General features: G+C 40.3%; 7 protein-coding genes and 1 long non-coding RNA gene across 20 annotated transcripts; 2 read left to right on the forward strand and 6 right to left on the reverse strand.

Annotated features, from left to right (window-relative positions):
• Positions 1-4723: 4723 nt before the first annotated feature.
• Positions 4724-46141, reverse strand: GABRA4 (gamma-aminobutyric acid type A receptor subunit alpha4). 3 transcript variants are annotated; one of them, XM_063335075.1, is made up of 10 exons: positions 45766-46141; positions 45526-45644; positions 36141-36208; positions 33485-33705; positions 33299-33381; positions 31372-31515; positions 29807-29959; positions 26226-26485; positions 8956-9057; positions 7616-8546 (listed from the first exon to the last, which is right to left on the reverse strand). In XM_063335075.1, the coding sequence occupies exons 1-10, from the start codon at positions 45846-45848 to the stop codon at positions 8535-8537; spliced, it is 1245 nt and encodes a 414-aa protein (XP_063191145.1). In that variant the 5' UTR covers positions 45849-46141; the 3' UTR covers positions 7616-8534. The 3 variants fall into 3 exon arrangements, with proteins under 3 accessions (XP_063191143.1, XP_063191145.1, XP_063191144.1); XM_063335073.1 differs by lacking the exons at positions 7616-8546; positions 8956-9057 and adding an exon at positions 4724-7605 and having other exon boundaries at positions 45766-46131; XM_063335074.1 differs by lacking the exon at positions 7616-8546 and having other exon boundaries at positions 8599-9057.
• An 18590-nt stretch (positions 46142-64731) lies between these two features.
• Positions 64732-211282, forward strand: GABRB1 (gamma-aminobutyric acid type A receptor subunit beta1). Of its 2 annotated transcripts, none has more exons than XR_010071124.1 (9): positions 64732-64907; positions 64985-65076; positions 65176-65243; positions 135842-136062; positions 167052-167134; positions 191251-191388; positions 191496-191648; positions 192950-194711; positions 195211-199295. XR_010071124.1 is itself a non-coding variant. In XM_063335223.1 (9 exons), exons 1-9 carry the CDS (start codon positions 64822-64824, stop codon positions 200590-200592), a joined length of 1440 nt encoding a protein of 479 aa, XP_063191293.1. In that variant the 5' UTR covers positions 64732-64821; the 3' UTR covers positions 200593-211282. The 2 variants fall into 2 exon arrangements, 1 of the variants encoding a protein (XP_063191293.1); XM_063335223.1 differs by lacking the exon at positions 195211-199295 and adding an exon at positions 200245-211282 and having other exon boundaries at positions 192950-193200.
• Positions 211283-211470: 188 nt separating this feature from the next.
• Positions 211471-217717, reverse strand: COMMD8 (COMM domain containing 8). Of its 2 annotated transcripts, XM_063335226.1 has the most exons (5): positions 217599-217717; positions 216526-216681; positions 215342-215494; positions 213482-213637; positions 211471-211891 (listed from the first exon to the last, which is right to left on the reverse strand). In XM_063335226.1, the coding sequence occupies exons 1-5, from the start codon at positions 217710-217712 to the stop codon at positions 211871-211873; spliced, it is 600 nt and encodes a 199-aa protein (XP_063191296.1). In that variant the 5' UTR covers positions 217713-217717; the 3' UTR covers positions 211471-211870. The 2 variants fall into 2 exon arrangements, with proteins under 2 accessions (XP_063191296.1, XP_063191295.1); XM_063335225.1 differs by lacking the exon at positions 211471-211891 and having other exon boundaries at positions 213434-213637.
• Positions 217718-220081: 2364 nt separating this feature from the next.
• Positions 220082-230123, reverse strand: LOC134516601 (uncharacterized). Its single transcript, XR_010071376.1, has 3 exons — positions 229759-230123; positions 227510-227895; positions 220082-222356 (listed from the first exon to the last, which is right to left on the reverse strand). It is a non-coding gene; the product is annotated as an uncharacterized LOC134516601 (long non-coding RNA).
• Positions 230124-230206: 83 nt separating this feature from the next.
• Positions 230207-284554, forward strand: ATP10D (ATPase phospholipid transporting 10D (putative)). 6 transcript variants are annotated; one of them, XM_063336954.1, is made up of 25 exons: positions 230226-230311; positions 230803-230883; positions 233527-233612; positions 240584-240892; positions 241613-241807; positions 247851-248055; positions 252261-252346; positions 253434-253540; positions 254275-254406; positions 255238-255365; positions 255512-255764; positions 258382-258617; positions 259634-259822; positions 260443-261058; positions 262170-262282; positions 262943-263069; positions 265963-266147; positions 267827-268136; positions 269239-269315; positions 269814-269939; positions 270402-270602; positions 272452-272532; positions 272776-272880; positions 274159-274346; positions 276918-284554. In XM_063336954.1, exons 4-25 carry the CDS (start codon positions 240624-240626, stop codon positions 277435-277437), a joined length of 4449 nt encoding a protein of 1482 aa, XP_063193024.1. In that variant the 5' UTR covers positions 230226-230311; positions 230803-230883; positions 233527-233612; positions 240584-240623; the 3' UTR covers positions 277438-284554. The 6 variants fall into 6 exon arrangements, with proteins under 6 accessions (XP_063193025.1, XP_063193024.1, XP_063193026.1 ...); XM_063336955.1 differs by lacking the exon at positions 230803-230883 and having other exon boundaries at positions 230207-230311; XM_063336956.1 differs by lacking the exon at positions 233527-233612.
• A 16-nt stretch (positions 284555-284570) lies between these two features.
• On the reverse strand, positions 284571-428066 carry CORIN (corin, serine peptidase). 4 transcript variants are annotated; one of them, XM_063336962.1, is made up of 23 exons: positions 427872-427970; positions 417544-417614; positions 409892-410036; positions 399259-399711; positions 373980-374190; positions 350316-350497; positions 336054-336167; positions 332485-332592; positions 330841-330951; positions 329779-329895; positions 326204-326302; positions 317380-317611; positions 310715-310860; positions 308423-308530; positions 303817-303930; positions 301222-301332; positions 299499-299628; positions 291287-291409; positions 289898-289947; positions 288162-288336; positions 287364-287635; positions 285213-285346; positions 284571-284753 (listed from the first exon to the last, which is right to left on the reverse strand). In XM_063336962.1, the coding sequence occupies exons 3-23, from the start codon at positions 410010-410012 to the stop codon at positions 284571-284573; spliced, it is 3294 nt and encodes a 1097-aa protein (XP_063193032.1). In that variant the 5' UTR covers positions 410013-410036; positions 417544-417614; positions 427872-427970. The 4 variants fall into 4 exon arrangements, with proteins under 4 accessions (XP_063193032.1, XP_063193030.1, XP_063193033.1 ...); XM_063336960.1 differs by lacking the exon at positions 417544-417614 and having other exon boundaries at positions 427872-428060; XM_063336963.1 differs by lacking the exons at positions 417544-417614; positions 427872-427970 and adding an exon at positions 427491-427861.
• Positions 428067-434037: 5971 nt separating this feature from the next.
• NFXL1 (nuclear transcription factor, X-box binding like 1) lies at positions 434038-483047 on the reverse strand. Its single transcript, XM_063335813.1, has 22 exons — positions 482757-483047; positions 481231-481401; positions 480756-480865; positions 479359-479492; positions 477524-477702; positions 477200-477361; positions 476997-477097; positions 475672-475786; positions 475186-475310; positions 474010-474132; positions 472650-472740; positions 469371-469491; positions 468577-468733; positions 467745-467836; positions 464479-464500; positions 455940-456080; positions 453450-453616; positions 452609-452678; positions 445095-445199; positions 443767-443853; positions 439769-439822; positions 434038-434804 (listed from the first exon to the last, which is right to left on the reverse strand). Exons 1-22 carry the CDS (start codon positions 482917-482919, stop codon positions 434631-434633), a joined length of 2664 nt encoding a protein of 887 aa, XP_063191883.1. The 5' UTR covers positions 482920-483047; the 3' UTR covers positions 434038-434630.
• Positions 483048-485606: 2559 nt separating this feature from the next.
• On the reverse strand, positions 485607-490440 carry CNGA1 (cyclic nucleotide gated channel subunit alpha 1). The gene is given in 7 exon segments (XM_063336498.1): positions 485607-487024; positions 487864-487970; positions 488119-488226; positions 489149-489250; positions 489356-489381; positions 489728-489798; positions 490100-490440. Coding segments are annotated over 7 exon segments (1944 nt in total). The 5' UTR covers positions 490212-490440.
• Positions 490441-500169: the final 9729 nt, after the last annotated feature.

Below are 500169 nucleotides of genomic sequence, written 5' to 3' on the forward strand. Positions count from 1 at the left end.
TGTCTGGTGCAGACTGATTCAGAGGCTGGCAGGACACAAACCAGCTTCAATACAGAAGCTTTTTACCACAAACATATCCTGAGTCCTGCCCTGCCTAATATACTTCATGAGCCCTTCAAACACGGGTTAAATGTTCCAGGTCAGGATTTTGCACAAGTGGATTCATTTCCACCATGAAAGTGCTGCTGGTATTGATCTGCAAGGGCATGCATCTATAAAACAACATGATATTTTCATGTCATCCTATAAGAACCCCGGTTACCTCAAATTCCTCAAATTGCCACCACTGGTCTGGTGCCAGGGAACATTGCCACAAATTAATAAAAAATGAAATGCATGTACATACAGAATCATCTATTTATGAAAAATACGTTATTATTCATTTGATGACCTGGTACATTCTAGCAGAACTGGAGATTTTCAAGCTTGCAAACGTAAAGCAGAGTGTGAAGTTATTGTTAGTAATAAGGTTAACTATCTTATACTTTGAAAGCACTCTGAAGCAATACTTGTACATGTTCTGGACTTCTGAGTCCTCCATCCTTCTGCATCTTTACTTACCATGGAGAAAAGCCACGAGCACAAGATGATGAGGCAAGACAAAGCAGCACTTGACTAAATTTTATAATGCGTCGAGCTCAGATGTCCAGCTGAGTGCTTCATACTGTCACCTGCTTCTTCTACCAACCTCCAGTTAAGTTTTTTCCAAGGATGAAAACATACTGACAAATAACAATTATTTATTTAAATGCTTCTTTATGCCATCAGATCATCCAGAGAGTTCTATGTCAGTTAACAGCAACGTGGATACAACATTCACAAAACCACACAGCTAATGTTGAAGATCAACAACAGCAAGACCACCAGCAGATCTCTGTCCTAGTTGAGGGTTAATTCAGTAGTAGAGTATTTTTCCTCAGGATACTTTTTCTTGAAAATAGAGATATGAAGATTATAATTAAAAAAATACCTACCTCACACTGTGCTTTCCATCCAGAAAAGTAGTCTTCCAAAACAAGACTGCTTAAGAGTGCTTCTGGAGCCTGCCTCCCTTACAATTCAAGGAATTCATATTATTTGAATGTTGTTTATATATATATTTATATATATGGAGATATATATATATATATATATCTATATCTATCTCCAGGCTGTGATCACATTAGTACTTTTAAATGCTAGAACTACGCTATTATTTAAAAAGAGCATTCAATAATTGATGGGAGTTTGGATGGTTTTCTAAAAAGGGAATCTCCAAGGCTTTTTATTTTTGCTGCTGTTATTTTTATTTCAAAGAAGCCATCACACTCTCAGTTTCTCTTGCACAAGAAAATGAAAATAGAATTATGACCAAAAAAAATGTCATGAAATGCGGTGGATGGTAACTGGTTTGCTTTGAAGTCCTTTCTATCGGCATAATATAAAAAGCATAAGAAAATCTAAGAGATAGCTGTAGATGCACTAAGTTACAGACTAGAAGGCAATGCTAGTCAATTCTGAAATAAATACCTACCACATTTTCTAATTCATGTGAAAAAAAAGTATGTTTCAAATATTCTACCAATTTTACAATAATCGCATTTTTCATTCCCTCCAGTTAAGAACACAGCACATAACATTAGCAAAGAGAGACCTTTTCAGCATGCTCTGTACTTCACGCTACTCTCACTTGCTTGGGATGTGGCAAAAAACTTACTTGCAGAGTCTGATTTACTCAGAACATGCCGAAAGTGCTCACTACACTCAGATTCTCCAAAAAAGCTACATCTTGACTCTGAGGAGAGACCTACAAATGAAGACTGTACAAATTAATGCATATCAGACTCTTCCAAAATGGTGCATTTTTCCTTCCAGTAAATGTCCTGTTTAAAGCGTACTGAAGTCAATGACAAACACATATTGATTTCAGTGGACAGCAGTACAGGTCCTCACAACAATATAAATATAAGTAACTTACCTTGGAGTCACACAGTACATGAAATATAAGGTCTTGGAGAAATAAAAAAAAAATATTTGGGGAGAAAAGATGCTGTTGTCATTTAACCAGTTTCTTTTTTCCTGGATTTTTTCCTAGTTTTTGGGTGGGTTAGGGGAGCACATTCATACTGACCTCCATAAGGCTATTTAATATCCTTTGGATTTTCACCGAGCAAGAAGTTTTACTTATAGGGTTTTGCACCTCCGACTTGATGCTGTATTGCTTTATGCTTGTCAGACTATGAAGAGAAGCACCTGCCATCCTCCCCACTTCCCACTGACCTGCTGCAAACCTACCGCTACACAGATCTGTAATACTTCTACAACTTTGACCATCGTTGGTTTTATCTGTATCATCAGTAAACATTATACTTCACCTAGGCTTCTCAACACTACAGTTGCCATTTTCCTAACCCATTAGTCAATGTTAGGATTCAAAAAAAACAAGGGCAAATTTTTGTCAGCGGTCTGTATTGCAATTCACACCAGTGTTAGCCACACAACACCTACCTACTTTAGTGCAGTCAAGCTCTACTGGCAAGTCCCAGGAACACAAGGAAAAACTCACCAAAATTTCTTTGCTCCTAAATCTTTTGGGTCAAGCACAAGTTCTGGAGCGCAGTGTGCAAAGTCAATGATCTACTCTGCTTTCTAAACAGATTTCTTGGAAGCTTTTGGAATTTGGGGGAAAAAGTGTGCTACAGCAGAAACCGTGCTCCAGCTTCTCAAACTGAGAAAGATTCTCCTAGGAAATCTCCTGCAGCATTTATGGAAAAATGTCCCAGGTGGCCAGTATGTGTCTCTTACACAAGCTGCGTGGTCATTTCTTCCATTCTGGCCTTCTCTCCGCTTCCAATAGCGTAAGGGAGATGGGAATGTTAGGCTCTGGATAAACTGGATAAACCTACACGGTATGCTCTGATGTTCGCACATGGCACACAGACACTGCACTCCAGCATAAGGTACGATGTGGCCAAATGACATACAGGAAGTACAAAAGAAAGTGGAAAGAGACAGAATTCTGCACATATTGAAAATCTAAGTTCATTCACTTTTCTGTAGAAATACCGGTTAAATCCTGTTAAATACAGTTACTTGGTTTCCCCAATTTTTTGCAAGGTCCATCCTGAACGATGAAGATGATGAGATGCCAAAGGCTACACCTGAAGACTCTGTAATCAGTAACTTTTAGCTCCTGTTAACAGAAAAGCTCTAGTCACATGCCTTATTAAATTATTTACCTCTTTCATTCAATTATCGTATGGTCTACTTGCCTGATTGCATGGTAATGTAGAGTGGATGACTAAACAGTTTACAAAATCTACTTTTTTTTTTTTTCCTTTAAAAGACATGTGGGAGAAGAAATGCACCACTGACATCCATTGGATGGAGACAAGTCCATTTCATAGGAGCAGAAACAGACTCCAGTTCTGCTGGTGAGCTCTAAGAGCTCAGGTCACCATGGGTCTAGGTTTGCCTCCTTCCTTGGCTTCATTATTTTCGCAATTGCAGTGAAACCTGTTAATAGCGGGCTGATAGAAATTTGACCTAGCTCACAGCTGACGATAAAGTACACTTCAGTTCCTGCGAAGACAACCTTCCTGAACTGAGCTTTTAAACTGGTTTTCTCCAGGGAGTGCGTTGCCATTTGGGGCTGCATCCCTGCAATCTGTGGGAGTTTTGCTGTTGGTAACAATGTCTCCGAGGAAACAGCAGTCCGTGGAGAGCTGTCTCTGTTTCCTGATAAAGGTTTTTTGGCTTTCTATCCAGTTGCCTTTCCTGTTCATAGCGATGACTATCTGAAGGGTTTGGTTAGTTTTAAATCACTACGGTACTGTCAAAAAAAGATTGTTCGACAAAGCCAATAGAAAAAAAAATAAAAGCAGACCCTGTAGAGTTCATCTCATTCAAATCCACCCCTTATAAGCCACTTGGTCACTGAAATGACACCTGCAACATTCTCCCTTAGGATTTTAGTTAGCAGTGTTTAACATTTGGGCCACTATATTTAGCATATTCCTGCTTTTGTTTGTGCTTCTGAATTACACAGTATTCAGAACCTGCCAGTATTACTGAGCACACTGCAGGCTCTTTACTGTTTCTGATGTCTCTACAAGGAGATTAAATACAATGACGAACCAATGTTAACAATAAATTCCTATCTACATTGTCTGCAAGTACTTTGAAAAGCTAGTTATGGTAATTTCTTCATTGCTGTAACACAAAAATGTAGCACAGTACAATAAATTACTCCTAGACTCATAATGAGATTATTTTTTTTTTTTATATCTCATTTTGAACGTAGGCATGCAAGCGTTGGAAGGTACTTCAGAAATACACTGACAGATTAAAAATAGATTTTTTTTTCTGTGGGATCATTAAAATTTTCTTCCAAAATGAAGTATAGAAATAAATATTTGGAACCTATTAATTTTTGCAATCCTTTTTCACTCCTTGTAAGTCTTTAAAATGAATCAGGAACTACAAATGAATCAAAGTAGCCCATTTAGATCAATCTTGGTCAAACAGCCTGAACCAGTGTTGATCCTACTGAACAGTGCACTGAAAAAGCTGATTATACAATCAGTATATGGGGATGGGTGGAAGGAAGAGACAGCTGTTTCCAGTGAATCGTTTAAAGCTCTGCCTGAGAGAAAGAATCCTTGGTTTTCATCAAAGAGGAAAGCAAAGAATCATTTCAGTAACTTCTGGCACAAACACTAGGTTCTCAACACAGAGAAGGCCATTGTTCTTCATACTAGAAATATTTTATCATTTGTGCAATTATGATCAGTAATTGCCAGAGGATTAGCTTTGTTTCTTCTTGCTTAACAAAATAAATAAACAATCTCTTGTAGGCTATCTTCTGTTCTGACAATCTGCAATAATGTGACCAAATTAGGGAAGAAACAGCTACAGCAACTAGAGATATGTTCAAAGATGCAAACTACTGCAGTTAGACATATTTATGGGGGCTCCATTTCCAGTTCTGTGCTATGGCACGTGTAATGGTTTTCTGAGGAGGGTTATATTCTCAGGCTTCTTCCAGATGGAAAAGGCGAAAAGGAAAGGACCGTACCCAGCTTCGTGAGAGCATTGCTTAAGTATAAAAAAGACTAAGGTAATTGTTTATAACACACCATCATAACAAAGTCATGTAAGACGTTCCCACATCCAATGCACCCTATCATTGACAGTCCAATGCTATATGTGAAATAGCAGCCTGGGATCCAGACTACACAATGCAGTACATATCTCTTGCAATCTCCCAGGTCCCATAAGTTAAAGGTCAGATTCTCCGCCACAAACTGGCTAGAAGGTTTGGAGAGACAGAAAGAAGCACAGAGATACAGTCATAGTTTCACCATTCTGGGGTCTTTTTACTCTGATTCTCATCCCAACATAGTCTAAGGCAGTCTCATACATGTCCTCAATTATTCCATCTGCTCGTGGTCTCCATCAGTCACTTTATTATTACTTGGGCACTCAACACTCAACTGATTTGCCCCCCAACATAAAACTTTGACCGTGGGCTACCGATCTGCTGTTGCAACCAACTGAAGCTAAGGATTACTCCACTGAAAGGAGATTCAACTACTTCCAGACTCTTTAAAGGCACAACCAGGTCACAGCTGAGAATGTGTGATCTGGTTTTTGATTTTTACTTGTCATTTTGATTTTACTTGTCACCTACTAACCATTTGCTTAGCCAGATGGATCCATGCAAACATTTTTAGATGTATTGTCAGTGTATCTTCCACCTATTCTGGTGAAAAAAACATTTCTGATCAAGATTTCTATCAGTCTGAATCCATTCAGTTCTTTAACAAAGTTGCCTGCTTGCATATTGCAAATTGAACCCCTAAGAAAAGCACATATCTATGCCATAGTGCAAGAGAAACAAACAGACCATAAATAAACTGTGTGTTCCCCCCAGGCTCCACCTAGAAACTTTCTTTTCTTATTTATGTCACAGCTTTCCTTCACAAAAGGGTGTTTCTCGTTCACTCAAAGATGTGCCATAGCCACACTTATCAAAGCACAGGAAAAATTGGTTTGCTTAACTTTGAAGCCACTTTTAAAACTGTGTTGAAAATTTAACCTGACTCAAACATCATCTAAAAGGAGGGGGTGGAGGGGAATACGTGTTCAAAGGAAATCAGAGGGGTGTGACTGAAAAAGAGCGGGGGGGGGGGGGGGCAGGGAAGGGAAAATAACCCAAAACCCACCAACCCAAAGCATCCGAAGGAAAGAACAAAGAATTCGATTAAGAAGTTGAACATTGTGGGCCTGGTCCTCCTGTACCACAACGGATGTAAATTCGGAATAAATCCACTCAAGCTGGTCAGCAAGGTCAAAGAAGAACCATACACTTAAGATCACCTTACCAAACAAAAAACTCCAATTTTGAGAATTACGTCAGATTTCAGATTTTACAAGGTTCACTCATTCTTATTTTGGAGTGAGAATTTCCCAGGTTGCAACGCAAAATAATGCTTAGTAAAAATATATGGAGCTCTACAACTCCTTTGCATAACTTTTCTGGAGTTGCACTCTCCCAGGCTGGACTCTCTTTTCTTTTTCCACGGTTCATTTTTCCCCCCCCCCATTCTGCCAATTTTAATCTAGCAGGGGAAGTCCCTTTCTAGCAAGCACTGTCAAAATATTCAGGACATGGGCCTTGCACTCGGAGAATGCAATGCTGTGTCCAGACAGCAGTGCTGGGTGCCTCAGGGATTTGTAATAACCAGCGTGCGTATTCTAGCAGTCAAGATGTGTTCCTCTGCACAGCTGTGCACCTCTGCCTTTGATTTGTTTGGGGTCCGTGTTCCTCCCAAAGGCAAGTTCTGTCTAGCCAGAGTAGTCTCTCTGAAGAGTGATGGTTCACTGCTAGCTGAAGGGAGGAAGACAAATCTGTTACCCATTACTCTGCCAGGAGTTAACTAATTATCCCCAATAACTCCAGCCTTTACAACGGGAAAGTAGCACACAGCTTTTATAAATAAGAATTATTGACCTTTTTAAATAGTTTCAAAAGAAGAAACTCTGCATCAAATGTGAGTATAATTTAGGAACTACTACATAGCAGCAAAACTACATTAGACTTTCCGATTTTTCCATGGTATCCTTGGATAGATACACCACCCAGTAGACCATGTTAAATGCTCCGAAGGTAACAGGAAATAAAATGCGTGCATATTTGTCTATCTTACTCGTGCCAGAGTGGGAGGCGGGGGGCGCAGGTGGTGTGACAGCAGATGGCTTTGCAGATGCTCCTAATGTATTAGGTGTGGTGGTCTGAATCTGCTCCAGTCTAGATCCAAGCAAGCGCTGAATGGAAGGGGATCCAGCTGTGGCATGCTGGGATACAAATCCAGTTAAAATTGGGGTAGAAGGAGGAGCTGGAGGGGTGGCTCTTGCAGAAGATAATGTCTCTGATGCATTGATGCGTGTGAAAGGGTTGGGACTTGATGCAGAAAGGGAGTGGGGTGAAACGTCAGAAGACCCCTGAGCTACAGAGGGAGGCTGGATGGAACTGTGCCTTGTGTCAATTCGGCTCCCACCATCAGTTTCGGACTGTACTGTGGCATTCGTTCTTTTCCTCACATTTGAATTGGCATCTGTACTCTGCAAAGTAAAAAAAAAAAAAAAAAAAAACAACAACTAGTAGTTGTTCTTAAAATAAACACTTAAACAGAAGCAATGGAAACCAAGCACTATCAGAACAATACTCACAAATATAACCAGTAGCTTGATCCTGAAGCACAAAGATACCACACGCTCATGAGAATAGATTTAATAGCATATAAAGCGATAACCAAGAGTTCCTTTTACCTGTGGCTGGAACATCAGGGTGAACACATCTGATGCGTGACACTCCATGTAATGTGGTACCTATGTAAACTTGACACCACAAGGCTAAGGATTCTTGGGTTAGTCAGGGATTTTTTCCAGCTTTATGCTCAAAACAAAATTCTCTGACGTTTACCTATTTCTCCGATGATATAAAAACATTCTAGATGCAACTTACCAGCCATGACGGTTTACTTTTGCTTTATATCTCCAGGAAAGTAACTACCATATATTAGGAACTCTAGTCTGTCTTCTAAAGTAGGTGCTATTAAAATGCAGGTATTTACCAAACCAAGTTATCACACTGGTGCTCTTTCAGAAATAAAGGCAGTGCTTTTTCACATTGACCACAGGCAATAAATTCTCCAGCTGCAACTGAACCAGTGAATAAATCAGTCTTTCATCAACTACTCCTTTCCATTAATTAACACGAAAGTGGTGAATTCTCCATCACTTGATGTCTTCAGGCAAGTCTGGATGTCTTTCTGAAAGATATACTTAAGCCAAATAGTACTTATTAGGCTGGCTGAGAAACTGAAATACAGATAAGGAAGTACAGATGAGAAATCCAGCAGAGTTTAATATTTTACTGACTTCTGGGAGAGGGGCTCAGGCTCTGCCTTTCTTCTCTGCATTTAAGAGGATGCCTAACATCTCCTCAGCCTCCTTCTGGAAGGGTACCTGGAGAACAGACTGCTGAACCTTCAGCCCTGCACCTAAAGTATAATATAAATCATATTATATTTTAGATATAATATGTGAATATATTTCGTGCAAAGGCTCGCTGCTTTCTAAAAGACAAAGATTTAGTGGCAGACAAGGGTACATATACTCCACAGCAGCAATACAGGTCTAAATACAGGCAGGACCAATCAAAAATCACATGTTTTGTACCTCTATGATGATACTGTTTCCAAGCATTGCCCTGCACCACACCTGCTGTGCCTTTGGCTCCCCTTCCCTTCATCCCTACCAGAGAACCCTCCCAAAACTGACAGCACAAGGAAAAGGGAGAGAAAGTGGGCAGCGATCTCTCTTCCCTCCTTCGTCCAACAGCAATTCTCTCCAGCTAAGTGCCAGAGCCGTAACGGAGAACAACTCAGGTGTTATTCAAGGTACTAGTACCTTAAGAAGTGAGAAGAGTGACAACCACGTCTGTCTGCTGCACCAGTTGTGCTTAGCTGTTTTGCTCAAGGAAACAGAGAAATGGGAGCTGAAAAATAAAATCTAAAAAAACAATAAATAAAAAATATTTTAAAAAATCAAATCTCCAGTACTCCCATCATGGCCAGAATGCTGGTCCCAAATCCTGTTAATTGTAGTACAAATCAGTCACTGGCAATACTGCTGGCTTGAATTTATCTGAAGTTGTCAAGATATACGCCAGTTCATGCCTGATGTATTTGCCAGCTCATGGTTGATATATCAAAGAGTCTCTCTTAGGTTTTATAGTGTTCCTTCCTGCATAGAAGCATGTCAATCCCTTTTATTTATTCTTCTGCATCTACAATCCAAAGATGCAGAGGACTGGAATAAATACCAGAGGAAACTGGTATTTCCTGAAAGAAACACTAATTTTACTGTTTGAAAGAGAAGCCTGAGTCACTCTTGGGGAAGTGCAGAAGTACACACAGGTGTGCAATTTGGATACTTTCACACTAAGGTTGTTAATAACCCAGGAATAGTAAAGCAGCTTTCAAGACTGCTCAATTGAAATTATAAAATACAATCGGGACAGGAGTGCATTTACTAGAGACTTGGTAATAATACCTGACGGAGTACCCCATGTCACTTGAAGGCTTGCGAAGCTAAGCAGATGCAAGTCATCGAAGTTCACTGTCCAAAACAATAGCTCTGTGCTATGGAGAAGCTGGCACTATGAGTCATTGAGAGGAGGCGAGTTTTATCTTCTACATGCAGATCCTCGGACAACCTGGCTTTGCTCAAGTAAGATTCTCCCATCATAAAGCTCTCAAGTGCTGTGTGGGGAGCAAAAGCCCACAGGCTGGGGCAGGGGTTGCAAAGTAGATCTGCAGGGAAACCAAGACGTGTCTCGCTTCCCTCCTGCTCTCTGCCTACACTCGACCAGTAGCTTAGAGGTGGTGCTGCTGGAGAACAGAACTACCACAGCCCCAATCACTCCAAGCGCAACCATATCAGAATTGTCCCAAGAGCAGAACAGAGAATTAAGTGCAATTCACAAAGGCTCTGTTTAACTCTCCTGCTCACTTCTACTGTCACCTGTTTTCAATGGCCACCTTACTGCCCTTCCCTTCTCTGCATCATCAACCACAGACACTGGTAAAACAGGCAGGTAACAACCACGCTCCTTCTCACATTCCAGTCATCTCCATTTCTTTTGGGGCAATTTGTTTCCATCGACACATTTGCATAATACCTCGTCTTCTCCCCACTTTGTCTGTCATCTAAGTGACCAAATAAGATCGGTTGCTATTTAACCACTACTCACGTCCCTTACAGTGATTATTCTAGAATAAAGTCCTCAAGCTGCGCCAGGGGAGGTTTAGATTAGATATTAGGAAAATTTTTTTAGGTATTAGGAAAAAATTTTGCACTGAAAGGGTTGTCAAGCATTGGAACAGGCTGCCCAGGGAAGTGGTGGAGTTGTCATCCCTGGAGGTACTTAAAAGACGGGTAGATGTAGCGCTTAGTGATATGGTTTATCGATGGTTTTTGTCAGTGTTAGTTTGATGGTTGGACTCGATGATCTGAGAGGACCCTTCCAACCCAGACAATCCTATGATTCTATGAAAATTACCTATTATACTATTTCAAATGGTCAAAACGTGTAACTGTTTAGAAGTCTACGGAGCATTCTCTTCCCTGCCACTGATACACAAAACTTCCAATACTTCAGGAACCTTAAGTTTAGAGAGAAACACAGTTTCCTCATAAGTATTACAATGTACACATAAAGGCCAAATAGATAACATCGTACAACATCACAACATAGCACTGCATAACAATCCTCCAAAATACAGGTACATTTTTTGTTAATTCTCTGGAAACCACCTTCCAAGTGCTCAGAGAAGGGAAGTTAGAAATGGCTCCACAGATAACACATCACAGAAAACTGGTTGTGCTTGCATGATGTCATTGTAATAGTATTTGTGTTCTTGAGTTGAACTGTGTCCTTGAAACGCACTGAAACAAACACATTCCAGGGACAGAGATGTTACATTACACACAGAAAGGCAGGGGCTTTGGCCACCACTGGAGCAGCCTGTTAACCTCTAATATTCTAACAGCGCTGGGAGCAACTTAAATACTGGAGACAGAAAATCCTTGGGGCAGTGCTTAGCTCCAATACCTTACGCACCCCAGAAGCCCGAAGGGGAAGACGTGCCGACTCCTGTCCCCAGTAGGTTTTGCAGAATGAGCGTGCCCCAGGAAAACAAGAGGCGGGCAGCCTGCCTCATTGCTCCCTTTTTTTAACAGCACAGCTGTATCACACTGAGTGGTGAGCACCCAGCTCCGTGCCCTATCAAAGCTGCGCAGAATGAACGCTCATTGCCAGGGTGGCCTCACCAACACATTGCCCACTGCCTCCCCTCAAATAGCCTTTTCTTGCCCTTGCCTTACTCAAGACTATATCATGGCAACAGCTCATTTGCCTCTTTCAAAGCACTCAGGTGTGTCTCCTTTCTGGTTTCTCCAGTTGTAAAGTTTCTCACAAAAATTCTTATTATTGGTTACATATCATCATATAGGGACCACCTGGTTATATGATTCCTATATATCACTCTATTCAATGTTACAAAGATAATTCATTTCTTCTTACATTAGTCTATTCCTCCTCAGTACTGATGATATCTCACAACCTTACATCACCTGAAGATTAGTGCCAAGGTCACTAATAACAATATTTTAAAAGGCTGATTCCACTGCCAAGCCTGAACAGACCAAATTCTGTTGACATCAGCAGAAGTCAGGCTAACCACTACATTGCAAAACACAGTAAATTGCGACATTTGGATTGTACTAAGCAAAACATTCCAGAGACATTTCAGCTATGGTGCATACCCCTAGTAAAAGGATATTGTGATAATGACAATCTGACCAAAAAAATTATATACATATGTAAAGCACTTGCTGCCTCCCAAAATTATTTTACTTCATCTTTTTAAAAATAACAGCAAGAAACACAAACCTACTGCCTCTTGGTGGCTTTTAGTTTGGAGGCATGAAAACAAGAAATAAAATATGAAAATCAGATGAAAACTAAATTAAATACAACCCAAGAAATTAAAGCATTATCCAAGTAAAGCCTCCTTTCTGAGGGCAAGTCAGGAAACCACTCAATTATCCTGAGCCAACAGAGGGATGCTGTGCTACTCCAGATGGGGCTCCACAGGAAATACTGAGTCCACACTTTTTACATTCTCGCTCTAGATTGAGAAAGGACCTGATTTTGTGGAGATATTTCAGTGATATTTTTTGGGAGACATTTAAAATGGTGTAGCTCAGGAACACAAAATGTGAGCCTGGAAGCTACCATAAAATGCAGTATACTACAGCGTGCAATGCCAGCCTTAATGCATTTAATAAAGATTGCCTTTTGGTAAACACAACAGCTTGCTGCTTATGTAAATGTCACCTCACCCTTCCTTTGAAATAGCCCATCATTCTGACTTGGTCCAACCAACTCCACACTTCACAACCACCACCAAAGCAGAAGCTGTAAGTACTTGGCTTTGCTATATCCTCCCTTCAAGAGGAAGCCTTCTCGCTGTTTATCCTGTCAGGAGCATTCAGCCTCTGAACCTTAACTGGCAGAAACCCTACGGATGAAAGTTTCAAAATCCTGAGTGATCCCAGAGCACAATTCCCATCCATGCAAGTTTCTCAAGAGAAATATTTTTGTTATAATCACAGGACATCTTCATTAGACAAAGCTCTATGGTTAGCCGGGATACATTAATGCCAAGAATCTAGAGCACTTATTTCCTACTTGATTTTTACAGCCAAGATTGGCAACAGTAAAAGCTAAGTTTCAGCCTCCATAGATTTTCAAACATCTATCACCAAGACTTTGATTTAGGGACACGAAAAGGTACAACATGCCAGAGGTAGATAGGTGATTGCACTAACAAACATAGGGAAACGCAGATTCCATTCTTTTTCACTCCTTCTTTCTGTCCAAATGAATATTTCATTAGTCCATACAAAAGTTTAAAAAAAAAAAAAAGGAAAAATAAAAGGCTCAGTACAAGAGATTTAGAGAGCTCCATCCTACACATTTGCATACTTTCTGGAGAAGCAGAGGGCCAGAGGATAGACAGGAGGTTCAAATTCTGTCAGACAGGGAAATAATTGAATCTGTTCACATCTTCCATCTCCTGGAGAACTGTTACAGTCATTAAGTATAGGACACCCCTCTCCCTCCCTATTTGTTGAAAGCAGCTGGAGCAGGGTGGTTGTAAATAGCATCTCCTGAAGGCCAGGCTTACACATCCCAAGCCCTCTCACATAGTGTTCCATCTGGGTGGAATTCAGCATTCTGGATTTGAGGTTTCAGCATCGTTCCCTTAGAGACCTGGGTCTCGTCAGACGGTGGATCTGTATGTAGGACTCAAATCCCACCAGGTCTGTGGACAACGTCTTACAACATCCAAGTTCTTTAGGCAACTAGTTTGCGTACTAAAACTAAAGAAACAAGCAAAAACCTCACTTCAGTTTACAACCAAGAGGTGCAGTCAGGTGATTTACAGATCAGACCAGAGCATGTCAGATCTTTGCAAGGATGTAGCCTTCTGAGGTATCAGTGCAAAAGCATGTCACAGAAGTGACTGGTAATTCCTAGCACTTCAGCTAAGAACTGCTGTAGTTCTGGCGTTTGGTTGTTCTGCCCACCCTGGATAATAATAATAGGCACATATTCTAATTGGTGGACTTAGTAGTGTTAGGTTGGACCAGATCTTAAGGGTCTTTTCCAATCTAAATGATTCTATGATTCTAGTTTATGTGAGGTGATAATAGACTTCCACTAAATTTGATACTAAACTCATTAAAAAGGCAACAAGTCTGCAATAAAATAACCTAACCCCTCTATTCCGTAGAGGATAGCTGCGTTCCCTGTAGCTTTGAGAGTCAAGGTGGAAACTATTTTATCATGAACAATAAAACAGCAGGCAGTATGCAAAAAGCTTTTGAAATATTTACCATATGAAAAAGCACAGAGATCTTGCTATAATTATAAGCATCACGTGTTATTTTACATGGGGTTTTTGTTTAGAAGAACTGGAGTGGGGAAAGACACATTCAGTACGAACTCTTCCTATGTAAAAACTCCTGATTTAAGATGCCCTTTTGCTAGTCCCAGAGGAGAGAGTCCATTTTACTTGGCATGAAGATAGGATAACTAAACCAACCTCCTTGCAGGCATGTGTAAAGTGTGGTAATTAATGCTGTATCCTTCCCTTGACAACTGGATTCACATGCAATTGACCATGAATAATACAATGAACGATGCTGTCAGGACACTTCAGGATAAATCTATACAATTTATTGTTAAATACTGTAGCAGATTTGTGGAGCAAGTTTGGTGGTCAGCTTCTATGACAGAATGTATAAAACAAAACAAAAACAACCAACAACAAATCTAACACAAAAAACTCAGTTTGCACATCATTTGCTTTTCCTTTTAAGCTTAACTTTGATGGATACTGCTGTTTACTACCGCACTAAAATGATGCGCAAATATGAGTCAATCTAAGCTGTTCAATATTTAACCAGGTTTGCACACTATAAACAGCTGCTCACATAATGTGGAAATTCTGAAACTTTCTCTGAGCCTACAAAAGCCTTGACTTAAGCCAAAAAAATAAAGTACTGGATTGTTTTGTATGTATTACCAGTTTTTGACAAGCAAGCCAATTTTGCACTTCAATGAAGTCAAGATTGCAAATTTAGCATGAACTGAAGTAGCGTGAAGCAGCTGAGCTGAGATTCATGGGAAGGGGATCATCATCACAGCAATATACAATACCAAACTGACAAACTTAGTCATCTTGTTACAGAACAAAGAGAGCTGGTAACAACCCCAGTGCGTATTCCCTATGATAGGGCCAACCTGGAATCTGTAAAACAAATAAGAACATTATTTTAAAGTCACACAATAAGTCCTGGGGAGAATGCAGCAATGATAAAAGTGAGTACCAGGGCATCGGGCACCTTTATCCTGAGGACTGTATTTAAGAACGTAAGCACCGAGAACACTGCAAGCTGTGAGAAATGCTGGTGTTGGTGCAGCATCGTAAGGAGTTAGCTTCTTCGTGCAGGTCAAGAGCATCTTCCTGTAGCCTGTTAGTGCTCTCCACAGTAGCTTCAACTCAGTCTCTGCAGTTTTAAATTGCTTCATAGTTTGTATGAGGGATACATTCTGTTGGGATGCAAATCCAAAGTAAGCAGTTCCTACTGCCTGAGCTAACAGAGAACCAGGAGTTCTATGCATTAAAACTAGGGCCGTGCATTTGCAATATAACTCAGAGCTGTTCTTCTAATCTGCCTCAACACTCCTTGAAAATACTTCAGCAGTCCTGGGGTTGGATACACTGACACTTCGGAAGACCTGTGTCAGCCTCATCCTGTGACAGACCTTCACAGCAGCATTGTGCAAGGTCCCAGGGCTGCTTTTGTACCATTTGTTTACTGGAATAGACTGTTTGTCAACGCAGGCCAATGCATTTCCTGGATCCTTTGCAGATCTTTCACACAGGATTACACTAAAGTGGTATCTCTCTCTGGGATGGAGGCAGTACAATATTTAAAGCAGTAGCTTCTGCTTTCTCAGGGATAAATTCACAGCAGAATTTACAAGTCACAACACCACCATCTGGTACCAGTCCTAGCGGAAAGAGCTAATGCTTTGACATCCAGCAAGCAGCTGCCAAAGCTGGAGAGAAATGCCCTGGGTAGCATCAGAGACTAAATAACGTGCCTTTGCAGAAGCAGCCATCCAACTCTGCCCAGCGCGCTCAGCTCTGAGCTCTTTCATGAAGCTAGATAGCGGAGTCACACTGAAAAGACCCACAGAAAAAGACTCTGTCCTCGTCTACACTAACCCAAAGACCAGGATGGGAGCCCAGGTTTTGGTGATAGGAGACCTCTTCTCAAGTCTGCCCTGACTGCCGCAGGGATATCAACACAGGCTTCCCACATCTCAAGCGCTTCCCCACAAGGCCACTGGATATTCTAGGACAAGTGGTCCTCATTCCTTGTTATAGATGTTGCATTCTGCTCAGTTCAATCTCACCCTGCTGTTGAAGTGCATGCAAAGACGAGCTGGCTCCAGAATCAATTCCTCTCCTCCTCCCTGGCCCCATATAAATTATTTAACATAACAAGAGCAGCTTCAGTAGGAACTTCACATCCTGCGGACTACCTAGCAGACTGGTTACTAACACAATTCTGCAATAGAGAAGGGGCAGGACTCCAGACTGCTCAGGCTCCCACGTGGGGTTTGTGGGAGGCTCCATCTAATATGCACGCAGCCCATTCAGACGAAACGGAATAGATATTTTTCCACATAAGACGCACGGGAAACACTTTGGAAGCAGCAAGTCAGTTCAGTACATATCTACCCAGGGAAATTTAGTAATTAAGCCTTTTAGGTGTCTAATCACCATTTTGGATACTTAATCTCCCTAAGTTTAAAAAAAAAAAAAAAAAAAAAAAAAAAGCCACACAAAACCACAAAAAACAACCAACCAAAAAAAAAACCCAACCCGAAAAGGGTGCCACAATCAAAGCAGTTTTAAAATTTCACAGAAGAATTTTAATTGTTTATTAGAATAATCAAGCATATAACAAAGACATCTTACTATAATGAAATGAAAAGTGAACAGTAAATAAACACCTTTATGCCTCGCTGTTAATTTTGCAAGACTAAGATTAGAGCCTTCCATGACAGCGCTATTAAACTTTGACAAGATGCAGGTAAATTAATATACGGGAAGGTCAGTGATGCGGTATATGAAAGCACAGGTTTCCCAAACTGGGAGATCTCAATTAATTCAAACAAAAACTTATGCAAAAATTGGAAGCCTCAAAGCAACCAAAGTCTGGCATTACTTACTGTTTAGCTGCAACATGAAAATTGTTTGTGTGGTAATTTAGTAATATTTTCCCATTCAGTTCTACCATAGTGTTTTTTATCCTTACCATTCCTTCCTAAGAAAACAGTCTGTTCTTCTGGGAGGACATTATATAGCCTGCCAAATTCACACCATTTGACATTTACCAGGGAAGTAGCATGTTGTCATCACTGTAAATAATGCTGCTTGTCCCAAATCCCACTGAGTCACCATATTGCCGTGCTGCTAGCAAATGCACAACTTGGAGGAGAAATCTACCATGTTTTACTATTATGTTGTAGAGCCAGTCAATCAAAATTTTACTGGAATGGTACTAGAGATTTTGTTTTGCCTTACAGAGCCCTGGAATATGATCAAGTAAAAGCTCCACCTACCACAAAATACAATTAATACTAGTCCATAGCTTTAGCAGTGCAAAGAGCAATCCAGATTATTTGGAGAGGAAAAATAATGAGGAGAGATAAGGTGTAAGAGCCAGTCCACCATCCATGCTACTCATTTTGCGATCTGAATCATATGATGGGAGGGCAGGAGAGGTAAGAGCACTCCATCTTATGTTCCACCACTAGACAGGCCTCGAAGTGCACAATGTGGAAGAAAAGTTAAGGTTATTAAAGAGACAAAAATTAGAAGAACCTTTTTTCAAAAAACAGATGCCAAATTCACGCCAAATAAACCCATCCACCTGTATGGTGCTTAAGAACCATATACATGCATAAAGGTATGTATGTATTTGTAAGTACAAACATATATGGTTCTTAAGCACTGGAGTGCACAATTCTTAAAGATTTTATTTATATCATGACAAAAATGAAAGAACTGAAAACATAACTACATGGGGGGGGGGAATAAATCTATTAGGATAGATCATGTGTTAACCAATGGTGGAGGTACTCTCTATAACATCTACGGAAGGAAGAAGAACAGCTGATTAGGGACCAAAGCCCTTCATTATTTTCTGTATCTTTCAATTTTCGGTGACCTTAAAGCTTTAGTTAAATTTGCTTCAGTAGTTTGCTGAAAATGCCTTGAACACGCATTTCCTTGTAGATTTTCCCAAGCCTCTCAACATTTATTTCTTCTGACTCCAATTTTTCCAGTGTAAAAATGAAGTCAGCTAGAAATCTCACACACAGCTGTGAAACTCAGTTGCAATTTGGTGTCATTGGGCTCACCAGTATTGAAAACTCTTTGTGGAAGGGAAATAAAACTGAAATTTAAATATAAATACAGAAAAAGGTTTAGGCAGAAAATATGTCAAAGGCATCGTTTCATACTAATCATGATAGAGAAATCCATACACTCCCTGACAATTTGCATTATAAAGGATGCCAAACAATCTGTCTTACCCCTGACACCATGCAGGTTTGTTCTGACTTGATGTTTCTGAAATGCTACCACTTATTTTTTGAGTACTTAACATTTGCCTTTACAAAAAGAAAAAAAAAATTGCAGTTAGATCAATATAAGATCTATCTCAATGCCTGCAACTGATATTGGCATGATAATAACCTTTATTATTAAACAGGAACACATATTGTTTACTCTAATGATGAAACCATAAGGAATATGGTTTTTCGGAGCATGGTGGGTTCTTTTCCAGTAGATAAGCACAATGACAGAGAAAGGCATTTAAGCGTATTTTTAGAATTAAAAACAATGGAGTTTAGTATTTTCTAGAATAACCACTTGGAAGATTGACGTTACTGAGCTATGCTTTGATTTCCAAAATAAAAGCCTTATCCTAATACCATTTAGATTAAGTCTTCCAGTAAATACAATAAACACGGTCAGGTATTTGGACATCAGATGAATAACAGCCTCCTATTCCCTTCCCTGCTCTTGTGGCAGGTCATTATAACAGTTACAGAAATCGAGAAGTTACAGAAAGTGAGAAATTGAGAAGTGAGCAATTACCACATTTCCTAGTAAGGGTTGGAGGAGACAGCACACCAGCAGGATTGTTTGTTTAGTTATTAATTTCAACACCTGATTTAATTCCTGCTTTTTTTGTGCATTTTAAAAAACAAAAAAAACCAAACTAAAACCACCACAAACTAACAAAAAAACCCAAACAAAAAAACATTTCCGCTATCAATAAGTAAAAAACTCATTCCCCAACTTCGAATTCCAACACTTTTGTTCATTTTATCAATACCCAGCCATTTTTTACCTCCATTATAACTGAATTCTGAAATTCAGTGGAGTTTACATCACAGTTAACTTGGGTCAGAATCTAGCCCCAAACGTAATACTACGTTGCCTACTTCCACTAATTACTCTTCTCACTTTGCAGTAGACAAATGTTTCTACTTCCAGTGTAAATTTATTCCACAACTCAACCATGTTAAAGGTAGAGCAGTATCAGGTTCTTGGAAAGAGACCAAATTTTTTAATATACCACTTTGTGCTATTTAGGAAGACATATTATGTGAAATATTAAGAAAAGCATTTTAAATTATACACCCCACATTTATGCGCCAATCGTATTGTTTGAGCGTATATTTAGCTTTATACATTGCAAGTAGTGCCAGTTGCTGGATAGGACTATCTAAGTCTAGCGAACCAAGTGAAAAACAAAAACCAAAGAAAAACAACACCGAAAAGCCAAACAAAACCAAAGAAGCAATACAAATAAAAAAAAAGGAGGGGGGGAACCTACAAAACATTGTACCTGAGCTTCACAGCTAATAAAATATTGTAAGAACCATTTTGGATCTATTCTATCTTCTGGTATGCAAACATTCAAAGTTCCCACTAAATCACTGCCGCCTAACACCAGGTAGTCATTCTCTCCTATATTTCAAATAGTGTTCAGTACGAAATATGTCAGTTGTTTATGACCTGCATCCACTCTCATCCTACTTAAACACGATGCCAGCATATTATGACTGTAAATCACCGACAGAAGAAATGTTGACTAATGAAATTAGAGCGACAGAAAATTGTTGACCTGTCAAAGAAACTATTCATGTGGCACAGCAGCCTCCCTTTGTATGGTCCTGTCCTTATATTTGCATGAACTTCATGCATTTCTTGAGCCCAAAGTCCTTCATTAGGATTGGAGTTTTAAATGCCACTGCCCTAAAAAACCCGAACCATAACCCCCTAGGCAGTGTAGAAGTAGTGAAGCTGCAAAAAATTATTATTACATTTAAAAACTGAAATGCTGTTCCAACTACAGGACTATTCAAGTCACACTGAGGAAGTGGGCTATGCATCCACATAAGGAGTTCCATAGACAGACCATCACCTTGTGGTCCAAGTAGCGCCATTAAGATCTGTCTGCTCTTCAGATAACTCCCTCCACATATATGAAAAATAGGGTTTACTCCACTTCCCTATTTACAGGGAGAGGGGAAGCTATTTTCCTACTAATCCAGAGGGAAAAGCAAAGAAATTAAGTGGTAAGTGCATTTCCCAGTACCTTCCAGTACTACTCCAGAGATGGTACATTTTATGCACCTCTCGTCATTACAGAATATGTCTACATATTCAAAAAGAAGTTTTGGCTCAAAGGTTAAAATTTCCGCTTTCACTTACAGTCTAGGCCTTAGACACAAGACAGAAACACACAAACACAAAAACCAAACCAAAACAGAGAATTATCCACCCTATGGCCTCTGGATTGTATCCAGCCCATCAGAACAATTCATAGAGCCCAATCTTTCCTCTGGAAGTCATGAGACGGGACACAGGGCAGAGAGATGAGTTTCTCCAGATGTTTTTTAACCAAATACTCCCAAAGGATCCCTGCCCTCCCCCCACACCCATCATGTAACTTGAGCTGTGTCCATCATACGACTAAGAGACAAGTACTCCACATCACAGAAAATACATCTTAATCTCATGAAAGCACATACAAAGGTTGTCCACATGACCATGTTTCTTGTAAATTTGTCAGGTACACATCAGTCACGCATCACCCTAGCATGGATCCTCCTGGTGAGAAGTGTGCATCTCCATGGCATTGAAGAGTTTGACCCTTGAGTTCCTCCATTGGATGCTACGGGGCTTAAGACAATGTGTCATTTAAGTGGCTTCAGAAAAGAGGAAGAAAGTTCGAGAGCTACCATCTACTTGTGACCGAGTTTGAAGAAATTATTCCATTCAAAAGGTTTGTTCGAGCCTGACCTGTTTTTTCAAGTTTAACACTCTTTTAACAAACAGCTGAGGTTGAAGCTCATGCTAGCAGTGTTTAGAAACCTATTTTTGAAGACTATTTTTCAGTAGCATTCTTCATCTCCAAAATTGGGTAGGTCTTTAAAAATAAACTTCATAGGAATACAGTGAAAAGGAAATAGTGCAGAAGCACAAAAATAGACTCAGGAGTCCAATAACAAACTATAAATCATTCATTTCCATCACACACTGACTTGGCAACAACACTTCTGCTTTTACTGAAGAAAGTTCAGAACATTTTGGGACAGGTTCATTCATTCTAACATGAAAGCATTTTAACTTGCTCCCAAGACGAGGGTCTCACAGGAGACCATGGTGTCAGCCATCTGTCTTGCCTTAGACAGATTCCAGTACTATCTTGCTGTGGCTTACAAAAGGGACGAGTGAGGTTGTCCAAGTCCCTTGAGAACTCAAGGCAGATCTCAAACAAACTTGGGTCCTACTCATGGGATGCCTACTGCAGAACTGCGCTCCTCCCTATGCAAACACATTAAATTTCTATCAGAAAGTTACAGGCAACAAGAAGAAAGAGTTGAAATGGGACACGGAGGGGGAGGAAGGTAAAAAGAAGTTGAATAACACCATGCCTAAAACCAAGTCAAGTGATAAAGGAGCACACACTGCATCTGCAGGCACTGCAAAGGCTGTCTGCTCGCCCCTGCGAGCCCAGCCTTTTTCCCAGCCCAGGAAATTAGCTTCAAACAAGGTATTTTTTTGTTGGAATTAACACAGTTCAGATTACTTGGCTAGCCTTGGAAATTCATTTAATGCTTACTGTAATCAATATATTGATCACTCACACCCACCATGTGGCTCCAAAGAACTAAATATAATTGCACAAGAGAATTGCTTAGAAAACCATATAGTCCACGTTTGCTACAGTAAAGAGGTACCAGATGTGGTGAGGGAATGCATAATATGAATTAATACATCCCAAATCATTTGATCATAATGATAGGAGTTGCCTTTGATCCAAGACAACTGGAAAAGTGTTTTTGACTGAAAATTAAAAAAAAAAATCCACCACCAAGAATTCTAATTCTAAAACTGATTCAATATAGAAAACCCACTTTAACTCCACGGTCAGAAATTGGTCAAACACGTACATGTCAAAAAAGGACTCTGAATTACATACCTTTATTTTACCAAATTTTACTATTAATTTGCTTAATCTCTAGTAGTATCAGATAGTAAAATCCCCATGTTCTATAGGAAATCCAGTTTCATAGCCCAACCTGCTCCCTCCTAGAACCCTCTAGGACACTCCCAACACATTACTGGAGAAAAAACAAATAAAAAAAAAAAAATCAAATGCACGTAACCATCCAGTGAATAACGCACAATCAACAGCCCATAAAATTAAACCCTCATTTAAAAGTATAATATCAAGTTGTTTGTTTCCCTTAACAGCCTCAATTTCTCTGTATTTCTCCTGTTTTCAGGGGACCTATGCAGATGGGACCTCAACTATGAAAAGCCAACTCAGCCAGCTCCCTGCCATTTCAAGGCAGGCAAAAGGACTGGGCTTACAGCCATAAGAGAGGGATCTCCCCTCCAATTAACAGAAGATCCAAAGCAGGTTGCAAATGGTGAGATACACACCAGAAAGAACCATAGGGTTTAGGTATTTAGGCATCTTCTTTCCCAATTTACGCACGCTTCCTCCCTGAGTAAGTGGAAAATTTTTAATTTTGGGAGACTGGCAAATTTACCAGATGATTAGGCAAAAACTTGAAACTTTTTTCAGACAGATTAAAATTAAAACTTTTCCTTGAGCTCTGGCAATTGTATTGCTAACAACAGAATTTCTAGTACAATAGTGGCAATGTAGTAATGACTTTTTTTAAACACTAACTGGGTTAAGAAATCAAAGCCTATCGCTTAGGTATGGAGATAAAATGTTTAGTCTTTATGTTAAGAAACGATACATACAGATTACATGCTACAGTCAGGCTATTCTGTGCACCACAAACTCATAGGAAAGCTGAAATTCTGTTCTCTCTGGTAAATCGGCACTGTATATGTGCAGAAAAAAAAAAATCAGATTCATAATACGCCATAAGAAAATTCTAGATTAGTTGTTTATAAGCAAAACTAAAAGTTTTAAGCAGAGGACTATATTACATGTCAGGTTGGAAAGCAGAGTCTAACAGACATATAGAATCACAGAATTTTTAGGGTTGGAAGGGACCTTAAAGATCATCTAGTTCCAACCCCCTGCCACAGGCAGGGACACCTACCAGTACATGCTCCCAGCAACATCTCAGGTTGCTCAGAGCCCCATCCAGCCTGGCCTTAAAAACTTCCAGGGATGGGGCTTCCACCACCTCTCTGGGCAACCTGTGCCAGTGTCTCACCACCCTCATGGTGAAGAACGTCTTCCTAACTTCCAGTCTGAATCGACCCATCTCTAGTTTTAATCCATTCCCTCTAGTCCTACCATTACCCGACATCCTAAAAAGTCCCTCACCATCTTTCTTGTAGGCCCCCTTAAGATACTGGTAGGCCACTATAAGGTCTCCTCGGAGCCTTCTTTTCTCCAGACTGAACAACCCCAACTCTCTCAGTCTGTCCTCATGGGAGAGGTGCTCCAGCCCTCTGATCATGCTCGTGGCCCTTCTCTGGACACATTCCAGCACGTCCATATCTTTCTTGTAGTAGGGGCTCCAGAATTGGACGCAGTACTCCAGGTGGGGTCTCACGAGAGTGGAGTAGAGGGGGAGAATCACCTCCCTCAACCTGCTGGCCACGCTTCTCCTGATGCGGCCCAGGATACGATTGGCTTTTTGGGCTGCTAGTGCAGACTGATGGCTCACGTTGAGCCTCTCATCTACCAGCACCCCCAAGTCCTTGTCTTCAGGGCTGCTCTCAAGCCAGTCGCAGCCCAGCCTATATCAGTGCTTGGGATTGCCCCGAACCAGATGGAGGACCTTGCATTTGGTCTTGTTGAACTTCATGATATTAGCTTCTAATGAATTAGAACAGCTGTATTAGCTTCTGTTCTGTGCAGGAGGAGACCAGAACAGAAGTCATCCTCTAGTCATGGAAAGGACTACACCACAGCTACGCCTTTATAACAGCACCTGAGAGCTCACCCTGTACGCCTGTCCTGGAAGAGCAAAGACTCAAATCTTAGCATAGGCATAACTGGAGAACAAACCATAAAAAAATATAATAGTTCAAGGTACAATCAACATTATCATTCACTGATGTACTCATAACATTTAATGTGTAACCCTTCAAAAAAGTAGATTGCTCCCTTGAGTGCTTTCAAGATCGCCAAACCCGTAAGCACACTACCACATTTATCACAGAGGTATTAATTAAGCAGTGGAATAGAACTGTGTGTTCTGTTGACTCTGTTGTTAAAAGAAAAAAAACACCAAAAGAACAAAACCCACAAACACCAAAAAACAAAAAGAGAGAAAGAGAAGTTTCTCCAAAACAGGTTTGTAAATAGCTAAGCATGATACAAGACTGACTTACAGCAATTCTGACCACGATTCAAAACAGTTTTATTAAGCCTCCATCATTGCTACCTGAGAAAATTACTATTTTTACTTTTGTTTTAATCAAATCTTATAAATAAACCCAAGATGAAACTGTTAGATAATTTATTTTCCTTTGGACCCAAGTAAAACCTGACTATCACCAGAAGCAGTATTTATTAACACTCCTCAGGAGTGCCTGAGATACTCTACTAAACTGCATGCTGTACTATCAAGAATAAAGTAATGTACTCTATGTACAAAGTGAACTACATGCTACTATCAACAAACTTTTTCTTGTTGCCATCTCTTACTAGCAGTCACCGGAGTGATGAGTAACAAAACCTTCCAGGGAACATCTATCCTTTTAAGCAGAAATGCGAGTTAATAGAACAACACAGCCAGGAGATTGAAAACAGTAATGATCTTTGGTAAGAGAGCAAAGAAGAGAAAGAAAAATGGAAGTGGGTGGACAGCAGCTGAGCAGCGATAGCAAATGGAAGGGGTGGGAAGGCAAAAAAGAGCAGATGAATAGGGAGGGAGACAAATGGGATGTGAAAAGAGACAGAAGACAAAATTACCAAGAGTTAGTCTAAAACAGCAGTTCTTAAATCATGGCTCAGCCAAAGGAAATTACAAAGTCAGCCTGACAGGAAGATTAAATTACAATGCTTCTGTCAGCATCTTACTTCTTGAGTGGTGTTGCCAAGAGTAAGCCATGGCTGGGAATTACTGTCTGACCGCGTGGCCGGCGCAAGTCCCGTAATGACCTTGTTATCCAGGTGTCTCATAAATAGGAGTGATGCAGCAGAGAGTAGGCATATGGGAATGGGAAAAGGGAAGAAAGGAGAATCACTGGTCAGCTCAACTGGAAATGAGATCGAGCCTTTATTAACTGGTCCACGCACTAAGATAGCTACCACGCAAGTCACACTTAATCCGAAGCACTATGAAAGATGGAAAGCATTTTGTTAAAGATCCCCAAAACCTGCTCAGGAGTTGAGGTGAGCTCCTGTGCAAAGATAAGTAAGTTACATAAAAATGAAATCTTTGGTGGACACAAAGGTTTCATCCAGCATTCTTAAAAGACACCTGAAATTGTACCTGATGAAGAAAAAAGTCTAGATAGGTGATACACGCAATGAAAGGACAACTGTGGTGTCTAGGGAAATGCTCTGAGGTACAACCGCATATTTTAATTCATTAAAGACACTAGCCACATAAAATAACATGCCGTCCTTATAATCTGTAATACCTTGGTCTGTATAATCAGTCCAATCAGAATCAACGTGCAAAGGGAAAGAGAGTTTCCTGAAGATACCCATCCTAAGTGACCTTCACCAAAACACAACTAAATATAGAAGAGACTGCAGGTATGGATGGACACAACCTCCTCCTCTCCCCCAAGTTAATCCAATACTGCAAGTAAAAATTAAATATTGTTTTACAAGATTTTATCATTGAATACAGTGTAGCATTGGTCTGCCATTATGCTGACTTAACGCTGTATCGTTAACTCTGAGGGAACCTGGGAGGAAGTTAAAGGCCTGTTTTTTACTGAGAAACACTACAAAAAGATGGAAAATATTTGTATAAGCTGAAAACATACCGTAAGCGTCTCTTCTGTACTTCTTTCTCTTTGTACTGGAGCAACTGGAAATTCAAGGAGGGATTTCACTGTCTTCCTTTTGGCTTTTTCCATTTGAATATTAGTAAAATAGTTGACAGCAGCAAACTCAATGAGAGCGGAGAACACAAAGGCAAAGCAGACCGCTATGAACCAGTCCATGGCAGTAGCATAGGATACTTTTGGCAGTGAATGTCTTGCACTGATGCTCAGTGTCGTCATCGTCAACACCGTGGTTATTCCTTCAAAGAAATAAAATAAAGCTCTGATGAATCTGAGTAAAACAAAGTCAGAATAGGCAAGCAGCTTGCAAGAATTTTAAACCATTTAGGAGTCCTTCTATTCTGCTTGCGAATAGCGCATTAGATTTAAGTCACAGCAACCATCATCTGTCTGTGTGCGGCTAAGCACACAAAACAGTTAACCAGTTTTTAAAGGAGGTATGGAAGCCATGACTTCAGCAGACCATCTACAGTTCACGTGAAGAAAACATGGAAATTTTAATTTCGTATTTGTATCATGTCAAGTTCAGTAGAATTTCTCACAAGCTATTTTCTAAACATTTGAACATAACTTCAGTTGTTAAATAGGGGACTCCTCATCAGACTGCAACAAAAACATGATTTTTTCTTGTAATAGGTTCAGAATCCCACCTATTACTCTGCGTCTGTTCCTCTTATCCCACTCGTAATCCAGGCGCCATTAAATCATGGCAAATTATTTTGGTGCTAAGGAAAACTAGAATATTACGTGCACAACTCTGTTAATTAGTAAACCATAACCTTATCTTTTAAGACCTTCTGCTACTATTTGATCAACTCAATGTAATTAGAATTTCATCTTCTGAAAGAACAACTTTTTAATTAAAAAAAGTGTACAAGCATGAACACTAAGCTCAAAATATGACCACTTCACGGTAATACTTCAAATGTAAATACATGCTGTATAAAACCAAGGTATGGGGTTTTTTTTCTTTTTTCATCAAAAATATTATACAAGTCTAAAATAGGAGTATATAGGGAACACTGCTTAAGTCCTACCACGATAACCTCAAGAAAGACTGACTACAAATGGAGATGTCTTTACTCTCACGTAAAGAACACCATACCAAATTTAATTCAAGATAAGATGCATATGCTGAGAAGAATTCTAAATAATTAAGATCACATTTTCCAATAGGATCCTGACATCCCCTATTCCCTAAATGGTGCTATCCTATCTGGGTGATCTAATATGAAAAAGCTTCACCTAGACACTGCCATACAGAGAACAGGACACAATAGTCTCTCCTATGAAAGAGCAAAAGAGAGAAAGAAAAAAAAAGAAAAAACAGTTCATAAAAGCATAACGAGTATCTCAGAGCAAACTCAGCAAGATAAAAACACAGATGAAAGCTCACAAAACCTTCTCCAGTGGGAAGGTGTTGAAAAACACACCACTGAAAATGTTTAAATCTGAGAAAAAAAATATGGAAAGTTATTTTTTTTCCTGGAAGAAACCCATCCCTGCTTTGTCCTATGCTTCCTGATTCTACCTTTGTCCACTTCAAGCAAATAATTTGTCTGAATTGTCTTTTTAAAGACATTTTTTAATAGATGCAAGAATAGGCTGAAGTGACTTGAATGACCAACCATTCCCCAAATGCAAGGGGAAGAGGGGAGGCTTTGATAGTATTATTGTTTACTGCCATAGTCTTTATCATTTTTTCCCCCTATTAAATCACTTATCTGGGAGACTTGCAGTTGCCACTGTAACTGCTCTTGGATACGTGCCATAGGGATTTACAGAGTAAGGAACTAAGTTCTGGTAAAAAATATTATATATACACATCAATTGTAAGTACCCAGAGCTAAATACTTGCAAGCTTCTGATTAGAAATGTACATAACCATATAAAAATATATTAAGAGTGTCTTAATAGAAAAATTAATTTTAAAAAACAGATTGTACTGCTGTCTTTCCTCTAAGGAAACCACAGTCTCCCACAATCATCAGATTCAGGTGTCTGAAGCTCTGACTGCAGAAATCACAACCTGATGTACCTTCATTCCTTGGGTATTCTTCCTCTGTTACCTTTGCCAAGTTTTCCCTAAACACGCAGCGTCTGATGGAAAGATCTTTTGGTTAGCCTCTTCTGACAGTTCCTCTAGAAAGCTGGTACCATGCAGGTATTCTGGCTTCATTACTGTCTCTTGCCTGAAACATTTCTACCTTTTTTAAGAAAACCTTTAGAAAACAGGCTCCCTTTGGAATTTGTCAGAAAACTAGAGAGATACTTTTAGCCATACTTTAAGCCACTTACTTTCAAAGGCATTTTAGAGACTTATCTCTAACTTAGTGGATGTCTAAACTTTATTATTATTATTTGTTTTCAGCTTCATATATGGATATAATGACACATATTGCGTGCATTGCTGTATAATTTGTACATTTTCAATTATCACATTTTTTCTGTAAATACTAATTCTACCTTTCCAGTTCATGGCAAACTCCCTTCAAAAAAGTACCATTATTCAACATCACTGCAAAGGCACGTGCAGTGATATACTCGTTTGCCTTATATAATGCTTGAGTTGAGAGCTACTAGGGTTCTTACTAGGTGCACAGGTTGTACCAATAATTAACTGTGTCTAATTTGTGGTACTAAACAGTATACAGACTCTAGTTATATGTTTGAATGGGCCGTCACATAGAAACATTAATTTCTATCGCTCTTGCCAGCATCTCTCTATCTATAGAAAGGCTTTTTGTAGAACATTCTCTTCCTGATTAGTCCTGCTTTAGACTACAGTGTATTATCAAGTCAAGACGTTGCTCTATAAAGACTGCTTTTAAAAATGTTTTTATCCCACTTCTTTGTTAGGAATCATATTTCCATTTAATTTCTTATACTTTGGCTTCCATATAAGCTTTTCTTGTTTTTTATTTTCAGAGTTCACTGTAACGTCGCATTCAAGCTGTATGTTGATGAGGGCAATTTTAATATCTTGCCATCGTTTTGCTTTTTTAATGAATTTTCATAATGGCAACAGCAGAAAGGAGAGAAGAGCACTAAACATGAAATTACGGTAACAGGATCTAAGCCTTACTCATACCAAGCTTCCACTGATAACACAGAGATCTTGTAAGAAGACATCTCTACATCTCATGCACTCCCAATCAAATTATTTTAAAAGGATTTTAGAAGGCGTGAGTTCAAGTAATTACACTGCTGTCCACTGGAGGATAAAACTGCTCCGGATGTAGGCAAAGGACTTGCCTGGATTACTCAGGGACAGGTCTTCTCAATTTGCTCCCCCATGCAGGTAGAATACCCATGGATGTACATCTGCGTGCAACACAGGCAACTATGTCACCCTGCTGGTTAAATATTCCAAGTTTCTCTTCAGATTCGAAGGACTGATATAGTACATTCTTCATACGTTGATAGCAAAAATTCCTCTGAATTTACATTATTTCCTTGTTTCTGCACTAGCACAGAGGCAGGATACCCCTTGCACTAAAAAGGCATATTCTAGTGAAAGTCATTAAAAGAGGAAGTACGAAAAAAGAAGAAATAATTACCAAACACCGTTCTAGCTGGAACAGATTCCTTATTTATCCAAAATGAAACTTGAGAAAGGATCACAGTCATAATGCATGGGATATAGGTCTGAATCATAAAATAACCCATTTTCCGTCTGAGGTGGAAGTAAACTGTCATAACAATATATTCACCTAAAAAAAAAAAAAAAGAAAGAAAGAAAATATTTTTCTGTCTGGGCATAAAATTTGTGTGATGCAGAATAACTGTTTCAGATTATCAACTAAGATTGTTTAAAATGATGCTATTCATACCACTTAACATGTATAGAAAGACACGTTCCTTAGAGACAAGAATGAAACAAAGTTTTAAACAAAAAATTCTAGTAGTAGTAGGTCCTTACAGTGCCATTCAGAAGCTGCTATCAAAAATACCATAGATGTACAGCTAATATGGATCACTTTTTACAGTATAAGTACGATTTATAAAATTCTTTTGGTATCTGTTGAAGAAGAGATTCCCAAGACACAAGCTATCAACCTACCATAGTATCCAGAACATTGTGGTACCTACCTGCCAAATAAAACAATAAGAACAATGATGCACATTGAATTACATGGAAGCATCTCAGCTTTTTACTAGGGTTATACATCAGCATCACTATGATAATGAAACAAATGCAAAAATCATTGGCAAGAATTGAAAATACTGTAAATTTATCTAAAATATTATCATTCATATTAAAAAAATATAATAATCTCAGTTTTACCATAAACTGAATAAACTAAATAAAGTACTACAGAATGAGAATTTTGGGGATAGTATGGAAATTCTGTTGTTAACTCATAATAATCAATATGCTGAGAAGTAAATTTCTAGTGTATTGCAAAATGCTGTTTTATCTTTGAGAAAAACATTCACAGAGCAATACATCAAATATATCTATCTGCTTTATCTGTTTCATTTTGACCATCTCGCAACACCCAAACTTGCTGATGCTTAGAAAATGATTCCAAATTTTAAAAATATTTTGGGAATATGCTTGTTTATCACCACGTTGCTCATCAGTGATACTTCACTCATTTCGGATGCCTGTAGTTGCCATTTGCCTTATTTCTTACAGCACAAATCAGCAGAAGTATCTATTGTGACTAATACATTTGTGCCTATCCTTATCTGACTAGAGGGTTTTTATGGCTTTAATAACCCATTCTGCATGCTGTACTTCTATCCTGAGCTGTTTGCACCGCCAAACAAAGGAAGTCTTTTGCACATAATGTGGATACAGTGCTGAGAAATTACTTCCTCACCCAGGCATCCTCTTGACTCTTCAAACTGCATTTTAAGCAGTGATTAAATGCTCATTTTGTCCCTTGGAGTAATGATCTCATTCTAGCTTTCTGAAAGACCGTCGCAATCTACTGTAATGAATCTGCAAATGTAAATCTGAAGGAGAGAAACCTAATTCAGATGTATGCTCTCAGCCCTTAATATATACCCTATGACATTCAGTAGAATACCTTACAGGAAAGAAAGAAAAAAAGCCTCGGGCAATGTTATAGGGTTAGTTTTACCTCACGTTGATTTTTACTGACGAGATTCCTACCTGTAATTGATTTAATGGTTTCAGTGGATACCGTATGCCCAAGCAGGTCATACTGAACTAAACTGGAAGACTCCTCAGGAACTTCCACTGACTTCTCAGGTCCTTTTGTCCAGGTATAAATCATTTCACTCTTTGGATAAGCATCTACAACACAGCATCGGTTTGCATAAATAGGAAACTTCTGCTCATACCCTACTAAGAGCACACTCCAAACCTACTGAAATCAAACGGCAAGACTCACACTAACAGCTTCTTAGAAACCCTTCACGTTAAGTTACCCCCAAAAGCCACCCCCAGAGGAGAAGAATTAGCAGCTCAGGTCATACGTCAAGTATCACACACAAATTCACGTTCGCACGTGAAGTCTAAACAGGAGTTCTTTCTGGATCAGCCCTTATGGGGCATGTAAAGTCTATCTTTATTTTGGCAATTTCTATCTAAAATTTTAATCATTAAAATATACTAGTATATAAAAAAGAGCATATATAAGGAAGATACATTTTGGAGACTGGGCTCACATTTCTTTACAGAAAATAATGAGTATACTAAAAACGATACTATACTAAAAAATATAGTATTTTAAACTTATGTTTAAAATATTTGCCAGAAACCAGAGGTCAGTAAAAGATTCACAACACCCCAAAAATAAGCACAACCAAAGAAGTACTTTACAATTAATACAAAAGACATAACTTAGGGCTAGCATTCAATCCCTACACAGCCCAAACTCCTGTTAAAATTAAATTAAATCGGTCTTGCATTTGAAATGGCTACATCTTATTTCAAGTTTCACTGAGGTCGATATCAGATTAGTGTGAAGTGCAATTTCTGCTGGCTGGCGATTCTGCCTGTAGACATATGCTTGCCGAGAAACCCCCACTATTGAAGCTCCCCTATCACACAGCTGATACCAAACCCAATTCTGTCAGCACCTGGTCTCCAGTCTCACTGTAACAGGGATGAAAACCCTTATCAGAACAGTGTTTTTAATATCCCCAGCCATATAAGCTAAGTTTATGCTAAGGAAAGACTATGAGTAACTTCAGGCCATTCCTAACTTCAGAACTCTGGGGTCAAGGAAAACATATTAATGTTCAGCCACTGACTACATCTGAGTGTAAAGCAGAGAAGTCAGCGACCGAGGGGGCTTAGAAAAGTGACCAAATAGTTAACAGAGTGCACCAACCATCCCCGGGTGGTCTCAGAGGTCTCTGCTGTGGATTCAAACAAGGGAAATCATAACTACCTCCCTTGGTCATTAATTATGCAGTATGTCCCAAAATGTTCCTTCTAGACAAAGTTTGGAGACTATCCAAAAATCTGCATCTGATTTCAAAGCAGAAAAGGAAAGTCGCCAGCACTATGATTCCTCTCACCAGTCTAAAAACTATTTATCTAGACTAAACTTGCCATGCAGACTGCTGTTATAGGCCAAGAGATAGGAGATGATAGACAAATACAACAAAGGATCAAATCTTTACTCGTAATCTACACATCTAACAGGATGTCAATGTGCCTCCACTGACTGTAGAGAAAGTCAGAGAACCTGCTTCCCTTGGTGCCTTTTGCCTGGCTGTTGGAAGCCGAAATGGATCCCACCCTCTTTGTCTTCTCCAGAGAATCTCTCACTTCACTGATTATCCAATTCTCCCTAAGAACCAAGAAAAAAAAAATATGTATTTCAAGCAACTGTGTAGCCAGAATAGTGGGGTTTAACATAACAGCTGAATCACTCCTTGCTTTTGAATTCTCAGCCTGGGTTTGATTTTTCAGGCCCTAAGTAAAATTCCCAAGGAAATTAACAGGAGTTTTGTCTGCATAAGGATTGTGTATCAATGCTAATATTCAGAAAGTTCAGTAATTGTTCAAAATCTACTTCTACTATTAAAATTCTGTAGTTACAAGAAATTTCATAATTGCAACTTACAACTCCCAAATTTGAGAGGACAAGCATGACCATCCATGGGAAAATCCACTAATCTCATGGGACACTCTGCACTTATTGTAAGCCTATAATGGAACAAATTAAATAGTCTCTGGTTGCCATTTTGTCTAGGCAGTATAACTTTTTGCATACAGTAATTGTAAGAAGCTAAACAAACAAGTTAGATACCTCATCGTGTACAGGATGGTGCCATTTCTCATTATTCTGAAGAGTTTATTTGGGGCTGTCATATTATGTGCGACAGACTTTTTCCCATTCCTGAAGAAAGTGTCAGGAGTCCACACCTTTGAAACCATCAAGTTGTTAAGTCTTAAAATTTCAATAGGGCCATCATATTTTAATCTTTTGTCTACCCATGTCTGACGGAAGAAGACATCCATTGTATACTCCTGTATTAAATTGCAGAAAGAACAAAGATCGCATTTGCATGTATAAGTGTCTCCTGTAAAAAACAGAAATCCCTCAGGAGCAAAGAAATCAGCAGTAAAGAAAATGCTAAGTCCACTACGCAAATATATTTCCACCAATTAAAGTGTGTTGTGTACTCCTTAATAGCTTAATTTCTCACATTAGTCATATCAATAAATTGCTACACATATTTAATCGTTAAGGAATAATTAATCTAATTAGGTTGCAGGAAGCAGGCAACTGAATTTGTAGTCAAGCATATAACTGGAAACAAAATGATCTCTGACAATAAGTGTCAACAGATTTTTAAAGAAAAGATATCCATGGATTTTCTGCTGCTGGCTAAATTAAAAATACCAGGACAAATGACTACTTCCACTTTAAAGTCAGGAAAGAAAATTTAATTTTGACTGATGAAAAGTAAGCTTTTTTTTTTTTTAAGTGAGGAAAGCTAAATATTTCCTTTGCCAAGCCCACAAAAGATGGATAAATATGCATATGTACACATTTGTTTTGAACTATGTAACTATCCCATTAACTTCCTCAGAAAAGCTATTCAGATGCCCCAGAGAAAACATGCAAACAACAACGGCAAAACTGCAGGCACATCGTGAGAAATCATATGTGAATGAATGGATGAAGGAATGTATTTCTCATCTCTGGAAGCTAAAGCATTTCACGGAAAAAGTATCATGTGGCATTGAAAAAGGTAACACAGATAGCTTTACGTCCTTTCTAATTTTACAGTTGTCATTTTGTTGTTAAGCCAAACAATGTTTTCTGACTTTATTTCAAACTCTTCTGCATAATGTTACCATTGAAACTACATGTACGGCCATATCTATTCACATGGGTAAGGAGGCACGTCTTCTAGTGTCTTAGAATTCTGCCTGTCGTCTTTTCCATGTCTGTATCCTCCACTGTGGTTTAATCTATGAAAAGTCTCTTTTCCAGTGTCATTTCTTGATGGTGACTTCATAGCTCATAACTAGCAGTTTCTGTTATTAGCTTCTACGTGACAGATTTTGTAATATGAGATTTCAACCCTTTTCATTACGCTGGGTACCAAAGTAACCCAGCTCTAAAACGACATCCTGGTCATCCTCTGTATCGAGACTATATCGCACTTCACTGTTTCAGCAAGTTTTATGAGTGCGGCCATATTCAGATTACATTGGGTCACTAATGGATACATTAACTAAAAACCATTCCAAACCCAATTCCTGGATCCCTGAATACCCTCCTAACTAATCCCTAATGATGAAAGGGGAAACATCTCCTGTAAAACCTCCTTTTGCCAGTTCCTTACCTACCTCCAGTCCCTGTTCTCACTCCTGCCTTCTCCAATACAAATAATAATTTCCCATGTGGCACCATGTCAAATGCTTCAATGAAACCAGAGAGATGCCATGCAGCCCTTATTTTAGATTTGAGGCACATATAACTAGACTTCCTTGGGACCAGATTCTCGTACCCCCTGTCACATTGAACAGCATCACACTGTACATGACAACCACTGCAGGGGTAAGATGCGTTTCAGCATGAGACTGCTGTCAGGAATTTAGCCCTTGGAAAAATACCTTGCTATCACGTACTTTTCCACATGATAGAACCACATTAGGTGCACCACAACGTGCATGACAGCACTGTATGGGAAGAAAGTTACTGCCCTGAAACTGCCTTTCCCTTAAAGTAGTTCAGTTCAGTACATATGGCTGTGTTACTTCCATGTGATTTCTTGGACATTTTATAAAAAGAGAAACTATTGTGTAATTTAAGGGCATACCACTAGATTATAGATGATGATGAGAATTATGCTGGATTTGACCTCAAATGAATGCAGATGCCGTTCAGGTACAAATAACAGTATGTGCAAATGTAACATTTCTCTTCTGTGACTTTCATGCACGTCATTTTGACATTCAATTTCTGCAGACACTTAGGAAAACTTTTATCAGTCAAACATTTGCTGAAAGTGATGCTAAAAGGGGCACAAAGATCAGTAAAGGATATTCATCTGAAATGAAAACGTCAACAAGTATTTGTGAAATGATGCCATTATTATTCACCTGAGAATAACACAGGTTTCAGAAAGAAAAGGCAATTTCAAAGATATTACACATTTTCCCCACAGTAGACTGACTTAGATGCTCCCCAGAAGGCCTGATTCTGCCTCTATACTGTGACAGTCTGTTTTAAATTCTATGAAGCTAATTCCTTAAGCCAGCCAAAAAGCAGTGAAAGTGTGACCAGAATCAGGCCTGATGTATCTAATTATAACCTGTAAATTAAGCTGTTACTAATCTTGTCTACTTTGCATGATTGACAGAACAGTACAGATGAAGCATCCACTCCTTACTGCAGTTCATGGTTTCTAAGAACCAGGAAATGGCATTTTAATCCCAGAAATACATACCATTTCTACATCAGAAACAGGTCCAAAACTGGTGACATATATATCTGTTTTGACTTCAGTAACAGGACCTAATGTATGAAAAGGAAGTGAGCAAGAAAATTTGAATTTTGCAGGTCAACAATTCCCATAAATGATCCTGGCGTGTGAACAGTTATCGCTTTGAGGGTTCTGTGGACGAGCAAGAGCAAAATGCAAATACAGGTCATTTCAGATAAGTCTCTAATAACAAGCACTGCTCAATTACCTTTACCATGTAAATAAATCAAAAGCAGCATTTCCATGCAAACCCCCATTCAGAAAACCAATGTTGACTAAACGGATAAGAAAACAGATGCCAAAAAATTAAAAGGCACACTGAAAACACCATGCTAATTAACAGCAAGCACCGAATTCGGGAAATCCACATTCCCCGAGGCATTTATTACTAACATTCAGTCCTGCTGGTAATAACTGGAGTACAGATATTAGCATGCCATGCACTGGGCAATTTAGTGCTGCAAGTATCAAGAAGTGCATCCATATCCTGAGATGCACTTAAGTGCTTTAATACCATCAAAATAAAAGTTGGATATCTAAGCATTTTTGAGGGTCTGAACTGAGCTCCAGACCGGACGACAAAGCCCGTCTTGAAGGAACTAGCGATACTTAGGACACTGTTTAAAACAGTGCCCCGAGCAGAGGTATTGCACTCTTACAGCTGGGTACCACACAGCAATCAGCAGAGAAAGCAGTTTCATTTTAACATATAATTTCCTTTTCTACAGGACAAAACACCGTGAAGTTTCAGATGGGCATCCACTCTACAGTACGCTCTACAGTTCCCCTTAAATGAAAGAACACATGCACTAACTAATTTCACTGGGATTTAGGTTTGTTCCCAATGTAAAAGGCTAGGAAGCTGCTAATCATTACCAGCTATTATGATGATTCTGTGATCAAAGCACTAGCTAATGGCTTAATTCAGGTAATTAACTCACATCATAAATTAAAAAAAAAAAAAAAAAATCTACTGATGGTCTTACCAAAAAGTATCTGTTTGAAAAAAAAAAAAAAAAAAAAGTATGATCTATAAATTCACAACCATAGTTTCTAAACCCCTACAACTTAAATTTCTAAAGAGTATAAGTGGCTCGAGTCTGTTAATTCAGGTTTTATCATAGTACTTGCAATCTAAAAATGGAAGCAGGAAAGACTTAAGACTGTTAGCAGCAGAAGAACATGTCCCTCTTGCAAAGAAAAAAAAACAATTTAAAAAAAAAAATCACTGTTCACAGACGTCACTTTGAATCAAATGTTAAAAGGAGAAAAAGAAATAAGCAACTGGAAAACATGGAACCTATACTTCTTGCACCTAGAACAAGTGTCAAACTGTGAACAACAAATAAAATAAAACCATGTAAAATTATTTCACTAAACAGTTTGCAAGTTATGTAGAGAAGAACAGCTAAGAATTTTTCAGCTAAATGTCAAAAAAATGACTTTGCTGGAAATTAACAGTTTCACAGGAGGACAGTTTCTCGCAATAAAATCTAAAGAAAATTCACCCTACAATATTTGGTAGCTCAGCGGTCCCTGGGAAGTTGGGTAGTTTGGCATATCTGTCTTGAAAAGTTTGTAAGAAGAAACTCCCGAGTTCCAGGTACCACACTTTCACACCACGCTGTTTGTTTTGCAACGCGTTGCGCTCTGAACATATCAAATGGAAGCTGCTCCCCTTTCTACAAATAACAAAGTGTTCATTAAGTCACAGAAAGCCCTGAGTGGTTAGACCACATTTTACTGACAACATAGTCCAGTGATATTTCCTAATATAATTATTTCTGGAGAGCAGAAGAGCTCCCAGAGATTGGAAAAGTCTTACTAGAGCTGTCAAGATACTGTAAGTGAAGACATTCGTCTGCAGCATTAGAAAATAGGGGAGAACAGCACAATCATACTCGTACGCAGAAATAGAAGAGATCCAATCATATCTGACCTCCCACAATCACAAGACTATAATTTATCTGGAGTTGGTTTAAATATATAAATATTTATTTCACCTGAACTTGAAACGTTTCTGAAATCAAAGTTCTATAGAAATTAAAAAGTCATTTTCCCACGTAGCTCTAACAAGAAAATGTAAGAATTAGTCTCTGTTACTCAGTAATAAGAGTAAACCGAATATTGCACTGTTCCTAAATCCCTTTCAGGAACCACCTTAGTTGTTAGTTCTAGGAAACTAAGCAGGAATATTCCTCAAAAAAAAAAAAAAAAAACAAAAACCCAACCTTTAACTGCTTTCCTCTGGCAATATCTTCTTTTCTTTAGCTCTCAGAATGCTGTAATTTTATAATCATACCAAATTAGGCAAAGGGACAGATTTTCCCCACAGGCATGAGCTGCTTCTCCTCAGGCATTGATTTCTTTTGTTTTATTAAATGATTACAGCTTCACGGGCAATAAGCTTCAGAGATTTTTTGCAAGTTTAGTTTATTTTTTGGAGTTTCTCAGAAAGAAGGGGAGAGCTTAGACCAAGAAGCTAATCTCCAAATCAGCAAGCCTACGACTGAATGCTATTAGAAATCCTATAGCAGCAGCACAGGACTAAAATTATGCTTGAGTTCACTCTTCAGTAACTGCGATTCTGCTCTCAAACCTGTATTTATTAGTAGGACCCATGAGCAAGAAGGAAACAGGGACTCTTCAGACAATAATGAAGCCACAAAATAAGGTTGAAATTAAAGTTTACTTTTGGTTGCTTGCCCGACACAATGGCAGTACAGTGAGAAAACAAATGTTAAAATCACATTTTAGGCCACTAGAAAGTGGCAGATGAATGAGGATCTAGAAATATTTTAGGCACCATAACAGTTGTCCAGCTAGTACTGATGTGCAAATCCTTGCTTTGCATCCAAAACCTCAGTCAAACATTAAATGTTTGGTAGGAGTGAAGACAGCAGCAAGGGACAGCGAGGCTGATTATCTCCCTAATGCTTTTTCTCCAATTGCAGCCCTGTTGTGCTCCACGTCTTCCACCTACGTTGTCAGTTCTCAACTGTTAAGGCCAAATCTTGGATTTTCTAAGCACATCCCAGTAATTAATGCAAACCCAGAAGTATCTATGGCGACACCAAAACCTATCCCTTATTCTTTTTGTTCTAGAATAAAACATTAACTGCAGTTGGTAACAATAGCGGGGGTACAAATAGTGAGTCACGCTGCTGCCTTTTTTTTTTTTAAACTATTATTAATCATGGGAATTCCTGACAACGAGGAGGTGATCTGTAGTCACCTAACCTACTTTTACTGGTGATTTAAGCAACACTCCAAAATGAACATGTTGCACCACTTAATCGACTCGGGCTCTGCAAGCAGAAGATCCTATTAGAATCCTTAACACTCTATTACTGGCAATAAAATGCAGCGAGTTGTAAGAAGGCCAATTAACTTTAAATATGACCATTTGGGCTTATCCCTCAATGGATGTTCAGAAAGCATCTATCCACCATAAATCTTCAGGAATACTGAAGAACTATTTATAACATACTGGTGTGTATTTTTATGTCAATGAAATAGGAGGAGAGAGTCCTACACACTGCAGTGGGAACAGTTAAGTCTGAATCACTGCTTGCAAGATAATATACTTTAAAGAAGCTCAGGCAGGATTAAAAGCAACCCCTGCAAAAAGCCAGAATAGTTCAGTGTTAGATGGAGATGCTACATGTGGGCTGAAGAAGCGATGCCAGGCCCTAACCCCGCGAAGAGGAACATAAGACAGCTCTCCCATGCATTTTATGCCAACATATGGGTTGAACTGCAGCACAGCTCCCAGCGAAAGACTTTGGGCTCCATTATCCCCGCGTCTCCATAGGCAACTGTCACTGCAGAGATCTCCACTGTATGTAAACCGTCAAATCCTGCACAGGCTTGCTGTATGGTGCAAATTTTGCCATCGAGAGTCATGCAGCCAATCGGGAACATTAGCAAACAAGTCTGTACAAAGCTTTCAACATACAAACTGCAATTTAAATGCTAACTGCGGTTATTGCTGCTATTATGAGATCAGTCCCAGGATACATAAACTACATGAAATTATATTACATCAGTTCCTACAGCTACATCTAAAAAAAAAAAAACCAGGAGTTGCTACAGATTTATTTTTTTTAAATATAACTACATGTGAAAGATTTGGTGATTTCTCTTTCCAAATTCTTGCTGCCTGAATAGGGTTGATATCTTTTAAGTGAAGAAGAAAAAAAAAAAGAAAAAAAAAGCTATCACATGAAGCATGTTCTCTTGTTTCATTCTATCAGAAAGAACAGCTGAGGACACCAGCTATATGTAAGATTTCTGTTAGGGAGCCAGAACAGCTAGGTAGGGCATTTTTAAAAAATTAATGTAGAATTCAAACACGTGGGCTACATTCTCTACCAAAAGACAAATACAATAAACCCAGCAGCACACGATAACCTTTGTCTCTAAGTATGTTCATCCATCAGCATGTCTGAACCCTGAAAAGGGAAAAATGTACCTACAGAAATGAGGAGATTACTGTTTCTTTGCCTGTTCATCAGCAGATAATCTCTGCTGAGACAGCCAACAAGCTTGACACTGGTGCCAGTTTTCACGATGTGGACACCTGTCTACTAAGAACTGGACTAAGAATATCAGCTAATTTTATACAGGTCACTGAACAACAGACAGATGGTAATGACTTCAAGCATTACTAACCCAGGCCAAATTCAAATCAGTCAACTACAGGTATCTAACACCATATCCTGTTAAGCCTTTGAGTCATCTACTCTCACCAGCCGAGGAAGACTGGACAACTGCCTGAAAAAAAAAATTATCAGCTTCACTTTACAATGCTCACTTCAAGTCCATTTGCAATCTAAAAATAAAAATAAATTACAGTATCTGTTACATTGAGCAATGGAACCTTGAAGGCATGCATGAGTTCCTAATAAGAGCAGATAATCACAGAGATATTTTTCTTTTCTCTAAAAACAGAAAACGGTCTTTGCTCTGCAAATTTATTCTGTGTTTATTTTCTGACTAAAGTCACTCCTCTTGCATTGACAGGAAATGAAACTCTTCAGAAATGCTGTTCATCAGCTGAACATCTCACAGCCAAGAAAGGGCAGAGAAGCCCTCTCCTGGGGCTCCTTCTAGGGGACACAATGGCCAACATATTTAATTCCACCATGTACTCAGCTGCACTTTCACAGGTACGAGATCATGAGAAAGAATATGAAGAGAGGAAGAAGAGAAAAAGGAAAATGAACGAACACGGTCCTGTTCCTTCGACCCAAGAGCCAGTGTACATGGCAACTTCCAAATGGAAAGCCACAGAGCCATCACCATTTCGCTGGCTGATAGTGAGATGTGCAGCTCATGCCAGACTCTACCTCACACAAATAAACAGAACCCAAGAGGGCAGAGAGCTCCAGCTCTCACTGACGGGCAACCACACCACTGCGAGCCAGCAACATGCTGTGGGTGATACCATCAGCTTGTTCAGAGCTAACGTCAGCGGGCTTCGCAGTCAAGCTGAGAGACTTGGGCAGGAGGCAAGTCAGACAGCACCTTCTTTCATTGGTCTGCCCATACAACTGGCCATTAAAAGCAAGACGCCAGAGATGAGATGTTCTCCAAAAGGCACAATTCACTAAAATTAGCAGATAAATGGCAGCACACAAGTGATGCTGCCCTCACTAGCTTCAGTCCCTCTATTCCTTCTTAATTCCCTAAGTGCAGGGTTCAGTCTGATGCGTTACTGTATCATGGAAGTTTCAAAGACTATGGAACATTTTTTAAAGTTACAATCCAATACAGGTTTGAATCTGACCTCGCAGGCCCCTACTTTTGTCAACACTTACTCGGGTAAAGTCTGAAACCATGCAAGTTTTTAAAATAGCAAATCAGACCCAAGTATTTGTACTTCAAGCAAGTAACACTCCTTTTAAAAAGTCTCTGGACTTCTACCGTCACTTTGAAACTAATCACCAGTAAAAAGATAACAAGGGTATTTTCAGAGGAAAATCCAGCTTTTGCAACTTTCTGTAGTTTCCCTTTGTGTCATATACAAAATTTTTAAAAGCAGGTGAAAACTGGAGTCAGGGTTTAACTAGAAATGCTTTTGCTTCAAAGTTTTACAGCTAAATCAAAACAGCACTGTGGTAACACTCTTGAAGTTTTCCAGCAGGTAATGCTTTTAATTAATAACCCTACAAGTGGCTTCTGTAAACACCCTGTTCTCATAGTGTGGTTTTGACCAGAAAACTCACATGCATTACAAATTGCATTCTGAAATTCAGGATAATGATATAACGGAGCATACAGTGTAGGGAATGGAACTGACTTCATTTCCACCACGCTCTTTTCAAACATCATACAGCATTACTTTATTCATTAGTCCCTATATACCTTCCCTCTACTGAAATTCAAAACTCTGATGCATTTAAAGTCATCCTGACAGCACTTGGGGTTTTTTTTCTTTCCTACACACAAAGCCCATTCTGCTTTGTTTCATTAAATTCCTAGGTGAAGTCTCTTTGCTTCTCTCTCGCCTCTTTATAATCCCCCCCCCCAACTTAATGGGAACTACCACTTAAATGGTCTTTAAAAACCTTTTTCATAAACCCTTCTGGTTTTGTTTATTACACTACCAAACCTCACAGTGCTTAGTAAGTGACTTTTTAGCAACTTTTTAGTTTTCTTAAATCCATTTAATAAAGCGAGTTTGGAATGCAGGGTGTCAATCCAATGACATGGGGAACTTCATTCTTCTATTAAACCTTAACATATGCCACGCTCCTGCATAAGAAGTACCAAGACAAGCTTCCATGTATTCTGCTGGGGTTCAAACCCCTCCTGAGAGACCATTTCCACGTTTGCAAGCATGCTCAGGCAATTTAACTTCTCCTCCGTAACTACCCAAAATTGTGCTAATTAATGATAGCGTGGAGAATTTGGATCCGGTTTTAGGAAATATCCAAAATCCAATGTTTTCTACTTCGCTCTGTGTGCAAAAAATCTTCATGAATTGTTAATCGTGGCAACTCTGGAAGATGCCAGCAAAATTCAGAATTTGGCTACCTCCCCAAGTCTGATTTTAAAAATCATTTGCGCCCGAATTAGAATTGTTTTCATTGATTTGAAGTTTAAAATCAGCATCAGTCAGACCTCTGCGCGGCCTTTTGTTCTTAAAATAAAACCTTCATTTCATTTTGAGCCATGTGAAAACTAGATGGTGAATCAGCTTCAAGAATAAAACAAAAATAAGTATTCTGCTGTTCATCAGAAAGTGACGTAGCTTTAATGCTACCAAAACACACTATACTTTCCATCTCTAAATATTCCCAAACCAGCGAGTGACCCACTTTGAAGCTGAAGTCCCATTTGTCAGAGAGATTTATCAGAAAAAAAACCCGCAAAATATAGGGAAAATCTGATCTGGATAGTGTATATTTTAATAACTAATCCATAGTTATTACTCTTGAGTTATGTCAAAAAGTCAAATCTGCCCAGTTGCAGACATTTCATCCGTTGGTTGGTTTTGGTTTGGTTTTTTTTTTTGAAAGCTGTTCTTGTCAAATCAGGTGAAGAGAACTTTTACTGTAAGGAGCTAGAGAGGCAGGAATCATTTTAAAAAATAAAGCTTTTTTTCCCCCCCCATGTGTTACTTAGAAGTTCAAAACTCAAAGATGAGTGGTTTAGATGTTATAGGGAAGGAAGAAGCAAGAAGCAATATAATATCCACTTTGTGAAATATTCACCCAGAAGTGTTTCCCTAGGCTGAAATCTGAGAGGTTTTTTCCTCCCTCTATCATTTCCTTCAATACTGCTGTTACGGAAGTTCAAGGAGATACAATGAACTTTTTCTCCTTGATAGCATTTTGCTGAAAGTCTGCAACACTTACTAGGGAAAAAGATCTACTCTTGCAAAATATCCTGCAAAAACAACTGTATTAAAATAAAAATCGACATAAACTGTATGTCATATTACATATTTAGTAGTTGTTTAATTTTGGAAATCTGATAATGCTCATAAAGCATCTTCGCTAGATGACTAATTAGTTGGCATTCAACCTAAAATGATGCCAAACATAGAACATCTCTTGTACGCGTGCAGAAGTGTCTGTAACCTCTCCACAGAGACTAAATTGCAAAAGGCTACCAGTTCCCAATGATTCCTCTGGGTGCTAATAAATTTAGCTTCCTTCCCATCTAATGCTAACTTATAGAAGGCCTCATTTATTCCCTACACTCAAAATAATAAAGGGGTGATACACGATGACAGGTGTTGTCCTTTAACAATCACGACCGTGCATGTGAGCACTGTATATGGCATGTGGGGAACGTGTTGGCATACATGTCAGTGTAGATGGATCACGTGTATGAAGAAGGTACTTTTAGAGGAGGAAGAAAGTATTTCGCAACATAAACCTACACGAGGATCTCATTCAATCCTGTATAGGAAGCAGCCTATAAAACACTCGTTATAGTTTTGTGCATCATGAGAAGGGCTGTATAATTTCTTCTTAAATCTTATATTTTGCTTTCAAATCTGTATATTTAATATCTTGATTCCAGATTACAAAATAAACTTTTATTTCATCTGGATCCTAACGATTTTTGGTTCCAAGTCCTTACACGGTAACATCAACACCAATAAAGAACAGCAAGGCTGGCTGCTTCTTCAGCAGCACAAAACTGCATCTTAGCAGCCTGGGGCACGAAAGGGGCACAAAACCCTCACACGCAGATCACAGGTGAAGGCAAATTTGAGACTCCTCCACTTCTAATTCCTATATAGCAATTAAGTCTACTACTTCTAAATCAAAGCTGGAATTCGAGCAACTGTGGCAAAGCACCGATGCGCTCATGCACCTGAGCTCTGCTTTTCCGTAACTAGTGAAACAGAACCCACTAAAGACCTGACCTCCCAGGCTGGTAAAAGTGCACTTGTTTCTATTAGGACGCGATCCGTGGCGTCTGGGGGTCAAAAACCGCCAAGAACCAGAAGAATCTGGATGTCAGACAGGTCCCTCCATCCTCACCGAGCCAACGCACACCGGCTTCAGGGCTTTTCCTTATTTTCCCCGGCGCACCAGCAGCAGCCGAGCCCCGGGTGTGTGCAGAGCGGCGGAGCGGGGGCTGAGCCCCGGGACCGCCCCAGCGGGGCGCCCACGGCGGGGGTCGCTCAGCCGCCCCCCCACCGGAGCTTTCGGGGCCAGCGGCTGCCTCGCTGCTGGCCCTTCCCTCCCCGGAAGGTTCGGACCCTGCAGCGGGGAGGAGGACACACACGTTTTCGGTCGGTAACGGGTCGGTACGAGCGGCCACCGCTGCGCCCCCCGCCCGTACCCGGCGCCCCCCTTCCCCTTTCCCCCCGCTGCCACCGTACCCCCGAATCCCGGTCGCAGCCGGTTGTCATAGCCATCCAGGAGGCTGTTCAGGATGCTGGTGAAATTCTCCGGCCACAATTTCTCCTCTTTTTTGCTCTGCCCCGGCGGCCCGGTGAGACTACGAGGCAAAGAAGGAAGGGGTGAGCGGAGCCGCCGGGAACCCGCGGGGACAGCGGCACCGGGACCGGCCGCCCCGGACCCCCTCTTCCCCCGCCGCCGCGGATGCCGGGGGTACTCACCACGTCGCCAGGCACAGGCAGTGCAGGAGGGCGATGGAGAGACCCGAGGACATGGCGATGGCTGGCTCCTTGGCAGAAACCATCTTTGCATGCCATACTTCACGCCTGGGCACGTTAAACGCCTTGTCCGGGGCGGGGAGGGGGACGCGGGGACCAGCGGGGGCGGGAGGGGAGGGGGGGGGCGGGTGGCGGCGGCAGCCCCCGGCGGCCCTACATGCGCGGGGCGCCGGTTGCCAAGCGCCCGGTACGGGCGGAGGAGAGGCGAGTTTCCCCGCACCGTTAACTCTCTCGGGGCAACAGGCGCCGGTCCCCGCCGCTCCCCCTCCGCCCCGCCCCGCCCGCGGCCCCGCGCTCCGCCCCGGTGCCGGTGCGGGAAGGGTGGCTGGGAGCGGGGGGTGGTCGCGGAGGAGAAGTCTCCCTTCGTCCCCATCACCTCGGCTCCCCAAGAGGAAGGGTAGGGGGAAAAGAACCACGGGGGGTGGGGGGGGGTGGGGGGCGGGCGGTGGAAGCGATTAATTCGCCAGAGTTTGGGAGCTGGAGGGTGTCCGTCCCCCCCCTCCCCGCTCCGGTGGAAGAGGAGCTGGGGGGAGAGGAGAGGAAAGAGAGCTCCGACTTCAAGGTTAAAACCGAGCGCATCCCGAAACGGATGGGAGAGCAAGGGGGTTATGCCGGGTTTCTAAAAGCAAAAAAAAAAAATAAAATGCTAGAATAAAAGAATGGTTTCACATTATATCTTTTCTTCCCCCCCCCCCCCTTTTCACTCCTATAATTAGAAAACAAGATTTGGTGACCCAAATAATTTCCATTACACAAGGTCCAAGGGATTCTGCAGCAATTACAGTAAATCCACTCAGAAGTGTTGCTCGTCTGTCACAGGCTGTTGGGATGGTTTGGTGGAGAGGGGAAGAGAGGGGGAAATGAAGAGAAAAGGGGGGGGCGTCCCCCATACAATAGGTATTGGCAATAAACAACTTGTTCTTCTGATCAAGTGTGCTGCAGGGACAATTGTTTGCGCTTGGAAATCAGTGCGCGTGTCAATTTTAATGAGGATGGTGAAGTTCATCATGCAGGAGCACACAGAGCAGGTATTGTAATTGACTCCGAGACTACAGCACTGTCAATGCTGACATAAAAAGGCTTTATTCATTACTTGCTACAATATCTCCCAGCACTGAAATGCCTGATTATCTTCAAAACTACTCTACACTTGAAATCTTCCCTGATTGTACTTCAGAGCGTGTTCCAGCTAGGGTGCCCTTTGCTGATTCCTTTGAAAAACAATTAAAGCTGTGCTTGAAATCCATTTAGCTGGCTGATGCTGTTTATCTTTCAAAAAACTCTGTCTCGGCAGTCAGTTCTGCTTCCAATTTTAAAAGCCCTATTTAGGCCTCTGCAGATTACTAGTCTGCTTCCTGAGGTTTTGACAGGATCCTCAACTCCTGACTGCCTTACTGGAAGGATGAATGCTCCACCGAAACCTCCCAGAGCCAGCAGCCTGCCTATGGATAACAGACATGCTCCATGCAGTGTGTACGAGCCCGGACAATGCAGAATGTGGGATGTCACGCCAAGGTCACGCCAGCTCCCGTGATGAGACGCTGGGAGCAGCTTGTTTAACTCCACACACAGGTAAAAACCAGCATGCCAGCAAGAGCCCACTGGCTCCATTAGCAATCTGATCAGGAATGAGAGAAGGATGGACTAGCAGCTCTTTAGGAGTCTAATTTCCCCGCATCAGATAAATTTGCCTGGGTTAATCAGCCACTTTTCATCTTCCGTAAAGTGATGTAATTTGTTTTTCTGGACCAGTCTTCTGCTGTAGCATGGACTATGCCAAAGGGACACTTAGGACTGTCCTCCGGTAAAGATAATCTCTAGTTTTCCTGTCCCTTGCAAGAAAAAGTAATCCCCGGTTGCAGAACATTGAAGATATTTCTAAATGAGATTAGCTAATCTAGGATACTTCACTGGCAGAAGCCAAATTCACAAAACTAAAGCAAAGGCAAGAGATAGTGACTGAGAAGTGGGAAGAATCCTGCTGGCTACTCACAGACACAGAGCAAAGCGCAGCACCACAGCACTGCCACTTCTAGCAGCTGCCATGGAAGAAAGCCAACAGTGTCCTGGCAGAGCCAGAGGCACGCTTCGGTTTGGATTGTTTTATTACCTTCAGCGTATGTGCAGACACCTGCATGAACTGAAACCGCAAAGTCAAGTGGTATTCACCAGTAATGTTCTCCCCACATGAATGTCCTGAGAAATGTTACCACTCGGTCCTCTCTCAGATCCATGCGTGGAGTCACAGGGAACATGGATCCCGTAATTCTGCTGCAGGTAGAAATCAAAGAAACTCACTCAATTATCCCCCTTCCAGCAATTTTAGGAACTGAGCTGGTCTTTGCATGATTCCCAGGTTCTTTAGAACAAAGAATAATGTTACTGATATCTTTTGTCCTTTACGAAAGGTACTTCAGTAAAGGTAATGTCAGGTTGAAAGATTCGTGGACGTGCCATGCCAGGGCACCCAGCAAGAAGTACTCATGGCTTCTAAGAAGATGCTTGTGTTGTTTTTTCTAAGAAAAAGCAGACATGGTGCCCTCCTGTCCCACCCTCCCTGCCGCAGGTTGTATTGGTGTAGGATCCAGGTGCCACTTGGGTGCATTTACTCCCTCCAAGTGCTAAAACTAAATGAGAAATCACTTTCTCTAAATCTAGAAAATGAGTTCAAGCACTTTTCAAATTTATCACTGGTTAATATCTCCCTTAGATCCAGCACTGACTATCAAGAATTAAGAAATATTAATACTGAAAACAGAGACTGCTGTCCTTGATATCTGAACAACTGTATCATTTGTAAATTGCTGAAAATTTTACAAAACTAGGCTTAAAGGGAACATAAAACAGTTCAAAGTAACAGCTAACAGTCCTGTAAGCCAGATAAATCACTTCTGAGTCCTTGCTCTATACCTTTTGATAAATGCATTGCCCTGGCTAATTTCAACATTTTTGAAATTACATCTTAAGATATATTCTAGATTCTTTTGTAATGTATTTGTAGCATAGGCACATACAGAACCTCCCAGGGTGCTTCTTTTTCACCAGCAGATGTACCCTGGTTTTACAAATACTGCTTCAAATGGTCTTTGATCACTTCAAAGAATTTCTGGATTATATCATCTCTCTAAAAGAAGTAGTGATGATTCCAAGAAGGATTTAGTGGTCACAGGATGGATTGATGGTCCCTAAAAATGCTGAATTTGGCATTTTCTCAGCTTCTCCAGCTTTTACCAGCAATTCTTCCAAGATTTCTCGGAAGAAATCTCACCCATCGTGGACTATTGTAAGAAAAGAACTATTTTTGCCCAGCTCCATATGCTCAGAAAGCACTTGAGTATTTTAAATAGACTTTTTTTTTTTTTTTTACTGCCCCTATGCTGATGCATCCTCCTAATGATTTTTGATGAAGCAGACATTCTGGCCATGCCTCAAAAAGCAGTTTTATTCAAAGCTATGGATCTTCAAGTATAGCTTGATCATTTTTTATTTATCACAAAACACAGAGAAGCAGAAAAGTTTTTTCATCACTCTTCCCATTTCTACTTAACCATCAGATTAAGAGGAAAGGAAAAGAAAGTAGGTACTTTTCTTGTGGAAGGCATTATCTAGCCTTTCCAGGTTTTTTTGTAAACTATGGATTTCACCAACATTACAGATCATATAGGCAAATTATAGGTTACATCCTTTTCCCCAGCAGATTTCATTATTCAGCTGATTTTGACCTGATTTAGTCCTGGTATTAAATCCATGAAGACAGCCAAGCTTATACGGAAAAGACTGTGAAAATCCTTAATGCTTAACCATATATTGCACAGTTAAAAGCCTCTAACACTTAGAAAAGAAGAGATAAAACTGGGATCATTGCCAAGCACATAAATGTTTCTTTATCTGAATAGCTAAGTCATTGATTTCTTGGACTTTTTGCAGTTTCTGCCCCTATCAATAGAGTTTCTTACAGTCTTGATCAGACGGCTTGTCTTCATATATGTTCTTTTTAAAGGTCAGGGGTTTGAATATCCATTCTTTAGAGAATATATACCCCAACGCCATTTTTGGTAGATGACCAAGAAAAGATACGGATAATTTTTTCTGTACAGCTAACTAGAGGGTCTTTCACTTCCCTCCTTACACCTTCTCAAGGGTGCAAGGGGTCTTTCACTCCCCTTCTCTCCTGCATCCACACATGTTAAAGAGATCATGGGGACCTACAAAATACAAACTTGTCCTTGGCTTTATTAAGACTTTGATCTGGAGCTCAGGAGAAGCCTGAACTACCTATTCAGGGAAGCGTTTTCCATTGGTGGGGACACCAGGCTACTGTGGGCCTTGACTGCACCTCTAGCAATGTGGTTATGTTTAGGCAGTTTCGATTTTGGGTCTATTGACTGCAATTTAAGTGCTGCTCTGGAAGCAGTAATATAGATGGCTCAAGCTCTTTCCTGCTCTTCTTCCGGTCCAGCTTTCCCTCCCTACTGTAGTTCTGGTAGTTTTCTTTACAGCTTCTTATTTCAGTATCTGATCACAAAGTTGTTACCTCCAGTTTTAAAAGGATCCCATTGCATTCATTGGTAGCAAATGTGTTACCAGATGCAACTCCTTGTCTCAAGAACTTACAGTCTAGATGGGTAAGACTAAGTAAGGATTAGACACAATAAAGTACTATTATTCCTGTTTTCCTGAGAAATTAGATGCAGAAAGCCTAAGTTGTAACCCAAAACCATAACACCATGTAAGGAATTTGCAGCAGAACAGGAGCTTAATTCAAGTCTGCTGTGTCCCAGGTCAGTTTTCTAATCACCACCTCAGCTGTCTCGTCAAAGCATAGCATAAGCTCTGTGTAAAACTGAACCTTCAGCTGGCCCAGCTTTGCTTCACTTCCATGGCCAGAACTCCTACGGAACTGCAGGAACTGATGCCGACATGCATTTAGCCGTGTATTTTTTCCTCTGACATATGGTATTTACCAGACTGTTCTACAGTACCATGGTTATTTTAACACACATGTCCTTGATTGCTTGGAATAAGGTAAGAAAATCCTTTGAGTAACAAATATATATATACAGACACACACACACACATATATTGCTGTTACTGATTGCAATAGGATTTATGTGGATTCTTCTAGTGATTGACACATGGATGTTTAAGGAGGTAAACTGTCAGCTTCATATTTAAGGGGACCTCTACTCTACACACCGCAATGGAAATGTGTTTGTGGAAGCACTGGCTGCAGGAACTGCCAATTTGGGGCAAAAAAAATGTTCTCAGCAAGAAGTGTTATAGAATTCCTATGCCTCCATCTCTCATTTCTTGTTTAACCCCACTGCTTTCCCAGCACACATACTCATATAATCAGGCACGTCACTGCAGCACCTGGAGGTGCAGGGACAACCAGGGTAGGTCACTGTCACCTCGTCAGTGGCAGTCTCGTGATTAAAGCACATCTCGTGATTTCTGTATCTAAAATGGGCGTCCCCAGCAAATACGGTAAGAAGCTCTCTTCATGTGGGGAGAATAAAGATTTTTCTAAAAAGAAGTACAAGGTTGGCTGTTTCATTGAGGTGCAGGACATGGCAGTCAGGGTCTTGGGGAGGAATCTGGGAAGCCACTGCCCCATGCCCTGCCTTCCCCTGTCAGGGCTTCAGAGTTTAATGCAAAATGTGTCAAAATTTTTGGTTGCCCCGAGCAACAGTAGTAAGCCTTCTGCAGCTTTCAGAGGCGGCAGGCAGGACGGAGAGGGGCAGGGGGCTGCCGAGGCTCAGAAGGAGAGGGGAGGAAGGCTGGGCATTCCTGCTTGCAGTCTTCTTCAGGTTCCTGCTCCCAGGCAGAGCCTCCACACTATACTGCCTAGTTTTAAGATAGCTGCATCCCGCTGCTGGCCCCTGCTTCCAGAGGGAGGGAGAGAGCAGAAGCACCAACAAACTGCCTCCCTGGAAGGCTTCATGTTCCCAGTCATTACACATCTATTAATCCCAGAAGTATACCAGTTATGGGCAGATGCCTGGGGAATGAATTAAAGGATGCCACGGGAGCCATAGGTCTGGCTCCTGACTCACACTGAAACCATGGCATCAGCCCTAGTGATTTCCTCCCTGCCTTCACGGTGCTTGGCTTGCCTGGGTCTCTCAGAGGCAGGAGGAGTTTATTTTTCTTTAAAAGAGGGAGCACGAGAGTTTGCGAAGTCTGGGTTGTACAACAGGGAAGAAAAACCCGAACATTTGACCTAGGTGTTTTACAAGGTACTGCATAAACAACCCAAAATCCTGCAGGCAGATGAGTAAAACTGAGACTGCTGAATCTCATGACCCCTGTAGGGCTGACTTCTGATTCTCAAGCCTGGTGCTAGCAGTACTGATGAGGCTCTGTTTATGCTGCTCTTCCCTCCCGTTGCCATGCTGGGCGGTGGGTGAGCCGTGCTCAGCACCACCTCTGCACTGACAACGATGTTCAGTAAAGAAGAGATACTTTGCTTCGGTTTGGTTCACTTCCCACCGCTGCTCTCCTTCCTGATGTCAAGCACACGCACATTAACAGAAAGACTTTCCTTTCTACCTTGGAAGAGATACATCCTTTATGGTCGTGATATTTTAAGAAATATTATGATTTCAAAAGGAGCAAGGCATACAGTCACCTACAGGTGTTCTGCACCTACCTTCTTACAAGGAATAGCTTGTATAGTTGTATACCAACTATAGTCAAAACCTTCCTTATAATGATAATATCTCTGTACTAAATAATATCAGCATTCATGTGTTACTTAGAAAATATTCCCCTTAAAATGTTTTAGTATAAAAGCAAACAGAACAATTTCTTAATGCAAATAGAGATGCCAAACAGACTTTTGCAGTGTCCCAGGGGTCTCTAAACCACTGAGCAAACTGGCAGTTAGAGATGTACTTGTAAACTCTGCTCGCAAAGGCAAAACTTGCCATTGAGGTAATACACTTAATCTGCAGAAGACACGCAACCAGTCTGCTCTTCATTACCATCTGGTGGTTGTTACATGGACTGGCATTATACATCTCAAAAAGTTACTGAGGGGAATTTTCACATCATCACCAGAAAGGAAAGGGTGCTGCAGCAGCAGTGGGCAGCACAAGGAGGCTGGTTTTGTCTTACAGGCATCATAACAGGGGCATCAGGCCCAGAAAACGCTGACAAAATGAGCATGTAGGGAAGAGAAAATGAAGAAGCATCTGGTGGTACTCTAGCATTTCATCAAGTAATTTAAGTTGTACCTGAATATTATTTGCAACAGGCTTGTCAAGCGTAGTGCCCTGTTCCCTCCCACTGACAGCAATAGCAGCTGAGACCATTTTGCAAGATAAGGTATCTTGTTAACTATTTTTAATAACTAGCTCCCAGATCTCCTTCACTACTTATCCGGAGAGGATCTTGTAAGTGGTATCCTAGCAGGGGTCCTGTGTCCTCTGTGGTAAGCAAGAGGAAGATAATCCCATTCTACAGCTATATGGGGAGCTAACAATCTTCTCATGCAGTCCGTGCTCTCCACTGTACAGTCTCTTTCCCTTTCCTCCCAGTGGTTTCGTCAAAGGGCAACTGTAATTCAGCTCCAAAGGGACTTTTGGAAGACATTGGTCCAATCTCCTGCTCAAAGTACAGTTAGCCTCAAAGTTAGATCAGGTGGCTCAGGGCCTCTGAGGAGGTCCTCACCCTTTTCAATCTTCTTGGAGTATTTCTTATGAAGGAGAGTAGTCTGCTCTTACACTGAGTAAATTAAGTACAATACCCTTTTGCTTTTACCTAAGTGTGTGATCAACAGATAACTGGTATCACCTAAGAAGAAAGTACCTTAAGAAGACAAGGCCAGCCTAAGTATTTTGCAACAATACAAATATAACCTCTTAGCCACAGTCACACAGGGTGCTGCTAGTCTGGATACACCATGGGGTTGATCCAGTGCAGCTACAGCATCTCTTGTCTTATGCACTAGATTTCAAGAACAGCATGAAATAAAATACATTAATTACTGTAATTACAAAATTCAAAAAGCCTAATAGACTTAGAAATAGTTTTATGGCTCAGTTGCTTTTTGCATTTAAAGAAGATGGACTCTTCAGCTCTGCCACTGATTTCTGTGCCCTTGGATTAGTCATTTAGGCCAAGTCTTCCCAACAGGAGCAGCTAATATTAAGTGCATAAACGTGTATGAAGGCTTTTATAAGTAAGAGTGACCCAGATCTTGCGGACGCCAAATACCCAAATCTGCATTTAAAATTTTGATTCCCAGACCTTTGTGTCTGAATTTCCTGTTCTGTAAATTGTGGAGGAGACTTACATATGTTACAGGAATATTTGAAGTATTAATTAGTTCAAATTATCACAGTGGCTTAAAAATGTAAAGTATATAAGTACAAAGTATTATTATCAAATAGGTCAGTATTTAACCGATACTCATGTCCCCGTTAGTTTAGACATTTTGTCAACTTTGTGTCTCATTTTGGATGTTTAATACATAATCGGCTTTCTAAATATTTCTGTGCTGGACACAGGCATCAGAGTACATGAGATTAACACTATCTGAGAAATAAACACTCCTTAAGCCAATACACTGTCTACATGAACAGGCCTTCGCAGTCACCTCCCTGACCTCTGAGCCCACTTAGAGATGAGAAATTAAAGACTTCCACTGCTGAGGGGGAAAATGAGTGGGTGGAAAACCCAGGGGACAAAAAGGAAGTGGAGTATTTTACAGAGACAAATACAGAATTCCAGGAGGCAGGCTTCACAAGATGAATGGTTTTAAAAGGATGGATAAGGTCTGCACTCATGAGCACTCTTTCTTATCTCATGGAAAACCATCTGTGTCTTCCCTGTCTTATTACTCCAGAGCAATACATGCTCTTCTCCCTGCTGCACGGTTCAGCTCACAGCCCAAAAAGATGAAGTACCAATCTATCCTGACTTACGGATGATTTAGACACCAGGGTCATTTAGGTCCTGTACCAAAACTCGCTGAAGTAAACTAAAAACCTGTCAGTCACCCTGGGGATTCTGGATCAGAACCAGAAAGCGTTTTTCAATCTGAGTTCCTATGGTGTTGGGTTTTTCTCTATATTTATAATACTTTGTTTTCTTATGGCCTCATTGTTATTGTTTTTATCCTATTATACAAATATTCTAATTCCTCAGTTCCCCATCTGACAGATGGGCAGGTGATATTTTGCTTTCATCAAAGGGAGGTGGACAGGAATTTGGCCGCCACTCCTGTGGCCGGCCCGTCAAACTGGTCTAATACAGAGACAATACTGAAACACGTAATACAGACGTTCTGAAGTGAAAATCTTGACAATGTCCAGAAGCTGAAATGAAAAAATTAAGCCTTAATGTGCTAGGTGAAGGGAGAGAAACTCTCTGAACCAAGGAATGAGTCACTTAAGAAGACACTTGGCAAGACAAAGGAAGACACAAAAGAGAAGTTAAGAAAGAGAAGTTAATTCATGGGAAGGATCCAAAAATCATCCCTCACAGTAGGAAGAGATGAGAGGGAAGTGCTTCCAAATTAGAAAATTAGATATATTCTTGATATTTCTTCTTTTGGCCTCTTCTGTCCATGAAACTAAGCCTTCTTTCAACCTCTTTCACTTCTGTCCAGAGATGGTATTGGAAAATATCTGGAGCTAACAGTGCTAACATCACCCAAATGCTTGCTGCTGCTCAGGGGAACAAGGGGATGTTCCCCCACCCCTTATCTCACCCTTTACTGCTTCCTGAGCACTCAAGTTCTGCCGATTGCCCTAAAAGAGCAGTCAGGATGATTTTGCCCTCCGAGGTGGGTTTGAAGGCAGCCACAAACACTTCAGTCGTTTCCAAAATGCATGCACCAATAACCCCTGCTGCTCAACCATCCCTCCCATGGGCCTCTTCTCAGAGCAGTTATCCCTGGAACCACCTCCATGCCCCTGTGCCCAACACTGCAGTGGGGAGAGATACCAACAGGGGCTGCACAACTAGTAACATCCCAGTTTTGTGGTCTGGCCGAGGAACCTCTATCTCACATCTTTGCCAGTTCTCTTTCTTATTGTTCAATTTCTTTTTTTCTTCCAATTCTTATCTTTGCACTTATTGTAGCCTTTATTTTAGGATTCTTTTTCAACTAGCTAAAAACAGCACAAATGACAGGGCGTAATCTATTTCTCAGTTTATGGACTGCTTCCAGTGACTGCTGCCAGCCCACACGACATATATAAATCATGGATTTTAGACCTGCACCCCTGCATCAATTAAAAAGATAAGTAAAATTACTTGTTGTCTTACACCTCCCTGTTGACAAAGTGACTCCCAGTTGAAGAGATTCACATGTGCTCTTTATTTCAGCAAGCAAGAAGCATCACTCATCAAATGTGCTCCTGAGACAAGAAAGGAGTGTGCAAGCAGATGTTGTGTAGGACTATTGCATTTGTTAAAATCAAGCCCACTTTGTTTTCTCCCAGCGTAGGTATGACTATACATGGCGATACATATCTAATGCTGTCATTTTCATGGCTGTAAATCTACTCAAGAGAATTTCAGAGGAATTTGCCATCAGCAAAGAAATCATAGGATCATAGAACCGTAGAATGGTTTGGGTTGGAAGGGACCCTTAAAGATCATCTAGTTCCAACCCCCTGCCATGGGGAGGGACACCTCCCACTAGACCAGGTTGCTCAAAGCCCCATCCAGACTGGCCTTGAAAACTTCCATGGATAGGGCATCCAGAGCTTCTCTGGGCAACCTGTTCCAGTGCCTCACCACCCTCACAGTAAAGAATTTCTTCCTAAATCGGTCCGTAAGTTTTCGGTCTGGCAGCTTTTACTGTTATATTTTACTGTTTTTCTAATACTCACTTTTAAATGTGAGAGGTGAAATATTTTGTAAACGTATTCTTGAAATATAATGCAAATTGTCATTCTTGTCGCCTTTGTCCTTGGAGGCAGCAGACAACCTTGGTAATGAGTGGAAAATACTAAATGCCAACCTTTTGTGAGGCAGGTGCAACAGCAAGAGGATAGAGAATAGTTTCTATTTGCAGTGACAGTTCTTCACTCTGTTCTGGCTTTTACTCTTTAGAGTCTTACCATATACAAGCACGATCTCTTAAAAAAAAAAAGTATTATACAATCTCAATCAAAATGTCTTGTTTATTTTCTTACTGAAGTTGGCTGTTTGAGGAGCATGCCATTTGGAGGCTGGGTCTCCAATGCATGAAGGACATTTTCGGGTAGATCTAATCTTAAAACTGGAAGCACCGGCCAATGGAAAAGGCCAGTGTTTAGCACAAATTTTCATCCCAAATCATAGTGAATTAAAAAACCCAAAACTTTTAATGTAAAAGTAGCTTTGACGAAAATCTAGTTAGGACCTTCAATCTCCCCAGCAATGTAGCACAGCAAGTGAGCAGTGGCTACCGGAGACAACAAAGGAACTGGAACTACAGTTTCCATGGAAGAATTGCAAACCATACGTAGAGGCAGACAGCGATGTCACCACCCTTTAGAGTAACAAGATCACAGCACACTTGAAATTAGAAGTGGAAGTTACCTCGCCTACCTCCTGCTCAACTTCAGAGCCAAGCTCAGCTCCTGCTCTGAGCTGCACTAGCCTCAAAGATAGATCAGCTTGCTCAGGGCTTTGAAAGAAGCATCTTTTAATTTTAAATTTCTTGAGAGTAAATAATGCAGAAATCTATCTTTTCATAAAAGAAAAGTTCATTTTGATTAAGTATTTTCTTTCTTCTTCCTGATGAAGGAGCACTTTGATCAACATGCTTATGTGAAAATATCTCCAGAAAAGTTGCTTGTGTGACTGAATTCAGCCATTCTGTCTCTTTACTGCTAGAAGCAAACAAGCTAGGCTCTTATTTACGTGACTCAGATTCATAAGCGTACGTAGCGAGTGCATCACATCACTGAAATGGGACAAAGAGGCACATTGCATTCTAGTGGCTCAGTGTGGTAAAATACTTCAGAGTATGACAATACTACTCGTATTTCTCTACTCATGACTTTTAAAAGGACTTATTTAGCCTGACAGTTTAAATAGGGTTTTGCAGTGAGCTGCTTCAGAAAACAATGAAAAGGCAAAGCTGGAGAAAATTAACTCCATTTATCAGAAAAATAATTTCTGGGCCGTTCCAGTAACAGCGTTTCATTTCTTATTCCAAAAAAAGAATCCCCTTATAAATAAAGACAGGACCAGGCCTAAAAAACATAGAAGCAAAGGTCTCAGTCCTACAAATATACACACAACTAGCCATGGTATGCATCAGCCTGTTAAAATCAAAGGAGCTGCTTACAATGGAAAGGTATATGTGTGCTCAGTATCTACAGGATAATACATCAGGCATTAACTCTTTCTGTCCAGCTTCACTCATCTCACCAGCACTAACAAACCTCAGTTGTTAGGACCAGTATAAAGGGAAGTACCTGAAATACCTTTTAACAGGAATTGTAACAATATCACACTTCATGTGTCTCTGTTCTTTAAACACCTCCTTAAAACCAGCCTCTGCAGTGCTGTCTACAACTGCCTGCCTTTTTTCAGCAACACTTAAGACTACTGGCTACCTGTTGTCAATATGTCCACTGAGGCCATTAAACTATGCAAATGCAGACAAATTGCTGCCTTCACCTTCTTCATGTCTGTCTCAACACTTGTTGAATGTCTTCCTACCTTATCCTGGATGGTTTGTTCTCTGAAGCTGGGATTGTCTTTTTTGATAATCTCTGTAGCATCTGGCACAAAGACCTTAACCTTCAGCCTCTACTACTTCTCTTGAGCTAGCATCAGAAGCAGAAGGAGCTTGTGAGTCTCCCACACCTGGGATGAAGGACTTGGAAGGTCAGCAGAGCTGCTCCCCACAGGTAGCAAGGGGCAGGACAAAGAAAATGTACTGCCAGGGGGGTTCCTGTCATTAGGCATGCGGTGCTGGACTCACATGCCTTGAGAGAAAGCAAATTCTGTAATGTTAAGGCTGTTGGTTGAGTGGTGTAGACACAAGGCTGAGTGATCTAAAAAGGCATTTCAAATGACTGTTACAGATGTTTATCTGACATGATTAAAGACTCACTAAATTTTTCTGGCTGTAGATATTATAGCACTGTCCTGGTTTGAGGTAAAACAGAACCAATTTTCTGTTCAGTAATTTTACTTTGCAGCTATGCCTCTTCTAACTACCTGAACTCTTTGAAATTAACAGCATAGTGTCATATTGTCCAGATGCTTCACAACCAGAGAGATAAGACCCGATTGTTTCTAATTTATGACATGGAATGGTATGCAGAGAGGCTCCTGCTTATACTTATTGCTATAACAACCAAGGTCATCTAACTTTGTTATTTGCCACATTGGAAGGTCAGAAGCAGAAAAACATAGAGGGGTCGCACCTACCTTTGATCCCAACCCATGCACTCCTGGCTCCAGATCCAGAATCCAGTTCCATTGCCGAGTCCAGACTAGGACTTTCCCAGTGCCTGCCCGTGACATGATCGTCATCCTGGGAGCCTGACATGGTTTTGTATATCTTGTATATATTTCATTATTTTCTTTTTATCTTATTATTAATATTTCATTAGTTTGTTACTTTTTCTAAACTCATAAACTCTCTTTCTCTCCGTCCCTCCTCTCCTTGGAGAGATAAGTGAGGGAGAGCATCTGTTGTTGGTTTCAGTGGCCAGTCCAGCCCAAACCACAACAAGAACAGAAAGAATCCTATAGGTCTTACTATAGATTCTCTTCTCACTTTGATTATTAAAGGTGAATAACTTCAATTCACAGTTTTGACTTTAGTATTAATGCTTTAAAAGCGCTGTCCTAAGTGTTTTACAGCTCTTAAAAGCAAGTAGAACCTGCACTGATCTGAAGATCTGAATTGACCTTTACAGCATATAAAGAGAGGCGATAAAAATGGGGCACAAAGAGGGCATGAGTTTAGCGCTGTACCTATTTTATTTCTGGAGGGAAGGGCGAGGGTATGGAGGCTTACTGAGAGAGCCAAAGGAACGGGCGAGGTGGTCTCCTCAGCGCGGGGCAGCATCCCACCATCTACAGATGCCACGATAACACGCAAGTTCAGCGTGACACTCCACAGCTCTTCTCGATAGCTTGCACAGTTTCCCAGTGCACTGAAATCCCCAAAGCACACTAAAATTATCTCCAGCTTGCCATTTTCTGCCATCCGAGAAGATAGCTCACAAGCTGCATTTGACTCAAGGGATTACTGTAGGTATAAAATGACAATAGCATTATCACTAAGCAGATGAAATATGTGACATATTTAATTACCTGCCTCTTTCTCTAAGTATAAATATTAAAAGAGTTTGTTTATTTGGGGTTTTTTTCGTGGGTTTTTTTTTTCGCAAATGTAGTTCAGAGTTCCTAGGTTTCACTTCATAGTTTTCAAACCCAACCATTTAGCCTAATTTTTACAAATTTGAAAATCTGATCTAAAATTTTGAATATACCTCATCAGTATAGTTACTGCAAAATATCACCTGCTCAGTGCCAACTAAGAAAAAATGTATATGCATCCTAATTCTCATTTTTCTTTTACCTGGGGTGTATGCAGTCTGACAAGCCACACAGCCAAGCAACCAGCAGGGTACAGATGTCCGGCAATGAATAATCCGAAGATCCTGAGCTGTTTCCCATTCCATTTTCTGGGCACGGTGTTACACTGTAATACAATTTTGCTAATTAATGATGCTGCTTTCACACTTAACACCAGTCCTGCTTCTGGCCAGTGTACCTGTTCCCACAATAGTTCTCCCCACTGACTGGAAAACTGCAAGTCCAGTTGGACACTTAGATTATTGAGTCTGCGTCTGCAAGTCCCTACTTCCAAATACTCAAATCAGTCAGTATTACAAATACCAGCATTTTCAGTCATCACCTCCACATACAAAGAGCGCAGTGTGTGGCATACAGCTCCCCTTCTCTGTTTTGAGCAGAATCACAAAGACAAGTCTTCCCCCATTCCACATTTAAGAAGGCACAAAGTACCACTAGAGAGAGATGCACAGTCACCACTTCTGCAATTTCTTTCCCCTATTTTCATTAAAAGTTGTAGTCTTCCTTCCTACAGATGTTACCCAGTGGGAAACAAGAAGAATTTCCCTTTTTTCAGTGATATTGCATTCTTTTTAAGTACCCAACGTTGTCTGAGCAAGCCTTCTGTGTACCCTTTCTAAATCCAAATGAAAACGAGCATTGCAAAAAAGATCTTTAATAAACTGGAAACATTACTTTGTGTAAAAAAAAAAGATTCCCTCCTGAAAGTTTATGCATGATGATGAAAAATGAGCATGCAATTGGACCAGGATGGCTTTATGAATCATGCTTTGCAATTATATTATTTGTCTTTCCTCTAGTAAGCATTCGACATGCCTCAGAATATAAAAAAAAAAAAAAAAAGTCATGGCTACTATGTTAGAACTAGTCAATTTCAATTGGTTTAGTTTACTATTGTTTATATATGTTTAATCAAGATGAAACTATTCCCCACCCAAAAAGTCTGCCTTCATTAACACAGCCTAGAAAATACTTATTTACAAGATGGATGTCTATCTCATAGACAGCATAGAAATGAGTGGGAAAGGAATTTGGCGCTATCACTAGCAATGGCTTAAAGAAAAGAGATCACTGAACAACAAATACGAGCAAATAACCATAAGAAAAGACCATAAGAGCAGAAACTGAAGCCACCACAGAAGTCTGTTTTTCTTTAATAATATTGCAAACTAGTGGCAAAAGTCTCCAAATTAATCTCCTAGGTTTTTTTAGGCAGTAAGCAGCCTGATTTCCAAAACTGCAAAGCAGCATACCTACTTATGTGCCTAAATTCTGGGGCGCTCAGCAAATTCCAAGATGCCTAAAAGCCACGTTGGGGGCCCATCAGGTTTCACCCAGCCTGAGTGAGACAGCAAACCCCACTGGAGGGGATGGAAAGACACACTAGTGTATTTTGAATCAAGTTTATTGACTGCAGAAGAAGCTGCAGTTTGTAAGCCACACTCGTAAATCACACCACGAGATGTCTCATCACCTGTAAAAGCTTTTAGAAAATGTCTGTGAACAATAGTGATGCTATTTGGGCTTTGAAAGTTAGCCTCTTTGCCATGGTCACTCATTTTGGATGTCACCTGTTCTTTGTAAAAAGGCGTTGTTAAAACAGCTGCCCAAAACAACAATTATGTCACAAGGAGTATTTTTATCAAAATTATGACAAGATTCTTCCACACTGGTGGCCTGGAAAAGCATGCTATATTTTCCTAGAAAAAGATTTTCTGCAAAGAAAGCAGAACTTCAATAGTCCTTAAACTTCAGATAAAACTATTGAGCATTTCAGTTGGTAACGTGGCAGACTGGAAGTCCTGCTGTTAGTAATTTATCTTTTTCAGTCCTGGAAGCAATGGAAAACAGGTCCCACTCATGTTCCCGTCATCCACCCCGTGGGGCAAAAAGGATTCTTCTTACCAGCCCTGCTGTGGAAGTGTCATGCCATGCAGCTCCTCCCTTTTGCAGTTATTGAAAGTACCATATAGACCTCTTTGTTCCCAACCCTAACTGCTGTGGGATCTTTTCAGCATTATCTCCACACAGTGGGATATTTGCAGTTGCTTCAAAATCCCAGTTTGGAGCTCAGATGTCTGCAGTGATCAAGCTGAACAAAATGCAGTTGAATTTCCACAGCATGCCACCTTCGTGAAACAGTCAATGGCACAAGTAGTCTCATTTTTGGGATGCTCAGAGGAGGAAGCTGGACACTGGTCTGCAGAAGCCAGGACAGCTCAGCTGGGAAACCTCTCAGAGGAACGGACTTGCCAAGGAGAACATCATCACCCTCCTTGGCAGTACACTTGTTGGGCTGAGGCATCCCTAACAGCAGGAGACCTGCAGGGTAGGCTTAGCTCCGACCAGATGATAAGCTCCAGAAATGCACCTAAAGCATTTCAATCAGCAATGGGCACTCAGTCCAGGGACTGGACTACAGTTAGGCCAGACTAAAACTGCCCTGAAATGTACAGAAAATGAAGAATACATATAGAATAAACCCCTGCACTTGTGCCTTAAAACAGATTTTGGCAAGCCAGAGAGAGCAGTGGTCTCGCTTTGATACAGGCATATCTGACTTTCACATGGCTTATGAAAAGGCTAAAATTATCTACAGGATATAGTCCTGCACACCATGGGACTCTAAAGGGGATTTATCCTCTAAAGGGGTAAAATGGAACTCTATAGTCCCATGAAAAATCGTAATCCAGTACTTCAGAGGAACCAGGTAACTTTATTATGGCTATATTTGACACAACTCTGAACAAAAAGATACCTTTTGGTGGACTTCTATGAGCTGCTATACCCAAGCAGCACCAATTATAATTGAACGCTACTAAAATATATTAATTGTGACTAGTAAATTTTAAAAACCTTTTTCCAAACAGCAATGCTAAAGTTGAGTTGAGCTTGGAAATCACATTTTTCAGAAAGAAAGGACTAAAATAAGAGGAAAAGAAAGGTATGTTCAGTGTGTAAGTCCTCAAAGCCAATTGAAAGTATTCATTATACTGTAATAAACTACTAGTAAAATAATAATTTTCACAAACTTGTATTGTCAAGGTTACAAGAAGTACCTGTGAGGGTGAGAGGCTCTTGTAATCTCAGGAAGCACACTGGGCTCCTTCTCCTCGAGTGACAGATTTGCATAGAAATATACATAGTTAAAACGTTAAAAATTACCATTACAATTTGTGTCAGAAACAATGTATTTCAATATTCCTGTATTTCTCAAATATCGTGGCATATTTCAACCACAAAAGCATCACCAAAAGTCTGGATTTTCTCAGAAATAAGCCTGCAGGACACTGTAAGAGCCTCAAATGCATATTCCAAGGTCAATATGCACAGGATTGTACAGTGCACAGATGAGGGGGCTGAATTTGAAAGAGATAAATGTTGTCTCTGCTGAGCCATGGTGCAGGGAAACAGAGTGGCACTGACAAAGTCATAAATTGTTCACAGGGCCCCGATTAGTCAGTGTGTAATATTGCCCCTAAGAGGTCAGGCCACGTTAGAGCATCAATTCATAGAATCTTTTTTTTTAAAAAAATCCCCTTCTAAACACAAGACCAATTACTTTGGTTGAAAAGTAGCAACTAAAAATATAGAATCGTAGAATCACAGAATCGTCCAGGTTGGAAGGAACCTTTCAGATCATCGAGTCCAACCACCAACCTACCACTGCCAAGTCCACCACTAAACCATGTCCCTCTGCACCATGTCTACCTCTTAAATACCCCCAGGGATGGCGACTCCACTGCTTCCTTGGGCTGCCTGTTCCAATGTTTGATAACCCAGCTGATAAAAAGCTGCGGTCTCCCACGCACACCACAGCGGACAGGCCTGTGGGGCACCTCCCGCGACAAACCCGCCTGAGGAGCAGCACGATGGATGCAGGCACAGTGCAGCCTCAAGCCTCCCCAGCTGGACAAAATACTATTTGCACCAAAACGTGTCATTTCTTCCGCATTTGCCAACTCCCTTTTACATCATCGCTAACCTCCGAGCCTGTCAGTGTGAATTTTCACAGAGAGGTGCCCTCAACCATTATTTATTGTCTCTTGAGGAGAAGTTCGCGCCCCGCCGGGCGCACCCGGCCATGGCGGCCCCTCGCGGCAGCCCAGGGGCTCTCGGTCCGGCCCTGGGTCCCGCTCTGGGTCCCTCTGTGCCCACCCGGCCGCTTGGCCCCGCCGCCGGCACCTGTTGCCGCGCCACCTCCCTCAGCGCCTCGGCGGCGGGCGGGGTCCGCTCCCATCCGACCCCATCCGGTCGGGTCCGGTCCGCCTCAGAGGGGCCGCGGCGGCCAGCGGTGCTTCCCCGGGGGGCCGCGGCGCCCCGCTCCGCGCATGCGTGGCGCTGCGAGGGGAATCGTTGTACCGCTCCGCACCAAGTTGCAGTCCGCGGCTCTTCCCCGGCCAGGCGGGCGGCGGCGCGGCTGGGGCCGGCATGGGGCGGGCGGCGGTGGCCGGGCGGGACGGCCCGCGGGCCCTGTCGCTGCCGCTGGTGCTGGCCGTGGCGTGCGCGGCGCGCAGGTGAGCGCCGCCGGGCCGCGGAGGGGCCGCCTCCCGTAACCCGCCTCCCTTAACCCGCCTGTGCTCCTTTCCCGCAGCGCCGACGGGCCCAGCAACATGTCCTACGTGAAGGAGACGGTGGACAGGCTGCTGCAGGGCTACGACATCCGCCTCCGGCCCGACTTCGGAGGTGAGGCGCCCGCTGTTCCCCGACCCGCGTCCCAGTCCCCCCCCCGACCCCCGGCCCGGTCGCCTCCCGCCGTCTAACGCCGCCTCCCACTCCCGGCAGGTGCGCCCGTGGATGTGGGCATGCGGATAGAGATCGCCAGCATCGACGTGGTGTCGGAAGTCAACATGGTGAGTGACCCGAGGGGATGGCCGGGACGGAGGGCGCTGCCGCCGGCTCCACGGTTGTTTCCCCCCCCCCCCCCCCGCCCGGCGGGGACCGGCCGTGTGTCACCTGCCCGGCCGCAGAGGGAGCTGCCTGCCGAGCGGCAGCGAAGGCTGTGAAATAGCCGAGCGCATCGCGGTTGCTAGGAAAAGTTATTTGCCTTGTTGAGATAAGGTTCGCATGGCTGAGCTGGCGCTCCAGAAGCGCTCCCTGCCTCTTATCGAAATACCTGCTGGCGGTTTGAGGTTCTGGGTTCTGCTCGCACTGGTTTGCCCTTTGCATAGTCAACAGCTGTCTGCAGGAACGTGGGAGTTTCTTGAGCTGTTTCTTCAGCTGGACAGATGGGCATTTTTTGATGTTAAATGATCTAAAGAGTTAAGGCATTTCGCTTTGCAAGCGAGTGTTGAGTAAAAGGTGCAAAAAGAAAACGGAGCTTCTAGAAAACGCTCTCTTTCTTGTAGAAGGAAAAAAAAACAACCCACAACCCAGCATTGCAGATCATAAGGACGTTGTCTATCCAGCTATCAAAACCAGAAAAGTCTCCTAGCTACAGGTGTGAAACACACTGCGTTTGATTTCAGTTCTGCTGCTGGAAGGAATGTTAATAGACATGCAGGCTTAAAGAGCAAAAATGTGTCTGTATAGTGCTTGCCTCGTTTGACAGCCTTCTCCCAGAAGAAAACGAAAAATCAGTTACAAGTTTGAACGTTTTACAAAATCATGTTGGATTAGTACGCACCGTGGGCATTTTGCTCTCACTCTCTTTTCTTATGTTTGGTTTCATATGAAAATCTAAGATGCTTTCTTTCCATAAGGGAACACCTATTTAGTTAAAAGAAGCTAGAAACTTTGCATTTCCATCCTGATCAGCAGTTTATTTCAGTCAAAAAAGGTGATATTTGCCTGTCCAAAGTAACTTACCCAGGAGTGGGGATTTTTCCTTGGTGTATTAGTTAATAGCTGTCATTTAAAACAATCTTTTCAAAGATTGTTTTTATTTTCATATTTAGTTTTTTCTGTTGTTTGTTATATATACACAGTTCTCCTTTGTGTGTAACTGTTATGTTTGTTTATGAATATACTTGGCAGAATGGGGAGGAAAGGAGATTTGCAACATTGTGTGTAGCATACCAGGCTCTGGGGAGTGCTAATACCACACAAAGACAATGTTTTGCAAGTTTCAGCTCCTGGAGTTTCTGTCCTTGTATTGAACTTTCAAGGAGGAACATGGTAGGACTATGCAGATGAGGCAGAGAAAACAACATAAACCTTATCAAAATAGTCAAAGAACAGATCCATTCCAGCTCCAGACTCTTCCTGCCACTTTTTAACAGGATTTCTGCTTTCACCAAAATTTCTTTCACCAAAATACCTGCTCTGAAAGGTCCAGTATTTATCTTGTAAAGTCTCAGCACCTGAAATACTGTTAATTTGGAGGGGAGTGGATGTGATGGTTTCCAGTGGCAATGTCACAGGGCATTAATTGCATTACACCAGCATGCATCATTTCTGCTTAGCTTTGGTGGATCCAACGTGCAACTTCCTCCTCCATTTCAACCCTTGCACAGTGCCTGGGAAACTATAATTTGAGCTTTCTGGTTTTTAATTAAGGAAAGTTGCATGCTAGATTCTTTAACTAATGTCCTGGGGGGCAGCTCAACTAAGACTGGTCAAAGAAGTATGGAGGTGTTTTAATTTCCTAAAATGCCACATCCCTTGCAGCGGAAGGAAGTGGCCATTCCCAGGTATAGCCAGTAGCCCATTCTTTGAGGCAAAATATGGAAAAAACAGTCTCCATTCTGAGTCAATCTGAAAGGGGCTTTCCCATATCACAAGTGCTTACTTGTATATACCCATGTCTAGAGTGTTCTTGTTGAAGTCAAGGTCTTTATTGTGTTGCTAGAGACTGTTAGATAGTCTTTTGGACAGTGATCAATAATTTCATCCATCACTGCAGAAATGAGGGGATCAATATCTCAGCTGAAGAAAAATTTTTCTACCTAGTCAAAATAATGCTTTAGTACTTTTTCTGAGAAACACAGCCTTGAAATGCTTAACGTTGCAACAACCTGTGAATCGCTCACCTTCTCTTTTAAACTGTTGTCTTCTAGATTATTTTTTCCTTTGTTTAGTAAGAGCTACCATTCTGTGGCTTCAGAGACAGAAATGTTTACCAGAAGATGTTCAGAGCTTCTGTTGTCTATAGGGCAGTTTAGTTGCTGAAGGTGAGAGCAATGCCCTCATCGCGTGAGCTCCTCCTGACACGAGAATCTGGTTCGACTCCCCCGGCGCTCCATTCAATCAGTCTCACCCTGGCAGTAATAGAGGGAGTTGTCTCATCCCTTGGCTCTCCTCAGGCGCATGAAACCTTATTTCTGGAATGACAGAGGCAGCTATTCCAAATCCTGGTACCTACAGGCAGGGTTAAATTTTCTATTCTGGTCTCAGTGCTTAAATAAGAGTAAGGATTTAAAAAAAAAAAAACAAAAACACTCTATACCTAGGCTATGAAGGAGGTGCATTAGCTGAGAATTTGTCATGACTGTAGACTGCCTGCCAAGTCAATAGGCTGATCTGTATGTCCAAGTAAATCCAGTCATCAGATAAACAGCTGAAATGTATGCCACAGAACTGTTGTGAATTCTGTGAATACCATCGGTAATAACTGTCTGCTCAAGCAGCTTGTCTAGTTGTAGTGGGTTCTTCAAATATACTAAACTATTGTAAAAAACTTTACTCAATTAATGAATTGAGACTTACACAGCCTTGAAGTCAACCTTTCTGTTATTTCCCCTGAATAGTTGGTCCTCATCTGTTCAGCTCTTTAAACTGCATTGTTTTATAGCTACTTGGTAGTTCAATAATATTGTAGTGAGCTCCTATAGCAACTTTTACAGAAGGATTAATTGAAGCATTCATTCTCATGGCTCTCCCATTTGTCATCAGATATGTTGTCACACATTGATTTTTGCAGGTAATAAGCTGAAGAGCTTGTCATACATCGAACAAGCATGAGAAGTAGAATGTAAAAGTCCTAATGATCGTTGCCCGGTTCTAACCATGCTTTCTCCCTAATGTACAATGAGATAAGTTTTAATGCATTCCATGAGATTTTCACATCCTTGCTACAGTAACTGCAAGCATTCCCTTCCCAAGGTACAAGGTGACCCTCTTTGCGTTGTCTCAGTTAATGACTGTTCAGCTAACTTTCATCCATGACAGAGTTCCTGTAGAAGTATATCAGACGTTTACACGAATATAAAGAGTTCATTAAGAACCATGCTACAACTAAATCTGTTAAGCTGCTGTGATGTGAATTGTCTGGTCTCCTCTGATGCCTGTAACGTGGTTAAGAGAAGGTGCTGCTTGTACATCAAGAATAAACATGGATAGCATGCTCATGGTAACTACCTTCAAGCAAGCAAACAAATAGCGTATTGCTATATCTACTAGGGAACAGTCAAGAAGTAGCTGGACTCTACAAAAAATTCACATGCAGTACATGACATAATTTTCTCTAAAATGTATTTCCTACTGAGCAGGTGGTCAGACCTTTGTAACGGGGAAGAGATAGTTGCACACGTTCTGAAGTTTTGAAAACCAGTGCACATGATAAAGAACCTTTTATAGAGCAGTTAAGAGACACCAAAAAAGAAAAAAAAAACACCCCGCTATTATTTTATATTGGCAACACTGTTCCTGACCTACCATACTGATTTTACACTGCTGATGAACATCTGGTTTATATGATAGAGATTGAAGGTTTTGTGTCCCAGCAAAAAGAGAGTAAAGAAAACACGGAAAGAACGTTTCATCATTTTTTGACAGGAGAAGTATAATTCTTTAGCTTCTCTACATCCAAAGTCACTTTTACTCACGGCTCTTTCATTTATCTGATCTCCCAGAGTTCTCTGTCTGAAGGCTCAACTATATTAGTTAGTTTAGAGCATCTTTGTTCAGTTTGGGTAGTGAACAGTTCTGCAAGTGTGGGAAAATGAAGAACAAACTTGTGTTCTTCCCCCCACATGATCTCTAGAAAGAATCTTCTTGTCCTTCAGAGTGTGTCTTTCTGGAATACTTCATGCTTTTTCTGTTTGAACATTCACAGAGTCATTTCCCACAGAACAGTGTTGATGGATTTGACTTCTTTTGGGATCTGCACAGGTTTGCTATGTTTGCTGTTTATCACCAGTCTAACTGCTCAATTTCCTTCAAAAAATGACAGAAATCAACAGAATATGTTCCAGACAGTCTGAACATCAGAACCAAGCCAAATGAATAAGCAGTCTATGTCTGAGCAAATGTCACTCTCCTGGTTGAAACAGAGGATTAGATTTTTGTTCAGTTGTATAAAGAGCAGTAAAGAAGGACATCTGTGTCCAGAGCTCCATAAACAGAAGCCAGTGAGTTGAGGGAACTGATTATCTCTACTTGGGATGCACTAGTCCCCATCTAGGTACTGCATCCAGTTTTGAGTTTGTCCCCCAGCCAACACAAGAAGGGTGTTAAACAGAAGGAAGTTCAATAGAGAGCCACCAAGCTGATTGTGGCTGGAGCACTTGCTCTGGGAGGAGAGGCTATGGGAGCAGGGCTTGTTCAGCCTGGAAAGAGATGGCTTCAGAGGCAGCTTCCCAGGACCTGTGGAAAGGTTAGGGAGAAAATGGAGTCAGGCTTTTCAGCGGAACATGGTGGGAGGACAAGAGATGACAAACATCAGGTGAAACAAAAGAGATTCAGATGAGAGGTAAGCAAAAGGGTTTTTTACCTCTTGAGGACAGTCCAGGAGAGAAGCAGGATGCCGAGGGAGGTTAGGTTGTACAGTCCCCATCCTTGCTGGTCTGCAGGACCTGACTGGATCAAGCACTGAGCAACCTGGTATGACTTCATAGCTGAATTATTCCATTTTATAAAATAATAATTGGTTAACACATTCAGGAGGCAGAACTTCCCTTAATATTAATAAACATTCACCAATAGTCAGTTGTGCCTAATTTCAAGAGTTCTGGGACAATCCCACAAGATGAACTTGACAAAATATATATATACATATGAGTTTTAAAATTTGTCTGTAAATCCAAGGCAAGGATACAGATGCCTCTAGGGCCTAGAAGAACAGAAGAGATTCCCCTTACTTTAGGGCTGACACCAGCCCAGGTGGCTGTGGCATCCTACACTGGTAGGCATTTGGTCAAGAGAAGCTAAATCTGTGGGTTTAAACACTCAGGCCGGGTAAGGCTTCGAACCAAGGCACTGAAAGCTTGCCCATTAATCCTGGCAGGCCAGTGCTCGTGCACTGGACCTCAGTTTTAGAACTGGTAGAGAGACTTTGATGTATGGTTATGATGCAGGTTATCTTAAGGCACTTTTTGCTGACTGAGGAAGGCTTAAGCTACGTTTATAGACACAGCCAGAGTTTCACGCATCATCTTGCCCATTTTCCCTGTCTGGATTACGCATCTGAGAATTTAGCATGGTGGCTGTTGTGAATCTCAATCTAGGAAACAAACTCTGCGCTATGGAACCAAATCAGCATTATGAACCCCATCTCTGTAGCTCTTTGCATCCCAGCAGCCAATTCTCATTTCTTAATCTTAAGTCTGGTTCCTCAGCCAGTGAGGCAACAGAAGTGATCAGGGTAGTCACAATGATAATAAATGCAGATCCTTGGTCTAAATGTATTTGCCTGAAGATGTTCATACAGATTAAACTGATTTTTAAAAAAAGACATAAAACTCAATAATTATTAATTAAAATTTGCTTAGCTGTAGTGCAGAAGAGGAAAGGAGTACTTTTCTGTTATATGGCAACTCTCTTGAGCAGGAAGGACATGAAAAAGCACTCGAAATGAATATTAATAAGAATGTTCAGCAACTGATTTTATTTTTTTCCAGCAAATATGGAAAAACTAATCAAGTAATAATACATAAAGGTCAGATCTTTTCATCACTGTCTATTCCAAACAGGAGTAATTATATTAAAGAGTAAAACACGGAATGAATGTAGAAATAGGCAGCTTGAGGTTAAACGGCTGGGTCACCATTATTGAATGTTTTGTTGGGTTATTCTTCATTTGACTAGATGAATAAGCGGTTCTTCAACAAAAGTAACAAGTAGGCAAAAAAAATAAAGCAATAACTTAAACCTTGTTTCATGTGATGCAGAAAGTGCGTATATCTTAATTTTTCAAAAGTTAAACTAACCTGAGACCAGCTTCAGAGTTGATACAAGCTGTATTCCAAATTTTCTTATTAGCCTGACAGGCATAATACTTACACAATTTCAAGGTTTAAATAAAGTAGCTATGAACACCTTTCATAGAAAAGATGTAATTCTTTTATCTAATGTTAAACTCAGTTTCTCACAAGGACAACTCTCCTGACTCCCTCAATTGTTTCTGTTTCTAGTCACTGCAGCTGGCTTACCTTTACTTTCCAGCTTTTCTCAAGAGCTGATAAGCTCAGTTCTGACCTGTGTATTTCATCTTTTAGCCCAGATTTTACACCTGACACCACAGGGCATCCTGACACATCTGTAGTCCAGCCAGATAATATAACCTGTGCAGAGTTCACATTTCTGAAAACAAGAAATAAAGAGGTCACACTTCCCATTTGTTTAAAACCTATTCTAGGAATGCAACAGAAGAGCGCAAAGGACAGAAAATTATACTAGAATCAGTTGAATTTTTAACATCATTTTCTTGGTAAGCTGCTTCTTACCTTCTTGTTTCTTCTGAGCATAGAGTTAAAAAAAAAACAACTCGAAACAACTGCAAGTCTGAAATATGATGGTATTACTGTGATGAACAGTAAAAAATCTCTTTCATTGGAGTGAGCAAGTGACCACCTGCAAAGGAAAGAACCACGCGTTTTCTTATCATGCCCTAAAACTCTTCTCCAGCCAGGTCTGGTTCCTGAAGTCTACAGTTAATCCTATCACAGTGGTGGGCAGTGGTATATATGAAATAGGAGGGGTTGTGGAATGGGAGGGCTGTTTAGTGGAAGCTTTAGCACCCAGTTTGGCGTGTCTAGGATTTCACTAAATAAGGTGTATACCTCCAGTGAGGTGTGCCTTTCCATTATGTGGATAAGAAAATCCAAGGTTTTCCCCAGCATTGCCTGTTTGGCACACCCGCATTGAACAACATGGCTGTGCTGTGACCACTGGAAACTTCCAGCTTGTGGTCTGTTAGCATGCAACAGTTCAGTGGCACAAACCTTTTGTGGGTTCCAAATGATTCTGGGTCCCAAATGATTCTTTAATAATGGAACAGTCAACAATTCACACAAAAGACCCATTCCCTGATCTTAAGCACTCTCTAAAAAGATAAAATAAATCCATAAAATTAAATTTTATATTTTTCCAGGAACCTGAAAGACCTTTCTTTTCTTGTGTGTGTACAACAGGGCAGGGACTTAATTAAAAACTTGTGTTTTCATTTTTCCCCAGTTGCATTGCCTTTTTACTTCTGATTCTGGAAAGAATATCAGAATCTTTCACACTAGGCATTTTTCTTCATAAGGAGATTTAGGGGATACCTTTCAAGAGTCTGCAAAACTTAGTGTTTTTGGTTTTTTTTTTAAATCAGCTTTACTTTGTAGTCTTTGCCTGAAAAGTATTCCTTAACTCCTCTAGGCTGTTCTGACTGTCCTCTTCTAACTGCCGTTCAGTACAGACTTGGAGCTGAAGCTGTGCAATCAAGAGAGGGAACCGTCACACACCAGTTCGCCCTGAGGTGAGAAAAGGTCCTAGCCTCAGGGGAGGAACAGTAACAAGCTCCAAAGCTAGCACCAGAAAGACTTGTTCCTGTTCACAGGATGCCGAGTACCATGGGACAACAGCTGAAACTGTTAAACCAAACCCAGAGATTACCATCATTCAGAAGTATCCCCAGCTGATGTCTTTTGTTGATTGCTGTATTCCAAACAGCAGCTGCTGGGAAGAGTTCTCTGGGGTGTCTCATCTCCCATCCATCTAAGTGAAGCATGAAAAAAAAACCCTATCTGTAAGGGCTTCTTGAGGGTGATGAAAGAATCCAAGATGTCTACCAGAAAGATTTTATACTTTAATGCTCTTTGAGACTCCCCCCCCCCTTTTTTTTTTCTCCTAGAAAAAGAATTCTGGATCTCAAGACATGCACTTCATGCTTGTAGAATTCCTCTTCCCTCACATACAATACCGCCTGTAGCTCTGGCAGTGCTCCAAAAAGCATATTAAAATGACATTATTTCCACCCCAACGGCTAAACTACTGCAAATATGTTCACAAGGAAATCTGTAGTAGCAGTCACTGAACAATCTAGCAGAATAACACCAGATAATGCAGTTTGTTCCATTCTTTCTTTAAGCTATAGCTCTGTATTAAGATTTACGTGGGCTGGAGAGGGTAGATTAGATTTCTTGCCTGTCAACCTTTACAATATCCTTTCAAGATTGAAAGGTTGCTTTTGGCCAAAGCAGTGTCACACTGAGGTTTGCTTCATCCTCTGCTGGGGCAAATGCTTGATGGTTTGTGTTATGTCATGAAGAATGGAAAGGTAATTTAAAAGGCACAAAGGCAGCTTCTAGAAAGCTGCATTATCACACAGACATCCACCCTATAGCAAGTTTGAGTTGTAAGGTTTTAAATGCTCGTGATAGCGTACATAGTTTCAAGGCAAAGATTAATGATTTCAGACTGCCAAACTTAATTAAAGGTTGGGATAAATGTTCTCCATTAAAATTCATCAATCCATTTGGCTGAGATGGAAGGAATTTCAGTCATGTCTTTTTTAATTGCCTGTAGAAAGAACTGAAGAGATAGCAAAGTTAAAACTGTTGAAACAGATACATGGTGTCTAAATATTGTTCAGGATCTTAATCATATTAAAAGAGGAGTACAATTAATTCCCCAGCATATTTTTAACCTGAAAAGACTCTTAAGCATAGCTGAAGTAAAATGAGTAGCAGTCTGCTGCAGGTAGATATGTTCCTGCTTGGGTCTCTCAGGAACTTCTAGGCAGTACTAATTCCCACAACGCAATGAGGACTCTGGTCCTGTCCAGGAAAACTAAGATGCTGATAGTCCATTGGTTTCAATGAGTATGCTCACGGATAAAATTTCTTATACTAGTAAAATTTAGTGCATATTAGCTTTACCAGCTCAGCAGTTTGCGGGAGCAGCCCAGCTTTGTGATTTACATCACTTTTAAACCTTTGTTTCTTTGTAATTTTCTGTGTCATTACTCTTCAACTTGAAAGAATAACCAAGCCTTGAATGATACCCTCCCACCTTGTGTTCTTCCACGATGATTTATTCTTTCTTTAACCAGTTGTTTTGTGAGCCATTCACTCTGAATACCAATGCACCGGTCAAGGAGAGGAATGGATGAGGTTCAGAGGCTTCACCCATACACTGCATTTCACAGGCAGTGCAGCTCGGTCACTGGCATCCTATGAAGGAAACAGAACATGGGATTAACAGCCACCTGTAAATTCTGGGTTTATTTTATCCACTGTGCCAGGACCAACTAGGGAGAAATGAAGTAAGCTGCAAAACATCAGTAACATGATGGGAATCAAATCTGCAATGACAGACTTCACAGCTTGTTAAAAGTTTCCTGGATTCCTGAACTAATAGGGAACAAATACAGTGCCGTTGTGGTGTCAATTGGAAATTAATCCTGAATATAGATCTTTTCAGTTGCCACTGTCAAGAGAAATAAGTTTGTATTCCAGAAGCACACTAGTGGTATGAATTTCTGAGATCTTAGGGAATATTTATATTCCAGATAATACTATTTTTCCTTCTCACTATTCCTAGTAGTAACTCAGAGTGAGCTCAGAGCAGATGATGAGAAGGGCTAGCATACTTCAGGAAAATATAAAGACAAACATAACAAAGCAGTAACCGTTCAACTCACAACAATCATCCTGTCTCTTCTCACCAATATGACATGGTCTATCAGAGGAAATTGCTCTTTGAGGAAATTTTTGCACTGGATCAATTCAGTGAGTCAATTTCAAATACCAAGCTAAAAAATTCCACCTCATTCTTGAGTGTCTCATCCCAGTGGATCTTTCATCACACCAATACTGAAAACATACTGCAACAGAAATCTTACACTGTTCTTTTCCCAGAACCCTATAATCCTAGATGCAGTTTACACTGTTCTGCCCTTTAGGTGGCACCAGGGAAATATCACTGCCAGAGACAAAACAGGGAAACGTGGCCCATGTCCAACCCCTGTCCTTCTCTGGGTTTGATCTCCTTAATCTTTTACAGGAACAGGGATGCTTTGTAAGTAATACTGCTCTAGCTTCCAGAACAGGAGTAGGCAAGAGGAGACAGAAACAGCGTGAGTCACGTCTGTTCTCATGAATAACACGATACTGCACTGTCACTGCTGGCCTCTGGACATCTTGCAGTGTGACATGGGTACAGTATTGTTACACCACCCACTATGAAACACTGTGGATTGTAATTTTTTTATTTTATTTTAGTGCCTTCAAAGTACCTGTAAGCACTCCAGTTAGTCAAAAAATAGACATTAAATACATACCGTAAATTACTTTTAAAGAGGTTTTAGTATTAATTCTTCAGGTCGTCATTAAGAGCAAGTGCAGCACTGGCAAAGAGCAGCAGAGCAGCCAGCAGTGTCCTCGGTATCAAGTGTTTGCTTTTCACATCTGCAGAAGACAGAAGCAATTAAAATAATAGGTCAACTCCTGAACTGCCTCCTCCTCTCAGAGGGTAACACAGAACAAAGGACCACCCAGGAACACTACTCATTAAGTTGTCCAATTTAAAAGTTATTTTTCTTTCTCAAAAGGAAAGAGAAAATTGACTTTTTTTTTTAAATTGGTTTACAAGTCACTCTTTCTCTTGAGGTAATACTTCTGCTTATACCTTCCCTCCTCCCACAGCAGGATAGCTATTAAGCTACTATTTTATTGGAAACAAATACTTCTTTTAAAGAAAAGATTAAATATTAAACTTCAATCATCTGCAGATGATTCAGACATGTATTATTTAGGCGAGCGTATTACATGGGTTTATTGCAGGACCTGATGTTTTTAGGGACTTCTGTACAGCTTGTATTTGGAAATCCAGGCGCTCCAGATCGTAGAGAACAAGTGCAAGAGGACCTGCTGACGACAACCTGTTGTTTCAGGGAACAACGTCAGCACCTGACGCTGCAGGAGAGGACTTCTGGCTCAGCAGGGACCCCGCTGATCTCACTGCTGCTCTGCAGGGCCCATCAGGTCACGCTGCTGTCATGACAGATGGCTAATTCTTTTCACCATATTTAAAATGGGAATAACGTGGTTTAGATTAGTTTTCATAGGACTACACAGAACCTCTTACATTTTTTATAAATTTCAAATTTTTTATATGTCAACATTTTTTATAAGTTTCAGGTTTGCTGTATTTGTTCCTTAGTTGCTGTGGGTTTTTTTCTCATTCAAATGATTACAGTGATGGAGAGTTCAGCACAATATTGTGGAAAGGGATTAAAAAATACGGAGCTCTGTACTGAAAACATGAATCCAATAAACACTCATTAGGATGCATAATTTTGCACTTAATAGTGCAAGCAAATGGAAAGTCAGTATTTCCCATGCCTTCCAGTTACATAAATGATTACCATAACACATTGCAATATACAAGAACTCTGGAGCAGGAACCTGGGAAGACTTTAGGCACTAATAAGCCAAACCAGATTTGGAACAAATACACTTTGGTTGAAATTCTTTAATTAACTAATATTTACCTATATCCATCTGCTCTTGAGTCATCTTTTACAGAAATTATGTAGAAGAAAAATAGATATATTTGAAATCTAGATAGGGAAAAAGTTATTCCCATCTATTAGCTGTTCTTCCGCTGAATATAAGCTCCAGAGGGCTCTTCTGGATCACATGGAGCACAGAAGTGTTCAGCCCACATCGTCCTTTGGTTTGGTTAGGTTCCACTGAAATCACTGAGAATGCATCAGTAATGAATCAGACTGACCTTATTCAAGTTGATTATACTTTCCTGTAGTAATTGCATTTTCTCGTAAAAACGCTGCCTGTAACATTTGTAAACACAAGACAAACTGAATTGTCCTGAATGCACACCGACATCAAGGAAAAACTTTTCAAAATGCTTAATTTCTGTGGTAAAGCTTCTGAGAAGATCTCAATAGCAAAATGCATACAAATGAAAATGAGCAAGCTTTTTTTCTTAAAATAAGAAGCCCTTTATCCTCCCAGGAATATATTCTCTGTTGTTCCAGAGTCTTGGCTTGCACACAACTTGGTTTTCCTTGCAGTTTTTTTACAATTTTCCTGCTGCTATATTCATCCATCCTAACCTAATGTTTAAATGTTGTTATAAGAAGCTATCAGTCTTTCTGACAGTAATCTGAGATCTCAGTCTCCTTAGTCTACACTGAGCGAGCTCCAGTGGAAACAAAATGAATGTGAACAGCTACCTAGGTATCTTCTTTTTTATTATTCCCACCCACAACTACATTGTGGGAATGACATGCAAGCTTTAGAAGTCACAAGTGAGAATCTCTTCTGTTCTCTGTAGCTATGAGCGATCAACTAACTTTGAGTTTATTTGTATATATTTGTCTTTAAATTAAGAAATCAGAATAGGCCCACAATAGGAGCTTTGAATTAATGGTGAAATTGGGGAAGTATGTGGGTGTTAATCATTCTTCCTCCCAGCGATCGTAACAGTCATTGTAGTGGCAGAATAAAGCTGTGAAGGGAGGTCGCAATTCCAAAGGAAAAGGCAGCGATGCAGCTGGCTTGGGACACGCTTGGAAAGGATTTTGGAGGCCAGTGCAGACACCTTAGATTTCACTCTATGTTCAGTGCCTATCAGTGCCTACAGCGGGTATATATTGTTGCATTATAGAAGAAAAGACAACAGTGTCAAGGGTGAGGTCCTAGGTAGAATCATAGGGTCAATTTCTGTTCCTGACCTGGATTATTTTTTTGTTGCACGAGTCTGGACACACAGCAATTCCTCTGGCTCTCAGTTCCTCTTCTGTTATGATTCCTACCCACAGGGGTATTATGAGAATTAAATGTATTGTATTAGAGTTCATTTGGACAGTGGGCAAGTTTCTGCATACTCGGATGGAAAGAAAAGGCATACAGCCTGCAGCTAAGAAAAGAATATATCCCCTGTGACCAGTAATTTCAACACAGCATCGTGGCTTATGACCCAGCTGGTCTGTTCCTACATCTCTACAACAGTATTCCTGCAGTACTGACAGGAATTTATTCCTTACTTACCTAGTGAGAAATCCCAAGACAGCACATGTTGCATGGTAATTACATTTTCCTCAGTGGGATTACTGAATGACATATTGTGATGTATCAAGAGGCAACTGTGAATTTAACTTGAGTCAGCACAGTAGACTTTGCCCAATACAGTAGGTTTCCAGATGAACATAGTGTGAATGGAAGAATAAAGGCAAGTTACCGCATACCTCACAGCATCATGCATCCTCTGTCAGCATTAGCTTTCAAAACACATGGTTGTGGGCTAGCTTGGGAAAACTTTATGTATTCATTATTTATTTATCTGACATTTTCACTTTAATATTTAAGAACATACTGTTTCCAGAATGGATTCACAGGAGAATACAATGATACTAATTTGTCAGAAGAATCAGGCATGTCAGAATAGAAAACTTACTTTATCTTTCTGTTTACTTTGATGCTACTAAATGCCTGTTTCTTGCGAGTAGCATAACAGGTAAGCAACACGCATGACTATTCTGTAAATAGGCTATTTAATTTCATCAAATTTCAGATCATTATTTGCCCAGGTTTTTGAAAACATGACAACATGCAATAGTAGAAAGCTCTGCTGAGGTTTAAAAGAGATGGGCAAATTTTCATATGTATCCTTCCACGGTCTCATTGTCTTTTGCAAGAAATTGTAAGGGTGATATTTGGGGAGGAAGAAGCAATAGAGACTGACACAAATTCTGGGTTTTGTCTCACATACTTACCAGGGCAGTTAGCATGAGCAGAAACTCCCTCCTGCAGAAAAGATTTTTTTCTTTACGTATTTGTGGAAGAGTTTTAGTGCACCCTAACAAATCATAGCCTTCATGCAAAGCGTGCAGATTCTAAGTGGAAGAAGTCTTCCCAGACCTGCCGTTCTCATTCCTAGAGTGGACACCTAACTTCACTGGCTTCTCTGTCGGTGTCATGCCCAGTGTTCTCCTTAAAAAAAAAAAAATGTCCATAACAACTCTGCATTGCAGTTTCAGCCCTTTGGCTTCTTGGGTAAGTTACGCCTTATGCGGGGAGCAACACTTTTAAAGTCAGCCATCCCAGGGGGGCGCAAGAAAGTAGATACTGAGCTTTTGTTCCTGGGTGAGCAGGTCAAGTACTTCGATTCCAAAACATTGCTACTGATGTGCTGTAATGAGACCTGAGCATGGTAGTGCCACGTATCTTTGGTTGGTACCAGAGTCTATTCACCAGGGAGGTAATCCATGTTCCTTAAAGTGCCAAGGAGGAAAGTTTTCCTCCCTCCTGTAAATAACTTGTTTGAAGGATTGTCATCTCTCTATCTCTCCGTTAATGCTATCATACAAAGTCTATGCAGATATTTCTCCAAGGTTAGGAAGATAAAGTTAGGCAGTATGAAGACCTTGCTTTATAATCTGTTACTCCTTAAATTTAAAACAAGGAGCACTTCTTCCCCTAGCAGTCCTTTGCCTCATGATTCAAGCATTACCAGACCAGTTGCACAAAGTAATTTAGAGCCACCTAAAAACTGCGTGGATATTAGATGTGGTTTGGTGGATAAAATTGCTCCTCGGCAATGTCCTCTTGTCTCCAGGACATTATTTCTCCTATATTCACTATATGACTTTATACGACATTTCCAAATACCTACTTCTTTCACATAAGGGTAAGTCATTTTGTGTCCTTTGTTTTACATCCCATAATCCTTTTTTTCCTCAGGTTATTCTCTTATATGATACCCTTAAACTCAATGGCCATTTTACTTATTTTCAAGTTAATGAAACAGCACGTCATATGTCATTCCAAGTACCAACCTGTATAAGGATCCGCCTTATGCAGTCTGGAAATGCATGCATGGCTGCCTTGCTGCTTCCTGGGTGTATTTTCACACGTCACTGAGAAAACTTAGCAACTGATGAGTAATGTCATGCTTTGTAATGCAAGTAGTCCAATTCGGAGTCATACTTTTCACTACACGTTGATGTTGGATCAGAACCCCTGCTCACCAACACTTATAAATTGGCAGTAACCAGTCTGAAATCAAGCCAGCCAGCTCCAGATGAAAGAAAGAGGGCAAGCAGACATAGTGTATTTTCAAAAGCCAACTTCTGCATATATAATCATTCCAGAACAAAGCATCTTTCGGATATTGGATGTAAAATAATTGTAATTCAGAGTGTTATTCCCAAATCTCCTCATTTCTCTGTAATTTTTGCTCCTTAACAGCATAGCCATACTGGTTTTTTATACTGTGAATTATTTTCTATTAATTCTGTTATCTTGGCTGTTTTTACATCTAAGCAATCTTATCCACACCTAAGTAATCTTACCTAAATGTACCTGCATCCTGGTTATTTTAATACATGCACTCACTCACCTTTCTGGTTGTTTATGGGCCCACAGATGGGTCCATATCAAATAAGCCTTCTCACAGAGGTCACCTGTGGAAACATTTGTACATTCCATCAATAACTGAGCCTTGTGATCCCTCCTCAAGGATACTCAACACCTTGCAAAGATGTGCTGTAAATAGCTGTTGAACAACACTGAGCTAAGGGAAGAACAGTAAATGATTTAAACTGAATTCCTCTCTGAAAAGAGCTAGGAGTAAACAAACAGGTTCAAGATGCTTTATCACACAAGATGCTTTGCTGGCATAAATTATTTCTCGTCAAGTTCCCAGATACTCCACCTGAGGCAAGTTTTTAACCAACGTCTTTGAGATAAGGCTGGAGATAAAATGCTTTGACCATTCAACCTGGGCATTATTGCAGACCTGGAACAAACAAATTCCTGGAGAGGCAGTGTATTTTCCACAGTATGACTTCTAGTAGATAGGCAACTTCTATATTGCTTTCCACATCAGTGCCACAAATGAATTTTCATGCGAGGCTGAGTGAAAATATGTTACAAGAAGATAAATAAACACACATTTTCTGATGTCGGCAATCCGGCTCATTTTCTTAGAGTTGGGTTTTCCATTGAATGTGCAGCAGTAGGCAGTCACCAAATAACCTTTTTTTCAGATTCAGTATCTTCTGACACACGAGATATGCATGATGGGGAGGCAAGCTGAGGGCACACTGGGTGTCTGATTCGTTATCATGGAGGTGAGCAAACCGAACACCTGCTTGGCAGATGAGAAGGGAGACTTCTGGCAGACAGCAGGAGGATACCCAGCTGGAGTTTAGTTATGCACTTGCTGAAATTGGCCTGCACTTTGAGAGTCACTTTGGATGGCATTCGATAGTTTTTATCTAGTTCCAGGTAGAAAATTATGACGTTTTAAAATGACACTGGAAGCAAGAAAAGCAAATGATGAGTGAGCCTTCACTCCAGACAGCGAGGCATAGCTTAGACCCCGATCAACAACAGCGCTTAAAAAACAAAAAAAACCCCAAACAAACCAAAAAACATCTTCTCTCCAGCACATTTCTGATTTTTGTGAGGGTGGAAGGTATGTTCCTCTGAAGTGGAGTATAAGCATCAAGCAAGAATATGTTTCTCACCTTAGCAAGGGGGGATGTAATACCTTGATAGCAGATGTAGGCAATTTCTCAGTTTCCTTGTAGTCTTGATACACCCAGACAGTCTTATTGACAATTGCATTCACAGAGTCAAATGATAAAAGCATATCAGTGAAATGTATTTCAGAAATGATCAACAAAAACCGTATGTAAATAATAAAATAATATACCTAGAGCATGCCAGAACAGGATACAAATACTAGACAGTGTATTGTATACAATCTATCATAGTACAATCAAATTTTAAAAAACAAATTACATTTTTCATTAAAGTGAAAGATGGTTTCTGAGGAAAGATATCTCTCAGAAGATCCAACATTTAAAATGAAATACAAACCAATTGCTTTTTCATCCATTTCTGTTAACAGATTAAATCTCTGTTACCTGGACATCTGTAAGCACAATATAATCTGAAGAGGAATACGAAATGTAGGATTCAACTCCTGTTAAAAAAAAAATAATTCTAATTTAAATTGATTTTCCGCCTCACTTCAAGTTGTTTTTACTTTATGAAATGTTTTACTGTCTGTGTTTAGCTGAATGGGAAAGGATGGCCAAGAAGACTTCGCTTCAAAATAGAGCTCTCTGCACTCTGCTGTCCCATGGCTCCCATCTCCCACCCCCATCCCTTCCTTGCTGTATCAGCAAATGATAAAAAGCCAGAACCTGTGTTTCAAAAACTGGTGCTGAGGTCTTCAGCCCAGGTAGCTGCATAGTTCGGAGTCTGAGCAGGAGGATTTTGGCAGAAGTATGATGGGGAAAACACCATCCTGAAGAGTGCTTCATAAATTCCTTTATTTATTTAGTGATTAGCGTTAACATAAAGGTCAGCAAAAGGCTTAGGTTACACTGGGGACTTGGCATTAGCATTGGAGAATGGAATGGGATAATCTAAAGCTTCACTATACTCTCTACTGCTAAATAGGTACTGCAAAAGCAAAATTTGCCGAAATCTTCCCAAAGATGAAAACCAAAACTGTAGTGCTCCACCATGACTGTGAACAGAAGGTATTAGCTTTGGAACTGAAACAAATTCACAACTCTACTCTAGAGCTGCCTTGCTCTAGAAAATGTTTTGTAAACAGACAGTGCCAACTTCTTGTTTCGTAAACCAGACAGTACCAACAACAGAGCATGATATTAAGCGGAGTGTTCTAAAATTTATTCTTTGCTTTGCTACTATTTCTACATACAGATACAAGATTTTAAAAATGTAAGAGTAACTGTAATCAAAATACTGTGATTCAGTTTCTATCTAATCAAAATACTATGACTCAGTTTCTGTCTCCCTTTGCAGTGTTCCGTGGCAAAAAACAATGGATTCCCACTGTGGACTAAATCGTAAACGAAACATAATGCAGTGCAGATACCCAAGTTTTATCCTGTAGGTTTTGTAAACCGCTCTTCCTATACCTGTGTCAGCCATTGTTTCTTTAGCGTGGCAAACGATGTTTTGAAATGGGTATAATTGGTTCTCTTTTAGGATCCTCTGGAGCTTTCTTCACTTGGCATTTCCTGCTGAAAAATTGTCAGTGTACGAAAATCCGTTGCAAAAAATACTCCAAAACCCAAGAATCTATCCCTTGCCTTCCACAACAGCTGTTTGTAACTGTAAGAATACAACAGTCACAGAACACTGTGTGTGTTGCACAGAGCTCCCCCAAGCAACACAACTTCTGAAAAAAAGGTGTTGGGAAAAAAAAAACACTCCTAAGAGAGAGAAGAGTGGCTGGTCACAGTTATTTAAACATTTGCTTTGACAAAATGATGTGTCAGGCAGAGAAACGTTAGGTGAGAACAAGAAACTGCACGGGACGGCGATCAAGGACATTATCTGTGAGGTCGTTGGGGATCTTGTAAAAGTCAGTTTTGTTCTTCCCTGAACCAGGATTAGAAAGGAAAGCTGGGTTTTGGCTAAGATTCTACATAGTCTAATTCAATTCCTAAATCCGCTGCAGAGTTGCAATTACGTTTTACCTATGTTACTTCCTTTTGCTGAAGATCTGAGCTTTCCAACATGACCCGCTAGGACAACATCCAACAGATATATTACTAAAATTCTGGATTATTAATTCACTATGATATTTTAGGATATCTCTGATTTCATTTTAAAAGCAGAGTTATCTAAATTAATTTCACAGCATAAGAATTAGTCACAAAGAATTATTTATTTCCCTGTGTGATATATTTCTGCCTCTGTGTATTTTTATATTTTGTTAGGTGACTATGATTTGCTTCCAACATTTTCAGATCATGGAGGAGTTTCTTTGAATGCTCATAATTCAAGTTAGTAATCACTTGAGAATTCATTTTTGCTCAAACAGTTGGTAAAAAAAATTGGTTAAGAGGATTATTTTATGAAAGAAAATGCCTACAAAGATGCAGTTTTCCATACAAACTTCCTTCTGTCCTGTTGATTATAAGCCTAAGAGAATTAAATTAACAGTATTTACTGGACTTACACACATCACAAAAAAAATTTGTCATTTTTAGGGAGCCTTCGAGTCTGAATGTTTGTCTTTTTCTATAAGTTTCTGGAATCTATAAACCTATTACAGAACAGCAAGAATAAAATAGGTTCTTTTGGTTTTACTGAGTGAGTCTGGCCCATTTGTCAAACCAGTGATATCATTTGCTTTTATGGTAGACTGCAGAGAGATAATTGGTTTTTACTTTCTTTTTCCATTCACTATCCATTCCGGAATGAAAACAACTGGAAGCAATAACAGTCAAAATCCTTCCTGAATTAAGCCAAGGGAAGGCTGTCCGATGTAGACAGAGAAGGGCAAGATCTGTTGGTACAACACTTAGTCACAGTGTTGTCTTGCCTTTACTTTTAGTAGGTCGTTTTCCCTAGCAAGTTCTCCCGGTGTAGACTGCTATTTGGTTGCTTCAGAATATCGGATAATACGGAAAACAGTATAATGATGAAAACTGGAGGGAAGGGCATGAAAGAGATTCAGAATTGCTTATTATTTGCATAATTTTGGTCATTTCAGAAACACCGGGCTTCCCTATCTCTACATTGCTGTACATCTTTTTTTTTTCCTTTTCCTTTTACCTTGGTCAAACAGTGGAGAAAGTTTCATGCACTCCTTTTGCTCAGCTTACAATAAACTCTGCTTCTCCATTACAGTGGTATTGAAGGTTAGTTGTAAAGAAGAAACAGAATGCACGTTTAACGCTTCAGTACTACTCTAAATGCATAAATACTGCTCTAAGTTCAGTTCTTCATGGGCATTCCTTTAGTGATGGCCGTCAAGGTGAAGTATTAGACAAACAAAAATACATAGCTCAGCAAGGAAAATTAAATAAATTTAAAAAAAAATGGTGCTCAGCCTATGATAAGCATGTTTTTAAGATTATATGGAGAGATTCAACTTTCCATAAAAAAAGCCTGGTTTTCACCACTTAGCGTAAGGAGCCAACTGACAGGTTCTCCACACACATCATGGTCTCGGGCGTGTTTGCCTGTGACTGGTGGTTCTCCTTTCTTGTGCGGGATATCGTCTGTCAGTAATCATTCCAGAGAGCAGCCATTAGGTTCAACACTTGCTCTGTGTTCGAATCTGAGGAAATTGCTAGCTGCCCATAAATCTGCCACTGGGGAAAGAGCACAGAACGTATTTTTCAGTATCTGTACAGATCTGATAACCTGTAACCCACATACATCAATTCTTCTGGCAAGCGACACACAGGTGCTGTTCTACATTAGAGCCATCAGCATATTTCAGTGCCTCTGATAACCAAAGATGTGGTTATTAAAAGGTGGCAATGGTCCTCTTCAGCAGTTGAACTCGTTTGTTAAAAGGCGGCAGGGAGCGTTTGCTCACTGTTTTACCAGCATCTCTTTGGAGGCAAGTAGAAGGAGCCACTGTCTTCTATCTTTTCAGTATAGCTATTTAAAAATTATTCAAAATTTAGCACAGATAGTTGAAGAATCAAAGCACACTATTTTCTCAACCGCTTCAGAGTTTCTGAATCCCTTCAGATTTAGCTCTGTTGCTCACGTAGTGTTTGGACTGTAGCCCAGACAGCAAAGACCAGTTCACAAACAGAAGGAACCATAATCCCATTCCCAATCCCATTCCAGCGATAACGACCTCAGCAGGATATATCTCTTCCACACAAATCAACAATAACGCCACTTATACTAGGGGGTTATACCAACAACAGAGAAATTGGTATCAGGCTTAAGAACTATAGTGACAAAATATTGGCTTTCAAGCAATATACGGACTGTAGTGTCTCAAGGGTTTACCTAGTGCTGATGCTATTCTGATGCTGTTTTATCAATACAGCTATTAAACACTGTGAAAAAATGAATATACTACACATTTGATAAGCTTGGGACGCAGTTTTTCTTTTACTGAAGAAGCTATAGAACAGGATCAGTACTTTAATATTTGTGTAATGAAAATTTATAATCTGTCTGCCTAAAAAACCCCTGTGATTTCAGGTAAATTTCTTAAAGCTTGAAAGTGTCCTCTGTTAAAAAGAGAAGGACTCTTTTTTTAAACCACATTAACCAATCAACTGCATCTTTGAAAATGAGTAGAAACTTTAAACAGAAATTTTATGACTCTGACTGAAAGGAAAAATCACACTGCCTTGAATAAAGAGAAAAGAGGCAAAAAAGGAAGTGATTACAGGCTGAGAATTTATATTCCAAGTTTTAGTTGGAGGGTTGTATTGTAAACTCCTCAGATTCATTATGTTCACATTGCCAAGAATTACTCTAATGTAGTAGATGAGAATTGCTCTAATCTATTACCGTTGGCTGCCAACAGTAATTCTATTAATTCAAAGAGCTAATGACATTTACTAGTATTGCCATGCTGTTTTATTGCGTCTTTGAAAATAGATGGGAACAGTCAGTGGTGTGTCATTCTAAACAGACTAAATTTAGAGCCTCGTTCTCTGCCCTTTCCACGCTATTTCGCGAGACCAAGTCTGAATAGCAGTGCTTTGTCTCTCATTTGCAATGGCATGATTGAGTAGGTGGATGGCACCTGCGCTCCTCAATGACATGTTCTACACCATACGTGGAGAACACGAGGTGTCCAAGACAATGGCTCATCCTGTGATGGAGTGAAAGCTGATCATCAAGCTAATACCCTTCCTGGCTTGTATTTTCACATCATGCCAGATAACATGAAGATACCAGTTTAAGTCTGGAAGCAGGGAAGCCAGGTCTTGCAGCACTGTGGCCAAAATAATTAGTCCAGACTCAGTAGGAACGATTAATTTGGCCTTGGCGTCCACAAATGTAGCTGCACTGTTTCTATTTCAGAACAGACATGGGTCAGAAGCAGTTTAGGTTGCCTGTACCAAGACCCCAGCAGACGACACATGTGCACCGAATCAAAGCATGAGGTCAGCTCACTAAGAAGAGATCGGCCTAACCTAGCCAGATAGAAGTCCTCTTCCTAACTCTGAATGCTCGTGGTGTCAGCATCCAAGGCAGGCGTTTTCACAGAGGAGGAAAGTACAGTACTGTTTCTCTTTTGCTTGGCTGCCTACAGGCTCGAGCAGTCACACCAAGTACAATTTCCCTGTTCTAGAGTAACCAATTTCACACCTCCTTGAGGAGCAGTCTGAACAAAGTCATTCTGGTGCAGGGCTGAGTTGCTCCTGTAGAAGCTATAGCATGTTTTTGAGTAAGAAAACATGAGAGGAAACATATCTGAGGTACAGCCCTATCAGAGTAAATGCCTCATACTAAATACACACTAATTTCAGACAAAAATGTTTGCTTGTGCAGCTCTAGTGGGGATTCTCTTTCCCCAGGACTAAGCAGAAATCCAGCAAAGTTACAAAATAGGAATGTATGAAAACTCAGAATTAAAAAGTTCTTTCTTTGCCTCAGCAAGGAACAAGGACTGGGCTGAGACTTCTTCCCCCCATCTCGAAATCTCTGTAGGTCTATGCAAGAACCCAAATTACTAACTTCCAGTGCACAGCATTTACATGGCAACATTTTCAGTAGATGTAAGAATAAAAAAGGAGCTAAGTAATAAAGACTATTTTTTTTAAGAAGTAATATGTTATTCTTCAGGAATCTCCTTACAGTGAAGTTCTAAAACCTCCCTAGAAAGAGAAAAGAAGCCTGCTTAGAAGATTGCTTGTACGTCTGAAATCCCTCTGTACCAAATGCACGCAGACAGACTTTGTTTTTCAGGCAACAGGTTTCCTAATCATAGAATGGTTTAGGTTGGAAGGGGCCTCAAGACCATCAAGTTCCAACCCCCCTGCCATGGGCAGGGACACCTCCCGCTAGACCAGGTTGCTCAAAGTGCTAAAATCTAACAGCAATACAGCAGTAGCCACAAGGACTGGAAACAGGAATGCATCTGGCGATAACTAATTTTTTACCTTTCTCCATTCTTGTAGCAGATTCGTCATCAAAATACACAGCACCTGTAACTGAAATACACACTTGGGAATTCCACGGGAGCTGGCAGTACTGGGAATTAGAGGCTGGAGCATGTGCAGCATCCTGCTCTTTTGTGGCTGCATGTGTTAAGAAGGGGTGGAAAGCAGGAAATCGATAGGTCCCACCAGGTCGGGACTCCTTAGGGACTGCATCACCAAACGATTCCAGAGCACAGCAGTTATTCCCTACTGGCTTGCAGTTCCCAGACAGTACAGAAGGCTACAGTGAATGATGGTGAAGGCATGAGCCAAATAAGCGGTGACCTAAAACAACCGAGTGCTGGACACAGCAAATTTGTAGGGATAAGCACAGGAAGGAAATCCTGTAGGTCTCAGGGCAGCAAGCTCAGCCCTGCACCGGGTTCAAGCTGTCTGGCAGGAGCAGCTCATTCAAGTGCCCTCTCCCCATGCATCTCTGAATGGCAACACACCAGACTCCATGCTCTGCTTGCCAGTGCGGAGGGAAAAGGCTGCAGAGGTAAAGCTGCCTTGGTGGGCAGCTGGCCACCTTCTCACCTTCCTCCAGACAACAGGGCAAGGGCTGGGCATCAGCCCGAGCACCAGCAGGGGAAGCAGCAGCAGCTTCAGATATAACTGAATACAGGAACAGACACGAGAGTCAGGAGAGGGAGCTCATTCAGCCTTTGCTCCCAGCCCACGTAGGTAGATGGTGCCTGGCAGAGCCACTCTCTTGTGGCTGTGAAACTGAATTTTGTCAAAATGAGGACGTTATTTTATCTTCATCCTCAAGGCAGTAATATTTAATTGCGTTTGCGCTGATACGCAGGCTGCAGCCAGCTCACTATGTGGGCAGATGCAAAACAGCTCATGATGCATCTCCCATGTACTCTTCACAGCAGAAGGCTACAGATCTTGACACAGCATGCTTTGCCACAAGGAGAATCTGTTTGCTATCATTGAACGTGTCCTCCATAATTAACAAGATGTGACTTCACTGTGATGAATCTATAAGGACCAAGGAGCAGTTACGTATCAAATATACTTAAATTTCCTATGCTTAAATTTCCCTATAACCTACCCTCTAACTTCAGAGGTCTTCTCACTCACTGGTTTTGACTGGTTAGCCCTGAAGGAACAAGAAGCCTGTACAAATATTCTCAAACCCATCCTTGAAAAATCACTTCAGTCTCCCAAAGAGAAGGTTGCAAGAGAACCAAGAGCCTGAACTGATCCCACCATCTGCGATCCCAGGAAAGCAGCGTCTCCCTACAGGCTTAGGCTTGGTTTCAAGAAGAGAATGTGCTGCAACTATTAATGATCTAAAACTAATTTAACTTTTTACATAGGCTCTTCTTCATTTTTCTGCTACCTGCCAAAACCCTTTCAGATTATCGAAGAGAAATTATGAAGGCCCAGGATGTATAAACAAAACTACTCACCTTCTTCGAGCCTTATTTGTGTTCTACCAAGATGGAAATTTCCAGGCCAAAGCACAGCCCCCTAGGTGTTAGGGATCTGGTCCAAATCAGTCATGTGAGCTCGTTTCTACTGTCATCAAAGACGTGCCTGCCCAGCAGGTTATCGATCAGTTCATCCCCATTCTAAGATGTCTAAGATGTCTGTCAAAGTTGTGATGAGGTTCTTCTGCTGCAAGTGAAATGATAGTTCACATAAAATAAAAAGTGGTTTAGTAAAGGGGGGGGGGAAGGGGTGATTTACATGTGATTTACATGAGATAATGAGCAAGGGAAAGAAAATTAAATCAAGAATTAACAATGACATGTTTCAACAAGCCAGGGTAATTGAATCAGTCTCAAATGTTACGTGACGTTTTTCCCCACTCCCAATTTAAAGCAACGTGAGTGGCTGTAGCGAAGGCTGCTTGGAGATCCTCTCCCATTCCGTATTTGTCATCTGGAAATGGCATGACAGAAACACAGTGATGTGCACTTAAACACACACCCACACGCAGAGGGGTCCCAGTCGTGTAAGAGTATAAAACAATTAAAGCCTCTTGGAAAGAAATAGTGTTCTGTATCGCAGCTAATTTCATGCCTCCTTGTGCACATCAGTAAAGCATCACTAAAGCCATCTTTCTTGTGGAGTTTAAAATATGTTCATCTGAATACAATTAAAATAGACAACATGAACTTTAGAAGTATTCCTGTAAGAACATAGGTGGTATAAAGAGGGGAGATCTGTGAATGACCTTCAAGGGCTTTTCTCATCCGTGCTGATGCTTGCAAGGTGAAGTACTTGCACCATCCACGTAAAAGCCAATGAAGTAACTCTTATTAGTGCTGCTACAACGAGCACAAAAGAATTATTTCCAGATTGTTTTCAACAGACATCAATCCGTTACAACATCTTGGAGCCTACTTAGGATTTCAGTGAACAGCGTTTTCTGAAAGGTACCTATAGAAAAAGGAAGGAGGACAGAACAATTCATGAACACTGTATCCAAAACTCCCCGGCCATCATCCCATTTTAAATTTTGCCATTCATTATTAGCATCTTTAGCACCCACGTCTCCTATTTACACCCATCCCTCACACCCCCTTCTTGCAGCCCCAGCCTCGATGTTCCCAGCAGGCCCCATCCCTGTGCTGGGATGGGGCGTTTCATGTCGTGGCCTCAAGCCCCTGCGTCCCCATCACTGCATCCAGGGGATGAACAGGAGCACAGTGCGGCTGCTCCCTGCCCACGCACTTGATTTCCCAAGCGTGGAAACAGTCGAGGGAAGATGGAACAACTCCCACTCATTTCAGGTGTTGTCATGCTTAATTTCTAGACTTTATTTGTGTAATTAAGTCATAGAAGCACTAGGTCTTAGGGGCAGCCGGTGCTGTCAGACTTGCACTGCTGAGTTTAAAAAAAAAAATAAAATACTGTTTTTCTGTGGGTGTTTCAAATTACAATTACTTTCCGATGAAGAAAACATCAGTCAAGGCTTAAGAGGCTGAAATTTGAAGGAAGGGTGGCAGTTGAGAGACCCATCACAACATACCAATTATAGAAAGGCAAAACCTACAACTTTCTGTGAGAGAAAAAAAAAAAAGTGCCTATGTCAAGCAAACACAAAAATATAAAAAAGGACTATATTAATGAAGTTATATTTGACAGGAAAAAATGTTGCACCTTGCTGCTCTCTATACTTAAGTAATTGTTAATGGTGCAAGTGGCAGCACTTCATTTCTGTTGATAAAGTTTCAAAACAGGGAGGTATGTGCATTTCTGCTTGAAAATGCCAGATTCTCCAAGTCTGGTTCCTGGCTGGACTGAATAGACTGTGTGTGTATGTGTTATCACAAGGGGTTTCTTTAAAATAGTTTGATCAATGCATAAAGCAGTTGCCAGAGAGAGAATAATGATAAATGTTCCGCGTAGGAAACATACCATTTGCTCTGAGCTTGTTTTTCTTTTATGTTACTGAGTACTTCATCATGGATTTTACAAGGACTAATATTATTCCAAGAATCTTCTTTAGGTCCGTACCTCTGACAGATCTCACTGCTTTTCCTGCTGAGACCCTCTGGTTGCTCAATGACTACTGTTTCTGAATCACCTTTTAAAATTTTTGCTTTCTTCCAGTGTAGTTCACTGGACCGAAAGAAGCATTTCTAATTAATTAATCCTCTACTGTGGATGAGAGCAGCTTCCCCAAGATGATCATATGCTGTGATCTAACCCTTCGCTAGCGCTCAGTTCACTTTGCCCAGCAGCTAACTGGTGAGCAAAACTGTTTCATCTTGGCTTCAGCCTCTGTCTTCACATAGAGCACCAACAGCTAATATATGATGCATTAAACCAGGATGGTAAACCAGGAGTAATCGACTCAGAAAAAATGGATTCAATGTTTAAAGGCTTCACCTGATAAGCAACGGCTGCAGCCCCCTCCCCTGGCTCCTAAAACACTTCCCCTCTACCTTCCTTTTCTGACATGCCCTATGGTTTTTTCCCCCTGTGGTATCCCATCCTCCCAGACAGCTTGGCAGCTCGCTTCATTTGCAGACTGGCTGGCTGGCTGGCCAATATGCACAATGTGCATCTGAACCAGCTGGCCGCTTTCATATGCCACGTATTGTGCAGAACATAGCGTAAGAGATAAGATTTATTAAATCTTTAACTGGAAATCAGACGTTAATCAATTAACTAAGCTCTGCTGTTTAGGGCCATTTCGAGAATGAGTGCCCTACTCACATTTCTGGCAATTACTTGACCTGGAATCGTTCTGGTTATTAAGCTGATCCACTGTCTCAGGGACTCTGAGCAAGTGAAGGGTGAAGGAGGAAGTACCAAAGAGGGACCGCAGCCATCTTTACTCAGAGGAAAAACCCACGTGCAAGACATTAATCAAACAGTAGGTGGAAGCTCTGACTCAAAGGCTTTAAATCACAAGACTTAATATTTGGATAAAGCAAGCGAGCCAAAAGAAAAATGTGTAGGAATCCAGTTTATATTAAAGAGCAAATTTTTTTTTCTCTCCACTCACCATCGATCACCCTGGGTACACGATTTACGAGTGGCCCTGATGGAAACTTACTGTGTGCCATGGCCAGACTGAAAGACTGTGTGTGTGTCATGGTAAGGGAGGCTGAAGGAATTGTCTGTAGGAAGTTTTCCACAGTTAAGAGGTAATAAGAGAATAAAGGTGTTGAGGGGTGGTCCTGCAGCTCTGGTAACAGAGCCCGATTTGTATCATGGAGATCACTCTGTGTGTATTTAGGACCCTTTCTTTACATGTTATTGTAAGCTTTTAATACTGGGATGTTAGGAATTAGCATAAATAGATATTTGGGTAATTGTAAAATAAAATAATTGTTTCTTCCTGCCTCTTATCAAGTACTATCCTGATAATGAGATAAAGCTGTTATATATATTGGCATAATCCCAGAGAATACCAGGCTGGTGAGGGGTCTGGAGACCAGGTCATATGAGGAGAGGCTGAGGGAGCTGGGCATGTTTAGCTTGGAGAAGAGGAGGCTGAGGGGAGACCTCATTGCCCTCTACAACTACCTGAAAGGAGGTTGGAGAGAGGTGGGTGTTGGCCTCTTCTCCCAGGTGAATAATGACAGGACCAGAGGAAATGGTCTGAAGTTGCGGCAGGGGAGGTTTAGATTAGGTATTAGGAAGAATTACTTTACTGCAAGAGTGGTCAGGCACTGGAACAGCCTGCCCAGGGAGGTGGTTGAGTCACCATCCCTGGAGGTGTTTAAGAAGCGTCTAGATGTGGCACTTCAGGGCATGCTCTAGTGGCAGAGAGTGTAGGTTGTTCGCTTGGACTCGATGATCTTAAGGGTCCTTTCCAACCATGATGATTCTGTGAAGCCTAAGAAGGTCACACAGTCCATTTCTTTGGATGCTCCAAGGCAGGGTTAGTGGTGGTACAGTACCTGTATCACACATTTGGCTAATAAGCACTTAGAAACTGCCAGTGACTGATTCCCTGTAACATCCTGAAGCAACTGATGCAAAATGTATCCTTGGTACTAGAATTTTTTCCCCTTACTAACTGAAATCCACCTTGCTGCATTTTAAATCCATCATGTCTTGACTTAGCCACTGAAGTTGGCAGCGGCCTTTCATGTATTTGAAGACTGATATCACATCCCCTCTATGTCTTCTCTATGTTAAACACAAGATGTTGCAGGTTCTCTTTCTCTTTACACATCCCACTACAGCATATGCCTTTTTCCTTTCCGCAACAGCCTGACATTAGTCCACGTTCATCTTGTGAGCCACAGATCCTTTTGTTCAGAGCTGTTACCTATTCCCTGTCCTGTATTTGCACATTTGATATTCCTGTTGGGTGTAAACAGGGATTTGAATGCATCCTTAACTGAATCACATCCCACTTTTTTAGACTGTCTCTTGAGTTTATCAAGGTCTTGACACAAAGACAAGACAGCTACAGGAAGAAAACAGAGCAGAAATCACTTTCCTTGAAGTGAGATACTTTCAACATTGCTTTGTCAGGGTGTTTACCCACCCATTTTCTACTCAAATAAAACAGGAGCACCTGTACTCAAAGCTAACATACTCTGAATAATCCCATCAATTAAATTGGGAGGAAGAAAATATATAACATGTACCTGTCAAAATAGGTTTGAAAAGCCTTTTACTGGCTTCCGTAGCTTGAGCTGCTTGAAACATGGGCTGAAATCTGCATGGAACTGAGAAAGGTATCTCATCGTAACTGTCCAGGTCATCTGTTTTGGGAAGGAAAACTAACATAATAGTTGTTTCCTATCACGCGGGGTCAAGAATGCAGATTCGTGTGCAATACAAAAAACACTGGTTTGTTTGAAGTGTCCCAGTCAATGGGCAGCCTGCAAAATGCATTAATAGTATCTTTCCTGTCCTTACAGTCATCACTGCTACTATTACAGACAAAAATCTGGAAAAAAATAAGATAAAGATAATGATTCCTCATCACAAAACATGTTTAAGGTAGAACTCATGACTGTTGTGTGAATCTGTGTCTTATTCTCTCCATACAAGGTTCTTACAGAAGGTGACACTTTCCAGTGAAATTTTCTCCCATAGAAAGAACGCTGAGAAGCCACAAAAAATAAAAAAGCCAGAATGGGACCTCATTCTTCTCAGTGTCTCTGATACTGAGTTTACAAGTTCCAGTTACTGTCAAGTCACTTGTAACCATGTAACTCAAGTAACCGTGAGGAAGTCACAGGCCGGAATATTTTACAACTACTGTTGGTCACTTCAAAACTTGAAATTCTTTTTTGAACGGCGTCTTCATTTGAGATGTGATGTCTGCCAGCTTCTAGGAGCTACAGAGAAAGCCTAGCTTGTTGAACTACTTTTACTATAACAGAATCCATGAGAAAGAGAAACAATCCAAGGGAAGGAGAAAGCTCATAACATCAAATTAAAGGCAACTACTTATTGAAGCAAGAGATGCTGAACTCCATCTGCTCATAACAGAATGAATGGAAAGCAATTAAAAATGGTAACGCAGGAATCAGCACACTATTTTTTCCATGTAATATTTAGGAACCCCTTTTTACAGCGCTACAGCATACACATCAAAATACCCCAAGGAGTAAAATATACAACGAAGATTGGAATTTCCACATTCCAACTTCAAATGCCAGTGGAAACAATGGTGTACTTGCATTATCTCAAAACAAATGTGATGAGTAGGCACAGATTAGAAAGAAAAGTTAAGGCCTTAAATCAGTCTTGCTGAATATCTGTAATCCAGTAACATCCAAAATCTCTATCCAACACCAAATCCTCTATGTCTGAGAACCGTATAGAGGTATGGGAAGGCAGCACTTGGCCAAAATTCAGAGTATCTCTACTTATTCATTTCAGATTTTAATACTGAGCCAGAGTAAGGGTTCTTCACCTCCAGAAGGCTAAGTTACAGCTCATAATCACCTCCTGCAACAAAGGGTGGAGAACAGCTTATAGGCACAGGAATCAACACAGATCATTGTCCGTTCTTTCTCAATCTGTCCAAGAAAGGAGGGGAGTTGAGTAGCAGCTCCCACAGAGGCTGCTCCATCTCGGAATCCGGGCAGGCTGGTGACTTATGCAAAGAACTAATCCACAGCCCTTGCCTTGCTGTGCAAGCAGGGAGAGCAAGAACAACCTGGGCTGTTGTGATTTAATACCTGCCAAGGATACTACTGCTCAGAAGATATATTTTGCAGTACTACCTGGCGCAAAATTTGTAAAGACCAACTGTGGCATATACGTGACATCCATGACGGGATAGATTTATAAAAGACAGCCCTGAGAAGTTGCTAGGTAACAGTGTCTTGTCCTCACAACCGCTGAGCGGTGATGATCTGTTCTCATGATGCGACACTGCAGCCTGATGTCCTTGCTCAAAAGTTCTGCGTACGGAGATTTTTAAATGAATACAGATCTGAGCTGATCTCTCTAATTTACAGAATGTTTCCTTTGCCAGTTTTCTAATAGTCTGCCTAATCCATCACTCTTACACCAAACACAGCTCTTCGTATTTCTGGGAAATCACAGCCTGTTTCTGAATGCCCACTTTTTCTGGAAGACCAATAAGGAAATTTTACAACAGAAGGCTCACCCCTCTGCCCGACTTCATTAACAGAAAACATGACATACAGTATTGCATTCAATGTATACGTTTGGTCTGATTTCAGCTCCCGATCGAAATAAGCATTATCGCAGCAGATACAGGAACGTGAATTTTAAGTTTATGGACCATCTGAGAAAAGACTCACTCTGCAATAGGGCTCTCAGAAGACCTGAAACAGCCTAAGGGAAAAAACATGGTAGCACCAAAACAAATCTAACTAAAGGCAAATTCCCCACAGCCCATCGTAAATAATAAAAAACATCTGCTGCAGACATAACATCACTGGGATTTGTACAATTGACTATGACAGCCAAAGAACTCTGACACTGACAATGGCTTTTCTTGGGCTTTATTTTTTTGCAAGCCCGTTAACATGGCTTACCCATTCCCTTGTTTCATTTCACTGTGGCATTCTGGCCTTCCTGTGGTTTTCAAAAGTAGAGTAAGCAACGCATTATAGATCATCATCTTCCTGAGTTAGAATTTCAAGGCTAAAAAGTCGCCTTCCGAGGAGCAGGCTGGTACAGCAGCTCCCAAGGGTCTCGTGTCTGAGGTGGACACAAGGTCTCTGAAGGAGCAGCTCGGCTGCCCCATCTGTTCACTGTGATGCTTTATTTCCCAGCGGGGCAGGCAAAAGCCACAGAAACCTGGCTGCAAGAGCCAGAGGAAAAGAAATAGCCCCATCTTACTATGCAGAGGGCTCTTACAGGCCACGTACCTTCGGTCAGATCCATTATAGCAGGAAACAAAACTGTATCAGGTTGATACAGAGTGATCCCAGACTTCCTGACACTGGTGTCAGTGTCCTGCTTGTGGCTGTTTCGATCTGTTCCAGCCAGGAGAAGAGTTATTAGCTTAATAAATTCTGTTCAGCTAGAAGCCAAAAATTCTCAAAACCACAGCTTTTTGGAAGTAATCATCATAATTTTCTGGCCGTTTTCTTATTTTTTCAGTGTATTGCCATAAGCATTCTTTGTACCATCTAGAAGTAATGACTCCATCTTAAAGACTCTCCAAAGGCGAACAAGGGTTTTCAAGGTTGCCTTACACCCTTTGCAACAAGTGCCACGGTTCCAGTGAATCTCAAACCTCCCTCACTTGTGTTTCAGGTGCTCTTTCCAAGTAGACCAGGGACCTGCTTTTCACCAAGATAAAAGCTTCGCAGTCATTAGATGCCACGATTTCAGGCCAGGGTGTAGAGTAAGCCCTTCACAGAAGCCCTCCTCCACCCAGGACACGCTGCGTCTGCACCTCCCAAGGCAGAGCCTCGCAACTCTGCCAGGGTTGTCCTGCTCAGGTAATTCATTGCATCCTACTGCCACCGGTGTTTGCTGTTTGAGAACCTGGTTTATTAAAATTTCTTCATAAGAGAGGTACGTAGTAAATGAAGTAGAAGGCAATGGTGCATCAGGCCACTGCGAAACCATAATATTTCCTTGAAATTTTTGTTAAGTTCAACTTCTTGCAGGCATGAAATGGATTCAGGGACTGACTAGCCCCTTCCCCCCTGCAAATTCCCTTTTCAGTGCAGTTAATTTCAGCGTCTTTCTCAACACACAAAGACTTTCTTTGCCATGGGATCTTTCCAGTTCTTCAGAGTACACCTGACTTTTCAACTTACCACATGCAGCGTCCTTGGCTGTCACACCTTTATAACCAGTAGCACCCAGTCAGAGTCCTTCAGGACATACTGGGATGTTCCTTCACTACATTATAGTGCCGCCCTGAACCTGCACACACACATTCCCCCATTCCAGTGCCCAATTCCTTAGTCACCAACTTAGTCCACCAAGCATTTGCATACCAACCACACCTTTTCCTCCTAGAGGAAATGCATTATTTTTTAAAGGCTGTTGTGACATGGTTTAGAAATCTTCTGTCCTCTGGGGGAAGGTGTGAATTTGTTCCTTCTAACTACAAAGGCTACTGTTGTAACTGAAAGAATACTCTTAATGGATTTTTTTTCTCTGAAGCTTTTTCAGAGGTGAAGTTGGAGACAAAAGGAAGAGTTCAAAGAAACCAGAGACTTCTCTTATCCATCACAGCTGTAGATTTCCTCTGATGCTCGCTGCTGCCATAGTGCTCTTTTTTCATTGTTGTATTACATGGTCCCTCATCAGCTGCCACTCTTGGGGTAGGTTCTGCTGTGAGCTATTTGAGACACTAGTCTTGAAATACCCTGCCTGTAAGCAGAGATTTCACTTGACACAACTGCACACTGTCCTGGGCAACTAGGTACTGTACTCCCCATTTCTCTTTTGAAAAAAGTTTTGCACACATTTCAAATCCTAAAACAAAATTCCCAGTTTTCCTACTGTTGGATAGATATTACACATTAAAGTCTTCTTCAGTGATCACTACTGGCTTCTCTAGACTTTGCTCATAGTAAAACAACAGGTGATGAGGGAACATCGTTTTGATATGTCTTACCTGATTAGCACTAGATTTCTTCTTCCTTGTACTCATTTCAGTATCAGACTACTCAGTACAGTTCTTTATTACCACAGATCTTTACTCATTAACCGTGCAAGAAAGCACCACAAAACCAACGCTTCAGAATATAAAGTCATCTGCCTTGTGTATCAACATATTCCACGTGAAAAAAAAATCCGCTCATTGCATTATTTTTATCATAGAATTGTTAGGGTTGGAAGGGACCTTAAAGATCATCTAGTTCCAACCCCCTGCCATGGGTAGGGACACCTCCCGCTAGATGAGGTTGCTCAGAGCCCCATCCAGCCCGGCCTTAAAAACTTAAAAAACTTTTAAACTGGTTTGAAATAAATTTGATGTCTACAATTTCAAAGTAAATACAAGAATCTAATTAAGCTCCCTTTCAGTGTGAGTGAGTTCCGTTTGTATCCTACTAGTGTTTGGAGCTGGTCGTCTCTATATCAAATCCACTTCAGAATGGGTCTTATAAAGGCTTCCTAGACACATACGTGGATGCTTGGTTTTAACAGCCTGTGTTATAAGGCACAGGAACAGAGCTAGCATCATTTTCAATAGACATCAATACCAGAAACAAAAATGACTATGCAGATTGCCATCGTTCTACCCAAACCACAGAAATTTGGGTAGGAAAAAAACCAAAAAAACAACAAACACCAAACCTCTATATATTAGAGGTCAAAGGAAGTTGCTTGGAACCCTAGGAACTGTTTTAGCTACTTAAGCTCACTGCATGCCCAGCGTACCCCTCCAGTGAACATCTCTTCCACCGAACTTTTGAGCTACAGACTTCATAAAGTGCAAAAGCAGGGGGAAGGAGACAAGTCATGTACCCAGAAATTTCACTGAGAATTTAAATGAACAAAACCACTTGCAAGATAAGGTTTCAAGATTTTCCATTTCTTCCTAAAGCATTCCTGTAAATTTCCCTTGCTTATAATAAACAGCTCTTAATACCATATGTCAGCTCAAAGGCCCCAGAGCGGGTCACATTCTTTGTTTGCCTGCATTTCTCACTTCCCAGCTTGCTGTGATACGGAAGGAAAAAGGTATGTGAGTTAATACTGTTCATGAAATGTTTCTGCTTTATCCCTCTATTTAAAACTGGTTGTTACTTCACACATTAACGCTAATTGCAGCAGCAGAGGTATCAGATGTGGAAAGCCAATTCTCTGCAATAACGAAGTCCCAAAACATTTAGAGCTTTATAGGGTAATAAGGCAGAAAGCAGCTAATGTGGCATGCAATGTGTTAGCAGAATGTGTGAAGCATTACAGCTTAGATAAACTCATTCAAACCTAATTCACCTTTTGGGTGATCTCAGTAAACAGTTCCATCTATTGCATAAACATGTATTGGTGAAGGGTGATAACGTAAATCAGAAAGGCCAAATTCTCCTCAGTGGATATTGTGCACAAATGTCCAGGATTTAAACCACTTAAAAACTGCAAAGTTCTAACAGACTATACATTGATAAAAACCACAGAATCATTGAGGTTGAAGGGCACCTCTGGAGGCCATCTGTTACAACCCCTCTGCTCGAGCAGGGGCACCGACAGCACACTGCGCAGGACCATGTCCAGAGCACTTTTGAGTATCTCCAAGGATGGAGACTCCGTGACGTGTCTTGGCAATCTGTGCAAGTGCTCAGTCACCCTCACAGTAAAAAAGCATTTCCTGATGTTCAGGAGGAACCTCCTATGTTTCAGTTTGTGCCCATTGACTCTTGTCCTGTCACTGGCCACCACTGGAAATAGCCTGGCTCTGTCCTCTCTGCACCCTCCCTGCAGGTATTTATATACATTGATGAGATCCCCCCTGACCCTTCTCTTCTCCAGGCTAAACAGTCCCAGCTCCCTCAGCCTTTCCTCATAGGAGAGATACTCCAGTCCCCTCATCATCTTTGTGGCCCTTTGCTGGACTCTCTCCAGTATGTCCAGGTCTCTCTTGTACTGAGGAGTCCGGAAAAGGACACGGTACTGCAGGTGTGGCCTCACCAGTGCTGAGTGGAGAAGAATCACCTCCCTCGATCTGCTGGCAATTCTTTGTCTAACACAGCCCAAGATACCATTCACCTTCTTTGTGGCAAGGGCACGTTGCCAGCTCATGTTCAACTGGTGTCTACCGGGACCCCCAGGTCCTTTTCGGCCAAGCTGCTTTCCAGCTGGGTGGCCCCCAGCATATACAGGTGCAGGGATTTGTTCCTTCAGAGATGCAGAACTTTGTACTTCTCCTGATTGAAGTTCATGAGGTTCTGCAGCCTGTTGAGGTCCCTCTGAATGGCAGCATGACCCTCTGGCATATCAGCCACTCCGCCCAGTTTGTTGTCATCAGCAAACTTGCTGAGGGTACACTCTGCCCCATCATCCAGGTCATTAATGACAAAGCTGAACAGGACATGACCCAGTATTGACTCCTGGGGTACAGCACTAGTTACGGGCCTCTAACTAGTCTTTGTGCCAATCATCACCACCCTTTGGGCCTGGCTGTTCAGCCACTTTTCAGTCCACTTCACTGTCTGCTCATCAGCCCATATTTCATCACCTTCTCTATGATGATCTTAAGGAAGAACATCAAAAGCCTTACTGAAGTCCAGGTAGGCCATATCCACTGCTCTCCCCTTGTATTTATTCCCCATGTTTCCGATTCCTTCTATGCCAGTCTGAGGGCAAAGCATAGACTATCCCCCTCAGTTACAGCATACCTATAGCACAGATCCAATATAAATAACATTGAAGTCATCACCTGGGAGGTCTACCTGACCACAATCTTCCAATATCCTTGACTATATTTTCCTTTTGTTACAGCCCAATATGGTACCTATGCATGATTAGGATTCCTGGCACCTTGTTCTTGTTGTCCCAATGGAACAATGAGCACCCGGGCTTTTTCAGACCTTTTCCAACACCTCCTCCTTCTATAGGGGCATTCATCAATTTAAACCAAAGGGTGTCATTGTAAGGTATCAAAACCCACTCTTTCTATATACGTGTGTGTGTATATATATATGGATGTGTGTGTGTGTATGTGTATTTCCCTCTGTGATTTGCATCAAGGAATTGCAAATTTCTTAACCAAATGTTAATTGTCTACTCTAGGGTAGCTGCAGGGAGTGTTTTAAGTAATACATTCTAATTGAGCTGTGAGTAGCTGCTATATCCAAACTACTTTAAAGGACAAAAAGGCAGTTTCCTTCCTGAGTAATCCAAAATTCGCTTGGGATTGCAAGTCTACCAAAAATCCAAGCTGAAATGTAGTAAAACCCTGTGGGCCTTCTGAGAAGCCATGTGCTTGCAGTTCCCCAGGCAAAGACAAATAGACTTTGCCTTGGTTCTGAAGAAAAAAGAAAAAAAAAAAAAAGGGTCTCAGAAAAGATGCGACAAAGACACCATTTCTAGTCATAGCTTTCCAAAGGATTCCGCCGGTATATCGTAGTAGGTGGTGGATGAGCAAAATGCCTTCAGTATTTGAGTTCCAGTCTCTCATTTCTAGGCTGAGGACACTGTGCAGTCTTTTGGTTTGTCTCTGGTTTCCAAAGTCTACACATTCCCACTTTAAACAGATCTTGCAAAATTGGCATCACAGGAAGCATTCTACTGATTTGTTGTTTCATTTCCATTCCTTTCTCCTCCTCAAAAAGAAAGGTAAAAGCGCCTTCAAGAGGCATACCCCTTCTCCTCACTTATAGCTATTTGGACATTTCATTTCTTACACCAATTACAGTGTGACATTTTTTATATCACAGTATAATAACTATAGTTCTTTAAAGAGTACAATTAATTAAGCCTCAGAACAGCTCTGTGAAATAGCTGAGATTTATTATTTTACAGGTGAGTGAACTGAGGCATAGAGAACCAACAAGAAACATAAGAAATACTTAGTATGAACTCACCACAATCATTCTTGCACAGATACTGTAGGTTTCCACTACTTGGCTTCAACAGCTTATTAATTGCAAGACAACATTCAAAATTGTTTGATAATTGCTTTATACTGGTCTTGAATAGTCTGTTATAATCCCCCCCCGCTTCTATTTCCCCCCTCCCTCCAGGGTTTAGCATATAGCTTGAAGGTCTGGATTTTCAGCATCTGAAGACACCAGTCATAGACAGCTTATGAAGGTCATTCAGAAAATAAAAATAATGAACTTCTGAAACTGCTTAAGGCGAAGGATGATAGATTAATCAGCCTGTCACCTGTACAGTTAATCCGATTATTCTTATGACATATTTTAGCAGCAATAAATCTATACTAAGGCTAACCTATGTCTTGCAAAACAAGCCACTGAAAGCATGAAAGGAATCATTATGTTATAAATAAGTAAAATAGTGAAGAAACCCCCGGTATGTCTAAATAGCACATATAAAGTAGAACAGTAAAAGATAGCACAGTGGATGCAGCTGCCAATAAACCATATTCTTTAAAATTCCAACAGTATGTTAGGGCTAGAGTGCTTTTCATGTCACAAGGAACTGAATTTTTATTACTTGGCAACAGCATAATATAGGAAGCGTGAAAACAAGGTTGGATTTTAAGGAAGGTGGTGACCACAGATCCCATTTATTTTACACAGCCTGCAGCTTCAACTCATGAGTCCGGGGCCACTATCACTGAGTTCAAAGGCCACTAACTTAAGTAGCCCTCACTTGTTAAGCTCTACATTTATCATGTGGTGTTGCTCTGCTGCAGCATCTCAGACTCTCTCCAGGTGATCTGTTTGACAGCTCATTTTATAAGGGGCTTGCTGAATTTTTCAACAGACCGCCCATAGTTTGGAAGCAAGTATTCACCTGTGCCAGTGCCTCCAGTCTCTCCTAACCAGTCAACGCAGGCAAAGAATGAGAAAGCCTCAACAGCAGAAACATATCAGAGTTGAGAGGCAGAAACGATCACCGCATTGCGCAAAAATACATGAACTGACCAATAACGGAGATTAGCAAGTACTACAAGAAAGAGGCCATTATACTCAAAACAAAGAATAAGTATTTTCAGCATGTCACACTGATAGTAGGTATAACAGATTACTATCAGAGAAATGACTTATCTCCTGAAGACCAGCGTCAGGAAATGCTGGTCACCTCTTTTGAAGCCTCTCTGAACTAACCCTCTCATACACAATACTTCGGGGCTTCCTATCTGAACCTGTTGGGAAGACTCAGTGCATACTTACTTCTTAAAAATAAGGGTAAGCTACAAAAATTTTCAAAATATAGTGGGACCAGTACAAAGACACTCAACTAGAGCCAGGAAAATGTAGTTTTTAGAAACAATAAATTACCAGAACCATAAAATTTTAGGGAAATAAAACCACTAGCCTGCTTTCAGCTGAGTTATTCAAGAAATTTCCTTAAGTGAGCCAATAGGTACCAATATTTTCACTAGCGAGTGCCCAAAATTTTGCTACTATTCAAATGCTATCATTAGGCTGTCAAGTGCGTCATTGGTTGTCATCCCATGCCTGTGGTCAAGATGTCCCCCATGATTTCGAAAGTTCAGGTGGCATATGAAGCTCTCTGACATCTTGAAAGCAGGAAACTGAATCAAGCCTTTAGTATATGAAATGACCATCAGCAAGTGTGTGTGTGCTTGCACGCAAACTAAAGGCCTTTGCACATCCCAAAAAATGCTAGGCAGGTTGTTCCAGAAACAGGCTCTAAGGGCTGCCCAACAGGTGAGGTGGAACAGGCAGGCGATTTAGCTTCGAGGCTACCTCAGTACAGCAATGGAGAGACAGCTACCAGATCCACAGCTCATGATGCAGAGGCCTCCATCATCGCTCACATTGGCCTCAGAGGACATAATAAGATGACTTAATAAGAAGGTACAGAGGAGGCTGTCTGTGGGCTCTCTGCAAGCTCAGTAAATCCTCTGTCCCCAGTCCTCCATTATATACACTCCTTATTCTTAACAGAGCTCAATCTTAGCATTGTAGCTCTCTAGCACAGAGATTATAAAAACTACTCTAAGGCACATGGAAGATAAGAAAGAGATCGATGACAGCCAACATGGCTTCACCAAGGGCAAATCATTCCTGACACATTTGGTGGCCTTCTACAACAGCATTACAGCCTTGGTGGATAAGGGAAGAGCAACTGACGTTATCTGCCTGGACTTGTGCAAAGCATTTGGCACTGTCCCGCATGGCATCCTTGTCTCTAAATTGGAGAGACGTGGATTTGATGGAGGACCACTTGGTGGATAAGGAATTGGCTGGATGGCCGCACTCAAAGAGTTGAGGTCAACAGCTCGATGTCCCAGTGGAGACCAGTGACAAGCGGCACTCCTCTTAGCACCCTCAATGAAGCACTGTGTAAACACATCATAACATGCTTATTTCTTCCCAGTAATTTTAGCATCAACGATACAGTGTGTCCTTATGTATGGACAAGGCTGTGTTCAGGTTCAAAAGAGGTCTCAGATGTCAAAACTCTGGACCCTAAAATTGGCCTTTCGAGTTTTGACTTAGATTCCAGAATTGGTAGCCTGTTGCTCTAATGGCAACCAGCAGCCCTATAGCCTTTCTTCTCTCTTCCGTTCAACCAGCTACCTGCTCACCTGTCAGCAGTTTCATTCACCTCCTATAACAACCCCTGTGAGCACAGCTCAGGAACCTTCTGCTGGCTGGCTGATTGTCTTTTTGCCTTTTCTAATTATTTTTATGTTCAGTCATAAAGTACAACCAAGCTTATGTTTCACTCTCTTCCTTTATTAAACTCTTCAGAATAACGCAGCATTGATCCTTGCAGTTGTACAGTGTGTGAGCACCTGCTAGGATTTTTCCTTATGCAAACACAGAAATCCATGCTAGCCAAGTCTGATTTAAAACTTATAATAATTATTTTTGTTTCCCTAATACTGTGGCACCATACATAGTCATGCATAAGGAGTCAGTTTGTAACATATAAAACATAACAAATGGTAAAATTTAGTTCCATTATGTCCTCTCTAGAAACAGATAACAGTCTCCCCAATCTAGACGCTGCATCCTTGCTCCTCTCGTCTTTTGTCCCTATTAACCCTCATGTTTAATTCATCTTCATGCCAACTGAGATGAGAGACCGGCCTTTCTCTTCCTGATTTACCAAGGCACAACCAGACAGGTTTTCTGTTGGATGTAACAACCCTTGCATAGTTTTAATCCACCTACAAACAGGGAGACTCCAGGGAGACTCATCACTACCCGTCCAGCCCAGCTCACAAGTGTTGGGGAATCCGTCACCAGCAACTTGACTCAGTGACATCTGACACAAGTCCCCGCTGAATGTGCACAGCGTGGTGTCACCAGCTGCCTACCATCTCTCATTATCACCTGTACAAGTATGTTTGGGAGGGATAGCGTGACTACAGCTGGAGACTTCCAACCAAGTCTGAAACCATAGAAAAGGGTAGAAATAAAAGGCGTCTCTCCCCCTTCACACAGTCTCACTCCTTGTTTCTAAAGACTTAACTAAGAAGAATTCGAATAAATGGCCTGATTTTTTTAAAAAGGGATAGAACCCAAAGATCTACTCTGTGGGACTGTTTCAGCACCTGACATATATGTGAGGTTTTCATCTGACTCAAAGTCCTGGGTGTAATTGCAGAATACATGTTAATAGTCCAGTGAGTTAAGGCAAAAATAGTTGACACCATGGTAAAAGTCTACATGAAGCTCCATAGTATGTCAGAGAGAAGACACTTAAAGAAAACAAATCTCTACCAGGACATTTTTCAGGGATTATTTTTCAACTTTCACATTCCAAACGATGGAAGCCTTAGAGAGTTTATTGCAAAAGAGACTGCTGGTATCACACGTCAGATTCCTGATGTGATTGCCCAGAGAGTTTTGTTCAGAAAACTGTCCTTTGGAGAAAGAAATAATAGCCTTAGTATAACTGGGCTGACAACCTAAAGTAAAAATGCCTGTCTCAGTCATATGCTAATCAAAGCATTAGCAACATCATATTCTGCAAAACAGCCAAATTAATAGCGTTCATTCACATGTGTGCCAATTTAATTTTTTTGTATCTTTTTAATTTCCTATTTTTCTGAAAATTATTTTCCCATTTGCTTGGCACAATGTTTATGAGCCCATTCCAAAGATATTTATCACAGGGATTTGACTCAAATCTCAGTAGACAGCTCTTAGCGTAGAGCAGAGTTCAGTTACAAAACAGTTGTTTTAACATCTGCCACCACTCAGCAGGGCAGATGACCTATTTACATAAGGCTTTTGTAAAAGTCTCACAGTGCCATGTAGTCCTTTAGACTTTGTCATCTGGTTCTATAGATGGTCTTTTCTAAACTCTTTCCTTTTTGTGTGCTTGTTCATTCAAGTGTTGAAGTTCATACTTTCAATGAAGCTACTGGGAGTTTGGCCAGCACAAGTACAAACCCAAGACTTAGTTAAGAGAAAACATCCCCTAAATCAGTTAACCCTCGCTGAGACCTCACTAATCAAATACTTGGCAAGTCTAGTTTTCCTTCCAGTAGACACGTGGTCATGAAAGCCTATGGGGAAGAATAAGAGACCCAGGCAATAAAGGGAGCCTTGTGGTTGGTGCCTACTACAGGCCGCCCAATCAACCAACAAAGCCTTCTTACTCCAGCTACAGATTCAGGCATTGCACTCATAGGTTCTCATCCTTCTGGGACTGCAACCACCCCAACATGTGCTGGAAAAGTAGCATGGTGAGCTGTAGGCAATCTAGGAGACTCCCAGAATGCATCAAAGATAACTTAAGCCAAGTAATAGACAGCCCCACCAGAGGAGACGTGATACTGGACCTGTTGGTCACCAGTGCAAGTGAGCTAATTGGTGATGTCAAGATTGGAGGCAGCCTGGGATGCAGCAATTATGTGCTGGTAGAGTTCACAGTCCTGGTGGCTATGGGTCAAGAGAAGAGTAAAGTCAGGACCTTGAATTTTAGGAAAGCAAAATTCCAGCTCTTCAAGGAGTTGGTCAATAGGACCCCCTTGGAAACCCCAAGGGAGCAGAACAGAGCTGGCAGATCTTTAAGGACACTTTCCATAGAATGCAAGATCTCTCAATCCCCAGGTGTAAGAAATCAGGAAAGGAGGACAAGAGACCAGCATGGCTGAGTTGAGACCTGCTGGTCAAACTAAAGGGCATGAAAGTGATGCGCAGGCAGTAGAAACAGGGACAGGTATCCTGGGATAAGTATAGGACGCTGTCCGGTAGTATAGGAGTGGAGTCAGGAAGGCCAAGGTGCAGCTGGAGCTGAACTTGGCAAGAGACACAAGAATAATAAGAAGGGTTTCTACAGGCGTGTCAGACAGAAAAGGAAGGTCAAAGAAAGCGCACCCCCCCATGACGAGCAAGAATGACAAACTGGTAACAAGGGACGAGGAGAAGGCTGAGGTACTCAACAACTTTTTTGCCTCGGTCTTCTCTGGAAACCTCTCTCCCCACACCTCTTGAGAGGATGGACTGCAAGATGGGGACTGGGGGAGCAAAGTCCCTCCCACTATAAAAGACTATCAGGTCCGTGACCACCTGAGGAACCTGAACATACAGAAGTCAATGGGACCTGACGAGATGCATCCCAGAGTCCTGAAGGAATTGGCTCATGTAGTTGCCAAGCCACTCTCCATGATGTTTGAAAAGCCATGGCAATCAGGTCAAGTCCCCGGGGACTGGAAAAAGAGAAGCATTGCACCCATTTTACAAAGGGTAGAAAGGAGGACCCTGGGAGCTACTGACCTGTCAGCTTCACCTCTGTGCCTGGGAAGGTCATGGAACAGATCCTCCTTGAAGCTAGGTTAAGGCACATGGAGGACAGGGAGGGGATTCGAGGTAGCCAGCATGGCTTCACCAAGGGCAAGTCCTGCCTGACCAAACTAGTGGCCTTCTATGATGGAGTGACTACAAGGGCAGAGCTATGGATGTTGTCTATCTGGACTTCTGTAAAGCCTTAGACCCAGTCCCCCACAACATCCCTCTCTGTAAATTGGAGAGAGATAGATTTGATGGGTGGACTGTTCCATGAATGAGAAACTGGTTGGATGGTTGCATCCAGAGTGACCATCAATGTCCAGATGGAGATCGGTGACAAGTGGTGTCCCTCAGGGGTCTGTACTGGGACCAGTATTGTTCAATATCTTCATCAATGACATAGACATTGGGATTGAGAGCACCCCCAGCAAGTTTGCAGATGACACCAAGCTGAGTGGCACAGTTGACACGCCTGAGGAACAGGATGCCATCCAGAGAGACCTGGACAGGATCGAGAAGCGGGCACAAAATATCTTACCACTTCTGAGTGAAGGGGGAAAGGACCACCTGTAGATTAACAGTCATTTCTCCCAGTTCTCCTGGAGCTGTAAGAAACCCCAGAGAGACAATAAGCTTCTTTCTCCTTCCATACCAGTCCTTGGACCAGAACTGACATGTAGGGATAATTTGCTGAGTCTCATACAGACACAGTAGTAATCATTGTTCTAACAGGGACTCAGTAACAGCCAGGGCTTCTACTTATCTGTCTGAGGTGTAGCAGTTTCTTACAGACATGCTTCATCTCAGATGGCTACATAACTCTGTTGTATTTCAGGGCTGCTTCCCCCATCTACATAGCTACAGGATTTTAATCAGACTCTTTATGGTCTACTTACTGTGGACAAGTGAGTGAGCAAAACCGGTCTTTCCTTTGGTGGGTTGTTGAAAATATGCATCAAGACAGGAAAACATGAAAACACAGAACTCTCATGCCACATAGTTGAAGAGGCAATTTGTCCTACCAACACCAGGGGCTGATGTTAACTAAATGCAAACTAAGGACAATAAATCAAGCTGGTATGTACTGAACACCATGGTAAGCCTTATTATACTCTTAGACTTTAATATAAAATTTAATGTTCTAAACTTCTTTTAAAAGTGTGTATTCCTGTCCCTGAGTCTCAGAAAGCATTTCTTACCCAGCACCACCAGAGCATTCATTAGTATCGAACAAAGTGGAGAAGCAACTCCCATAGCATCCCTGTGGCTCTCAGGCAGCTGACCAAGAAGTCCCTGAAGGAACACGCTAAGAAATAAGTTGGTATAAACTCAGAAAGACCAACTGGGAGAAACACGGTACAGAGATAGATATCTTGGGCATGTATTTATTGCATCCAGCTAGAAACAACCAAAGAGGAAGAATAAATTGGCACATGCAAAAGCAGCAAAAGCACAACAGGAGAAAAAAAAAGTCAAACATTTACTTTTTTTTTTTTTTTAAACAACACTGCTATTTAAGAAAAAGCCCAGTCATAAATCAAAAGAAAATTTTGCCCACAAAGTAATTTGTGTGTTGTCAAAGCAAAGTAGAACCCTTACCAAAAGCTCTGAAATATTACAAAACAAACATGCGATTGGGACTCCCCAAATGCCATATGAGGACATAAAAAGCATGAAAGCAGTGACTCACTTCCTCCAGGAAACCACAAAGCTGCTCAGTTCAAATAATCTGCTTCCATTATTTATGGCATTCATGAAATATAGATATGTTTGCCCATCCTCTGCTGATCAAAACATACAAAAATTCTGAAGACTACTCACAAAAATGAACTCCAAGCCTGAAGCCACTACCCTCAGCGTGATGAAGAGGAGACATACTTCGTGGTGTGCTAGAAGGCTAGCAAAGCAGGCTGGGGTGATGTCCCTGTACCAAGGACCTTTCACAGAGTAACCCTTCCTATAGCAGGCTCTCCAACAAATCACAGATGTACCAGCATGTCCACTGTCATCAGCAGAGCTGCACAGACCTGCCTGAGGGGCATGGGCACCCCGTAGCTCACCCTGCTTTCCAGGCCACAAATGGCCTTTGCCACCTGCTAATGCTGCAAGAAGATCGTGCTGACCCAGCATTTCTCCAGCTCATCTGGGCTTCCTCCCAAAGAAACTTATGGATGCGGGTAGATGAAAGCTACTGGCTGTTTCACTGGATCCTCCAATGGAGATGACTGGTAGACCAGGAGTAATGGGAGTACAGCAGAGCACACCTGCTCCGTGTAGATTGAACCAGTGACAATATGGCACAAGAAGGCAAAATTTCAGATCCCTGCCCATTAGAGCTCTAGACATTAGTACTTGTTCCTTCAGTTTCACCTGGAAGTCCACTGTGGGCCAGGACACAGTGTGGACTCCATTATACTTACCCATAGTAATGCTTCCCATTAAGATGATGCTGGAATTAAATTAGGAGGACATAAGAAGCAGGAAGAAGAGCTAGCTGTTTGAGCATCACATAGATTAGACTTAAGGCAAAACTGGTGGAAATGTAAACATTTTCTACTTTCATACTCAAGAGAAATTACTGTTATCCACTAAAGCTAACACTGACTGCTAAAGTATGTTAGATGCAGTGGAGGAAAGCGAGTTAGCAACATACAATGGAAACCTCATTCCCTTGAATTCCACAGCCTGTTGTAGTTCCTTCTGCAAGTGGAAAATAACTGCTACAGGTACCCTTTCCATGCAGCGTCTTCCAACTTCTGTGAAAAGTACGAGGCTCTTACAAGCAAGCTATGTGTTAAAGCATATATCTAGGAGATTGTGGATTTTAGACTTTTCTTATCTAGGGGAAGGAAAAAAAAATACACACACGCTAGCCCGAATGTGCTGAAAAGTATGGGAAGATTTCTGAATAAGGACCTGTCAATGAAAATTTGCACACAGGATAGAAATAAATCCAGGTTTAAAAAAAAAATCTTCCCCTTTTTAATCTAAATCATAAGTATTTATTTCTACAGTTTAACTCCTGAAATTTTACATGAGGAACATATCGCAATGTGCATTAAGAAAACTAAAACAATATGCTGAAGTAATCCTCATGCTTTAAAGGTCCAGACGTATGTCATTGAGGGGAAAGAGAAATCCTTCGGAAAGCCAATAGAGTAGTTTTCAGGATCAGTGAAGCTTTCCTCAGGGAAGGATTAGTCAAATAGTAAAAAACTTGCCCTTCTGCTCTATGGAAAGAAATAATGTTCCTTATAGATTCATTTTAAATGAAATTAACCTTGACCTATCACTTCTCTGTAGTGTTACTTCTCCCTTCACCATCTAAAACAGCTTTTATCAAGTTTGTTACAAAACAAATTATATAAATGAACTTGTCACAGCCTGGAGTTTCATACTGGTAATTTCTGTAGTCACTAGACAGTAATGTCTATGACATAGGAGTATTTCTACATCAACATAGCAAAAGGCTGAAAATGGAAGAATAATACTATCCTGTAAGAGAGGAATTTGGAAAAAAAGTTAAAGAAAAAAGGAATTCAGAAGAAAGAAAATTCTTTGGATGAAAAAGGATAAAGAATCTATCTTGATAGTAATCCTACTCCTCCTTATTGCAGAAATATCTGTGGCAAGTACATATTTGATGTATTGAGAAAATGTTGAGAATTCTCTTTTCCTTCATGTGTGATGTGCTCTTAAAGAGGGAGATTTTTAGTATTTGTGGCATGCTTTAGGATAAAATACTATATTGTAATGGAACTGATAAGGTGGGCTGTTGGCGGAGGGGGTACTCCAAAACAAAGCCTCTTGGATACTGTCTTTGTAAACACATTCCCATGATGGAAGATAATTCGAAATCTTCCTTTCTAAGATAGTGGAAGCTCCTTCTGTTCTGTTCAAAACTAGTCAGTTCATAAGTGACCTTTGTTGCAAGGCAGGTATCAATAGTATGAAGAAACAAAACCCACTTGCATGTTACACAATAAGCAAATAACAAAAGCTGAAACACTCCCAGAAATTCAGGCCAATTGCTTCAAAATTCAGGTTATTAGAATAGTCAAAGCAGTATTCACAGACCTTTCAATTTACCAGAAATACAGCTAAACAGACAGCAAGAGCATATCTCTGATTTTAATATGATTCTCCTGTTTCCTTTAAAAGGCCTTGTCAGGCATAGGTCCGTCCTTAATTAACATGTAGTTTCTTGTGAACAAAACATTCAGCAAATTCTGCCTCTTTCACTTTGCATAGTCCATGCATACAAATTCTAACTTTCCTTGGTGTGATCATTATTCAGTAATCCTTGGTAACTAGTTAACCCGGACTGCTGATATTGATGAGGGTGTTTGAACTTTAGGGTGGGCTAATTAACTCTGCTTCAACTGCAAAGTAGGGTTTTGAAAGTTCTCAGAATTGAATGTGTATAAACAGGAATAGCAAATAAACATAAAAATTGCTTAACTTCGTAGAGTTAGCAATAGAAGCACAGAAAGAAACCTCACAACACAGATCAAGTGGCTAGTATGCATGAACACGGGGTTCAGCACTGGATTCTCCAACAATATCCTAAAAAGTCTACTTATTCGTCTCTCAGCAAGCATTCTGGAAATTACCTCTTCACTGTAGGACAAAAAGCTTTATGTGGCCACACGCAGTGGCAAGTGGCAGCTAAAGGAAGGATTATAGGTTCCCTTAATTAAAACATTGATCCAGTCTGGCATCAAAAGCCAAATTTTACATTTCACAGACACCAAGACGTAGAGTTGTCTTTATTAGATCAGGGAGGTTGCCCACAGCTGATGCTACCAGCCATTACATACTAATGTGTTTGTCAGAAAAGAGCATCGATTTCCAAAGGCAGTCACCACCTGCCCTTACCAATTTTTCTCTGTAAGCCTACTATACTTTTCATTGCTTAAGGAGCTCTGTGAATGCCGCGTTAAGTTTCTTATAGTAAATTTTCTGGTTTTGCTGCTGGCTGTATTATATACATCTCTCCACTGTATTTCAGATGTTTACAAACCTTCATAGAGTGGATAAGACAGAGCGCTCTAGCCCAGTTCTGCTGGACATGACAAAGTTCATGAATCATAGAGTGGTTAGAGTTGGAAGGGACCTTTCAAAGATCACCTAGTTCCACCCCCCTGCCCTGGGCAGGGACACCTCCCACTAGACCAGGCTGCTCAAAGCCCCATCCAGCCTGGCCTTGAACACTTCCAGGGATGGGGCAGCCACAGCTTCTCTGGGCAACCTGTTCCAGTGTCTCACCACCCTCACAGTAAAGAATTTCTTCCTGATATCTAATCTAAATCTCCCCTCTTTCAGTTTAAAACTGTTACCCCTCATCCTATCACTCCACTCCCTGATCAAGAGTCCCTCCCCATCTCTCCTGTAGCCCCTTTAGGTACTGGAAGGGGCTATAAGGTCTCCCTGGAGCCTTCTCTTCTCCAGGCCGACTCGCTCATCAGGAACAGTAACTCCTTTCGAGAAAAGGACCTGGACCCAGGTCCCATTGCTTCTAAATTCTGTCAAGGAAACGAAGAAACACCTTGCTCAGTGGCTTGTGTTTGAGTGGTGGCAGACAAAAGTTTTGTTTTAAATCAAGGCTGAATATTCCTCGTGACAGGAGAGTGTAATCAAAAAGAAAAAGTTACAGAAAGTACCTGAGAAAACTAGTGTTAAAGTTCAGTAGATCAAATTATGTGTTCATGTGAACAGCCCTGAAGTGTATCTTAGCACTTGTGAAGCTCTAACAGAGCAATTCAGTATTTTAGACTAACAACACATAAAAATCAAAAGGCTCAGAAACAATTCTTGTAAGACACACCTTCCTAAATTTACAATAAATCTTATGGTGTTTCTCCTTTAATTTCTTCTGCCAGATTTTCCCAGGACTGAAACAAGGTCTTCCCTTTTTTCTGAAATACCATCTTCCTCTTTCCCAGCATCTCCACTGGCAATTTTACTTCCAATTTAATTTGAGTTCTCTCTCTCTGTCCCCTACAAGTGTTGTACTTCCCTGAACCAGCGAACTCTTCTGTAGCCTTCACAATCTGATTGTAAAAGCTCTGTAAGCCTGTGCAAAAGCCAGGCTGCCTGTTGACCTAACCAAAGCAGTGTTTGTTGGCCAATTCAAGAGGCAGGAAGCACCGCCTCCAGAATTTGTGGAGGCTCCAGTTTTACTCTGATTCCTTCAGTGGCTTTACAGCATATGTTCAGGAGATGAGGAGAACCAAGAACATAGAACACCCCGGCTTGAATAGGACGTATCCTATTATTCATAGCCACACAAAAAACAGCCACATCAAAGTAAAAATTGATATTAAAGAATATTTACAAACAGATGAGAAAGTAATGCAAGTGCTGTCTTAGTCCCTACAGTTTCCATTATGCTCCTTTATCATAACGTCAAGAGTGTCTTCTACTAGGGAAATGTGTCTTCATTATTAAAGAAATACGATCTGCATTTGGCAGAGAAAAGAAAGGGAAATGAGCTAGTGTTCTAAAATCAAATGTCAGAACCACCCCTGTCTAAGCTTGCAGAAGATTATGAAAAGATTAGCTAGAAGCCAATTCTTACACCAGGATATACACCAAAGCATTTCTACAGACTCATTACTTGAGCTACACTCTTATTTCTATGGTAGATACTTAAACATCAAAATACATTGGCCAGAAAGAAATATTATTTGCACATACCAGCTAAAGAAAACGTTGAATGCGTTCTCAAATCACCTGTGCATCTCTAAGCAGCTACAAAACTTGATTCCCAACATATCTTTGCTAGAAGCTTACTAGCAAAGGACGCTTTTCTTTCCTTTTTTTCCCTCAGTTATCTTCACACTTGAGAACATGACAAGAATCTAAAACAAATTAAAACACACCTGAATTTCAATAGCTATTACTCAAAGTGAATCAAACCTTTCACTATTATTTTCTTCCTCTTTACTAATAAGAACTTAATCACAGTAAAATATTCTAGATTAATTCTTTCTGAGTTCTGTTTCTGTCATTTTTCTGTCATGCTGAGGCATGACAACATTTCATGGTTAAAAAATTATTCCTCAGTATTATTTCCTGACACATTTTAATTAGGAAAGTAAAATATCATAAAAGTACACGCATGCTATCACTACAACATCACAGGTAAAATAGTGCAGGAGATCAGATCAATACCTTGTGTGAGTGAAAATAATTTTCTGGCTTACCTTCACGTAAATGAGAGATAGACGTTCCCCACCAGCTGAGGGTTTAAAATCACTGACCCAACCCATGTCTGTGAGAACTTTCCCTTCACCTGTAGGTGAAGATTTAGGAAATTACAAATAGGGCTTTGATCTACTTCATTTTCTGTTCTGCATATTTAAAGCTAAGCATTGCAGCCAAGATTTCAAATATAAACTCAGTGGAACAAAAGATATTTTAGAGATAATTACACGACACTTGAAGCTTTTAACCACAGGTTGTCTTACACAGTCACATGTAATTGTATTTTAATGTGATTTTAAAGGCTGAGAAATTTCCTGTTCAAAAAATAATATTAAAACATCATGTATGAATATATAAGAAGAAACCAAAAGTCAATATCATCATGTAATATCTTTAACAATCAGCTCTAAGCAAATTTTCAGTTCAGTACATAAGCATGAGCTGCTTTGTATTTAACCGTACACACATCATAGGGATAGGATCAGAGACAAGGGGCACAACTCGGCACGTGAGAAATTGTGACTGAACATAAGGATAAAGTTTTCCCCCCATGAGGGTAATGAAACACCAGAAGAGGTTGCCCAGGGAGGTTGTGGAGTTTCCATCCTCAGAGATATTCAAAACTCAACTGGACGAGGCCCCAAAAAGCCTGATCTCATCTCGAGCTGGAGGAGGTTTTCTGGAGGTTTCCTCCAACCTGCATGATTCCATAATTCACGTATAAACTTGTAGGTATAGCTTAGAAACAGACTGAACACGCACACGCTTTGAGTCATTTGGATGGAACTCTGGAAAGGTCTCAGAACAGAAATATTTTTTAAAAACTGTTCATTAATTCTTCTTACCTTTTTCTGAAGGCTTTCAACCTCTCTAGCATAAAAGTACTGTATCAACTGCCTGATATATTGATTTTCAAGACTATATTTTTACAGTATATTCATCTATACTTAATTAGTTATTATAAAGTTGTTTAAAATGTTTTTAAGCAACATTTGGTGGGGTTTTTTTTTTAGAGGAATTTTCATTTCAGCAAGGAAATTGAAGTTTTTAGCTTTGGGTGATCCAGAATTATTTTGATTTTATTTTTCCATTTGTCTGCTGACCTAAAAAAAACAAAACACCCAAACCAACAGAACACAACAAGCCATAAACACCCCATTCCTCCTTCTGATGCTACTATTCCCTGATGCACAAGTGTATAAATTTGGCTCTTTCCCAGGATTCCCCAGTAAATTGCTGCTTAAACTCCTTATGTTGCCTTTGTTTTTTTTCCTGTTCCTTAGAAGCGAAAGCTTTGTAGAAGGAAATGCATTTCCCTGACTTCACTTAAAATATTATTCAGAAAATTGATTTCCTGAACTGCCTTCTGCTCCCTCCAGATCACTTTTCTGATCTCTGAAGAGCTAGCCTCTGCCCGAGCCCTCGCTGACTCCTTTTTCCTCCCCTGGTACTTCACACTCCCTCCACCTCCTCTCCACATTTACCTTCCTGCCTTTATTCTATTTTTCAGCCACCACCTTCCCCAGAAAACCCTGATTAAGATCTGAATGACAGTTCCAATCAAACAGCTACAGACAACCCTACTGTTGACACCTTACCAAAGGATGCCTCCCCACACCCCGATCTTTGCCATCCAACTTAAACTGAACTTGCTTTCTCCTAAATTGTCTTCTCCTGCCGTCGCCTCCCAGCCTCGCTAGAGCTTGTAGGCATCCTTAGCATTATCAGGATACTGTAGAAGCTGGAGGAGGGAGGAACTGCTCACCCTTTAAAAGCCACAGCTGGTGATGTGCATTTCCCACACCTTTCAGAGAATTTTTTCAGCCGGGTCTCAGCTAGTGATAGCAGATTGAGAGGCTCAAGCCCCCAGGGTGTCTCGGAAGTGTGCTCTGACTGCCTGCATGGCAGTCAGTCCAGGTTTTACAGCCCACCACAGCCTGGCAGAGCAAGCAGCTCAGGTCAGAGGAAGTCAGGATCCCCGTATGGTAGCAGGCAGATTTCTCAAGCTCCAGCTCACCAAGCCTGCTGCTGTCACGCCAGGTTGGACCTGGAGTTCAGGACCCCCCTTTCCCTTCATCTGACCACTGCCACAGCCCTTCTCTGCAACAGCCCCAGCCTGAATTCATCTCCTCAGTGATTAACTGGTCCTTCTGGGAATGATGGGGACAACTCACAGCATCACCAGCCCCGCTTGCTCATGGACAGCAAGGTTAGCTTGTCCCTGACTTATCCGGCATACATCGCTTAGTGCACAGTAGGATCCTGTTTCTTCTATCCCATCGGCATAAGGGTGTCACATCAGATTGATAAATATTCATCTTTTTCTTTTTTTCATCCCATTCCCCAAAAAAATCTTGGCTTATAAAGTAAATTCTTATCATTAGTCTCCTACTCTGTGACTTTTCAGTGTTGAACATAATCCCACTTCTATTCCTCCAACATTCCAAATGATCACTGTGACACTCCGTGATCTTGACAGTGGCTGCTTGCTTTAATATCAGCTGCAAGTTTCATTGACACATTTTAATTTTTATTTTTTTTTTGTGTGACACAGAAAATACGAAAGAAGATAAGAATTAGTCCCAAATCTCATCCTTGAGCATTTCCACCTGTAATCTACCTTGGCATGTTTCTTCTATGTTCAGCGCATGTTACTGGCACATCCCCTTTTACCCAGTATCTTAACCATTCTGCTCGTCTTGTACTGATTCCTATCTTCTCCAATTTAAATCACACAATCAAAGATTTTTGCTGAACATCAGATTAGTGGCGATCTACCACATTTCTTTTATCTAGGAAACCAGTTATCAGAGAATAAACAAGCAATGACATGATCTACAATTGCTGAGCACATATTGCATTTTACTCCATCACCAGCTGTTTCTACTTTTGTCCCTTGTGGTATTAAAAAAAAAAAAGAAACAAAACCGACAACTTAATGTCATTCTTAAGGTTTCTCTTAGCAAAGCAAAACTAAAAAACTCCAGGGCAAAGAGGCTTAGCAATTACTCATCTCAGGCCTCATATACAAATGAAGCTTAATCTGAAATAACGCATCTTTTCAAACATCTTCAATCTAAAAAGTCAAATGATAGCAGCAGCAGTTGCCTCCTAATTCATATACAAAAATAAAATAAAAAATTAAAAAAAAAACCATGGTAAATATGTACTAGCTGCTTGAGATACAGTTGACAGTTATAAAGTTCAAAGACTTGCTGTCTGGAGAAAATTCTACATCCAATATTATACTTAATAGATTCAGGACAAAACCCACCACAATTATGATGAGTCACTAAATGGAAAAGATTACTTACGGTAAAACATGATATAATATTTCAAAGACTCCAAAAATTAATATCATAAAGTAAAAAAAATCATATATCAAATGGAAAAATGGTGTGTGCCATTGACAACTGTAATGTAGAAAAACGTTATATGTGGGATTTGCTTAGAGATTGTAATTAGCTCTCCACTTCATTAAGAAAAAAAAAAATCTAGACAATAGATATAGGATTACGAGCCCTTCAAGATTAACAATTAGTGCCATTGTGAGAAAGCTATAAAAAACACATTGTCACATTTTATGATATAGAGTCACTTGATCTACGCTAGTTATTGTACTCATGTTTGAAACTCACTTCTTGGGTAACTCTAAGCCTTCTTTTCCCATCCATTAAGTATAAAGACAACCCTGTACAATCCTTTATTGACCTGAAGAACAGAACGGTCCAGATTAGACATTCCCCATCCAGATTAACTCCTATGCCAGAACCGCAGCCAGAAGAGACACTTGCCAGTGTAAAAGCATTATTTGTTCAGATCTTATCATTAGGCTTGGCCCTAAGCAGAGCCCCCAGGTACTGCTCTGACAGCACCCAGGCATTTATGTTCCTCTAAGCAGCTTCTGTTTCAGTGAGGACACTGGAGCGCTTGAATTCATTAAGTGAATTACCAATCAAGGCAGCACCAGTACAAACAAACGTAGTTTCCATCCCTGCAGAGGTTCGGCAGATTAAAACAACTGAAGATCAAAAGCACAGATCTGTGTTCTAATTTCAGTTCCATAAGAAATTTAAGCCCAAGTCTGACTTTGCATGCACAAGCCACCCTGAAGTCAATTTACACACGTGATGCTATGCAAATCTCTCTATCTGATCCTGGTCTTGGGTTGTTAATTTGGCTTATGAATGGATACCTGTCTACTAGAGAGAGCAGTGGTAGGCCAGTGATTTTCCACCATCTGTAAGCAATTGGATTGAAATACTTGGGGTGAGAGACCTCAACATAGGAAGTACCAACCCACCTGGGCCATAAAGTCATCTGATGTAGGTTTCTGAAAACTCTGGTGCTTCATAATGTTCATTGCTCTCGTAATGACTAAAAATGGCCCACGGTGATGTCTTGGGTAATATTTGCAGCTGGGATGGAACCAAGTTTCCATCATTCGTTTTTTTTGGCTGACAGTGTTGACACACACTGCTAACCAGGTGGTGATTAAATCTCAGGTTTCTGACTTTAAAAACTCAACTCTGCTTCAAGCTGTGTTTTAAGCTAGTGTTATTCTTTCGCCTCTTATGTAAGCAGCCCATTTATAATAGCAGACCACTGTCTTGCAGGCAAAGCGTTGCAATGGAATTATCTAAAACTGTCAATGTCTGTTTTAACACTTGCAAACACGATCCCAAGTGTCTGGGGGTGTCTCAAATATATATATTTTGCTACAAGCGGTAAGACTTAAATCTTAGACTCATTGGTAGAACCGGGTGCTGTAACCATAGTGATTTCCTTTCAGTTGCTAGACTTTGACTTGCCATGAAATGGAGAAGGAAAAGGTTTGGAGAGAGATTTAAACAGTTCACCCAATATTGAACAGACACCTACCGCTGAACCTATGTTGATGCTGTAGAAAATAAGTCTATTTATGACAAGCAATCTTTGCATACAGAATTTGAAGAAGGAATACAGTTTAAAACTGCCTAAGAACAGGATTAAAGAACTGGAATTGTTCCTGTAAATACAAAAAAGGGAGAAATAAAAACCCTGTTCCCACGCAGAACACTTATCTTCCACCTAACAGATTCCCCATCACAGAAAAGCTCTTCCCCAAACATCAGGTTGGTGACACAGGAGAGGGTATTAAAAAAAAAAAAAAAAAAAAAATTACAAAGAACAACTGCTGGGCAGTGACTAAGCTTTCTTAGCTGCCCCCTGGGATGAGACATGTCGAAAGAGTATTATCCATGTCACAAAACTGCTGCGGCTACCATTACAGCAGACGACGTACAATATTTTGCCAAGCATACTGAATTTCATTTTGCTACAGCCAAAACAAAGCTATTCTCCCATCCTGCGCCCTGTACATTCTCAGTAAGATTATATATGCCGAATTAACTATATCCATGTTTCTTACAGAAGCTACCGAGCTCTCACTCATCTGAAGCTGTTTCACTGCTTGATACACAGACATTTGTTTGCCTGTTTTACCACGGTCTGTAATCCAGGAGAGACCCAAGAGTTCACATTCACCTGGCTGCCTTAGAACAACAGGGCTGTCGTGCTGCCTAGGACTTCAGGTCCATTTCAAGTCCTGTCTCCAGCGATGACCAACATCAAACGCTACTAAAAAAATAATACAAGAATCCTCCAGCACACAGAAGTAGAATAACCCTGCCACGGTGTTATTTTACCCTGAACCATGTTAATTTATATTTGTCCCAAAGTTTATTTACAACCCATTTTCCTAGGCCTGTTTTAACGAGGGCAAATTAGGTGTCAGATTCACTTCTATTATTAAAAATAGCAAACTGAAAAGCGTACCAGGAAAGCAATCTATGTCACTAGCCTTAAATTATGAGAAATTACGGAGAAGATCTCTCCCTGAGAACACTGGTGAGTGAGACCAGCTTCTGGACTTGTGCTCTAGGGTTCAGAGCGGGTGGGAAAGGAGGCAGGACTATCCGCTTCCGATGATCTGCTAACATAAATCATTAGAGCAAGCTGTTCGAGTCCCAGAGTCACTATCTGATTTTCTATCCCGCTCTGAAGAGAACGGACTACTGCATATGGCAAACTTGCTGTAGGGAGTTTCGGAAAGCCAATCTGGTGAAAGGAATGAAAAATTAGGGTGAGAGTTAGCAAAGAGAGGCAGAGCTGTCCCTAGTTGTTTCCTAAACACCATTCTCTACTCCATTAATTAGCTTTATGATTATTGTCTGTGAAGAGTCAATCTCCAGGGAACAGATGTTCATATTATCCTGAGATACCTAGAGATGTTATGATCAGCTGAAAGCAGGCAGGAAAATATATTATTTGGTAGTTCAGGAAATTTATTATTGTACTGTAATACAAAAGCCATTCCTGCTATAAATAAATGAAAAACTGAACATCCACCCAGATACAACAGATCCATCTGGAAGGTCCTGTGACTAGACAGAATGTTTCTCTCTAAGCATTCAGTGTCTACTGATGCAAACTCACTAATTCTCTAACTATTCAGACAAGCTTTATGCAGTTGGGTAAGGCAAATAACAGGCAATATATGGAAAAGGTTCATTCCACTGAAGCCATACTTGACTACATCGACACCATATAACCAGGAACCGTAATTGCAGTCATTTGCCATATTGCTTCAAAGCTTCTGTTGCTGCATGGCATGGTGTTGTGTCCTACTTTGAGCTGGAGCATCACTTACCTGACCACCTTTATCTCTGTCTAGAAGTCACCAGGCAGAGCCATTTTATCATACTGAAGGATAGTGAGACTCACTACCGTTACCACAAAGAAGAAAAACCTCCCCATCATCTCCGTCATTACTCACGTCATGGACAACAGCATGACTTAGTCATCTCTGCCATACACCAGAACTGCCAAACAGCTGGTTTCCTGCCCCAGCTTCAGTTCTTGCTCCTTGCCACAGACCAGCTTTGCAGGTGCAGAAGAGCTACAGCTGTCCCATAACTTACTGCTCTGTAGCCAGGCTGCTTCACTGACACTGGTTTCCATTCATGTCCACAAATAACCCATTTATCAGCGTTATCTCCAGAAATGCCAAGCCTTCTGGACCTCTGTTCCATACACCTCTGACACCAGCACCTTTGATTGGCTCTGTAATAAGCTCAGCCAGTCCTGCAAAAAGCGGTAGTTGGGAAAACATTCCATTTTAGCTTTAAACTAGGCTTCACATAGATTGGCCATCTGCATGTAGAACTTTTCTGGCTGAAAACAAGTGGATTTTAGTGGAAAATGAGTCCTTCTCCTCAGTAGAAGCATTAAGGAAAAGAAACAGAAAAGCGGTCGTATTTGTAGGAGGAATAAAAGCATAGGCACAATTTTCACTCCTGAAAACACACTGGATTTCCATTCTTCTATGGGATGGAAATTGTCTAATTTGCAAAGCAGTGAAAACTTAGCAGTAACAAGCAGGTTTTTTCTTGTTTTGAAATGGAAAAAAATTCACGAGGGCTTGTAGTTGACGTGGTTAAGGCACCGCAATGACACCAGAAATTAAAGTCACAGAAGTAAACATTGCCTGGCCAACAATTCATGGATCCAGGATCCCTCAGCCCCCAGTACCCCCTCTGGCCTATATAATGTCAAGCACAATAAATTAAGGACACAAATAATCTATGCCTTCTGTGTCAGTGATCATCACACTTAAGTCCCTGTGAGGAGTTTAAACTTCACCCTTCATACTGTGACACAGCTGTCCCTAAAAAGCACTGAGGGAAGTGAAGCTGTGTGCAAGAGCACTGCTACGTGTACTTCTGCTGACTTTTTGGACCAAGAAAATGAATATTTCAGAAAGAGGTGGGGGAGAAAACAAAAAATCCAAAGCAACACTGGACTTCTCTCAGCAAGGCATCCAGTCTGTCCCTCTCAGAGGTCACCACGCAGGACAAGCTTTACAACAGTACCTCGACATTCAGTAATGGGCCTTACCAAGCAAGGAAAAGCTAAAGGATCAGCCTGGCTTTTCTGGCTTCAGCAAATGGTTTGGATACCAATTTATTTTTTTTTCCTGCTAATAAGTAACAACAAACAAAGGCAAGATACTACCAAAACAGCCAACTGACCACTGAGTTCCTATGATACTTTAATGCTGTGGAAACACTAATGACTTACACAGCCAACGTAAGACAAGAGGTAGGCCACCAGATACCAACACGCACACCTTAGGTGCCATTTCACTGGTGTTGTGCAGCCCTGGCAGTAGGGCTGAGCTTCTTCTCTTGCTCTGACCTGAAGCTGTAGAACAGCTTTCCACAGCTAATAAACCTGGGCTCTGCTGTAGCCCCATGCGTGACACCACATTGCTAATTCATTCCTCCTGGCCTCCTCTGACCAGCAAACATGAAAAATGCAATGGCGTTTGCCTTGGTTGGGAACGTGGGTAGGTGTGCTCTATGGTCTTTCACAAGTCCCTGAGTTTTTCTTGCCTCATTTTTGAGGCTGTAAAACCCACTCCAGAACTGTAGTTTCACAACTGCTCTGAGCTGCCCTTTCCTGCCCCAGCATTAGTGCTTGGGTAGCCACGGTGGGGACAGGATGAGAGAGTTTGTCTAACTAAAAAAAACATCACACAGAATAATGACAAAGTTGGTTTCTAAGTTGCATCGTTTCCGTCCGCTTCCTAACTCACTATTCAAATATGTGCTGACCCATGAGAAGGGATGGGAACAGTCGTTGTCTTGGGCTTCAGTGAGGTGAAAGTCTTCTGAAACTTTGGTGTCAGAGAGAGGTTTTATTGCCATAAGCATTAAAGGAAACCGATTTTTGGTTTTGCTTTATTCATAATGTAATTTGCAAGAACACGCTTTCCAAAATTTTCAGTATATTGGCACCAATCCCAACTTTCTGCACTAAGCTACTAAATTCTCCAAATAATTACTATTCCTGTGTTTTCCCTAGTTACTTATTTTGCAGGAAAGAGAGGCTGCACTTGCATATCCCAGTCAGTACTCCGGAGTATTATCCGCATGCCTTCAAACCGACTGATGCGTTATTATTTGCTCTTGCTTGTTTTTCTCTCTCCTAAAACACCTACACGTACTATAAAATGTTTTGAAATGTGGATTCCCGTGAAACGAGCAATGGCACTGGATTTGTAGGGTTTAAATCAGATTAATCATATTAAATCGGCCAACTAAATTAGTTATCCAATTGGTTATACTATTAGTAAGATAAAAATAAAACAAGGTCCTTTATTATCAACACTCTGAAAATACTCTGGATTCTGCTGTGAGGATTTATTGTCAATGATACATGTGTCCAAAGGCACACCGATTCCCTGCAAAAGCCAAAAGCAAGTTTTTCCACAGAAAATTTACATAAGTGTTGTAAACTCATCAACGATGATGTTAGATTATCGTGTAAGCAGATTAATATTTAAATTATGCCCCTCATGAGAAATCACATAGGGAAGTTTTTTCTCAAGCTTCCTTTTGTAGAAACATCCCAGATGCAAAGCAAATATTTACAGCACGCTTGGTTTGCAGTGACCACAAGATGGACCACAAGAGCAGCAGAGCTAGGACTCTGGGCTTTAGGACAGTAGATCTAATTTTGTTTGTTCAGCTAATTGCTAAGTAAAATTTCCCAGCAAGCAGTCATCAAGTGGAAAGGATGAAGGCTGATTTTTAAAGAAAAGCAGGAACAATCCACTCCATCCGTGTGGGGAGGCCAGAATTTCAGCAGAAGGCCTGGATAAGACAGGAGCCTCTCAGTGAACTAAAACACAGAAGAGAGTGTACAGGAGATGGAAGCAAGGCAACAGAACTGGCAAGAAAATCAACAATTAAGAATTATTTGTTGTTGAACAGGCTGGGAAGGTGAGCAGGGGGAGTTGTCCTCTATGTGAGAAGGCAGCTGGAATGCATGGAGCTCAGCCTTGGGATGGGTCAGGAATCAGCCAAGAGTTTATGGATCAGGATTAGCAGTCAGACCAACATGGATGCTGTCGTCTGCTGCAGAACTCCTGACCAGGAAGATGTAGATGAGGCTGCCTTCTACCAACTGGAAGAAGCCTCATGTTCACAGGTCCTGGTCTTCATGGCAGACCTTAACCAATATCTGATAACCTGCCAGATATCAGCATGGTTCAGGTAATCTAGGAGAATTCTTGAACACATTAATGACAACTCCCTAGCACAGGCAACTAAGAAGCCAACAAGAAAAGGTGCTCTGCTGAACTTCATAGTTAGAAGCAAGGAAGAACTTGTCTGAGAAGTGAAAGTCAGAGGCAGCCTTAGTTGCAGTGACTGTGCTATGGTGGGGTTCAGCCCTGGATTTCAGGACAGCACCTAAGGCTGCCTCTGACTTTCATGTCTCAGACAAGTCCTTCCAACCTAAAAGCATCGCTTCAAAGCCCACAGTGTGCCCCGTATCTTCCCTCCCCTCAGGGATTATGAGAAACTGGAAAGGGTCCAGTGGAGGGCTATCAACGTAGTCGAGGCCTAGAGTACATAACCTATCAGGAGAGGCAGGGGAGCTGGGCTTGCTTAGCCTGGCAGAAGAAGAGCCAGGGGAATATTTCATTGCAGCCTATTACTGCCTGAAGGGAAAATGACAATCAAACCACTCCCAGTAAGGGCAAATGATATAATGAAAGGCAACAGCTACTAATTGCACATTGGGAGGTTCAGGGTGGAAAGCTTTTTTCACCAGAAAGGCAGTGCTGGAGGAGGCTGCCCAGAGAGGTTGTGGAATTCCCATCCTTGAGGGTCTTCAAGGTTTGCAAGAGAAAGTGATGTTTGACCCGAGACAGGGCTGGTGATGGTCCTGCTTCAAACAGGAGATTGGATTACAAATTCCCAGAGCACCTTCCAACCAGCACGTCTGCAGTTTTATCATGCTATGACAGTGTCATTAATACCCTTAATGTTATCAAATCCAAGTGCAAAATACCCTCAACTTTGAGAGATATCATAAAGCAGAAATATCACGATGCTCCTCTATCTCCAGTTTCCAGACATAGCACAAAATGTTACCATCCTTCATTTGAACGTATCAGGGAGATAGTCTGACCTTATGATTTATGCGTTAGAATTCCGTACAGCAGTCAGGATGCCAACAACATACAGAAAAATCTCTCCAGCCACATAACGGTCTTCATTATCATCACCATTTTACGCAATGCGATTCAAGCATAAGCATTATGAACAATGAAACAAAGTAGCTCCGAGCAATTTAGAACAAAAAAAAAACCAAAACCCGAAACTCACAACCAACCAACAAAAAAACAAACCCAAACCTGAAACAATAGTTACATACAAAGCAAAAAAAACAATGAACCAGACAAAACAAGGAAGAAAAACACCAAAAAACCACAGTGATGTATATACAAGTCTAAAGATCTGGCAGCTAATGATTACTGTTTCTATTCCAGGTAGAGCCACTGACTCACAGCACGTCACTTCAACCTCCATCTGCTTCTCTCGAAACTAAAGAAAATTGATACAGTAGAATGACAACTGAGAACCAGGCAGGAAGAATCAAATAGATTTCAATCACCAGACCCACAGAATTAGAAATAACTCCTACCTAATTAGTATAGAAATAAATTGGTAAAAAAAATATATTACATATATATGTATGTTAAGGCATTAAAGAAAAAAGAAAAGAAAATCAGTAGCTGTTGTTACAAATGTAGCCCAAACTCATTAAGATACAGGTGACTTTCCTCCTACGTTGTTCACCATCTTCTGGAGCTAAGGAGTCTGGCCATGGTTTGCTGTCTTCACTACTGATTCCTAACGCGTAAGCTTTGCTTAACGTAAGTCCCTGCACAACACAGAATTAAGGGTTGTGGGGCTCTTTCTTTCACTGTACATGCTCAGCTGCTTCATCCTGTGATTCGTTTTTGACATTGCTGATATTCTTGTGCTTTTGTTCTCTTCAACTTTCTGTCCAGTGCTTATGATGTCTGGTACCGTTATCGCTTACACAGTAACATTCAAGACAAAATTCAGCAAACCTCCCCCATCTGCTCCTCATCGAGCAATCGGTTCAGCTTCGCCTGCAGCACTGTGCACTGAGACCACGAGGAATTCTTCTGAGCTCTTAGCACTGTGCCATCCTCTTTAGACATTCAGTGCACTTCATGAGGGTTTCATAGTTCTCCCCTGCTGAGCTGGCTGGAAATTACAAAGAGAGAAAAAAAAAAAAAATCAAGTGCTTCAGAAACAACTATTGTGAGGAAAAAAGTCTGCTTTCCCAATTATCTTGCTAATAGTAGCAAGGGAAGTGTGGTTTAATTAATTCTTCACTCTTCCACAATGTTTTGCCGTTATGGGAATGTTATAAAGTGCCGCATCCTTCCAACATATCTTCTTCTTCATTTGCTTTACTTCTCACGCCACGTTCCATCTTGCAGACCCTCAGAGCTGATCTGTGCCCACCTCATTAGGATTCAGCCCTCCAGTCAGTAAGGAGCCCTCTCCACGTAGTCCACGCAAGAACCTGCCAAGTACAATTTCCTCCCAAATGCCCAGTATCACTCCTGCGTGCTGGTGCTTCCAGTCCAAGCTGTGTGAAATGTTTTGTAGCGTAAGTTAAAGCTTGAAACTTCTTTTCCTTGGAGCGCATGGAGGGGCAGAATCACCTCCCTTGACCTGCTGGCCACATATCTGTAAGCCTACTTTACCTGCTACCTTACTTTCCTGTTAAGTTTAGCCAAGTCCACTCCTAATCAAAGCAACTCATATTAGTATTTAGTATATCATCTCTTTTCTTCCTATACAAAGAACAAGTAGCACATTCAGGCCTCCCAGGTTAGCAAAGCTCAAATAAGAGACAAAAAGCAGAGGGCAAGGCAATGGGATATTGATCCAAAGTACAGAAGTCCTTACTCCTCTTCTCCCCAAGAGGCAAAGTAGAAGACACAAGATAAAATCGGGAATTTACCCTCTTCTATGTTAAATAATGCCAAGCCATTGGAATACAGCCATCACAACAACCCATTTAAATGCCAGAAGCAGTAATAAATACTTCTGCTAAGTACTATTACTAAAACACTGAACCAAATGCAACAAAATACATAGTCTGCTGTTGTAACTGGGTGTATTGGCCTTGCATGGCCAGGTTTTGGTAGCAGGGGACGTAGAGGGGTGGCCTCTGTGAGAAGCTACTAGAAGCTTCCCCTATAGAGCCAATACCAGCTGGCTCCAAGATGGACCTGCCACTGGCCAAGGCATCCACGGTGGTGCTAGCACCTCTGGGATAACATAATCAAAAAAGGAGGAAAAACCTGCGCAACAGCAACCAGGAGTGGGGAATGAGAGAAGCAACTCCACGGGCAGCCAAGTCAGTGAAGAAGGGGAGGAGGTGCTCCAGGTGCCAGAGCAGAGATTCCCCTGCAGCCCATGGTGAAGACCATGGTGAGGCAGGCTGTCCGTCTGCAACCCATGAAGGTCCACGGTGGAGCAGATGTCCACCTGCAGCCCATGGAGAAACCCACACCAGAGCAGGTGGATGCCTGAAGGAGGCTATGACCCCATGGGAAGCCTGCGCTGGAGCAGGCTCCTGGCAGGACCTGTGGCCCTGTGGAAAAAGGAGCCCACAGTGAAGCAGGTTTGCTGGCAGGACCTGTGACCCCATGGGGGACCCACGCTGGAGCAGTCTGTTCCCAAAGGACTGCAGCCCATGGAAGGGACCCACACTGGAGCAGGTCATGAAGAACTGCCGCCCCTGGGAAGGACCCACGTTGAAGAAGTTCATGGAGAACTGTCTCCCATGGGAGGGATCCCATGCTGGAGCAGGGGAAGAGTGTGAGGAGTCCTCCCCATGAGGAGAAAGAAGCAGCAGAGAGAACCTGTGGTGGACTAACAGCAATCCCCATTCCCCATCCCCCTGCGCCACTCAGCAGGGGGTGGCAGAGAAAATTGGGAGTGAAGTTGAGCCCAGAAAGAAGGGAGATGTGTGGGGAAGGTGTTTTAAGATTTAGTTTTTATTACTCATTACCCTACTCTAACTTCTAATTGGCAATAAATTAAATTCATTTCCCTAGTCGAGTCTGTTTTGCCCATGACAGTAATTGCCAATTGATCTCCCTGTCTTTATCCCCACCCACGAGCCTTTTGTGATATTTCCTCTCCTCTGTCCAGCTGAGGAGGGGAGTGATAGAGCAGCTTCGCTGGGTACCTGGCATCCAGCCAAGGTCAACCCACCACACAGGAGAAATGTTTTGCCTTTCGGTTTGCTTTTTGAGTAATGATTGAAGACATTGGAGGTCATTCCAATCCCGCTGCAGTTAAGGGGACTTCCGCCTTGACTGCAAAGAGTAATATTGGATCTCAATACAGTAATGATGAGCGCCTTCATTTCCAACGTGCTGCTCCTATAATGAGTCTAATCTTGTTCCTGGCTGTGCTTTGAGCAATAAAGAGCACCATTATTACAGCTATGCGGACTCCTGCCAGATCTCTGCTTCTTTCTGTAAGACACAACTGTGATGCCACGTACTTAATTTAATTGTGAGGTTATAAATGCCAACAAGGTTTATGAAACGTTTCTCTGGGTAATTATCGGCACATTTGAAAAAAACCAAAAATGCCAGGCACTTCACTAGAAACTAGAGCTACCGATTGGTTCAAACAAAATAACAATACCTTGCACACCATTTTCCTCCTACAGAAGTCTCACATCTACAAATGATTTGCAATTTTCTGAAAACGTGATTTCTGCAAAACCGAAACTCACTGTGGCAAAATTCTGATCCTGTGAAAAAAAACCAAACGCCTTCTCTCAGGAAAATAGAAGGATTTTATTTATAGTCCTGGAGTCAATGGAGCTTCCCATCTTGTTTCCCCTGACAGAAGTCTATCTCACAAGAACCACAGCCTCCTGTGAGCCAGGCCAGTGCACTGAATAATTTGAGCACATGCTGCTTCCCCCTCCTAACGCTGCATTGGGCGGAAGAGGGGAGCTGGGTAATATATGCTGCATCAGTCCTCATTGAAAACAAAACCAAAAGGAACACTGAACTATGTCCTTAGAAAGGATAGCAGGGTAGGTTTAGGCTGGACATTAGGAAAGAATTCTTCACAGAAAGAGTGGTCAGACACTGGAATAGGCTGCCCAGGGAGGTGGTGGAGTCACCATCCCTGGATGTGTTTGAGAGTCGTTTAGATGTGGTGTTAAGGGATATGGTGTAAGGGAGAACTTTGTAGAGTGGAGTTGATGGTTGGACTCGATGATCCCAAGGGTCTTTTCCACCCTAAATGATTCTGTGATTCTAAAGGAAGGCAAATACAATTGATGCACTAGCGTGCACATCCCTAACTCCCTGGCTTCCTTGCTTGGCTGGACTGCAGACTTAATAAAGAGACGTAGCTGCCCTGACGTTTTTAGAGAAGAGCATGAGCAGAATCAGTATTTTCTTCCTCCATAATTTGGGTTAAAATATTTTTCCCTAACTTATGTGCCGTTTCTGGAATTGAGCACTAGGTATATATGGGAAATCATACAGGATTTTAAAATAAATAATAAAAAAAAAAACACCAACCCCACACCACAAAAAAAACCACATCACACCATTTGCATTCCCTTATCTTAAACAACTCCTTTGCAGGTGAGGGTGTAGGTCTTCCCTAGGAGCTCCAAGACAAGACAGCTAACTGTTGCTAAACAAATGCTAACAGCTTCTTCTGATGTATTAGCAAGCTTACAACATATGAATGATTATGCCTTTTTTCCAATTCACAAATTCAGCACTTAACCCTTGTCTCAAAACTCTGCCCTTCCCATTCTTGTTGGTATCAGATAAACACAGAAAATAGTCTTCTCCAGTTAATAACAGCTTGCAGTCACAGCAGATTTTACTTATATTGCTGTTCTACATTTATGGCCTTATCACAGTCAATATTAGTATTCTGATCATCGCTTCATATTTAATTTGGAATTGCAATTTCAGTTATGTTTGTCTTGATTAAGTTACACTATATTTGAATTGCATTGCTTCTCATTTTCTGTGATGCTGCCAGGTATTTAATTATTGGATGGTTCCCGAGAATATCATTTAAATGTAAGATCATTTGAGTGTACAAGTATGCATCCCCCAACTATCAATATACACTGTTATCTATTAAAAGTATGACACAGATGCATTTCATGTATTTGTTTTGCTGCACAGTGCCTTTGTATGCAAATTCATCTGGAGATTTAACATTTGATATTGAATTGACCGAGAACGCCTAAATAGTCACAAAATATTCTTCCATTTACTAACTTTTGCTAAGAACTGCATCCATATTTTTAATTTTTAGCTGGTAAGAATTTTGGTGGGTGCTTTGATATTCGGTTATTACTTAAACATATCACAATGTGCTAAGCTCTTTTTCATTACATGAAACACATGTAGAAAAAGAAAAAACAAACTCAAAAGGTGTTTTAGATCACAAAGCTGAACACTACAAGTTAAAAGAATCCGTATTTTCCCCTTAAAACATACATGTTTGGAATCTGTGAAAGATGAAGCAACTGCCAGTAGAGCAGACACGTAAGCTCATCTTTTACTCCACCAGAGTCCCTAATCCAAGTGCTGAGCATGGTGAAGGAGCAGTTCTTTGTCTCCCAGACGGTTAGATTATAACATAACAATGTACTCCACGTTATATTCTGCTGTGCTGAACTGGTGAAGCACACCATGGAAATTACCAGCACGTTCAAATTACCCAGCTATTTTAGTGCGTCTCTACCGGTTTCAGAGAGCTACAGAGGTTTCTCGGGAAGGAAAAGTTCCATTATTGCCTTTACATCATCTATGCATGTTGCACAAAAAAAGATTAGAGAACCAAAAAAAAATAGAAATAAAAAGTAAATTTAGTATCATATGAAAACTCTCCAGTCTATTACTTACTGGAATTTTTCTTTTAACTTCAAGCACAATATGGATCAGTAATCCGTCCATTTTCTTTACTACAAAAAATGTATATTACCCAAGCAAACTGTGATGCTTGGTGCCAATATTTATTTATGAGGCTGCTTAAATTCAGATTAAGAAATAATTTGCCATTTTGAGTAAAATAGGCTAGTTTCTCTTACTTTTTCACAGAATCTGTCTTACCTAGGACAAGCATGTAAGTATTTGTCTTAGTTACTTAATGCACCTTATTAAAATAACGTTTAATACGCAGATTGACTTACATGTTTACTAATATATGTATACACACGTCTATACATGCTCACTTACTCATTGCCAGTTTGATACAAAGAAATAAGAAATTCCCACAATTACTAAGGAAGGAAGAAAAAAAAATAATCTATCTCATTCTAACAAATCAGCATTCATCACGTTAAAAAATTAATAATAAAAAAAATAATCAATACACATCAAGAGAACTTTATCACTGGTGCTTAGACATTTACCACTGGGAAGGTTGACAGTGCCCTGGAAAAGCAGGGACACACTTGTGGAAAGCACAGACAGCTCAATTAAGTTTACTGAAATATTGTGATTTTTTGTCAGCGTTACAGCTTTTTCTTTTATTATAGGAAGTACAGTTAGGCAAAAAAATATTCAGTGTGCTTCTAAAAAAAAAAAAAGATTTTTTTTAAATCATTTAAAAGAACAGTTATCTACAGAAACAGATTCTCTTTTTTAATTTTACATTGGGCCCTGCTTTTTTAACTCATGATTAGAAACTCTTAAATACAAAAGTTAAACATAGTCTGATTTATTTTCATATCTAGACTGATGCTTGAGATCTTGGGAAGCTGTCATAAAAAGCTAAAAAAAAAATTCTGCAACCAGTCACCACTATAGATATGAAAGAATCAGAAATTATTCATACACTCTGGATCTTGCAACCAAAAAATCCCCAGCAAATTTTACAGTGTTGAAGGCAAGTAGTCATTAAATTCTCACTTCACTCACACCACTGTAAAATGAAAACAAAAAAAAAAATACAAAAACCTCCAAGATGTGGCTAGCCATATGGTTTGCTAGCATTTCATTCTTCACTGATGAAATATGAGAAAGGTAAGGCTATGTTGCATTTAAAAAAAAAAATAGAGAATGTATAACTGTATAATTTGGTTTATTATAGCTCAGAAAATAATTTGCTTTTCATTAAATTAACCTGAACTTATGCTTTTTAAAGTAAGCAGTTAGAGCAACAGGGACTCTCAAAATCACGACATATGACTCTTCATTTTCTTCATTAAAATATTCAATGAGTAACACCCCCACGTTCTGGGGAATGGAAAAAATAGATCATTCTTTCTGAGTTAAGAAACACTGAGATTCCTTTAGGATGAAGCTCAGATTTTTTTCTCCCCATTAACATTGGCTTGCCATGTATTTCTACATAGCATAGCGCAGTTGCAGGGCAGAGGATCACTCTCTCGACTGTAGTGTTACCAACAGCAGCATTCTGTATGTAGCACAGCTGGATGAAATAAAATTTCTAAAGCAGACAGTGATGCTAAAAATAGCGACTCATTTTCTTCTAGTAGCCATAGCCACAAGATAGAATTTTAATTATTTTTTTTTTTTCACTTAATCACATCCTTTAAGATCTCTTGTAGCTTCTCCTGGCTATTCGTCTCTCTTGGTTGAGCTTTGAGAACCATCACCTAGGCAGCACTCTCAACTGTTACCTATGAAATCCTTGCAAATCGGTGCTCAGAATGGATGCAATCATCCTATTGCGCACAACCACTGATCACCAAATCATGACATTTCCTCCATACAAAACAACTACTACTAGCCCAGGGCAAGCAAGAACAGTATTTTCATTAACTTCTTTTACTGATAAGTCTGTAGTTTATAGCTCTGCTAAATGCAACATTTCAGGCAGAAAGGCTTCTTGAAAGGTAACAGCTCTGCTTTGATTTCATGGCAATGATACAGTTTTAAGAAGCGACTGAAGATGAAGTGAGCAAATCACAGCAGACAGCTTTTATGCTCTCTGTTTCTTCAAAAATTACAGTCCAGGCTAGGACTTGTGAAAATGACAGAGCTAAAGCTTTCCCTCACATAAAAGAAAATCTTACCCCGACCATTTTTTCAATAATATCTATAATTTTGCTGCACTTCTGCGATAAAAATGTGTCACAAAATGGCCTGCCACCTGAAAAGGGGCCTGGGGGAGGAGATGAGGAAGAGAAAACTAATAGTCCACATAGTGTCGTTCCAGTCATCTTTTAAGAACTCTACCGGATACAAAGTACATGGTCTTTTCCACTTTTAAAATTTGACTGCCTTTAAAATCACCAAATTCTCAGAGACATAAGAGAGAGTAAATCAGACCAGAAGCCATCTAGAACAATTTCTTTTCAGACTAAGTGAAAGCTGAAGGACTGCATAAATGGCGTTTCAACTAAGGTACAATGTGACAGTCAAGAGACGATGTTCATTTTCTATGCTGTATTATTTGATTCCCCAGGCTAAGCTGAGACGTGCCCAGCTATCTAAGGTCACTGCATCTGGGAAATTCATCAGACAGAATGAGAAGTTGTCCATTATACGTTCTGAGGCCATATTTGCTCTTTCCTAGGAGGTCTAGGGATTTTTTAGATTGTGGGGGAATAATCTTTTGGGGCAAAGACAGGGAATATCAAAAGAGCATCCTCAACAGTACGCAATGCTGTTTGGCTGAGGTCAGCTAAACCCTGCTTTTTTCACAATAAAGAAAACCTGTCAAAAACCACACAAGTGTGAGCCACAGGCTGGAGACCCAAATGCACTTTGTATTCTCTCTCTCCTGGGGGGTTTTGAAACCCGTGACTGGTGGTGGTCACTGCCATTGGCAAGTAGTGTGAAATTCGACATTAACACGAACAGGCCAAGACTTATGATCATGGTTAATGACAATGTCTTAAGGATCCTTAAACTTCCTATTGCTATTGATACTCAGTTACTGAGAGTTATCTAAAGATAAACTTCTGTTAAGTTAATCAGTATGCAAAATACAAAAATGTCGTCTTATTACTTCCCTAGGACTACACCCTGACCATGTACTTCCAGCAGTCCTGGCGGGATAAAAGGCTCTCTTATTCTGGAATACCTTTGAACCTAACTCTGGACAACAGGGTGGCTGACCAGCTCTGGGTGCCGGACACGTATTTCCAAAACGACAAGAAGTCATTTGTCCATGGGGTGACGGTGAAAAACCGAATGATTCGACTCCATCCAGATGGGACAGTCCTTTATGGCCTACGGTATGTTGGGTTTTTTAATTGGATATATGGCTGTCCTGGCAGAATGCCAGGTGAGATTGGTAAGTGCAGGTAGTACCAATGCTGCTTTCCTCTCCATTTTCTTGGTTTCTCAGTGCAGCTTTATGAGTCAGCATATACTCCATCTAGACCACCACAATACAGCCAAGAATTTTCCACAAGGCGTCAAAACTACCTTAAAAGCTATAACCATAACTAACAAAGCCTAACACCTCTGTGTCTTTCAGCTCTTCTGAGCATATTAACATTACTGATGAGTTCTTATTATGGTTCTCACCTAATAATCGATCACAGCTTAGATAAACACTTCCCTCCTCCTTCTCAAGTTTCTCCAGCAGTTCTTTAGGACAATGTAAAATATAAACTTGGAGTCATCTGAAGAAATGCGACCAGCATTTGGTAGGGAATAAAAAGAGAACATTTGTAAATTTACATGAATTATTTAAGGATTATACATACATCTGAGGATGTCTGTATACCTTTAACCTGCCTTGGTTTATCGCTGCCTCTTCACACCACAACTGCTTCTTCCTAGAGTGCAACCTATATTCCCACCTGTAGATAAAAATATATTCTAAAATCTGAACAGACACACTGTAATAAGGCACACAAGTGAAAAATTAAAACTAAACCAAGTTATTTGTTATGTTGAGATTGCCGCAGAACCTGAGTAGGCAATTGCATTATTTTTGCTTTAAAAATAACACACGCACACACACAAAAAACCACCACCAAACTATTGCCTGCTTGAAACAACCTTTGATTGCCGTTATCATTCAACAGTGAAAATAACATCCGGAAAACATAAAGCTTAAAGCATACTTCAGTTAATCAGAAAAAAAAAAGCCATAAAGCATAAAACCTAGCTGAAATACCTCAAAATTGTACCTAAGATAGGACTGGGGAAAAAAAAAACCAAACTGCTTCAGCAATTCAAAATGAAAATAATATTTGGGGAAACAATCTCTTAGCTTATAAAAACTTAACCTTTTAAAAGAAAACACTACTCATGCACTCAGAGAAAGCCTTCCAACCCATCAACTGAAGCTTCACAAGAAACAAAAAAATAATTTAAAAATTATTATTTTGGTTCATCATAAGTTTTCTTTTGAACTTGTCAGATTTGCAGGCAGTGCATCAGTCGCTACTAACGACAACACGGGCACTTCGATACAGCCAGATCTGTTCTGGTACAGAAAAACTGCCACTTCAGTTGTGAACGAGAAAACAAGGAACCCATGAGGAAACAGTGATAGACTACAGGCTGTCGTTATTGCCTGCTAAACGGAGCATTTGAAAAATACATCTCTCCCATTGCATTCAGACCTCCTGCAGTTCTTTTCAATCAAACTGACTCCTGAAAAATCCGTGTAGCAGGGCAGTTATCATCAGAGGACTTTTTGGCCTGAGAACTTTTCAAAACATTTCTTTTTTTGATTTTTAAGGCCAGGAACTAAATTTATGTACATTCCAGGATTTGCACAGTGGCAAGAACGTGCATTAGAGCCAAGTAGTCCCTCACAGGCAGTTGTATACAGGTTGTATACAATATAAACTGCACCTAGAAACGTATGCCATGCACGTACTTCCACACGCATGCCATACGTCTGGTATCAATACCTGTCTTCAGCAGAAATAGGAAAAGAAGCTGTGACATCTGGTCAGCCTGCTGCAAGTGCTCTCACGTGCTTCATCCACCAGCCTGGCCGAGGAGCTGTGACCTTGCCTGAACATAAGGCCTGTGCTCCTCCCCTCAGAGGTGCTCAGGCAGACCCCCAGCGCAACAGCAGAGATGGTCACCTTCACACAACGAGGTTGCTGGCTCATATGATTAAATACCCGTCAACATTGGATTGGGGAATTGGAATTAGGCAGAAGCTCTGAACTGTGCAGCAGCAGCTCCGCCACTTAATACCCCATCCAATACCTCCAGTACCACTGCTCTCAGTAGGACAACCAAACGGAAGCAAAAAACCAAATAAACAGGAAAAAAAAGCTGCACTAATATGAAGGGAAACCTATATTCCACACACTGGGCGATTCCCTTCTCCCTCATCCCTGACTCATGCCCTTAACACACGCTGGCAGAGGGGTAACCTGGGTCTCTCCCAGGTTTCTGGGCTCCCCCACCTTCTCACCCCAGAGAAGGCAGCAGGGGCTCAGGGTGCAGCAGGACCAGGCATTGCCAGATGTCCCTATATCCACCAACAGCATTGTCATCACCAACCACACGCAGAAAGAGATGCTCAGCTGTTGGGTCTTTTTCGCAGCTCAAGCTGATGTGCCATGTTTCCTCCAAGGACGAGGCAGCTACTTAGACATATGTGGTGAGCAGATTTGGGTCTGCCAGCTGCCAGCGAAAACACGTGTAATGTCCCCATCCCACAAGAAAGATCTGATCCAAGACAGAGAAAACAAACGAGCAGAAGAAAGAATGAAGTTAAGAGACACTGAAACGGGTTTCACACAACAGATGGCAATTACCGCACTGTTTGCATCTATTAGCGGTCAGTCTTCTCATGGTAATAAATACGCTTCTGTCAGCCTATCGATTACCTTTAGATCACACAAACCAATTTCTTCATACAGCAGATGACACATGCCTCATAAGAAATAAAACAAGAGAGAATGTTGCAGAAGATGTTCTTAGGTAAAATTCAACATTGCTTGTTAGAAAATTGAGCACAGCTCCAATCTTAGTCTCACAGGTAGAGAAGAAACTTTGCAACCTATTATCTCGCATCTGACTTCTATGCAGTAGAGTGTGTGAAGACGATATCACCAAACCTCTCCCAGAGAAGCTGTGACCTGGGAGTTTTACTTTCATTACAGAAGATGGAGCATTGGCCTGGCGTGACTTGAACAAGACAGACGACACCAATTACACTGCAGACCAGGGTCTGAGCTCCCAGCAAATTAGGCAGGGCATTAAACCATCTCTCAAGGATGATTAAAATGCTTGCTTTCCCCCAATGCCTCTTATTCCCCACACAAATTTCCTATTTTCAGTCCAGAGTTAAATGTTTCTTTGCGGCCTCAGATATGAAATTTTACTGGCTTCCTTAAACAGGAATTGGAACAATCAAAAGAGCTCTAAATAACCTGCTTTACTCGCATCCATGTACTCGGCAGTTTGGCACTGATGCAATGTTCAGTCTCAACAGAGTTGAGGAAAAATAAAACAAGGTCTGGCTTTACAGATGAATAAACAAGGGAAATATGCACCGAACGCACTGGACTGGTTTTAGATCATATAGCAAGGGATTATCACTTCAGTGTGTCTCCATTATAGTATTATTTCTATGATGAAACAAACAGTCCCTTTAGCTATTTTTTCCCAATAACTTTCCGCTGCTGTATCCCCACAGTTTAAAGAACAATGTGTGCACATTAACTTGTACAGACACAAAATACTCCTAAACCTTCCGCCCTCTAAAATTGTGCATTGTTGCTATGTCTCTTACTGCAAATGCTACTTCTGTTAATTACTCACAGTAGTGAATAATGCATACCATTGCTAACCCAATAACTCATCCTACTGCCCAAGCAAGTAAACACACATAAATATATTTAACTCCATGTTAATACTGCCACTGAATGCCATTTCAAATATACCAGGGGTGCTGAGTGTCACTGTTAAGTATTATGTACCTGAAGTGCATGATTCTTCAGTTTCTATCAAGTACTCCCACCGGCAGCTATTATTATTTTCGGTGGTGTAGCCACCTGCTTCTGAAGAGGAAGAAAAAAAATCCCTGTGAGTCAATGTGCAAACCTGCAGCACTGTGAGGCTCACGTCTGAGACAGCTCTAGCCTGTACCCAGTACAGCTGGTAAAATACTGGATTCTTCTTTTTTTTTTTTTTTTTTCCCCCATTTTTAATAGGTCATCGGGTCCCATTAGCTATAACCCTTTTGGCACTAGCAGTATTCCTCATTACTTTTACTGCCCTTTCAGGCAAGATTCTCTAGAAATCTCTCCCCAAGCTCTCCATTCTCGAGCCACCACATGCTGTTATCTCCTTTGTTTGCCCTTTCTCTCCCTTTCCCGGGTAAGATCGAGGTGTAGTCTGCCTTTAAGATATTTAAGGAAACATTACTAATTTATTGTACTGAATTCCATATTCAAATTCTTATGTCATCATGTCAAGAATGGAAGCTCTGATTTAAATCATCCTTTCCTAGTATTTTTATGCCACCTCTTAATTCTTCTCAGCATTTCACTAGCAGAACAATGACATCTTATTGCTCCCAAGACATCTGTTCTCTTATCATGACGTTGCCTCAGAACAAGCATCAGCAAAATTTCGTCTGGTGTGGTGAAAGAAGCGTATCTTTCCAAAATATTCGTTGTCAAGAAGTGCAGCATACCTTCAGCGATACCTTTACACAGATTTCCCTCCCTTCGGATGTTCAGACACAAACCCATCTTTCATTAGAGCAGGTCTTTATTTCAAGGCAGGGGAACTGAGCATATTGCGACAAGTACATGGAGGTCTGGCTTGGACCACCGACAACCTTTGGTTTTAGTGAGACCATGCATTTTTATACAGCGGCAGCAGAGGATGCCCCTTGGCCAGGCACCGTTACAGCTGCAGCAGGGCAGGGCAGAAGGATGATCTTTGCCTTCAATGTAAGGACTTATTTCACCACTTCTTGCACAAATAAGGCCATCTGTGAAGTAAACGCTGTCAGACACATCCATCTACCTCCCCCCAGTTCACAAATGTGAATTGACCCACGTAACGTTGGATTTACTAACAACTTATTCATGCAATATCCATGGAAGCCCATCCAGCATATCCTAAAGGTTGAGTGCAAGAAAAGCTCTATTTAAATGCAGAATGCTTTGGTTTTAAATACAATCTTTAAAGTAAAACCGAGTGTAAATTTCCCTTCTTGACTGTCTCTATTTTGACGATATATCTGAGAGTGTTGCTAAAGAAACTTGCTAGCCAGGATTTCATCTTTTAGTACAGTGAAATTTCACTGCTTTGTGGATCGGTATTGTATTGCCATGATTTGGGGCTAAGGAGTTCTGTTTTTTCTCCACACACCTTCATGGATTTTATTAAAGAGTCGGTTATTGGGTCCTTTTGAGGACATCCCATCATAACAACAAGCAGCCTACTTATGCTGGTACTCAATAGATTGTCCTCACCTGTGTTACTGAACAGCCGCAGCCAAAAAAGAGACTGCAGTCATTCTAAATGATAAAAACTGCTGTCATCTAACTGAAAAGCTACTTTTTATTTCACTCTACAGAAAAATGCAGAACAACTTATAAGGCATTTTTTTTATCAGGTGATAGAGTAGTTTTGAAAATGATACAAACAGCTATTTCTTCCATGTATCGATGCCAAAATATTTAGCACCAGGCATCTTTTAAAAAGAGTGTTATGCTGGAATAAAGAATCCAAGGAAGAGCAAAACATTAGATCACAGCTGACACAGGAAACTTTACTTTCTCCTACTTAGAGCTTTCATATGTGGTTACCTGGTATTAAAGTTCACAAGAACCAATTGGGACTTCTTTTATATTTTTGAAACCTGAACATATACAGGAACTTTGCAAAAATAAGTCAATCAAAGATTTATCATTTCTTCCACCTCCCAAAATTTTTCCATCTCCGAGGGTCAGTTTTCAGTTTTCACAGGCAAATTAATGTATTCCTCAATGTAGAGCTATTAGGAAGGGGTAGGGGCGAGGGGGGCAGTTCACATGTGCCTTGTGGATGCCGGTTCAGGCTGCCACAGGTCATGCTGGACCTGCTGCAAACTTTCTTCCAACAGACTACAACGAGCAAACGTGCCTGATGGGCAGCCAGCATGGCCCCTAATCGCAGGAGATGCACTGCTAGGAGCATTTGTTTAACTCAGAAGGAAAAAAGGAGAGGAAGAGGACACAGCAGGTTGATCCTAAACAGATGGATTTTTCTCTTTGTCCCTCCCGCTGCTTGCAGACTGTTTGAATTGTCTGTGCTCCTCTGTCAAACCTACTGTCCTCTCCTCTCTCCATAACCCAGCCCTTGTGCATGGTGTGGCTGGTGTAAGGAGATGGGTGAGCAATGACCAGTCCCTAAACCCATGGGGAGACAGCAGTTGGCACCAACAGTCCATGCATGGAGTACAGCTGCCGTTATTAACCAGGCTTCAGTAGCTGTAGGAGAAAGAGCTACTCCTTACCCTCGGCAGTGACCAGAGGGGAAAAAAGCACCGAAGTTCTCTTATGCTCTCTCATGCTTAGGCAAGGACTCCTCCAGCCTGCATGTTTATGAAGTCATAACAGAAAACATCTGTATTTGCCTGGGAGCTGCAGCACCACCAATATGTGATGTTGCCGTAAGCTAAAAATATATTTTCAGGATTGTTTTTATCACGTGCAAAACTGGTTAATTTGACACAGTCTGTTCTGGGTCACTGCAGTTAATTTGATAGAGATTGTAAACTGGTTTGTATAACACATTCTGAGGGGGAAAAAAACCCAAACGTATATATTATCTTTTCAATACAGCCACAGCCTACAATTTACTGCATGAAGCACGGTAGCACACAAGCAGGCACCGGCATACTAAGATATAGCTTATTTCTCACACAGACGCTGAGGGATGTGCTTGTCTAAATCCTGCCGACAGCACGAGGAGGCAGTACAGGTGTAGCCTGTCTCATAGCTCTAGGCAAGAGTGGTGAAGGAGCGCCAGGGAACGAGACACTTCAGCATTACTCATTTTCAGTGAGCAAATCTAACTGAAGAACAGTTACATGTTCTAGTTGAGGGGAAAAAAAATGTGGAACAGAACAAGCGAATCCTGCAGAAATTGTATTTGCTCGCTTTGTTTTTAAGATGCAGAGAGAGATGTAATTATATTCAGACACCAAACAAAAAATAGCAAGAATAAAGTAACTGTAACCTAGCCCCACAACCAACCACTGTGTTACCCTAATTCAAATAAAAAGCACTTTTCGATTTTGGTTTTCCTAATGGTTGTCTCCTCCCCAGGCTGGGTGTCCCCTGCATCCCTCTAACTTGCCAGTAGCTGGCAACGCGGCAGGGGCAGCACAAAGCTCTGCTTCCCCACTGGGCCTGTCGCATTTCAGAAACATTTTTTCAGGTCCAGCCAGCCTTTTCTCCGGTTTAGGTGCTGAAATCCACATTTACAACTCCCTGCCGGCTTAACTGCACTCTCCTCCCCAGGGGTGAGCGCTTCTCCCCAAACCCGCCGCCTCCAGCTGCTCCTAGCGCTCCTCGTGCCCAGCCTGCGGTTTCTTATCCCCCTACTTAATGTACAAAGATTGGAAAGGACGGAGTGCTACAGGATGATAAGGATGATAAATCAGTGGGGGACCAGCACATTTAGTCCATTCCCTGCATGACGCTTAATTCGTCATTGTTTTACTTCTCCAGCATTTAGTTGGGCACTGGTGGGAAACTCTTACGTACCGTGTTGCTCTATACCCATCCCTGGAGGCTGCTTAATGCCATGGCTGGAAATCAGAGAGACAACCTCAGTTCAGGCACCTCTTTGGTCTAGAGCGGTTAGATTTGTGACTTTTATGCTATGTCCATGTAACGCACACAGTGAAATGCAATCTCACTACTACTTTACTCACAAATTTGTTATATGTAATATAAGATACCAATCAACATAGGGTTTTGTTAATTTTTTAACACTGTTTGATGAAGAATACCTGAGACCAAGATCACTGTTAATAGTTTATAACTGAAATGACACAGGCCAAACCGATGAAATTTAAGACAAAAGTGAACACAGCCCTTAAAGCGTATGAGGCGTGATTTATATAAACCTTTACTACTGCAGGCAAAGCAGAAAACCTGTAACCGCTTATGGGCTTTTATGTGCAAACCAAAAATACCATTTCCCAAACACTGAGGTTTTATTCAGTGTCAAGCACAAAACATAGCCCGCAGGCTTGGTAAAATTAAGTGGTAAATTGGTAGTTAATAAATAGGACAAATGGAAATAGAAGACTGAAAACTATAAGGGTCCCAGCAGGGTAGGAAGCCCCAGGCGTAACTGAGATACATCCTTGCTGTCTTCCTTTAGCACAAATGGCCTCACAAACAGCAAGGAGTCACCACTGGTCGCACCAATCCCAAAACCCCTCACCACCGAGAGCACATGGACGGAAACCCCTCCAGCAGCGCGCAAGGCAAATCTCACCACTCTGTTATCCCCAGTGAATAGCAGATGTGGCAAAAACATGCAGCTCTGTGGGGAGCGACTGTTCATAAACTCCAACCAAACCGTCAAATAAGTGTATGTGTTTGATTTCGAACAATTTCATCCAAATTAATTTTTATTACATTTTAATGTAGCATTTTTTTAACGTGAAAATAACCTGGGGAAGGTGGGGAAATACTTGAGATGGAATGAGTCCTATAGAGTATGTAAAAAAAAAAAAAAAACAAAACACCAACAAAAGAACCACAAACCACAAATACTTAACACAGACTCAGCGTTAAATATGTGAGCAGTGGCTCTTGTAATCAGTAGTTCAGTACGTAAGCAATCTGGTGGAGCCACAACTGGCTTCACAGGCTTGAATTTAAACCCAAGCTTTAGATGCTGTAATTGATTGTGGCTATCAAGTACAGCACTTTGAAGAACTGAATTATAAGCATTTTGTAGAACTAAAGCCCACTAGGCTTTATTCAAAGACCACCTGATTCAAGCAGAGTCCAGATCAAACTCAGATTCCTGAAATTATGTCACCTATTTAAATACATTAATGTTGTTAAAATACTATTTAACCACATTGATACTATCCAAAGAGCAATTAAAAAACAATAAGACAACATTTAACAAATGTTTCGTTTTAAAGTTGAAGAGCACTGCAAAGTATGGATTACATATTTTCTATGTAATCATCTCTTGCTGTCTTGGAATAAATTGGTTTTGGATGATTTTCTTAGCCTCTATTTTAGAGACTATGTTCTGCCTACTAAATCTGAGCAAGTCCTCCCTTTCTCTCACATCAGAAGGGCAAACGTCTTCCAATACTTTGGAATTATTACTCTGACACTGTCAACAGAATCTGCGTCAAAATTGCACTTATAAATATAATAGTCTTTTTTTTTTAACATTTATTTATTTTTAAAAGAACTGCATTCACACCAAAGCTCATTTCTAGTGTGTGTAAATAATGCTATTACTTATAGTTGTCCCAAACACATTGGGAGACAGAAATTAAGTCAAAATAAATTTAATGGCAGAGATTAAGATTGAAGTACCTTTGATCAAGAAGAATTTGAAGTAAATTTATATACACTCTAAGAATCACTTCATTCAATAATAGCATAGGTAATTTTTTACAGGTAATTTTTTATGAGTATTTCTTTCTTTACTTGCTTTTAGGGGTTAGGTATCAGATGAGAAAAGAGCTTTTGTATATTTACCATCTCAGCTTTCTCCTCTCACAAGCTACAAAAGCTCACGCCTGATAACCTGTTAAGTGCACAGATATCTTATAACTGAGCAACCAGAAAGAAAATCCCCACAAGGTTTTCTCAAGTGAACCATGTAACTCTTACTGTATCAGCGTGGGCAGTTGCAGCAGCACATATTTCATCTTCATACCCTGGACATAGAGGGTATCATCAGCAAGTTTGCAGATGACACAAAGCTAAGCGGGAGTGTTGATCTACATGAGGATAGGGAGGCCCTACAGAGAGACTTGGATAGACTGGGCCGATGGGCCAATGCTAACGGAATGAGCTTCAACAAGGACAAGTGCCGGGTGCTGCACTTGGGCCACAACAACCCCACGCATCGCTACAGGCTTGGGGCAGTGTGGCTGGAGAGCTGCCTGGCAGAAAAGGACCTGGGGGTTCTGACTGACAAGTGGCTGAACATGAGCCAGCAGTGTGCCCAGGTGGCCAAGAGGGCCAATGCCAAACTGGCTTGTATTGGAAATAGTGTGGCCAGCAGAAGGAGGGAGGTGATTGTCCCCCTGTACTCAGCACCGGTGAGGCCACCCCTTGAGTATTGTGCCCGGTTTTGGGCACCTCAATACCAGAGAGATATTGAGGTGCTGGAGCGAGTGCAGAGGAGGGCAACGAAGCTGGTGAAGGGCCTGGAGAATAAATCTTATGAGGAGCGATTGAAGGAGCTGGGACTGTTTAGTTTGAGGAAGAGGAGGCTGAGGGGAGACCTCATAACTTTTTACAACTACTTGAAAGGACATTGTAGAGAGGCTGGTGCTGGTCTCTTCTCACAGGTAATTAGCGATAGAACAAGAGGGAATGGGCTCAAGCTGCAGCAGGGTAGGTTTAGGCTGGACATTAGGAAAAAATTCTTCACAGAAAGAGTGGTCAGACACTGGAATAGGCTGCCCAGGGAGGTGGTGGAGTCACCATCCCTGGATGTGTTTAAGAGTCGTTTAGATGTGGTGTTAAGGGATATGGTGTAAGGGAGAACTTTGTAGAGTGGAGTTGATGGTTGGACTCAATGATCCCAAGGGTCTTTTCCAACCTAAATGATTCTATGGAAGTTAGCACTTAAGTTTGCATAACTTTATAATATTTGCTTTTTCCCTGAAATAATAGATTTTGAATACATTTCTTGCTGCAGATACTTTGCAACACTGAACGGACATATACAGTTACACCACTTACTTGTATTTTTGAAAGAAAAAGGAAAAAGCTTTTCTAAAAACCACTGCAATTTCACTTACAGAGCTGGTATGTATTGTTAGCCGTACAGATTTTTTACTATATGTTTTTATATAATGCTGTCTAAAAGTACATAACAATAGAGATCTGTGCTAATCCTAATATGCTAACATATGTTAGTAGTACATTGCATATAAACATACATTTGATACATACCACAGCATGTATGTTTTCCACATCTTGAAGTTCATTAAAAAGACATTTGCTAAAAACCAAATCCATTCCCCTCTAATAATAAAAAAAGGGGACAGTAATTAAAGTTGTACTTTGCTGCAGATTCCCAATTTGCATGCTATTCATTTCAAGCATGCTGAAAACAATTATTATTTAAGGAGAAAACTTAAGTTCTTAGCTGCTCAAAACCAACCCCACTCTGATTTCATTTATATTGATCAGTGAAACCAGTAAAGCACCAGTTCAACCAAAATCAGAGGGGCGAGGAATGTGGGGTAAATCTGTACCTCTTCTAAGCAATAAAAGTATCAGGCAGGTAAATTAAGGTCCTAGGGGAGGCAGCAAATATTTTACCAGACCTGCACCAGATCAATGAATGCAGAGAGATCCACAGGAGCGACAAGTCTTTGTTTAGGCATTCTCTCTAAGAGACAAGAGCCGTCCTAACAAACACTATCCTAAAGCTGCCTAAATCCTGAACAAGTGCCTGGGACAGCCCATTCGCTAACGACACACAAAGTGAAAATGGAAAATTAATAAAAGGTGCCAGGTTGTGGGGGCTGCGGCTTCCCAGCGACATCCCCTTTGCTCACAAAGCTCGCAGCTGTCAGGCCATTCCTGCTCTGTGCTGCACCACCCAGAAGGTTGGCGTGTACCATGTCAAGAGTTTAAAGGTGTCAGCACTGAGAGCAGCCCTGCCTCGATTAATTCACTAAGGCAATCAAACACAGCAGTTTTAAGTAATTTTAACACAGATTAAGAACTGTTTTTTAGAGTACCATGCTAAAATGCAAATAATCATGCATTAAAAAAAAAAATAATGTTTTCAAGCAATATATTTTCTCCTTAACCTTCACTCTTCTACAAATATCTCCACTTAAAAGAAAAAGAGGATTAGCCTTTCTTCTCAAATATCATTGGCCTAATGTAGAAGTAGCTACAAGAGAATTTACAATCTAGAAAATGGCCAACCCTTGAGCAGAATAAAATGTAAAATGAATTGCTCTATAAAATACAATAGTACATTCCTCTATTCGGCACTTTTGCGGTAGCATAAACATACATGGTCTCATAACTGCCAGGCCAAAATGTGCTCATTTTAGGAGGCAGAATGTGTGACAACTAGAATGTTTTAACTTATTAGGCCATTAATAAGGTGAAATTACCAAGTACTACTATAGCATTAGTAATAAATACTATCCCACCTTAAACTGCAAGTCTGACCTCTTTTTGTTAGACTGAGAAGTCAACCTGAGCAGACACGAGGAGGTAGGTACTGCAAATGCAATTTATGTAGCTTTGGATGACATATTTGATTGCATTACAAATACAATTAGACATAAACTTTCAGGGAAAAATCTAGAAGTATCAGAAGTACTGGAGCTACTCGGAGTCTAAAGCAAGAGTCAAAAGCATGGACAAAGCAACTTGAAACTCACTCAGCAGTTAAACCTACAATAGGTACGTTTACATAGGAGTGACCTACCCTAGAGTCAGAGCTGACTGCAGACTATTTCTTGATCTCTGGGTACATCACCAGGCAGCAATATCAGCCTCAGCTCCTCCAGCCCAGGTACAGTGTTGTCTACACCTAGTGTGGCTGGTTTCACCTTAGCTGAGGTACCTGCTCACAAGCCAGAGTAACACAGCAGTCACGGCCACCAACCTCAGTACTATGGATCATCTAGGTCAGAAGGGACCTTTAAGATCACCAAGTCCAACCATTAACCTAACACTGCCAAAGCCACCACTAAACCATGACCCTCGGCACCACATCTACCTGGTTTTTAAATACCTCCAGGGATGGCGACTCCACCGCTTCCCTGGGCAGTCTGTTCCAATGCTTAATAACCCTTTCAGTGAAGACATTTTTCCTAATATCCAATCTAAACCTCCCCTGGTGCAACTTGAGGCCATTTCCTCTTGTCCTATGGCCTGTTACTTGGGAGAAGAGACTGACCCCCACCTGGCTACACCCTCCTTTCAGGGAGCTGTAGAGAGCGATAAGGTCTCCCCTCAGCCTCCTTTTCTCCAGGCTGAACACCCCCAGCTCCCTCAGCCGCTCCTCATAAGGCTTGTGCTCCAGACCCCTCACCAGCTTCGTTGCCCCTCTCTGGACATGCTACCAACAACATATTCCACTGACAGAAGGGATTGGCTCCAATTCTTGAAGTTCCGTTAAAAAAACCCAAACAAATAGAACTCTCAAAACCAAAAAAAACCCCAAACCCTGAAACAACCAAACAAAACACATACACACAAACAAAAAAAACCACACACAGTTCCTTTCAGGCTAGTAAGAGGATATACTTTAGCTTCTCTTTGGAAAGAACAGCTAAAAGCAAAACAGAACCAGTACAAGTTATTTGTGCTGATATTTTGCAAAACTGTGTATTTTCCACACATGAAAAGTGTCCAGTTCTTCACTTTCATGAAAAAAATGCCAAGGACCGATTTTTCAAAGCTGTGTGCCTAAAACAGGCTTGGTCCAACAAGACACCAATCATCTTCCAAAAAGATATATACACACAGACCCTCTTATATTACCACCATTTCTACAGATCGGACAGAAAAGTTTATCATCCAAGAAGATAAGTTACATACAAAGGGTAAGCTGACATCTCCCATGCATCATGGCACAAGCAGAAGAAATCTGGGGGAGTTTAGACCCCTTGGCACTTCTCAGGCCTGGGAAATTTAACTATCTGATGCTCCGATGCGTGCTGCTGACACCTCTTTTAGCAGAGCCGCTCTAGCCACCTCACAAGGGACTGCAAATACAGCATTTTTCATAATCTTTAGATAGATGGATTTGTAAACCATGTAAGACAGTGTGATCAAGTGGTTATATTGGAAGCATAAATCTACTTCCATTCCTGTTCTCAATATATTTGTGTAAATGAAGAACCTGGAAAGTAAATCTGGGGTGGAAATCTTAGTATTTTTGGTTTTATTAGCTGAGGTGGGTTATCTCAAACTTGTTCTTAGGTTTGATGAGAAACCTTTTTACAAAGGAAAGGCTATATCTCTTAAGGCTATGTATTTTTTGGTAAAATGGGAGATAATACTTAAGAGTTTTTAACAGACCTAAGAGTTATCCAAGTAAATCACCTATATGTCACCAATGCTGTATTTATTAGTTTTAGTATGTTCTAACTGATCAAGGGAAAGAAAAACGTTGCACTGATTTATTTTATTGGTAAGGATTTAGCTCAAATAATGTCTTAAACCATTTCCCATTATTTCCTTCTGTCAGAAAACATCTGTGGAACACACCTTTGGAGTCCAATAAAAAAAAAAAAAAAACAACCTCCATTTCTATTTTATTAGCTCATAAACTATGCTACAAGAGATATTTCAATATCTGAAGAAATTCATCTGAATAAATGCATTTCACGAACCTCTAGTCAGACATTTTGCAAGTGAAGGGAGGGGAGAGAAGAAAAAAAATGTCAAATTATTTCCTAAGAATTATTCCACTGACCCCAACTGGCATCATTTGAAATACAGTTAGTTACCAGACTACTTGTCTTGTTACAAGGTCTCCAACTGTTGAGTCTTTCGCTGAAAGAAGTGAAACAGATATAAAATTAGCACTTCGGGGGGAGCGGGCAGGATTCTAGTATGATATATCACGTTTTCATTTTTTAAATTATTTTTTTACATGTGACTGATAATTGTGCTCAATAGAATTAATGCTGCCTCTTCTTCATATACAGAAGATATATATACAGAATATATATACAGAAGAAACAGAACATATATTCTGTTTGCAGAAAATTACTAAAATGTATAAGAATTCCAAACTCTGGGATTCTAGATGGTGTTAAGTCTAAATTGGCACAAGACGTGTACCAGCCAGGTTTTTAAAAGATCTAAGGCAAAAATTTCAGCTATTCACCATCTACTTTTGGATCCACAGAACAGCAATTTCCCCTGAAACACTTTAAGATGAGCCAGAAGAGTTTAGCAACCAAAACCTTCCTTAGGTAAAATGCTTTAAAAAAAATTTAATAAAGACGCTAAATAGTAATTTAACTCAAATTCTAGAAAGTTTTCAAATACACAGCTATCATCCACATGCGGGCAACTAGCGTGCGTTAAGACTACTAAAGATTTCTCAGTGTTACCTGGGAGCCCCCTGCTGGGACTCTGCCTTCAGAAAACAAGCAAAAAGAAGAGTTTTGTTCTGAAGGTATGGCACAGATGTTTCAGTAATATTTAATTACTCTACATATGGTATACTATCAACCTTAGAGTCACCGAATGCTTAATTTCTCATAAGCAAATGACTACACAGGAGAAAAAGAAATAATTTTTCTCTGCATAACAAATGCATTTGGTTGGTATTAGTTAAATACGTAAAATATTTTAAAATATTCCTACTTCTGGGAAAGGCACGAAGATTCAAACGGACAGCCTGTGTGCTAGGTGTAAAGGACCCAAACTGGTGGATGATCTGTGTGGTTATCATGAAAGATGCCGTAAACAGAATTAGGCTTATTCAGTTTGTTTAGCAACAACAAAGACAAAAAAAAAACCACAGAAAACCAACCCTACAAGCAGCCACAACAAAAAAAATAACCTACTAAAATATTTTTAGGACAGCAGGAAAAGAAAAATTCCAAAATTCGTCTTTGTCTTTTATGGAAGAATAGGTTTTTTTATTTACACCACCTGATTTAACTACAAAAAAATAGACAAGTTTTCAGGAAAGTTTTCAGGCACACAAACTGCTCTTTAGGTCAAACCAAAGCAACAAATTTCAGGTTAAATACAGTTTAGAACAATTGCTCTGAACTCACAGATCCATCAGTATTTTATTTCCTGACAAAACTCATGTAAAATATTTCAACCCATACTGCAGTCGCTACCTCCTCCATTCCACCATGTACGGCTGTTCAGAACGCTGTGCAATTAAACTACCCACAGCTTTTTCCACGAGTATTTTGTACCCATATCATTTCACTCTTCTGGTTACAAGTGGTACAATCACAAAGCTTAGTTTCCAGATTCATCTTTGAGGATGTTTTGTAGGTGTCCCTATGAGCTCAGGACGTTGATGGTGGAGAGCTGGCTTCACTGGAAATGTTTTCTCAATGGCAATGGGAGCATCTGTCTTTTATGAGCAATGAAATGATGGCTGTTTGATATGTATATGAGCTTTCATTCACTAGTGATCTTTTATTCCATTTCTAATTCCTTTTTTTCTATTATTTCTTAGTGGCAAAATGTCAGGCTTATTTTTAAGATGCCAGTGAAAATATCAAAGCATTTTCTTGAAAAATATTCAAAGGCCTGCACGGCCACAAGATAAGTAAAGCTGCCTGAATACTGCATAGCACGATCCATGAATTTTCACTCACATGGGGAATAACTCAATCTTCTGCCATTTTTATCAGTATAAGTGAGTACAAGTCAGAAATTTTATCAGTATAAGTGAGGTATTATTTGCCAAATTGAAGAGCTATTAGCATACTCAAAAGAGACAGCCCTGGCCATAGCAAGGGGAGTTAAATGTGCAAATGAAAAAAAAAAAAACACAACAAACCTTATCATAGTTCTTCCCACTATGCCAGGCATGCACTTATTTGGTGTAAATGTAACAGGAATTAAAATTTATATGTAAATATTCCTCCTTCCAAAGAAGCCTTCTTAAGAAGCCTTAAATTAGACCCAGGAAGAATGTATTAAGCTAGTAGATACTTCAATATATAAAGTTTAAAATATAACATTTCCAAACCTGTTTTTAGACCCCTCTCCTGCAAAGCTTCCCAACTCCTTCCTTCAATATAAAAAGAAGGTGCCCATTCAAGGGAAAGAAATCAATCTGTGAAACCACAGCATAACTGGTACAGAATTTGAGCACAGTGTAACAGCTCCTTATAGAACACCACTTGCAGCACATAACAGAAGGTAAAAAAAAAAAAAAAACCAAGGCAAGCAACATTAAGCCTCTTCACCCAAGGAACCCATGCTTTCTCAGACAATTTTGAAACAGAAAAAAAAAGGGGGGGACTAAACCCAAAGTGTAAATCGTTCCCTACAAATTACATATTCCTTTTGCATTCTTGATCTGCTGGGGGTAAGAGAGGAACTGTCTCTTTGCTTATCTTGCGATAAGCCATCTTGCTCTTTGAAAATCTGGAGTTCATGATAATCCACTGAGCAGACTTCTTTAGGCTTACCCGAACACTGAGTCTTAGCAATAACATGTTATTTAGCTACTAAACATGAGAATAATAGCAAAAAAAGTTATACAGGATGGAAAGCAGAAGGAGGAGTTTCAAAACAATACAGGTTGGCATGATGTCTTTCATACTTTCCTACATTTTCATTAGCTACCTTGATGAAAGAATACCCATGTAATTTATTATGGCTACCCCCAATAGAACATCTCAGGGAAAAACTGCTTAACTATGAAATCCAGAATAAAATACGATAGTCAAGCAGCAGTATCTTACTGTATTTCTCTCTTGTCCTAGGAGAAAAAAAAACAAGTAAAATTACCCAACAACCTCTTGGGGCTCCAAGAACCCATGCAACACAGCAAGGTTGTGACAAAACAACACAAAGTGAGAATTAAACGCCATAAACAACCTGATTTTATCTGAAAATTGTCCTTAATTAATCAGAAAACTTAAGTGGAAAAGAATTTGTCTGTTCATATAAGCTTCAGTCTTAATTCAGTATTTTAACATTACGGTAAAGCGCATCTCTATCGTCTATGGAGATTTTTTGCTTATTATTCTGCCCTTGTGAACGTGCCATGAATAAAAGGTGCAGCAGCATTAAACAGAGTCTATCATACTGTGCTCTTAAAGCTAAAGATGGAAGAAACAGGCACAACAATAGATACTGACTGTGAGGAATTATCTCTCAGCTATTTGTAAAAAATCAAATGCAGATGTGTTTCTAAGAGAGAACAAAAGCCTGCAAAGTCCAAGCTTGCAAAAAATTAAAGCTTACTCGAGGCAGGAGGAGAAAGGTGAGAAGGCGGCCTGATACAGGGCAACACCAGAGCCTGAGCCAGGAAACTCAAAAGTACATGAAACATCTGTCCTCGTGTTTAAGGGGCTGAGGAAGACAAGCCTTGCCCTCATTCAGCTCATGGCTTTGGTTTGTAAAACCCGCTCATTCTATTTCTTTTATCAAGGCTTTGATTCTCTCTGCGGGAAGAGCCAATAGTTAATACATCCCCACGTTCCCATAACATCCAGCTTCCTCACATTTCATAAGTGCATGTCATCTTGCCAAATATATTCACACCACCATTCAGAAGGGAGCTAAGCTTCATGATTTTAGTCATAAATCAAGTATTCTCTAGCCAGCCTTTCTATGCGAGTACCCTAAACGCAGCTCTACAGTCAAAATGTATATGTATAAAGGTACCATGAGATTCCATTGAAACCGCTTCTTGGATTTCACATACAAATTGGCACCGTTTTAATTACAACCTGCCAGCCCTATAAAATGCTAATTATCAAAAAGTACTTTTATACCGCATAATGAGGCACGGAGTGGACAACCTGAACTTTAAGTACTTAGTTGGACCTTCTCCTCTCCTAACTTGAACAGATCCACCTCTCTGTCTGTCCTGTATTTCATCCATTTGAAGAGTGTTCTGTGCCAAGAAGAAATTAGAATAGTTAGCAGATTTTCAATGCCTAACTCGGATGAACAGGCAATCTTTTTATGACACTTTTGAAAGCAATGTGTATGTTTTGGAATTAAAAAAAAAAAAAAACTTAAAAAAATTTTGAAAAGAAAGCAAATAGACAAAATAAAGTCTTCCAAAATATCATGGGGAAAGCCTTTATACAAGTATATTACCCATAGGACATACACACTTCTTTAAATTATGAAATATATATTTAATTCCTGAAATAACACTGTTTATAACAAGCCTGTATGCTCTGTTTATGGAGGATCTTCAGTTTACAGAGAAGCAGTGACAGATTTTGTACATTCAAGATGCTACACAGCTACGTATCAGTCTGCTGGATCACTGGTGCATGTAGTATTCTGTGAATATAAGAGAGCACTAAGGATATCATTGTTTAAAAGTAAAAAGAAATTACATTTTTAATATAAAGAAAGTCTAAAACCAAGTAAAGTAGACAAAGCTCCAACATTGGAGCAAGTTGTTCTCACCCCTATTAAAATATAAGTGAAGTTAAATAAACATATTATGCTTTAGATCTACTTGCAATTTTTGTACCTTTTTCTTCCCCATAAGACATTTTTTGTTATAAACAACTGCTGCATGCCTTGTAAAACAATTAGCACTACTAAAAGACAGAAACGGTGAAAATATTGCCCCCAAAACATTCAAATACAAAATATCCACCCCCTACCAGTTCGAAGTTACCAATATTGGGTTTAGTTAACAGATCTTTTAGGATAAAAATATCTCATTGGCACAAACCCAATCTTCTTTTCAAAGATGTGACCCACTCAGACGAAATCTGCACATGACTCATCAGTGTTGGCAGCCAGGAGAAACTAAATGCTCTAAGTATAACTAAGCCACTCGCCCTCTGGGGCGTGTTAACCTGCTGCATTTTATGCAAGCTCAGATGAAGAACTGGGTGAAAAGGACAAGCTCAGACAGAACATTCACACATATGTAAACTCCCTCCTAATTCACACTGTGCTGGTTTAAAAAGGCGTCTCCCAGCCTACCCCAAGTTACCCATCACCATTTCTCTGCTACAGATGACAGCTCTCTTCCAGATGCTAACTAAGGTTGCTTTAGGGAACACCTCCTAACCTATTTCAGTAACTACGAGCTAGTTATCGCCTTACCCAATTTAACTACCAGTCAACAAAATACAGATTCACAAAGACTATTCCAGGTGTTTTCACATCAGTAGCTCTGCCAGTAGATAATAATGGATTTTAATTTCCAGGGAAGGGGGGGATAAATTAGAGGATGGTAACCTCTTTGTCTAGTGCTGCTGCAGCTGGGAAAGGACATACATCTGCTTAACAAGGACAACCCAGCAAAAGACATACCGAGAGGAGATGTTGATCAGGTTATGAAAGAAATATCATGAGATGGTACTTGCAGTAGTACAAACAACAACCCAAAGATCTTTCCCTTCCTGCTGTGTCCCAAATCTTGTTTTCAAATTAAAATGAATGGCAGGGTACAATTTTTATTCCTATGTTTGTTTTACCTGACACAACAGCACAATTCACAAAGAAAAATAAGGCGTAAGAACTACAGAAAAGTTGTACTGGAATAACAGAAACACCTTACTGTCCCAAGTTTGTTTCAATGTTATAATTAATTTATGCTCATTCAAAAAGTTATGAGAATTAGTAAACTGTTGTAACTAGAAATCTCTTTGAAGTAATACATGCCTTTAACTGATTCACCGTCACAGAATCAGTCTTGGGCCACATGCAATGAAAACATTAATTTCTTCTCTGATCTATCTTGTTTTCCAATTAGGATCATCAATCAGTTTTCTAGACAAAAATCACATCAGAGTTCCTCCTATGTCAGAGGTGTGCAAAATGGCAATCCAATTCCTTTGTTCACACTTTACAGTGCCAGCGGGGTCAGTATTTTGGCAAATGCAAAGATCCTTTCATTAAGGTTCTAGTGTCAGATTTTCATTTCACTTTCAGTTCTCCAACGAAATTAGTCACCGCACTGATTAACAGCAGCAGCTCAGCTTCTTCAGATCCACTCGAGCTTCCTTACAACGTATGTATCGAGACATAATTACGCTGCCAGCTTCGCTGACTAGATTCCACATTCAGCTACCTATCTAGAACAAATGAGGTGTACTTACTGTCTGGTCAGGATGGGAGAACATGGGAAAACAGTGAATACCAAAGACATGAGAAAAACCTTCAGAAATCAATCACACTTTATCTTAAGAATTGCTCAGGTGATCTGTAAAGGCTTGATAATTTGAGATCTTTGCTATGAGTGGCAAAAGTATGTTTTAATGAGTATTAGGTCTGGCAGGAAGTTACAAGCATAGAGCAGCACAATGTCATGCTGTAGGAAGCCGCTTACTGCTGCTATTGCAATCTCTCCTAGGTGATACACGTCATTAATAGATTTCATAGGTGAGCTCATTATAAAGAAGTGCAGCCATAAAACTAACTACAGATTCAAGTGGAAGCCTCTTTTCCTTTGCATCAGGGTTCCTCCTGCCTCTTACCCTCTTTTCTCCACAGAACTCTATAGAAAAGGCTGCATTCCCTCCCTGTTGCACTCTCCTAAGAGCAGGGACTGTAGTTTCAAACAACACAGGACCACGAAGTCCTAAAAATCTAAAATCAAATTTCTCTGCAATTGATTAGTTACTAATTCCCTCTTCCTCATAAACAAAAAAAAAGCAGGGCTCACCTACCTTCAGCAAAAAGCCTAGGATTTCACATCTTAAACGGACACTTAGCCTGGTCAGGCACCCATTTCCACAAAAAACACAGAAGCATAGCACTCACTTGTATTTTCTAACTTTTTTTTCCAAAGCAGCTCCTCATTCAGTTCACATTTCCAGAAGCTGCTAGACGTTGAGCCAGACACAACCAACGAAAAGAGGCTGGTACCTCCCCAGGTGCTCCCAGTTACTCTCTCAGAGCCCTGCCCTTTCTGCTCGCCCACACAGGTGCTGTGAACCAACAATAAGGGCTGAAAACCTGCGGTTTTAGTAATAGTAACTGCATAACAGAGAGTCAGAGGACACACCACATTTAAAATCATTCTGTTTCTCACCTGTGTTTCACAAAAATCAAGAAAGGATTAAGCTTCTCAACTATGAAGGAGTTTCTATGCCACCCATGAAAGCTTGTAATACCTCATTTCTCTTCATTTAAAACCACTAGATCTCTATGTCTCTCAGCCAAGTTTGTTTAGTACTGAAGCCACTGGTTTTGGCCCATTTTTCCAGCGCATTGGTAAAGCTACAACTGCTGGAAAAGGAGCAGACTCTCCTATCTTGGAAAATCCAACACGCCAGCATCAGATGAAGGCAAGAAATATGAAAGCAAGAAATTGTTTTGATCCTTGCTTCTGTACCTTTCCCCCACTGAGTGCAGGTTTCTGCTTGAGATGCACTGATACCGGTAATATTGACGTGTAGAAGCTACATGAGAAGTCACAGCTCCTGAAGAGTCCCACGGCACCTACAGGGAAATGATAGCATTCTCTTCCAGCCCCCACCCCTTCTTCCAAAATCCAGGAAGAGCTTCCTTAGTGACAAGTTAGATAGCAATGGGTCAATAAGGAGCATGCCTGATCCCAGAAACAATGTGGTTTTTGCCAGTCATTTTGACCAAACACATCCTGAAGCCTTCCAACTACAAACCAAGCTGGGCGTGGAAGAAGTTGCCTAGATTCCTCTTCTGCCAAAGAAGGGGAGACATCTGAACGTGTGCATGTCTTTCTTTCACGCGCACACAATACACATCTTGGTGTCTGCTTTGGTTTTATTTGGGAATAAACAACAACAAAACAAAGATGAAGATACCAGATGACACTAACATCACTGCTGCCATCTAGCAGACCTCTATTCCCTCCTGAGCAAGGTATTTCAGTCTGTGGATATTACCTCCATCTAGGAATTTCAGTAGTAACATCACTCTTCTTGCATTTAGTCACTTTTAGAAGGTTTGTATAGAGACACTGAAAAAGTTACAGATTTAGCACCACTTTTTTTTATTAAAACCATATTGAAAACCAGCTATCAGACTTTACTTCCCTCTTGGACCTTCCTTTATCCTAAGCACTTCCCATCTGGCTCACTCTCTTTTTCTTTTTGGCTTGCAACATACTTGCGCTGTCAAACTAAATTACTTTCTGCAGTAAATTTCAGCGCCAACTCTCAGGCACTTTTTATTGAAGTATCTTGTTTGCCCTGGTATAGTTATAGTTCTCTTGGGATTTATATTATGAAATTTATTTTCATGGGTTTATAGCTAGCTGTGTGGTAAAAATTCTCATTGCACTGAAATGTGGCTTACAAGCATCAAAGAAAGAGAGCTTCCTGCTAATATTTAAAAAGTTACATTGTAACATTTTAGTGATTTTGGGGTTTTAGTATTTCTAGATCTTTTCTAGCAAGTCATTCATCTTTACTCTACTCTGAATTACTTCTGAGACACTGTATTAAACCGAAATAAAAGTACGTATCTGGCTTAAGGGTTTGATTTTAGAAGTTTCTAATTCAGTCAAAGCAAAATACTTTCTTACCGGCATTTTCTCCCACTACGTGCCTTCCCCAACTCTTCCACATCAGAAATGACCACAACAATAAGACCAGGTACACGCTTACTGCAAACCAGCATCTCCTGCATCAGACCTGGTAACCATTTGGACACATAAAGATACACACAAACCATTTTTTCTCTCTTAGATGGATGTCACACTGTGCGGTAAATCAGTGGCTTGCCCCTGCCCAAGACGTACTGAATGCATCCCACAGGATTAGGCTCTACTGCCGAGATGGACAGGAAACATTATTTAAGAATTGCATTCTGACTCTTCCAGACTTCTGTCTGAGACAAAGCTCAAGCAGCTTACCGTCAACAGGCTGACCTCACAATCCGCTGCTGCATAGCACTGACAACAGAATAGACAAAATTCATTGTGTGCCAGCACTGCCTTCATCAGTTCTTCATCATCAGTACTCTCTTCAAAGACAATGCCATTTAACCACTTTTGGGGACCAGCAGTGAGCCCAACCGATGAACTGATCCATGTTACACCAACCTAACGAGAACGATAATGAACTCAGGCAAATTCTGCTGTTACATTGATATGACTGAGGGGTAAAAGGAACAGGATAAGGAGTGTCTCAGGAGAGCTACATGACAGCACGGCAGCCCAAGCAGGCAGCTCGGAAGCTTCTGGGGAGACGAGCATACACAAATGGAAAGAGAGTAGGGACAGTAATGTTTTTATTAGGGGTTTTGGGGTTTTTTTTAACATTATTTCAAGCCAATGCAGTTGATTGATTTGCCACCCTGTAGATTAACTTTTCGTGCCTGTCTTTTGCCTGGAAACATACATTTGTATTTGTACCTCAGAGAAAACTGAATATTCCTCCTCTACATTTGACAAGTGTATTCACTCTCAGGAATGCTACTGGATACACAGGGATAGACAACGAATTCAGAATGATTCCTCCAGGTCTCAGCATGAATCCCAGTCCTTTACTGTACTACAGCACCAGCCAGCAGTACTATTATAGTTAATTCTTCTGATTTTTTCAGTAGGTCGTTTGTTTTTTTCCTGACCACTGCAGCTTTTTTCATCTTGAAAACAATGCTTCAGCCCTTGAAAGGCATTGCAGAATTTGACCACGTGTCCCTTTCTGGCTGCAGCTATGCTAGCTCAAGATATTATTGCCCTGGTTGCTCATCGCTTTGGTACCTGAGGTTCCTAACCTTACGGCTGCACTGCTTGGATTTCATCTGAGATTCAGTGTGGGCAACTAAAGGGGCAGACTTGGAGGAAACTGCCTCAAGTTGTGCCGGGGGAGGTTTAGATTGGGTATTAGGAAAAATTTTTACACTGAAAGGGTTATCACCATTGGAACAGGCTGCCCAGGGAAGTGGTTGAGGCACCATCCCTGGAGGTATTTAAAAGATGGGTAGACGTAGTGCTTAGAGATATGGTTTAGTGATGGTTTTTGTCAGAGTTAGGTTGATGGTTGGACTCTGTGATCTGAAAGGTCCCTTCCAACCTAGGCAATTCTATGATTCTATGAAAGGAATCATGGTGGCAGGGGAGGAAGAAGCAATAATTTGGCAGGACAGTGGGAGCCACAGCCAGGACACAGACTATATGTCAGGTCAGCTCCTGCCCAGCCAGAAGCTGGCTGCACTGTAGGTTATGGTGACCGATCGCCATAGCACCACTGGCTGGCTGGGCAGTTCTGCCTAAAATAATTAAAACAAAGTTCTAATACCATCTTGGGAGAAAGGTTTGACCTAATGCTTATTTAACTACAGTGTGTTAAATCCAAATCCCTCTGCTTAATCCAAAATATAAATAGCATCTTTATTTACACATATACCTACATGCATATATAAATATACACCTTTTTCAGAAAGGCACATCACAGGATTTCCACATTCAAAAAAAAAAAAACCAACATTTTCTCTTCTTTGTGAATTTTAATCCATTTTTTTGATTCTTTTTTCTCAATGAATAACAAAGACCAGAGAGAAGCAAATCAAGAAAACACCAGTTTGGGATATCAATAAAACACAGTAGAAAGCCTACAGTCTGACACATCTTTCCTGGCCTCATCTTTGTATGACTTAAGTAGAACAAGTCACTTTATAACAAGTCACTGGTATAACAAAGGTTGTTGGTCCCTTCTCATGCTAGACCCTGTTCCCATCTTGCTTACAGCTTTAACTCTTTGAGCTGTATATTTCTCTTCACACTTGTTCCTCAAGATTCTTTTTATTTTTTCCATGTTTATGCAACTCTGTTTCTCTGAGCAAGATGAGAAGAAAATGTGTGTTGCACTTGCTAACCTAAATCCATACAAAATCTTTCCTTATAAGCTTGAGTGTTATCTCAATGTACGTAGTCTACAGCAGTGACCCAGCAGTTGACAGCTTTTCTCCCTAGAGTCAAAGATATATTTCTTACTGATTTTGTGGGGGGTAAAAAGAAACAACAAAACAACAACCAAAAAAAAGGAAAAAATATATAGCCAAATTATAATCATTTTCCAACCTTAAAAAAATATGGTTTCTATATGATAATGTACTCAAATGCAAAACTAAGTATCAAAATCTTTTACTGCATCTGGCTCAGGACCCAATATTCCAATTTTCTCTCAATTTCTAATGAGATCTGTGAAAGCGTTATTATTTTATCACCTATTAGCCCTTCCCAATTTTACTAACATGTGTAACTTGTCTTTTAATAGAATTTGACCAGACAAGCAAGACTGTTAAGCACAGATTTCTCATGTACACACTACATTATATGAAATACATTATACCAACCCAAATAATGCTAACGCTCAAATATACCTCCTGTAAATAGGGCTCTTCCAAGCACTAGAAGCTGGGCATGTTTGCAGGTTCAGTGACATTTTCTCCCGGGGACAAGCGCTCGGGCTTTGCTTGGAAATTTACAGCGTCAGCAGGCATGACAACTGTAGACCTTGTACATGGACAGGCATGGACAGAGAAAAAATCCTGCAGATTTAATGTACATTTTTCTGGCTTCAAGTGTACGTTTTCTCTGCCTTCCACTACTCCTTCAATAACTCTCCCTACAAAGCATCCCATTAAATCTTAAACATCAAGATTCTTCCAAGTTTCATAAAAATTAGGCCAATTACACCAGGGATATGGGACCAGGTTCTGATGTCAAACAGTTGCTATGGGATTTAGTTCCCTGATACAACTGAAGTTAAATTAACACTGATTTAATAAAAGCAATGTTTTACCTAGCATATGAAAGTCTACTCCCAGTGTGTACTAGATCCCCAGCTCTGCAGTGGTTAAGAGAAGCATGGTTATTCTTTATTTGATTTGAAGATTTTATTTTGCTTTTAAGGGGAAAAAAATTAGTCCACCCCAGTTCATATATTCATATACATTTATAATTTATGGTGTGTTGACTGAGAGAAAAAGAACGAGCATATTAAAATTTGATACCTGTCCTCCAAATGGAGGAAACATTTCACAACAGAATTTGCATTGTTTAGCTCTGATCATCTCCACATTTAGTTGTCATTGCTGTTTTAAACACTGCTTCTATTTCTTCTTCAAGAATTGAGCAACAGTTTTTTGACAGCATTTTGATGACATTCTCTAAGTACTGAACCAAAGCTCCACTTCCTGCACTCATTCTGAGCTTACTTTAACTGGCCCCTGCTGACTTAACCCAAAATATTAGACTTCACTGTTTGTTCCTACAAGACCTGCTGCCTTGCAGGGAATCCTCTGACAGTGATACTTAAGGAAATCAGTTCTGCAGATACTGGACATCAGTATTTTCTTTCATGTTTTTTTTTTTTTTTTTTTGTCAAAAAACCACTTGATTATGTAGTAAGAATACAGTATTCAGCGAGTCAGACATCAAAATAAAAGCTAAGCAGGGGATCAGATAACTTGAGCCCCAAGCCATAACTAAGGGAAAAAAAAAACACAATATAATTTTGCTTTTTTGCAAATGTTATTTATCTTACCTGTTAACAGTTCAGACTTCACTTCATCTGAGAATATCTGAGTACTGACATCAATGAAATTAAGTTGCATAATGACGTATCTCCACCTAACTATTTGTCTTCTTTGCATAATGCCATTTTTATCATTTGTATTCAAAAGAATCTAAAGAGTGTAAGGATAATAGGGTAAAAAACACTGTACAAACAAAAAATTAGCCCCAACACCAGAAAAATACATAACTTAAAACATATAAAAATGGAAAGCCTAGAAGCACATATCTTACTCAGATATAAATAGCTCTGCTTCAAGGGTAGGATTAGCCTTCCACTTAAACTTTTACAGAGCCTCATGACATTCCACCATTGCCACAAACTGCTTGTGCCCAGGGATTTTCAGGACTAATCCTCTTGAACACAGATTTATTGCAGCTTTGCCCTATCTTCAGACTATTGCATTCCCCTTCCTGCCATTACACCCTTGTATTCTGCATTTGAATGTCTTCATTTTTAAGCTTCTGGTGCATGTGCAAGCCATCAGTTACTCTCTCCACTGAGGAAGTGCTGCCAGTAACAGGTTTGGGATTTTACTTTATTTATAATAACAGATTTTATTTTTTTAATCGAGATAGCAATTATCATGATTGCATCTGGGTTTAATTTATCTCCTCAAACAAGTTTCATGGTTATCAAGAGCATAGTGCCATTAAAAATTTTACACAGCTAAGATCTATCATGAGGGAGAAAGCAATGCTTGAAAGGTAGATTTATGAACTACCGGTAATGAATGTTGCTGGATCCTGAAGCAATTACAAGCAGCTGTTTTCAAGGAAGCCTGAGATTCCCAATAAAGTTCAAGCACCTCCAGCTTTAGGAGGCACCACCTTGTATTGGCAGGTTGGTGCCTCCCTCCCCTTCAGCGAGCAGCCTCCAGCAGGTACCGCCTGCCTTTTCCCATTCACACAGGCAGCCCAGGCTCAGCTGGCTCTGAAAAATCCTTGGACGAATCCTTGTTCGTCATCCCCCCTGCCCAGGGCTCTGTCCCACTTCCAAACCTGCGGATCTACAGATGAAGCAGGATCCTTTCTTCTGCTGCTGGAAACCACAAGCTTCAGGCTTCTTGGCAGCTGCCCTCCACTACCTGCTTGACAATAGTCTCCAGTTGTCCTTCCCATCTCATGTTGTGCAGATCTTGTGTCTGCAAGCTTCAGCTAAAACCCTGTCACTCCCCTCTTCCCTGGAAGCAACTGCTTGCTGTTGCACCGGAGAGCTGCAGTAGCCTTAGGGCTAACCTTTAGCAGGGTTAAAAGAGTCAGGGCAGGGAGAGCTGCTCCCCACCACCACCTTTGACTTTCCCCAAAGTACGGAGACTGCCTTACAGGACCTACAGGGAATGCAAAACAGAGCTGAGGGAAGCAGAGAACATAGATTAAGTGCTTCTGGTTTACCTTTCCCTGTAGCATAGACACAAGGAGTGATTTAACAAGGATGAAGGATGAGAAATTACCAATAGACAGGCTAGGCAGATTGACAGGACAAACTGGAAGAGGGCAGATTTAGATTAGATATCAGGAAGAAATTTTTCACTATGAGGGTGGTGAGACACTGGAACAGGCTTCCCAGGGAAACTGCGGATGCCCCATCCCTGGAGGTGTTCAAGGCCAGGCTGGATGGGGCTTTACGCAACCTGGTCTAGTGGGAGGTGTCCCTGCCCATGGCAGGGGGTTGGAACTAGATGATCTTTGGGGTCCCTTCCAACCCAAACCATTCTATGATTCTATGATTTGGATCACTTACTGCTAACAGAAACCAGTACTAAGGGTTTATTATCTTTCTTCTGCATGATCCAAGTATTTAATTCCTGACCATACCTGCAATTACAAGTGCAGTGTCATAACACAACATACATTCATTTTTGTTCTCGGATTATAGCAGTGATCAGACACACCAAACCAACCAGCGCACCAAAAACTGTACAAAGAGCGAGAAGACAATACAGGTGTCAGAATTACAATGTTAGGAAAAAAATAATTATGTGGAATCTTTAAATCTCAGGTATACGACGACTGCATTATTTACTACTGCACAGTTATTTTGTATTGATGTTATAAAGAATAACAAATTGCTACTGCTTATGTAGGATATGCAAAACTGCAGAAGTCAGCAGTGCAGATACACTGGCTGTTAGGAAATAGCTGCCCACTGTAACTCTGTGGTCCAGGAAACACTATGTCAGCTTCTACTTCTGTACAGACTGAAATAAATCTGGTTGATATAGGTAAACTAAATTACCACAGAGGCTGATTTATGAATTGGGAACAAAGCATTACCCTATGAAACCTTCATTAAAAATCATTTCACTGTGACTAATGTTAGCATCTTTTTATGTATGATCTTAAGCGTTATTAAGTAGGCACCTGACAAATGATTACTGCCTCTCAGTAAGGTATATTTGGTACATGGCTAAACTAAATGAAGTCCTAACTCTGCTAAAGCCCTTAACCTTTTCTATGACAAATGCAAAACCCGTTAAGACACATGCAATTCAATTTAACATGACAAAAATCAGCCTGAGGAAAAGCATAAATATACCATTTCCATAGTACTTTACACAATATTCTAGAGTAGTTCTCACAGCGGCACTTGCTAGATGGCCCTTATACACAGGTAGACAGATGGATTTTGTAGACTTAGGATAATTTGAAGCATGTCACAGTAAAGGCATGAGCATGTGGATTTTTTTTCTTTTAATTCTGTCAGTTCTGTGACAGCAAGAATTATCACCCCAATACAGCAGGTTCGTGTGCTTGACTTTCAGCACATCAAAAATAAAATCTCCAGATGTGTTCCTGTGACATTAATTAACAATCCATATCAAAAAAAGAGGTTATCTGCCTTTCTCAGGAATTTTTTGAGAGAGGGAGAGAGACACCAATAAGATTACAAGCCAAGTTTGCCCATTCACAACTTCAGAAGTTTTATAAGTATTTAAGAACCCATCAATCACAAAAAAAAAGGCAAATGCAGGTGATAACTCACTTCTGTGAGTTTGAAAGTACCACTATGAGTGTCTGTCTTAAAGGAAACTTTAAAAGAAGCTATAATTTGACCCCTATCCTCACACAGTCACTCATCCTTCCTCCCAAGTGTCACAGGCTTATCAGCAAATATTTGCTTAGATGCTCTCTAATTTATGGTCTAACAAAAGGAGAGGAACTGCCTTGCCAAAGAGCTTAGGCTATGGAGAATACCTTCAGCAGAATACCAAATATCAACTCACATGCCCTCCTGAAGGAGCAATGATCTGGAAGATCCAGCCTACATCATAGCTACTCTCATTGTTCATTAAGTAACCACCATGCAATATTATATTTCACAAGTGCTGGAATGCATCATGCCATTTTTAAGAGATGATTTTCAATTATCATAGTTAATGATAAACTGATTACAAAACCATTAAACTAATGAATCAGATATTACCAATATTTCCACAGCAAGGATGAAAATGCACATATCTATCAGACAAAATTAAAACAGCAGTAGGTGACAACAAAATGAAAAAAGGAAGCTATCAGCAGTACGAATTATAAATAAAACAATTTGCAAAACAATTTCCAAAACAATTAAGAACATTAAAAATAAGATGTCCAAGTAGAAATCTCACTAAATGTTCTTCAGAACACTGTATGCTTTTGCACGTAAAGATTTCAGTCAAAATGCTGCTCTACAATATTCAGCATATGTTATGATGCTTTATACTGTAACCAGTATATTCTGCTGTATAAATTATTTAATCACGCTTCACAAGCTATGCAAAGCCTGTATGCCAGGAATCCATGTGCATAACCATTCTGTATTTAAACAAACAGAAAAGCCACTATAGAAAATCTTGCCTTCTCAAACAAGGAAAACCTCATCATTTTTTTCACTTTTCTCTTACAGGATCACAACAACAGCTGCTTGCATGATGGATCTACGCAGATATCCTCTGGATGAACAAAATTGCACACTAGAAATTGAAAGTTGTAAGTTACTGGAGGGAGAGGGTTGGCCAAATGACAGCTGTGGATTGAAAGACATTCACAGGTTAGATAAAACAGGAGCAAGTTGTTCAAAACTCTGTCCAGTGAGCTTGCACACTGAATATACCCAATATATTTCTATAATACATAAGTCAAAATGTGTTTAATTCAGAATATTGGTTGATCCAAGCTTGTAAGATGTCTTTCAAAATCTCTTGTTGAGGAAGGGAGAAAAGCATTTCTTGATGATTAGACCAGAGGACAGCGGAGCACTGTCCATCTTCAGTGCCTAATCACTGCAGAACCTGAATGAATTACTTTACCTCAGTGCATTCATCTCTAACATCAAGATTAACATCTGCCCTACATGGTTGTGGGAGGATTGATCAATTACTCTTACGAAAACACTTGTAGGTTATAAAAGAAAACAACTAGATCCTTCTGCACCAAGGTTAATGAGAGCTTTGCCGTCGTCTTCCATGAGGACAGGATCGAGGTGTGCCCTTGCAAATTTTTGTCATTAACATAGTCTTTATACTTTTTATGATGCTAGTCTTCCAAGAAATCCTATCAAGGTTTTTTAAAAGGATTTTTATTCTGTCATTGGTGAAACCAGCTGCTGCCACTGACCACAGAGCAGTCTGTCTAAACAAACTGGTTAAGACTACATAGAGTCCAAGGCAAAATAATGCAGCAGTTTGTCGTGGTTTGGGCTGGGTTGGCCAATGAGAGGACAACAGATGCTCTCCTCCACCTCTCGCTCCAAGGAGAGAAAGAAGAGAGATAAAGAGATTTGTGAGTTTAGAAAAAACTAAACTACTTTAATGAAATATTAATAATAAAATATAAAAAGGAAATAATGAAATAGATACAATATACATAAATATACAAAAACTGCACCAAGCTCCCAGGGAAATGTCACTGGCAGGCACTGGGGAAGTTCCAGATTGGACTCAGTGACAAATGGGAACTGGAACACACTGACCAGGATCAAAAGGCAGGTGAGCTGACAGGATCCTCCTCAGATGTCAGTCATTGAAGACAGAGAGCCACCGAAGAAGCAGTAGTAGAATCTTCATGGTTGGAAAGGACCTTTGAGATCATCAAGTCCAACCATACACACACAAAAAAACCAAAAACCAAACCCCTACAATCTCTGTCACTAGAGCATGCCCTGAAGTGCCACATCTAGATGCTTCTTAAACACCTCCAGGGATGGTGACTCAACCACCTCCCTGGGCAGGCTGTTCCAGTGCCTGACCACTCTTTCAGTAAAGTAATTCTTCCTAATACCTAATCTAAACCTCCCCTGCCACAACTTCAGACCATTTCCTCTGGTCCTGTCATTATTCACCTGGGAGAAGGGGCCAACACCCACCTCTCCAACCTCCTTTCAGGGAGTTGTAGAGGGCAATGAGGTCTCCCCTCAGCCTCCTCTTCTCCAAGCTAAACATGCCCAGCTCCCTCAGCCTCTCCTCATGTGACCTGGTCTCCAGACCCCTCACCAGCCTGGTAGCTCTCCTCTGGACACGCTCCAGCACTTCAATGTCCCTCTTGTACAGAGGGGCCCAGAACTGAACACAGTACTCGAGGTGAGGCCCCAACAGTGCTGAGTACAGAGGCACAATCACTTCCCTGCTCCTGCTGGCCACGCTATTCCTGACACAAGCCAGGATGCGGTTGACCTTCTCGGCCACCTGGGCACACTGCTGGCTCATGTTAAGCTGGCCATCCACCAGCACCCCCAGGTCCTTTTCTGCTGGGCAGCTTTCCAGCCACTCTTCCCCAAGCTGTAGCATTGCTTGGGGTTGTTGTGACTGAAATGCAGGGCCCAGCACTTGGCCTTATTAAACCTCATGCAGTTGGCCTTGGCCCATCAATCCAGCCTGTTCAGGTCCCTCTGTACAGCCTTCCTACCCTCAAGCAGATCAACTCTCCCACCTAGTTTGGTGTCATCTGCAAACTTACTGAGGGTGCACTTGATCCCCTCATCCAGATCATTGATAAAGAAATTAAACAAAACCAGCCCATGGGAGAAGAGCCCACTGGAGGAGATCCAAAGGAGGAGAGCCCTCAGGCCAGAACCCCAGGAGAGGAGCCAACCTGACCCCTCGGGTCCCTCAGCTTTTATACTGAGCAGGCAGCCGGGATGGAACACCTGATTGGTCAGTTGGGGTCACCTGACCTGTCCACAGGTGTGACCCCTCCACAGGGTAAACACCCGAGTCAGCTGACCCCGGCTGCCATGGCAACAAGTGTGCGCAAGGGCCTGTCACTGAACCGAGGGTTGGCTTTGCTCACCCCAAACCAGGAGACAGTTTTAGAAGAATTTCCATTTTTCACATTACCACCCTTGCATTGCTAGAGTTAAGCGATCTTTTTTTTTTTTTAATAATACTTCTCTCTCAAGTATGAGGTTCTAGAAAGGACCAGCAGATTTCCCCACACACTGTTCAGTTTGCTGCAGAGAAAGAACAATTTTAGCACTTGAACTTCTGCTTTGATGGATAGTTTGAAGTGCTAAACAAACAGAGACACAAGCTGATGCAGGATTAAGAAAAATAATTTCCTAATACCTATGTCATCAGCAAAAGCAACACTTTCATTGTTTGTAGCACATCACATTCAAGGAAATAAAAGTTTCTCAGAAGTCCTGAAAGTACAATGTTCATTGTGCAGAAACTCATGATACAAGATTCTTCTGTGGACTGAAAAGAGGTTAAACTCCCCAAAACCTCACAGTTTCCAAAAGGATTCCCTTAGTCTTCAGTTGCTTAGATTTGACAAATAAAAACTTTTCACAGTGTCAAAACAATGGAATATTCATGTATAAATAGTTTAATAGTATTGTAACACAAATATAAAATAAATGAGTCTAAACCAAAGAAGACAAAATCACTTTGAGCCTTAGGAAGTGTTGCTGGGAAAGATTTCAATTTATTCTGAACTGAAGAGGTTTTCCTCAGTTGTATACGCATAAATGTAATATATCTCAACATATCTGTGAGGTGGTGATTGTCAGGCACTGAAAAAAGCATAGTCACTCTAGAGCACTGATGAGGGACAAGATGGGCTCTCAGCCCAATGTTTATACTTGTTTATAATTTCTACTTGATGGCACCAGAAAGTTGCTTTATTTAAAGCATTGAAATGGGCACATACCTTCAAAATTACTCTCCATAATGAAGTATTTTGTTTCTTTGTAGGTGCATAATCAATATCAGCCTTAATATAAGTCGCTGGAGGTGCAGCTTTTCATTTAGATTTTAAATTGTTTGGTAAGAATCTTGAAATGTTTCCCCAAGAATTATTTGCTTTTGCTCCTTTTCATGGAATGTCATTTTATAGTGATTTTAGAAATTCTCTGCCAGGTTGAAAACAACAAACCTTTTATTTCACCAGCAAAAGATTTCAATCAAGTAAACACTCACAGTAGGCTTCATGAAAATTATTTTTACTAGAGAGCATTGTCTGAGCAGAACCTGCTCATTTATTTCTTCAGAGACTCAAAAATGGTGTTTATTATTTTTAAGATCCTAGCGTTTTGCCACTGCAGGCAGACATCTCAGAAAGAGAAGCGGGGAGATAGTGTTGTCAAGGCTCCCCATGAAGCACCTCAGTAGCTGCCATCCCGAGTCACCGCAATAGCTTATTTTCTGTTCCCTGTTGGACATGTACAAGTCTCTGGAAGGACATACTGGTTATGCACCATAATAAACACCCCACAACAGGCGCAGTAGCGTGGCAAGCTGGGCCAGGTCCACATAACACAAGAATATTTATGTTAGACCAATATGCATTAACTTTCCCTGTACATCTGCTTTCAGTCAGCCCCATCCGTACCTACATTGCTCTAAGCTGACTGAAGCACCACAAACCCACACCCCTGAGTAGGCACACACATACAGACATTTTCTTCTCATTCCTGAGAAGCAGAGGCTGTAGGGAATCGTAACCTCTTTTCCAGTGCCTCCCACCACCCTACTGATCTCCCCAGTTACTTTCTGCTAGTGCAAACTCTGGCCAAGTCTCATAATCCACCACCTTACGGGACCTCCAGAGCCGCTCCTTAAGCCACATAGTTGTCATGCTCATCCTTGTGCCTTGCAGTTCCCTGCCTTTTCTGGCACAAAACGGTTTTCTTGATGTTGCTTGCTGCTGCTCTGCTCATCTTCCAGCTTAAACTTAACAGGACATAGAATGGATGCATTTGGAGAAGGACTCATTTCTTAATTTTCAAAATAAAGTGCATAACACATCTCTTTAGTAACTTTTCTACCTGATCAGCAGAGGAAATGGATATATATACGCACAGTACCACAGCAATCAAAATGGGTGACTTTAAACTGAAATTGCCTTCATACTGAATTCATGCTGGAATTTATTTGGTGGGAGATAGTTGATTTGAAGTCTCCAGCCCAATCATGACTAAAGCTGATCAAACTACATGAGCATTTGTCAGCTAGCAGCCCAAATAATGAAACTAGGCTGGTACTTGGCCGGCTCATACCTCTTTATTCCCAGGCTTTCACATAAACAAAGCTTTGCAGGGATGAATGCTCAGTGAGAATGGACTGAGATACTACCACTGAGACCTCATCACGAATCAAAATGAACATCAGAAGGAATAAGCAATTAAAATGCTAACACAATCAGGGATGAGAGAATACCATATCACCCATGTGGCCAGTTACACATCCCCAAAAGAAAATTGCTTTTCAGACCTTTTGAACACTCGCTATAAATGATTCATGTCTCCAAATATATGTATGTTGATTTGTTAATACTTGTTGAGCTGATCCAAAGAAATCAACACAATCTTTATTCACAATTTGCAAACAGGCCAAAAATTGGCAGAGTGCATTACTTCTCATGAGTATTTAGGTGAGTTCTCCTAACAACTGCGCGACTTCCCAAAAGCACAAACATGCTTACCAGCTACCAAAAGCCCACAGGTAGTAGATGTCTCAGGAGCACTGGCATCTTTGATTACTCTCCACCTAAAATATACCTTCTAATGCACCACAGCTTTTCTTCCCTGCATGTCTAAAACCCTTGAAAGTTGCTGTTCATGTACCTGGCAGAAGAACAGGGTTCTGAAGAGCTGCCTACTTCTCCCTTAGGCATTTGAGTACAAGTGAGCCAATTGTCCTCAGCACTTAGTAGTACCTGTTAATCCCCTTGAAAGCTACCAGGGGGCAGAGTGGAGAGGGTGAATAAAGAGGTGATAACCGTGGTGACTACTGCCTCTCTGTTAGTCCCACATGCATTCGGCATGTGACGTTTTCTTCCATGATGGGACCAGTTTATGAGATTCCCACCCTCAGCCTCTTCTTCCAGCTCCTGCATCGCACTTCAGCGATTCAGCTTTCTGTTGTGCCAGTATACAAATCTTCAAAGAGCTAGGATGAAAATCAAGTCGTTAACATTTTCTTGGTTAAAAAATATTCCTTTTAAAGAAAGGCTTATCTACCTCAATTTTGGGAGAGACAGGAATTAAATAAACCCCAGGGCAGAAGTGTTCCTTAAATAAACGGACCAGGGAAGGTGGTGCTGTAATCACTAAGCAATCCTGGAACTGCCTGTGTAACAGCAAGCAGCATCTCTCACCGCTAGAGAGATACTGTGCGCTATGTGCACTGCCAGACCATTTCAAAGCACTGGACAGTGGGTTTGTTCATTTTTATACTGTGTAACCCATGTGGCACCAGCTTCCAGAGCAGTACGGTTCATGGAAACCAGCACTGAATGATAATCGCTACTTTGAGGAGATGTGCTCTGAGTTGCCATTGCCACTGAATTTCTTCTTCTGCTACCTACAGCCTTCTTGGCTTCAGCAGGGATGTAATAACAGTAACACTGACCTTCTTTTAATCCTAACTTTGCTCCTTAACAGCATTTTTATACTTGGTGCTGCCAGTAATGCTGCAAGCGTGAGGCATGCAGAAAGAAAACAATAAACTAAACTGGACACACAGACAGCAAAAAGACCTGTATGGATGTGTAAATCTATGCAATACTAATAGCCCTAAATCTAGTAGCTCTCAGCAGCGTGTCATCTGACATAGGAGTAACATGTCTGATCTTCAGCTGCTGAAAACTGGCACGGCTCCATTTTTGTCAATTAAACCACCCCAACTCGCACGGTCTGCTTTTTTATTAGTGGTTTCAAATGTTTGTTCCAAGTGGATGGCCCATTCATCAGCCCCACCCTTTAAATTAGAGCTGATCAGCAGAAACACTGTAAATTAACTCAGAAATGAAGATAAATGTTTATGGGGGGAGTTTAATGCCTGTAGAAAATGCACATGACAATTAGGAGTTTAAGCAAAAAGGCAAAGGCTGAATAATATACCAAGTCAAAGGTCTGCATGGGCATGTAAAACATCTATTGTGCATTTAAGCAGGAGTAGTTATTGATCTACTTTCCTGCAGACATAAATGCATGGCTCGCAGGGAGGCACATACCTGGAGGTGCAGTTGCAAGCAGTATGACTGTGCAATAGAAACAGCAAGCAAAAGCCTAACAGATAAACTAATGCTGAGACACTAGACCATGGCAAAGATGGATTGCATGTTCCTTAAACCATTGTTAAAAACCCCTTTAAAAAACCCTTGAAGTTTCTGAGCAAATCAGGATTGCTACCTGTTCTAATTCCATGTACAAGGGCACTAGGGCTGCCGAGTGGTTTCCTCAACAGCATCCTTTGGAAAGCATGTTGTTTAACAGATTTTACACTCAGATTCATAAGCATTACATGCTGCACCACCCTGTCTCCTTGTGTTTGAAGTACTGTCTGCTTCTGCCTTAATTCAGTCTCACGTATTCATCCAGGGTCAGACTGTAGCTGGCCCCTGGGTGGATCAGAAAGCTGCTGCAAACTGCCCCCCTTTCTTCCGTGCTCCCCCTCAATGTGAGAGCTGCGGGATCTCCTTCATCCCTAAAGGGTGGTAGGAAGGTGGCATGTGGGTGAGTCCTCTCCCTGTCCTGCCCTAAACCCAGGAAGCTGGATACAGATTTGCTCCTCCACAAGCTCAGCGCTTCCCAGAGCATCCACAACAGCTGTGGCAGAGCACACCAGTAGTCACACACACAACCTGGCCCTCCCTTGAGTTCCCTTAAAAAGGGAGACTTACTCCTACTGCAGAAGGAGCACACTCCAGAGGAACCAAGCAGTCCCACGGATGAATTGCTCTTAAGCTACTCAAAGAAGAGATGAACATAGCAGTATTCATGAGCAGAAAGGCAGTGTGTCATTACACCTCACAGGGATGCTGTGGAAATTAGCCAAAGACAATCCCTGAAAATCTAAAGTGGTAGGAGTTATTCCTTAATAATACTTACCAGTGAGTAATTTTAGGCACTGCAAATAGCAGCAAAACTACTGTGCTACACAGGAATGGGAAAAGAGCACAAAGAATCAAATGCTGCCCTATTATCAAACCCCTCCAGCAGAGCAGTCAATGCAGGGATAATATGTGCTTATATTGAGCCAGCAGATTATTTTCATTAAAAAATTACATTTCCAGCTTTCCCAGAGCTATCTTACAGGACTGCAGAAGCTGTGTCTGCATAGCTGACAACCAGAGAAATGTATACATTTAGGAGGAGGAGAGCATTTTGGTTGCACATGTTCCTTCACACGCATTTTCATGGCTTTGCTCAAGCAGTTCACCTTATTCCAAATTCTGCAGTGGCAGATGGGGAGACCATATCAGAGGCTTTACACCTGTTTCAGTCTCTAATACTGTGATGGCCACTGGAAACTTCTGTGTATAAAATCAAGGGATTTCGTAACTGGAACCGCTTCATCAGTGGAGCTGGGATCTGTAACAATCCATTTCTCACAGATTAGCATATTCTGGGACAGAGGAGACTTAATACTTGGCTGGAGGTTACCCAGGCTGCTTGGCATTCTCACGTGAGCTCTGATGGATATCAGCTTGGCAATTTAAGATGTTAAATCCCCCAGCTGTTATTTCAGCTGTACCAGGTAGCCTCTGGCAAGGGCTACAACTGCTATGGCAATTCACAACCCAGTGCCTTGGCACAAGCCCACTGTCCCTGGCAGCAGCTGTGGCAGGCTCTGGACCGGCGATGGGTGAGATGCAGACACACCTCTCAGCTGATAACAGAGCAGACAAAAGGAGGAGGCAAACAACGGGGGACAGTAGCATCAAACTGCTGCAGCTGAGTCACCCAGCACTTGTCTGTCAGAGACTTCTGACCTCACGCAGCTGCCCCCTCCAGCATCCCTCGTTGCAAATACCAGTGCTGACGGCGCCATACCACCTAGGAGATAAGACAGGACACTGTTGTTACTTTAATACTCTTTGTCCCTTTGAAGTCACCAGTATCACACTCACAGTGTGACCTTGTGGACTACGCTTGCACCTGGCTTTCACTCAGCAGAAAAAAGATGTGCTGACAGCACCACTCTGACAATAAATTACATCCCCATTTGGGGTTTCTCTTCCAGCATCGCCCAAACCTAGGTGAAATGTGTTCCACTGTCACAGGAGAGGGAGGGCGCAGCTGCGCTCCAATTTGGCAAAGTTATTTACTCATTGCCAAGCTACTATGTGTTTTACAACAGGTCTGAGCAGATTATCCGAGCTGTCCCTTTGGTCTCAAAAGTCTGTGTCTCTATGACAACTGTAGTGCTGCAGCATGATTCAGGGATCGACGCTGCAACACTGAACCATGCGTTAGCCTTGTCAGCAGCACTTTTAGAAACCACTTCACTTGTCTGGGAGAGAACTGAACAAGCCCACAAAAAGCTGAACAGAGCGAGTTGGGGAAAAGAGGAAGATTCATTTATTTGGCTACAGTATAGAGAACGGCAATGCTGCACTGACTCTGTTGTTTTTATGGCTGTCCCTGCTTCACATAGAAATAGACCTAACACTAAATATATGTAATGCTTTGATGAAAGCGCAACCAACTTAAAGTGAATCAATAAAATACTCCGCTTGAACCTCTACATAGTTTGTTGCCAGAAAAAAAACAACTGTGTTCAGACCTAAACATTCATTATCACCTGTGTTGGCACAGAGTGGTCTGACAGAATGAGATTTGAACAGATTTATCACAGCTCCCTGCTTGAGACAAGATTTCATTGATCCAGGGTATGATTGCATTTGAACTACCAAGGATGTAAGAACCTGCACCTCAAACGAAAAGGGCTATTTTTATTAGAGATGAAAAACCTGTCTTAAATCCAAGCTTTCCCAGACAGCTTTTCCTTTGCCTGTCTGCAGGCACCAGATATCCAGTAATTTATTCATGCCTGGCAATAAAAATTCACTAATGAATATGACTGTGCTGGTACCTGAGGCAGCAGGAGCTTTGAGCTAGATCCACTCATGTCTTTTCCTTACAGTATCCAAAACCACTGAAAGGGCACCTGGTCTCATCCTGCTTCTTCTCGCCAAGCATATCAAATTGCTTCCACAGAAGGCACAGTTTCTTCCCCCCAGAGGAGCTCATTGTTCAGAGTACTCTAAAAACTACTTTCAGGGCCCCTTCCCCGTTAAAAAAAAAAGGTTGAAAGGATGCTCAACTCTATGCCTTTTTTAAGAGATTCCATCTTTCTGATGTTTCTAATGAGGGCAGGTCCCACTCCCCACAGTTGCTTGGGTTCTGCCACATCTGTAAATGAAGAGCCTGTTGGGCTCCCCTGCTCTCCTACAAGACGTGTCAGCCATAAACCCCTGTCCCGACATGTGTTGCTTCCCGCAGGCCCTGAAAACCATTGCAGGCGGGGTGGGGAACTCGTTTTCTCCACTTTGACTTGTCCCTGGTTATTACGTCATAGCCCTGGGAATAAGAGCTCTCTTCTGCTTCTGGCCAATTCCTTTAACTGCTCTGAAATACATACTCAGCCTTAAATTTCATTCAAACTTGGTGGACTATGAAGAGAGAGCGTGAGGTATCCATTCCAAAACTCAGATCACTCAAACAGTGGGATCTGGCTGAGATTATCTGAATGCAAAAGACAGAAGAGTTCCTGCCTGCCCATCTTGACTTAATCTGTCAGCCATAAGTGATACGAGGTTCGTAGCAGTTCATCCAATTCACAGCATTCACAATTCATCCATTTGGGTCTCCATCCATGCCTTCTTCTGTACTCCCATTGCTGCTTGCTCTGTGACATACACAAAACGTCTTATTTCACAAGGGCTCTGCCATGGATCACATGCCATATTCAAGCAATTAGCTCCCGCAAAACCTAGCAAAAGAAGAGTTAACACTAGAAGAACAGAAAAGCACACTTTATCGCAGCACACTCATAAAGCAAGCAAGACAGTACCATAGGAAATATCCCAGCAAGAGCAGGAATGGAGATCAGCACACACAGGCTGCTGGCGTAATCCCATGTGCTGCCCGTTGGGACAGCAAAGTGACTGCTCTCTGGGCAACACGTTTTGCAATTTGAAACACACTTCAATCATTTCTAAAGACACTCAGATAATACACCCCAGGGCACTCCGTATACCCTATGCAGAATACACACGCTGAGCTTGTATCACTGCAAATTCACTCGCAGAAGGATCGCCCGTGGAGACTCTGCATGCACACAGCGATCTGTAGATCCACATTAACTTCTGACAGAGCCGAAATGCCACCCTTTTGAGCTGCAGAGGACAGCAAAACAGGAGTGGTTTTAAAATTACAGCATAAGCAGCCACAGCAGCAGATTTCAACATGATGGGGACAGAAGGACTAGCACAGAGCTGTGGAGCTGAGCAAGTTGTGTTTCAGATACTCTGGGCGGCAGATTCACAAATAGCTTGTTGATACTGAAACTGAGAAATCAGCCAAATAGGACTGTATGTTTCACTTTTTTCACATCAAAATTGAAAATGTATTTTTGGCTCAATTTAAGTCATTCCTTACTGCTCATCTTCTAAGTCAGTCACTGAGCTAAAATAATTCATTCTTCACACTACACTAGTGTTAAGCCACAGTGACTGCTCTGTTTCCACACTTTGGAAAGATTCCTTTCCCCAGAGGGCTATAAACCAGTTACTTTACTTTCACAATGTATTTTTACACTGCACACAAATTTAGAAGTTACTCAGATGCTGATAGTATAGACTATATGACTTTCCCTTTTTAATTTCAAAAAGATGGATGGCTTGCCTCCATATGGATGCGTAGATTTTAATAGCACATACTTGACACTCAATTTCAGTGCATGACCACATGAAATTAGCCGAGTCACCTATCTGGTTGCACACAAAGGTACGCAGAGTCATTCTCACCAATGGCTCTTCTCATTTTATTGCCATCTCAGGAGCCTCAGAGGTACCAATACAAGGCCCAGGCTGTGCCCTGGTGACCGCAGAGGACAGGAAAGCTGGGGCCAAGTCATTTTCCAGCACAGCCTCACCAGGTCTCAGCCTCTGACAGCCCCCGGCCAGGGGAATGGCAAAAGGAAAAGCTGGGCTTGCTTATTAAAAATAAGAGTTTAGAGGACGGGCTGATTTCTTAGGAAACAGCTGTGCTCTTAAATAAGTCTGTATTTCTGCAGTCAGAGCAGCAGGAAGAATAATCTCTGCACCTGGTCATATCCCATTTTTGGAAGAGCTGGCATATTGTTCATTGAGATAATTCAATTGTCCTAGGATGTTACAGCCATAAGTACACTTTATGTATTTACTTGTCTTCTGCCAAGGTGTGAATTGCCGTATAAAACAAACAAAACCCAGAACAAATCGGAAGATTCTGGTACTCGTGGATCCATTTCAATTTGTGAGAATGAAGCCTTGCCCCAGATACATACACGTTTACAGATATTGTAAATCTTCAGAAATTTCCTGTTCAGTGCCTATGATATACGCCCATTCTGTGTCTTGATCTATACCTATGGCTCCTTGGCATTGCAATAATACAAATAGACAAAACACAATGCCTCGAGTCTCTGTGTGGAAAGACTGCTTACCTGACCTGGCACCACATGAGCATGAAGTAGTTTTATTAAGCAGCAGTATTCTTACATATGAGTCCTCCGGCCCTCAGGAATCTACTCTGCAGAACTGGGAATGGAATGGAATCCCTTCAGACAAAATTCTTAATGCTTCCTCCATCGGCTTTCTGCTACCACTTCTAACAGCTTTATTTATGTATTTATCATCCTCATAAACTTAAAGCAACAAGCATTAAGTAGCCTGTACAAAGAAACGGTCATTATGAGCAGACCACAGTGTGTGGGAAACTTCAAGAAGAAAACACTGAGCATTTCGGTTGTGTTCAAAGAGCTCATTCATACTGATATGATTTTTCACTGAATTTATCCTTTCCGGTGAATGGCAGTCCTCAGTTCATCAGGTTTCCAAATTGCAGCACCAAGTTTCCCAGACTGCCGGCCCAGACCTCCCTGGCCACGCAGGAGCCATCCGTGCAGAGAGGTGCATGTTTGCCTCCCTCTGTCTTTCAAATACCTGCTACCGCTGGAGTGCAAGCCTGTTTTGTACAAGGGACAACTCTCCATCGGCATGTGGGCGGAAACTGAGTTAGACGATTCATTTCACACTGGGCGCCAGGATCAGGGCTGCATAGCCAGAGCGTTCATGGCCAGGGAAAATGGAAAGGCTGCACAGTAACTCTATGTACAGATCCCAGCTAATGAAGCAGCATCTAAAGGTTGCTAGATTGCTATCCAGTATATCTGTTCCTGCTGGTGAGGCGCAATTTTGGCTCATACTCTCAATGACTTACTTTTAACTCGGAATATATGGCTAATCTCCTCTGCAATCTATCTCCATTCTCATTCATTTATATGCCGTAAGTGCCTATGTACGCTAAATTACCTACGGAGAGTTCTTCCTGAGAAAACACATGGTTATTTAACATATTACCATTTCTAATTCAAACCACACAGAGCATGACTGCCTTATTTGAATTCACGGTTAGGGTCAAAGCAACAGAACCTGTAATTCAAACATTTCACACACTTACAACGGGCAGGAATTTGTATCAACAGGATGAGGCACACAGAAAATTATTCAGTGTCCTTTGATTGTAAGACCTTGGACCTTCTCTCTCTGTGGAGCACCTGCTTTTCCGTTAACACCTCATATTAGTCCACTAATGAGTGTGTGCCGCATGCCTGCCTCCGCGCAAAGCTGCAGACACTAAGCAGACTTTGTACATCAACCACCTAAAAAGCCTCTTCCTTGACTGTAGTCTGTGCTTTTAGCCGCCGAAATCCCCTGCTCATTCTTTAGTGGTTAAAGAAAAACAGCAGCCATAGCAGTATCACGGACACCTTGGTGTCCAAGAAGCCAGTCAACTCCTCGGTGCAGGACTGTATCCCGCTCCTGAACCCAGCCTGTTCTTTGCCCAAGGGAACGTGCAACCTTTTAATTTTGATTATTGGCCAGAGTTGTACAGTCGTACCACACTAGTAAGGTCTAACATTTCTCTGCATACCCTACATAGGGCGAAATTAATAATGCAACATGTCGGTAAACTGTGATATATTCCTTCTATACTTCCCCTTTAGGCACTTCACGTCTCCCTACAAAATGGAGATGGATTGTTTTTGTACAGCATTAAAGCCTAGAGATGAAAAGTGGTGTATATTTTCTTAGCAGTAAGAGAATTTTGCTATTTTCTACTGTAGTTTTGCTATTTCCTTCCTAGTCATTGCTAGCACAAAATCAGCCTCAGCCACAGGCCGCCCAAAAAATGCTGGGAGCTTGCACTGCTTAGCCCAGCCGTGAACCGCAGTGTATGTCAAGGTGTTGAAAATGATGGTGGCTTATCTCAGTGCCTTAGTGGAGGTAAATTCCCCCACAGAAGCCAACGCCATCCCACCTTCATAACCAACAGGAGTCATTTCTGTAGAACCAAGACTAGAATTCAGCCTGAAGCTCCTTTTTCTTTCCTGTTACAGCTCTAAATCTGTTACCAAGTACAGATATGGATGTACTTTTCCCTAAGTTTTTGTTCTTTATAGGACTTTCTTGCTCCTGTTTCTTGGCAGTACAGAATTAGCATTTACCTATGGTTACAGAAGTAAAGAGGATCGGTGACAAAGTTTTAAAACAACAGTCAAATCTAAATTTCCTTTCATGGTCTTGTGACAACGTGAAAAAGAACAACATGGTATTTTTCAGGCAAGGATTTTTCCCCAGTGAAGTGTATCGATTCAGTAATGTGTAACTATTTTAGCGAAATATGCACGTAGAAAAAGCGTAATACATGCACAGTACATGTGCATTGTAAAATATATTTTCTAAAAAGAGTCAATATTTCATTTTCAAAAGTCAAAATAGTTGGCATTTTTATTTGAAATTAATATTGTTTAGAAAAGTACTTTATTTCACGCAATTACTCTTAATTTTGTCCGAAGAAAAATTTTCGTGTGGCTCAGTATAACTTTAAATCTTTCTACAATTGTTGACGAATTGAAAATTCAGCTACTTACATCATCAGAACAGTGACCCAGACCACCATGAAAATTTCATTCCAACCCTATGATTCTATGATTGTTTATCTAAAAAGCCCGAGTACACTGGCCTTGTGCTTAGATCTGTGTTAACCCCTCTGAAAAATTTAAGCACCTGAATTAAGTAATTACAATTTTAAAAGGAGAACACAATATTGCATAGGAATATAAGGTGTACTTGCATAAGCCGTGCTGGCATAAGTAGGAAACGCAACACATCCTCATTTATCTGCAGTCCGAGTCCTGCTGAAAGCAGCAGCCCTGCTGCCTTAAACAGGAGCAGGTTTTGGCCTGACACGATGGAGCACAAACCAGATGGACCTGGATTTCAAATGTCTTTTTTGCCGAGTACAACAGCTGTATCTGAAATTGAGGGAGCCTGCCTGGCAACAAAATGGGAGCACTTAGAAGTAGATCTTAATTAGTCAAATGAGATAAGTGCTCAAGGGCAAGATGTGTTTACAATACGAGCAAACAAAACTATGTACCATGCAATATTGACTGAACTAAATTAATTGAATGCTAAGCAGCTGGACCTCTGTTGCTAGTGTTTACATAATGTACTTATAAATAGTGCTGTTCTCTTTTTAACTTTGTAAAGCAACTCAAGTCAGAAAAAACTTCCAGGATTACAGCTCAGACTGGGATAGCCATCTATTGTATGGCACTTCTAGATGGCAAAGGAGGAGGAGGAAATGGAAGGGTGATTTGCATCAGACTTAAAAACTCTACATAAAATGTGCTCCTGACAGTACTGCAAGCAGGTTACCTTAGTCTGGTTCATGAAGGTGTGGAAGTCCTTTGAGTTAGCGAAAGAGGTGAGGGACTGCACCACTGGGCTTCCAGGAGAGGTCAGGTCCCTCTCGCCATCCCGAGTCAGGGACTCCCAGCCTGCACTGCCAGAACCGGAGCAGAAACAATTTGTGATCTGCGTGTTGCTGTTCCCAAAGATGGGGTTTTTATCCCTCCTCATCAAACAAGGGGGGAATGAAGGGTAGGAGATAAAAAGAAAGAGGAAAAAACAACCAAAGCAAACCCCACCAGAAGAAGTCAGGAGCTTTAGTTCAACTTTCTGCAGGTTGAGATATAGACAGTATCCAGTGTAAATGTCCATTCAAAAGGAGAAGAAGAAAGGGACAAGGAGAAGGCTTAAAACAGGAAAAAGGTATTGCAGAATGAAAGCAAGAGAAGATGACTGGGATTTCTGACACTTGCTACTGGAAAGAAACAACCCCCCTCTTCCCAACTCCAAACTTCAAGTTCAGTCTGGTACCAGCAGAAGTAAACTTGGATGCAAGGCAAGGAAACTCTGGGGGTTAATCTCATGCATAGCTTCTGCCCTGATCACTGCTGACTAACCTTTAGACAAGAACACGACGGTGTGACTTCAGAACTTTACTGGTTTCAACCCCACAGAAGAAGATTCAGGCAAAGAAGTGAGAAACATGGAAGCAGTTGGACAAACAGATCCTCAGCAGCTGTAACTACCGAAGTAACTAAAGTGACATTTTAAAACTTCATGCTTCTGAGCCCCTCAAATTAGATTATAAGCTGAGAAACTACCTAAAGGTCTGTAGAAACTGATGTATGATGGCTGTACTTCCCAGGGCTGATCTGTTAAAAGCAGTTGTCCATCTGTACGTTACACCTACAATTACACGAGTATCTAGTTTACACAAGAAGACACGAGTCAGGAGCGCATACTGCACACTTGCTTTGTTACAAAAGTTTAAAAAGCAATCTCATTGCTCCTAATTTTGACACAACAGGTCATCAAAATGTCTCAAGTCCGAAGTTAAATCACTGGCACTGCTCGCTAAACATTTGCATATAAGAAACCTCTGAGTTTTCAGTGACGTTTTGGCCACTGAGTTACTATGGGCAGGTTGCTTATTGCTACAGAAAATGCGTGGGCACGAACAGGGTTTTCTAATCGCAATTTAATTTACACTAATTACACAAAGATGTGTAAAGTCAGAGGCTCTCAACATCAGGCCAAAAATCATCACTCCAGTGATGAAGTAAAAATATGAGTTGTGAAGGTGAAAGACACAAGTTGGGCAAATCAGGCTGTAGTGGAACATCTCAGACCCTGAACTGCTGTACTGTCTCTGATCCAACATCTGTCTCACCCATCATCTTGTCTCTAACAGTGGCCAGCAGCACATGTCTATGAAGCTAGAACAGAGCATAGGATATTTCCTATGCTGATATTTCCCATGTAATATCCTCAAGTAAGTGTTCTGCCCTTTGCTACCTCAAGTCAGAAATGGTATCATTGTGTTTAATAACCTGGATAGATTTTTATTCTGTGAATATATGACAGCTTCTGAACAAGCGCAAACTTCTGACACTCGCATCATGCCGTGCAATGGGTTCTGCAGTTATCTGTACGTTGTACTTCCCTTTATTTCTTCCAAGATAGCCACTAGACAAACATGTTGTTGCTTTCTTGGCCTGGAAGTATGAGGGCTTGTGAATAATCATGTCCTGTTCAAGCTCACCGTGCTAACTTAGGATCTTACAGACTTCTGTCATAACGTTCCCTCAGCCACCTTACCTCTTCCAGGCTGAAGAGACATGACTCGGTCAGTCCTTCCTTCAATGGAAGCAGGTCTATCCTTAACCATCACCGTGGCCCTTCTTTGTAGCCAAGTTAGCACAGCTATTTTGGGGAAAGAAAGAAAACTGCATATAACAGTCAAGAAATAGCACAACATGAGTTGGAAAGCATATGAATATGCAAACAAAGAATTTTGCATTTACTTTCCTTTCCTAGTAATTCCTCATTTGTTTTTTTACAGCTGATGAGATTTAAACTCTTACTAGTGAATAAGAAAACATAAAAATACCGGTATGCCTTATAAGAGGTACTCTTGCACATGAAAGCCATACTAGATAAAACATATTAATGTGTATTTCTGATTGTGCACTGCATTATATTTATTTTAGGCTCAGTAGGTCCTTTGACATCACTGGCATAATCCAGTAGAAGGAGACAAATAAACCAGTAAGGCATTGTCGGTACAAGTCTGATTACTTATCCAGAAACCTTTAATGTTTCCATCTATTGAAGCTACAGTGATACTGAGAAATCCTGCTGTGTTAGCCATTAAAAAGTTATTAAGCAAAACCAAACAACTCCTCTCCCAAAGGACTTTCAACCTTGTATCACTGGCAAATGAGATTTAGAAAGTTAAGAGGGGCAAAAAATGATAACAGATAACAATGAACCAATATTAAAGGTGTTGCAGAGTAAGGCAAGGTTATAACTCACTCTCTGAACTAGATTATGCTGTTGCAAAAGTGACTTTATGCTGTAATGACATTTATTTTTCTGCTTCTAATGGATAGGAAGCGATGTCTCCAACTGGGATGGAACAGATTGCCCCATATGTTAAATTTATTTTTATTTGAGAAACCTTTTTAAATAACTGACAATTTGTAGTACTCCAGCACTCTAACCAAGTTTTCATTTGGGTCACTATTGCTTAGGCTAAATTCTGAATCCTATCCCCAGTTACAATCTGCCATCTGCCTATAGAAAGTATTTCTCAGTGAAAAAAAAAAAAAAAAGTCACTTATAGCTCCAAACACCCACTCGAACACAGGTGGCAGGGAGCCTTTTCAAGCAATTCTGTCACCTTAACTAGTTAATTAGTGACATTGCTTTCCAAAACACATCTTCAGATCTGCGGTGCCCCGTTCACATGTTGGGTTTAAGCCGAAATAATACAATAAATTTTCCACTCATATGGAAGTGGAAATTCAAATTTTCCACTCCAATAAATGGACCGCCTCAGTGGTGTGTGGAAGAAACGCTTTATCTTCCTGTTTGAATACAGTCATAGGAATAATAACTGGGTGAAATAAGAAAAATGATATTGTAAGAATACATCCGGCAACAAAGGCTAAGTTGTTAGGAAAGGGATGATCCAGTAGTGGTGGAAGAGGGTTGGGTTCCAGCCTCATGTCTTTACTCAAAGCCAAATTCTTTGGGGGACACAGAGTGGAAATATTCTTTTGAAATGCCCGATTTAGACTCAGATCCCTAAGGCAGAGACCCTGTTGGCTGGGTGTTTCGGAGCTGCCTGCCCTGGGGAATCAGAAGGAAAATGGGGCTCCGTTTGGACATCTCTGTGGAATTGTTAGTAGTAGTAGAACCACGACTCTATTTCTTGAGGTAATGTAATACAGATCTTTGTTTATCCCAGAGGTATTTGAGATGGTAAATGCTGCGGTGGAAAATAAAACAGCCTGGTGACATTAGCATCTAATATGCTGTTAACCGCGGCTATATCACAATGTCAGCAACATTTCTAAAATATTTTTGCCTGTGAAGAGCAAGATTTATACATAACCTATTTCTTGCCATGCTTGAATCCAGTTACTTTTTAGATCTGTGGTATTTCTGCTTAAGTGTTCTCACTTAAACTCTCAGCTGCTGGTCTAGAAGTGAAAAAAAGCAGTGTTGGCACATCAAGGACTGTATTATCATTTCTAGACGTTATTTTCTAGGAAGCAGAAGTTTAATATCTCAAGGGGCAATTAAGCATATTTTAATGGTTTTGAAGCTGGAAAAAATCTAGCAAGCAAACAAAGGCTTAAATAGCTCAAATAATTTTCATGGGAGCTTTATTAATAACAAAAAAAATAATCTTTGCAATCACTTATAATTTAGGTCAAGAAAAGCACACACAGAAATCCTAGGGAATTTGTTTGATAATTGGGGTAGACTGCTGGGGATGTCAGCCCAGAAACCAGGCCACTTTTTCTCCAGAAATACTGGGAAAATGTGTTTAAATCCCAAGGCCCCCTCCTCCGCACGATGCCCAGCCATCCAACGCAGCCCCTGACATGAGGGACACCACCACCCCGAAACCCGGCTCTCCTCTAACGCGTTCTAATTGCGGTGTCCTGGCCAAATCCGGCGGCGGGGCTAGCAGGTTCCGAGCGGGGTTGCCCCGCGGGGAGCGACGCTCGGGACCAGCCCCGCCGCGGAGCGTGGGCGACCCCCGGTGGCCACCGGGAGCGGGGAGAGAGCCACGCCGGAGCTCGGCCACCCCGAGAAGCTGGTTCTGGTTTTCAGGGAACGGGCATAACCGAATTAGATCAACTCGTGCTATTAAATCAGATAAATGTTATTTATTTCGTGTCTTATATATTTAGGGAAATAATTCTAGACTTCTGCAGCGTGGTGGTTTAACCCCTGCTGGCAGCTAGGACCATGCAGCCCCTCGCTCGCTCCCCGCAGTTGGGATGGGGGAGAGAATCGGAAGAGTAAATGTGAGGAAAAAACCCGTGGGTTAAGATAAAGACAGTTTAATAAGTAAAGCAAAAGCTGCGCACACAAGCAAAGCCAAACAAGGAATTCACTCGCTACTTCCCGTGGGCAGGCAGGTGTCCAGCCATCCCCCAGGACAGCAGGGCTCCATCACGCGTAACCGTTACTGGGGAAGACAAACACCATCACTACAAACGTCTCCCCCTTCCTTCTTCTTCCCCCAGCTTTATATACTGAGCATGACGTCACATGGTATGGAATCATAGTATCATTTTGGTTGGAAGAGACCTTTAAGATCATCAAGTCCAACCGTTAACCCAGCACTGCCAAGTTACCACTAAACCATGTCCCTCAGCACCACGTCTACCAGTCTCTTAAATACCTCCAGGGATGGTGACTCAACCACTTCCCTGGGCAGCCTGTTCCAATGCTTGATAACACTTCTGGTGAAGAAATTTTTCCTAATAGCCCATCTAAACCTCCCCTGATGCAACTTGAGGCCATTTCCATTTGGTCAGTTGGGGTCAGCTGTCCCAGCTGTGTCTCCTCCCAGCTTTTTGTACCCTCACAGCCCACCCGCTGGCCAGGATGGTGTGAGGAGCAGAAAAGGCCTTGACTGCTCAGCAACAGCCAAAACCATCAGTGCGCTACCAACACTATTCACCTCCCAAATCCAAAACACAGCACTACACCAGCTGCTAAAAAGAAAGTTAATTCCATCCCAGCCAAAACTATGACATGTAGTTAAAGTTACAACCACGCTGGACAGCTATTATGAACATAATTGAAATATTTCAGGCTCCCAATATTTGACTTCTATGAAATTTGTGTTCACACATCACCATCCAGTTGTAAGAATTGCTTTCTCTGTCACAAAAGCAGAGGCGTCCCCTTAAAGCGGTGACATGGGTACGTACCCAGAGAGAAAAGGATCACATGGGAAAAAAAGCTGCTGAGGGAATTCCTGAGCAGTACAGATAAGTCCAGTGAACAACTCAGCATGTTAGAGCTGGCCACTGCACAGACTAGACCCACTTATTCTGTCATTGAAATAGCTTTTCTTCTATTGTAAGTGTTAAAGGCACATGCTGCCAGAAATGAGGGTTTATCGTTGCCTGCTAGCCAGCAGCTACTGCTGCTCCACACTGAACGTTTCTTAATTTACATCACTACAGCTCCTCACTGGAAGGCACCATCCACTTCAAAAAGGAGGGAGTGATCTGTCCTCTGCTAACCCTGTGCAGAGCTGAGATTGGTTCCAGTCTTTAAACTGCAGCCAACTGTGTTCCTCTCGAGTTTGCTAGTTTGGAAAGCAAAAAGCACTGTCAACGCCTGTGGGACATGAGGGCCTCCAAGTCCTGCTCCTGTGAACCATCGTCAGCCATGAAAGCAATGCCTCTCACACAACGTGCGAAGCATGTAATGAAGGACATCACACAACAAAAATCATGTCACGCCAGGGAATGGACAGCCTGGGGAGAGTTTACACCTTGTTAGTGTCTAGCAGAGTTATTACAATGACTGTCAAGGAAGTCATGATTGTGCTGAGGTTCCCTCTATATAAAACCACAGGAAGATGGTCCTGCTCAATTACTCTTCTAAAAAGAGAGCTAACAAATGTGAATGCTCCTGATTGAAAGGCATCACTATCCCTTTCTCAGAATTTCCCCCAGCTTTGTCTAGAGTAAATTCAAGGAACAAATCAGCATATTAGAAACAGCGGTACCTCACGCTAGATCCATTTTTTGCAGTATTTGGAAATATTTTTTGAGTTTGCAAAGGATAAAGACATGGCCTGCCAGCGGTCATGGCTTGTCATCAGCTGAAAGCTTCCATGCAAGTTTCTTGCTTTTGGTCAATTGACTTTATAACTTTGTGGCTCTACTTTTTATCTAGAAGCCAAAGTCATGGAAACCTTTCCAAGACTAGTGACAAGCACATTTGCCTACTTTAAAAAACTCCCATAATCTGGTTTTGCAAAGGTCCAGCATCACCACACACTGTACCAATAACACGGTACGATCCTTCTGTAGGAAGGTGTGCCTGTTTTCCTGTTGAAATCTGCCCTGTGATATCACAGGGGTTTATTTGGGACTGTTATGGTTTTAACAACTAAATCTAGAATAATTCACCTTTGAGGAAGGGAATTTTATCTGCAATAACCATTCCCTCTTCTGTCAAGAAGGCAGAGGAACTGCAGAGAGGCTGGCAGAGGCTGCCTGAGGAGACCACAAATGAAGTCAAGACTTGTTGAGCGCTGGATGTGGCTCCTCTCTCTGCCCTGGGTCCCAGCACGCACCAGCCAAGGAAGCAGCACAACTAGAGCGGAACTGAAGGGAGGGGTGTGAAAAGGGCCCCAGGTGACGACGGCAGAGAACAGAAGAATCAGGTTCACCATTCTCTTCCAAACCCTGAAGCATAATCCAGGATTCCCACATCTAAACCTTCTTTGCACCAAGTACCGGTGAAACTTCTGGGTAGTGCTGTACCTTCCTTCTTTCTAATTCTAGCCCCTAATGATAAAGAAATAGCTATGACTGCTACCTCATGTAGAGGATGTCTGTGTGGTGGCAAGTCTACACATAATCAATACCCTTTCAGGATGAGACGACAGTTTACCATTTCTTCTATTTTCCTGTATCCTTTTTAAAAAGGGAAAACATTCAAGAGAGGGTTTTTTAATAATAGAGATTTGCAAGAAAACAAAGTTAACACTTCCTTGGCAATCTTAGTCTTGGCCTTTTAAACAGACTTAGCAGTCTTCATCCCCTCCTTCAGTCATTCTGTTTGACACCCCACGTGTGGCTCATGTTGGCCCCACGGCTTGTGTGCAACGCCTTTAAAGCAGCCACTGAAGCCCCACTACCAAGCAGCTACCTTGACCTTTTGCAGTGAAAACCTTTTGGATTCTACCTGGAAGGAATGAAAACCAGGCATGCAGAGAGCCTTGTGTGACAGCCCCGGGATGGTTCATTTCCAAAACATTAGCATAATTAATGGGAAGCACAGCTTTTAGGCGAACCGCAGTGATCCATATTACACAGGTTAGTACAGTTTCGGGAGCAATTCAGACAGCAAACCATGGCACTGAGCAGTTCACAAATAAGACAGGCGAACACTTCACCTTGTTCAGCCCGTCGCTGTGTGTTTGCATCAAACAACAGCTCAATACCTGCAGACTTTCCAAGCAGTCCCTTGGGCCCGGCAGCGAATTGTGAGAGCTTCTCCGATGGTCACCAGGGAAACTACGGACCCGTTCTGCATGGGGTCAGCCTTCCAGACATGAGGCGATTACCAGGCACTATCACAGGAAAAGACACCTCAGGACTAATTTCCCTAGCTAGAGATCGCATTACTGGTGGATACGAAGGGATAAGTTCCTAACTCTGTAGAGGCTTCTACAGTTGGCTCAGCTGGCAAAACTACTGTCGGGTTTTCTAAAGCTTTGCATTCAAACATGTGTTTTTATTTGATCTGTGTTATATGATTTTAAACCTGATTAAATCTAACACCTGGAGGAAAAGTTTAAAAATAGATGAGATCTTGTGCTCTCCTTTGGTAGATCTCTGGAGAAAGTAGTAAAATGCAATAAATTGGAACCAGTTTAAATATTAGTTCAAAAATATCATCAGTTGTGAGATGTTTTTTGAAACTCAGTCACTTTTGAGTTTAATCAAAATGGTAACAATAATGTTAATTCCCAGTGGTAGAATGAAAAATTAATTTTTAATTAAATGATAAATAAGCAACATCGCTGTTAAAAGGAAAGAGAAGAAATGTGCTAGTTTTGAAGTCGATAGGAAATAGTTCTGTGATAACAGAAGATCAAAGATGGCATGGTCTAATTAAAATATAAAATGCTGCATGAATATCAAAGGGATACCTACAGCTCCGACAGACATTGTCAGGTAATAGCACAGGCACCTGAATTCTTCTAGGATCGTCTTTGTCTCCATTGGCTCCAAACTCTGTATTTTGTCACAGTCTGCATAGGAAATCAAATGCAAAGCTGGGAGCTGAACCTGTTTTTACTGTCAGAGCTCCTCTTAGAGAGTTTAAAAGTTTCACTGGTGTTATATCAGTCTGTTGGTGAACTGAGCAGCTCCAGCCTGAACGAAAAGTAGTAGTATTAGAGCTCGCTAAAAATTGATCTTTAATCTTAAATACCATCCTTGTTTTCTGTCTTCTCCCTTTCCACATTGAGAAGCTTCCCCTGGGTACAGAGGAGGCTGCGTGGCTTCTGTGCAACGAAATGTCACACAACAGAAGGCTGAATTCCTGACTAAGGGCAGCTCCTTCCACTTTAACCGCAACTACTTGAGTCAAATAATACAACAAAAAGAAAAATCAATAATCAAATTGCGCCTCTGTTTCAGATGGATACACCACTGATGATATTGAATTTTACTGGAACGGAGGAGAGTCGGCAGTAACGGGAGTTAATAACATCGAGCTCCCACAATTTTCTATCGTTGATTACAAGATGGTATCAAAGAGAGTGGAATTTACAACAGGTAAGTACTAGCTACTTAAAAAAAATCTCTCCTCTCTTCCTCAACCCAGAAATATCAGTGTCTAATTTTTGTTAGGCATTAGTCATATAATGACTTCTTTCTTTCAGGAGCATATCCCCGATTATCGCTTAGCTTCCGGCTTAAAAGAAATATTGGATACTTCATTTTGCAAACCTATATGCCTTCCACGCTGATCACAATTCTCTCCTGGGTGTCTTTTTGGATCAATTACGACGCCTCTGCAGCCAGAGTTGCTCTAGGTAACTTCTTTTCAAAATCACAGAACTACGTATATACTTGTTGCCTTTGAATACAGTAGCACCAAATCCAAATGGCTGATCACAGCAGCATTAATTGTGATTTTACTCATGCAGCGTAGGGTCTTCACTGTCAGGGAGCCAGGCAGGTGTCACCTTGCCCACGTCTGAAGTTCTTGCACCACAGTCAGGTTGGGAACCCAGCTTCCAATTGCCATAATGGCCTTTGAATCAGGCCAAAAGTATCTTGCTTCCAAACTGAAGTGTAAAAGCCTAATTCAGGTATCTAAGGGTATCTACACTGTGCTGCATCAACATTTCACTGATGTTAAAAAGCATCCTCTCAGGCCAGGTGTGTGGCTGGAATGAATACACAAGATCCTACTGACATCAAGTGGAGATAAACCAGCTTACACCAAATAAGCCTGTTTTACCTGTTTAGTTGGTAATTTCCTGTACCATGTTCCTTCCTACAACTTTCCATAACAACCAAGACCTTCTGCCACCACCTGCGCCTTAGTGCAGATATGCTTTTCGAATGCTAATGCCAGAAAGCCATTTTGTCCCAGCTCTCTGTAAATTCAGCTCATTACACCTGTGCCTAGAGCTATTCTCTAGATGCGTTAATGACCTGTGATTAAAGCAGACTAAAAAATAATTTCATCCAGCTAAAACAAAACACATACACACACACACAAAAAAAGAAATAATCATGCAGTGACGGATAACATGATGAGATGGAAACGCTTTACTTGCCAGCACCCCATTACCAGGAAAAGCTGTTTTAGTACAAACACTTTCTCTTCATCAAAGACCAGCACACCATCATAAAGCTTCCCATTTCCCTTTCAATCCTCTGTTTTCAGTTCAAAAGCTAGATACTTAATCCAGTTCCCCAGAGCAATGCAAGCCACCCTATGGGGTCAAGCAGGGCTACTGCTGTAAATAGAGAAGCATTTCCTTACATAGAAAGAGCAGTGATCAACTCTTTGCTGCCCAGGTCAGCTAACACCACGTTCCCTAGCAGAGTTATTGTAAAAATTAAGGGAAGATAGCATTGGTTTTTGAAGGCTGTTTTGTTCACCCTCCATTGCGTGGAAAGCCAAGGAAGGTGCCAACAGCAGGCTTGTAAGGATATCTTCCTTTCCAGTCCTGCAAAAAAGCATTCCCTTGGCTGCTAAGAACCTGATCCCATAATTAATCCACCTACAGGAGAAGTGCGTGGTAGCTAGGCAATGCTGCCACCTTTCATGCTCAAACCTCCTTCCCAGTCTTGTTAGTCCATCTTTTTCTTCCTTTCACAGGAATCACCACTGTGTTGACCATGACCACCATCAGCACCCACCTCAGAGAGACCTTGCCAAAGATCCCCTACGTCAAGGCAATAGATATTTACCTGATGGGATGCTTTGTGTTTGTGTTCCTGGCCTTGCTGGAATACGCCTTTGTAAACTACATATTCTTTGGGAAAGGACCCCAACGTCAAAAAAAGGCAGGAGGCAGGGCGGGACACGCTACAGGCGAGAAGAGCAGACTGGAAACAAATAGAGTCCAGGTAAAATGTTCAAGTTAACTTTTCAAGCATTATTTCTCCTGTGACAGTGTTGATGTACATGATGACAGAGACAAATGCAGCTTGAACACATATGCAAAAGCCTTTTAGATTGTCTAGGGGAAAGTCGTATTTTAAGGAGATTACAGCAACATATGGTTTGTTTCGTCTTCAACTGAAAACAGAGTAAGAAACTACAGAAAATGCAAATGAATATTCAGAACAAGCATTTCTTTGCAGCGCAGAAGAAATACAACGAATACAAGGAAGTTAAATATTTACCATTTCAACTGTATATTTCTTTGCTATAGAAGGTGGTATAGAACAAATATTTATTATATAGTTCCTCTTTACCCACAGAAACTTCACCAAAAATAGAAAACAAAGACAGACGCTGTTGCTTCAGTGAGTCTTGAATGAAGCCCAACACCACTGAGCTTCCAGGAACATGAGGAGGATGCTGCTAGGCTAGAACAGCTTTCACAGATGTCAGGATTTTTCCCTCAGGCTAAATTCAAGCAGACCACAGCTACCCCCTCAGAAAAAACAAGCCAGACAAACTCCAGGAAAAAAATACTATGGACAATTTTTTAACAGGGAAAAGTTTAATTTAGCAGTACATCACTGAGCACTTGCAAACTTACATAAATCTATTCTGTTTTTTCCCAGTTTTTCAGAAATAAACACTTCCCTCAGGTGTATTTAGCCCAGTGTGACTCAGAAGAAAATACTTACCCTAATGAGACAAAAATGTTCTTCTGTTCTCTGCTTTTCTTACAATACATTACATCCAAGTATTAATGAGATCCTACCCAGGCTGTCCTATAAACTTCTGTACTGTTGTGGCCTGAGGTGATAACATTTGGACAAAACTATATTTAAACCCTCTGTTCAGCTTGAAGAATGAGACTGACACATAGAACTCTTAACAGGTAAGACTTCAGCTTGGCGGATGGTAGCGATTTCATATACATGTCAGGACGTGGATTTCAGAAACTCTGGTATTTTATTAGTCCTAGAGTTGTGTGTCTTCTGTCCCAGCAGCCACACCGCTGCAGCTAAATATCATTAACAGAGTCGTCACGTCTGCAGTTTCCGTGAACTCGTGAGCCCGTTAAAAGTCCTTACCCACGTTTGCCTCCTGTCCCAATGTGTAGGAGATACTTTATGACAGTGGGTGCACAAATTCAGTCCAGGTTTGCAGCAGTCTCCAAGATCCCACAAAGTATTGTCCTTCACAGAGCAGAGGAGGTAAGCCACGCTGTTACAGACTGTGGTGCACAGACACTGTCTATCCATGGAAGATAAGGAAGGGAAAAAAACAACAAAACCCAAAAACTCTGACCAGCCACCTCAACAGCTCCTGAGATAACCTGGCCTAGGTGAGAAGGAACACAGCAAAGGTTCATGACAAAGAGGGAAGCAACACTTCTTCAGAGGTCAGCCTTGGCTACACGGGCCCCAGTACACTCAACTGAGTAGAGGATGAGAAAGTGTAAAGGATAAGAGTGCAGGTAAGCTCTTTTTCCTACATATTTGGAGAGTTTGTTTAACTAACAAAAAGCCCTAACTCATGACTAAAAGCTTTTGTCTAAATGTTACGCTGGCAAAGATTATGCTGAGACCAGTATTCAGAGTGGGATGGAAAGTATTTACAACCACACCTGAACTTTTCAGGGCACCACATGCATAGAACTGGCATTTTTCTGACAGAAAATGGAAGGCATTGTGCCAGGATTTGTAAGTGTTCACACTTCAGACTGCAATTCCGTTCTGAGATTGAGAATGCTTTAAGTGAACAGGCTGCTTTCTGCCTGTACAGTGCAGGCTTGTGATTTTATACATACATATATATATATATATAAACACATAGACACACACATGTGTACGGATATCGATGGTTTTTGTTTTTGTTATCCTACTGGAGATACACTGATGTGAAACCTTGCAAGCATTCGTTTTACTCAGCATGGAAATGCTGATGTCCAACAGCCATATTTCTGTCTTCGGCAGGAAGAATGCACGCGACCGGAGCAGTGGGACACAGGAAGGTTATGTGATCTCTAGCAAAGACATCTCCCAGCCCCTCTCCATCATGTTTTGAGATTTTTCACTGGTATGATGATGTCTGTACCACAGCAGGGGAAATTTTTTTTTGGAGCACAAAAGAAGTACAGCTGTAAGTATATACAGCTATAGGATATTTTTTCCCCTTTTAATCTTGACCCATACCACTCGCCCGTACGGGGACCTATATAGCCAACAGAAGATATGTAACAGTGCTTCCTCTCTTTGTGCCAGGTGAAGATATTGCTCCTTCTCTTCTGACATACAACTCCCATGACTAGAAGTGTTCAAATTCCTTCACCAGATAACAAAAGCGTTAGACGTATGAGCGACACTCAGCAAACTGACTGCAATAATAACACAGGATAGAGAAGACCAGATGGAAATAAAACCTCTCCAGCTTCACAGTTTATACTGTTTCATTCTTTAGTATGCAAAAAACTATTAATTTGTAGTAAAAAGTCTTACTGTTTCTCTAAATAAAGCATAAAGACTATTTATATCTCCTTGTCTATTTGTCAAAGCTAGATGTCACTGAGGAAACCACCGTAATTATGGATAAACAGGACAAACCACCCGGCAAGAAAATATTTAGATAGTCCTTGCATGCAACTGCTTCTGTTTCCCCAGACAACTAAAATGTGAATAATCATTACAAAGAAGTTGTCTCTTAAGCAGGAGAAAGAGGTAGGATGTGACCATAAGGTGAGTGGGAACAGGGCTGAGCCATCAAGGGGTTCATTAAGGGCAACACAAGGCAGGTGACAAACGGTGTCTTGCTCCCCAGTTCTGCACAGCATCACACCTTCCTTTGAAACCTTCTGTGCACCACGAAACACTTCAGATGGAAAAACAGAGACCAGCCACAGGCTCCAAGGAAAACGTACTTTTTTCCAGCTTCCAGCAGCTACTGGAAGGAGAAAAAGGAGGGATCACGTAACCACACGACTAGCTCAACCTTCAAGTAAATCCACACCTGAATGAGTGTATCCCCACCGAGCATGACCTGTTTCTTTGAAGATCAGCTTGTGATAACACTACTGCATTTGTTCCGACAAGACAGCTTGCATGACTAACATGGCCCTGAATCTTTCATCTTAAGAGAAAGAGAAGATGTTTTTGTACTGAGACAAAACAAAAGTTCCTACCTTTTATCTCCCAACAGTTAACACACACAAAAAAAAAGTAGGTAGGTAAAACCCCATTCCAGACAGCACTAAGCATTTGAGACTCATCTTCTGTCAAGGAATGCCAACACGCTCTTCCCCTAAAGCTGACTGGTTTTATGTGGTCAACACAGGACTGTTGTTTTGGAGATTTTTTTTTTATCACTTTAACTATTTTACACTTAAAATATCATTTGATGCTCCTAAGCAGGGAACTCATTTTCTAAGTAAACACATAAACCAGATTATTATTTCTTGTTATGATGATTCCTGAGCACACATCAAGACTTTTCCATCACTGATGAAGATTCGTGTGTATGTACCTGTGCTGATTTAGGCTTTAGGTAGTTCCAGTGCAAACAAAAAATTTTAAAAAATCTATAAACTCAATATAGATACAGACCAAATATAGTTACAAATGTCATTATAAGAAGCGTCACCACATACCTGCATCTGAAGAATATTTAAACTTTGATAATTATACCAGATGATTAACACAATGTCAGCTCTAGATGCTTTGACATCCTCCTTACATATTCTTCATGATATGCTCAAAAGACAAAAAAAAAATTCTTCAGCTTTCTACAACTTCAGGCAAAATGCATGTGTTGTACAAAGAAGGCAGAGTGTGTATGTTCATGCAAACACACATTTAGGCTCAGAATATCTGTTAAGCAGGAAATCCTGTTTTCATCTGAGCAATGGTCGGTTTATGTAGTAAAATTTAGGGCATTACAGTTAAAAAACAACGAAGTGGTATTTGAAAGAATAAACACATTATATCCAAACAAGGAAGAACTTGCTCTGGATTTGATATAGCTCATCTTTCATACCTCAGGAGGGGACTAAGCAGGCAGCCAGATGGCGGGCCAGAAAACTGAGCAGACAGAGCCTTGTCCCTTCCATCCCCACTTTTTGTCATGCCATCCAACGCAAACGTGTCAAAGACTGCGTGCAACCGTACCTGATGTGGGGAAAGCGCCTCATCACTGCGACACGGGGTGGCATGAGTTGAAGCCTGCTGGCTGTTTCTGATCCTTCAGGCTTCCTCCAGCACAGGGCCAAGAGCAAGCCCCAGGTAGCCTTGTATTAACTGAGAGAGAAAAGATTTTAACACAGAAAATTTACAGCTTTTACTGTGCGTACATTTGCTGTTAATCCATTTTAACATTAACAAAATCAATAACAAGTCTCTTTTGGGGATCCTTTAACAATTTGCACATTTTCCAGATTCCTATGGGAACGTGTAGAATTTCTGTGCTTCAATAACAAAACCTCAGCTGCACAAAATTTAAGAATATTTTGGAGTGAACTTCAACAAATTCTGAAAGGGTTTTAAATTATGTGGGAACTATTGGTCCAGCTTCATGTTGCACAAGCAGCAAATTTGACCCAGGTACTTAAGAAGAGCTCTTATACTTCTCTGAGCTAATTTATTCAAGATCAGTGTAAGGTCCTTTGCTCTGAATTGCGAAGGCTGTAATTCAAAGACTGAATTGCTTCGTGACGTATACAAATCATCGCGCTTAAAATGATTTAAACAAAGCTCATTTTAAGATATAACAGGTTCATTCATAACCCTTAAAGCAGAAATTCATACACTGCTTGGCTTATAATAAACTGACAAGGCATATTAGTTTAAGAAACATCCCTATGAATCACCTTAGATTGTAGGCAGTTATGAGTTGTCTTCACAAAAAAGAAGCCATAATAACTGCTTAATGATGCCTGCACTACTGTTACTATTATTATAACACTAAAGTCAATTAGCTTAAATGTTAGATTACGTAATCAAAGACAGCTCAAAGGGCTATTCCATAAAACTGGGAAGAAAACTACCGAAACTTCTGAGAAATAAAAAAAAAAAAAAAACAATCTCATTTTACACAGAGACAACGCTGTGATCGCTGCTTGTTCCACAGCAAATGTCAGAACTTAGGAGTAATGAATATTCCCATAGTTACGGCAGTCCTCTGGAGAGTAGGAAAGATTGCAAACACCATGCTGGTTTGTGACCATCGGGCCTCTTTAACCCAGAATATGTGACCTTTTCCCACCAAAACAGTGGTGGGAACTGGAGCGTTCCCACTGAACGCTCGTTCCAACATGGACAGAATCAGTTACTAAACCTGACTAGAGCATTTGCTATCTGTGGTGACTTATTACTCCATTGAGAAGACTTTTTTCCCCACAGTTCTGCTGGGAGGGTTTTGTACAAATAGCCCCTTCGCTTCTTTGTTTTCCCTTAGTAAGCGCTTAGTCTGGCACAGTGTAGATACACCATCAGTCACCACACAACATTTTCTCCTTCCAGCAATGGGAAGGAACATCTTCCACACTGCCAGGCGGACCCGAGGCTTTTCTCGGGCTCCCAGCTTCCCTCTGCGACAACCCCCAGGGCCTGGGTTTCCCCGTGTGCTCTGCTGGGAGTTTTATCTTGAACGCATTTCAAACCTGCTGTAGATTATTATACCATTTCCTAGCTCTGCTATGTCTTGCTAAAAATGTAAAGCTCAGAGTGCAAACAAAGCATTGCATATTATTGGTGCTTCACAAGACTAGATATTGTCAATAAGTAACTTATTTTTTTTTTATTTGATATAAAGGCATCCCCAGACAGCCATGGTATGGATTGTAATATATTTGGGGTAACTCCAAAGCCACAGTTTACAAAAAACAATTTTAATACTCAAGCCTCAAGGTGAAGTCTTTAAAGTTTCATTTAAGAGGTCTGTGTTCCTGATGTGTATTTCCCTCATACGAGTTACAGAGGGTGTTTAAATATCTGGGAATTTGAAACAGGAATTCTTTATGGAGAAGTCAGGAGTCATCCTGGAAATACCAAAAAACTTTTCCTAAAAGAGGTTTTGCTACAAACATGTAGAAAACTAAAGATAAATGAATATGTAAACACTTTGAAGTAATGCAGCCTTTCGGGCTTAATTACATTCATACATAAAAAAGGCAAATGATATTAAAATATATATATATTTTTATATAAATATATATATATAAAATTGCTTGTGCCAGACACATACATATCGGTTGCAGCTTCTAGTTCTTTGCTTAGGTACTTAAAACGGTGTCCTGATTAACAGTGCAAAAAAAGTAAGTGATAAACATATTTGAAACAACTGCTTCTGGTACCAACGTGTAAAAACGCAACTGAAGTTTTCAAGGTTTCATGGAGTGAAATGGATTATTCTATCTGCACATGAGCAAGTTAATGGTATGCTGCGGGGAGTAGGGATTTCCATCTCCTATAGTAATTCTCCAAAATTAATTCTCACACAAGCATTCTACAATAACTGATAAAATGCGCATGTACCTACATGCTCTTCATATGATGAACGCATTGTTACAAAACTGGTTTTGACACTAACCTGCAGCACTATTTGCGGTATAAAACTGTATAAAATGGGCAAAGACAGCAACATTTTATTTTCACCTTGAGTATGTGAAATCTTGGGGTAAAAGGTCACCAGACATTAAAAATCAGTATTTCATAAAGACCATGATCTAAGTTAGAGATAAAATTAGAGAAGTCTTGATGAGATAACTAACTGAATTAAAAGGTCCCAAACAAAGGAGCCGGGTCAGGATGGATGGTACTTAGATGCTTAATAGCTAATTTCATGCTAGTCAGGAAATCGTATTCAGTATCTTTTCACTTTTGTCAACACTGTATAAGATGTGGCTGTCACTGCAGCCCCAGGAGCACCTCAGCAGCAGAGACAGAAGGTATTCGTCCGTCTGGGAGACACCTTGGGTTGGCTGAGGAACTCATCTCATTCCCATTCCTTCCTTGATACAGGTTGACCCCCAGGGAAACATGCTGCTTAGCCCACTTGAAATACGAAATGACGTCAGCAGCTCAGACGTGTTCCCGAGTCCCCGCGACCCCCGAGCCACCACGTACACATACGACAGTGCCAACCTGCAGTACAGAAGAGCCACTTCCAGCAGAGACCTCTACAGCAGGAGTGCTCTGGACAGGCACAGGCTTCATAACAAAGGACGCTTACGAAGAAGGGCGTCCCAGATCAAAGTCAAAATCCCTGATTTGACTGATGTTAACTCGATAGACAAGTGGTCCAGAATGGTCTTTCCCATCACGTTTATTCTTTTCAATGTTGTTTACTGGCTGTATTATGTCCACTAATTTATGCAATAATGTTACCATAGACTAACATAATTAGACTTGTTTCTTTTCCTTCTCAATTTTGTTAACTCTGAAGAACTACAGTAGCCATAATGTTACATATTCAAGGTAAGAGACCCAGCCACTAAATACTTCTAGATTTGAGCTTTCAAAAAAAAAAAAAAACAAAAACCCAAAACAATGCAAATCCAGCCTCACCACATTCAGATCAGAATAGTACGGATCTGCTCTTAAAGAGCATCTTCAGCAAAAGCACTATAGCTCGATTTTTACAAAGAGTTTGTGCATCGCCCATGAGCTTTCTGTACCCGCTTTTATGGGTTTTTTTTTCAAGTGGAATAAAAATTAGTCCTACTGTATTTGTTACCACATAATGGCAGCCCACAGCAGCATGCTTCCAAAGAAGACAGTGAACAGCTCAAATCAGTAGTTACGCCCCAGTGTTTCAGCATTTAGAGTGCAGAGGAATTTGAAGAAATAACTGTTTGAAGGATTATAAGTATTACATCACACATCATTTCAAAGTTAATAGTTATACAAGGAAGTATTTCCATAGTGTCTGTGAGAAGTATCACTCAAGGAGATGCAAGTCAATTCATGTTTTCAGAGAGGCAGGGATCTTCAAAAGAAAGAAAGGGCAGCAGAGACAAATCCCACTGAGTTTCCAACTAAATCAGCTGGTTGGATCTAACTAGAATTTTATTTCCACAAAGTAGCAAAGTTGAAATTGATGATAACAATTGTGCCATCTGTAATTTTGTATTAAAAAGTAGAAAACAAACACATTTCATTCCTGGAAGCAAGGGATACCCCAGCCCAAGAGTGGCCAGTTTTCTTGACTCCCTGGTTTCCTGTGGCTGGTAATTGCAACATGTTCTCCCAAAAGTTGGCAAATGTCAGGGATCAGACCTGAGGAGAGGTGTGCACACAGTTTCCTACAGATTTCTTTACTCCGATGAGGAACAGGAGGCACAGATGAGTCTTATGGCACCCTGGTGACATTGGGTACACTGCTCCTGAGGACTTGCCTCTCCCTACCCAGCTGCTTATCGCCCGGCACAACCACAGCCAAGGAGCTGCAGGCAAAGTGGGAGCAAGCTGCATCCATCTGAGGAGCGATAGGTCATCTCCTATCTGTATAAAATCCATTTCCCTTCTCTACCGCCTATTTTTTCCTAGCAGTGTTTATACTATGTTGCCTAACATAGCATTTTACTGAAAGGGAACTATTATCAGTTAAATTTTATTTTGCATTGAAAGTGTTTTATACTTTTAGGAAAGTCACGATATACAAGCCGAGTCAATGTAGGTACTGAGATGACTGTTATCAATGCCAGCTGGTACAGAAACATTGATCAGGGCAGCAGGCGGCAATGCCCGCCATTAGGAATTACTAGGGAATACAAACGAGCGATGTGCAGAGCTTCTTCACCAGTTCCTCATTGCCTGGCAGGAAGGTCAACTGAGGACCTTATCGCCAGCTGACATTACAACTTGTTAATCAGAACATAATAATAAATGAAACACTCCCACATGTTAATGTTTGTCACACCCTGTAAGACCTGGACCTCCTAACAGATCAGGACCTGCTGCACCTTCCCTTTGTGCAGCAGGCTTCTGCAGAATCAGTCTGGAATGATAAATCGCCAAACAAGAAAGGGAATAGGTTTAATTTACTCATTACAAAAAATAAAAGGCCGCAAAACAGGCATTTGACATCATTGCTAATCTAGGGGGGTCCTCGAGACTATCAGACTGGCTCCAGCCTCCCGGTCTCATCCCAAGTTCAATGGAGCACAGAGGTGGTCTCCTCAGCTGTCTACTCTCTGCTACAACCTTTGACCTCCAGTCTATTAAAAAATTGCATAATTTTACCAGATTAATCGGCCACTGAGTATAACTTGAGGTGATTCTGGACAAATGGCTCTTCTGAATAGGCTACAACCTGTATGCTTATCCCCACCCTAAAACAACTCCAAGTAATTTTTCAACATTTGCACCATATCGGCAACCAAAAGAACGGCCATACCTCATCCCACACATGACATTTGGATTAACTTTTTAGTGAAATTTAAACAACATTTAGATCAAGAATATTTTAGTGGCCACTAACAATAATATTTTGGTATCATAAAATAAAAAATACATAGAACATATGGAAGTCTTGCATGCTAAGCAAACTGAATTTTCCATAACTGCAAAAACTAGCCCCAGGAGGGAGACAGCAGTAGTGCCACGTGTGCTGCCCGTTCCAACACACATCCCAGTAAATGGCTTTGAATTCAGCAAACCAGCACCCAACTTTACAAACAGAGAGAGTGAGTCCATGAGCCAGTGAACTTTCCAGCTTTGTGGTTATACACAGAAATAAATTGAAAGAAAGCAATACATTCCGCAGATTTGCAGTGCTAAATACTCTGTGAAAAATGACTGTCAGTAACCCATGTTTTTGCATTACCTGATTTCCCAAAGATATTCACAGACAGACCACTGGTCAGTAATTGAACCCAGCTGTTCCAATGGTGCGGAGATGTTACAACCCCTCCTTACAGCTACAGCGGATGTGTAGGAAGAGCCAACATCCAACACGATACTGAAACAAGACTTTAGGTAATAGAAAAGGATCCTTTGCCTTCTATTACAATAGTGAAGATCAGCTGTACTGGTCTTCAGGTTTTTTCTTGGAGACTCCTAACATCTGCACACAGATAGTTTCTATCTTATGGATCATCCAGCTAGTTCATACACAGATGTCAGGCACATGGGCTAAAAGCAGTTAAATTGTACAGTTCCAAGCAAAAAGAAGTGTATGGAGCTGAGGAGGTGCCATTAACAAACCAAGAGCAGTAAAAGCACAAAATTCTTCAGAAGGGCACGTTCCAAAATAGGAGGGTCCACGGTCGTGCATTGGGAGTCCTACAACACATGCCACCGCTCCAAACCCCAGCCGTGCTGCCAGTTCTGAACGACACGCACCAAGGCCTGGCTGCATCAAGAGCTGGAAGGCACGATCTTGAGCAAGGAAACAGCTGCCAGCTCTTGGCACGAAGTTTTGCAGCAGGGGCTAATGACCCCACCATGTACAGACGTGAGAGCCACTTACTGCAGGTTGGCAGCATCTTAGCCCAGAGCCAGCATCTCCAGCCTCCCACTGGGCTCCTGTCCGCACATTTAACCACCAACTCTGGTAAAGAAACCAGAATTTGGCATATGAGCTCACAAGGCGCATTGGATTTAAACTAAAACCTCTTTCAAAGCTTCAAAAGAGAATTAAAACCAAAAATTGGGAACAGGGTGTATAACCATAACTAGCACGTTTTCCCTCTTTCTACTACTTTTAGAAAAAAAAATCAAAGAAAACATTTCTCACTTGAGAGCAATAGCTTGGCAGCAAGCAAAAGGCGGTGGTTATTAGAGGCACGGGATGGAAAAACATGGCTATTTATGGGTTACCCCTGTACACCACCATCTGGAGCTAGGAATTAGTGAGTACAAAAGAAACACAACCTCTTCCCATCAGTAGGTTGGAGTCATTTGGCTGGTTTTAAGCGATAAGGGTGAATAACGCTGTAACACCAAGCTCCAGCACTGTTGTATTTCAGTACAGTTAGTTTTCCTGCCCATAGGAAGCAGCCTTCAAGCTCAGCATAGATAAGGTCCTATTGCTAATTAGGTTTCAGGTAAACCCCCTTACAATTTGTGCCAGTGTTTCGTGCAATTTGTGAGTTTGAATAGATTATTTAAAGAAACTTGCACTGGAATTCCTCTTTAGCTAGGTTTCCCAAAGACAGGAGCTTCTACTGTCCCTAAGTGTGTGTCTATCAGAGAGTCTCCCAATAATATTTGAATCCATTGGCAATTTCAACCAAAAGATAACAGAACAGTAAGGATCTGTGAGATAACACGTTCTTACAAGTTTCAACAAAGCAGGTAGCTGAGCAGAGGACAAAGCTCCTGTTAATCCATCCCGCTTCTCTGGCAGAGAGGGACTCAATGAACCCCGACCTTACTAGTCGTCAGAGAATCCACACAGGAGGGCAATTCAATACCCAGATCCACGGGGAAAACAAGGTTCATTGGTTTTCGTGCTCTTGAAACTATTTATTTCCACACTTAAAATGATCTTCTAATCTCATTCTAATCTTACCTCTCGACAGCAGTATCCCACCTGATTACGAATGAAGCGGTCAGTGGCTAAAACGGCAACATGTTTGGAGCATGTATTTCTCCCAGGGCAGAGTCAATTAAATAGCTCCTCCGTGCTTGTCCAGGGCTTCAAACTAGGCTGGCATCAGCCAGGCAACTGCAGTGATTTTGCTCATCTCTCTAATACCAACCCAGCTGAGCAGCCAGTCTGCGAACTCTCCTCAGATGAGTAAAACCACTGGTTTACAAGAGCTTTATCGTTGTGACAGCAGGCAGGATCAGCCCAAAATAGTGGGAGTCAGCTGCGGTCACTCTGAAGGATAAACAGAAGTCTTTCCACTTCATCTATATTCCCACACAATTCAAAACAATTAAGAAGGAATAGCAATAGTGGTAGAAAAAGTCTTAGAACACCACAAAAAATACAACATTTTCAATATGACAGAAATATTTATGACAACATTCCTGCACTTTATGCTACTGCTGAACAGAAGTTGCTGTTTCAGAGTTACCTGCTGCTTCACCTTGTTCACCGTTATAGAAAACCTTCCATCCCCTCGTACTGCAAGTAGAGGATTTCTTGAGATAAGCCATGAGGAAAGTCATCCAGGGCTGGCATCCATGTTCCACCAGCTGCTGCTGCTTCCCATCACTGACGAACTTCTCCCCCTCCTCGTGAATTCCCACATCCTGAGGATGCATTGCTAAAACCACCTTGGGAATATTCATCAAAAAAGGACTGTGTTACACCTGTTGTAAATGGGTTTTGCATTGAAAATCCATCTAAGATTGTATGTTTCTTCCTACCCCCATAAGCATCCCCCTGCAGCCCAAAGAAGGCAGGAGATCACAGAATATTGAACTTCAGCATACGACGATACTGAAATGTATATGCGCAGGGTGAAAGAATTAAGAGACAACTGAGAAATCTGGCATTTTTTAAAGGAAGAACAGGTGATTTTGGCCTACTTACTGTCTTGGAGTGCAGAGTGAACTCTAATTATGTTGTCTTCTCCTTGGCGTGTTTGTTTCTCAATTATTGTATAAGTCATTTTGAATCTCAAAGCGTTATAAGAACATCACCATTTGTCTTCTGCTGGTGCCAGTCTAAGAAATAGCATGGTAGTAATTCTTTTACACTTTTTTTCTTGGCAAAATCCATTGAGTATCATTACCTAAGGAGCTAAGATGTCAGCAGAATCATGTCATCTCTCTAGAGACGATCTCTAATCAGTATGTCTTTCAACTTATCACTGCCTATTTGTATAAGCACAGTCTTAGAGAAAAGTATAAAATATCAATCACACTGCCAAAAGTGTTCATAAAGATGGTTTCTTTTGGCAGATTATGCATTTCAGTGAGAGCATCAGCAACCTGGTTTGCATCTGTGAACATAGCAGTTTCCTTGTTCCCACATCTGTCTTGACCTAGCTGGCAACATATTACCTGATTTTTTTAGATTTTCAGAGGCAACTAACTTTGAATATGGTGTGCTGCATAAAAGAGCAGCTTTACAAAACAAAGGTGGCAAATCATCATTTCAAAGAGAGAGCTGAATGAGACTTTGGCATAGGTAAAGAATTCAGGATTGGGTTTTACAAAGGCAGTTAATAGCAGTTCTCATCAGATCATCCATCTAAAATCAATATTAAAAGAAACATGGGAGATCTGAAACCTCTGCATTCCCAAGAAAAAAAATCCTTCTTTTACTGTAGCCATCAAAAAAAAAAGTTATTTAATCTATATGATGCTAGGAATCCTTCCCCCCCACCACCAAAGCAGTACCTATGGACCTGTAGTAGTTTCCAGTTAAAGTCCCCACACTTTCCAGTGCCTTTCATTATTGTATTAGCTAAATTACCTGACTAATCTGATGCCAAAAAATAGCCAAAGTCTTCTCTATGTAGGACTCTCGCTGGTGCTAGCACATATGAAGAGTACTTTTGAGTAAAATTGCCAGCCATAGGCAAAGTGAAGAGTTGAACATCCAGTACGTCCTCCACAAACCAGCATAAAACACGAGGTTCTGCTCCTGCGATGACCTCTCCATGGAGCAGCCTGATGATGTGAACCACATACACTTGTGAAAGTCCAAAGGATGAATCTTTGTGGGATTTGCCTCCTTTTCTACATTTTGGTAGCGGCCTGTTGGTCTTTCTGGAGAGTTCCTGAAGAAAGTAACTATAAATTTAGAGAGGGAAGCATAGTATACTGCCAAGTGTAATTAAAGTGGATTTAAAGTAAAATCTTTGTAGACTATATTGATGCACTTATGAAAGCATTCTCCAGTACCAGAAGAATAAAAATCCCTTTATTTCTGCTACTTCATTATGATTATTAATTCACAACTCAAAGCGATAACAAAGTGTGCATACTTCAGGACAAGGTGGTTCTTAAAACCACCTTTCAGAGAAAAGCATAATTATGTTTCAGCATGTTTCTTATGAGAAAGGCTTGCTCCAGAACTCAGAAACATTCTACAGGCTTATACAGATCTTTTCAAAATGCAGCTTCTGGACATACACAATTGCTTTGTTGCAAAAGCAGTTTTATTACAGTAGTCACTTCCATACCGACAGCTTTCTGGTCAGATGCAATTCTGATTCACTTCAGTGTGCCAAGATCAAAGCTGAAATGGCTGATCAAGAAAAACACGTTGTTTTTCTGAAATCAAGGGAAGATTTCTATGAGATTGAGAGAAACGCAATGAATGGCAATGGAGGGCAAGTAACATTATTTTTATAATTCACTTTTATATTTTGTATCAAGATATGCTGCATTTTCTGATTCAAATTGCAGGTCTGTTTATGCAATGTGAATTTCTGTAGGTGCTTTTCACATGTTGAAATTAAAACTTCATACATTGTGCCCATTATATGTACTGTTTTCATTGGTTCAAAGAGCCTACCTCACAAAATTTTGTTTCTGGTCTTAACTACATGCTTACGAGGTCTGTACATAGCACCTGCAAAACCACAGAGGTTTCACCAATGTATTTATGATGGTTGTTTTCCTTTTTTTTTTTTGGCCTACACAACCACAGAACCCAGAAGTGACCTGCTCCACAGGAGCAAACACTAGGAGAATAAGAAGACATCTCCCTGAAACAGGACAGAAGGGGGAGCATCGCCTGGGAACAACCGTTACAAGTTAGCGCGGTGGGATGTGCAAACATCAGAGCCATTCCACTTCCCATAACCAGCTAATTAGAAAGAGCTCAAGCCTGGAAGAACACAGAAAAATACGGATATGGGCAAAGTGAGCAGATAGGCAAGGACAAAATTAAAAGTTATCTAATGTTCATGGAGTCTCTTTAAACTCCAGCATCTTTGGTCCAATGCAGAAGGGCCTTCAGAAGATTTCCCTGATTGCCCCCTTAGCCACGGACTCAAGTGGCTTTGTGCATGACGCTCCCACATCACAGCCCTACATGGCTTTTGTTACCAGTGCAGTTCCTGTACTTCACTCTGGTCCCAGCATACAGTTCCTCCAGGGACTGTGACCTGCACTCCAGTGCTCTGTATGAAAACCTCAGGGTGGAAACGTAACGCCAGCTTCCTTAGCTAACCTCCCGTTCCTCAGCCCAGAAGGGAGCATAGGATCATAGAATCGTCTCAGTTGGAAGGGACCTTTAAGATCACTGAGTCCAACCATCAACCTAACACTGCCAAGTCCACCACTAAGCCATGTCCCCCAGCACCATGCCTACCTGTCTCTTAAATACCTCCGGGGATGGTGACTCCATCACTTCCCTGGGCACCCTGTTCCAATGTTTGATAACACTTGCAATGAATAAATTTTTCCTAATAACCATCTTAAACCTCCCCTGGAGCAACTTGAGGACATTTCATCGCTGGGCATACTTGACAGACATGCTCCTGGCCACATAAGCTTGTTTTAGATGTTTCCGTTACACATACATTTTTCCTATTCACTACCTTTTCATATCTACCTGCACATTCATCAAAGCGTGTGCTGAAGCTGACACCAGTCTAATGGGTTTTGTGGAGTCTCTAACTTTTTGCATCAATTTGGCCTGGTACGGTCTCCACAAATGCCTTCTCTGTCACAACTGGAGACCTTGCTTGCTCTAGAAGTCCCTAATTCTCAGGGTAGAGACAGAACAAACCCACTTTCTGACAGACGGTAGAAAGTACAGAGCAGCAAACTCTCTTCTCCCTTCTGTTTGGTCCTTTTCCTTTCCATCTACTGGAGGCCATTGCGTGCCTTACAAGGACGGTTCATTCTTCTGTAGACACATAACGTCAGGACACACGTTTCAAATGCAATTCCATGACAACCATTTTTAGCTGCTAGTTCTCAGTGGCTCATCAGCTGGTGCTCCTCTCCCTCTCCAGCCATTCACACAGTGGTGTTATGCCCCCTGTCAAAAACATCGTTTTGATGGTTATATAAAAGATACTTAGACTCTCAATAAAGTCTAACACCCACAAAAAGGCAGCTCATTACACATTTATTGCTGTCACACCATAAGAGTAACCGTCTTGTCTTTTTTTTTTTTTTTAAAGAAAAAAAAAAAACCATTCTTCAGCCTTTCCTGTTCAGTGCTGCAGTAAAGGACAGGACAAATATAGGACGATACTAAAGATGAAACACCACCACATATCCTTAATTATAAATCCATTTTTACATAACTTGCTATAAAATTTATAACGAAACTATGTAAACTTTAAGTCTCTGAAAACTAAGAGGTAGCAAGACAAAAGTTCTTGTCAGCAACATAGTACAGATTAAGTTTTAAATATCCGCTTTAATATTCTTTGAAGTACAGACTTTCTAGGTATCTGCTTTCTTCAATGTATTCACATTATACATCTATAAATTGTATAAATGGATCAGCACATGTGTCTTGTATCCAAATGACATCCCAAACTTGATAGTGTACACTCGTATGAAATAAATTATTTCTGCTATTGTAAATAAAAGGAATAATTCTCAGTCCTTTTGTGCTAAATGATAAAAACAGTGTGCTAACAATAAAAATCAGTTAAAAAAAAAAATCAGTTACCAAAAAATTAAGCCTCTTCTCTCTACAAAAGCATTTTAGCAACATATGCTACCACAGCATAATGAAAGCTAAAGCGGCACGTTCAGTATGCATCACACTGAAGCATTTAAACACCTAAGACCATATCAAAGCCGTACGTTCTTTCTTCTATAAAGTGACTACATCAAGAGGAAAGGGAAAAGCAGAGTGAAGACAAATATACCTATGAACAAAATAAACACACCTAACCAATTTATTCATTAAACTCACAATTTAAAAACCAGCATGCTCCTGAACAGCCTACTGGACAGCCTGCAGTAACTCTTCACAGACTTTTTATAAAGCTAAACAAATATCAATTCCAACCTGATTTTTTTAGCTTGAATTTGGTACCATGTATGCAAGGTCTTTACCTGTTATCTGACCCATTATCAAATTCTGCTGCTTAGGTATATTCAAAGACAATGATCAGAACAGGTCTGTTAAAGAGTCTGCAGTCCTTCAAAACACATTTTCCAGTCTTTCATTCTTATGATTCTTTACCCCTTTCTCCACTTTTTCTGATCTTTCTTGAACTGCTGACACTGAACAACATGCGCATCTTATTAAATGTACCAGTACCAAATAAAAGGGAAACAGACTACATTTTATACACACTTAAAAAAAAAAAAAAGCAAAACCAAAACCCAAAACCAAAAAACACAACCAACCAACTTCTGTGCTAGTTTTAATATTAGAAACATATATTTAGGTTTCCCATCCACGAAGCCTATTAAAATACTTAGAGGCCTTTCTACGAGAGCTTTTGTCCTCCTCCTCTTCTCCAACCAGTCCTCTGAAGTCCAATTTTGTGTACGGATGTATTATTTTTACACTTTGCTTATATGAAAACCTACAAGACAACAAAATATAGAAGGAGCTCAAGACCCTGATTTTGAAGCTATGAAGAAGGTATGCCATCAATACTTTGCCTTTTTATATATATACAAAACATGCCTAAGACAGTTGAATGTTGAGAAGTACACATTAGTATTTCTGTAAGCATTGCAGATAATTTCCTCTTTACGTATAGAAGCACGCTTTAACAAATAGTAGAAACCGCAAGATTCCTGGTGTATTCTTCCCTAGTGTTATGGCTTCTAACTTTTGTTATATACTACAATCGAAACCCAGTCTGGTTTCAGAAAGGTTTAGACTAGGATTTGCCAGTTATCGGCTGTATTAAGTGGGCTGGGAATATCCTTGTCACAGTCTGCATAGGTCAGCTCCTCTCCAGCACTGCACCCCCTTTTGAAAACATTAATGTATTAAAGTGAAAAGCTATCAACAAAACCAAAGATAAAAACCCAAACTTTACTCTAAATAAAGCCCCAGTGATTCTTCCTCAACTTCTCAGCACTCAACAGGTTGCCTGAAGAGGTTGTGGTGTCTCCATCCTTGGAAGACACATTCAAAAGCCACCTGGACATGGTCCTGTTGGAGGCTGCCCTAGGTGATGCTCCTTGAGCTGCGGACTTGGACAAGATGACATGCAGAGGTCCCTTCCAAGATCACCCATTCTGTGATTCTATCCTGCTTTTGTTTGTAAAGCTGATTTTTCCCAGCATCTAAAAAGAACAAGTTTAGTGATTAATAAATTAAGAAACAATTTACTGCAATTATTCGCACACAAAGTCAAGTGTTTATTTACTATTTATAAGTATAAATACAGTAATGCTACAAGTACTCCGTCACATTCTCCATTATCATGACACCTTAGATAAGGATAACATATTATGGAAGTAAGACGCCTTAGTTTTACTAGGCACATGTGCAGTCACTGCCCAAGTTTAAGCAAAACAAATATGGCACACGTCATAAGTGATACTTTTCCATAATTCTATAAAACTTTAGTACTAAAAGCAACTGTACATTGGAATTTTATATTTTTGGTCAAACAGATAGAAGATTTTATTATTTTTATCAAAGGATTAGTAGTACATTTGGTCACAAGTCATAACGGCCTTCTCACTTCAGTATTTTATAGCATCAACAACTTTTGGCTTTGAAGGGAATCTTTTTTTTTGTCCCCACAAGTCAATGGGGAGCCATTGCCAGCAGATACTGTCGATGATCTGAATTCCATCATTTCAGTTGCAAGACAACCTTCAAAAAGCAGAGAAGGAATGAGATTAAAGTTGGATCACACCCAAACTTATGCCATCCAGGAAGTACATCTTTTTGCTTTCTGTTATAGTACAACATGCAATTGTATAAACACGCCTTTCTTCTGGAAAATACACCAATCCCTCTCTCAGCTTTCTCTTACAACCTCACACGACTATCACTTCCAATAACTTTCTTTAGCATTTACTGCATGCAAACCATCCCTCAGCTCCCTGTAATCAAAGAGCGGAATGGTAATTTCCAGGTCTACTGAGATTCTTTCCGCACATAGCGGAACTGAGGGACCATTTCTAGAGTGAATTCCTCCTTGTGCGCACATAAAACTAAGTAAGGAGATGACAACATCCCACAGCTTCCATATAGACCTTCAAGCAGAACAAAAGGCACATGGAGACTCAAGTCTGTCCCGGAAGAATCCTTGTTTGCATAGTCAGGAGTTCATGACAAGCTACTATTTTTATTTAGTTTTGCAGGAAAAAATCCAGGGAAAGCAAGCTGTTCAGGGCTCTCATTTCACAAGACCACCACCTATATCTGGACTAACGCATTTATCTTACTGGGAACCACGTAGTTATTCAGAGGTCTCACATCAGCCTCATTAAAGCAACTCGTAGACATAATCTTAATGTCTTTTGTAATTCAAAATATTAATTTGGCAGCACTATTACAGAGATAAATACTAAGTTATGAGCTACAGAACTGTTATTTTCAGTTGTTATATACTGATTTTTTTTCTAAATGTTGGTCTACAGATTCCAGCTATAGCATCATAACATTACATAAAACATCTAAAGAAACCCCTTACTTGCTAAATGTTATGAAGCAACTAGAAGTTGCTAACTTCTAAAACACGTTGATACAACACTCCCATCCATCCTACAAGACAGAGAATTCCGTCTCCCAGATAACAGACTTAAGTATTTGAAGACATTTTCAGATTTAAAAAAAGAAAGCAACTAAAATCCCCCCACCTTTGTTTAGAACAGAGCAAGAATGAATTTTTCTTAAAATCCTCACTTCCCTTAGTTTTTTCTATCAAGAAATCTGAGACAACGCAAATAAAGTTTCACTTTACATTTTATTCTTGGGCTACTGTATTGGAATTTCTGTAACTTTCTTCCTAATTCACTACACCATGGAAATTAAAGCACTCAATTTGAACCAAACAACTCGCCCATATGCATTCCCAGACACTGACATTTTGCGAAGCTGGGGGAACACTGGAGTTCTCTCCAACCTTTCAAAGTCAAGTCTCATCTGACACTTTGTCATTTCATTTGCTTCTCCTCCTATTCTCACTAGGCTTTTTAACGGTGCTCTGAACAGACTGCTACGCTTATCAGGTTTCAAATTACATTTTTTTTAAAATTCAAGACTAAACTGTGCTAAAACACCCCTGAAGTCTATCCAAGATAGTCTGCCTTATGTAAGGCTTTCTGTAACTCTATAGTCATTGCACCAATGAATTATTTACTTTGCATTTTCAACAAGACACCCAAAACAATTTCAGTTAAAATATAGTCAGAACATGAGAAGTTAGGAACACAGGATAGCATCAGTAAAAGCTACCTTATTAGCGGCTTCCAGTGCATTTATAAGGTTCTGCAACTCTTCCTTGTTCATCTCTATAGAAATTGGTTTAATTTCACCATTTTCTCTCACATCCAAATCAAGATTGAGGAGTGGCATTTGCAGCATGGAGATTTTATCACTGGAGAGAGCAAGCTATGCAGATTGACGAAACAACAGAGTGTAAGGTGGAGCCATTAACTTTTTGGTCTTTCACAGCCTCACATCTGAACTTTATATTGAATGTTTACTACCAGAACAAACATTAACATGACAAAATCAACTTCTCACAAGTCATCCTGCAGTTTTTGGGTTTGCTCCCCACCGCTCCCCCGACCCATTGTTGGGATTTTTTGTTTGTTAATACCAACAATAGAGTGAAATACTAAAACCCCTCTTCATAGCAATAAATTTGTCAGAACAATTCATTAAAATTACTGGGCTGCTACATTTTTGTATTCTACATGAAAAGAAAGGTTGCATTCGATCATGGCTCTTTAAAAAGTGAAGTATATGAATGCTGAAGTCACCGTATTCAGATAGTTCTGGTAACCAACAAGTAAGAAGGGTCTTACAGAAGGGGGCAGCTGGGAGAAAGAGGACACCTTTGTGCATTTTTCAACTCTACAGCTGATCAAACACCATTTGTCAGATATCCTATTTGACAATCACTGATAAAGATTACATACCAATTGTGCTTTTTTTGTTTACTATTATACTCAGTCTAGTATAAATAAGGCTTTAAAAATATATTAAAATCAAAGATCAGTTGATAATACTGTAGGTCAGTATTGTACACACCTATCTTATTTACTTAGAGGAATGTGGTACAGCAGAGGGGACACAATGTCTTTGGTAGGATTCAATTATCGTAAATAAAAAAGAAAAAAAAAAAAGTGGTTTAAAGCAAAATGAATACCATACTTCAGACACGTACCAGAAATTTGTATCACAAAATAGAAAGAAACTCAAACAATCCTACAGAAGAAAAAGTTAAAAGAAACCACAAGCAAAAAAAGAAGAGTTCACATCAGACTAGTTTGTATTTTTGTCAGCAGTAAATGCAGTTAGTGAGAGATCAATCCCTAGTAACAGTTCATCTGAGGCACATTATGATGCCATATTTGCTCTTGCAAAATCTCATCTATTGCCGTCATTGCTTTGATTTCTAAAGCTGTTTGCTGCACAAATTATTTAACACTTGTTGAAATGGAAAACTATTTAGCAGCTCCACAAATCTGTTTAACAGCTCCCATGGACTAACTAAACAACATTACTTACACTGTTTATATTTTAAGACTCTGATGGAGCTTAATTTAAAGCAGCTGTGTCTCCGTAACCCCAAAGCACCATCCAACTTAAGGCAACACAGTTATCACTGGCTTATTATCAAAATAAGTCTAAAGATAAATGATTTCAAACTAATTATTAAATAATTGTTTATTGCAGGAATCTAAAAATTTGCAAAAAGTCAGGGAAACTTATCCTGACTCAGTGTACTACTCTTAAAATTAAGCAAATATTTCTTCTTCCTTTGAGTAAAAATACTGTCTATTGAGGCCTCAAAATCATCACAGCACATGAAACTTTTAGGCGTTCCTGAATAAAGCTCAATCTCCTTTTAGGAAAGAGATAGGTATTGCAGCTTTAAAAGAAAGGAGGAGGGAAAAAAAAGAAAAGAGAATTTTACAGTTTATACAAATTTCTGGCAAGTCTTTGATGTGTTATCATGAATGTGCTTTTCTGATACCTACAAAAATTGAACCATGCTGCAGAATGAGCAGTCCTAAGGGAACTATATCAATAGTTACTTCTGTGGTTTGGAACACTTCTTTCAAACAACAGTAAGGCAACACTCACCTTTAACTGCCAGTCAAAATCCTGCAGCTGGGCAGAAGAGATTGCATTCACGCTTTCCACTAGCGCATTCCTGATTTCCTCCTTTCTGCCTTTTAGACATTTTGTGATTGCTTCTTGATAGTTTGGATTTAACTCACTTATCTGCCGAGCAGCCTACAAAAATAAAAATTGAAATTGTGATTGCTTAAATTATGAACCACAGAAATAACATATACCACCTGTAATAGCTGTGCTTGGTAGATAGCCAAGCTTCTACCCAGATAACTGTTACACAAGACTCCATAGCCTCATGTTTCTTTACTGCCCTTGGCAGCTGCTCTCTTTGATAGTTATGGCCAGTATTTACCACAGCGATGTATTAAAAAAAAAAAATTTCTTGTAATTTAAATTAAAAGAGACCAGATAACTGAGGCTTTATTGGCCTTCTTAGAAGCCATCCTAAAATCAAAACAACAACAACAAAAAAAATCACACACACAAACAATACAGGTTTAGCTCTCAAAGTTTCTGAACAACAAAGACAAAATTCACTAGCTTAGCTGAAACAGACATACTGATGTACAGACCACCCTATAGCTACACAAGCATCTTTCTTTGATCTAGATACTAGCAGGTAGTCAAAATATGAGCAATGGGCAAAATATGAGAATTAAGATTTCTGATAACGGAAGAAGTTTTTGCAAAGTTTAGACTTTTGGGACTGCCCTGTCCCTATTTCACATGGTCCTCCATTCACAGTCTAGGTTTGGTTGTTTTGGTTTTTTTAATTTACACACAGTCACTATTTTAAAGCACTTCAATGCAGCAGTAATGAACAAAGAAAGCCAAACAGAGTGTAAATTGTTTTTATTGCTAATGAACAGTAATGACAGGTTATTTATTTTAAGGAAAACAGAATTTATTTGGTGGTACTTAAGATACCAATTTAAGTGAATACAACAGTACTTTAACAAATATTATCCAGTTCTATTAAAAAAATAGAAAATCAGTATCCAATTTCATTTTTTCTTTTAAAAGTCTTCACAGGGTATCTCTAAATGCTGCTAACCTTCTACCTATTTAGGCTCAGTCTGCTCCTATTCAAATGCTACACTATAAAAATACTTTAGTACTAAATAAACTATTAAGACTAATCACTCTAATATGATCTTTCAAAGCCAAGCCCACCAGTGATGAGCCCTTACCTCTTCATCAGATATGTTCTGGCCAACCGCAGTTTTGAAATACATCCCTGTTTCTTCTAAAACCTCCAGCCACTCTGACAAGCTCCAAATACTGCCATAATCCTGGTATCGAGGATACGCACGGCCACAGATGCCATCAACTATTTTATGAAGGAACTGAAACAATGTGATGCACAACTTAAGAACATGATTCTATCACAGTTAACCTAGATCAGATGCAAGGCTGATCAGGCAACTCAGTTATCACCCTCCATTCAACTGGGTACTGTCTCAATGTTTCCTCAGAGTGCAACTCAGGGACCATCCTAAGAAGTCATAGAGAGGTAGTCACTGAATATGAAGTGTCCTTCCCTCTCCCCCAACGTCAATTCACAAGGTTTGACCACAGAAATCACACTGTGATTCAGAGCTGGACTTAACAGCTTTGTACGCGACTGTAAATATAGAATGGTTTAGGTTTAAGCGACACTAAAGATTATCTGGTTCTAACCCCCTTGCCACGGGCAAGGGCACCTTCCACTAGACCAGGCTGCTCAAACCCCCGCCCATCCTGGTCTTGAATGCACCAAAAGCCACCTCAAGTCATCGTTGCACTGGGCTTGTCTGGATGCGCAGCACAACTCAAACTGCTGACCTCCAAGCCTGTGGATCTCTCTAGCCTCCCAAACCAACTGTCCTCTAAGCACTGAGGCCCTTCTGTATGCGTGGCAAACCCAGCCGGGCCGACGCTTCACTGACTGGAAATGGCTGGAGCCCCTCCGGGAGCGGGAGAGAGGGCCCGCAGGCAGGCCATCCCCCTCAGCACCGCCTTACAGCGCTCAGCCCGTACTTCTGCTTCCGTTCCGGGGAGGCCCGAGGAGCCGTGGCGGGAGGGCAGGGCGGCTGCCGGCCCCGGGAGGGCCCTGAGGGGAGCAGCACCGCCCTGCAGCCCGGCGAGCCCGGCCTCCCTCACGGCTGCCGGAGGGCGGCACAGCGGCCTCCCCAGCCCCAAGGGCTCGTACCGGACACCGCCCGGCCGGGACCGGGGGACACCCGCCTGCCCCCGCCCCCGGTTCGCTTCACGGCAATCCCACCTCGAGGGCCCGGCCCAGCGGGAGCTTCTCCAGTAACCCCAGCATTTCCCAGTCCGTCTCGCGCCGCTCGCTAGCAGGCACGTCCCTCCTCCCGCCGCGGGCGGTGCCGCGCATGCGCACGGGCAAAGACCCCGCCCTCCCCCTCTTCTCTGGTTCGAGTCCCGGCCCCGGCGCCGGTCTGTGCGACCTCCAGCCAGGCAGCTAATGAAGCCTGAACCCCCAAAATTTTACGAGCTAAGAAGGCCACTGGTCTCCTGGGGTGCGTTAAAAAGAGCGTGGCCAGCAAGTCGAGGGAGGTCATCCTCTCCCTCTACTCTACCCTGCTGGTGGAGCACTGTGTCCAGTTTTGGCCACCCCAGTTCAAGAGAGAGAAGGACATCCTGGAGAGAGTCCAGCAAAGGGCCCCAAAGATGATGAAGGGACTCAAGCATCTCTTCTGTGAGGAAAGGCTGAGAGACCTGGGTCCCTTTAGCCTGGAGAAGAGAAGACTGAGAGGGGATCTCATCAATGCTTATCAATATCTAAAGGGCGGGTGTCAAGAGGATGGGGCCAGACTTTTCTCAGTGGTGCCCGGCGGCAGGACAAGGGGTAACAGGCACAAACCAGAACACAGGAAATTCTATCTGAACATAAGGAAAAACTTCTTTACTTTGAAGGTGCCAGAGCCCTGGCACAGGCTGCCCAGAGAGGTGGTGGAGTCTCCGTCTCTGGAGACATTCCAAACCCGCCTGGACGCGTTCCTGTGCAACCTGCTCTGGGTGACCCTGCTCTGGCAGGGGGCTGGACTAGATGATCTCCAGAGGTCCCTTCCAACCCCAACCATTCTGTGAGCTTTTATATGTAAAAACACTTCAGCTATTTTTACGTTCTGCCTGTTTTGCAGCTTTGCCTTTCACCCATAACAGGGTAACTTTCCAACGGGTGGCAGGGGAGGAAGCTCAAGGCGTACAACAGGCACCACGTCTCTGACATTATATGAAATCGAGGATGTTGGGAGAACTACTAACTACAGAAGACCATGCTGCCGATACAGCGTTTTCCAGGAGCAACTCATTTCTTGTTTTTGCTTTGCCAAAGTGGGAGTTCAATACTAACCAGACCACAGAACAGATTTACAGAACAGGTTTTAACGTCACCAATGACCTTTCTGTGCCTTAAGTTGCATTGAATGTGGATGTGAAGAAGCAAAAACACACTGACCACTTGTACAAGAAAAGCCGTATGAATTCAAGTCGCAGCAAGGCACAAAACTGAAATACCTGTAGGCAGACCTTATTTCACTGAAATCGCTAGGTTAATTCACAGGCAAACAATTAAGCATATGTAAGTATAACGCTGGGCTGTAAGAATGTGAAAGCACATACAAGTCCATACTGGTGGATATAAGGTCTACGGAAAAACCCAGGCTGGTTAAGTCAGTTTGCAGCATGTCTTCTCCAAAGACGGGTATGTGGCCGTGTAGGAACAGTGTAGTGCGTGGGAGTTTTGGGGAAGAAACAGATGGGGAAGAACCGATTTCATGTTTTGCTGACTAAACTTTTAGATGCACACAAGTTCTCTCGGGGTTTGCTACTGCTAGTAGATTAGATTTTTAATAAAGGCTTCTGCAAAATGTATTCAGTTTTATCTTGAAGCTGCTGTTAAATTCAGGAATAACTGCAAATGCAAACAAAAAATGATTTTATATAATTTTCAATAATAATTTCATTTATTTCCCTGGAATTTGCTTTGTTAGATAACTGGAAACCGATCCAGTTTCTTTGAATTGCACAATGTTGCACACTACAAAACGCAGCAGCAGGGGGAGCTGCTGCTCCAAACAAAACAGGTCCAGAGGCAACACTGGAGAAATACGAAGGCGATCCAGACTTGGAAAGAAATAACTTAGAGGGAGTAAGGAGAGAAGTAGTGAGTGTCCCACTCAGCTGAAAGGGATCAAACAAGTGGCAAATGCAAGAGAGCAAAGATGTAACACATGAAAGACAGGAGCACATAAAAGGGGATAGGGAACCAGTATTGTGCCTGGCACAATCTCAGTGAATGGTTTCAAAGCAGCTTTTTTTTTTTCCCCCGATCTGAAGAATAAAGAGTTTCACTTTTCACAGATGTGTAGTTTAAAATAATATTTTGGATTCAGCCTACTGACATATGAGGAGCAAAGCCAGACCGCGCAAGGAAACCACAGCTGCGTTAGTTAAATCCCTCTTTGGGAGCCCATCTGCAACTACAAAACATCAGGGCAAACAAAGCCGACCTTTGGAAGTTCGAGTTTGTTTGGACTTGCATTGTTTTGATCCGCCATCAGGTCTTAGGCCTTAAAAATACCTGGTTTTCATGCTTCTGTGTACCACAGCAGCAGTAACCCACCCACCCCTCTGAAGGTAAGCTGTCAAATAACCACAAAATCAGAGACAGGGAGGGAAACTTGTAGAACAGTACATAGGTAGGCAAGAAAGAGACTCCAGGACAGCAAGAAAAGCAGTGGCTTTCTGAGAGAGACATGTGGAGTGAACAGCATTCATATAATGCTGAACAGTCAGCATTATATTCCATTGCTGCTGACTTTGAGAGGATTTTGTTCGCTCGTACAGATAACCCACAAGCTGAACTGCAGTAGTTAAACCTATTTTAAAATTAATCCTTTTGTTGCCCTTGGTTTGGAAGAATGGCAATAATTAAAACGTTGGGAAATATTTTAATAATCATAGGTTCTTAATATTATAGTAGCATAAAGGTGTTTTACATTCCTCCAAGTATACCCAGTTGGGCAGAGCATCTGAGCACCAGTATAACTCTGTCCCACAAGGAACTACTAAAGTGGTACGTCAATATAAATAGATAACTGCGTATTCTACCAACACGGAGAGGGCAGTAAAGGGGTTTTTTAAGTGCAGAGGAAACAGGAGGTTGCAGTTCAGATTATGCTGAGCTAAATGTAGGTTGCCATGGAAAAAGGAGGTCCCACTGGTCCCCTAGCCTCTGTTGCCAGCTCTGCTTCCTCTCCCCATCCCTCATGCCAGCATTAGGCTGCCTGGGGCTGCAGGATGAAACCACAGCTGATATGGCTGAAAACTAATTGTTATTTTTGCAGCGATTTATTTTTTTCACAGGTTGGATTTCAGCCAGGTTGGAACAGAGCACCGCTTCTGACAGAAGAGACCTTTGTGGTTGGGACTGAGGGGGAAGACAAAACTACCCCTTCTGGCAGCCCACACTTAGATCAGATGAAACTGGTTCTGAAACTACAGCTTGACACATGAATATCAATCAGTGAACCACTTTAGTTATTAAACCAGGAATCTTGAAAGCTTTTATAGAAGCTTACACATAAACATGCTCATAGTGATATGCTACAGCTGAAAGAGATTGAAAATAATGTATCTCTCTTTAATTTTTACGCTCTGACCAGCTGATGAAGTTCATAGTAAGTAAGGCTGGATGAACACCATGACACTGACATGCAGAACATACTTTATCAGCTATTTGCATCACCTACAATCACAGTTTCTCCTGAATGAGAATGCAGTTTCTTAAATAATATTACTTGTAAAATTTAAGCACATAAAACCATGACAAGTGTTGGTTCTCTTCCCTCCTGTGCCGTTCTGGAAATACAACGTCCATGTATTCACTCTATGAGACACGAAGAGTACAATATGTCATACACAGTGGATACAGTCTATGTCCATAGCTTTATACTTGTTTCTATCTTCTTTACATCTTTCCAGTAAAGAGATGTAACAATGAGGGACTTCCTTAAATGTTCTTGTTTTCACTTCGCACTCTGAAATTTCAAAATCCTCTTGTTGGTTTCTGTAGCAGTTCTGTCCTTCCAACAGATTGCACTGAAGGTCTAGCAATAGCTGTGAAGGACATTCTCATGGTTCAACATCACCTCAGAGACACACAATTTGTATACCAAACTCTGTACTGCCTTTCACAGACAAGAACATACTAAAGAGGTTGTTCAAAGAGCTCTGCTACGTGGCAAGATTTTCAGAGAGGAACTGCTGTTGCTGGAGAATCTCTGAGCATACTTTGAACTACCAGATGGCAAAAATCTTGGATATATTATTCTAAATCAAGCAAGTTAATATCATAGGGTTTTTGAATATCTGTACTATATACATCTCAACACCTGCCTGGCTGAGGTAGTGGAAGGGCCAGGAGCTGGTATCACACCCAGTACTCTACAGGACAGAGACAGGGGAATAGCTTAGACCACAAGAGTGACCTACTGTATAGGCTAAGGAGCCTGTAGCTGGCTTGAGCCATATACCCACTAAAGTAACAGCTTATAACTCAAGAAAAACTGGAGTCAGTAACTGGGACCATATGCTCAGAAGTCACCCTCTTCTGGTGATCCATCCGGTGGATCTTCTGGTCACCATCTTCTGTCCACAGCTGGGCAGGCACAGACTTGTTCTGTCTTTCCTCTCCTGTCCCCAAGTCACGATTCGTTGCATAAGCTTCTTTGACAGCAGAGGGAGGAGCCTTCAGAGTCTCTATAAATATTCTCCTAACTCTCCTTTCCTACAATTCAGACCAATTATTTCTTATCCTGTGCTCAGAGAACATGCAGAGAGTTTATTTTTGTCTGACCTATTGCTACCATTTTATAAGGAAAAATCTATCGTTACCATTTCTGTTCTTCTATGTCCCTTTTTTCATGCTTAAGAGTTCTAGGTGAATTGAATACCAGGTACACATCAGGACTAGAATTTTACTCACCATGTGCAGGTCTAATGATTGTAATGGCTGGAATGTAAAAAGACAACAACAACAACAGAAAATTAATAATCCCTTTTAGGGCAGATGCAGTAAAAGCACAAGCCAAATATTCTTCCCCTTCTCTAAGCCTAACCTTCAGATTTTAATATTAATAATGAATGGTAAAAGCGTGTTGATGCTTTTCAAAATTCTTTGGACATCATAAAAGATAAAAGAAAATGCCCTGTGGGTAGGTAATGGTGACTCTTAGCCCTATTAGTAAACAACAATTAGTAGACACTGGAATATGCTGCATAGCAAGTTGCAACAACACATCATAATGGCAGCAGGGAGAAAGTATTCCTAAAATAATAAACACACTAGTAGATAACACCTCCTCTCACCCACACAAGGAATTCATGGACTATATTGTATGACTCTGAGATGATAGCCACTATGGATTTTATTTTTATCACATAACATTTTAAGGTAATGAAAACAGCTGTTGGTCAAATAGTTGCGCTGGCAAAAGTCTGGTTTTGCTGACAGAGATTGTTTCAACCAAGGGCAAATAAAGAGAAGGTAATTTTCATAGACTAAGAAAAAGCAGTTTGTTGATACAGCTATGTCCATGTTAAGAGCACTTTTGCCAGTACAGCACAGCAGTGCTTTTTTATCATTAAATCCCTTCCAGGGTAAATACAGCAAACTTACTCCCAAGGCAAATGGCCTTGGGATTTACAAGTCTTTCTCAGCCTTGTCAGTCTGCCTCCAGTTTGGCAGTGCATCATGCTGGCCAGAATGCCAGGACTTCTTTGGGGTCTCTAAATAATACATAAGGGGCAGCTTTTCACAGCTACCTCCTACTTCTGCCTTTCTCTTTTCCATGAGGGATAGCAATTGAATAGACATTGCTGAAGATGTTCCTAGACTCCTATTAAAGAACAAATCCCATCTATGCATGCCTGTATCCAAGCTCAGGAACTTTACACATGTAGCTTTCCTTGAAGGATATTTAACATCTGTTCCCATTGTTTTTCTTTTCTGAGACAGACTGTGTGACTACCGTACTTTGCCCAGAACTAGGATAAAGAAAAAATTCCAGCCCTGCCACAATGTTATTTCCTACCCACTTCATCTTCTTGCACCTGCAGAATTGCTACTAATATTAAGTAATACCTGCCTGTTCCTATAGGTGTTGTAGGAATCCATTAAGTTTGTGGCTTTACACCACCACGTTTATTAACTTTAAATAATATCTGATAAGAACCAGCAGTTCTTCTGGATTTGGGGAAAAATACGACCATGGCAGGAAGCCAGGTGCATGTCCAGAATTATAGAAATTCTTTTTTATTAGGAAACACATGGCAGTATGATATCAAAACCAGCAAATGCAGTGCTCATGAGGAATACAGAGAAATACATCGCAAAGGAGAAGGAGGCCAGAAAAAAAAATAATTTGAAAGTGACATCTTCCCACAAAGCTATCTAAATATTCATGTATTAATTTGAAAAGTAGATTTGGGGAAGCAGTTGTAAGAGTCCTGCACAACTTCTTTATAGTTACCAACTTTTCGAACCTTGCTAACTGTCGCACTGTCACTGCAGTTGTATAACCTCCATGACCCATGACCTCCATGACTCCTTGGACAACTTCTGCTTTGAATCACATTGCTGAAATTCCCCTTTTTCTTCAGCATGAGAGTGTCTCACATTAACAAAGATACAAAAAGAACAGTGGCACACTGTGTACATCTTTGCAACGGCAAATGATTTCCTCATGGCTTAGTCACTGATGAGTAAGAGAGTCATACCAATAAAACCATTGTATCTCAGCTTGCTTATGTATAATTTCTCTTTCTAGGTACATAAAAAATGTTCTAATTTACCTAAAAGCATTACCAGACAGCTGAAAAACTCTGAGAACTTTCTGGCTCATGCACAAGTGCAAGACTTCTATAAGGCAGGAAAAAATTTTTAAACAGGGTTTGCTATAGTGAAATAATGAATCTCATTATGCAGGTGACAATAGCTTTGATTCGCATTTTGCTCACATCAATGCAATGGTTTAATGTTATTGCATAGGCAGAAATATTATTAATTTTCTGTGAAGTAACTGAGATGAGATTTGCTTTTATTTAGAGTTACTGTGGAGAAAATTCTGGAGAAGAGCTCTCCAGATAATTTCTCTTTGCACTGTGTAGACACGGTCTACTCATTCTTCCACAAGACACTGTACGGAATGTAGTACGAAATTTTCCTTTCAGAGTTTGGAGAATATGTCAGAAGAAATCCTGAGTGACTTAAAATAGAAAATTTACAATTTTGTTAATTTTCCCTAAATAGTTCCTCTGCTTATAGGAGGAAAATAAGGAGAAAATATAAATTGTTAATTTGAAGACAGGATATGTTTTTTTTAATATGTGAACTAAAGTGCACTATATGACACAGAACCATAGCAAAGAGCGGTTGTTCTAATATTGTCACATATAGTACTAGTTAAAAGTAAACCCTAGACTTTCTTATAAGTTTGAACTTGACCTATAATACTTGTGAAAGAATAAAACTCTTTTGTCTTGACTATGGGTCATGGCTTTTCACTAATTAATCTTGGACCTGTGATGTACTGGGCTACCCATGTGGATCAGAAACATCAGATTATTTTTATTTGTTCAAGAATTGGATATAGTAGTTGTGCCATAAGTAACTATGTTAAAAACCTGACAAATTTTGTTTAGCAAGCTGGAGTCATCTGTTCAGCAGAAATGATGTGTTAAAAAAACTGTAAATAAAGTGAAGAGAAAAAAAAGCTTGAGAAAAATTATCACCCAGACAACAACTTTCTACATGCAAAGAGAGAGAAAAAAGCAACATTTACTAAATAGTTCATTTGATATCACTGATTCAGCTCATTTTATTAGCTGATAGAGTGGTTTGATAAAAAGATGCAGAATTAAGGTTATTTTGTGGACTAGATAAAATCAGCAAGTCAAATAACTTGCTTATACATACAATGAAAAGGAAGGCACGAAAATACATATCATAAGTGCATATCAAAAGTGTTCTGGTGCACAATAAAACTGTAGCAGTGTAAACAAGCTAATAATAAGTTTACAGCTGTAGATAAGATAAGGCTGAAGATTAGCCATGGGAAATTGCCACACCACAGTAAACAGAAAAAGAAGGGATAAAGCAATTCATCCCAGTGCATCCAAGCCGCCTGCGTGAAATTCCATTCAGCTAGTGCTACTTTCCAACCGTACGCACTTTCCTATCAGCCTAGAACTAGCAGCATTAGATGGTGTTCCTTTTCTTTAGAGTTACAGTTTTGTCTCTTCTTATTCACTGGGCCCACGTTAGTTCAGCAGGGTAGTGAACCAGGATTGTTAGAAGCTGGAGTCTCACTATAGATTATCAATTCAGCTTCCCTATTGTAGAAATTACTCATGCCAAGATAAGAGGTAAATTCCTGTCGCGTTAGAAGCTGCAGTAAGATGATAATATCTCATTTAAGATTATTTTCTGCTTGTCCTGGTAATTCAGAGCCCCTTAAAAGTGAAAGACTCTCTCACATTCCATGTTAAATTCCAGTTGACAGTTACTTTCTGCAGAACGGGCAACAGAATGAAAATCCCTAGAACAAAAAGTCCCATCATCTTCGTGACTTTCAGGATGAAAGCTCCTAATACACATGATGGCCAAAGCACAGTGAGTGGTATATCAGTCAATGCTATGTCAGTAATAATAACTGCTAATACTGACTGCCCTCCAGAACTGGGATATAACACAAGCTTCCTAATTCCTGGCATTCTGCAGTTGGCCAAACATAATGGTATAAAACCACAGGCAAAGCATGAGGATTGCATGAGTACTACAGTCAGTTACTCCCTTAAAACTTGTCTACACAAGCTACGTCATGGCAAATTATCCAACATTAACTAAGGGCTGAATGGATATGTTAAACAGCATTACACCTTTGGCTGGACACTTACATTCAGAATTTAGTTAGCCTTCATTGGGTTTGATATAATTCATTCTTATCTGGTTTACTTTAGCAAAACAAAGGTGGATGGATAAACACCAGGAACAAAAAGAACTATTTAAATCGTTAAAACAGTGGTCACTGCTAGTGTAAGAGCAAATGGGTATAAGATTGAATTTAGAAGCTAGAAGATAATTCTTAACCCTCACAGCAACCATACTCTGGAACAGTTTTCTAATACAGTAATAGGAGCAAACCACCTAACTACTTTTAAGATAAAGCTCAGTCAGTTTATGAACCAGATTACATGGCATGCTTGCAATAACAAGGGAATAGATTCCGTGAGCCAGAAGGTGCCTTTCAGGAAAGGTCACATGATAATATTTATACACCTACTCTACCTCTCTCAAGATTTGCAAAATGTACATCATATACACAGAATATATCTTGCACTGTAAAAATATAAAAACAAATTTTAGGTCTTTCAAACTAAGCATGTAGTCTCAGAATCACCAGCAAACAATTTCATATTGTGATGTTTATTCTTTGTTTCAATTTTTTATTTGTTACATGGAAATAGCAATACCTTCTTGTCTTACAGGGAGCTGTGAAGGAAAATTCATGAATATTTATAAAATGCTCACTCCAGTGATGAACACAATCTCCTCATGAGGAAATCAATAAACCCATGCAGATTTAAACAGTGTACGGTAAATAAAGGTTATAGCCACACACAGACTAGAACAGATAAACAGCTGTCTCATTCACTGTGCATCCATCAACCTGTAAACTGAGGCAGGCTGGGGTCCTGTCAGGAAACGTATCTGAGGATGTTGTAGTAAGAGACTACCTTAGTGCATATGCACAACAGACAGCTTCGATTTGCACTGGCAAAATATTGGGTTTTCACATATAACATGGGTTAGGACTCTAAATACATCATTTAGCCAATGATCTTGTAAACAATAATTCATTGTAATTTAAAATTTACATTTTTTCTCTGAAATCTCTGCTGCAGTTAAATTATTTGGGCTTACTGCAGAGCTAAGGAGGAAAAAGGTGATCAAATTACTGGGTGATAATCAAATCCCTTTCTGGCTATAAATTATGATTAATATGCTACCGCATCTTCAAAGATATTTAAAGCAGAGTGTATGTCATAGTATGTCACTATTTATACTATAAATACACACCAGATCTCTCAGGTATATCCACTGACCTGATAAGAATGCACCTTGTACTTGCTAAGCTGGTCCAGGAGTATCCATGCTGCAGTGACGATAACCATCTATATCCACAAACCCAAATCCCCACCGGCACTGCTACTTATGTGGATTTGGCACTGGAATGCCTGGGAAATCATACCCTGGTCCTTAGCATTTCATTAACTTGAGGTGCTCCGGGAAATGTTTGATAGCATGCTATGACAAATTTCCCTCTTCCTTCCAGGTCTTCGTGGGAAAGTTTTCAGTCTGCCAGAACGTTTAGTTGACAGTTCCCTCGTGTAAGTTCCTCTTTCATATGCCCCAATCAGTGTCAATATAAGCACAGCTGGACAAGCCGTTCATGCTCGTACTTGCAGAATTATTGCAGCCAGGAACAGAGCTGTTGAAGAACAGAGAAGACCAAAGAGCTCTCCAGCTGTGCTGGAGTCATCAATGGCTCTCACATGCCCAAAGTTTTCCCTTTTCATGTGGCTATTCAGGAGTTAATATGAAAGACACCTGCAGACCTCTCTGGAAAAAAAGGGATATATCTCTGTGGATGACATGCAGTGTTACTACCTCAACACAGAAAAGCTATCAGTGAGATTTCTCAATCAAGAAGTATCTCTGGTAACTTGTAGTTACTCTTCCATAGGATACTTGGGAGAAGACAGTTTAATGACACTTCAGACAAGCTGGATGGTTGCTTTGTATGCTTGAGATCAAGACCATTTGTACAACTGGACAGTAGTAAAGAAGGATAAAAGTGAAAACCTGTATGTGTAATGGACAAGGTAGGCGCCAGTCCAATCAGACCTACGTCTCTGAACAGCTCATACACCCTGCTTCAACACATCTAATTAAACTGCACAGAGTGCTGCACTAAGGCAGCTATGCTCCTTCCGGCAGCCAAGCTAGCTCAGTTATGGTTTGGTCAGGTATTTTTGCAGCACACTGTTGTGCAGGCCTAATCGAGGCAATCGTTATTGCTGGGCAAACAAGGGAAACAAAATGATGCCTTTTGTAGTCGTAAGCTTACAGAATGGACTGATGTGCATGAAAAAATACGAATGGGAAATGTGGGGCTCTGCATATTAGTTATTTACAGCTCTGATGCCATTGCGGAAGAGGTGGCTATTTTGTTAAAAGCTTTGTGATGTTCTCTTCTTTCCCAAACACCTGTGCTAACCTGAAAGTTCCAATAAATCAGTATGTTAAACAATTAAACAACATTAAAGTAACTGTTTCCTGGCAGGCCTACTACCACCTTGTGTCTTGCAGCAGCTCACTCTGCCCTCCTCAGAGTTGCACCCTCTTTCCTACAGCACCAGAGCCAGCAAAGGCGGTGGATCCTGCCAAGGAAACGGAAGAACTCGGTTATCTTTTCCTGCCCAGAAGAATAAACCTGCATAATTTCAAGGCAGCAATTATGGACTTCCTTCCTATAGATGTATTTTTATTCCATCTGACATACGAGTATGTTTTGAAATTCCTGCTAGCCATATGGGCCCTTCAAAGAACAGACCACCAGCTGCCGTTCAGTGAAACGTAACCAAAGTGTTTTCAGTGTGTGGTCAGGGATGCGGGGTGTGCCAAAACGTGGGACAATGGAAGAAAAAGATGCCATGCACACGGGAAGGAGACCACAACCACCTACCACTGCTCAGCACAGCCCTCCTGGCTCTCTGATAGGAATTCGTCATTGATACTGGGCAAGTACTGCTACCTCCAGTCCATTTCAATAGGGACCAAGGGGTCTGCAAATATTTTTTTTATTGTTTTTTTTTTCTTCCTTTTTCAGCAGAAGATGGTCTTGGAGTAGGAATCCTCTCACTTTTGCGTAAAAGGCCGTGTGATTTGGTGGTAAGGGGCAGCCTTCAAGAGTGCTCTGGAAGGCAGTAAGAGCAAAAAGTGTGGGGCTTCAGAAAGGGCTGCTGATGAAACAACTCACTGAGGTTCCTGATGGCAGTGATTTGTTTGAAATAATTTGGGCAGTTTCTCAATAGCTAGAGGCTTACTTCCTAGAAAACAGCAGAGAGTGTTTGCTAACCTTGATCAGCTCAGCAGCTAGAAAACTTGATGTTTAGACAGGCTGAGCTGCCTTCAGCGCCACGCTGTCCTGGCAAAAGATCAACAACATCAATTTCCCCGACAAGCTGTCAAGGGCGCCAGGTTCTGTCACAGCATCGCTCCTGCCACGGCCTCCACCTCCTGAGGCCTGAAGGAAGGAAAAAAAAAAAAAAGGCATTTAACGATAACTAACCTTTGGATGGGCAAGCGCTGCGGTCGATGGAGAGTGTAAAAGCCACTTTGTTCGCTTTTCGCCTTGAAAACTCAGCATGGCAGGAGAAAAAAAAAGGGGTGCACGGCTGCTGCCGCCTGGGCAGGACAGCCCTTTGCCTGGCTTGGGGCTGGGTTTGCCCCCGGCTGAGGGAAAGGGCTTGCTTGGGGGTACCCACCCTCGCCTGCCCAGGCGGCAACCAAAGGCCTGGCCCCCACGGCAACGAGCAGCCCCTCACCCGAGGCCGTGGGGTGCGCGGTGGGGCCGCTTCTGGAGGCTCCCCACCTCCGGTCCCGCCTCAGCCGCTCCCCGGGGGAGAAGGACCAGAGCGGGAAGGAGGCGAGAGGAGAGGGGCGGTAAGGGCAGGGTGAAGAGTCAGAGGGCGGTGAAGGGCGCCGGGGGCGGGAGGCGGAGGCGGGCCGGGGCGGCGGCGGGGCCGGGCGGCAGCGGCGGGGCGGAGCGGAGCGGCGGCGGAGAGGGAGCGAGAGCGGCGGGGGGTCGCGGCCATTAGGCGGTGATGTACGCCGTGCTGCCGGTAAGGCCGCCGGCAGCGGCTGGGTGCGCGGCTTGGTGGGGCGGGAGGATACCGGTGCCGGGCTCCCGCTCCGCAGACCTGAGGGGAGGGAAAGGTGGAAGCAGCCGCTGTGGGAGGAACCCGGGAGCCACCCGTGTCACCGTGCGGCCTTGGGGACAAACGAGCCGGCGGGGAAGCGGGGCTGCCGGCTCGCTGCGAGGCGACCGGGGGAGGCCTCCCGGGCGGGGGTCGCCGCTCCCTGAGGCTGAGGGGAGCGTGAGGCGGCCGGTTCTCGGCGTGGAAAGGCAAGGTCGTCCCACCCGAGCCGTCCCGGTTTCCACCCCGCGGTGGGACGCGGGAGGCGCCGTGGTGGAGGCGGCAGGGGTCTGGTCCGGGCAAGTGCTCGGGAGGACGAACCGGCCTCCCCCTTCCGCCCCTCCCCCGCAAAGCCGCGGTCGTGGTGTGCAGTGGAAAAGGGTGCTTTTAAATTTGCTTTAAATTATGCTTTTAAGTGTCCCCTGGGCCAGGAGGCCACCCCTCCCGGCGTTAATCTCACCGACTGAGCCGCTCTGGAGGCAGACCAGAAAGAAAAGGTAATTAAGAGCTTGACTCCAGAAACAAAAGGCTTTGTTTTAATAGTTCATGGCAGTGATTGAGGGAAAGGGTGTAAGCTTTTAGGTGCTTTACAGATTTATGGCATGGAAGCGGACTTAGGCCCATGTGAGTCCCAGGGAAATCCCTGAAGCTTCAGGAAAGTACGGAGGGGTGCGCGGTGCACTCAGTTGGTTACGGGATGAGGCCACAATAATAAATACCGGGTTTAGAAGTGAAAAAATGTTCACAAAGATGGGAAAGAAAAATCAGAGTTCCTAAAAGGAAGTTATTGTTCTGTCAGAAGTACAGCTGCTGTTGAAAAAAAAATGTACTTTAAATATCAAAATTACTATTATTTTCATACTAAAATAATACTTGTAGGGTATTCGTATCTCACTGATGACCATAGTATTGAGAAAGCTCTTATTTAAAAATATATTTGTCTTCATATCATCACCAAGAGATAACAGAATTGTCATTATCCCTGGTTTTGTAAGTGATGATTGCAGCAGAGAGGCACTAATGGTTTCACCAAGATCAGAGTGGGATTTAATTCTCTTAACTCCTTTGCACGCTCTAAAAGCTGTTCTGAAGCTGTCATTTTAGACTGAATCTTTACAGTTAGCCTGTGGTCAGTTACTATTTACAGGAGCAAAAGCTAGGACTGACAGACAAGGATCACTTTCTTTTGTTAATTGCCACTTCGGTGGACTTCAAAGGCAATAGCCACAGATGATATATACTAATGAAAACTAGACCAAAATGAGGACTGACAGAGTGCCCTACGTAAGTACTCAAAGACACTCTAATATGACATTCCTGTCCCTCTTCCCTGTGCCAACGTGAGTACTTTCACAGCTGTAAACTGCATCGGGAAATGCAATAATGTTATTGTCTTTGGGTTAGTAAAAGGTCTTGCAGATCAGTGAGTTCAACCAGGTTCAGTAAGTACCGGATCGATTACGAAAGAGGGGACAAAGCCAGGGGCAGGAAGTAGGAGAAGCACGAGCAGCTCCTTTCAGTGTTAGCTTTTAAATCAGTTCAGCTACTCAGGGCACTGGTACTTTAGCATCTTAAATAGCTTTGAGTTTACTAGGGTCAGAATTTGAGCCGTCTTCACCCCCTGCATTTCTTTCTAGGCTTCTATATCTTTTGGTCTTCATTTTTAATAATAAAACTTTTAAAGATGCATTTTTGTAGTTGAGCCTTGAATTGCTGTAGGACGCTTCTCTCTTTCAGGCCTGATGTATCTTCTCAAGAGGCATGTTTTGTAGTGTTGCAGAAGCTCTGTAGTAGTTAAAGTGGATTCACAGGTTATTCCTGTCAAAATCTCCCCAAACAGTAGACAGGTTTTATTGGTCCATGATGAATATCTGATTGTATTCCCAAGGTTATAGAGGAGTCATTTTTGTCAAAAATTCACTACGGTGTTGGAAAATTACATTCACTGCTGTCTTGAATTCTGTTGAACAGGGTTGTGGCCAATGATGACCTGTATCACACCTAATTGTGGTGTCCCTAATGACTTTTAAAAGTCCTGTCTTGTCCATATAAAGCCAGAACCCATCAATATATACTGATATGCTGTTGAAAATGGGTATAAATACTGGCCTGATTTCAGCTGTCCTATTAATGAAATGAAAATACATTTATGTGTTCTGATTATAGGGACGATGCATAATTCCGGTGTTGGACAGGAACAGCTGATAGTTGAAATAATTGTCATGAAATATTAAGTGAAGTCTGCAAGATCTCAGCCTAATTTTAGACCAGAATATAATAAACAGTACTGGAAGAGAAGTAAAACAATGACTGTGGAGATGAGTAAAAAAGGCAAGGGCAGAAGCAGCAATACTAAAATTAATAGAAGTGCCACAAAGGTTTTCATGAGGCTGAAATGAAAACTAGACACCTGCGTGGTCTGTGTCTGACCCTCAGAACTGCCTCTCCCAAGGGATCTCCCACAGAAGATCTTAAAATCCCAAGGGAAAAATGCGATGCACAGCTTATATTCTAAAACAGCAATAGAGTGCACGTGAGGAAGATGCTTTACTGGTAGAAAATGGGAGCTGTGCTTGTGCACAGCAATTGTTGCTGAACCTACAGCACAAATACACTGGATCAGCACAACAGCATTGACAATTAAGGTGCTGTCAGCTGTAGCGTTGCCATCCCTTTGAAATACGCAGGTATCTCCAGTCTGTTGTAGCTGTTGTTTCAGCTTCTAAAAAATCAGAGGTCTGTATGTAAATTGTTCATATTTAAGTTACGCTTTTGGTAGGTACAATTGCAGTATGCCTAAGGTAGCTTTAATCTGCTTGGCTAAAAGTGAGTGAAGCTGCACTGCTACAGGCCTTGACATGAGCCATCTAAGTCTGCACAGTACTTGAAGACCTTCATGGAAATCTGTACTTTTCTAGCTTAACTGCTCTTAGTTATTTAGTTATTAAGTAGCTCAGGTTATGCCCGCATGTAACATACACATTTCTGGCTTCCAGCGTTGGCAGAGAAGTCTATTTAAAACCAGAAGGTCTTTAAGATAAAATCAAATCTAGTCTGTTCATTTAAAGTAAGCTGTGGAGGATTTTTCGTATTTGGAGTTGTGCTCTTTTTGTAATCATATGTATTACCTCCTTTCCCAGATCCTTTGAAGAACCCTAGAGCATTAAACCTGAAAACCTGTCTGGATGCCTTGGGAGTTTCTGGAACTCTTGCAAGAGCTGATAATGTGAGTGTCTTAGAAAACAAGAAGCCTAGGACTATCCAGAGAACTAATGTAGGGTTTTGGGAACTCAAGTACAGTTTCTTGCTGTAACAGGTACTTTCAGTTTAAATTTTAATGAGTAATTTAGACCTTGTCTACAGAACAGTTTTGGCCCTTTAAAGAAATCAGCACAGTTAAAAACCAGCAATACTGCCAATATGGATACATTTCCTTTAAAACTGTTTAGTGTAACTTAGGGAGTGTACACTGAATACAAAAAAAATCATGTCATTTTGCATCATATGAACACCAGTATAAATATTTTTACATGGCTGTGAAATTCTCACTGTGAAATTAACGTGAATTTCATACATATCAAAGCATCTGCAGTGACTTAATGCTGCATGACCATAAGCTAGAGATATACTTGTGAGAAAAGATGGTCATAAAAGAGTAAGACTTAACCTTGAAGGTTTTGTTTTACTGTTTTGAGACCAACATGGCACATGAGAATAGGGCATAAAGCAGAACTTTTCTGATGAATGGAGAAGAGGATGGAGGATGGAAAATGTTTGCGCAAGTCATAGCTCTCCAGCAGTCTTATTTTGAAACTGGTTACCTGTAACAGAAATACATGATTTGTCTGAGTTTTAAACCTGAAATTTGGTATTGTGTGCTTCAGTTGTGTCTGTAGGTGCAAGATCTAATTGGCATCCTAAATAACTTTACCCAGGGTGGAGATTTTCTGCTTTTATGTACTGCTCCCACGCTGTAGCACATTAATCAGCACTACTGCATGTATGGTTTACTATTAAATTACCTTGCGATTGACCTTGTGTCAGGGCCTTGGCACTTCCTGTGTTTTAATTCATCCAGCTGATTGTTTTTTAGTTGTGAAGAGCTGCCAGTAGCTGGCTTAATGTACTCACAACCAAGAAACATTCCAAGATAAGGCATTTCAAAGCTTCCAGGTTTTCAGTGTTGCCTGTGCTAAATCAGACTTTGTAGGTAGAAGTGCATGGCAAAATATTGCCATAGCATTTAACTTTTCATAGTAACATCCGCCTTCCACTCTTAATCCAAATATTCTTAGCATCCCCTTTACGAATATACCTCAGAATATATGTGGTTGCAAATAACCACATATTTTTCTTAGAATTTAAGTTTTGATTCCTGCAGATTTTTGGCTGTTTGTTCCATAAATTGTCAGCACAAGTCTCTTAATCAGATCTATTTAGCCTATTTATGTGTCTCTGCAGATTTCAGATTGGCTTGCAAAGACACATTACAAACTTGTGAAATTGCATGTTACAGAGAAAGTAGCAGACCTTAGGAGAAAGGAAGTATTTGTACTTCAGAATGTAAATTAATCTTTAGGCTATGGCTCCCTTAAGCTTTTCTGTTGTCTAATAGCTTCTGAGTTTTCAAATATGATTAGGAGGTGTTTTTAACTTTTAGCTTGTATAGTTTTGGTAGCGTACTGCAGTCGTAATGTAGCAACACAAGTGCTAGTGAGCCTGTGAAAGTAACACTTACTAAGAGGATTAAATGGGACTTTGTGTGGATCAGGGATGATCCACTCTTCACTCTTCAGTAGCTTTGTGTAGTGTGACCTCCATCTGGGTTAGCATTTTTTATCTTCCCTGGTCACCCCAGAACCTCAGATCTGCAGAACATCTTGAACTATTCAGGTAGGAAGCTAAGAAAAGTGGTGTTGCTGAAGAGTGCCATTGTCTGAATTGCTTCTTTTTTAGGTGCTGTAGATGTTTTTCAGGTAAAATAATGCAGTTTTACTGATCGCAGTTATGTTTGCCAAGAATCGATTGATTGCTTCCTCCTGGAAACAGGGCCAGATGACACAGGTGGCCTTCTGCACATTATGTCCAAAGACTGTGTCTGAGCAGGAATGGAATAGAAACATGCATGTGCCAAAGGTCTGAGGAGCATTCTTGTAAAATATGTCACTTACCAAGCGTATTTAACAAAGAATTTTCTAAAAGAAGAATGAGGACTAACTATTTGGAGATCACAGCAACAGAGAAGGATGTTGTCAGAAGGGAGGAAGTGGTCAAGAGAAGCCGGGGTAAATGGTAGGGCACTTCACATGACATGCGAGCAAATGACCACAACATAATAGTAAGGTGCAGTTCCAGAGCAGTATAAACATGGGCTAAATTATTTACACATCTGTTTTGCAGACAATCTCGGGAAAGAATCTGGTACGGGAGAGGTCAGTGATTGCCAAGTGACTTGCCAAAGCTACTGAATAATCTAACTGGAACTGAGGAATTTTTAGTCTCAGGTCCATCCCCCTGCAGGAAAGCTAGGGGAGAAGGCTTGAATGCAGATACGAAGGTGATACCTCATAGAATTGGAAGCAGAGAGAGTTTATGAAGAGGACAGAATTTTAGAAGAGGAAAGAATCAGAGCACATGAGGGAACTGAGGTGGAGAAAGGAAGTAGTATGTCCAGTGTCCGATAATTCCCTTCCACATTTCATCATGTTCATGTGACTTCAGTGAGCTTGCTACAAAAACTTGCCTTTTTGCATGTGAGACATATCTGGATTATCTCTATATCAGCTATTGCCATTTAGCAAGATCAAGTAGTGTTCACTTGAGTGTATAGCGTGAAAATGAGAACAGAGTCTAGCTTGTCTGATGCTGTCCTCAAGACTTAGGCTTCCTCTCTTCAAACACATGAATGTTATTCTTGGGTTTTTTAAACATAAACTTATTTTTTAAAAATAAACCTTTAAAATACTGCTTCAAAGTTACTCATCTTTTGGGGCTTTTGCCATTGTTTAAAGAAACATCTGCTGTGTTGTATTACTACTTTGAATTCACATTAGCTGGAGAACTCTAGAGTTTCCTGTGAAAAATGAAATGACAAGAGGGTCAAATACTGTTTTAACAGAAGGGATTTCTTAGAAAAATAGTAAAAACAGCTTTTATTTGATCTTTGCCAACTTCATACTTAACAATATCTAACATGAGGTTACTGAATCTCCTTTTGACCTCCTTCTAGCTAACCAAAGAAAAGATGCTCATTACTTTATAATCCAAATTTAGTGAGGAAGAAGAAAAATATTCTGAAGAGGAAAAAAAAACGCAAAAGTGATTTCTGAAGTTTGAAGCCTCATAACTCCTATTTTAAAATGGAAATGCAAATGACTTAAAAAAAAAAAAAATCATTTGCAAATAGTAGCTCAGTAAAATCCCAGGTGAGTCAGAGGGCGTTGTGGCAGAGTATGAGATCCAGATACTTTTCTCCCAAGGTGCTTGTCTGATTTGCCTTTTGGCCACAGGAGATTGCTTGTTGCCTCTCATACAGTGTTTCCAATGTGGTGTGTTTGCGGTGGTTTTGTGTTAGTTGTTTCTTGCGCGTACAGTCTTCTTCAGAGTTTTCTTAAAAGTTGTTACAACAAAATGCTGGGGGTACTGGCAGAAATACAGGGGCGCACACAACTGAATCTGAGGTTTCCTGTTCCTTTTTAAGCTCTGCTCCTCTGAAGGAGGATGAGGAAGGGTGGGGCAGAGGTTTTGGTGCTGTGTCAGGAGTCAAGGATGCGTATGCGGTGAGGGGTGACTGCTCTTTGGCAGCACTGAATCTGCAGTTTAAACCTTTGGCTCCAGATCCAGTGATGAGGAATTCTGTCTTAACATGCTGTCACGTTAAAATGTCCAGTACTCTTCCCCACCCCGTTTTGTTTTTCTTTTGTTAAACAGTGATCACCGGGCATCAAATGCTACAAAAGATAATAAATTATGAAAACCAAAGAGTTAGAATTTAGGAGGTTTTGAAATTTGTTAGGTCTTCTCTTTTGTTTTTTCTGATTCTCAACTCTCTCTTCCCATCTTTATTTGCATGTTACTGATAATGTAATTCTTAAGCTTTTTAAGTTGATTTAGCTCTATAGGTTGTTTTGCCTATATAATTTTCACTGAGTGAACAGGATTTGCCATTTAAAGTCTTTGCATTTTTGCATTTCCATTAGCCCTGGGAGTTTTCTTTGAGAGAGTTTCTTTACTTTTGCTGCTGCCTCTAGTCACAGAAGTCACCAGTATCAGATGTTTGTTTGGTCGTCTTACAAAAACAAACATGATTTTCTCTACAAATCTAACCTGCTTTCAATTACCTGGCTCATCTGGCATCTTGAAAAATTTTGTGGTGTTTACTTACTTAAGCTTTCTACAAGGATATTGCACATTGTAACAGTATGTAGAGGTATGTCAGATTACTGCACTTGGGCAAAGAATTATCATTTCAGGCAAAAGTACGGTTAATTGACACACCCTGTATGATTCATGCTAAAGGTGGAAGCTTGAAGGAGATGGATAAATTTAACAGGACAAAAGAAAAAATCATGCTAAAATGCTCCCTGATAATCTAGCACATTGTTAATTAAAGCAACCATTTCTTTAAAAAGGCCCCTCATTGCATAAGATCTGTTTGTGAAATTGCTGATTTGTCACAGCAGAGACAAGTAAGGAGGAGTGTTATTTCCTCAAAATGGCCAAGCCTTAAGGATGCCATTCAAAATCTATAATTTCAGAGCTTTTTTAAGAGCAGAACCGCAGAAATTTGTGATTGCAAAAGAAGAAAGTACCTCTCTTCAGCCAGTCAGCTTTTCAAAATTCTTTGATTTTCAATACTTTGTTTTTTGCTTCAGTCCTGACTCATGTAGATGGTGTTCATTTGGCTTTTAGGAGCTCAGATGTGTTGAAGAGCTCTGCATAGCCACGTATGGACTCCACCAGCCGCACGTTCTGCAGTCCCTAAACATTTTTTGAAGAACCTGGCTAACTTCCAAGCTTTAGACTTATTTTCAGATGAGTTTTCAGATTTCAGATTTTTTCAGATTTCAGGCAAATGAGTTGAAGCATCTCTTTCACATGTGTGTGGATCAGTATTCATATGTCTGATTATATGGTAGCCATACCTTAGAAGTAGTTCATTGTTGTGAAGTAGCTGCTTCTAGATGTCAGAGTTCACATCTCTGGAGGAAAGACTGACCCTGACAAACTCAATGCAGAGGGCAGTAGGATTAGAGGGAGCAATGATATGAGGATGCCCCATTCTGTCAGAGCATACCATATATTTTGAAAAATCTTCAAAACCACCTTCTTGTTTCTCTGAGAAGTCCCAGACAAAGCTGCCTTCCTGTGCAGCAGTTGCTTGTCTGTGGTAGTCTGGTGGTTACTGTGATCACAAGGTTTAGCACTGAGGAAAAAAGGAAACTCGCTTTTTCTCAGACTGGTCCCTTACATTGCCTGGGGACACCGCAGAAGGGCCTTGGGAGAACAGTAGTTCAGGTGGGAACTGCCAGGGATGGTGAGGGGAGATGCTATCTAGAGGTTTGTTTTTCTCTCCTTGTTCCTCTTTTTCCTGCATATGCAAATCCTGGTTTCTAAAGAGAAACATGAGGTTTATGTGTGTGGTAACAGTCTTCCAAGACTATAAAATTGTAACAGTCAATAACTATCCACATCTAATGATGACAGGACAAAAATGTGCCATCTTCATTTGATAAAAGGAAGAGACCAGTTAGACATTAGGGGAAAGCTTTCTAGCCAAAGGGTAGCAACACAGTGGACCAGGCTTTTTAGGAAGTTTGCAGAATCTTCTTTTTAAGAACAGAATGGGTTGATGTAGATATATTAACGCTACCTCGTTGCTAGAGGACCTGCTGAGGACTCTGTGTCCATGTTTCAAGACTTCTGCAATTGTAATAGAAGAAATGAAAAATCGAAGATATGATGAAGAGCAGATACGATGGTGTGAAGTCAGTAGTTTGGAAAATTACTTTTTACAGCAACATTTTGGAGGAATCTGAGCAGCACAGAGTGACATTTGTCAATGTCAGAGAAAGAGATCCCGCATGAATAGATGTCTGAGTTGATTTAAGCCAAAACCAGGATTAGTTTGATCCTGAAAGGTAGTCTGTAGTAGAGAGATTTCATTTAGAAAGACTCAGCAAGTTTTAGAGGCAGCTTTTGTGTGGGAATTCAGGTAGAGGATTTAGTAAAAAATTTTGCTTATAATATATGCAGATAGTAAGATACCAGATGGAAGGAAAGTAACATGCAGTGAGAAGTAGCTGTATTGATGATTTGGGGCTCACACAAGTTACAGTTCTAAGCAAATATAAGATGAGCCCTTCTATGGAAGAAGTGGTACAAGAAATGTAGCAAGTATTAATTGTAAAACCTCATTGTAAATTGTACGAGAACTCATTGTAAAAAACCAGAAGTTTTGAGCTTCTATTAAAACATGGTTTGTGTGTGTGTAAAAGTTCTTTTCTGAGAGCATCGGGGGGTTTGATAAAGTGAGTATCACCCATACCTATAAACTTTGGCTTTCTTTAGAAAACCAAATTCCTGGGTAGATTGCTAGAGCTTAGCTAAGGTGAATAGAGGAGAAGCATTCTCAAATCTCAAATCAAAAATTCTCAAACCTGTTTCTAGTCCAAGGGCAAGAGGTTTTTTGTTCATGATAGCTACTTTGTGCCTTTCATTGGCAATTCCTCACTTCGGGTCTAAGGCTGTATTCAGATACATATTGCTATGTTGTTGACTCTTGAGTTTAATAAAGGTTGTTAACCCCCGGCAAGGACTGCAGTGTCTGAGATAAGGATTCCTTTCAAAATGCTGTTCTCTGCAGAATTAGCAGCTTGTCTGCCTTTTCACCATACTACAGCACAAGAAACTGGTGGGCGGGCTGCTTACATGAGGTGCTATTACAAAAATATTGCGCATTTTAAACAGAGTAATCAAACTCTAGGATCCTGAAAGGGTGGATGAAATTCAGATAAATTCAACCTTTGAAGCAGAGGTTCCTGACGTCATATAACCTATTAACTGTCTATTTCTCTTTAATCAAAATACAGAGATCACTTTTTTCCTAGCCTTATTCAAAACAGTAACTGGGACGTTTTAGTTGAAAAGCCTTTACAGAATTATTATTGAACTTGCTTTATTTTAACATGTTTCTAGGTAGAGGTCGCTCCTTCGATTAGAAAGTGTTTCAGGCACAATGGCAGATCCCATCCGCTGGGCCAGATACCGTTGGCAGCGACTGATATCTACAGAGGGCGGAGAAGGTAGCAGCAGCAGCAATTCAAGTAACAAGTGCTATCAATCATCAAAAACTATTGGCAAACATAGGGTAGTGATACCCTGTTTGGGACATTTTAAGGAAGAGTATGAAAAAGTATCAAAACTGTACATGAACAACAAAATACGGACTACTAAGTATACATTATTGAATTTTTTACCACGGAATTTATTTGAACAATTTCACAGGTAATTAACTCCTTTTGATTGTGGTAGTGCTTCTGAAGTGTAATCCTTTTATTTAAATGTGTGTGTTACAATATAGACGGGTATTCAAAAATTATTATTCTTCCCGACCTGCTAGTCATTTCTGAAAAGTTTGTGTTATTTGGCCAAAGTCTCTTGAGTATCGTCAGTGTTGGGCTAATCCTTTATCCATAGGTTATGTAATTTCCACTCATTCTGTTCTTCAGATTATTGAAATATTCCATACTCTTGGGGCACTGCCACACAGTATGATTTTCAGCTCATTTCCTGCAAATGTGTTTTTCCCCTTCCTCATGCCTTTCTCTGTTGCCAATTTTTTTCATCCTCCTCCTGCTTTGGAGGACTGCTGGTTTGTAAAGTTATGCAGGGAGGTTGTAGGATGGCTCCCTTTTTAACATGTGTCATCTCCCCCAGGAAATGATAAAATTAAGTTTAAAGGACCTGGAAATTTGTCAGAGTGCCAATTTACCAAAGCCTCACTAAAAGACAGGTCCAAGCCTGGAGAACAGGTTTAAAAATGCAAGAAAATTCTTGGTTTCTGCATCTTCTGATCATGCATGTGGATATTTAGTTCTTAAATTGCAGTTGGGGTGAAGAAAAGATAAATTACTGCTAACTTAAGCGTCTATATAGCATGGAGTGGGGGAATAAGGATGACTGACTGCTAGCACGGCTAACTCCTGTATTTTGTCTTTGTTTCAGAGTTGCCAATTTGTATTTCCTATTCCTAGTTGTCCTAAATTGGATTCCTCTGGTGGAAGCCTTCCAAAAAGAAATTACAATGCTACCTCTAGTAGCGGTTCTGACAATTATTGCAGTGAAAGATGGTCTGGAAGATTACTCAAAGTACAAAATGGATAAACAGATAAACAACTTACTAACCAAAGTATATAGCAGGTAAGAGACAACAGTTTATTGTTTATTGTTATTATTTGATTATCAGTATATGTGAAAAAGTTGTTGATAAATCCTTTGGTTTACCTTCTGGATACTCACAGAGTCATAAAATGATTAAAGTTGGCAGGGGTCTCTGGAGGTCATCTAGTCCAACCCTCTGCTCAACACAGGTCTAATTAGATCAGGTTGCTCGGGGACTAGTCTAATTGAGTCTTGATCACCAGTTTTGCTAAATGGATATCAAATTAGTGTAAAATTTTCTGAAAAAAACTGCTCATTGGTTGAGGCAAGAGTGTTCATGCATGAGTGTGTACTGTATTAAGCAAGGTCGTTTAACTAGTTAAGCATTGTTGTACATAGTGTTTGTTTTGAAAGGTGTATTTTTAATTCCTCTAAAATTGCTGTAAGCATAATGAAAATTCAAAGGTTGCTAATTTATCACTGTATTGGTAAAGCTCGTTAACAGTACCTGTATTTACTCATAATGTAATAACACTTCCCCAAACAGAATTGAGACCATTTCCTATTTGAGTGCATCACGTAGTTAGGTACCAATTTAGCATCTCTTCCACAGTGCAGGACTGCAGTATCACAGTCTGTAGGTGCAGGTCAGGAGTGGATCATGCTAGTGGTGAGAGGCGTGCTGGCAGGCATTTATTATGCATGGATAATAAAAAGACAGGAATGTAAACTGATCACATTCTAAATTAACTGGCAGAAAACGTCTTTTAGTGCACGTCAGTACTGCCCACGTCATTGTTTCTCTTATACCTGTCATAAAAGGATATTTTGAGACTCATTCAAAGCCTGTAAAATTCAAGAAAAAGGGTCCGCTATACTTCCTTTATCTTTTCTTGCATGTTATGTGGTCACGCAGGGAACCAAGTATTTTGAAAAACGTCACTTTTCAGGTGTTGTAGTAGCCATCACAAATAGCACCTGTAGGAGAGGACTGATTGGCAATTTGGCACTTTGACAAATTCAGTAAGCTCTGAGCAGTAACATACAGTAGTTGCTGTAGTGCCAAACCACATTGAAAGCTCCCTCTTTTCATTAAAGACACACCTTTTCCTAGTGAAGGCAATGCACTGAAAATAAACTTTTCTAAAATCTTAAGGAGGTAGCTGGTTATGCCAATTGATAAACTCCGTACTGTAGACATGACCTTAATCAGCCCTTGCAGCAGGTTCGCAATCTGATGCTACATCACCATTAAATATATTGTGATGTTACTCAGCAGATGGAGTCTCCAGCTTTCAGGCATTTGCCATACTCTATTGGTATTTTAAGAGCTGGCTCATAACCATAGAAAAAGTCTGGACTATCATTTTATATCATCGCAGTAAAACCAAACAACTTTTTCTTCTGCAAACATGAATATATGTAGCAGCTTTCCCAGAAACATTCTATTCAACCTATAAAGATTTGAGCTTGAAACAAGAAATTGGGCAATTGAGGAAGATAAACGTTTTCTTTCTTTTTCATGTCTGCAAAGAAGGCTTAAGGGAGAAGCTGGGTTATCTCTGGTATAAATTGTCACATATCCTGAAAGAATTCATTGACAGAAAGCTGAAGCACTGAATATCCACGTTACTGAAAACTCTCTGTTACTTGCAATCTCATACCAATTGGCAATGAAGCAGCATTGTTTTCTGATCTTCTTTTCTGGTTTTATTCCTTCCCTGTCACCAAAAATATGTAATAATCAGTGGCCACATTAGTCATCTGTAAAAATTCCTTCTTGTGCCTACAAGTATTTAGGTTTTGTAATATTTTTTTTCTTCTTAGTTTCTTTATTATGAATTATTTCACATAGTATAATCTGGTTTTAAAAAATAAGGTTGGAGGCATGGTTCAGGAGAATTAAATCTTATTGGTACAAAAATGATTGTCCACTGTGTGTGAGCTGATTTATCTTAAAGTTCTGTTCATCTCACATTAGGATTCAGAATTTTTTAACTTGTTCAACAAGAATCCCTTAGAAATTGTAATGACAGTGCGCACATTTAATCAGGAATAGTCATATCAATTGTAAACTAGCTAATGTTGAATACAATTCCCAGTTATTTTCTTGCCGTGCATTTGTTCACCTGGAGAAGTTGTATACATTATACATGTCGTCTGTATAATTTTACTTCCGCATTAGATACTGATATCTACACAGCTACTGAGACAAGTGCCCAATAAAATGACTCTTGGTATCTCAACATAACTAAGCAGTAGTTATGCTTGGAAGGTGGTAGGCAACTTGTTTGTATCTGAAGATAAATTGCATGAAGCGTTTTCAGGAAGGTCAGTGATCCTTGGTTCTTGAACTCTTGTGAGGCTTGCCTTTATACAAAGTTAAGTATTTGTAATAGAAACTAGTTTCACTGTGCTCTGTTGTGCATGACAAAATGTGCCAGTCTCAGTGCCTTGCTAAATCTAGATCACACGCACCCGCCCTTATTTGCTTTTGCTTATGGCAAATCTCTGACATCCATAGTTTCAGAGTTTTCAACCTGCTACTCTTTGGAGTTCAGGAATTTATCCATTTGATAGATCAGAATTATTGTATTTGCCTTAAATACACAGAGCCTGAAGCTGATATTTCCAGGAAAGCTTATTTCTATCTTGAAAAGGTGATAAAATAAGATAATGTTGCTTAAAATGTGGGCTTTTTTCTCTTTTATCTTTCCCTTGTGGAGTGATAAAACATATCAACAAACAATAAAATGCGCTAATGTGCACTTGAATTTAGTTTGTAGTTGTTGCTATGATGTTAAATACTTAGTTGTCAATTCCTTTGACTAAGTTATCGTTTTATAGTAGTAGGAGCTTACATAAATAGCCATGAATCCCGAAGTATAACGCACTTCTGTTTGAGCATCTGCTAAAATCATGTAGTTCGTGTCATTTCAGTAGGTGAAGATTTCAGTGGTGAGGTGATTATGATGGGAAAATCCATTTATTCCCCCACTGACCTGCTACTAAAGACAGTTAAACTTTTTGCCTGACTTTGTGCTGAGCTGTATAAGAATATGTCCATGATCCATCTGCTGCATCAGCAGCAGGAGGGATAACTTTGCTGGCTGATATTCTTTTCTTCTCTCTTGAATATATTTCTATTTCATTCCAAGCCTTGCATGTAGATGTGTTATAATGAATATTCTTTACAAATGCATGTTTATGCAAATCACTCTATATATTTGAAATCCAGATATAATTTCATATACAGTTTTTCTTTATGGAATTGCCATCTGGAAAGAATAATCCTTTCCGCAAGATTCTTCCTTACCTTTAGCTTTCCTTTCCTCTCTCAGACTCCAGCCTGGCAAAAGGAAAGTGGGACTTGCCCAGGTGCATCAAGTAAAAAGAAGCATCATATACTTTCAGTCTCACGTTTATTGAATAGGTAGCAATTTAAAAGATAAATAATTGCCATCTCCTGAGGACTAATCACAACACTGGAAACACAGAGAAATAGGGTTTTGTCATTTTCAGTGAAATACACGGTAGTTAGAAATAATACAGAGATGCAAGAGTACCAGCATTTTTCTCTTGTTTTTTTAACCTCTAGTAAATAATTACTTCAAGGATAAATCAAAGGGTTGCTTTGTCACAAAATCTTTAATTTCCGAATATTTTTGTGGTTTTGCAAGTTCCAGTTCACTTTGAAAAATTCCCGTAGGAGTCAGTGGCAGAAATTGACAGCTTTTCACCTGGTATTTTTGTCTTACTACATTAGTAATGCCATTGCTTTCTTTGTTTATGAGCTTATTTTGTCTTGCTTACCTTTCCATTTCCATCCTTTCTCTAACTCTTCTAGATACAAGCCGTGGAAATAATTTGCTCCCACTGCCCTCCTGGGTTCTCAAGTCCTTTCCATCCTGTTTGGAGGGTGAGGTGAAAGGGTGCTGTTGTGGAGCGACCAGGGCATTCTGCTCCAGTTGGTGTTGTACCCTAATTGGACTCACTTGGCCTTCATAGCCGGGTAAATTGGCCTACACAAAAAGTTACGCTGATGTAGTTTTCAGTACCTGAGAGGCAGTTCTAAACAAAAGAAAAAAAGATTGCTAGTTTTCAGCCCGCTCAATTTCCTAAATAGATTGACTTTGTCAGCAGCTTTGCAGCTATCAAAGCTTAAGTCATACCTTCAGTAACTGAGAGTCACATCCTGTTTCAGCAAATCTTCCTTCCCTTTTCCTATTTACCTCTATTACAGGTTGGTTTTTGTTAATTTATGTTAGAAATTTTTCCTTCAACTCTTTTCTTTCTTCTTTATTTTCAAGGAAATGTATGAAAAGTTAATTACTGCAGTGCTGTTTGAATCCATCCATCTTGTGATAGATGTGGCTGTAGGTTTGATATAGGTTTTACATGCTTTCCTTTGTGCTGGATTTCCACCTGCATAGAAAACTAGTGATGAGCATCTTAAGAAGAAAATAGTTGTGGCTTATATTGGTTTAATTTTATGTCAGCTTTTGTTGCTTCCTGGTTTTGCTTTGTTTGCACGTTGAAGGCAGTATAACCACCTCCACACTATCTTCACTGGAGAAATTGTCATAATTGTCATCAGTATGCTGATTTATTGTGTGGGCTTTGTATCTTCTGTTTGTAGACAAGCATTTTCAAAAAGGATACTGTCAGATACTGCAGGTCCGAAAGGTATGGGTGTAAAGCTTAATACACGGAATATTTTTCTGATTATTTTTTTTTTTTGGTCATTAGATGTTTTTTTTTTTCTTTTTCACTATTTGTCAGAAGCATTTTATGTTGCTAGCACTTTGATCAAAGCTAGTAGATAAGTGCCAGTCTACACACAATGGCCCTGTTGCAAAGCTTGTGAGCCTGTGTTTGCACTGTAGAAGCTACATGCATTTCCCAACTCCCTGGTGCAAGTGACCTTCTTGGCCAGCTTAGAATGAGATAGAATCATAGAATTTTCTAGGTTGGAAGGGGCCTTGAAGATCATTGAGTCCAACCATCTACCTGTCACTCATGAAGGGAAGGAAGCACAACGTGGAAGGTGACCCTAGCTAGCATAGCCCAGACTATACCCCAAAACGGAGGCTGCGGAGAGTACGTGCTCCTCTCTTTGAATGTAGCTTTAGCATTAGTCTGTGCAAGGCAGAAAAGTCAGACAGTCACCGGGGGCAGTAATAGTACAAAAAAGCACTGCATCCAGACCTGTGCAGTGATGGTAACAGCGACTGAAAGTGTCTTTTCATCGTCCATATTGCACTAGTGTACAACTGCCTGCCTCCAGCTAGCTCATCAACCGCTCCTTGTTACTTTGCATCCTGTTCACCACTCGGTACCTGGTTGTGTTTGCAGTAAGCTGCTGTGATTGCATAAAAGGAAGATTCTTCATCTCAGCTGAGGACAGAACAGCAGCTATAAATGGAAAGTTGAAAACAGTTCAAACTTACGCACATCATGCCTGGATATTTCATATTAATAAAGAATTTCAACTCCATAGTGACGGGCCTGAGCTTTTATTGACTTCCCTGAGTATTATAGAGTCTTGGTACCTTATGTTCAAAATTAATGGAAAAGTTATTTTAAAAGCCTGTAAATACAAGTATCTATATTCAGAGCATCAGTGAAGTGGTTGCTGAATATTCTTAGCTTACTGGTAGATGTTCGTCATGTTGGGAGATGTACGTTTCTGAAAGGCCCTGTCAGAAGGAAAAAATATTTGTTCTTCCTGGTTGCATAATTGCAAGAAAAAGTGGTGACCCAAAGAGAAATCCTGAAAAAAAAATGTTTGCTTTCCTGGAATAATGAAAATACAGGAAGCAAGCGGGCTGAATTTTAAATAGAGTTAAAATAATTCTGGGAGGGTGCCTGGAATGTAATTCCCAGAAAAACAAGGCTTGGACCCCAGAGCTGATTCTTTGTAATTATATTTACCTTGAGCTAATAGACCAGCTCATTAGAGTTTGTTTAATGACTTAGAAGAATAAATTCACGGTTAGACTAGTTTTCTAGTTACAGTGTGTTTCTCTGAGCTTTCAGTTTATGCGTTTGTAAAAAATTACTGGTTTTATCTGTATTTCAGGAAGGAGAAGAAATACGTAGATGAATGCTGGAAAAATATCAATGTTGGGGACTTCATCCGGCTTTCACGTAATGAAATCATTCCTGCTGACATGGTGCTGTTATATTCTAGTGACCTGGATGGGATCTGTTACATTGAAACGGCAGGCCTTGATGGAGAAACCAATCTAAAGCAGAGGCAGGTGGTGAGAGGATACTCAGAGCAGGTGATAATTGTGCATTTCTAGTGGTGTAAGAAAGTTGACATGACAGATGGTCAACTAAAAAAAACCCAAACAACCCAGCCCTCTAGAGTGCCTAATTCTTGATAGCTCAGCAGTCCCCATCTGAAAACAAAATAACTAGGCAACATAGTTCTGATTTGTTGCTTGAGTTATTTTGGAGCAAATCTGTATGTGTTCACTTACTCCGGAGAAAGAGAGATCTATTTCAAGTAATGCAAGCCAGTAAAAATAACTATGGAGATAAATGTCAAGAAGTCATGTATGGTGTATATCATATCATGGGAGAGAAACTGGAATTTTTTAGAAGGGAATTCTGTGCTGTATAAAGACTAGAGAGAGGAGTAGATACTATCTTCTCTCTTTGATTTTTTTTCATATTGCAAATGTATTTTTACCTCCATACAATACTTAGTATTATATCTACCCGACAAAATGCTGGAGGCTGGCACAAAGAAGATGATATCGAAAGAACAAAGAATCCTGGTATTTCTGCAATCTGTACTGAGTTCTGCTGCTGAAACACCCTGCTGAAAACAACAGCAGGGAGACTTGGTGCTGTCCACGAGAGGCCATTTAGTCCTTTGGAGATAAAATTACCTGAACTGCTTCTGAATTGTCAGCAGTGGTGAGAAAGTGAGGAGTACCACCTTGTTGTTCATTAAGACTCCCCTATTACTTAGCAAGTATTGTAATACCAAAGGCATGATGTGATATCCATGAACAAAGCCGTTTCTTATCCCCTTTATAGTGAGTGACATGGTTTTGTTTGTGTTTTTTCTTTCTTGATTTAATCTTAAAACAATAAGGGAGAAAGGGCTGTTTGATATTTCTGTATATACATATCATTATGAAAGGCAAAATTCAAATGGTTCTGTAAGTTTACATCATACTGAGGTGGCCTTGATCTCATACCAGCTCCTGCTACCAAGGTCTGATTTCAGTCTCATTCAAGAAAGAGACTGTATTCTCTGTTTCCAGGAAACATGCACCAAAATGAACAATTCCTTCAGCATTCAGGGCTGTTTATTTTTGTTCTCAAATTAAAAAAAAAAATAATATATAGTCATTGTAGAGTCTTCTTGTCAGGACCGCATGGTTTCTTAATGTAGAGCCATGGTCAGCTTCACAGACCTCTAGTGCCTCACCAGCCAAGTTTCAGCCAGAGGCTTTGTCCTTATAAACTCAGGCTGAATAAGACTGGCAGTGCTGTGTAAGAAGCTGGCTGCCTGACCCCTCCATTTCTTAAGGTCAGAAGAATAGGAATAAACTCCATCAAATTAAAGAACCTCTGAAAACAAGGACTAAAAAGACTTAACCTATTTGCAAGAGTGTTATGTCCAACTTCCTCGTGACTGAGCAAGTAGAAACGCAATGAAAAAGGTTGTGAGTGGGCCACCTGTTCTTGCACATGGTATTCCTTTAAGAGAAGGCGAGGCAAAATTAAAGGATGGAGTAGGAGCTGAAACTCTCACAGTCAAATTTATTTTTTGGCAACTTAGAATAGCATGTTTATTATATTTTTTTAAAATGCTTGAATGACAACAGGAAAGAAATTGGGAAAGTAACTCGAGGCTTCTTAGGTAACAGCAGGTAACAAGGCACAGAACACAGTGTCTCCAACCAGCTTGGCATTCACAGAGAAATACACAAAAAGCTGAGGACTGGCTCCCTGAGGATAATGAGCTATTTAGTGAACAAACTGACATTGCTTTGCTGCTTTCCAGATACTCAAATGTTGCTTCCCATTAAGAAGGGATTAATCTCCTTTTCCTTCCACGCCTCATGTGGCTAGCTGAACCAAGCACTGGGGTGGAGAAGCTAATATGCCTTGAGCACTAAGTCACTCTGAGCAATGAATGTTTGCTATTACGTTATAAGAGAGGCCACAGGACCGCACTGGTCACTTCCTTCTAAGCCTAGGTTTCCCCCATTATTGGACACTTTTGAGATTCAGCTGGACAGGGTGCTGGGCCATCTTGTCTAGACCATGCTTTTGCCAAGAAAGGTTGGACCAGATGATCCTTGAGGTCCCTTCCAACCTGGGATTCTATGATTTTATGATACGTGGTCAATGACTGAATCCAGTCCTAGCTGCAGCGTCCTCAAACCTAGTGGAGAGGAAAGTGCTGTCCTTATCTTCCAGGCAGCCTAAGAAGCCAAGCTGGTGAAAGGAGTTGCAGCTCTCCTCTTCCACCTTGGCCACGCACCCTCTCCATTCCATGCCATGCTATCAAACCACATAGTTTGTCAGGAACACAGCATGGCCAAAGCAGCAGGCATGGCCTTGGGAAGCTGCCTCTCTCCTCATTCCAGTGAGAGACTGTAATGTAGACCCTGCCACTCCCAGCTACCTTATTCGGTTCCCATCTTTATTGTCCCCCTTCTTTAGGGACCTTTACACAAAATCCAAGTAATTTTAATTGTGCTGTAGAAAATCTTTTGTGGTGGGAAACATAGGAAAGCATCTCAAGAAATAAGGTGCAAAATCTTCTACTCTTAATACTTGCTTTGTCAAAGTTAAGATTATAATGAATGCGTATAGACCATAAACTTACAGTCCAGGAAGATCTGAGTTCCCACATCAAGATGCCTGCTTTTGGACATAGTTTTTGTCACCTCTGTTTTATACTGGCAGAGTGTAGACATAATTTCTGTGCCCGGTATAGGTTACACCCAGTGTTTCTGTGGTTGGTATTTCAAGGTATATTGCAAGAAGCTCCTACTAACACCTTCGCTGCTATTACAAATTGTTTGACCAGTTAAATGGTTTAGTTGTACATTAAAAATAATGCACCAGAAATACTTATCTGGAGACAGTTTCCAGGCTATAGAAGAAAAGAATTGACTGCTTTGGCTATTTTAATTTCTTCTGGGGTTCGTTCTTATTTTCTTTGTGCAATGATTACACAAAAGAGAACACAATGTGAAAGGATTGAGAAGCGTGAATCAATTATACTGTCTTACGTTTTGCAGAAATGTTGTTATTTCCTGTACAAATAAACATCAGAAAGGTCAGTGGAGAGAGAGGGTTCTTTCATGACTAATTAAATTTACAAAGAGACTGAAGGTATCTGTCTATCTAAGGCTATGTTCATATTCACTTCAGCTAATACACTGCAACAAATCAATACAGCAAAACATAGCAAAAAAAATTTTGTTAATCAAGCCAACAGAGTTACCTGTTAATAATATTATGTCATCTGAGTGTCAAATTCTACTTACAGGATTGTGTTTTAACCTCACGGTTGCTATTGTGGCAGTGTGAAGTCACCCAATTGTGGGAATGCGGCCTTCTCGGAGACCTCTAATTATGTAGAAGAGGTATTCAGTTACAGCTGTGAATGACAGATTTATCCTTGGAGTTTGAAACCTTAAATTGGTCATTCTTTTTTTTCTAAAGAGCAGAACAAATGACTTTCCAAAGACTTAGTGGAAAGTACCCATCTTGGAAATGGCTCTGTTTTACCAGAGGCTAGTGTCTGTTACACTAGAGGCATACTCATATGCCATTAATTGAAATTAAATCGCAAGTTCAATTGCAGGTAATTCCAAAGATAAGGCCTTCTGGGTTTTCTCTTCTTGTCAGGTTTCATTCTTTATTTAATAAAAGATATTTCTTTCGCTTGGCTTTTCTCTTCACTGAAGAGCTCACCTGCTCTCTATTTACAACGTGTACTTCTAGTCTTTCATAACAGCCCTTTCTTCCGTACTGGTAAGGCTCAAACATCATTAAAAAGTTCTACCTGCTTTCTTTGCGTTAGCACACATAGCATCCTGTTGATGGTATTGGAAACAACGGCTGTTGGGAAGAAATTCTGGTTGTAGAGGAGACAGTGCCTCTTCTTTTTTCCATATTATGAAAAAAAACTACAGGAAGTCTGCTTTTCAGATGTTTTTATTGCATTTTTTTTTCCTTCCTCGCTTTTCCACCCATTTTCTCCTCTCCATCTTCTCAAAATATCAGAAATTCAACTGATGCTTGCCAGGGTTTGATATTTACTAGGAAGTCCTTCTATGCTGTCTAAGTCTGGTTTACGCAGGGTAGAAGATCATCAACAACACCAGTAACTTACAGTTTCAAAGCTAATTTGTTAGATAGTAATACCTGAACTTATGAATTTATGATGTTTTTAAGTTCCGTCGCATTTTGTCTGAGTTTTCTGGGTTTGGTTTTTCTATGGCTTTAGGTCTCTGAAATTGATCCAGAAAAATTTTCCAGTAGAATAGAGTGTGAAGGTCCTAACGACGACCTCAGTCGCTTCCGAGGCTTTGTGTAAGTAGGCTTGGTGGCTCTTCAAACTATTGTTATTTGCTTTGGTGCTCTTACTAATTTTCAGAGAGCTTGTAATGTTTGCTTTAAAAAATAATGACAATATGTATAGAAGTCAGTTTGCACCACTACATTTCTGAGTGCAGCTCAACAGATAGAGCTCCAAAAGGGCTTTCAGAGCAGCAGATTGGGAATTGGGAAAGCCCGCTAGTGCTTCTTATTTTGTATTGAGTATTTTCAACATCTTAGTTCAGGCTGTTTTGCAGTAGTGTATTTCATATTTGAAATAGCTGTTTCAAATCTGCTCTTAATAACATGTGATATCTACAGTATTATTTGGCCTGGACCATGGCCTGACTGGACAAGCTGCGTTGCTCAGAATTGGAAATGGACTGGCTTCATCTCGTAATCTGATTTGGTTTGTGTAACCATCAGTCACTTGCTCAAACTGCTTTTGACAAACATGCCTGTCTGTGTCTTTTTTTCTTAGAGGTTTATGGTTTTCTATAGACAGGAGGAAAACAAAATGCTGTTTCATGGGGTGACTGATTTTCAGGCTTTGAGAATTATAGTGTTTATATTCTTCCCTGTCGGCACTGACACGCTAGAAATATGAAAAGAAATATACATAAACCTTAGTCTCTGAGGAAACACCTAGACAAACAGTGGGCCTACCTGCACTGAAAGTATGCCACAGGAGCAACGATGCTCATTGTATATTTAAAGTGTGATTTTATATTTTGTTCCAGTTTTTTCTGACGTTGGCAATCCAGGTAGAAGTCATAGGCGTTCAGACTTCCAGTGTTTGTCTTGAGCTGTTTTCAATAGTATTGCCTACCTCTCGCATGCCAGCTGGCAAATGCTAGGCTTGTAAACACAAGAAAATTTTAATACGGTGCCTATATGCCTGGATTTTCAAAGGTGATCTGCATGCACGTTGCTCCATTCTTTTGAAAAGTCCGATGGGAAATGTCAGAGTGGCAGTCAGTGACTAGCGGCTTCTTTGGGAAATCTGCTCCATAATGGTTCTGCAAAGCCTGACTGGTAACTGCTGGAGTCCTACAGCTGAAGCAATGTGCTTTTTTTTCAGTGAACATTCAAACAAGGATCGAGTGGGCCTCAGCAAGGAAAACTTACTGCTCCGAGGATGCACAGTAAGAAACACAGAAGCTGTTGTAGGCATAGTGGTGTATGCAGGTTAGTGAACCACCCTGGCTTTCACAGATTGCCTTGCAAACAAGACAGAGTTATGTGCCCTAAGAAACAGTATAGTGCAAAGGGAAATCAGGAGAGTGAAAGCTTGAATTCAGCAGAAGGCAGCTGTAGCTAGAAATGTTAAGAATGCATGTCTGGATTAAGCTTGTTTCTATTGTAGCAATGTAAAGAACTGATATGCCTGATTATCCATGGGAAGCCAGCTCTTCCGTGTGAACAGGTCCTTGTCCTCAACTGTTAGTTGTGATGGTAAACCCAGGTTTTGAATCGACATGGAGATACATTACTTGCTTAGGATTTTTTTCGGGTCCAAAACTGAAGCTAGTGCTGTTCTTCAGTGTTCTGTATCAAAGGGCAGGTTTTTAAACTAATCAATTTGATGTATCCAGCCCAATAGTTGTAATGCATATGCATGATTTTGTAGAAAATGTTAGAAACCATATAGAAAATATCAAGAATTAGATTGTTTCTATAGGAAGGAATGTTATTGACAGTCTAAAAGTTAATGTGTACATGACAGATTTTGTTTGAGCTTGTTCAGTTTTCTTTACGACAGAATTCATATATTGTAGGAGCAGTTACTTTGTTCATATTTATAATGTCTGTTCAAATATTAGTTAGCAGAAATGTCCTGTTTCCCAGAGCTTTAGAAATATAAATCATTTGTGGTTCTGATACCTGCTGTTGGAGAATTTCAGCCTGTGTTGTGGTTACAGGTCATGAAACCAAAGCCATGCTGAATAACAGCGGCCCTCATTACAAGCGCAGTAAATTGGAAAGAAAAGTGAACACGGATATTCTTTGGTGCGTTCTGCTTCTAATTTTGATGTGTTTAACTGGTGCAATAGGTAAGTGAGAATTATCAGACTCCTGCTATTTTCCTCTCTCAGCCTACAATGCTTAGTGTTTTATTTTGGGGCTGATTTGTTTTAACAGCGCGTCTCGGGAACTGCCTTTATCCATGTGTAATTCCCTAACAGCTGGCGATGCTGCCAGGTTTTAGTTCATGTTATCATGTTTAGTCTGGAGTGTGGTCAAGAAGTATGTTCCTGATGCGAGTTCTTAGGTCTGGAATCTGTTTCTCTGATTCGTTTCTCTTTTCTCTCACTAATTTTACTGCAAAACTCGTACTTTCTCTTAGGATTTTTCAGGTAACATGAGGTGCACGTACAGCATTTTGGGGAGTTGTGAGGACTTGCTATTTTAGGAATTGATTAAATAGTGAGCTTGAGTAAATCTAAACGGACTAACTTTTATGACAAATCAAAAAGATGTTTAAAACATGTTTAAAAAAACTTCTTCAGACTACACTTAATAATGATGACATGGTGTTCACAGTTTGACTAAAACCTGGACAAGCAAGGATAATAAAATTGCCAGAGGTTTCTCGGGGAGGGGGAAGAGGAAAGTGTTTATCAAGTGTAGTTAGTGTTTCTTTAGTTCTGAGATACGCAGTATAGATGTGCTCTTGGTAGAAATGCATGTAAGGTATTTATTCATGTGTGCGTTGATACTTACTTAATTTTAATGGAGTTCCTGTTGAGGAAAAATTCAAGAGATAAAATGGTAGTTTAAAAGCTTAGGAGGAACTGCAGAGTGTAACAGCGAACACCATGACCTTGAACTGTGATACAGTTTACATATAACTGACTCACTTTAATCATCTTCTTGTTTTCAAGGCCATGGAATTTGGTTAAGTAGATATTCGGAAATACCATTTTTCAACATCCCTGAGCCAGATGGGAAATTGATTCCTCCAGCATTAGCAGGGTTCAATATGTTCTGGACGATGATCATTTTATTACAGGTAACTTTGGTCTGTTTTGTACATGGATCATATTCTGATCTCATTTATATCCTTGAAGTAACTCTTCGGCTTCAGTAGAGCTACTTCATGTTTGCAGCTGGCCAAAGAGTTTGGTTTTATTTAATCCCCATGTTTTATTTTGGTAGGTCTTGATCCCAATTTCTCTCTATGTTTCAATTGAAATTGTCAAATTGGGACAAATTTATTTAATACAGAATGACATTGATTTTTACCATGAGAAAACAGACTCAACAATTCAGTGTCGAGCACTGAATATTGCTGAAGACCTTGGCCAGATTCAGTATATCTTCTCTGACAAGACTGGAACTCTCACTGAAAATAAGATGGTTTTTCGGAGATGCAGCATTGCAGGACAGGAGTATTGCCATGAGGAAAATGGTAAGGCACTAAACTTGTGTTCACAATGGGTCTTTTTTCTCTTCTCAGAGAAGCTGAAAGTTTTGACAGGGGTCTGGTGGCCTTCATGAGATTTGTGTGGCAATACACACTCGTGGAAGGTGTGAATTCAGATTGATTTAGAAAGAGCCGTGCATTTTTCCCCATTGTTTGGATCCCTTCATATATAGTGTATTAAGAGACTTGCAGACTGTGTGTAAGGTGCTGCCTTGCAGCTAGTTAAGTTCCAACATATTTGCTACCACAAACAAAATATTCTTTACTCACTGTGGAAGAAATCATGCATACTGTGTTTTGCTTCTCTCCTTGCAATATTCAGAACCCAGAACACTGGAAGATTGCCCATCTAGTCTCTCTTCTCTTTTTTTGTTTGTTTGTTTGGTTTTTTTTTTTTCCCAACTGTTGACTGCCATAGCAGTGTACCACCTTTATGTAGTATATCTTAAGGCTCCGATTCGACGTACTGTTGCCCCTGTCAAATGAAATACATGCTGAAGTCAGAGCTTTAACAGTAATGTTAAGGTACAAGTCAAGCAGATGTGCGTACAAGCCTGTGTTAAGGCTGCAAAGATAAGCACCTCCATCAAAAATAATGACTATTGTATTCTTGCTTTTTTCTTATACACCTGTTTATTGTTAGCCAGGAAGTCAACAAGCAGTGCTACTGGATAGTTGCTGCCTCATTGTCATCTTCTAGTGTACATTTCGTGAGAGCTTACTTGAAGCCTTCTGGGAGCCAGAAGCTAGAAGTCCAGACACAAGAGAAAATTCATCAGAGTGGCATGAGGTCTTTGATTCGATTAGCTATTTTATTAATTAGCTAAAACCACAGAATTTTTATTACTGTTACTGTATGTAAGGACTAGTGGCTGCAGACATTTGGTATTTTGCTGGTGGGCAATGCAAGTATTCCATGAGATCAAAGGTGAGGTGCTGAGAGGGGGACACACGAAGCCCAGCTGTGTATCAAACCTCCTTTTATTGTTTTGGTGGTTTTGCTGCCAGATAAAACTGCTCACAACTGCGAGCAAAAGGCACACCCTGCTGGCCACAGCAATGAATCAGTTCAGCCCTTCTTGTTGTCGTGTCACAGGAGCAGATGGTTACAAACCATTTTTACAGTAATTTCTGCACATATTTTGAAAATTTTGTGGTGTGGGTGTCCAGGTGCTTCTTTGGCTTTGCATAATTATACTGGGAAGGACGACAGCAGCAAAGTGAGAAAGAAATATTTTTAAGTTTCAAACTTGGGAAAGGAACAACTTAAATAAAAAATGGAATATATTTTTAGAGTATTTACTAAAGGAAGGAAAAATATTTCAGAAGAGATAAACTGGAGAGTTGTGTCAATGATGTAGCTGTGTCTGATCCGGGTCTTATTGTGGCAGGGAAAGTATGTCTACCACGTACTTTTGCTAGTAGTTCACTTAGAGTTATCTTCCAAAATTGTTAGTGTGTTAATTATGTGCATAATTATTTCCTGCTGTGCCCTGTCTCATACCTGGAGGGTAAGCATGTGCTTCTTCCTAACAAATCTAGAAATTATGTGAGCCCTAAAAATCAGTTTGAAAAATGTCGGAGGTCCTGTGTTTTAGTCCTGTTTTACATTTGGCCAGTTGCACAGGACTGCTAATCGCAAGGCTCCTGCTACATATAGTAAGAGCTGCAGTGCAAGACAGTACAGTCTTTTGCATGCAAGCCACTTTGTCTGTTCATGTATTTCTGTGTTTATACCTGTATTGCCCAGGGATGCACATGAGGGAAGCACACAACAGCAATGACTCTGATTCAGTAAAATCCTTCATATAGGCGCCCCCATGCAGTGTGCTCTCTAAAGCAACGTGTGCCTCTTGGACGGTGGCAGCAGAGCAGCGTGGTGTTAGAAGAGGTGCCACATATGTTACTTAAGACAGAAGTAACGACATCCGGTCTTGTCAAGAACCTGGAAGCATAGTGGAACGGGCAATGTGTTGTCCAAACCTACTCCTGCAAACATACTAAGTCTCTGTTGCTGCTTTCTGGTAAAATGTATCAATACCACGTGTGGAGAATTATATTTGGTAGTTGTGGAGAGCCATGGTTTGTTATGTTTGCACCTATCTTTTTTTTAAAAGAGCTATTTTATTGAATTCATGTTGGCATCAGAGAGGTGGCCTGCCAAGGAATGTATAAGCTCTGGTCTCCCTGCTTTCCTTGGACTCATCAGAATGGCAGGATGAGGGACAGGTGGCTTTCATTTATGTTCCAGAAAGAGAAGACAACAGGAAACGAGGAGAACTTAGCAGGCTAGCAAATCCAGCAGTGTGTTTCCTGAACATAGCTGAGTTCTTGTGCTTTGGCTAGGAGGAAAAGAAACTTCATCATTTTTGCATCCTTTTCTGGATTCACTCCAGCAGAGTGTTGCTCTTGAAGTGCAGTGTCCCAAACAGGAAGTCAGTGTGATGGTTTGTTATGGGTTTTATTTTTCATAAATGGTGGATTATTCTTAACTGTATACTAAATTCCTTACTATAAAATTTTGTTTCCTGAAGCTCCAGGCAGCGTTTTAGGCAAGTTTCTTTTCACTCATGGAACAATAATGTTGTTTTCCTTTCCACAGCAAAGAGGTTGGAATCCTATCAAGAGTTGGATTCAGAGGATGAGGATTCAGCTGATCGTCAGTGTGGCTCTTCGACCCATATGTCAAAACATCCAGGGCACAACTGCAGAGCTGTGAATGAACCTTTGAACAGAAAGTCTTTGAATCAGTTCTCTGGGAGTTACCCTGCAGTAGGAAGGGAAGATGGAGCAGGTGATGTTCCCCACCCAGGACATGTTGCTTTCAGCAGCCCCATTGTAAGTAAAAGCTTTTGGTTTTGATGCTAAATTTCTGAAGTAGAATCGTAGAATGGTTTGGGTTGGAAGGGACCTTTAAAGGTCACCTAGTGCAACCTCCCCTGCAATAAACCAGGACATCTTCAACTAGATGAGATTGCTCAGAGCCCCTTCCAACCTGACCTTGAATGTTTCCAGGGATGGGGCATCTGCCACCTCTCTGGGCAACCTGGGCCAGTGTTTCATTGTAAAAAATTTCTTCCTTATATCTCATCTAAATCTCCCTCTCTTAATTTAAAGACATTGGTTCTTGTTTTACCACAACAGGCCCCGCTAAAAACTTTGTCCCCATCTTTCCTGTGGGCCCCCTTAAGTACTGAAAGGCCACATGAGGTCTCCCCAGAGCTTTCTCTTCGCATGAAGTAACTCATGTTTTTATCCCCATTTGATCAGAGTGCTTGTCACTTAAGAAATTCTTTCTCTCTCCCATCAAAACCAGAGCCTCCCGTGATTGCTTGGCTCCTTCCTATTTGCAGCTGGCATTGCAGAGTCTTGTTGAGTCATGAAGGTGTATGCTTTGGTTCTTACTGCTGTGAGTCTGTGATCACTCCAGCTAAAATGACCAGCTTCATCTTAATAACAGTTTGTTCTTTTAAGAGGTTTCTAGCGTTTTCTTTTCTTTTTTAATGGGAAATATCTAGATGACTAATATTTAGTGGAGGTTACAAGAGGTAAAAGCTCTGCTTCTGTACCTGAAGATGTCTAAATAGCATTTGTTATACTTAATCTCTGTTGAAGTGTCTATGAACAGCTCTGCCGTTTACCCTTCTGGGCAGGAAGTTTGCCATTTTCAGTGGACTAACACAGGGCAGTGAAGACAGCAGAGTGCTCCTCTATTCCCTAGTATAACAAACAGCATCTGACGGCAGCGAAGCTGTATGAGCTTCTACACTTCATTCATCTGTAGCTGATTTAACTTCTAGAGACCGAGATTAAGCTTATATCCTAATGGGCACTTTTGTTCATTTCATCAATAGGAAACGGATGTTGTACCGGACACACAACTGCTGGAGAAGTTCAGTCAAATTTCTTCTCATTCCTACCAACAATCAGAAGAAGCAAGCAGCGAGTCATCTTTGGAGACAATGTACATCGCTGACTTTTTTCTTGCTCTGGCAATCTGTAATACTGTTGTAGTTTCAGTCCCCAATCAGCCACGTCAGAAGGTAGGAAGGCCTTATTTTTGGCTATTTGGCCACGTTCATCAATAAATGAGCTCCTTTTGCTTTGATTACAAAAGGAAAAAACAATTAACTGACATTTTTAAAATGATCCTTTTCTCCTCTGGTTTAAAAAAAGAAAAAAAGAGGAAAAAAAGTATTGATAAGGTACTGTATTTTTAACAGTACTTGTAGCTAGTTACTGTGAGGGGTATGGAGTTGGTTTGTTCTTCACAAATACCTTGCTAATTCAGAGCAAGGATTTAAGGGTTTAGTTCCATTTGACACAACATTTAAAAGTTATGATGTCCTGCTAACTTTCATTACTGAAACAGTTCTAAAGACAATTATTACGTGGAGTCATAAATCAAACTTGGAATGAGTACAATTTTCATGTCGGAAGTATTTTTACAATTCTTTTAGTTGGAATAATGAAGCTGTTTAGTGTGCTCGTGGTTATATGTTTAATGGAACTGGCTATCTTTAACACAAGCAATCAAACTCCTGGTAAATTTTAAGATACTACATTCGTTAAGAAACAGATATAGTTTGTCATCTGTCTTTCTTTAATGTAATAAAATACAAAGAATTTAACATAAATGTTTTCTCTAATTGTTCTGTTCCAGATGCGACTCTCTTCGCTGGGTAGGATGCCTATTAAATCGCTTGAGGAAATCAGGCAGATGTTCCAGAGATTGTCAGTGCGGAGACTAAGTTCCTCCCCAGCTCCAAGTGTGAAAGAGGCATCATCTGAAAGCCCCAATAGTTTTGTGAGCAAACTGTCTCTTTTCAGAATGAAACTGGCTTCACCTGCTTTGGATGGAGCTGCTCAAAGGGCTGCTGAACCTCACAGTACTGAGAGCCCAGAAAATTCCCAAGTGCCTCAAGAACTAGATATGGTGAATGTAGCTGCTGACAGTGAACCCAGCAGCGCTGCATCATCTATTGAATTGTCTCCCTTACCTAAACTATGTTACGAAGCCGAGAGTCCAGATGAAGCTGCCTTGGTTCATGCTGCTAGGGCTTATAGATGTATTTTACAGTCTAGGGCGCCAGATCAGGTAACTGTGGACTTCGAAGGTCTGGGATCTTTAACGTTTCAGCTTTTGCATATCCTGCCCTTTGATTCAGTGCGGAAAAGGATGTCAGTGGTCGTTCGGCATCCAGTCTCCAACAAAGTGGTGGTGTACACGAAAGGTGCAGACTCAGTCATGATGGATTTGTTGAGAACTGCATCTGAAGGTATCTATAGAACTTCTAATTCTTTCCTCACCTTTGTCATTCTTCAGTACAGTTGAACAGATGGCCTGATTCATGAGAAGAGACAAGTGACCCAACAGAATAGTTCCGTGTAGGGAACCTAGACAGGTAGCATCACTTGGCATCTAGATATGGCTGTGCTGGTGTAGAAATGGAGAACAGAGAAGCAGCTGTTATTCAAAGGACTTAGTGGTGTCTAAGCAGAGCCTTTGGAGCCAATTAAAGTATTTCCAGTTATAAAGTAAGGTCATCTTCTTGAATAGTTGGCTTCTGCTACACAGGGAGAGGTGTTTATTAGAATGAGATACTTTCTAGCCTTTACCTACGTTTGTGTTTCTGAGCTGTTGGACAAGAGGTGTTGGTAGCAGATGTCCCCGATCAGTGCTTTTTGAGGTTTTTTTCCCCTTGATTACTGAGTATTTCCATGTTTCTAGGTGTAACAATAATATCTGTAAAGTTGCGTGGTGCCTCCTGCTGGGCCTGTTGTTCAGGGGTAAACTTTTTTTGAACCTGCCACAGGAGGCATGCGTCATGTTGTTTAGCACTAACTGATTTATTCATACACTGTAGTGAACAGTCATTGATTTTTAACTGAAGGCAGTAAAGAGAAAGTAGTATCTGTGTATGTTAGAAATAAATACCTAAATATATTTAAGTTCAGAAGATGTTCCAAGGGTTTTTTTTAAATGGTTTGGAAAGTAAAATAATGTAATTATTTGTAAAGGCTTGCCTTCTGCCCTTTTAGCTCCCTCCCACTAGACCAGTGACAGTAAAGCTGCTTGGGTGTCTGTGGCCCAGTTCATTTTAGAAAATAATTTTATTTTAGAAGAATGTTTTGATGTACTAGTGGCATCTGAAGATCTATCAGTACCAGATGGGTTCCCCCTCACTGCTTGTGCAGACTGGGGCACTGTATGCTCACTGTAGATACAGCCACAGTACCTTGTGCAAACATGAGGATACGTTCATAGTTAAATAAAACCTGTTAATGGTTTGGTAATTTTGAAACGTATTTTTAGACCTTCAAAAATTTTCACTAAATTTAGCCTAAGAATGCATATTTAATTTGCTTTCTTTGCGTCTTGTGTGATAGGTGGTATTAATAATAATTCAGAAATGGAACAGAAGAAGATTAAAGAGAGAACTCAGAAGCATTTGGACGACTATGCCAGAAGAGGGCTTCGCACTCTGTGTATTGCCAAGAAGGTATTCCTTTTAATACGTATTTTTAAGAATGTTTGCAGTTTGTGACCAACCTGAGTGGTATCACTAACAGAGCAGACATTACCACTTCTAAACAGATGCTTCCATTGGCACATTTTGCTTATCCATATGTTCTTTCAAGAGGAATTTGTAAGTTGACCCAAATCAATTCCTGACGTCCATTAGATTGCCATAGATGTTGTCAGTTCAGGATGTGAAGCAGCTTAATAACCTAATTCTAAAACATCCCAATAAAACACCCCACTCAGGGGTGTCAAATAGCCTGATTTTTCTTCAAGATTCCTGAGCAGTTCTCCTTGTGTGAAACTTTCCCTGATTGGAATTCCAGCCACAGAAAACAAATGAAGTCAGACCTGTTTTATTGGGTTTCACAAACAGTTTGCAGCGTTACAAGTCTGGATGCAAAACTTAAGTGATGTTTTGAGATTCCATTTTAAATGCAGACCTGCTGAGAAGTTAAATTCCATAGGGATTGAGACAGGCAAGAAACCTCTTTACAAAACCTTATGCAAAGTGCAAGTACAGGCTGTGTAGGTGTACGGTCTTGGTATATGGACAGCAGAAGTAACTGTGAGGACACTTTTGAGGCGCCTTTGAAAACACAGTGTAGATACGTGCCGTATGTTTTCTCTCCCTCTCTAGGTGATGAGTGATGCAGAATATGCAGAATGGTTAAATCATCATTTTTTAGCAGAAACCAGTATTGACAACAGGGAGGAGCTGCTGCTTGAATCTGCCATCAGGCTTGAGACCAAACTAACTTTGCTCGGTAGGTAGAAAATGCTGTGATTCCCAAGAAAATGCTTGTGGTGTTCATAATTGGAATTTACTTGCAGAGAGTTGTGCTAACCTCAATTGGTGTAACACACAGCTTTCTACAGAGCTAGAATTTATTGTCACTCCTGAATTTTCCTAAATCTGGCTGGTAAGTTTGCACTAGTTGTAAACCACACTGAAGGCAGCTAGTGCTCTTCTGTTGTTCGTGAAAGGTAAAATTTTACTGATTTTATTTTTTTTCCCTTGGGTTCCTTTTTTGTACTCGCTAGAGTTTTTAAGTGTCATCATAATAAGCTTGTGAAATGATAATAACAAATCACAGGCCTGCCTGGGCAAACATTCACAGGGATCCCACTTCTTGGCATGTTTTCCATCACTCTTGCATTTGTGGCACAACAAGTAATGCTCGTGCTGGGTCCTCCTGTAATAACACGGAGATAAGAAGTCAGGCATGCTTCGGCAGGAACCGTTCCTCTGATGGTCATTCAGCTGTGCAGAAATGGGGAGGCCAAAACAAAATGAAAAACACTTGGTGTAGATGTGTAAAAGGTAAACTGCAGGGCGTCTGGGATAATAGCTCTAGAGGACTGCCCAGCAAATAACATTTGGAAAACAAAGTGCAAAGATCTGTTTGTGGTGGTAAAGACAGCTTAGGCTAGAAGCTGGAGAAAGGCAGATCCTATTGTGTGGAAGGGTGTTGCTTCCCACATTTTGTGCCACATCTGCTCAGGGCAAATGCCACAAACCTTGATACTAAAAGGAATTCTGGGATTACTGGCTTCAGTTTCTGGAGAGAAGCCAGAGCAGTGCTGCCGGCTGCTGCAGTTTTACGGGATGATGTGCTGTACAGGTACCCTTTTGCACTAGAGTCAGCAGAGGGAAGTCTAGCTGCTGAGGAGACCTGCTGTCCTGCAGGCCAAGGCATTTTTTTGTCTTGTGTCTCTGGTGGGACAGTGAGCAATATGGGTTGGCCCTAACATTAAATGGAAGCGAGAATAAGAAGGGTAAATGGCTTCATACTGCCAAGGGCTTGCTTTCAGTACCTCTGCTAGCTTAGTTACCCCTGTCTGGAGCACGTGTACATTGTGATCTGCAAAGTAGAATCACTTAAAGCACTTCCTATTCTGCTTCTCTGAGCCTTCCTTTGCTTTCCTAGTGAACGTTACCTGGTGTAGCTGCAGCTGTAACTCTGACTGTCCTCTTAGGACTGAGCAATGAAGACTTTGTCCTCAAATATTCTTTTTGAGCATAAATTCAAGCATAAATTCAAGCATAAATTCAAATCATCTCAGTATTGCCAGGATCATGGAGGACAGCAGTGGTTTGTAGTCCACTACGTAGGCAGGTATGAAATCCATATGGCTACATATAAAGCCTCAGGCCTTTATTTGAATGGAAATCTATTTCTGGAAAGAATAGCCCTAATGTGCAGTACTTAACTAAGCACAGATCTGGATCTCAGCAGTATACATATAGAAACTGGCTTCTGTTGGGTTACGAAGTGATCAAGTATCTCAGAAAGGGGAGTGTTAAGTATAGAGCACCCAAGTTGAAACAACATTTTTCTGTCTCCCCTCGATGCCTGGCAGTGTCTCTAAAGAAGCTTACATCAAATAGAACCAAACATCTTCCTTCCTGCCTCTCTTGGTGACTTACATCAAAATGCAGGCGAAGTGTAGAGCAAGGACCTGGAGGTTTTTGTCTTCCTGGTGACCAGGGACCATGAGCTCTGTGCCCTGTTGGCAGCTACTTACTGAAGAAATGCTGTAGCATCAGAAATTTGCCTGACCTTTTGGCTGTTATCCATCCCCATATGACAGTCTAGAGTCCCGCGCTAGAAACATGCTAGGAGGGAAGACTTTGCTTTGAAATATTTTTATTGTTTGTCTTTCAGAATGAACCTAGCTGCAACTGGCTGAAGTTTCTTTCTGAGAAACTCTCTTAGCCTGAGAATCCCACAAGCCGAACCATGTCTCCTGGTTATGATTTAGTACCATTTGTATTGTGCAAAAGCCATGAAAATGTCCTGTACCATAGTAAATCACTGTCACTGCAGCTTTTCAGAGATGCTTCTGCTTTATGTTGTGTTACCTCATTGCTGCCAGAGCAGAAGATTTTGTAAGCTGGTTTTAGGGATACAAGTCTGCCTGCTGTGCGCACCAGAAAAGAGGATATCTCTGCTAAAATCTCTGTATTTTTTTGTTGAAAATCTTTCTATAACTACTGTGTTAGAGCAGGTGTTTCCTCCCTGTTGGGGAGAATGTCAAGGTTGGCAGTGCAGGCAGGAGGAAGGGCAAAACACAAGAGTTTAGTGCTGTGAATTGAAAGGAGGTACTGCAGCCGTGAGTAATTGAGAAACCTGATGGTGAATGGCAGGTCTTTACAGCAGTGTGCAAAAATACGATATAAGAAGAGGGGATTTTGTTGTGGAAAAGGTGAGGGCTTGGGACAAGAGGTACAGAGAATTCAGCCTAGAGCAGAGTCAAGAATAAAGAAGAGAAGTGGGCCTTGAGGTAGAGAGGATCGAGGTGATATGTTAAAGAAGGTTTGGGGTAGTTGGAGTAGGAGGGAGTGGAGAGTATTTGTCATGAGAAGCATGGAAGTCTGTGTTCCACAGTCTCTGTGGGATGAAACAACCATGAGAATGCGATAAGTTGCCTTAAAAGGATCTTGTGAAGAGTTGGAGGCCCCTGAGGCTGTAACTGAGGGTACGTGTCAGCCGTCTCACATGTGGTGGGCTCTGGGAGCCATTCCCAAGCATGTCACAGAAGGGTGTCTGTTTTGGGATGTGGGTACACACGGAGGACCATCTTGTCCTTTCACTCTTGTAGTGTTTTGGTTTTGTAAATAGAGCAGCACTAATCCTCCTGCTTATCTAAATTAAGGTGCCACTGGCATTGAAGATCGCCTGCAGGAGGGTGTTCCAGACACAATACAGGCACTACGGAAAGCTGGAATAAAAATATGGATGCTGACAGGTGACAAGAGAGAGACAGCTGTCAATATTGCCTATGCTTGTAAACTGCTGGAGCCAGATGACAGAATCTTCACTCTCAAATCACAGAGTAGGGTGAGTGGAAAATTACACTTCTCTTCTATTTCCCCGCGCCCCCCCCCCTCTGGTGAATAATTCAGTCAGGCTATATCACAGGGCAATACAAAAAAATAGAATGTTCTCGGCTTTCCCAAGTGACCAAAGACAACGTAATTTATTGGAAGATGAAAAAACCTGGAAAACTGACAGTTTGCTTCCTTGCGGGTAAAATATGAAATCCTTTATATGCATGTAACATCTGTTTCTTTATATATTGTCCCTAAATGATGATTAATTATTTTAGTTGAATAGACTGCTTAATTCCTCTTTGTGGTAGGTTTGACGGTTGACATGCTTCACATGTTATTAGAGATTTCAAACGGCTGTGAGCTAACGCATATTAGCAATGTAAGAATTACTGTCATGCAAATTCTATTGAATTAAGTTTTGTGCTGCTTTGTGTAATACAGTCCTCAACCCTGCTTGTCTTGCATAAATGTACAAAGAATTGTCTCATTAAAGTACATCGCACACTATGCAAGAACACTAATCTGCCAACAATTTTATCAGAGAAAAAGCCACCTTTTCCCCACTACCCAATAACTGTGTCGTGCGATAAAGAGTGATTAAAAACGCTGCTGATTTGGATGGCAAGTTGAATCCTACTTGATCATTGTGTCCCCTTGTGGACGCTTATAATCAGCTGTTTTTCAATTCTTGTTTTTTACCAATTTTGGGTTTCTTCGGAGAGAAATTACTTGCAGTAACTGGTAAAGCCGACATATGAAATGTCTCTCCTCCGAGCAGAGACATGAAATCTAAGACTTCTCCAAGGGACCGGAGGATCCTTTCATTTTTCTTTTTATCTCTGCTTATATGTTACTTTAGAAATTCAGTTTGTATCTGCCATAAAAGATTGTGTGGCAAGTGGTAACTGTGGGGAAAATAAAAGTGAAAAAGAAAGGATTTTCCGTTTAGTTGTGTTTGAGGAAAGCTTGGAGTTCAATTTTTCTTTTTTCTTCCTTTTTTCCTACTGAGGAAGGAGTGTCTGTCTCAGTGAGAACTGAGCCCCTTTTGCGGAAGTGCTCATCCTCCCTCTAACTGGGCTTTGAAATGATAGACAGGATTTTTTACTGTTGTATTTCAAAGTAAAATAATGAGAGTATTTAATAGTATGTATTTCCTTCTATATAGCATGCATTATGTATATTGATATCAAGAGTCTTTTGGGCGATTATGTTGATTCTGTCAAGGTAAAAAATTCCACAAGGCCAGTTCTTCAGTAATTCATTGCAGCTCACCTATAATCTGACTTGAAATGCACTTTTGGCTTTGCGTGCCAGATGACAGAAAGGTAGAGAGCACAAGTCTTCTATCAAAGCTGTATTTATATTACAGAATCTTTAATGGTTGTTTTTTCTCCTAGTCTATGAACATTTTCTGATTTGCTTCAGTTTTTTTCCCTTCTCCTAGTACAACACACAAGCCAATCTATTTAAGCAAAGTTAAATCACGGGCCCTTTTATTAACAACAGAGTGCATCTTTTGTGATTTTAAAGGATTATTCAGCCTCATGTCTGAGCCTTCCTGGATTCAAGTGATATGCTACACAAGGGCAGCATTTCACCTTTTCTCCATATGTATTTTATAAGTTCAAATGGGAGCCAGAGCACGAACAGTACTTAATAAGTTGCCTTTCTCTTGCCTTTAATTAGGATGCCTGTGCCTTGGTGATGAGCAAAATTCTAGAAGGCATCCAAAAGAATACTTCTACAAAAAAAAAACCCAGTCAGAAACTTGGGAATGTCTCTGCAAGTCCCTCCACCCAAGCTCCAGGGTGCAGTGCAGGCCTGGTTATTGATGGAAGGTCTTTAGAGCATGTCCTTCATGACAGTCTACAGAATATTTTCTTGGAACTCACAGAAAAATGTCGGGCTGTAGTCTGCTGCCAAGCCACGCCACTGCAGAAGAGTGTCCTGGTCAGACTGGTGCGGAATAAGCTAAAGGCAATGACCTTAGCTGTAGGTGAGTCCTGTGGTTATCTTCTCTTCTCTGAAAAGAAGTAGAAGCCAGTTTTTTCTCTCCTATATTTTTGTGAACGTCTGTCACAAAATTTACTGGAGCCATACACCTGGAGGTGTTCAAGGCCAGGCTGGATGGGGCTTTGTGCAACCTGGTCTAGTGGGAGGTGTCCCTGCCCATGGCAGGGGGGTTGGAACTAGATGATCTTTAAGGTCCCTTCCAACCTTAAACCATTCTATAATTCTGTAAGATAATCCTTTGAATTGTAGTTGTCTCTGGCATAAAATGAAGTTAGTCAGCTGAACTAGCAAATTTTGTCCGTAAATGTACTCATGATAATCTAAAGCAACAAGAACAGCAGCAGCCATGCACAGTGTTAAGTAACGTGTCCAAAGGAGCAAGTAAGGGGTTTTTCCTTGTTATTCTCCATCACAACTCCCCAAAATAGGGAGGGAGAGGGGAGATGACTGGCTGTGATGTCAAACACCCATATTTTCTGTTCCAGCACACCAACTAAATTCTGACAAAATGAACAGCTAATATCTATTTGGAGAATATAGCACTGTTCAGTCAGGCCTTCTGCTTAGTAATCCTGCTTTCCATAGAGTTTTCTGTAGGCTGCACTGTTGGCCATAAAAGTGTTTTTCTCTGAAGTGTCTGGTATTAGAATCATAGAATCAGAACTGCCTAGGTTGTAAGGGACCTTTCAGATCATCTAGTCCAACCATCACTGACAAAAAACATCACTAAGCCATATTGCTGAGCGCTACATCTACCCGTCTTTTAAATACCTCCAGGGTGGTGACTCAACCACTTCTCAGGGCAGCCTGTTGCAATGCCTAATAACCCTTTCGGTGTAGAAATTTTTCCTAATATACAATCTAAACTTCCCCTGGTGCAACTTGAGGCTATTTCCTCTTGTCCCATCGCCTGTTATTTGGGAGAAGAGACCGACCCCCACCTGGCTACAGCCTCCGTTCAGGTAGTTGTAGAGAGCAATTCCTGCCACCTCCATGGCGATGTGATAGCCAACAAAGCTGCCTCCAGGTTGCATTCCAAATAAGAGAGGTTAGTTTTGATTTTTCCTCTTTTTTTTTCTCCGTAGGTGATGGTGCCAATGATGTCAGTATGATCCAGGTGGCTGATACTGGTGTGGGAATATCGGGCCAAGAAGGCATGCAGGTAGTGTATACAAAGACAGCTGCAAATGACATCAGATTCCATTTTAAATCTGTTCAGAGTTTAGCCTGGAGACCCAGTGCCCCACAGTCCGTTACTGTACACGAGCAAGAGTTTGCAGCCTGAGCTCACACCCAGGCCTCAGCGCTCTTCCAGGAGCAGATTCCAAACAAGAGAGCTTGCTGCCTGTCACCGAACTCGCTGTTACTCCTGTCCTGCCAGGAAACACGCAGCCGAGCATCAGTGATTTCTGTGCAGTTGTGTGGTGAGAACAGAGACAGGCATGTTCCCACCTATGTTGTGTTGGGCTGAGCTGTGCGTTAGTGTAAAACATGGTATGGAGGGGCTCAGAGCTAAGTGCGGATAAGACTGTAAGCACTATGTATAAAAAATCATAAAATGAGAGTTTCCAACAGTAGGTAAGTTGCTGACTTGGCAGCATCTGAAGCTTCTCTTTAAAGGGTTGGTTATAACATATCCTTTCCTTCATGTGCGTTGCAGGCTGTGATGGCAAGTGACTTCGCAATCTCTCAGTTTAGACACCTCAGGAAGCTGCTGCTTGTTCATGGTCACTGGTGTTATACCAGACTTACCAACATGGTGCTTTACTTTTTCTACAAGAATGTGGTATGTAGCTGTCCGTTCCAAGGAAATCACAGTTTGCGTATTTGAGAACGCTGAAGGGTTTAGTGGGGCTTTATTTTTAGCTTCTACTGTGAATGGGTTCAAAAAGCTTATGTCAAACAATTCAGTTTCCCACTTATGTCTGCAGAGACCAGAGACTCATTCCTTGGATAGAATTTCCCACTCAAAGCCATTGTCTGATTTGATTAAGCAGTGGGTAACGGGTGTTACTAATGTGATGGCAGCACGGCTATTTAAAAAAAGTCATGTCCAGTTTTGAAATGTAAAGCTGTGTGCTAGTCAAATACAATTTCAAAGCGTGGGCTTGGCATGAACTCCACATCATTTATACTTAATTTTCCACAGATTACTGTAACCAGACCTTAGATCTTGCCTGTTTTCCTGCTGGCTTTTAAAATGCTTGTCTAGAGATAACATTTTATCATGTCATCTTTGACTTTTCAGGCCTATGTGAATCTCCTGTTCTGGTACCAGTTCTTCTGCGGGTTTTCAGGCACATCCATGACTGACTACTGGATCTTGATTCTTTTCAATCTCCTTTTTACATCGGTGCCACCCATCATTTATGGCGTCTTGGACAAAGATGTGTCTGCAGAGATGCTCTTGCAGCTCCCCCAGCTGTATACGATGAGCCAGAAATCTGTGGTAGGTTGACGAATGGTTGGTCTGAAGCAAATTGAAATGGTCAGCGTTCGAGCCATCTCTGTCTTTCTTTCCTTCATGGTTCACATCAGGCAAACATGGAAGTTTAAAACCACTTTCTCTACTAGAAAAAAATCTAGGCCTGTGCAATATGTGCACAAATAAAAGCTGTTTTTTCAGAAGATTTTGTAGACTCTTTTCAGCCATACACACAATTTTATTAGAGATTTGGATGATAAAAGAAACTAAGGACTTCAGGTGAAGCAATGTACTAGATAAACATCATTACCAGGGTGTTCACCTCCTTCACTGCCTCAGCTGTCAACATGCTTCCTCCAAATGGGTTTCTTTTGAGCATCTGGGCTTGCTTTTAAAGATAAGGGCGCTAGATACTGTTTCTTCACTGTCATCTAAGGGTCTCAACTGCCAAAGTACTGAGGAATGGGTAAGAACCAGAGCAGGTTCCATTCAAATAATCCTCAAGAACGTTCTGTCATTCAGGGTTCTTTCCCCTTATGTTCTGGAATTTGTGGGTGGCACTTGTCTCCCATCTGAAAACACTCTACATCATATCTGTGAGTAAATTCTGTCCAAACATTTAGCACAGAAAACTGTAGTTTCTAAATAAAAATTATATAAATCAGTAAGCATTTTCCTGGTTTCTGCTTTGCTTAGCATGAATTCTAGCATAATTTTATCTTTTTTTTTTTTTTAAATTTGACACTTAATTAAAATAACATTTTTATTGTAACAGTTGAATTGTTAAGTAGTATAACATCTCCTTTCTTGCATGGGAGCACAGTGAAATAATTGCTTTAAGTGCAGCACAGAAGAAAGAGAAATGCTTTAAAAGGCGTAGTGTCACAATACTGCACCATGACATCGCAAGTGCACAGCTCTGTACAAGCTATAAAAATGGACAGTAACTTGGGTTCATCTTCAGTAATTTAATGAACTTCCCTGACAGGCAAATTAGGAGATACGTTTCCCACACCCCCTCCAGAGAGCAGATCAGCTCTTGTGAGGGCTGAACGGCTTTTTGGAGAAGCCCATCTCTCTCCACTAATAGTAGAGGAAGTCCTGGGAAACCAGACTGCTCCTCTTTGTGTCTCAATTCAGTGCCTGAAGGAATGGGATATATCTGAGCCAGGGCAGCCATGATTTCTTTCCTAAGCGGTCGAGCTGTCATGGCAGCTTGCTGCCACTGAATGAGGAAGGCTCATTCCTTCTCCTCTCCTCCCTTCTTTTCTTCCCGTTCCCTGCTTTCACCCACAGTTAAACTACCTTCCCTATGCCAGCTTGATTGTCCCATCAGATCCTTGCAGGAGCCGATTTAACTCACTAAAACAGCAGTGTGTTATTCCGGCAGCAAAGTGAATGGATTTCTCGCATTCGAGTGAGTTAAGTGAGCTCACAGAGGAGTCGGGTCTGCACAGAGCAGTCAGCCGGCACAAATTAAGAGGCAGAAGCGCACGTACTAAAAAGAAAGGGGTGGAGACAGAAGAAAGTGTGACTTGGCCTTCAGTGATGGCAAGCTGCTAGGGTAATTCCCTGTCCCCTGGCCCTCCCTTCCGTAGTGCTCAGGTACGGCTCTGGGAAGTGTGTCCTGGCAGAAACCGCTGTAAGATCAGAGCTCCCAGATGTGGCTGCTGATGTAAATACTAAGCGTTAGCTCCATGTGCAGAGTGAGCTCTTCATTCATACTATCATAACACAAAAGATGCCTCCTCATTGGGAAACTAACTGGAATTACTTCTGCAGATAATCTTTCCCCACGTCCAAATTAATGCTAATTAAGGGTGCAGCAATTTGTTCTATTTGTTTCAATGACATTATCTTTTTTTTCTTACAGGCTTACTTACCGTCAGCTTTCTGGATAACCTTGCTGGATGCTTTTTACCAAAGTCTCGTTTGCTTTTTTGTGCCTTACTTTGTAAGTGCTGGATATGAAATTCTTTTATACGTTTTGGCAAATCAGTCAGGCAAATTAGAGAATAAAATGAAGTGTGTGATTTTTACTTCCTTGTATATAAATGTGTCCTAACAGGATCATCATTGGAACTGAGCTGAACTGTGTGCATGCAAATACGTATGGTATTGAAACTATTGATGCCGCTTTGTGTATTAGGACTATACGTAAAGAATATATTCCGCTGACCGCTGTCTTCCTTTACAGACGTACTACGGCTCAGACATAGACGTTTTTTCTTTTGGAAACCCTATAAACACAGCAGCGCTCTTCATAATACTGTTTCACCTTCTCATTGAGTGCAAGTCTGTGGTGAGTACTTTGTTTCCAAAAGAGTATATTTCTAGCAGAGGATGTGCATACAGCTTTCATTAAAATTAAGAGGAAGAGCGAGCTTCATATACAGAACAGAATAAGTAGAAAATGGCCAAAACCTAAATATTTTATGTGTCCGTGTGAGCTCTCCTAATGCATCTGTCATTGGAGCCAATAGAATTACTCATATGACTAAAATTAACAAAATTTGGCCTCAGAATTATTTGTAAATAGTGAAAGGATCCTGCCTCGTTAGAGTCCAGTGGTTTGGGGGATGCCAGGTTAGTTTTGCAAATGGTAAATCTCAAAGACAACAACATGAACTGTTGAGTTTGAATGCTTGGAACTGATGATCTGCTCTGTGGCCAGGAGAAGCAATTCAGAGGTATATCTTGGTGCCAGAACTAGAGAACCGATATGCTACAGAAATGCTATTCCAGTTTTTAATTAAGTCTGTGCAAGCTAAAGCATCTGCATTAGCATGGATAAATTTACAGCCCTTACGAGGGTAATACTTGGCTATTTTGCATAATATTAAAGACAATACAGTAATATTTACAGTAGGGCACAGATTGGCTTTTTCTCTGTCATTTTTTTGAAAAATATTTTTTAGGATTGTTTCATAATGGATGAAATTTCAAGTTTTGATTCAATCTTTTCATTGTTCTTTTGGGAGCTTGGCAGCAGTGATAAAAATGTCTTTATGAGACATTTATGGGTAGCATGAGCGTTTCCACACTCTGAATAGGAAAACATTACTTAAATGGGTTTTATTTGGTGGTTTTGAATGTGAGCTGTCAGACCAATGACAGTGTTGTTTCTGTAGTAACTATTATAGCCATTTAGGTGTAAAATTACAGAAAACTCCGATGTAAAACCGTGAATCAATGTCTCAAGCAAGGGGGTGGTGCCACGTGAAGATCTCGCCTCCTTGCTTGAGAAGGCTTTTTCTGCTGCCAGTGGATGAGGTCGTCATCTGAGGCAAATGGCACAAGAAATGTCTTTCACAAAGGAATCAAAAGATTTAATAGAAGAAAAAAACCGAAATGGCTGGGTTACCTGTGAACTGTAGGAAGGCAGCTCCATTCTTCCTGGAATGTTTTGTATGAAATTAGGAATATTATCTGAACAGATCTATGCTCTGTTACGTTAAGCAGCTCTCCTTGGAGGAAGAGTGCGTGCCTGTCCATGCCTTCACGCGTACACTCATACAGGTGTTACAGGTCTTGCTGTTTACAGCTTAAATCTCATTTCTTTCCTTTTTCTGAATTGCAGACATGGATACATACAGTAGTTATAGCTGGCAGCATCCTGTTCTACTTTGTCTTCGCTCTGGCTTTCGGGGCCACCTGCAAAACGCACAACCCACCATCAAATCCTTACTGGATCATGGAAAAGCACATGACAGATCCGGTATTTTACTTAGTTTGCCTCCTGACTACTTGTGTTGCTCTGCTACCCAGGTGCGTTTCTGTTTTACAACTGCAGATTGTTGTTATTTAGTTTTCTTTGGGTCAGTGATGCTATAAATCTCTCTGGCTAGAGGTCTTCTCTCCCCCGCCATCACCAGTGTAAGGAAAAATTCATAACTTTACCGGACCAAGGCATGTGAGGACAGCTCCTCAGAGACATGTTCTCAAAGTAAATTTCAGTAAATAAAAAACTTCTTTTGTAATTTGGATTATATTAAATGATTTATATTATGTTAAAAATTGTCTTTGGAGATAAAAAACAGTAATCTCTGTAACCGCAGAGTTTATACACAAATCATTTAAATTAGTGATCAAAGTTGACCATGTACTACACACAGAAGTACTGTGCTTAGTCTGTGTTTATTTGTGAAAGCAATTTCTGCTTGAAATTGATGTCATGAATATGTATAAGAATATTTAGAATGAAGACTGCATGTACAGGCTTCTTTGTGGAGTGGAAACACGCTGACTAGATTCACAAGGGCTCCTGGTTTGTGTTTTTGCCGTGCCTAACGTTCAAGTGTTTTGCTTCACTGAAGAAGTCGTAGCCCCAAGTTCGATAACTCATTCACCCTGGAAGGGCAGGAGCTGGGTGGAGGTCCCAGACACCAGCATGCTGACAGGGAGACAGCTGAGCGAGCCAACAGAGAAAAATTGTGTGAAAACCAGTGAAAGAGACTTTGTCAAACTCTTGGTCTAGCTCTGTTGAGTAGCCACAGCCACCTTCCTTTCACTGCCTGAACTCAAATCTGCAGACTATTAGCAAAGTGCCTCCAGTGCTAATTTGTTTATTCTTCTGTGTTATGTCTCGTTCTTTCCCCCTCATATAATTTCTGAAAGAGTGGGACTTGAAACTGAATTGCACTGAGAGAAGTTTTGGGGAGAGTATCTGCTGTTTCCTCCTCACATGACATCATTTCACACCGTTAGGCACAGTCTGAGCACACTTTCTGGCCAAGCGCTGCAGTCCAGGCCGTGTGAGTTGTCAGTGCCACGGGCAGAGCTGTGGCTGTAGGTGCCTGCAGCGGCCACCAAGCGTTTGAGTCCCCTTTGAACACGTCCTGATCTGCTTCTTAAGCACGTCAGACGGGGTTTTGCCACATTCATCGGAGATTGTGATGGATAGCTCTGGTTCACGCTTCAGTTGAGCAGAAGGACAAACCGTGAGGTGCAAGAAATGTGTATGCTCTTCCCTCCCCGTCCCTGCTCTCAGCTCGGCTTCAGGTGGTGACAGCAGAGCCTTTTCTTCCACACACAGTAAATTTCCCTCACATGACAATTAAATAGATAAATGCTGTCCTAGGACCTTTTGGTAGGGCTGTAGATAGCCTCGGTAGGAGAAAGCTTTCAGCTTGGTGACTGCTTCCCACGTACAGGTGTTCAGTTTTGAAGACAGTGTTTTTCACGGTGAGTTAAAGGCAAAGTATTTAGACTTCCCAGTGAAACTCTTTGAGTCATTTGCACTCTCCCTGTGCCAATACCTCAGAAGATTTGTAGCTGTTGTGGCTAATTCAAGCTTTTCTACTTCAGTGGTTTGAAGTGAAAGTGCATATGAGGGAACTGCTGCTGTCACATGTAGGGTTTTTTCCTTGCTTATTTCGGATGTAATCCTTTGTAAGGTGCTGAGAAGCCGCCCCTCTGTGAAGCTAAAGGGGACTGTGAAGCTAAAGGGTGCTCTACACCTTCTAGCCCGAGGGAGTGAGACTGGGGAGTTCACTGAAGTTTTTACGGAGCAGTTCTCCTATGGAGGGACAGATGTTGGATGCCCTGTTGTCTGAAAATGCACTGCAAACATCTATGATTAAAACCTCTGCCCAAACTAAGTTGCCAGTTAGTTCTAATATGAATTATTCGTAGAATATTATTCTGGAACATCACTTGTGCTCCATATTCCTCTTACTGCATGTGGTGCTTTGTTTCTTTGGCCTTTGCCTTCATGTTTATTCTGGGTTCTGGTGAATTCTCTGGCTCCTGCAAAAGTTAAGAATTTTAAAACGATGCTCTGCCTACTCTTCCCAGCTTTCCAGGGCTGTGTTAGTGTTGTATTATCAATGCAAAACAGCAGGGATAAACAGCTTCTCTGTTGGAAGCATGACTTTTTCTAGGCCAGATTTTTTCCACAGTAGCTCTTAACTCCTTATATCTGCACTGAAGTGCCAGGGAAACTCTAAACCGCACGCTGATTTTGATGCCTTTGTTCTGGAGCCTGAGGCTGGGCACAGAAAGCTCCACTTCCAGTGCCGTTGGGACCCCGGCCCTTCACTGGAGTGGCGAGTGCGCTTTGCCGCAGTAACTGGGCTGTAGGAGAACCGTGTCCAGGACAGAAAAATGGAAGCACCGGAGATCAGTAGCTGTCTTTGAAAATGCCAGTTTTAAAACATCTCGTGATGCAGCTGCTGGCCTTAACAGTTTATGTTCACAAAACGGCACCTGCAAAAACTGTTCCAGAGGCTGCTGCAGCCTCGGGGTTACTTGAATCGTGTTTGGTTTCCTTTAGCGTGGCTGGAAACAGTTTTGATTCTGCTTCTAAACAGCTTATTTGAAACTGTGTTTATTTTGTAGATACTTGCTGAGAGTTCTCCAAGGAACATTGTTTCCGTCTCCAGTGTTGAGAGCCAAGCACCTTGACAGACTGACCCCCGAGGAGCAGAGGGAAGCCATTAGGAGATGGAAAGATGACGGCATTGTAAACTGTAGAGTGGAGTTCCAGGCTGCTTCTGGGTCTCCCAGCTCAGCCACGGGTGCTGTACTGGAGGGAGAAAGCAATGCCAGTGTTTCGCCAACATCTAAAACACCTTTTCAGGCCTGTTCGGGAGATGGGTTAGTAGAGGACACCGCCTTCTTACCAGACACTCAGGATGAGCCTGGGAATACAAATGGCTTGAACTCTGAAAAGACCGTGTTTCTCAATTTGTCAGAGGAAACTAATTCAGACGCATTTGGCGGTAATAACTCATGTGCCACAGTCTCTGCGTGTGCTTCTGAAGAGGGCAGCAGTGCTGCTTCTCCAGCACACAGAGCAGGTTTGAGTTCTGTTTTGCGTGAAGATGCTTCAATGTATTTTACAAAGCTGGAATGCTAACTGTTTAAACCCAAGAGTAATAACTGCTGATTTATGCTCTGTTGTGGTTTTGTTTTCTTCAGCTTTTCTTAAAAGCTTTTAGCTTTTTTGTTTATAAAGCTTTTCAATAATTTATTAAGATGTTCAAGATCTAAATGTCTGGGTTGGTTTTTTTTATATTTTCTTCACACAGTAGACTTTGCATACTGCTTATTTCTTGTATGCAACATTGCATAATACCTCCTGGTGTTATGGACAGGACATGCCCTGAACATGGATTTGCAGGATGCAGTTCAGGTAAGCCAGCCTGCTCCCTTGCACTGCTACCCTAAAATCCCAGCGTTTCCTGGGCTTCCCCACTTGCTGAAGTATGAAGTAAGCAGAAGAGCTGGGATGTAGCGTTGTCACCGGCTGGCTTGGTGCAAGACTTCTCCAGTATGTGTGTTGAGTAATTGTTTTAGCCATCATGGTCCAGTTTGCTCACCGGGCTCTTGTGTGGGCCAGCGCGGTGCTGGCCAAGCACAATTCTAGCCACCAGAAGAGCGGCCCAGATGAGATTCGTGTCATGTGTCTCCCTCGTCTTCCACAAAAAGAGGGAATCCTGGTGCAGCCTGTTGTTCTCCATGATACTTCATCCTCCTGCTACATATCCCTCCTTTTTGTCTCCATGTCCTGTTTCACGTCATTCCCCACTGAGTGGACGACTGCTCCTCCTCACCCAACTTGGATGTTGGCTGCCTGACTTGAAACTCTACCTCATGCCTGCACTGCAGAGTTGTCTGCGGGCGGCCGTGGGTAGCTCGTCTGTCCTCAGGTCCTCTCCTACAAATAGCAGCTTCTAGCTGACGACATGACTCTTCTTCACTCTCCGGTGTTTTTACATTCTTCCAGACTTTTATAATAAACAGCTTAAGTATCTCTAAAGGCTGCTCAAAAGAAGGTGTAGCCAGTTGCATGTCCCACATTTGAGCTGTGTTGCTCCTCTGGCTTGGAGATGTCCCGCTTCTGCTGGTTTCCCACCGCTCTGCACTGCACAAAAGCTGGCTGAGGGGCATCTGGCTACTTCTGGATTCCAGTCTGTCTAAAATACTGCCACCTTGTTACACGGCCAATTTATGGAGGAACTTAGGAAATTGTTTGTATCCACTAGCACCTGTTCAAATAAACAGTTTTCTCAAACTGTAGCTGCTAATGAATTATTAGTATCGAGCCCATTTTTTGGTTCTGTTTCTTTCTAAATCTTTCTGCTTTCAGATTGCCAAGATCTGTGTGTTTATTTTTAGGCACCGTGTTAGGGGCGAGGGCTCTGCTTTTTAATTGAACCGTGAGCTTTCCATGTCAATGATCAACATTGCATGTTCCACATCTTTTGAGATCTCTGAAAGAATTTAAACAAACGCTGTGAGGTCTGAGGCAGCTGCTGCTACGCAGGGCAGATACCGAGGGCATGCTAAGTTCATTCAAATGCAGGTCACCACATGTTACCGAAAGTTTAACAACGGTTCTGTTTTGAAAAGGTAGAATGTAATGAGGGCTGACTCCATCCCCAGTGTTAGTGAGGAGAAAAAGATCCTTTTTGTTTAGCCTGGAGAAGAAAAACAGTGGAAGGGGCCAGTGATGACAGCCATTTCTGCAAATATTTTTTTTTAATTTCGTTCAACATATGACAAAATATTTTGGGTAAGTTCTAACACAAGGTTAGTGGGGACCTTTGAAGTGATGGCAGACAGTCAAATTCTAAGAGATCATGTTGAGCGTGTTGGTTTGCAGTTTGCTTTTCAGATGTTTATCTGTAGCATCCTTCTTGCTGCAGGGGGCACCTTGCAGGGAGTGGGTTCCAGGTGTCCTGGGTGAAATACCTTGGCTTTCTCGATGAGCCATGGGTACTGCCAGGTGTCCAGGAAGAAGATGCAAAATGGAGATGAGCTGGTACAAGGGCAGGATCGTAGAGGAACAGACTTGCTAGGACTCGTGAAGTCCTCTGCTCTACTCCACAGCCCCAAGGCAGGCTGGGCTCTACCCCAATCGTTCCTAGCAGATGTTCTCCTGGTGTAAAGAGCTCCAAGGGAGGAGGCCAGGATCGTGCTTTTCTGCCTTTAAAGTCAAATACTCGTTTTGTTTCTATTTTCGCACTTGAATATTTCTGCACCTTAAATCTACGGCTCCAGAGAGCAGTTCTGTGGTTCTAGAGGTCCATGACTCTAGGGCTGAGGTACACTGAGCTCTCGCAGAGGAGCTCTGGGGCCTGAGGGAGCGCAGGGCTCAGCTCTCTCCCCTTCCTATCACCGTAATACGCAGTTTGGGGGACAGCACTGGCCTGCGACCTGCCCTCTTGTTGCCTCTGCTGCAGGAGCAGACCCTACCAGCACATTTGGCAGGAGTTTGCACGTGTATCATACAAAAGCTGTAAGCATTCAAAGTGAGATCTTCCAAACCTCCCTGTGACTGTAAGCTGTGGCATCAAAATAACCAGAGGAATGAGTGGCGGTCACCTGTCAGAGCCGGGCCCAGCTACACCACACCTCTGGGACACCGAAATTGCTATTGCGCGGCTTTTTACAAGCCTGGTCACCCCACTACTCGGTGAGGCCTTCAGTTCTTAACTTGGACGAAGGATGATTTCATCTGGGTCTCAAAGGTGCCAGGCCCTGTGGGCTGCCTTCAAACGTTAGGCCCTTTTAAAAGTTCCTCCGCGCTGGGATTGTAAGTACTTTTGTAGCACTGGAAGTGATAAAATAATAACATGCACGTTTGATTTTTTTTCTTGATGCGTTGTTTCTACTGATGGTGCGTGTTGCTTAAAATTGTCCGCTATAGGTTGTGTTCTTGTAGAGGACTTTGACAAGCAGTCCAAGTGTTAACATTAGCCGTTGTGTAAAACCCGATCTTTTTTTCCTTTTTGTGGACAAACATCAGAAATATCTAAGGGCAGCCTGCTGTCATCACTTGCTGGTTTTTCCTGGGGGGGAGATGAGGGTAGTGAGTCTTTAGTAAAAGCTTCAAAATGTTAATTGGCCATATCTAAAGTGGTGCCAAACGAAGGGCGCAAGCGAATCACTCTCCCTTTGCTTTTCAACAGTTGAATGTTTCTTTTATTATTTTTTTTTTAGCACTGGAGACGGCAGGAGGCCCCTGCATGCTTCTGCGCTGCTGCACTTAGGCACAGCATGACCTGACTTTTCCATTGTGAAAACAAGCTTTTTTTATGATCATCTCACAGGTGCCTTCCAGATGTCCCGAAGGAAAGCGCAGCATTTGCACTTTTGATTGTCAGGTTAAAACAAATCAAAGCAGCTACCTTCAACTACCCCAAACTTTGTAGCTACACCTAGAGCAGCTTTAACTCACTTTTTGTTGTGCGATATTTTATGACCTGGAAGAAAACCTGCTTTTTTTAAAATGAAATTTTTAACATTTTTTAATTTTTTTTTCTTTTTTTTCACAGCAGCCACACCGGTGCTAACCATTTGCAGGTGGCGGCCAGCCACAGCTTTTCCTGAGCACAGGGAGCTTTGGTGTGTCCCTGGGACAGGGTTTGAGCCGAACGTGTGACCCAGGTGCTGGCTCTGTCCCCAGCCCCGCGGGCTGCAGCAGGGGCTGAGGTGCAGCAGGGGCTGAGGCGCAGCTCGGGCAGAGCACCCACCGCTCCGCCAGCCCGGCCCTGGCTCTCTGCGGGGGCCGGTGGGCAAGTTCTGAAGGCGACTGTGCTAAGAACCTTCTCGTAGCTGAATTTCAGTCTGTTTATTCTATTATTTTTCCTGTTTTATCCTGGGTGTGTTACTCTTGCCCTCATGGTCGCGGATGCCTTACTCTTGACTGCAGTGGAAAGGCAAATTTTAACTATTTGAAGTTTGTGCATGCTTGTTATTTTGATTTCGGCATGTGTACAGGTCGTTGAAAAGCTGCGTACCACTTAAAAGAAGATGGTTGCTCCGAAGTAATTGCGTTCCTGAGGAAAGCCATACAACAAAATGTGTCCAGAGAAATTTGATTGCAGCTTTAGTTTTTCAGATTTTTCAAGCCAGAGTAGCTGTTGGCAGCGGTATTCTTGGCAATATTCTAAAAGTTGTACAGCGGTAGTGCCAGATCCTCCGCAAGTGGTTTTAATGCTAACGAGGGCATCAGGGCTGCTTAAAAAAACTAGATAAAGCTATGCAAATATCTTTTTTTAAGCTATTTTTAGGCATTATTGCTAATGTTATAACTTCACACCTCCATATTGTCATTGAGTCTCTCTCTAAAGATTAAAACACATTTTCAACAGAGAAGTTACTTGGAAAATGATTGTAAATTTTTATTAATATAGCTAGAAAGACAGACATCTGCTTGACTGTGTGACGTTGCTTCCATTCGGAGCTACAGCCATGGTAGAAGTAAAACCAACAATTGTTACCTTACAGGGAGGCCACACTTGTCAGAGAAACAGCGTAAGTGGGATCAAAGGCGTTGTGTCGGCACGAGGGAGAGGCTTGATGCAGGGGGAGGAGGCGTATGTTTGTCTATTTCATGTGCACGCATAAAAAAAGCAGTATAAAAATACATTTATAAAATTACAAATTTCCTCTTTACATGGAATGTTGTGTCAGACACAGTTGTGGGGAAGGAAAAGACCCGACTGCTCCCTCCTACAGCCATGTGGGATGGGGCTCAGCCTGTGGCTTCTTCAGCCCCATCCCATACCGGAGGGGGCTGGACCATACATTTAAGCAGGACTCTCCCTTGCTTCCTGGGAGGGACTGCTTGGAAACTGGTGGCAGGCTAAACCCAGTTAATTAAAATGTGTAACTACAGATTATCATTGGGTAGTGCTAATACCTACGTGAAATGATTATACGTGCTTTACAAGATTCAGAGCTGCTAACCGCTTCACCTGGCGGAGAGGCGTCAGGCTGGGCTGTTCCTTACGCGGCAGCACCTCTTTGGTTTTACCTCTGGAAAAGAGACCTCGCAGAAGCCCTGCCTGTCACGAGGGACGGTGGGATGGGCTGGCTCCAACAGCCCCTGGGCCACCAGCTCCATAGCTCTCAGTAACTAGCTCTGGGATGTTGAGATCCCAGCTGCAGGGACCCTGGCCTCAGAGAAAAGCTAGAGAGCTCCAGCTTCCATATCCTTGAGGCAAGGGCATCAATAACCTGCGTCATCTGTAACCTACTCGCACTGGGAAAAATATGGCCACAGCTGCTTTCTCTCTTTTATAGCTGGGGGAAGAAGAGCATTTGTATGTTATAGTGAAAACAAACCCAAACTTAGCAAAGCCTTGAAGCGTTTCCTTTCTGAGCATGAAACAGTGATACAATAGTCACTTAAATAGTTTCAAAATCCATAACATAAATATTGAATATTAATAATGCTGTCTAGAGCACTGTCTATTATGTATAATGTTAAGCGTGTTAAAGGAGATGATATGGAAATAGGAGATAAACCTTCACTAAAGCAATAGTCAGATCTACGTAGGTTAGGTGTAACATGGTTAATGGGACCTGAAATGTCCATTAGTTAGCTCTGTTAATGCATGTTTCCACATACGGCAGTCATGGTATTGACAAGGCCCTGCCATGCTGTCATGGGGGCATGCCAGAGGTAGCAGAGAGGCTCGTTATATGCCTTAGGCTGGAGTCACAGGGGACCGGGCACACCACTGAAAACACGCGCATTGTAAATGCATTGCTCCCTGGTGAAACGCATCCTGTAATCCTCAGGTTCCCAACTCCTCCTGCTCTGGCCTCGCAAAAGCTGTGAGCTGCGCAGGACGTTCCCTACAGCAGTGGATGAGACACATCTCCCCCCTAGCACCGTAATGAGGTGCCAGGAGCCTTTTTAAGGTTTTTCAACCAGACTCTTGGCGTGAAGGCTCAGCCTCTCACCTGCTGCACGGAGCATGCCACTATCTGGCTACCAACCACTTGAGCAGGGCTCCTCAAGCCTCTGCTGATGAAGCTGTTCTGTGCTACTTTGATTAGCGTATTTCTAAATATTCACTTCAGCAGAAGCTAGGATCCAACTCTTCTCTCATTCCGATTTCTTTCTCCCAATTGTTCAATCTTGCTAAGCAAAACAAAATCTTCAATGCAAAATACTAGAAAAGACCTAGCCAAAAATACCCAGTTTCCCAGTATCTGGACTGCTGACACCATCTTTTACACCTTAAATCTGCATTTTCCATATCTCACCCGATGTTCAAAGCAGCTGACTCAAGTTGGGGGAACCATTGCAGTGGCACTGCCCAGGCTCTTATGTTTTTAGAGGACTGGAGATGTTCAATGCACGCTGTATAGGCTGAAGACACTATAAAAAATGGGGAAAAAAGCCAGCAGGGCATAGGTTTGATAAATGTGCTAATTGGTGTAGTGCTGTCAAGACATGGGTGGTTCCTGGGCACATTAAAACGTTGGAAGCTTCAGAAAATTAAGTAGCGGAAACTGTCCAAAGAGTCTGAACAACTCAGTTTTGGTCTCAGGTGCCTCAGGTGGTAGTTATGGGTCTGTTGGCCCATTGGTCCCTCCATTGCCTCGCAGAGGTCCCCATGCTGGCTCTGGGAACAGAAGCTGTGGAGTCAGGATGGTGCAGGGTTCTGCCCATGCAAGTCGGCCACCCTGAGGGACAGAATGCATTCGTTCATGCTCATCACCAGCACGTGGCTACGCACCTTCGGATGTGCCCTGTGCCACATGGACGGACAAACTCAATGCCCTCTCCCACACCCTCTGGCGTGTGGTCAGTCCCACCAGTGCCATCTGAATGCATGGAGTTCATTCCTCATGACAACAAGGGAGTGAAAATGCATGTGCTACTAATGGAACAGTATTAAAATAGGTTATCTAAAAAGGTTTTTCTAGTCTGTGCTACTGCTTAGTTTGAATAGCTGAAAGGCAGAAAGTGGCTGAGTCTTTTCTTTTAAGCCGTTTGCTGTGTTTGGAATAGCACCACAACACAGTTAAAAGAAAAGTCAAAAAGATTATTAATTGTACCCCAAAGTATATTCACCAGCGGAGGGTTTACCGTTAACATACACTGCATATTCCATAGCTCCACAACAAGAATAGATGGAGCTTGAAACTCCTTTTCCTAGAGTTTCTGGGCTGCAAAATCTTCAGTGCTGAAGTGCTGATTCCTTTTTTTTTTTTGTCTGTCAGCACAATTCTTACCATCTGGAGTTAGTTTAGCAGAAAGGTGTGGATGTATATTTGTCTTTCAATCCACTCAATAAAATGTGACACATTACTGTAAACTCCAGGTCCCAAAACCTTGGAAAAGCAGACAGAGCCCCAAGATGTTAAACCAAACAAAGTCCAGCGCCCCGCAGGTTGCTCACACACAAGCGGGCCTCCACTGTCACCCTGCAACATGAAAGAAAAAAACAGTCTATAGGGGCTACACGTGGCCAGCAGTCGTTTGGTTAAAGCTACGTCTTGGTCCCTGCAGTGATTTGCCTTTAATAAATAACTCAGCTGTAAAAACTGGCTGCTCTGCTGCACTACGTAGCAGCACACAGTGTTACCAATATTTATTCCCTGTTCTATTTGTACCTGCAAAAAGCTTATACAAATTAAAAAAAAATAAAATCAATCTAACAGTTAACTAATACAGATAAACCTTAGAGTCTTCAAGGAGCATTTCATTGTCACGAACTGAAGTTGTTTACACCAATAATAATAATAAAGGTTGGGTTAAAAGAAGTAAGTAACTGTTGTTGTTCCTACAGTAGATGAAGTATGCTACACCTAATAAACATGATAATAGTACTTTGATTTCTAAAAGCAAGTCTGGCTTGAGTTTCTGCTTAGAGAGAGACCTACCATGCAAGAGTCCACGGTGCCAGACTCGTAGCCAGCACACAGCATCCTGCTGGTGATGGTTTTCATGTCAAAGTACGACTGGCATTGTTCCAACGAAATGATGCGAACCTCTCCTTCTTGAAGCTTGAAAGGCACTGAAAAACAGAATTAAGCATTAAACTATACACACGCGAACACACAAATACTAAGCTATGATGTTCTTTGAAATAGATAAATATTCCCATTAGGATAGATTATAAATATTACTTAATACAGATATATATTAAGTGTAAGAAGAACCCCCCTTTTGCACAAAGGGAAGGTGAAAGCAGGTGGGTTTTTGCTCTGCTGCATCGCAGGATTCGTGACCGTCGTGCTCCTGAGCCAGGAGTGTAAGTGTGGCATTCTGGAGAAGGACCAAGCGCATGGGGACTGGTGTGACATTTGCCATTTCTCCTGCATTCGCGGGGACAGACTGAGGAGGGAGAGCACCTTTACCTGGGATGGGATGGGACTTTTAAGATGGAGCAGTATTGGCTGGAAACCAGTACTGCGAGGGAGGTGGAAGAGAGGTTTCACTCTCTGTTCCTCGGCAGGATCTTCCTGGTTTTTGGTGCCTCTCATGGTAAAGCTTGGTATAATCACAGCTATTTTGAGTTATGTTTGGGTAAATTTGACTTACTGTATCACGAAATCAGAATTCAAAGGTTACTGAAATCATTTTAGCACATTTAGGAGACAGTAAAGGACTTCTTCCTAGTCTAAACAGTTGACCGAGCTCAAATTCTAAGGAAAGTTGTTCAACCTAGGGCATGAAGTACTAAATGCTCTGCAGCCATTATGGTTTTTGATGCTTCATAACATAAAACTTTTAAAAGCAATGCTTAAGCCACATTAGCGAAGAGAGAACCTTCTTCTACTTACCAGTAATGCAAAAGCATTCTGTGGGGGTTTTTTTTTCTGCAATTACATAAAAGATATTTTTAGATAGGTAGAGCTGCTGGTAACCTGCCTGTCCCTCACATGTGCTATTTAATTTTTGCCACATGTCTGACCTGGCCACCAGAAGCACAGTCCCACCTGAAGCAATGCTGAAAGGCCAATTTCCTTCTCCAGCGTACAGAACGTCAGCCTTCCCTAATAATTACTGCCATAGCGAAGAGAGAAACACAACAGCTAGAGCATTAACAGGGTTGGGGCCAAGATAATTTGCATATGATGCATGCAGAATCATTTTGTCTAAACGAAGATTTACATAACATGACTGTTCTTGTGATGGGACCCAAGGATTGCAGTGGCCACAGAACAAGAAAACACACTAACATTCTCTTCGGGGAGACAAAAATCACACTCGTGATTATGGCTGGATGGAGTAAATTGTGTCACAAGTCCGAAGTATGACACAAAGTGTTGATTCAAGAAAACATTCATTCCGCCTGCATGCCAAGGCTTTCAGTGCCTTCCACTTTCACTGCCGTAAGAATGCTGCCCCCACCCCCGGCCGATGGTCTGTGGCAGATCTACGAGCAGAGGCCTGTGTACGGCCAAGGGCACAGTGAGCAGAGCACACAGAAACAGGAACGCAGATATCGATACGGATGGAAGGAAGAGGAACTGGTTCAATATAAACATGGAACAAGAAAACAGCTTCACCTGCTTATCTTGGTGGGAACTGAATAAGGCGGCCAGGCTAGTGATCTGAAATACGCGTTTACTTGCCTAGCAGGTGCATGGAAAGTTTTAGAGCTCAGGTATAAAAGCCAAGGCCTGAGAAGCAATAAACAATTTCGTGCTTATCACAAACGGAGTCCGTGACTAATTGCCACAATGATCTGGTACTGTCTCAGTACAGTTCTGAATACAACCTAAACCAGTAAAATGATAACCAGTTCAGGTGACTTTCTTGATAGGAGTTTCTAGACCCTCAGCATTTTTGAAAATCAAGCCACTTGCCTAAATACGGATTAAGGAGCATAAATTCAGGTGGCTGATTTGAAAAAACAAGGCTCTAGTCACAGCCATATCCCTTCATGGGTAGTTACAGTTACCTAGTATTTAATAAGGTCCAGTAATAGTATAAATGGATAAAGCTTTGTAATGGGATTGCTTATTTGGTTAACTCAGTAGAAGGTTAATATGTTTTTCCAAGAATCCCAGAAATACCCATCTTACTTTTGTTTCCCATGTGTCCCCAGCCTGTGATGTAGCAGTAGGTATCCGGCCGAACCAACTGGTCCTTGCTGGGCAAACAGACGGGTCTTACATAGCTTGTCTCGTTGATGTCCTCATCCAGTTCCACAATGCTGATATCATAATCCACCACTGCCCTGTTGTAGCGCGGGTGGAGAATAATGGTCTTCACTAGTCGGGTCTGCATGAAGCCTGATGGATGATCGAGATTGCTAATCCCAAACACTACTTTCCAAACAGCTGCATTTTCTCTCCTTTGTAAAAAAGAAAACGATGGTAAATTTCAATCAAGAGCGTTCCTTTATGCTAAAATACCCGAGAACTTTTTCTCCCTGATTTTTTGCACATTGCACTTTGCAAAGCGTTCCACATAAAAATGCTACAAGAAAAAACACTTACAAATTACTTACAGCTAAGATCTGAGCAACAAAAGACAATGCTTTCCATTTCCTTCCTGCCTGTCACCAAACAAATCAAAGCTCACACCTTCAGAAGATATGTAACCACCTATTAGTTGCTGTATTGAATGCCAAAAGCTCTCAAAATCATCTTCATTTAGCTTTCATCAGTAGAGACACCAGCAATGAATAATAAAAACCTAAGATGGTGCTGGTTTTATACCATTTACTTTCTTTTTTAGTCTCTTAAAACCAGGCCTCTGTCATCTGCCGTTCTGCAAAGGTCATCGCCTACCCCCAGCGTGTTTGGTAGAGGAGGGAGGACTTGGGAATTCATATGTGCAAGTTTATATGAACAGTAAAACTGCCTGAGCCCTCTCACCCTTCAAAGCAGTGTGCTACTGTCAAGACCCATCTCTTTGCAATCAAAACACAGCCACATATGTGTCCACTTGGCTCACTCTGCAGGGAGCACTGCCACGGCCACCGGCCGGGGCGACTGGTCCTACCCCCGAGGATCCTCTTGTTCATGCGAGCAGCTGGGCGACGGCCACAGTCTAGTGAGGAACAGATACAGAAGGCAGTTAATCGTTACCACAAAGGCAGCGCGTGCAAGACCTTCTGCAAGAAAACTGGGCACAGAATGCTATTAAGAGAGTCAGGAAATGACACTCAACAATATAGTAAATGAAGTCATCAACAACCACACAATAATATTGAACACATTCAGCCATTTTCATCCTTCCTTTATATCAAAGGATTTGCTCTCCTGATATTAATTTTGACCGGCTCAGCCTGTAATATTAACCAAGCTAAGCTTGGGGATCCTGACTGGCTTTCTCTCGGGAGTTACCAGGCTGCCCTTGGGAAGGTTTCCCTGGTTTATGTCCTTGTCTTTCTCAGCTAGCAACGTGTTTGGGCTACTTTGTACAAGCCATAAGAACTGCTTCCGGAAAATCTGCTCAGCAGTAATAAAGTTTTTCTTAAGCCAGGTGTGAGGTGAATGTCACAGTGTTTATTCAGCTCCACAGCACCAAGCTGGCTTTGCCTGGGGAAATCACTAAGGGAGAATATTTGAAGATTTGAAGACATTCAGTACTCTGTCCATTCTACTTTATAAGCCACTTCCACTGGAAATTATACCAGATTCCCATCTGCCAGACAGTTACTTCCCTGAAATAGTTAGCCCTTCACTTTTGTTTCACTTTATTTTCTGGATTTGTAAGATGGCAGACTTGTTATTTATCCTGTTTACACTCAGTTTGATTTAGAGGACAAAAGAACACCACCAGTTTCTGCAATCAGCCTCCCAAAGGAGGAGACGCTGCCATTACACAGATCTGTGGGAATTTAGTGGTGATGAAATGAACTGGAGCAATGGTTTTTTGTAACTTCTAATTCTTACTGTGTTCAGTTAGCTTCAGAGGGCAAGGGTTTTTAAGTGTACTTAAAGCAGCATATCTCAGAAGCAAACACCTCTGGCAAGCTCTTAGGAGCTGTTCTTTTTTTTCCTTATAAGAGTAGTAAATGTTTTGATCAGTTTCCCAAATTTAGGTCATGCTTTGTGATTAATTTTCCCTGTATCAAGCTAATTCATAATTTAAGTGTTCTTCAGCAAAGCTCTCCTTGTCTGTGGAACACGGTTTCATTGAAGATGAAGAATTTCTGCACTTTCAAACCACTTGAACTTGCACAATCATCGGCTGTGCCTACAGACCTGCTCTGTAGCTTTCTACTTCAGGTTCTTCTGTCCCCCTGAGCATCACCACTAGACAGATGACAGCTTCAGCTCCCAGGCAGATAGCCTGCAACCACGCTGGTGGTAAAAGATATTTTCAGCAAGAAGTTTTATCAGATTAATTTTTCGAACCCGACTGCTGACAATATCTATTTTGTGGGAGCAGGACTGAGGTACTGCAATACGCAGCCTTGTAGTCAAAAACTAAGAAAAGCTGATGAAAGCGAATAGAGTAGGGAAAAAAAAACACCAATCCCAAACTGGATGCTGCAGAAGTCCAGTCAAATTTCAGAATGAATCCGCACTAAACATCTGCATTTCTTAAAGTGATTTAACACATCTTGAAAAACATCTTTGTTTTAGATGCACTTCTCTCTTACCTTCTTTAGTGCAAAAGAGAGCCACTTTGCTTCTGCTTCGACACATCTGTCTGAATATTGAAACAAGAACATGGTAGAAATCTTAATTAATTGATGTAATTTTTGGTAAACTGCAAATCAGCACAGGTATTTTACTCATTGTTCTGAACCAGCTGTTGTAAATCCCCCCAAACTGCAAAAAGAAACACAAGGAGCTGCTTATGCCAGATCATCCCTGGTTTCCAGCGTCTTCCTGGAGATAATTCAAAATATTAGTTCAGCTTTACAATACATTTCAAGAGTGGGTGCTACATATTTTGCAGACTACCTCGCTCTCCGGGCACCGCTCCAGCTCCGAGGTCAGCTGGGATGTACAGTCTGTCAAGTCTTAATTTATGGCACCTGAGAGCACAGAGATCGCCTTTCTCCTCTTCCTTACAGCTGAAGGATAGAAATTTCTTTGAAATACCTTTGATAACAGATCGTCTTTCATGCCCTAAAAGTTTGGGCCTTTTGAAAAAAAGCCAGGAAGTTTGCAAAAGTAAGTATTAAAACAACAAAAGATTGTAATTTCTGCTGAAAATTTTCCAGTGAGAGAGGAAAGAAGAGATTCTTTGTCAAAGGAAGGGAGATCCTTGTTAAAACAGAGAGCATTGTTGCTCCGCCAGCTGACTGCCTTTTTATTTCCACCACTTTCTCATTCCTACCGTATATGTGCTTTTCTGAGGCAGGTGCATTTGAAAGAGACCAGGGAAACAATGACTTGCTTTTTGAAGAACGCAGTTGCAGACAGGGATGAGGTGGCTCTCCCAGTTTTGTCCTGGATGTTTAAATTCATTGGCTCTTCAGCCACAAGGTCACTCTTTGAATGTCTCAGTGATGAGATCCTGGCTTCTCATTACCAACTACCTGTTTAGTTGAGTTAATTAAAAGGAATTTACCACCATCTGAAGGCAGAGGAGCTGCTAAAGAAACTTACTGTAAGAGGATAAAGCTTCTGCTGAAGAAGCTGTTGTTGCTCCAAATGTATGAAGCCAAACTACATGGGCTGCAGCGCATGATAAGTTGTTGCTGCAGGTTTTACAGTTCCTACTGGACTTTCTTGGTCAGCAGGGATTTAATGAAGCTGTTTGGTCCAGGTGCTTCAAAGGCATCGCCTCTATGTCACTCAAGTGCTGTTAGTCTAGTAGAACGGGCCCCTGAGGAATCACAAAGTGGACTCAAAAGAGACTAGTTGTAATAGACACTAAAATCACTATAGACTGTATCTTAATACCTCATATGAGTGTATGCTGGGATTGATACACAGATACCTCGGGAAAAAAGGGGTTACCACAGAGAGTTTGTCATCCTCCATTGATAAGTGACTACCCACAGCAGTGAAATAAATGTCATTTTCCTGTTACTTACCCATGCACTAGAAGTGCGTGTAAAGTGGATGCATTTTTATTCTTCCAGTCTGAGTGCAGATTCAGCCATTTTTGATGCTGCATTTCCTCATTCTCTATTACAATTTCTGTTTTGGATGGGCCTCTGAAACAAACGGAAGACATTCATAGACGTTCCAGTAGGTTTCCATGTTACAATTCTGAAGGTGAAGAGGCCATAACGCCTCCTGTTTATTCCAGAGATATACACCTGAACGTTACGTCAAAGCCACGTGCGGCAGAATCATAGTTAGGGGAATGAAATCCCCCCCCCAGGAAGCCTGGCCAGCAAACAGATTACTGTCACTCCTGTTGTGTTTTCTGACAAGAACCAGAATCGGAATTGGGAACAGCAAGAGCCTTCTGGTGGCATTTACTGTAGCGCATACCTTGACATACTGTTTCTAGAGTTTCTTGCCTTCAAAAATACAAAAAAACCCTGGACCTTCATGTGTAGAAGAGGTAAAAGAAAAAATACTTTCTTACATTCCTATCTTTGGAAATCCATTAAAATTTAACAGTAAAGATCAGTCTGGGTGTTGTTAATAATACTTGACAGTATCTCTAAGTCCAAGCTGTCTGCTTTGCAAAACAGAACAAATATGTGTGATGATGTCAAACCTGTCCTTCTGCAGCGAATTAACTGGAATATGAAAATAAGTTAGAATGGTCCACCAGGAGATATTTTCATATATCCACTTCCTTAGTTTAGTTATTGCCTGAAAGACTCAAGCAACCTAAGAAATTGCTGTTTTAGTAAATCTCAATTGCTAAATGGAAAAAAAAGAGTGTATTTTTAAAATGGCTTTACAAGTCATGCAACTTTCCAACACAGAACCATTCACGAGTAGCCATCAATCCCTATCAATGAAAGGGACTTTCAAGGACTGCTCTCCTGAACGCTGGTCAAAAGCCAAATTGTAAATCCTAGTGCACGGAAAAGAGAATGAGAGAAGTTCAGAAAAAGTGTGATGTGTCCTAAAACTTGCCTCTGAACCCAGTCTCTCATGGCAGAACCTAGTAATGCCCGCCAGGTCATTAGTTTGTCTTTAAGTCCGATTTTCAGTATTAACTATATTTCCTTTCAAATATTACAGAAGTGCAGCACTGGATTTCTTTTTAAACAGTCACAAAAGTGCAGCATCCTTTACCTACTTGATTACATAAATTAACAAAGGTCAAAGAATTCTGTTTTATGGTAAAGTTGTCAGTGCAACCATATGGAAATGTTTTCAACAGGGCTGGCAGAACTAACCAGGCTCTGAGGTCACGGCCCTGGATCCTGCCTGTTACATTACTTATTTTTCAGAACCTTCCCTGAGCATATTAAACAAATATAATTCCATGATCTACTACCCAGAACATGCAGGCAGATATTAACAAGCATTTTTAAAGTCTGTGCTTTTTCCTCATTTAGAGAAAGCTGTTTGCTGCAAAAAGAGGTTTCTTCCTCAGTGCCCACTTACAGCAAACACGTAAAACTCTTTTAATTTCCATCATTTGCTTATTTCCCACTCTTTTTCCAACCAAGCATATGCAAACTCTTTTTTCTTAAGATGATATTCTGCCTGATGATCTTCTGTGAACAATTATGTGTACAGTGATATTTTATGTAGCTGTAAACAGTGTCTGATCTATGAAGAACTATGCTAAAGCTTCTGAGCTCAAATCTAACACTCAATGAATACACTTTAGGGTGCCTGTAGTCCCAGTCTATGGAATTCTCCAAGACCGTATCAAAAATGCCATAAATTAAGTAAATTTACAGTAGACTTATGAGGAATCTTATGAGGCCATCTGATCCATTCCCCTAATCCAAAATAAGACCAACTATATCTAAATTCTCTCTGACAGATTTTTGTTTGCCCTGTTTGTAAACATCTCTAATGACGGAGAAGCCTGAGCATTTCCAGGCAATATATTCCAGGATTTACATGTAGGATTTTTTTCCTTATATTTGTTCTAAATCTTCGTACCTATCATTTAAACTCTTCTGTCTTGTTTCCACTGGAAATGCAGAACACTTTATTCCTTGCCTCTTTGCAGCTGCCTTTTACACACTTGAAGGCTCCTATAGTCTATAGGAGGAGTCACTCCTCCTCGTGACTGACCACCCAGAGTTCTCAACCTTTCTTCACAGACTGCGCTTTCTAGGTCTCTGCTCACTCCTGCTCAGTCCTGCTGCCCTATTCTGAACTCTCCCCATCTCGTCAAAACCTAAACCAAGCTGAACACACCACAGGGATTACACATCAACACGCCAGCTTAATTCAGGCCATTTCTCCATTTAATTTTAATCCTGTCCTCCAAAATGCTTTCAGATTCTCCCAGTTTCATGCTGAATGAGAAATTATTAAGCATGCTCTCCATCATCTGAGTGACTCACGACAGCACTGAATATCACCCCAGACACACAGGGATGACTCTAGCCCCCCACCGATACATCTTTATGGTTTGACAATGAATCACCAACAGTCTCGTCTAATTTCATCTTTGTCCATACCTCCTTACTTATTCCAAAAGTCATTTCACATAGTGTGAAAATGAAAAATATATCACATCTACCGTTTCTTCCCCATCCACAGTGTCTCTGCCTTTTCAAGGAATGTTAAGTGAATCTAACATTATTTGTTGATAAATATGTTCTGTCTGTCATTAAGACCTTATATCTCTGTAATTATTTGTTGACAATTGAAGCTAGGCAACTAGTTTGTAAATCTCTGTATCTTCCTCTTTTTTCCCTTTTTAATGAAAGATGGCACACTTAACAGTTTTCAGCCTTACGTAGCCATTCTCCACAACTTCTGAAAACTACTGGCTACCGTCACTGGCAGCCACAGTGGAGATCTGCCACCGCCATAAATCTTAAATGCTCCTGGATGAATTTCAGCAAATCTAGCTATTTTGAAGAGCAGTGTATAACCTATTATTTTCTTAGTCTAGCCCTAATTCTTAAGTCTTTGCCATCTCAGAAATATAATACATTTTGCTGAGGTTTCTTTGTGGTTTTGTTTTGGGTTCTTTGTTTGTTTGCTTTGCTTTTTTTGGTTTAAGATTCCTGGCTTTTCTGATTCTTTCTCCAGATACTTATGCTGTTCTGTACCAGTTCTTGTAAATTTGAACAACATCTCTAATCTCTCTAGAACTCCACTTCCAGTTTCACGTCACTATGCAGCTTGTGCCTCAGCCAAATTGGTCCTGCTGCTTTACAGAAAGATGTCAGCTAGATCTAATGATCATCAAAAGGCACATATAATTCTAACGTATCTGATTACTTTAATCTACAAAGTTTCCTTTAATCTAAGGCAATTTCAAAAATGGTATTCAATAATTCTACAAAATCAGTCACTCATAAAATCAAAAAGGCGAGATATTTTAATTTGCAGTAGCACTCATGTCTACCCGAGTGGGAAATTCAAACTTAGGTTTTACTGATTTTTCAAATTTCAATTTAAAAATTAGAATATTCCTTTAATACACCTAATTTCAAGCTACGGATTCCCTTCTGTGTGTTTAAGAGGGATTTTTAGAGTTAAAAAAGAAAGATAAAACCCAGTCTGTCTTCTACATTATAAATGTGCTCTCGATGGGGAAAAGTAATGTTTAGGGTAATTTCATTACATAAGTTATACAATGCAAATATTAAAGAAATAGTTTTCAAAGCATTCTAGCCTGTTACCTGCTGACCACTGTGCACAACAGCCAAAGTTTAGTTTATAGTGAAACACAAGGACCATTACGACTTGCATACTAAATAGTAATGACAAAAAACCCAAAATAGAAGACAGGGACTAATTTTAGGTTATAAACTTAAAATTCTGTTCATCATTAAAAGTAACATAATTTGGGATGCTTCTGTACAGCAGTGGTTTTAATACTTCATTCTCCCTATTTCATCGTGGAAAACTCCCTTAAATGTATTAACTTGCAAGTTTAGAATAAAGTATAATCTATAAACTCCTTCTCCCTTCAAAGTAATAATAACATTCTTCTGTTCGGCTTCTATCATTCCATTGGTTTAAGCCTCATGCAACAGCAGGCTTGGAAAAGGAAGCCTTGTCTTAGGTAATGAATAACGTGCATATGAGCACTAATATAAAACAAATTAGGCCTATTTCAGAGCTCGAACAGCATCTGTTTCCTGTCTGTACTTACTTACTGGTTAAGATGTTCCTTGGTCTTGAGCAGAATTCTATAAAGCCGTGGCTGTGCCATAGAATACGGAGTAAAAGATCAAAACCTTGATTTTAACAGCATTGAAATCAGAGAAATCTGATTTTTTAATGTGAAAACATATGACGACATAGAAAATGGAAATTAAAAAGATTCCCAGCACTGACAGAAAACTAACCATGTATGATTAGTTCTTAAAACTTTTGGTGGAAAGTAGGTAATCACTGTGTATTTTCAGATTTCAAAATGCCTACAGTCTTACGTCCTAACTGATAGACTACTCAGCCCTATGAAGAATGAGTTAAAATGTAATTACACTGAAAAAAAATTATACGCTTGCTTTTTCTCTGTCATTTGAGTCTCTGTAAGTTATAGGATTCATAAAGTATGATCTTGTAGATAAACTTTAAAAGATCATTTTGGGCCATCTAAATTTAAAACTTCAAATAAAATATAGATTTTCTTAGATGGAAGTCTTCGTTCAACTTCAGATTAAATGTAAAGTCCTTCATTTAAGGTTAATTAGCTTTTAATTTTAAAAAGGTGAAGGACACATTTCAAGAATTTTGTGTTTCATTTTAAAAACTTGAAACAAAATAACTTGACCTTTCAATCTTTTTTCCCCTGCTGAAACTATTCACTGAATTTGAACAAAATTCACTGTTATTTTTGTTCAACATTGTCCTTTGCAGAATTATTATTCACTGAGAAATGTTCCCATAGTTCTGCTGGTAATAACACATTAGCCAGAAAAAACACTTCAACTTGCAGATTCCAGAATGAATTTTCAAGACTGACAGATTTAATATCTGTTTAGTGTTGAACTGAGTAAATTTGATTTGGAAGCCCCTGGAAAAAAAAAAGTTTTTATAATGCCATTTGTACAAGCTGTGACATAAAATAGTTTGAAAAAGGATTGTGATCGATCATTAGAATCAGAACATTTCTTTGGCTGGCAGTATTCATGTATCTTTCTATTTCTTTTAGTAAATCACAGAATCACAGAAGGGTTGAGCTTGGAAGGTACCTTTGGAGGTCATCTGGTCCAACCCCTCCTGGTCAAGCAGGGCCACCTACAGCCAGTTGCCCAGGAGCACGTTCAGACAGCTCCAAAGTTGCTGGAGATATTAAAACACTAATAATAATTACCTTTTTACTTGAAGAAGGAAAATTATCGAATCATGGAGCTAAAAAAGCATTATATGAGGTAAGTGAGTATATGCTTAGTGACTATTTGCAGCAGTTGTCACAATTTGCAAGGAATTATTTTGTTGAAATTTCTTCGAAAAAAGACTTATCCAAATGATTATATTTTAAACTACATTGTACAGGAAAGAGACATAATCTATCAGATTTAATCTAATACAACTCTAACACACTGATTAAAGTCTACGTATTTTAACATTCTTTTATGGTTGCTGAAAACTGATGAAACAGTCTTCCACACCTACCACAGCTTGTAATATTATTTTCGGTAAATTTTATTTGATGGAATTATTTGCTGCCATTCTTAACAAAATAAATGTTATCTGAAGAATTTACTATTTTTATAGAATCACAGAATGGTTTGGGTTGGAAGGAACCTTAAAGCTCATCTAGTTCCAACCCCCCTGCCCTGGGCAGGGACACCTCCCACTAGACCAGGCTGCTCAAAGCCCCATCCAGCCTGGCCTTGAAAACTTCCAGGGATGGGCAGTGGCTAAATTTTGCTAAATCCTCTAAAGATTTAATAGCACACAGTGCAGCCATGGATGATGTGAGTGTATTTAAGGTAGGTCAAGCATATTTTACATTCTCTTGAGTGGGTCTAGAAATCCAGATTAAATGAATGAGTCATACTTCACCTTTGGCATGGAGTTTGTGGGCGGGACAGAATTATTCCATTTTTTGTTTCTGTGATGTTTTTAAGCAAATAAGACATTAAATTAAACTTCCATTATTTCTGTGGCAGAAATAGTTAGAAAGGAATTTTTTTCATCATTATTTGAGCTCTATGCAATACAAAGTCTAATTTACCTGTACCCTCAGTCGTCACCAGAAATAGCTTATTAAATTTAAATTCACTAACGTTATCAATCTCACATTCAGACTTTCTTGTTAAGTTAAATAAATAACGTATGGAGGACATAATGGTCAATAGATGAAGTTTATGGATTTAGATCAGATTTCACAGTGGCATGAAACTCCAATTTATCATTCAGTATTCCACTTCACCACACAGAAAATGCTAACCTCTGTGATATTTTCACTGAACCTCTATGCAATGTTAACAGAAGAATTAAATAATTGTATTGACTCGCATTATTCCTTTTTGAAATTAGTTCTGGTGAATGCATTACAATCTTTATTTTTCTTATAGATCTCATTCAAAGCTGATTTACTGTATTTTTGGCAGCACCACTTCACAAAAAACTTGGACAATAGGTAAGAAAATCAAGCTTCAGATGATTGACAAAATCAGGCATTAAGAAAGGGAAAGACAAACACTGCTTTGGTTTTCTGAAGTACTGCCGGGAAGAATCAGAAATTAGTATTAGAGTCAGGTTGAAGTTGTAGACTTCAGAATTGAACTGGAATTTCCCACTGCCCTTCAAATAATCACCTGTCACTACAAAAAAGAATTTGTAGAAAAATTGATTTGTAGAATATCTTCCCCTGTTAGAAAATGGATTTGTGAGATTTAAGAATTATTTGTGTCTCATACATTTTTTAAAAGTGATAAGATTGATAACATCTGTTAGCAAGCCTCAGTGAAGAAGCATGAAGGTGTAAGTTTCTACTCAAACTAATTTCAGCCAAGGCACACCCCTGAAAAAAGGAAGGAATCAGAGCTCTTGTGATAATATAATACCTTTTTCATTTTCCTAGCTGCAAGTGTCATGGGAAAGTTAAGCAAATTATATGTTAGGACTATGCGACTGCAATATTAAGAAGAAAATCATTCTGAATGTTAAGGCCATCAGTTTGTTCTTAGACAACAAAATAGCTGTAAAAGCAATAACTATATTTGAAGGTATCAAAGGAGTTTAAGCTTATTAGGATGTTATGTGAAGTTAAAGCATAAGGATAATGTCAATATTATTTAGATATACTAAACTAGCTGGAGGAGTACGCAACTGTTTTGTGTTTGAATGGCAGACAGTCCATTCAGTACAGGTGGTCTTGGATTCAGGGCATCGGTTAAGACTGATGCCAAGCATCCATGCAGTGCAAGGCAATACAGAGCAGGTTAATTGCAGACACTGTAACCCAGGGTCTTTATCCTCCTGTGTTTTTTGAGAACGGTACGAAGAACAAGATTGCACGTCAGTATATGTAGTGGTAAAAGGCAGACAGAAAAGACACTTCTAAATCCAGTTTGGGGATCAGACCCTGACAAGATATCCTATACCACCAGGCTTGCCTTTTCTACAGCTTTGGATATCAGAGCAGATGAACTTGGTTTTTATTCAACAGTTACATTTTGCATCAACTATTCCATAAAGCAGCTATTACTTTAGTGTGCGTGCAATAAGAAGGATGCATAGAAGCTTTTTGTTTTCCCTGAGTTCCACACATAAAGCTCTAACAATTCATTGTTCAGCGATACCCAAGTGAAATATATCTGCTTGCCTAGCTCACAGTACTTACTGCAGAATGCAAATGAATGCAGAGAAATTTTCCTGTGTTTCCTAAGATAAGTCTGCTTTAATTCTTTAGGAAGACAACAGTATCACATTGCGAAACAATTCTGAGCCTCAGCAATAACTGCAAGTTCAAATATTGAGGCTTGGCAAGACATCATTATCTTTTCAACACTCTCTTTTAATAAAAATCATGCAATGTTTATAAAGTGGTGAAAGTGCATAGATTTTAGTGAGCTTTTGTTGCTGCCATAGCTCACAAAATTTCATCATCTCTTTTCTCTGTGAACCATTTCCACATTACGTCTAACGTTGCAGTGATCAATGACCATTGATATCTAAGTCCAGCACTCCAGTTGTCCTGAGAAATTCATCAATGCTACAAACTACTGACCTTACCCTAAACCCATCTGATTGCAGGCCAGTTGGCTTAAATTTTCTTGCCATTCATCAGCACAAACATGGTTATCAGCGGCTGACCTGTGAATGGTCAGGAACATCAGGGAACTCATGTTTTTAGACAGGGTAACTGCAAAGAAAAAGAACAACAACTTCACCATTATTTCACATGGTTAGTTTTATAAATGGCAAACTGAAAACATACAACTATATTCTAAAGAGCTTTCCAAGATGCTGTCACTTTTGCTCATTTTATATGCTCAATGTACAAGAGACACTAAACAACCAAGGCATCTTGAGGATTAGCATAAACCAGAATACTCTTGACTCACCAGCACAGGTTCACATGGGTTTCTGACAGCCTTAATCTAGTTAAATGGTTGGAAAAATAGTACAACTGAAATCACTAAAGTAATTTGTGGGATGAATGCGGCTTGACATAAGAGTGATACCATCATTTGACTCTCGGTAATAAGCGCTGTTCCTGCCATAACAGTATGTGGGTGTCATCAGGGAAAGAAACAGCTACTGTTTACAAGCAAGATGATGACAATTCTCTCTTAATCCGTGTATAAAAGTGTCTGAACTGCTTTTATCACATGCAAAAATCTTAAAGTGGCCCAAAATGGAAATTTATATCCCTTCCTTTCTAGGATCCCTTAAAAGATGTTGGGTTGTGTGCATTTCTTCCCCAAATACATACTGGGTTTAATTAAATTGTTCCTCTGACTTCTGCTTTGATAGTACTAATCTTAACATAGACAGTCGTTACGCATTTTTCCTATATGCTGAAGGTACTTTTGCTTCTCTCCCCATAAGAAAGGTATGTATTAATTCTAGATTACTCCTTTTCAAATATGCATTTCTTGAACAGTTCTTTGTTGTGTAGGTTTTATCAAATGCTGTTGTTTATTAATGCTAATACAATGTTAAATGTTTTAAAATATTTATACAGTCTATTTCAATATGAACACAAAATATTTGCTTCTGTAAGCCAGGCTACACCTTTTTTCTGTATTTAAAATTATATACAAAACATCTCAAAACTTAGTAATATAAACTAAGTAGTGTACAGAAATACATGTTAACTCCATGAAATCTCAGAGGACATACTACCGCTTTCCAGCCGGCTTCTTTTCAGTGCCATTTTTTTGAAATTCACCTTCATTTTCTTTAAAGAGTAATACTTGGAGAGTTCTACTTTAACAATACATAAAAGCATGAGGTCTATTCTGAATATAGATAGCGATAGCAGGTTACACCATTCTGCAGGTCTTTATCCAGTGCAAAGGGAACCTAGTAGGGCTATCTTCTCATAAGCTCTGAACCTGCACCATTGCGGTCAGTGGGAATTTCACACGGATTTTCAGAAGTACAGAAACAGGGCTTAGAAGTTTTGCCCAAATGAATTCTACATCTGAATGTCTTCCTGCTCTCTCTTCTATCCACAATACTTCCAGATTTTACATGCTGTCTACACATTTTACAAGTCCCCTGCCATGTCACATTTCTTATATCTTTGCACTGTGACACTTCACGCTGAGGCTTTCCTTTCTCTTTTGCCTTCTTTCTTGCATGCTTTCCCAACCTCAGCCCAGTCTCCCTTCTGTAATAAAGGGAGCATCTCTCCACCACTGCAACTGTATTCTGAATCAAATCACCAGCGATTAGTACCACCACCCAAACATCACCTCCAGGCAGAGTGCACCACACAGAAACCTACCACAGTCCCATTCATCTGAGCTGTCGCTGCAGTCTGCTCGCCCATCACACCACAGCTCACGTGGCACACATTCATGGTTGACACATTCAAGTTCACTCTCTTGACAAAATGCTGCAAGGACAGAAACATGTTTCACTCTGAGAAAGAAATGATCAATGTCAAGTTCACATTGAGACAGAAAAAATGAGAGGGAGGTCGAAGGTAGGCACAGATCAGATTTATGGAGCAAGAAAGTGAGACAGATTTGCAACAAAACTCAGAACATCACTGAAACAGAAGGTGGCTGCTGCCATGCAGTGGCAGAGGACATCGCAACTCAAAGGGAAGGAAGGGTATCTGGAAATGGCAAGATCCGTGATTACTTAGTAACATTTGTGGTCTTGCATGTGAAACCCATCTAAGCCTCTCACAAGCTTTAATGAAAATACTGTGTTCCATGCTTTTTAGGAGATTGCGCCAAATCTGTTTATTTCTTCCTGTTCTTTGAAAAAATTATTTTACTATAATGCCTATGTATTTCCTTTCATCCACAGCAATTCTATATTCACTTTTGGATCCTCCTTCACCATTTAAAATAATGGAATTATTTTTATCTCCACTACAGAGATGGGGAACTCATGTACCGATAGACATGCTCCAGTTCACAGTTGGTTGCCAGCAGGCAGCATTAGATAGGGATTTCCTGAATCCCTCTCCAGTGTGGGAACCACAAGGGCTTCCATTTGCAAGGAGTTTTAGCTTTCTCCCACCCACAACAAACCTCCTCCCACAAGGCGGGTGTGTAGCATTACAGTACCCTCCTCACTACCACCCTTCTCTTCCAGCTTCTATAAACCCCATCATTAGCTAATTTTGAGACCTGGGGGAGGGCGGAGAGGGAGAAAATGCATGCTAGGAAGCTGCATTCAATTGTGCCTGTCTCTGGGTGCTGTATAGCTTCTATACACTGTAATATACACACACATATATATATGGTGTGTATATGCTATACACACCAAGCATTTATTTGCAACAGTAGTGCAAAAAACGTACTCCACAGTGCAAACCATACAGACAGAGTGGGCAGTGCTGCCTACTCTGATGTAAGTGATCTTTCTGGCTCTGGAATAAAGTGTGCAAAACCAGAAAAAGCTCTCGAACTCAGTCTTCCAGAGAGAGCCTATTTCAAAAGCTGGAAGCCCTCAGCTGGGGAACCTTTGCTGCCATTTTGGAATATTCAAGCCCCAACACGAAAGCAGAGAGGTGATATAGTCTGATAATTACAGACTAGCTTAACATAAACCCCCGGAGAATCTTTTCTCTGCCATGATCTTAATGTGTGATCTTGAGCAAATCATTTTAATATCACCTTCCTGTTTTAGATTACAGCACACAGACTGTTTGGAAGTCAAACAGTATAATGTTCAAAGTGAAAAGCAGATGAAGAAACGTTCTCTGAGCTGCCTCTGCCCAAAAAGAAGCAAAGATCTAGCGATATATGCAGGCTGCCAGTCATTTTGGCAAATATAGTCACATGCTCCACATAGCACATAAAATGTGCCTACCATCCTGTCCCTGCCAACAGAACTCGAGACTCAAGAGTAACTTTTTTGAAATTGTAAAATTATATCCTACACTCCTAGCAAACTATAGAGAGAGAACTAAAATTTCAGCTTTCAACCAAGCTTACCAAGCATCTCTTCTTCCTTGTGCAGGCTGAGTGTCACCCAGTCTGTCTTTTCTAGTTTTCTAGTCTTGGGGACATGCCCGCACACCAGGTTTTCTCAAAAGAAGAGAATTCAAAGCACCACTACTACATTCATGAAAATGAAGCTAACACCTCATGGCACCCCCTTCCAGCTTCACATGCAGGGTGGGAGCCTGCAAAGCAGCTGCCGTTTGCACGTCTTCCACCTCTTCCCATCCCACTAGTTGGCTGTGTGGTGGAAACAGAACACAGGGCAGCTCCCGCGGGGGACCAGGGGGCCTCTAGCACACTGTCAGCACTTTGAGCCGACTTACTTACGCTGTGTGCAAGGACAGTATGACCATACTATCAGTGTACCATACTAAGTTTTTTATCTCTCATACTTAATCACAGTTTGGATTGTAGAAGAAGCCTGTGGAGCTAAGCAGGGAGGCAAAAACCTAGGAAATGTCAAGCAGAAGAGAAATCAAATAAAGCAGGGAGATATATGAAATTTACTGAAGAACAGATCATAAGGAAAAGCAGTGGAAATCAAGAAAAAAAGAGAAGTGAGCAGCTATACCTATAGGGAACGAAGTAGAGAAAAGCTGGGGAAAGGTCTCAAGAAGCTACAAGGAACAAAGAAAAGAAGCAAGAAGACATAAGAAGGAGGAGGGAGAGACAGAAAAAAAGAGAGAGGACTGGAGTGACCAAGGAGACAGCAAGGACTCAAGGATGTGAACAACAGAGGACACAAGACAAGAAAAGAGATAAATTGGTGCCATAGAAAAAACGAAAAGGAAACTGAGGGAATGACTAAGCCTTCCTGTCTGTAGAAAACCTTTTTACTTTCATTTATTTTCCACCCCAAGATCCCAAAAATGTGATCAGCTGTTTATGGGACACTAACAAACTGCATAAGCCCTTACAGCAGTTCTTTTCATCCATCATGTCGGGGCAGTCTGGGAAACCGTCACAGATCATACTGTGTTTGATGCACAGCTTCTTCAAAGGACACTCCCAAAGACCCCTTTCCCTACAACCTGGAGACAGAGAAGCACAGTTGTGAAACACCTGCATCCAATATCAAATCAGCTGTTTTCTTCTTCCTTAATAATGCTAAAACACCCAAAATATTTTCACTTGCAATATAAATTTTAAAAGGTACCAAGAATAAATAGTTGCTAACGAAAAAATGGAAATAAGATTGTCACAGTTCACGCTTGATAAAAGGGTATAAAATACATAACACTTCAAAATACTTCAGTGCTTTTTAAATAATAATCTATATTATGCTAAACATATCTTTAAGTAATGGTTTAGGCATTAGCTCAATTAGCTCAAAACCCATACACCGCTACTCTTGAAATACATTTACTAGTAATAGATAAACTTTTCTAAGCCAGAAGTCTGTAGAGATTCCTTTAAAAGCATACCACGCAGACCTTTGGTCTTTCAAAAGCAAATCCTATGACAGCATGGAATCTCCATGAAACGCTGCAGAAACATGTAATTTTTGCTGGCAATGCCAGTACAGAAACTCATGCAGATCACAACAAAAGGTAGAGAGCTGCTGTTAAGTATTGACCACAAACAGTTTTCCTGGTTCCACAGTCTGGGACCAAACCAGCTGGAAAAGATTAGAAAGAGCCAATGGCTGTATGAGTCTTCAAGAGGGTTCATTATTATGCAGGGAACACACTGTCTCTTCAAAGCCCTGCTAACCAGACACTCTGATTTCAAAAGGATTACTTATAGAACGGTGTCAAAGTGCTTTGACAGTAAAATTCCTTTTAATCAGCTAGAGGAACTTAAGAATGGCCCAAGGTGCATTTTAGAAAAGTGTTTTCTCTTGTTTTACTTCACTATTTATTTCCATCAACTAATAAAGCACTTCACTGTGATACCAGTTTAAATCCTTTGACACACTAACGTCCTACACATATGACATTCTGGTTTTATAGGAAGCCATAAAACCAATGTGTTCTCCTGACTAAAACAGATGGTTTGATTGCCTTGTTTGACCTGTTCTACAGATGGTAATACTAGTTTTAATTTCAATCCAAGCTCAAATTCAGGTGATACCGCTGATGGCCCCACACGCAAATAGCTGAGGTATAAGCTCACGAACTGCATTTGAAGCAGCACCTCTGTTTGTCTGGACCTGGAACTAGAGCAGCGTTATCAGCAGTAAGTTACTGGGCAGATACGCAGTTTCCAAGAAGTGTTATTTCAGGAGTGTTTTACAAACATTAACCAGAGAATCACTACCAGCTCATATGATTACTGAAAAAAATCTACTCGTGTTTTAACTGTAACTGGATGTGTGGAGCATTGATTTTGTTTGGATTCAAAAAGCCACATAAATAAATGTTAGAGCACAGAGAAATAAATAGCCTTGAAACTGTGAAACTAATTCCACACGATCAAAGAACTTTCTTGGGTCTCACCATTTTCCAGGTCTCCTTCTTGACAATATTTTTGATAACTATTAATGAAAAATTAATTGAAACCAAACAAAACCTTTACTCTATAGAGAACAAAGAATGTCAGTCATGTCAGGAATTTGATATGAAAATAAAAAAGATTAAAAAAATATGATTTATGAACCTTGCAATTTTTTAGGAGAGTGTTTAAAATTAATTAAATACGTTTGCTTTTCCCCTTCATCACACACTATAGTGTTACACTGTGAAGTGTACTGTCACTCTCCAAAATTTATGTTTGAGTACAACATAGACAATATCGAGAGAATTCCCAAGGAAAAAAATCACTACTTACTGAATTCTGTGTTCAAATATACTGTTTTGTTGGTAGAAGCCATCTAACATTTGGCGTATTTGTATTTCTTCTCTAAATATTTTTGTGACATACATTTTTAATGTAATGACAATGGAATGGAAGTGAAAATGGAGGAAAATGGAGGTATTTACATTACCCCCATCTCAAACATATATTTTGCCAAGAGATGGGGATTCACGTATGATCTTACTTTCACTTTTCTTCAGAGTATGAAGCAAGTTACCATTTGTTATTCACACATATTTTCCCCATGTAATTATTAAGTCATTAACGTTAAGACCACTACATTTTTCTCTCAACTAAAACACTACAGTCAGAACACAGATTGCAGAAAATAGTGAAGGACAATACTGGTTTTGAATGTTATGTCCTCAATTTCTTTAATACTCTTCCAGAACCCCCTTCAACTCTCTGCCACAGGCATTGTTCAGCAGCCAGGAAATTAATATGACCAATTACAGTCAAGCGTATTTAATACCACAAACTCTCTTGACGTCACAATAGTATCAATATCACAATAATAATTTTCAGAAATTACTTTCCTCACACTTTACTGAAATGCACTCAGAAGTCTCACATTCAGAAATCTGGGTCAAATTTTCTCCCCAGATCCCAGTCTAAATGGCATTAAAGTCTCAGGATTTTGCTGCAATTGCATGGGTGAGATTTCCTGTCACAGAGATCATGTGAAAGTATGACACGGATTCTAACAGGAGACAGTGGGTGCCGAGTACAGCTCTACTCTGCATGGGGAGAATATACCTTAGTCCCTTTGGACTGTTCTACCTCACATTTTTGGCCAGAGTAGCTTGAGCATCCAAAAGCTGTAGCTTGTCTTTTCCAGCTTCCTCCTCCCAGCACTGTGAAGTTTTTCCACACCTGTCATTTAAGGCATTTCAAATACAAGGTCTTCAATTTAAATCCTGACTGTTATTTAATGGTATAAAACCAATTTCAAAGGATAAATCTAATAAAATGTGAGCTAGCCATTTACACATGGAAAGATCACCAGGTTTTGATTTTGTCCTGCACAGACGGAATATGAATGAGTCAGAGGCAGTTACTTCTGGAGCTCTGCAAGGACTTTCTGTTCTTCAGTAGCAGTATTACCCCTGGTCAATGTAATGTCACTCTGACAGCGCTAATTTCCTAGCAGATACAGTCTTCCATATTTATAGAAACTGATAAGAATTCTGCTGACTGCTAGTGACATTCTGTCTAGACTACAGAGACAGAGCGAGATCCACTTGAGGAATGAATATTATCTATTAGAGCAATATTTCATATGTTAATGTCTAGGAGAATAAAATTATCCTAAAAGACGCACAGCAATTAGTGTTCTAAGGAGTTAAGACCAGGTGGCAACAAAGAATATTTGGCAAGGAGGACACTTGAGACAGTTGACTCAAAGGTAAAGAGATGACAAACTCTGGAAGTGTCACTGTGATCATCAGCTCTGCCTTCCCTTGATAATCCAAACAAGAGAATGACCTAGCATTAAATCCAGTCTCAATGAGCCTACCTTTTTTTTTTTTCTTTTTGCTTTCTTTTTGCAGGGGGAGGGGAATGGGGCATAAAGAGGAGAGAGAATACAAACGTGATGTGAAAACTCCCAGGGAATACACCGCGCCTTAGTGATAAATAACCCCTTGGTTACTCCAATCATTAAAAAAACCCTGCTCTTAAAAAAGAAACATTTTATAGAGCTTTCAAGTTTGAATCTTAGCCCAGCTTCAGCTTTCAGGTGTTGGATCTTATTTTATTTTTGTGCAGCTGAGTAGAAAGTCTTTTATTGCCAGTTTTGCTGCTCGCACAAACTGTGTTTCCATCTTAACCTGCTCTCTGTTAAAAAAAAACAGGTTGTGCACCTTAGCCCTACTCTGCTGGAATGTTTTCCAACCTTTTACTCATATTCACACCTCTTCTCTAAATCTTTGGTGATTTATAATTATTCTCTTTGCCCCTGGGGACACCAGGCCAGCACCAAGAACTCCATGAAGGCCACAACTTAGTCACATAGGAAATAGTATGAACTCCCTTCTCCTTCCCAAAATTCTCCTGTCAGCACACACAAGGGTAAATAGTGACCAAGAAATTTGTTCGTTATTCTCAAGCTCAACACAACCCCTTAAGTTAAAAGTCAAGAGCACCTCTATTGTAAGTAAACTCAGAAATACACTGGAGAATAAACTTTGTGTTTACCACCCTTGTACCTACAGCCTCAGGTTGACCAGCCTGAAAAAACATGTCATTCTTGAGCCTTGCAGTACAGAATCCATTTCATCAACACAGATCTTTTGTCAATACATTATAACGATAACATTACTGTGTATAAATTTAAAACTATTTATGAATTCAAGATTTAAACTGCCACGAAGTCATATTTTAGCTTAGTAAAACCTCCAGCAATATCAAAATAATTAAATCTGCAGGATTCTTTATCTTGATTACTGAAGGAACACTGAAACATCCTGGAATATGCTTAGCAGAATCTAAATGATCAAATATCATAACTTGTGTTGACCTTAATCAAGAAGGGTGCTTGCTAAAGTATTTTTACTGCCACTAGTCTTGAAAAAAAAAACATTTCCAAACATATTTTTCTACAGGAAAAGGGATTTATCCTCTAAACTGTCATGCTATGGTTCAAATAACTGAAGGAAAAATGAAACTCATTTTCTAATGCTTCAACTACTCTCTATTCAAAAGATCCAACTCATCGAATTTATTTACCACAGCTGTCCTCATCACTATCATCCTCACAGTCAGCTTGACCATCACATCTTCTGGATGCCAGGACACACCTCCCCGAACGGCACTTGAAGTGACTGGGTGAGCATTCTGTCAATGACAAGGAACAGGGAGAAACAAGACTGCATAAGCTCCAAGCTTAATAATCATCACATGGGTACTTATTTATTTATCACTGTGACTGTTTCGGAAGGGAAAATGACAGGAATAGAAAGTTTGTGCGATACCAAACTGGAACTATGTAGCAGGCAAGACTCTTAACATAGCACTGTGAGTGGGGTGGAGCAATATTTTCCAGCGCTCTCCCTCACGTGCTACCCCCTGTCACAATTTCAAAGCTTTGCCAGATGACTGGCATACAATGTTTAGATTGTGGGTGTGGATTTTCTAGCTACTTTTCTCACTGTTGTGTTCTTGTGTGAGGCAGCAATAGATCATCTGACATGTTGAAATGAGTATAAGAGATCCCCAGGATAAAAAAAAAAAAAAAAAATATTGGCAATTGTGTGTCTATTTGAATTACTAAAACCACCTATAAATGTCCACCAATTAACCCTTCTATCACTTTTGCCTCATCTTACAGAGTACCCTTTTGAGAAGGCTTTATTTAGATGGTTTTGAAAAACCCATCCATTTTTTCCCACTGTACATGTCACTGACTTTGATGTACAACCTCCATCATATGTTGCCTTTTTTTTTTCCTTCCTGCAAAGTCTCTCAGATATTTAATACCATGCAGTTCCTTGGGTAAATTTTAGGATTCAATAAACATTTGTAGCAAAAATATCATCAATGAACAGGGGAACCTTAGAAAATAACATTCTAATGGTAAAAGGTATGTGAACTATATTGCCAACATTTAAGAATAACTCCTTATGAAAATATCTAAGTTTACAACGCATACTGTCTTGGCCAGCAGTATTCTTGGGTTCAGCACTGACTGGAAGAGATGTTAAGCAATTCAGCACACGGTAATAACTCTGTCAATTATAGCTTAAGTTGGAAAATAACCTATATTTTGTAATCATAAACATTTTAAATGCTCTCAGAAGCTTAATTTCTTTAATTACATGTGGGTTTTTTTCAGAAATATTTATATAAGATTTTCAACTTTCCGGGGAAAACTTTCTAACCAACAATGTCAGTAGAAATCTGACATTGAATCAACATAAAATTCCAGCAGTAAGTGAACCCAAAACAACTCCAATAAGACCCCTTAATTAGTTCCACTGTTTCTGAAGGAATACTAAAACCCTCTCCTTTTTCATTGATTTTCCAGGAGTATCTATTTCAGTGCTAAAATGGCCAATAAGCAGCAAATCAACATGGACTTTCCTTGGAGAAATTGTACTAACTGCTGTATATGCTTCACTTTTTTTTTCATGATTCCTTCACTATATTCACAGCAACACCTCTTCACTAAAGGAACTACAGGCTAACTAGCTTTCGCCCACTGCTTTCTCTGAGCAAGATCAAGGCTCTGGAACGACCGTCATCACCCTGTAGGTGAGTAGAAGGAGAAGTGTGAGAACTGAACACCATCAGCATATTGCAGGCACCATAGCACACACCATCTCACTGTTTTCCCAGCTACTTTACTGGTGTTTTGGCAAGAAAAAGAAAAGGCATGTCAGAATCCCCACAGATCTCACATCCGATGACCACGGCAGAAGGAAAAGCTGCACAGCTTTTCATACATACAAAGAACGTCTAGAAGCATTTAAGGCAATTTCATTCTTTTGTTCCATGTTCACACCCACAATGGGTAGTATTATGGCTGAACTCGAAAACTGAAATTGTCAGTTGCTACTGAAGCTGGTTTGGCACAACTCTCTACAAAACTTTCCCCAACAAAAAACAAGGGCAAACAATAGCTGGCAAAGACACTAACATTACAGTATTTTTCTCAGAGCTGTCATGGGGCTCAGATTTTTTAAGATTGCCAGAAGTTCACCTCCTGGTTAGAAAAGCATTATTATATAACCTAAATAGGTAAAACACAAGTAAGCAGTAGGTGTAGTGTTAGCAACAAATCTCAGGCAGTGACTTCACAGACTGAGGGTAACTGATCCTTCCTTTGAACAGATTTCTTCTGAGAACTTCCTCTTATCTGCAAACTGTAGGCACCCAAATTCCCTGAAACCCAGTTTGGAATAATTTCCACAGCTTGAACATTATAATTCAAAGAGGAGCTATGGGAAAAGAAAATAATCAGTGACTTTGGGAACTTAATTAAATCTCTAATTTCCTGTTATATGTATTTATAGACTTTACCTTCTACATCTTCATCTGGTGTTAGACAAGTTTGGTTGTCTGAGTTCTCATCTGGAAACTGAGTGCAGTCAGTATCTTCTGGCCACTGCAGACCTACAATCCCAAGCACAGACTCACAGCGTTCCTTAGACTGTACACACAATGTCCTGAGGAGACAGAGTGGAATTGCACAAAGCAACTGAGTGCAAGCCTTAGAAATTCCCAGGTTTTGGGAGTTAATAATCCTAGCCAAAGTTAAAGACAAAGATTAAGGAAAAATCAATTAATCACATTTCTTTACACGAAAAAAAAATAAAATCAAAAGATATGTTGCTTCTGTTGAAACATTATTTTAAGTTACTGTATGCAGACTATTACCTGAGTTATAACATAATAGCCAAATTTAACTACTTACAAACATCTTTTCCTCTGTAAGGGATGGCAGAGAACCTCTTTTAAGAAGCACTAACTGCCCTCCTTCAGGAAAAAATACATTTTGTGCCAGTGAAATGCTACCTTTTCTGATGATGATACCTCAGAAACCATGTGGTTTCAGAAGGACAAACTATTTAAACCTGTAAATAAAAGAGCAAAGGACTCCCCAGGAAATTCAATAAAATTAAAAGTTTGGGGAAAATCAAAGCACAGATCAACCTAGTCTTGAGGGTGCTGTCAGTTAGAGCAACAGAAGCTTGTCTCGCACCTGGAAAAAGCATGAATATAGTCCTCCTGCTGTATTTTTTTTTTTTTACCACAGAAAGACAGGACTCACCACACAAAATTAGTTCAGTCCATCTAGATTAATATTCTGTCTCCCAAAATACCCAACGTCAAATGCTTCAAAAATACAAAGAGAAAATGCATGATAGAAAAATCCCCTATTATTTTAAGCATTATTTTAAACATTTAGCAACTACTTTTGCCTGGAATCATAGCTGATGTGCTGTTCAATACAGTGGTCTTTTCTTGTATCTGTGGTATTTTGAATCCCTGGTTGTTTCAATTGCCAGTGCTTTTTTTTTTTTTTTTCCAACTTCTGCAGGATTTTAACTAGGCAGTATGGGATTAGGAACCTCAACATCCTTTTCATCTCTTTCTCCAAACAGGAACACACATCATGCTTAACAAGTATTTGTCTAAGCTGTTCTTAACAACCCTTCAGTTAGCAAGATTTCATGTATTTCCTTATCACTCACTCACATACACAGATATCTATTATTTTCCTTGAAAAATGAACAATTTATGTATTTTCTCACTGAATTTATTTATTTTCTCACAGAAACTCACTTTTACCTGTTTGAAGGCTTTGATGTCTCCCCATGTCTTTTCTTATTTCTAGACTCAGCAACTCATTTAATCGCACCTTTTAGATCTTATTTTCTAAACAATAATCATTTGGACTTTCTCCTAAAGGAGACAAAATTCTCCTTTGTTCTTATAGGTTGAAAAATATTCAACAGTAGGATCCCACACATTTCTTTTTTTCAGTTTCCTTCATGTCACTTTTAACTTGCCTTTACTTAATTTGATTAATTTTTCCAGATCTTTCATCTAGGAACAGAGACTTCTTTCACAGAAGGCATTTTATTCCACTCATTTTCCTTTGACCTTTTGATCAATGGACCATTTTTTTTTCCTCCAATAAGCTTCAGGAAATGCAGTGGCCAAAACCAAGCAAACAGATCCATTTAGGATCAATTATTTTATGCTTTTTTGAGAAAACAATACATTATTAATCTTCTCATATTTAATTTTGTTTTCATTGCGTGATTGCATGAAGAAGAGTCAATGTTTTTTCACATCAAATGATTCACCATTGGCTTGAGTAGCTGGAAGGAATGGATGAATGGACTGACATCGGTTACCCATGCTACAGTTACAGAACCCTCTCTTTAGATCCTTCTCAATATTCAAAAGGTTGACTCACACCACTTCATAACCTCAGCTTTCTGAATGCCAGAGTTTTTATTTACCACTGGCAAAACCCCCAAACCAACAACAACAATATGAAAAATACATTTTCAAAATTTGATTTTGTTGGCTGAGACATCTAAGCCATTTCTGCCTAGAACACTGTGTGCTGTGTTCTCTGCACACTCAGGTCTTTGGCCAAAGCTGAGCCTTTCCAAAAGCTATTGCAAGCCATTTAGTCGTCAGTCCGTGGTGAAAGAATTAAAACATAGCTAATCTTTCAAGTAGTGCCCACACAGCTCATGTGGAAGCCTATTGCAATACTGCTAGGAAAACTGGAAGAGCAATTGGTACTTTGGCTATTTTTTTTTAATCCTTCTCACATACCCGTACCAAGTCTTACAGTTGGGGTATCAGAATACCTTGGTAACAGACTTCTTTATTTACTTCTCAGTCACATCTCATCTGCAGTACTGTCTATGAATCAATCTACCAAGTTAACAGTTAACGTGAGTATGCATCACAAAGCGGAGAAATCTCCTCCTTCTTGGTAGGAGAAAGAATCACAAACTAAAAAACAGATGTAGCATAAAGTGTGTCATTTTCTGCAACGGAATTCAATTTAGAGCTTTTTTAAGAACATTAAGCATATTTAGCAGTTAACTATCTCTTCACTCTCCCAATTCAAATACAGTAACAGGATGCCTAAATTGATATCAACGCATGAGGAGGCATGAGATCTGACCAGGGTTATTCTTTATGCACATCTGTCACAGTTTTGAAACACCACCAAAGTCAGCTGGAGACAAATACACAGATAGTGTACTCTTCATGTCATTATAGGCTAACGTGACTAGGAAGGCATTTACTGGTCCCAAAATAAGGGACACTGACAGTCTTACTGGAATTACACTGGGAGTGTAATGACAGGACAAGGGATAATGTCCTCAAACTGAAAGAGGGTAGATTTAGATTGGATATCAGGAAGAAATTCTTTACTGTGAGGGTGGTGAGGCACTGGAACAGATTGCCCAGAGAAGCTGTGGCTGCCCCATCCCTGGAGGTGTTCAAGGCCAGGCTGGATGGGGCTTTGAGCAGCCTGGTCTAGTGGGAGGTGTCCCTGCCCAGGGCAGGGGGGTTGGAACTAGATGATCTTTAAGGTCCCTTCCAACCCGAACCATTCTGTGATTCTGTGTGATTCTGTGAATGTTGTGAGATCCAGAATATCCAGAAGCTGCTCAGCACCTTGCAGAATCAAATCATAGCAAAGATAGTTTGTAGTTATAAGGAAACAGGAATTTCTGAGCTTATTCTATATATTCTTCATCTATGAAATCCCATTTGTCCTCAGTGGGAACCCAGCACACACTTAGCTTCAAAGTTTATTTCACCACACTTGGACTAATACTACCAATGCCTTTATCAGAGATGAAGAATACTGTTTAGAATTTGCAAACATACTTGATAGACCAATGAAAGGCCTCAATAACAGTAAGTTCAATTATTTAAAAAAAAAACCTCTTCCCCTGTATTCCTTATTTTGAACAAAACTTCATGAAGGCCCTTATAGTTAAAAAAATAAAGCATGCCAGTCAAACTAATAACAGAAAGACAATGAAAAGCCTTGCAAAGCAGGGACAGATGTTGTGTACAGAAGGAGTAGAATTAAAATTGTTTAGCTGTACCACTTAGAATGAAAAGAACTGATCAGTATTCCAGCATTAAAAAAATCTGATACATCTCTGATAAGTATATTTTATAATAGATGTGGAATTACAACATGAATTTGCAATTTATGGTTGGAAAGTTCATTTTGACTTGAAAAGCTTGACATTGAAAAACTGCATTAGCTGAACTGCATTTCATATTTAGCAGAAAAGACAGGTAAAGCAATACATATGTCCTGTTAAGCTCAACTAACCACTGATATCTTTGAACAAGAGGGCAGTTATTTTGCAAAGGCATCAACAGACTCTCAGAATATAGTTTCTCTGCTCAGAATTTAACATTCTCCCTTCTAGGAGCTTCAAACTTCAGTTAAGTAGATTTATATTTATATTGGTATATCAGATGTATTTACATTTTTTTTTCTGCCCTAAATTTATCAATTAACTTTATTTATTGTTATGAGGCTATATGCGTTTTCATTTCTAAAACATTTTTAAGTTTTTTACATTATATCTGTGTCTGAAATTCTTCCCAAAATGTTATTGTAAAGCAAATACTGCAGATCTCAGTGGGACACTCCAAGATATCCTTTCCTGATAAAAACACTCTCTACCTGTGATCTAACATAAGAGTGAAACCTGAAAACAGTTGTAAAAGTAGAGCTTTGAATCCTAGGATTTAAAATTTTATGTTGTGTGTTCAAGCTGATCTAATTGTGATGTTACCCTGCTTCGAGCAGGAAGTTGGGTCAGATGAATTCCAGAGGTCCCCGTCAAACTAAATTATTCTATGGTTTCAGTGAGTTCCTCTTCATCTGTTTAATACCTTAAATTTGACGACTATTCAACAGTATTGTGATACTTAAAATTTGTTAGCTAGGTATGTAGTTGCTGAAGCAAAGAGCCTATAACTTAACTTTTGTCCCTCTACATTAGAATAAGTTTGCCCAATTTTTATTTATTGCAATGCTTTCTTAAAAAAAAAAAAAAAAAAAGACTCCTGAAACACAGCTTGCACAAACCACTCTGTAACTTTGCTGCTATCTCATATGCAATATTCTAGCTTTCCTGTTAGGTCCCTATGTGAGAATTAAACAATATCTTAGTAAATTTCCCTGTGACTTGCTCTGAACTTGCACTAGGAAGCACCAGATAAAGAAGTGTTACCTATTTGTCAACAATGTCACGTGGTAGGAAATCTTTGGACATGTATTGCAATTTTTAATGCACTTTTTCAATACAATAGATGTTCATCAATCGATACTGCCAGGGTAGGCCCAATAAAAGAGAGAGAAATACAGTACAAGAAGACTCTAGCAGTCAGCAGCACAAAGAGCTCTGCCTGCTTATCAGGTTTATTAGCTCTCCTAGCACACAACAACTGCTGCTACCAAAGCCGTAAGATTTACAGAACATAGACTTTTTTGAACAGATAACCCTGAAAAGGGCAGTGATGTTAATAGAAGAGAACGGTAGAAAAGTTAATCTGACAAAGTAGAAAGACCAAAGTTAGTCTACAATTCAGAAGGATGTGGCACTCCTAATTCAGAAAGGAAAGCATGCATTCAAATCTCAGTTTTTGTTAACTGTATTTGGATAGGGCTTTGCATAGATAAAGTGATATACAAATGCAAAGAACTATTACAAATGATAACATTCCAAATTAAATTAATTGATTCTGTGTTTAAATACCATTTATAGTGACGTAATTCTAATCAAACACACAGAAATGGAAAATACTTCATACAAAGCTCACAGCACCCTTCTGGACAAGTCGTCCAACTGTGGAACGAGCAGGTTAATGGTGTGCTGGGTGAAGAACTGGCTGAAGGGCAGAGCTTAAAGAGTTGTAGTCAGTGAGGCTACATCTGGCTGGCCACTGGTCACCAGTGGTGTTCCTCAGGCCTCAATTCTAGGGCCAGTTCTGTTCAATGTATTTATGAATGATCTGGATGTAGGAGTTGACTGCACCATTAGCAAGTTTGCTGATGATACCAAACTGGGAGGTGCTGCTGACTCTCTTGAGGGACAAAAGGCCTTGCAGAGGGATCTAGATAGATTGGAGCATCGGGCTATGATTAATGGGATGAAATTTAAAAAGTCCAAATGCTGGATCTTGCACCTAGGCTGGAGTAACACTGGGCAGAAGTGTAAACTGGGAGAGGAGTAGCTGGAGAGCAGCCCTACAGAAAGGGATAAGGGGGTGCTGGTTGGCAGCAGGCTCAATATGAGTCAGCAGTGGGGCCTAACAGCCAACAGGGCAAACCACATGCTGGGGTACATCAAACACAGAATAACCAGCCAGTGAAAAGAGGTGATTATCCCGCTATTTTTAGTGTTGGAGCAGCCTCATCTTGAGTGTTGTGTGCAGTTCTGGACCTCACAATTTAAGAAGGATGTGAAGGTCCTTGAATGTGTCCAGAGGAGGGCAACAAAGTTGGTGAAAGGGCTGGAAGGAATGTCCTATGAGGAGTGTCTAAGGATTTTGGGCTTGCCTAGTCTGGAGAAAAGAAGGCTGGGGGGTGACCTCATTGCTCTCTACATCTTCCTGAGGAGGGGAAGTGGAGAGAGAGGTGCTGATCTCTTCTCCCTGGTATCCAGTGATAGGATGCGTGGGAATGGTTGAAAGCTGTGCCAAGGGAGGTTTAGACTGGACATGAGGAAGCATTTCTTTACCAAGAGGGTGGTCAAACACTGGAAAGGGCTTCCTAGAGAGGTGCACGATGCCCCAAGCCTGTCGGTGTTTAAGAGGCATTTGAACAATGTCCTTAATAACATGCTTTAACTTGGTCAACCCTGAACTGGTCACGCAGTTGGACTAGATGATCATTTTAGGTCCCTTCCAACTGAAATAATCTATTCTATTTTGAAAATAGAACCTTTTGAAATTATTGAACTGCTATTCCGCTCCTTGCTTTGAATACTTCAGATACTAATGACACACGTGTAATGAACTGCATTTAATGATCTTATAAAATATGTTTCTCTACCTTTTGCTATGGATTTTCAAAGCAAAATTTCTGGCATTTTCAATGGAAAGAGAAAATTGGGAAAGACAAACATGACAGACATTGTTAATTAAGAATTAAATGAAGTATAGTGTAGTACCTGCAAGGTGGGATCCGCTGATTTGTCTGGGGGTCACATTTTGGTACTAAGATTGTACAGGCAAAAAACATAAGGTACTTGTAGCAGTTCGTCTGAACCAAGGCTGGGAAAAGAGAAGACTCCCAGCTGATAGAGGCTTCCTTCTGTGTCCTGTGGCCCAGGTAATTTGGGTAATAAGTATAGTTGTAAGGCAAGTTCATACAGAGTTCCAGAGTAATTGGTTCACACTGACCTTTCACAGAAAGAAAAAAAAACAAAAAAAAGAAACACAAATGATGTGAGATTATATGAAATACAGAAGAAATAATAACATAAGAATTTAACAAATTTATCAGTCAGGTGACTTCCTCCTAGGCTTGAAAAATTACAAGTTTCAGAGCTTGAGACCCCATATGAACCTATTCATAACAGTAAAGAATTTTTGTATTTCTTCCCAGATTGGTAGTCAGAAATATTTTTCAATTTTCCACCATAACAGAAAACAACAGACAGAATTTCACTTAAATTCAGACTGAAATTCAGCCTTTTATTTAGCACTGAGAGCAATGTGAAGTTATTTACTTTCATTTACTTCTGAAATACGAGAAAATTTTCCATTCAGAAGTCAGCTGTTATCAAAAGACTGCATATATTCACTTATTCTGGAAGCAAATGTATCTTAACAAGACTAACATTCTCTGCCAGCCAGTTGCTAGTGTCAGTTGCCAGCACACTGTGGCAACTGTATGATCCTGTAGTTGGATCTTTGAGATGAAGGTGCAAGAAGATCCAACAGTCAATTATTCAGCTGATCAGCAAACTGGCCAGTCTTCCTTGGATTGGCATCCCCTGTTATAACCTCTTTTTGCATTTACCTCTAGTCTGAGGATGACAAAGCTCGTTTTATATACAGATTTTCCTGTCTGCTAAATCCTCGCTTACTGCCAATACTGAACTATTTCTGTTGTTTCAAACCACTTAGTCCCAGCTTTGGGGTATATGAGGTTCGAGATTTCAACAATTGTCCTCACATACTGCCTCACATTCCTTTTCATCATGATGAATTCTCCCATGTCCTCCCACACTTCAGCCCCAGATGCCCAGATCAGTTTGGTTTTGTCTTTTGATTTTTCCCCAGTAAGCATCTTTTCTTGGTCTGTACAGAATATTACACGTTCATCAGCATTCCATGATGAAACGCAGGTAAATGAGCACAAATCACATCCAATGTTCTAAGTGTTTGTACAACATAACTATTTATGACTAAAGGGTAAAAATGCACCTATATCATTCTCTCTTTTGTTATACCTCATATTTATAAGGGTTTAGGTAAATTCTAGAAGAAAATCTAGTCCACTGAAATGCCCCTGTAGGATAGCTCTTTACGTGTTTTCAATATGCTTACAATTTTCACACTGTGTTTAGAAAGCTTCTAACACATTATGTGCAAAAGTGTGGTTGTAGGTTTGAAAAGAATAACTTTGACTCTCATAGCCAATTCCCTACAATTCACAAGCAGAGTAACAAACAGAACATACACTCCAGGGGAATACCTGACTGAATTTAAGTAACCCAAATCTTAACCTTTCCTTCTGATGTTTGTCCTACAGTCTAAGAGGTCTTGCTACTCCCTTATTACTACTCTTATTGCAGTAAAAAAAGTGTTTCCTTATGTTCAGAAGGAACCTCCCGAGTTTCAGTTTGTGCCCATTTCCTCTGGTCTTATCACTGAGTGCTGAAATAGCCTGGCTCTGTCTTCTTTACATTCTCCCTTCAGATATTTGTTCTGTTATCCTAAATATGTTGTAACTGCATTATAATGCCAACCTAAACCGATCAGACATTATCACACATGGAGAACATCCATCATATTCAATGTTGCAAAATGTGGCCTATGCTTTGGAATTTTCCAACCAAAGAGTTATTTAGGCCAGAAAATACTGCTTTGTCAAAACCGAAATTTTCCACGGGAATTCTCATCTCTTACCAAAGATGGAATAACTCTGGTCAAAATACGAACCATGAAAATAGCATGAAAAAAGACAATAGTACTTCCAGATGTTATACAAGAAAAATCTCTCCCAAATTCTCTTGCTGTTCCATTGTGTATAGACAATTAAATATTCACTGGACCAGAAAGGGAGGAAGAGAAATGATCCAGAAGTCTAATTCAGATTATGTGTTACTCTGAGAATTATGGACTGTTGCCCATAATAAGATGAGGAAACTTCATCGCTAAAAATACTCTTGGGTTTCTCATGACACGGAATGTGAACATTGTTTTAGAACTTAAATATCACATGTCAAAAATGTTTTTCGCTACCTTGTAACATAGTACTAGCCGCTCAAACATTTTCCAAAATTGCTGTCTATATATACAGTGGGATACAAAAATCTGCATTCATCAGAAAATTGTGGACCACATGAACAACTGCGTTGGACCACAGTTAAGTCTCATACTGATATATCCACAGGGAAGATGAGCCTGAGAAAGAAAGTATACTTTCAACTATTTTTTATTGTGAGAAAGACTGAATTGCAGTCACATTCCTTGAAAGACTGTTGCCTTTTACAGGACTGTAGGTGCTGTTCACGAAAGGTAATTTGCTTAGGAGAGAACTGCTCCCTGAGTATATAAGAACTAGAGGCTACTATGGAAATGTACGTATTTTCCTGCTTGTTGGGTAAGGCTGCTGCTGGTGCCTTGTTTGCCAGCCAAATAGAGGACTTTCTTATGCACGACGGGTGACTACGCAGCCATCAGCTGTGAGTCCAGTGTTGATCCTGTCACAATATATCAGATACATTTCATGTGTTCTTTCCTAATCAGCTTAAGTTATAAGTATTTAAAAATAAATAATATTACAAAATACTGTCTTTCTTTAAACCCGAGTAAATGTAAAGTTGCTACACTTCTAAACATATAAAACAGGGTTTAGTGTAACGCCTGATAAGTTTTGGAAGCATTATGAGTAAAGAAGCTTTGAAACAGCAGATAGAAATATGGAAGCCCTCATTCCTGGGTAAACTGCAGTTTTGTGGCAAAAAGTCAGTAATGCTCAAATAAAAAAGCTGAATCATCAAATGGAGAAACTGAGAAGCAACACCTGTTCTTAGAGGCACAGGCTGCTAACGCTGCTAAAGCTACTGCTTCTCCGTCAGGCAGAGAGACTGGGGACTAAACATCTTTCACTCCCATGAGCCTTCAGCCCACAGAGAATCAATCTTATACGCATTTAAATTTGTGATGAGCTAGAGTGGAGTTATTCATCAGTAATTATATCTCAATGAATACTCATGTATTCTGACCTTAAAACATCATGTAAATATGACCTTTAAATCTCACCAAAGACAAGAATAAGATTACTTGAAGAAGTTTTCTTTGGAAATGCCAGGTACCTACAGTTCCAAGGGATTTCAGCAGGAACTGCAGATGTGGTCAACAACCAAAGTAATTTGATCTGTTGTGATAGCTCATGTTTGATTTCTCCTTGATTAGCGCACGTATCCCAAGATATATTGCTTCCTTTTCACCAGGAGGCGGACAACCTCTCATGGGAGATAATATCTGACCATGAATTACAAAACACAGATGAAAACTGACCGAGATACTTCAACAAAGATATCTGAGACTTCAACAACAACAAAAAAATTATATTTAAAATTTAAATTTTATTAGAAGTTTTTAAAAAATGAAGTGGATTGTTACTAGTTTTGTGTTATATGGATACCTTCCTTCCCATTTCATAACCCTTTCTAAATATTTCTTGGGAGATAATGATGGTTTGGTTCACAACAGGCAAGTAAAAAACCCCAACACCTACTACTCCAATCACCTTAGAAGGCTCCTTCTCACCTGAATAGTTTGGTCATGGCTATGGCTTAGAGAATAGACCTACAAAGGTGATGTACATAGTAGGCATCTGCTGCAGACCACCTTAGCAAAAAGAGGAGGTAGATGAGGCCTTCTTCAGAGAGCTGGAAGATGCCTCACGATCGCAGTGCCTGGTACTTATGAGAGTTTTAATTACACTGATATCTGCTTGAAGGGCAGCAAGTTGGTCTTAAAGGAGAGCCTCCTCAAAGCACAGGAAGAGTCCACTCCAATGCAAAGCAAGTCAAGTAAGTGTGGCGTAAGGCCACCTTGGCTGAACATGGATCTCTTGACCGAACTCAAACACAAAAAATAAATATACAGAAGATGGGATAGAGCACTTAAGTGCTCTCTATCTAACGTAGAGATATTTGTAGAGCATACAGGAATGGAGTTAGAAAAGCCAAAGCTCAGCTAGTTGAAACTACTGAGCAATGTAACGGGCAAGAAGGAGGGTTCTTGTAAGTACACTGGCAGTAAAAAGAAACATGAGAAAAAATTGTGTCTGCTGCTCACTGGGGCATGGGAACTAGTGACCAGGGACATGGAAAAGACCAAGGTATTCAATGTCTCTTCTGCCTCAGTTTCCACTGAGGAATGTCACTGGAAGGTTGCTTTATATCATCTTCAAAAGGTGATGGCAACTCTGGCACCCGATGACGAGAAAAAGGTCAACATCGCACCCATCTTTAGGAAGAGCAAGGAGGAGTACTCAGGGGACTACAGTCTATCCTCAGTCCCCCAGAAAATTATGGACCAGTTTCTTCTTGAAGACATGTCCCCACATGAAAAAAAAGGTGACTGGGAACAGCCAGCACAGATTTATCATGGGAAAATCATGCCTGATTAATCTGATTGCTGTCTCTGACAAGACGACTGGCTGTTGCTCCCTTTTATTCAACACTGGTAAATATCTGGAGTATTGTGCCCTGTTTCTTGGTTCCCCAATTCATAAAAGACATCAACATACTAGAACGAGGTCAGTGGAGGGCCACCAAGCAAGTTAGGGGACTGGACCACATGATCTACAGGCAAAAGGTGGGAAAAGAGGGTTTGTTCAGCCATCAAAAAGGAAGGCTAAGGGGAGATCTTACTGCCATTAACAACTACCTAATGGGAAGGTGTAAAGCAGATGGATCTAGACTCTTAGAAGTGCGCAGGGATAGGATAAGAGGCAAAAGACATCAGTTGTAACACACAGAACTCCAGTTACACATATGGAAAAAAGGTTTTTACTGTGAGCATGGCCTAACACTGGAACAGTTCTCACAGAAAGACTGTGGAATCTCTGTGCTTGGAGATACTCAAAACTCAGCTGCACAAGTTCATGGCCCACATGACTTAATTGGCACTGCTTTGATCAGGACTTTGGACTAATTGACCAAACATGTGAACTAACTTCCTGTAATGCTAAACGTGGTACTTATAGAATTAGAATCATAGAATCATAGAATTGTTGAGGTTGGAAGGGACCTTTAAGATCATCGAGTCCAACCTTTAGCCTACCCTGACAAAAACCACTTCTAAACCATGTCCCTAAGTGCCCCATCTACCTTTTTTTTAAACACCTCCAGGGATGGTGAATCCACCACCTCCCTGGGCAGCCTATTACAATGTTTAATAACCCTTTCAGTGAAAAAATGTTTCCTAACATCTAATCTAAACCTCCCCTGACGTAACTTGAACCCGTTTCCCCTCGTCCTATCACTTGTCACCAGGGAGAAGAGGTCAGCCCCCATCTCTCTACAACCTTCTTTCAGGTAGTTGTAGAGGGTGATAAGGTCTCCCCCCAGCCTCCTTTTCTCCAGGCTAAACAACCCCAGCTCCCTCAGTCGTTCTTCATAAGGTTTGTCCTCCAGACCCCTCACCAGCTTTGTAGCCCTTCTCTGGACACGTTCCAACACCTCAATGTCCCTCTTGTAGCGAGGGGCCCAAAACTGAACGCAGTACTCGAGGTGGGGCCTCACCAGTGCCGAGTACAGGGGGATGATCACTTCCCTAGTCCGGCTCACCACACTATTCCTGATACAGGCTAGGATGCTGTTGGCCTTCTTGGCCACCTGGGCACACTGCTGGCTCATATTCAGCCGGCTGTCAACCAACACTCCCAAGTCCTTTTCTGTCGAGCTGCTTTCGAGCCACTCTGCCCCAATCCTGTAGCGCTGCATGGGGTTGTTGTGTCCCAAGTGCAGGACCCGGCATTTGGCCTTGTTGAACCTCATACCATTGGTCTCAGCCCATCGGTCCAGCCTGTCCAGATCCCTCTGCAGAGCTAACCTACCCTCAAGCAGATCAACACGCCCGCCCAGTTTAGTGTCATCTGCGAACTTACTGAGGGTGCATTCGATCCCTTCATACAGATCATTGATAAAAATATTAAAGAGAACCGGCCCCAGCACCGAGCCCTGGGGGACACCACTTGTGACTGGACACCAACTGGATTTAACTCCATTTACCACCACTCTCTGGGCACGGCCATCCAGCCAGTTTTTTACCCAGCGAAGAGTACACCTGTCCAGGCCATGAGCAGCCAGTTTCTCCAGGAGAATGCTGCGGGGAACAGTGTCAGAAGCTTTACAAAAATCCAAGTAGATAACATCCACAGCTTTTCCCTCATCCACTAAGTGGGTCACCTTATCATAGAAGGATATTAGGTTTGATAGGCACGACCTGCCCTTCACAAACCCATGCTGACTGGGCCTGATCACCCTGTTCTCCTGCATGTGCCGTGTAATGGCACCGAGGAGGATCTGTTCCATGACCTTCCCAGGCACCGAGGTCAGACTGACTGGCCTGTAGTTCCCCGGATCCTCCTTCCGGCCCTTCTTGTGGATGGGTGTCACATTTGCTAACCTCCAGTCAGCTGGGACCTCTCCGGTTGTCCAGGACTGCTCATAAATGATACCAAGTGGCCTGGCGAGCACCTCCGCCAGCTCTTTCAATACCCTTGGGTGGATCCCATCCAGCCCCATAGATTTGTGCACCTCCAGGTGCTGAAGCAGGTCCCTCACCGTTTCCCTTTGGATTACGGGAGCTTCATTCTGCTCCCCATCCCTGTCTTCTAGTTCAGGGGTCTGGGTGCTTAGGGAACAACTGGTCCTACTGCTGAAGACTGAGGCAAAGACTTCATTAAGTACCTCAGCCTTTTCCTCATCCTCAGTCACTACGTTGCCGGCCCTATCTACTAGAGGACAGAGATAATCCTTAGTCCTCTTCTTATTGCTAATATATTTATAGAAACTTTTTTTGTTGTCCTTGACAACAGAAGCCAGGTTTAGCTCTAGCTGGGCTTTGGCCCTCCTGATTTTTTCCCTACATAGCTTAACTACCTCTTTGTAGTCGTCTTGAGTGGCCTGCCCTTCCTTCCAGAGGCCATAGATCCTCTTTTTTTCCCTAAGTTGAAACACTAGCTCCCTGTTTAGCCAGGCCGGCCTTTTTCCCCGACGGCTTGTCTTCTGGCACATGGGGACAGCCTGCTCCTGCGCCTTTAAGACTTCCTTCTTGAAAATCATCCAGGCTTCCTGGGCTCCTTTGCCCTGGAGGACTGCCTCCCAGGGGACTTTGTCAACCAGGCTCCTGAAAAGCCCAAAGTCTGCCCTCCGGAAGTCCAAGGTAGCAGTTCTGCTGACCCCTCTCCTTGCTTCTCGCAGAATCGAAAACTCTATCATTTCATGGTCACTGTTCCCAAGACAGCCTCCAACCTTCACATCCCCCACAAGACCTTCCCTATTTACAAACAACAGATCCAGCAGGGCACCTTCCCCAGTTGGCTCTCTCACTAGCTGTGTCAGGAAGTTATCCCCAGCACATTCCAGGAACCTTCTAGACTGTTCCCTCCCTGCTGTATTGTATTCCCAGCAGATGTCCGGCAAATTGAAGTCCCCCACTATGATTGCCCTTTTACAAAAAATTAGGTGAAGCATTGAAAGAAGCACATGTAAAGCATATATGCCAAAGTATCTTCTATCTTTGCTTCAGCAGCATCTAGAGGCCGCAACATGAATGGTGCCTCTCTCCAAAAAACCACTTGTGGGTGACAGTCACAACTTTAGAGAGACTGTGGAGTTTGGACTAGTTGACCTTCCCATATCCGTTCCAACCTAAATGGAATAACACTATTGAAACAAGCTACCATATAGTACCAAACTATACCTCGCAGAGATAACTGCTTAGCACAGAGCAATTACAGGACATGTCTATACGTTCATATGTAAGTAAAGGCAAGCCTGCCTGTGTGCCAAGGTGACCTGAACTGATGTGACTGTATGAACACGTCACCAAGTTTTAATTATTTCTGAATAATTCTGAATACAGTTCTGCCCCAGTTTTGAAACCTAGCCAAATATACTTCAAGTATCTGTTCACTGTGCTTCATTGCACAAGTGAGAAAGACAGCTACTCAGAAGCCAGTGTACAGTGGGTACAGGAGGCTCGCACGGAGTGGTACAGTACAGGATATAGAAATGAAGATACACGGCGTTGAAGGCCCCAGTTCTTTACAGTATGTATTGGTCAGAAGAATAACTAGTTTTGCCAGTTTGAATATCAAAATTATTTCTTCATAAGAGGGCTAAAAGTTCTCCAGACTACTAAACACAGTACTATGTTTCCTTATATTTTGAAAATAAACCAGTACCTTATGCTTTGCACTTACACTATGTTGTTTACTTTATGTAAACACTGACTGTCATTAAATGTTAAGGAAAAGTGCAAGTGTAAACACCCATTTAGAAAATACCAACAATTCACAGAAAGGAAAATATCTCAATGACAAATGTTATGAGTATCTCTTAGTACATCAATAATCAAAAGTTATGATGAAACTGTAGTTTCATCTTTGCCCTTTTCAATACTTAATCTTATTACATATGTGCATTAGATAGTAAATTAAAGTGTTACTTACTGTGTCTTACCCTGCATCCTCTGAAACACCCTAAAAGAGTGACAATATGAAGCATGTGACCTACTTACTGCAGTTTGTCTGGCTGTTTCTCATCTCACAGAGAGAAGTTCCACAGGGATCAGGACAGGAAGTACATCTCTGGTCTCCCTCCTGACAGAGGGTTTGACCTGAGGAAAACAGACATTTACTATTCTAATTATTTACCAGACTAACAAAAATGACTGGAGTGTAGTGATGAAAAATGCAGAGTTTACATTACAACCGAGTATTTCCTTTACGTAGTTGAATAAGCGTCCTACAGCATTTCAAGTGCAGTAAGGAAGATGTCACTTTTCTTTACCCCTATGTTTAATATACAAATTTATAGCCCAGTTTCTGAATGAGAGCCATTTACCATGATCCTCTGACAGAGTATGAAAAGTCATGTAAATCAGATTTCAAAGGGAACAATAGGTCCTAGCTGAAAGAGAATACCCTCTGGGAATTATTCTTCAGTGACATTCAGTTGATCTGCTTCTCATTTTATGATTGTTTTGGTGGACAATAAAAAACATCCTGAAGAAAGGTCGTCAGAGCTGAAGCTTTATTGTCCTCCTTTGGCTGGTTAAAAACCAAACAAGGAGAAACCCCAAAAGGCTATGGTCCTAAAACATGGAATCCAGAATAACTAAAGGCAGCACTTCATCAAAACATTTCTGAGCACATTACCTGGGTAGTTAGATTCTCTGACAGACCTCTGGACTTCTCCCTGTCTCACAGTGGTGACAGCCTCTTTCCAAACCATTAAATTCTCTGATTCATATGACTTCTGCAAAATCAGTCATTTAATTTACTATTCTGTACACAGAGACCAAACAGTTTGGATTTTATCCTCTCATCCTGTTTAAAATGGTTTATTGGAGCTATTGCTTAGTGTTTGTATTGCACTACTGTGCACAAACATTAATCTTTCAGTCATAGCATCCTTATATTGGGTATACAGAAGATGCTGAAGAAACACCGACCCTGACAACAGCCTTGTCCCAAAGGACTGACTATGTAGTCATATCTCTTCATAATTATGTGGATTTACTTCCCTTCATACATGTTATATATTGAAGCAATGGAGGTACTATCTTTTGCTGTAGCAATTGAATGTCTTATTTTACATGTGCATCTGGTTGCAAAAGGGAACTTGAAAGGCAAGGAAAACCTTTTGACTTCTAAAGCTATCGCAAATCTTTATATTAAAATTCATTTTTGAAGTTTGCTCCAATGCCACCTTAACTCACAGTGGAAGAGTTTCTCAACTCTTTGAAACCCCCTGTGCTTCAGTGTAATCCTTTCGATCCTAGCACAATCAATGCTGAATTTACATAAACACATTCTACCCCGTCTTTGGAAGGGATCACAGAACCAGCTGTCAGTACATCTGTATTAGATTTCTATTGTCACAAAATGAATTACAGCTGTAATGTTAATAGATGCCATACCTTAAATTTCCTTAAGGTATGTAGCATAGGATCTCATTTGGATATAGATGAAGCAATGGCCATTTGCAACCCCTATACGTACACACTTGTACTATTACACAAGATGCCTGTATCCTTACATAGGCAAGTGGCAAATCACTACATTTTGACCTAAAATTTCTGTGCTGATTTCACATATTTACTGTGTTTGTAACAAAACCAATATTCCAGGTCACTTCAGCCCCAACTTCACTGCCTCAGTTAGGCATACCAAAATTGTTTGATTTGTACAGCAGAGAAGTTTTTGTATTAAGTGTATATCCTATTATATTTTCTGTAGTTGCTGAAATCAGCAACATACATAAGAAATACAGAAGAAAGTTCAAATAAGAATTCTGCCTTGCTTTTACATGGACTTTGCAATGAACTAAAGAGGAATAATCCAAATGAAGTCCAAATTCTGCCTACATATTCTCATGCAAATTTAGGATGGACAGGATATGTGGTTGCATAAGGGAAGAATTTTGCTCTACACAATATCGCAAAACTTTCGTGGGTTTTGCCCATCGAAGAATGAATAATAAGAGCAAGGAAAAGTTTTGTATTTAAAGGCTTTGCAGTTTAAATGCTAAGCGGAAAAATCTTTTAGCATATAGTGAGATCACTGACTACATAATTACCATCCAATCCTCCTCCTCTGCCCTCAGCATCCTCGAATCTGTATCTGTTCCTCTTACCAAAAAAAGATTTTTAATCATTTCTTCAACATCCATGGGGGCAAAAAGCAGTGAAAACAAAACACATCACTGACTTCTAGCCTAGATCACGCATCAATGATTTCAGTTAAATTCTCTTTTAGTAGTGATAAACAAATCTAAGAGGCTTAAATTGAGTGAATTTAAAAAGTTGACTTGATTGCTTATTGAATGCTCTAAATAGTTTTGTACTTTTCAATTTATGCTATTCTCCTGCTTCATGTCTTTTATATTAAAAATGATAGTCTTGTATTTGCAAGTGAAATGGAGGATCACGGAATTCATAGAATAAGACTGAGGTGGGACATCGGGAAGAATAAAAAATGAGTATTTTGTGAGACTGCACTGTCAGAAGAGGACAAAACTTGGTCCTCAGTTTTTAGATTGCCACAGTCAGAACTGTAAGAAATTTCATGCAAGACCTTTTTGCAACGCCAACATTAATTGTGAACAAGAATAATTGTAATTTCTGTATTTCAACTTCTTATTTAGATTTTGGAATGGAGATGTTTAAATTGGGAGTAGAAAGATCCCAAGAACTTAATATGAACAGAAGGGACTGCGTAGACACGCTTATGAAAGGATTTCTTCTAGACTGGTTTCCTAAAGAAATGAGGCTTATATAAACACAATGTGTATTTATCTTGTGATAACAGGTCTGTTCTACTCTAATAACTTTTGAATAGGTTGTCCTATTACCACTACATGTGACAGCACTAGAGTTTTCTAATGAAGTGAATCCCTTTAATTTCTTAAAAACAAGATTCATAAGAGAAAGACATTAATAATTCTCGCATTGAAGGAAAGGCTGCAATCTGAACCTATACCTTACCAGAAACAAGAGAATTACATGTGAAAAATACCTTCAAATACTGAAACGGTGACAACATGGCAACATCTCTTTTTGAATGTCTAAGTGTACCACAGGACACAGGTCTTTGGGAAACCATGTTCCGGGGCTCAAGAAACTGCCTGGTTTCCTTTTCTTTCATACAATCCATCATGAGACTGCTATTAGGTAGCTGTGAAAACTTACATTCTCATATATTTTCTCTTAGTCACACTAAATCATTAGTTTACTTATGAAAATGTCTTTTCTCTGACTCCCAAGTTCTGATGAAAAAAGATTTTCATGAGAAAGTTCCTCCTCAAATGACACCAATGCATGTGATAGTACCTTCAAATTCTGCAGAGAATGTGAATATGCATTAATTTATTTCAATTAACAGCTGATCATGTCAGATACCCAAACACTATGCAAACTATATCACCTCCATTTCTAATAAAACTCTGCTTACAACTTCCTGTATGAAAGCACACACCAACCAGCCTTACCAAGTGTTATTTGAAAGGCAAAGTAAATTTGTCGGTTTTAGCTAAAGGCACTTTAGAACAAAGTCGGTTCAGTAAGAACAGTAAAATGAGGGATAGCCTTACTTTCACTGCAGTTTTCTTCATCACTTCCATCTTTACAGTCATTGTCTCCATCACACTGGAATGCACTAGGAATGCACTGCCCATTTCTGCACTCCAACAGACCCTGACTATGACACGCTAGAGAGAAAAAAAGATTATATTCCGATCAATGTAGGTTAATGAAGGTCTTAATTATTTTTAAACATCATCTTGAAGTTATTTTAGAAGGAGCGGATAACACTGCTTTGCACTGAAGGCCACTAGACTTTTTTTGTTATATGTAAGCCATGTTTTCAATAGCCTACAGCTGTGCTGATCTTCAGCTACAGGGACTGAAACTATATGTGTCAGGTATTAGCAACGGGCTGAGACGGAGGTTCAGCTTTTCCAAGAAAAAAACCCCATCATTTTTACTCATATAAAAATTGTCACCCTTTCTTTGCCCATTTACTTACATCCCTTTATTCAGATTAGGTTCTTAGATTTCAGGGAAAATTGTATGATAGTAGTTGCAAGGTCAAGCACTGAATAGCAGCAAGAGCAAGAATCGAAGCAGCATAAGCATATGTCTTATGAGAAGCTTAATCACATTAAAACATGTGCTAGCTCTCCAAGACTTGATTTTGCAATCTCAGCAATATTCTAGGATAGTTGTTTTGCAGATATACACCATCATCACTGGCGCAGACAGGAGTCCGACTCTGACAAGATGTGATAGGTCGCATACAGACATATCAGAAAGCTGTCACAAACTCAGAACACCTACAGTTTAAGAGGTTATATAAATTCATTCATTACTCTTTAATGGGAACATTACAATTAACAAAAAGCTAATTCTGTAATTAACAAGAAGCTGAAACACAAGGCAATGCTGGTGCTGGTACTTCTCAACAATGGCAACAAATGTTTAATTTGCTGCAGCTGTCTACCAGAAGCGACATTTGTCAAGTGCAATCTTGTGAATCAACTAAGCTTACGGTTTTGCCTTACAAGCAATAAGTAAGTATACTACTTATCTTACAATTTGTTTTTTCTTTCTAAAGAAAGAAAAAAAAAACTAATTTAGAGATTAAGGGAACTTACAGCAATTGATTTCATCTGATTTGTCTATACAGTCATGGTCACCATCACATACCCAGTCAGCTGTTATACATCTCCCATCTCCACACTGATGATGCGTCACTGGATTACAATCTAAATAAAATGCAAAGTTGAGGAGAAACAAAAGGATGATAAATTCTATTTGTATAATTTATATTATTGATCAGTTGTTCTATGCCTCTAAGATAATCTTTCTCACTAATGAGCCGTTTTGCATTAGTAAATTACAGTAAGAGATTTCCTGTACCTGCAGATTTTTTTGCAGATGGTAGCTACGTATGTTCTGAATTCTATTGCCTATATAGATAGTGATGCACTCATTCCTTCTCACAGGTGCACAGTTGTTGCAAATAAACAAGTTTCTAAGATTTGTTAAGCAGATTAAAAGATCTTCTGGCTTCCCATCTCATGGAATGATTTTCCCTGATGGCAACTGAAGATGTTGGCTAACTGAAAATCATTCCTTACATTTCTCTTTTCACTGAGAAATTAAAAAAAAAAAAAAGTTTCTCAACTGCCACATTTGGCACTTAATCAGAAACTGTGTTTTTTGCATACATTCAGAATTTTCCATAAGAATGAACGCTTCCACAAATAAAGAAAAGCATTCTGTTGAGCAGGTTGACTTTATATCAGAAATACACAGGAAGCACAGACACAGTCCAGTCTGCCAAATCTGCTATGAACCCATCTATAGCCTGTAAAAAAAGTTAGATCTTAAATTTTATATAGAAAAACTATGTCAAGATAGGAATGGTAGGAGTCAGATTAATGTTTAGAAAAGTCTTACATCAAAGACGTTTTATGAAAAAAAACACAAAAAAAAAGCCAAACTGACAAGAAGTGGTGAAAGATCTTAGAGTACACTTAATTTGGAGAATAAACATAAAACGAATCTCAGAAAAATTGTGCCTTGATTTTTGCTTTTGAAATTCTCTGTGCTTTTCCTTAGAAAAGCAAAACAAAAAAGTGAGAAAGAATATTTTAACATTTAAAGCTTTATTTTAGAGCACTTGATTTTTTTCAGGTGTAGTAACAGAGCAAGTTAGAAAAAAATACAGCTTTCAAAGTTTTCCAATATTTACATGTGAAGATTATTCTTTTTTATGGCAAAACTTCATTTTTTTCCCTTTGAAAGTTAAGTGTAGGTAGAAAGAGAAATAGAAGGGAGCAGAACATACAAAGTTGATTGAAAACAGAATTTGAAAGAAACAGAATATGTTCATCAAAACATACAAGTTCACTGTGAAGCTTATGTAAAAACAGTTCAGTTTGTATAAAACAGATGGCATCACCAGTGTGTAGCCTCTTACAGTTTGCTTTAATCTCAGTTACATTCAGCAAAGTTAGCAAGAAAGAAACCATAACATCTTGAATTAATTAAAACAAATTGCAAATCGGAACATTTCTTAAAAATACCGCTACCTTCAAAATTTGGATTAACCCAGAACTCTCCTTTAAACCTTTTCAAATTGCATATAGAATTTGTGAGCTGTTTTCACTTTGCCCCAGAAGAATAAGAGCAGGGTCTATTATTGTTTTAGTAGTTTAAGGAAAAAGATTGCTGGCTTAGGCAATACTGCTATCTTAAAAGACTTTAAAAAAAAACATAAAACTTTCATTTACCACAGTTTTGTTCATCACTAAGGTCTCCACAGTCATCATAGCCATCACAAACAAAGGTATAATTTAGGCATTTTCCCGTGTTGCAACGAAACACATCATCACTGCAGTCTACAAAACAAATTTTTGTAAAATGTTAACGTGGAACATTCATATAAACTATTAACAATGGAATATATTGACTAAAACAAGATTAGTTAAAGATACCCTACAATTTACAGGTCTGCATTAATACTTAATGTGTACCAGTTTATTAGAATCTAATATGGAAGAACAAGAAAAATCATAAGCATTTTTATTCTGTACTTACCAATTGCTTTTTTGATCATTACTATGAGGAGAAAGTGCTCTGGTTACACATATGGACCAAAATGTTTAATTAATTTATACGCATAAAGTTCTCAAGAAAGGTTATGGGTTTCATTGGCTAGATTACTCGGACAGTCTTGAGCAGCTGATGGTGGAGCTGAAGCTTCTAACAGCAAACTCAAGATCCCCAGACCCTACTTTCAAGCCTGCCTTTGATATTACAATGGTTTCAAATGAACTTTATGTTTTACGCAGTTTTGAGCTCAGAATTTGGCCTGATGCCATCTCATCAAGGAATTTTTAGCACTGTCAGCCCTAGGTGGGTTTAGCCTTTCTTTCCATGGCTGAGGCCTTCAGTAAGGCCCTGATAAATATTCTTTGAGTATATCCAAAATTCTTGAATAGTACCAGGTTTGATAAAAACTTGGAATCTATGTTGTAGTTAGGAAAGGGAGGAGAAGAGTAAATAGGGTTGGTGGCATCTCGTGCCATTTGTAAAAAACTTTTGATTACAAATACACAGCTGGGAAGCAGGTGACCTACTTTCATTGCCTTCCTCTAGGCTTTTCCTTCACATCTGGGTTTTCCAGGGAGAATGCCAGGGTATATAGAATATCTGGGTAGATGATGTGGTCAACCACATTGTGGAGGTAGACTCCTTATTGCTGAAGTTATGCCACTGGAACCAAGGAAGTTCTTTGTGCCCTTTACTGGGATATGTGGGCAATTTAAATGAGCTCTTTCCTGGACAACATACATAAAGAGCTTCAAGAGCAGGGACTGGAACACGAATCTTTTCCTTCAGCTGAGAAGTTCAACCACTAAACAACAGAATCATGCTACTGCTTGCTTGTGACTCTCTTGGCATGTGACTCCTGTGTCCATGATTGCACGGCGGTCCCACTTTGAAAGAAGGATGTCCATCTAAGTATATTACGCACTGCAAGGTGCAGCACTCTCCCAGAAGGTGCAGTGGGGTTTCTGTCCCTCCAGATCAATGTCAACCAAGTGTTTTACCTCCTAGGTCAGTGTTCTAACTTTCATTTTCTCAAGGCTTTACCAACCTCAACTCTAGAACTTGAACATGAATCACTTCTTCCCCTTCGCACCCAGAAGTATTCATGCTCTCTACAAGTTTCACATCATCTTAGAAAGTCCAAACATAATTTATAGCACAATGCGAAGGACAATGCTTCAGGACATAAAGTAAAATAATATGGATGAGCCGTGAGCTTTGTAGTCAATAGTTAATTTAGTTTTAAAAGAACAAAAGGCATGAAACAGTAAATACCAAAAGCCCCAAACTAAATGAAAATATTTAAGTTCTAGTTTTGTGTAAGCAGAACAATAGCCAGCTGAGAGTAAAATTCTAAACATTACTTGTTTTGAGTATGCAACAGTGTGAAGTATTCTGGCAACCTTTATCCTTATTGTTCAGTTTGTAACTCTGACAGTTTCTATGCTTGCATTGCTCCTCATGCAAATGAAACAAAGCTGTCTTTTTCTATGTTGTTTCCTCTGGATAAGTTTACGGTTTAAATTCCATCCATACCCCCATTTCTGTTTACATTCATACCTCTGTAGCTGCAGCAGTGTCCTTTAGGGTATGGCAGCTCTCAGGCCCACAACAGACAGGGTAAACAAAAAGAATACAAACTGCCTTAGAAGGAAATAAGATCCGCTTTATGAAAGCCTAACAGTCTTAACATACGTTTTCTTCAAGATACTGGCAATAATAGATAGTATAGGGTAGCTAGTTACTTCCATCAGAATAAGGCGAGCACTTTGCAGCTGCCATTTGTAAAAGGCTCAACTTAAATTTGAGGACTCTTGTCCCCCTTTACTGATTTCTTACATCTGGGAATCGAGAGCTCTTGCGCTCTGTGGAAAGTGTCCTTAATGATCTGCCAGCTCTGTTCTGCTCTCTTGTCCCTGAGGGCAACTTCCCAGGACGGTCACGACAACCCCATGCAACACTACAGGCCTGTGGCAGAGTGGCTGGAAAGCTGCCCGGTGGAAAAGGACCTAGAGGTGTTGGTTGACAGCCGGCTGAATAAGAGCCAGCAGTGTGCCCAGGTGGCCAAGAAGGCCAACAGCATCCTGGCTTATATCAGAAATAGTGTGGCCAGCAGGACTAGGGAGAGTCATTGTCCTCCTGTACTCGGCAGCTTTTACCATTTCTAATGGAACTTGAGAGCCATAGTCTCACAGGTATTTTTAGATTTTTTAGCTTACATTAAAAACTGAAGTTCACTCTGACAGGAAAAATACAAAGATAAAAACATGCAATACTTCTTATGTAACAGAAATTATATCAATCTATCGCCATTAAATAAATTGTAGGCTATTAAAGGAAAAGCAAGCTCTAGCCACATTCATATTGAGACCAGGAGGAAACTGCAGCCATCATCTGTTCCTTGGAGTATCCCAGATAAAAATCTATCAGCAGCTTCCTTAAAAATGGCTTTGTGAGTCTTGGAATGCCCAGGTTCTTAAATCACTAATAAGAATAAATATCTGAGGTAAATCTAAACTGCTCAGTCTGGAACTCAACCTGAGGTCTGACATTTTCCAAAGTCTGAATGCACAGCACTGTTGTTGGTTTTTTTATCATGTTCTACTATAGTCCCTATATAGTCATTGTTCCACATTTTCGCTCAGCTTTTCTAAAGGTGTTAGTAGTCCAAGGATGTTTTTGTCAACAGAGAAAAACACATAGGAGCTCTAAAGATAAACACTACCAGAGAGAAATAAGTAAGAAATTAAGATATCAAGCATGTATATTCATTTTTCTTTTCTACTGCACCATATACTGGTATTTACTTAAATAAACCACATCCAGGGTTGAGACCAAGAGAACTTTCTAAACAGATGGTTTTGCATCTGCTGTAAAACCAATGCCAACGACTAGGAAAAAGATACAACTAACAGTCTTCAGTTTATCATCAGAAGTGCTCTTCTGATGCATGTTATTGATCCATTAAAAAAAAAAAAAGCCCCCAAATCCTTCTAATTTCCACATAGGTCCTTGCAACAATCTTAGAATCTGCTTCCAGGCATAAAATTTGATAGATCAAAAACACACCTGTGGCCAGAGTGAGCAAAGGTAAACACACTAAATGGCATCTGAGAGAGCCCAAATGTTTATATATGCAAATACTATGCAAAGTTCCTATTCTGTACCAATAGCCTTCGTTAGTTTTTAGGTTTCTCTGAATGGATTCAGTGCTTCAATGGAACACTGCAAGGTTTAAGAAACTTACTGCAATGGACCTCATCACTCCAATCATCGCAGTCGTTGTAGCCGTTACACTGGAGTTTTCCTGGGATGCAGATCCCACTGGCACACAAGAAACTCTCCTCTCCTCCGCACAGTGCTGGAAAAGAGAAGGAAAGAAATAATGCATGTTAAAGTTTTCAGGGTAAGAAGAAATAAGCGGAAATGAAAGATAGCTAGAACAATGAGTCTTAATTGAAGCAAGAAACTCCAAATCAATCAAATTCACACGAGTGCAAACTGTCATTTTCATCTAATTTTTTTTTTATTTCAAAAATAGGTATCTAGGCTGAGTTAATCAGCAAAGTTCAATCTACCATTACCTCTATAAAGCAGCAGTACAGAGTAACTGTTAAAAACTGAGCTTAGGATAGGATTAAACAAGTTTTCTTTTTTTCTATTAAGCAGATGTGTTGGATTAAATATCTAACTAAAGTTACTACAGATGGATGGTCCCAGCCTAGGTTTTCAGGCAAAAGGTCACCAGGTTGAGCCTTGACAGTGTCATAGCACAGACACCTTTCTAGAGGGGAAGGATTCCTCAGGCATTCTTTCCACTCCCTGAACGCTAGAAAACAGTCATCGTTGCTATTTGATATATGGGGAATTGAGATACCTAAAGAGACAAAAAAACCCTAGAACTTCAGGCATCCCACTGGAGATACCTTGCAGAGCCATTATGTTCAGAGGGAGGGAACTCATAACACCTTCCCATTCAAGTCCTTCAAGGCACTTAAAATACAAAGATGCAGATGACCATTAATTTGTTAACATCTTAGTCCACACAATAGAAACCAAACTTCCAAGCCTTTGCTTTAAAAAACATCGGCTGAGAAAAATCCCTGTAAAACATACAGATGGGGAAAGATACCAAATGAAAATTACATGGGGATGTAAAGTAAAAATGTCAAGTAGAAAAGCAAATATTCAGTACAGAACCTGTTGGGGTTTGGTTTTTTGTGTTGATTTTTTTTTTTTCAAAAGCTACAGTTAACAGTCAGGCTACTCAACAAACCTAAACAAAACAGAAAGTTTCACCTCCAGTAAAAGATCAGCAAAAAAACCCCAGTAACTTTACTTCAACGATACATATCTGAAATGAGAAATAGCTTTCAGAGATGGAGGGAAAATATCCTGTTGCTTTGCCAGTGTAAAGTTATTAAATGTATCCATGTGTGAGAACAGCAAGTTCACACAATAAAATCTCATGAAAGTTCAAAATTCTACTCATAGAAATTCCATTGTAATTCAAACTTTGTATCCAAGTTTGCCAAGAATAAATATTTCTAATAGTAGCTTTCAAATTTTACCACAACGCAAATTGGAGGTATGAAAAAACAGAATCTCTTCCTCCATCAAAGTCATTTTGAACCTGATCATGACATAGCTCCATACTTCTCATCTTAAAATGCCTAAATTTGCATTTTTCCTATTCCTATAGGAGAATACAGTTCGTATTTTTTCTCCCTTTATTCTCTGAATCTGATACTTAACATGTTAAGTCTCGAAAGTATATTTATGACCTATATCTCAAAAGCAAATAAATGCAAATTGACTATTCTCATCATAATTTTCCATTCCTCATAACATGTCTACCAACAAGTATATTCATCCAGAATATAGTTAAAAATAATTAAAGAAAAATAACCAAATATCTAATGATATCATTTTTAGTAGAATGAGCTTTTATGACCTCAGTTTGGCACTGCAGTAGACGATAGCACAGAGGTCATACACTACATAAATTTCAGATGAAGCCATTAATAAATCAATTATTATGAGGATGTTTGTGACAACATTGTACTTGGTGCTGCACTCAGCAGAATTCCTAGTATAAGGAATTAGCCTTAACAGCGAAGTATTAACCACAATAATGTGTTGATTAAGCACGTGCTTGGACAGATAAAAACTGAGCTTAAGTGAAAGATCAGTCCTAAACTCACACATTGCTAATGTCCCATCTAAACTCCTCTTTCTGGTGCCAACACTTCACTTACGAAAGGAGGGAAAGTTCTTTTTAATCTCTCCCAACAAAACAGTCCGTCATGAAGTAACTCAGAGCATACAAGTAATCTCATTTTGTACGTCTTCAGAAGTATAGAAATAGAAAAATGAAACAAAATGGAAAGCAAAGTGGTGCTGATGAAATCTGTCAGTGTTTCACAAAGCATGCAGACACAATTTAAGGATATAAAAGATCAAAGGCAGAGAGAGATGAGAAACATGAACTAAAAAATATTGACTCTCCATGCTGCTGCAGCAATTTTTATATGCTTTATTTGGTTGTTAAGCCATGCTGTTCATAGAATTTCAAGAATTCATTATTTAGTGATGTATCTTTTGATTTTAGTAAGTGTATCATAAAAGAAAACTTGCTGGAAACTTTTTTCTTCAATTCTCAAACACACGGCTTTTATCTTACAGTGCTTTAGCCTGCAGGGTAGCAAGTGGAATGTCTCTGTTTTTCCCACAGGTGAAAAGCTGAAGGATAGGAAGTCCAAGTGATTTGTCCAATGACAAATAAGGAATCAGGTAAACAATTCAAAGAAGTGGATTATAGAAGTGTATTGCTAAGAATCTAAACCTAAATCAGAAAAATAGATTATCTCCCTGTTCTGACAAAGTAAGCCTCTTACTTCTTGAAGCACGCTGGTCTTCACAACAGTCTCCTATCAGGAATTTTGGCTATTGGGAGACCAGCATCCTTTAGCCCTGCTGTTGCTTTCACTTTGGCAAGGGACAGTTTGTGTTACTCTGATACCTTTCTCTCTTCTCCCTCTCACGAGGCACTTTCAATGATGACAAGGACCCTTCTAGACCTAGGCCTTGAGATCTCCATGGTTTCATACTATTCCTCAGTTGCGCTGGTCTTTTCACTTCTGTCCTTAACCTGCCACTACCAGGTACAACCTATATCCTAGAATACAGCTTTTTGCCATTCTTTTGCGTTCCTGAATCCACCAGGACAACCTGCCCATAGTGACTGTCAGAGCCATGAGTGCACTAATAGGGCTTGAATGGTCTTGAACCACCCTGACCAGTCTCACCTGGGGCCTCCGCCCACACCCTGCCCACAGGCTCAAACCCTGCCTGAGCACTGCTGTAGGTACAGCTCCATCTCCTGGATGGATCCCTCGTATATACACCACAGCTCGTCTTTGGCCCTGGTTCCTAGCTGGTCTGCAGCTCTAACTTTGGCCCTGGTTCCTAGATGGGTTTGGAGCCACACTGGAGCCTTGTCACCAGTCCCATCTCTGGTCTCACCTCCTGAATGGGCTCTCTGCTTGGACCCTGGACCTGGTTCATCACTTTGCCATGTCTGGGGCCAGCTCTGCCTGCTGCATTCAGGCTCTCCATCCCAGCACAGCCTCAGCTCCCAGCTTGCCTGCCTGGAGCGAGCAGCCCTGCTCCTGCTGCTCCCTGATGGTGACACCTCAGGTCCTTGGCTGTCAGGTTACAGCAGGCTGATTGCTCAGGCTGGCTTCTCATGGTGCCTTATTTCTGTCGGTCTGATGCTACCTGGCAGTCAAAGACGTATCTCAAGTTCCAACAGCTGTTTGATGCCTCTGGCCAGCTATATTAGAAAAATAATTTATTCATATTTTCACTGTTCTTAGTTCTCCATTATTCTTTCAGTTATCCCAGATGCCACCTCTGCCTTTCCATGTCTTCACAGCATACACGGAAGACATCCTTCACTGCAAAAGTAGCGTGCCCGTTGTCCCTGCACAGTGTATTAGGTATGCCACCATTTGCAAAGTAAGCATTCACTTTCTTTAAAACTACACTTTCCTGAGAAACCCTCCAAATAACCCAACTCCTAGGCAGTAGAATATTAATAACTGGTTTGTTCCTTTCATTAAAAGTGAACAGTCATGTTTTGACATCTAGAAGGGCTGATTTAGGTTTTCAGTAGGATGCAAAATCACCTTCTGTTGTCAGTATATTATGATTTTCACAGTTGAAAAGTATTATCTATCTCTCATGATAATTGCTCTTACCCACTTACAAATGCAGCTAATATTACCTTACACAGGACAAGACTCCATCATCTTTTTCCTTTTATTTCTTTCTTTACTATTTTCTGATTTATAAAAAATCCCCCATTATTTCGTGGTTGAGGAGCAGACAGAAAATTTCTTTGAAAAACTCATTACTTTCTCTAGTAAAATTGAATTTCACGCCTTGTCTTATTAAATACCATAAGCTTGACTTGATTTTTAATAGTGAAAAAAATCAGCTACTTGCAAAAAATACATATGTGATCTTATTTGTTGAAGATCAGCTGATTTATAAAAGCACTATGAAGCAACGCCATAAAAAAAAAAAAAGCCTAGGCAAGGCAAGATGTTCTTATGGAATAAGGAATCTTTTATGTGTTCCAGAGATAAAGGTTCTCAAACTCTTTGCATCACCTTGGACAATTCAGGCAATCTGTGCCTTGGCTCTCTACCTATAAAAAGATGAAAAAACTTATCTGTTTGCTTGAGCTCTTTGAGGAGAAAAATCATTAGCCATGGTACTACAAAGTTATTGCTGCAGGAGTCTTATGAATTTATTTTCACACTGACAAATTGATATTCAGGATTTCCCACAGGGACTGACATATATTTCTGTTTTGGGAAACATCAGGATAGCACTGAGAGGAACATCATTGAATGCAAGAAGGTCAAGAGGAAAATCTGAAAGATAAATCTCAATGGAAACAATACAATTTTTGAAGTAGAACAAAGCCATTTAAAACTGCCATGAGTGAATGACCCATTTTAAAAGAACTCAACAGGCAGTCATGAAAAGACTATTACACCTGTTAAATCTGACCTTGGGACTAAAGGGGCTAAAGGATATCATAATTTCTGCTCACGATCAGCCTTTCTTTATAGCAAAGTGATATTCTTCACAATTTGCTGAGCCACTAGGAGCACAGCAGATGCTGTGATGTACCACTGAGCACCAGCCATGCCTAAACATGCAGAGTGTGATTTTAAAAAATGACAAATAGCTCCAGCTTGCACTGACTTTAGATGCAATTAATTATCCAGATTTCCAATTTTATTTGTGGTCCTAGCATAGCAGTCCTGTCTTTTGCATAATGTCAGTCAATACACCCACACACTCTCAGCACCTTCATTTTTATGGTTAACTTTTGGCAGCAAGAGATTATTTTTTTCAACATATTTACATGCTTTTCTAAGCCTGAAATATAATTTTATCATCCCCAAGAAACAGGGTAATTTAGACTTAGTCAACAGACACGCACCCCCTTGTATGAAAAATGTGTTTGCAATAAAAACATATGTGAATAATTTCAAAATCTTTTCTATTATATTCCCAGGTGCACTATCCATTTGGGCAGCAATTGATTTTGCAACAAAAACGTTATTATCCAGTTGTGTAATGGGGCCATGGTTATTGCAGTGAAAGCTACTTGTGCAACATATTTTAAAGAAGGTTTGCCCAAAATACATGAGACTTTAGAACACAATTTTTCAACTAATTTGCGCCTCTTAGTCAGAAGCAAGGTAGGGCAAAACCACCAGCAGCATCCTTTTGCACACCCTTATAATGTACTCCTCAGCAGGGTCCCTCACTCCCCACTGTGTGGTTGGACATGTTTCCTAACTTCTAACTGAAGAGTTACAACCTCACCTCTATTCTACCATTTCTGGAAGAGTATTACAAACTGCAAAATACAGTAGCCTTAACAGCAACGTAAGATTAGATAGCATCTACATTCTTATCTTACAGGGGGAAAAAAATGAGGCACTGATATATTAAGGTGAAAGTTATAAGAAATAATGAATAATAATTTCAGTTGTCCGATCTAAGACATGTCGGTAAGTAATTATTTTTTTTTCTGGAGAGTAAAGATTGATGTTATTTTACATGTTTAAAGCATAGCTCCTGTTACCTCTACTTGCAGACGCAAGAGCACGCCCCAGTTGCTATACAAATGAAGTGCTCAGTTAATTGCAAATGTGCAAAGAACAGTTGAGAAAATTTTGATCCCAGTGCCTTGCTCAGCATTACACATGGTCTCTGCAACAGTGACAGGGAAAGAATCTCATTTGATATTATAACATCACATTTTCTTTATTATGAGCTGATCTTTTTTTTCTCCATTTCCCTGCCTTATGCATTGCACTTTCCAATTGCTACGACCAGTAAGCCTTACGGGCGGCCCTAGAACCAATAACTTTCCTCAATATGGGCTCTGGTTCCCTGTAGGCCATGATATGTTTATCCCACATACCATAGAATATGATAACATAATCAAAAGATTGTAATTCATCATACAAGAAAGACTGTCTGAGGTTGGAAAGGCAACTTTAACTGACTTGGAAATCCTACATTCTTCCAACTTGGGCTTTTATGCAATTTCCTGCATGTTCAAAAAAGAAAACAGCATAAATAGATCAAAAAGAACCATTAAAGGAACCATCTTGATTGTCTTACAGATCTCTGCCGTCAGTACAGATCTTCACTGGTACTAAGGGAGCAACAATGACGGATTTCTACCTTCTCTGTGAATATGCCAATTTGGCCTGGGAGAACAAAGTTAAAAAACGGGAAGGATATTTATCTGACCACTTTTCCTACAGATCAGAAGAGCAAAGATTATGGAGACCCATATTCATTTCTGGGCAGCGAACAGAAGTGTGTTCAAGCACTTATAAATCATTCTGACTGTCCCTTCCTGATACATCTCTATCCTATTCTGCTCCTATTCATCCCGATTTCCGTCCTAATCCAATTCTCCATTTCTTCTTATTAAAGGGAATATCTTCCTATTCTTCTTGTACATCACATGCAAACAAGAGGAAGAATGAAATCAGTTTTCCTTCTCTCAGTTTTAGCACCCAGAGCAATCAGAAGGAATTTTAAGAAAAATGAATCTCACCTTCTAACAGGTGATGACTGGGTATGTTTGGTCCAGCCAGCGCAGTGTTCAGGGCAAGGAGAGCACACACACTGTGAACACTACCTCCAATGAACGTACCTTCTGCTTTCTACCAGGCTTGTGCAAGAAGAGGTTTTCAGAAGGTTGACAATTCTATCATACCTCCAAAGATCAGATTTTAATGCAAATTATAAAAACCTTGCCTTAGGCTTTTGTTGAAAATTGAATTTCGATATTTGATCTGAAACCTAGAGGATTTAGATATGCAACCATTTATAAGACTTTCTTGAGCACAGGCAAACTGCTGCATACTCAGAAATACTGAGACTGTTTGAAACAAAGCAGCAGAAGAAATAAAGCCTGAAATAGATGTCTGAAATTAAAAAATTATGCACCATACCACTCAAATTTGCTAAAATTATTAAAAATTTTAAAGCTGTTATTATAAGGGAATGTGCTGAGAAATGTTAATTATTCATACCTCTGTCAATAACTCACATGTTTATTAATATAATCATGCAAATACTCACATACCCAAACTCCTGAAGAAGAAACAATGTTAGGTAAAAGGAACCCAAAGAAAACAGAAGCAATCCTTGCCAATAGAGAAACTTGGTTGTTTTAGACCTTTCCCAGAAAGGTTTACAATCTGGAAAAGCTTCCAAAATCCTTGACTAACCACCACTGGTGGCAAAATGTGCTTTATTTTACCTGTGTCTGGTGTACTATCAAAAGTGTCTCTCAGGAGCCATTTATGTGCGGCACTTCCCAGCTAGGTTACTGGAATGCCATCTATAGAAGATTATGTGGGCAGGTCCCTGGAAAGCTGCAGATAGCACAGACTGAAACAAACATATTATTCTACCATCCTCAAGATTGCATTTCAAGGTATAGCAACAGAGAAAGCACCGTATATCTATGAAAATGACCATGAAAAGTGCTGCTAATTGTTTTTTGAAATGGAGACAACACTCACTGTCTAATGCTATGAAATAACTAGAAGATATCAAATAAAATTGCCTTTAAAACAACCAAAAGGTGGTTCTCATCATACAATGCACAGATGAGCTGTAACGCTTTGAAACAGGATACGATGTAGTACACAGATTCGTGAAACAAAGGGACAAATCAACAGAAGAAAAATCTATGGTGGGTAACAAATTACAGAAAAGTCCTTGAATCTCAAACAGATGGACAAGGCAGGAGTATTTTGGAAAAGTATTGCCACATATTCTTGCCTTGCTCTCCTATTCTTCTCTGGGCATCTGATTTTGGCAGCTTTTGGAGTCAGCCCTACAGGAAAGATGGACTTTTTATTTGACTCAATACAGTCACAATAGCACAGTGGGACACAGAGGAATCCCTGTATTCTCTTGCCTGAAAATTTTCATCACCTGATCCCCATAACATAAGTACCCTGCTCTACAGTGTGTGCATCTTGTAGCTGTCAATTCTAGAAAGTTTTGATACTAGGATCACAATCACAGAACAAGGAAAGCTGGCAACTCCTTCCCCTCAAGAAACTCTCCATTTCTCCATTTCTTTACAATGCAAAACACTGTGGGAGAAAGAACACAAAAGACCCTTCTCTTCCACTCAAGTGAAGTGGCCTAAAAAGGCCACCTACGAAACTCCAAGCTGGAACAGAAATAGGCAAAGAACAGGAAGGCAGGCAGAGATAAGCAGTGGGGGAGGCAGAATGGGAGAAAAAAAATAATCAAAAGACATAATAAAATATAATGCAGTGTCAACAGAAGTAAAGAATGAGTGCTTGGGGGAAATGTTTTTTTCAACTGCGAATGTTTCCTCACATGAAACACCACCACAGTCCTGAAAAACATTTTGTCTCCCTCAAAAATTATTCCACTATTGCTGTTTTTGCAGCTGGTTAGTATCAATGTTACACATACACAGATTATCTCTCTCTTCTGTTCGCTGCATTAAGTGAATGCCAGGGGTCAAAAGAAAGATAATGTCTTCCTGATTTTAAAAGTTTTCTCAAAAAAATTCTCTATTGGATGTGTATCATATCAGCTTCACACTGCCAACAGAAAAATACCTGGTTGTAACCAGATGCTACCTTTGAATCTCTGCTCAAAGGTATTCCTTCAAGGCAATTCTCTAAATCAACACCAGCGTAAAAAATCCTGGAACTAGGCACCATGGTAAAAAACAGTATCAGAACAATTTTTATTGGTGTCTTATTCTTGGAACAACACAAAACAAGATCTGCATCAGCTAAGCATATTTGGTTAAGAAAATTAGTAGTTTCCTTGTATACATTACATTAATTCTCTTGAGTATTTTCTGTGTTTCCACTATTGCAGCTTACGCAGGACAAGATAACGTATGATGACAGCCACTAGAAGAAAGTTTGACCTGTTTGTCTGATCTACTGCATAACTCAAAGCTAAATTTGGGTAAAGGCAATGCTATCATAAGAGAGAAGTACTGCTAAAGTCTATAGTTGTTATTATTAACTATTAACTATTTTGTTTTTACAGTATCCTAAAATGTTATACATTACATTAACTGTTAATAACTATTGCTAATATTCTTAATGTGGTGCTCCAATTAAATGCTTCTCATCCAGCTTAAAACAGGCTAAGAGCTCCTATGGTGGCATCTTCAAACACCTAAAAGAGCTCACTGCAATTATACATGCATTTAGCCCTTTCATGCCCTTGAAGACTGCAGGGCATTCATCAACACGTACAATAATTAATGTCTATGTTTTTGCCAAGAAGGGAGATTACCCATTTTATCCACAATGGTTTTCCCGGTCAGCAACTACCGTAACTTTTCTAACCAAAAAAAACTTAATTAAAATACTGTATCTAACTGAAAAAAAATGTTGCAATAATTACTGAATAAAAAGTTCAAAAATATTTATTTGTCTTATGGAACAGAAAAGTTCTGCGTTACTTACAATTTAATGCTACTTATAATGTCATGTGTTACTTATACATATACTTACTTACTTTCATTCTTTTTCATAATTCCTTTTTTTTTATTCATTCCTTTTTACAGATTTGAAGTTTAACTACTAATAGTTAAATGCATCTATAGTATATAGGAATTATTATAATACTCAGAAACCACTACAGCATGGAAAGTCCCTTTTTTACATAGTTCAGAAAAAAAAAAAAGAAAAAAACCCCAACAAACCAAAAACCATAGAAAACAGCATTATGTTTTAAGAAACTCACGTGAAGGGAAAAAAAACCCTAAGTTAATGCCTCCATTAAATCTGAGTCAGGACTAAAATCCCTAACATTCACTCCAATAGGAATAAAACTGTGATCACAGGACTATCTGCAATAAAAGGAACCTGAAAAAAATGTACTTTCACATATTTAACTTTCACTACTTGAAACATTACCAAAAAATTCTGTGGAGACATAAAATCTCCTAAGACAAAAATATAAATTTGTTCTTGGAAAAAATAATATGAAAAATATTTTCATAATTTGGCACAACTGACAGCTATTTAAAAACAGTTTCTCACCAGAAAAAAAGGTCTCGTTGGCTTTTGTCATATAATTTTTTTCTACATTTAAGAACTAACAGTCTAATAATATCCAACATAACAATGCAATAGAGTTGATATTCTATATTTAAATTTTAATAGACTATGTCTTTTGTATAACTTAAATAGTATTATTTATTACAAATCTCATGCCTATGAAGTGCAATTCAGGCTCCATGTGCATCATTTTTTATCAGAAACAGACATTTATAATGCCTCTTTACTAATAATACAGAAGTGAACATTGTCTGACAGTTCCGTACTGTCGCTTACATAGTTTTGCTGTATAAAGAGCAGAAGCATCATAGTCACTGCTGCTTTTGAAAGAATTTTACCATTCAAATTAATTGAAAAATAATTTCAGGGCTCTTGTGACGGCTCCACATTAACGTAAATCAGCTCATTGTGTTGCTTTATTCTCATTCAAGCTACTGTGGTTTTTTTCTCCACAGTTTTAACAACATCAGCTGTGTTGGCTGGTCAAAGTAAATACAATGACAGAAAAATACAATGACAGTTGAAATAAAGAAAAACAGAGCTGGAATATTTCTGAGAGTAGGCATATGTACAGCAGACCCCAGGAAGGTTTCTGAGATTTTTCCCTCCTAGAAATGCATTATTGGATTCACATAGAATGAATGACTGATGATGCTTCTTTCTCACTCCCTTACATGCTCATTAGAACTGTGAAACCAGTCCAACTGTCCATCTTAACTCTCAGAAGCTGGATTCCTAAAACTATTTTCAGAGTAGCTGATTTTCTCATCTACCTGGTATTCACTTGCCACTTGCGTGAAAGGGTATCAACCTGACTGATGCAGCCCTCTCTACTGACCTGCACCTTTTTCTCTGTGGCTCATTTTGTACATTCAGATGGTTTTACTATAATGGCACATGGCTCAGATTTTCCAGTACATTCAGTACATCTGTGGTCACATCAGGAATGTACGTCACAATAATTTCTCCATAGTGGTAACGTGCACTCAATTTGCAAAGTAAATAGAAAATATCTAGACAAAGAGATAAATAACAGCAGTGACACATGAACAAGTATATATCCACTAGATAATCCCAATTCTAACTAATAAACATTTTTCAGGAAAGCTGGTAACTGTCCCCAGGATAAATGCCCTAGATTCTAACTAGATCAGTCAACACACATTGTTCAACAGAGCTTGGAAAGGCATGTGAGGTTCAAGGATTTTTTTGAGGAGTGGTAATTTTCAATTCAGAAAATGTGGAGGATAACGAGTATTTAGTCACAGTCAGACAAAAACAATCAAGAGAAAATTTTGGTTTGGACTGGGTGATACTGTGTTAAACCAAGCAGGTATAGCAGCCACACCTTTTTTTTTGATAAATACAAGAAATAACTAAAGCCCCAAAAGAGAATTACATCATCATACAAAATAGATTATATGTAAGGCAGGTGTGGGCAGGAAGGGTTTCACTGCATGCAATCTGGAGGCATTAGTCCCCACAAGAAACCACAAAGTTGAGACATAAGCAGCCATATGTCAAGGACACGCTCTTGGAATTTCCAGGAACTGAGCCCTGAGAAGAACGTGAAGAGTGCTTTGGGCTGAGCGCTAAGTAAAAAAGGATTGGAATAGTGAACCAACCCCTGCTGTTTGGTTCTACTGCGTTCAGAGATGTAAATTCTTTCAAATATACAAATTTCAGAAATAAATATTCAACTACAGCATTATTTATTTCTGTAGGAGAAACAGCCTAGTGAACCTGGGCCTTCTTCAGTCACAGAGGAATCACATTGGAACCATTCTTTTCAATAAGAAAAGACAAAAAATTCTCTGTTGTCTATCTTTCTACATGAAAGCTATTCACATCCAAGCATCATGCACAGTAGTTCATGAAAATATGAATTAAAAATGCCTTTTGCTTTATACAACAGTATGCCAAAACTTCATTAAGCAGCCCAGGTCTCCACAGCCTGACAGGTAGGGGCAGCGTGTCTCACAACTGGCTCTGGATATTTTCCCCTAGTGAGAAATAGCAAGCTTCCACTATGTTCTTCTCTGTAATATATGCAGTTTGCTACCAGATAGATACAAATCCTGCCATACGGATTACAGAAGAATCATCAATGAGGCACTAGCCTAATAAGCTTGTCTGGCAGTATTAAATATATTATTTTAGCCAGAAGATATTCTGAAATTTGGAAATTTCAGAAGTCAGCAATCTCTTCTGGCTTGATCTAAAAGTTCAGCTATCTAGATTTGGTGGGGCTTTTGAACATTTTGGCCAGCTATAATTTGTCAAAATTTTATAGGCATATTTATATTATACCTTGTATTCAGTCTGTGTACCACACACGCATGAAACTCAGGTCTCTGGGTTGCATTTTCAGAATTCTACCTCATTCTGTGCCCCGTAGAAGTGTGCTCAATTAATGACATGCTAGTTGCTCATTGCTCATTGTTAGTTACTCTCACTGCTCAGCATACAACGCTTTACCATACCTATGTATTTATGCTACAGCCTCTTACTTTATTTATTATTTGAACCTGCCATGAAGACAAAATTATTGTACTCCTAATTCCAATGATGTTCATTACTATGGTACCAAAGGCATCAACACACATATGGTTACAAAATCCTTGCGAGCTACAAGGACAGTTTCATTCTCATTTTACAAAGGGAAGTTGAGGCATGGGAAAAAAATATGCATTTGTATAATTACTTGCTTATAGTTCCCATTTGGAGAGATCTATTAGATGTAATTTTTCAACATATTTAGCATATATCATATGGTTAAAACACAGCTCCCAGTGGCTTTCAATACAGCAACTTGCCCAAAACCCCACAGGAACTCTACAAAAGACTTGTAGATACTGTTCAGTTTTCCTGGAAAGCATTCAACTGCCTTCAACAAAACACAATCCCTCTTTGTGTATTTCCCCACCTCAGCCATTACAAATATTCCCACCGGTGAAGGTAGGTATGGACAGCAGCATCCTTTAATTTATGACCCCTCAAAACATGCCCTAACAGACGGAGAGAATCCAACTGGTAAAAAGATTTGATCTAACATTTTAAGGCTATAATATTACGCTTATTCAGAAGGCGCAAGGAGATAACCCAGGATATACAAACAAACTTAATTGTAGCATTATCTAACATTCAAAGATACACTGTATAACCTCACTGTTCTTCTAAGGTAGTTTTGAGTGTATAACTTCTTAGGTTTTTTAAACAAAATTGAAAAAGAGTCTTCATCATACCATTTCTTCTTCTTTATTGTCACACAGAAGTCATAAACAAAGTTAGAATCCACAGATGGACCGTACAAGCCTCTGTCACTTAGGCTCATGGGACGATGCCTCATCAACAGTAAACTCTCAAATGCCAGCAAAAGAACTCCAGCAACGGGGTCAATGAGAAAACAGAATCAGGCTTCCTGCTCTCAGGTCTGATCTCACCTAGATTTGGATCTAGAGAACAGAGCAGCAGCTCTGAGGAGATGGAAATGCCTTAGAGAGCGGCTGGAAAGCTGCCTGGTGGCAAAGAACCTGGGAGTGTTGGTTGACACCTGGCTGAATATGAGCCAGCTCAGAATTTTTGATGCAAAACAAAAAAGCCTCAAATCAATACAAGTTGGAAAAAAATTCAGCCTAAACAATTAAAGCACAGCAAAACCATAACCAACTGACAACTAGACTTTATCACAGTAACATGAAGGAACATAATAACAGAACCAGAAATAATAATTTCATCCCAGAGCTTTCCCTACACATAAAAAATACATTATTAAATACGAACTCATGAACATAGTGTAACAATTAAGAATGGAAACATACACTGCCTTCCTTTTTCTTGGTGTGGTGAGAAGCATACCCTTGTACTGGTGTCATTTTCAGTTTTGTTTTGGAATTGAGAGCACTTCAGGAATTCTGGCCAGGAAGCATTTACCATACCCAAGACTGGTTCACAGCCTTCTTTTGCTGCCTCACAAAATGTCCTGCAGGGCAACAGGCCTCGACTGGAGAAAAGAGACAGAGAACAAAAATACAAAGGATTATTACTCTACAAGATTGTGAAAACATTTTAAAAAGAGAAAAAAGTAATAACAAACACTTTTGAAGAATTTTACTTTCTACAGAGCTACACCAAAAAGGTGCCAAATCTTCATTATTCAACTAAGGTGGCATCAGCTCTGGCTTTCAGGCTGAATTTAAGCCCAAATCAAGCTCAACACAGTGAGACTGATGCACTCCTCCTGTTTGAACTAACTGAACTTTGGTCCAAGCAGAGCTCAGCAAGTAGGCCTAAATGAAGTTAAGCTGTTGTGTAAGGCTATCAGCGAGAACTCAGCACCAAACCCAAAAAAACGCAGTTTGGCTGGAGACTGGTCTGATAAGCGGCCAAAACCACATGAACACAGAAGAAAACCTGACTATAAATCAACCACTTTACACTATATGGGAGCACTTCGTTACCTAAGAGAGCTGTCAAACAGAGTAATGTAAGTTATTGCTGGAGCACAATGAAAGAAAGCATCTCAGTAAGCAGGAGCAATTGCATCTGGAAGTCCACACGCACAGCAAAGCAGCCCAAATGAGACACACTGCCAGCCTATCCAAACACTTTCCTCACCCGTATGACTGCTAAGCCAAAAAGACCCAGATCTTCTTTCTGGAAAGCAGAAGCACTAACGCAGCTAGATGGTGGCATCTACTAACTAGAGCTAGAGAGTGTGTCATAACTACCAAAAATTAGGAAGAAGAAAGGCCTGAATATACAGTAGGAAAGATAAGACATCTGAGTGGTCTTTGTCAGAAGACTATGTCAGCCTTCTGGATGAGTTAACAGAAAGAACACGTAAGTGGCAAAAAAGATCTCTCACACAAGTACCCAATGCCCCATCACTACATTTCCTCAATGTGTGGACTCCTTCCTCAAATAAACTGTAGTGCTTGTAGCATTTCTTAGAGTATTATAAAAATTCACCAGCAGAAGACTGGAAAGCTAATGAACATTCATAACTTCTGAATCAACGACCAAAAAGCAGAAGTTGCATACGTGCTCTAAGCAGGAAAGATCTCACTCACATTTAAAACAGTTCAAGTTTTCTCAGGCATAATTAAAATTGGGGCACTTATTCCTAAGTATATAATGAAAAAATGTAACTCTGACTTGCAAGTAAAATGTCTTTTATTTTTTAAAGCATTATTATGCATTGCTGGCTTTGCTTTATTACAAAATATGACCTAAACTGTAATTTTTTACTTAGCTTGAAATCAATGTTTTGTCATTCGGGAAAAAAGAATGATGAATTTCTAAAATATGCAATGTTTAAAATATGATTAACATGTCAACTTAATGTGCATTTATTATATCTTAATGATACTTCTGACTATAATAAAATATTTTATTCTAGACAACTTTTTTTTTTTTTTTAAACAGTGAACACCAAGACTGGGAAGGCGTGCCTTGGGTTTTATTAATTTTTTTATCTAATTTAGAAATACAGTCATGAATGTCCGCTGTCTTCACTATAACTTCACTATCACTATAAGGTCTATAACTTCAGGGTCATCTGCTCAGATCATCAACAGCACTGTAAACAAAGATAATCAGAGAGTTACTTGTACTTAAACAATTATATCCTTTCCCGTAATTGTGAGCTGTCGCCGCCAATACCATACTTGATTCATGATTCATGACCATTAAATTCCAGAAAGATTCCACAGAGGAAGTGATGTAATTGAAGTGAATTTCAACTAAACAAACATTACACTGACCTAGAAGGTGATTTGGCACAATATTCTGAAAGGAAACAAAACTGCTTGAAGTGGAAAATGTCAACCAATTCTCAGTGGAAGGAACAACATGTACAGAGACCTAGAAATACCTGTAATTGTTAAGTATGGCTCTCTTACAGAAACAGCTGACACATTCAGAAATGCTTGAGAGAACTTCACCCGTACAAGCCCATGGGACCCAAGAGGCTGTATCTAAGGGTGCAAACTGTTCAGTGCTCTTGCAAGGCCTGTCTCGGTCATCTCTGAAAGGTCATGGACATCAGGGGAGGTTTTTCACAACTAGAAAAAGGTAAATGTTGCACCCATCTTCAAAAAAAGGCCAAAAAGGTCAAGCTCGGTAACTTCAAGCTGGTCAGCCTGATTCAGTCCCAAGGAAAATCACAGAGCGAGTCCTCCTTGAACACATTTCTGGGCACAGGAAGATGATGATCGGGAACAGTCAGCATAGATTTATCAAGGGTAAATCATGGCTGACCAGCCTGACTGACTGTTATGATAAAATAACTAGACGTGTAGTACTGGGATCTGTCCTGTTTGACATCTTTATCAAGGACCTGGAAGAGGTGACCAAGTGTGCTCTTGTCAAGTCTGCAGATGACACAAGCTGTGGGAGGGAATCAATGTACTTGCTGGTAAAGCTGCCATTCAAAGGGACATAGACAGGCTGGAAGAATGGTCCAAGAAGAACTTTATGAAATTTAACAAGGATGAGTCCTGCACTTGGGAAGAAAGAACCTAGAAAGATGCAGGCTGGATACTGACTGATTGGGGAGCAGCTCTGCTGAAAACAACCTGGGGGTCTCGGTAGGCAGCAAGCTGGGCATAACCCAGCAGTGTATCCTGGCAGCAAAGCAGGCCAACAGTATCCCGCCTGAATCACATGAGTATATAATGGGAAAGGATTGTCCCCCTCTGCTCAGCACTTGCTAGACTTCATGTGAATACTGTGTCCACTTTTCGCTGCTCCAATACAGAAAAGACACTGATAAAGAGCAGCAAATCCAGGGGAGGGCCACCAAGCTGGTCAGAGGTTGGGACACTCACCTGCGGGACAGGCTGAGGGAACTGGACGCCTACAGTTGGGATAAGAGGCCGCTTGGGGGTAACATCAACCACTACACCCTTCAGGACCCATGGGGAAATTATGGAGTCTAGCCATTCACAGCGCTGTTTGGTGGGAGGATGAGAAACAACTGACATAAGCTGAAACAAGAGACGTTCAGACAGGATATAAAGAACGTTTTCAGCATGAAATTCGTCAGGGAGTGAAACAAGTTATCCAAAGAGGTTGTGTGGTCTCCATCCTTGCATGTTTTCAAGACATAACTAGATAAAGCCCTGAATACATAATCTTACATAATACATACTTCTGCTCCACTGACGAGACAAGGAATATCATGGTAACAACGAACAGTTTCAGTAAAATGAAGCTATTTACTGTTTGAGTTATTTAAATTGGGTCTGTTGAGGGAAATTCACATAGAAAATGAGAACAACACAGAAAGAAATATCACAAACTAACATAAAATAAGGAAGTTTAACTGCATATACTGAATTTTTTCAGAATGTTGGGCGAATTGCAAATTCTTGATGTTACTGCAATTTGGAAACAACTTAAAGAACTATTACAGAAGTAGTTACCCAAAAGAAAATAAATTGCATAGCCAAGACCAACTCAGTATTCTGGTATTTCATTTGAAGTTTCAGAAATAAATACGTATAAAAGCACAAACACATGGACAGACACTTCGAGGTATCATTTTACTTAAAGTAGATTATAGAAAGTCTAGTCATTAATGAAAGCTGCCAGATTTGAAATGGCTAATTTATTGCAAAAATGTAAATGCATGACTCCGAATCCTTACCACATTCTTTACTGTGAGGATACAGAGTCTCCTTCGTGTTTGAGAAGGAACAAAGGGCTATTTCAAGAAATTAGTCAATCTGTCACTCAGGTTTGCATCTTGGGGATCATTGTCAGCCTTCACTTCATTTTGCATCATCACATCGAGGCCACCTTTAGAGGCCACCCACATACCACATCTAACATGGTTTGTCCCTTACCCCTACACTGATTAAGTTTTAAACACCTTTTTTTTGCAGTTTATATCTAAATTACTGCAGAACCTTTTGGGATTTAGCAAATGCAATTTTGCTTCATTGACAACCATTCATAATGCCACAAAAAAGATATTTTTCCTAGCACTCCACTTAGATCATATCATCTTTCTCTTTGTGTCTGACTCTTGGTTGTATCTGCCCACCCTAAAAATGTGGCTAGAACTCCATGTTCAGGCACAAGTAAGTTAGTGTTTCATTTTACAGTAATAGAGAAAAACACAATACTATTAGCAACCGTGTGATACGGCAGCAAACTCCACAAGCAAGGAACAAAAAGCTGCCAGAGCTGTGTGACTACTAGTGGTAACATGAGGAAATTGGTGTAAAGCAAAACATGCACTTGCATACGTATTCTGAAGTCAGCATGGTTGCCTTTCTCTGCTTAGTAGCTAACAAGAGGAACACGCTGCCAGTGTTGTTACTGAGATTGTTACCTACTCTAGCTGGAACCACTGCTTCAAAATAGATGTCTTTAGAGATACATTCTCCAGGTAATGTTAAGGACTACAACCCAATACACTTTACATGCTGCAGTATTGAAGCTATCTCAGAAACCTTTATCAGGACCTTTATCTCTAAGATTGTCTCTTGCAGCTTCCTAGTTGGCAGCTTACTTCTTGCCTGGAAAAAAGCAGATAGATTCTAAAATAGTAATTTTCACCACCAGATTGGAATGTGTTGAAAGGCAGAAGATTTCAGTGCCATAAAGCAGATATCTGGCTGTGTACAAAACTAAGAACAAATGGTCCCTCCTGATGATAGGAAGAGCTGCCACTTATTAGTTCTGCACATTGTACTGGCAAATTAAAAGCTTACTATCTGACTTGTAATGACTCTTCAGATAAAGATGTTCTAAAACATTCTTCTGCTATTTACAGGACCTATTCTATATGGAAAGAAAGAAAGAGCACAGCAAGAGCTCTGCAGGAGACATCACTACCTCCTGACCGGAGCCTCAGAAACTCCCTAAATAAAGGGGATTTTGCAAGACGAGCAACTGTCTCCAGTCACTTTCATTTAGGGTTTTGGATGGCTTTTAGCTTTTCATTTTTAACTGATCTACTACTTCTAACATGTTATATTAGCATAATCACATCTGGGTAGAGGTATTCACATAAGCAGACCCACTGGTTTAACAGAGGCTCCTTAGCAGAACATGCCAAAAGAAAAGCCGCTACTTACTATGGAAGGAGCTTGAGTTCCAAAATACCTGTAAGAAATAAGATGCCACATAACTAACACAGAGTATTGATTTGATCTATTTGTGGACGCTAGCCATTTAATTTATTCAGACTGATATGCTTAGAGTTCATGTTTCATTTATTTTTTAGGAAAACACACAATACACTACAAAATTACATTACAGTGAAAAGAAACACAAGCAGTGATTCTACCTCATTAACTGTAAATGGCTCCCACTGGTTCAATGGAGCATACCTGATGATCACAAATAGTAATTTGAAGGCAGTATATTCTGCTGACTTTTTGGGTTTTTTCCAAATAAGTGATAGCAGGAACATTAGTTGAATTTAACAAGTCTGTGACTGAGGTGTACTTGAGTTTACCATGGCTAACCAAATTTATACTGCTCTTAGGATTTGTACAAGTGGACTGCTATTTAAAAAAAAAAAAAACTACAAACAATTCTTGAATACTCTAAGATGAAGTTTTATACAAATGTGGAGTATTCGGTATGATCCATGTTCTCCTTGAACCACACATAAATCATTAACTTCCAAAGCACCACACTGCAGATACAGCCTGACATATAGCCATCAGGTAATAATAGTATGAGTATGCTAATTTCTTCAAATGTAACTCAGCAAAGTTCAATATATGGTTAATTGTTTCCAGAGGTCTTTCAATGTACTGATCATTAATTTCTATGGAAATTTTACAAATAGTAGTAAAAAGTTACATTAAAATATAAATCTGCACAGTTATATTTACACATGATAGTTAAAAGGCTTCTACAAATGTTAGGGGATGAGCAATTTTTTTCAGAAGATTCATCTGCATATTAAACTGTTTACATCTATATGAAAAAATCACAAATACAAAAAGTTCACCTCATTTGTTTAGCTTATGCAGTCTACCATTTGAATATTACAGTGCAGTGTAAACGTTTGGGTATACACACAGCACAATAATAATTTAAAAATTACTAGGCTTCTACCAGACAACTGCACAGTGATTAAAGAAGCCAAGCAGAATTTGCAGTCTCTAGAGAAGCTCTGACAAACCAGAAAACACAGGATTATCCAGCAATTACTGCAATATTTGGCCCAGTTTCAATGTGCAGTCATGTGTCATCCATAAATTAAATATTTCTGGATAATGATCAAGCTTAGTATGGACATGCTGCTTAATCTACTGAAGGATGAAAAGATGATTAAAAATTTCCATCTTGATTAGTCTTATTTACAGCTACTTAGAGACCAATCATTTTAAAAATAAACTAGCATGTCTACAGCAATCTTACCATTATTTATTTGGCGCCAGTGGCAGGCACAGAAGCAGTTTATAACAGATTAGGGTGCCATTCTGCTCTTCAGGATATTCATGAAAAAAACTTGCTGAAGATGGAGTTTGATGAAAGAACAGATATGTGACATATTTTTAACTCTGGTTGGTTTCCCCACACTTAAAAGTTCATACTTCAGTTATTTCAGCTGCATATCAACATTAAGAATCATACGGTGCAAAAAGAAACAAAAATGCTGTTTATAGTTTGTTACGAAGTATATTATGGGTAAAGAGAATAAATAAGGGGGTTTAATATGCATAAGGTATCTTTAGAGAAGCTATTTATCAGAAGAGCTTTATATTGAATATTCACTGAAGCAGATACATACAATACAGTATATGCTCTAAAACCATTACGTTAACTGATTTTAAGCTTCCAAAGAGGGTACACGCTGCTTGGCAGCAGATGATCTGACTTCCTCTTCATGCCAATCACCTAGAGTTCACTTAAATTGTAATTCAAATTGCCTGATTATAATCCTACATGGATCTCCTTTAAACACGTTTTACATTTTTAGATTAACTCTTTTCAGAAATTATTTCTTCTGTAACACTAACTTCTCTTCTTTGCAATCACATTACCATGCACTGAGCTCATCAGTAGACTCTTTAAGTCACTTAAGTGGTTGTTTCGAGTACTAGAAATTATCAACGAAGTATGCTACAAGAAGCAGTAAGGAGAAGGAAGATCCTTTAGGCAATTATTTTCCTCTTACTGCAGAATTTAACAGATTTGCGAAGGAACAATTGTTCAAGGTAGCTCAAGGGCCTGGCTCTCAAAGGCAGCAGCCACTGTGGCAATGGCTCTTGATAAGTCTTTTCTGGAAGTAGCAACAGCATATGCAGCTCTTGTTCCCAAATATCTATATATCTGTTTCTGTGTTGCTTTCAGTTTTGCAATAACAGCTGTTTGTAGGCTGTACAGTAAGCCAGGCCCAGTAACTGATTCAGTCGAAAAGTAACGTGACCAAAAAAAAAAAAAAAAGTATTCTTTTTTCTCATCTGACAATTGCGTTGGCCCCTCCCAAAGGGATAAGGCAAAGCAAAAATAAACTATCAGGAGAGGGAAAGGTAGAAATTGCTAAAGCTGACAAAAGCATTAAATAAAATATACAACTAACCATCCTGCAGGGACTCTCCATGCAACCTGGTAAATTCTCTATATGTCTATCTAGTGCTCATTATTTTCTGTGGCCTTTCTTTGTGTCTTCACATTAGTATCTACAAGTGGAGTCCCTCAAGGATCAGTACTGGGACTGGTCTTGTTTAACATCTTCGTTAGCGACATGGACAGTGGCATAGAGTGCACCCTCAGCCAGTTTGCCAACGACACCAAGCTGTGTGGGGCGGCTGACACACTGGAGGGAAGGGATGCCATCCACAGGGACCTGAACAGGCTGGAGAGGTGGGCCCATGCCAACCTCATGAAGTTCAACAAGACCAAGTGCAAGGTCCTCCATCTGGGTCAGGGCAATCCCAAGCACCGATATAGGCTGGGCAGTGACTGGCTTGAGAGCAGCCCTGAAGACAAGGACTTGGGGGTGCTTGTAGACGAGTGGCTCAACATGAGCCATCAGTGTGCACTAGCAGCCCAGAAAGCCAATCGTATCCTGGGCTGCATCAGGAAAACCATGGCCAGCAGGTCAAGGGAGGTGATTCTCCCCCTCTACTCCATTCTCGTGAGACCCCACCTGGAGTACTGCGTCCAATTCTGGAGCCCCTACTACAAGAGAGATATGGACGTGCTGGAACGTGTCCAGAGAAGGGCCATGAGGATGATCAGAGGGCTGGAGCACCTCTCCTATTATGAGGACAGACTGAGGGAGTTGGGGTTGTTCAGTCTGGAGAAAAGGCGGCTCCGAGGAGACCTTATAGTGGCCTACCAGTGTCTTAAGGGGGCCTACAAGAAAGATGGTGAGGGACTTTTTAGGATGTCGGGTAATGGTAGGACTAGAGGGAATGGATTAAAACTAGAGATGGGTCGATTCAGACTGGAAGTTAGGGAGAAGTTCTTCACCATGAGGGTGGTGAGACACTGGCACAGGTTGCCCAGAGAGGTGGTGGAAGCCCCATCCCTGGAAGTTTTTAAGGCCAAGCTGGATGGGGCTCTGAGCAACGTGATCTAGTGGGAGGTGTCCCTGCCCGTGGCAGGGGGGTTGGAACTAGATGATCTTTAAGGTCCCTTCCAACCCTAGCAATTCTATGAGTCTATGATCTCCCCTGGTAAAAGCACTGCCACAGCCATGCCCTGTTGAGAAATTAATTATTGCAATTTTACAGATTAAAACAATAAAGGGCAAATGACTTGCAAGAGGTTATAAATGAAGGTGGTATACCAGAGCTGGAAATACAGCACAAAGATCACTCTCAGAACACACAGTTGTTGACTGGACCTGTCCTGGCTAAAGGTCACATTTGTGGTTCAGTAGACAACCTGACCGAATGCAGACTGATGAACATTTTCAACTACTGATGGTCCTCTTTACTGTTCTTTCCTCAACTCCATTCCTTCAGTTGTTCTGTGAGAACTGTTTATGTGGCCACACAGGAAGCCGTATTCAGGTATTGAGCCAAGTTGAAAACAACTGCATAGTATTTTGCTGGAATTTTTTTTTCAGCCAAATCCATTTAAGAAAAGTTTAAACTGGCATGGCTACCAGAGGAAATATTTGTAATACAGCCTTGCTACAGAGCACTGAGGTGTAATTCCCTGTATCATTCATTGGCACATATGCTAAGAACAATGATAGATCTGAGGTGTGAGGCAGAATAAAGGAACAGGTAATACAATTGTGACAGACTGCAAGGCAGAAGGGGGACAGGGGGGACACAAACTGAAAAACCCAGGAAAAATGCAAAAACTATGGGAAGAAGAAAACTGAGATTGTCCTTTGTGTTTCTACAGTCCTGAAGTCAAACAAGTTGAAGTGACGAGCTGACACACCAGCCATTGTTAGTTCTAATTGTCATTAATACTTTGGGGGATTTTTTAACAATAAAGACTTCCACAGAATATAAATGTCACAGAAGGAAGTTTCTACAGTAGAGCAAACACCCACACCCAGCTTTGCTATTTTTTAGAGTGACGGTTCCTGCGAAATCTTTCTCTGTGCCCTCTCACAACTCTCCAACATGCAGAGCAGCATATTCAAAGCTACTGAATAAAGCTATATGTGACAAGCTCATAAAAATCTCAATACTACTTCTTGATTCATTGATTTGTAAATAAATGGGCTGTTTAATGTTTCAGTTTCACATAATAGAGAAAATAATGTGGTTTTGTCTTTCGTTGTTCAGTTTTCATCTTTATCTTGCAAGTTATTTGGAAAGAGTGCATTTTTTTCCTATTTTGTCTCCAGAGATGGGTTTAAAACTGAAATTTGCTTCTTTAGTAATAAAATCTGAAAAGAAAGCAAGATTATTTTAGATTTTTGTGGTTATTTCACTTGACAAAATTATACTGAATCCATATAGCAATATTTTGGGAAGGAGCCTCAACTCCATGCGACACTTTATAGTACTGAATGCAGAGCTAGCTGCACGTGCATTTCTGACTTCCCACATTGTTTTTAGTTCAAACGCATGTAGTGTTTTCATGAAGCAGGTTCCTGCGTGCAAGTCCAAAGATGCACAATTAACGTGTAAAAAGACTACACAGGATGCACAGTCTGAGAAACACCTAACATCTTAATGGAGAAAAAAGGCCTCAGAGGCGATCCTGGCAAAAGGCAGCAGCGGCAGCTCAGTTTCCCCGAGGTGGGTGATTGAAGAATGGCTCCAGCTGCTTACATGAGATTTATGCCTACTGTTAATTGGATGAATCGCTGGTAGATGCCCACTCATCTGCCCTTCAGGGACTGAGTATAAGGATTTACTGCTAGTGCAGAAAGCCATTTCTCACTCGTACACTCATGAATATTTGATCTGCTGTCATGAGGCTGGCAATTATGGATGTGTCAGAAGAGGAACGCCCTTTCCAAGGGACTGAAAAAAGCCTGGTTTACACAATGAGAATGAAAAAGATGGAGATCCTGAATGGATTGCCTGCAGCGTGGAAGAGCATGCAATCTGTATATAGGCTACGAGAACACAAAAGTCTCTGAACCAAATAAGATGCAAAAATTGGACTGGAATATGTTCTGTGGGCCCACACAGATGCCTTATATTTTTTTCCTCTAAAAATTACAGGTCCAATTAACTATTCCTTAATAGTTGCCATATCTAGTAGCAACAGAAAAGAGACAGCTAAAGAGTTACACTTGCAAAAGTCTTAGAACTGATATCCAAGAGTACCATACTTAAAAAAGAGCTCACACAGAATGCTGAAGGCTGCTCAGACAGAGGAAGGAAATATAAATTCCTGATTCCAGTGAAAGGGGAAGTGGGAACAAATTCAAAGATACCATGAGATTAAAAAGACTCCTCTTATCCATCCAGAAATGAATAAAGGAAGCATCAGCTGCTGTTGAATTTCACATCTTCTATATCAGCTGCTGTTGACTTTAACATCTCTTTCAGGCCTAGCAACGTTCTTTGGACAATGTGGCCAAACTCAGCTGATATCCATAAGGATGCACATAATCTCTACAATGCAGGTTAGAATTTTCCATCTGTGTAATCATTTATTTTGTAGACAAAACCCAGATATATTATTTTGACTAAAACAAGGAGTCATTTCTATCTGTAATCAGCAACAAACAGAAATTCAGAAATCCGCTCTGACCCTTCAGTCTTTTTCTGGATATGACAGCACCATATGTCACAGCTGAGCTTACAATACCATAACAATCAAAATCACCTTACATATACCCTGGCCAGCAGAAGCAAAGTGCTACATAAATTTTGCCATATAGCATTGAAGTTATTACCACAAAAAAGTTATCAAAATAATTTAATGTGTTTTTTTCGATAACCCTATTCAGCTCAGAGGATCTGCCCTGCCTAAGGCAGCCAGCCCTTCCAGATTTCTCTTACTGATCGCATCACAATCAAACATGACAATGAAAATGGAAGAGATGTAGTAAATGAACTCATTAGAGCTATCGTTCAGCCAGGAATCACTTTAAATATTATTAAGAATATTGCTACAATTATGAGCTATTTTTACAATCTTGTTCCATCTGCCAAAACTTCTCATAAATGAAATAAAACTTGTGAAAATTCTCGCCTGATATTTACCTGCAAATGCTGAACATACTATTGATTTAATTTACTCTATAGAAATGTCTCTTGCAAAAATGAAGCTCCTAATATGCCCGAGAATCCAGGTTACAAGATCTTTTGCTGTTGGCAGACAAAATTCACACTTGGCAAAGACAAGCTGTTACAGTGAAATAGAAGTCCTCTGAATCCCACAAAGCTATTTCAACCGCAGCACTGTTACAGAAATTCTGGAATAACAGTGAGTAAATCATACACTGCACAGCAGCTCTAACTGCTGGTATGACCAGGATAATAAAGGCACCAAAAACTGCATTGTGCCTAAAGGACAGTCTCCCATTTCCACAGATGACTGCGATAGGTACCCTTAATTTCATGTAGCTCTCCAGAACTCATGCTGCCCTGTGCAATTCAGAGCACTGTCGAAAGGAAGACCTCAAGAATCAGCCTAAGTGAAAACTTTTTGAGCTGCACCTTCTCAGGAATCCTAAAGAATCACAGACACATCTCTCACTCATTTACACTCTAGGCTCCTCTCCATTGAGTTCATTGTTAATCTGTTATCATGCTGCTTCCTCACATTAAAGTTGTTTCAGAAAGACTTCAAGCTGGCAGGAGCAGATGGCATTGAAAGAAAGAAGCTGTCCTACCTGTCCTCAGCCTGGCTTATGGACCTCTCCCTACTTATTCTCTTCCCTCCCTCTTTGTGCCAGCATGACACTTCACGCTGTTACACAGTGAATCAGATCAGTCACTCCTAATTTAATTCAGATCAGTTTCCTGATCCAATATGTCATGGAGCTGAACAAATACTCCTGACAGAACATGGAAAGGGCACTGCTGAGCTGGGGAATAACAAGCAGGGAAACAGGATAAGACTGGTTCTTTCAGCAGCACTACCAAATTATATCAACTTAAAATCTACCATGAAACAGTCATCTGGAACATGTTCTCCAGAGAGGTTATGGAAACTCCATCCTTATAGATACTCAAAACTCAATTGGAAATGGCCCTGAGCAATCTCATTCATCTTCAAAGTTGGCCCTGATCTGATCAAGGGGGTGGACTAGAAGAGCTTCAGAGGTCCCTTCCCATCTGCGTGATCCTGATTCTAATTTGCCTGTCCTGCTCAGCCTGCGAGTGGCACAGTACTTAGCACTATGGCCTCCAGCACGGCGACAATAACTGCTCACAAGAGAAACAAACTTATGAAAGGTTAGTATGTCTCACCAACCGAAATCTCATAACTTTTCAACTGCATATGGTTTAAAAGTTGCTTGTTAATAAGCTGGGCACTACAAGAGGCTAAATACAAGCTGAAAAGCATATGAATTCTTGAAGAATCTTTTAACCACTGTTCAATCCAAAACCCTTTTGTTCATTAACTTCTGCAAAAAACAGTGTACTCATACCTACTAGAGCAGTTTTGCTATAGTAAGATAAAATGTTCATATATCTATACTTTTCTGGTTCTGAGTCCAGGTGCACAAGTCTGATAGGAAACTATCAGTGTTAGTACTCCCGCAACATTTGTGAAAATGCAAGGTTTTATTGAAAGCTCCTGTCCTACAATTATTGCAATTTATTAAATGAAATCGATCTAATTTTGTAAAAGGAATGTATGATTTTCTAGCAGATATATTCACCTGTCAAAAAAGCCATGTTCATTTTATAATTTGTTCTAAACAATGATTTCAACTACTTAAATGGCTAGTATTTATTTATAAGTAATAATATATTGCAAGTGTAGTAGGACGACCTGCGATCTCTAGTTAAAACACTAACTTAGAAATCAGAAGCCACATCTTATAATAGATAATACACACAGCAAATCATTAGGACAACAGGGCTGCAGGCAGTCAATCAGTAAAATATGCATTCATAAAATAACCAGTCCTCCTGATTTTCTTTTCTGCCTCCTTCCCTTAACTCCCTTGAGCAGCATTGTGAAATATGTTTTCAAAGGGACGTTCCCATGCCTAGATTGTTCTCAAAAATGTTTCTCTGCTTGATAACCTTTTAACTCTGGTCTATCCATATTTCCCCCCAACATGCACTTTGAAAGAAGATTCTTCCGTGATTTGGAAAAGTTTTCACAGTCAGTACATCAGATCAGTGGAGAGGGTGAAACACGGCGTGCAGTTTTGATGCTGCCCACTACAGCAAAAGCCGGCTTCACACCCACTGGACCACAGACATCATTCTGGCCGACGTAGGATGCCATTGCCTCTCTCTATATTACTTTTCTAGCTTCTAATTTTTTAATTCATTTCTTAAGCGATCCCTTCCTTCTGTATATTGACTTCTTTACAAACTATATATAGCAGTAATTGTAAACAGCCTTTATTTGTGGGTGGGGAAAGGGCAGTTCTCTGAACAGCGAAAAAACATTCTCCCCAGCATCTTATTTCTCTGCCTTTCTTTCCCTGTATTTTGTCCCTGATTTGTCCTTCCCCTACACTGCATCTGCCATCTACTGGCACATTACTGTAAAAGAGTTTGGCATCAAAGACTTACTTCCAGGCCCTTTTATGTAAGGGCCTGTAGCCCAGCTGCAGTGCTATCCCTAGCTAGTGCTGCTCCTACCTGAGCCATGACATGGATATAGAAGCTTTCAGAGACTCTATGATTTTTCAGAGACGCGTAAGCCAAAATTTGGGGATTAACTTCTGTATCCACAGATACATTAACTTTATAAACAGAAGTTCCCCTAAAGTAAACACATTTTCTCTTCTACTTCCCTTACCTTCCTAGCTTCCAACAGCCATGATAAAGAGCTTACCACTTATTAGAGCAACCTCCCTGCCAAACTTCAAGTTCCATTTCTCGAATACTTGGAGATACTAGGAACACTTTTTCATAAGAAAACCATTTTTTCTTTCTTTTTTTGCCCAGAACAGATATTAGGCATAAAAAACTTGAAATGGTGCTTTTTTTATTTTTTCCAAAATTAGAGACATCTGGAGAAAGGGTCCTTTAAGAAAACATGTTAATCAGCTTTAGATATAGGCACTTTGGTAAATACCACATTATTACCTTACTTTCCTTAGCACTTGTGCAAAAGCAGACTTTGTGTTTGTCATCTTTATACTGTCTCAGCTTGGGACCAAGCACCTAAGGTGATGAGTGTGACATGTTGACTTCAAGGTCTGAGTTCTGAGGGACAATTCAAAGTATAATGTTTTTGTTAGGACACTTTTTTCTGCCTTATAAGTAACAGTTACACAAAGGTAACAAAATAACTCATGAAGTACGAAATTATTCATGAGTAATACAGGCTGCACTGAGAAGAAAAATACATATTCAGAAATGCTTCTTCTTGAACGCTGTTTCTTCAAGTTTCTTCATTTCTTTCTTGGCAAGATGGTCAACGCCAACCTTTCAGAAATATGTGAGCATTCCTTTCTTTGAAATCAGATGTAAACCAGCTGTTTACTAACTCAACATGTTGCTTGTACCTCATGAAGAACATGCTCTAGTCATAGGACAGCAGAAACAAAATTTTGTTTCTTGAACAATTATCTTTCCTGAGAGCAGGAGTTAGGCTTTAAGGATTTGTTTTCTTCTAATTCCTTTCTCCATGCAAATACTCCATCACTGTCTGAATCTGCTTATTGTAAATTTTCTTTGTCCATATGCATCCATTTCTTACTTATTCAATTTTCTGTTTGAACTATCTCCGATTTGATTCACTGTCCTTTTATTTAGGGAAAGAATTCAGGTATGTTTAGCACATTCACTGAAACATGGTTCCAATCATGACCTTGCATATGACATCTGTTACCGTATATAAATATTTCCAAAAGTACACAGGAACTGTTTAGTGCTATTTTACTTAAGTGCTGTTTTACTTTAGTGCTATTTTATCTTAAGCAGACATTTTTGCTACTTTGAATCTCTACCCTGTGCATTACACCTGCCAACCACTTCACTTTCTTGTTGATGTAAATCAGTTCTATTTCACCTTGAATTAGCACATTATCAATTTGAGGGTTTACTGGAGCTGAAACTGAGTATTTACATTGTGCAGGAAACACATTACCAGATGTTTCCTGTGGCACGTTGACTATCTGCCATTAGCAACTCTATCCTCAACATTTTACTGCTGAAAGAATTAGACTGTGCAATTACTATTGGTATAACTATTGGTGAAATTACAGCTATCTGAAGGCATATTGACTGGTACAAAGGGCACAATGAAAGAAAAAGTATTCACTTGTTCTGCTATTCTGGGCCTTCTCAAGTAACACACACCCTGGGTGTTCCTCAGTTTTTCCGCTAAAAAGGAACAATTGTATCAATTTCCATTGTAGAACCTGTTAAATCAACAATGAAAGACTCAAAAATGAATAACAGTAGCAGATAGAGCACACTATTTGTGTGGGCAAGCACTCACAACTTTATCACGCTTTCCTCCTCTCTAATTTTTGTGTTCACTTTTGACAGGATTTGACTATACGTGTTTTTCATTAGATGGGTATTCAAAGCTGTGTGGTTCAAGTCACAACTGCGCTTACATGAACCGCAATTAGATTTAAAAACTGAAGGCTGGATTATGACTCGGTTATGTATTCAAAGACAGATTTTACAACAGTGTGTTTTCTTGTACATAATCAGTCTGTTGGATTCTCAAGGGCTCAAAGCCAAAACATGGCAATATTTAAAACAAAACATATGTGATTTCAAACATTCTAGATACAATGCACTTACTTAGAATCATAGAATCGTTTAGGTTGTAAAAGACCTTAAGGATCATCAAGTCCAACTGTTAACCTAACATTGACAAGTTACCCCTAACATGTCCCTCAGCACCACATCTACATGTCTTTTAAATACCTCCAGGGATGGTGACTCAACCACTTCCCTGTGCAGCCTGTTCCAATGCTTGACAAACCTTTTGGTGAAGAAATTTTTCCTGATATCCAATCTAAACCTCCCCTGGTGCAACTAGAGGTCGTTTCCTCTTGTCCTGTCGCCTGTTACTTGGGAGAAGAGACCAACCCCCACCTCACTACACCCTCCTTTCAGGTAGTTGTAGAGAGCAATAAGGTCTCCTCTCAGCCTCCTTTTCTCCAGGCTAAACAATCGCAGTTCCTTCAGCCGCTCCTCACAAGACTTGCGCTCCAGACCCTTCACTTCACTTCATCCACTGAACATCACTTCTGCTTTATTCATTATTAAAAAGTTGAAGTTTATAATCTTCTGGTGCAAGGCCGATTAATAGAATTGATGGATCTCCTTGATAAACAACCATTGCCAAAACTCCAGCTGGAGTAGCCTCTTTGAGTCATGCTAACTTGCTTGGTATAAAGAGGCACCAGCAGAAAGAAAGCATATTAAAAGGATGAAGCAACTCCCACAGGGTGTAAAAAGCTATACTGCAAACTCAGGAAACAATTGGTAGATGCTTTATAAGCATCTGAAAGCAGCCTCCACCCCATGTGCTTGGGTCATGGCAAGAAATACACTGGACTGGATCATGAGAAGAACATAAAAAGACAAGGCAGTGCGGGGTAGGAGAAAATCATCCCACCTTCTTCCTCAGAGGACTGGTAAGTGATTGTCACCAGTGCTGTAGCTTGACTTTTTTAATTGGATAGCACCCACTGTAACAAAACCATTGCAGATAGGATTATGACAGCGGATTGTAAATGTCCTTCCAAGAGAGTTTCTCAACACATTAATTCAAAAATGACTCTGAAACTGTAACTTCACAACTTCTTACAGGCTGTGGAATGGAAAAGTTGTCTGTGCAACTATAATTTGGCATCTCCACGCAGGTGCATTATAAAAATATAGCATAGCAGTCACAGACTACCTATCAGACTGCTTACCAGAGTTCCTAGCAGCTGTTATTTTGTCTTGCCATATTTACTTGCTTTTGATACCAAAATTAGGTAGATTAAAACAAGACTGGAACATGCCAGTGGAGGATTGCCTATCCAAACTCATACATATTCATACATCATTCATATACAATTAAACCCATCATGGACTTTGCATAATAGATATTGATTTAAATGTATGCGCTTAGCTTCCTCTTCATAGTCTTAAAAATTCTTGTTAGCTATGTAAACAAGACCTATGTGACTTAGTCAACTTTCTCTGCTAAACACTTGAAAACCCTCAATTAACTCTAAAAAATAGTTTTTATATAATGTTTTGTTATTTTAAAAAGTCTAAATGTTCACTGTGATAAAAGAAAATCAGATAAAAATTAATTTCATTGTAAGAATGAGAAACAAAGAGCATGAATAAGTTTAGAGTGCAGTTCACAAAGGCAGGAAAAGGGAAATAAAATAGCTACATCACTGATCTCATTCATGCGTTATACAAAACACGACAGAAGCAGATCCCTGACTCTTGGAAGTTTGATTATTTTCCATATTCTAAGAGGACTTGAAAGAAGTTTTCTTCCTCTCCTTCCCTGTACCTCACCTCACATTTGTTTTAAACTATTGTCAGCTTATAATAAAAGACACCACACATTTTTTGGACCTAATATTTCATCCTAGTTTGTGTCCTTAATGAAAATGAGACATTTTATTTTCTTCCTTTTTATAAATTAGAGAAAATAGATGAAGACAACGTACAAGAAAAAAACCACAAAATTTAATTTGCCACTATGAGTCATAACAGAGCAGCTCTTCAAAGGATATTTGACTGCATACAAACTATTCACAGCTTCTTAGAACCTTTTTCCTATTAACCTAATTTTCGCTAGTTAATTTTCCCCACCCACAACATACCACGTAGCCCTATTCTGACCTCTTTGGCTTTCTACAGGTCTTTATCTGGCTACTGTTGTGTGTAACATAGATATTACAGCACAACAGAAATATTTGTTACATACAGACTTTCTATAACAAACTCCTTTGTAAGAAAGAGCCTGAAAATCAAAGAAAGCATTTTCCCTTCATTACATTATTTTCTCCTTTAGAATGAACCTGAGAGAAAATAAAAATCAAAAAAGCAAAAAGTCAAATTACAGTGGAGAGTTTTTTCCTCTTACATTCTTAGCTATTAGATCATGACTAAAGTTAATTAATGATAAGTCAAATGAATTTGCAGACTTCAATCAGGAGGAAAAATAATGTACCTAAAGACACAGGACAAGATGTCCCTGCTTGTTGCAGGGGGGTTGGACTAGATGACCTTTAAAGGTCCCTTCCAACCCAACACATTCTATGATTCTATATGATTCTAAGTGTTACAGGTTCAGTTCTCTGCTCTACTGCAAATTTCTTGCTCAGTCTTGGCTTCCCTAGCTGTTAACGTGACACTATTATTTTCTCTTCCTATCCTTTACTTGGTTTGTTCAGTTGGGCTATAAACTTTCAGAGGCAGCAGGGTGCCCTTCAGTGCATGTTTGTACAGCTTCCAGCGTAAAAAGCCATGATCTCGGATGGACTCTCTGAGCCCTAACTGAAGGCCAACCACTTCACAACTTTATTTTCAAAGATGTCTGACATGAAAAAACCCATAGTGAGTAAACAGATACAGAAATGCAAGGTGCATTAGAATTTTGCCTTGAAAGCATATCATACTTTTTAATTTGCATTGCCCTAATACTATTTTCTAGGCAGAGCTTTAAGTTTGACCTCCAAAGATTTGAGACTCTGAGGATCTATCAATGGAAGACGTTTCCTCGGCTTTCTGGAATACACTTCTACACAGAGGATTAGTGGAAGTACTCAAGCTATTAGCTTCTGCTTTAGAAGACAGCATGACAGCAAAGAGGTATTATGAGAATCCATAACCTTCAAATTTATTCCCATGATAAAAAGTCCAAAATGAGCCATATACGTAGGCCTTCAGGATCTTATATAGCTTGCCTATCTTACCAAGTCTTTTGATGAAACATGAGTATTCACAGAGTGCAAAAAATATTAGAAAGCATCATTCAATGAATATGTCTGCATTATGCAGTTACAGGCTGACCCACTATGAACTTCTCTATTGATTTTGAATCTTTAAATTTTACATTAATTTTGGTTTTAAAATACAGCCTTTTTTTCTTTCAACAATCTGAAAACACTGCGCACTAACTTTTTTCAGATATTTTTTTTCTTCTTGAATGCAATAGCTGAAGTCCATAGGACTTATGGATTCCAATGCAAGTGAGTTGCTATCAATAAACAGCCACTATGTTGCAGTAACTGACCTTGTCTCCCAACATGAAGTAAAATTCACTAGCTTAAACCATTAATCATGACAATGCTGAGAACAGATCTTTCTTACAACAAATAAAATACCAGCGTTGCATTTGGTGGTAACAGGCTGCAGGCTAATACTACCTAAAAGGACAAAGTTACTACCTGGAATGTTTCAGAAGTCAGTAGTTAAGCACATTGACTAGTTTAAGATGTTCTTGCATCATTGGTGTTACTTTTCAGGATTGAGTCATGTTCTCTTAGCAATGCTGCTGGACTGTGTTAAGACAAGTTTCTTAAGTCGGATTTTGAAGTCGTATTGGAAAGATCTCATCCATTCACCCAAGGACGAAGAAATTTCATAGTGCCTTTAAATAAAACTGTCTCTTACTATCCAAATTATGAGAAAGTAATAAGCAAGCAAAAAAGTCGTACTGCACTTCAACTTTCCATGTTCCAGTCTCACACAAGTTTTAGTTGTACTTTCAAGGTTTACCTTTACTGGAAAGGAATATCTTAAAGGTACTGTTACATATTTTCTTGAAAGAGCAGGGCTAGCTGATTGTACATCCAGTTGTTGGAATTTAATACAGCTTTTTAAATTAATAGCTTTTCAGTGCCACACATGATTTTCATTGCCATAAGATATAGAAGAACAATTTTCAAGAGCAACAGTACTGTGGTAGTATTCAGAAATCCCAGTACCTAATTACATTGTGTGTTACACAAACACTGAAGATGCTCTCTGCCTAGAAACTTAATCTCCTTCAAGTGCTAATGAATACAATGTTTATAAACACATGAAAGATAAATGTGAAACAGACATAAGTTTAAATATCAGAGCAAAGCTATGTAATGACAGCACACTGGATGCCAAAAATTAGTGTTTGTAGCTTTCCTTCTTGTTGCTGCTTTTAACGCATTGTTATAATTATTGCTCCCATGGCTGCAGCTGCCAACACAGACTCTCTCGGCAATACCTAAGAATAGACATCTGAGCATCACATGAGTTTCATTTCTTCTCTACTGTTAGCAGCATTTGTCTAATTATGCTTTACATAAATTTGAAACAATTGCACTATAAAACAAAGAAGTATCAATAAATGAAACATTATGATCAGAGATGCACTGGCAATTAGAATGAAACAGCTGTAATTGACTGTAGGAACTAGTGACTATGTCAGTAACATACTGTTCTCCACACTAGTGTATGTTTTGTGATACTGTATGTTAAAAACAAGCATAGTCCCAAAAAAGGGCTACAGCTTCTGGACGTATCCCCATTCATAATCATCAGAGTCTTTCCACAGTGCTTCTTCTGCTTCTCCTTCAGTATGTTTCTACTTCCCAGATTCCCCTATTCAACACACCTAAACCAGACCTCTTCCTTTTTCATATCTGCACACAACACATACAACACAACTTCCCCTATTATACCAAGAACTTTTCATACCAACAAAGAGCTTTCTCCAGATCTGTCATGTTCAAACCAGGACAAGATCTCACTGAGAGGAGTTATTGGGGGAGGAGGGGAAGGGAAGGTGTTAACTACTTTATGTAGATATGATGCTTCTTCAAACGATTATTCTTGGCTTTGAAACACATCTGTTTGCCTGCAATAATTGGTGCTACAAGAAAAACTATAATCAAAGAAATCACTCAGTTGCCTGCAGAAAAAATGTATTCTCTTTAAAGAAGAGAGCAGAAGTTAAACTAGGACAACTCAGCTTTAGCAAAGCAGATTTAACAAACCAGCACTTTGTGAATCCACCCTTATGGTTCTTCCTGTGGTTGCCACTCAGCCTACGTTTTCAGTGTCACCCATGACACACTTTGGAGACATACGATTACTTATAAAGTGAAATCAGATTCTAACATAATCCTGCATCATTTACAGTCTCACATTAGACTTTCTTCCCATTGGCCTGCAGGGGCCAGAAGAGTTTCCACAAATAATATTTTAAAATAAGAATAGAGGGAGGCATTGTGACCTCCAGAACGTAAACCAGGACATGGAAATGCAGTTGCAGCTTTGACATTAAAAATTAATGGGAAACGGTTGCTGGTGGGGAAAAAAAAAAAAAACACAATCAAAAAAACGACCACACATACAAAGAAAAACTCTGACTCATGAATCTCAAAGTATTTTGCTTGCTACCCAAAACCAGAGCAAAAACCTCCATGCTCCAAACTTTAGTTTAACTTCTATTCTTTTTAAATTAGCAAGGCAGCTGTCATAATGTAAGCCCTGCAAGAAAGATGCCTTCAGGAAAGAAACAGAAAAGGAAAGGTAAAAATCTTACCCTTTCACGACTATCTTTATTTGATTGATTTATGAGCTTTGCACTTTTGACATACACCACTTGCTCTCAAAAGGTTTGTGAAAGTCAAGTTCCAGACAAGGGAATAAGTGAAGCAACAGAGAAATAGCATCTTCTGTTGTTGAATGTTTAAATGCATCAATTTATTACCTGAACGCACTTTTCTTATTTTGTTTTATGATTTCTAGAGCCAGCAGGTAGCTTAAGGCTCTACATTACCAGATCTTTAACTGGAACCATTGTTATACTGAATTGGAACAGGGGAGCTATAATTAATCATGCACTGAGTTAAACAGGGTTAACTGAACGTAGTTTTTGGTAGTCTGACAAAGATACACACACAGGTGTATTTGGATTAAACAGCTCAGCCAGTCTAATGCTCAGCCTTGTTCCACCAGTACCCATGCTGCCTGACCTCCACCCTAATCCTATCCATATAATCATCTGTATGCTTTTTTTCTGTGTTAATTTTACATCAGTTTAGTGAGCTTAATTGGCCAACCTAGGAATCACTCTAGTGCAATGGAAACAGCAGGTACACATTGCCTGGAGTGGGACTGTACCTTTCATTGGCAACTATATTTTAGACCATCTTACCTCACCTCCTAGAACTTTCTTCATAAGCATCCTATCCCTTCTAAACTGCACAGCTTTCAGCTTCTTGGTTCTTGTTACGTTAATTTAATCACTTATCCAATTGCCATATTCTCTTACACTGAATTTCACAGTGGAGAAATTGGAAATAAGGAGAAATGAAAATAAGTAGAAAGAACTCTACCCTCTCTCTTTCCTCATCCAGAAACATCAGAGATTGTGTACATATTAAAAAAATATTTCCTTTTTTCCTTTTATTTTGATTTTAGCACTGTTAAACTCACTGATCCTTTTTCAAATCAAACTCAGTGAAAAAAGTGTATGCACATGATACTAATGCTATTTAGCTATGTAAATGCTATGTAAAATGCAGCTTCCAAAACAGTTTGTGTCACTTTGAAACCATCCTGCTAAACTAATACTATAAAATATATTTAAAATATTAACTTTTCTGCAGGAAACGACTAAAAAAATTCGAAGTTTAATTTACCTAACAGCTACCACACTTTATGCCAATACGATAAATATCCAATGCATTTATGTTGTTACCAAGCATGAGGTACAAGAACTCTGGACAGCCTTTTTTAAGAAAATCAGCCTGACTGCCCTGATACACCAGTTTTATTCCATACAGTGGCAATATTTTTTCTAAGAGAACTCTATTGCAGTTGGCTTATCATGGCAGAAATGTTGTGAATAGCTTTGACAGACAGGAGTTTTGCAATGAGAAGGTCATAGGCTTTGTTTGGATCTTCCCTTGTCTGATTAGACAGAGAGTATTTTACCACAATTGGCTCTAGCCACTGATTTTCATTTCCAAATACCTGTCATCACCGTCACTGATGCATTCAGGAAGAGCAAGACTACAGCCAAACAGCATGATGTGTTGATAGCAGCTGAGACGACTGAGATAACTGAAGAACTTCAGGAACTTTTCCATTTCAATACTTTTGACAATGGAAAGAACTGAAGTTATAGTGGTGTAGTTATATGGCAGCATTTGGCACTGGCTGTTGGTGATATTTATGCAGGCACCTGTGAAATCAAAACAATATATTTAGAACAAAAGTATCACCATTTAATAGTTGGTTCAAAGCACTTATTGAATTGACTAGTCAGTACATATGGTATATAAGCAATGCCTGTACCTCACAGAAAAGACAACATTCCATAATGCTATCATAATACTGTCAAAAAATAAGAAAAAAAAAAAAAAAAAGGACTCTGGAGAAGCTCGGTAGCTTTGTTTGGAAAACCAAACAAACTTTTCACAATCCTCTGAACCTCTACAAAACTGGACTAGAAATAACACAAAGCAAATTTCTTTCTGACACAGGTTGGATGAACACACAATAAGAATAGCCTGGATACAGCCAACTTTGGCGGAAACTAAGAATGGCCATCATACAAAAAAAGCTGCTCTGTTTTGGGTGTTTCCATAAAAAACTGTCTGGATGGCCGTGCCCAGAGAGTTGTGATTAATGGGGTGAAATCCTCTTGGCAGCCGGTCACCAGTGGTGTCCCTCAGGGCTCAGTTTTGGGGCCAGTTTTGTTTAATATCTTTATCAATGATCTGGATGAGGGGATTGAGTGCACCCTCAGTAAGTTTGCAGGTGACACCAAACTAGGTGGGAGTGTTGATCTGCTTGAGGGTAGGAAGGCTCTACAGAGGGACCTGGACAGGCTGGATTGATGGGCCAAGGCCAACTGTATGAGGTTTAATAAGGCCAAGTGCCAGGTCCTGCATTTCAGTCACAACAACCCCAAGCAATGCTACAGCTTGGGGAAGAGTGGCTGGAAAGCTGCCCAGCAGAAAAGGACCTGGGGGTGCTGGTGGATGGCCAGCTTAACATGAGCCAGCAGTGTGCCCAGGTGGCCAAGAAGGCCAACAGCATCCTGGCTTGCATCAGGAATAGCGTGGCCAGCAGGAGTAGGGAAGTGATGGTGCCTCTGTACTCGGCACTGGTGAGGCCTCACCTCAAGTACTGTGTTCAGTTCTGGGCCCCTCTGTACAAGAGGGACATTGAAGTGCTGGAGCGTGTCCAGAGGAGAGCTACCAGGCTGGTGAGGGGTCTGGAGACCAGGGCATATGAGGAGAGGCTGAGGGAGCTGGGCATGTTTAGCTTGGAGAAGAGGAGGCTGAGGGGAGACCTCATTGCCCTCTACAACTCCCTGAAAGGAGGTTGGAGAGAGGTGGGCGTTGGCCTCTTCTCCCAGGTGAATAATGACAGGACCAGAGGAAATGGTCTGAAGTTGTGGCAGGGGAGGTTTAGATTAGATATCAGGAAGAATTACTGTACTGAAAGAGTGGTCAGGCACTGGAACAGCCTGCCCTGGGAGGTAGAAACGTGTAGATTTGGCACTTCAGGGCATGCTCTAGTGACAGAGATTGTAGGCGGTTTTTTTGTGTGTGATGGTTGGACTTGATGATCTCAAAGGTCCCTTCCAACCATGAAGATTCTATGATAATGTTTCTCTTTTTGCTACCATTCTACTTTGCAGTGGCCTTTCCTGACAAATTCACCAACCTGCTTACCTATTTTTCCCAAGGTGATGGTCTTACCTCCACTGTCTTTCTTCTCTGTCCAAACAACGTAGAATTATTTGATTTTATAGGCTGAACACCTACCCTGTCCTAAACTGTTGTCCCACTCTCGACCTACCAGAGCAACCTTTCTCTGCTTATGCACTGTCATGTGCAGTAGGCTCTCTCAGCTATGCATGATCATCAGGTTAACTCACTACACAAAGTTCTTAAGAGTGAGTTTCAAAAGCCATACATCAAATTCAAAATTTTCATCAAGAACAAACTATTAAAATCTAATATTTATGACAGCTCCCTTCTTTGACGAAGGCCTTTCTAGACCACCTAGTCAGGCTCCAGCAGCATTTTTTTCACACTCAGAGCGTATCCACATTGTACAATAAGCTGGGACCTCAGCCCATTCTCAAGATCAGACTCCATCACTAATCATGATGTAAACAAATCAAACTCATGCTAAATCATGATCCCAACTCTAGCCTTCTGAAGGGGGAAAACTCTTGAGCACATTCAAGCCTTAGCACTCATGTTCTTATTATCCGAGCAAACTGGACATTGGTAGCACCAAATGGGGTAGATCCTTTCCATCATCAGACATTTTGGGACTGGCTTCTTCCAATAATTATGTGACTCATTTACACCCAAACTCCTGAACTGATAAATGCTGGGCATGCAAAGCATACAAGATGTAGCTATTAGGGTTCAGCAAGTCTGTCTCTTCCTCACCTTTCAGTCCAAACACAGTCCTCACTGTCTAAATGCACTAGTGGCAAATTCTGGTATCTATGAACTAATACAGCCTCACATAAGAGTAAGGGAAAGCAAAGCATAATGAAGAAAAAAAATCGTTAGGGCTTTTTCAAGTTGCAATGTCTTTGAAGGGATGGACAAAAAAGGTGGGTTTCAAATTTTATCTTGACTTGTTAAAAAATAATCCCTATTTTTTCAGTGCCTGCTGAGTGTACTCAAATTCCTCCCTTTCTCTTCTCCCTCTCCAGAAATCTACCAACAAAATCTAAGGAATTGAATATTGCCCCACTTAAATAACAGCAAGTCTCTGCCATCATTCTAATCAAGCTAAAACTATCTCCACAAGTCCCTGTGTTAAGATTCCTCCCCTTCCCAGTACTGCCAATGAGAAATCTCAGAACAAGTGTACACCCATTTTCTGCTACACTCCCTTTTCACTCCTACACTAGAGTGACTAATGAACCTGTTCATACCAGAATCACATTTTTCCATATAATTCAGGGGCAGATTCTTCATTCAGAATTGAAAGTAAATGCTGGGAGATCAGCAAAAAAGTGGTGAGCCTCCAAATTAAGAGAACTTTCAAAATTGCAGAGTGCAGTTTTCAAAAGTGGCTATATGAGTTAGTACCACATGCCAATGATTTTTAGTGCCACCTCTGCTCTGAGGCTGTACAGGTATTTTTGAAAATAGCACCAGGATGATCACCAAATCTACCTGTTAGGCTGTGACACCAAAATCTAGTGATACTAAAATACCTTTCCAGAGGAAAGGGGAAAGGGAAGACAGGTGGAGGGAAGGGAAGAAAATTCACTTCAGAATCACAAAGTTTTCTTTTAAAAGATGCCACCTCTGGAATGACTACTGACTTTGTGACTTTTGCACAGTATCTTGACCTGCTATAAAAATGTAAAATCTCTCTCCATTTTTTACATTGCATTTTGCACTTGAACGAACTCTTTGCCATTTATTTGGACTTTGCTTAAAAGACTTTTATTGCTTGGGAAAGCTTAAGAACACTAAAGTTCTGATTTAAATATTACAAATATTGAAGCTTTCACAGGAGAAATTATTTAAACTGCTAACCTCCCTACAGTTCTCTCTTGCCTACATTCTTTTGCTGATGCTCGGACTACATTTTCAGTAACTGTTGTGATAAAAGGATAACATACCCATGCAAGATTCTGGGTCTCTCCCACCCACAAACATTTCACACTGAAGTTATTTAAATAAATAAAATTATCCTAAATTGGGGGGAGGAGGAGCACACAGGGCTTACACAAATGGAATTTCAACAAAATTATTCACAAAATCACCTTGTATCTCCTGAGACACAATTGCAAAATAGTCCCTGCCATGACATGTGCCAAAAAGCAGTGACATTTTGGCTGAGATCATGTGCGTGGGCTCCTTTAGACCTTTTATAATTCACACAATCCTGACAGAGAAGGGCTACAGTTCCTTGGAGCTATCTGATCTTTTAGGAGTACTCAGTGGCTGGACAACACAGCACTGAAGTCAACATTCACGGCCAAGAAGATATACTTTTATAGCAATTTTACAAGAATTTTTAAAACAAAGAAAGAGAGATGCAACTTCATCTTTTTAACACTGATCCTCAATCCACATCTTCTATTTTTTGTTCCATCATTCACCCAGCAAGTAAATTACAGTGCAACAGGTGAGTGTCCCATACCCTCAACACCTCCAAGTCAAAGCATAATTTCAGGATGATAGCAATTGTTGCATCACAGTCAATCTCACACACATCACATCTCACATATATATTGTGAGATCACACATCACACATCAATATATATCTCAGATTCTCACTGCAGTAGTAACAAGTGCTATAGTCTCAAAAACCCTGTCCAGTAAATTATGGAAAGCTATCTTGTACGCAGGACTCAGGAACAGCACCCCACTGGCTCACTTATACCACACGGAGCTGCAGAGCATGGATGCATCGGCCCTCTCCAAGCCAGCCCACAGACCTCTAACCCAGCAGCAGGCAGGTGTATCTTTATTGCTTTGCAAGGGACCTCTCGAGTTCCACACAACTGCATAAATTGGTCATACTTTGAGTAATACACTATTTCAGAGCAAGGTCATTTCACCTAAACTGAGACCAGTAGAAAACTCAAAAGATTCTCTATTCTGATCATGTGCACAAAACAAGTCCATCTGGTAATTCTTGCATCGAGCCCAATACCTTGTGACAGACAGAAAATACCTTTCAGACAGGCAAGCCTGCTCAGTGCCAAATTGCTCTCTACAAAAGCAAACGGTGACACAGACACAGCGTTCTACAGAACAAGGAATAATTTATTTTAAAGGACATTAGAAGTAGGAGAAAAGCTATTTAAAATTCAAGCAAAAGGGACTGCTAATTTAATGAGGAGTATGTATTTAAATAAAAAGATTGAAGAGATAAGGTAACTATTTTAGTAAGAATAACAGTATTCTTTTATTTTCAAATAAACAAAATCTGAATAATTACACTGACAAACAGCCACAGATATAAGAAAAGAATGCAGTAAACCTCAAAATGCATAACTATTCTACTGAATTGCTAAATTCTGCTCCATATGCACAGGCTAAGCGTGTTTTACAAATTATGCGGCCCTGCAGTGCCAGAATGCTAATCTGACTGATGGTATAACATACTGGTACCAAAGATGTTACCAACCAAGCAGGAAACAGAGCAGAGAAGAAGATAAATGCTGGATACACATAGAAAAGCCTCAACCTATTTACTTCTTTTCTCCAGTAAAAATTCATTAATTATGGGGAATACAAGGCACATAAACTAGTTTTGGCAATCCCTAATGGGGGGAAAAAAAGAGCAGTGAATTAGAATAACAACATGTGAAAAAGCTGTTGATCAGAACAGCGTGGTTCCTAATTATATGGGTCATTTCTGACATTCATCTAAATTAAGAGTTTTGAGGTTTCTGTTTATCAGTGGCTATTGCCAGATGGACTGAACTGGTAAAAAAGGGCTTCCTTCTACTCCAACAATTGCAATGCAACTCTACTGTTTCATATTCAGTGCTGCTGAAACTAATTTAAACAATGCATTTTCCCTTTCCCTCTCTCCTCTTCAGATTGTTCCCAGATTGTACTACCTATGGATTCCATCTGCACAAAGTGAACTGGACTAGAGGATTGAGCTGACTGAAAATAACCACCTACATTCTTTCCTCAAAGGCAATGCAACCAGAACTGCAGCTTAAACTTGATTAATCATTTTAGTTTCAAAATGCTCAACCATCCCTATAGTGATAAGGTCACGATTCCTCACCCAACAGTGGTTGTCACGTCTGGATATTTTTGAGGGCATGCAATGAACTAGCTCTGGACATTAACCTGCCTGAAAAAAACAACCTCTCCCTCTCCCTTTCCCTTTTCCTCTCCTCCAGCACTTTTTAATTTTTGGGCGGGCACAGGGTGGAGGAGAGAAAGAGGAAAAGAATAACTATTTCATTTGGATCAGATCATTGGGTCGAACAGCTTTTTGGCAGAAAAAACACTTGTTGTACGCAGCCTGATTTTCATATCCCAGGTCGTTTGCTGATATTTCAATTAGAAAATAATTTTTTTAATCAGAGCAACTTTTACAGAACATCTTTAGGTAGCTTATGAAAATGAAACAGTGTTCAATTTGCAGTAGTGATCACCACCCACTTCAATACAGAACTTAGCTTGGTACCCTCTCAGTACGAATTTGAGCAGTTGCAGTCCATAAATTCACCAGTAAAGCCTCAGTAAAACCAAGGAAAAATGGCAACATTCACCTGGCTCTTTCATAGCCAAAGCTCTACAAATGTGGAATGAAATCTCATCTTTAATGCTAAAATGTCTTGAAAATTTCTAGGAATCCCATTAAAAAGAGCAAACCCAAACCAAACTCATCCATTCTAACTTAGAAACTTGCCTGCCTTGCCTACAGCAGCAATTTGCAGACTTCTTGATATGAGAATGACCTTCAGCAAACCAATTTTTTTTCCAATCCCAAGTTGCTATGTTCTCCTGACCGTAAAAGGATTTTGTGACTCTGCTTGATTTCACAATCTCATTATGTGAGACATATGAAGTTATAGAATGCCTTTTGTACCTCCTCTGTCCTGTTGCTATTGAATATCCAGATTGTCATGGACTTTTGCTCCAGATCAAAGGAACATGGCATTCCACCTAGCATCTGGTGCTCTCAGCAAAACTTCTTTCCAAAACTCATTACTGTCTTCAAAAATTTTAATACCTCTTTTAATTTACTATGACATCTTGGTACATTTTTCATTTCAATTAAAACAGAAGATGGACAGATTTTCTTGGCCTCCCTCCAGCTATGAATTTCTCACGTACAGTCCGATTGGGACTGAAATTGGGACTGAACTGATACAGCATTTCAGATGTTTTCTCCATAACTCAGGAAAAGCGCCCCAGTGAGTGATTTTCTTCTGACACACTTCAATAGATGCCAGGAAGTAGGATCCCTCCTTTGGAATCTGCCCAGCAGGAAAATCTACAAACTGTTTTCTCCCTAGTTCAAGTATCAGGAGTTAAAATCAACTATTTCACAACAAAAGCATAGTCTGCAATTTTTTCACATGAACACTAGCTTGAAAACATGATTTCCACAGTTCAGGGCAGCCTCCGCTTCCTGACGTGAGGGACAGCTTGGCTGCCCAGTGTGACCACTGGGTGACTGTTCCCTTCTAAACACGTTCTCAGGCCCTTCCTTGCATTTTTTCCACACTCCTAGAAAAGTTGCATATTTGTTCTCTTCCAGGACACATTATACCATAACAGAAAACATCAATCAATCCCTACGGAACAGCACACAGTCATATTACACTATCAAAGAAAATAAAAAGGATACCTACACATTCTGGAGGAAAACCACCAAGATTTCTACAGCTAGGAAGCGCATTAGTTGAGAGCTCTTTTAGCCCCTTGGAAAAGTACAGTTAAATGCAGGATAGCAGACCTTAATAAATTTAAGAAACTAATTATATGATAAGAGATTAATAAAATTGAAGTACTGGTATCATAATCTCTAACACTAAAAGAAAAATAAAGTCTGAAGGAAAAAGTATTTTAAATTACAACACCTGATACAGATAAGAGTAAAGTATTATTAGCATTTCTGTCAAAGGAAAATTCAGCCAATAGATTATAGTGGTTTATGAGTGTCTTCTGGCCTTGACAGTTCCACCAATGGCTAAAATATATCGCACCACCCTCCAGCCAAAAGCTTTCACTGTATTAACTACTGTTTTGTCTCTCATGGATATAATTAATTACTCAGAATTAAAATAAAATTCAGATATAACTTCTCTCACTTTATTTCCCTGGGGTTTGCATCCTCTTACATCATTTAGTGAGGGGATTACACCCAACAAAACTTGCCTGGTTTTCCCAGCTTTCTCAGTATCTGGCATAGGTGGCAATGGTGAGTCTGGTCTGCAGGGTGGACTCTGTGAAGAAAGGCTGGGGCTGCTCTGTGTTGGACATGGCTGGTTCCAGCCAGCACCAATGGACCCACCACTGGAGCCCCTCAGCTGGTGAAGGATCCATGCTGGAGCAGACTTATCCTGAGGGACTGCAGCCCATAAAGAGGACCCACATGAGAGCTACTCTGGAGTAGGAGGGACCTCAGGCTGGGGCAGGGAAGAGGTGTGAGGAGGAAGAAGCAGCAGAGAGGAACTGTTATGAACCAACCACAACCCCCAGTCCCCATCCACCCTGTGCCACGCACAGCAGTGAGGAGGTAGAGGGGATGGGATTGAAAGAGTGAAGTTGAGCCTGGGAAGAAGGACGGGGTCGGGGGGAAGGTGTTTAGTTCTTGTATTTGTTTTTCACCATTCGACTCTATTTTTAATTGGCAATACGTTCAAATAATTTTCCCCAGGTCGAGTCTGGTTTGTACCTGATGGCAATTGGTAAGTGGTCTCCCATCTTTACCTCAGCCCATGAGCTTTTCCATCTTATTTTCTCCCTCTGTCCTCTTGAGGGAGGAAATGAGAGAGCAGCTGGGTGGGCATCTGGCAGCCACCCAAGGGCAACCCACCATAATCTTATAAAAATATTCTTTCTTTTCAAATTCAAGTAACATGAAAGAATAATTGAAAACACTAAAACAATTCTACAAAGGAGATTTAGTTTTGACTCATGCATTGCTGTATTGTCTTTTTTAAAATCTTTTTTTCAGCTAGCCCAGATCCCACTTAGTCACATCAGATTTGGATAGTTTTTATGGGCTTCTCACTGCATGAAGGTGCCTGTGTCAGGGAAGATAAGCCCCATGTCAACCAAGCACACCTTAAACAGAGACACTGGACTCGGAGTCATGTGGAAAAATTTAATTGAAGTTGGGAGAGGAAGCCCAAGAGAAGGGGAAATTGTAGATTGTCTTTCTGTATGGAAGGCTAGATTCTTCCTAGCAAGGACAAGGCAGGGACATATCAAAGATGCAGTAACAGAATTAGGTCCTTTAGATAGTTCCTACTACAAGATAAAATCCTGATGAGTCTCTGTGTCAGGCTACATTGACTATAAGAGCATAAACTGGAGGAAGACATAACACGGACAGAAAACTAAAATCAAGCTGTGGAAGGAAATAGCTTTAAAAAAATCCTAAGTCTTCAATTCTTTTCAAGTCTGGTCAACATCTCTGTATCATTTGTACTATTCCCTTCAGTATGAAATTCTCAATTCTTCCAAAAAGTACTCTGTTGGCTATTCTGCAGCTGCTTGTGTCTGCAGTCTGAAATCAATAAAGCAACCCCACAGTTTGGCCATACTACTCAAAATATACCAGTCAAACTAAGTCACAATTTTCTTCATTCTTTCAGGTTGGATCCAGTTCACTTGACTTTGTTTTTAAATCAACCAGTTAGTTAAAGATTTTTTTTTTTATTTCTTTTTCTGCTTTCCCTTAATATTTCTCCTTCAAGATTCCTGAAAATGCTTGTCTTTCAGACATCTGTCCTAAATTTGCCATTGTAAATACTAACACAAAGAATGCATTTCATTTCTTCAACAATTTCAAGCTCTTCAGTGTCTGAATGATTCTTCCCATCTCTGGGAGACCCCTGCTGTCTTCTCCCTAGAATATCTCTTATTATGGATGCAGTGGAAATTACTCTTTATATGACTTAACCTCACATGTAATTACATTTCCTTTCATTTTCCATCTTTACCTTCCCTTCACTTTTTGCGTTACAATGTCTGCTTCATTCTATAATTTCTACAGTCTTGTCAATACAGCTCTTATTTTCAGATAGTTTGTATGTCCCTATTTATATACTTTCTCCCCTGCCCAAGACATAGCAATCATTACTTACAATGAGCGCATATTACCTTTCAATAGTGAGTGTAATTATAATGAGTGCAATTTGCTTTCAACACATCCCACCTTGCTTGTGTTTCTTCGTTATTTTTTTCTATTTGGATTTTATCCAACTTTTCTGCACTTAGTGTCTTACGGTTTAGATAAGATTTTTAAAAATTGTTTACTCATGAATTTTGAAAATATTTATAAGGGTGTAAGCTATTCAGATGCAAATCATTTTTGCCTATTTTAAGATTTACAATAACTGGGGGGCGGGGGGAGGGTTCCGTTGTTATCCTAGGCCTAAAGAACCATTACACTTTTTTGTCACTTACCCCTCAGTTACACTTTGTCCATCATGGAATGTTGAAACACTAAGAATACAAATACTGCAGATGCATTTATACCTAAATAACATACTAAACAGTTGTTGTCACCAGGGTACCTCATCATCCTTCCAAAATTAAATCTTTCTAAACGAGAGGATAACATTTGCTTTATAAGCAGTTCAAAATTATATATGATAATGAGAACATTGTAAATGAAGAGTGTTCTTAACTTTATTTGCCTTTATATTTCAAAGCACTAAACTGAATATTTGAAACCGCCATATCAATATTTAAAGTCTTTTTTGGATATCCAAACTAAGACATCCAGTTCTGAAAGGCATTGAACATTCATATGAGGTCATATGCAGAGAGGCTGAGGTAAGACCTCCTTGCCCTCTACAACTATCTGGAAGGAGGGTGTAGAGAGGTGGGTGTTGGCCCCTTCTCCCAGGTGAATAATGACAGGGCCAGAGGAAATGGTCTGAAGCTGCGGCAGGGGAGGTTTAGATTAGATATTAGGAAGAATTACTGTACTGAAAGAGTGGTCAGGCACTGGAACAGCCTGCCCAGGGAGGCGGTTGAGTCACCATCCCTGGAGGTGTTTAAGAAACGTCTAGATGTGGCACTTCAGGGCATGCTCTAGTGACAGAGATTGTAGGCGTTTTTTTTGTGTGTGTATGGTTGGACTTGATGATCTCAAAGGTCCCTTCCAACCATGAAGATTCTATGATTCTATGATTCACAATGCACAAAGACTTAAATAAAATCTTCATCTAATTAGAGGTGCACTACTCTAATGGGCACTAGTTGGATGCCTTAAATCAGAGGTCACAGGTTTGGGAAAAGTTGCAAAGCCTCTTTGGGAGACCATGGATAATTAGGGGAATTCCTAAGTTTAGCACTGTGCTCAAGATCCTGATAAGAAACTACTTAAAACTCTTCACATCCCTGCATTTGGGGATAAAAAGATAGCCACAGAATAAATGGACAATTTTTTCAGAACTACCGAGCACCAGCAGACCCCGTTCAAATCAACAGGGGAGGTTGGGTCTGACTTTTGCTTATTTGGAATTTAAATCTTGAGGCTAGAGAGCTTCTCTACTGAGACCATCTTTTAAGAACACGCCGAAGTGCTTTCTGGATAGGGATGAATTTAGCGTATGCTCAAGTGTTGTTCTAAATAGCTGCCTTCCCTTTTTAGATGTGTCACTCTGGACCTCTGTAGCTCCTTGAGATTTAATGTGAGCCAAGGCACATTGTCACCATACTACTGGAAAAATAAAAAGCTTGCTAAAGAGGCATCTGTAAATGAAGCAGGTTCCAAATTCTTCATGACAAGAAAAGTGGCGTGAAAGAAATTAAAGTAACACAATGAATGAAGAACAGCTGAGCACCATTTACTCATCTCTGGTTCCTGCTAGGATTATCTTCAAATGCACGTATTCCTTTTGTATCTATTGAGGTACATTTGCACAAAATCAAAACAATATTTCAAACTTCCACTCAAACTGACTATTAAAAAGGAACATCATGTACATAATTCATGTCATCTGCCTTTGATTAACTCAAAACTTCTGTTAGGAAAATAGACACAGCTCACTTCTGCAACTGTACTAAATAAGTGAAGTATTTTAGGATATGGGGATACGAGCAATTTTAAGAGCAATTCCATGCAAAAAAGAAGTTGTCAATAAGCAGCTTATTTTATAAGAATCTCATGGTTCAAAAGCATTTGTTTCTTAAGTTTCAGGCTTTAGAAGTTTTATTAACAGCTCCTGTATAATCAATGCATTTGGTGCTTCCATCCTGATGTATAGCAACCCAAGTAAGTAAATAATAGGACAAATAATACAAATACAGTTAAGAAATGCTTTCTTAGAGCAGAAGGTCTCAAGCATTTTCGTAACTGATTTTGGGTAATCTTTATGGATTATCACACACACCTCCTTTCCCCTCAACTATTATTTCTCATGCCATATCGCCATTTCATAACATCCCTAAGGCAGTTACAGAGTTGCTTTTTTCCTGCTAAAACAATGTACTGGGGGATTATGTCACTGTGATGGTTCAGTTTTACAACCTCACCCCAGCTATTTACCAAACAGCCCAAAGGTTTCTTCACTGATGTACACCAGGCACCATTTTCCATTGTCTTACAACTAAAACCAAGGTCCTCTTACATGACTAAAGCATTCCTTTTGACCCACCCATTTTGACTATTTATTCACTAGATCACTGAAACCCAAATATCTGCAAACCTATTCCCATACTGCATACATTCCATGGTCTGACTTAGCTATATTGCTTAATCGTCCCTTTTATACTACAGCAAAATGATTAGCTTATTTATCATCTAAAACATGAAGATTTGTCGTAAGATTTCACAAATTTAATTTTAGCAAACTGTTTTTGCTGTAAAGCATGTTAGCTGTCACAAAAAAAAAGAGAGTACTCTCTCAATACTTTGAAACAAGGTCTTGTCAGTGAGGACTCATGCTGGGGGACTGCAGCCCACAAAGAGGACCCACATGAGAGCTACTCTGGAGTAGGAGGGACCTCAGGCTGGGGCAGGGAAGAGGTGTGAGGAGGAAGAAGCAGCAGAGAGGAACTGTTATGAACCAACCACAACCCCCAGTCCCCATCCACCCTGTGCCACGCACAGCAGTGAGGAGGTAGAGGGGATGGGATTGAAGGAGTGAAGTTGAGCCTGGGAAGAAGGACGGGGTGGGGGGGAAGGTGTTTTAGTTCTTGTATTTGTTTCTCACCATTCGACTCTATTTTTAATTGGCAATACGTTCAAATAATGAGTCTGGTTTGTACCTGACGGCAATTGGTAAGTGGTCTCCCATCTTTACCTCAGCCCATGAGCTTTTCCATCTTATTTTCTCCCTCTGTCCTGTTGAAGAAGGGGAGTGAGAGAGCAGCTGGGTGGGCATCTGGCAGCCACCCAAGGTCAATCCAAAACAATATTGCCCAGTTAGCTTAAGTATCTGCTTTGAAAATAAAAGGGTTTCTGTCATGATAGACCCTATGTTAAGTAGAATTAATATTTAAAACTAGTTATTATCCAGAAATTATGTAAAGACAGTAGAAAGTGCTAGATAACTTAGTTTTGAAGATTTCTTCTTACTGATAGGTAAGTAAATCCTCCATATCTGTGCTGAAGTATGCCACAGCTTTAATGGGTATGATATAGGAGCACAGAAAAATACAGAAGAACAGGATGGTTCATCCTATTTATATTTAGAAAGTATACACATCATTCAAGCGCTGGGAAACTCAAGATGTCTTTAAAGCTACTAGGTTTATAAGATCTTTTGCTCAAAATGAGATAACTCCTTTTTAAACTGCTGAAAGAACACTCTATTTGCACATAAGTTTGGGTTGTTAAATAATTGTGTTGGACTGGACTCCCTTAAAAATGCTAAAAATGCCACAACCAAGATTGATAACATACACTTTAAGTTCCTGATGCCTCTGAAAATTAAAGGCAAAGTCAAGCTAAATGGGCTTGTTCAGGACGTCTTTTGTAGGCTTGCTTCTATAAGAAGCCTATGGTTAATTACAGTTTCGCATTCAAAGCATTTTGCTTTGTATCATCTGAAGTGTCTTGAAAACCAAATTTCAGAGAAAAAAAAGTTTCCACAAATGTTGTAACATCCACACTGATTTTATCTTAAGGAACCTTTTGCCTTTCTAGAACTGCCAAATCCAAAACAGATTAATTCCCAGCTAGCATAGGAACAAGTTCATCAGTCATAGAATCATCACTTCCATAACACTTCTCACTTCCTTTGCAACTGACAAACTATTTAGTTGTACCATGGACATAGAAAGCTCATACCTAAAAGTATCCATTAAGCACTCAGGAAGTGAAGGAAAAGACAATGGGAATACTTAACTCCACATCTGTTGTAAAAGCACAATATTACAAACAACTGTCAACAGCAGCGTTACCATTTCTAACAGTCTCTCTGGACAAGACTAAAATGTCATTGAGGAGCTGACAAATATTTCTGTCTCAAGACTGCCACCACAGTCAACAAATTTTTGGTAAACTCTGTGTCTGTAGACGGCGCAAAAGAAAAAGTGTGTACAAACAGCAATACCTCCAGTATCAAGATGCAAAAATGATGGAGGGATGGAAAAAAATGTAAAAAGAAGCTTCTCTTCAACCTGTGAAAAACAGAAGTTTATCCTTTGCTAGAACTGAGATCCTCTAAAGTACATTGCAAAATGGAAACAAGGATTAAGAAGCACCTAAGTAAGCACTTTCAAGTGCACCCTCAGTAAGTTTGCACCAAATTGGGCAGGAGCGTTGATCTGCTTGATGGGAGGAAGACTCTACAGAGGGACCTGGACAGGCTGGATCAATGGGCTGAGGCCAATGGTATAAGGTTCAACAAGGCCAACTGCAGGGTGTTGCACTTGGGTCACAACAACCCCATGCAACACTACCAGCTTGGGGAAAAGTGGCTGGAAAGCTGCCAGGCGGAAAAGGACCTGGGGGTATTGGTTGACAGCCAGCTGAATATGAGCCAGCAGTGTGGCCAGGTGGCCGAGAAGGCCAACAGCATCCTGGCCTGTATCAGGAATAGTGTGGCCAGCAGGACTAGGGAAGTGATTGTCCTCCTGTACTCAGCACTGGTGAGGCAGCTCCTGGAATACTGTGTTCAGTTTTGGATCCCTCGCTACAAGAAAGACGTTGAGGTCCTGAAGTGTGTCCAGAGAAGGGCAAAAAAGCTGGTGAGGGGTCTGGAGCACAAGCCTTATGAGGAGCGGCTGAGGGGGCTGGCGTTGTTCAGCCTGGAGAAAAGGAGGCTGAGGGGAGACCTTATCGCTCTCTACAGCTCCATGAAAGGAGGGTGTAGCCAGGTGGGGGTCGGTCTCTTTTCCTAAGTAACAGGCGATAGACAAGAGAAAATGACTTCAACTTGCACGAGGTGAAGTTTAGATTGGATATTAGGAAAAATTTCTACACCAAAAGGGTTATCAAGTGTTGGAACAGGCTGCCCAGGGAAGTGGCTGAGTTGTCATCCCTGGAGGTATTTAAAATAAGTAGTGCTGAGGGACATGGTTCAGTGTAACTTGGCAATGTTAGGTTAATGGTTCAAGTGTCTCTATACAGCTTCAATACAGCACAAAGACACAACCTCGAGAGAAGTATTATTAAGTTCGTTACATTTACACGTGGATAGACATTTGACGAGTTCATGTCTCCTGAGAGTTCACACTCATATTTCAGTAATAGCCATGGTAGCCTAAAGATATAAGCAAGGTACTGTCAGAGTAAGTTTCTAACAGAAGGTCATGACTTTTCTTAGGTCAACTGACACATTAAGAAAAATATTTCACAAGACAATTGAACTGATGCAATGGCGCAATACCTCTTCCTCTCAACCATGTGTGCTTGCCGTTTCCTTTAGAACAACTTTGGTGCCAAACCAGCCAAGAGCTAACTTAGCCAGTGTTGGAACTGAGTCAGCTCATTGAGGAGACAGCAAATATCAGTGCATAAAAAGACACATACAGCACTGTATGGCTCTGAGTAAAGGGAATGGGGCCACCTTCTCAGCACCACTAACCTCCAAATGAAGCCCAGATGACTCATAATAACTTATGTGGGGAAGTGGGAAACAAGCTTTTGAACTGCAAACCCCATCTGCAGATCTGAAATAGAAGTCAGACTCCAAGACTAGCTGAAAACAATTGCTCTCATTTAACTTCATTCAGCTAATGAATTATACAATTTGAAAGGAATGAGTGATTCTCAACTCCCCCTTGTGCTCCACAGGTACCAAAGGGAGAGGTGATAAGGCTACTGACCACCTGCAGTAGAGAGAAAAACAATTCATTATCTCACAGGTCACAGAGAGGGGATTAGCCATGAAGGAAATATAGCTCATATTTTAGATCAGAGTTGAAGTGTTATCATAATTTTTTTTTAAGGCAATGTGTACCAGCTGCTGTACAGTGGAACACCACATCCAGTCTGCACCAGACACTTCTTGCTCAGAGCTTAATGCAGTCATAAATTCTAACTCAGTTATTCTCCTGACCAAAGAATACTTGCAGAAGGCTGGATGCTTCATCAAGCCACCTCATTTTTTTGGACACCCACTTCTTTTACCAAGGTGCTTCCAGATGCTGCACTTCTTGGCTGAGGCACATACTTGCTTCTTTAATCCCTTGGGCAGGCACAGCTAAGAGCAGGTAAGCTCATTAGCCAAAGCTGAGGCTGAACACCTACCCCCCATGAGGTGTGAGATGGCCTGTATTCCAGATCTGGTTTTTTGATTAGTTGTTTCCTAATTACAGGATTCTTTAGTGAAACTGGAGGCATATTTCTAATAACCTACCATTAAATAAACAAAAAGCACAATATGAAATTAATTCTAGGATTAGATCTATCATTAGAGATTATTTTCCATGGCATATTAGGTTGGACAGGATTTTGCTATTGTTTTGAAACATGTGCATGACTTTAGTACTCTTGATAGGCTTTATTTGAAAAAAAAAAAGGGGGACAAAAAAATGGTAGCTTCCACAGGACCCAGACAGGCATCCAGATGTTTCTGGTTGGTTGTTTTTTTTAACAAATGTGTTTTCAATAAGTGGAAATGAATGCTAGCTTGATTGACAACATTTAATTATGCACCGATACTGTTATGTTCAAAGCAAGAGAATACAGGGCTTTGTAAAAGACTTACAATAGTTGAGATACTCAACAGGCTATGAATAGGTCAGCATAGAAATAGTCTATACCTGAGCTGTCCCAGTTGTCTCTGGTTAGTTACCTTTCTAGAATAGCCAAATTAGTCTTCTGAACTGTTCAATAAGAAATTAGGATCCTTTTTTCCCCAGTCTGTCTCACAATGGTAACTTCTGCCCACCCCACTTTCACACAAATTAACCCAGCAAACCCCTCCCTGTGAAATCTGCCCAGAAACTTAGAGCAGAATACAGCCTCACACTTGCTATGCAGAACGCTGCAAGTACATGAAACCCAAGCTTTGCAAACTGCAGTTTCCTGCTTGCCAGTTTGCAGCTGAAGTTTAAGATCTTGGTGTTGATCTTTAAAGCCCTGGTTAACTAAGGACTAACTAATTACTGGTTTTTATATGGAAAATTGCCAGAACTATGTCTTACAGAGGTACGTATGTGCTTGTTTCATTACAGCATAGATAGTCATTGTATATGATCATTTGCATTGGCCAGAAATACTGCAGTCCAGATCTTCTGAATTTGATAGCACATCTGGCAAAGTATATGTTGCAGTGCATGATATACAACTTCCTGGGCCCTTTCTTTATTCTTTAAAGTTTTGAAGGTACACACATCCATAACTCAGGACACACACATCATTTAAAGACCAGAACAAAGCTGACCTTGTAGTTATTTCCAAGGAGAGCATATCCCACTCTAAAGTAAACCACGCTGCTGAAAGGCCAAAAAGTAAAGATACACGGAATTGCAAAGGGGGGAGGGGGATGATAGTTACTCATAGTACTCATTACAGCGTTAATCCCAACAGACACTTGAAGTCTTTTAGATATCTCACAGAGAACATTGTTTCATCAGACCGCATTTGGACAGATGCTAACCTACAAACAAAATAGTTGCAATAAGAAAAGACAAATTTATTAAAGGGAATTGAAATCACAAGCTTAGCTAGAGATAAACGTATGAAAGAGTTAGCAACCTCATTACAATTCTCCCAAAAGTATTTGAAGTTTTTGGCAAGCTTACAGTTATCCAAGAGCAGCAATGCACCAGGTGATAAAAGCTAGTAAGCTTTTTCTTCCTTATATAAGTTGTAATAAAAAATCTCTATATTCTATATAAAGAGTAATGACTTTTAAGAATCTTTTAGACTCCAGCTAATACATCTTTTATGTCAGAAGCTTAATGGTTTCCTTGCCAAGCTATGCCCATGCGCCCATATGAAACAGCAATGGTGGAATAGGCAAACTGATGAAAACCAGATTCTTGCCATCGAATTTAGAGAAAATCCACCATGTGTTTGTCTTGTAAGTCACTAATTTTGCCATGTCAACTGCAAATTTAATTTCAAATTTCTGCTGGACAAGAAAACCTGAATGGCTCTAATGACTATTTCAACCAGTGAAAAAAAAAAAAAGCATTTTTTTAACGAGGACTGCATTGACAAAGTTTTAGGGCAGCTTTTTTCACTTTTTTTCTTTAATTTTGAGAGAAAATATAGGCATAGGTGAGATAAAGAAACAGAAGCTACTGGTGGAAGAGGAAACACTCTCAAGCATGAACTCAAGCACCAGCAAAATTAATAGTTACCATATCAGTCTACTCTTGTTTGCATTTGCACAAAAAAACCCCACAGCTGAGTGGCTAAACTCCCGGCCTGGGGTTTAGGAGACCACTGTTTATATTCTTGTATGGCAATCTGAAAAATCAAAACCATTTTTCCTTCAGGAGAAAATAATGTTTCAACAATGTTTTGAATATTATTTTTTTTGAGGACAAGAATACCCCTAAAGATCTACCATGGGTCTATTGCTATTCCTCCTTACATGGGTCTATTCCAACTTTTATGAGTAATTACACATAAATTGAGCTAGAAGACAAAGTGATTTATTAGATCACTGCTTGAGACACTGGGGATCAGGGAGATGCAAGCCTATGGTCTGACTTGGAATGCAGTTACGGGATACCTTAACTTCAGTAGAAGAAAAATGTCTTTAGTACGAGCTGCACAAGGCAGAGAAAGAGAGGCAGGGAATTTCTTTTTTCCGTGCCACATGTGACATATCCCATCCAGCTATCCCCACAGTGGTTCTCATATTGCTCTTTTCTACCAAACAGAAAGCTGGGCCAGACTAGTGTTCTGTAGATTCTAGTAGTGGCAGAACACCAAATACAAAGTAAGAGATGCTGAGTAGAAACAAAGAGATTTATTTCATGTATAAATTAAGCATAGTTAAATGACAATAGGATAACCTCTAGGCTGAGCAGGGCATTGCAAAGAAATTAAATTGCTCAAAGATGTGCATGAAACATGAAAACACCCAAGAGTCTTCTGCATAGTAAGAATATTTGTTATTTAGGAAAAGAGTAAAAGATGCAAACAAGAAAATATAAATGCTATGCTTTTGAAATGCTTAAGAAGTCCTCTGATACAGTGACTCACTTTTGTGAAGGCACTTTTCTACTTCATTCTTCTAAGCAACTGTTTAGGGCTTGGGGGCTTTTTCACCCTCCCACATATTTGTGCAAGTGCAGGGAGGAGCTAAACAGGAACCACATCCACGTTCATTTGGGATGCATGCCTTTTCCTAGCGCTCTGTCAAGCACATTCAGAATAACCCAGAGGTGGAAAAAACATGTACCTTATTTCTATCCTTTACTCAGTTCTTTTCCCAATGAAAGATGTAGAGGTTCGGTGCTCTCCCTGGACTCCCCAGCATAGCCTGGAGTTGCACAGCCAGGCAGTTCTTCAGATGAAAGCCTCTGCGGACCACCTCTTCTACCACCAGTGCCATCTCCTACTAACACATGCGGGTGCTTCAGTCTCCTTCTCCACAGCTGCCACTTCCCCTCCTCTCAGAGCAGATGAGGCCTGTGCCTATAGAGGGGTTACTAGACTGTCTGCTAGGAGAGAAGTATGAGAGACTTGGCACAGAAAAAAAGGGATATTAAATATACGTATGCATAAACATCAGTGAGTGGAAGAAGCAAAATCAGATACTAATACCTCCTGTCCCAGTGCATATTCCATTAGTTTACAGGATGTTTTTCTAGGAAGAATGTCAACCCTTGCTCGCTCTCCTTCCTGTCTCCCCCAATCAGCAGTATTACAAAACAGGGAGTCTGCTTCATTTGAAATGAAAACATCCCGCTCAATCTCATACACTTGAGATCTCTCCTGCTTAGTCTCCCACTTTACTGACTAACTGCAGCCTACTTTTGTTTCAAAAAGTACCAATAAAATTGTACTGATATTTATCTTGGAACAACATCCTTTATTCTTTAAGATAATTACTATTTAGTACATGGTTCTTTTTCTGTTAAGCATTGATTGACAGATGAACAGAATATTACTGCATATACTTCTAAATTCCATAAATATACACTACTGAATTTATTGGTTCACCTAAGACCCCCTTCCTGATGTTTTCACTATCAGAAAACTCTCCAATGAACCATCCTAGTGACTTAGGACCGTGGCCCATGCCTTCAGAAAATATTTAAACATGAACTCACACAAACTCAAGTCCCTCAACAGGAAAAACGTGTTCCTTCACTTGATTTCCAACTGAGAGGTAACACAGGATACATTTAACTCAGAAGGTGACCTTTGGCAGGGGCCAGCATTATATGTTCAAGAAAAATTCTAAGAATTTAGGGAAAATGTAAGGAACAACCACCTAGGAGTATAACAGGATTTCTGGCAACCTAAAATCTTGAGCCTTCACAAGTCAGAGGTTGCAACTGGACTACTGTGATTAAAAGCCCCCAACAGAACAGCCTCTCATGAAGTTCTCAAAGCATTTGCATACTTCCTTGTTTTCCCGTCGTTCTGTGGCAATGAGTTCCATGATGTAGCTATGTCTCCTTTTTTATTTTAATTTACTGATAATAAATAAAATTTTGAAAAAAGGGGGCACCTACTGATATAATGAAAAGCAGTGAGTAACTGTTCCCTGTTCCATTTCTCCAGGACACTCAAAATGGTATGGATACCTACCACAACCACTTACACCTCAGCCAGCTATTTTCCAGGAGGAAAACAGCGTCTTCCTCCTATTTAGTGCCTCCTCACATCTAAGCCATTCCATGTCTCTACTGGTCTGGTTGCCTGATGTTTGCCTTTTCCAATTCTACTATTATCTTTCTGAACTTATATGCTGATGTACTGAGATCTTCTGTTTTGTTCTTCGCAGATCTCATGATGATTCCTAACACTTTGTTTGCCTTCTTGACAGTCAAAGAGCCAGAATGCTGTTTGCAGCAAATTGTCAGGTCTTTTTTTCTGGTGGCAAAGCTATCTGAGAGTCCAGCATTGTATTACACAGAGTTAGGGGTGATCCCCACTCTCCAGCATTCTTTTGCACCTACTGGCACAAAGTCATGTAAACATTTTATCAGACACTCTCTCCACTATGAGACCTTTATGTGATTCCTAGCTATTCATTTTAGACAGATAATTCTGTATTAGCAGAAACGTTACTTGACTATTCACTGCTTTCCCAGATCAGATAACTCTGTAAGACTCCATCAGTAACCTTCTTCACTGTGGAGCCTAACCATTCATTCTCATTTTTCCTTCTGTCTTTTAATGAGTAATTAGTCTGTGAGAAGAGTCTCTTTAAGACTTCTCAGTGAGGGCTCTTGTTAACAGCATTTTGAAAAGCCAAGTATGTTGTATTAACCAGAATTTTCAGTGACTCCTTCGAAGAACTTTCTAATAGATTTGTGAGGCATTGCTTTCCCTTGTAAAATGAAAGTAAACTTCTTCATCTCTTCCTTATTGCATCATGCATTTCCATTTACCCACTAATCTATTCTTTAATAGAATTTCTGCCAAAGAACTTCTTTCCGCTTCAAGGACTTTTTATATAATTGATGTCATATGTGCCAAATTTCATTCCTCTCCAGTTAGTAACTCAGCAATATTTTACTTGTGTTATTTTAAAGTCTTGAGTGAATATCATATGGTCACAATGTTTATAATTTCTCTTATTAATGGGTTCTAATGTCTTTTATTGAAGCTGTGGTACACCAGTAAAGCAAATTCAGCGCTAGGGATACTGAAACCACGGCCAAAAACATTACGGACACATGAGTGCCAGTTCAAATGCGTTTAGAGAATTTTGTCTGGTTGGTTTTGCACTGTCAGTCTCTATGTTGTATGACGTATCATTTGTCTTTTAACACCCTGCGTAAAACCGGCATAAAGTCCAAGTTATGCATGCTTACTGTATCAACAGAAATGCATTCACTTCCCGCATTGAACAAGATGAAACTTGTACTGATGGATGATCTGCTAGTGTGCACTGATGATGACAGAACACCAGCCTCACTTTTCATTTGGAGATTAATTTCCTTATAAGATATGCCTAAAAAGCTCAAACCTCCATGTTAGATGGGTTCAAAAGTCATTATATAAATTCATGGGAGAACGCTCATCAGGACTCACTGCAGATCACTGGAATCTGCTACCATATAATGTTGAAGTGTCTATTTATGCTATCCCTAGTTTATTCTTCTTTAGGCATATGCTAATGGTCACAGCTCTGTCCAGACAGTAAGCAAGAGAGACTTAATTTGATCTACTACCACCATTCCCATGTGGTCGTTAAGTTTTACTGGTCCAGAAAAAAAAAAAATAAACCCACTTTTTACTCTAAAAGGCTATTCTGGTCTCACTATTCTAAAATTTACTTATATCTCATGTCCCAGTTATTCCCCATCTCCCTCTGCATCAGAATATGTAAGAACTTCCTGTGGACATCAGACCGTGTTCTCTGTTACCTTAGAGTTCTCTCCAAGATGCAAAGGTTCGTGGGAAAGGAGAGATCAAAGAGACTGAGAACAAGTGCAAGGAGTTAATTTGCAAAGGCCAGGACAAATGAGGTAGTGAGGAGCCCTGTGAACTCAAAATCCCCTGCTTTGTAGTCCTCCATGCCTCGGACAGCCATGGGTACACATAGTTACTCTGAGACCAAATTCTTCTGGTCTGGATCCCCAATATATGTATACATTTTCTATGTATCTACACACAGAATTAAGGCAACGTCCACAGGAATACAGATAAGCAAAACACCTCAAAATGGAATTCACGACTGAGAGGTTATTGATTAGTAACATACCAGCTCCTGATGTATCTGATAGGGGAAGAAAAATGTAACCTGAAATATCTCAGTTTGGAATGGGGTATCTTTAGTTGTTTTGTTTTTTAAAGAAACCTGTGGTATTTCAAATTTGTCTTTGAAAATCTTCTGTCCTTTTCTCTTTACAGAGAAGAAACCACCTCACAGTAGAATCCCAAGTAGTCATGCCTACTGAATATACACACTGTTGGAATGACACAATAGAGCACATACTTATATTTCTTCACAGACTACAAGTGCCTTTCTATATGATATCAAACACCAAATAATTGAAACTTTAGAAATACAGACCTAAGGTTGTCCTGAGCCACTGTAGCACTGTCCCTGCGGCAGCATTCTACGAGGGAAAGATATCACCTCCCATACACACACACACACACACATTTTATCCATCTCAAAAGAGTTCATTCCAACATGATATGAAAAGGGAAAAAAGTTTTACACTGGTTTCAACTATATTTCATGGAATTCCAGGTATCTCAAATATGATGATTAGGCAGATGAATACAAATACAAACACAGAATCTTACATAGTATATCTATACTGTATCTACCCAATTACTAAGACTGCAATGCAAAGACACCATCTTCTAAAATAGGATCAGTTACACCCCATAACACATCAAAGACCTAGTTAAGAAAAACAGGTGGTATATTGCCCTACAGTTTTGCTCAACATTAATCATACGGCCACTAACATGAGGTGTCCTTTGCTACAGTAATTACTGAAAATCCTATGGGTTTGAAGTATCTGCAGTGTAGCACGCTGTGCTTTTATGCTGTACCTTGGTGCAGTGATAATTAACAAAGTTACCAAAAGAAGTAAATAAATGAATCACTAATAGGATACAAGCGTGCATTAATATACATTTGTTCTGAATTGGGGGGCAAGGGGAGAAAATAAAAGATAAATCTGTTTAAGAAAATTCATTTAGCAAACAGAACCTTCAGAAAGCCTGCACCATTTAAATGGCCTGTGGAGTCACTACAGTCTAGGGGACAGAAGAAAATACTGACAAATCACTGACACTCAGTAAGTTATTATATTTGAATGCTAATTTATGAGTGAGAAAATAAGCTACCACTGAAATGTCCTCAAAAGGAATCTCTTTTCTGTACCAGGTTTTAAAGAAAAGAAACTCTTATTCGAAGGTTTTCCCTACTTTTAATTCACTCCAGAAAGAACAAGAAAAAGACATAAACAGAGATGTTTCCCAACTTTTATCTGCCTGTTTGAAGATGAGGGTGGAGGGGGACAAACTCCTGAAGGAAGAATGCTTAAAAAAAAAAACAAGCAGAGCAAAAAATTTCAGATAACTAATATCATATCTCACAACTTAACCAAGTACAGAATCCAGCAGAGACACACAGACCCGCTCTTCAAAATAACATACAGTTCAGTGGCCTTTCAGAAGTGATGTCACTGACACATGTCACTGTCAGATACTCTTCATTTTCATTTTATAGAAATTTTAAAAATACACTTAATAGACCATGCGACTTTCAGGTCACTGACTATCTCCTTTCATCTATTTCAGATCTCTCTATGACCCAGAATACGTTTTGCTTTGTGCTCTGGTGGGATCAAGAGCAAAGGAATGATATGCAGTTCAAGAGAAACAAATTCATTTTAATATGATACCCTAGTGTTGCAGTTGTTAGCAAAACAGTATCAGGAAACCTTTCACTACTACTGACATGATGAATCAATAAAATTACCATGGCACTAGTGTAATGCACCTACTTTCATAGTCAAACAAAAAAAAACATGATCACAGTTAATTATTATTCTCTCTAGACATTTTTATTATAGTTCTCAGAAACTTCACTGGAACTTTATTGCTACATAGAGAAACTGCTTCAAATTTGAGAAAAATTTATCCACTAACACAGAAGAAGTGGTAACTGTAATTATCTCCCCAAGATCAGGAAGGTACTTGCCACTTACATAATTTTAAAAAAACACAGAAAATTCAAACTGAATACGGCATGTAATAACTCATGTTCAGTCTTCGTAAGCATGCATGATTATCACCAGTTGAAGAACATATTGTAAGTATCCATACCTGAAAGAATTTACTGCACCTTTCTCAAATGAGGTCAATCAAATATTATCCTAAGAAACCACTTGCTTGCAACACGGAATGTACATGACAAAATAAATTATCAAAAGGAGCACATTCCTCAAACTCATGGGAACACATTAGGAAGAATGTCAACAGCATGTTCTATACTTTTTGAGTCAGAAGTATGGAGCCAAATAAAATGTAAACTTACTTTTTTTCTGATCCAGTTTTTGTGACACAGATGGGCGGGTAGAACTTAATACTGGCAGAGTGGTCATCCCTTCTGTGTTGTTAAAGGATGCATCTGTAGACCACAAACTCGGCTCCTCTGCAGTGGCAAGCAGCTGGGTGCTGTCTTCAGAGCCCTCCGCCAAACCAGCATCATATGTAGGATGAGGATTGAGCACTGTGGCTTGAGTTGCAAGAGCAAATGCATTTTCCTGGAAAGTCTCTCTAAATATATTTGAGTTCTTGTTCATTTGGTCAATGTGGGATAAAGATGTCGTGGTCCAGGAAGAGGGCCGTGTGCTGAGATCCACTGTAGGACCAGTCTTGGAACTGTTTTCGACCATGTTTGGCAAAAGAACACCAGATGTTTCAATGTCACCATTAACTGTGAGGACCTCACTTCCATTTGAATAAAAGCATGTTTTTTCTAACACCCCTGGAAGAAAGGAAAAAAAGGACCAAAATTACCATCACCTGGAGGATAAGAGTCACCAATTTGTTTTGGAAGGTTAATAAAAGTTTAGACTAGATGACCTTTTTAAGGTCCCTTCCAACCCAAACTATTCTATAATTCTAAATATAATGGCACAGATTAAAAAAGTAACATTTATTTAAAAGTTAAAATCAAAGAGAACTAAAGTTAAGAATTTAATGTAGCAACAAAATAACAGTAGCACATCAAAACAAAAGCTGTAACTACTGCAGGATAAATGGAGAAATAAATTTAAAATGGAAAGAGGTACTGTTTTCTCTAAATAGGATTATGTAATTTAACTACCACTGCTAAATACAGGTCCATGAGTTCTTTGTCATTCTTCTCTGATACTGGACTTTAAATATATTGTCATATCACAAATTTTAGGCACTTACTGTATTTTTTTTTGTTCATTTATTATATCATAGACAAACACAGACTTTCCTTAGTTGTATGTGTTGAACAGTTGCAAGTAATGATAGTTCACAAATCAAACCAGCTACGTAACACTAAGGAGATGCATCCTATAAGCATCAGGGAATTCAAACTAAATAGTAAGAGAATCTATTTTTAACCTGTGAGTATTACTGAGATATTTAGTTAATGCAAATAATAAAGGAGGCATCTCAACCATGTATAGGACATATACCTTAGTTATCTATAATAAAAACTACAAATGCTAACTCAATTTTTTTAACCAAATATATTAGAGTCATATTTAATGCTAGAAGAAAAGCACAACTCTGTATCACAATATAAGAAATTTTCGGTAAATAGCAAAAGCAATTTTTGCCACTAGCTATTCACGTAAAAGGGTTTAAGAATCATAATAAATATAGTTCAGCTAGACTTGATTACAAATAATTAAAACTAATCCCTCAAAACATAAAATCCCCCCACTGTTTTTAAAATACCCTGGCAATAATTAGTCATTTTAGTAGCTTTTCATGTTGTCTGCTCCTAACAGTGATATTTAAGCACTCCCCTCACATTGTTTCAAGACAATAAATTAAAAACAAGGGAGTGAAGAATATTTATCCTTTCAACAATAGGACACAAATACAACAGCCTTTCCTTAGGCAAAATTGAAAGAAAAGGCCAAAAACATGGCGTCTTCCAGCTGGGGTCTATATGGAAAGGTAAGTGTTTTCTCCTTATCCTTTCAGCTCCTTTTCTTCTCTCTCACCCTTACTGCTAGCTACAGGCCCTCAAGCCAAAAAGATGGTCACACCTGAAGCACATTACTGAGAATTCATCTCCTGTTGTTCTCTACAAACCCTCTGAACTCAAGGCAAATCACACAGATTTTTCTTTCCACTCTGATGTGTGGAAAAAAAAAATCATGTTTTTCCTAGGCTTTCATATTGATTTGATCCTTCATTAGCTGTTTGGTACGGATGACTTTTGAGTCCCCACAACACCCACCACCATAACTCCTGAGTTTTGTTTTCAGTTTGGTTATTGCGTTTACCAAAATGTTTGGTTGCGTGATCACCTCTCAGCCAGGCATCGTTCACCCATCACCACTCCAGGCACTCTCCCTCGCCAAACCCACTGCTCTGCCAGCTCCAGGCACCACACACAGCCTGTGCTCACTCAGGTATCCTGAGACCCTTCCCACTGTTGTTACTGAATCCCTCTTCTCACCCCTTTGTGCACTCTGTATCGAGACTAAATCAGTTCACTGGTCTGAAGTTCAAGGACTGGGCAGGAGGAAATTTTTATTAATCACAGCTACGAACAACTAACGATGCCAGAAGAACCCAACTTCCAGTTACAATCTGAAGTGACTTTGGGTTAGCAAGCTTTATAGATAAGAAGAGAACTAGCATTTTATTTTTCATTGGGTAACCTTTAACTATAGCAATTGGAACCAGCAAGAAAAACTTGTGAGATTCCTGAAATATAATGGAGTCCAGTGAAACAGTTACCATTTGAGATTTACCATATACTTATTTATCCAGCCTGGGTTGTTTTGGCTCCATTGTCATTAACTGTAAGTAAATCTTTGTGTCTAACTTCTACTGGAAGAGCCCAGGGGAACTATAAAGTTCTATAAAGTATAAAGAAAAAGTTCTATAAACTATAAAGTAAAAGTTCTATAAACTATAAAGTAAAAAAAAAAACACACATGTTAAGGTTTCTGTTTTTCCACCAGCAAATGTTTGTAATTCATTGAGATTTGGAGGAATTTACTGCATGTATTTTATAGAACCAACTAAAAATCTTCCCCCTGCAAATTATTTCAGCAGCAATTTTTTTTTTTCACTTGAGTCCTCTGGTCAGGCCAAATGGGAAAAATGAATGTGCTGTTTTCACAAATAGGGACCAGTAGTAATATGTTTTGCTAAAATTTAAGAAATTGTGACTGATCATGCTCAGAAATTGTGCTCACTCATACGTAGCTTTACTTCGATGCTTTGATTCCAAATAAAGCTTTAAAACTCCATGATTCAGAAGCCTACTTTGTTTCAAGTTTGAAACTTCAGTAGTTTTTTCTGTGGTTTTCGAAAAGTTAAAACGAGCTTTTTTCCTCCTTTGGAAAAGTGCATGTTTTTTTTCTGTAACTCAAGAATAGCTGAGGGGATTTTTTTCACATTCTCTCTCCTCCTCCTCCTTAGGCTCTTCTTCTCTTCTCCTCCACTCAACACAAAAATAGAAAAAGCCTAGAAAACATTGGTCCCAAGAGCTATGAATAATGATTTAAAATTAAAGTAAAAATGATTAGCTATTTATACATCACTCAGCAGAACAGCAGGTAATACATTACAAGACAGGTAAACTCTTGAAAGAAGTTTAAAAAAAAACCTTTGGTTTAATACAGTGGGCCAATAAATACTGGTAAGGAAAATCTTGAAATTACCCGCTGGGTTCTATCCTCTCCACACTAAGCCTTATTTCATTCTTTTTCTGGAACTATAAATAATATCTATGTCTATCACTACCCATAAGAACATTTACTTCTTTCACTGAGATCCCCAAATGCTTGTTTGCTTCTTCAACCCATCTTTCCAACACTAACATTTTTTCTTCTATTTTCACAGTTTCCTAGTGATAGCTCCCTTTCTCCTCTTCACAAGTGTACCACACAATGAATCTCATCTACACAAAAGACCTTCCCAATTGTATCACCTCAATTGTTCTACTGACAATGAGTAGTATTAAAATTCTTTTTAACAGTTTTTTGCCCCACAAAATAACACGAGCCTGGGCTCTGGTGCATATGCCCTTGAGAGAGGCAGGCATAGACCTCTGTTAGGCATTCTGCACTGGCTAGCTCTAGATGGCAACTCTGCTTCCACTGAGTATGTGAGGGTTTTGGATTACCTTCCCTAATCACCTTGTTCCCTCCCCACATTTTCCTCCTATCCTCTCATCTTCCCAATGCATGGTAGGCAATTCAAACACACAACTCCAGGCTATAGAGGCCACTAGCTGAGTTAGGCTTCCATTTGCTTTGATTCTCATCCTTTTCCTTCCCTAAAAATGCTACTGTATATCTTCAATCTTAAATTAAACTAGAAAAATACCGGAGATTTTTCTAGCATCTAAATCCCTGAAGGAACTATGTAAATTTTAAGATACCTAAGAAAACGGAGTGATGCTTTAAAACAATCCATTCCTTTGTAATCTCTTCAGTAATGAGAACTGACTTACTCTCTGTCATTGTCTGCTAACAGCCATACAACACATACAGAATATGCATGTTATTCATGTATACCGCACTCTGTATCCAACTATTCTTCTTATGTGAGTTCATACAGAGCTGTAGACAGTAAATCATAGAGCTGTAGACAGTAAATCATAAGACAGATAGTTAATTAGTGAGAAACAGCTGTCAACATTTTGGATTTGCATCTCCAGCTACAGCTGGGCACGTCCAGATGACAGAAATATACAGCATGCTGGCCTTCCTTGTGTTTGGTACAACATGGAACTGGCACCAAGCTCATTCGGTTCAAAGTGATGCCTTGCCAACAGTTCTACTGATCATTTTCCAGTTCCTGTTCACTATTGGGGAATTAATGTTTCATTTAAAGATCTGAAATGGACAATTATGAGATCTAAGAAATAGTCACATTGTTCAAGCCATTAAATTGAGATTTTGGCAGTGTATACTGTGGGTGATTTCTTGCAGTTCACAGCAGGAAATCTCAAAAAGACCAAGTTTATTTAAAAAGATAATGAAACAGAGTAAAGCAGCCTAGCAAAGTATGTGTAATGGATGAGGCAGTTAGTTACACAAGGAATAAAACACCAACTCACTACTATAACTAGCCAGCACGTAGCCACTGAGATTTCTTCTGCAGGGTCTGTCCCTGCGACTCTGCACTGAAGAAATGGGCAGGTCACTGACAATATGGAGGTCCCATAGCATACCAAACCATTGCATATCAGTTGAGCTGCAGTAATAGACTTTATCCTGCTCCTCCTGGGAAGTAAAGACACTACCTTAAACTGCTTACCAGCTGCCCAAGGGGCCAAAAAGGAGGTCAGCTGTAATTATTTTTTTAACTTTTTTGCAACTTAACAGGTGGCTTATGAAAATAATGGATCAATTCCCAAATAAAACGGAACTCAAAGTAGATTTTGTGGAAGGCATCTTTTAAAGAAGCTGCAGAACAAGTCTGGGCTCCTAAGGTCCTGTGCAGAAAGGACAGATTTCTGTGCAGAAAGGAGAGATTTTCCCTATCATCAACTTCTGGCTCTCAGGCAACAAAGTCTTGGCAAAAATATCAGGATCATACTAAAGGGCTGGAGGGGAAAACAGTAGCTACCTTTCATATTAACAGCTGTTGTTGCCTGAAAGTTCCTAGTTACAGTCATAAAACTGTGGTCTAATAAAAAAAAAATTATCTGGTGTCTTTCTTTTTTTCCCATCTCTTGAGCAAAATGTGTCATGTAACTAGAAATTTTTATTTATAAAGCTTTTCTTAACCTAAGAAATGAAATGTAACATACACATAATGACTCTATTGCAATTCAGAATCCAATCCTGAACTCTGTGCCTGTCTTAAACACTCACTTAGCACTGGATAATAAATAAAGCTCTATGGGCTCCTTGGGAATCAATTACGCCACAACAGAATCCATGCTTCAGTCACTGTGACCTTCTGTCCAGTATTATTCTCTAGATCACAAGAACAATTCCCCACTGACCTCAGTGATGTCTCACAGCAGACATTCTGACCTGGAGCTATATTCACAGCATCTTTTTTTTCCCCAACATACCAGGTGTATCAGTAAAGAAGGCTTGCTAGACTAAATCAGTTCTTTTAGATGGTGAAATACAGGCTGCTCTGCAATACGCTCCTTTGGACATTACCCATAATATAGCCGTGTTGGCAAGATCAAATCAAAGAACAGGCAGGTCATTTAGCTGATGATTACCATCTTCCATCAGAAAATATCCCAGGACCAAATGGTTTATTTATATGTTAATTTTAAACTCCTAAATTTAGACACCTGTCTTACAGCAAATATTGCCATTGATTGGCAATGAAATTGTTTACATTTCATATTGCGTTCACAATTACAACTTTTGGATCTCCATGCTGCTAGTCACTTTAGATTTTGAAGATGTGTCATATGCCTTGAGGTTCAACATCACTTGGAGAACTACTACTTGGAGAACTAGTCCAAATGATTCGGGGATCAAGATCCTTTTACTCTAGAGTATAATTCCTGCAACTTTAACTTCCTCTGTGCAGCAAAAAGTTCCTTATGGACCAGTACAGTTGGATTTCCAAATTGATACAGGAGTCTTGACATATGCATGTTACCCTATGAATGTGGAGGATCCAACAGGCACAAAGCTAAGCCTAGCAGTTTTACTATAATGTACTTTTCCTGATGTTTACTCTGTGAAGGAGACACAGCTCCTTCTGTCTTCTCAGAAGGGGGAGGGAAAGGAGAATACAGATCCAGCAGGTAATATAATAGTGACAATCTTTGTTCAACCAGTGTCATGCAAGAACACCGACAGCATCTCTTAGGGGGACAGAATCATGCTACGGATTTCTCAAGCAACAGAACGATTTGAGAACTGCCCAGGCTGGTTCGTACTTATGAATAATGAAGGATAATAAAAATGCAGCTATTAGAGTGAGCTTTGTTTTTAAGGAGACTAAGATAAAAATACTAAAAACAACCCATCACACATAACACTTGTAAGAATTCTCACTGAGAACCAAAATTAATTTCAAAATACGTCAGAGACAAAATATAAACATTACGTGCTGATAACGTAAGGACAGCGAGAGAACCAAAACCTCAATTATTTGCATATCCATAGTGCATCTTAGAGACTTTAATTCTAATCCGCATTCCCACCAGTGTTGACAAACTAACAGATTTTTAAAATATTATTTTGCAAAATGCATGAATGCCTAACATTGTGCATAGAGGGTATGCTGCTTGCCTGAAAGGCAGGCTTATTTGATGTGGTCCTGAAGCATGACCACATGCCCAAAAATTACAACTGGACTATAAAAGTCTGACATACATGAAATCATTCTTTATGTGCGTCACAAAACTTGTTCTGAATTCTACAGAAGACAATAAACAAAGTATTAGTCGTAAATGGCTGTCAACAGGAGGTGGTAGAAGACCATCTAAGTATGAGCTGAGGATACTGCTGTGAAGGAATGGGAGGAATAGGACAACTACCATGGAATGCATTTATCCCTATAAAATAAATATAATTGATTTTCCTTTATGGAACTGTAAGTATAAAGCATTTTGTTTTCCCAGATAAATAACTGCAATAGTAAGCAATTATGGTAAAAAAAGATTTAATTTGGTATAATGCTCACCAGATGTGAAGGACTTTTTAAAACAATATTTCAAGTGGTTTAGAACATTGCCTCTCTGCAAAGAAAAGAATGAAAATGCCAGAGGTTTTTCATTCTTACAAACATGCTAATTTTCACGTTCGTAATATTTGCATACTATTCATTAGTTAACGATTTTTTTTCAGTGTAAGCAAAATGGGACACAGCATACACATTTCAACACAAGTTGAAGGTGATCTTACATCTCTCCATCTTAAAGAAAGATTTCATTGTTCACACCATGGATTCAGTTATCGTTTGTTTTTCTGGAAAGTAATGAAATTTACTGCACTACGCTAACTATAATCCCCAGAAAAATATTATGGACCAATTTTATTAGAAGGCTCTTCATGTCTATAGGGGTCAGATGAAATTGTAAGATATCATTAATTTTAGTCATGTATAATCTAGCCTTTCAAATTTATATTGCTGAGTTAGGTCTTCATGGTCAAGGTCTTGCATGTTAGGTCTTCAACAGTCCAAAGCAAGGACCATTGCTAAACCCTCCCGTCCTCCGATATAACACAGGCAATCAACAAATTATTATGGTCATGGTCTAAAGGCTAGAATTCCTTTCTAGCAACTGGTATTGCCTCTACTTCAATGAGTGAAACAACATTCATTCATTACAAAGTTTTCTTCTACTGGTTGACAAGCATGCCATATTCCTGGTGAGAGAGAGAAGAGTACACAGAGCCAGAGTGTAAGTACTTAAGAGAAGTCATAGCTAAACAACTCAGCTTGGTATTTTTTTTCTACGGACCATAAAAGACCATCTTTAGTCAAAATAAGGTGTATCTCTATTGATAATTTGCTTTGTCCTTTCTTTGTACACAGTTCTAACAAAATAACTTTTTCAAGGGCTTTGCATCTTGAATACTTTGATGGTAAACAATTTTTGAAAGGTTGATTAATGAAATATTCTGAAAACAGGCCCCCATGACACACCTTGAGTAGGACATTCTCTATTACTGCAATATAACTGTACTGCTCTATCTGTCTCCTTCCACCCATACCAACTTTTCAGTTTCTTCAACATCAGAGCTTGCAATGATGTGCAGGCAGCAAAACAGATGTAAGGAAAGTGAATTGGAAAGTTCTAAGGTGCGTGCACACTTTTTCATGTGTATCATCAGCCTCATTTAATTAAAAAATATTACAGAAGGAAAAGAGTAATTACTTAGAAATTTACCACAGGAAACAAAATATTTTCTTGCAAAATATAAATGGCATATAATATAATATAAAATATAATTTTCTGATGAGTTTGTTACCAAAGTCAAAGCAAAAAAGTTCATAAGGTTCTAAATGATACACTGGAGCTCACTATTTAGGTTTTAAGCACTAGTGAAAGATACCAGAATGTCAACCACAGAATTTAACTCCTCCATTTTGTGAAAAAATGAGAATAGAATTTCCTATATATTGAATAATTTGTGTTAGCCGGTCATGACTATCAACTCATTTCTTACATTCTAAGTCCTCATACCAATATTAGACTGTAACAGAATTCAGTTATTATTAATCTGAAATGAAAATGAGCTACTATTCTGGATATAGTGTATTCTCAACAAAAAGAACAGACTATATTATATTACACACACTTTAAAGATGCTCACAGAATTTGTTAATTTAATTCCAGTCATCAGATATATTTGTTTCTAGGCTATCAGTGCACAAAAAATGAAAGCTGCTGGCTGAGAGAGAAGAATACTAATAATAATCATGCTAATTCAAAAGATGCTGAAAGGAGCTTTGCCAGTTTTAGACTTGCGTAATAACACCAAGCCTTATTCTTCACCCTACAGTACTTACATTGACTTAAGAGGAGATAGTCCTGATTTTTGCTCTGTAAGCTGTATCAGAACAGGTCCCATTTCCCCAGAGGATTTCATACATTTTAATGAGTGTTATGTCAATACATGCCTCAGAGGAGGAGATTGAGTAGAGCTGACGTAAATACACCTGCTTTTTTATCTGCTTTCTCACCAAAGAACAAAAATCTAGGGCAGAGGATATGAGGGATACAAATGGAATGCTAAACATAAGGAAAGTAAATTGAATGGCATCATATTTCCTAATTGCCAGATTTACTTGATCTTAATCCATTTCAGATTGTTCTTAGTTTAAAGATACATTCCAAGACTTACTTGTCAATCATAACATTCACTAGCTTTGTTGGTTTTTTTACTTCCCTAACTTAAGCTAAATGAAAAAAACAGGCCCACAATGTCTTGTTGCAAATCCTTTACAGACTGAATTGAGAAAACAGATTTAAGTTGTCTTGATTTTGACAGTGCTGAAGGTGCTATTGAGAAGTGTTTAGTTTCTTCCTGTGCTTGCTAACTGTTTGATTGTATGATGTGTATTGAAATTGGGTGTTTAAAACAGGAAAACAGATTTATATTTATACACCTCACATATTACTCCATTTGTTAGAGATGTACTTCTGAATTACTTAAGGAAGCTCAACTAAAAACTATTCTCATTAGCAAAAGTAAAAATCCCAGAAACTCCCAGCACTGAAAGCAGAACAGATGATTTTTTCACTTCTTTTTTTTCCTGAAAAATTAATGCTTTAACCTAGCATTACTGTCTTTCTCATGTTGTAGCTGAAGTGATTTTACGATATGTCAGCTTCTCTAAAGGTAACAAAGGGAAGGCTTTTTATTATATTTTTTTTAATAAGTTGTTACCTTTAAATTCTTTACAGACACAAAGTTAGTTAACAGACTAAGCCATTATGAAATCTTATATACCTGGAACAAATTTCCACAAAACATACTTGGGGTTCTGCATTGATACATATTTCATATTTATAAGAAATGAACATATTTTTCCTTAGTTAAACAGTGATATTTTGTAGGCTGTCCAGAAAGATTTGAGGCTATTTATAAATTAACTTTCACCTGAAAATAAAAATCAGATTTGCACATCAATGTGTGCCATAAAGGGATAAATATTCCACTCCAGTGACAGTAATCTAAAGTTCTAACATAAATATATTTTTGTACTTGTAAAATGAAAGCTGAGAACCATCTACATGCTACATGCTCAAGGTAGCGTGCTCCTCAAAAATCTACCTTGAGAAATTCAGAAGTGGTTTCCTCTTCGGTACCTTAAATACGTTTTATCTAACTAGCATACTTATTTCTCTGACATTATTAAATCACAAGGTAGATTAGTTTGTTAGGTAGATGTGCTAAGATGTATCTTTGACATACACAATTACATTAGCACTTGAGAATGCAGTTTCAATTTTAGTCTCCTGAATTAAAAATGTGTCAATTTCCTCCATTAGCACTCACCTACAAAGGTAAGCAGGATCACCAACAAAAGGATAAGGGCACAGATGCACGGAATCAGAATTAGGAGCAAAAGTCGAAGGAACTTGGCAGAAGCCAGTTTCTGAGAGCAACTATCCCCCATATTATCCTCATCTGTTCCTAAAACCTGAAAAACAAGAAAGCACAGTTTTATCATTCTGGTGTCAATTAGTAACTCCTACGTTTTCAGCAGCAGTCCTCCCCATTACACAGAACAGCTATATGATTTCAATATATGCTATAAATGGCTTTTAGATTCTTAATGAAAAGTTGTATGTAAACTTTCTTGTTGGTGGACAGCCAAGTGTAATCCATATAATTTAGTTTAGTCCACCCAATATCCACAGACTTACAGTTTCATTGAAATTTCTAAACATTTCTGGTGAACTAGAAGTTCAATAGACATTTCATTTGAAAAAATGTAAAATGCATAATAAATTCAAGCAATAAAGCTAAATACAGCTTATTTTACAATTAAAAATCATCCATTACTAATTATTCAAGAGCTCCATGTTCTTAAGTTTCTTTTATTAAAGAATCAAGCAACTATGATAATCTTTGTTTTATATGACAATAGAAGTGTAAGGACTGTTCCAGTTATTATGCACAATAATGCTGCCTCATTTTTTAAAGTACTTTACAAATTATAACTTTTCACAGTATTCTGTAGAGTTTGCAACTTATGTTTTCTGTTCTATAAATGGAATATAGAGGAACGGAGAAAAATTATTTTCTGAACTCAGTTGAATTGCACAAAGTACAGAAATTCAAACCTTTGCAAAAGCCTAAACATGGGTTTAATATATATATATTTAAACATGACTCCATTAAGATTATGATCTCATACTGGAAAAATGTCATACTTTTTAAACAGAACTCAAGACTGAAACTGTTGTTATGAAGTTAATACATCTTTCTTCAAAATTGACTAAAAATAATTACAATTTTCCCTATGATAAGGTGAAATTGGATAAGAAAATTATTAATTCCAGACAATGTCTTCCCAAAGGATGACTAATAGTTTATCCTTTTTGTCAGGAAAATCAATCACATTGAAGCTGGTCGTGACGGGACACAAGAGCGTAAATGCGTCCATTACCCTGACAGCCTCTCCCCAAAGAACCTTGAGAAACTGAGACATATATATTGTTAGTCTTGTAAATGCCAGGCTCTGTGGGTTATCCCTTTGGCTGGCTCTGCTGTAAGTACCTTTCTGTGAAGAACAGGTTACCAGACTGACTGGGATAAATGGAAGTTGAACTATTTCTTAAGAAATTGCTGTGCAGAGACTAGATATATGCCCCCAAGCTCACTGCCCGTTTTACTGCCTTGACTGAGAAGGGTGTAGCCATAAGTGGGATTTACAGCATAATTTTCCACCATTCTGCAATGTCTCTTGTTCCAGCATGGCACAAAGACTATTTGTAAGGAAACTTCCCATGCTGATAATATCAGAATTATCTATTTAATAGATATTTATTAATAGACACATCTATTTCTGATACCCCTGGTTACCAGACACTGCAAACACTGTATAGACAGAAGAACCATAACTGCATTTGTGCAGTTGTATGTACCTTTTCTGGTACTGCTAAGCATCACATGTTATCTGACCTCCTTGAGACACATCCAGTGCAGTGTCCCATGTGACTGTTTTTGCTGCTTCCACTGTTCAAAGTAAAGACCACGGTACCAGAACGGTGTGAGGTGCTAGCAGTATCTCGGTTGATAACCTTCCTATTCCAGTGATTCAGCCTCAACACTGTCCTCCTACTGGGCTTATCTAGCAAGCAGGATGTAAGTTGATTGTCAACTTAAAGATGGTGGAGTTATCTGAACATCTGAAACAGACAGCTCACGGTAAGAATAATAAGAGTGGTAGCTCTGTCTCTTAAAAAGATACAGCCTGGGTGAGTTGACAAGATCTATAATCTGATCATCACCATTTCCCACAACAAAAGAAATACAAAGAATCTTGGGGAATTAACTGGTTGTTAGAAGTGTTTTTCTTAATCAATAGCTTATTCACAAGTTGCGAATGCTGCAATCCAAGATTTCAGGATATCTCAGCTAAATTGCTGTCCTTACCCACAAGTAACACCTCAGATATCCAGGAACAGATAAAGATAAGGATTTTGGTGACTTTTAGGAACCTAAATCTAAGTGACATTTAGACAATCGCTGCTTGACTATGTAACTTCCTGCAGTCCACACTTGCCTACATTTTCATATTAAAGTCTTCAAAGTCTGCATGAAGTTTTGCTTCTGGTCATGCTGGAATATAGCAGCTTAGCAGCTACTCATGCCAGGCTTCCCTAAAGTCCATAACCTTGGTTTGCACATCCTGTATTAGGCCCCCTTGGGAGGTCTGAGCGCACAGGTAACAGGAATAACACAACTCTGTTATGAATACAGATCTCCCAAAACACAGCTGCTGTAACTACTTGTGAAAGCACAGCCAAAAAAAAAAGTGGGGGGAGAAAAATGGCATAAAATTGCCCTTTCTAACAGTGCAGTGGTTAAAGTGCTCCTGCAGGAAATAGGGCTGTTGAGTTCAATTCCCTCTTCAGCCCGAAGCAGTTAAAAATTAGATCTACAACTCAGTAGGGTATCACAACCACCTGAACATAGGCTCCTCCTGAATCAGAGCATACTATACCTTGAAGTCACAATATTCCGTAAAAAAGGACACAGTTCTGTTGGGCCAGATGACAGGGAGCAGGACCATCAGTACACAGCCCAGTGATTAGGGCACTCAGGAGATGACTCTGAATTTCTTCAAGACAAACAAACATAAGATCCAGCTCATTTTCCTAAAGGAATGACAGAACGACTCCCAAGCAAGATGCATTTCTTGCAAATCTCAGGCAAAAGTGACCAGCTTTACCCAGGTATACAAGGTATTACGTGAGTGCTTGCAGCCCAGAAGGCCAATCGCATCCTGGGCTGCATCAAATGAACCGTGGCCAACAGACCCAGGAGGTGATTCTCCCCCTCAACTCTGCTCTTGTGAGACCCCACCTGGAGTACTGTGTCCAGCTCTGGAGCCCTCAGCACAAAAAGGACACGGACATCTTGGAGCGAGTCCAGAGGAGGGCCACGAAGATGATCAAAGGGCTGGGGCACCTCTCCTATGAGGACAGGCTGAGAGAGTTGGGGTTGTTCAGCCTGGAGAAGAGAAGGCTCCAGGGAGAATTTATAGCGGCCTTCCAGTACCTGAAGGGGGCCTACAGGAAAGCTGGGGAGGGGCTGTTTGCAAGGGCATGTAGCGATAGGACGAGGGGCAATGGTTTTAAACTAGAGCAGGGTAGGTTTAGATTAGACATTAGGAAGAAGTTCTTTACACTGAGGGTGGTGAGACACTGGAACAGGTTGCCCAGAAGAGGTGGTGGAGGCCCCATCCGTGGAGACATTCAAGGCCAGGCTTGATGAGGCTCTGAGCAACCTGATCTAGTTGAAGATGTCCCTGCTTACTGCAGGGGGGTTGGACTAGATGGCCTTTAGTGGTGCCTTCCAACCCAACACATTCTATGATTCTAAGGTAAATGCTGACCCATGACTCCACAAAGAGATTGTCTTAGGAATAAAAAACTTATGTTATCAATAAACAAGAGAACTGTATTCTCAAAGAATTGAGAAAAAACACAGAAATAGTATTCATCATTAATTTTTTTTACTCTTCTTGTGAGAAGGAGGTGATATTGAGTATTTTGGAGGTCCATGAGATCTTAATCATCCCAAGGACAAGTGTATAACTGAGAGCAGTTACCACCACTGTTCTACAGATGCCTCAGAGTTAACCTACAAGAAATATTAAATGTGTGCCAAAGAAAACAGTGAGCTGCTTTTGTTCTTTCTGTGAGAATTTTTTTTCTAAAATGTAATGACATTGTGTATTGGCATAGCTACTTCAGGCAAATGACCATAGTAAAGGAGAACCTCAAACATTTTCTTTCTTGTCAGCTCCTGAAAGCAACAACAAACTTCAGTCTTTGCATTGACAACTTACTATCACAGATTTAAAAAGATACTGTTGTATCCAAATTTGCTTTCAGTGCCTGCTAAAGAAAAGAAAGTTGGATTGTGAAAGACATGCTTCTTTAAGAGAATTGCTAGTTTTGTATAAATATTTATAGGCAACTAAACAGCATGTTGTATTTTTCCCTTCTACAGGAAAAGACCTCATGAAAAACATGAAACCTATTTAAAATCATCATCAAGCTAGCATAAACTTAATTTTGCCAGTTTTCCATCACTTGAATATCTAGATGAGGTTTTTTTCCATCAATTTCTGTGGTGAATATGAAATCAAACTAGAGATAGTGCTAATGATTCCTATATCATCAATGAGAATTTAATAAAGTGTCCTATAGATAAACATAAATGCAATATACCTACTCTTTATATATTCCCTGTTACTGTTTCTTTTCCTCTTGCTGGCAAATACTGCAATACACAAAGAGTATATGCAGCAGTTTTAAGTGCTCTAGTATGCCAGTGGCATCTGCATAAACTTCAGACATGCTCTGTCCTCTCAATTCTAATAAACAATGGAATAGAGGCATAAATAATGGAATCTTCAGAGAAAAAAATGGGCCTGTAGAAGGAAACAGGGGTGCTACATGCATATTCACTCAGCTCACTGCAAGCTTCCAGGTTAGTGGCCAAGATAAGAAAACAGACTCCCTCGACTCTCTCTGTGGTCAATAGTTCCCCTGAATCATTCCCTAAGTCTGTAAGACTGAGGTACCTTGTAGATACACACTTATCTCCATTCCCAAGGGAAGGGCACAAAGACTTAGAAGCAAAATCCTTGAGGGCAAACTCAAAGAAACCAACCCTAAAAGCTGGAGATTTTGGCATAAAATAGATTTAGCACAGCACTGGAGCAAAATATATTCTCAGCACTTGTGGAATTCTGGTGCAAGTTCCCTTCCTACCACTGTTGTTAGAAAACTCAATTCAAGAAAGACTTTTTTGAATTAAATACTGTGTGCACCACAGTTAGGAAATGTCAGTGCTTGGTTTTTAAGGCAATAAGTCATTTGCTTTTAATGCAATCGGGTTTTGTGATAAACAAGAATATAGCCAGAATACGGGATGCTTAAGAACATCTGATAATTTCTTCTGACAGCTGAAAAATTCTGTCCCTAATGAAATGCCATTAACCACTGCTTACCTGAGTGCCATTCTTTCATTAATGACTGCAATAAAGGAAATACACCATGAAGTAACTCGGAGCTAATTTCAGTGCAGATTTTTTAAAAAGTCCTAGGCTTACCTAGGACTGCTGGATCAGACTGCTGACAGTTGATTTTCTGAAACCGCAGAGGCAGAAAAAGAGTAAGAAGGAAAAAAAATACAGTCCCATCTGACTACAGAAAGACAAAAAATTCATTGGACCAAAATTCACAGCTTATCTTCTGAAAGATGTGGGGAGAATTTGATCTCATGGATATCATTTCAATAACATGCCTGTCATATTAAAGCACAGACATGACAGATTACATTAAGATTTACGGGTGAAAAGCCTATGGTACCATGCAATTTTCCTTTTAGACAGAAGTAGTATCTAAGTTACTAGTCTATAAAACAGTCTGAATCATGGTATAAGCACTTGACAAAAATATCTCCTGACGCTGTCACCACAAACCTAACAGATGTTCTCCCAATAAAGAAATATCATTAGGGCTAACAGCCTACTGTCAGTACCTTCTATGCATGACAGGTCTCAACAAAGAAATGTAGAAGACAACTGTTGCATCAGAAGCATCAAAATATCTTGAGCAAGCCATCACCAAAGTACCATCTAGTGTTTATGCTAGAAAGAAGTGGAAAGAAGACAAGAGTGCTACCATGAAATGCAGAAAGAATGTCATTAGGGGATAGTAAACAGGTGGCCTTGTAGAAGTCCCCATAGGTCCACTGAGGAATCTGCTACCCAGCCAAGTAATAGTTCATGTATGGAAAATATGTTAGATTATGAAAACTATCTGCAGTTCTTTCCGTATCCCTGATATTGTTCCTCTTCTAATGTTGAAGTGCTCTATTGTCAGCTCCTGTGATTTTATCAACTCTCATGATGCTGGTCTTAAAGACCACGACATCTAGATATTGAATTCACATGACCATACCAGCCGTTACAGCTTTCCTTTCCCTGTAAGGGAAGACAGTTCCCAGTTCTCACGGCTACAGAGCAAAAACTGAACATGTGAAGTGTCAATGCTTAAACACACAACAGCATATATAAAGAAATTTAAACGTACTCATTCTTACAGCCTCTTTCGACCAACTCACAATATTCAAATGCCTGAGAGTGAATAAGAGAAGCTGCAAACATTCTACATTTTTAATCAGTTCTCTCCTGTTCACGTGAAAATTTGGGAGTCAGGAATACACTTCTATTTGACTACTTTATAATCTGAAAAATATTAATACCATGTTTTAACAGTCATTGTAACAAGCAGAAAGTGTAAGATAAATCCTCCAAAGGTACAGGCAAAGTCACACACTAAAAACAGGGATAGGCAAAAAGTCACTGGAAACAAGGTTTTGCATAATCTTTCATTTTCCAGTGTTAGAGGAATCAGAGAGCCAAACTGAAATGGACCAACTGAAGAATGAATGTTAAGGCAGCATAAGAAATTGGATACTAAGCAGCTTTTGTCTGCAAATACAAGTAATACTCAAGTTCCTGTGCACACGAATTTAAGAACAAAAGTGCCATAGTTATTCTGAAAGGAAATAGTGCAATTTAGGGGGGGAAAAAACTTTTCATACAGCAAGGCAGCAAAAAACCCAACTCTTTTCATACAGTAAGGCAGCAAACATGAGAAGCATGTTATTGTGCAAATAACAATTCATGTGATAATGAAATGCGCTAGCTTTCCTGATAGTTAAAGTTCACTGTGATCCTGTAACTTCTCCCATGAAATTCTGTATCCTCAGACAAATTACAAATTGCTGACAATTCATTCAAATTTCATTTTGATGACCAGACCTCCTTTCCCGTCCATGAAATAAAATACTCCGATTTACCCCTATTTAAACCACTGAAATATAAACATATTGAGTCATCATGCCAATCCAAAATACACAGTATCCCAGTAAGGGAGATGTCATATAAAGCTGGGCACACCTTTCCAAAAGAAGTATTTGGTTAGTGCTAAATGCCACGTTCAGCCAGATTCTTTTAGCTGAAGCAGAAACCTGAAACCCCTTTAACCTTCATGACTTAAATTTGCATTTAAAGTAAGTAAATTGTGTCAGTGATAGTTATTCTGTGTACAGAAGACACAACGTGTAAAGTATGGTGATTCTTTTCCTTTCAGACTACCACAGAGACCCATTGGCCACTTCTGTTCAGGTGACCTTTCAAGCTATTATTAATCCAGCATGAGACACAGTGTAGTAAAAATCCAAACCAGGTGTCACCAGAAGTCACCAATTCAGACTAATGAATGTTGGTGTGCTATTCTTTCCTTCATTTCTGTCACACAAATTTGGGGTTCTTAACTCCTGACAAGTAATTTCAGCAGTTTTGTGATCCACTGAGACAACTTTGGAACTGAAAAATCGTGGAGATACGCATGAAAAGCTCATAAGAGACAAGGTGACATTCAGGTATGTCTCACCCAGCTCTGCGACAACACACTTCTGATGTTGGTCCAGCTTCAGTTTGAGACAGAGACAGCGAGCGGTAAGTCTGCGGAGACAAAATCCAAACACAACTATGGTGTTCCAGTTATCTGTGTGTTTGAGACCTTCTCCTTTGGAGTATGCCTACAGTGTTGTCCAAACAGCATGACTGCAGACCCCTCAGATATAACCCAGTCTTGCTTTGACCTTTCTAGCTGAGGTATGACCAGCTATCAGAGCCACCAACACATCTGAGTTCCAAATCTGTTTTTATCCAGGATGACAGATGAATGCCGTGCTGCCAGTGGTGTTACCAGTGTCCAAGTTACTATCGTACAGCATATGCTTAGTTTAAGAGAGCTAGGTCCTGGTGCTACATCTCTTTCATAATTCATTCTTCCCTTTCTGAAGGCTTTGAGGGAGGTGGAAATAAGTTGGTCGGTCACACATAAGCACTATAGTTAGGAGATCTGAGGAGTTTATTCATGTTTCATCTAGTTCTTTTGGGAAAGGCTCTGGTGTTTTATCTTGACAATGTAGCGGATTATAAAGGCACTTCGAAAAGCATCTATTTGATACTGAAATAAATCTAAATAAGCAATGTAATAACTAGTAATCCCTGAGAAGATTTGATTTAGAAATCAGAAAGTTATTCAACATCCAAACAATTGACCTTGGTTCTCCATTACAGGTGATCTATGTTTAACATCTCATTGAAAGGGGCTGAAGTGGAAAAGAAAGGATTTTCTTGGATTCCATGTGTCTGGTGTGGTACCAGTAACTGCTCTCCATTTAAAATGAGAATTAGACAGACCATTTATCCACCATATAGGGTCAGTACTGTTCACTCTTCAAAATTTGAATTAGCAGAGAGGGGAAAAAAGGATATTTACCACTACTAGAGAACAGTAGTATCACCTCTTCAATAGCAATATGTTTGAATTTCTTCCTTTTTCAAAAGAAATGCTGCTGAATAATGATTCCACTTTGGCATAAATGTTAATTGTTTACACACTTACTTACGTATCATACATATTTACAATTATTTGTAATTTCACTGATGTAAACTTGCAACTACAGCAACGGGTGCTTCCCATATTTACAATGGAACTTTGTTGCATCTTCAAGAACATTCAGATTAAGAAATAATTCAGCTGATGGCAAACTTACTACAATTCTAAGCTCCCCCTTTTTAATTACTAACAGCTGTTGGCAAAGATGTGTGATGTTGCCATGTCTTATAAGCTGAGCAAGATTTAGTAAACATATGGAAGATATCAAAGATTTTTCAAAAACTGAAGTGTCTATGGAAGACATTAATTTTTTGAACTAGACTATGGTTAGCGTTATCTGATATTTCTCAATACCAGAACACGAACATCCATTCAGCCCACCTCAGCAGGCAGTGGGAAAGTGTTTGGGGGAAATTAATCTTTGATTAACGCAGAATTTATGCTTCGGGAGTTATTAGGTTTCTTTAAGTTTCTAGGGCTTGCAAAAATTACTCACAAAAGTTCCAATGGTGCCATGCTGTTTTTCTGAACACACCCAGAGACCACTCTAATGCCTTCCTGACTACCCAGATGCTCACTGCATTGAGGTTTGCTAAGCAAGTAGAGCACTGATGGCAAGCCTCTGGCTATACATTGCTGAGAATCGCAATCCAACAGGCAGGGGAGTAACACAGTACTCGTTTCAGGTTCCTGCTTTGCTGGGAATTCAGTAAGCAGATGCCTGCACAAGAGCCGTTAGCACCAGAAAGCAAAATTGGAAACCATAAAAAAAAAAAAAAAAAAAATCTTAGTGTCCTAATTTGTGACAATAAAAATGTTTTGAAAAAAAACATTTTGAGGGGGTGAAGGGATAAAGTTAGAGGAACACCTCTTAAAAACAGCTTTCAAGCCTAGAAAACTAGAAGGGACAAAAAGAAATCCTGCCTGCCCTGTGGCTCCCATTCAGTCTATCAATCACACCACCTGTGTAGAAACCCCACTAGAAGCCCCATCCCACACAAGGCAACTAGACCTCATAATTGGACATACCCTTTTTTTTGCCATTAATGCCTGATCAGTAGGCTTAGCCTTCTGAACTGGAAGGTGACCAGTACATTATATATGTGCCATGCGCGTTGCCTAATTATACAATTACTTAACCTATTTAAAATCAGAAGTGACATGAATTGGGTGCTATGGAAGCTAAAGAAATGGCAGGAATCTTCTTAGAAGCATTTGTTTCCTTATGCTTCATGCATTTCTTACTCATTTTTCTCTACAGTGTATAGATTATGCTTACACTATAAACGTCTGCCTAGAAGAAATCAAAATTTTGGATTTGAATGTGTAATGTTAACTTTACACTACTGACTTTTTTCTGAATTGTGAATAAAAACGTACTAACCCTTGGACCAAAGATAAGAGCAGCAGTAATATTAATCAAAGGAAAAGACAGGGCTTAGAGTCAAAGAAAAGCTTCATCTGATCAACATAGCTGGATACTTATTTGCCCTCTTCCCAAAGATGAAAATGGACTTATACAATGTCTCACAGGCCAATAACCTACTACCGAAAAAATTTAGAGGTGACTCATTCATTTTTCAGTAGGATACCACTTTGTTCAGAAACATACTATTTTGCTTCAGTAGGAGAAAAAGAAAGAGAAGGATATTTTTGAAACTACCAGGACATCTTGACAGAAATAACTGAAGAGGTGACTAGAGATTAAAGCTATTCATTATAGTTGAAGTTATGAAACAACGAGCTGATAACAGAAAACTCAAGATTAAGTGGGTTAACAAGGCACATTGGTGTACACGTTTAACTGTGACTTTGATATAGTATCAAAGGTTTATGGATCACATAAGGATTTGTAGTATAAAAACTTCCACCTAAGTCACTGAAACAATAACAGTCTGGTGAATTATTTTGGCAAAGAACAATCCTACTGTATTTATGGCTAAGACTATTCAATTTAATTGTCATCCGTAGAACAGATGCCAGCTTTCCTTCCATTCACTTTTTCTTTGGAAATCTCAAAGAGTCACATAATAATCTTATTTATGATGAGGAAAAAGCAATGGAAGCCATCTGGATTCTTAGCCCTTCCAGACCACTAGCAACATTATTCCATATACTCTGACTTTATAGGGAAAAGGAGAATTGTTAATAACGTGTAAACACATTCAGTTGTCATTTCAGACTTCCTTTCAATCCTTGTATACATGCACTACAAATTATTTAAACTTAAACTTACACCTTTAAAATGGCTGAGCAGGAACAAATCTAAGCTTAAATAAGGCATTTACTACTTAATTCTTTTATTACACAGTTGCTACAAATCAAGAAAAGCAAAAAAAAAGTTAAAAAAAAGAAAAAAAAAGATGGCAGAAAAGCACAGGCTGTTAAGGCAAGGTGGGCTCAGACGTCTGTGTTTCTTCCTGAAGATGCAAAAGTGTAGGAGATTGGGGAAAGCCTGATAACTGTAGCATATTCTATTTTTATAATCTCCAGGTCCCACTGGTTCTGGGACAACTTTAACATAGGCAAAATAATCCACACAGAAAAAGATTTGACATCGGAAGCAGGACAAAGGCAAGAAACCTCTGTGTCACACCACTGGCCCACAAAAGTCCAGAGCAGATGTAACTGTAAATTACAGATATATGCTGTATTGTTACATGAATGCAGAGCTGCAGGTTTGAGAGACATGAGATGGAAAGCTCCTCAGTGCTACCAGTGGTTTTATTTCCAAGACAATGCACTGACTGCTTTCTGAAATTTAATGAGATAAACAATGCAAGGAGCACGTAAGTGGTTTCTTACTGCTTTATTCAGAGGCATCAAGGGGGAAAAAAAATGAGTCTGCTTTCCTAGGAAATGCTTCCTGAGTCTGAGACACTCTCAAGTAACTTTCAATAATATTGGAGTGACAGTATAGGCTATTTTGAAACTAGGAGCTCTTTGAGGTGACAAGCAATAGCAATTGCCCTGGGTAATTACTGTTAAATCACTGTTAAGTTAAATCTCTCTGGTATCAAACAGATCAGAGGTGGAAGATTCTAGCACATTAGTTTTTAAAACACTAGCATCTGTATATGGCAGAACTGAGTGTTACAGGTTTGAGGAAGAGAAGGGAACAACAGACTTTGACAGTCACTGATCAGCCAGTACCAAAGCATGAGCAGCATCCACTAAACATTGATCTTGAACTACAACACATGACTTGGAATAGATGCAGTCTGATGCAGTCACAAATAAGTAAATGCATGTCTACCTTCAATTCCTTTCCCCTAGGGACTGGGTGAAGGGGACTTAAATGTTCAATATAGAAAATGCTTCTTTTGCAAGAAAAAGTTAGCCTTGCAATTGAGGAAGAGCAGTAGCTTACAGAAGCACCTGTAATGATGCAGCCTGACAGGCTGCTTTCCCACAGGTTTAAATAGAATAATCTCCATAGATTATTCTATGGGGAAAAGTTTTTAAAACTGTCTCAATTTCTGTGTCCTCTCTGGAAAAAAAAAAAAAGGCAATATTCATTGATTTAGCACGTACACAAAGCTGAGGTCCCACAGAATGCATACTGTTCTGGAAACATGCTTTGCAACAAGCAAGCACAAACTTCACCGTTACAAAGCAGCTCTGGCAGTATCTGATTTTCAGCCTCTTTTCACTTTCTACAGGGCAACATGCTAAAAACTACCTTATGCTGGCAACAACATGAACAAAACTAGAGAATCATAGACTGTGTGGCAGACAAAGAAGCAGATATTGCAGGGGTTCCACTCTAATGACAGAGATGATTAAAAGGAACTGAGGGACGGCTGGATTCATTTCATCCCTTCATGATTTGGGGACTGGGGAAGAGGGACAGGGGAGCAAACAACCACGGAGGTAACACTGCGACTTTGGTCGGTTGTGAGCAAGCTGATGCTACGATGAGGTGGCCACCACTTCTGGATAAATCTGCCCCTGATTACATGGAGATCTGTACTGGGTGCAGGTGACAAGCGGCTGGCAGTCAGGGGACTGGACTGTCCCATGCTGGACTTGGCCATTTACAGCTGGCTCTACCACACATGACACAGCTGAGCCTATCAGCCAAATTGGTGATGCCTCTGTGAAAACATATTTAAGAAAGGTCAAAAAATACTACATGGGCAGAAGAAGTTGAAACAGGGTGAGAAACAGCAAGGTCAGAGAAGTAGGTGCTCCATGGTGGAGCAGATATTTCCAAACAGACTGCGGCCCATGGAGGATCCACACCAAAGCAGAGCAAGAGTGAGAAGGAAGGAGCAGCAGAGAACCACAGTCCTCCCCTGCGCCGCCGGCTGCAACACTGAAGGGACATAGTGTCACCTGCGACGATAACAAGCGAGGGACAGAAGAGTCTGGAGTGAAGCCAAGCCTGCGAATGAGGCAGGAGACGTGTTTTCCGAAGGGTTTTAATGCTTGCTTCAGTTTTTTTTTTGTTTCACAATACCTGAATCAGTAATTAAATATTTATATTAATCAGTAATAAACTCCTTTCCTCCAGTCGTAGAATCATAGAATCACTTAGGTTGGAAGGGACCTTAAAGATCATCTAGTTCCAACCCCCTGCCATGGGCCAGGACACCTCCCACTAGTCCAGGCTGCTCAAAGTCCCATCCAACCTGGCCTTGAACACCAGAAATAACATCATGTGCATAAATAAATAATTACAAGCACCACCTTAAATTACAGTGGCTTGAAACCACAGCTGAGGAGAATCTGTCCCTTCAGGGGAACCATCTTCTGCACCAGGTAGGCACAGGATGAAATCTAATTTGGACTTCAGAGGTAGCAAGATTCTCATCTCTTTTTTGAAACAGCAAGCTCTTACTTGATTGTTGTCTCATTATTATTTTTACATTTAGGATATTAAACCATTATCCCTGTTTCTTTCATGTTTGCCGATGAGAAAGATGAGCCGAAATTAAAAACTGTACCTGGAACTACCTGTTCCCCAGCAGAATAGCAGAAATTAATTACGCTTCCATCTTACAGTTAAAAAAGGAGAAAAGCAGCCACCATTAGGGTATTAAAGCGGGCATCAATCTGGATGCGAGGAGGGCGGGGAGCGCCATACGCCGCGCAGCGCTAAGGCGGCGCAGCCCGGGCGGCGAGTCTGAGCGGAGCCTCAGCGTGAGGGCTGCCATTAGCGTGAGGGGAGCCGTCGGTGTGAGGGGAGCTGTCGGCGTGAGGGGAGCCCTCAGCGCCGGGGGCGCCGTTAGCGTGAGGGAGCGGTCAGTGCCAGAAGAGCCGTTAGCGTGAGGGGAGCCCTTCGCGCCAAAGGAGCCGTTACCCAGAGGGGAGCCCTCAGCGTGAGGAGAGCCCTCCGCGCCCAAGAAGCCGTTAGCGTGAGGGGCGACCTCGGCGTGAGGGCAGCGGTCAGCGCCAGGGGCACCGTTAGCGTGAGGGGAGCGGTCAGCACCTGCGCCGGGGCGGTACCGGGAGCCACTGGGCCCCGGCGCTAGGACCTCCTGGCGGGGCTACGCGGCTGCTCTATTTTTACTGCGGTATTTTTTGCATTCAGACTTTCCACTGCAGGCGGCCCGGGTCAGGGGATCCGCTCTGCCGGGGGAATCTGACAGGTCAGCCCAGCAAGAGTTATTTATAGAGGGGGCGGTGGACAGACGGAAGGGATGCGATCGGCATCACATTCTTCTGTTGGCGGGGCTGCGGACTGGGAGAGGCACCCACCAACGAGCCCTCTCCCCCCCGCCGCGTCCCTCAGCACAGCCGGGCAAGGCGGCTGTGGCGGGGAAACCCCCAGCGCGGCGGCACGGCATGCCGCCCGGCTTGACCTGCGCTTGCCAGCCCGCCCGCCGCCGCTCACCGCCTGGGGAGAGGGGGCAGCCCGGGCCGGCCGGAGGACACAGAGGCTGTGACCTGAGCCAGGCAAGCCACCTAGGCAAGCCCCAGACTGTCTTCCCTCTCTTTTTTTCCCCATTTTTCCTCATGCGGCCTCTCAGGAAGTGAGGACCCACCTCACACACAGATTAACTTCCCCAGTTACAGATCCCAGCAAGTGGAAGGGGACTCTTACACCCTGGCACTCAGGCTCAGCACAGTTCCAGACGAAAGTGCATACCCTTACATGAAAAACAATTGACTGCAGAGGGTCACTAGAATTAAAAATACAGAGGCAATGAGGGTAGTCAAGCTGGAGCCTGTCTGACCACTGTCTTCAGAGGTTGTTACGTGCGTGAAGACCTTTTCAAGGAGGATTTAAACTTTTCTTGTCCTGCTGTGACAATCCATCACTTCACCAAGGGCTATAACCCACCTTTCTCCGCTGGCACTGGAGAACTGTACTTGCCTAACTTGCCATTTATGAGGTCCGTTTCTTTTTGGTAGGGCAGAGTAGAAACATCAGTATTTCAAACTGTAACCAGACTGCCCCCTTCAAGCCCCGCTGCTCAAATGCTTTGTCCTAAAGGCATTTCAAAATCAGGAGGTGTCTGTCTGCCACATTTGGACGAGCCTAAGCTACATGTGCAAGCCCAGAACTGCCCAGCTGCAAGTGGGCTGACACCCGCCCCTGCCAAACCCTGGCTGGCATTCAGAAACAAGGCATTCATCTGGCCTTGTAAACAGCGCTGCTTCAGGATACCTGACACGCTGATAGGATTTGACTCTTCCCACACAGTGTAGTGGTAGCTGCTATCTTTTAAAGCCTGACCACACCAGGAGATAGTGCCGTCATGTGTAACTGCCTCACAGCGCATGCTGCTCAGCCTGAAAGCAGATGACCTGGTGTCCACAGCCTCCTGGTCCAGGTGGGGTCAAAGCCACGGCTCACTTCTCTTAAGGGAGTGCCTGTAGTGCTTATATCATGCCTGCTGTATTGGGATGGCCTGAATCTGATGGGACTCAATGGCAAAAACTCACAGAGCCCAAACGGCCACTAGGCCACACCGATGGAAGCACTGTCTTCCCGCTTGTGTACAAAGGGCTTATTTAGACTTCAGCATTTGTTGGTTACAGCAGTTGAGAAGTGATGAGAGCAGGAGACGCTGGGTTTCTTCGCCGGGTGTAACCATCCCAACATTCCCTTGCCTGTTCCGCCTTCCCCTGGAAGGAGCTTTCCCCTCCTGGTAAACGAGATTTCTGTATGGGTGCTTTTCCACCTCAGCCCCTGCACACACTCCTCGCTTGGCCATGCAAGTAATGACAAGAAAGGATGTGTCTGGCAATACATGGATTTAGTATAACGGCAGGAAAGCAATGTTCCTCGAGGGAGCAGAGTGCTAAGACCTAAACATGTATATCAGCTTAGCAAAAAAACCAAAAAAAACCTCTCCTACATTCAAGCAAGCTTGCATTTTTAAATAATTACTGGCACTGTTAACAGTCCTGGCTTTCATTTGTATCTGCAGACATCATCTAATACATAGTTAACAGCTAAACAACAATATGGATATATTAAATTGCTGTGTGCACATTGCACATTTTATAGGACACCTCCAATCATGACATTTTTCAAGCCATCTTACACTTTTGATTCACTGCCCATTGAAGTTATCTACCACAGGAACACGGTTAAGTGCCAGGAAAGATTTCTGCAGGGGAAATGAATGCTCTCTTCAGTATTTTATAGTCCCAGCTCCAAAAGACTGAGGAAAGACAATGTTTTGTCCTGACAATCCCGTACCAATAGAGCACAGCAGATTCCTCTCATCTGGGCAAGCGAGCGGTGCTGCCTGGCTCACCGCCCCGAGAGCCTCCTCAGGAAAATGAGTACTGGTGGCTTCCTTAAAAACACATGCTGAGTGATGATTATATGCAAGGTTGAAGGGCCAGGCTTCCCCACAGGCAGAAAAACCAGGCTGGCTGGGTACCCCGTAAGTGGCTGATGGAGGAGGGAGGAAAAGTCATGAGCATTGCCTTTCTACAGGAGGTTTGGACATTGTTTGGGATTCCCCTGTCCCCCCACAGGAGCCCACAGCTTCCTACAGGACCTTCATGTCCAAAACGCTCTGGAGATGTCACCAGCTTTTGCAGAGACACATAAGCAGAGTGCTTCTGTAATTCCTTGTATTATTCCTTTATAGTTGCTTGGATTGTCTTAGTGATACATTAATCCAATGCCATGTCCCAGCACCTGAGAAGCTTTTAACAGCAATCTCCAACTAAGGGGTGCATTACAAAAACAAAACCAAAGAATTACAATTTACTCCTGCTGCCTGGTCCACCTTTTAGGAACACAGGAAGGGTGAAAGTGGCCATATGGAAAAATCCATTCCTATACTTTTACTGCTGAAAGCTAAATCTTCCCAAGAGACCCCGTGAATGCATTAAAAGCTCCAGATATTTGATTTCACTTAAGAGTTTCACCATCTCAGCCAGGCTGCTAATATTTTTTTTTAAAAAAGGTTAATTAATTAATCGTCTGCCATGAAACGCGTCCAAGGATCATGCATTTTAAATCAAGTGGAGCGACGACACTCCTAAAGTACACTGCCGTATTTGCAAACTTGTGAAACCCGCTGCTATGCCGTGTCGGCGGCGTGGGGACCGCTGCGGGAAGCTCCGCCGCCCTCTCCAGGTGCGACAGCGCCGGGCTCAGCGGTCCCGCCACCGCACCGCCACCGCACCGCCGGCAGCGCTGCCCCCCGCTGCCTCCACCCGACCCCAGGCTGCATCCGAGGCGGGGACGAGGTCACGGTGCGGCGGCTCTCCGGGAGGCCGGCCGCCGGTGGAGCTGCCACGGCCGTCCTGATGGAGGTCAAGCCCAAACTCTGTTGCCAGACCTGTTGCCGTCGGGCTCGGCACTACTCTGCCCCGCTCCTTCCAGCGCCAGGGCAACGAACCGGCACATCAGCCCCGTTGATCTTCGCCGCTGACTTTGCGAGAGAACTGGGGAGAGGGCGCCGCTAAGCTCTTAGCGAAACGCTAACATCGACCGGTTGTTAACTGCGACTCACCTACATCCCGCTCCTCCCGCGCAAGTTCCGCCGCGGGAGCGCCCTGGGACGGCAGGTTGGGCACAGGCGGTCACTTGTCCCCGGCTCCGGCCGCGCCTCCCGGGGACGCGGCACCGTCCCTGCCTGCGAGCCACGGGTCCGCTCTCGCTAGGGCAGATCGCGGGGCTCGCCCCTTCTCCGCTTGCCCGAGCAACCTGCCGCCCCGCCCCACGGTGGCAGCCCAGGGGCATTCGCCGCCGGACCGCGCTCCCCCTTCTCCCGTCCGGCACGCCGGCACCCGGGGGTCGCCGAGCGGCGGAGGCAGCCGCCCTCGCAAGCCCTCAGCCCCGTGTCCCCCAGGCGTCCCCACCGCGGAGGGGAGCTCCCTCGGGCTGGCCTTACCCTGTTGGCGGAGAGGACCTGTCGGTAGCGCTCCTCCTCCGCAGGCAGGGCAGGGAACTGTTGCATGGAGAGCATGCTCTGGCTACCGCTGAACCCTCTCCACTTCGGCCGTCCCCCGCACCCTTCTCTACCTCGGTCTCCGAGGAGCCGCGGCCGTCCGCCTCCCCCACATACGCACTTGCGGGGCGGTGGGGGCTCCGCATTTTGTCTGCTCGGCAGACTCCCCCTCCCCCCTCCTCCACCCAATAATAATAAACCTCGGCGAGAAAGCCGCCGCATCCCCACCCCCTTTTGCACACAAGGCTCTACCCCTTGGGGACAAGCTGAGAGCCAGCCCACTTGCTAATTTCGCCCTAAAGCCGTCCCCCAGGGAGGGCGGATGAGGTGGTCACAAGCCTTTGCCCCCCCGCCCCCGAGGAACGACGCCTTGTCACGCTGCGAAGGGCTTCAGGTGGCAAGAGAAGCCTGAGCCAGGGACGATGTGCGGGGCAGAAACCGGCGGAGCTCGCCCCTCGCACCCTTTACCTTGGCTCGCTTGGGGCTCTTCTGAGGGCCAGGCAGTGGGGCTGCCCCCGCAGCCCTCTGGGCTGCCGGCGAGTCCCCGGTCCGCCCGGATGCGCGCTTGCAGCTGAATCGGTCTGAAGCCACCTCGGGGCAGGGACCGACCGGCGCTCCCGGCCCGCGGGGTTGGATGGAGCGCGGAGTTCAGAGCTGGGAGTGGCGAGCCCGGGCCGAGCTCCCGGGTCCATCCATCCGCGGTTCCCGGGCGCTGGAGGACCCACCTTCTTACTGGATGCTCTTTAGTTGTGCAACGGCTCTTATTTCACCCCAAGGATAGAAAGCTTGGCCCCTACAGAGATCGCAACGCTTTCCTCCGCAGCACAGCGGCTCGCCTTTCCCCAACCCATCCTCCTTATCTCCAAAAGGAGGGCTGAAAGCGGCGCCGGGCGCTGCCGCCAGCACAGCAGTAGCGGAGGGGAAGGGAGCTCCGGAGAGAGGAAGCTCTCCCGGAGCCGGCGACAGCTTTCTCCATCTCCTTCCCCGCAGGCAGGCTCCGCTCCCAGCCCCTCCGGGGGATACGCAAGCCTGTCGCGCCCCGTCCCTGCCGAGCGAGGAAGCGCTGCCCGGGAGGACAGCGGCGGCCGGGGACGCTGCACCTGTCCCGGCCGTGACCGACCCCAAGGACCGGAGAGCTGGAGGCGTGCGCTGTTTGTTACAAACCTCTCGAAGCAAAGCTCTCATGCCAAGAGACAAGTGCCGCCTGCAGCTGCAAATGACAGAGCAAATGCCCCACCCCCCTGAGACATCGACTTTTAAGATTTGCATTTTGATGCATTTTTCTTCTCTTGCCTGTACCGCATCCAAAGATGCCGGGTCTGACTGAAGCCCGGGTCTGTGTACTAACGGAGCTTGCAAACGCTATCCAAGAATGATAAAGTCAACAGGACAAAATGCATATGGTTGAGGGGCAGAAGTGGGCGCTACAACAGACGCAGTTCAGAACCCTTCCAGGAGCTACAGAGAGCTGTCACCGGGTTCTGAGATGACATCTGTAAACCAGAGAGGCTTCCCGTTTTACTGCACGTTTCAGTACTTCTGAAATGCTATCATTCAAAATGTGAGTCAGAAAACACCCGAAAAATGTGAACCACCACCTCGACATGAATATGGCTTCTATCCCTAGTCATCACTTGTTGCTATCAGTGAGGATGATACCCCTCATATATAGAGTTTGTTTATATATATATAAGGCAAACATATCTTCCTAACTTTTTTTTTTCCAGCTATCTTTATTTCCATACCTTCGGATTTAGGCACTGTCACATTTTGTTTGTGTGCAAACTTTATGAGGCAGAGACTGGTCACTGTGTGCTTCTGGAGTGGCATTGCACCTAACTCCTGTTCATGGTAATTCAGTCCTGCTTTTTTTTTTTTACCCAACCAAGCAAAGTCCCCTCTGGAAGCAAGCAGTGTTTTTGTTTTTAAAACAATTGCACAAATAATAGGAAAAGCACAGAAAGGGACAGAAACAAGAACATTTATGCAAAACCTTCAAATTGCTTAATGTAAACCAACAAATATTTCATGCTGTAATGCTGATAAAAAGAGGAATCAAACCATAATCCATTACTTATTACAGTATTTTACAGAGATTAGCCTTGTCAAAAATTACAATAGGAACAACTGATAACAGAAATCTAAGCAGTGCAGTACATGGCTCAGACTGCAAAGCCATCTTGGCCTTGGATCGCCAACCCCCTCTTAGGGTTAGGGATTGGAACGGGATTATCTTTAAAGGTCCCTTTCAACCCAAACCATTCTATGATATGATTCTCTTTGTCAGTAGCACCGTGAATTCCAAACCCCAAACCAATCTTGACTCCTAATCTCATACAAATTTCCTCAAGTGGGGGAGCCATTCAAATCAGTTTCACAACTACAAGATTCAGCCACGGTGTTCAGCACACAGAGAAAGCCTAAGCCAAATTCTGTTTCTGTTGGCAATTTTACGGAAATCGCTGCATGAGAAACAATTCTTTAGATTAAATAACACTTGGTTCAATTAAGCCACAGTTCCCTCAGCGTACAATTTATTTCTAGAGAGCTGCCATGTAGTCTACCTTATGACTGACTTTAATGTATCCCAGAGCTCGTATCGATACACTATCCATACCAGAAACTTGTTTTCTGGTTGCATGGCATATAAACATTTTAATACAGAGTCCAAATAATTCATTAACATGTAACCATTAGTGGAAAGAAGCGAGCATATCTCATTATCTTAGAATTGACTTAATTTGATTTTTCTCTGTTTTTTACCTTGCATTTCCCTTCCTAGTAAGTGCAGACCACTACAGGATCTTCATTTTATAATTCTTTTGAGCAATTGATTGATTTAATTGAATGATGATGGCAGACACAAATACAAGTTTACATTCATGAAGGAAGAGGAAGAAAAGGGAGCGAGTTAAAATCCCCACAGAAAACAACTGGTAATGGAATGAAATCAAAGCAGAAGAGGGATATCTGAACTGAAAGCAAGTGAGGACAAGGGTCACTCACAGACTGTCCAGACAAGCATGCTCCACCCTGAACCATGCACCAGAGAGCAGCCACCACACACATCATGCTTCCACTGCCTGGCACAGGAACCTCCTTCAAACCAAGCATCTCTGTGCTCTAACGCCACCACCCACAGGCGCATCCCTCTAACAGAAGCTGGCATATAGCAGATATGCTCTCAAAACAGAACTACTTTATAGTAGAAATAGAACAGATTATAAACTCAGAGTTCAGTGCTGTAACACCACAATCAAGTATAGAAGCTTTAATGAACAAATTTTGGTGCTCTCTTTATAGTAACATTTCCTTCTCTAGTAGCTAAAGTCAGGACAAATGTCTAATAAATCATCTATATTTCCTTATATGAGGCCAAAACCCACCATCTATTAAGTCCATTGCCATTTGTTTCATCTTTATCTACTTCCCCAACCCATTCTCGCAATTTTGTCAGAGCAGTAACATGAGGGAACAGGATTCCATAATCCCAGCATTAATCCCAACAGTAAGAGCTCTCACTGCCAGAGAGGGGAACAAAAAGCACCCCTAAAACTTCCACTGCAGTATGTCGGTCCTCATTACCCGGGAGAAGTCTGCTGCTTTACCACACAAGTCCTTGAGAACAAACAGTTTTTCAAGTTGTTTTTGATGCATTTATTATCTGACTTGGTTTTTACATTAAATTAACACACACAATGGCTTTGTTACTGTTACAGGGAACAAACTTGTCCAAGGAGTTTCCAATCCAGAATATATTGACAACTTGTAAGCACCTTGGTTCAGCAGAAGGATGAAAGCTCACCAGAATGCATTCAGAATAAGGAAAAACTCCCCCAAGTTTTTTTCATGTTATACATAGCTAAATATTCTGCATGCTACGTATCCTCATGATCAGGCTTGTCTCTATAAATTTCCCCTCAACCGCAGGTCAGATTATATGATTTGTTTTAATGTATACTTATCAATATGCATTTTTTGGTAAATTGTTAAAATTTTAAAGTATTTGCTCATTACATTATGTAACAGCACATTACATTTAAATTACTGGAAAAAAACCACCCTACCTTCAGTTCAATACTTCCTTTCTAGAACTGCCATCTTTCACATATGCTGAATAATGGTGATTTTATCTGTACCTTTTACTTCAAAGGTTGTCATGCTTGCAACATGCAGCTCCAACCAAAAAAATTAACTGTAAAAATAATTTTAAAAAGCAAACAGAAACAGTGATTTATTAATCTGCAGATTGCTCGAACCCACACACTTTTTATTTTTTATGACAAGAAACAAATATCTGGTTCAGCAGGCAGACCAACAAAGTGCAAATGACTCAGATGGCTGGATAAGATATACAGAACTATTTTGAATAAAATTTCAAAAATAGGTATGTCTTGCATATGCGAGGTTCAGGACAGACACAAATCCTTTAAGAAAGGGAATATGCCTACTCATACACACGTTTGTATGAATGGAATGAATCTTTAAAGATTGGTGTCCTTTCTTACTATAATGAAGATGAGAAGCAAGTCTTTTTCTCTGCAGTATTTCACACAAATACTGCAAAATATGCAGAAAAGAACACTAAGAACTACATCAAACATAACTCCAGTGCAGTTCATTTTTATAGCTCTAATAGAGATATCTTCTCTTTGCTGTAGAGGCAAGGAGAAACTTTACATTATACTTGTTTTAAAGTAAAACCGAACAGTAAATAGAAAAATGAGCTACAGTCATGTAAGAGAAAAGCTGTTTCCACAATGGTCTTGTTCACGTTGATCTACATATTTCAGCTATAAAAGTATCTTTTTACTTCAGCTGAACAATCACATTTTACTTCAGCTGAACAATAACCTCTCTTTCTCTCAGTGACAGTTACGGCATAAGCAGTCACACAACAGCATCACCTCTCTTGATCAAAAAAACACTTTTATGGAATTATCTTCCAGGCATTAATATTACAGGAAAGAGTTAAAGTAACAATATGGAAAACAGTTTATTCCTTATACTAGAAAGTAAGAGAACTCAACAGAGATCCAACTATCGTTGCCTAGTGTAATTTCAATTAATTCTACTTTACATACTAATGGCCTGACACATCATGGCAGAAGTAGTATGCATTTCTAAAAATCAATTAAAAAAACCCCACAAAATACTATCAAATAGCACCAATCCATGCTAAATATTGCCAAGTTTTCCTTACCTCTATTCTCTTTCACCAAACTTAAGTCAAAAATTGAAAAGAAAGTTATTTCCTCCCCATTTTGTCAATCTATACAATCTAAAAGCTACTGCCTTTTGCAGCTTTTCTGTTTTTTTCTGCTGCTGAACCATAATTATATTTGGATATCAGCTCAGATTAATACCGGGTCCCTTTACAAGTGGGCCAAAATCAACCGAAGGAGCTTTCAAACAAACTGCAATCTTCTCTATTAATTCACACAAATGGTCCCACTGCTTTTGCAGGATTTGTCATGAATTGTATGCCTGAATTACAAGGGCAACCTAATGCCCTTTGGCTTTGTACCTCTTCTTTCTCAGGATCCTGTAAGCACTTTTCAGTTACCCACCCAAGTATCAGCATAAAATTTCCAGCACAGGTTTAAAAATTCAGTTTTCTGATTTCCCCCGCCCCTGAATTTAACTTGCGGTCCCTCAGCTGAGACAAGTGTTGCTTCTCTAATAATCCCGAAGCTGTGTAAACCTTTCAGTTCTACCAACCAACACTAATATCCCGAAAGCAAGGTATCCTAAACCGTCAGTAAGAAAATATTTAAACATTTAAAAGATTAGCTAGTTTATACATGATTAGCAAGCACCATCCAGATGGCTTCAGGATGACATGTAACTGTATTGTTACACTATTCAATTATGTTTTTGTACACCTATGCACATATTCAAACGTGACATTTATCTATACAAACAGTTAAGTGATGTTCAACTTCAAATTGCTTTCTGCTGTTGGCGCTGGGGGCAGCGATGAGAACACATCCCTGTGCCCTGAAGCTACTTCAAATCCATGCTCGGTGTATGCATCTGTCCTCTAAATGAAGTTTTCAAGCGGTTTGAGTTTGTTGGGGGAAACAACAACCAAACACCAAACCCCACAGTCTGTAAAGGGGCCATTTTATTGTTTGTGATACAGTTGACTTGAAAGACAATTTGCACTTCCTTTCTCTGAACAAAGTTCTGACATGAGGCCCCAGAATATTCAAGCCTCAGTGATCTGAAGTTCCCCATTAGTTGTTATAATTAAGACCGACATGAAGCACAGAAATTATTGTATGATACAACATAAAGACTAGCATATTACTACTAATCTTCAATAAACCACTAAATTTGATTTTACAGGAAACAAATATTCAATAAAGCATTTTATACTAAGCTATTTTTAATCTTATGAAATGGAGACAAGGAAAATAATATATTAATAGAAGAGATGCTAACGGATCTCAGTCAGACGAATTACATCAGCACTTCAGTGTAGACTAAAATCTACTATTACTGTCAGTGTCTGAATTCAGTTTTGTGCTGTGAATGTAGTAACACAAAAGGTGACATTTCTTCCCTTCTCTGCACTTTTCTTGGCAAACAGTATACATACATCATCTATGCATATGAAGTTCTGTTACGCACAGACTAACATTCTAGGAATAACAGCTACCTAAAGCCCGACTGAGGTATATTAAATATTGAGTTGTTTCAGTCATTGTAGACCATGAGCCACGCAACCATCACAACAGCAACCCCAAACACTGGCAACATAATGAGGTTCTTGTATTTTTGCCACGATGATTGTTCCACTTCCACTTCATCCTTTCTTCTCTTATTCTTTCTTCGCCCTTTTAATCTGTTTTCAAAAGCTTCCAGTTCAGCCTAGATGAAGAAAAACAGAAGTAGTTGACATCTGTCTCAGAATCAAAAACAAGGAAATGCGCAGATTTTAAATAACATTCCCAAAACCCATTTTATAAAAATAACTGTCAGCCAATGGAAGTTACACATCTCTTACAGAGGAGACGGTAGCACTACATCCCACGGCTACAAAGCACTTCACTTCCAAGTATTAAAACATTGTTTAGTTTCCTATAAAAAAACTCGACAAAAATGTAACCAACTGAAGCTTTACACTAGACTTTTAACTCAGGCTGAATCCATTAAGCCAAAAGAAGATTGTTATTTCCATGAAATATGTTAAAAATATGCTATTTCTCCTATTAAAGAAAAGGACTCAAAAGTATTTAAGCTATTACAATAATATATATAAAAGCATACGCTGAAATCTTTAAAGACTTCCCCCCCGTAATAAGGAATGAATATAAATAAATATAAATATATATTATATATATAATATATATAATATATATATATAAATATATAAATATAAATAAATGAATATAAATAAAAATATATAATCTTTCCCTCAATTCTTTATATTTTTTGTGCTTAGCTATATTTTGGATTAATAGCTATAATCTCAGACATGCACAAAAAGATTCCATTTGTTAAGTGTTAGAACTTAACACTTAGTCACTCATATACGACTGCAGTAGGTACATTGCATCCTGCAAAAGAAGGTACATGTCTTTAGGCCCAAAAATGAAGCAAAGCTACTGGAAAAGTAAGAAGCTTCCAGCCAGAACAGCAGTTTCAGGGTGATGCCCAGGATGAACAGTAGGATCCTTCGATCCCTGTTCCTCATCCCCCTCCACATCCTTTCAAAAGGGAGAATACAGATAAAACTCATTCCAGGGTACAAAGCTGAAATAAAACTGGAATTAGGCAGCCTGGAACAAAGAGTGTAAGACTGGGATGAGACTCCAACGAGGAGCCATGTAACTGCTAGGCACAATCAGAAAAGATGCTCCAAAGGAGAGCTGAGACAGACTAAAGCCAGAAAAGGTCTGATGATTGCCTGGATTTTTGGGTCGAGTTGCCATCAACTAGAGAAAGCGTGGGACAAGGAGGTGGGGAGCAGAGAGAGGAGAGATGGGAGCAGCAGAGTGCAGCAAGCCAGGACCGGCTGGGCAAAAGGCACAAGATTGAGCTGAAGCAGAGGAAACATGGAGAGTGAACAGAGACAAAGCCTGGCCACGAGAGGAAATAAATCTACATGACTACTCCTGCAGCGCTGCCAGGAAGAGCGGGACTAAGACAATAAGGTAGGGGCATTAAAGAAACAAAAATAAGACTGTTTTGGGAAATGGGCAGAAAAGTAGTCCCGTAAATACAATTTTCCTTTGGAACTCAAGATGGCCTGATGTCTGGTCTTCCTTTACTGACAGCAAATATTTGTCAGAGTTTCACAAAGCAGATCTTACTTCCCTTCTTGTGCCAGATACCACTGTTAGCAGGAGAAAGGGACCCATTTTGATGTCTATTCCTTTGTACCTAATAAAGGCAGAAATTGTTGGCGTTTCTCTGACGATATGGGAGAAGAGTTCAGACAAAGTTCCACAGCCTGCTATTTGAAACAAGATTACTTTCAACTGGCTAATCCTCTTTTAGAAAAGCAAAGTGTTTTAATGCAATGGTGTTTCAAAATCCAGAATCTGGAGGCAAGGGCAGAGTTCGTAAGGTTTTATAGATAATATGGCAGTATTTCATTTTACCCAGATGTTAAATAAAATTTGGGGCTTCTATAGTTATTATATACTTGTGATCTGGAAGTTTTAAAAGCAGAGTGCTTCATGAATTGCAGTAATCTGAATTAAAATATAGGCCTCGAACAATTATATAACAGGTACTGAATTGCCTTCCTAGTGCTCTTTATAAAAACCCAGCTAAAAATAAATACATTATAAAAAACAAAACACAGAATGGGAAAAAGGTTCGTGGGCACAGAATACGAGAAAGAAGCCATCCTTGAAAAGCTACCTACGGATTTTATATAACTGTCATCGTTCCCAAAGTGTCACCTCAATGATCTCTGAACAATAAAGTTAATGGTTGTGCCCGGTTTTCAAACTACCTTAATTTTTCAAGCTAAACAAGCTCAAGCTTTTTATTTAGAGTAAGAACCTAACGTCTTTGCATATAGACGTATTAAAAGTAAAATGAAATGCGTTTATTTAAACTGTATACTCAAAACAATTTTATGTCAGGTAATGTCTAATTTAGTGTTATTTTGCTCCTTCATGTGATGTTCTCTGTATTCTTCCTGCACTGGAAGGCGCAGCAGCCCCATGGGAAAACGTAGCTAAATGAACACAAGCAACGGTGACTATATAGACACAAAGCATATATCCTGAAATTGCAGGTCTTGCATTATGTGGGAGTTGGGGGGCAGGGGGTATTTGACTTTCGTAACTTCTGAGGAGCTGTTAAAACATTTTTCTTTCTAAGAAAAAAGGAAACAAAATCTTTCATACCACTCATTAAATTAGAATCAGGCTTGAGGCCTCGATTTTCAGTATTGAAACTCTTGACTGCTACCAGTTGGCTCGAAAATTCAACCAAATCTTTTACACTAGAGTGGGACAGAGCGAGAGCTTGGTCTGAATTGTTAAATAATCAAAGCACTGATCTTTTTTCCACCTCTAACGATTGTGAACACGCCGGCCTCATGCGGTGCCTCTGAATTGGAAGCAGAAGGAAAGTTTGGCTGCTCAGGCCATGATGAGAAGCCTAACAAGCCTTCTCCCTTCCACTAAGAAACAAGTGATTCCATCTGTAAATGCTATTAGCAGAAACTGCTACCAAATATAGCAAATATCAAAATATAAACATGCAGATTTACCAGAGCACTAACTAGTTTGTATATAAAGGATTTAATGAAGTATTAATCAAAACAGGTCTCAAGAAGCTCTAAGAAACAGATGGACTGTCTCTATAAAAATGTGTTAATGAGATCAGGAAAGTGGTACAAGATGCAACCTTTTGTCAGAAGGGAATAAACTCAATAAATAGATACTCTTAATGTGACCCAACACCCTATGATAGTGATGCCCTCCAATCTGCATCACCAGAAGGCAGATCAGGAGATCAAATTGGAAAGGAATCAATTCCAGATAAAAGGCGGCAGTACCTGAGGTTAGTGCTTGTGTGCAATTCTAGAGCTTATTTATTAGTTACTGTTGTCCTATTTTTTTTAATTGGTTTTGTCCAATGTTTTTTACTGTTGTTGTCCTCCTCTTTGCTATATAACTGGCAACTCGTAATTAACCTTTTAATAGGCTTGATTATGTATAGGTGAAGTCTTCTATCCCTGAAGCTGCATCCATCACAAAACATGTACACAGAAGCAGTTGTCATGTGCTGCAGAGAGAAACAGTCGCTGCTGAAGAACCAAGACAAAAAATAACATTGCACACTATGCTGGAGGAGTGAATCTGCTGGAGTTTCAGAGGAGCCTCATTACCGAACCATAAGTTAAAGTGATTTTGAGGCAGAATTCGTTAGTAACTGGGATGCCTTCTGGAATGCATGAAAACACACTCAGTGCAATACAAACACCAGCAACTTTGAATTTCTAGCTCTAGAATTATAAGCATGTTCTTTACACATGCACATGTCCATTAGTACACATCAGTACTTAGCTTGCAGAACCATCCATTACAGATTACCTCTGCCTAACAACACAGATGTTTCAGACATCCATATGCAAGCTACGCTTCCCGACCCCTGCTCTAGAACCAACATTTCCAAGGCCAGCTTCAAGAACACAAAGAATTAGATGGACTGTCTACAAGTTGTATAAGGGAATATGTGGTCAATACTGTAGACAGTTGAGGCATGAATCTAACAGTAAACATTACAAGATCATCACGAAACAGTGCCTGGTCCCCTGGACAACAGGTACATAGCTGCACGCTTTTCCTGCAGGATGGGTAGACACAATCCCCCTTGAAAAGTGGGCCTTGCTACAGCATTGGCTGGTAGACATAGTGCTTTAATGACATCTCCAGGCAATTAATCAAAGTATGCGTAACAGAAGTTGTAACCCACAGATTAACTGCCTATCCTAATGAGCTTGGGAGAACGGTACCCGAGGATCAGGGCTGTGAGTATGCCTCCCGCGCCCCCTTTCAGGCAGGAAACGAGCCAGTCCGCTGCGATAAAACCAGAGTGTGACAGCCAGGTGAAAACATAAGTATGACCTTGGGGATAACTGAGTAAAAGGAGCGTCAGAAAGCACACACTGGGTTTAGAATATGATTTGGTGTCAAATGCTCAGACACAGGCAGACATGCATGAACTGGCTGGAGGGAGTGCATTACGGCTGTAGCCTCCAGATGACAAACCTGACCTACCACCACCACCCACCAACCTTACCGTTACTGCCTGAAATACCATTAGTATTAGCGTCTCCAGGCAGCTGGCAAAGAAGCTTCTTGGATTACAATGCTGACAACATATGCTCACCACAACAGCAATCACAGTAAGTACATGTTTTTCCCCCCCTCAGAGACGCTGAAGGACAAAGACTCATTTAGGCTTCCTCATTCTTTCATGATGGGAGAGAGGAGGAAGCTTCACCCAAAATTTAAAATCTTTATAGAGGCTATTCAGCAGTTCTGTGGGGTTTATGGCATGATAAAGTGTTTGATTAAAATCAGGAGTACTTGTTATTTTAAAACCAAACTATACTATACACAGGTATAGTAATGAAAGATTAAACTGATTAATTATCATTTTGCATAAAATTATGAAGACTGTTTGGAAAAACACGTGGGCTCATAACCATTGTAAATCATCCACTGCACACATGTTAGAGTAAGGTAACAGCTGACAGGAATGACTGTGCATATCACATTATAAATTATACATCTTTAGTTGCATGTAAATTAAATGATTTACTAACAAGAGCAAGGTGGGGGAGGAAGTAGAAAGGCTGATACCTGTTGTCTTCGTTTCTCTTCTTCAATAGCAGCTTTGGCTTCTGCCTCTTTGATCTGTCCAGACATACAAAGTGATAAGCAACTGTTCTTACAGAGTCATAGTTACTCCCATAGAATGGTTCTCAGCAAAAACGAGCAAACCCCCATCAAGTGAGCTCTTAACTTAGTCAGATTACAAAATATTGTCAGAGAAAGATGCAGCATCTAACATTTGGAAAACGTGAAATATATAATGGATGCTACAAGGTTATAAATTGAACTTCTGACTTCAACTTGACAAGCTCAACTGACAAATACAAAAACTAAAAAGAGTATTTTGTTCACTAACAACCAGGAAAATCCCTACATAGAGTTATTCTAAGTTTTCAGCAACTTTATCCTCAATTCAGTACACTCTACAAATACAGATAACTTCTAGATATGTATATAATTTACACATACACATTTCATTCCAAGTACTTTAAATATTCCCTCCTGACTTCTAGAGCAAAAGGAAACCTCTATATTTGTACCAAATACAGCATATATTAGATAACGCAGAACCAAACTGCTTTAAAGCTCTTGGTGTAATGCAAACCAAATGTAATTGAAAATGCTCCACCATCAGAAAGTCGTATGAAAAGAAGTCATGCGAGTTATAACTGATAACTCATTATATAAGTGTCTTGTAACGTTCAAGAAAGCAAATTAACTGCTGGAAATTACTAAGAAAAGGATGGTACAGAAAAAAATGTCAATACGTAAACACATGATGCACTTGAATCTTAGCTCCTGCATTCAGTTTTGGTCCTGCAATAATAAAAGATGTAAAGCCTGAACATATAGAAAAGACAACAGGGTGGAGTGGCTTCCATCTAAAGAGATGCATAACTAGGATTCATCAGGCAACTAACAGGGCACAACATCCTGAAGAGTGTGAAGATGCCAAATAGGGATAAAACATCAATAATTATTTTTCAGAATATAAAAGCAAAGGCATAGAATTAAATTACCAGGAGGCTGGTTCGTAACAGAGAGAAGCATTCCACTCCCACACAGTATCCGGCTAAATGTAGAAATTCAGTGCTACAGGACATTTATAGATGCCAAAAGTTTATGTCGACTGAAAAACAATTAGGCATGCTAACAGGAGATAAATCCAACAAAGACCATGAAACAGAAGGACACCAGCTCGATCTCTAAAATTCCCATAGTTGGAGATCACTACAGTAACAGCAGTGGCAGGAAGAGTACACTGGGGAACTGTATGTGTCTGCTGCCTTCTTTACATTTCTTGGACCATTTAGTGTTGCGGCCACTGAATCACTACCTTAGAAAAGTTAGATGTAAACATACAGTTAATAATTTGAAATGAAAAACAGTCTTGATTTTAACAACTGGATGATTTGCATACTAGCAGTGACAATGATTTACTAAATTAGTTTGCGCAGGTGGAATTTGTTCCAAACAATTTGCAATTTGAGAGCTCTTGATGGCTAAGGAGAAAGCACACCAGCCCATGCATAGCACACTGTAGCTAAAACAGCGTGCACTCAGCACAGGGTCAACAGAACCATCCTATTTGCAGGTTTTCAGACAATTTTTTACATTGCTAAACCGTCTATCAAATAAAACCACTATTGAGAACTTCATTAATCTAGACACAATGGCAGAGTCTCTAGAAAAGTGTATTAAAGGCCTTTTCAGCCACATGCGTCTGAAATCACAGTCTGATGTGGAAAAACCTGCACAACGAGCCTCCTGGTATTTCACTGCCACCTAATGGCAGAACTTCAGCTGCAAAACAAAAAGTGACCCACAAATGTGGGGAAAAAAGCAACAGAAGAGCTTTTTACACTGGTGTGGTTGCATTTGTGTAAGATACATAGGCAGTGTGAAGCTTAACCATTATAACCATTATAATCACAGTATGGAAAAACATTTCTACAACTGTATCTTTAATAAAAAGTACAGTAAAAGATGCGTTCAATTACTGAGGAGTCCATACTCACTAGGTGCTATAGACAAAGAGCTTTATTAAGAGTTAACACATTTTGATTTTGGAAATTGATAGTTGTTTTGCAACTATGCAAACTAAAATATCTTTGTAAGTGTCTGCAGTTTTTAACAGACTTTTTCCAGTCTTGACGCATTGAACAGTAACTGATATAATAAACTACTTTTATAAAGTGCAAATAATAGGAGACTATTCTAGTATGCCATTTACAAGTCAACACAGGCCTGGTAGACAGCTGTGAAATACCAGGAGGCCAGCTGTGCAGTTTTTTTCCACACAAAATGCCTAGTAAGAATTTGAATAGAACTCTATAATTCATATAAAAAAACCTCAAATTGGTCCATATTCTTCTGTGAGGAAGGTATGCAAGTCTGTGGCATTGCTTATAGTAGAAACTTGTAGCCGTTTGCTGATTGCATTAGACCCTTCCTCCCCATGGATTACAACAGCAGGGGTGAGAAACGGGAACTAGAATCATAGAATAGTTACAGTTGAAAGAGACCTTTCAGATCACGTCCAATCGTTAACCCAGCACTGCCACGTTACCACTAACCCATGTCCCTCAGCACCACATCTACATGTCTTTTAAATACCTCCAGGGATGGTGATGCAACCACTTCCCTGGGCAGCCTGTTCCAATGTTTGATAACACTTTCGGTGAAGAAATTTTTCCTAATATCCAATCTAAACCTCCCCTGGTGCAACTTGAGGCCATTTCCTCTTGTCCTATGACCTGTTACTTGGGAGAAGAGACCGACCCCCACCTGGCTACACCCTCCTTTCAGGGAGCTGTAGAGAGCGATAAGGTCTCCCCTCAGCCTCCTTTTCTCCAGGCTGAACACCCCCAGCTCCCTCAGCCGCTCCTCATAAGGCTTGTGCTTCAGACCCCTCACCAGCTTCGTTGCCCTTCTCTGGACACGTTCCAGCACCTCAGTGTCTTTCTTGTAGTGAGGGGCCCAAAACTGGACACAGCCCTCGAGGTGGGGCCTCACCAGTGGCTGAATTAAACCAGGAGCTGACACTGCACTGCACCGAGACACGCTGCTGTGTTCCAGCTCACACAGGCTCTCGTGAATCCACCTTGCTTTAGTGCACTCTGTGTCCTATGAACTTGTCTTCACACCCTTACTGGAACTGTTTGTTACAGCTGGGATTTTCTAGAGGCATATCCCAGGAGTCTTAACTTCTGACCTGCTGCAAACTTGCAGGATTTGGTCCATCTGGTACTTGTTAGAATTTGCCAATCAATTCCGAAAGTCTGAGCAGAAGCTGACAAAAGTCAGCTTTACCCATTGAGTTTTTGGGTTGTACATTTATTACATCTAACTCTTACCTGATAAAAACCAAGCAAGTTATGCACCAAGTTTTTATAAAAGGCTTATAAAAGCAAGGGTGATAGTCCTTCTCTCTGGATGGCAGCATGCTCCAATTTCTTTACTTCGTAAAACAGCAGAACGAGGGAGGGGTCACACTGACAGCAGGCTATGAAGTAGTGTAAATTGTTGAAAACTCTTCATTCTTCTGGTACAGGGTAACTCCTGCAGCGTGACAGGGCTACACTCATGCTGGACACCAGCACCCAACACCTGCAACACTTGCACAGGGACGAGCAGATCTAACAATGCCCTGGGGGGTGGCCCAGCCCTGATCCTACAGCACTAATCATCAGCGATGACCGCTTCATCATCACTGATCATCACTTGTTCTTAGCTGAAGAGGAATGAACCAGTTCTAACAATGTATTTTTTTTTAAAAAAGGAAACTAACAGAATGCTTTTTTAACATAGTATTTCACAAATTAATTAACACTGTCTACAACACTGTAATTCTCCCCACTAAGCCAAATGCAGGTCTGAAAAAGTAGCTGCTACCAAACAGCGCATCTGCCTCTGTCGGTGGGGTTTTTTTCTGGTACTGCCTTGAAAAATAATTCTGTGCTCATTTTTTCCCTACTTGTCTTGAAGCACTGAGGAAAAAATTATAGCTCCAACGGATACATTACCTCAGATGCTTTCCGTTTCATTTCCTTGCATAATGCATCACATTCCAGTGAAACCTGGCCTTCTTGTATCTTGCTGCACTGTATTTCCTGTTAAGTATAATTTGAGTCTTTTATAATCATTTCCCTATATAAAATTTCAGTTGTACTGTCCATTTCTTTATGTAAATAATTATAAAACATTCTTATTTAGTATAACATTGGTTACCCAGAAAATAAAGCTAATGATTAAACATTATTTGAAGCTGTAATTCTGTATAAAATTGTCCTTTTTTCTTTTCCTTCTTTGGGATAAGCTAAGCTGAAAGCAAGAATAAATCACATACTCCAGTTTAATTCCTCCCCTCTTCTCTTTGCTCACTTGTTTGCCTACGACAAAGTTAAGGTAACCTTCTGAACTCAGGGCAGAAAAAGCCAGCATTCAGAGCCTCAGTAATTTCATGTACATTTCCTAACTGGCTGAGAGTACAAGGCAAGCTCTGGTCATGGGCTAAAATACACACAATTCCTCTGCTCCCCCTAATATTGCAGGAAAAAAAAAATTAACAGGTGGTTGTCTGTAAGCAGAGATTTGGATTTGAAGCACTTGGTCTGTCTATGTCATCCTTTCTCCTGCTGAACACCCCACCTGCCAAGATTTCTGGTTGCACAGGACATTTCGTGGAGACTCCGAGAACGCTGGGGAACTGCAGCCTGTTTGGAAGGCTCAGAAGTTAACTGGCTCCAGAAAAATAATTTAAGCACCTTTTAATTAAGCCAGACAATAATTTTTTCATTAAGTCATTATTATTTCCCAGGACTTCACATCATTTTCTGTTCTTCCCCTCGTAATGCTATCTGTCTCTAATAAACTTGTTACATGACTTTGTTCCTTATCTTCGCAAGAAGCTAAGGCCGCTGATGGCTGTACTTGCTCTGAGGTCTGCAGAGAACCGTAACTGATTATATTAGTTAGGGATTCACAACATCTGTGCTTGTTCCAACTTACATAATTCTAAACTTTCCAAATATCAGAAAAAAAAGATTTTTTCTTCTCAAATCACTGCAGGTCACCTGACACTTCTCCCAAGGAAACTACAAAAATTCAAGTGTGCTTGAAGATAAAGCTGTCGTAAGTCCAGCAGCTGACATAGTTTAGAACTAACAGGATTTTATATTCTCCAGTGAATCTTTTGATATCGCAGCCCAGATCTTCAGTTGATGCGAACTGTTATGGCCCTACTGGAGTAACTGGACCTATTCTAATCTGCACCACAGACAATCCATGCATACAGGCCTAGGAACATGCAAAGAAAATACATCCTTCTCAGATTTGTAACTTAGAAACTTACCTTTTTCAGTCTCTTACAGAGACACCGGAGTTTAACCTTCTGGCTGCAGTTCAGAGGACAGCTACCTGAATGGCAAACCTCCTTACACCGGTGACCACAGGGCAACTACAAAGAACAAAAAACACAAACAAAACCCCCACACCAATAAATGACTGTAAAATTACAAAGAATCTATGAACTGGTTTTATTTCGGACATAGCAGTTTAACAGAAAACTCACTCAGCTTATCAGTTTTTCCACTTGTGAAATAATTGATTTTTATTTTTTTTTGGCAAATGTTTGCTTGTTATTTCCCGTATTTCAATTCCTATAGAAAGACTGATCTTTTATTGGCCCAGCTTGATTAAAAACCAGTTCCTCCTTTCAAATGTTTCAAGAATAGTCATCTCCACAGCAATTTATACCATTAACCCTAGCTATCTATGTTTTTAGTATATTCTTTTTACTATAACTATAGTAAAAAGAAACTGAAAACTGAAATTAAGTGTACTGTAGCAACTTGTAGATCAGAGTCAACAAAAGAAAAAGGGGAGAATCAGAAGCAAAAATACCATAAAATAAAATTTCGCATGCAAGAATCTTCTGAACTATACAAAAGGCAAATACAGGTCACCAATATTCTTATGTCCAAAATAATTTCATAAAATCCTAGATTTTTGCATTTGGTAGATTATCCCATTTCTGACATCTGTAAGACAGACTTCGTTTACTGCCAGTACAATTTTTAACATTTATAATGAAAATATTATTATTCAATTACTGTGTTAAGAACTGAGATACTAATTTAAAGACGCTGACTGTTAGGAACGCGGCAGTGCTCCCACCACTGGATTAGACAGAAGTGTCAAGAAAGCAAGCAAATTTTTTCACTTTGTATTAAGAACTTGACTGAAAAGATACCTATAAGAAATCTCCACATGAATGATTTTTCATTTTCAATTACATAACCCAATATTGTTAATAACTGGAGATGGAATACCCCGTAAGATTTCCAATGGATTCATTTATAGAGGTAGCTTTAAATCCCCAAACTATTTCAAATGGCCTTGGATAGTATTCTTTATTAAAAGTGAAATTTCACCTCTTCACTGCCATTAAGGGATTAACACAACTTGCAAAATGCTGTAAGACGTACAATTTTAAGACACATTTTTTCCACATTTATTAAAAATGGAAGATGTACACATACTACATCACTTCATCCACAAGAATGAGAATATACATAAGACAATTATAAACCCCAGCTGTACACATTTCTTGTTGATTAGTAAATTTGGATTCTCAGAAGCCCGTTGGAACTGGCTCAACCTCTGAGCCAGTATCACAAAACACACATCTAAACATAACGCAAAACCTTCTGATTAAAAATCACGGAACAGACATACATATTTTCATGTCCACACCAGTCACGAGTTATAATTACGCTGATAGATACTTTGCGGTTTAGGCTCGGGTGGTTTGTTTTTTTCAGTCACCGTTTCAGCGCATTTCACACAGGCCTAGAAGCAACCTCTAAGTCATCACGTTCAGTCCTAAACTCCAGTCCTCCCAGAGGCAGACACCTCCGATGGCCCCACCAGGGCTGGACAAAGTCTCACCAAGAAAACAGTCCCCTGTTCTACTCCTTTTCTAGTGTTTTGCCGAGGAGGCTGTTCCAGGAGCTCACTACAAGATGCGAGAGCTTTTTTTTTTTTTTTTTTAATTTCCTACATTTATTTTAGCCAGTCTAAAGCCATTAGTTCTTATCCTTGCATTGAAATATTTCTCTACTGTCCTTTCATAAAAGGCTCTTTATTCCCATCGTATCCCCTGCACTGAATTTCAACCACCTTAAATCAATGTTTCTTGAATACAGTAGCCAGAACTGCCTGTAATATTCCAAATGACATCTCAGCAGGAAGAACTTTGTACAATGCCTTAATTGCACCTTATTCTTAATAGAACATCTCCCCCAGTACATCTTCAGCTTGCATTTGCATTTCTCTCCAGCTAATCATGCTGTGACAGTAAGAATTTTTGCCATTTCCTCAGAGCTTATTATTAGCCTTGACATGCATGGTCTTACTGTTTTTTCTGTACCTAATAACACGCCCCGAACACATGCGTTCTGCAGATGCATCTCCTCAATTGTCATGTACTGACAACACCCCGCAAATTTTCCATCAGAGAATTCCAACATGTTTGTTGGTGCCAAGGTCAGCACTGAAAACAATGCAGGGTCAGGTGTCAAGTCAGTCCTTGGGAAAATTTCCTTATTGTTAACATCTCTTGCTCCAACTTTTCATTTAGTTTTGTTGGGGGTTTGGGGTTTTTTTTTATGGTGGGGGGGAGTGGTTGGTTGTTTTTTTTTTTTTAAATAATAAAATACAAGCAGTTGTTTCCTTTAGACCACCTTCACCCTTGTATTAAGCCTCTTCTGTATCGGAACTAGCTGTTCACTAAGCGGCACTGACTCGATTGCCCTGCTGAAGTCTTAACGTAGAAGACCTAATCTATTCGCTTTATCTGGAGGGGAAAAAGAAATATAAATTGGTCGCCTTGTCAAAGGAGGAATTTAGGTTTTGTTCAGGCACAACTCATCATCAGCAAATCTATCTGGCATTTTGCCTCATTTTGGAAAGCTGAGGGGAAAAACTCGTCTTGAAGCCTTGTAGGCTGCTGAGGTCAGACTGCCAGCCAGGAGCAGGGACTCTCCCAGCTGAGTCTCCTCACTAACGACCACAAGCTCTGCAAAACCAATTTGCCACTGCGTGACCTCTGTGAAGCAAGAGGGCCCCCCTCCTGGCTCCCTACCCCAGGGCATCACGCACAATAACGCAGTCTAGTCTCACCTGCAAGTCATCCCGCGCTGGCCAGAACAATCCATGGCTAGAACTGTTCCTTCCAGCTTACTCTTCCATGATAATTAGGCACATTTCCATTAATCGTGTCAAAGCCCAAACAAACAGTCTAATAACCGACATGGCACAGCTGGGAATTCAAGATAGTTGCCCTCACCTCAATCTCCAGGTGCTACTGCAATAAAATTCTTATATTACGCACCATTAGAGCAAAATTTGCAGAGCACAGAAATACATTTAGTCCAATACTGAAACCCAAATTTGCACATTTAGTTCCCTGCACAGAGCTACACAGTCTACATCACAGGGATGCAGGAGAAAAATGAATCTTTTAAAAAAAAAAAATCAAGAGGAGGAGCAGTGAAATGAATGGCAAAACAGCATTTCCCCATGATCTCAAAACCCAAAAATCCTACCGCTGCTTCTGCTGGATAAATAATGTAGCAGGAAAGGATTATTTTTTTTTTTTTTGCTTGTTTTTAAGTGTCCATGCTGAGCTACTTGGTGCTAAAATATAAAGTGTGTGCCCCTGTAGATCTTTTTCACCATACAAGATCTCTTGTCAGTAGCTTGTGGGCTAGAGGCAAAAATGAACAGGCTTTAGGTTTGACATGGCAGGACCTTTACAAGAAAGGGATTTCATCCACAGCTCTGAAAACAAAACACAAAGCAAAAAAAATAATCCTACAAGTATTTTCCCTGTAGGCAATGCATTTAATTCTTAACATTATGTCTGATGATGAGAAAACCCATCAACATTTATGGAGGCTTAACTGATCTCCACCAGAAGGTAATACATACAACCTGTTAAGTTAACACATACCTGTTGATAAAGAAAATAACCTGTTAATAAAGAAAACAGGGCTTTTGAGCAGCAATCCCAAAATATAAGGCCAAAAGATAAGTTTATCACTTCCAAGCAAAGGGACAGACTCTTCAGTTCAAAGGCTGGCCCTGCTTCCAGGGATCTTACAAAACCCGCCACTGCTTAGGCCAGACATTGAAGAAAATCCTCTCATTACGGACCAAAGCTGTGCATCCGCCTTTTAAAATTAAATTTTCACAACCCACGTATAGTTTCAGAGTGTGTTTACAGAATTTAGTTAAGCATTCTGGAAATAAATTTATTTCATTTATTAAAAAAAATAAAAAAATCGCATTGTCTCTACTGCACTATCATGTTAAAATAAATTTATCACAATGGGGTCCCATATTTCACATCAACACAGTAGCAGAGTGCACAGTGAAAGTATAAAGGACAGTTTTGTCAAAAAATACTAATTACACAGAATAAAGTGTGAAACAGATACACAAATACTGATATGAATATGTAAATGACTAATAGAACTAATAGAATGTTAAAACTTCTGTGTAAAAATTGTCCCAAAACATCTGCAAAGATGATCATAAGAATTTAATCAACCCTGATTAAAAAAAAAAGTTAAATTTCCTTCAACAGGATATTTTGTTACTGCTACCAAACAAGAGAAAGAACTTTTTAATTAAAGCTTCTCATCTCACAGCTGTGGCAACATCAAAGACACTGCTTCTCCCTGAAGCAGAAAGGAAATGTGAGCTGTACTGTATAACAGTAGAAATAATTTTATAGTTTTACACTGCCATAGCCAAAACAAAAGCATGAAACCTTTCAAGACTTTCAAAGTTCCTGCTGTATTTTTTTCCAAGTCACCAGACAATATAATTGAGTTTCATAATCCCCAAATGTACCACGCTACCTGTAATTCAAACATGGGAGTATACTGTCTACCACAACGTCATTTAACCAAAAAGAAACACATCTCCAAACTAAGACTTCAGTAAGATACTGTATTCTACTGAACCGAAGCTGCACCATGCTAAGCTCGGTGGAGTTACAACGCACATTGATTTTTCACAAACAGCAACTCCACGGAGCTCTGCTGATGCCCACAAGGCCAGCTTCTGACGTCAAATAAGAAAAGTCTCATAAAACGCTAACTTGAAATTTACTCGAGGTTGTCAGGACTACCCACAAAACATTTCCAGTTTAGTTTTGAGCAGGCATATTTGATTTGTAAACTTTAAAAGTCTTATCCGTCTTATCTTTTGGCCAAGCTGTTTGGAAGTTCTTGTCATGGGGTCCCCTCAATGGGTTTGATCTGTATTTGCTGAAGGGGGGGTGTGTGATGGCAGGGTGATGCCTGTTAAACACAATTCGAAAGGGCAGCCTTATCACCGATTCCTTTAAAAGAGAACTATCAGTACAATTTGCATTATGATGCAGCTAGCTAATTTTCCCAAAGTTGGAGATAAATATTGTATACTTAAAAAACAGACAAAATATTTCTTCAATATTCAGAGAAACGGGAACAAGTATTTTTTTAGACACACAAAAAAAAAAGGTAAAAACCCCATACAGCACCTATGAAGTTACCAAAGTAGGATCAGAGGAAAGTAGGATAAACTGTAACACAAAGATATGAACTACTTGAAACAGGATGTGCTAATACTTTTATGTCTCATGAAAGGCAGTAAGACCTAGAGCAAGAATCACAGGAAGGGAAGAGCATGCATTTTCACATCATCAGTAACACTAAAAAGATTCTCTGGATGTCAGAAGCTGCATAAAACCTTATTTTTCAAGGCATCTACGGGATGATAATCTTAGAGTTAAATAAAAGCTTTATAAAGCTAAAGTGGACTCTGTTGTCCTAAGCTTTCTTTCACATCCCACTGAATTAAGTAAAAAAGACATCATCCATGGAACCGGGCAATTCTGAAATGCAAACCAGAATTCAGTACCACTACTAGATGGATTTTAGATCCCAGACTGAGTCTTGGGAATGTGTCCAGAAAAATCGCAACAGTTACATTAATCAAAGTCAAAGACGAGATACTAAAAAAAAAGTCTTTGAAGAGAGCTGAAGTACAGGAACACACAGTTCATGTTAAGAGATTATAAACACCCTTGAAAATAAAGAGGAGGAAGTCTTGGAGCAAATAAAACCAAAGTAAAAGAGGAAAACGAAAGGACAAAATTAAGAGGTAAATGGACAATGAAATAATATCCGAAAGCGTTCCCCTGCCAGGAAGAGAGCTTTCAGACATCCAGATGAGAAGACAGGCACATTCATTTAGAGAAAAAGACATCGGAAAGGCATCTACAAGGGCAAACAGCAGAAGATACAAGTAGGCACACGGCACAGAGCACAGCCTTCCTCTGGGGGATAACACAATCCTGCCTGAAAAACAGAGGAACAAGCAGGAATCCTGTGAATTTTTGCATTTACTCAAAACCAGAAAAAGCTTTCTAATAAAGGCAAGGATTCAAATTCGATGCTTCCGACACTGGAAAATAATGAAACAAAAGTAAAGTTTTGAACCTACGTTTGTTAGGTTGAGGCAGAACTCAGAACTACAAGAGATGAGGTAGGAAAAGAGGTAGAACAGCACAAGGGGAGTCAAATCAGGGAAGGAGAACGGGTAGAATCAAATTATTCATGAGTGCTAGCCCAACATTGTACGAGACAGAGAGACTCAGCTACACAGTAAAAGGCCAAACCAGAACAACAAAATAATAAGTGACTATGGGGTAAAAATGCTTGTACTAAAGAAAATATTTTGTTGCAGGGAAGGAGAATGTCTCAGAAATTCTGCAGAGTTTAGCAGTAGAAACACTGTTAACGTATTTTTTCCTTTTTTTCCACTTCATAAGTTTTCTAACCCTAGAGTTGGGAATGGAGTGAAGAAAGGACTGTCACCTCACCACAACTAATGATAACTAAAGAACAAACATACAGTATTAAGTAATGCATGGATTTCTGAAAGCACACAAGCAGCACATAAAAACAGCACTAGGAGGGACAAGGAAGAAGTCATTTGGCCCATCCCTCATGTCGTACAGCAGTATTATCCACAACTGGACAAATCCAGACACATGTCTAAGCTGTTACTGATGAAAATTTGGTAGCTTCTCCAACCAGTTCTTCCCCTACTCCACAAGCTTTACTACTCAAAAGTAGTATTTAAGCTTCCTCACTGATGCCTATATACACTGGTTCATAGTCTAAGCATCGTGCAATAAGGATATTTTTCTTCTCTTTTCACAGCAACCCTTTAGATATAGCCAGATACAACAGAAAGATTAACTGGCCTGTCTTCTATTTCACACTACTTAACATAGATTTCACTAACGCAGCTGGGCATTATTAACTCATCTCACTTGTTAAATATAAAATCCCCTCCCTCCCCGCCAAACTGTAGCAGAGGGGGACTACTAGACCTGCACTTGGACAAGAACAATCATAAGCACAGTCCTCAGCATGTTTCCTAATCAAACAGCATCCCATTATTTTGGAGATATAAATCTAAGACCTGTTTTTAACCATGTTCGAGGACATATTCTTCCATGTTCAACCTCATCTGCATGCTTAAACATTCCAGCCATTAATGCCTTGGAGACAAATCTCTGATATGTCAATATAACCTTCCACTTTGACAGCAAGACGTTAATAACTGTCCTCTGAGTACAGCTGACTAACCACCTTCGCATCTATCGTTTAGCATGTTCATTTAGATTAAGCTTCTCTAGTTTTCTTGGCATATGAAACCGTATCAAAATCCACATAAAAAAGTACAATCCACAAAATTCCACACATCCATCAAATCAAGTATTTCTTTGTTCGTATGGCTTACCTCTTTTGGACACTGATTTTTGCACGAAGAAAGAAGCTCCTTTTCTGCTAAATCAGCACATGTCAGTTTTCTGTAAAAGAAAAGATGTATTTGTGATAAATCCCAAATTAAAAGCAATGAAAGTCAATACAATTAGGGGTGTATTTTAAGTATATCTCACTGTAAATAAAAGTGGGCTCAACTGTCCACATCCTGTGGGATAAGTAATACAAGCAACACTATTTTACAGACAAAAACCACATAAATTTAGAGTATTTGAGGTACTTTAAAGAAAATTAATGCACAAAGAAGAGCATACATGCATGGGATGAAGGTTTTCAGAGCAATACATAGATGACAACATTTAAATCACAAGTCCCATCTTGTAATTAGTAAAGCCTAGCTTACTCTGCCCACACACGATTAAAAAGAAGTACAAATGATTACTAAGACGTTTTCCAATTAAAACAGCTGGAGTTTGAAGGACATTAGTTGTAAAGACCTTTTACACTAACTACATTCATTCTAATTCTTGTTATAAAACTCCTCACATGTGGTGAAAAAGAACCTCATATAGATCCAATATTATGTAATTACTACATATTTGCATAATTCAAAATATTACTGTATTATATAAACCAGTTCTGCTCATGAGCCTCCATGCTTTGATAATTTTAGCAGTAATACCAAATAAAACACTGGCAGATTTTAAATAGAAAAAAAGGAGCATTATGTTACAAATTATAGCCTTCAAAAGAAACTGTATAACTTGCTGTAAGAGTCGCTCCCATCCCCAGACATTTCAAATGGTTTCCAGCTAGCAGCATTCAAATGAAAAATTGTGTTTGGTTCTGACACTTACAAGCATTCAATATACAGTATTGACAGTTTGCAGTGACACTTTATTTTAAGCATCTGGAGACAGGATGGGCAATCCCCGGGATGACAGGGCAGAACGCATCGGTGAGGACAGCCAGATGGCCGCGGCTTGCTACACTCCTCTTCACACTGTGAACATTCTGGACCTGCCTAACAAAATAAAAACAAAGTACTAAGGAACGTGCCAAACATTTGTTTGTTAGATGCCATTACCGAGCTTTAATATAGAAGAGTTGGGGTGGTTTTGCTAAGGGAATCAAGCTATTCAGTAAAATATCCCTAAAGTAAATATAATTATTAAAATATGCTCTTAAAAGAAAAGCAAAAATGCCACTGTTGGTCAGAGACACAGTTCTCTCTTGCTTCCTGGGCATAAAAGGACCTCTTAATATCAGTGCTTTGGAAAATCGACATTAAGCCTGTTAAATTCTCTATAGAAAACTGTTAGAAAAAGAAGTAATTTCGTATTCAGAACTAACTTTTCCCACCCACCATGTTACTTTAGTCATGCCATGCTGCTTTGTAATATGGGGGTGGGGAGATTGGTTTGCTTGATTTTAAGAAGGAAACTTTAAGTTTCAACATCAGCACAATGTGATGAACATCAGCACAGTAGATTAAGCTCCATTTCTATTCATGTTCTTATCTCAATAACTAATCCAGAACCTCAATCTGCAAATACACACAGATCGGTTGACATGATTTATCAAGTGAACATACGCAGCACAGTATTTAAGGCCCACCATCATCTTCAAATGCTCAGTTTCACAGAAGTCAAAGTAAAGCAAATTTATCCCAGAACGAAGCTACACAATACTTCCCCCAAAGGGCTAATACCATGCCAACGTTTCACTTCATGCTGTTCAAAATAAGGGTGTAAGAATTTAAGTTTTTAATACAGTTTTCCCCCCATTTTCTTTCACTCCCTTTTTCTTCTGCTTCTACAGTTGAACAATTTTTGCTGAAGTTTAAAAAGGAACCGTTGTACAACGACTGTTAACAAAACCCAACACCCAAAAATTCACATCTAAGAAAGTCAATCGCAACTGAAAGCATTTAAAAAACTGTGATGTAAAATTTAACAGCAGGTAAGAGCAAACAGCTGGTCTTTCTGCAACATTTTCTAACACAACATGCAGAACAAACCTAAATTCCAGACAGAAAAATCACTCTCAGACATATGAGCAAGAAATTTAATCAGCTCTTTCCTGACTACACCTGCAATTCAGTCTGTCAAAACACCAGAACAAAAGCTGTAAAGGTCAAAACCAACTGGACTTTATAAAAATTCACAGAAAATTGAGAAATGGGATTTACCCATAATGCACAGGTACACAGACTCTCGTTTTCTGAGAATGTATTGTCAAAATGGAGGTAGGAATAACGCTGACCCATTTACGTTGGTTTCACTGAGAAGCAGGCAAACAGCCTCTGAGAGTCATAACTGGAGATGTTTAAAGAACTGTCACTCGGTATTTGCTGATGTCACCCTATTGCTGCAGGTTACTGTTCCACAAGTTGCACCAACAGCTCATGCTCCTCAGACAAAAGTTCCACAATCATTAATAGAATAACTGCTGTGCAGTTACTAGATAACAAAAGCACTCCTAGGACTGGAATCCACAAGGAAATCATCCTATTAAAATTAAAATATAGCAGTAAGTTAAAATACAACATTTATGTTTTGTACCCAACTGAGTGCTTGCTCAGTTTCCTAAGTGTCCAGAGAGACCAAGTTGCAACTTTTTTCTAAAGTAATGCTTAAAAAAACCTTAAAAAGCTGTTTTCCTCCAAATCATGACTCTCTCAGACCACAAGCTATGTGCTTTTGACTGCTCAAAACTAGAACAATTTTCACCTCCGTACTTACTTTTAGTTTTGTTTCATAATATCTGCAGCAACCAGCACCTTCTTAATCACATAAATGACAGTTTCTAGTAGACACTGATAAACATGAATATATCACCTCAGCGCTTTAAGAAGCCTTCACCTCTTCTGCAACATTTCCAGTGCACTCTCCTAAAGATTTGCTAACCTCCTCATCCCATTTACAGCTCTCCTCAGTAAACAGTTTCCCCTATAGAATAGGGGAACGGTACATTTCAAGTGCATTTGCATATAGGGATTATCAGTAGTTCACTTGATCCTGACAGTCACAAGAACTGACTTTAGAAAAGACACGTCCAGAGTGTTAAATAAGGTTTTGATGAAAACAAAGTAATGTATGCCAACATAAAACCAAAAAAAAGCGCAGCATTTGCAAAATATATAATATTGTCTCAGTTTTACTGTCTAAAGGAGTATAGATTAGCTGCACGTCACAGCATCAATGGGAACAGAACACATCCAAGTCTCCCAGTGCAATCTGGAATAGATCCTGTGCCTTCCACCTGCAAATGCTTTATTTTCCAGTTAAAACTGAAGACAACAGTTAACATACACAAAAATAAAAGCAAAAAGGAAATCAACCTACCTTCTTTCCATCTGCACTACCATTCAATTTAGTAACGTGATGACATTCTTTCATACAGGTGTGATTCTGACAATCAAGAAGCCGCCCACAAAATCTTTTACATGAATAGGGATTTGCAGAGTGACACGGTAATGGACTAACCTAAAAGTTCAAAATAAATAACTATGAACGTATATGTTTACAGATAGTGTATATACACACACACTGCGCATGTGTGTTGTGTGTGCTGTATGTATACACACACACACACGGGCAGAGCATCATTACAGAGATATTTTGGTTCGTGAGTATCTTTGATAAAAGGAGAAAACCAGAGCGATGTCTATGTGACCTTTTTTTTTTTTTAATAGCCTTTTCAACATAACCATACACATTTGTTCTACTAAACAAGCTAAGTTATGCAACATGTGTGGGGCTTTGCTTTTTTTTTTTTTTTTTAAGCAGACTATTACATTCTCAAGTCTTTTAGTGTTGTTTATTCCTTCTTTCCAAATAACACTGGTGCCTTCCATTAAATGCTCCTAAACTGCTTTACAGTTACTGAAGATGACAGCTACAGTTTGCTTTCACACAGCTAATTGTGTTATGGTCATCATAAACCCAAAACATTTGACAACTCTACAAACAGAAAACACCCTGCAAAGCCAGAAATACTAAAAACCAGAGACTGACTGTATCAACTATAACTCCTAGGAGTGGAAGGGGAAGAAGAAATGGCTTTATGAGAGGACTAGGATTTTAATGTTTTATGATACATTTGTACTTTCTAATTTCAGGTTAACACTCCAGTTAACAGAGCTCTGTAGTACTACTCAGAGCACCTATTTAGAAGCCCTTAATCTTCATTGGTACTGGAGTGTAAACTTCTAACTTGGTTAACTAGGATACTTTCCTAAAGTTGTATATAGTACAAGTCCCTCCATATCACGCGCATTAGAGGAAACTTGCTGTTCCCATTTCCCAACCATTACATAATATTCACATGCAAAAAAAAAATCACTTCTCTGATGCTGTCAAAAAAATTGATTTTTTTTCTTAATATAACAATCATTTTGCAGAGAAAACCAGAAACTATTTGTGATGTTATTACACAATAGGATAACATGACATAACTCACTTTGACTAGACTAAGGGCGTGAGTTTTTGTGTTGCGGCTTGAGTTGACTGAACAGCTTTGCACTGCACCCCTTCCTTTTCTCTCTTCCACCTCTGTAATCCCAATGGCACACTCCTGCCATTTACTTTGAACAAATCCTACCTCACATCTGTCTTTAGAGCAAGACAATTCCACTAATCAAAATGGAAGAAAAGGAATTAATAGAAAAAAGTCCCTTGTCTTTTGCTAGGTTTGCAAGTTGATTGTCCATACAATTAAGTGAGCACCCGAACTGAAACGACGGAAGAGAGGTTGGTCCCCCCAGAGAGCAAAACGAGAGACCTTCTCCCTTCAGCACTGTCCATGTTGATTTCCCTCAGTCCTAAAGCAAGAATATACAAAGTAGGATTTGAATGCACTTGCCTATGGAAGTATTTTCTGGGCTTCACCCAAAAAAGAGACTGTCATTGCAAAGTCATGGCAAAACACAATTCATTCACAGCTTAGTCTAGTGGGAGGTGTCCCTGCCCATGGCAGCGGGGTCGGAACCAGATCTTTAAGGTCCCTTCCAACTCTAACCATTCTATGATATGATTCTATGAAGACTTCTGAACTCCTTGTTCTCCTCATCCTGACCAACAGCAACTCTGTGAACAGGAGGAGTCTGCATGGCAGGCTGAACATCAAGCATGGAATACACAGGAGAAAACCTTGAGGCTATCATGTCCAGCTACTCTCCCATCCCTGTGTCAGAGCTGAAGCTCATCATGCTGGCTAAAGCCCTCACACAGCCATAGCAAGTCTGAATGCCTGGGTCATACTCCTCCTTGCAAACATCCTACAACTCGGGTCTCTGATGGCTTACGTTTCTGTTGACCAAATCAGCAAAACCCAGCAACAGGGCCAATAGAGTCTGAAGTTGAGCATGGTACTAGACCCAACGAACAGACACCAATTACCAAACCTTTTATCGTTCCTAATATGCTGTCCCTTCTCATCCTCCTCTAACTCCCCCAGCCACAACTTCCTTTCAGTAGCAACACAAGTAGACAAAGGATGCTGGAAGGTAAAAGAATGAGTGAAAAGGTATACTAAACATTAAGATTTGCCACTGCCCACTTCTCTCTTTTCCCTGCTCCCCCATTTCCACTCAATTTTATGACTACTGGTTCTGCTGCAGCTCATGCTACTGGTTCCTGCCTGACGAACCTGATCTCCTTCTATGACAAGATGACCCGATTATTGGATAAGGGAAAGGCTGTGGACATTGTCTACCTAGACTTTCGAAAAGCATTTGACACTGTCCCCCACAGAATTCTCATGGAAAAACTGGCGGCTCATGGCCTGGATGAGCGTACGATCTGCTGGATCAAGCACTGGCCGGATGGGTGGTCCCAAACAGTGGTGGTCAATGGAGTTAAATCCAGCTGGCGGCCGGTCACAAGTGGTGTCCCTCAGGGCTCAGTGTTGGGACCATTTCTGTTTAACATCTTTATTGATGACCTTGATAAGGACATAGAGTGTATCATCAGCAAGTTTGCAGATGACGCGAAGCTAAGCGGGAGTGTTGATCTACATGAGGATAGGGAGGCTCTACAGAGAGACTTGGATAGACTGGACTGATGGGCCAATGCTAACGGAATGAGCTTCAACAAGGACAAGTGCCAGGTCCTGCACTTGGGCCACAACAACCCCACGCATCGCTACAGGCTTGGGGCAGTGTGGCTGGAGAGCTGCCTGGCAGAAAAGGACCTGGGGGTTCTGACTGACAAGTGGCTGAACATGAGCCAGCAGTGTGCCCAGGTGGCCAAGAGGGCCAATGGCATCCTGGCTTGTATTAGAAATAGTGTGACCAGCAGAAGGAGGGAGGTGATCGTCCCCCTGTACTCAGCACTGGTGAGGCCACCCCTTGAGTATTGTGTCCAGTTTTGGGCACCTCAATACCAGAGAGGTATCGAGGTGCTGGAGCGAGTGCAGAGGAGGGCAACGAAGCTGGTGAAGGGCCTGGAGAATAAATCTTATGAGGAGCAATTGAAGGAGCTGGGACTGTTTAGTTTGAGGAAGAGGAGGCTGAGGGGAGACCTTATCACTCTCTACAACTACTTGAAAGGACACTGTAGAGAGGTTGGTGCTGGTCTCTTCTCACAGGTAATTAGCGATAGAACAAGAGGGAATGGGTTCAGGCTGCAGCAGGGTAGGTTTAGGCTGGACATTAGGAAAGAATTATTCACAGAAAGAGTGGTCAGACACTGGAATAGGCTGCCCAGGGAGGTGGTGTTTAAGACTCGTTTAGCTGTGGTGTTAAGGGATATGGTGTAAGGGAGAACTCTGTAGAGTGGAGATGATGGTTGGACTCGATGATCCCAAGGGTCTTTTCCAACCTAAATGATTCTATGATTCATGCAGCTACAGCAGATCAGGGCAGTAACAGCCTACACAGTTCAATATGCTGATGGGACTCCTTTTACCAAGAGTTAGCCTTCCATCAGGTAAGGACATAACCACTAGCTCCAGTTAAAGAGAACTGGCAGGAGCACAAAGGCAGAAGTGGAGCATCCCTTCTGGTAGCCTCCCTCAAGTATAATCATAGAATCGCCTAGGTTGGAAGGGACGTTTCAGATCATCTAGTCCAACCATCAACCTAACTCTGACAAAAACCATCACTAAACCATATCTCTAAGCACTATGCCTACCCATCTTTTAAATATCTCCAGGGATGGCAGATCCACCACTTCCCTGGGCAGCCTGTTCCAATGCTTGGTAACACTTTTGGCGAAGAAATTTTTCCTAATATCCAATCTAAACCTCCCCTGGTGCAACTTGAAGTCACTTCCTCTTGTCCTATGGCCTGTTACTTGGGAGAAGAGACCGACCCCCACCTGGCTACACCCTCCTTTCAGGGAGCTGGAGAGAGCGATAAGGTCTCCCCTCAGACTCCTTTTCTCCAGGCTGAACACCCCCAGCCCCCTCATCCGCTCCTCATAAGGCTTGTGCTCCAGACCCCTCACCAGCTTCACTGCCCTTCTCTGGACACGCTCCAGCACCTCAATGTCTTTCTTGTAGCGAGGGGCCCAAAACTGGACACAGCCCTCGAGGTAGAGCCTCACCAGTGCCGAGCACAGGAGGAAAGTACACCAGATGAGCTGCAGCGTTGGATGAAGCCAGGGGCAGGGAAGAACACAAGCCAGCAGACACCAGTGGCAGCTTTCAGTCAGCCAACTGCAGAGAACATCCCAGCCCTCTGGCTGCATCCAGCACAGCTTCAGCTTGCCCCACTCACTGAGTTTCCCAAGTCTTGAGTCCAATAAAAGATAAGAGAGTCTTCTGGAATCAATTGACATTGTAGCCAAAAGCAAAAGAATTTCAATTTAAACCTACAATATATTTTAAAATTTTGTTTCTGTTTCTTGACAAGTCAATCTGTTGTGGATATTAGTAATAAATCCAAAGGACAAAGTAGAGAAAAGTTTTGCTTTCTATAGTTGGAATGCATTTCTGAAATAGCTAAATGGAGGTCGCTGCTCTTGTTACAAAGACGAATATCAAAGAAGCCACAAACTCCAGGAGGCTTATGAGCTAAAGAATAAAGAACACAGATGAGAACCAGAAGTATTTTATGAAAGCTGATTGGCAGAAGAAAGAAAAAAAAAAAAGGCAAAAAAGACCACAGGTCTTCCATGGGATAAGGAAAGGAAAGGAAGGCAAGGAAAAAAGGACAAGACAACTTTCAGAAGCTTTCCAGCACATCTCTCAAATGCATAAAAGCAACTAACAGATACAACAATTGAAATATGAAAATAAAAAAAATCAAGTACAATAGGGCAGAGAAGTTTTGGATATATTCATAAGGTATTTAGCCATAAAGATTAATCTCATCAAGTTTTACATAAAATTTTACCTAGAGGCAGAGTAATGGTCTCCCTCTTATAACTGAACCACAACTAAAAAAACAACTTAGAATAATAAAACATAGCATCAAATTCCTACCAAAAAAAAACCAACCCACCCCAAAACAAACCCAAGAAGAAAAAAAGAGTTCTATCTGCCTGAGAACAAGACTGATATCACAGGATATTCAAAATACCCATCACTGAAACAAAAACAGAATGTTTCCCTTCCCCTAGAACATTTAATGAAATGAAGCAACTATGAGAGAATTAAATACAGCAGATAAATTTATACCATATCCAGTTAAGATTTCCTGTTTTTCCCCCTCATTTACCTTGTATGGGCTTTAATTAATGTTCTTCCATAAAAATAGATTTTGAATATAAACATTATCTCTCATAATCTGATTTTAAAAGAGCACATGTATGCTATTGCTATGAAATGCCAATGCTTACAGCAGTTCAAAGAAAAAGTAAACCACCAAGTTTTCATTTTGAGGTGGCAGCAACTGTTGGTAAGTGATTTTTCTGACCTATAACCTGAAACAAAATTGAGAGCTACTTTTAAGCACCTACAGATCAAAGAATGAAGTTATTAATTTTTCTAAATATATGTAAAAACATCCAAAACTTGCACAGTAAAATTATTTAAAAGAAGACTGCACAACGTAGCTAAAAGAAATATTATTTTAGGTTTTAACCTAAAAAAATTCATCACGTAGAATCATACCTCCACTCAACATGGATTTTATACAATTATATAATCTGAAAAGTTGTTTTAAGTCTGCTGTTTCAAGCGATAAATTGCTTCTTCTAAATACCCAGACACGTAAGAACTCAAACTAAGTCAAACCCGTAGAAATACTTTTTAAGGTAAAAGCCAAAGTGAAATTTAAAAAAAAAAAACAAACCACCAAAACAAACCACAAAAAAACCCCAACAAAACAACCAACTCCAATACCTACACAAATTAAAGTTACTGTCCAAGTCAAACTGTAAACACAGTAGATTTGCTTATTATACAACTCCTAAACTGTTTGCTTTCATTCTCTCTTCTACTCATCGTCTGCAGGCATCCTAGTAAAATACAAGAAGCCTTTATAACTCATTTCACTCCTAGTTTGTTTCTTTTATACCTCCTCCAGTATAGGAGGTGTAACAACAGTCCAACGTAAGTAGTAACATGGTTCAGCAATGAGCCCCTCTTCACAGCAAAACTTAGTTTGAGAAAATTGCTGCTTTCATCACCCATAAAAAGTTCACTTTTCCCAATGAAAAACCCCTCAGGGGCTGGAAGCTACTACAGGAGGGAAGTGTTCATACATACATACATACATATGTTTTACCTCATTAACAGAAGTAAATTAGTTTGAGGTGAGATTACTTGTTAAGAGGCAACGCGGCTGTAAAACACTGAACAGACTACATATTTGGTTTTCTTCTTTTTAAGAGATCCCAGAACAACATAAAAACGTACAATGCACAGAAAACACACTGTAGGCACCCGCCCCTCACACACACATTAACAGATCATTCTTTTCCTTGACTGCTATCAAAACCTCAAAGATTAGGACACTTCATTCCATTCCAGAAACTGCTGAACTTCAGGAGGAAGGAAGCACTGCGCTCTGCTGGCTGAGAGAAGGAAGGTTTAATCCAAAATATCATATAGCATCAATAAATCCGAAAAATTAAAGTTAGGTATAAACTCCCTGGGATTTTTCCTTATTTTCTAACTAACTCATTGAGAAAACATGACCCAAAGCCATTGACTGATTCTGCTAAGACTAGTATGCAACAAAGAAGGGATTGTTTTAACTTTTGTTAATTATTCTGAAATAAATAGTTGTAAATACAGAATCATAGAATGGTTTGGGTTGGAAGGGACCTTGAAGATCACCTAGTTCCAACCCCCTGCCCTGGGCAGGGACACCTCCCACTAGACCAGGCTGCTCAAAGCCCCATCCAACTTGGCCTTAAACACCTCCAGGGATGGGGCATCCACAACTTCCCTGGGCAACCTGTTCCAGTGTCTCACCACCCTCACAGTAAAGAATTTCTTCCTAATATCTAACCTAAATCTCCCCACTTTCAGATGAAAACCGTTACCCCTCGTCCTACCACAACCCCTGTGAGTCTGTGTAGTAATTGTAGCGAGTGTATGTAGTAATATGCAGTAACTGGAACCATTTTCACTAAATAGAAGAGCTGTGCTGTCCTCTGTTACAAGGAGGGACAAACTTTACAACCATGTACATCTGAACAGTACCAAACCCAAAATTATATACCACAAATTATATACCACAGCTGATATTTTGTTTATACATAAATTCATGAAAGTTAGGGTGAGATTCCATATGTCCTATCACAAAACACGTCATTGACTCTATAAAACCTTGGCTGAGACACTTGCAAGTTTTACTGTGGAAAGCAAAAACAAAACCCATCTGTCTCAACAACAAACAAGAAGGCACAGTTGTTCTTTTCATCCATTTTCACAGCACATTTTTCGTTAGCAACCGACAAGCTGCAAAGTAGCTCTCTGGAAGCTGTATTCACACCTTGCTTGGATTAATAAGCGTGCTGCGCAAACAGACTGGGCGTATATAAACTTTGTTAACAACATTTGTAGGTGTTGCCACCACACAATCAAGCCACCATTACAACACATACCAAAAGATTATTAAAGAAGTTCAAAGTAAAAAAAAAGGGGGGGGGGAGGGGTATCTGTAAATATTTTCAAGTGTTTACTGTTTTCTAGAATTTTTTACGAGCTTAAAACTAAACTAGGTTTGTTACAGTATTGTTAGCTGCACTTTGATAGTGAATTTATGCCAGACTTACTACTAGACAAAGCTGTAATAGCAACAGGTTTTTTTAAAGATTAGTTTAGCAATCAATGACTTTTAGAAATGACTGTGAATAATGTTGGTATTTGTTTTGCTTCAAGGGTCAATTAGCTTTTCTTCTCATGTAAGCCAAAAAAGGCAATCACTTCATCTGAGCCTGGAATAAGCTGCACACCAATAAGACAAGCTAATAAGTAACACTGAAGAAGTTGGTACTGTATTGTCTGATTTCATCCACACACGCTTAGATCTAAGTCAGACGAGAATTTTCCTGTATGACACTATGTTCCTTATCCTTCTAAAATAAACACAACAGTTTCTAGAAGAACTGTGTGACAGGGAGAGAATAATAACAATAATGAAGAAAAAAAAAAACCCAAGAAGTGTATAATGTAAAAAGACCCCCTCAAAAAAAATTAAAACTAAAAAAACCTAAAAAATTTGAACAACTGCAGGAATATACAAATAGCTTCACAAATCATGAGTTTAAATTTCTGTCCAAGAATTCTAAAAAGTCAAGTAGTTATATATTCTTCAAAAAGGAATTAAAATACCTTGTGATATGGAAGCCCTTGTGATAAGGTACTTCACTGGTTTTAAAATATAAACAAGCCATATAATATTTATCTTTAATACTCTTTTTTTGCAGACTGACAAAGTGAGGTATACTTCATATTCCACTTAAAAAGGCAGTTTCCATGACTCACCTCATGCTGCCCAAGACACTCCCTGTCAAAGAGAGAAAATCAGAGATTTAGAAAACATGTATTTATTTAATAAGGGACTTAAAACAGCGCTGGTGCTTCTCACACAACAATAATGCAATCTATTTTTAAAAAGCGCAAACTAAAAGAAAATCATCTATCTAAGCAGATCTTGTCTTTTTCAGCAGTTGTTTGGATTGCTGTATTTTACGATGGTAATCCCAAAAATCAGTGTTTCATGTGTAGATTAATCATAGTTGTATATGAAATTAATAATTTTTATTTTAGACAATTTCTTTAGAGAATTACCTGAATTGCTTCCTAACATCTTCTCCTTTGGCTTTACTAATATATCACTTCATATATTTCAGTTATTTCAGAGAACTACCAAGTCTACCCTTATGTCTACAACTCTATCCCTTTTATAATGGTCTACCATCCCTAGGAAAGAAAAATGCACACTGATCAGAATTGTGAAGGTATTAAATGGTGACTCATTCAAACGCTGATGTCCTAAAAATTAAATCAATCTTTTGCTCTTTTATTTTGAAAAGTATATTTTCCTTTTTACCTCTGATTTCCTATCTGCCATCTCCTTCCCAAGCATTATTTTGATTTCTCTACTGAAACCCTATAAGGGAGAGTGATGAAAATGTCATTAATATTCAAGCTAAAATACCTCTACATCAGTTCCTAAAAATTTCTAGAAAAGTATTAAAAAAAGTAACCCTGATAACTTCTGTAATACAAAGCAACTACAAATAGCTACAGAGGATCTTTAGGACAGCGGGATATTAACAAGAATAATCAGTCTTTCACCTAGTAAGAAGCACACGTTGCAAAGGAGTCTGTTCTTCACTCTACACAGCTCAATTATCTTATATCCAAGATAATCTTTCTCTAACCAGTTAATTCGTTTTTTAGGACCTCTGCTTTCCACTGTAGCGTGCCTCTGTTGCACTGCAAGGGGAAACTGCTTGACCAGCCTGCTCGCCTCGTGCCACGTAACTACTACATCTGTGGAGGAGAGGTTCCCCACAGCAGCCCTGCATTTAAGATGAGATGTATTGGTTTCAGACGAACTACCAGACACGTAACAAACTGGCAGGATCACTGGGCTCAAATGATAGTGGCTAGTTTTTTGTATCCTACTGGGGTACCAGTTACAGGTGGAATTCTTCAGCCTGGGATCTACCTTGATTAAAATTTTTTTCCCCAGTAACTCAGAAGAGACAAAATGCACGAATTTTGCAGACAACGCTAAGGGACAGTGCAGTCAATACATTCAAGGGCAGGAATTCCATTCAGAAAAATATAAAATAAAAAAAAATAATCGGTATAATCAAGCACTGTAAGAGGTTGTCCAGAGAGGCTGTAGAATCAATGATGTACTCGGGTTTTTGAGGTCTAGCTGAACAAAGCTGGAACAAATTGGTCTGACTTCAGTGTTTACCTGGTTTTAGCAAGAGGTTGGACTAGATGATCCCATCGTAATGTACCTTCCAGCCTCAAAGTTCTGTGAAATATTCTCAGCAAATAATTTTGCAGAAACTCCCTTTTAACTATTTACAGAAACAGATACCAAATAAATTCCATTCCAAATCTCACTGCTCGCATCCAAATTATTAGAAAAAACATCAAAAAGTATTGCAAAGCTTCAGCTGTGAAGGACGGAATCCCCACTAACAACCACCCATTCATACAGAATAGGACTATTGAAACTATTCTCCATTATCATATTTGTTCAAATGCCACTGTTCTAGCAATGATTCTAAAAGCCCTGCTAATGATCTAAGAAGGTGTCAGATATTTTGCTTCGTAGCACCACATTACTTTGTATCTATGGTTTTGTTTACTATTATTATTTTGTTAATTCAGGAAACTTTTCTCGTATCTCTTCCATTAAAAAGAAAAAAAAAGAAAGAAAAAGAACATTACAGTTGCAAAGATCAATCAAGGTAGTTCGGATATTGCGGAATTGTGATCTAATGCTAGTAGAACCTTAAGTCGCCCCAAGTACTATGAAGTGTAACAATGCATCCTCTAGTTACAAAATTAAGTACAACTTTTCCAGTATGGTTTTCCTTCTTGCTTAGCAGACTTACCTCCTCTGGGGAGGAGTCGTCAGACTAAAGAAGGTGGTTTCGAGGTTGGAATTCAGAGATGCACCCTACATAATGCACGATGTTACACAACGACCTCTGCTGAAGACCTACACTAGACGGTTTCTACAGGCATCTACCCAAACACTGAAACCAGACTGTTCCTAGCTACACGTTTTTCACCTTTTGGGTGTCTGCCTTCAAACTCTGAGCTCAAGTATTAGAAGTGCTGAGCAGTCACAGTTTTGAAGTACAAAAAGCTGTAGGTACAGAAGTACAACCTATCATAGTACAGTCCTTGAGAAAGTTCTAAACACATCTACATAAGCCGTTAAATTGGTATTTTTTATCATCTTCCCCTGTCTACTTCTCACTTCATAAAATGAGGACATAATATTCCCTCAATAAGGAGGAATGTTTAGAAAACAAGTAGACACTAATGCCTGTGAAGTATGCAGGGTTTAAAACAGTGAGAGACTACAACACAAAAACAGACCAAAAACCCCAGTATATCCTTTTTCAGATAGATGTTGAATTCTAAGTCCTTATTCCACAATATAAAGAGAAGTTCTATCAAATTGAAAAAAGAACGGTGAAAAAAAGGTCATCATCATATCTTCCCTTATATCCCCAGTATCCTCACAGAAAGAGTTGATTTGGCTCTAACTCAAGGAGGAGAACCTTCTGCACAAGTCAAAAATAGAAATGAGATGAGCAGATGGGATGAAGGGCATCCACCTGCCATTCTTTAGCATATAACTGAACAACTGAGAAACAAAATAGCAATTTACTATGCAGAAAATTAGGATCCCATAAACTAAACACAAAAGAAACTATATGGAAAAACCTGTATGTGACCAAAGACTACCTAATTACAGTGGCTGTCTTTGCAATTTTCATATTTTTCTTTTAAGGTAGCATTGCGCACAACATGTGCAACCAATCTTTATTAAAACTATCAATCGTCTCATACAGTGAGCATGAACTACACAAGCATCTATGAAACAACCACCAATGCTCCCAGTTTTACGAGAATGGTGTTCATATAGACTCATTGCATCTGAACAGGAAAATATGGTTGTTTTAATGTCCAGCTCTACAACAGTATGAAAAGAAAAGGTCTCTTTCCATACCAAAACTTTATTTCATTTCTTTTTTAATACTTACACTGGTATAGGAACCTGACAGGGAGGGCACGGTAACGCAGTTCGAATAAAAGCTGGCTCAGATGGCTGTTCCCAAGGACCTGCAGACTGATGCTGGGAGCATAAAACAACACTAGTTGAATACAAAACACAAAAGGATCTGCTTGACCATAAACAAACATATCACCTAAAGAGATCCCAGTTCTAACAAATTAACTTTTTACTAATGGAAATCTCAACACACCCTACGCACAAAAAGTTAGTATTTCATCCTTAGCATGGATAGGGATAGGAAAATGAAAGCCTGTGACCCTACTGCTAAAAATGACGCGCACAGCCAAAAAAACCCCCAAAACAACAAATAATCAAAACAGCAAAACAATTCTAAGCATTGAATAGAGGTAAAAAAATAAAAATATTTCAATTACTAAGCAAGTGAAACTATCATCGTGCAGTACATGCGTCACGTTTAAAGATGCCAAACAATTTCTCACTTAGAACTTGCGCAAACGTTGATGGTTTAGTAAGTATCAGAGTTAAAATTTATTTTTTACTCTTATGTTAGAAGTAATTGCTTACATTTGAAATTAAATGTTTGTAATACAACTAACAAAAATTCTCAAGTAATTATAACTGCTGAAAACTGCAGTTCATTAGATATATTACAAAGTTAATTAGATTGCAACAGAGGAGCTAGAACCACTTAGTTTCTCGGTTAAGCGGTATGCATACCTCTGTGCTTGATCATTTATTTACTCTGAACTCCAAAAGCCTCCAACATAAGACTAAGGTCAAACAACTGTTGTTCATTCTTCAGAACAAAGATAACACACTATTTTTCATTATTTACTTACTACGCCAGTTTGCTTCACAAGTGCTTCATCATGGCAGGAAACTGGGCACAAATGACCACACGTTAATGCTTTCTGGCAGGACTGACGACAGGGAGGACATCGACCAAAGTGACAGTAGTGTTTCTCCTGGGTAGAGTGGTGACAGGTAGGTGGTCGACTGAAGTAAAATCCAAGAATGAATCAATATGATAGCAAGAAATACAAAGTTCCAGTCACTGGACAATTATGCTAAATACAAAGCACTGAGATGAACAAGTTCTTATTTTTAAAATGAGTTTACTGCTCACCTTCAGCAGTGGTTAATATTGCAGTAAAATTCTACAGGAGTTCTCAATTAAATTAAAATCAAAGTTGGGTTTGCATATTCAAACAGCTATTTCACTCCTAATTCTATTCTGCGCTAAGTAATCTTGCTACATCCCAGCAAAATATATTCTCCTTTTTCCTTTGGCTAGTCAAGTTTTCTAGGTAAACTGCCTCATGGAGGTACTTCAAAGCGTACCAGACACGACGTGAAGAAGGGAGTGTGACTACAGAATTAGAAGTGCTCGATGGGACAGAACATCCCCCTTGAGCAGCAAGCTGCTCATGAAACTGCAGCATCAAAGAGGTGTCTAATAGGAAGGATTATTGCTAATCTCCATCTGCATAGTCAAGAATACAGAAAACTGAGAAGTAATACCTGTAATCATATTAAAGGAATAATTTTTGCCTTTTAAATTTATATTTTACTACTTTAAGGATACCTTCAACTCCACTGACGAACTAGAAACACACACACTTTCTTTACTGACCTGCACAGCTGTTTGCATTTGGGAGGTTTGATGGTGCGCTCTCTGCCACAGGGGACTTTAATGACAGTTTTTCCACAATTGCATTTCACATCTACAGTCTCAGGACACGGATTACAACTACCTAAAAATAAATATATTAACAACATGATATTCTCAATAAACTACTGATTATAAAAAATGGCAACTAATGTAACTCTGAATATGCACGTGGTATAATTGTCCTATGCTGTTTGATTTAAATAATAGATGGCTGATAATTTTTATTTCTGTTTAGTTTCAAATCCCTCTTGGCAAAGAGGGATTTTACCGTTCTTGAAGAATAGCAACAATAATCTCGATTATTCTAGTTGTTAACTGGTATCAAGTTAGAAACAATCCCTCCCTCACGGTTTAAAAAGAAGTCAGCATTATTAAAGCCCAGAAATTTCAATTGCACAACACTTAGATATTTGCTGTTTATATTTCAGTCTTACATACATACGAAGACATCTTTCATCTATACTCAAAAGAAAAAAAAAAGAGACATTGAAAAACTGGTACAATCAAGTTTTGCAGATTTTATATGACGTTAAAGAAAAGTTAATCCTCTAGGTATAATTAATGCTTTTCAAAAAAGATCCTCCTCCTTTATAAAGTTACTCATGCTACAAACCTGATATATTTAAAAAGAGATCTGTAAAATACCTATGTTTTAATTTACAGCTCTCCCACACTATTTCTTCATCATGTGCCAACCGCTAAGTTTTATTATTGAGTAATATGCAGTAAGAATCCTCTGAAAAAACCAAATTTAGACGTGGGATTTTGTCTTACTAATCATGTTGCATCCTGAAATTTTAAGGAATGCAATGCTTTGAAAGCGTTATCAACAGCACAACTTTTAAGCAATTCTGACTTGTTAGCAGGATCTGAGAAGCAACGCTTCAAAAAGCGGATCTCTCAATGACAAAAAGCTGCCAAAATAAAAATGATGGAAGTATACAGTCTTCATATTGCAAAGTAAATTAAATTATAACATATTATCAGCACACATAAACAGCTTTACAAAAGAAATTGAAGGTCTAAAGCTATGCTGCCCAGAGTGGCTAATTTGTGTACAATTTACTTAAGTATTTTACTAATCAAACAACTGCCTACATACTCAAAAAGATGGTAGGGCAGAGATCGCATATAAACGTGAAGTTAAGGTGAGAGCATATAGTTCTCAAATCAAGTGTTATAATGCACTACAGTAGGAAACAAAACATTTCTATTCCCTGGCACCACATTCTAAATTTCAGCAAGCGTGGTTACATACTTAAGAAAAAAAGATATGTAAAAATCAAATCACAAATAGAATAGATTAAGTTACCTTTTTTCAGGGACCCCTGCTAAAGGCCAAGTGCTTATTATCAGCAAGCTCTAATAATTCTGAGATCAGGTACCTTCTAAAGGACCTGATCTGGCAAGTGATTTTCTAGGAGGTATACTATTTCCTTCAAAATCAGTGGTCACTGAGATCTGGCAGCTCATTGCAAAATTAACCTGACCTGGTATTACATACTGAAGATAAACTAATAATCCTAACTTTCAGGAGCTATTAAAATATTGGTGTATAAGGAGAAACACATGAATATAAATATTTTGAAATAAATAGCTAAGTAATCCTGCTACATCCCAGCAATAATTGTTCTTCATTTTCCTTTTGCTAGCCAAGTTTTCTAGGTAAACTGCCTCACGGAGGTACTTCAAAATGTACCAGACGTGACTTGAAGAAAGGAGTGTGACTACAGAATTAGAAGTCCTCGGTGGGAGAGAACTTCCCCCTTGACAGCAGGTCAATATTCCTTTATTAGGAATATTTTCAAACACTCTGACAAGTAATTACAAATTGTACTAGACTGTAATTTGTTAAAGCACACAGAAGTTATTGTCTAAATTTATCATCTGATAACATAGTTATTAGATGCAACTTTTGGCAAGAGTTAGCACTTAAATATTGACAACTGTAGTGTTTTAATAAATTACATATACTTTGAAGTGTATATATTTGATATTTATATTCTCAAAGTTCACTTTTGTTTTCTTATAGGCACTGACTTACGATTTTTATACTGCTGTTAGTTATTAGACATCCTTGTCACTTTTAGCCAGGCTGCAAGATGCAAGCACTCTCAAATATAAACAGCTATTCAATGTAAAAGTTTATCCTATAATGCAGCATTAGCTCCTTAGTTTTCCAACCAGAATTTTATTCTACAATTTAGTTGTCAACCAAACCAATGCATAAGAACAATGTTATGAGTTTTGTTCTGACAGTACAAAAAAAAATAAAATTACATTTTTCCATGATTTTGTAGGGGTATAGGGTAAAAGAAGGGAAAGGGAAGAAGAGAATGGGCACAATTAAAAGAGAAAATACAAACCACCAGTTTGTGGTAATAGATTTAACAGCAGGTTAACTAGGACAACTACCACAACAACTACCACATTTACCTATCCTGTCCTCTTAAGAACCACTGCCTCAAAAGAAAGATTGGTCGAACAAGTTGTGAATTATTTCCTGAGTTGTTGCAATTTGAAGTCCAAAATACTAAGGGAAATTACACAGGGTACTGAGTTGTTGTTTCAGCAGGGCAGCAGCTTCTGTGGGGAAAATTGCTGAGAGGGCAGCCACTTTTTCAGTCATTCCAATTTAATCCCCTACGGAGCAAATGTCAAAGCTATTGGCCAGCATAAAAGCTGCTAGGTAATTTTGGCCATTTGCAGCATCTTTTTAACCAAGGTCACTGGATGCAGAAGTAAACTTTTTTGTTACCCTTCATATAGCCCATAACAAGTTCTTATTTTCTCTTTTACCAGTAAGATAGCAATATACATTCAAATTCCATCACCTTTCTTTTAAGCCCATTCGTATCGCACGGTGATTTTTAAAAACCATCCAGACTCAATCAGCACGGTCATTCCTATACGTAGTTGCACTTTGTTATGCATATTCAGTGAACAGAATTATTTGGGAAAAAAAGTCAAGCTATGGATTTTGAATTAAGCAGCTGGAAAGGGGACAGAGCATTTTCAGAGGAACAATGCGAAGCAAAATTACCAGGTAAAAACTCAGGTTGTCATTATGCAAGTCCTTAAGCTCTAACCAGCACTAAAAACCTTTCAAACACACCGCCCCCACAAAAAGCCCACATGCAACAAGGGAGAGAATTCATTAAGCACCATACAGAGTCATGCAAGCACGAATATTGTTTATTGGAATAAACAATATTCCATCACTACAGGGATCCTTCTTACCTCTGTGGCAGCCTGAAGGGCATTTGTGATTTCTGCAGCCTAGAGTCCGCCCACAGACTTGATCACAAGGTGGGCAGTTTCCAGGACAGCACTATTAAGAAAAAAAATAAATATATAACTGAAAACTTGGACATTTCTGATATAAATTTGCACTCTTCTACTATCTCATTTTTTCAATACTTCTTAAAAACAACTTGCATGCTATTTCATCAAATTTCCTCAAATTCATGACAGATACAGAAAGGAGGCCATCTGTAAAATGCTTTTTAAGAACTCAAATTATAAAATAATACCACACCAAAAAGGCAGAGTGCTTCCAAGAAGTGTAAGAACATTTTAAAAGTTCCCTGGCACAAAACTGTTGCTAACTACTTCTTAAAAAAAAGAAACAACAACCTAACAATACACCTTTTACCTTTGCAGGAAAGGTCAGATAACTTTAGGATCTACTTTCTGTTTGTACATAAAGTAGTAACGTGGAAGAATCAGAACACATCACACCACCACAACAGTGGATGCCAGGTCAGGAGAGAACCTCATCTTTTAACTTGAAAAGTACCCTCCTTCCAAACTGTATAAGAAAGGATGTCAATTAGGAAGAGAAACATGGATTTTTTAGCATAAGACATCAGGATTTCATTTACTTGCTTTGCCATCTTTTCACATGAAGTAACTTCACTGTAATAATAATACTCAAAAATACCTAAGAAAGAAACAGTATTTTTCATGCCTTTCTGTGGTAAGAAGTCCAACTTCCATAATGTCTTAATTCACACATAGCAGGCAACTTTCAAGCCTTCATGAATCAATAAACTGAAAAGAATGGTCTCAGCTATCAACTATTCTTTTGACTTCAAACGAGCAGAGAAACAAGATTCCCAATTGTCAGACCACTGCTGTTTGCAGGGATGCATATTAGAAGGTGGGGTGGAATGCTGTGTTGTCAAAAATAAGAGTGTCCCTTACAAAGTTATGAGAGATCTCCAGATCTTCCTACGAAGTAAGGGAATAAATTGATTTAACTACTCCAGAATGCATAAAGCATCAGCAACTACTCAAGTATCTGAAAGCAAAACTGCCTTCTGAAGCTGGAAAGTTGTCAAAATCCCCTCCCAGTTTGTAAGGCCACCGAGTTTTCCTGAGTGACATCCTCTTCAAAGGATTCTGGTACACAGCAAACTGGTCTGAATGACACTGAAGAAAAGTCTTCTTTCTATACAATAACATGAATTGGGAGAACAGATTGATGTGCTTTATATATAATACAAAATATTATATATAAATTTAAAAAATGTTATCTAAACATCATTTAGAAATTATCATCTCTTGAGAGAGAGAAAGGTGATCTCTGGACACTTACCTTTCTCCTACATTGGTGCTTTTGGCAATCACGAATTTTAGTACACTTTGTTTCACAGAGATATGGCTTATGACATGGCATGCGTTTAGTGTGCTTTCCACAGCGACATTGTTTTTCAACTTCCTGGGCAGCAAGATAGGGAAAAAAGCAGGGCATGTTTAATACCCCAAAAAAAAAGTGGAAAATAATATGTTCTACTACTAGCTGTAAAGAAAAGTTCACGGGAGAGTAATACTAAAATATTGTATCACAACAGGAAGTAGATGACATGCTCCAAGCAGATCACCTATCTGTGCAATAACTACTTGGGGACCTTGTTTCGGTATTGGCAGGGGGTTGGAACTAGAAGATCTTTAAAGTCCCTTCCAACACAAACCATTCTATGACTCCATGATTCTATTGCAAACACTGTGCTCTAGATGGCACCTCACGGTACCCATGGTCTCACCAAGAGGGAAGCCACTTCAAGGGAACCACTCAAGTGTGTAGTGCAAGATGTCAAGCATAAACGCAAAACAAATTCATACCAAAATGTACCTCTCCTCCACAGTAAACTAGATTCATTCATTGTGTATACAGATAATTTAAGAAGTTGGTGAGCAGGTTTATCTGACCTTCATCCCAGCTATCATGTGCTAACTACTTCCACCATAGTCTCTGTAGCCAAAGCTGGTTCAGGAAGAGACAACCGAGAGCAGACAGAGCAACAGCTTTATAGGCCAGACCACAGAAGCACCCTAGAGGCTTAGAGCAGAGCAAAATATTATTTATTTTTTTTTTTACTAACAAGGAAATAATGTTATGTTACAGCATCTTCGATTGCACTAATGAAGAAATAGTGTAGTAAGACAAAGCAGCAAGGAAGCTAGAAGAGCTGGGGAAAAAATTGTCTTAAAGCATAATTAATTAAACCCAAAACAAAATAAAACCAACCAAAACCAATAAAACCCTCATCCATGCTGCAATTCAGATACATAATGCTCAACTATTAATTCAGAATTGTGCTGGGGCACGGGGCGGGGGGGGGAGATAGGGAAAAATGCGTTGCTTTTAATGATCAGGAAGTCATAGATTTTGTGATAGATGACTTCATTTTCCTTAGGAGACTTGCACTGTTCCAGGCATATAGTGTTTAAAAACCCTAGTAAAATGTGAACCTGCTACAGTAAGACTGACCTGTCTGCATATTTCACAGGGACCTCGATGACAGCGCTGTGAACATTTATGGATGCCACATTCCAGAACTTTGTCACAACTATCGCCACAAGTGGGCACATCTTCTGTACAAGGCAAGGTAAACTCTAGATGAAGAGAGAGAGGTACAAGCAAAGGTTTAGAAAAAAAGCCAAAATATTTCGAAAAAAATGCACTGTGTACTATGACTTTAAATGCCAATCTTCTCTCATTTCTTTAAAAGCTTCTCTAGAATTACTCAATTAATCACCTTCCTAATTAAACCGCTGGTATTAAATAAAGCTTTGAAAGAATTAAGCAAAAATGTAAATAAGCTGTCACAGTTCACTGTTTGCAAGAAATTTTTATGGACCCTGCCCTGCAGAATTAGGCTAAGCTACTGACTGTCAAAGACTGTGTGACTTCTTTTTCTTTAGATTTACCTTTTTTTTTTTAATTAAAAAAAAAAAAAAAAAAAAAGGAGCTTACTTGATTTTTCACATGGACAGGACCTTTTCCCAGAACGAGGACAGTCTCCACAGGGACCAGCATGACAAACTTGTTCACATGTGTGATTACCACAAGGCAAAGGTTTCCCACACACCTGGTAAACTCAGAGAAATGGAGTCAATGCAATGTAACAAAACTACGTACCAAGACAAAGCAACCCAAGGGGGAAAAACTATGGGTGAGAGACATCTGGATGGAATTTAACTTTTTCTGAATTTTGTTAACAAGTCTTATATTCGCTGAGTTTGCCAAATAAAACTGATCACTCCTGCAGTGATCCTGACTGGAAGACCACCGTATACTGAAGAGTTAGTGGTTCACATAACAGTTAATCTCAGTAGTCCCAGGCCTGTGTTGTGCTGCACATATCCCTTGGCCGCAGGATAAACTTATTGTAGCGGAGGAGATTGGAGGCAGCTCCCACTTGGTACCAGTGATTACGCCACCTGCATGTCCTTGCCTTTATCTAAAAGCGCAACAAGAAGTTGCCATGCAAACATCCTTTCTGTTTGACAGTAGAAATGATGAACACAGTTGCTTCCTCATAACAAAACCCTACAATAGCTTCAATGACCAAACTAGGGTAACCCTTTCTACAGATGGGGTCTGCACTGCATGCTGCACATGGATCAGGGGCTCATTCAATGCTGCACAGCTTGGGGTTCTCAGCATCTAAAGGACCCTACTATTATTTATAATATAATCCCTTTCTCTATAGCGTTAGCTGAAATAAATCGCATTTTAACTGACACTTTACAGAGGCCAAGTACCTTTCTTACTGGGATTGTAATCACTAGGTACCTCCTGGTGCAACCTCCCCCTGCCACTTAATTTTTTAAATTATTTTTATTTTTTACAGTCTGTCAATCCATAGCCCTGGTCATAAGAATGAGCTGCAAATATACTTCAAAGAATGAATCACAAAGCTTTCATTCTGTTACAGCCACTAGAAGTAAATAAGCATGAAACTCTTATCTACTAAGTTGTGGTTTCATGCTTATTTTTGGAGACAGCAGCTGAAGTTTCAACCTCAAGTACAAGAAAACAGACTATACAAGGTCAAATTCACTGCTAGTTTAACCCTAACACAATTCCAGAAGTGACATTTTAACTGCTATCAGAAATGACTTGTGACACCAAGTAGATCCGTTCTCAAACACCGCTGCTTGTATTTTTGATTGCACTCTCAAAACCTAAAAAATAAAACTCTTTTCCTACCAAATGAGTTATTCCAATCCTTAATACACTGATTAATCAAATTTTATAATGACGAGAAATAAGCTAAAAAGGACAGCCTCACATACCTGATCACACTGCCACTGAGGGCTCGCACAAAGTCTTTCTGCTGTCTGTCTTCCACAGATGCACCGTTGTTTACTGACTCGTGGACAAGGCTGACAATCTCCTGTATGCAATCGGCAAGTGACATTTAGAGTGGGAATTGCGAAAGAAGGATGTTTCTTAACAATGAAAATGACTACTCAGAGGTCTAAGGCGGCAGGTCTACCTGCGTGGCAGGAATTCTCACAAGCGTGTTGTCCACACAGCAACGTCCGGCCACACGGCAGGCGACAGGACCATTCCTTGGCACTGCACCTTCGGGGCACTGGTTTGGCTTTCTTACAGTGACAGGTTGTTGTGACCATCTTTGGGCAAGGTGGACAGGGTCCTAAGTACAGGAAAAAAGAATACCTCATGGTCATTCAGCAAATGCAGCCCTGACTACATGTCTTATTCTCAGAATTTTAAATATAGTTAGCAGATTTTAAGTAAAGCTGTGTAACAGCTACATAAATACAGGTCATACAACCAAGAGAGACAATGGATTTACCTGGATGACAGAGCAGCAAACATTTATGACCACAAGAAGGTTTGAATTCCCTCTCACATATCTGACCACAGGAGTGAGGTACCAGCCATGGGTCCAGTGTTGGATTCTCTACTTTTCCACAGTAACAGTAATACCTACTGGGAGTTTCAGACCGTTTGTATTCAAACCTACATTTTGGACTACAACAAGAAAAAAAAGGAGTGAAAAGAAAAGCGTTTTTTTGAAGAATTTTTTAAGAAGAAAAGCAGTTTTTAATCATTTAAGTTTCCCAAGACTGTTACCAGCCTACCAATTAACGTTTTTACAACTACTGTAACCAATAACAACCTAATCAAATTCATAATATACAATAAAGGTCTTGCTATATGTCAGATTTTACAATACATTCATTAGAATGTCTAAGGAATTGTCCTATCACTGCAGTCTTTTTTCTCTAAGAATATATAAAAAAAAATTCAGTGTAGCAAGCATACAGAACAACTTTTACGTCAAGTAATACCAAAGGAAAGCATGCAACAAAGAGTTAACCTACTTAAACAGAACCAATAAAAAAAGAGATATTAAAATCCAGGGGTTTTTTACCAGTAGCAATTTATAAGCTATGTAAAAAAAGATTTAACAATGCTATTAAAACCATGCGTAATAATTAAAATATTATCTGAAAGATTTTAAGTTGTATCAGTTCAGTATCTTAGATATTGTAAGATGCACACCTTTATTTATTATCCTTGAGAGTGGCAGATATTAAAAAGTAATATCCTAAAGGTAGATAGGCACCAAGGGACTGGAACTCATTAGTGCCACAGGCCCTAAAGACTTTCAGGTGCAAACTACAGATGAGGGAGGCAACACAAGGAAGGAGGAACAAAGCAGCTCCCATTTCTGGCTACACTGGGAAAAGACAACAGAAAAGGGAGAATTCAAAGCCTCTATTCAGAGAAGAGAGGCTTTGAAGGACCTACGTACTCATTTTTATCAAATAAAATATCAATTTGCCCCTATATAACACATTACAGTCCATAAATCATTTCTCCATAAATCATTTCTCCATAGTGACAGCAGTTTTATTGTGTGCTTAAATGTTAAATACCATTTGCCTTGAAATTTTTTCATTATAAACACAAAACTAGTTTGTAGTAAAATAAGCATTATCAACTTGAGACGCTGTGAGCCGACAATTTTATACCTTATTTCCTAAGCAAACCTGCTCTCTGAGATCTCACATTAATAGCTTTTAAATCCACCAGACACTTTCAACCAAATTTGAGAGAGGATTGCATCTCAAAGATACTACTACAAGCTTCCACATAGAAGCAGATGGGCAAATAAAGCACACAACAAACATGCACCTTGAAGGTACTTTCAAACACAAATCTATTATTCATGCAGCCACAATATCACCTCCTTTATACAATCTCATGTAAAACTGCAAGACTGCCTTTAATGCTTGAGTTATACAGATACTAAAATAATAAATCAATCCCTAAATCTTGCTATTTTAGAACTGCTTTTTATTTTTTTTTTTTATTTCATGGTGCCCATTTTAAAAGTGACGAGTATGTAAAGCCATTCAGAAATAAATACTAGAAGCTGAGGCACAATAGATAAGTTACCTTCTCAGAGGTTAAAACAAATTTGATGCAGCAGGTTTTACTATGAAATATTCTTGAATCATGTTAATGAAAACTTGAAAATAATTCAGAAAAAAAGCAATAGAAAATTCAGTCTTCTAAATTATTTTTTTTGGTGCACGTCATTTACAGGTACAATTCCTTCCTAAAGTAAACTCCAGTTTGCGTATATTTCACAATAAAAGTATACCATGAAGAGCTCACCATGGCCAGGGATAATCTTTCTTCCCAAAATCATCATCCGTCAAAGGAGAAGACACAAGGAAAAGGCTGTCCTTGGCCCACTTCTGGATACACACCAGATGAAATATACAAAAGCATCCACAACAGCTCCAGACCTACAGGGCAGATTTAAGTGCCAATTGCTTTGTATTAGGTTTCTTTCCGTTTCCACTGATGAACATCCATAATATCTAAAGAAGTACAAGCATGCTACTTTTTTATTTAAAAAATGGATTTCCAAAGATAGATTATACCCATTGTTAGATTAATACAGGTAGTTTTACTGTTACAGATTCATACCTATAATCTTTTTTCCTGCTGCCATGGGAAGTTTTTGCCAAGGCTTATGGAGCCCAAAATATTCATATAATCATAGAAATGTTGATTTACACACACTGTTGGAGGTCACGTAGCACAACCTCGTGCCCAGAGTACGACTACTGCCAACTCAGCTCAGTTCAGTCACAGCTTTGCCTAGCAGAGTCGGGAAATCCTGAAGGATGGGGACTCCACAACCATCCTGGGCAACCTTGTCGAAGTGTCATACTACCTTCCTAGTAGCCGATTTGCACCTCCCAAGCCCCAGTTTGTGCCATTGCCCCTTGTTACACCATGAACATGACTTTGGCCACCTTTACAACTCCAAGTAGACAGAGGCTGCAACTGTATCATCCCCTAGCCTCCTCTCTGCTAGACTAAACAAGCTCAGCTCTCCCTCCACCTCTCTCCCGGACCTACGCTCTAGGTCTACAGATGTCTTGGTAGTAAAAGTACTAAAAAGATTTTTTCCCCCTTTCAAACTTTAGGATTTACAGACAATGCTTGTAAGAAAAAGATTTGATTAGAAGCGTGGCTTGCAACATAGTGCCTTTTGTTCAAAGAGCAAGAGAGGTATAAAATGGAACAGAATTAAAAGCAAATGTATTTAAGAGAGAGTTGATTTTGCCTGTGTCCTGTCTCCATCACTAAACCTTTATGATCTTGTTCCCAGTGTACTTCTCCCTGTCAGTTCCTGAGTGAAATCACAATCCTTTGCTTAGGATATCAGCCTGCTGCTGAAAAGCAGTTTAAATAACAGAAATGCAGTTTTATGGCTTTGGTACTTTCCACATATTGATGTCTTAAATTGTCAGCTTAGAATGATTATAACAATTTGGTAAGAGAAATGCAGCAGAAAATTTAAGTTTTAATTTCTTTATGTTTTTAATAACTTATGACATTGTTATAAAACTATACTGTGAAAACAAGGAAAATTTCCCCACTAACTTATAGACGGCAAAGTCAATGACATAAGTTTCTAAAAGTATGGTAACTAACTTCCCAAAACTAAAGCTAAACAGGAAGTGTTAAGTAAACAAAGACTACTGTAAAATACTTACAGCTTGGTTCCTCTTAACTGAAGCAATGCAGATCAGACATGTCATAGCCCCCGACTGAAAAGCTTCATTCATGTACTGTCTTGTACGTTCCAGTTCACTTGCATCTCCATCTTTAATACATAAAGATTTTTAAAGCAATCAAGTTATGTTTGATCTGCTGTTTTGTTCATGTTGAGACTGCTGTAAAAGTATTTTTTTTCTCTGAACAGAGGCCAGTCATAAATTCCTATAAAACCACATTATTAGAAGTACTTAAGACAGTTTTAAAACTATACAATTGGTTCTGCAATAAAAAGGCAAGAAGTCCTGCCAGTGTGCATTGCTGGGAACACAGAATTTTTTTTTTTATACAAGACGTCAGAATAAAGTGCTTTCCCTCCAATTATGGAAAAAAAACTAATACACAGCCAGTAATACAACATTGTTTATGCTTTCATACTGAAATAAGAGTCAATAAACGAAAAAAAATAATTACCAGTTTGACTGGTGTAAATGGTAAATGTTTTGGCCAAAATCTTTCCTTGTTTTATTTCAGCATCTTCATCATCATCTTCGGATGAGGAGCTAAATTGGTCTTCAACTAGCTTTTTTGCTGCAGCCTGATTAGCCTTCTTAATTTCATCAAATTTCTTCTGTGAAGATAGTTCTATTAAAAGAACAGATTAATAATGATTAATACCATGAAATTAATCATAACACCACATGCAGTTCTACGTACTTTCATCTGTCCTCTTCTTTAAAGAGCTTCCTGATTGTATGTTTTTAAGGGCAGTACCTTGCTACCTTTTCAAAACCACACGAGATAAAATGTATTTTTTTCTTTACTGTGCATTATCCATAAAATTCACAGCAGGAATTACTATCTGTCAATTACTGATGACAAATCCAACCACACATACTAGAATATATACATCTGTAATGATGCTTTACTAAAAGGATACTTAAAAAAAACAAAACACACACATCCCACACAAACAATTTTCAGAGCATGAAGGGGAAAGAAAAAATAAAAATCAGGCAATTCTTAACAAGAGCAATTGTTATGATTTGCTGATACCCTACAGGTACCTCTCCCAGCATTTGGTATTTTTGAAATTATGACTTTTATTGGTCTCCCTCCATCCAACAAGTCCTTATTGCAATAGTGGGTTCATACTATTTCAAACATGGCAACATGAAAATAAGTATTTTACAACATGAACATGAGTACTTTAATATAAGCTTTTTTTCTATGTTATTGCATGTGAAATAGAGGAAGATTGTCACATGGAGGAAAAAAATAAATAACTTAACAGAGTTCATAATAAACCAATGTTCCTTTAAGATAACATATCACAGAGATATAAAAGTCTTCCAGAGATCACAGGTCTTAAAGTACCTCCTTAGTTTTCCATTTTAGACTATCACACCACTATACCCACTATGTTCCCTGGGATTTGGTCAAGTTTAGTTTTTAGGCTTTCCTTAATAAACTATGCTGCCACTTGAAGAGAGCTCAGTATTCAGCCCTCAGTATTGCCTTATTAATAACCTGCGCTCAGAGCAACCCCAGGCACTGGAAAGCCCGGCTCTTTCCCCAGCCCGGGCCGATGCGGCGCTGACCGGGCTGCCTAAAGCTTGTCCCTAGCGGGCAGCACCCTCCTGAACCAATCCTACTGAAGAGCAGCAGCTTCATCCTTTAACCTCACCCTTTACCTTCCTATTCACAGGAGCCCTGTACCCCGGGGAGGACTCAGCCCCGAGCCCCCGCGGCTGCCCGGGACCCCCGCGTCACCCCCAGACGGTACCTGCAGGCAGGAGAAGGCACATGGCGAAACACCGGCTCGCTACCGCCTCATCGGCCCGCCCGCCTCCCTCCCCCACGGCGCCGGGACTCCCCAAGGGACTCCCCAAGGAGCTCCCCAAGGCCCGGCCGGGCCCCGGGCCACCGCCGGCGCCCCCAGCCCAGCACCCCGCAGACCCCGGCCGGGCCGGGATGGAAGGGGCGGAGACGACACTCACCGCTGGCCCCCTCGGCGCTGGTCCCTGCGGCCACAGCGCCAGCACCGCCGCGGGCCCGCGGGGCCGGGGGCCGGACAGCCGCTCCAGCGCGGCCGGCGAGACCGTCCCCGGGCCTGCCGCGGCCCCGGCCCCGGCCCTGGCCCTGGCGCCAGGGTGCCTCCATTTCTCCCCCGCCAGCGAACGAAGGACGGCGGAGGGAGGCCGACCACCCCTCACACCCCCGGCTGAAACCGCCCCGAGGCGAACGAGCTCTCTCTCTCCCTCCCTCCCGCCGGCCCAGCCCGGCCGTGCGGAGCCGCAGGGACGCCGGTGAGCTCCCGCGGCGGCGCGACTACAACTCCCAGCGCTCCCCGCGCGAGCGGGCCGGAAGTGGCGGCCAGCGACTACAACACCCAGCATGCACCGGGGCGCCGCACCCCCCGCTGTGGAGAAGGCTCGGAAGGCGCGGCCCGCCCTTGGAGTCAAAGCCACGTTTACTAATAAGACAGGTCGGCGTCGCTTTATTACTTAATGCTTTAATTTCTTTTTGCCTGCTGCTCTGTCTGCTGCAGGTCTTTTTCTGGCAGCCGTTTGTGCGGCTGTTGGGCGTGGTTTTCCTCACAGCTCCTCTTCCTCAGAGTAGGAGCGGCTTGAAAAGTGTTTTTAGAAACTTTGCTGAAGTAACATCCAGGTTCTGCTGCGCAGAAATACATATTGAGGAACCCGTGTGCCTCCTGGAAAAACTTCTGGTAGATAACGCAAGTTGAAATAACTTACATTTGATGGACACTTTCTGATGGTACTCATGTTCTGTCTTGCTGTGCCAGGAGGAAACTGCATTTAGGGTTGTTTTTTTTCAGCAAATACGTGTTTATAAAAGTTAAATAGTGCAAGATTTCAAATAATGAGTCTGAAAATAGTAAACTGCTGGATTTCAATTCTGGTTTTCTGCTTTATTTTGAAGTTTTTAACATAATTTTTATTCTCAAGAAAAGGGCAGCTGGTGGCTATAGCTTGTGTCATAGACTGAGGGATTAATAAAAGAAAAAATACAATCAGTAGATCTCTGCCTTTATTAATTGAATCTCCTATCACACATTTCTCTAATACAAAGTCTTAAACTCTTCAACAAAGGACAAAAGTGCTTCCTAAGCTCCTAGTGAAATATGACGCAGCGCTATCGGATGCTGCTGCCACACAGATTGCAAATTATACTCAAAGACCTGAATTGGAAGAATGCTGATTGCGAAGTCCAACATTTCACAATTCAGTTAAATGCCAGAATAACCCTTGTTCTTGTGTGCATCAATAGAGCCTGTAATGAAATGATGGCATACTCTTTCCTCTCCCCAGCACATTATGCCATTTGTCGTGCAAAGCACAGGATCAACAGTGAATGGACAGCTGTTTCATATTTACATTTATCTTTCTTGTTCCATATGTATCCTATGCACTCATTACTCTAAGAACACTTAATTCTTGCAGTGAAATCAGGAGTTACTTATACATCTCTGGCATTCTGGAAACCTATCAACATTACAAAAAAATAAAACAACCAGAAATTAATGCACTTTACAAAAGATCCAATTTCTAATATCTCCATCTTACTAAGGAGAAGAACAAAAGTATAGAGAGATTATCAAGTGATAGTAATGTTTGCATATGTATGTTTTAAGAGTGGCAGTCCAATTGATGATCAAAGTCTACTGGAAATACCTAGCTGAAAATACCCAGCTGAGACCACAACTAGTAAAACCCAATTTTTAACCAATGGAAAAGGACATAAATTAGGGAAGAAATCCAAGGAGATAATGTTTCTTAAAGCAGTTGAAAATGTATCTGACATATGAAAAAGATTTTTCTATCTTAGTAGTAGTTATGAACAGAATACCCTATCAATGAAAAAAGTAACCTATTTAGTCATTGTATTCTTTTCCCAACAGCAGCTACAGAAGATGCTGTAGGAAGAGTTTGGCCTCTTTCTGTTGTGTCTGCCCCTTGCACTCTGCCAGCATCCACAACTGTTACGCTAGGGACATAAAAAATTTTAAGCACAGATATTAAAAACTTGATAGTCCATGTTCAGCAGCCGTATGATTACATGGAGCAGAACAGTCTTCAATATTATGTATTTGTTATTATTGTGGAAAGAACAGCTATATTTTGAGCCATCCATATTTGTCATATTGATGCTTGCAAAAAGTTGTGTTTTCTTCCCGCTCTATTCCAGCCTTTGCATGTAATATCCCGAAAAAAGGACCATTTAAAACTGGCCGCTTCCATTTCAAGAAATCAGCCAAGGTGGACCCAATAAAGTAATAATATTTTCCAAATCTTACAGCCTTCCGTACTCGCATCTGCATTGTAGATATACCAAATTCTTTATATAACAATAATTAATCTTATGTTAATCAATAGATTTTAAAATGTGTTTGTTTATACGCAAATTTAATATCATCGTTCATGCCTATATTGACTTCAGATAATATAATTGGTACCAAACCTTTCTTTCTTGCTGTAAGTAGACACAAAGAAATGATTCTAAAATAGTCAGCAAAACTGTCAATATTTGCCAGTGTATGACTGTACTGAATGATTGAATGCATTTGCTGTAGAGCGACATACATAATGCATTAGCAGATAATAACACCTGTTTGTGCAGGAGCAAGATGTTATCTTTCATCCTCATTCTCAGTGCTTCTTCTTCTTTCCAAAACCTGCCAAATATGTGCTGCTTGTAGGAAATTAGTGACATGACCTCAACAAATAATTTTTCATAATTAATAGTCAGGTCCTACAAAGATTAGAAATGAATGTATTCAGCCCCATGCAGGATTTGACCCTAAGTTTTATTGGCAACCTCCAGTGTTTTTATTCCACTTTTGACTCTCCAGGTTTATCTGTGGATGGATCTCCTCCTTCTAAGTCTGCGAATTCTTCCTGTATAATGGGCTTCAATATTTTCTCGATTTGTGTTAGTCTTTTTTTCAGTTTCTGTTGTGCAGCTTCGTACTCGGCCAGCAGCCTGGCAAACTTTGTTTGTAATCTGTCCATTGCTCCTTCCATGTAGGTGACCTTCTCTTCCAGATCTTTAGGATCGCTTCCTAAATTTGCAACTTCAATGTCCAGCAACCCATCTTTCATTAGGATTTGCTTACCTTTCTCTTCCAGCATAGCCTTTGCATCTGGATACTCTGTTAAAGCCTCCATGAGATCATCTTTAGACAGACAAAACAAGTCCGAGTATCCAATACTTCTGATATTGGCTGTTCTTCGATTGCCAGCTTTGCTACCTTTGATATTAAGAATGCTGATTTCTCCAAAATAGCTGCCGTCACTTAACACCACAAATTGGGTAATTCCATCATCAGCAACTACTGCCAGCTTCCCTTCTTTGATAATGTACATCTCTCGTCCAATATCTCCTTTTCTGCAAATATAATCTCCAGGACTGTATACTTGTGGCTGGAGTTTCAAAACCAGTTCAACCAACAGACCAGCTTCACAGTCTGCAAAGATACGAACTTTTTTTAGTGTTTCCAAGTGAACATTGATTGCAATCTCTGCTCTTAGTTTATCTGGCAGATACTTCAAGACTTCCCTTTCATCCACAGCCTTTTTATTTGTCCACAGGTAGTCAAACCACTTTATAACTCTTTTCTCCATGTCTTTACTCACATTCCGAAAGTGCATATACTGCTTGATAGCATCAATCCTTGCTTGAAACTCTGCCCTGGCAGCATTCATGTTGGAGATCATAGAGCCCACGTTACCAACAATGGTAGCGAAAATCAATACTCCAACCAAGAAGTCAACGACCACGAAGAAATACTCAGAATCTCTTACAGGAGGGGGTGTTTCACCGATAGTAGTCAGGGTCAGCGTTGACCAGTAGAGACTGTAGACATACTTTCTAGTCAGACGGGCAAATTCGGGATCGGAGGTGTTGGGGTAGACCCACGTGTCAGCCCCAAACCCAATGGCTTTTGAGATCGAGTAGTACACACAGGCGTTCCAGTGAATAATAATCACAATGTACATGACAAGGTTAGAGATCCTGAAGATGTTTGGGTAGTTTGTCCTTGTTTCTGTTCGCTGGAAGAATTCAAACATCCGAGCTACTCTGAGTAGTCTGTTTATTCTTAATTCTGGGTAATTTAGTCCTAACTTAAAGTATAAGAGATCAGTTGGTATGACTGACAGAAAATCTAATTTGAATTGAAAAGATGTCTTATATTTCTCTCGAAGCTTTTGTTCTTCTTTCACCAGAAGACCTTGCTCCAGGTAACCTAAAATCAAATTGTAAATAATAAAAAACGTTACACCTTCAATTTCATTGTGTTCAACGTCAGTCCAAATCTACTTTGAAAAATATTTTGGTTGCAAGTTCCAGATGGTACATAACTTCTCTTACTTTTTGATAAACAATTTCTTATTTCCAAATATTCAGCTTCATGCTATATGGTTCAGCTGGAGCTAAACTATACAGCTTTGAAAATTAAACATCTCTAGCTCTGATTCTTTCCCTCCACTTTTCCACTATGGTGAAGATCTGGAAAAAAAAAACAACCCCCCCGCAAAACTCCACAGAATATAGGGAGGGTGGTTAACATGAGGGAAAGAATTTGAATGTGGGAATTTCAGTTCCATATTGAGTGTACCTACTCACTAGCTCTGGATGTAGCATAAGATTTTAAAAGAAACAGTTGCAGCTGAAGTTAATTGGATGTCTTTCTTGCGCAGTGGTCTTGAAAATCAAGCAAATACTTGGATCTCCTTAAATACAAAATCCGGATTTTGGTGCTAATTTTTCAGAACCCCTGAGCCCCACTTGTCAGCATTGCATGTTTATTTTGTCTTGTTGAGTCATCTACAGGCAGAATAGCTTGTATCTAGCTTACCTCATGCCTTGCTTACCTCAGGCTTTATATATTCTTTAAGTAATACATCAGAGTTTCTCCTGTTTTTACAGGTCACAGACTACAGTCTTTCAGAGATCTGTCTCGATGTCTTTTTCAATATTGCACCTCATCAAGGATACCCAGGTAATAAGAGCAGTATTCTGAATATTTTAAGCCACCTGACACAAATACATTAAGAGCAACAATTGATCATTGAGTATACTTACCTGTTCTTGTCCGTACAAACATGTCAGCAATATAGATGGCATCAGAAACGTAATCAATAATAAACCATGCCACTAAGTAGTCATGCTGAAGCTCTTCAAAACAGGCTCTGAATAGGAAAAGACAGAAGTAAATTACCATGAAATAAAGATTAAATACTTGCATGAAATCAGTGATGAATAAAATATTTTTTTAATCTATTTGTGAATATTATGATTTGCCAGAAGTTTTATATAGTCATTAAAGAAGTACATCACCTAGCAATAATCATGGTCCAGTTGTACATGACAGGCATTGTGATGCAGAACAACCAGTTGTAATACATATTTCCTGCTGGATCAATAATGAAAATATCTTTTTTCTTCCTAAGTGATAGGCAGGAAAAAAAAGGAGATTTAATGAGAGTCATAAAATACACATAGCAATTTTTGAGGAATGAAGCATTCCAGAAATTGTTATTGTTAAATAGAGGGTCTTTATATTAAAGTTAAGCTTTGTTTGAATGCATGGAGAACATGAAGCTTCTTGTTAGGTGTGACTTGGGACGCAAACCGTAGAATCCAAATCTTGCTGAGAAAAATCAGATTGGCAGTCCCACTTCAGTTTGTAGTGGCACATGTAATTTCAACCTTTTTAAATTAACTTGTTTCTTATGTAATTAACTGTCTGGTCTGATAATTGATTTGATCTTCTTTCAAAAAATAAAATGATTATATGACTACTAATGTTTAATAAGTGACGCAAATCATGCCGTTCTCACTGGAAAAAGTTTAGCTTTGAGAAAGATGAAATATTGGCATAGTTTACATAAAGAAACCAAAGAACATGAAATCGTACAACACAAGTGCCTGCTGCACTATTTTAAATTTCTCTTCCTTGTCCAGAAAATTGTGAATTTACCAAGCTAAAGGTAAAGCAAGAATTTTTAGATCATAGAAGAGTTTACTTGCTTGTAGATGCCCTTATGTGCAGAAGAGATTGCTTTACACTGGCACATCTTTTGCTGCAGGGGCAGGGTGTTATCCAAAAATATATTGGATAATCAGAATCCAAACAAGATTTTTCATAATTTTTTTTTCAAATCAATTCCATGCATGCATATTTCTGTTGTCCACTTATGAAGTCAAATCAGAACAACTCTACTCTAGGGATAACGACAGCAATCTGTACACTCATTCACTACTCTGTAAGCATCTTGTTTACAGGATGTCCATGAATGGATTTGATTTTTCATCAAAAGCAATTTTATTCGACTAGAATAGCAGGACCTAAACGAAAAATACTTACTCTTCTTTATCTTCTTTCTTCTTGGACTTATCTTTGTTTTTATTTTTCTCCTTTTTTTCCTTGTTCTTTTGTGTTTCTCCATCCTTTTTTTTTTCTGACTTGCTAAGAAACAGATTTACATTTTCAGTTGTTGCAGACTAAGTTAAAACATATTTGGAAAGAAATTAAATGTCTTAGAAACAGTAGTATTATTACTCTTTATCTTACCTCTTCTTTTCTTTTTTCTTTTTCTTCTCCTCTCTAAGGAAAAGAAAAATATGATAGGCTCATGGGATGCACATAGCCATTGCTTCCACATTTATTTATTAGAGTCATCTCAATTCAGTAAGGATAACATTATACTTATTGTATTCACATAGAACTACTTCTGTTTTAAATTAATAGATATAATACCAGTAACTTTGGTATTGAGAATGATCATCATAACTATATGCATGAAGTTCAAAAGTACATGCAGTCACTTATGGGATTACTTAAATGACATAAGTATTTCTAAAGAAATGATTAGATATATATCATTCTTTTTCATTGCTGCTTAAACAACCAATATTGCAGTACTCTATGAAATGGTAAAGATACTTACTCGTCTTTATTACTATTGTTGTTAATATTGTAGCGTGCAAACGCACCAGGTAGATACCGTTGCCTAGGGACCAGCAAAACAACACAGTTATGTGATATCTGCTGAAATACAAATAAACGTTTGATCTAAATTGTCACAGACTGTTTCTCACCATTTTAATCATGGGCTAAGTAATATAAGGAAATTGAAAGAGCACAGATTTTAATCTCCTAAATATTTACGATAAGCAATATATCACAATCTTAAAAACTTAATTTATTAATAGAGGGTGAAGAAAATTAGATGATGACAAGTATCTGTGCATAGTTAATCCCATGCAAATTATTAAAGAAAAAAAAACCCAGAGGGATACAAAATGGCAAATTTGACATACCTGTTTTCCCCTTTGTTCGTCGGTCCAGGGTCCTCACTGGTGTCTTGTACTACCACACTGGGAACAATTGTGTGGGAGTGATGGGTCTCAATCACTCCTACCTTCATGGTCAAGTTTGTCTTACCTTGGGTAATTGAGGAAGACTGATTTAAAAAAGAATCAAGTCATTTTACAACTAGCAGAAGTAACGAGCAATTTTTTTTTTCCCTAAAGATGAATCCTTTTTATCCTTGCTTCACCCAAAACCAACAACAGTATTTCCAGTTTTCTCTCTCACATGACATTCCCACCAGAAAAGAAATGGCACCAAGAGTGCTTCAGTGTGCTGAATGACCAGGCAACTGCTGCTGAAGAGAGTGTTCAACACATCTTTGTCTTAGAGGAAGCAAAGCATTCATTTAGCTCTTTCTCCTGACTCTAATCCTACTTTGAAAATATTTAGACAATTGGTTTGAAGCGTCTACTACTGTTTCATTTGGTTTTGAACCAAAGGCTCATAATTTATCATATCAGGATTGATAAATAGATTCATGCACACATGATATCCAGAAAACCAGAAGCCTCCATCAGCTGGATGTCCAAAGAAATTTCAGTATGTCTGACATCTGAGAGTTATATGCTCTGTTGAGAGCAAAGAGTAGGTTCTGTAACTATGAACTTAAAGACTGATGGAGTAGTCTCCTTACCCACATAGCAAGTTGAACCTAAGTACCTAAATGGAAATGTTAGTGGCTGTTCATGTCTGTTTTGTTCATCTCAATATTAAAAAAAATTGAAAATGTTGTAGTGTACATTAGTGTACATAACTTCTTCTCTCCCTTTTCATCACTATTCTTACCATTTTGTTTATTTTAATCTATCTTGTCATCAATGAGACTGCCAACTCTTTGGGCATGAATTGTGTGATCTACAAGTATGACCTGGTCTTGACGGGGCCTTTTAGATAGGTTTAGAAATTCTGCAGTAACAATATCCCTTCATGTATGAACTCAGAGTATAAAGATGTCTGAAAGCCTCAAACTGACAAATGAGTGGCTGATCAGTACCACTGATAAATGAAATAAAATGCCATAGAATGAATCAATCTTAAAGAAAGTACTTGCATTCTGGAATCAAACACACTGCAAAAGAGAAGCAGGATGATACAGCTGCCACATCACTCCCAGACTTACCCGACTTTCCTTATTAGTCAATGAAACTAAAAATATTCCTATATAGGAAATAGGAGAGGAAGCACATGTTTCCAGCAGTCATCAGACATGATTGACACGCAGTGCAAAAAATAATACAGCAATATACAACATTCTACAAAGTAGGAAGGTAAAGATTGAAGATTAAGGTGTGTTCTTCAACGAATAGTCCTAAATGTAGTCCAGCATTGCTGGTCAGTCTTTAAATGCTTGAGAGCAAGTGCTGAGACATATCAGTTGTTTAGCTTAAATAAGTGAGTTTTAATTAGAATAAATTACTTGGGTTTGAAATATAGCATGATTTCTGCTGTTTGCCTAGCTTTACTTAGCATGAATAGCTAGATTTGCTGAAGCCTTTATGCCACAATAGAGTTAATTTTCTTAGTAATTTTCCTAGCAGCTGGTACAGTGCGGTGTTTAGTCTTATAGTATAAGAAAAAAGTTGATAGCACAGTGATGTTTTGGTAGGATATTCCCAAAGTCTGGGACTTTTCTGTTCCCTATGTTCTGCCAGGAAGTGCAGGGGTACAAGAAGCATAAACCAGGAGAAAAGGAGGTGACAACCCTCAGCAGAGACTGCAAATCGACAAGATAAGAGCAGTCAATGGTCTGCCTGCCTGGACACAGAAAAAGAATCCAAGAAGGTGTTAGAAGACCCCAGACCAAAACCCACCACTGGACTAAAAGACACATGAGCAGCGCGTCAGGGGCGGGTGTAGAGATCACAAGGGTATGATTGCCCAGGGATTTCTTACGACATCCCTCTCTGGAGACACCCAGCCTGGGCTGACCTGCTGTACCTTTGCATTAAATTATTTATTTTTATAAAATCCTACGCCTGAGACACTGCTGTGGGAAACCTAGGGTGGAGCCTGAAGAAGGAGGGAGCACACCCGAGACTCTGTGTGTGTGTGTGAGGAGTGGGAAGGGGCACCCGTCAGCTCCCAGACGTCACCTGCTGTGAAGGGACCCTGGTCCCAGCAGCAGAAGACTGATGGTGTGTGTGCAACTCCTTGGATGGGGTGTGAATGCTCAGGCACCAGCTCTAACACAAGGATCAGGTCTAAGGAGCCACGTAAAAAGATTCTAAGTTTCAAAGACATAGTAAACATGAGGTTAGATTCACCAGGAGCCTAAAAGCTGTAACAGGGTTTCCACCGACTTACGCCAAGGAGAAAGTGTGTTTGAAAGTGTGGAGATTGAAAGTACGCCAGGTTGAATTAAGCAGCTTTACGTCTGCTTAAAGGTGCTGTGAAAGCTCTGCTAATGCTGGCACACAAAATTCCATCCTGATTTAACCTATATCCTCTGCAGAGCCACACTGGAGTCCATACAGCTCACAAATAATGGTGCAAAGTAAAGCTGTGTCCAACCAGTTTCAATCACTCAGCATCAGACAAACGCAAATGTATTCATCTCAAGGGAAATCATTCCCCCAACACAGTGGGCTCTAAACCAGTCAGTTCACATTAGGACTCCTAGTACCAGCATTTCTACATAGGAACTTATTGACATGTTTATCTTTGGACTTTGAGTCCTCTTTAGTTTCAAGAACCAAAAAACCCATCTTCAACTTTGTGCTCTCCAGCCGTACTGATTTGCAGAAGTGCTAGGGGTTAAAGATGACAAGAAGTGTGGTAAAATAGGACGTGTAGAAAAATCCACACCCATCCCAAGTACTTAGCCTGGAGTTTGGGAAAAAATCTGTATCCTGTGCATTCCCCTGTTCTGCAGGTAAAGAGGATTTTCTGTGTATTTTTGCAAATGGCTCCATTAGTATCTATTTTGACACTTTGTGCTCTGCCGAAGGAGCTGTGGCAGCCATGCATAGGACTTGCTGGGAAAAAGGAGCTGCCGTTTGGGGCAGGGCTGAATATTTCATTTTACTGGGGCACTGGAAGCATTAAGTGGGCATTAAGTATGCCTCAAAATCATCTGCACATGGAAATTGGGAGTGTTTACTACCCTGTGGTCTCAAAATACTAAATCTGAATGTCAGGCTCGGGTGACCGCTGCGCCAGGTTGTTTCCCTTGTCAGTCAGGATACGTAGCACAAGAATATCTTCAAATTCCATTATTCTCAAAGCAGATTTTGAAATTCTTGAGTCTAAGACACAGAAATGCTAACGCAGCGTGTGCCCGGCGCAAGTTGAACAGACACAGTAATTGCTCCTGGTTCGGGGACCGTGGTTACAGCATTTGTGTGACAAACCCCTGACGCTGGGAACAGTAGTAAATGTCCAGTTAAACTCAGTGGGTCCAGAACTCACCTTAATGAATTTTTAAATTGTGTTACAGAGGTTTTGCAAACAATATTTCAGATGTTTTTCACTAAATTGTATCACTACTGCGTTTCTTATTCTGTAGTCACACGTATTTTTCTTAAACTGATACATTGTTACAAATTGTTACACTACGTTTATTTTAAAAATCCAGTGCTTATTTTCACTTTATCATATTTAGGTAGCAAGTTTGAGAGGTAATACAGATAAACACTTGGTTTAGAGGTATTTTAGATTTTTACCATATTGTTTTTACTGTATCATCACGAATAGTTTGCTTTTACTGGCTTTGATTTTTAAATTTGATGATTATGATAAACAACAGAGTTTTCGGACATTATGATCTAAAACCTAATTATATTAATTGCTATACATCAAAATCATTAGGGCTGCAAGAAAACTCAGGCAATATTGTCCTTTTACAGGACTGTAATGAATGGAAGGTCAGCTTCCATCTCTTCTGCTCTTTTTCACTTTCTTACTGGCCCACCACGTTCACTTCTCTAGTCATTATTTTCAGAGAGCAAATGCTTCGAGTAAGGATATCCCAGAACAGAATTTGGCATCATATAAGGATCTACTTTCTTTCTTTACAACAAGCAACTAAAAATCTTGATGAACATTAGCATCTGCAGTGTGTTACAGCAAAATCTCTCTTTTCTAACATGCAAAGAGTCCCTGACAGTTCTGCACTAAACAGTTTCATCAGTGCGTGCTTACCTTGGCAGTGTAATCTGCTGCTTCTAATAGCGATTTCAGTCCTTTAAATCAGCCACGTTTCCTTACTGCATAAGCAGGGCCACCATGGAAAGCTGAATATAATCAACATTTCATGCATAAATCCCTTATTGATTGATTTCTCGACCAGCCGGTCCCATGTGCAGTTCTCTGAATTATTCCCAAGGAAGGACATAGATATTAGAAGAGGATTTCCTTGACCTAGTGATGGATTTTGAGATTTAGAGAGAGATGAAAGTGCTAGTGGCAGTCACTATTATCCCTCAACTGAGGAGAAGCTTACTAGCCCTATCAACACGCGCAAGAAGTGACAAATACAAGGAGTGACAAATATTTAATAGTCTGTCTTAAAACTAAAAAAAATATTATTGTAAATGACTATACATTCAGTCTTGTCTGCTGGCCCATTTTCTTAATATGGCAGATGCTTTTTTACTGTAGTAACAGGTCTTTACCAGAATAGATAAAACACCACAAATGGAAATTTCCTGTTTATTTTAATGTGTTTACCATATTGCTGAATAATTGGAAATACCATTTTAAACTAATGAACGTTCTTAACTAATCTTAACATAACTTTTACATTCCTATTTTGATGCTTAAAAAAGCCCATGAACTGTGAATACATATTTAGTGGAAAATGGCATGATGATGTGATGATGAAGTGTTAAGACACTGAACTAATCTTCAAGTTTGGTATGGATTATGACTTTGCAAAATGGTTTTTAAATTAGCTGCAGTCCTCCTTCATTAGAAATGTTCATCTGTAGTGGTCACACAATCAAGAAAGCCCCATGAGCATCCTAATGTGCTTCAAAAGAGAAGATATTGAGGTATTTGCATACCTCAACTTTCTCATTTCACTGGTGGGTTCCACAAGAATGAGGAAAATTAAATTCTCAGGAGCTTGAGTGATTGATTTTTTTAGATCTGTCTTATTTTTCATGGCCCATTTTTGGGGGGAAAAAAAAAAAAGCATTGCTGAGCAGGAAATCCAGTGCAGAAAATCTTTTACGCAGCAAAAAGAGTGTATGCTCAAATTTGAAATGGTATCTTTGCCACAACTGAGACATAGCTAAAGTCACTGAATTACTTTTTAACTTTGCTTCACAACAAGCAGAATTGAGGAAAGCAGTCCAGATCATGGTACCCCAGGATTAAAACGCGTTTGTTTCCTTAACCAAGAACAGGAGGCAGCAATGCCACTGACATTCATACAAACCAACTTCAGTCTTGCAGCCCAGGTGACTGAGTGGTCATTCATAAGTGGATTGACACGTTGTAGATTTAATCACAAACCCAAAATGATGCTCACTATCACAGGTCAGCCTCCTGACCAGAGAAACAAATTAGGCACATCTGCTGCTATGACTTTCCAACCGTGTAGACAGTCAGTCCATTTTCTAGGAAAGACAATACGTACGCATTTGAAATGTAAAGAATAAAAAAATGTTTTAAATAAAACAGTAATGGGCAACAAGGAAATGCGTAACTTTATGCCCAGGAGAAGCCAGATACACAAATCTACAGTAAGATATCCAACATAACAAATGGACAAAGAAGTGAATATTCTTCCAATTTCTGGCATATGTTTCACTGCTGGTTTTGAAGGGCTGAAATACAACTATTCTAAAATCATAGCTAGGAAAGGAGTCTTAGAAAGTTACTGCATCCAGCTAGTATTGAATCAGGAACAGTTTTACCTCTGTCATTCTCATGGGTTTTTGCCTGGTTTGCAGTCTGAAAGATCTCAACGTCCAATGCTGAGCAGTGATTTTGTGAATATGTGGTGGCACTGAGTGTCTGGAACATATGGGTGTCACACAAACATCAAAGTAATTGTGATTTGGTGCATGGCTTTGTCCAAAAGTTTTAGATGATCAACCAAGCCAGACAAGTCTATGTTGCATCTCTCAAGCCAGAAAGAACTGCAAAGGAGATACACCTTTTTACTCTGGTGGAGAACAGTCAGTTTTCTTTTAAAATAAGCAATCCAGTAAAGAAACTCTAACTTATTTTTTCGTATCTGTTTTACCATGGAGTAATAGCGATTCCTCAAACAGAGGAAATGGAGTCCTACTGAGGCAGACCAGTTCCTTGTCTGACAGTGGTCAGGAGCTCACTTATCTGCAAAGAGGTTTGCAGGACAAATTCTGGGTGAGCTCAACACAGTGGTCTCAATTCTGCCCTCCTTTAAAAGCCAATTACATAGTTGTCATTGGCTTCACCGACAATACATTAGTTTAGCATCAATATTTTTTCACAGATATTTTTCCTGTCGTTCCGTATTCCAGTGAAGTAACCTTGACTGATGGGAGAATGACCGTGCTAATGGATTATTGTTTTAGTAGGCCAACTTTAATCTATTTTTGTGTCTTGCTTTGTCATCATCTGTAATTCTCCTCAATCCTATTAAAGCTACCTCTAGTTTCAGACACCCATAACCAAAACGCTAGATACATTATATATATGTATTTATTTATAAATAAGCAGGTTTTAATGGCAACACATTGCCTTTCAGCTTACTGTGTTGGAGCTGTGTACACAGATGGGTATTTGGATTGGGACCACACTTTTGGCAGGCTTATTTTCTGCAAATCCCGTTCTGTCTTTTCTAGTGCTGATGCGATTTCAGCAATGAATGTCATGTCGGAAGCGCTGTAGCTGAGAAGGCTCCAGGGCTTCTGGCTTACTTAATACTCTCTTGTGTAGACTGGTGTTACAGGGAATTCAGTGTCATGAAGCACAGTCGGCCTCAGTGAGGCTTGGTGACTGGAAAACCATGAGCGCAAACAGTATCTCCACCAGTAGGTGGTACTGTATTTTTACTTCAGTGTTAAATGAGTGCTTGATGGATAGGGAAGAAGTAGAAGCAATTTAAGATGCGTGTTGGTGTGTTAGATTCCCATAGGCAGATGAGGCTGGAATCGGAAAGCACTAGACAGACTGCAAGCCTTCTGTGGACACGAGCACTAGCAGGCATTATCAGCATCTTTCAGGTCCATACCCTGGTTTTTGCAGGGGTTTTTGCAGAGACTACTCTGAGCAGGGATTAGCGCTTCTGAAATGTCCACGGGCACAACAAGCGCTGAGTCTGGCCATTCCCAGCAGTCATTTGTGTGCCCTGAGCTGAACCTGCAATGAGGCCATCCTTGTGCCGCCCAGGTTGGGGTGGCTTGAGATGTCTCTTCTCTTCCCAACCTGGAACCTGCAAGTAACAGAGGGACTGGCCCAGCAGAAAACTCTCTGGAAAAAAATGAAACTTCATTCAGTAATATCATTGGGATAAAAAACAAATGTGGTGACCCTGCAGGAGTGTCAGTAGCTGTGAAGAGTCAGTTAGGATTTCTGTTTAGCAGAATTTAATTTCAAGCTAAAATAACAAGGGAAATCTGGGTTGGTTGCACAGAATAGTGATGCTAAAATGCTTACACGTACAAAGGTGACTCAACCCTAATTCTACTTTAAGAATATCATCAATATATGATATTGTAACTGGTAAGAGTGGTAGAAAATGCACTGTAGTTAAAATATGTTTGATATATCTAGCCTTGTTTTTATTTCATTCATTGTAGTAAAGCAGGAATTAAGGTGGCACTATCTGGGCATTTTTAAGGCAAAATGTATGGAATTAACCTCTTCACAGCAAGTACAGCAATCTAATCATATTGAACTGCAATCTAGAGGCACCATTTTTTGGTCTCTGTTGAAGTTAATTCCTTTACGTGTTGCTCCTGCAGGTCTGCACTAAATCACCAGCATTTGGGGCAGGTGGAGTTCCCACGGTCAGAGCTCCACTCTCAAATCTGGCTCAGTAGTTTTTTGTGTGGCTGCAATAAGTAATAAAATAATAGGTAATAAACCTGTCTGTAGTTGCTGAACGGAGCTCATGTTTGGATCCTGTTGGGTAGCAGCGACTGCAGGCAGAGGAGAGTAATGCAGAACAGGGAAGATGAGCAATGATTACAGAACTTCAAAATCCCATAGGCGGCTTTCCTAAATAATACTAATAAAAAGAAAGATAGATCTTGCTTCATGTCTGCACCTGGACTAGCTGCACGGTGAACAGTTTTTCTCACTGTGGTGAAACCTGTTGTCATAATCTTCAGTATTTACGATAATATACACTGCATCATAGCACATAAAAGGAACTTAATGTAAACGTGTATGAGAAAAAAAGTCCTCAACAAAATTAAAGAATTTATGACAAAGCCAAGAAGCCATGGAAGCTTTGTCTAAGTCAGTCATTCGTGGCTAACACAGAGGCAAGCTGAGTTTTATTAAGGCACAAAAATATGGTTTCTAATGACTATTTTATTTATAAAAGTATAAAGGTGGCTGGATATTCAGTGCTTCCATTTTTATGGAAAATCAAGAATTAGAGTCAGTGCTTGCTTAAGTTTCAGCAAATCTTTAATTCTTTGCATAAGTAACAATTTTAATATAACTTCTCTCTTGCATTTTCCACACATTTAATAGAAAAAATTAGTACAATAACCCAGAAAGGTATAGCAGGGTTTCATAACATCCTTATTTCTCTTTTGGAGAAATGGAACTGCCACAAAATTGCTTTGACTGTTAGTGCATGCATATTGTTACTTCATACACAAAAAGGCTGATCTGTGCTGAGCCATAGCTGGCAGAGCTCCGCTGAAAGAAGTGCGGCTGCGCTGATTTGCATTAGCTGATGAGCCAGGCATTGCTCCACATCAGTCATAGGTGCCTTTCTGAATGGTAAACTAGCATCTTTTTCCTCTTTATGTCAGGTGATAAGATTGTATAGCAAGACTTCATTTTCTTTCCCATTTGACCTTTACATATCATCCAAAATAAAGAAAAATATAACAATGTTGATAAATTACTTTTATGTAGTTTCTTTCTTCCTGGCATTGTCTCAGAGTTCTTTGAAACGAGTTGAGTCTGAAAAGTACCAATCATCAATGGAGTATGGACACATGAATATACGCACTCCCTTCTGTAATTATATGATAGATTGCATGTTCTTTATGTCTGTCCACAGACTTGGACTGTTAGCTGCAAGTTTTTTGTGACTTCATTTTTTTTCTCAGGAAAAAAGTTTCATAGTTGTGGGAAAATAACGGAAGAGTGGTGAGGAGGATTGTAAACATGCTCAAGTGACTTGCAGCTGAGGTGTAGAAAAACCACATACATCATACTAATCATTGTTTAGTCCTGTGTGCTTGACAAGTAGCGTATCTGTGTTTAGATAACATAAGCCTGTGACAGAGGAGCTATCGAACATGCTTGAGATTCCTGCCCTGCTGTGGGAAAGATCAAAGTGCAATGGTAAACTGTGCAATCCCTGATATACAGGTGAGAACCGCAGGTTTGAAAACTCTCTAGCAAGGACTGATCTCCATGATGCCTGCATTCGCGCTTGTGTGCCTCTGCCCAGGTGTTGCCTCTGAGATCCCCCTGGCTCATGAGGTAATGAAAATAAATTTACTCTTTGCGTTTCATCCATGGTTTTGTGATTGTTCTTGTGTCCTGCCTGTGTCAGCTCACGCAATAGTGGTTTTGCCGTTTACTGCAGATTTGAAAACATGAAGTAATGTCTGTATAAAGATTTTCAACTAAGAAACAAGTGTATAGAATCATTTAGGTTGGGAAAGATCATTGAGTCCAACTGTAAACCTAATGCTGCCAAGTCCACCACTAAACGATGTCCCTCAGCATCACATCTACATGTCTTTTAAATACCTCCAGGGATGGTGACTCAACCATTTCTCTGGGCAGCCTGTTCCAATGTTTGATAACACTTTCGGTGAAGAAATTTTTCCTAATATCCAATCTAAACCTCCCCTGGTGCAACTTGAGGCCATTTCCTCTTGTCC

The sequence above is a fragment of the Chroicocephalus ridibundus genome, chromosome 5 (genome assembly GCF_963924245.1).
Source record: "Chroicocephalus ridibundus chromosome 5, bChrRid1.1, whole genome shotgun sequence".
Lineage (NCBI taxonomy): Eukaryota > Metazoa > Chordata > Aves > Charadriiformes > Laridae > Chroicocephalus > Chroicocephalus ridibundus.

Bases quoted from the DNA above. Each gene is read 5' to 3' on its own strand.
- GABRA4 (XM_063335073.1), bottom strand. From the start codon at position 45,848: ATGGTTTCTGCCAAGGAGCCAGCCATCGCCATGTCCTCGGGTCTCTCC. The intron at 45,645-45,765 runs GTGAGTACCCCC...TTTGCCTCGTAG, and splicing joins TGCCTGTGCCTGGCGACGTG to TCTCACCGGGCCGCCGGGGC. The intron at 33,382-33,484 runs GTATCTAACTTG...GTTCCATTATAG, and splicing joins ACCATCCTGTACACGATGAG to GCTTACAATAAGTGCAGAGT.
- GABRB1 (XM_063335223.1), top strand. From the start codon at position 64,822: ATGGGGCGGGCGGCGGTGGCCGGGCGGGACGGCCCGCGGGCCCTGTCG. The intron at 65,244-135,841 runs GTGAGTGACCCG...TTACTTCCCTAG, and splicing joins TGGTGTCGGAAGTCAACATG to GACTACACCCTGACCATGTA. The intron at 136,063-167,051 runs GTATGTTGGGTT...TTTCTCTTACAG, and splicing joins ACAGTCCTTTATGGCCTACG to GATCACAACAACAGCTGCTT.
- COMMD8 (XM_063335225.1), bottom strand. From the start codon at position 217,712: ATGCGCGGCACCGCCCGCGGCGGGAGGAGGGACGTGCCTGCTAGCGAG. The intron at 216,682-217,598 runs GTGGGATTGCCG...ACATTGTTTCAG, and splicing joins CGCTGGGCCGGGCCCTCGAG to TTCCTTCATAAAATAGTTGA. The intron at 215,495-216,525 runs GTAAGGGCTCAT...TTATTTTTGTAG, and splicing joins AGAACATATCTGATGAAGAG to GCTGCTCGGCAGATAAGTGA.
- ATP10D (XM_063336955.1), top strand. From the start codon at position 240,624: ATGGCAGATCCCATCCGCTGGGCCAGATACCGTTGGCAGCGACTGATA. The intron at 253,541-254,274 runs GTTAGTGAACCA...TTGTGGTTACAG, and splicing joins AGGCATAGTGGTGTATGCAG to GTCATGAAACCAAAGCCATG. The intron at 272,533-272,775 runs GTAAGTGCTGGA...CTTCCTTTACAG, and splicing joins GCTTTTTTGTGCCTTACTTT to ACGTACTACGGCTCAGACAT.
- CORIN (XM_063336960.1), bottom strand. From the start codon at position 427,946: ATGCTCTCCATGCAACAGTTCCCTGCCCTGCCTGCGGAGGAGGAGCGC. The intron at 326,303-329,778 runs GTAAGGCTATCC...TGTTTTCCTCAG, and splicing joins TGAAGAAAACTGCAGTGAAA to GTCAAACCCTCTGTCAGGAG. The intron at 284,754-285,212 runs GTAGGTCTCTCT...TTCATGTTGCAG, and splicing joins GCACCGTGGACTCTTGCATG to GGTGACAGTGGAGGCCCGCT.
- NFXL1 (XM_063335813.1), bottom strand. From the start codon at position 482,919: ATGGAGGCACCCTGGCGCCAGGGCCAGGGCCGGGGCCGGGGCCGCGGC. The intron at 480,866-481,230 runs GTAATTATTTTT...TATGTATTAAAG, and splicing joins CATTTACACCAGTCAAACTG to ATGGAGATGCAAGTGAACTG. The intron at 456,081-464,478 runs GTGAGTCATGGA...TTGAACTTTTAG, and splicing joins AGTGTCTTGGGCAGCATGAG to GTTAGTCCATTACCGTGTCA.